The following is a 576716-nucleotide window of genomic DNA, read 5'->3' as shown; positions in this document are numbered from 1 at the left end:
TCATATCAATTATCCAGTTATAGATTGGGTCATTTGTCCTTTTTTACTGTTAACTTATAAGTTTTTTTAGTAAATTTCTGGATACACGTTTCTTTATCAATTACATATTTTCTCCCATTCTGTGAGTTGTCTTTTCACTCTCTACATGGAGCTCTTTGAAGCCCAAAAGTTTCTTATTTTGATACCATACAGCCGAACTGTTTTCTGTTTTATTTGTTTTTGTCAAATCTAAGAATCTAATTCTAACTCAGAATCAAAAAATTAATCATTTTTTTAAATGTAATTTTGGCTGCGCTGGGTTTTTCTTGCTGCGCGTGGGCTTTCTCTAGTTGCAGTGAGCAGAGGCTACTCTAGTTGTAGTGTGCAGGCTTCTCATTGCGGTGGTTTCTCTTGTTGGAGAATACCTGCTCATGGGCATGCAGGCTTCAGTAGTTTTTATGTGCAGACTCAGTAATTGTGGTACTCAGGCTGTGTTGCCCGAGGCATGTGGAATATTCCCAGATGGGGATATTGGCAGGATTGACTGCATTGGCACGCGGATTGTTAACCACTGGACCACCACCCGCTCCCTGCCACCTGCCCAGGAATTCCCACTGCTATGGTTTTTTCTTCATATTTTACAACTTTTTTTCTTCTATGTTTAGATTTATTACTCATTTTTGGTCTCTATTTTCATGTCTATTCTTACATCAGTACTACCTTAATAGTATAGTATGGTAGGACTTTCCTGGTAGTACAGTGGATAAGAATCCGCCAGGCAATGTATGGGACATGAGTTCTATTCCTGCAGTGGGAAGATTCCACTTGCCTCTGAGCAACAGATCCCTTCCGACACAGCTACCGAGCCCACACTTTAGAGCCTAAGAGCCACAAGTATTGAAGCCCTTGTACTTGATCATGTGCTCTCTGTAACAAGAGAAGCTACTGCAAAGAGAAGCCCATGTACTGTAACTAGAGAAACCCTGAGCACAGCAATGACAACCCAGCACACCAAAAATAAATGGTTAATTAAAACAATTTGGAAAACTGAAGGTTTAAAAAAAGTAGAATATGATATTGTGATGAGTAAGAAGAAGTAGTAACATATGATATTGTGATTTATAATAAGTACTTAGTCTTCATCTGTGTTTCTGGTACAAAGTTCTAAAATGATTGCAGTTTCTTAAATGATAAGAGAGAGATTGATATTATTTTGTTTTCCATAACAGAATATTCAAAACAATATTTATAACAAACGCTTTTTGTTATTCATAACATACCTCTTTCAACCACACTTGAGTTCATGTTAAAGAGGTGACTTTGAAAACCTGAGCATGTAGGCTTGTTCCAAGAATACCAATCAAATGATTAGAGGGTTGTGACTTCTAGTCCCACACTCTTGACTTCTAGGCAGGGAGGGGGCGGGGAGGCTTTAGATTGACTTAATTACTAATAACAATTATTCCTACATGTTGAGGTCTCCATAAATATTTCTGAACTCTGGGTACAGAGTTCTTCATTGATGCTGAACATTTGGAGGTGGTGGTAGGGTGAGGCTCTTAGATGGCCTGGAAGGTCTGCCCTATGCAGCTTTTTTATCTGACTGTTACTGAGATGCGTGCTTTGTGATAAAACTGGCAATCTATTAAAGGTAAGAAACTGTTCTTTGGAGTTCTGTGAGCTACTACTACTACTAAGTCGCTTCAGTCGTGTCCGACTCTGTGTGACCCCATAGACGGCAGCCCACCAGGTTCCCCCGTCCCTGGGATTCTCCAGGCAAGAACACTGGAGTGGGTTGCCATTTCCTTCTCCAGTGCATAAAAGTGAAAAGTGAAAGTGAAGTGACTCAGTCGTTTCTGACTCTTAGTGACCCCATGGACTGCAGCATACCAGGCTCCTCCGTCCATGGGATTTTCCAGGCAAGAGTACTGGAGTGGGGTGTCATTGCCTTCGATTCTAGCAAATTAAATCAGAGGGTGAGGATATGGGGCCTCTGATTTATAGTCAGTTGATCTGAGTCACAGGTCGCAATCTAGACTTGTAATTGACATCTAAAGTTTGAGGAGGTGATTTTGTGGGACTCAACCCCTGGACAATGGGATCTGCAGATACTGTCAGAACTGAATTGAAACATCCATATTCAGCAATCAGAAGTGAGGTAGTATTGAAAATACAGAAGTATTTTGTGAGTAGACACAGTAATATAAATGAGAAACAGGAGGGTTTGATGTAAACAGAGTAATTAAAATTGCAAATTGTGAACCCTCCCTCCCAATTTTTAAAATTATTTTACCTATCCTTGTTTCTTGTCATTCTTTATTCTGCAGCAGTGATTTCTACCAATCTGTCTTTCAGCTCACTTATTCATTCTTCTGCCTCATGTTTTCAGTTAACTGATTCCTTTTTGTGTCTTTTTATTTTCTTTATTTTTTGACCTGTTTCCAGTTGCAGGGTGTCTGCCATTCCTCTTACACTATCAAGGCCATGATATAGAAGTTTGTTTGCAGAGTCTTATTTAAACCTGTGTATATGTAGACTGATTATGATACAGGAGTTTAATGAGATCAGTTTCTTTTTTGATCCAGAAAAAAATGATATTTAGTTTCCCTCCAAAGGAAAGGTCAAACGAGCACCGTCAGTATGCTGCACTCCTGTAACAGTTCCTTCCTTCATTCACGTATGTTAAAGCACTTGGAGCTGAACTAAATCCTAAATTATTTCCCATTTATAGGTTATTGTTATTGTTTTACAAAGCTAGATGTAATTGTCAAGTTGAAACAAGGAAAAGATCCATTTTTATTAAAGGAGGAGTCTATAAACAAGACTCATGAGCTGAGGTGTCAATACAACTCTTGGGGAAATAAGATTGAAAATGATTCAGTTAGAGGTGACCATTGTGAAACAGTGTTAAACAGTGTTCTTTGTGGGGACTTAAATCTTGAAGTTTAGAAACAGTCGGACATGACTGAGCGACTTCACTTTCACTTTTTACTTTCATGCCTTGGAGAAGGAAATGGCAACCCACTCCAGTGTTCTTGCCTGGAGAATCCCAGGGTCAGGGGAGCCTGGTGGGCTGCCGTCTATGGGGTCGCACAGAGTTGGACACTACTGAATCGACTTAGCAGCAGCAAACCTGGTATGGGCTTCCCAGAGGGCCCAGTGGTAAAGAGTCCACCTACCAATGCAGGAGACTCAAGAGATGTGGGTTTGATCTCTGGTTTGGGAAAATACCCTGGGATCAGAAATGGAAACCCACTCCATTATTCTTGATTGGAAAATTTTATGGACAGTGGAAAATTTCGATGACACCAAAATTACTACGGTTATCATTATATACCTGAATTTTAAAAGTAACACATATACACAAAATATATGAATGTTTCTGTGTAAATTATAATGTATTATCAGTTCAGTTCAGTTCAGTCGTCTCCGACTCTTTGCGACCCCATGAATTGCAGTACGCCAGGCCTCCCTGTCCATCACCAACTCCCGGAGTTCACTCAGACTCACGTCCATCGAGTTGGTGATGCCATCCAGCCATCTCATCCTCTGTTGTCCCCTTTTCCTCCTGCCCCCAATCCCTCGCAGGGTCAGAGTCTTTTCAAATGAGTCAACTCTTTGCATGAGGTGGCCAAAGTACTGGAGTTTCAGCTTCAGCATCATTCCTTCCAAAGAACACCCAGGGCTGATCTCCTTCAGGATGGACTGGTTGGATCTCCTTGCAGTCCAAGGGACTCTCAAGAGTCTTCTCCAACACCACAGTTCAGAAGCATCAATTCTTTGGTGCTCAGCTTTCTTCACAGTCCAACTCTCGCATCCATACATGACCACTGGGAAAAACATAGCCTTGACTAGACGGACTTTGTTGGCAAAATAATGTCTCTGCTTTTCAATAACTTTTGGTCATAACTTTTCTTCCAAGGAGTAAGTGTCTTTTAATTTCATGGCTGCAGTCACCATCTACAGTGATTTTGGAGCCCCAAAAAATAAAGTCTGACACTGTTTCCACTGTTTCCCCATCTATTTCCCATGAAGTGATGGGACCAGATGCCATGATCTTTGTTTTCTGAATGTTGAGCTTTAAGGGAACTTTTTCACTCTCCTCTTTCACTTTCATCAAGAGGCTTTTTAGTTCCTCTTCACTTTCTGCCATAAGGGTGGTGTCATCTGCATATCTGAGGTTATTGTTATTTCTCCCAGCGATGTTGATTCCAGCTTGTGCTTCTTCCAGCCCAGCATTTCTTATGATGTACTGTGCATATAAGTTAAATAAGCAGGGTGACAGTATACAGCCTTGACGTACTCCTTTTCCTATTTAGAACCAGTCTGTTGTTCCATGTCCAGTTTTCACAGTTGCTTCCTGACCTGCATACAGGTTTCTCAAGAGGTAGGTCAGGTGGTCTGGTATTCCCATCTCTTTCAGAATTCTCCACAGTTTATTGTGATCCACACAGTTAAAGGCTTTGGCATAGTCAATAAAGCAGACATAGGTGTTTTTCTGGAGCTCTTGCTTTTTCAATGACCCAGTGGATGTTGGCAATTTGGTCTCTGGTTCCTCTGCCTTTTTTAAAACCACCTTGAACATCTGGAAGTTCACAGTTCATGTATCGCTGAGAATTTTGAGCATTACTTTACTAGTGTGTGAGATGAGTGCAATTGTGCTGTAGTTTGGGCATTCTTTGGCATTGACTTTCTTTGGAATTGGAATGAAAACTGACCTTTTCCAGTCCTGTGGCCACTGCTGAGTTTTCCGTATTTGCTGGCATATTGAGTGCAGCACTTTCACAGCATCATCTTTCAGGATTTGAAATAGCTCAACTGGAATTCCATCACCTCCACTAGCTTTGTTCGTAGTGATGCTTTCTAAGTCCCACTTGACTTCACATTCCAGGATGTCTGGCTCTAGGTGAGTGATCACACCATTATGATTATCTGGGTCGTGAAGATCTTTTTTGTACAGTTCTTCTGTGTATTCTTGCCACCTCTTCTTAATATCTTCTGCTTCTGTTAGGTTCCTACCATTTCTGTCCTTTATTGAGCCCATCTTTGCATGGAATGTTCGCTTGGTATCTCTAATTTTCTTGAAGAGATCTCTAGTCTTTCCCATTCTGTTGTTTTCCTCTACTTCTTTGCATTGATTGCTGAGGAAGGCTTTCTTATCTCTCCTTGCTATTCTTTGGAACTCTGCATTCAGATGCTTATATCTTTCCTTTTCTCTTTTGCTTTTCGCTTCTCTTCTTTTCACAGCTATTTGTAAGGACTCCCCAGACAGCCATTTTGCTTTTTTGTATTTCTTTTCCATGGGGATGGTCTTGATCCCTGTCTCCTGTACAATGTCACAAACCTCATTCCATAGTTCATCAGGCACTCTATCTATCAGATCTAGCCCCTTAAATCTATTTCTCACTTCCTTTGTATACATAAGGGATTTGATTTAGGTCATACCTGAATGGCCACCCTGTTTATTTAACTTATATGCAGAGTACATCATGAGAAACGCTGGGCTGGAAGAAGCACAAGCTGGAATCAAGATCGCCGGGATAAATATCAATAACCTCAGAGATGCAGATAACACCACCCTTATAGCAGAAAGTGAAGAGGAACTAAAAAGCCTCTTGATGAAAGTGAAAGTGGAGAGTGAAAAAATTGCCTTAAAGCTCAACATTCAGAAAACGAAGATCATGGCATCTGGTCCCATCACTTCATGGGAAATAGATGGGGAAACAGTGTCAGACTTTATTTTTTGGGGCTCCAAAATCACTGCAGATGGTGACTGCAGCCATGAAATTAAAAGATGCTTACTCCTTGGAAAGAAAGTTATTACCAACCTAGATATCATAATCAAAAGCAGAGACATTACTTTGCCAACAAAGGTCTGTCTAGTCAAGGCTATGGTTTTTCCAGTGGTCATGTATGGATGCAAGAGTTGGACTGTGAAGAAAGCTGAGCACCGAAGAATTGATGGTCTTGAACTGTGGTATTGGAGAAGACTCTTGAGAGTCCCTTGGACTGCAAGGAGATCCAACCAGTCCATCCTGAAGGAGATCAGCCCTGGGATTTCTTTGGAAGGAATGATGCTAAAGCTGAAACTCCAGTACCTAGGCCACCTCATGCGAAGAGTTGACTCACTGGAAAAGACTCTGATGCTGGGAGGGATTGGGGGCAGGAGGAGAGGGGACGACAGAGGATGAGATGGCTGGATGGCATCACTGACTTGATGGACGTGTGTCTAGGTGAATTGGTGAACTCAGGGAATTGGTGATGGACAGGGAGGCCTGGCATGCTGTGATTCATGTGGTCACAAAGAGTCATACATGACTGAGCGACTGAACTGAACTGAACTGAACTGAATAGTGGTTTTCCCTGCTTTCATCAATTTAAGTCTGAATTTGGCAATAAGGAGTTCATGATCTGAGCCACAATCAGCTCCTGGTCTTGTTTTTGCTGACTGTATGGAGCTTCTCCATCTTTGGCTGCAAAGAATACAATCAGTGTGATTTCGGTGTTGACCATCTGATGATGTCCAACCATCACCATCTGGTAGAGTCTTCACTTGTGTTCTTGGAAGAGGGTGTTTGCTATGACCAGTACATTCTCTTGGCAAAGTTCTATTAGCCTTTGCCCTGCTTCATTCCATATTCCAAGGCCAAATTTGCCTGTTACCCCAGGTGTTTCTTGACTTCCTACTTTTGCATTCCAGTCCCCTATAATGAAAAGACCATCTTTTTTGGGTGTTAGTTCTAAAAGGTCTTGTAGGTCTTCATAGAACTGTTCAACTTCAGCTTCTTCAGCATTACTGGTTGGGTCATAAACTTGGATTACCCTGATATTGAATGGTTTGCCTTGGAAACAAACAGAGATCATTCTATCGTTTTTGAGATTGCATCCAAGTACTGCATTTCGGACTCCTTTGTTGACCATGATGGCTACTCCATTTCTTCTAAGGGATTCCTGCCCGCAGTAGTAGATATAATGGTCATCTGAGTTAAATTCACCCATTCCAGTCCATTTTAGTTCGCTGATTCCTAGAAGGTCGACGTTCACTCTTGCCATCTCCTGTTTGACCACTTCCAATTTGCCTTGATTAATGGACCTGATATTCCAGGTTCCTATGCAATATTGCTCTTTGCAGCATCAGACCTTGCTTCTATCACCAGTCACATCTATAACTGGGTATTGTTTTTGCTTTGGCTCCATCCCTTCATTCTTTTTGGAGTTATTTCTCCACTGATCTCCAGTAGCATATTGGGCACCTACTGACCTGGGGAGTTCCTCTTTCAATGTCCTATCACTTTGCCTTTTCATACTGCTCATGGGGTTCTCAAGGCAAGAATACTGAAGTGGTTTGCCATTCCCTTCTCCAGTGGACCACATTCTGTCAGACCTCTCCATCATGACTCGCTCGTCTTGGGTGGCCGCACAGGGCATGGCTTAGTTTCATTGAGTTAGACAAGTATGGTACTAGTGTGATTAGATTGACTAGTTTTCTGTGATTATGGTTTCTCTGTGTCTGCCCTCTGATGCCCTCTTGCAACACCTACCGTCTTACTTGGGTTTCTTTTACCTTGGACTTGGGGTATCTCCTCACGGCTGCTTGAGCAAAGTACAGCCACTGCTCCTTACCTTGGACGAGGGGTATCTCCTCACCACTGCCCCTCCTGACCTTGAACATGGAGTAGCTCCTCTAGGCCCTCCTGTGCCCATGCAGCCACCACTCCTCGGCCATGGGGTAGCTCCTCCCGGCTGCCGCCCCTGACCTTGGACATGGGGTAGCTCCTCTCGGCTGCTCCTGCACTGTCGCAGTCTGGCACTCTCGGCTGCCGCCCCTGACCTCGGGTGGTGGGTAGCTCCTCTCGGCCGCTGCCCCTGACCTCGGACGTGGGGTAGCTCCTCTTGGCCGCCACCCCTCTGGCATGGGCTCCTCCTGGCTTCTGCCTCTAACCTTGGACGTGGGGTAGCTCCTCTCAGCCATGCTTGTGCTCCGTTGCAGCCACCTGTGCTTGTGTGCCATTGCACCCGCCCATGCTGCAACAAAAAAGATTATTCCATACTTGATTCCTACCTCTTCTGGAATATTGTGTATAACTGGTAATGTATTATTACATTGGATTGAATATAGAGTTGGGTTTGAGTGTGGTATTTCATATTTATTGATGCATCAGTCAAATTTCTTTCACTTATGAAACATGTATATTTGCATTGAATCTGAGCCAATGAAACCGAGGTTAGTTTTTGTTTTTTAAGGACTTGTAATTAATTTTATATCACAGAGGGGTGCAAAAATAATCACAGAATGAGAGTTCTGTTCCAGATTTAGGAGTTCAAAGCTGCATGCAATATATTTTCTAGGATGTGAAATGGTATCAGTTAAAAGAGAAATCATTGTTTTAGGGATTGCTAAAAACTGAATGTGCCATCAATTTTAAGATGCATCCTGATTTAAGTGATATTAACTTACTTTAAAATGTGTGTGCTTTTCATGTATTCATTGTTAAGATAAGTGACATACGAAGTATTGTGAAAGTGTAAATTAGTGTTGGGAAACTCTAGAATGTATATTCTTGGTGAACTTTTGAAAATAGCATGGCCTCAAAGATATCTAGATTAATCTTTAATTTCAAAATTGTGATGTAAAGTTACTTAGAGAAAGAATGTGGGTAGAAGATACTTACTGAAAATGATAAGTATTATTGTAGTTAAGGAAGATAGAGGAACTTGGTGGCTACAGTCCATGGGTCACAAAGAGTCAGACATGACTGAACAACTAAGAGACAGAATGGGAGATGTATGGCCTGGCCAGACTAGAATAGAAAAATATCACAGAGTTATGAAATAGTAACCTGAATATCCTTTTCCAGTGGCCATGTATGGATGTGAGAGCTGGACTGTGAAGAAAGCTGAGCACTGAAGAATTGATGCCTTTGAACTGTGGTGTTGGAGAAGACTCTTTAAAGTACCTTGGACTGTGAGGAGATCCAACCAGTCCATCCTAAAGGACATCAGCCCTGGATGTACATTGCAAGCTGAAACTCCAATACTCTTTGTCCACCTCATGTGAAGAGTTGACTCATTGGAAAAGATCCTGATGCTGGGAGGGATTGGGGGCAGGAGGAGAAGGGGACGACAGAGGATGAGATGTCTGGATGGCATCACCGACTCGATGGACATGAGTTTGAGTGAACTCTGGGAGTTGGTGATGGACAGGGAGGCCTGGCGTGCTGTGATTCATGGGGTCACAAAGAGTTGGACACGACTGAGCGACTGAACTGAACTGAACCTGAATATCCAATGTGCCTAAAGGCAGATTTTTAAAAAGTTTGCTTTTCAGAATGCTGCCACTTGACCCTTTTATCTGTTGTATTTAGAGTGGCGTGCTCACTGCCATCTTAGGTTTGGGCGTAGGTCTGGCATGTTACATGGGAAGTGAAATATCCTGGGCAAGAGCAGTCAAACATAAAAGAAACATGAGAAATTAATAAAAGTAGGCTTTTGGAAATGGGGTGAAGCATGAGATTAAATGATCTCAGTTAATAGAAACTGTTACTATATGTTCAGCAGTGCATGGGATACTTACATGGAGCTTAGTCCTGGTTGAGACAAGTTTCAGGGTGACTTCCCGGGACGTTCCAGTCGTTAGTTCCACTGCAGGGTTCATGGATTCCATCCCTGGTCAGAGAAGTAAGACCTCACACTGGATGTTGTATGGCAAAAAAATAAATAAATAAATAAAATTAAAAAATAAAAAAGACTAGGCTCAGGAGAGTGAATAATCATAATGAAAGGGAAAACTTATGATTTGATGTTCAACAGTGTTGTTGAACAACCCTGATGTAATAAACTAAGGCATCAGAGCCAGCATGTAGAAATGGATTCGTTCCAGGTCAGTGTGTTATTTTATGTCTCATTAATTTTTAACTTCTGTACATTTATATACCTGTGAATTTCTTCAGGAGGGTTTGAACTATAGAATTGCTTCTTTAATCAGGAGAAAAATCAGTGCAAGTATGAATTTGTTTTAGTGTTTATATGTGGAGTTGAAATGAGGAAACTCCAGCTGAAGGTTATTGACTACTCAGTATCCTACCACTGTGATCTCTAGTTGAATGTATAAGGATCTAGACATTGATTTTATTCCACAGTCCAATTCCTTCTTTGATATAGTGTTGAAAACCATTACTGACAGATTTCTCTTGCAATTGTACCTACTGCTGAGAGTCGGTCATCCCAAACTCTAATTTTCATGTTTCTTAGTGAACCACTTTTTAGAGTTCTCTAGTATCTATTTATTAATTTTCTGTTATTTTTAAAATTCAGGTTTATAGTGATAATCATAATTTTGGTGTCTTTGTTTCTCAAGGAGTATAGGAACATATTTGGAATTTGTTTATTTTGGTAAGATTTGGTGACTAAAAACCAAACGGTCAAATAAAATCTAAGACACATATAAAGGCTGCATCCTGAAACAGAAATGTGTTGTAATCTTCATTAACCATTTTTTTTCCTTTCATAAGAATGTAGACTTGATAACCTCTTAAAGAAAAGCCTGGCAAATGAAGGCAAACTTTTGCAGCAAGACTTTACTCAACATCAAACTACAGACACAGGGAGAAAACTTTCAGCCAGAAGTCACACTGCAGAGAACATCAGAGCAGTCACTCAGGAATCAAGACCTTTGAAATTACAAGTCACTTAAACTCTCATGCAGCCCTTACCATATCCCAGAAACTTGACACAAAGAGGAGCTTCTGCAATGGTACAATATTTCAGTAAACCTTATCTTCTCAGAATACCTTTAGTGTGCATCAGAAAGCTCAAATAAGTGTGAAACTATGGATGTGAGAATGTGGAAAATCCTTCTCTAGGAAGTCAAACCTCATTGACCATCATACAACTCATAGTGGGCAGAAACCTTTTGCATGTAATGAACATAAGAAAGCTTTTACCTGCAAGTCATACCTCAAGCAACATAAGAAAATTCACACAGGGAAGAAACGCTATGAATGTTGTGAGTCTGGGAAATCTATCTCTAGCAAAGCATACCTCATTGTGCATCAGAGAATTCACAGAGGGGAGAAAGCATATCCGTGTAATATATGTGGAAAATCCTTCTATGGAAAAAGTTACCTTATTGTTCACCAGAGAAATCACACAGGGGAGAAACCCTATGAGTGTAATAAATGTGGAAAATCCTTCAATAGAGAGCAGCTCACTATTCATGAGAGAACTCACACAGGGGAGAAAGCCTGAGTGTGATAAATGTGGGAAATCCTTCAGTAGAAAACATTACCTCACTGATCATCAGAGAACTCACACATGGGAGAAAGCCTATGAGTGTGATAAATGTGGGAAATCATTCAGTACAAAAAGTTAGTTCACTATTCATCAGAGAAGTCACACAGGGGGGAAACCCTATGAGTGTAATAAATGTGGAAAATCCTTCAGTACAAAAAGTTACCCCACTGTTCATCAGATAATTCACACCCGGGAAGAAACCTTTGAGTGCAGTAAATGTGGAAAAGCCTTTGCCTTGAAATCGTTCCTAAAAATGCATCAGAGAACTCATACTGGGGAGAAAACCTATGAAGTAAGTGTGGGAAATGTCTCTCTAAGAAGTGCCACCTCACTAGGCATCAGAAAATTCACACAAGACAGAAACCATAGGAGTGTAATTAATAAGTGTGGGAAATCCTGTGGAAATTTTCATCTAACCCTTCATCAGTGAATTCACAGGGGAGACATCCTATGAATGTATTGATTGTGAGAAAGATTGTAGACAGATGCCAGTCCTATAATGTTTTCAGAGAACTCACACTTGGTAAAAGTTAATGGGTACTGAATGTTGGTAAGTTTTCTCTTATAAACTAATCTTCAGAGTATATCACTCCACATATAAGAGACCTGCTATGAATTTAATAAGCTTTAGAAAACCTGATGCAGCCTTCCAGGCCTAGGAATACATCAGAGAAGTCACATAGGGGAGAAACCCCATTATCATGGGAAAGCTTTTAGCTAAAAGTCAGATCTTACGAACTGTCAGAGTAACTGTACAAATGTATTAGAAAGGGGGTGGGGTGGGGTGGGTGGAAACTGACCAGTAGTGCAGCATCAGAGAACTCAGAGGAAGCTCAGTGAATATAATAAAACAGGAAATTTTGTCTATGAGAAATCAACCATCCATCAACAAAACTCAGAGACATCCTTAATGTTTACTGTGAATGGGTAATGTCTGAACCAGATTTCAGCCCACTTTGGACATAAGAAGACTCACACAAGAAAACAGTCCTTGATACTAATCACTTACGGGACAGACTACTGTTTCAGCTAGGCTACTCAGTGGGATCCTACTTTGAAGGATTTCTTCTGTGAACTTTAAATTGTGCATTGTTACCCACAATGTTGTCTATCTCAGTCAGACTTTGTCTGAGCTAAATAATGTGTGTTTTAATGTCATAGAATAAAATATTGTATAAATGTTGATTAAGTCCCATTGATTGATAGTGCTGCTCAGTTCAACTGTGTGCTTATTTTGACTGATGAATCCATTAAGTGCAAATGGAATTCTGTTGAACTTTCAAGCTGATTTTTATCAGTTTTTTCCTCTTGTTTTGATGAGCTGTTTTCTGAACCATACTCTTTAGGATTGTTATATCTTCTGACTCCACCTCCTTATCATTATGCAATCCTCCATTTTGATAACTTAGCTTTTTTTAAAATTGATGTGTAATTCTGTTACAATTTTTTGTTAGTTTCTGCTATACAAGAAGTGAACCAGTTATATGTATACATATATCTTCTTCTACTTGGATCTCCCTCCCCCTATCCAATCCATTTATGTCATCACAGAGCACTGAGCTGAGCTCCCTGTGCTATACAGCAGATTCCCATTAGCTATCTATTTTACAGGTGGTAATGTATTTATGTCAAACCTAATCTTCCAATTCATCCCACCTTCCTCTTCCCCTCCTGTGTCCACATGTTGGTTCTCAGTGTCTGCATCTTCTCTCCCTGCCCTGCAACTAGGTTCATTGGTACCATTTTTTTAGATTCCATGTACCTGGGTTAATATTTGTTTTTCTTTTTCTGACCTACTTCACTCTACAAAAAGGACTCCAAATCTGCCCACATGTGTACGGATGACTCAATTTTGTTCCCTTTTATGGCTGAAAATATTCCATTGTATATATGTACCACATCTTCTTTATCTGCTAATCTGTTGGACACTCACTTATTTCCATCCTGGCTATTGTAAATATTGCCTCCTTGAACACTGGGGGTACCTGTGTCTTTTTGAGTTATGGTTCTCTCAGGTATATGCCCACTAGTGGAAATGCTGGGTCATATGGTAGTTTTATTCCTGGTTTTCAAAAGAATCTTCATACACTTTTCCATAGTGGCTGTATCAGTTTATGTTCCCACCAACAGTGCAAGAGTGTTTCCTTTTCTCTATACCATTTCCAGCATTTACTATTTGTGGATTTTTTAATGGTGGATATTCTGACAGGTGAGAGATGATACCTTATTGTAGGTTTAACATTTCTCTAATAATTAGTGATGATAAGCATCTTTTTTTGTGCCTCTTCGTCATCTGTATCCCTTCTTTGCAATAATGACTATTTAGTAATGTCTATTTATTTCCTGTCTTCTGCCCATTTTTAGATTGGATTGTTTGTTTTTTTGATATTGAGCTTCATGAACTGCTTCTGTATTTTGTCCATTTCTTTATTTGGAAATATTTTCCCCCTTCTGAGCATTGTATTTTCATCTTGTTTATGGTTTCCTTTGCTGTGCAAAAGCCTTTATTTATAATTGGATCTCATTTCTTTGTTTTTATTTTCATTATTTTAGGAGGTGGTCAAAAGAGATCTTGCTACAATTTATGTCAAAGAGTGTTTTTCCTATCTTTTCCTCTATAATGTTTTATACTATCTGGTCTTTAACACTTATATCTTTAACTCAATTTGAGTTTATTGTTGTGTATCATGTTAGATAGTGTTCTAATTTCATTCTTTAACATGCAGCTGTCTAGTTTTCCCAGTGCCACTTAATGGAAAGAGGATGTCTTTTCTCCATTTCATGTTATTTCCTCCTTAATTATAGATAGTTGACCATAGATGCCTGGGTTTTTCTCTGGACTTTCTGTCCTGTACCATTGATCTATATTACTATTTCTGTGCCAGTACCACACTGTCATTATTACAGTAGCTTTGCATTATCACCTGAAATTGGGGAGCTTGATTCCTTCAGCTGTTTTTCTTTCACAAAATTGCTTTGGCTATTTGGGGTCTTGTTTTTCTACACAAATTGTAAAATTCTTTGTAAAATTCAATGCTATGAAGAATGCCATTTGTAGTTTGATAGGGATTGCATTGAATCTGTAGATTTCTTTGAGTCATGTAGTCAATTTCTCTTTCTGCACTTTAGTTTTTAGTGTATAGGAATGCAGGAGATTTCCATGCATTAATTTGTATCCCATAGCTTTACCAGATTCATTGATTAGCTTTAGGAGTTGTCTGGTGGTGTCTTTAGGAATTTCTATGCATAGGATTGTGTCATCTGCAGACAGTAATGGTTTTACTTCTTTTCGACTTTGCATTCCTTTTTTTTTTTTTTTTTTCTTTTTCTTCTCTGATTGTCATGGCTAGGACTTCAAATACTACATTGAATAATAATGATAAGAGGGGACATCCTTGTCCTGGTACTGATCTTAGACGGAATGCTTTCAGGTTTTCACTATTGAGAATTATGTTTGCTATGAATTAGTGATACATGGCCTTTATTATGTTGAGTTAAGTTCCCTCTCTGCCCATCTTCTGGAAAGTTTTTGTCATAAATTGGTCTTAAATTTTGTCAAAGCTTTTTCTGAATCTATTGAGATGATTCTATGGTTTTAATTTGTTAAAATGATGTATCACATTGATTGATTTGCTTGTATTGAAAAAGTCTTACATTCCTGGAGTAAATCCCACTTTATCATGGTGTATGATTCTTTTAATCTGTTGTTGGATTCTCTTTGATAGTACTTTGTTGAGGTTTTTGTGTTTGTGTTCATCATTGATATTGGTCTGTAACTTGAATTTTTTTTTGGTTTGATTTTTGTATCAGGGTGATGGTGACCTTATAGAAGAAGTTTGGTAGTGTTCCTCCCTATGCAACTTTTTGAAAGAGTTTGAGCAGGATAGCTGTTAGCTCTTGTCTAAATGTTTGATAGAAATCACCTGTGATGCCATTTTCACTGGACTTCTGTTTCTTGGAAGATTACAGTTTCTATTTCATTATTTGTTCCTGGTCTGCTAATACCTTCCTGGTTTAGTCTTGGAAGGTTGAATCTTTCCAATTACTTCTCCATTTCTTACCAGGTTGTGCATCTTATTCACATATGCTGCCAAGTCGCTTCAGTCGTGTCCGACTCTCTGCGACCCCATGGACTGCAGCCTACCAGGCTTCTCCGTCCATGTGATTCTCCAGGCAAGAACACTGGAGTGGGTTGCCATTTCCTTCTCCAATGCATGAAAGTGGAAAGTGAAAGTGAAGTCTCTCAGTCGTGTCTGACTCTTAGCGACCTCATGGACTGCAGCCTACCAGGCTCCTCCATCCATGGGATTTTCTGGGCAACAGTACTGGAGTGGGGTGCCATTGCTTTCTCCCTTATTCACATATAGTTCCTTATATTAGTCGTCTCTTAGGATCTTCTGTATGTCTGGGATGTCAGTTGTAATTTTTCCTTTTTGGTTTCTAATTTTATTTATTGATTTGAATCCCCCCTTTATTTTGCTTAATGATTTCAGCTAAAGGTTGATCAATTTTACCTTCTCAAAAGACCAGCTTTCAATTTTATTGATCTTTGCTGTTTCTTGTTTCTGTTTCATTTATTTCTGCTCTGATCTTTATGATTTTTTTCCCTTCTGCTGACTTTGGGTTTTGTTTTTCTTTCTCTTGTATTTATGTGTATGTGTGTGTGTATATATATATATATGTGTGTGTGTGTGTGTGTGTGTGTGTGTGTGTTTATATAATTGAATTACTGCTGTGCACCAGAAAATAAAACAACATTATAAATTAACTATACTGTTTTTTTTTTTTTAAATTTTAGATAGGGAATTTGTTTGACCAGATCCAAGAAAAGACTTCAGTGAGTCAAAAGGAGCAGCTAATAAGAGATGTGGTGACCCCTTGGGGTGTAACCATTATGCCCTGGTGGCAGACTCCTTCAAATGAGACCACTCAACTCAGCAACTTGCAGGTACTTTGCTAGATGACCCCTCTCTATCATACTCACAGCTGTTCAGACTGATGCTTCTAGATTAAGTGTGGGAGCAAGAGGCGACTTTCCACTCCTGCTTGTCTCTATAGACTCATTACTCGACCAGAGACTGCTGCTGGTGCTGAAACATTTCTTTCTTCAACTTCTCCTTGGTGTGGTTCATTATCCCCTTTGAATGTTCACTGCTGTGATTAACCTGTATTGTGTGCAATAAACTTGGTGAGTGGGAAAGATCCCCAGGAGTAGGAAATGGCAACACACTCCAGTATTCTTGCCAGGAAAATTCCATGGACAGAGGAGCCTGGCAGGCTACAGTCCATGGGGGTCACAAAAAGTCGGACATGACCTATTCAGCACAGCACAGTACAAACTTGTTGCATATTGGCTGTTTTCATATATATCCAGCCCTTTGGTTCTTACCTGGCCTTACTGCTGGGCCCTTTGACAAAGCAATGGCTCTAATCCCTAATACAGTGTTGCAAAAAAAATTAATGAACAACTCTTAAGTATTGTGGACATCTGTGCTATTGCCTTCTGAAGCTCCTGAGGAGATTCAGTAACTCCTTCATAAACTTAAAACCCATGTAGAAACTTTCTGGGCATGGCTTGATAGCACAGCTTACCTAATACGAATATGCCTGTCAGACTGTACTTACAGTCTCTTGTCAGAAGCAGATAACTTTCCTGCCAAGAAGTACTACTTATTCAGACTCCCTGCTTTCACCTGCTCCCCGGGACCTTCCAGTTTACTGTGGTTACATGAGAATTCCCAACCATGAAGCCTGCTGGCCACCACCATTCCCTACCAGGACTACTGCTTATATTCACAACCTCATCCACTATACTTCCCCTACACTTTCCACATCACTGGCAAGATGGTTTGCAAATACTACCAACATTTATACCCAGTAGCTAAGCGGGCTGCCCATACTTTGAAGTCAGAAATTTCTAGGCTTCTTGTTTGACTTTTCAATCTCATACAGTCTCTTATACTTTACCTATATGGATGTGAGAGTTGGACTATAAAGAAAACTGAGCGCCAAAGAATTGATGCTTTTGAACTGTGGTGTTGGAGAAGACTCTTGAGAGTCCCTTGGACTGCAAGGAGATCCAGCCAGTTGATCCTAAAGGAAATCAGTCCTGAATATTCATTGGAAGGACTGATGCTGAAGTTGAAACTCCAATACTTTGGCCACCTGATGTGAAGAACTGACTCATTGGAAAAGACCCTGATGCTGGGAAAGATTGAAAGCAGAAGGAGAAGGGGACAGCAGAGGTTGAGATGGTTGGATGGCATCACTGACTTGATGGATGTGAATAAGCTTTGGGAGTTGGTGATCGACAGGGAAGCCTGGTGTGCTGCAGTCGGGATTGCAAAGAGTTGGGACATGACTGAGTGACTGGACTGTGGACTGAACTGAATTGAACTGATACTCTACCTTAAGTGGTTACCCTGCTGACATATTCAATTTCAGTCAACTCCACTTAACAAATGATGTCTTTTACCTGGCCACCCTTCAGCTACATGCTGCACCCATTTTCTACCCCAGTAGCTCTTAAAGGATCCTTTTGAGGTTAACCTTCAAACCTCCTTGGTAAGTCTTTGCCCAGACACAAATCTTGGTCATGTACCCGTTTAACCATGCCACTGAAACTCAGCACAGACAGACATGAAATCCAGGTTTCACTGTAGGCCCAGTGAATATTTTACAGTAAGAATGGTCACCTTTAGATTGCACTGTAATCCCACAGTGTGAGAATCCCACACAGTCCATGACTCTACCTCAGGCTTCTGATTCACTGGCCCTGGGCTACCTACCAAGTGCACCCTTGTATCCCTCTTCCTGCCTCTGGAGATGTGAACCTAGGGACACATGGCACCTGTTTCCTAATCTGCTTGTCTCAGTTCAGTTCAGTCGCTCAGTCGTGTCAGACTCTTTGCGAACCCATGAATCGCAGCACGCCAGGCCTCCCTGTCCATCACCAACTCCTGGAGTTCACACAGACCTACATCCATCATGCCAGTGATGCCATCCAGCCATCTCATTCTCTGTCGTCCCTTTTCCTCCTGCCCCCAATCCTTTGCAGGGTCAGAGTCTTTTCCAATGAGTCAACTCTTCGCATGAGGTGGCCAAAGTACTGGAGTTTCAGCTTTAGCATCATTCCTTCCAAAGAAATCCCAGGGCTGATCTCCTTCAGAATGGACTGGTTGGATCTCCTTGCAGTCCAAGGGACTCTCAAGAGTCTTCTCCAACACCACAGGTCAAAAGCTACAATTCTTTGGTGCTCAGCTTTCTTCACAGTCCAACTCTCACATCCATACATGACCACTGGAAAAACCATAGCCTTGACTAGACGGACCTTTGTTGGCAAAGTAATGTCTCTGCTTTTCAATATGCTATCTACTTTGGTCATAACTTTTCTTCCGAGGAGTAAGCATCTTTTAATTTCATGGCTGCAGTCACCATCTGCAGTGATTTTGGAGCCCCCCAAAATAAAGTCTGACACTGTTTCCCCATCTATTTCCCATGAAGTTATGGGACCAGATGCCATGATCTTCATTTTCTGAATGTTGAGTTTTAAGCCAACTTTTTCACTCTTCTCTTTCACCTTCATCAAGAGGCTTTTTTGTTCCTCATCACTTTCTTCCATAAGGGTGGTGTCATCTGCATATCTGAGGGTATTGATATTTATCCCGGCGATCTTGATTCCAGCTTGTGCTTCTTCCAGCCCAGCGTTTCTCATGATGTACTCTGCATATAAGTTAAATAAGCAGGGTGACAATATACAGCCTTGACGTACTCCTTTTCCTATTTGGAACCAGTCTGTTGTTCCATGTCCAGTTCTAACTGTTGCTTCCTGACCTGCATACAAATTTCTCAAGAGGCAGGTCAGGTGATCTGGTATTCCCATCTCTTTCAGAATTCTCCACAGTTAATTGTGATCCACACAGTCAAAGGCTTTGGCATAGTCAATAAAGCAAATAGGTGTTTTTCTGGAACTCTTTTGCTTTTTCGATGATCCAGTGGATGTTGGCAATTTGGTCTCTGGTTCCTCTGCCTTTTCTAAAACCAGCTTGAACATCAGGCAGTTAATGGTTCACGTATTACTGAAGCCTGGTTTGGAGAATTTTGAGCATTACTTTATTAGTGTGTGAGATGAGTGCAATTGTGTGGTATTTTGAGCATTCTTTGGCATTGCCTTTCTTTGGGATTAGAATGAAAACTGTCCTTTTCCAGTCCTGTGGCCACTGCTGAGTTTTCCAAATTTGCTGGCATATTGAGTGCAGCACTTTCACAGCATCATCTTTCAGGATTTGGAATAGCTCAACTGGAATTCCATCACCTCCACTAGCTTTGTTCATAGTGATGCTTTCTAAGTCCCACTTGACTTCACATTCCAGGATGTCTGGCTCTAGGTGAGTGATCATACCATCATGATTATCTTGGTTGTGAAGATCTTTTTTGTACAGTTCCTCTGTGTATTCTTGCCACCTCTTCTTAATATCTTCTTCTTCTGTTAGGTTCCTACCATTTCTGTCCTTTATTGAGCCCATCTTTGCATGAAATGTTCCCTTGGTATCTCTAATTTTCCTGAAGAGATCTCTAGTCTTTCCCATTATGTTGTTTTCCTCTATTTCTTTGCACTGATTGCTGAAGGAGGCTTTCTTATCTCTTCTTGCTATCCTTTGGAACTCTGCATTCAGATGCTTATATCTTTCCTTTTCTCTTTTGCTTTTCGCTTATCTTCTTTTCACAGCTATTTGTAAGGCCTCCCCAGACAGCCCTCTTGCTTTTTTGCATTTCTTTTCTATGGGGATGGTCTTGATCCCTGTCTCCTGTACAATGTCACGAACCTCAGTCCATAGTTCATCAGGCACTCTATCAGATGTAGTCCCTTAAATCTATTTCTCACTTCCACTGTATAATCATAAGGGATTTGATTTAGGTCTTACCTGAATGGTCTAGTGGTTTTCCCTACTTTCTTCAATTTCAGTCTGAATTTGGAAATAAGGAGTTCATGATCTGAGCCAGTCAGCTCCTGGTCTTGTTTTTGTTGACTGTATAGAGCTTCTCCATCTTTGGCTGCAAAGAAGATAATCAATCTGATTTCGGTGTTGACCATCTGGTGATGTCCATGTGTAGAGTCTTCTCTTGTGTTGTTGGAAGAGGGTGTTTGCTATGACCAGTGCATTTTCTTGGCAAAACTCTATTAGTCTTTGCCCTGCTTCATTCTGTATTCCAAGGCCAAATTTGCCTGTTACTCCAGGTGTTTCTTGGCTTCCTACTTTTGCATTCCAGTCCCCTATAATAAAAAGGACATCTTTTCTGCTTGTCTACCACTGACAAAAAACCATTTTCATTTCATTGGGTTTTGGCATTCTACTCTGACTGAATTGGGCATGAGAGTACTGGCTCTGTTCACCTAAAATTGGGTAGGTTGGGCCAATATACAACTTTGTCAGTCTTAACCAAACATACACAAAGTTTCCATGAAACCCTCTCCCTTGTGCAACAGTCCCGTGTGTTTGTTGCTCCAGTGGTTTTGGATAGCCACCCAGCCCTAGATTGTCTTCTGGCCAAGGAAAAGCAGTTTTTGCCCTCCTTGGGACCACTTGTTGCATGTTCATCACTAGTTTAAGACAAGTTCAGACTTACATGGTCCAAAACAATAAAATATTCCATAATTTTATCCACACCTTTCAACAGATTCCCTAGGCCTCCAAGAGTAATGATGCATTTTCGTGGCTGTACCTTTTCAGTTTGAATTTCCGACAACTGTAATTATCAGATTTGTTATCATAATCAAAATCAGATGCATACTTTCTTGGTATCTACCCCTGACTTAGCTTATTTGCTACCAAGACTGTTAATGTCCTCACCATTAAATCTGATTTCTTGGCATCATAGGGTGGATTGTAGTATAAGTGCCTACACAAAGCTTCTGATTGCCCTGGCATCAATTTTAAAGACATACATCTCAAAGGTATTGCCAGTGGTGTGACAGAGCTATTAGCAAAATTACTAATGGAGGAAACAGACTGCCCTGCCCATAGAATTTCCCTTTTAGAAAGTACTGGATGGGTACTTCACTAGTGATTCAGTGGCCAGGACCCCATTCCCCCAAAGCAGGGGGCCCAGGTTGTATTACTGGTTGGGGAATTAGATTTCAGATGCTGCAACTAAGAGTTCATATGCTACAATGAAGATTGAAGTTCCTGTGTTCTGCAACTAAGACCCTTAGCATCCAAAGTAACATATATATAAAGGAAAAGATTTTTCTGGGTAACTTTATAACTGACCCACTGGAGTGCTTTCCCATGCCTTAATTCCAACTCCTATCATTTATATTCACCATAAAATTGTGAACCCATGAAACTATTGACACCACACCCTCCTAATTTTAATTAACAGAGATCCCCATGTGTGCCCTTCCTCCCATTCTCCACACAACTCAATGAGTGGCCCCCATGTGCCATGTATTTGCAAGGACCTGTGAGTAAAAAACCTTGTTCTTCAAAGTTGCCTGATGGTTTCTTGCTGTGTTGTGTCCTATAATCATAATTAAAATCAAAAGGGCTGGCGCAATCATAAAATCATCCCCAGTGCTGATGGTGGGAGAGGTCTGTGGAGTTCACTTTGTCAACACATTAAATGTACTTGCCCAGGCATTCTTGGCAGGAAACAAAGGAAGGTATCAATAGGCTGAGTTGGCATGACAAATTACAACAGATTATTTTTTAATAAAGCTTCTGGAGGGAATATAGAGACCTTATTATACATTGGAAACAACCTGGTGGATGACATCTTTCTCATCACAAAAAAGTTAACCCAGAATTCTGTATCAAGGGACTGTATCGCAAAAAATGAGGTTAGAAAAATGACAACTGAGAGATTTTGTTACAGCAGATATGCCATATAAAAATGAAAACCAGGCTGCTGCTGGTTTCCATACAAACCACTCATTCTTTCTCAGGTCTGTACTTTGGCTTTACTTAATGAAACTCTTGCTACTTAAAACTGCAATAAAAAAGAGTTTTTCAGGCTGTGGTAAGGTCAGATGAGATGAATACTTGTATCTACAAGATAAAATTGAAGAGCAACAGAGAGGGTAAGGGCTTCCCAGGTGGCACTAGTGGTAAACAATCCACCCGCCAATGCAGGAGACGTAAGAGAGATGGGTTCAATCCCTGTGTCAGGAAGATCCCCTGGAGAAGGGCATGTCAATCCACTCCAGTATTCTTGCCGCCTGGAGAATCCCTGGACAGGGGCCTGGTGGGCTAGAGTCCATAGGGTCGCAAAGAGTTGGACATCACAGCAACAACATGCACACAGAGAGGTTAAATTTATAATTATATTTAAGAGACTGATGTTTTTCTTTTCCATGTAGTATGTGTGTGTGTGTGTGTGTGTTTGACAGGTAGCTATACTAAATGTGTCATGTAACATGGGTTCAAATTCTAAAGAAATTACACAGAGCCCACAATGACTACTCACAAATCTACAGTTTATTGAAAGAAAAGTATATAATATAGTAACACACCTAAATAATGATATGAATCCCATTGAAAGCTGTGTTATAGCAAGGCATCTGTAGAGGCCAAATTTGGGCTGTAATTATGGTACCTCTGTAAATGCTGTGAGAGAATATACTTTGTCTTAGATCAGAAACCACCAACATGTGCCAAGACCCTTTGAAATCAGGGAGCTGCAAGTGGAAGTTTGGCTGAGATGCATTATTTTAATATTTTGCTAATCATTGAGGCATTTTACTGCTACAAATAGAGCCTCAAAAGCAGAGGCCTTCAGGGGTCTCACAAAAACCAATTGCAATTATCTATTGTTTTCAATACGTTATGTTTATGATTTGGTACAATATTGCATGGACCCAAAGCAAAACAATGAATTAGTAGTTCTTACTACTTGTTCAGATTTCACTGCCATGCAGCTATATTAGCAAAACAACTCAGGCTCATTCCAGGCTTGGTAGAGCTGAATCTTTTTTGAGGATGATCTGCCCATTCTTGTTTGGCTTCACACTGGATATCATGCAATGAACAGTGTACATTCCTCTACCACACTCCCGTGCCACACTTGCAGATTGGCATCATGCAAGTGGATCCATGTTTGGATTAGTATCAATAACAAGTAATTTTTTCTGACTGCAGTGGTATAAAATTAGAAATCAGTAACTTGAAAGCTGGAAAATCTACAATTGTAAATATTAAACACTACACTTTGAATAACCAATGTGTCAACTAAAATATCAAAAGAAAAATCCAAGAATATTTGAGATTAAAAAATAGAGCAGAACTTACCAAACCTTATGTGAGCTACTGTAGCAGTTCTGAGAGGGAAGTTTATAACAATAAGCTGGGAACAACACAAATGTCCATTAACTAGTTAATAAATAAATCTACTCACTGGAAAAATGATGCAACAACATGGGTGAATCTCCAAAGTATTATGCAAAGTGAGAACTGTGATGGCCTTCAATGCCCTGCACCATCTGTGCTCCTTTACTTTTTCAACTATTCCCCAGCCAGGCTGGCCTGCTTGTTGTTCCTGCTGTTTGTAGGTCACCTCTGGCACCAGCCTGCCTCACAGTACTTGAACTGCAGTTTCCTCAGCTTGAAGTATTCTCTGGATGCCTGAAAGTCTTCCCTCACAACTGTCAAAGTATTTTTGACAACTTTCAAATATTTTCTCAGGGAAGCCTATATGACGGTCTTATTTAAAATTAAATTTGATCTTTCCCAACACATTTTTAGTTTTATTTCTTCCAAATCAATTATCAAACAGCAGTAAGTCTTTTAAGTTTATTGTTTATCTCCTATCACCTGAATATAAGCAAATGAGGGAAGAGATTTTTGTCTACTGTTTGTGTTTACCCAGTAACTACAACAGTGCATGGAACATATTAGGTGATGATCATATTAGGTGATCATCTCAATTATGAATAAACACTTTGCATGCAGTAATACAAATATAACAAACACTATGGAGGACAATTATACAATATTTAACAAAGTGAAAATTTAACCTCTGACAATTTTAACCCATAGTTTCACCCACTGGAATATATAAAATTATAAACAACTCAAATGTCTTTCAGTACAAGGCTGATTAAGTAACCTATCATGCCTTTAGATGATGTCTTGCTATATAGCTGTTAAAAAAAATGATGCTCACTGAATATCAACACAAAGTGTCTGGGTTATATTTATGGAAAAGAAAACACAAAGTTTACAGTAAGAATATATAGTATAAGTGTTGCAAAGAATGGGTAGAAAATAAATTCATATTTAATTGATTCTTCATAAATAAAAAAAATTGAAGGGTATGATAAACTGACAGTGAAAATTACAGAGGATACAGGTAGATAGGAATGGGGATTCTAGCAGGAGCAGAATCTCTTGTCCCTTCCCCTCAATATTTTAGAATGACAGGATGTGCATAAGCAGAAGGCCCAAAATGTTGGGTATATGTCTCAGAGGTCCCCAACCTATTTTGGCACCAGGGACCAGTTTCATGGAAGACAATTTTCCATGGACTGGGGTGGGGGGAATAGTTTTGGGATGATTTAAGAACATTACATTCACTGTGCACTTTATTTCTATTATTACATTGTGGTATATAATGAAAGAATTATACAACTCACCATAATGCAGAATCAGTGGGAGTCCTGAACTTGTTTTCTTGCAACTATCAGTCCCATTTAGGGGTAATGGATGACAGTGACACCAGAAGTTTGTTCCTTATGTCCAGTCTACTCTGTAATCTTTTTTTGGTTGCTGTCACCACAGAAAACCTGCTTCACAAAGACAAGATGTTGGAAATGGGAGCAGGCTTTTCAATGCTTTAGTGGCAATTTCAGAATATTCTGCCTTGACTTTATCCAGAATGAATGGAGATTTGAAGTTGTCTCAGACATACTTTTATAGCCACTGCCACTTGCAATTTCAAGCAGTTGATCCTCTTCTAGCACAGACAAAGTTGATTCACCTGGCTTATTCACAAATGGGTCATGGATCCATCCCTTCCCAGTTTAGGGGTCTTTTGTGGTTGGGAAGTAATGCTCAAACTGATTTGAAAGCTGAGATAGGTGATTATCAATGAGTTGGGAGAAAGAAGGTCCTTGCTAAGTTTCTTTCAAAATCTCTACTAATGTTTGAAACACGTCAAAAAAATCCCAATGTACACTCATTTCCCCCATAATTCCAGTTTTGCTTTTAATGCAGTCACTTTATCTGCCAACTTGAACACAGTTGTCATTCTCCCTGAAGTGACAGATTGAGTTCACTGAGCAGGTTGAATATGTCACACAAGTGAGCAAGTTTTGCAACCCATTCTGTGTCACTGAAATGTGCTGCCAGTGGTGACTGTTTTTCTAAAAGAAATCTCTGGAACGGCTCTTGTAATTCAAAAACCCTGGCCAGTGATCTGCCTCTAGAAAGCCATCTCAAGAGAAGATGTGTGTGTTCTGCATCCATCTCTTTATAGAGCTGCACAAACAGATGTAAGTTAGGGGCATGTACTTCAATGTGGTCGATAATTTTAGTCACATCTGCAAAATGTTGCTAAGTTCAGGTGACATTCTTTGGCTAGCCAGCATTTCTGTATGGATGACACAGTGTGTAGGTTTACATTCAGAACTGATCTTTTTGACTTAAGTGGTGAAACAAGAAAGCCATTCAGTCATGGCAGCTGCTCTGTTTGTGCATCAGTCAGTTCAGTCAGTTCAGTCGCTCAGTCATGTCTGACTCTTTGCGACCCCATGAATCGCAGCACGCCAGGCCTCCCTGTCCATCACCAACTCCCGGAGTTCACCCAGACTCACGTCCATCGAGTCAGTGATGCCATCCAGCCATCTCATCCTCTGTCGTCCCCTTCTCCTCCTGCCCCCAATCCCTCCCAGCATCAGAGTCTTTACCAATGAGTCAACTCTTCGCATGAGGTGGCCAAAGTACTGGAGTTTCAGCTTTAGCATCATTCCTTCCAAAGAACACCCAGGGATGATCTCCTTTAGAATGGACCGGTTGGATCTCCTTGCAGTCCAAGGGACTCTCAAGAGTCTTCTCCAACACCACAGTTCAAAAGCATCAATTCTTTGGCGCTCAGCTTTCTTCACATAAACTCACACAAAATGACCAATTTAGTTTTCCTGATGTATAATAATTCAGTGACTTCAATAGTTCTGCAGCTGTGGTGTTGGTTGGCAACAAAAGTGCACATAACATATCCTTAGGCACATCCTCCTGGAAAATATATTGCACAAAAACAAGCACTGTTGCCTTGTTAGCAACATTGGTAGACTTGTTAACCTGGATTGTGTACCATTGTGACTTATTAATCCTTTCTAACATTTTTGCCTCAAATCCTATGCTATTTCATCAATTCATCTAGTTATGGTGCCAGCCAAAAGAGGAATATGTGCCACCATTTGAACTACAGCCTCTCCTAAAAGTTCACGACAAATGTCCTTAGCAGCAGGCAGGATCAACTCTTTGCCAAGAGTAAAGGGCTTCTTAGCTTTGGTGATGTGGTTAGCCAGTAAGAATGATGCTCTCAGTGCAGACATGTTTGATGAAGTGGTGGCCTTCTATAAGTGCTTCTGTTCTTTGTGTTCCCATTTTTTTTCTCCTTTGAAAAACTCCAAAGGCTTATCTTTTAATGCAGGTGCTTGGTTTCCACGTGGGGAAGCAGTTTTGAAGGTTTCATGACTTCACTGTATAGCCAGTCTACCAGGGTCTAGTCCCGGTTGGATCCAGGGATTCCCTCAGGATGATGGCGTCGGCAAAAAGAGGATAGATAAAAGGGAGAGAACAGAGGCTTGATCTAACTGGTTTACTCAGAAAGCCAATAAAACCTGTGACACCAGGTTTGCACTGACCATGGAGGCCACAGGCGCCCGCTCGAATAGCAGAAGGTGCCCTACCTTAGGTACCTTCTCGAGTGGGTCTTAGAAGCCCGGGCAAGTAAGTGGTCTCAGAGGGCCCTCACGCTCCAGTTATTCATCCTGAAGGAAGAACAGAGAAGAATAGGAGAGAAACGGAAACAAGAATGACACGGGGAGACCAAGCCTGATGAGCAAGCTCTGTAGCTTTATTTTCAAAAGGAGCTTTTATACCCTAAGTTGTACATAGAAGATAATAGGGGGTGCAAAGTCATGCAAGGTCAGCAATCCTTGACCCTTATCGAAACCAGGCTTTCTTTCTGCAAACTTATCATATGCAAAGGCTTTAAGTGGTTTACATCATCTTCTGGTCAGGAGACCTGCTAACATTCTTCTTCTGATAAAGGTTAGTCAACCAGAACAACTTATTTTCTCCAAAGCTGATTTTTCTTAAAGTTTGGTGCCACTCCCTGAAGGCACTAGATAGAGTTGCATTCCTATAGGGCAAAGGTGCAGTGGGGGATAATCAAGGGAAGAATTTATTAACTCAAGAGTCTAAGGTTGATTAACATCAAAGCTACTACTTATATTTCTATATACCAACTATATTAATCAATACACTCCTGGGGACACAGTGGGTATGGGATATGGAAACTTGGCAGCAAGCATTAGCTCAACAAAGAAATCCTCTACTAGTTCTATTTTAATAATTTCTAACTCCCCAAGAAGCTCTGCATTGTTAGAATATCTTAAGCTTCTCGTGCCTCTAGTGGTTGGGAGGCTGTGAACAATCACATGCATAGCTGTAAGAGTCCGGAAACCTGTTAGGCAAGTTAGAAAGTTTTCTGAGGGGTTTGAATTGGAACACACCTATTATACCCCAGAGACTTATTAACTAGAGCTCTAAGTTGATTTTCTTACAGAGAAAGGTGGTCGGGGAATAGCCCCCCGTAAATGTCAGAGGAGTTGGTGAAAGACGTAAAATAGTAAAACAGATTCTGGTTTTGGGGTAGACGCTCAGGCAGGTCCTGGGGGCCCCTCGAGCCCTGACCCGCCTTGCCCGTCAGGCCTCTCCCGCATGACCTTGTCATGGGTGGGAACTCCCATGCTGGCTCCTGGCACCAGTTAAGACATATTATACTAAAAGAAAGCAGTCTTGGAGAATGTGAATCATCTAATCATCTGTTGCAATGAACTCATAATTAATTTTAACCCGTAGGACTCCTGGTATTTTCTTTTAAATGCAGCTTTCTTTTTGTTGGCTGTCTTAGAGTCTTCTGCTGTCTCATCATTGGGTCTTCCCCCTTTGAAAGAAGCTCCCCAGTGATGTTTGTTTTTTACTCATTTTGGCTAGGGTTAGTTTCTGGGCTTACCAAAACTGTAACTGTACAGTGTGGGAAAGACACACAGACAGAAGTGGTAAATAAAATAATGGATGGGCCATGCATGAACTAAAATGTGTCGGATTCTGACTTAAAGCCTGCCATCAGCTGCAGCTTGTCACTTGCCACTCACTGATAGGGTTTTGATATGAGTCTACAAGCAGCTGATTTATTATGGTCCCTGTGCAGTCAAATCTCTCTGCTAACAATAATCTGTATTTGCAGCTGCTCCCCAGCACTAGCATTACCACCTCAGCTCCACCTCAGATCATCAGGCATTTTATTCTCATAAGGAGTGAACAACCTAGATTCCTCACGTGCACAGTTCACAGTAGGGTTCAACCTCCTATGAGAATCTAATGCCACCGCTGGTCTGACAGGAAGCTCAGGTGGTAACACAAGCAATGGGGAGTGACTATAAACACAGAGGAAGCTTCACTTGCCTTCCCACTGTTCACCTCCTGTGAGGATCCCTGCCTCAAATCACAGTTTTTAATGTACACTGTCAGCACAAAATCCAAGCTCACCTTCAGACCTTGAAATTCTGGTTTCACATTTGGGACAACCAGAACATAATATTGCATATTCATCACTAAAATAACATTTTAGTATACTATAATAGGAGATACTCTATTTATACTTAAAGGATGCTTACTAACATCCTAACAGTAAAAATCAGAATTAATAATAAAAGACTGTATGTTTTTCCTAAAGCTTAACTTGATGTATATCTATTTCTACTTTTCTGAATGTATAGACTCTTTATAAACTTTATAAATCCATCAAAACACAAAGTGGAGAATGAATAAAAAGCTTACTTGTGTTTGTATAGTGTCCTTCTTGGACACTTGTGAAGATTCAGCTGGGTGGAAAGAAAGAGTATTAAGGTTAAGAGATCTGTCCTGCCTTACAGCTCCCAGATTCACTTTCACAAAATCTCATCACCCCAAATGGGAAGCAGGTTTCTTATAGGAATAAGACCCTTTGGCTGTTGGGAAAAAAAAAAAAAAGGAATAATTGTGTAGAACCAACAGAAACTTTCCATACAAGTTACTGAAATGATTATAGGGACATAAATCTATAGATTTCTAAATTTTTTTCTATCAGTTAAAAAAATAGAAAAACTAACAGATGATTGGATTAGGCAATGGCAACCCACTCCAGTACTCTTGCCTGGAAAATCCCATGGACGGAGGAGCCTGGTAGGCTGCAGTCCATGGGGTCACTAAGAGTTGGACACAACTGAACGACTTCACGTTCACTTTTCACTTTCATGCATTGGAGAAGGAAATGACAACCCACTCCAATGTTCTTGCCTGGTGAATCCCAGGGACAGAGGAGCCTAGTGGGCTGCTGTCTATGGGGTCGCACAGAGTTGGACATGACTGAAGCAACTTAGCAGTAGCAGCAGCAACAGATGATTAAAGCATATAAAAAGATAAAGTACTGCTCTTTCATTAAAATTATAACAGTAGAAAACAGACTCAGGCTCCATTTTTATCCACTATCATAGTAATGTTTTACCCATTGAGTTAGAAAATCCATAGAAAGCAAGTAAAAGGGACTAGGGTTGTGGCCAAATCATTGGCCGCCTCAGGCTTTCATCTCACCAACCTGAAACTGAGATTTCTCACAGGAACAAAGGGTGTGCTGATATCTTCATCTGGCACTTGGCTAAACAGTTACCTAACTCTCAGAGGAATGCCATTTAGTAGTCGTTATTAATGTCCTCATTTTCAGACAAGTGACCTCTTATCCAGATTTTCTTACCTCCAGTTACAGGTGACAGAGTTGGAGTTTGCTGTGTCTTTGTGGAGTGTGGCCTCCACTGCACACCCACTGCCTGCACTGTCAACCTATAAATAAAACAGCTAGTTATTTTACCAACAAAATGGGTTTATTTGGGAATGGCAGAGGAACTACAGCTTGTGGCATGCAAGCTTTAAAAGTATAGGAAAGTCTGGAGCGCCAAAGAGAGGTCAGCTTTTATAAGCTTTTAGAAGGAAATTAGGAAGATTGTTTTACACGAGTTCATTAAAGGAGACCTAGAATTCAGACTTATTGGCTGGGACTGTTGCTGGACAAGGAGAAATTTTCCTCCCTTTTCTTAAAAGCACAAGATGAAATTTCTATGTGGGAACTGTGCTCCCTGTAATCAAAATAACTTATCTCCCTTATTGTGCTGGTTACGCAGACTAAAAATGAGTGGTACTTGAGTGAGAGTTCTTCCTTCAGGCTTCCCGATTCCATTGTAAATAAGGATTCCTTTTTATTAATTTTCACAGCTCTCTCTGGCATATTTTTTGTCAACGCTATACAAATGCGCTTTCCCCTCTCAAGCTGGTAGGCAGGCATTTTTCCCGCTGGGGCTGCAGGCAGGGTCAGGAACAGGATCTCCGAGAGCACCCATCCAAACAAGCGCTTGCTCCGGACCGCGTTCAGCCCCACCTTTCCACAGACCACAGGTGCTGGAGCGCGCCCGAAGGCTGCATGTTCCACCACCAGGTTCCGGACCGCCACTCTGGTCCACTCCAGCAAAGGTTCACATCTCCATACTAGTCCCCCAGACACCCTGAGGCTCAACCCCTCACCGCTCTCACGCTGGCCTGCGTGCTTTGCATCTGCGTAAGGCTTAAACTTCCAAACCGTCATCCCAAGAACCCAGCTGTTAGAAGGAAGGAGAAGGGCTGAGAAGGCACATTTGCTTTAGGAGCCCAGAGGACCAGTTCCCAGAGTGCTGAGCGATGATCATCTGGACTCAAGACTACATTTCCCGTTATCCTCCACGCCTTCCCCTCCATGTGACTGGCAGCATTTCCTCTCTTTTAGACATTTGGAACTGGCTTTCCAGGTGGCGCTAGTGGTAGAGTCACCTGCCAAGAAGCCATCACAATATTGTAAAGTAAGCGAAAGTGAAAGTGAAAGTCCCTCAGTCTTGTCCAACTCTTTGTGACCCCATGGATTATACAAGACCAGAATACTGGAGTTAGGTAGCCTTTCTCTTCTCCAGGGGATCTTCCCAAACCAGGAATGGAACCCAGGTTTCCTGCATAGAAGGCAGATTTTTGACCAGTTGAGCCACAAGGGAAGCCCAAGAATACTGGAGTGGGTATCCTATCCCTTCTCCAGTGGATCTTCCCTACCCAGGAATCCAACTGGGGTCTCTTGCAGTGCAGGCGGATTATTTACAACTGAGCTATCAGGGAAGCCCATTGTAAAGTAATTATCCTTCGGTTAAAATAAATGAAAATGTTAGTCTCTCAGTCGTGTGGATTCTTTGTGACCCCATGGACTGTAGCCCACCAGGCTCCTTTGTCCATGGGATTCTCCAGGCAAGAATGCCAGAGTGGGTTGCCATTTCCTCCTCCAGGGCATCTTCCTAACCCAGGGATTGAACCCAGGTCTTCTCCTACATTGCAGGCAGATTCTCTACCATCTGAGCCACCAGGGAATAAATCTTTTAAAAAATCACTTGCCATTGTAGGAGACACAAGAGACCGGGGCTCAATCCCTGGGTTGGGAAGATCCCCTGGAGAAGGGCATGGCAACCCACCCCAGTATTCTTGCCTGGAGAACCCCATGGACACAGGAGCCTGGTGGGCTAGAGTCTATAGGGTCCAAAGACTCAGACCCAGCTGAAGCAACTTAGCACACACAGACGTTTGGACTTGTCAGTGACTGCCTTTTTACCTCTATTCTTTTGTAACCTCTGGGTGTTTTGGATGAAATTTGACCTTGGCAATCCAGCACAATGTTTGCTCTCAGTCAGATGGCAGCTGGAAAAACAGCACCTGGTACAGAGGACTGGGGAAAGTTTGGGAAATTTAAATGTGGACTGGGGATTAGAAATGTTAAGGAATACACGATTACTCTTGTTCAGTGTGAAAACAATGTAAGAATACATAAGAAATATACTAATTTACTTAAAAGCATGAATAATAAGGTACTTAGGGTTTAAGTTACACACTTTTTGAATTGACTACTTTTTAAAAGCAAAAACAGCATATATCACAAAGAAAATTTAAAATTGAAAGACAGATGCTTATTTTACTGTATTCTGAAAATTGTGTGCAGAAAATTTGTGCAAAGTAGGGGGAAAATTGAGATCTCCTTTCTTGGTGTACCTTTTCAACACAAAGGACATAAAAATATTTCTTAGGATTAAGATAGTGAAAGTTACTAAAATATGGAGCACAGCAATACAGTAAAAGACTTCCCACCCAAAATTAGCAGAAGGAAAAAAATTATAAAGATCAGAACAAAAATAAATGAAAAAGAAATGAAAGAAACAATAGGAAAGCTTAATAAAAATGAAAGCTGTTTTTATGAGAAGACTTAACAGCAGTTTTACCAAATTAAAGAAAAAAGAGAGGAAAACATGCATGTTTTTCAAAAGTAAACAATACAGCCACATGGCAAAATAAAGTGATCAAGCAAATGTTTCAGTTCAGTTCAGTTGCTCAGTCATGTCCAACTCTTTGCGACCCCATGAATCACAGCACGCCAGACCTCCCTGTCCATCACCAACTCCCGGAGTTTACCCAAACTCATGTCCATCACATCGGTGATGCCATCCAGCCATCTCATCCTCTGTCGTCCCCTTCTCGTCCTGCCCCCTATCCCTCCCAGCATTAGGGTCTTTTCCAATGAGTCAACTCTTTGCATGAGGTGGCCAAAGTATGGGAGTTTCAGCTTCAGCATCAGTCCTTCCAATGAACACCCAAGACTGATCTCCTTTAGGATGGACTGATTAAGGAAATGCAAAACATACATCTTCCAGATATGACTTTGCACAATACATATACAAGTACAGAACAAAGAGAACTTGGGAACTTTTTTATGTGGGACAAAAAGCAAAGTAGTGGAGAGGGGTGGAACATTCCTCCAACAAACCTCCTTAGGACTTAGCATTAGGTATGTAAAAGCAAGACATCATAATAAAGAACTTTTACAAGAATTCAAAATATGAAATTTCAAAGAAAATTCCTAGGTTCTTTAAGGAAATGTTATTATATATATATTCCCTCAGCCTCTTTATCAAAAAATGCTCATCCTCCTACCCATCCCAGACCCTGATGCTTAATAGCCAGAGGACCTTCCAAACTCTTGTTTTGACCATGAAGAAGTAGTTTTATACAGTCAGATTTATCATTTTTATTTTTTTGGCTTTTGGGACTTCTGTCATGTTTTTAAAGGCTGTCCTATTTTTTTTTTTGAAGTAATTTATGTATTTTTAGTTTCCCAAGGCAAAAGCAATAAATATGTCAACATTGCCTTCCTGCTCCTCATCCAGTATTTATCAAGTCCCATGTGCGGCACCACCAGCTTGCTCAACTGCAGTGCCTCCACATCTGTTGCCCTATATCAGGCATCGTTAAAACAGACACCAGTCAAGAATCAGACTTAATTAAAAATTGTTTTCAATCTTGTCCTGGGGTATATTCTATTGAATTTCCTCATGGCTAAATTTATATGAGACCCACTTTAAATACATTCTGCTCCTAAACAGCAATAAGACAAACTACCACCATAGACCCTTTGTCCTATAAGACTTAACATCACAACCACAAACTATGTTGCACAGAAACAATTATTTAAGTTAAGGGGTACCCCTTATCATTTTATAATCAATTTCTGTCAAAATTATGTGATTGATGTTTAAATATAATTAACATATGTAGAATGAGATGATAATAAATGTGTGACATGTTTCATTTCCAGCACTTGAAATTCATGTAGCTTTCTTCTTACTTGTGCAAGAATTACCTATATGGATCCTGCATTATGGAAAATCTGCAAAGATGTTCCTTGTATTTTTTGAAGGTCTTGGATGCATGCTTAAGGACTGGTGAGTTGAAAGGGCACAGTGAAGAGATAAATATGTCTCAGGTTGAGAAGCATTTCCAATGCTTGATCTACTCTTTCCCTTAAGCAGAATGGGGTAAATATAGAATAAGATTACAATAAAAAATATTTGGTTATCTTTAAGTGAAAGTTTTTGTGATGTTAAAAAATGAACAGTAGAGAGAAACATATTCAATTTATTCTTTTCTTAAGGAATTGCTTTGAGCTTGGTACTCCAGCATGCTGTCTCAAACTGGCATTACTAAACTGTCTTTCTACCTCATTTTTGAAGAATTAAAGATCCTCATGGGTGTAAAAGACTATGTTTTATCAAAATTCACCATGTTGTCAGAATAAAATAACCTGTTAGAAAATAACATTGCCAAAAGAATTAACCTGTTAGCAAACAGCATTGACAAGAGCAATGAGGCTGTTAATAAAGATGTGGTGTTGATATTAACACTCCCTCCCACCACTCCACTTCTATGTCTGAGAATATCTGCCCAAATCAGAAGAACTTAAGTGCAACCTGGGCTCTTTCTCAACCTGTTAACAAGGCTTACTGCTTCTCCCACAACCCTTAGGCCAAACTTTTAGAATCATTCTAACAGCTTGATGATGAGCACTTTCATCATGCAGTGAGATGTCCTCTGTTGGCCTCTTTTGCCTTTAGTTTGTTCACACAGATGTGTCCAGTTGCTAGGAGTGATGGGAAGACTGGACAAACATTTGTTACAGTTGATTTCATCTCAATCATCTGCTTGAGCATCCTGTACACAGCAGGAGCCAGCAGCAACATCAGGAACCACCTATGACCCAGTTCTCTTATGTTAAACGTGAAGCTTAGATACAGCCTAGGTCTAGCACTCAGGTGGTAGGAGAGCCTGAAGGAGAATCTAGTACCCTGACCTGGGGACAAGATGCACCCCTACCCCCAGTCATTTCCTCAAAAGCCTCTTTACCGTAGCATTCCATATATGGTACCTATCATAACAAGAGATAATGGTATTTTTTTTAATTCATTTTCAGTTGGAGGATAATTGCTTTACAGTGTGTTGGTTTCTGCTGTACAGCAATGTACACCATAAGCATACATATATTCTCTCTCTCTTGAACCTTCCTCCCTACCCTCTAGACCATAATGGAGCACTGGCTTGAGCTCCCTGTGTTATACAGCAACTTCCCACTAGTTACATGATGCCTCTCTTCGCTTGAGCACTCTGGGAAGGTCCTGGGTAAGAATGATGGAGTGATGGAGTAAGAATGATAGTGTCTACAGGGGTCTTGCACAGGCCCAAGGGCTCTGGTGAACTTGGATTTCTCCATGGCCTGATTTGCATCATCAGACTTCATGTCCCTAGTGAGCAGCACCTAGGGTTGTGTGGATACATTGATTTTTCAGCCCCTTTGCTCAGCAGAGTACTTATCCACAGAGACCTGAGCTAATAGTTGATACTCAGAGTCCTGGGCTGCAAGTTAGCAGCATACTTTAATGTCAGATATCCTTGTTTTGTTTTTAAAATTTTTTTGATGTGGACCATTTTAAAAGTCTTTAGTTAATTTGTTACATTATGTTTTGGTGTTTTGGCACCAGGCACGTGGGACTTGGCTCACCGGCCAGGGATCGAACCTGCGCCTCTTGCAGTGGAAGATGAAGTCTTAACCACTGGGCCACCAGGGAAGTCCTATATGCCCTTGTTTTTAAAATGCATAAGACCTTCTCTAACTGCAGAGGGAATGCAAACTTTCTGGACCTCCCTGAAAAATAGGCTCAAGCTTAGGAAATAACTGACTCCTGTTTTGCATAGTTATTTAGTTGGAAAAACAAACAAGTTTTCCTAAGGCATTAGAAATAGTATTGCCCTTAACGGTCAGAAATTGTGTTTTTGATTCCATTTTGTGTACAACATGTCAGCCACACGTGTGCTTAGTTTAGAGAAGTCGCGATTGTGAAACAAAAATGTCCAGAAGAGGGCTCCAAAACTCAAAAGATGCAAAAAGATTTACTGAACAATGAAACAATATTTAAAAGAATATAGAAAGGTCCCTTGTGAAACCCAGAGCTCTCTCTTTCTGTTCTGCTTCCTTGTGGTGAAAGAAAGTACAAGTCCACTAAGGAGGCTGAATGGTGTGCTGGCCTCCAAAAAGAGTGCAGAGTTGTTTTGGAAAGAGACCCTCTGGCTGCTGAACAAATACAATTGCCTGTGAACCTTACATTAAAAACAACACTAGATGAAATATTGCACAACTTATGCTTAAGTGGACTTTTGGATGTAGGGTTATGTTCACTGACAGATTTTAGCTTTAGAGAAATTTTATATTAATTTTGGTTAGAATTTGTATTGACAGCTGCTTCTAACATTTTAATTATGTATTTTTTTTCTGCTCCTAGAACTCTCAAGCAAGGAGCTTATATTTATGATCACATAAAGATACACTGATACACTGATCAATAACAATTTAAAAGATAACCTATGATGGCTAGATTGCCAAAAAATAAGAACCTATTTTTAGGGGAAATAAGAACCTCACAATTTAGCTAACTTTAATTTTGATATATCCTCTTTCTGTATTTCTAAATAGTAACATATTTATTCCTTGTAAATAAACTTATTGATTTCCTGTCTATGTTTGCATAAGCAAAGCTTCAAATGGTTACTCTGCAAAATAGGACACAGTTCTTGGGTTTCTCTTTACCTTGTAAAAATAAAACTTTGAGGAATTTATTTTTACAGATTTTCTCAGATTTTTACATTTTATTTTAATCTAGCCATTTTAGATCAGAGTTAGGTTCAATGCATTTTAATTGAGAGAATGCTTTCCAGAACAATAATTACCAATATTTATTTAGTGCTTTCTATATTCCAGAATACTGCAAGCTATGTTCTTTAATGTTCAGAACAAGTCTGTGTGTGTATGTGTGTGTCCTCAATCATGTATGACTCTTTGCAACCCTATGGACTGTAGCCCATCAGGCTCCTCTGTGCATGGGACCTTTCATGGAGGAATACTGGAGTGGGTTGCCACTTCCTTATTCAGGGGATCTTCCCAGCCCGAGGACTGAACCAGTCTCTAGCATCTCCTGCACTTGCAGGCAGATTCTTTACCACTGAGCCACCTAATCTTCAGAACAAGTCTAAGGCAACCTTATTAATCCATTAACCTCATATTACCCATTTACCCAGCTCATGCATATGTAACATGAATTTAAGAATGTCTACTCAACCCCGAAGCCCATTCCTATAACCACCATGTGCATGTTTAAATTATTTGAGAAAGCTGTGGTTATAGATCTTCAGATAATTTGATCCAAATTATAATTTAAATGTTTTTTATTGATTTGCCTTTCAATTGTTTTGATATTCCACAGGAGGAACATGTCCATAGCACACTCTCACTTCACAGGAAACCACAGTTCTTGGCACAGAAACTTTATAACTTTTTTAATAATTAAATTTATTTATTTTTAACTGAAGGATGATTACTCTACAATATTGTGTTGGTTTCTGCCAAACATCAACATGAATCAGCTATAGGTATACCTATGTCCCCTCCCTCTTGAACCTCCCTTCCACCTCCTTCCCCATGCTACCCCTCTAGGTTGTTACAGAGCCCTGGTTTGAGTTCCCCGAATCACATGGCAAATTCCCATTGGCTATCTATTTTACATACGGTAATATATGTGTCCATGTTGCTCTCCATACATCCCACCCGCTCCTTGCTCCCCCACCCCCACGTCCATAAGTCTGTTCTCTAAGTCTGCGTCTCCATTGCTGCCCTGCAGATAGGTTCATCAGTACCATCTCTCTAGATTCCACATGTATGTGTTAATATACCAGATTTGTTTTTCTCTTTCTGACTTCAGTCTGTATAATAGGCCCTGGGTTCATCCACCTCATTGGAACTGGCTCAGATGCGTTCCTTTTTATGGCCGAGTAATATTACATTGTATATATGTACCACATCTTCTTTATCCATTCATCTGTTGATGGACATCTAGGTTGCCTCCATGTCCTAGCTATTATAAACAGTGCTGCCATGGACATTGGGGTTCATGTGGCACAGAAACTTTAAATTGCATAAATTGATACCCCGCCTTGTGTCAGTAGTTTCCCTCTAGATTTAATAAGTAAAGACATGAGACTTGCCCTGTGCCCTCACCCATGCCAGGCTCTGAACATCAAACACGTGGTCACTGGTATTGCTATTTTCTAACAAGCAACTCCCAACTCTCTGGAGATTACACAGTTAAAGTGTATTTCTTGCCCATATTTCAGTCTGTAACCATATAGGTGACCAAATGACTTGATATTCCTGGTGCTTCTTTTCCAAGGGGTCACTCATGCATCTGGGTTCTTTATGTAAAGAAAAAAAAATATAATCCCCCGTCTTTCTTACTGCTGTCTTTTTGTTTCAGCCAATGAAAATAAGTGTGCAAGCCATTGCAGACTTGGCTTGAGTATAAATGCAGCTCATTGCAGTTGTTCTCTGCTCCTGAGCCTCCATGGCTGTATCTAATGTTGAAAGTTTTTTCTGATGTGTAATGTTTACTCCATGCTAACCTCCCTTTTAGCAATGCATTTGTGTTCTGAAGAACAGTTGGCACCTCTAAAATCTGACAGAAGTACCACAAAGGATCTGATAGTGTATAAAGATCAACAGGTATTTAGGGACTCATACCAGGAGGATTGGGCAACATGTTTGGGACTAGGACTAGGAAGACACTAGCGTTGGAGGCATTGTGCGATCCCAGAGGATCTGAAGAGTTTGGAATGGGCATGGTCAACAGCCCCAGGACAGCCTTACTCTAACACTGGGACTGAATCATTCAGCATATCTCACTCAAGCAGACATCCCCATGTGCTTAAAGTGGCTTGCTGTATATATCATGTGCACTGTCTAACATAACCTTAGACACAGGATACAGAAAGTTCCCATTAAACCGTGGTAGTGAGTGGTCATCGCCTATGTTAGGTGGTGCTGGAAAGTCATCTGTCCTGTGGCTGTGGAGAATGGAATGAAAAATTAACTCCTCCAAGAGGGGCTGAGGGCTGGGCTGGTGAGGGACAAAATGTGTAGAATTGACAAAGACAGTTTGCTGCTGCTGCTAAGTCACGTCAGTCGTGTCCGACTCTGTGCAAGCCCATAGACGGCAGCCCACCAGGCTCCTGTCCCTGGGATTCTCCAGGCAACAATACTGGAGTGGGTTGCCATTTTCTTCTCCAGTGCATGAAAGTGAAAAGTGAAAGTGAAGTCGCTCAGTCGAGTCCGACTCTTCGCGACCCCATGGACTGTAGCCTATCAGGCTCCTCCATCCATGGGATTTCCCAGGCAAGAGTACTGGACAAAGACAGTTTGGGGAAAGCCTTTTCTTTGTCCAGTGTCTCTTCCTCAAACTGAAGGATAAGCAAGATTTTTTGAGTGCTAACAGCCACTGCTATTCAATGTAAAAACCAGTCAATCCTAAAGGAAATCAACCCTGAATATTTATTGGAAGGACTGATGCTAAAGCTGAAGCTCCAATATTTTTGCCACCTGATGTGTGGCTGACTCATTGGAGAAGAACTTGACACTGGGAAAGATTGAAGGCAAAAGGAGAAGGGGTGACAGATGGTTAGATAACTCAACTCATCACCAACTCAATTGGTGTTGAGTTGTCCATCACCAACTCAATGGACATGAATCTGAGCAAACTCTGGGAGACAGTGGATGACAGAGGAGCTTGGCGTGCTGCAGTCCATGGGGTCACAAAGAGTCAGACACGACTTAGCAACTGAACAAGAACAATAACTTCAATGTAAAGAGTGATATTTCTTCCCATCAAAATACCATGGGCTTGTCTCTTGCGATCTGTCACAGAAGGTTGCATTGGTCACTCAGTGTTCTTAGAGATTTAAAGATAATGCCAAACTGATTATAGCAAGTGACAGCTGTTGTTGGATGCACTGTCACTGGCAATGTGCTTGCCAGATGCTTATGAACCTCAGATGATGATCGCTTGACTCTCCAGACTTAATTACTGGCTTGTTTTGGATTTGTCTGTGCTCTGGGATGTGTGTAGGTATGTGTGCTGTATTGAATCTGAGTGTTCCTCACTGTGACTGCTGTATGCTTGAGCCTGATTCAGCACAAGCTGGGAGGCTGGAGGGCTGTCCGGGGAAGGACTCCAAGGTGGCATGGACATGGTTTTCTGGTCAATAATCATAGAGAAACCCAGTTAGTATTTTTTCTGGGGTCTTTATCTAAAAACAAGGTTTGAGTTTTGCATTTATTATTATTTTAAATTCAAGCTGCTCAAGGACTCTTACCTTGATAGCTTCTCCAACTTTTATTAACTTATATTTAGGTAGAAGTCACTTAGCAAAAAACACCCCACCATGAAGCACTTTGAGCTAACTGCAGGAAATAGTGAAGGACAGGGATGCCTGGCATGCTGCAGTCCATGGGGTCACAGAGCTGGTCACAACTGAACAACTGAAAAACAACAATGAAGCACTTATATTTAAGCAAAGTTGCAAATTTTCCTCAAATACTGCTGACTTACCATCTCTTTTCTTCTTCCCCTGTGGGAGTCAGTTTCCATGTGTGAAGTGTTTTGCTTTAAATTCTTTTATGTTTTTCAATTGCTTGAATTTTTTTTTCTTTTAGTCAGTGAAATTCAGATCATTTCCCTAATGCTTACCTAATATTAAAACGCATTGTTTCAGGTGATTAATGTGAGATTTTGTTCTTAGCCTGTACAAAATATTCAATACATTTTGTGTCATTCTACTTTATCAAGGGAGACTGGGTCATTTTCTCTCTTGGAACCATAGTGAGAGTCTTCTGCAAACTGCTTATAGTTCCTCAAGTCAACATCAAACCCCATTCTTTGTACATCATAGTATTTCCTTCTCAGGAACCCTCTCCTTCTTGTATGCCTGTCCAATTCCTGCTCATCCTTCATGTCTCAGTGCAGGCGTCACCTCCCCTGGGAAGTCCTCCCTGGGAGGGAGGAAGCAGCAGCCTGGCTCCTCACCCCACTGTCTCCCATGCTAACACACACACCATCATCCCGGTTACTTTCTTTACAAATAAAGATGACAGACACTATGTTTATTTTTGCTATTTTATTTTATTTTTTTAAATTATGTATTTATGCCTGCACTGTGTCTTCATTGCTGCTCTCAGGCTTTCTCTAGTTGCGGTGAGTGAAGATTACTCTTTGTGGGTGGTGCAGTGGCTTCTTTGTTGCAGAGCATGGCTCTAGGTGCTCAGGCTTCAGTATTTGCAGCTCATGGGCTTAGTTTCTCCATGGCATAGGGGATCTTCCCCGACCAAAAATCAAACCTGTGTCCCCTGCACTGGCAGACAGATTCTTAACCACTGGACCACCAGGAAAACTCCCATCCTGGTCACTTTGACTCTGGCCTGATTGTATGGCTCTGCCAAGATATTGTAGCTCTAGGGGACAAGGCTTTGTCCTTCTGTCCCCCTGCCCAGTCGGAGCCTGGCACATGATAGAGAACAGGTATCTTTGGATGGGTGAGCTGAGTGATGAAGAGGAAGTTGTCTTGAGAGATTTATGATACCTGGAGAAATCTCACTCCTTGGCCAGGCCCGAACTTGCTTTCTGTCTTCACCAGAGTACAGTGTTTGATCTTCTCAGCCACATTCTACTCAGTCTAGCCTTCAAAACTCTCCATCATCTCAAATACCACACCTATTTCTTATGCATTCTCTATTCCAACAAAGCATTTTCCTCATGGTTATATGAACAAGACACATTTTCATTTCCTTCTAGTCTTTACATATGTTGTTCCTTTTCATAGGAAGTCCATCCTCTTCTCTGGTGCTAAACCATTTTTTAAAGACTTTTAAATTTTAGAATGCATTTGCATTTACAGGAAAATTATGAAGATGGTACCAAGTGTAGTGAAGAGCTGACTCATTTGGAAAGACCCTGATGCTGGGAAAGATTGAGGGCAGGAGGAGAAGGGGATGACAGAGCATGAGATGGTTGGATAGCATCACTGACACAATGGACATGGGTTTGGGTGGACTCCGGGAGTTGGAGATGGACAGGGCTGTGGTTCATGGGGTCACAAAGAGTCAGACATGACTGAACAACTGAACTGAACTGACTGACCAAGGGTAGCCTTATATCATTCATACAGTTTTTCCAAATGTTAATGACTATGTACATTTTGGCCAAAACTAAGATGTCAATAATACAATACTGTTAACTAAAATACAGACTTTATTTGAATTCCTTCAGTTTTTCCACTAGTGTACTCTTCTATTCCTGGATGCAGTCCAACTTAGAACATTACATTTAAGGACATACTTAAAGTGATGAAAGAGAAAAACCTACAACCTAGATTACTGTACCCAGCAAGGATCTCATTCAAATATGAAGGAGAAATCAAAAGTTTTACAAACAAGCAAAAGCTGAGAGAATTCAGCACCACCAAACCAGCTCTTCAACAAATGCTAAAGGATCTTCCCTAGACAGAAAACACAGAAAAGGTGTATAAACTTGAACCCAAAATAACAAAGTAAATGGCAATGGGATCATACTTATCAATAATTACCTTAAATGTGGATGGATTGAATGCCCCAACCAAAAGACAAAGACAGGCGGAATGGATTCAAAAACAAGATCCCTATATATGCTGTCTACAAGAGACCCACCTCAAAAGAAGGGACACATTCATACTGAAAGTGAAGGGCTGGAAAAAGATATTTCACGAAAAATGGAGACCAAAAGAAAGCAGGAGTAGCAATACTCATATTAGATAAAATAGACTTTGAAATAAGGGCTGTGAAAAGAGACAAAGAAGGTCACTATAATGATCAAAGGGTCAATCCCAGGAGAAGATATAACAATTATAAATATATATGCACCCAACACAGGAGCACTGCAATATGTAAGTCAAATGCTAACAAGTATGAAAGGGGAAATTAACAGTAACACAATAATAGTGGGAGACTTTAATACCCCATTCACATGAATGGATAGATCAACTAAACAGAAAATTAGCAAGGAAACACAAACTTTAAATGATACAATGGACCAGTTAGACCTAATTGATATCTATAGGACATTTCACCCCAAAGCAATGAATTTTACCTTTTTCTCAAGTGCACATGGAAACTTCTCCAGGATAGATCACAATATGGGCCATAAATCTCCAGTTCAGTTCAGTTCAGTCACTCAGTCGTGTCTGACTCTGTGACCCCATGAATCACAGCACACCAGGCCTCCGTGTCCATCACCAACACCCGGAGTCTACCCAAACTCATGTCCATCGAGACGGTGATACCAATCAGCCATCTCATCCTCTGTCGTCCCCTTCTCCTCCTGCCCCCAATCCCGCCCAGCACCAGGGTCTTTTCCAATGAGTCAACTCCTCGCATGAGGTGGCCAAAGTATTGGAGTTTCAGCTTCAGCATCAGTCATTCCAGTGAAAACCCAGGACTGATCTTTTTAGGATGGACTTGTTGGATCTTCTTGCAGTCCAAGGGACTTCTCCAACATCACAGTTCAAAAGCATCAATTCTTTGGTGCTAAGCTTTCTTCACAGTCCACCTCTCACATCCATACATGATCACTGGAAAACCATAGCCTTGACTCGTATATTGACCTTTGTTGGCAAAGAAGTGTTTCTGCTTTTTAATATGCTATCTAGTTTGGTCATAACTTTCCTTCCAAGGAGTAAGCGTCTTTTAATTTCATGGCTGCAATTACCATCTGCAGTGATTTTGGAGCCCCCCAAAAATAAGGTCTGACACCATTTCCACTGTTTCCCCATCTATTTTCTGTGATGTGATGGGACCAGATGCCATGATCTTAGTTGTCTGAATGTTGAGCTTTAAGCCAACTTTTTCACTCTCCTCTTTCACTTTCATCAAGAGGCTTTTTAGTTCCTCTTCACTTTCTGTCATAAGGGTGGTGTGTCATCTGCATATCTGAGGTTATTGATATTTCTCCCGGCAATCTTGATTCCAGCTTGTGCTTCTTCCAGCCCAGTGTTTCTCATGATGTATTCTGCATATAGTTAAATAAGCAGGGTGACAATATACAGCCTTGACATACTCCTTTTCCTATTTGGAGCCAGTCTATTTTTCCATGTCCAGTTCTAACTGTTGCTTCCTGACCTGAATACAGGTTTCTCAAGAGGCAGATCAGTTGGTCTGGTATTCCCATCTCTTTCAGAATTTTCCACAGTTTATTGCGATCCACACAAAGGCTTTGGCATAGTCAATAAAGCAGAAATAGATGTTTCTCTGGAACTCTCTTGCTTTTTCCATGATCCAGTGGATATTGGTAATTTGATCTCTGGTTCCTCTGCTTTTTCTAAAACCAGCTTGAGCATCAGGAAGTTCACGGTTCACGTATTGCTGAAGCATGGCTTGGAGAATTTTGAGCATTACTTTACTAATGTGAGATGAGTGCAATCGTGTGGTATTTTGATCATTCTTTGGCATTGCCTTTCTTTGGGATTGGAATGAAAACTGACCTTTTCCAGTCCTATGGCCACTGCTGAGTTTTCCAAATTTGCTGGCATATTGAGTGCAGCACTTTCACAGCATCATCTTTCAGGATTTGAAATAGCTCAACTGGAATTCCATCACCTCCACTAGCTTTGTTCATAGTGAGGCTTTCTAAGGCCTATTTGACTTCACATTCCAGGGTGTCTGGCTCTAGGTGAGTGATCACACCATCGTGATTATCTGGGTCATGAAGATCTTTTTTGTACAGTTCTTCTGTGTATTCTTGCCACCTCTTCTTAATATCTTCTGCTTCTGTTAGGTCCATACAATTTCTGTCCTTTATCAAGCACATCTTTGCATGAAATATTCCCTTGGTATCTCTAATTTCTGAAGGAGATCAGCCCTGGGATTTCTTTGGAAGGAATGATGCTAAAGCAGAAACTCCAGTACTTTGGCCACCTCATGCGAAGAGTTGACTCATTGGAAAAGACTCTGATGCTGGGGGGATTGGGGGTGGGAGGAGAAGGGGACGACAGAGGATGAGATGGCTGGATGGCATCACCGACTCGATGGACATGAGTCTGGTTGAACTCTGGGAGTTGGTGATGGACAGGGAGGACTAGCGTGCTGTGATTCATGGGGTCACAAGGAGTCAGACACGACTGAGTGATTGAACTGAACTGAACTGATCTCGAATTTTCTTGAAGAGATGTCTAGTCTTTCCCATTCTGTTATTTTCCTCTATTTCTTTGCATTGATCGCTGAGGAAGGCTTTCTTATCTCTCCTTGCTATTCTTTGGAACTCTGCATTCAGATGCTTAGATCTTTCCTTTTCTCCTTTGCTTTTTGCTTCTTTTCTTTTCATAGCTATTTGTAAGGTCTCCCTCCTCAGACAGCCGTTTTGCCTTTTTGCATTTCTTTTCCATGGGAATGGTCTTGATCCCTGTCTCGTGTACAATGTCACGAACTTCAGTCCATAGTTCATCAGGCACTCTATCAGATCTAGTCCCTTAAATCTATTTCTCACTTCCACTGTATAATCATAAGGGATTTGATTTAGGTCATACCTGAATGGTCTAGTGGTTTTCCCTCCTTTCTTCAATTTAAGTCTGAATTTGGCAATAAAGAATTCATGATCTGAGCCACGTTCAGCTCTTGGTCTTGTTTTTGCTGACTGTATAGAGCTTCTCCATCTTTGGCTTCAAAGAATATAATCAATCTGATTTAGGTGTTGACCATCTGGTGATATCCATGTATAGAGTCTTCTCTTGAGTTGTTGGAAGAGGGTGCTTGCTATGACCAGTGTGTTCTCTTGGTAAAACTCTATTAGCCTTTGCCTTGCTTTATTCTGTACTCCAAGGCTAAATTTGCCAGTTACTCCAGGTGTTTCTTGACTTCCTATTTTTGCATTCCAGCCCCCTATAATGAAAAGGACATATTTTTTGGGTGTTACTTCTAAAAGGTCTTGTAGGTCTTCATAGAACCATTCAACTTCAGCTTCTTCTGCGTTAGTGGTTGAGGCACAGGCTTGGATTACCGTGATATTGAATGGTTTGCCTTGGAAACGAACAGAGATCATTCTGTCGTTTTTGAGATTGCATCCAAGTACTGCATTTTGGACTCTTTTGTTGACCATGATGGCTACTGCATTTCTTTTAAGGGATTCCTGCCCACAGTAGTAGATATAATGGTCATCTGAGTTAAATTCACCCATTCAAGTCCATTTTAGTTTGCTGATTCCTAGAATGTCAATATTCCCTCTTGCCATCTGTTTGACCACTTCCAATTTGCCTTGATTCATGGACCTAACATTTCAGTTTCCTATGCAATATTGCTCTTTACAGCATCAACCTTGCTTCTATCACCAGTCACATCCACAACTGGCTATTGTTTTTGCTTTGGCTTCATCCCTTCATTCTTTCTGGAGTTATTTCTCCACTGATCTCCAGTAGCATATTTGGCACTTAAATCTAGCCTTGGTAAATTTAAAAAAAAAAACTGAAATCATTCCAAGCATATTTCTGATCACAATGCAGTAGGTTTAGATGTCAACTACAGGAAAAATAAAAAACGTAAAAATACAAACATATGGAGGCTAAACAACACATTTCTGAATAACCAACAAATCACAGAACAAATCCAAAAAGAAATCAAAATATGCATAGAAATGAATGAAAATGAAAACACAACAACCCAAAACCTATGGGATTCAGTGAAAGCAGTGCTAAGGGGAAGGTTCATAGCAATACAAACTTACCTCAAGAAACAAGAGAAAAATCAAATAAATAACCTAACTCTACAGTTAAAGCAACTAGAAAAAGCATAAATTAAGAACCTCAGGGTTAGTAGAAGCAAATAAATAATAAAAATTAGAGCAGAAATAAATGAAAAAGAACCAAAGGAGACCATAGCAAAAATCAACAAAACTAAAAGCTTGTTTATGGAGAAGATAGATAAAATAGACAAACCATTAGCCAGATTCATCAAGAAAAAAAGGGAGAAGAATGAAATCAACAATATTAGAAATAAAAATGGAGAAATCACAACAGGCAACATAGAAACACAAAGGATCATAAGAGACTACTATCAGCAACTATATGCCAATAAAATGGACAACTTGGTAGAAATGGAAAAATTCTTTGAAAAGTATAACTTTCCAAAACAGAACCAGGAAGAAATAGAAAATCTTAACAGACCCATCACAAGCACTGAAACTGAAACTGTAATCAGAAATCTTCCAGTAAACAAAAGCCCAGGACCAGATAGCTTCACAGTTCAATTCTACCAAAAATTTAGAGAAGAGCTAGAACTTATCCTACTCAAACTCTTCCATAAAATTGCAGAGGAAGGTAAACTTCCAAACTCATTCTATGAGGCCAACATCACCCTAACATGAAAACCAGACAAAGATGCCACCAAAAAAAAAAAAGAAAGAAAGAAAGAAAACTATACGGCAATAATACTGAGGAACATAGATTCAAAAACCCTCAACAAAATTCTAGCAAACAAAATCCAACAACATATTAAAAAGATCATACATCATGACCAAGTGAGTTTTATCCCAGGGATGCAAGGATTCTTCAATATTTGCAAATCAATCAATCTGATACACCACATTAACAAATTGAAAGATAAAATCCATATGATTATCTCAATAGATGCAGAGAAAGCCTTTGACAAAAGTCAACATCCATTAATGATAAAAAAAAAAAACCCTCCAGAAAGCAGGAATAGAAGAAACATACCTCAACATAATAAAAGCCATATATGATAAACCTACAGCAAACATCCTCAATGGTGAAAAATTGAAAGCATTTCCCCTAAAGTCAGGAACAAGACAAGGGTGCCCACTTTCACCACTACTATTCAACATAGTTTTGGAAGTTTTGGCCACAGCAATCAGAGCAGAAAAAGAAATAAAAGGAGTCCTGATTGGAAAAGAAAAAGTAAAACTCTCTCTGTTTGCAGATGACATGATCCTCTACATAGAAAACCCTAAAGACTCTACCAGAAAAACACTAGAGCTAATCATTGAATATAGTAAAGTGGAAGTATATGAAATTAATGCACAGAAATCCCTTGCATTCCTATAAACTAACAATGAGAAAACAGAGAAATTAAGGAAAAAATTCCATTCACCATTGCAATGAAAAGAATAAAGTGTTTAGGAATAAATCTCCCTAAAGAAACAAAAGACCTATATATAAAAAACTATAAAACACTGATGAAAGAAATCAGAGATGACACAAATAGATGGAGAAATATACCACGTTCATGGATTGGAAGAATCAATATAGTGAAAATGAGCATACTACCCAAAGCAATTTATAGATTCAATGCAATCCCTATCAAGGTACCAATGGTATTTTTCAGAGAACTAGAATAAATAATTTTACAATTTGTATGAAAGTACAAAAAACCTCGAATACTCAAAGTGATCTTGAGAAAGAAGAATGGAAATGGAGGAATCAACCTGCCTGACTTCAGACTATACTACAAAGCTACAGTCATCAAGACAGTATGGTATTGGCACAAAGATAGAAATATAGATCAATGGAACAAAATAGAAAGCCCAGAGATAAATCTACACACCTATGGACAGCTTATCTTTGACAAAGGAGGCAAGAATATACAATGGAGAAAAGACAATCTTGTTAACAGATGGTGCTGGGAAAACTGGTCAATCACTTGTAAAAGAATGAAACTAGAACACTTTCTAACACCATACACAAAAATAAACTCAGAATGGATTAAAGATCTCAACGTAAGACCAGAAACTATAAAACTCCTAGAGGAAAACATAGGCAAAACCCTCTCTGACATAAATCACAGCAGGATCCTCTATGACCCACCTCCCAGAGTAATGGAAATAAAAGCAAAAATAAACAAATGGGACCTAATTAAACTTAAAAGCTTTTGCACAAGGAAAGATACTATAAGCATGGTAAAAAGACAGCCTTCAGAATGGGAGAAAATAGTATCAAATGAAGCAACTGATAAAGAATTAATCTTAAAAATATATAAGCAGCTCCTGCAGCTCAATTCCAGAAAAATAAATGATCCAATCAAAAAATGGGCCAAAGAACTAAACAGACATTTCTCCAAAGAAGATATAAAGATGGCTAACAAACACATGAAAAGATGCTCAACATCACTCATTATCAGAGAAATACAAATCAAAACCACAATGAGGTACCATCTCATGCCAGTCAGAATGGCTGCTATCAAAGTCTATAAACAATAAATGCTGGAAAGGGTGCGGAGAAAAGGGGACCCTCTTACACTGTTGGCGGGAATGCAAACTAGTACAGCTACTATGGAGAACAGTGTAGAGATCCCTTAAAAAACTGAAAATAGAACTGCCTTATGACCCAGCAATTCTACTGCTGGGAATACACACTGAGGAAACCAGAATTGAAAGAGACATGTGTATCTCAATGTTCATCTCAGCACTGTTTACAATAGCCAGGACATGGAAGAAACCTAGATATCCATCAGCAGATGAATGGATAAGAAAGCTGTGGTACATATATACAATCAAATATTACTCAGCCATTAAAAAGAATGTATTTGAATCAGTTCTAATGAGGTGGATGAAACTGGAGTCTATTATACAGAGTGACGTAAGTCAAAAAGAAAAACATCAATACAGTATACTAACACATATATATGGAATTTAGAAAGATGGTAACAATGAGCCTATATGAGAGACAGCAAAAGAGACAGAGATGTAAAGAACAGTCTTTTGGACTCTGTGGGAAAAGGTGAGGATGGGATGATTTGAGAGAATAGCATTGAAACATGTAATTATATGTGAAACAGATCACCAGTCCAGGTTTGATGCATGAGACAGGATGCTCAGGGCTGGTGCACTGGGATGACCGAGAGGGATGGGATGGGGAGGAAGATGCGAGGAGGGATTCAGGATGGGGAACACATGTAAACCCATGGCTGACTCATGTCAATGTGTGGCAAAAGCCACTACAATATTGTAAAGTAATTAGCCTCCAATTAAAATAAAAACAAACAAACAAACAAACAAACAAACAAAACCATTGCATTTGGTTGTCATATAGCTCCTTTGTTTCCTCTGACCTGAGGCAGATTCTCAGGCTTCTCTTGTTTCTGATGACCTTGAGAAGTGCTGGTCAGGTATGCTATAGAGATTCCTTCAATATGAGTTTGTTTTATATTTTCTCATGTTTGGACTGAGATTATAAATTTTGGGGAAGACTACTGCACATGTGAACGCTTCCTAGGTGGTGCTAGTGGTAAGGAACTTGCCTACCAATGCAGGAGACATAAGAGAGGCAGGTTCAAGTCCTGGGTTGGGAAAATTCCCTGGAGGAGGGCATGGCAACTCACTCCAGTGTTCTTGCCTGGAGAATCCCATGTACAGAGGAGTCTGGCAGGCTACAGTCTTGGCATCACAAAGAGTCAGACATGACTGAAGAGACAAGTCAGTCAGTCAGGGGGTCCATGATTGTAAGATGTCATTGACGATATTATCCTTGATCCAATACTTTGACCATCTGATGTGCAGAACTGACTCATCAGGAAAAGACCCTGATGCTGGGAAATATTGAAGGCAGGAGGAGAAGGGGACGACAGAGGATGAGATGGTTGGATGGCATCACCAACTCGATGGACATGGGTTTGAGCAAGCTCTGGGAGTTGATGATGACAGGGAATCTTGTTCCATGAGGTCGCAAAGTGTCGGACACGACTGAGCAACTGAACTGAACTTATCCTTGATCATCTGGCCAAGGTAGTGTTCTCCAGGCCTAGTCACAGTAAAATTATTTTTTTCTGTCTCTGTTCCTTCCCTTTCTGTTCTTTGGAGGAAACTTGCTGAGTCAAGTTTATATTGAAGTTGGGAAGAGATGTTGGTAGAAGGAATTAAGCATCACCTCCTAGAGGAGGTAGAGTGCATATTTTGTAAAATTTTTTGCTGTTCTCATCTCATTCCCATATATTTTTAGGTTATTTCTTAGTGGTCACCATTAAAATTATGATTAACATACTTATTTATAATGATCTAATTTGAATTCATGTCATTTAGCTTCAGTAGGATATAAAATCTCTGATCCTATATAGCTCTGCTTCCTCTTATGAAGTTACTGTCTAAAATTACATTTTTATACATTGTATAGTAAGCTTTGTGATTATTGTTTTATGCAAACAATAAGAGTCTTATAGGAAATAAAATGAAGAGTTATAAGCCAAAAATATAATAATATTGGCGTTTAAGTTTACCTATGTAATTGTCTTTGCTAAAGTGCTTTCTTTATATGACCTTATTATGACCTTTATATGACCTAGACACTTATTGTCTAGTGTCTTTTCATTTCAACCTGAAGAACTCCCTTTGGCATTTCTTGTAGGAAAGTGAGTAAACAATGAACTCCCTCAGCATTGTTTATGCAGGAATGTTTTTAATTCTCCTTCATTTTTGAAAGACAGTTTTATCAGCCATAGAATTTTTGATGACAGTTTTTCCCCACTTCAGCACTTAAAAAATGACATTGTATTCTTTTTTGGCCTTAAAGATTTCTGATGAGAAAACTACCATTAATCTTGAAGATCTATTTTCCTTGATGGGTTCCTTTTTTTCTATTACTTTTGAGATTCTCTCTTTCTCGTTGGCTTTTGACAATTTATTTGTTATTCCATCTCAGTGGGGACCTCTTTGAGTTTATCCTACTGGGGTTCATTGAAGTTATTGAATATATAAACTTTTGTCTTTTACCAAATTTGGAAAGCTTTTAGTCATTATTTTTTCAAATACTGTGTCTGTTCCTTTCTCTTTCTTCTCTTTTTGGGATGTCTGTCATGTATACTTTGGTACACTTGTCTCAAGAGTTTCTTAAAGTCTGTTAATTTTTCTTTATTTTTCTTCTTCCTCCTCTCAGAGGAGTAATGATTGAATCATTGAGTAACTGATAATTTCAATTGTTCTGTCTTTAAGTTCACTGATTCTTTCTTCTGCTTGAAAAAAATCTACTGTTGAAATCCTTTAGTTTTTTCACTTCACTTATTGTTTTTTTTAGCTTCAGAATTTATGTTTGTTTTATTTTGATACTATTTCCTTATTGATATTCTCTATTATTTTCAAGCATCAGTCTCCTGATTTCCTTTAGTTCCTTGAGCATATTTAAGACAATTGATTTAAAATCTTTGTCTAATATGTCCAATGTTTGTGGTTCCTAAGGAGGTAATTCCAGATATTTCCTTTGTGAATGTTTCACATTGTCTTGTTTTTTTTTTTTTCATGCTTTATAATTTTTTGGTTCTTGTTGGAAATGAAATTTTGAGTAATATAATGTGATAATTTAGGAAATTATATTTTTCTCTTATTTAGGATTTCTTTTTGTTTTTGTTATAGGATTTAGCTGTTAGTTTAATAACTTTTCTAGACTATGTTTGAGAGTCTGTGTATTTTTTCACTTTTTGTTTTCAGTTTTTAAAGTTTATGTTCCATTAGTTTTTCTTCAGTAGTGTTTTGAAACATGTTTTAAATCACGGGAGAGAGACCAGGAGAGAAGAAGAAAAAGAAGAGGAGGAGAAGGAAGAAAAGGAGGAAAAAATGTAGAAGAGAAGGAAAGAGAAAACAAAAAATTCTCTAGCCCATTTTTTAAAAATAAATTGGTTCTGTGATGAGACATTCCTTTGATTCTTATCCAGTTAGGTTCCAATTTTGCTTTAACTTTCACTTCAGCCAGAGGTGAAAATTAAGAGTCTTTTAAGGTGTTTTCTAAGCATAATAATTGCCCTGGGCATGTGTACATCTTCCTATATTTCCTTATTATTGTTGTTTTTTAGTTGCTAAGCTGTGTCCCAACTGTTTGTGACCCCATGGCCTGTAGCCCACCAGATTCCTCTGTCCTTGGGATTTCCCAGTCAAGAATACTGGAGTGGGTTGCCATTTCCTTCTCCAGGGGATCTCCCTGACACAGGAATCAAATCCACATCTCCTGCATTGGTAGGCAGCTTCTGTATCTCTGAGCCACCAGGGTAGCTCATATTTCCTTATACATGTGTTCTTTTAAATATTGCAGTTTCCCAAAGAGACTCTATTCCTAGATTTTCCTTCCAGTCTATTAGTGCTTTATTTTTTGGTCTCAAGATATATTTTTTCCCCAGGTGGCCATGTGCTGTTAATCTGCCTTACTGAGTTTTTAAGTAATACTTTGAGTGATTTTTGAGTTAGGCAAAACAAGGACAAGTGCCTTTGTATGTCCTTCAGCTACCCCAGACTGGTTAAAATAGACAAAAACAGTTTAATAATATCGTGTTCTGTTCTCTTTAGGACTAGGGACTAGAGTCCTAGATTGAGAGCATGAGTTATTATGTTCAATACCTTGGTCAAACCAGGGAAGGGATTGGGAGGAGAGCAGTTAAAAAATACCAAATATATACTTCTTTCTTTACTTTTTCTGTACTCCAAAGAGTGCAATATGCATCTTTAACTTACTTTATCCTATCTTTAAATAATATTATCGATATATAACTTTATAGGATAGTAAACTTACAATAAAACAATCCCACTTGCCCACATTCTTGCCCTGTGTGCCATTGGGCCATATATTTTACTTCAAACTTAGACAGAAACTCCCAAGTACAATTTTATTGTTTTCACTTTAAACATGGACACCTTATCTTTGACAAAGGAGGCAAGAATATACAATGGAGAAAAGATAATCTTGTTAACAGATGGTGCTGGGAAAACTGGTCAACCACTTATGAAAGAATGAAACTAGAACACTTTCTAACACCATACACAAAAATAAACTCAAAATGGATTAAAGATCTAAATGCAAGACCAGAAACTATAAAACTCCTAGAGGAGAACATAGGGAAAACACATTCTGACATAAATCACAGCAGGATCCTCTACGACCCACCTCCTAGAATATTGGAAATAAAAGCAAAAATAAACAAAGGGGACCTAATTAAAATTAAAAGCTTCTGCACAACCAAGGAAACTATAAGCAAGGTGAAAAGACAGCCTTCAGAATGGGAGAAAATAATAGCAAATGAAGCAACTGACAAACAACTAATCTCAAAAATATACAAGCAACTCCTACAGCTCAATTCAGAAAAATAAATGACCCAATCAAAAAGTGGGCCAAAGAACTAAACAGACATTTCTCCAAAGAAGACATACAGATGGCTAACAAACACATGAAAAGATGCTCAACATCATTCATTATCAGAGAAATGCAAATCAAAACCACAATGAGGTACCATTTCACGCCAGTCAGAATGGCTGCTATCCAAAAGTCTACAAGCAATAAATGTTGGAGAGGGTGTGGAGAAAAGGGAAGCCTCTTACACTGTTGGTGGGAATGCAAACTAGTACAAGGACTATGGAGAACAGTGTGGAGATTCCTTTAAAAACTGAAAATAGAACTGCCTTATGACCCAGCAATCCCACTGCTGGGCATACACACCGAGGAAACCAGAATTGAAAGAGACACGTGTACCCCAATGTTCATCGCAACACTGTTTATAATAGCCAGGACATGGAAGCAACCTAGATGTCCATCAGCAGATGAATGGATAAGAAAGCAGTGGTACATATACACAATGGAGTATTACTCAGCCATTAAAAAGAACACATTTGAATCAGTTCTAATGAGGTGGATGAAACTGGAGCCTATTATACAGAGTGAAGTAAGCCAGAAAGAAAAACACCAATACAATATACTAACGCATATATGTAGAATTTAGAAAGATGGTAACGATAACCCTGTATGCGAGACAGCAAAAGAGACACAGATGTACAGAACAGTCTTGTGGACTCTGTGGGAGAGGGAGAGGGTGGGATGATTTGGGAGAATGGCATTGAAACATGTTTAATATCATATATGAAAGTCGCCAGTCCAGGTTCAATGCAGGATACAAGATGCTTGGGGCTGGTGCACTGGGCTGACCCAGAGAGATGGTATGGGGAAGGAGGTGGGAGGGGGGTTCAGGATGGGGAACTCATGTACACCTGTGGCAGATTCATGTTGATGTATGGCAAAACCAATACAACATTGTAAAGTAATTAGCCTCCAATTAAAATAAATATATTAAAAAAAAATAAGATGGTTAAAAAAATTTTTTTGAAAATAAAATGAAAAAACAATTCATAAAACTATCTATTTATTTACCATTCCTAGATCTGTTTCCAACTGATATACTTTCACTTCAGCTTGACAAACTTCTTTATAATTTCTTAAAATGCAGAATTCCTAAAGGAATTCTCTTAACATTCATGTATTTGAAAAATGTTTATTTTAATTCAACTTTGAAGAGTTTTGTGCTGAAAATTCAATTCTAAGTTGACTTTTTTCTTTTAATATTTTAGAAATGTCACTCTTTTGCTTCTGACTTGCATTGTTTCTGAGATGCTCAGCTACCATTTTTCATAGTTGGTTTTCTGTATTTTAAATCTTTTTCCTCTATTCTTGCTTTTAGAAGTTTTTCTTAGTATTTGCTTTTTTATCAATTTGGCCATGAATGACTTAATTACAGATTTTAAAAAAATTATGTGATCCTTTTTGACCTTCTTGAAATTGAGGATATGTATTTTCCTGAAATTTTGAATATCTTCAGCCATTTATTAAATTTTTTGTCACTTCTCAACCACAATTTTTTTCTGGGGCTCCAAACTGCACATACATTAGATTACTTGATATTTTTCTAAATTACTAATGTTTTGTTTGAAGATTTGAGGAAGTGATTTTCTTTTTTTTTTTTTTTTCAGTCTTTTCTCCTGTTCCCACCGTGCTTTATTTTAGATAGCTTACTTTGGACCTGTTTGTTGATCTTTTCCTTTTCTGTGTTCCATTTGCAATTGTATTAGTCACATACAATTTCATGAAAACTTACTTTAAAATCTAGCAGCTTAAAATAGAAACATGAATCATGTGGCTTAGTTGTATGGTTCAGGCTCACAGTCTCTCTTGAGACTGCAGTCAACCTTTCATCTGGGAATGCAGTCATCTCCAGGCTTGACTGGGGCTGGTGAATATACTTCAGTTTCACTCACTGATTTTTAACAGTCCTCAGTTCCCCATTGACTGTGGCCAGAGATTTTGGATCCTTAACATGTGTGCCTTTCCATAGGACTGATTATATTAATAACATATCAATTTGTTTTTCTCACAGTGAGTGATAAGAGAGGGAGGGAGAAAGAAGGAGAAGGAGAGAGAGACAGAGGGAGAGAATAATGAAAATGGGAATAGTTTATATCCTAAGTGACATATCAGAAATGACATATCATCATTTATACCATATGCTATTTTTTTTTAAATATAGATCAACCTCACTATAATATGAAAGAGTCTGAATACAAGAGTCTGAATACTAGGAGGCAAGGAACATCAGGAGGCTTTTTATAGCTGTATAAAATAATTCCATTTTAGATTTTATGGTCTTAGTTCCAGATATACTGTGTGTATGTGTGTGTGTGTGTGTAGTTTTCATATCTCTTCTGAGATAGGACAATATATTCAGTATCCAGATCTCTTATAGCATGTGGGTTTTTAAACTACACTGTTTCTTTCATTTCTGGAACTGGAGTGCTCTAGTACATTCAAGTCAATTATTTCTTATTTCATTTTGGTCTCATTTGTCATTTCTTACTGATAAATCCAGATCTCTCACTGTATTTTCAACAGTGTCTACTTTTCTTTGTGTTGCCTTCAGTGGGACAGAATGTTTCCTGCAAATATGGCATATTTGTAGGTATTCATTCAGCCTTTTCTATTCTGCTACTTTGCATCATCAGCCAATTCTAATAAAATGTATGCTGCCAGCTTATTTACATTATTCCTTTTGTTCAAAGTAAGAGCTTGATGGTTTTGACATTCATGCTGAATCACCTCTTTTTGGAGATCTGAATGTGCCAGTTTTGAAATTTGCAGCTATTGGAGTGCTCCTGATTTGTTCTTGCTTGATTTTTACTACCTTCTAGTTCTCATATTCTATGCTTCATTCAGTTTGGTAGATATCTATTTTTATTGAACATAGATTTATATTTCTTCTTCCTATTTCCTTTTATATGGGATATATTTTTGGGAGAACAGACAGAGTCATCTTATCCTACCACTTTAAAATCTGAAGTCTTAGCATTTTTTTGTTTCATATTTACTTAATCCACTGTGTAGAAACATTAGTACAAAGAGTAAAACATTAATATAAAGAAAGAGTGCTGACTATCAGGCCCAACAACTTACCACCAGGATAATTTGCTACACATTTTTGTGTTTTGTTGCTAAATAACAAATGAAAAAATAAGCTTTACCTTTGGTAAAAACTTTTGCCTTTCCTTTTACATTTACTGAGAAAATATGGAACAAATGCTAGTCTGAGATAATGTGAGCTCAAAAGAGAAGAAGAAAGGGTAAACAGTTTACAATCAAACATTAAAGTTTTGGATAAGATGGGAGATTGTTAGTAATTAAAAAAAATCATTTATGATATAAGGCCTTACAGCAATTGTCCAAGAATTTATCCGGTTGTATGAGGACCCATTTGGTATAGAAGACTTCAGATTTGACATAGTTACACCTATGTATTCATTACTATATTTTAGAGAACACTTTTTTATGAAAGTTTTTTTTTTAACAAATAAGTCTGATGTGATTAAAATATTTCCAAATTAGTTAGATGCAATTTAATGCTAAAATATTGGTAGAGATAAAAGGAAGCAAAATAAAGTGGAATTATGGCAAACATCTGGTATATAATTCTGTGCTGGAAGGTAAACATAAACTAAAAATCTTATATTAAAAACTAAAGAATTTAAACCCCCAGGATACATATTCACTGCCAGATTTTAGGTACTAGCACATCTGTTGGATGATAAATGCAATAAACATAGTGTGTTAGAATTCTGAAATTATACAGAGCATAGCTTCATGACCCCTAAAGAGTAAATTTTTATGGAGGAGAACCTTTATGGACTTTTTACCAAAAAAAGAAAATCAGGTTATAAAAATTTTCTCTCCTAACAGAAAGTTGATAATGCTCTGAATTCTATTCAACAATGTGAAATTTACTGTTTTACCTATTTGTGATGCAAGTATCCAGTGCTTCTAGGGCATGTAAAAACACAACATAAAATTTTAGACACATAGGTGAGTGCATCTAAAAGTCATTTACAAAATAGGTCTCCTCTTAAAGGCTAGTCAATAAATGCATGAATAAATCAATGATTAAGATAACTCATCCTTTTTTACTACCTACCAATGAATATATCTTTTTTCTACTTTCTATTTTATCAAATACTTTTGACAAGATCACTTTAAATGCTTTATATTGTCAAGAATGTGAATAAGCATATGCCTTTGGGAGAAAAGTCAACATCAGGTAACTTTTCCAGTAGCATGGCACTTTAACTTTTAGGAGCATATCCTAAGGAAATAACCATATATAAGTGCAAATATAAATATTAGATATTAATTATAATAGTGAAATATGTAATTGATCCCAATGTCCAACAGTTGCAGACTAATTTATGGAGTGTTGGATAAGTTATCAAGGTCAGTATTCTGACCCCTCAGGTGCATAAGACGGAACAGGGCAGATGCATCAGCTGGTGAAAGATGGATTTGCAGGAAAGCTTTTCAGAATTTTGTCATGGGAAGTTAGAACAGATTAAACAGAGAAAAGAAAGTATAAGTTAGGCCAATCGACTTCAAGGAGATGCTTTTGAGAGTTAGAAAAAGAGTCAGGGTCATGATAGGGGGAGGGACTTCCCCTGAACAGAGCTTCATGGGTGAGGAAGGAAAAATGCACAAAAATGATATTGAAGAGCAAGTTGGTGCCACATGAAAAATTGATAAAGGCAGTGTGCAAAGATCTACCAAGTTTTTTTTTTTTTTCCTATTATGTGAGACCCAGCTAATGAGCACTAGCCTTGCTTGCTCAGGAAATTGGCTTCAAATGATTTGTTCCAGGTTGCTGATGCTGCCACCATCATCAATCACTAGAGTTGGAGAGGCTCTGCACCATGGGGCCAGCTGGGCAGGAAAGATCACTATGCTGAGTGCTGGCAGGACTGATTCAATAGGTACAGTGGCTGTGGGCCTCCATGGCTGCCTTTAGTGTCTGGATGATGTAATCTGGATGTTTAAATGAGTCAACACCAGTAGGAGAAAGAAAATAATAAGGAATCAGAAGATGAATTCTTCTCCTTCTTTTCCATACTGTTCTGAGAAGTTGTGGTATAATTGGAATTTCTAAAATTATCCAGTGATTGAGGAACTGGTTGAACTTACTGACAAATGCTGGTCTGATGAATAATACTTCCTATTTACTCTTCCTTCTTCCTTGCTTTATTTTATCCTGTCTCCTACTTCTCTGAGATTGCACTACCCACCCCGTGCAACGTTAGCAGGCAAGTTGATTTTCAGGGAAACAGAGCTATCACAGAGCTATCTATATGAAGATACATGGAGTGGATTGCCATTTCCTTCTCCAGGGGATCTTCCCAACCCAGGGATCGAACCCGGGTCTCCTGCATTGTAGACAGACGCTTTACTGTCTGAGCCACCAGGGAAGTCCTCAGAGCATAGAACAGGATAAAAATAAAAAGTAAGTTTCCACACATTATGATAAGACTCAGTTCAGTTCAGTTCAGTCGCTCAGTCGCGTCCGACTCTTTGTGACCCTATGAATCACAGCACGCCAGGCCTCCCTGTCCATCACCAACTCCCGGAGTTCACCCAAACTCATGTGCATCGAGTTGGTGATGCCATCCAGCCATCATGATGAGACTATGAAACACTTAAATACTAACCTGAACAAAAACTAAGGAGTATAAGACAAGTGGGAATAAAGGTCTAAGTACAGTGAAGGGACCTTGTTGTCATTCAGTTGCTAAGTCATGTCCAACTCTTTGCAACTCCGTGGACTGCAGCACACCAGGCTTCCCTATCCTTCACTATCTCCCTAAGTTTGCTCAAACTCATGTGCATTGAGTCGGTGATGCCATCTAACCATCTCATCCCATCATTGCTTCTCCTCTTGCCCTTAATCTTTCCCACCATCAAGGTCTTTTCCAATGACTCAGCTCCTCCCATCAGGTGGCCAAAGGATTGGAGCTTCAGCTTCAGCATCAGTCCTTCGAGTGAATATTCAGGGCTGACTTCCTTTAGGATTGACTGGTTGATCTCGCTCTCCAAGGGACTCTCGAGTCTTCTCCAGTACCATAGTTCAAAAGCATCAATTCTTTAGCCCTCAGGCTTCTTTATGGTCCAACTCTCACATCTATACATGACCGCCAGACCACCTGACCTGCCTCTTGGGAAACCTATATGCAGGTCAGGAAGCAACAGTTAGAACTGGACATGGAACAACAGACTGGTTCCAAATAGGAAAAGGAGTACGTCAAGGCTGTATATTGTCACCCTGATTATTTAACTGATGTGCAGAGTACATCATGAGAAACGCTGGGCTAGAAGAAGCACAAGCTGGAATCAAGATTGCCGGGAGAAATATCAATAACTTCAGATATGCAGATGACCCCACCCTTATGGTAGAAAGTGAAGAGGAACTAAAAAGCCTCTTGATGAAAGTGAAAAAGTTGGCTTAAAGCTCAACATTCAGAAAACAAAGATCATGGCATCTGGTCCCATCACTTCATGCGAAATAGATGGGGAAACAGTGGAAACAGTGTCAGACTTTATTTTTTTGGGCTCCAAAATCACTGCAGATGGTGACTGCAGCCATGAAATTAAAAGACGCTTACTCCTTGGCAGGAAAGTTATGACCAACCTAGATAGCATATTCAAAAGAGAGACATTACTTTGCCAACAAAGGTCCATCTAGTCAAGGCTATGGTTTTTCCAGTGGTCATGTATGGATGTGAGAGTTGGACTAAGAAAGCTGAGTGCTAAAGAATTGATGCTTTTGAACTGTAGTGTTGGAGAAGACTTGAGAGTCCCTTGGACTGCAAGGAGATCCAACCAGTCCATTCTAAAGGAGATCAGCCCTGGGTGTTCATTGGAAGGACTGATGCTAAAGCTGAAACTCCAGTACTTTGGCCCCCTCATGCGAAGAGTTGACTGATTGGAAAAGACCCTGATGCTGGGAGGGATTGGGGGCAGGAGGAGAAGGGGACGACAAAGGAGGAGATGGCTGGATGGCATCACTGACTCGATGCACATGAGTTTGAGTAAACTCTGGGAGTTGGTGATGGACAGGGAGGCCTGGCATGCTGCAATTCATGGGGTCACAAAGAATCAGACACAACTGAGAGACTGAAGTGAACTGAACTGGAAAAACTGACGGAAACTACTAAAGGTAATTAAAAGAAAACAATTGAATGTTAAAGTAGAAACAATTTTGAGTTAGATAAGATAAACTTTATCTTACTGCGGGTGCTTTTAAAGACTCATTGAGGTAGTAGACAAGTACTTACTGAACTCCCCAAGGCTTGGCAGGCACGTCAGGGAGTATGGACACTTCTTTGGGTATGTTTTGTTTGTTTGTTTGTTTGTGCTATGCAGCTTATGGGATCTTATCTCCCTGAGACAAGGGAGTGGACCTGTGCAATGGAAGTGTAGAGTCTTACCCATTGGACCACCAGTGAAGTCTGGATATTTTCAAATTGGAAAAGATAAAATCTCACAAAAACACCAGAAAGGATAACCCTTAAAAGAACAAAACAGGTACAGAGTTTCATAGACTCCTAGTCTCTCTCATTCTGTGACTGCATTTTGGTAGAATATTAAGAGCTTGCTTTCTTTCACACATAACAAAAGAGAAATGCCAAAAGTTTCTCGTGACTATCAAAGCTCATGACCAAGGCGGGCGAGACACTGATTAGGGATATGAAACTTGAAAATGAGAAAAAGAAGACTCACAGGTGACAGATGTACCAAGAGAAAAATAGAATGGCTTAAACTTAGGACAAATGATCAGGAAAAATGAAGATAAATAAGACAACTGCAAAGATCTAAAATAAAACCAAGTTCATAATGAGCAAATCAAGAGAGGAGATGTCATAACACACAATGACAGTCATTCACTGTCCTCAAAGTGCCAGTTCTGAACCATTTTAGAGAAGTTAAATTATTCAAGTGGCTGTAGAAAATGGAGATGTGCTTCTGATGGTTTTCTGTTAGTTTTTCCTGGAGACCCGAGACTATCCTTATGAGCCGCTATTGCTCTCTAGGTAGGAAAGCTTTCACTACCTGCCTACCCTCATGTCCTTGAAGTGTTGGTGGAAAAAAACCTTTGTGCTTTCAGTTTGAAAACCCAATAAAGAAAATTAAATTCCTGCCATAAAACTAACAGGAGAGTCAAACTGATTTTAGGATTTTTTTTTCCCTTTTATTTTATTTTTTAAATTGAATGGCACTAGTGGTAAAGAATCTGCTTGCCAAGGCAGGAGAAGTGAGAGACACTGGTTCTATCTCTGGGTTGGGAAGATCCCCTGGAGGAGGGCATGCAACCCACTCCAGTGTTCTTGCCTGGAGAATCCCATGGATAGAGTAGCCTGGCAGATTGTGATCCATCGGGTTGCAAAGAGTCAGACAGGACTGAAACGACTGAGCACATGCACACATAGTTGATTCACAATGTTGTGTTAATTACTGCTATATAATAAAGTGACTCAGTTATACAGATATACACATTCTTTTTTAAAAATATTCTTTTACATTATGGTTTATCATAGCATATTAGACACAGTTCTCTGTGCCATACCGTAGGACTTTGTTGCTTATCCATTACATATATAAGAGCCTACATCTGCTAACCCACTTTATCCCTCTCCTACCCCTTCCAACATGGGAATCACCAGTCTGAATTTTTCTTAGTAAGAAATTAATCCATTGTGTATTTCTAAATCATTTAATATGTTTATGAATACAAGTAAATCAAGCTGAGAAGAAGTGAAGGACCTAGGGAAAAGTCAAGGAGACTGCGATTAGTCTTAGGTATGCTGAGAAAGTGCTGTGCTGTGCTTAGTCGCTCAGTTGTGTCCAGCTGGTTCCTCTGTCCATGGGGATTCTTCAGGCAAGAATACTGGAGTGGGTTGCCATGTCTGCCTCCAGGGGATCTTCACAACCCAGGGATCAAACCCACATCTGCCTGCATCTCCTGCCTTGCAGGCCGAATCCTTACCCACTGAGCCACTTGGGAAGCCCCCAAATGTATTGTACTTACCTTAATTTATAATACTTTATTGCTAAAAAATGCTAGCCATCATCTGAACTTTCAGCCTGTCATCATCATTTGGAGGGTCTTGCGTTGATGTTGATGGCTGCTGACTGATCAGAGTGGTGGTTGTTGAATATTGAGGTGGCTGTGACAATTTCCTGACATAAAACAACAATGAAGTTTGTTACATTGATTAACTGTCTTTTATGAAAATTTTCCCCGTAGCTTGCAATGTTGTTTGATAATATTTCACTTAGAGTAGGACTTTCAAAATTGGAGCCATTTCTCTCAAAGCTTACCATTGTATTATCGACTAAGTTTTACATAATATTCTAAAACTTTCCTTGTCATTTCATGATCTTCAAAGTGTCTTCATCCAGGAGTAGGTTCCATCTCAAGAAGCCACTTTCTTTGTGCATTTAAGAAGCAACTCCTCATCCATTAAGTTTTTATCATGGGATCTTAGCAATTCAGTCACATCTTTAGGCTTCACTTTTGTTTTGGTTCCCTTTCACCACATCTGTAGTTACTTCTTCCAGTGAAGTCTTGAACCCCTCAAAGCACCCAAGAAATTTAGAATCAAATTCTTCCAAACTGTGTATGTTGATATTTTGACTTCTTTGCATGAATCATGGATGTTTTTAATGGCATTTAAAAAGGTAAATCCTTTCCAGAATATTTTCAATGGATTTTACTCAGATTCATCAGAAGAATCACTATATGTGGCAGCCAGAGCATTACAAAATGTGTTTCTTATATAAGACTTGAAGGTCAAAATTATTCCTTGACCCATGGCTGCAGAATGGATGTTGTGTTAGCAAGCATGAAACCATAATTATTCTCATTGTACATCCCCATCAGAATCTTTGGGTGATCAGGTGTATTTTTAATAGACATTCATATTAAGGGAACTTTTTTTCTGAGAAGTAATATTTTAAGTGTGGACTTAAAATATTCAGTAAACCATGGTTTTCAACAAATGTGCTGTCATTCAGGCTTTGTTGATCCATTTAAAGAGCTCAGGGAGAATCAGTTTAGTGTTATTCTTAAGGGCCCTAAGATTTTTGGAATGGTAAGTGAGTATTGGCTTCAACCAGATGCATTAACCCTAATAAAAGAGTCAATCTGTCCTTTGAATCTTGGAAACCAAGAAAGTCCAAGATGGAGTCTTCTGGCAATAGAAGAATATTTCATCTACATTAAAATTCTGTTATATAATGTAGCCACATCATTAATCTTCTTACCTAGGACTTCTGGATAACCTGCCATAGCTTCTACATCAGCACTTGCTGCTTCCTCTTGAAATGTTATGATTGTAAAGATGGCTTCTTTCCTGAAGCCTCATGTATCAACTTCCCCTAGGTTTAATTTTTTTTTCTGCAGCTTCCTTACTTTTTTTCACTCTTCATAGAAGTGAAGAGAGTTAGGACCTTGCTCTGGTTGAGGCTTAGGGAATGCTGTGACTAGCTTGGTCTTCTATTAAGACCGCTAAAACTTTCTCCATATCAGTAATAAGACTGCTTTGCTTTTTTTTTTTTTTGTCATTCATGTGTTCCCTGGAGTACCACTTTAAATTTCCTTCAAGAACTTTTTGTTTGCATTCATAACTTGAGAATGAATCATCAAGGCAGACAAACCTTGGCCGGAGTCCATGCTTTCCTATTAGCTATGTAGCACTGGCATAGAGTGACCAGATGTCCTAATTTGCTGAGGGCTGAAGGGATTTCCTGGAAGGAAGGATTTTCAGCTTCTCACACAGCTTCCTCACTAAGCCTAATCATTCCTAGATTTTATTAATAATTTAAAGTGAGAGATATGTGACTCTTCCCTTTGCTTGAACACTTTGCTAAGTCACTGTAAGGTTATTAATTGGCCTAAATTTAATAACAATACCTCAGGGAATAGGGAGGCCTGAGGAGAGGGAGATGGAAGAATGGCCAGTTCATGGAACAGTCAAACCCACACAGCACTCGTCAGTTATGATTGCTGTCTTATGCTGGCATGGTTTGTGATGCCCCCTCCAGTCACAATAGTAACATCAGAGATCACTGATCACTGTAACAAATATAAAAATGATTAAGTTTGAAGTATTGTGAGAATTAGCCAATGAGCAAGTGCCCTTGGAAAAGGGCATGAATAGACTTGTTGGAGGCAGGGTTGTCACAAACCTTCATCTTGTAAAAAAAAAAAAAAGCAACATTTGTGAAGCACGACAAAACGAGGTATGCCTGTAATGCTCTTATGATAGACTCCAGAGAGCTCTGTGCTCCACTCCCCTATGTGAGGACAACCAGAAGACGGTCTTTTATGAATGGGAAGTGGGATCCCACCAGGCTCCAGATCTGTGTGCACCTTCTTTTTACACTTGCTGTCCTTCACAAGGACTATGAAAAATAAATTTCTGTTGTTTATAAGCCATAAACTTCATGGTATTATAGTATAGCAGCCCAAATGGACTAAGAAATTGAGATATTTCTTTTTAATACTTTTCTTGCTCCAAGTGCTGAAATGCCTTCCCTTTTCCACCATCTACCCTCTCAGCATCAGTCTGCCCTTAGGTGCTTATTTGCACAAGAGGTTGCTTTGAAATAATTTTGTAATGCTTGGTATCTTCTTTCCTATGTTGTGGAAACTGGACCTGACCAATGCCCTTTGAATAAGGTTTTCCTTAATCAAAAAGAAAATTTTAAAAAGAAATTAACTCATTTAAATGTATACCCTACTTGGACTGCAAGGAAGTCCAATCAGTCCATCCTAAAGGAGATCAGTCCTGGGTGTTTGTTCACTGAAAGGCCTGATGGTAAAGCTGAAACTCTAATACTTTGGCCACTTCATGTGAAGAGTTGACTCATTGGAAAAGACCCTGATGCTGGGAGGGATTGCGGGCAGGAGGAGAAGGGGACGACAGAGGATGAGATGGCTGGATGGCATCACCGACTCGATTGACATGAGTTTGAGTAAAGTCCGGGAGTTGTTGATGGACAGGGAGGCCTGGCGTGCTGCGATTCATGGGGTTGCAAAGAGTTGGACACGACTGAGCGACTGAACTGAACTGAACTGATTGACACTATTGAAATCAATTTCTTGTTTAAGAAATCCTTTGAAGGTAGAATACCTATTGAGTCAGTTTAGTGGATTATTTTATATCTAATTGACTTTCTCCTCTTAAATCTGTGAGAGATTCTTGACATTTTTTATGTTGCCATTTTGTATCTATTCAGGAACTGCAAAGGGATTTAATTTGAGCCCAAGAGAAGAAATAACCAAGAATTGAAGTCATTTTAGTGCTGTAATTTTTTACCTATTTATGTTATGAATATTTTTGAGAATCAGATGAAAATTATGGAATATATCACATACAATGAAACTTATTCATCTACACACACTCATGTACAATTGCATGCAAAATTCCTCAGGTTTTTCAACCCCTTGAATCTGATTCACAAGCTTGTGTTGGAATCTCTAAGAGGGATTATATGTCTTGGGAGGCAGAACCCAGAACAAAAGGAAGCAGTGCTGTTTGTGTGACTACTCAATTTTTCTTTTATGCTCTTGTGATTATATGCTTTATTTCCAATGGAAAAATGAGAGCATATACAACAATGTGCATGTCAAGTCACTTCAGTCACATCCAACTCTTTATGACCATATGGACTGTAGCCCGCCATGCTCCTCTGTTCATGGGATTCTCCAGGCAAGAAAACTGGAGTGGGTTGCCATGCCCTCTTCTAGGGAATCTTCCCAACCCAGGGACCGAACATATGTCTTTTAGGTCTCCTGCTTTGGCAGGCAGATTCTTTGTCACTAGCACCAGCTGGGAAGCCCTATGCAACAATACCAGCGAATATTTATGCCACTTCTTAACATAGAAGAGCCTGATGAAATAGCATCTGAAATGATTTATTTTCTGAGTCAATCATCTGAGTAATTAAAACAATTACAACAACACAAATTGAGAATAACCAGCCTAAATTAAAAAATTAGGGTAGGTGGAAATTGGGGCACCTCAAACAGATAATTCTCCTGAGAGGAGTTATAGCATTAGTATGATAATTGTTGGATAAGATCAAGGAGGACCATGGAAAGAGATCAGAGATGGGTTATTTGGAAATTGTGGACACTGGCATAAGCAAGCAAAAGAGCTTCATAAGGACAATATCATTTTAAACTTTCTAAACATTGTCTGGTTTATATTTCCTTCCACCCAAATCACCATCCTTACTGATTTTATTTTGACTAGGTGACTTTTATTTCTAACATGGTATAGTTCCAGTATATGATATAGTTGTTACCCCAAAGTCTAGGAAAACTAGTAGTAACTTGTTGTTGTTGTTTAGTTGCTAAGTTATGGCCAACTCTTTGTGACCCCATGGACTGTGGCCTGCCAGGCTTCTCTGTCCATGGGATTTCCCAAACAAGCATACTGGAGTGGGTTTCCATTTCCTTCTCCGTGGGTTCTTCCTGACCCAGGGATTGAACCCACATCTCCTGCTTGGTAGGCAAATTTCTTTATCACTGAACTATCTCAAGACAAGTATAAAATCAGATCAAGAAGACACAGCACACAAGCATATGGCTTCAGGATGAGTTAGCAGACTGAGAGGAAGAGCAGACCAATCTTCTCAGCAACTCCACTTTCTAGTCCTTTCAACCACCATCTTTCCATTACTCATTCAGAATAGTGAGTCTATTTCTTTATTTTACTTTAATAATGTAATTTAACATGGACTCTACAGTATGCAGGCTTCAGTAGTTGTGGAGCATGGGCTCTTGGGCCCACAGGCTCAGTAATACAATACAGGCTTAGTTGCTCCATGGCATGTGAGATCCTCCTGGACAAGGGATTGAACCCATGTCCTCTGCATTGCAAGGCAGACTCTCAACCACTAGACCACCAGGGAAGCCCCTCCATTTTTAAAAAAAAAATAATTTTTGCCTCTTTATTGGTACGTCTATTTGATGAAATGGTGTCTTCATATCAGGCTTTAAGCATGATTTACTTTAGTTTTTGAGTGTATTTTTCAATGGTTGTTTCGAAGTCTTTGTCTAGTTAAATCTGACATCTGGTTCTTCTCAAAGGCAGTTTTTGTTCCTTGTTTTTTTGCCTGAGTATGTGTCAAACATTCCTCTTCCTTTACGCCTCTCACACTGCTGTTGAAAGTTGAATATTTTAGGTAATATATTGTAGCAACTCTGGATACTGATTCCCCTCACTCCTCTCCTGACTTGTTGATGTTTGCTTGTTTGTTTAGTGATCTGCTAAGATATATTTTTTCAAAGTCTGTTTTTTCCACAGTTTGAAGCAGTGTGAAGCCTCAGAAGGTCCATGAAGCTTCTCACAATGTCAACTTGGAAATGAACTTAGTATGTTGTGTATACTACTAACATTTTTCTTGTGTTTATCTTACATAATTTTAAAAAAACTAGAAATATAAGAGTTTAGTATTTCAATTTTTCTTTTACTATCTAAACATGTTCCTTTTAAAAAAATAGCATCATTTTTTTAAGATCATGATTTTTAATGGATGCCCTTTTACCCTGTGTTGGTACAACCAGTTCTCTAGGGAGGCCCTTAACCATTCTTGCTGCTATAATTTTCTGTCTTCTGTGCTCTGCTACCCTACTCTCTGTTAGCAGAGTTGTCATCCTAAAACACATATATGATCTTTCCCAGGATTCTGTTGTATTGATACATAAATGAGTCTGCTGGATATGATGGCACGTGGCTCACGCTACCCACCTTCAGTGTGCTGGTCTTGAGGGTAGGATGCCGTTCCTAAGCCTTATCATGGCACCTGAGGCCTTCAAGTACTACCCCAAGCCTTTCTTACTAATGACTCATTTCTACCTGTATAAGCACTTGCTCTCCCTGTGCTACCCTGAATATTCTTGCCTCTGTGCTGTGCTTTTGCATTATGCCACTGCAAATTCTTATCTCCCTTCTGTTAAAGAGTTACTGCTACAGACCTGTCCCTGGGGCTTCCAGCCAAATATTCTTCTTTCTTCCCCATACTAGAGGAGGTCTTTGTGATGAGTATTTTCTAGGGAGATTTGTGCTCCAACAAAATTATCACTTTAGATCACTGTATTCATTTAGTAATTACTTTAGACATCTGATCATTTTCTCCTATTTCTTTCTGTTTTTCTGTTAAAGGCCTCCTCTGTGCCTGGAAACACCACCCTATGAAAGTGTTGGTGTGCCTTTCACACAGAATAATCATGTAGAGAAATGGTCCTACAATAATTTTTTTCCTGGGGCAATCATTGTGGGTTTTCAAATGTAACATTCCTTGTTTTTCATTAATTAAAACCCATGAAGTGTTTTATTCTTCTAAAAATAACTTGGTTGTCACTGACAATTATTAAATTTTTTCAAAAATAAAACCAATGTGGGGGTAATATAAGGGTATCAAGTAGTGAGTGTCTCTTCAAAGAATGGCAAGAAGCAGGACACCCTGAGACTTGACTGTTTCAGGTATAGATGTGGCAGCTTCTTTTTATGAAACCTGAAAACAGCTTTATTCTATAGACAAAAGGAGAAAAAAGTTTTAGAGACAGAATTTAACAGGTAACTCTGTATTCATTAAATAACTATGCATAGGACTATGATCCATTGTATGTGTCTTGATGCTCAGTCGTGTCCGACTCTGTGACTCCGTGGACTGTAGCCTGCCAGGCTCCTCTGTCCATGGGATTCTCCAGGAAAGAACACCGGAGTGGGTTGCCATTTCCTACTCCAGAGCATCTGCCTGACCCAAGGATCAAGGCCACATCTGTTTCACTGAGAGGCAGATTCTTACTAACTGCACTGTCTGGAAGGGCCTGCAATTCATTAAAGATGAGACTCTGAGTCAGGCTGTAAGCCCCCCTCCTTCAGGGTCACCTCATAGACTATTTCAAACATGCTGTGTTTGTTTCTGATGTTGGTGGGGAGGGTAGATGTATCAGGAAGAAGGAGCCAATTAGATATTTTGTTACTGCCATGTTGTTACCAAATCCAAGCTTGCTCTACTTGCCCAGATGACAGGACAATGAATCTGAGAAACAAGGTGCTGAGGCAGGGAAAATGACTTTATTCGGAAAGCAGCTGACTGAGAAGATGGCAAGCTAGCGCCTCAAAATAAACATCTATCGGGGCCTCAAAATAAACATCTATCGGGGTCTGGATGCCAGGTACTTTTATGGATCAGAGAGAAAGAAACAATGAGAAACTAAAGTCAAAAGGCAGAATAGAGAAGGAGAGGCAGTGGGGGAATAAAGCGAAAGGGTCTTCAGTCTTGCAAAACACCTTCGAGGGAATGGCCAGCCTTTGGAAGGGGTGTGTTAATCTCTTCTATTTAAAGATGGGCAGGGACAAACTACCTCTCCATAAGCTAAACAAAATTCAGAGTCAAGCAAAGGACAGGGTCCTTCAGGCAAGCCAGTAATTATGATTATAACAACAAGAGCAACGAAAAGCAACTCAAAGAAACCGTTTCCAATATGGAGTCAGAGTTGGCTTCTTCCCTGAAACAATGTTTAGCGAAATTGATACAAAGTCTTTCCAAGAAAGTTTTCCTTTATTAACTTGACCTTAAATGACTTTTCCTCTGACTCTTCTCAAGACATCTTAAAAGCCTATGCCATTTTCTCCTTACAAAATATGCTTAAAGGGATCCTCAAATCATATACACTATCAGAACAGAGATGTCTTTTGTTTGCCCCTTGGCTGGAAAAATTTCAAATACTACAAGCTTTAGTAACAATCTGATGCCCAATGCCTTAGGTAAAGGCACTTAAATGTAAAGAAGTTAACATACTTTAAAGATGCCTCAGTCAGTTCAGTTCAGTTCAGTTCAGTCGCTCAGTCGTGTCTGACTCTTTGTGACCCCATGGACTGTACAGTCCATGGAATTCTCCAGGCTAGAATACTGGAGTAGGTAGCCTTTCCCTCCTCCAGGAGATCTTCCTAACCCAGGGATCAAACCCATGTCTCCCGCATTGTAGGCAGATTCTTTACCAGCTGAGCCACAAGGGAAGCCAAGAATATAGGAGTGGGTAGCCTATCTCTTCTCCAGCGGATTTCCCAACCCAGGAATCAAACTGGGGTCTCCTGCAGGCGGATTCTTTTCCAACTGAGCTATCAGAGAAGCCCAATAATCTTGTCAGTTCAGTTCAGTTCAGTCGCTTAGTCGTGTCCAACTCTTTGTGACCCCATGAATCACAGCATGCCAGGCCTACCTGTCCATCACCAACTCCCAGAGTTAACCCAAACTCATGTGCATTGAGTCAGTGGTGCCATCCAGCCATCTCATCCTCTGTCATCCCCTTCTCCTCCTGCCCCCAATCCCTCCCAGGATCAGGGTATTTTCCAATGAGTCAACTCTTCGCATGAGGTGCCAAAGTACTGGAGTTTCAGCTTTAGCATCAGTCTTTCCATTGAACACTCAGGACTGATCTCCTTTAGGATGGACTGGTTGGATCTCCTTGCATTCGAAGGGACTCGCAAGAGTCTTCTCCAACACCACAGTTCAAAAGCATAAATTCTTTGGCACTCATCTTTCTTCACAGTCCAACTCTCACATCCATACATGTCCCCTGGAAAAACCACAGCCTTGACTAGACGGACCTTTGTTGGCAAAGTAATATCTCTGCTTTTCAATATGCTATCTAGGTTGGTCATAACTTTCCTTTCAAGGAGTAAGCGTCTTTTAATTTCATGGCTGCAGTCACCATCTGCAGTGATTTTGGAACTCAAAAAATAAAGTCTGACACTGTTTCCACAGTTTGCCCATCTATTTCCCATGAAGTGATGGGACCAGATGCCATGATCTTTGTTTTCTGAATGTTGAGCTTTAAGCCAACTTTTTCACTCTCCTCTTTCACTTTCATCAAGAGGCTTTTAGTTCCTCTTCACTTTGTGCCATAAGGGTGGTGTCATCTGCGTATCTGAGGTTATTGATATTTCTGCTGGCAATCTTGATTCCAGCTTGTGCTTCTTCCAGCCCAGCATTTCTCATGACGTATTCTGCATATAAGTTAAATAAACAGGGTGACAATATACAGCCTTGACGTATTCCTTTTCCTATTTGGAACCAGTCTGTTGTGTATTAGTCTGCTTGGATTGCTTTAACAAAATACCACAGAGTCAGTAGCTTAAAGAACAGATGTTTATTTCTTAAAATTCTGGAGGCTGAATGTCTAGCATCAAGGTGCTGGCAGATTCAGTTTCTGGTGAGGACCCTTTTCCTGTCTTGCAGGTGGCCACCTTCCGGCTGTGTCCTTACATAGTGGAGAGAGTGAGCAAGCTCTAGTCTCTTAAGGACACTAATCCCAATATGGGGGCCCCACTCTCATGACCTCAGTTCAGTTCAATTCAGTCACTCAGTCGTGTCCGACTCTTTGCAACTCCATGGACTGCAGCACATCAGGCCTCCCTGTCCATCACCAACTCCCAGAGTTTACCCAAACTCATGTCCATTGAATTGGTGATGCCATCCAATCATCTCATCCTCTGTCCTCACCTTCTCCTCCTGCCTTCTATCTTTCCCAGCATCAGGGTCTTTTCCAATGAGTCAGCTCTTTGCATCAGGTGGCCAAAGTATTGGAGTTTCAGCTTCAATATCAGTCCTTCCAATGAACACTCAGGATTGATCTCCTTTAGGATGGACTAATTGGATCTCCTTGCAGTCCAAAGGACTCTCAAGAGTCTTCTCCAACACCACAGTTCAAAAGCATCAATTCTTTGGTGCTCAGTTTTCTTTATAGTCCAACTCTCACATCCATGTATGACTACTGGAAAAACCATAGCCTGAAAATTATGACCAACCTAGACAGCATATTAAAAAGCAGAGACATTACTTTATCAACAACGGTCCATCTAGTCAAGGTTAGATCCATCTCGTCTCCAGATCCAACTCCATCAGGGAGTTGGTGATGGACAGGGAGGCTTAGTGTGCTGTGGTTCATGGGATCACAAAAAGTTGGACACGACTAAGTGACTGAACGGAACTGAACAAACTAGACGGACCTCTGTTGGCAAAGTAAGTTCTCGGCTTTTTAATATGCTGTCTAGGTTGGTCATAACTTTCCTGCCAAGGAGTAAGCGTCTTTTAATTTCATGGCTGCAGTCATCATCTGCAATGACTTTGAACCCCCCCCAAATAAAGTCAGCCACTGTTTCCACTGACCTCATCTAAACTTGATTACCTCCTAAAGGCCTACCATCAAATAGCATCACTTTGGGGTTTAGAGCCTCAGCATATGAGTTTGAGGAGTACATAAGAGGTAACCCTCTACATTTATTATTGAATTTTAAAATACCATAAAACCCATTTCTCCAGCTTATGTAGGATATATGATCCCATACAGGGCTTCCCAGGTGGTGCTAGTGATAAAGAATCTGCCTGCCAATTCAGGAGATGTGGGTTCCATCTCTGGGTTGGGAAGATCTCCTGGAAGATCTCCCTGGAGGAGGAAATGACACTCCAGTTCATTATTTTTTGCCTGGAGAATCCCATAGACAGAGGAGCCTGGCAGGCTATCATCTATGGGTTTGCAAAGGGTTAGACACGACTGAAGCAACTTAGCATGCACACATGCTCCTATACACTGTGAGAGGATTAACCACTTATCTCTGAGAATCAGAGCTCAGTAATCCTGGGATAAACTTAGGAGACACTAACCTCTCTCCCTTTTTCAGGCATTTTTTAGGGTATGATCAACATATCTTGGAATTAATGCATTTCAAGCATATAATTCAACAGAGGAGTCCTTCTCTAAGTATTGAGGGAAGGCTTTTTTTTTCCCCTTCTTTTATTGAATTTGTTACAATATTGATTCTGTTTTATGTTTGGGCTTTTTTTTTTTTTTTTTTTTGGCCTTGAAGCATGTGAGATCTTATCTCTCTGACCAGGAATTGAACCTACAGCCCCTGAATTGGAAGGTGAAGTCTTAACAACTCGACTGCCAGAGAAGTCCTCAAGGGAAATTTATTCTTAAGTGAAATAAAAATATCATAAAGGTGGATGTTTGGAAATCTTTCACACATAAAGAGAATTGAGTGACAATGACACTCAAAAACGTGAACATTTATGCTATGAACTAGACACCTAGACTATTTTGTGAGAAATTCTTCATGGGATAATTATGAATGAATTTTGGCTGTTTTTCTTTGTTGGTTTAAATATAGGTCTTGGCCATTTGCATGCTTATATTGCTTTTTCTTGTTGTTGCTTTAAATTTTTTACCTTATATTGGAGCTTAGCCAGTTATTAATAATGTTGTGACAGTTTCAGGTGCACAGCAAAGCCATATGACCCTGCAATCCCACTCCCGGGCCTACATCTGGAGAGAAACATGGTCCGAAAGGATACATGTACCCCAGTGTCTGCAGAGCTGTTTGCAATAGCCAAGACATGGAAGCAACCTAAATGTCCATTGACAGAGGAATGGATAAGGAAGATGTGATACATAGATATCACATGGCTGAGTAATGTGATATTAATATTAATGGAATATTACTCAGCCATTAAAAAGAATGAAATAACACCATTTGCAGCGGCATGGATGGACCTAGAGACTGTCATACTGAGTGAAGAAAGTACGTCAGACAGAGAAACAGAAATATTGTATGACATCCTTTATATGCAGAATCTACAAAAAAATGATACAAATGAACTTATTTACAAAATAGACTTAGAAAACACACCCATGCTTATATTGTTTTCCATGTCTTCTTTTATTCAGTTCAATTCAAAATGGGTTCCTTTATGATAGAACTGCATGGGGAATAATTTCACTGTGGGTCTAGCATTTGGCTAGGATACAGGTAGGGTGAAAGTTATGGGAAAAGTAGAATGGAGGCGTTGGCTGGGTCCACACTGACTAACTCTTTAACAGGAAAGCTTCTGTGTTTAGTCTGGAATTTTGTAACATGGAATCGAATTTTGTCGTCTGTCTTGTTTAGGTTGCTGTGTGGGTATGGTGCCTGTCTTCTCCCCTGTACTCTGTGTGTTCTCACTACCTGTTGCCTCTGTACACAGACAGGCAGCTGCAATAATGAAGTGTAATAAATCAGGTGCTGAGCTCATGGCAGGAGTTACAAATTATTCAAGACTTTCACACGGGAGCTTGGACTAAGAATATTCAGGTAATGCTGCAATCAATCACGGAGTAGAAAAACTGCCTCAGTCTGCCAAGCGAAATCAGAGAAGGCTGTCTCAGAACCTTGCCAAGTGACCTTGTGGTAGGTGAGAGCGGCAAGGGAACTTGTTCATGAATATCATAAGGTGATAGGATACTATTCAGACAGCCTCTCCTAATGGAAATTTTGAGTGTATCACCACACTTTCCCTCTTTTCTAGCAGAAGCAATTGTGATAAAATTACCTTGGAAGAACATTGGGAGTTTATTTTTGAGACTAGTCATCTCTTGTTCAATAGTAAGTGAATATCACTGTGCTTGAAGCATTACAGTCAGTTTGACTTATAAAGAAAAGCAAAACACATTGTCTTTAACCGAGAGCCTCAAAAAACTACATTCCAATGTTTTCTTTTTTCTATGCCTCTTATCTGGAAAAGAAAAACTGCACATTGTATTCAATATTATATAAAAATTAGAATTGTGTGCTTAATCACTCAGTTGTGTCCAATTCTTTGCAATCCCATAGCCCACCAGGCTCCTCTGTCCATGGGGATTCTCTAGGCAGGAAAACTGGAGTGTGTTGCCATGCCCTCCTCCAGGGGATCTTCACAACCCAGGGATCAAACCCAGGTCTCTTGAAGCAGGCTGATTCCTTACCATCTGAACCACCAGGGAAGGCTAAAATCAGAATTACTCATTTGTTTATGATTGTTTGACTTCAGGTACCTGGGAGAGGAGGGGATGTGTTGATGGAGGGAGGGCTCCATGAAAAGTCACATGTTTAAGTAAGTTGTTTCAACTTGATTGTACAGGACTTGTATTGGGTTGGTCAATAAGTTCGGTCAGATTTTTCTATAAGATGTAATGGAAAAATCTGAGCAAATTTTCTGGACAACTCAATACTTTTAATTGATGTCTTTAAAACTAATGTCAAATACAAAAGAGAGTTATGTTAATCAAAAGTCCTCAAATGATGTCCCTAGCAGTGGGGAATAATTGTGGAACAGGGAACATGGTTATTATTATCCTTATTATCTACTTTAGTAATTCACATGACAAGAGTATTGTACATAGCCCAGGAAGTAAAAATGCTATCAATACAGGTATTGTATAAATATTAAGTTTACAGATAAAACTAACATATTTAGACTTTAGGAATTTAGATATGAAATTAGGAATATTTACACTGTGACAAGTGAGAAATGAAGAGATATCTCAGATGTTGTAAGCATTAGATATTTGTAGCCCTAAGTGTTAAGACATTGGTAAACTGATGACTACAGCAATTCTGCATTTCCTATACACACACCTCTTTGAAATATATAGCTTTACTGTCCATACTTTAAGAGTCTTTTATCCCATATATTTACCTAGAATGGTGTTGTGATTGGCTTTGTCTGAAAGAATGTGGAGTGAGTGATATTTGTGACAATCTGATCTAAGACTCAAAGGGACTCGTAACTTCCTTTTCCCCCATAGAATGTAATGTGTTTGTGTGAGGAAGTCTAGAATAACCTCATAAAATGTGAGGCCACATGGAGCTGAGATGAGGTCTCCTAGCTGAGTACCCCTGGATGAATCAGTCCCCAGTTTAAAGGCCACCTGAACATTCTCAGATGAGACAAGCAAAAGAACTTTAAAGCTGGGCCTGGCCCAGATAGAATTGTGAGCAAAAAAAGTGGTTTAGGCCCTTCTCAGGTATGTTGTTATGCAATGGTAGATAACTAACACAGTTATTCTAAATGCCAGCATGTGAGGTTAAGTCTAGTAAAAGGACTAAGAATTCATGATCATGCTCTTTGTTTCTCTTAAAAGCTCTGTTTAACTAGTTTTCTGGTCTTGATCAGCTGTTGTAAGAGACTATATAGTTATGAATGCTCAGCATTATTGACCTACAATAGGCTGTTCTTAAGGCATTTTATATATTAACCAGTTTCACTATATGGCTTCCATTACCTCCATATGTTTAATCATACCTCTCCTTCCAGTCTGGGATCCTCTCTTTGTAGATGGGAAGACTACAGGGTCTATCATTTGTTGATCTTTGAGTCTCTGGTGGTCAGCAGATTGCCTTCCACATGCTCTGTTCTGTGGGCAGTTATTGATTGACTGGGTACATCTTTGTTGTGCTTCTGCCAGAGTCTATGGTCTTTGCTGGCAGGTAACTCATTCTCTGACTCCAGGATCCACATAACTGCTTGGTCTGTGGCAGAAAATCAATACATGCTTGGGGTTGATTGATGCCTTTTGCTTATTTCTCTAATCTCTTTCAAGGAAAAGTAGAGGAAAGTTATATATAAAAATAAATGATTTTACTTTTGTGAGAGCCAAAAAAAGTACAGTGTGAATATGTCACCTTCAAGGAATTCCTGGCTCAGATCCCTGAATGTTAAATGGTAAAGTAACAGAAAGTACTCTAAGACTTCTGCAGTGAGAAGGGGAGCATCATTTCAGGAACAGATAAAAGTAAGTTAACTTTTAAAATCTCCAGTTTATGTATATGTTTATGTATGTGTTTATGTTTATGTATATGTAAAGTGAAATATGCACTGCAAGTGGGCTCCATCTCACAAAAGTGAGAGCTTCATACTCTTCCTGTGAATTCCTGACAGTTCATGTTTTTCTTGCATGCATTGCATGTCGCTTCAGTTGTGTCCAACTCTTTGTGACCCCATCGACTGTAGCCCACCAGGCTTCTCTGTCCATGGGATTCTCCAGGCAAGAATACTAGAGTGGGTTTCCTTACCCTCCTCCAGGCGATCTTCCCAACCCAGGGATCAAACCTGCCTCTCCTGCATTGCAGGCGGACTGTTTACCACTGAGCCACCGGGGAAGCCCTCATGTTTTCCTTAGTACTCATCGATATCCTATTTGTCCCCTGCTAGCATAGGTGACTCTAAGAAGAGATCCTCCACTGCGATGGTGGCCTGGACTAGAAGGATACTGAGGAAGACGCAGGAACAAATTGCCTCACTTCTCTTCTGAAAGTGAACAGAAGCCCAGCCAAGTAGTAGAGACAAACCAGCAGGGCTCTTGGGTTCTAGACATTGCCCTATTGTGCTCAACCCCCTCCCCCAACCAGGCTTTCTAAGATATTCCCTCTTAGATTCTTTAAAGTAACAAAACAATCCTGTTTTGAGAGAGAGGAAAGTGACTGATATGTGATGTACAGGCTGCCCACATACTCATTAAAGGTCTTATAATGTATATAGTCATACCTTTGGAATTAATGAAAAGGATGTTGGTGGTGGAGATTTAGGAAGGATCTAGAAGCTCCAATACTTTGGCCACCTGATGTGAACAGCTGACTCATTGGTAAAGACCCTGATGCTGGGAAAGATTGAAGGCAAAAGGAGAAGAGGGTGGCAGAGGATGAGATGGTTAGATAATATCACTGATTTGGTGGATATAACTTGGAGCAAACTCTGGGAGATAGTGAAGGACAGGGAAGCCTGGTGTACTGCCAGCCATGGGTCGCAAAGAGCTGGACAGGACTTAGCAAGTTGTTGTTCAACAGCTCCCTTCAGGGGGTTGCATGTTCCTGTGACCACTTACAGAGCTAGAATTCACACATAAGATTCATTAGCATCAGGCCAGTGAAACAGGGTTCTGAGAACCAGCTAGCTCTGAAGATGGAAGAGGATTCCTTTTACCAGATACGTATGACCCTAAGCCTAAATGAAATGCACTGAGATCTCATTTACATTGTGAGATCCAGATGTTTGAATTAGGAAAAATACAGGTTTGCTGGGTGTTCCTATGTCAATATGGACTGAGGGGATAAATGTCACATGTAAAGATTTTTGGAAAATACAATGTGATGACCTCAGCATGCAGGGAGTAGACTAGGATTTCAAATCTCACCAATGTTTGCTTTTGGCTGATATTAAAAATAGTCCTTCCAAACTTTTTTCTTTGTTTTCACCTTTTGGCTATTGTGAATAGTGTTGCTATTAACATTTATATAGAAGTTTTTATTTACACATCTGTTTGGAATATATGGGGCCCTGGTGGCCAAGATGGTAAAGAGTCTGCCTGCAATTCAGGAGATGCGGGTTCTATCCCTGGGTTGGGAAGATCCCCTGGAAGGGGAAATGGCAACCCACTCCAGTATTCTTGCCTGGTTAACTCCACAGAGAGAGGAACCTGGTGGGCTACAGTCCATGGGGTCACAAAGAGTTGGACATGACTGAGCAACTAACGCTTAGAATATGTACCTAGGAGTAGAATTGTAGTAATTCTAAGTTTACATTTTTTAGGAAATGTCAAACTGTTTTCCATTACTGACTGTGCCATTTTTCACTCTTACTAGCATTGGACAAGTGTTTTGATCTTTCCATATGCTTGCCAACAGTTCATGTTTTCCATTGTTTTGATGATAGCCATTCTAGTGGATATAAAGTGGTATCTTATTATGGCTTTGATTTGCATTTCCCCAATGAATAGTGATGTGGAACGTCTTTTCAAGTGGTTGGTGACCATTTGCATAGCTTCTCTGGAAAAATATCTATTCGAATGCTTTGCTTGTCTTATAATTTGTCTTTTTGTCATCGAGTTGTATGTAACTTGAAATTTCCTGTTCTTGTGCTTTATTCAGTGTTCTCCAACCTCTGGGCCATGGACCAATACATCCTGTCAGATCAGCAGTGGCATTAGATTAAAAAAAATAAAAAGCACAATAAAGGTAATGTACTTGAATCATCCTGAACCATCTCTCTCAACCTTAGTCCTTGGAAAAAATTGTCATCTGTGAAAGCGGTCCCTGGTGCCAAAAAGGTTGGGGACTGCTACATATGAGTGAGATCTTGCAATATGTACTCTTTTGTCATAGGTTCCTTTTGCATAACATTATGTTTGTGTATTCATCTGTATTATTACATGTAGTGGTAGTGTGTTTATGCTAGTTGCTATGTTGTTTTCCACTTCACATTTGCAATTTATTCTCCTTCATGTTTTTGATGAGCATTTCATAGTTTGCAGTTTGAGGCTATTCCAAATCACACTGTAATAACAATTCTAAAATATTTCATAGCGAACATTTCTATACATGTCTGTTGGTCCTGGCAGCTATGGAAGGACTGATTGACAGTGGTTTATATCACAAAGCAAATAATATGAGTGATCTGGAGCCTTGGATACAGCTGTTATCATGGGTTGTTATTTCTAACAGAGTAGTTTCCTTAAAGGAGGACCCATGACGCTTAGCAACCACCTCTCTCACTAGTGGAAAGTATGTTGATGCATAGATATTTGCATCTCTAGGTTGTAAGCTTTCCTTTTCCTTTTTCTTTTTTATTGAAGTATTGTTGATTTTCAATATTATATTAGTTTCAGGTGTACAACATGGTGATTCAATATTTTTTACAGATTATACTCCATTTAAAGATATTATTATAAAATATTGGCTATATGCCCTGTGCTGTACAATGAATCCATGTAGCTTACTTATTTCATATATAGCAGTTTGTGCCTCTTAATCTCTTACCCCCTTTTGCCCCTCTCCCTTTCTCTCTCCCCATTGGTAACCACTAGTTTGTGCTTTATAACTGTGAATCTATTTCTCTTTTGTTATATTCACCTATTTGCTTATTTTTTAGATTCCACATAGAAGTGATAACATAGTTTTTTTTTCTCTGTCTGACTTATTTCACTAAGTGTAATACCCTTCAGATTCATCTATATTGTTGCAAATGGCAAAATATCCTTTTTTAAATGGCTGGGTAATATTCCACTGTACATATACCACATGTTCTTTATCCATTCATTTATTGATGTACACTTATCTTGCTTCTAAATCTTAGTTAATGTAAGTAATGCTGCTATGAACTTTGGGGTGCCTGTATCTTTTTGAAATAGTGATTTTTTTATATTTGGATATATATACCCTGAAACATGTTGTTGACTCACTAAGTAGTGTCTGACTCTTTGTGACCCCATGAACTGTAGCCCACCAGGCTCCTCTGTCCATGGGATTCTCCTGGCAAGAATACTGGAGTGGGTTGCCCTTTCCTTCTCCATATTGAAGCATAGAGTAGCTTTATTTTTAGTTTTTTGAGGGACCTCCACACTGTTTTCCACAGTGACTCACCAATTTATATTCCTCCCCACAGTGTATTAAGATTCCCTTTTCTCTACATCCTCACCAGCCAGGTAATAGAATTTCTAAGGTGAAAAATATAGCCTTATTTTTGTTAGTTCCTCTGTCACAAACAGGATTGTGCCTTCTGTACAGTTAATGGATGCAATGGAAGCATATGGACTAGATGATTATGAAATATTAATTAAAATGAAAGATCTATACTTAATAAATATCTTAAGGTTGCTAATACATGGTTTTCTTTCTTTTTTCCTTGCCCCTAGAATTGTTGAGTCTGTAATTTCTTAGACTCTTGTATGGAATGTTCTTCTAATGCAGCTAATCAGCATCTTTAACTTCAGCTCACTGTGCAGATCCAGAGTGCAGGATTTCTGCAACAGTCCTCTATGGACATCTTTACACCAGTACTAGACATTTCTTTCTTAGTGCTTTAAAAATACTTTAAATTATTTTGTTACTTATTTCCTAGTAACTCTGGAGCAGATGAAATTCTTAAATGATGAATTTGCCTTAATTTCCTTTGAAGTAAGAAACATAAGCATGATTTTTCTTATCCGATTGAAAGATAATCTGATAATTGATTTATGGTTTGAAGGGACAGGGGGTATAATATATATGTCCTTATCGTTATCTTGTATGCTACTAATAAAGAGACCAAACAAAGTTTCCTTAGAGGAAATATGTCCTAATGGCAATGTAACATATTTTTGCTAGGGACTTTTCTTAAGACTCTCACTTGGACATATGAGTTTGTTTTGTTTTGTTTTGTTTTGACAGTTCTATTCCTATGACTTTGCAAACGTTCTCTATTAATTATGGCCATATGATATAGATGAGATATACTTAGTTCATTAATAAACTATTCTCAGTCCTGGATTAATCATGGTGTGTTATAGATTATTCAGTAGATCTATTTGTTAAATGACTGCACCTCCTGTTCTAGGACACAGCTTAGCATAGTGAAAAATTGGAGATTCTAGAATTGGACAGACCTAGTTCTCTTTATTGGTATATTGTCCACTGACAATTTAATCTTCCTGAGTCTTATTTAAAACAGGAATGATAATGTTTGCCATGGAGGGTTTATGTAGATTAAATTCCATTAGCAAAAACAGTACAGAGAGCCCTCCACACAGTAATCAAGGAAGAATCACCTTTCCTTGCAAATGTGTACCATTCATGCAGGAAAGAAACATGGTACCTAAAAACAAGAAACATTACACACTTAGAGATTTGAAGGAAGGCTTCACAAAGAGAAAGATGAAACATTGCCAGAAAACAAGGAGTGGCTTAGTCAGGATTGATGGGAACGTGGGACGTGGCCCTTTTCTGACTGGGTGGTCAGTGTTTGTGCAGGTATAGTTGGTCGGAGCCAGACGTGCAGATCTGTGTGCACGATGGGGTTGGTTGTCCTCATTCTCCCTCAGAACTGGGTGGTCCTGGCAGTGGACGTTGGGAGGTGTTCTTAGAAGAAGGAAACCTAGAAGGGTTATATTTATTTTGAGTGTTTTTAATTGATAAACCCTGTAATGTGCCTTTGGTGTCTAGGGTCTCCCATTCTTGGAGGATAAGAGCAGGCTGGAGGAATAGAAGTCTCTAAGGAGAGAGAAGAATCACATTTTCCTTCCTTTTTATCTCACTGGTACAGAGAATCTGTCTTTCTCAGGGGTATACTGAGTAAAAAGACCTCCTAAAAATCAATCAAGCCAGAGTTTTGGAGCCAAGCTTTGAAGCAGAGGTGGTTGACAACTGTGGCCATTGTAGAGCCCCTCCTGGGAGCCCTGAGCCCCGCCACTGCCCTGTAACTTTCAGAGCAATTTCTCTTTTCCCAGAAACCAGAGTTCTTGCCCTGCTCATCGACTTGGTGACACTGCCTGTGTCATCATACTTTTTATGGATCCTTCTTCCTTGGTTTTATAAATACAGTGTGTCCTAAACAACATGTAAATAATAATGTATGCATCACCACAAGTTATTATTTATATTATTTGTCATTATTTATCCCTTTCATACTTTATGAGGGTATTTTAGAATTTTCAAGGTGCTGCTGTGCACGTTTGCTCAGTCGCTTCAGTCGTGTCCAACTCTTTGCGACCCCATGGACTGGGCGACCAGGTTCCTCTTGCCTTGGGATTCTCTAGGCAAGAATACTAGAGTGGGTTGCCATGCCCTCCTCCAGGGGATCTTCCCAACTCAAGAAGTGAACCTATGTCTCTTATATCTACCTGCATTGGCAGTTAGGTTGTTTATCATCAGTGTTACCTGGGAAGTCCTCAAGGTGCTGCTACCTGCTGCCTTATTCTCTGCTGATGGGTTGGATCCATGGTTTCTGTTTATTGCTGCATCCATTGCATATTCTCAGCCACTGCTCTCCATGTGACTCAGACCTTGGCAAGAGGTTTCAAGGTGTGTCATTCTTTCAGTAAGATGTTGTCAAATCTTATGGAAGGGGCACAATATGTTCACCTAGTAAGAGTCGGACACAAGTGAGCGACTTCACTTTTACTTTTCACTTTCATGCATTGGAGAAGGAAATGGCAACCTGCTCCAGTGTTCCTGCCTGGAGAATCCCAGGGATGATGGAGCCTGATGGGCTGCCGTCTATGGGGTCGCACAGAGTCAGACACAACCGAAGCGACTTAGCAGCAGCAGCAGTAGCAGCAGTAACTCCAATACAGTGAACCCTGCATAGAGGTGAGTTCTTTTCTCTTCTGAGGATGTCTCTGTGATCTCTTTTTGTTTGTTTGTTTGTTTCCACCAATAATTCTACTCTGAAATTGGGAAGACAATTTAGTTATGGTTCTGGCCACATATTGGATGAATTGGGCATTGATTCAGGCCCCATGTCCTAACCACTTTACCAGGATGGATTAGGATGTGTTTCTCTAAGGAGTAGCATTTTGTTATGTGACAACTGGAAAAGGTGACATATAATATTCTTACTTCCTTAGCATAGAACTTCATGTGGCCTCTCATGATCCATTTTTCTAGTACCCTTCCTTTACTGAAAGAAAAGAAAAGGCAGTCATTACTTAGGCTTTCATTTGCTTCAATTATGACTGATGTCAGGAATAAATCACAGATCCTAAGTCTAGAGTACCTGGGAATTATTCCCTCTAAATTCTCCAAATCATCTCTTAGTTTGCTGTCTTTCCAGTAGAACACTTTGTATATATAATGTAAATTAAATAGTACTGTTTATCCATGGGCCTCATACAGCAAATCATGTGACGATGGTCATGTTATTATAATTGCAGTTTTTAAATTATACATTTGTGTGCATGCATGTTTGTGCCCAGTAGTGTCTGACTCTTTGTTACCCCATGGACTGTAGCTCACCAGGCTCCTCTGTCTGTGGGATTCTCCAGGCAAGAATACTGGAGTGGCTTGCTATTTCATCCTCCAGGGGATCTTTCCCACCCAGGAATAGAACCTACATCTCCTGCATCTCCCACATTGCAGATGGATTCTTTACCGCTGAGCCACCTGGGAAGATTTATACATTTAGTAATTATTTATCTAGTGCCTGTCATATGTCAGGCACAATTCTTGACATCCTCTGTATAATAATGAACAAAACAACCCAAGATACCTGCCCTCCGGAAGCTCTGTGATTGGAGGTACTTCTTCATGGAGAAATCAACACAAAACACAGAATTTATGCAACGTGCACAATCACCAGCATTAGTTCTTCAGCAAAGTTGGGATTTAAGTCTAAGACTTATCTCAAAGCTAAGATTCTATTAATTGTCTCAAAATCTATAAAGGATCCAAATAATGGACATAAAAACACATTCTGTAGTGTTTTATGAAGAAAAATAATATAAATATTATTTTAAATGTTAAAAAAAGGAAGAACAAATCCTCACTAAAAAGTCTGTGGACTTCCTGATGGTCCAGCGGTTAAGAGTCCGCCTGTCAATGCAGGTGACATGGATTCTATCCCTGATCTGGGAAGATTCCACATGCCACAGAGAAACTAAGTCTGTGTGCCACAACTACCTAGCCTGAGCTCCAGAACCCATGCTCCACAAAAGAAGCCAACTTGGTGAGAAGCCCACACACTGCAAAAGAGAGTAGCCACTGCGTACAGCAACCTGAGAAACTTTGAGCAAAGCAACAATGACCCAGTGCAGCCAAAAAAAGAAAAAGCTTGTGATTTATTCCTGAATTGAACCTTTACTGAGACAAATGAAAACATCAGCACTGATTACCTTTTCATTTATTTTAGTAAGAATACCAGAAAAAATGAAAGCAAATTTGTTTTAGGGGATCTGCCAGACAATAGAAAATGGGAGCACCGAGGACAGGCAAGCATATGTCAGCCACTGAGTGTAATCCACTCACAGAAGAATCTTACCCGTCATGGATGAGTTGTTAAACCTCACTGGGGAAAGGTGAATTGGAAAGAGCCTGCAGAGAACTGAGAACACGATCCAATCTGCTTAATGGGGCTTCCCTGGTGGCTCAGATGGTAAAGAATCTGCCTGGAATGCAGGAAATCTGGGTTTGATGCCTGGGTTGGGAAGATCCCCTGGAGAAGGGAATGGCAACCCGCTCCAGTATTCTTGCCTGGAGAATTCCATGGAGCCTGGTGGGCTATAGTCCATGGTGTTGCAAAGTGTTGGACACAACTGAGCGACTTTTACCCTTACACCCTTAGTCTGCTTAATATGATGCCATTTTCTGAGGGCCAGAAAAAAAAAAAATCAGTGGGTAAAGCAGTTATTTTTTTCAGGCATTTGTTAGAAACCAGAGAGAATTCCCTGGACTTGAGACATCAGTAGAGAAGTTGAAATAGATCACAAGTTACTTAGTAGCGACACAATGTTGTGAATAGTGCTCTTCTCTGCCCTTTACAGCATTCTGCTTTTCTGCAATAGAGATGTACTTGGATTAATGATAATTAGGCCATGGTTTTTCTTGTCTCAGTAATTAATGTCCTGTCACTTGGGAGACAGTTTGATACAGTACCCCATTCCCACATATGTGGGTCTGGAATAGCAGGGGAAGGCATTCTGAGGAGCAAAAAAAGTATAATAATCAAAGGCTTATAATATTAAAAAGGATGAGATATTTTTCACATTGCCTGCTTTGGTCAGTAACATGTTTAAGTATTAGAGGGGAGAGAAATTCTCATTTCAAAGTGAAAAACAAAAGTGATAAGGGGATAAAGACTATTGTACACTTACCTTTGGCATTTGGCAAAAATCAGTGATTTTAATATTCTTAGAAGGTACCTGTTTTGCAATTTCTTAAAAAACCAAACATAAAATTGTCATATAATCCAGCCATTCAATGCCTAGATGTTACCCATGAAAAATAAATCATATATCTGAACAAAGACATGTATATGGATGTTCATAGCAGGTTTACTGATAACAGCCCAAACCAGTAAATAACGCCAATATCTGTCAACAAGTGAATGGATAAACAGAGTATGATATATCCCTACAATAGAATAATACACGACAATAAAAGGGAGTTGGTACATATAACAGCATGATTAATCTCAATTATGCTGAGGGAAAGAAGCTAGAAAAAAATACTGTGTCTATATATATGAACTCCTAGAAAATTAAAATAAATCTATCATTACAAAAAATAGTTGCATGGTGATCTAGGGGTGGGAGGAATGGGGAGAGCTGGAAGGAGGGGTTATAAAAGGGCTTGAGGAAACTTTGGGGGGTGATGGATGTGTTTGCTATTTTAATTATGCTGATTTCATGGACACACATATATCAAAATCTATGAAACTGTACACTTTCTGTGCAGTTTATTTTATGCCACTTCTACTTCAATAAAGCCTTTAAAACATTTCTGTTTTGAAAATAAAGTTTAAAACCTTGCCCAAATTTCATAGCTGCGGTCCAAAAAGCCAATAAAGAAGGCAAAATGTAATTTTAAAAATATCTCATTTTCCATCATAAAATCTCATTCTGGCTTGACAGTAGAAAATTATCTAGTCAATTTCAGATTTCTCAGGTCCTTGCAGGAATTTCTCAGTCAATGCAAGGGTTTGCTGTGGGAAGCCAAGTTCTTTGTGCATTTGTTTTTGTGTCAGGGGCTTATATGCATTATGGCGTGAGGAGTTGGTGAGGGATGGAAAGCAGCCCTTGACCCATGCTTTGCTGAATTCTGCCACTGATACCATTTCTCTACATTGTTCCTTGGCATAAAGATGTCCAGGACACCTTGGGCAGTGATACTGGACAGTCTGAGCACTTGCTTACTTCTGAGTCTTCTGGAATTGGCATGTATGTCAACTTTCTTGTAATGCTAAGAATGTTGTGTTTGGGGGCCTGCCTGCCCTACACCCTAGCCATAGCACTTACATGCCTCACATTTCATTTCAAGGACGTGAGCAAAAATGAATGAGCATAAATGAAGAGGGATATGTGCACTGATTTGAAGCTCAGTTGTTCTTCCAAGATCCACAAGGCAGAGTACCTGAGGCCATTTTCTTTCTTTCTCTTCTTAATGTGATTTGTTTTATTTATTGTTTTCTTTTGTTTATTTCTTTTTGACTTTATTGAAATGTAGTTGATTTACATTGCTGTGTTAGTTTCATGTGTACAGTAAAGTGATTCAGTTATATATATATATATATAGTATTCTTTTTTACATTCTCTTTCCTTATAGTTCATTACAAGATATTGAGTATAGTTCCCTGTGTTATACAGCAGGCCATTGTTGGTTTACATATTTTATACTACATGCTCAGTTTCTCAGTCTTGCCTGACTCTTTGCAACCCCATGGACTGTAGCCTGCCAGGCTTCTCTGTCCATGGGATTTCCCAGGCAAGAATACTGGAGAAGGTTGCCATTTCCTCCTTCAGGGGATCTTCCCTGCCCAGGGATTGAACCCACATCTCCTGTGTCTCCTGCATTGGGAGGTGAATTCTTTACCACTGGCCACCTGGGCAGCCTGTTTTATACACAGCAGTGTATACATGTTAATCCAAAACTCCTAAATTGTCCCTCTCCCCACCTCTCCTTTTGTAACCACAAATTTATTTTCTATGTTTGTGAGTCTATTTCCATTTTGTAAATAAGTTCATTTGTATCTTTTTTTAAATTAATTTTTTATTTCTTTTTCAGATTTTTTTTTTTTGATGTGGGACATTTTTAAAGTCTTCATTGAATTTCTTACAATATTGCTTCTGTCTTGTTTTGATTTTTTGGCTATGTGGCAAGTGGGATCTTAACTCCCTGACCAGGGATTGAACCCTCACCCCCTGAAGTCTTTACCCCTGGACTACCAGGGAAGTCCATTTTTTTTTTTTTTTTTAAGATTCCACATATAAATGATATCATATGGTACATATCTTTGTCTGGCTTACTTCACTTAATATGAAAATCTCTAGACCCATTCATGTTCCTGCAAATGATATTATTTCATTCTTTTTTTATGACTGAGTAATCTTTAAAAGATGGGAATACCAGACCACCTGACCTGCCTCCTGAGAAATCTGTATGCAGGTTTCCAAATCAGAAAAGGAGTACTTCAAGGCTGTATATTAGGAACTGGAGCTTATCTCACTCACCTTTGTCCTACTCTTTGCAATTGCCCTAGCCCCTGCCAACCTGCAAACCCACTTAATCATGCCTGTCTGTGTATAAAAACTCTGTAACCCCTTTGTTCAGGCCTCAAAGCTTGGAGTGTTAACTCCCCTGGGCCTACCAGCATAATAAACCTGAGTTCTCCAATTCTCCAAGGGAGCATCAGATAGGGAGACCTGGGTACTCGGGAAAAGGGAGGTATTGTGACAACCTTTGAGTGATTGTGTTTGCATGATTGTTGATTGAAGGAAGTGAAAGTGAGCTCCTCAGTCCTTGGACTACGGAGCCTGAGAGGGTCCAAAACCTGCAGTCCTGCATGCGCGGTCCTAAGATGACGGAGGAATAGGATGGGGAGACCACTTTCTCCCCCACAAATTCATCAAAAGAACATTTGAACGCTGAGTAAATTCCACAAAACAGCTTCTGAATGCTGGCAGAGGACATCAGGCACCCAAAAAAGCAGCCCATTGTCTTCGAAAGGAGGTAGGAAAAAATATAAAAGATAAAAAAAGAAATAAAAGAGGTAGGGATGGAGATCTGTCCCAGGAAGGGAGTCTTAAAAAAGAGAGAAGTTTCCAAACACCAGGAAACACTCTCACTGGTGAGTCCGTGGCAAACCTTGGAACCTCATAGGGCAACATAACCGGGAAGAAAAATAAATAAATAATTAAAACCCACAGATTACATGCCCAACGGTAACTCCCAGTGGAGAAGCAGCGTAGACACCCGCATCAGCCACTAGCAAGCGGGGGCTGGGCAGGGAGGCGTGGGCTGCATTGCTTAGAGTAAGGACCGGGCCTGAATGCCTCGAGGGCAATCTGAGGGAACTAACTTGAGATAGCAAAGCAGCCTGTGGGATAGCTATCCCGCAAAAAGCCCTAACCTAAGACACCACCAGGCCCGCTCACAGAACAAAGGACTAAGCAGAGTTAGCCAGCTGTGGACCGGTCCATCCCATGCCAGAGACAGGCAGGTGAGGGCAGCTAGAGCTGGAAGAGGGCAATCGCGGCCCCAGAGAGGCATCATCTACCAAACTGCAAGCAGGCTTCGTGGCTAACCAAGATGTCTTGGGATTCTGGATGATTGACATCCGCCGGGAGGGTCACAGCCAGAGATCAGCTCCCCAGAAGAGACACACGGCACACCTGAGAAGGTGCGCCAGTTGTACACCCAGAAAACCAAGCGGCAGGGATGGGGGAGGCAATAAGTTGCAGCGACCATGCTTGCCAAGCACCTGGTCACCTGAGCTGCTCAGACCTGGGAAGGGCACAAAATGCAGGCCAAACTGCATCTGCGCCTTTATGGAGTACCCAACTACCTGAACCTGAATGGATTAGACCCGGGAAGTGCATACAACCCAGGGCCGGCCTCAGATAGTTCCTAGCAGAGCAACCTAGAGCCTAAGCAGTGTAGACAGGGAAAGCACACATGCCGTGAGCGGGGGCAAACCCAGTGTGGCTGAGACACTGCGAGCACATGCCAGTGTTATTTGTTTGCAGTGTTTCTCCCTCCCCACAGCACAACTGAACAAGTGAGCCTAAAAAAGTGTCCACCACTGCCCCCTTGTGTCAGGGAAGAAATTAGACACTGAAGAGACCAGCAAACAGAAGAAGCTAAAACAAACAGGGGGACCATCTTGGAAGTGACAGGTGCAATAGATTAAAACTTTGTAGTTAGCACCGTCTACATAGGAAGGGGCCTATAGATCTTGAGAAGTATAAACTGGATCAAGGAACTATCTGATAATGAACTGACCTCACACTGTCCACAACAACAGCAGAGAAAGTCCCAGATATATTTTTACTCTTATCATTCTTTAAATTCTTATTATTTATTTTTTTTATTTTTAAGTCTTCTATTCAGCCCTGGGTGTTCTTTGGAAGGAATGATGCTAATGCTGAAGCTCCAGTACTTTGGCCACCTCATGCAAAGAGTTGATTCATTGGAAAAGACTCTGATGCTGGGAGGGATTGGGGGCAGGAGGAGAAGGGGATGGCAGAGGATGAGATGGCTGGGTGGCATCACTGACTCGATGGACGTATGAGTGAACTCCAGGAGTTGGTGATGGACAGGGAGTCCTGGTGTGCTGTGATTCATGGGGTCGCAGAGTTGGGCACGACTGAGCAACTGAACTGAGCTGAACTGAACTGATTACTCCTTTAATTTTCATTTTTATAACCTACTATTACTTTGCAAAAAAGAAAAACCCTATTTTTTAAAGCAAACTTCATATATATATATATATATTATAATTTTTGTGACTTTGTTTTTTTCTTTAATATTGTATTTTTAAGACTCCAACCTCTACTCTAGATTTTTAATCTTTGCTTTTTGGTATTTGTTATCAATTTTGTACCTTTAAGAACCCAATCTTCAGTAACCATTTTTACTTGAGAGTGAGATTACTGGCTTGACTGCTTTCTCCCCCTTTGGACTCTCCTTTTTCTCCACCAGCTCACCTCTATCTCCTCCCTCCCCCTTCTCTTCCCTATCCAACTCTGTGAATCTCTTTGTGTGTTCTGGACTATGGAAAACACTTAGGGAACTGATTACTGGCTGGATCTGTCTCTCTCCTTTTTATTCCCCCCTTTATCCTCCTGGCCACCTCTGTCTCCTCCCTCCCTCTTCTCTTCTCTGTATAACTCTGTTAACATCTCTGAGCAGTCCAGACTGTGGAGAGCACATAAGGAAGTAATTACTGGCTAGCTTGCTCTCTCCTCTTTTGATTCCCCCTTTTCTCCTCCTGGTCACCTCTATATTCCTCCTCCCTCTTCTCTTCTCCATGTAACTCTGTGAACCTCTCTGGGTGTCCCTCACTGTGGAGAAACTTTTCATCTATAACCTAGATGTTTTATCATTGGTGCTGTATAGATGGAGAAGTCTTGAGGCTACTGTAAGAATACAACTGAAAACTAGAGGCAGGAGGCTTAAGTCCAAATCCTGAGAACACCAGAGAACTCCTGACTCCGGGGAACATTAATTGATAGGACCTCATCAAATGCCTCCATACCTACACTGAAACCAAGCACTATCCAAGGGCCAACAAGTTCCAGAGCAAGACATACCGTGCAAATTCTCCAGCAACACAGGAACATAGCCCTGAGCTTCAATATACTGGCTGCCCAAAGTCGCATCAAGCTCATTGACATCTGATAACTCATTACTGGACACTTCATTGCACTCCAAAGAGAAGAAATCCAGCTCTACCCACCAGAACACTGACACAAGCTTCCCTAACCAGGAAACCTTGACAAACCACCCGTCCAACCCCACCCACAGTGAGGAAACTCCACAATAAAGAGAACTCCACAAACTGCCAGAATACATAAAGGCCACCCCAAACACAGCAATATAAACAAGATGAAGAGGCAGAGAAATACCCAGCAGGTAAAGGAACAGGATAAATGCCCACCAAACCAAACAAAAGAGGAAGAGATAGGGAATCTACCTGATAAAGAATTCCGAATAATGATAGTGAAAATGATCCAAAATCTTGAAAACAAAATGGAGTTACATAAATAGCCTGGAGACAAGGATTGAGAAGATGCAAAAAAGGTTTAACTGGGACCTAGAGGAAATAAAAAAGAATCAATATATAATGAATAATGCAATAAATGAGATAAAAAACAATCTGGAGGGAACCAACAGTAGAATAACAGAGGCAGAAGATAGGATACGTGAGGTAGAAGATAGAATGGAAGAAATAAATGAAAAAGAGAGGAAAAAAGAAAAATGAATTAAAAGAAATGAGGACAATCTCAGAGACCTCTGGGACAATGTTAAATGCCCCAACATTCGAATCATAGGAGTCCCAGAAAAAGAAGACAAAAAGAAAGACCATGAGAAAATACTTAAGGAGATAATAGTTGAAAACTTCCCTAAAATGGGGAAGGAAATAATCACCCAAGTCCAAGAAACCCAGAGAGTCCCAAACAGGATAAACCCAAGGAGAAACACCCCAAGACACATATTAATCAAATTAACAAAGATCAAACACAAAGAACAAATATTAAAAGCAGGAAGGGAAAAACAACAAATAACACACAAGGGGATTCCCATAAGGATAATAGCTGATCTTTCAATAGAAACTCTTCAGGCCAGGAGGGAATGCCAGGACATACTTAAAGTGATGAAAGAAAATAACCTACAGCCCAGATTACTGTACCCAGTAACGATCTCATTCAAATGTGAAGGAGAAATCAAAAGCTTTGCAGACAAGCAAAAGCTGAGAGAATTCAGCACCACCAAACCAGCTCTCCAACAAATGCTAAAGGATCTTCTCTGGACAGGAAACATAGAAAGGGTGTATAAACTCGAACCCAAAACAATAAAGTAAGTGGCAACACAATCATACTTATCAATAAGTACCTTAAATGTAAATGGATTGAATGCCCCAACCAAAAGACAAAGACTGGCTGAATGGATACAAAAACAAGACCCCTATATATGTTGTCTCCAAGAGACCCACCTCAAACAAGGAACACATACAGACTGAAAGTGAAGGGCTGGACAAAGATATTCCATGCAAATAGAGACCAAAAGAAAGCAAGAGTAGCAATACTCATATCAGATAAACTAGACTTTAAAACAAAGGCTGAGAAAAGAGACAAAGAAGGACAGTACATAATGATCAAAGGATCAATCCAAGAAGAAGATATAATAATTATAAATATATATTCACCCAACATAGGAGCACCACAATATGCAAGACAAATGCTAACAAGTATGAAAGGGGAAATTAACAATAACACAATAATAGTGGGAGACTTTAATGCCCCATTCACACCTAGGGATAGATCAATAAACAGAAAATTAACAAGGAAACACAAACTTTAACTGATACAATAGACCAGTTAGACCTAATTGATATGTATAGGACATTTCACCCCAAAACAATGAATTTCACGTTTAAACCTGTGGGACACTGTAAAAGCAGTGCTAAGGGGAAGGTTCATAGCAATACAGGCATACCTTAAGAAACAAGAAAAAAGTGAAATAAATAACCTAACTCTACACCTAAAGCAACTAGAAAAGGAAGAAATGAAGAACCCTAATGTTAGTAGAAGGAAAGAAATCTTAAAAATTAGGGCAGAAATAAATGCAAAAGAAACAAAAGAGACCATAGCAAATATCAACAAAGCCAAAAGCTGGTTCTTTGAGAAGATAAATAAAATTGACAAACCATTAGCCAGACTCATCAAGAAACAAAGGGAGAAAAATCAAATCAATAAAATTAGAAATAAAAATGGAGAGATCACAACAGACAACACAGAAATACAAAGGATCATAAGAGACTACTATTAGCAATTATATGCCAATAAAATGGACAACTTGGAAGAAATGGACAAATTCTTAGAAAAGTACAACTCTCCAAAACTGAACCAAGAAGAAATAGGAAATCTTAACAGACCCATCACAAGCACGGAAATTGAAACTGTAATCAGAAATCTTCCAGCAAACAGAAGCCCAGGACCAGATGGATTCACAGCTAAATTCTAGCAAAAATTTAGAGAAGAGCTAATACCTATCTTACTCAAACTCTTCCAGAAAATTTAAGAGGAAGGTAGACTTCCAAACTCATTCTATGAGGCTACCATCACCCTAATACCAAAACCTGACAAAGATCCCACAAAAAAAGAAAACTACAGGCCAATATCACTGATGAACATAGATGCACAAATCCTTAACAAAATTCTAGCAAACAAAACCCAACGACACATTAAAAAGATCATACATCATGCCAAGTGGGCTTTATCTCAGGGATGCAAGGATTCTTCAATATCCACAAATCAAGCAATGTAATACACCACATTAACAAATTGAAAAATAAAAATCATATGATTATCTCAATAGATGCAGAGAAAGCCTTTGACAAAATTCAACATCCATTTATGATAAAAACCCTCCAGAAAGAAGGAATAGAAGGAACATACCTCAACATAATAAAAGCTATATATGACAAACCCACAGCAAACATTATCCTCAATGGTGAAAAATTGAAACATTTCCCCTAAAGTCAGGAACAAGACAAGGGTGCCCACTTTCACCACTACTATTCAACATAGTTTTGGACGTTTTGGCCACAGCAATCAGAGCAGAAAAAGAAATAAGAGGAATCCAAATTGGAAAAGAAGGAGTAAAACTCTCACTGTTTGCAGATGACATGATCCTCTACATAGAAAACCCTAAAGACTCCACCAGAAAATTACTAGAGCTAATCAATGAATGTAGTAAAGTTGCAGGATATAAAATCAACACACAGAAATCCCTTGCATTCCTGTACACTAATAATGAGAACATAGAAACAGAAATTAATGAAATAATTCCATTCACCATTGCAATGAAAAGAATAAAATACTTAGGAATATATCTTCCTAAAGAAACAAAAGACCTATATATAGCAAACTATAAAACACTGGTGAAATAAATCAAAGAGGACATTATTAGATGGAGAAATATACCATGTTCATGGATTGGAAGAATCAATATAGCGAAAATGAGTATACTACCCAAAGCAATCCATAGATTCAATGCAATCCCTATGAAGCTACCAACGTTTTTTTTTTTTTTCCCCCCCCACAGAGCTAGAACAAATAATTTCACGAGTTGTATGGAAATACAAAAAAACCTCGAATAGCCAAGCAATCTTGAGAAAGAAGAATGGAACTGGAGGAATCAACGTGCCTGATTTCAGGCTCTACTACAAAGCTATAGTCATCAAGACAGTATGGTACTGGCACAAAGACAGAAATATAGATCAATGGAACAAAATAGAAAGCCCAGAGGTAAATCCACGCACCAATGGACATCTTATCTTTAACAAAGGAGGCAAGAATATACAATGGAGAAAAGACAATCTTTTTAACAAGTGGTGCTGGGAAAACTGGTCAACCACTTGTAAAAGAATGAAACTAGAACACTTTCTAATACCATACACAAAAATAAACTCAAAATGGATTAAAGATCTAAAAGTAAGACCAGAAACTATAAAACTCCTAGAGGAGAACATAGGCAAAACACTCTCCGACATAAATCACAGCAGGATCCTCTATGACCCACCTCCCAAAATATTGGAAATAAAAGCAAAAATAAACAAATGAGACCCAATTAAAATTAAAAGCTTCTGCACAACCAAGGAAACTATAAGCAAGGTGAAAAGACAGCCTTCAGAATGGGAGAAAATAATAGCAAATGAAGCAACTGACAAAGAATTAATCTCAAAAATATACAAGCAACTCCTGCAGCTCAATCCCAGAAAAAGAAACGACCCAATCAAAAAATGGGCCAAAAAACTAAACAGACATTTCTTCAAATAAGACATACAGATGGCTAACAAACACATGAAAAGATGCTCAACATCACTCATTATCAGAGAAATGCAAATCAAAATCACAATGAGGTACCATTTCACGCCAGTCAGAATGGCTGCTATCCAAAAGTCTACAAGCAATAAATGCTGGAGAGGGTGTGGAGAAAAGGGTACCTTCTTACATTGTTGGTGGGAATGCAAACTAGTACAAGGACTATGGAGAACAGTGTGGAGATTCCTTAAAAAAACTGGAAATAGAACTGCCATACGACCCAGCAATTCCACTGCTGGGCATACACACCGAGGAAACCAGAATTGAAAGAGACACGTGTACCCCAATGTTCATTGCAGCACTGTATATAATAGCCAGGACATGGAAGCAACCTAGATGTCCTTCAGCAGATGAATGGATAAGAAAGCTGTGGTACATATACACAATGGAGTATTACTAAGCTATTAAAAAGAATACATTTGAAGCAGTTCTAATGAGGTGGATGAAACTGGAGCCTATTATTCAGATTGAAGTAAGCCAGAAAGAAAAACACCAATAGAGTATACTAATGCATATATATGGAATTTAGAAATATGGTAATGATAACCCTGTATGTGAGACAGCAAAAGAGACACAGATGTATAGAACAGTCTTTTGAACTCTGTGGGAGAGGGTGAGGGTGGGATGATTTGGGAGAATGGCATTGAAACATGTATATTATCATATGTGAAAGGAATCACCAGTCCAGGTTCGATGCACGATACTGGATGCTTGGGGCTGGTACACTGGGATGACCCAGAGGGATAGGATGGGGAGAGAGGTGGGAGGGGCGTTCAGGATGGGGAACACATGTACACCCGTGGCGGATTCATGTCAATGTATGGCAAAACCAATACAATATTTTCAAGTAAAAGAAAAAAAAAAGAAATCTGACCCCCTCCCTAAAAAAGTTGTATTACAGAATATTTAAATAAATTCCTCCTCCCCTCTCCCCCAACCATAAAAGAAAAATAAAAGAAAAAAACCCTGTGGTTCCATGACGACCTCATAAGGCTGAAAGGTGGTGCCAGTCTCTGGGGGATTTGATTCCTCCCTGAGAGGCTGGTCCGGGTCAGGGATTTATACCGACCTGCCAGTGCTAAGAGGTGTCTTAAATCTCCCTCAGGATAGCAGCCAGGCAGATGAAAAATGAATGTGAATGTGTGTGTAGCCTGATTCACTTGCACTTGAGGCTCGGTTGTGCAGCTTCAGAGCCTTCGTCTCTAAGGAGTCTGAGTGGGCCCTAGCTTGCGGTTCCATGGTGACGTCATATGGCTCAAGGTGGTGTCTGCTTCTGGGGCACCCAGTCCCTCCCTGTGGGACAGATCCGGATCAGGGGTTTATACTGATCCCCCAATGCTAAGAGGTACCTAAGTTCCCCCTGGGGATGCGGTAAAGTGGGCACCTGAATGGTCTCCTCTTTTGAGGGGGCACCCACCCTTGTTTGTCTTTGCACCACTGACTCAGGGCGGGATACACAGGGAGGGAGAAATTATTGTTTACCAGTTATTCTTTTGTCTACTGACTCCTTGAGCTGACATCTAAGAGATTTAGGTTTTCTTCAAAACCCTGCCAGGCAGATTACATTTGTCAACATGGGGAGAAGTTCCTCTAAGCCAACAGTTTTAGATGGCATGATAAAGAAATTTAAGAAGGGTTTTGTAGGAGATTATGGAGTCAAGATGACCCCCAGGGAGCTTTAATTTGTGTGAGCTCGATTGGCCATCCTTTGACATTGGAAGGCCGCCAGAGGGCACTCTCGACCTGCCCACTGTCCAAGCAGTACACCAGGTAGTCACTGGGACTCCAAGACATCCAGATCAATTTCCACACATAGAGGCCTAGCTTCTAATAGCACAGACCCTTCCCCCACGGGCAAGATTTTGCATGAATGGACAGGGACAGAGTAGGGTATTTGTGGCCCAACCACTCAGAAAAAAGAAAAAAGAAGGAAAAAAACCCTATATTCCAGGGAGATCCAGTGGAAGACCCACTACTGCCCCCACCATATGTTTCCCTGACTCCACAAGCCCCAACACAGCCAGCGCTGGACCCATTGCCAGACAATCCACCTCCCTGTGTGTCCCCTGCATCACCTCATGAGCAAGAATCCAGCTCCAAGCCAGTAGGGAAGTGGCTCTGCTTGGCCAAATGATCTAACCAGCTGGCTGTGGCCCATCAGATGCCACTGCAAGAAACTCAAGGTCCTCAACAAGTGAACGAAGATGGCTCAGTCCAGCCTGGTCGCTCCATCCTCTATTACCAGCCCTTCAGCACTGCTGATCTCCTAAACTGGAAACACTGTAACCCAGCATACTCTGATAAACCACAGGCTATGATTGACCTCCTAGAGTCCATTTCCCACACCCATCAGCCTACATGGGATGACTGTCACCAGCTCCTTATGTCTCTCTTCACCACTGAGGAAAGGCAATGCATCTCAACAGAAACCCAAAAATGACTCCGAGGACAAGCCCCTGCAGAGATCTTAGATGTAGAAGGATAGGCATGAGAAGCGATGCCAGAGATGAGATCTGATTGGGATTTCAATACCAGAGAAGGACAAGAAACCCGGAGTCACTACTGCGATGCCCCTCTACATGGACTTTGAGGGGGGCCGAAAAAGCCTACCAATATGTCCAAAATTACAATGATAAACCAAAAAGTGGATGAGACCCCCACCGATTTCTGTGAAAGACTGTGTGAAGCATTCCGGACATACACCCCATTTGACCCTGAAATAGCCAAGAATCAACAGATGATTAGCACTGCCTTTGTGGCTCAATCCTATGCAGACATCCAACTAAAGCTTCAAAAGCTGGAAGGCTTCACTGGGATGAATGCCACTCAGCTCCTAGAGGTAACAAATAGAAGTCTTTGTGAACTGAGACTGTGAAGCCCGACGAAAAACAGATAAAATGAAACAGAAGGCAGCCCAGCTAGCAGCAACACTGAGGAGCTCAGATCCAGGGAAACAGACTGGTTCCTTTATGGAAAGGGGAAACTAAGAAAAGACCACCACTATGCTACGACCAGTGTGCCCATTGCAAAGAGACTGGACACTGGAAAAATGAGTGCCCCCATTGCAGAGGGACATCTAAAGGGTGGAAGAAGTTCACTCAACCCAACAAAGAAAGGTACCAAAACCTTATTGGCCTGGCCAGAGCAGAATCAGGCTAGGGAAGACTGGGCTCCCTGATCCTGGGCCCCTGGGAGCCCACGGTCATGATGAAAGTAGGGGGCCAATCAATGACTTTTATGGTGGATACTGGAACTGAACATTCTGTGGTAACTACACCTGTAGCTCCCCTCACAGGCTTAATAACAGCTATTTTGGGGGCCACCGGGGACATGGTACCCATTCATTTTGCAAGACCCATTCGTGTCAGCGAGGGGGCCATCTGGTGACTCATGAATTTCTGTACTTATGGGAATGCCCCCATTTCCTTGCTGGGTAGAGACTTACTGACAAAACTGGGGGCACAAATCATCTTTGCCCACAGAAAGCCTGGGAGCCTCACCTTGGGGAGCCAATTGGCTCTGATGATGGCCATGACTGTGCCCAGGGAAGATGAATGGCATCTCTATCTCTCAGGGAGGGAACAAATAAATCCCCCCAGACTGCTAAAAGAATTCCCTGATGTCTGGTCTGAGAGGGGGCCCCCAGATTTGGCCAAAAACCATGCCCCCATTGTAGTGGACCTGAGGCCAGGAGCCACTCCTGTTAGACAAAAACAATATCCAGTAACACAAGAGGCATGCCTGGGAATTTGGGACCACATCCAGCGACTACGAGATGCCGAGACCCTAACTGAATGTCAGTCTTCCTGGAACACTCCGCTATTACCAGTCAAAAAGTCTAGAGGGAATGACAATTGCCCCATCCAGGACCTCCACGCCATCAACAGTGGAGTGATCACCGTCCATCTAGTGGTCCCAAATCCCTACACTCTCCTGAGTCTCTTACCCACTCATGCAAGCTGGTTCACCTGCCTTGATCTCAAGGACGCTTTCTTCTGCCTCCAGCTGTCACCAGCCAGCTAGCCCTTGTTTGCCTTTGAATGGGAAGACCCAAACACTGGGAGAAAGACACAGCTGACTTGGACTCGACTGCCACAGGCTTCAAAAACTCATGTACCCTGTTTTGTGAAGCCCTGGCTGTGGACCTTGCTGCCTTTCCAGGAGAAACTTTAAACTGCACCCTACTCCAGTATTTGGAACGACCTGTTGCTAGCCAGTCCCACCCAAGGGGACTGCTGGAGAGGCACCAAAGATCTGTTGGCTCTACTCTCCACCACAGGATAAATGTGCCACGGAAAAAGGCTCAGACAGGAGGTCAAGCACTTGGGTTTTGTCATCTCAAAAGGGCATCCAGCACTCAGACATGAGAGGAAGCAAGCCATCTGTTCAATACTTCAGCCGAACACCAAGAAAGAAGTCCATGGGGCTGCTGGATTCTGCTGGCTCTGGATACCAGGTTTCTCTGAAATTGCCAAGCCTTTGTTTAAAGCCACAGCAGGGTCTGGTAAGGACCTCCAATAGTGGGGACCTGAACAAGAAAAGGTGTTCGAAGAGATAGACTCTTGACCAGCGCTCCAGCATTAGAGCTGCCATGTGACATGGGACTTTGTACATGAGAAAAAAATCACACCGCATGGCGGGGTTCTCACAAAAACAACTGGTCCATGGCAGCGCCCAGTGGCATACCTGTCCAAACGATTATATCCAGGGGCCGCGGGATGGCCGCCATGCCTCTGGGTGTTAGCTGCCATTTTGGTTTTGGTCAGAGAAGCAGATAAGCTTACTATAGGACTTTGACTGTGTGGATCAAAATAAACTGGAAAATTCTGAAAGAGATGGAAATACCAGACTGCCTGACCTGTCTCTTGAGAAATCTGTATGCAGGTCAGGAAGCAACAGTTAGAACTGGACATGGAACAACAGACTGGTTCCAAATTTAGAAAAAGGAGTACATCAAAGCTATATATTGTCACCCTGTTTATTTAACTTATATACAGAATACATCATGAGAAATGCTAGGCTGGAGGAAGTGCAAGATGGAATCAAGATCGCCAGGAGAAATATAAATAACCTCAGATATGCAGATGACACCACCCTTATGGCAGAAAGTGAAGAAGAACTAAAAAGCCTCTTGATGAAAGTGAAAGAGGAGAGTGAAAAAGTTGGCTTAAAGCTAAACATTCAGAAAACGAAGATCATGGCATCTGGTGCCATCACTTCATGGCAAATAGATGGGGAAACAAGGGCAGACTTTATTTTTGGGGGCTCCAAAATCACTGCAGAAGGTGACTGCAACCATGAAATTAAAAGACGCTTACTCCTTGGCGTGAAAGTCATGACCAACCTAGACAGCATATTCAAAAGCAGAAATACTACTTTGCCAACAAAAGTCCATCTAGTCAAGGCTATGGTTTTTCCTGTGGTCATGTATGGATGTGAGAGTTGGACTATAAAGAAAGCTGAGGGCCAAAGAATTGATGCATTTGAACTGTGGTGTTGGAGAAGACTCTTGAGAGTCCCTTGGACTGCAAGGAGATCCAATCAGTCCATCCTAAAGGAGATCAGTCCTGGATGTTCATTGGAAGGACTGATGCTGATGCTGAAACTCCAATACTTTGGCCTCCTGATGTGAAGAGCTGACTCATTTGAGAAGACCCTGATGCTGGGAAAGATTGAAGGTGGCAGGAGAAGGGGATGACAGAGGATGAGATTGTTCGATAGCATCACCAACTCAGTGGATATGCGTTTGGGTAAACTCCAGGAGTTGGTGATTGACAGGGAGACCTGGTGTCCTGGGGTCCATGGGGTCACAAAAAGTCAGATATGACTGACTGACTGAACTGAACTGAGGACAAAATATAAATGTAAAGGTTCCCTGTGCTGTTACTGCCCTGCTGAACATCCAGGGGCATAAGTGGCTGACCAACTCCAGGATGACTCACTATCAAAGACTGCTTTGCAAAAATCCATGGGTCCAACTTAAGACTGTGCGGACACTGAACCCTGCCACCTTTTTACCTATGGAAACAGGAGCCCCTGGTCATAACTGTGAGGAGGTCATAGGTGAGGTTTACTCCAGCAGGCTGGACCAGATGGACATTACCCTCCAGAACCCAGAACTGGAATTGTTCACCATCAGAAACAGGTTCATCCAAGACCGGCAGCACAAAGGGGCTATGCTGTAACAACAACTGATGAGATAGTGAAGGTGAGGCCTTGCTACAAGGGTGGTCAGCACAATGGGCTGAGCTATGGGCACTCGCCCAGGAGCTAAGGCAGACCGAAGGGAAACGAGTCAACATCTATACTGATTCAAGTTATGCCTTTGCTACTTTACATGTGCATGGAACAATTTATAAAGAAAGGGGACTATTGACAGCAGGGGGTGGGGAAAGGAGGTTAAAAACAAAAAAGAAAATTTTCAGCTTTTGGAAGCAGTCTGGAAGTGGCAGTCATCCATTGTAAAGGCCATCAGGAAGGAACTGATTCAATCAGCAAAAGAAATCGGTTGGCTGATCAGGCAGCCAAGGAGGTGGTGACCCAGCCGAGCCCCACAGTGGGCCCCAAGTCAATCTTTAAGGTCCTCTTGGCACCAGAATTGCCTCTGTCCAAGGAAGAAGATCAATGGGCTCTAAATAAGGAAGAAATAAAAGAAAAGGAGGGCTAGTGGAAGCTCCCAGAACAAAGACTCTTTGTCCCCAACAATATAGCAATCCAGCTGGTAAAACAACATTTTGAGACAACTCATTTAGGAAAAACTGCGCTGGAGAGTTTATTGAGCTGCTACTATTTCATTCCTAAGCTCCCAACCCTGTGTGCCCAGATCAGTGCTAGATGTGTGACTTGTTTGCAAAACAATGCCAGCCAAAGACCAAGACCCAACCCAGGGGCGCAAACAGTTGGGATACTGCCCTTTGAAGATCTATAAGTGGACTTTATTGAAGTTAAGCCCTTTGATGCTGTAAGCATTTGCTTGTGGTAGTCTGCACCTACTCGGGATGGGCTGAAGCCTACCCCACATGCACTGAATGGGCACAAGAAGTGGCCAAGGCCTTATTAAGGGACACAGTCCCGAGATATGGGCTGCCTGTCTCCATCGAGTCTGATAATGGGACAGTGTTTGTGTCTGAGATAATCCAAACTTTACCCAGGACACTGGGAATCAAATGGACGCTTCACACTGCTTACAGGCCATAGAACTCAGGGAAAGTTGAACACATGAATCGGACCCTCAAGACTACATTAGCTAAACTCTGTCAGGAGACCCAGTTATCTTGGGTTGACATATTACCCCTAGTCTTACTCCAAGCTCGATGCACCCTAGGGTCCTCTGGCTATTCTCCCTTTGAGATCTTATATGGTAGAACACCCCCAATGATACTAAAACTCAAGGGAAACCCCCAAAAACTAGCTGGCCTGGAGATGTCCTGACACCTTCAGGCCCTGGGAAAAGTCTTCTACCATATCGCCCGAGAAACCTTAGAAAGGACACGCGTTCCTTTGGGCAATTGGGTTCATCCCTATCAGCCAGGAGATGAGATATGGGTTAAAGATTGGAAAAAAAGAACTGCTTCAGCCAGTTTGGACAAGCCCTCATACGGTCATCCTGGCAACCCCTTCTGCTGTTAAAGTTACAGGTGTCATCCCTTGGATCTACCACACCAGAGTCAAGAAGGCAGTGGCTTCCTGTAATGAGGACACCTGGAAAATAGTTCGGGACCCTGAAAATTCCCTCAAGGTCTGGTTCCTAAAACAACGACCCTCACCCATGAAAGATGCTGAGCCCTGCTCTAGTCACTCTGGAAGCTGACTAGTCCACTCATGGCAGAAGCTTGAGGATTCTTCAGCCTTGCTCCAGCCACACTCTGGCAGCTGTTTGGTCGATGCACAGTGGAAACTTGAGGATCTGGCTATCAAAATATCAATGGATTTTCATTGTCAACCCTGGACTCTGTCCCTGATTGGTATTATTGCTGTGCTCTTTGCTACAGGACTAGCTTCAGTCACACCCCAGGACTGGGATTTGGGTCAGAAGCTGCAGTTAGCTGTCTGTTATCTCACTGCAGTGGGAAGCCTCATTCTTATTAGATGTCTCTTATGATCAATTCTCCCTATTAACTAAATTGCTCCACAGTATAACTGATAGACTCAGTTGCTATCGCGGTGACAGCCCAAAGATGGGGAGAATACCTTTTGTTAGTGTTCAGTTATCTGTTATGTGCAGGCTGCTTTGCAGCCTTTTGGTGTCCCTTGCTGTAACAGGTGGTGCCGTTCCTTATCCATCACGCACCTGTCAACACTACAGTCAACCCTTGGAAAATCACTTGCTTAACCATCAGCTAGAACAATGTATAGATAGCCAATCCTATAGGGTGATCATCTACTGCCTTCATAGCCATGCTATGTATATTCAGGGGCCTGGGTGCTAGAAATGTTTTCCAGTCATGCCCCCCACTGCCACTACCTTTCCCCCACCAGAGTATCCAAACCCCGGGCAGTATCCCAACACCATGGCATTGTCATCATGCCCCTATGCCTCTGTCTACCCCCAAATGCCACGCAGATGTTACAACCCAGAACAGGTGTCTGTCTATCAAACAAATGGAAAAACCTACTGGACAGGGACAATAACACAGACAAACAAAATCATGGACCAACTTTGCCTTAAAAAATCAGGCTCTGCCTCTTGGCAGTCTGACCCAGGTTACAGAGTTAATTCCCCCTTAGACCCTCATCTGTACCAGGTTCTCAATGCAACTCATCACCTACTTAATGACACCAACCCCAGATGGCCTGGGATTGCTGGCTTTGCTCATCCTCGGGAGCTCCATGGTACTTGGCTATACCCGTACCATTAAATAACGCAACAGCCATGGGAAATTCTATAGATCCACCCTTACAAGGGCCAGTCTTAAGGACAATTGAGTTAACTCAAAAGGCTCCAGAATGCTTTACAAATGATGGGGGAACTGTAGGCAATTTAGCCAGGGACCAATGTAATCAAACTTTAAAAGGTGAGTGGCCCACTCATCCTCCCACAAACACAATATGGTGCTGCCCCCATCAAGGCCTTTTCTTTGTTTGTGGAGCAGATGCTTACTTATCTCTATCAGTCAATTGGATGGGTATCTGCACGTTAGCTTTCTTTACTCCCCAGATGATTATTGCCCTAACAACCAGACTCTCACCGTACCTCTGGCAGCACATATGGAGTCAAAAAGAGCCATCCAGTTTATACCCCTACTAGCTGGTCTAGGAATCACGGCTGGGGTAGGTATGGCAATAGGAGGAATTGCTTCATCAACCACCTTTTACCATACACTATCCAAACACTTCACAGATGACACTGAGAGAGTGGCCAAATCTTTAGTGGCCTTACAGGACCAACTAGACTCCCTGGCTGAGGTGGTTTTACAGTAGGCTAGACCTACTGACAGCTAAAAAGGGAGGATGCTGCCTTTTCTTAAATGAAGAATGCTGCTTTTATGTAACCCAATCAGGAATAGTTAGGGACATGGCCTAACAGCTAAGGGAACAAATCATGAAAAGGAGAGAGGAACTAGCAAATTCTTGGGGTAATTGGAACAATATCTGGAATTGGGCATTGTGGCTTCTCCCTTTAACAGGTCCTCTCTTCATGTTCTTTGCAGTGCTCTTGTTTGGCCTTTGTATTCTCAAGGCTATTACCTAGTTCATAACCTCTCGAATTGAATCTGTAAAGTTACAAATCATAATAGCTCAATATAGCCCCCTAAACGATGGGGAGCTCTGAATGTCCACCAAAACATGAGATGATGCTTTCTACAATGAGTGATAGAAGCATCAAGAGGGGGGAATGAGGAGGAAAAGTTAAAACTTTTACAGAACATCCTCTTTCTGCCTCTGTAACTCAGCTTGCTCCTTGCAAAGTCTAGATCATATAGGTCTCAGAAAGTGGGGACTCACAATACTAGGAACTGGAGCTTATCTCACTCACCCTTGTCCTACTCTTGGCAATCGGCTTAGCCCTTGCAAACCTGCAAACCCGCTTAATCATGCCTGTCCATGTATAAAAACGCTGTAACCCCTTTGTTCGGGGCTCAGAGCTTGGCGTGTTAACTCCTCTGGGCCCCCGGCATAATAAACCTGAGTTCTCCAACTCTCTGAGTATGGTGCTTGGTTTCTAGAGTACTGGTTTCTGCGACACTAGGAAGTCTGGCCATGCACATCCTGGGTAGGTGAAGGATTAATTTTCACTTGAGCATGTTTTAGGGAATGGCTCTAATCCTGAAACCACATGGAAACTGCTTCCCACTCTATGTTTTTTGTTTGATGAATTGATGCCACATTGACGTTTTATCTATAGGACGATGAGAGTCATCATGGAATAAATTCTTTCACTTCAGGACCTTTCCCATGCAGAAAGGGCTTCTGCTTAATGACAGAAAGACAAAGCATGCAATAGCTAATCTACCTCATATAAACATCACCAAACCTACTAGGTTAGGAAGAGATCTACTTTAAGAATAGATGGAAGCAACCTAAATGTCCATCAACAGGGCAATGGATAAGGAAGGTGTGGTACATATACACAATGGAATAACACTCAACCATAAAAAGAATGAAATAATGCCATTGCAGCAACATGCATGGACCTAGAGATCACCATACTAGGTGAAGTAAGTCAGACAAAGACAAGTATCACAGGACGTTGCTTATATGTGGAATTTTAAAAAAATGGTACAAATGAACTTATTTACAAAATAGAGTCACAGACGTAGAAAACAAACTTATGGTCACTGGCAGAGAAAGGGGAAGGGGGAGGGGAAGGATAGTTGGGAGATTAGGATTGACAAGTAAACACTGCTATATATAAAATAGACAGCTAATAATGACCTACTGTATAGCACAGGGGATTCTATTCAATACTCTATAGTGGCCCATATGGGAAAATAACCTAAGAAAGAGTGAACATATGTATGTGCATAACTGATTCACTTTGCTGTACACCTGAAACTATACTACATTGTATATCAAATATATTCCAATAAAAACTAAAAAAAAAAAAAAAAAAGGCTTCCATGCAAGTGCTAGGCACAAAGCGTCTTCCTTTTTAGTCCACATGCAGGGTTTATTTTAAGCAATCCCACCTGTATGTTGTGATCAGCATTCTCCTACCCTTTAAAGAAATAATGGCAGGCATAAACACCCTATTGTTTTTTTTTTTCCAGATGCAAACACTAACTTAAGGAGATTGTTGCTATCTCCATTGCCTCAACTGCATACATACAATACAGGGATAATATTTTTGGATTAACTTTAAGTGCCAAAAAGGCAAGGGTGTGGAGAAAAGAAATCCTTGTACACTTACGGTGAGAAAGTAATTTTGTATAGTCATTACGGGAAACAGTATGGAAGTTCCTCAAAAATTTAAAAATAGAACTCCCATATGATCCAGCAAAAGATGGAAGGAAATAGAACTGTCACAGGGAAGCTGAATCAGGATAATCTTGCAGTAATTGGAAATAATAATATTTTCCAGTATTAGTATATTTAATGTTTTGCACTATTTATTTTGTGCCCCAAATGTGTATTTTTGTTGTAAGACATTTAATCCAGTCCTGAAAAAATTCAATTAACACTTCCTTCTGACCACTTATTAGCTATCCTGAGCTGTCAGAGGAAGGCATCCTCAACAGCCCTGCTGCTGCTGCTGCTAAGTTGCTTCAGTCGTGTCTGACTCTGTGTTACCCCATAGATGGCAGCCTACCAGGCTCCGTCGTCCCTGTGATTCTCCAAGCAAGAATACTGGAGTGGGTTGTCATTTCCTTCTCCAATGCATGAAAGTGAAAAATGAAAGTAAAGATGCTCAGTCGTGTCCGACTCTTAGCGACCCCATGGACTGCAGCCTACCAGGCTCCTCTGTTCATGGGATTTTCCAGGCAAGAGTACTGGAATGGGTTGCCATTGCTTTCTCCATCAACAGCCCTAAGGATTCTCTGAAACAGTGTGATCCTATTTCTCCCTGGATGATGGCATGTTGACACAGGAGCTGTGTGACCCCCACAGAGCAGATAGCTGGATAACATATGTGTCTGTGCTTATGCACGGTCCTTCATAGACACAGCCAGACACTAACAAAGCGTTAAGGTATTGATTCTATTTTTTACAGGGTGTACAAAGTTTACAGAAATTATAATGAAAAAATAACTTGGGCTATGAGTCATCCCTCCTACATCTTTTTTATTTCCTTCTAGAATTTGTTGGGCAGTTACTGAATTCCATGTTTATTTTAAGTTTATAATAAAACTGATTTGCATGGAAGACTGCTGAGAATATAAAAAAGGCTACATAAATCAGAGTATCCACTGCTTTGGTGTCCATGAAAGTAATGGAACAAAACATCAGCTAAGGAGGCAGTTTTGGGGTTGATGAGTCATTTGGGTGCAAAATGATAATCCATGACCCAGGACTATTGAGTAGAAATAGAGCAGGAAGGGTGAAACAGGTGTCAGCTTTTCCTCTTCTCATGCCCAGGATTTTTATTCTTCCTTTCCACAATTCCTCATACCATATGACTACTGCTCCTGCTCTATCTTAATTCAATCTCCAAAAACAAGGCCTTAAAGTTTAGTTTTTCATCTGTACTTAATCCAGGATTTAGAGTAGACTTATTTCAACTGAGGCTGATAATCAATTATTTGTCTATTTACATATTTTAAATGCTTGAGAATCTATTATCTAAGATTACAGAGAGGGAAGAATTTTGCTTTTCCAAATTATTTTGGAGGTTTGCACTACTTGAAAATTATACTTGTTTTCCAAATTTATTAGCCATGCCATACTGGTGGAGGGGCTTCCCTGGGGGCTCAGATGGTAAAGAATCTGCCTGCAATGCAGGAGACCCAGGTTTGATCCCTAGGTCGGGAAGATCTCCTGGAGAAGGAAATGACTACCCACTCCAGTATTCTTACCTGGAGAATCCCTATGGACAGAGGAGCCTGGTGGTCTACAGTCCATGGGGTCGCAGAGTTGGACATGACAGAGCAACTAATACTTTCTCTGGTAGAATTTCAGAATTGTTAAGTGAAAAATTAGATTAGATGTATATTTTAACTATTCAGTGTTCTATCCTGAGCTCTGTGAATAAATGCAAAATGACTCAAGACAGTGGACATGTATCTGGGCTCAAGGAAGTTTCTCTCAAGGAAATCTATTAATAATATTGTGCATTTCCTGGTGGAGTTTCAATTATCGTGGTGGAGTAAGCCTAGAACGGAAATGCTTTTTCTTCTGATCACTGCTTGCAGTGGTGGGATGGAGTGGTCTGTCCTAGTGCTCTTCTGCACATTCACTTCTTTTCTGCCCCTGTTCCTTCCACTGAATAGATGAGAATCACGAGTCAGCGATGGTCTTTTTGTAAGTCAAGATGGGGCTCTGAGGCAGCTCTTTTCCTTATACAGAGCCTTCTCCCTCAAAAGAGGAAACTGGGTGAAGTAGCCAACATAGTTTCCCATGCTTTCTTTTGTCATTGGAGTGTAATTGCTTCACAATGTTCTGTTAGTTTTTGCTGTACAACAAAGTGGATCAGCTATATGTATACATATATCCCCTCCCTTTTAAGCCTCCCTCCCAGTCCCCCATCACATCCCTCAAGGTCATCATAGAGCATGGAGCTGAGCTCCCTGTGCTATACAGAAGCTTCCCACTAGCTAGCTATTTTACACATGGTAGTGTATTTATGCCAAAGCTATTCTCTCAATTCATCCACCCTCCCCTTTGCCCACTGTGTCAGCATGTCTGTTCTCTCTGAGTCTCTATTCCTGCCCTGCAAATAGGTTTATCTGTACCCTTTTTCTAGATTCCCATATGTATTCATTAATATGCAAAGATTGTTTTTCCTCTTTCTGACCTACTTGACTCTATATGACAGACTCAGGTCCATCAACATCACTACAAATGATGCAATTTTGTTCCTGTTTATGGTTGAGTATATATTGTATACTCCATTGTATATATGTACCACATCTTCTTTATCCATTCCCCTGTTGATGGACATTTAGGTTGCTTTCATGTCCTGGCTATTGTAAATAGTACTGAAATGAACACTAGGGTACATGTATCCTTTTGAAATATTGTTTTCTCAGGGTATATGCCCAGTAGTGGGACTGCTGGGTCATACAGTAGTTCTAATTTTTGTTTTTTAAGGAACTGTTTCCACAGTGGCTGCATCAATTTACATACTCATCAACAGTGCAAGTCGGTTCTTTTTTCTCCATACCCTTGCATTTATTGTTTGTAGATTTTTTTTTTTAATGATGGGCATTCTGACTTTGTGTTTCGTGGTTTCTTGAGCTTGCTTCTGGCTGCAGTGTTTCCTCATTTCCAAGCATGAATTAATGCACAGTAGTTTGTTTCACTATCGCTACAATGAAGACATAGAATTTTTTATCTCTCTCTACACCTGGAGGGACATTAACAGGAGTGCTAGAATTTATTAAGCCATTTTAATTTCTACTAATAGTCCAGAAATGGCTATCAGTTGGTAAAACGCTTTCAGCATTAAACTTCTGCTACTTTCAAGTCAGAGGTGAAACATCATGAGAGAAGAGAGAATTAGGGCAGAGACAGAATAGGAAAAGAGGATGGGATGAAATGGCACAGCTTTACAAATGAGAATATTTGAGCTTTATATTATAGGTACATTTGTTACTCACGGCTCTTAATAATCAAAATATTTTCAAGGACATTTCCTATGGTAAAGGTTCTGTCGTCCAAATGAGCATCTACATATTTTATTTGGTTTTAATGCAGCATTTATTGGGATGCATTCATATTTTCAAAACACTAATTTTAAAAATCAATTTTTGGACATGAATATACACACCTTGTAGTGTTTGTGTATGTGTGGTTCATGTGTAATATGTGTATGAATGCATAGGTGTGTGTATATGTAAGTAGGTGTGAAAGTGTTAACCACTCAGTCGTGTCCAACTCATTGTGACCTCATGGACTGTAGCCCGCCAGGCTCCTCTGTCCATGGAATTCTCCAGCCATGAATAATGGAGTGGGTTGCCATTACCTTCTCCAGGGTATCTTTGTGACCCAGGGATCAAACCCTGGTCTCCAGCATTGTAGGCGGATTCTTTACTGTCTGAGTAACCAGAAAAGCTTATGTGAGTAGGTGTGCATGTTATGTAAGGAGCTGTGCATGTGTATAGGAATGTGCATGTATATAAGCGGGTGTTTATGTGTGTAAGTATGTAGATATGTATGTGTGTATGTATATATGTTCATGTTTCTGTTTATTTTTGTGTTTGTATGTGTATATGTATATATGTGTGTGCCTGTGTGTAAGTCGGAGAAGGTGATGGCACCCCACTCCAGTACTCTTGCCTGGAAAACCCCAGGGATGGAGAAGCCTGGTCGGCTGCAGTTCATGGGGTCGCTAAGGGTTGGACACGACTGAGCGACTTCACTTTCACTTTTCACTTTCATGCATTGGAGAAGGAAATGGCAACCCATTCCAGTGTTCTTGCCTGGAGAATCCCAGGGATGGGGGAGTCTGGTGGGCTGCCATCTATGGGGTCGCACAGAGTCAGACACGACTGAAACAACTTAGCAGCAGCAGCAGCAGCAGCAGCAGTGTGTAAGTGGATATGTGTGTGTCTGTAATTCTTTTTGTTTGTGGCATATACATTCAAATGTCACAAATGTGACACATGTGACAGCTACCACGGGATCAAAGTTTTCATGTTTGTTATGCTTTTTTAGCACTATAACCTCAATTTTCTGTACCAGAATGCTTGGAAGACATAAAGTTACAAAATGGATGATCCAGTTTGTACATTTAGCTGACAATTTATTTGTTGACAGTTCCTGTTAAAGTGAGTATCATTTTTTTTCTTGTTTTTATATCAGCTAAGTTTTCACAAAGGTAATTTTTTATTCTAAAAACATACTAACTTGAACAGTGTTACCGTTATCAAGTTTGGAAAGTACGATATATCTCCATACCTATGATCATTATTAGCATACTGAATTCTTGTTTTATTTTTCTTCTTTTTGCTGTTATTGTTCGGAGTCTTTGTGCTAAGTGACACAATCACTGGAGATAGAGTTTTTACTCCATAATGGCTGAAACTGGGACCAAGAAAAAATTGTCCTTGATATAGGTTTGGAGCTAAGAGAAGGTCTTCAGTCCTGTGGTGTCTATTGAAAAGTATTAAATAAATGACTTAAATTTTTAACCTTACAACTGGCTTCTTAAATGAATGAACTATTTTAACTCACATTTTTATAAACATAAATAATTACTTGCATCTTCATTTTTTTCCATTTTTAACTGAGCATTCTAAAATAAATATTCTGGAATGGAAAACAAGGTGAAAATAAGGGACATAGTTTGTAAGCTCCATTATATGATGGGATAAAGGGATGGGGATATCTTCTTTCAGATCCAAACTCAAAATATCCCTTAGTAGAAGGTTTTTAGATTATAAAAAGCCAGTGGGCTTATTAATGTTATAGTCTTCATAAGAACTAGTTTTAGCAATGTTTAAAACTGTGTATGTTTCTCCTTCACTTATATCTGCTCACATCTTTATTATTTTTTTCCTCTTCTTTCTTTTGATTTAACTGTTCTTTTTCTTGCTTACGTGAATGAATGCTGAGGTTATTGTTTTAAAGCAATTAGTTTCAGATATGAATATTTAAAGCTATATATGTCTCTCTAAGCTATTCCACAATATTTTCCATTATTTCATCTTTCAGCTCATAATATTTTTAAAAATATCTGTTACATTTTATTCTTTGATCATTGGATTATGTAGATTGCTGTTTCACAGTTTTCAAGCATAAAAATGTTTTTAGTTGCAACTTTGCTATTGATTTCTAGCTTAATTCCACTGTGGTCATAGAAAGCACTCCATGATTTCATTCCTTTGAAATTGTGGAGACTTGAGTTATGGCCCAGTGTTTGGCCAATGTTCACAGATGTTCTGTGTACATATAGGAAAATAACATGTAATTCTGAAGAACTGGACATAGTATTCTTTCTGAAAAAGAAAGTGTTAGTTACTCAATTGTGTCCAAGTCTTTGTGACCCCATGGATTGTAGCCTGCCAGGCTCCTCTGTCCCTGGAATTCTCCAGGCAAAAATGCTGGAGTAGGTAGCTGTTTCCTTCTCCAGGCATCTTCTCAACCCAGGGATTGAACCCTGGTCTCCCACATTGCAGGAAGATTTTTTACCAACTGAGCCACCACGGAAATTGTGTCCGTTAGATTCAAATTCTGTCTAATCTACTCATGTAAACTATTCACTAAGTTCCTAATTTCAGTTATTATATTTGTAAGTCTTAAAATTCATGTTTAATTGTTTTATATATGTTTAGTTTTTAGCTGGCTTCCCAGGTGACTCAATAGTAAAGAATCTACCTGCCAATGCAGGAGATGCAGGTTCCTTTCCTGGTCCAGAAAGATCTCCTGGAGGAGGAAATGGCAACCCAATCCAGTATTTTTCCCTGGGAAATACTATGGACATCCGCTACAGTCCATGGGGTCATAAAAAGTTGGACACGATGTAGCAACTGAACAACAAAGTTCTTCACTAAATTTCTTAACCCTTTCTTCACCAGATCTGCTTCAGTTATTTTAATTTTCCCCTCTGGATGTCAATTGAGTTTTTCATTTTATTAAATATAAATTTTATTTCTAACTTACTTGTTCTTATTTATTTTATTTCTTTGTGATTATCTCTAGGCCTTCATTTATTATTCGTACAAATTTATTTCATTGTCTCATTCATGTTTTACATTTTCAAAATTTCTTATTGTCTCAGTTTTCTTGTTGCAGAATTTTAATTCTCCTCCATTCATAGAGTTCTTTTGTTGTTTTCAGTTTTTAAGTTCATTTTCTTCTACAGTGCTTTTGATTTGTCTTTATAGAAGTCTTCTATGGTTTGTGTTAGGTCTGGGATTTGATTTGACCCTATTAAGTCTAATAAGTTAGCTTTATTCTGGTAATGCAAAACTAGTTTCATATTTGAAAATCAATCAATGTAATCTACTATGGTAAGAGTTCAAAGAAGAAAAGCAGGATGATTATATCAATTGATGCAGAACAATCATTTGAGAATAATTAATACCCAATCACTTAGAAAACTCAGTAATAGCCTGATAAAGAACATCTACAAAAATCCCGACAGATAGCAGCATGCTTAGTAACTGAATGTTTTCCCTGTAAGATTAGGAACAAGGCAATTTCCGTTTTCACTACTCTTTGTAGGGGACTCCACGATGTGGCCGTGTATTTAACTATTAACATAATTCTGCACAGAGTTAAGCGTTGCATTTCATTTTCAGCAGTATCAGTCCTCTGGCTACAAGAAATAAGAGATTTTTTTTTTTTAGGGCTGATATGGAAGCCATCTGGTTCTCAGACCATCTGAGCTGAGAATTAAAAGGCCTAAGCTTGTTCTTTTTAAATTAAATAATTATAATCAAATTAATGCATCCCATATCTCAGCCATCATCACTGCTGTAATGGTCAAGGGCAACAGTCACTTGGGCTCCCAAAGCACATGTTTCAGTTGGCGCTTCATCACAGTTAACCACGGGTGGTTAGTGTGGATTAATTAAATTTTATGTCACTGCCTGCCATGGATTATGAGCATCTCATCTTCCATTAGGCAGGAGCTCAGCACCATGCCAAGCCCAACAGCATGAGCAGACTAACTCCCAAACCCATTTTTACGGTTTATCTTCTGAGACCACTCTTGCTGTCAAATTGGGTCCAATCAGGAGGCAGGAAATCCAGTGATTTAGACAGAGGAAATGAAAGGAATTATTACACCATGATAAGAAAATAACTCTAGAAATGGAAGGAGAACTCTAAAGGTGCCTTATGGCTTAGGGAGAGGACCCAAGGCTGGACAACTTGGAAAGGGAATTTGAACCTTGTTGAATAAGATGTGGTTACAGATCACCACTGGAGAGGGGTTTACTGAACTGCCCAAGCTAGAGCTATTCCACGGTCACTGAAAAAGCAGGAGTAATACTCTGGAGCACATGTGAACGGAAGCTTGTAAGAAGGCATTCAGAGGGATTTGGGTACTACTGTAAACACCCTTGAACCTTGGAGTTATACTGGACTTGGTCTGCAGAAACCAAGCATATTTATGTGTATGGCTCGGGCCAGGATGGCTCTGGTCCACTGTGTGTGATGAAGCTCAGGCACTCAGCTTACCAGCTATCAGCTCGGTGTGGCTTACTTAGCAAAGAAGAGGGTGCTGGGGAGCCATGACCTGGACTGGGGTAGTCCTTTGCTCTCTGGGGCTCCCTGCTGTTATTCTGTTGCCTGAATCAAGAGTTGGAGAAAGAGTGCTGTGTAAGCCACACTCTAAAAAAATCACACTCTGAAAAATCAAGCATAGTAAATAGAAAATCATACTCCCATGAGGCTGGTGAATGAGTATAAAGAACCATGAAGGAACACTTAATTTTCCTGCCATGTCTCTCCAGAACATTTTACTAACAAAACTTAACATCAAATCATCAACAGAAACATTTAAATGCCCAGCTCCATTGTCTTGGATTAGGCAATTAAGTAAAAATTCATGGTGGAGAATCATTAAATTGATAGCACCACACCTCTTACCTTTTACCATTTCTCTCACATACACACCTCATATGTATGTTATTGTAAGAATACATAGTATTTATTAAAAATTAAAATATGTGCTTTTCAATATAATATACATATATATGATATTATAAATGTCTAAGGAAAAGTTAAAATATATACTTTTCAATAAAATATACTCAGCAATAAGTACATTAAAGACATAATGCTGTGGTCAGACACATTTATCTGTAAGGGAAATAAATGTGAATGTGCTGTTGAGTGCAGAATGATGCAGGGATTTTGGCTTAAATATCTCAGGGTCACTGGTGAAATGACTTTTTTCCAACATGGAAACAACTGTTGATAAATTTCAAACAAATAAAAATAATCTTTTGATTATAAGCAGCAAATAGGAAAAGGAGTATGTCAAGGCTGTATGTTGTCACCCTGCTTATTTAACTTATATGCAGAATACATCAGGAGAAATGCTGGGCTGGAAGAAGCACAAGCTGGAATCAAGATTGCCGGGAGAAATATCAATAACCTCAGATATGCAGATGACACCACCCTTATGGCAGAAAGTGAAGAAGAACTAAAAAGCCTCTTGATGAAACTGAAGGAGGAGAGTGAAAAAGTTGGCTTAAAGCTCAACATTCAGAAAACGAAGATCATGGCATCTGGTGCCATCACTTCATGGGAAATAGATGGGGAAACAGTGGAAACAGTGTCAGACTTTATTTTTCTGGGCTCCAAAATCACTGCGGATGGTGATTGCAGCCATGAAATTAAAAGACGCTTACTTCTTTGAAGGAAAGTTATGACCAACCTAGATAGCATATTGAAAAGCAGAGACATTACTTTGCCAACAAAGGTCCGTCTAGTCAAGGCTATGGTTTTTCCAGTGGTCATGCATGGATGTGAGAGTTGGACTGTGAAGAAAGCTGAGCACCAAAGAATTGATGCTTTTGACCTGTGGTGTTGGAGAATACTCTTGAGAGTCCCTTGGACTGCAAGGAGATCCAACCAGTGCATTCTAAAGGAGATCAGCCCTGGGATTTCTTTGGAAGGAATGATGCTAAAGCTGAAACTCCAGTACTTTGGCCACCTCATGCGAACAGTTGACTCATTGGAAAAGACTCTGATGCTGGGAGGGATTGGGAGCAGGAGAAGGGGACGACAGAGGATGAGATGGCTGGATGGCATCACTGACTCGATGGTCATGAGTTTGAGTGAACTCCAGGAGTTGGTGATGGACAGGGAGGCCCAACGTGCTGCAATTTATGGGGTTGCAAAGAGTCAGACACGACTGAGCAACTGAACTGAACTGAACTGAGCAGTTGCATTCTACATACATTAAGCATATATAAAAATCATCTGTATATACATAAAAACAGGATTGGTTCTAGATTCTTGCTGTAGTATAAGGGTCTGGCATTAAGCTTAGCTTTTGATTGCCAAGGCATCCATTTAAAAAGACACCCTTCTTGAATAAACTTTTTGCAGCTGTATGACATAGCTCCTGGAAAGCAATCAGGTAAGGAATTAGGCTGCTTCCTTTGTAGTTCCCCTTTCAGATAGCCTTGCACGACCTAGATAACTGATCACTTGAATGATTCCATTTCTTCCTTCCTGTGCCCTAATTCGCACGCTTTAAATTGGTCTTCCCAGGTGGTGCTACTTGTAAAGAACCCGCCGTGTCAATGTAGGAGATGTAAGAGACGAGAGTTCGATCCTTGTGTTGGGAAGATCCCCTGGAGGAGGGCATGGAAACCCACTCCAGTATTCTTGCCTGGAGAATTCTATGGACAGAGGAGCTGGTGAGCTATGGTCCATAGGTTTGCAAAGAGTCAGATGCAGCTGAAGTGACTTAGCATGGACACACTTGCTTTAAATTAGATTGAAAGTTTGTGGTTGATATAGGCGCAGTGCTATATTTAAAATAAATAACCAACAGGGACTTACTGTATAGCAAAGGGAACTTTGCTCAATACTCTGTAATAACCTAAATAGGAAAAGAATTGAAAAAGATTGGATAAATGTATATGTGTAACTGAATCACTTTGCTGTACACCTGAAATTAACACAACTTTGTACATCAACTATATCTAATATAAAACAAAAATTTAAAAAGTAGGTAATATGGAGTGAATCTGCAAAGTTCTAGACATCCCACCCTCTGACCCTAATAAAAGCAGAGTTCCATTCTCTCCCCATTCTCTCCCTCTCAATTCACTACCTTACTGCATGCCCTTTAGGACCTGTGAATAATAAATAATGTTTCTCAAAATTTCCTGATGATTTTTGCTAGTCATAACAATCATAATAAGAACCACAAGAGCCAGTCTAAGCACAATAGTGGTGGCAGAAATGTCTTTGGGGGCCTGTTATGAGTAATACAGGCCCAGATGAGTACCCCAGGTTTTCCTAGACAAGAGCATCATTACCAAAAGAGAGGGAAAGACAAAACCTTTGTAAACACAGTTTTTTCACCTGTATGAATGTGTATTTGAACAATCAGACGTTGACTGTGATAACTCCATGTGTGACAAAATGCTTAGTATCCTTGACCTTTACCCTCTAAGTGCCAATCATGGGTCCAAACATGCATAATTTCGTTATTTTCCAAATGACCCTTGGGATTCAGCCCTTCCCAACCCTTGGGAACCACTACCCTATGCCCTCTGTGTCTCTTTGCATTGCACTTCTGCTTTCTTTCAGGTTCCCCTTTGGCGCTCAGGGTGTCTGTCTTCTTACCTATGTTTGTACTTCAGAAAGAATCTGGGTGTTAATGAGGGTGGCTCCCCACTACAATAAATGATACCTATACCACAGGGAAACACATGTGGACAAATGATCAGTCCAGTAACCTTCCTTTCTCTGTATGTCATGACCAAGGAAGATCAGAGCAGTGTCCCAGTCCTTACCATTGCTCTATTGTGACCCATTTGTTTCTTCAAAGATGCTGTTTAAGCTGTCACTGATGCTGTTTTTCCTGTATATTGTGATTTTTTTTTTTCTTGGCTTTGGAGTTTAACTGAGCTGTGTTGAACTATGACTATATACTCAGTAATTGCCTAATTTTGTTATATCACATTTCTTAGCTTGAGTTTTACTATCCTTAAAATAAAGATGGTATTTCCAATATATTAGTAACAAATTAGAATGAATTACACAAGAATTTACATGCAAAATATCCAGGATATATCTGACAAAATATAGGTGCTTAATAAATGATAGTTTGTTATTATCATTGATAATATGGTTGTTACCTTCTATTAAGATTAGGTCAGCATGAAAGTAATTATACCCTTTCCTCAGGACATAGATATAAGCAAGGATACCAGAGGATGCTTCCCCATCTATTTGCCATCTATTTTATAGAACTCTGCTGTGAACATGGTATCAGTTTTTCATCAAACACTTTTAAGCTCTTCAGTTCAGCTGCTCAGTCACGTCCGACTCTTTGTGACCCCATGAACCGCAGCATACAAGGCCTCCCTGTCCATCACCAACTCTCGGAGTTCACCCAAACTCATGTCCATTGAGTTGCTGATGCCATCCAGCCATCTCATCCTCTGTTGTCCTCTTCTAATGGCTTCATCTTTCCCAGCACCAGGGTCTTTTCAAATGAGTCAGCTCTTTGCATCAGGTGGCCAAAATATTGGAGTTTCAGCTGCAACATCAGTCCTTCCAATGAACACCGAGGACTGGTCTCCTTTAGGACGGACTGGTTGGATCTCCTTGCAGTCCAGGCGACTCTCAAGAGTCTTCTCCAACACCACAGCTCAAAAGCATCAATTCTTCTGTGCTCAGCTTTCTTTATAGTCTAACTCTCATCCATACATGACCACTGGGAAAACCATAGCCTTGACTAGACAGACCTTTGTTGACAAGGTAATGTCTCTGCTTTTTAATATGCTGTCTAGGCTGGTCATAACTTTCCTTCCAAGGAGTAAGCGTCTTTTAATTTCATGGCTGCAATCACCATCTGCAGTGATTTTGGAGCCCAGAAAAATAAAGTCAGCCACTGTTTGTAATGTTTCCCCATCTATTTCCCATGAAGTGATGGGACCAGATGCCATGATCCTTGTTTTCTGAATGTTGAGTTTTAAGCCAACTTTTTCACTCTCCTCTTTCACTTTCATCAAAAGGCTCTTTAGTTCTTCTTCACTTTCTGCAATAAGGGTGGTGTCATCTGCATATCTGAGGTTTTTGATATTTCTCCCGGCAATCTTGATTCCAGCTTGTGCTTCTTCCAGCCCAGCGTTTCTCATGATGTATTCTGCATAGAAGTTAAATAAGCAGGGTGACAATATACAGCCTTGATGTACTCCTTTTCCTATTTGAAACCAGTCTGTTTTTCCATGCCCAGTTCTAACTGTTGCTTCCTGACCTGCACACAAATTTCTCAAGAGGCAGGTCAGGTGGTCTGGTATTGCCATCTCTTTCAGAATTTTTCACAGTTTATTGTGATCCACACAGTCCAATGCTTTGACATAGTCAAGAAAACAGAAATAGATGTTTTTCTGGAACTCTCCTGCTTTTTCAATGATCTGACTGATGTTGGCAATTTGATCTCTGGTTCCTCTGTCATTTCTAAAACCAACTTGAATGCCTGGAAGTTCACGGTTCATGTATTGCTGAAGCCTGGCTTGGAGAATTTTGAGAATTACTTTACTAGTGTGTGAGATGAATGCAATTGTGTGGTAGTCTGAGCATTCTTTGGCATTGCCTTTCTTTGGAATTGGAATGAAAACTGACCTTTTCCAGTCCTGTGGACACTGCTGAGTTTTCTAAATTTGCTGACATACCGAGTGCAGCACTTTCACAGCATCATCTTTTATGATTTGAAATAGTTCAACTGGAATTCCATCACCTCCACTAGCTTTGTGCATAGTGATGTTTCCTAAGGCCCACTTGACTTCACATTCCAGGATGTTTGGCTCTAGGTGTGTGATCACACCATCGTGATTATCTGGGTCATGAAGATCTTTTTTGTATAGTTCTTCTGTGTATTCTTGCCACTTCTTCTTAATATCTTCTGCTTCTGTTAGGTCCATACCATTTCTGTCCTTTATTGTGCCCATCTTTGCATGAAATGCTCCCTTGGTATCACTAATTTTCTTGAAGAGATCTATAGTCTTTCCTATTCTATTGTTTTCTTCTATTTCTTTGCATTGATCACTGAGGAAGGCTTTCTTATCTCTCCTTGCTATTCTTTGGAACTCTGCATTGAAATGGGTATATCTTTCTTTTTCTCCTTTGCGTTTTGCTTCTCTTCTTCTCATAGCTATTTGTAAGGCCTCCTCAGACAACCAATTTGCTTTTTTGCATTTCTTTTTCTTGGGGATGGTCTTGATCCCTGTCTCCTGTACAATGTCATGAACCTCCATCCATAGTTCATCAGGCACTCTTGTCTATCAGATCTAGTCCCTTAAATCTATTTCTCACTTCAAGTCTATAATCATTACGGATTTGATTTAGGTCATCCGTGAATGGTCTAGTGGTTTTCCCCACGTTCTTCAATTTAAGTCTGAATTTGGCAATAAGGATTTCATGATCTGAGCCATAGTCAGCTCCTGGTCTTGTTTTTGCTCTCTGTATAGAACTTCTCCATCTTTGGCTGCAAAGAATATAATCAATCTGATTTCAGTGTTGACCATCTGGTGATGTCCATGTGTACAGTCTTCTCTTGTGTTGTTGGAAGAGGGTATTTGCTATGACTTGTGTGTTTTCTTGGCAAAACTCTATTAGCCTTTGCCCTGCTTCATTATTTCTTGACTTCCTACTTTTGCATTCCAGTCCCCTATAATGAAAAGGACATATTTTTGGGGTATTATTTCTAAAAGGTCTTGTAGGTCTTCATGGAACCATTCAACTTCAGCTTTTTCAGTGTTATACTGGTCGGGGCATAGACTTGGATTACCATGATATTGAATGGTTTGCCTTGGAAATGAACAGTGATCATTGTGTCATTTTTGAGATTGCATCCAAGTACTGCGTTTCGGACTCGTTTATTGTCCACGGATTGCCATTTCCTTCTCCAAGAGGGACTTCCCTGGTGGCTCAGATGGTAAAGTGTCTGCCTACAATGCGGGTGACCCAGGTCAGTCCCTGGGTTGGGAAGATCTCCTGGAGAAGGAAATGGCAACCCACTCCAGTAATCTTGCCTGGAAAATCCCATGGACAGAGGAGCCTGGTAGGCTACTCTCTCCTTGGGGTTGCAAAGAGTTGGACATGACTGCGTGACTTCACTTTCACTTTTCACTTTCACTTTCTCCAAGATGGAGATAGGTTGCTTTCATTTACAAAGGATAGACTTTAATGAGAAGGAACATTTCATTTGGTTATAAAAATAGGTATGTACATTCATACATAAATATATACATTGATCATAGGCTTCTAGTCTGAGTAATATGACTTTCTAAAAACTGGTTTTTTGGTTTTTTTTTTTTAGCTGTCGTTACTCCAATTTTTGGGCTTCCCTGATGGCTCAGCAGTAAAGAATCAGCCTGCCAATGCAAGAGACGACAGATACCTGGGTTCAGTCGGTGGGTGTGGAAGATGCCCTGGAGAAAGAAATGGCAACTCACTCAAGTCTTCTTGCCTGAGAAATCCCATGCACAGAGGAGCTACAGTCCATAGAGTCACAAGAGTCAGACAGGACTGAGTGATTGAACAGCAACAGCTCCAATTACATTTATGCAAATGGTTCCAGTAAACTTTAAAACTTTTGTTGACCAAAAAGAGAAAAAACCCCACAGGTATACTGTACCCAAAGATTTGAACTTCCTGCTTTTTACTTTTTCATGCAGATTTTACTTTTTCATGCAAATATTCTTGATGGCTTTCATTTCCAAAGGTAATCAACAATTACATAGAAAGGCACATTATACTCCATGGGAACTGTCCTTTCAAGAACTTGGTTTTGAACTGCAGAGGCTCTCACTGTATCTCTTGAAGGTCATTGTAAGAGGTTTAAATTGTAGATACAGCTGTGTGATCACTGAATTCTCCTAAGAAGCATCTTTCTTTTTACTTTTACTTATATATGTTTTCTTTTAAGTATCTCAAAGAAGCCTGAGGCATTGTAGATCCTTTGGATATTTTGAATGTTTTTGTAAAGTTTTAATGGCATCAAATGAATTGACATTTGATCACATACAGGAAATTTTAACTTATACTTTTGTATTCATTTAATGGATTTCAATATACTTTCAAGACTTCTAGGAACCTATACAGAAAATGACTCTTTGAAAATGAAAATATATCACTCTGTGTTTGTTATAAATATGTTATCAAAATATAAGAAAATCTGTTAGTACAGAAATGCCAAACAGTTGTGTAGCAAGAGACCATGTCTAGCACTTTGCTCTGTCATCCACTCTGCATTTTAAGAGAAACATTGAATATTTCTAGAATAAAGTGATATGCATGGTAGACTCTATAGAAACAAAGTTAAGTGATTATTCATTTAAGGAACTGCTTTTGTTTAAGATACAGAAGAATATAAAACAAAATTAGGGCCAATTTTGAAAATGACATTATTTTTAGAAGCAAATTTCATCACAATAGACCTTATTTTGTAACAGTTAGATCAGTCCAAAAGGGAGATAGTGTATTTCTTAGTGTATGACCTTAAGTAAAGGCTTTTTTTTCTCCCCTCTAGGAATCACTGATGTCATATTGTGTATCAGCTTCAGATAGAACATCAAATCAATGCCTTTCAAGTTTCCGTTTAATGTTGGTGTTCTGTGTTTTTTAATAGAGATCAACATAGAGCCTCACTTGTGGTAGATCTATAGTATTTGTTAATTCTGCTGTGAATTAATGTAACTCAAGTTTATTGATGGTCCTTGATTCATGGGATGCTTATTATTTTCATGTAATAAAAAATAGAGTAGGAAATTTATTTTCCATCTGGGGAATTCCCATTGCATTATCACCAATGCAGTTGTCACTTCACCTGAGATACCTTTTCCAGCTCCCTCATTCAGAGGAACTGGATGACATCTCTGTCGCCTTTAGAACTTTGGAAAATTTGTACCTGCACAGAGATCTAATATGCATGTATATTTATACATATAAACATGCACATACCTGGATATATATCCACCCATGTAAATATTTTACTCATTTATTCTTTCAATAAGTGTTTTTTCCCCCAATTGTGACTTTTCTTATAACTAATCACTCGTGTGATTTTTAAGAATGATAGAACCCTAAGCATACCATAGGCAGACTTTAAAGCAGAGTGTATCTTAAAATTAACATATTATGAAGATGGAAAATACATTTAGAAAACTTGAACAAAGCAACTTGATAATTCCAGAATTAGTGCTTAGGAATTATGTGACTTCTATAAGACAACTAAATAACCCTTTAATATATGTACAATAAAGTTTCTATTTCTTTGAAAGAAAAACAGAATTACATGACTTTGGATAAATGTGCCTATTGGCTCTTAATTACGAATGCTCTGAATCACATGCCTATATGATGCACACCACAACTTTTCCAATCTATCTAATCCATATTAGGGCTCTGCTTGATTATTTCCGGCTATTTCAGTGTTCTTGCCAATTGGTTGTATTGCTCTTACATTTTTTTTTAAGACTTTGGAGTAGTATTATCTTATCATCAACAATAATTCATTTTCAGCTTAGGAAAGCAGAAATTGAGTTATTGTTGATGATAAGGTGATACTTTAGCATATATTTCCTGTGGAATCAAGAAAGCTGAACTTGAGTTATTACTGATGACAGGGTAATACTGTGCTAATGGAATACTAAAGACACCCTGCATCCGTGATGCAAATTAAAAATTGATCAAACACCTTCTAAGAGGAAAGTCTACCCTCTTTCTCTGAAATAGACAAGAAAAAACACTATCTACTAGGAATGTGAAAGAAAGATTTAGATTGACAATAAATATATCATTTTAGAAGTGTGTTTTGATATCAGTAACTATTAATTTGTTTTCTTACTGATTTACTCAGCCTGCCTTATTGTCTGGGCTTCCCTGGTGGCTCAGTGGTAGAGAATTTACCTGCTAATGCAGGGGATATGGGTTCAATCCTGGCTTAGAAAGAGTCCCTGGAGAAGGAAATGGCAACCCACTCCAGTTGGGAAATCCCATGGCCAGAGGACCCTGGTGGGCTATAGTCCATGGGGCTGCAAAAGAATCAGACATGACTTAGCAGCTAAACCATAGCAGCTTTATGTCTGCCATATGCATGACCCCGTGTTGGGTGCTGAAATGGAGAGGGGTGATAACAAAAATGAATTGGGGACAACAGAAATTAACGGTGTACTGAGGAAAACCTGCTGCTGCTGCTAAGTCACTTCAGTCGTGTCCGACTCTGTGTGGCCCCATAGATGGCAGCCCACCAGGCTCCCCCGTCCCTGGGATTCTCCAGGCAAGAACACTGGAGTGGGTTGCCATTTCCTTCTCCAATGAAAGTGATAAGTGAAAGTGAAGTTGCTCAGTCATGTCTGACTCTTCGTGACCCCATGGACTGCAGCCTACCAGGATCCTCCATCCATGGGATTTTCCAGGCAAGAATGCTGAAGTGGAGAGCCATTGCCTTCTCCAGAGGAAAACCTAGAGGTCTGAAAAAATTGTAAGGACATGTGGCAGAGGTGGTCACTTGTTCTGATTGAGAGAGCTGAAGAAAACGTATCAGGTGAGGCCATGCATGTTTTGGTCCAAACATCGCAGTGGAACTTCACCAAATGAAAAGGATAGTATTCCTAGAAGAAAGCCTAGAAATCCCAGAGTGGGGAGAAGAGACCAACAGTAGCGAAAATAAAACAGTGTAGTAGGGAATCTTAAAGTCTCCAAGATGACTAATCATAGAGTTTGGGAAGAAATGCAAGACAAGGTGATTAACAAAAGAGATAGAACCACACTGCATAAGATTTTAACATACTTTAAAAGTGTGAACAGAGAAAGTTTAAAAACAGGTAACAGGGTCCAGATGCTTAGGTGAAACTTCGCTACCAGAATTTTTAGTAGTGAAGTGTTTTTTTTGTTTGTTTTTTGCTTATAATTCCTAAAGAAAATGGCAGAGTCAGCAAGTACAGTAAAACATAATGTTTACAACCAAAGAGGTCTCCATGTAGGGTAAGAAGCAACAGCAGAGCTCTGGTCTATGGTATTAGCATTCCAACTGACTTTTCTGTGCTTTTTTTCCTTTGTGTGCTCTCTGTCAGTCCCTTAGTGTTTTTATGTTATCTTCTGTGTTTTCTTTTCTTAAAAACATCTGGTAAAATCAGTTCAAATGAAGATGTGGCGCTCCAGAGTTAGAGCCATGCTAAGCCTTAAGAAATGACACGTGGATTATGGAATTGGGGTATTAAAGAAATACCACTTTGGAGAAATAAGCTAGAATCTATGCCAATTACCAACTTCCAAAGGGATTATGAATTCCTACCTTTTTACTCAGTGGCATTAATTAGTATGCATTTCTACAGTGAGGCAAGGGAGAGGTAAGCATTCTCAGAGATGCAGTTGTGAACATGTTCTTAGTTCTAACGCAATACTCCTGCTTGTCTTGATCTCCCAATTCACTATGGGCCACTGGATACCAACGACCACAGATTAGTCTGTAAATATGTTTGCTACTTTAGATACCCAATTTCTCATTCATTATTTACCTTGTCCAATCACTCTATTGGGCAAAGAGTGGTTAGGGTCCAAACAATTGGACTCTATTGCTTCTTTTGTCCAATCACTCTGTTTCCATGTCCAATCACTCTATTTTCTCTAGTCTCTAAAAAGTTGACAGCAAATTTATGGTTATTAATGTTTTCATTGATTTTTATTACTTTATAAATCTAACACATATAACAACAAAATACCCTGACAGCAGAGTGGAAAGTAATGCAGTAAGGAAGTTTAGGGAAACTAAAAAGAGATTTGGGGAAAATGTGATGTCTACCCTGGATTTACCTATGTTGTTTTTGTTGTTTAATCAGTAAGTCACGCCCAACTCTTTTGTAACCCCATGGACTATAGCCCGCTAGGTTCCTCTGTCCATGGGATTTCTCAGACAAGAAAACTGGAGTGGGTTGTCATTTCCTTCTCCAAGATATACCTATAGGTAAGATTACAAGGTGGCAGGAGAGGGAATGTCAGGCAAGAAGTTTGGAAGCCATTAGGACTGGAATATTTAAGGATGTCATAGCCAGGTGTCTTGAAAATGTCCTAAGATGCAATAATCAACCATTATTGCAGGTTAGATTCTCTGAAAGTAGATGCTGAGAATGGGGTTTTGTGTGTGGAATATTTATTAAAATGTAACACCTAATGAAAGAAAAAAATAAGGATTGCCTCAGGAATAAAAAAGATAAAAATAATAGAAATTATTAGCTTAAGCCACTGTTAGTACATTAAAGGACATGATGCTTTTGATTATCTTACTATTTACAGAAAATGGCACATGACACAATTGAACAATCTTTTTATAGTAACCAGAATAGCAAGATAAATCTCAGCAGACTAGGAATAAGAAGATACTTATTTACCTTGATAAAGACAAAACCAAAAAACAAAACAAAATGAACATCATATAGGAAGGTGAAATGTTTAAACCATTTCTTTTAAAACAGGGAGCATGAAAAGACGCCCATTGTCACTGCTCTAGTCAACACTGTGCAAGGAAACCTAGCTGAAGTAGTAAGACAAGAAATGAAACTTCATGTATAAGAAATATAAAGGAAACAAAATCATAATGAGCTGTAGACAAAATAGCTGTCAACATAGAAACTAACACTGAAAACAACTAAAAACTAGAAACTGAAATTTTTGAATTTCAAAGAGAGTTTGGCTAAGTTTGCAAGATATAAGAAAAATATTTTAAAAATAAGCTGCAGTTAGATACCCCAGGAACAAATTATTAGGAAGTGTGAAAACATCATTTACAGAAATATATACTGCCAAAGAATAAATCTAAATGAATATGTCTTTATGTCCTTTTTGGAAAAACATCTTCAAATTTTATTGAACAATGTTGGATGAGTCCTAGGGCACATTAATAAAAGAATATCAATTTTTCTCAAGTGTGTCTACGAATAATACAATTCTAATAAAAACCCCAATGGGTGCTCTTACTTAACTGGCAAGCGTATTCCAAAATGCATACTGCAGAAATAGGGCCAAAATAGGCAAGAAAAGGTTTTTAAGCTATTAGCTCAAAGCAACTGTGATAAATAAGAACAAAGTTGGGAAAGTTGCCCTAACTTATTTTAAGATGTATTATAATCAAGTCAGTATGAGACATGTAAAGATGGGTTTATAAATTACTGAAAGAGAATAGAGTTCAGAATTAAATTCACACATAAAGGGATGGTCTGTTGATTTTCAACAAATGTGCCAAAGTGATTCAAAGGGGAAAGACATATTTTCAATAAATGGTGCTAGAGCCATTAGATATGCATATGTAATAAAATAAACTTTGACTCTTACCTCAAAGCATGTTATAAGATTAACTCAGAATGGCTCACAGACCTAAACAGAAGAGCAAAAACTATAAAACTTGTAGAAAAAACACAAGGAGATATTTGTAGTTCTGAGTTTTTATATAAACATTTATGAAAGCTTTCATAGAGGACACAATCTATTAATAAATTATATTTTGTTAAATTTAAAAGCTTTTGCTCTTCAAAATACACTGTTAAGGAATTAAAAAGTCTAGTCAAAAACTGAAAGAAGATACTTGTAAAACATACATTAGACATAGGATTTATATTCAGGATAGGTAAAGATTTGGAGCTTAGCAATAGAAGAAAAAAATTCAATAAGGAAATTGGAAAATATTTTAATATATTGACAATATATAGTGGAGTATAGGAACTCCACTATAGAGGAAATATAGATGGTAAAATAAGCCTGGTTTTTGAGCCTGTGAAATACCAGTGTTAATTTTTTTAATGTCCTGTTTTTAATTTTTGAAGTGTGAGTGTCATGGGGAAAGTGTGTCTGGGTGTGAATCTGTACTTATGCCCTGAAGCATGAAATGTGAGGAGAGACATGGAAATGGAGAATGAAACCCAGGGACTAAGGTTCATTATAAAGACCAGCAGCCTGACAGAGGCTGTGCAATTTAAGATAAACAATATGGTAGGGGAATGGTTGATTATGGAAATAAGGAGGGAGTGGGGAAAATATGAGAATCTATATAACCTGATCACTGTCAGAAATGGCAGCTACAAAATGTTGGTTATGCAAAAAGAGAAACTGAATGACCAACTTCAGACTTGACTGAGGTCTTTTTCCTCCTCCCAGAATTAAAATACAGATTTTCTTTCCCTTAGAGATACATGAGGAATGGTGGAGAAGGGATTGCCAATATGTTAAAATATTTCCTAACTTCCCCAAAGTCATTGACAAACTATAGTGACTTCAGTAAAAACTAAATATATCTAAAATAATAATAATATAGAAAATAGTATTTTGCTTCAAAAATTATACTGTATTCTTATTTTTATTGTACTTAGCTTTCCTTACAAAATCATTTTATATTTAAAATTTTCTGTTATGCATATATGTATGTATTTTGAATGACATTCCACGCTTAATTTATTTACATAAATCATGAAAAAAATTATTTTTAGTGTGCATAACAGTATAACTTAATATCTACTGGGAAGAATAGATACATAGTTGAATCTTCCTTGTGGGTTACATCATGTATGGTTTCTGGATATGAATGTGATCACCAGAACTTTTTCTACATTAGATGAATACACTTAAGGACTTGCTTAGGTACCTTACATATATGAGTATTGATAGATACTAAATGCTTTTTGTTTGAATCAGGATAAATAGAACTGAATTTGTTTTAGATTGTCTAATTTCTCTACCATTACAGGGGGGCTAAACACATTCAAATCACTTGTTTTACAACTTGGACATACATGCATAGGCAGATCTATCTATGTATTTCATTTGAACTACAGGAAATGCTTCTATAACAGGGGTCTCCAACCACAAAGCCATGGACTGGTATTTGTCCATGGCCTGTTAGGAACCTGGCCGCACAGCAGGAGGTGAATGGTGAGCCACTAAACTTCATCTGTATTTATAGCTGCTTCCCTTCACTCTGATTACTGTCTGAGCTCCGCTTCCTATTAGATCAGTGGTAACATTAGATTCTCATATGAGCAGGAACACTACTGCACTTGAATCATTTCAAAATCATCCTCACACTCCTCTCAGCCCATGGAAAAATTGTTCTCTATGAAATCGGTCCCTGGTGCCAAAAATGATGAGGACTGAAGATCAATACTTAATCTTCTCTCTGAACATCTGATTAATTTATATTGAAATAACTATTAAAAGAACAAAGAAAGTAATATTTATGAATAGAAAATCTTAATGGGGCATGATTTTTCACCAAAGAGACTAAAATATGTGTGGTCAGTTTAATATATCACTCAGTAGGGATGCTGTACAATAATTCCACCTATTCTTCCTCTGGCTACTTTCTGATAATTTTATTCACTTGTTCTTTGGATGTAGCAAGCTTTTACCTCTTTAAAATTTGCTTCATATTCTTCCAGTCTGGTGATGTACGGTGATGAAGAAACTGGTAAGTACTGCTTTATCTGACTTTGTCCAGTGCTGCACAGACTGTGCAATGAAAGGCATGCATAGCAATACACAACAGCCCTACATTGTCACTCCCGTTTTCTTCCTTCATCTGTAGAAATCTGCATGAAGCCAGATGTTGCCATAATTGAGGCTTATTTCTTGGCTTCTTTGCTAATCATAGACCAGACCACCACCACTAAACTATAAAGCGGGTAGGCTTGGGCTCTTTCTTTGTGTTCTGTATCTGAGCTGTGGAATTTGGGTCCAAGAAAAGAGCTCTAAGGTGAAAATAGGGACTTCCCTGGTGGCTCAGATGATAAAGAATCAGCCTGTGATATAGGAGACCTGGGTTCAGTCCCTGGGTTGGGAAGATCCCCTGGAGAAGGGAATGGCAACCCACTTTAGTATTCTTGCCTGGAGAATTCCATGGACAGAGAAATGTGGCGAGCTTCAGTCCATGGGGTCGCAAAGAGTTAGACGCAACCGAGTGACTAACATTTTTACTCTTTCTTTCATCATGAAAATAAGCTATTCTTTCCAATCATTCAAATGGGAATTTCAAAACTTGAAAGGATTTTCAATATAGTCTAATCAAGATCTTTTTTCTGTCCAGATCCTCTTTTCATACTCTAAAGTGCAACAAATAAACATCCTACCCAAATGCTCCAAATTGCTAAAGAATTCATATGATGATATTAGATCGACCTCCAAATGATTGTAAGGCTGTGCATTTTCACCACTTGTCAGGCTTACAGAATAGATTATGCACCCAATGAGAGTTTTAGCTGGGTAAGTCTTGGATTCATTAGACTAGTTTGTTTGAGCCTTAGAATCTTTTAAAAACCAATAAAGTCTAGAATAAGGACACTCATAGAAACTCTGCTCTCTTCAGTTATGTCAGTCACTTTATTTGGTGAACACAAGAGCTAATAAGGTAAATTTCTCTTTAATATGTATGTGTGTTAGAAATGAAAAAAAAAGGAAACTGTGTGTGTAATGTGTGTGATACTTGTATCTTAAGCAAAAACTCACATTTAACAGCTAAAGATGCATTTTTTCTAGCACCATTTTGCCTATTGAGATGGTGATATATGATGGGCAATGGCAACGACTTGAGATCAACTTATTCGCTAAAGATCTGCTTAGAATGCCTGGGTCAGAAGGCTCTCACACTTTCTCTTACATTTTTCACCTGCTCTCCCACTTAGTTCAGGGTCATTTTAACCAGCTTGTCTAACACTCTGAGCCTGTATCAACTCTCTGCAGGGTGCCATAGACACAGAGGTAAATCCAGCTCAATCCATGATTCAAGAGGATTTTAGCAAAGTAAGCATTGACGGAAGTTACTATAATCAGTCCATTATAACACATGCCTTAAAAGAGATATGTCTCCAATGCCAGAGAATTTTAAAACAAGAATCTCATTTTCAGATTGGACAATAATAGGAAAGCTACCTGGAAGAAGTGACATTTGGGCCAACTGTTTTTGAAACTTGGGTATTGTTTTAATGCACAGACAATCAGAGGGGTGCTTGAGACAGAGAACATGCCATTAGCTAAAGGGTGGAGGAATGTTTGGGGCTAATGTGAATAGTCTGGTTTGGTTGATGAGTGGAACAAAATATAAGGCAAGAATCTGAATATAAATTATTGAGGAACCCTTTTCCAGGGGATCTTTCCAACCCAGAGATCAAACTCAGGTCTCCTGAATTGCAGATGGATTCTTTACCAGCTGAGCCACAAGGGATGACCAAGAATACTGGAGTGGGTGGCCTATCCCTTCTCCAGCAGACCTTCCCAATGCAGGAATCAAACCGCAGTCTCCTGCATTGCAGGCAGATTCTTTACCAACTGAGCTATCAGGGAAGCCCTATTGAGAAACAGAGAAAGATATCTGAGCTGAAGTATGACGTGATGAAACTGGGCTTCAGCAAACTCATCAGATTGTTTTCCTATGGATTGAGTAGTAAGAGTCTAGAATGAGAAGGCCTCATAGGAGATGAAAGGTGAGGAAATTTATAGGAAGGAAATTTATAGGAAGGATGATACCCAGACAGATGGCACTAACAATCTTAACTAATTAATTAGCTACTCCTGAGCACAGGAGAAGGCAATGGCAACCCACTCCAGTACTCTTGCCTGGAAAATCCCATGGACGGAGGGGCCTGGTGGGCTGCAGTCCATGGGGTCGCTAGGAGTTGGACACGACTGAGCGACTTCACTTTATTTTTTCACTTTCATGCATTGGAGAAGGAAATGGCAACCCACTCCAGTGTTCTTGCCTGGAGAATCCCAGGGATGGTGGAGCCTGGTGGACTGCCATCTATGGGGTCACACAGAGCTGGACACGACTGAAGCGACTTAGCAGCAGCAGCAGAGCATAGGGATATGTGCTGAGCAAAAATTACAATCTAATACAGTGAGAGAAATGAAACAATCACACATCTGAGCAGAATCACAACAGTGATAACTACTTGACAGAAGCAATTTGATTCTAGAAGGACTTCAGGACTTGGAGGAGTGATTGGCAATATTATATTTTGAGCCCCAGATAATATTACACTAAGGAATTTGGGTTTTGTCTTTTAGACAATGAAAAACCACTGAAAATTCTGGATCAGAAGCCAAGATTAAGAAAGTAGCCTTTCTCCTGGTCAGTGTGATCTATCTAGAGTTGGAGAATCACATTATATAATACACCATGAAATTCTGGAAACAATCAGAGATGGTAACATCCTACATATGCCTCTACTATCCTGAGTTTATATTCAGTGGTCATTCAATCAAATTCTTTTTTAAAAAATGTTTCTGTTAAAATTTCAATAATTCACCCAGAACAGTATAGATACATACTGTACTTATACTATAGTGCCCTGGATAATTAATGAATTCTACCTTTGCAAATTATGTTGTTTAATTTTCTTGAATTACTATTGGGCATAACTGGTTATATTTTCTCAGGTTGACATAAAGTCAAAATGAAGAGGCATAGTAACCTTAAAAAGTATAACTTTAAAAACTACTCCCATGAATCTTATGAAACTTCTATCAAGTATTTTTATCTATTATGTTTATAACATTTTTACTGTATAGGTCCAATTTAAACACTTTCCTTAAAAGTCATTGTCAATTAACCTATATTTGTATATTTTTTTTCTAAAAGCTAGTGTTCCCACTTATTTTATATAAACCTCAAAGAAATTGAAGATGTTTTCTTTATGGTAGTAAAATATACATACCATAATATTTATCATTTTAACTGTTCCGAGCTGTATAATTCAGTTCTCAATGTTGTGTAACCATCACTACTATGTCTGCTGCTGCTGCTGCTGCTAAGTTGCTTCAGTCGTGTCCGACTCTGTGTGACCCCATAGACAGCAGCTCACCAGGCTCCCCTGTCCCTGGGATTCTCCAGGCAAGAACACTGGAGCGGGTTGCCATTTCCTTCTCCAATGTATGAAAGTGAAAAGTGAAAGTAAAGTCGCTCAGTCGTGTCCAACTCTTAGCGACCCCATGGACTGCAGCCTACCAGGCTCCTCCGTCCATGGGATTTTCCAGGCAAGAGTGCTGGAGTGGGGGTGCCATTGCCTTCTCCTACTACTATATCTAAAACTTTGTAATTCCCCCCAGAAACTTTGTATCAGTTAAACAGTAATCCCTCTTCTCCTTTCCCCTCAGTTCTTAGTAACCTCTATTCTACTTTCTGTCTCTGTGAATCATCAAATGATTGTTGTTTTTTTGTCTGCACAATTTCACTTAGCCTGTTGTAGTATATATAAAAATTTCGTTTCTTTTTATGGTTGAACAATATTCTTTTGTATGTTAATATCACAATTTGTTTGCACATTAATTTGCTTGTGAACTCTTAGGTTATTTATACCTTTTGGTTATTGAAAATAACGTGGCTATGAAATTGTTATACACACATATGTTCAATTCCCTGCTTTTAATTCTTTTGAATGTATACCTTGGAATGAAATTGCTGGGTCGTATAGTAGTTTCATGTTTAGTCTTCTGAAAAATTAACACTATTTTCAACAGCAGCTGCACCATTTTACATTCCCCCTAGCAATGCAGAAGAGTACCACTTTCTCTATATCCTTGTCATCTGTTTTCTTTTCTTTTAAATATCAATTTTATACATATAAAATGATATTTCATTGTAGCTATGATTTGCATTCTCCTACTGACTAATGATTGTGGAGAAGGCAATGGCACCCCACTCCAGTACTCTTGCCTGGAAAATCCTATGGACGGAGGAGTCTGGTAGGCTGCAGTCCATGGGGTCGCTAAGAGTTGGACACGACTGAATGACTTCCCTTTCACTTTTCACTTTCATGCATTGGAGAAGTAAAAGGCAACCCACTCTAGTGTTCTTGCCTGGAGAATCCCAGGGACGGGGGAGCCTAGTGGGCTGCTGTCTATGGGGTCGCTATGACATTGAGCACCTTTTCATGTACTTATTCAGTTCAGTTCATTTGCTCAGTCGTGTCCAACTCTTTGCAATCCCATGAACTGAAGCATGCCAGGCTTCCCTATCCATCACCAACTCCCAGAGCCTGCTCAAACTCATGTCCATCAAAGTGGTGATGCCATCCAACCATTTCATCCTCTGTCAGCCCCTTCTCCCCCAGCCTTCAATCTTTCCCAGCATCAGGGTCTTTTCCAATGAGTCAGTTCTTCACATCTGGTAGCCAAAGCTGAAACTGGAGTTTCAGCTTCAGCATCAGTCCTTCCAATGAACACTCAGGACTGATCTCCTTTAGGATGGACTGATTGGATCTCCTTGCAGTCCAAGGGACTCTCAAGAGTCTTCTCCAACACCAAAGTTCAAAAGCATCAATTCTTTGGCATTCATCTTTCTTTATAGTTGAACTCCCACATCCATACATGACTACTGGAAAAACCATAGCTTTGACAAGACAGACCTTTTTTGGCAAAATAAAGTCTCTGCTTTTTAATATGCTGTCTAGGTTGGTCATAACTTTTCTTCAAAGGAGCAAGATTCTTTAATAGCAATTTGTATATCTTCTTTGAGAAATGTCTATTCAAGTCTTTTGCTCATTTTTGAACTGGATTACTTGGTTTGTGGAGTTGTGGGAATTTTTTATTTTTCTGGATATTAATCCCCTATCAGACCAAACTTGCAAGTATTTTACTCCATTCTATATGCTATTAAGTAATTTTGATATTTTGATAGTATCCTTTGGTGCACAAAATTTAATTTTGATCAAATCCAGTTTATCATATTTTCTTTAGTTGCCTGTGCTTTGGTGTCATATTTCATTGTCATCACTAAATCCAATGTAATGAAGATTAAAAAAAATTTTCCCCTGAGTTTTATGTAGCTTGAGTTCTTAAATTTAGATATAAAATTTAGATCTTTGATTAATTTTGAATTGACTTTTGCATTGAATATAAGGTAAGGGTCCAACTTCTTCTGTGTGCAGATATCCAGTTTTCCTAGCACTACTGGTTGAAAATACTTTTTACCATTGAATAGTCTTGGCACTTTTGTCAAAAATCAATTTACCATACATGTGAGCGCTTATTTCTGAGCTCTCTGTTCTGTGCCATTGGTCTACATGCCTGTCCTCATGCAAATACCATACTGTTTTAGCTACTACAGCTTTGTAGTAAGCTTCAAAGTCAGTAAGTGTGAGACTTACAGTTTTTTCTCCTTTTTGGACTTTTTAAACACTTCTAAAGTCCCATTTTTGTGAAAAGAACTATTTGTATTTTGATAGAGATTACATTGAATCTGTAGCTTGCTTTGGGTAGTATTAACGTCATAACAATTAAGTCTTCCTAGCCATGGATATAAATATCTTTCCATTTATTTGTGTCTTCTTTAGTTTTTTCGGCAACATTTTGTTGTTTTCAATATACAACTCTTTTACCTGCTTGGTTATAATGTACTAAAGTATTAAATACAAAATATTAAAATTTTTTACAAAGAAAATAGGGCTTCCCAGGTGGCAATAGTGGTAAAGAACCCATCTGTCAATGCAGGAGATGTGAGAGATATGGATTTGATTCCTGGATTGGGTAGATCCCCTGGAGGAGGGCATGGTAACCCACTCCAGCATTCTTGCCTGGAGAATCCCATGGACAGAGGAGCCTGGCAGGCTACAGTCCATTGAGTAACAAAGAGTTGGACAAACTGAAATGACTTAGCATGCACAAAGAAAATAAAAATCTTTACTTTCAGTTTTTATGTTTCATTTTTTTTTCACTTTACTAATTTTTTTCTGAGAGAGTAAGTCTAGACTTTTTAACAGATGATACTAGAGAAAATGGATATCCACAGACTAAATAGATTCAATCCATACTTCACCCTTCTCAAACTAATTAAGTATAAAAGAAGCACACAATGAAATATAAAATAGAAGTAAGCCATAAAGAAAAACACCAATACAGTATACTAACACATATATATGGAATTTATAAAGATGGTAACTATAACCCTGTATGCAAGACAGCAAAAGAGACACAGATGTATAGAACAGTCTTTTGAACTCTGTGGGAGAGGGTGAGGGTGGGATGATTTGGGAGAATGGCATTGAAACATGTATAATATCATATGTGAAACCAATTGCCAGTCCAGGTTCGATGCATGATGCAGGATGCTTGGGGCTGGTGCACTGGGATGACCCAGAGGGATGGTATGGGGAGGGAGGTGGGAGTGGGATTCAGGATGGGGAACACGTGTACACCCGTGGTGGATTCATGTTGATGTATGGCAAAACCAATACAATATTGTAAAGTGATTAGCCTCCAATTAAAAAAAAAAAATATATATATATATATAAAATACTAGAAAACTTTTAGAAAAAAATTTCTGGGAGAAAAGCCTCTGGGATCTAGAGTAGGCAAATAGTTCTTATTTTTAAGCATATTTTAATGAAATTTTATTTTCAATAATAGATTGATGTGTACCTTCACTGATTCAGAGAAAAAATGAAAAGCTATTCAATTTGCCCTTCAAGTTTGATAGGCAAATCACATGAACTGATCATTTATTTCAAACCCATAGTTACAGTAGAGCCATCCAGTGTTTTCCTGAGGAGAAAACTTTCTTTATGTTCCTGAAAGTTTGGAGGATATGGCTAGAACTAGAGGGTCAGAGGTGAGCTGGGGATGCTGCCAGAGGAGGTTCAGGGTAGACAGGGAATTCCCCAAACTCAAGGACAGGCAGACCTGTCAGAAACTGCTGGAGAGAGAGGACAGTTACTTGGGCTTCAAACCTGATGATCAACTTGTGGGCCATGTTTTGCAGAAAAATAATAGTACTTTCCAACAATAACTGGAATAGGTGATGCAAATTTAAAATCGCTGAAACACACATATGTATGTGTATGTATGTATGTGTGCATGTTCAGTTGTGTCCTACTCTTTTGTGACCCCATGGTCTGTAGCCCACCAGACTCCCCTGCCCATGGGATTCTCCAGGTAAGAATACTGGAGTGGATTGCCATTTCCTTCTGCAGGAGATCTTCCTGACCCAGGGATCGAACCTGAGTCTCCTGCATTAGCAGGCAAGTTCTCCACGCTGAGCCACCTAGGAAGCATACACAAAACAGATACATGTGTGTGTGTGTGTGTGTGTGTGATAAACAACTGAGTGACTTAGCACATATGCACTGGCAATGTGGTCAGACATGCTTCACTCCTCACTCTTGCCTGCAAACAGCTTTCAGTGAAATTATAGAAACACTTCAGGATATGCAGTGTTGTCACAGAGGAAAACTGCAAAGGGGTCTAGAAACACAGCATGGGTGACCAGCCCTCATTGAAGGGGTAGAGAAGGCCTTCTGGGGTGAGCAGTGTTTAGGAAAAGGGCTGAAGAATGGGGGTGCTCTCCGTGAGATGCCAGAGTCAGCTGGTTAGGGTGAGATCATTCCAATGTCCATGTTCTCCAGCAAAAACCACCAGGAACACACCTGTGGACAAGTTTAACCTAGAACAAGTTGGGTTTATTACTCATGGCACTGAGGGAAGACACACATCATGGGGAACCCTTGGGTGTCTCAGTAAGGGGGTGTTAGAAATTAAAGCTCTATAAGATTTGGGCTTTAGCTGGTAAACTCAGGGAGGCTCTAAAAGGGATGGGTCACTTTAGATTAGATGCTGAAAGCCAAGGCAATTCTATGATTTATCTCTCAATAAATCTTACGTTTATTAGGAAGATTATAGTCAGAAAGTAAGAGTCCCTCAGTTATGTCCAACTCCATGGACTGTAGCCCTCCAGGCTCTTCTGTCCATGAAATTTTCCAGGCAAGAATACTGGAGTGGGTTGACATTCCCTTCTCCAGGGGATCTTCCCAACCCAGGAATCGAACCCATGCCTCCTACATTGCAGGAAGATTCTTTACCGTCCGAGCTACCAGGGAAGCTGGAATAAAGCCATTACTGTAAACAACTTGGAAGTCACTCATTTTAACCAAGAGAATAGAATGCTTGGTATTTTGGGAAGTGGCACAATGACATTTTTCTGTACTTTGACAAACACTGAATAATCTTCACTTTATCTCACTTTATCATGATCTCAGAGTTATCTCACTTTGTGTTGGTATTCTGTGATACTTTGGTAATATTTATGTTCTGGCTTACTTCTAGACATTAGCAGGGCTGTTGTTGTTTTTGCCTTTTTTTTCACAAGAAAAATGAAGCATGGGGGAAGTTTTAACTTCAATTGGAAGACATCATTCTAGAATTTTAGAAATCAATGGATATGTACAAGTTTTCTAGCCAAATTCATTCAATGCATGAAGGACAGATTAACAGAGGAAGTGCATTGCTAGCTTGAATGTATTTTTTAAAATTTGCTTAACTCCCGTATTCCCATGCTTTATATTTGTTATATTTTATATAGTAAAAACTTGTAAATGTTAAAATCATCAGTAAGATTTCAGTCCATCTATCCTCCCTTAAATACTGGGTTTCCCAGGTGGTGTTGGTGGTAAAGAACCCGCCTGCCAATGCAGGAGATGTAAGAGACACAAGTTCGATCCCTGGGTGGGGAAGATCCCCTAGAGGAGGACATGGAAACCCACTCCAGTATTCTTGTCTGGAGAGTCCCATGGACAGAGAAGCCTGGCAGGTTGCAGTCCATAGGGTTGCAAAGAATTGGACATAACTAAAGTGACTTAGCACACATGCATCCTTAAATCCTGTCTCATCCCGGCCATGTCGATTCCCTTTGCTTAGGATTTAAATGTGGCTCAGACGGTAAAGCGTCTGTCTACAATGCGAGAGACCAGGGCGCGATCCCTGGGTCGGGAAGATCCTCTGGAGAAGGAAATGGCAATCCACTCCAGTACTATTGCTTAGAAAATCTCATGGACAGAGGAGCCTGGTAGGCTACAGTCCATGGGATCACAAAGAGTCGGACATGACTGAGCGACTTCACTTCACTTCAGTAGGCCTCCTCAGCTCTATTCAGTAGGAAGCTGGTGAAATGATATCGAGTCATATGATATAAAACAAAGAAGACGTCTACAAAAAAGTCTGCTCATAATTTGAATACAAAATGTTTTAATAAATACGAATTTAATCACTGCTAAATTATCCACATGCTGAGTAAAAGCAAAAATGTTACCCTAATGAAAAGAATGTAGACATGACAGCCTATGAAGCCAGATCAGATCAGATCAGTCGCTCAGTCGTGTCTGACTCTTTGCGACCCCATGAATTGCAGCACGCCAGGCCTCCCTGTCCGTCACCAACTCCCAGAGTTTACTCAGACTCACGTCCATCGAGTCAGTGATGCCATCCAGCCATCTCATCCTCTGTCGTCCCTTTCTCCTCCTGCCCCCAATCCCTCCCAGCATCAGAGTCTTTTCCAGTGAGTCAACTCTTTGCATGAGGTGGCCAAATACTGGAGTTTCAGCTTTAGCATCATTTCTTCCAAAGAAATCCCAGGGCTGATCTCTTTCAGAATGGACTGGTTGGATCTCCTTGCAGTCCAAAGGACTCTCAAGAGTCTTCTCCAACACCACAGGTCAAAAGCATCAATTCTTTGGCACTCAGCTTTCTTCACAGTCCAACTCTCACATCCATACATGACCACAGGAAAAACCATAGCCTTGACTTGATGAAGCTTTGTTGGCAAAGTAATGTCTCTGCTTTTGAATATGCTATCTAGGTTGGTCATAACTTTCCTTCCAAGGAATAAACGTCTTTTAATTTCATGGCTGCAGTCAAGTGGCATGAAATTAAAAATAGAGTACGTCTCCAGAGACTATCAAGTAATGCTTTTTTTAAGTTTGTAATGTCCATTTTTTTTTTACTGTTCCTTTTTGTATTGAAACATCAATCATGTCACATCATGTCACATATATTTTACATAATTCCCTTGCATATTGATACATCATTATTTCATATCATATATTATATATCATATATGTATGCATGTATGGTGAAACTGATACTCTATTATATATCAGTATTTTATCATTCCTTTGTTTGTTGATATAGTAATCATGTCATGTCATATTATATATCATTTATTATACATCATATCATGAAATATTTCATTTAATGGTCATCTACCTGAGAGCAAATTTCAAGAATTTCATACTTTCACTGAGTCTTTCACTGACATCCAACCTGACCTTGACAAGTATATCTGACCTCTCCACTGTGGTAGAGACCACAGAGGGTGTGAAATAAGGACGATCCTACTGAAGATTACTGGGTAACATAAGCAGTGTGCAGTGGATCGACCAGTATAGACTCTTAATTCAGTCCATTTTCTACATGTAGTATGTGTTCAAGTGGTTGATTTTGCCATCAAAACTGAAACAGTTCTCTTTTTCAACTTGCCATTCACACGTCACCTTCCAATGACAAGTGCTGACAATTGCAGATGCTGCTTTCACCAAAACTTGATTATTGACTAAACTCCCCTCATCTTAGCTTACAACCCCTGCATTGGGAGAAAGTGTTCCAGATCTGTCATTGCTCAAACTGGATCACAGCATTTGCTTGGCCTGAAAGCTGGGACCCTTTCTCAATATGCCAGCTTGTGAGTGTGATCAATGCTTGCTCACCCTCGGTATACTGATCTGATGTTTAATTTTGTCCAATATTTTTACTCTCTTGCTTCCTAGTCAACTCATTATATCCATAAATTTGACTTAATGAGTTCAATTTTCTTCTCTCTCTCAACTGCTTACCCGAACCAAAACACCTTCCATATATAAAACCTGTTTTTTAAATGAGTAAATAAACTGTTGTCTTCAGAATTTTGCCTCAAAAACAACAGGATACTTCCAAACAATCTAATGTAATGTAAACCACTGCATTCTTAACTGGGAAAGCCATTCTCCTGGGTATGGTGCGTACAGCTGTTCATCAATCTCTGCTAGATGCTGCCTGAGGTCCCCGTCGCTTCTACACTTGCACACACACTTCCCCTGCAGCTCTGATGGTGCTGTAAGGTCCAAGAGTTCCTGCACTCTCTTCTAACTGGATCTGTGCTGTCAGTACAGACTTGGAGTCCCTACCTGTTCACATCTGCATGTTGCTTGCAAGCGAATTGAGAGGAGTATGGACACGACTGAGCAACTGATCTGATCTGATCTGATGGTTCACTTACATCTGTGCTACCTGCCCTCAGCCTCCAAGGTGGAACTCAGGGCTGGCAGTGTCCCTCTGAGTTTCAGAGTTTGGTAAAACTGATACTTTAGAGTTTATTCACAGTTCTTGTTCTCTCTGGTCAGTCCACACAATGCTTTGCCTGACAGAACCCAGAGCCCATGCTGCTTTGGAAAAGACCAGAAATCTGGATCATGTCAGTGTTCTCCAAGGTTTCTATCCTTCTCCTACTCAGTAAAAAGTTTTTTGAGCATGAAGATCCAGAGTATATATTTATGTGTATGTAAATTAAAAGTATGTACTAAGATTGAAGGCAAAAGGAGGAGTGGGTGGCAAATGAGATGAGATGGTTGGTTAGCATCACCGATTCAATGGACATGAATTTGAGCAGACTCTGGGAGTTAGTGGAGGACAGGGGAGCCTGGTGTGCTGCAGTCCACGGGGTCACAAAGAGTTAGACATGATTTAGTGACTGAACAACAACATGATTCTAATGCAAATGGGGATTCTAATATTTTCTCTTGCATCTTAGTGTACTGTCTTGTCCACTCTAACTGGTGGGCTTCCCCATTGGCAAGTCTTATTGCTAGTGAACCTCCATGCCTCTCTTGTCAGTCTGTGCGTGGGAAGGTGGGAGGAAAGCAGGGGTGGTATGTCCAGGACCTAGATGTTGTGTACTTTTGCTTTCAGCCTTCAAAATTTGCATGGACAACCTTGAATTCCAGGTAGATTGAAGATTTGGAGAAAGGTACAGTTCTCATGATGGCATTCCATCCAGAGAGAGAAGTGGCTCATACTACATTGCCTTATTTTTTATGTTTCCTTCTCTTGTTCTTTTCCTTTTAGACCATGCTATAATGAAAAGTAACAGACTGCTATCGAAGAAGTGTTCAGTTCAGTCGCTCAGTCGTGTCCAACTCTTTGTGACCCCATGAACCGCACTCAGCACGCCAGGCCTCCCTGTCCCTCACCAACTGCCAGAGTCTACCCAAACCCATATCCATTGAGTTGGTGATGCCATCCAAACATCTCATCCTCTGTCGTCCCCTTCTCCTCCCACCTTCAATCTTTCCCAGAATCAGGGTCTTTTCCAATGAGTCAGCTCTTGCATCAGGTGGCCAAAGTATTGGAGTTTCAGCTTCAACATCAGTCCTTCCAATGAACACCCAGGACTGATCTCCTTTAGGATGGACTGATTGGATCTCCTTTCAGTCCAAGGGACTCTCAAGAGTCTTCTCCAACACCACAATTCAAAAGCATCAGTTTTTTGGTGCTCAGCTTTCTTTATAGTCCAACTCTCACATCCATACCTGTATCATAGTCTAAATACTTTAAGTGGAAAAAATGACCTTTTTTTTTCTTTTGCTGAAACAGTAATATGTGCCATAACCTGGTGGTGGTGGAAATAATTTATACTGGGGACATCATCTGGATGACCAATGAAAAAGATTCTTTCACACAGGTTATATGTTGTAACATAATAGAGGAAGCATTTAGTCTGCATTGGTTGTGGAGAGCAAGTATCTGTGTGGTTTGGGAAATACCTCTCTGCCTCCAGGTCCTCATTTGTTAATTAGGTGACCAGTCTACAGAAGAGGCCACAGTCAGTTTTTGGTAATGGCTCTTCTTTATTGTCCTCCTTCTCCTGTTCCCTCCCCACTCCTGCTTCTTTCTCCTTCTCTTTTTTTCTTTCTGTCTTCATCTATTTCATCTAAAGTCCCCAGTAAATCCCTAGAAAATGAGGGCAGTCTATCGGGTGTGGGGATGGTGAAGAGCAGTGTCATCTCTGATTAAAGAGTGAAGGAGAGACACCCATTGCTTTGGCCAAGTTGTGGCTTCTCCTTAAATGATGGACAAATCTTTTAGATGATGTCCTGGCTATGGGTAACAGACACTAGACCTGCCTGTGCTTCGTGATCTGCTCCCTTTCAATCCTTTCATCAGAACATCTTGGGAGAATCCTTCCTGTTTTATTAAACTAAAACTTACGTAATTATTTGTGGAATAAGCATATCTCAGCTGCTAACCTGAAGGATCCATCTTTCTTTTCCCTCTGCTTGGAATGGTCAAGAAAATGTAAATTATTCTTCCAGGAAATGTTTGTGCTGGTTATTCTATTTGCCCTCATGTTCCATTATAAGAGGGTTAAGAATGACTATAGCAACTTAACTCCTAAACCACATATCCTATGTATCACTTATGTAACAATATTCTGACTCACAAATCTTAAAAGAAAAATATTTATACAGCCAATCTACAGGATCAGCTAAAGCACACATACGAATATTTAGACCAAAGAGCCATGTCACCCACATTTCTTGTTATCAGGATGAGATGAAGCGATCGTGTTTTCTTATGAGAGATACCAGTATTTCCTAAATCCTCATCTATTTTCTTGGGAATTACATATTTTATAGTGCCTCTTACTAGAATTTAGTTTTATGTCAAACACACAGTTTAAAAATACTGGCTTAAACTCTCAAAAAGAAAGTATCATTTTTGTGATTGTGAGATGTTGTAGGTGTGGGTATATATAGGAAAATGAGCAACTCTAGTTACTAAATACTATTCATTGGCCATTAGAGGACATCTGTGGCCATTTTCCATAGTTCTGTGATTCAGCAACATAAAATATCACAAAGGGAGCAAATCTCAAAAATTTAATAGCTATGATTTTGCAAAACGTTTTACAGCCTGAACTTTTTTCTTACTTAAAAAAATACAGAAGCCTCACATTAACTCATTCCTCTCTTTTGAGAGAAAGGACAATGACATTATCACCCCAAAGTGTGACCTGAGAGACTTAAGCAGATATATACTTGACATTTGTTCATTATTTATATTTTACCATGTCAAGGGCAACATAATTTTTATGACTAATGAGAAACATGTAGTCTTAACTGAGTGCACAATTTGGAAAGTATTATGCTTACAGTGAGACCTCTATTATTCTTGCTATAGTAGAAATGTTTATTAAAGATATGCTTCCTTTAACAATTGTCAAAATGTCAAATCTTAAGTAATTTGATGTAATATATATTTCAAACACCAATTAAGTGACTTATTTTCTAAGATTTCAAGATTCTTTTAAGCAATGCATCCTTTTCATAGCCCTATAACAAATATAAATTTCCTGATATTGGAAAATTCACATTTCTTACAATTATGTAAAATGTGAATCCTTCTAAATGGTTGAGATGTTTACGCCATCACAGATAAACACTAGGATTTTTTTCATATTCTAGAGGCGTGTGTACCATACAACTACCTGACTGTACTCCTATATTTTAAGAGTAAAATAAAGAGCATCATTTAATATTAAGCAGTAAGTACAAATATACCAGAGGATGTAATAGAGATATTACCAAAAATCTCTCATTTGTGAATAAGCTTCATGTGTTTGATAAGATGGCTTGTTTCATTGAAAACTACAGCAAACCTCACAAGCCTAACACAAGCTAGTCCGTGTGAAACCACGTGCCATCTGCACAGCTAGCAAACAGGTGTCAGATGCCTCTCGGCTGGTTCATTTCATCCTGGATCCCACTTGCTGTAGGCCTCTCTACATCATGCGTCCAAAGGAAAGAAGTCACTCTGAGTTCAGGAAGTTGTCCCCAACACAACCAAGCATGTGACCCCCTGATGCCATTTGACTGAATAATAACTAAAACTGGACATGGATTCTCACTCATTAGATGCTGGAAGAGTTTTGCTTCTTTTTGAAGTTTGTCATTCTCTGAATTGTGAGTCAGTGCTCAAGCCAATGAAAACCCGTGAAGGGAAGGATTTTGCACATTTTCATGGGGAAACTCTCTTTTTTCCAGTAGTAATTAAAAAATAGCCAAGAAGAAAACAAATACAAAAATTTTCTCTGGAGGACACTGGTACTGATCTCCTCCTGCACCTTCAGTTTGCTTCATGGCTTAGGATCCACTTGGAGGGCCTGTCCCTGGCTGGCTGCTCAGGCTCCTGTGAGTGGATGTGGGGTCTCTGTTTGTGAGGGCTCTGTGGTCTGGGTGAAGCACTGGGTCCCTCTGTGTGTGGGTCTGTATGTGGGGTCAGTGTGGGTCTTTGTGTGGGGACACCAAGTGGGGGGCCCTCTATTTCTGTCTGTTCTGCACTTTGGGGCAGGAGAAGGGCTCAGGGACTTGCTCCTTCTTATTTCTTGCTTTTCTGTCATTGTTCCTCTGTATCACTTCTCCCCACAGGGTGTGGGTTTCAACTCCCCTCGCCCCCAGCACTCACCTCTCAGCACCTCTAAGAGAACCAGCCGCAGCCAAGTTCAGGGTCCATGCTCTGTGTCCTCTCTCCTGAGCTCTGAAGGCCACTCTGTGGCCTGGGTCCCAGTCCTTCCCTCAGATCCTGGCTGAGCCCCCACTGCTGTGCCCACCCTGGAGGATGGGGCCCAGGCAGAACCTGGCTCCAGGAAGAACCCACAGCACAAGCAGACCTGTGCCCTCTGCCCCACACCAACCCGGTCCTGGTCTCACATATTGGGGTCTTTATAGGCATGTGGGCAGCCTGTAAGGACCTAGGACCTGATGCAATCTCCTGGATCAGGGACCTCTCCTGGACCAGGTCTCTCTACTCAGTAGTGACTATGACACAGAGCCCTGAATCACTCTAGAGAACTGCTCCTGTCTCTCTGGTTTCTTGTGTGGATGGGCCCGGGTACGAAAGCTGACAGCACCCTTCTCCACAGGCCACTTCCCACCTGCTGCGTGACACATCCTGTCTGCTGGTCTCTTCCCTCTCTGGGCTCTGGGATGAGCAAGGCTGAGAGAAGGTGAGACTTGCTATGACTCCTGCACAGTCCCTGGGCCTGTTAAGTCCCACCTGTCCACTGGGAACCTCCTTGGGCCCTACACATGTGTAGGTAGAGGGCCCTACCTCTACCTACACATATAGGTAGAGGTCACAGACCACAGGTCTGTCCCAAGCTCCTGGTCCTGTGAAATCTGATTATTTACATTGTGGAGAAGTGAAGCTTCCCTTCTCAGAGGCTCCCCTGACTCTGGGAGCCTGGCCCTGGTGACTGCATACACAGTCACTCCCCTGCTCGTTCACCCGGGGAAGGTGTGTACTATGATCAGGGCTGTTCTCTCCTCCGGGGAAGGAGCTGAGAGTGTGGTCCTCATCCTCACATCTGCTCCAGAGCACGAGAAAGACAGGAAGGGTGATAGCCCTGGCCCATCTCAATCCCAGCTCCATCAGAGAGAGAAGGGGCTTCTAAGACAGATGTCATCTAATCCCACCAAGATGTGGGGATGAAGTTTCTCCCACCCTGGACTTGGGGCCAGCACTCCCCCCAAACTCCCCTCCTTATTCTGACATGTGAGCTTATGTCTGACACTTTCTGAGCCAGAGGGGAATTTCAGCCTCTGCAAATCCCTCCCCTACAGCCCCACAAGTTCAAGGTAGAGAGAGAGGTGAAGAGGACTGAGCTGGATCCTGAGAAGGGAGAAGTCTTTAGGTTTAGTTCACCTGAATGCTGTTGCTTGTTTCTGTAATGCTGTGATTATGGAAACATTCAAGTGCAGTGAGGGAATTGGGGTGCACATTGGGGTCACCCTCTCTCCATAGCCCCCTCCCATCTGGAAGTCAAAGCAGGCAGCTGGCAAGAGTGGACCCTGAGCCCTTCCTTTCCCCCAATCAGGGCACAGATGGAGGCCACCACCTTTCATGAGAAAAAAAAAAAAAAAACATTTATTTTGGGGAAATAATAAAAAAAAGTTGTGGTAGGAAGGAGACTTTAGCACATAGATGATGTGTTAACATGAGAAAAAACAGGTTTTCTCTGCAGGTACTGAATTTTTTCTTGTACAAACATTTTCCTACCAGGAGAGGCATGAGGAGCACACTCTTGTTGACCAGAGGAGACACATTTTTGAAGCCAGCATATTGAGCAATGGTGCAGGTCCCCTGGACCATGCTGGCAGGGTCTGACTGTGGACTCTGGCTCCCTGGGTGAGAAGGTCCGCCTGTCGCCCCTGTCTCTGGTATGCCTGCTCTTGCTGAGATGGCTGCGGTCCTTGGGATTGGCTTGGTGACTGTGCGCTGAAGTTTTCAACATTTTTATCTGTTCCGAGGAACAGAGAGTCCTGTGGTGGTGGGAATGCCCACCCACTAGGGCCTGAAGCTGTTCTCTGTGGTGATTTACTTCTGAGGCGTGGGTTCCTTGTTGAAACCCCAATTTCTCTGCTAGGACCTGTCCAACAACTGTTCCAATCATCTCAGGATCAATAATCCTGCCATCTACAATGAATTTGTCCTTGATTTGTTCCTGGCACTGAGCAGCCGCTGATGCAGGCCTGCCTTTTTGAAAGGTTTCTTCTATTTGTTTGTCTTTTTTATTGGCGCCAAGACACTGCAGAAAGTGCCTCATCCTTTTTTTCAAGTAGCTTTCTGGTAAAAGTTGTTCCTTTTCTGGTGAGAACTGGAGGTATTTTACCCCAAGAGACTCTGTTTCTCTCGCCTGAGGAGACTGGCTCATCACTCTGGTATGAGAAGCCCTTCGTCCTGAATTCCTTTCTTCATACTTTCCCAATTTGGGCCTCCAATTGCCCTTCCTCTCATCAGTTGGGGCCAACATCCTGCTTTGGCTATGCATTTCTTCATCGTCTTCTGGTTTGGGCCTCTCACAGATCTCGCCCTCATCAACTGAGGCAAACGGGCCCTTGCATGGGTCCCTAGCTTTTGTTTTCCTGGGTTTCTGTTGTCGTTGACTACATGTTTTTTCATGTTCTCCTGGTTGGAGCCTCCTAACACTCTTCCACTCCGCAGCTGGGGTTATCACCTCCCTCTGGCCCTTCACTTCTTCAGACTCTCTGGGTAGGGGCCTCTTAAAAGCCCTGCTGTCCTCAGGTGAGGTGAGCATCTCGCTCCTGCTTTTGGTTTCTTCATGTCCTTTTGGTGGAGGCTTCTTAAAACCCCTCCACTCCTCAGCTGGGGGACACACCTCGGTTTGGCTGTTCATTTCTTCATCCTTTTCTGGTTCAAGGTTCTCACAGATCTCCCCCTCATCAAGTGAGGCAAACGGGCCCTTACAAGGGTCCCTAACTTTTGGTTTCCTGGGTTTCTGTTCTTTCTGTTGTCGTTGACTACTCCCCATTTCTTGTTCTCCTGCTTGGAGCTTCCCAATACTCCTCAACTCTTCAGTTGAGGTGAGCATCTTGCTCTGACTTTTTGTTTTTTCATGATCTTCTCGTGGGGGCCGCTTAAAAGCCTTCCACTCATCAGCTGGGATGAGCATCTTGTTCTGACTATTAGTTTCTTCAGACTCTCTGGGTAGGGGCCTCTTAAAAGCCCTGCCGTCCTCAGGTGAGGTGAGCATCTTGCTCCTGCTTTTGGTTTCTTCATGTCCTTTTGGTGGAGGTTTCTTAAAACCCCTCCACTCCCCAGCTGGGGGACACACCTCGGTTTGGCTGTTCATTTCTTCACTCTCTTCTGGTTCAAGGTACTCACAGATCTCCCCTTCATCAAGTGAGGAAAATGTGCCTTTACATGAGCCCCTGACTTCTGGTTTCCTGGGTTTCTGTTGTCGTTGGCTACTCTCTGCTTTTTCATGTTCTCCTGGTTGGAGCCTCCTAATACTCTTCCACTCTTCAGTTGGAGTAAGCCTCTCCTTCTGGCTCTTCATTTCTTCAGGCTCTCCTGGTTGGAATCTCTTAAAAGCCCTACAGGCCTCAGTTGAGGTGAGTATCTTGCTCTGGCTTTCAGTTTTTTGAAGTCTTCTTGGTAGGGGTTTGTTAAAACCCCACCACTCCCCAGCTGGGGGACACATCTCAATTTGGCTGTTTATTTCTTCATCCTCTTCTGATTTGAGGTTTTCACAGATCCCCTCCTCCTGAATTGAGGGAAATGGGCCCTTACAAGGATCCCTAACATTTGGTTTCTGCTGTCTTCTTGATTGGAGCCTCCTAGCCTTCCTCCACTCATCAACTATGGCAAGCATCTCCCTCTTGCTCTTCATGTCTTCATCCTCTTCTTGTTGGAGTCTCTTACAATCCCTCCTCTCCTCAGTTGGAGCAAACATCTTGCCTTGGCTGATGATTTCTCTATCTTCTTCTGGCTCGAGCTTCTCACAAATCTCTCCTTCATCAGCTGAGGCAAACTGGCCCTTACATGGGTCCCTCACTTTTGGTTTCCTGTGTTTCTGTTGTCTCTGGATACTCATTTCTTCATGTTCTCCTGGTTGGAAACTCTGAAAGTCCCTCCACTCTTCATTTGGAGCAAGCATCTCTCTCTGGCTCTTAAATGGGTCCTTCAGTTTTGGTTTTTGAAATTTCTGCTGTTCCTGGGTGCTCTGTGCACTCACTTTGAGGTCATATGGCACCTGTGAAGCTGGTGTGTCCCCACTAGCGTATTCCATCTGGGAACTTGACCTGTGAGAAGCCAAGATGTCTGCAGCAAGGAGCACGTCAGTGTGAGGGTCTTGAAGGAGCAGGTTGGTGGCAAAGTCCTGGAGGAGCATGCCAGTGGTGTAGTCTTGAAGGAGGACATCAGTGTGAGACTGTTGCAGGAGGTCACCAGTGGCACGGCCTTGAAGCTGGTTCTCTGATTCTAACTTGCTTCCCAACTCAAATTTACTAGCCACCTGTGTTTTAAAATGTGGCTCCACTGAATATTGGCCAACTGAGTTTGTGGGTGGTGGCAGAGTTTTCTTGGTGACTGGCTCATCTGATCTCCTCAGATTCATGTTGCTGGTTTGGGAGTTGACTGGCACAGTGGGACCCAAGAAGACTTCCCAGGCAGGGTCCTCATTGGCCTTCTGTTTGGCCCTTGAAGATTGGGACTTTAAGCCCATGTCCAGTATTAATGCATTATGGCAGGGATATTTTGAGAGCCAACCCCAACTCTCTTCCATTTTGAGACTGGGGTTTAGGCTGCTTTTCCTGGCCCTCAGGACAGTCCCACTCTGCCGGGTTCTACCCTTGAGGTTGGGTGCAGGCATCTGACAAGGTGGCCTGCCCTTCTGTCCAGTCAGTGGGGCCTCTGAGGGCCCACAACTGTCACCAGGTGAAATCTTTCCCAGGGCCCTCTGGATGTCCCACCTTACAGGTATGGGAGCCGGGAGGAGACTCCCCAGGGAGGGAACTGATGCTTTTGTTATCATTTGCTTTCCCTGACGGGGCTGAGGTTTTCCCAAGAACTTAGAAACGTTGGTTTTTGACTGTGGCCCAGGTTGCCAGATGGCTGAGAGGGAAAATGTGGATGTTGGAAGGGACGAGGGTTGAGCTTCAGATGGTTTGAGATTTACAGGCTCAGAGCCCTGTTTGGATGTGTCCCACCTGTGCCTTACCCGAAACCTTATGATATGTGCTTCCAGCATTTGTTGAATGCTTGGATTGAGGAAAGAAAGCTCATGGGAGATATTTATACGGGGTTTCCAATGCTTCAGTGATGCTAGAGTTCTGGTTTCCTTGTGAAGGTGGGTCTTAGAAGCATGGGTGGCAGCAAGCCAGGATCGACGCACTGTCACAGGGAACAAACCCTGATCAATCTGCCTCAACTTTTTGTCTAAATGGGCTTTTAAGACTTTTTCTAGATGTTTCTTATCTGGGCCACTGAGTAAGTAATCTCTGGAGTCACTCTTCGATGGCCTCAGCAAATCACTCTTTGAGGGCCTCAGCAAGTATCTTTCTGACTCCTTCTCAGAGTTCGTTTGCAGAAACTTCTTGGGGAAGCTGGACCTGGAGGGATCTTTCGAGATACCCTTCAGACACGGCCTTAGACCCTCGCTAAAATCTGTTTCTAGCTGGAACTTCATCTGACTCCTTCGATGGGATCTCCTAGGGCACCTGGACCTTGTCTTCTGGGCGTTCTGGCTCCTTTTGCCTCTAAAAGCAGACAGCTGCCAGGATCCTTGCTTGCCCTGGGCCTGATAAGTCACTAGGAATTGGCACTGAGATGAACTCAGTTGTAGAGACAGGTGGATGCTGCGGAGCCGGCTCCCCTTGAGTTGATCTTCTATGGGCTTCTTTTGAAGATGTTGCTTCTGGAGATCAGATTTGATTAAGTCTCCATGAGGACCAGGGACTAACCTTTGGGCCTGGGGCTCCCCAGTGTCCTGGGGACAGTTGGGAATGAGTTGGCTAAAGACTTCCTGTGATCTCTTGTTCACAGAGGGTAAAAGCATCTCAGTTTTCAGTTGCTTCTGCAACAAGGGGTACTCCAGACTTTGAGTTTCAGTTGGGATAAAATATAGTGGGTTGTTCTGAAATGGAAGATAGTAGAGCCCACAGGTACTCATCTGGGGTGAAGAATAAGTTGGTCTGAAGAGGAGAGGCGATGGGAGATAGGACTGGCCTTGGATCTGAACCATAGGTAGGGGCTGGTACACAGTCAAGTTTTGAGTGAAAGGCTGGGGTTGGGTCCCAGCACAGGGCAAGAGTGGGTCCTGGGAAAGACTTAAAGGTATTTCAGGTTGAATTGAGACTGGAAAGACAGTAGAGATTCCATTGAATAAAACAAAGGGTGCCTGTGATTGAGAGGAGCTCCCAGGGACAAGGGCAGCTGCCACCAGGGACTCACTGTGCAGAGAGGGGAGACCCCAAAAGAGCTGGCTGTATTTCTGCTCTATGTGATCCCTCAGACTCTCAGGATATAAAAGCTCCTGTGGCTCAGGTAGCTGCTCTGGTTTGTCTTTCACATTCCAGAAAGATTGAGGGGTTGTGATGTCCTGCTCAGTACCCAGTGATTTCCACATATTCCCTGAAGTGTTCAGATGGTAGTCTGGGCTCATTTGCTCTGAGAATGACCAGTCCTTTTTTCCCTCCTTACAAATCCTCAGCTCTGCTCTCTTGGTGATTAGGATCTCCAGCAGCTTTTGGACATCAGGGTTGATAAATGAGGGGCTACCAATCTCTACATGCTTGTCTATATTGCGCCCCCAGGATGGGGCCTTTGTTGGGTGGGGGGACAGGTCTTCTTTCCAGGACTTGCTCTGTGACGAGGTGGGAAAGAACAAGGCCTTGGTAGTGTCCCACCAGCAGGACAGGAAAGAAATGGGGTAGCTTGTGAAGAGGCCAAGGTTTGCCATGGCCGAGATGGTAGATGCCGAAAAAGAGTTACCTGGAGGGGAGCTTTTTGCAACAGTATCAAATGGGATTTTCTCCAAGTTGGATCTGTCTTGAGGTTCTGCTGATAAGGTGGAGGCCAAAGGCACAGGGTCCTGGGTCAGAGGAGCTGGGGATATGGTGGAAACAGCCTCCTCCAAAAGCTCCATGCTAGGCTGGTGGGCTCCAGCAGGAGCTGCTTCCTGTCCCACGCCAGGAGGATCTTGCCAGGAGAGCTGATGAAAACTCTTTTTATCAAGGAGACTTCCCACATGGCTGCAGGGAACACAAGGCACAAGCTGCAGCCAGGAACCCCCAGGGCCAGGAGGGCATGTGAGGCAAGGCAGGGGTGGGCACCTGCAGCCACAGCCCTGCATGGTCTCCATGGCGACTTCACAGTGCTCCTGCTTCCCACACCCCAGGACGTTAGCCATATCCCACTCCCAAGGCTTCCCCTCCCAGCTCAGTCCCAGGCTGCCTGCAGTCCTGGGGTCACACCAGATATTCTGGGAGGAAGAGCAACCCAGGAGATAAGATGAAGATTCTTTACCTCTGAAGAAGTAAAACCAGGTTGCGGATCCCTTCCAGCTCTTCCAGGCAATCTCTGCAAACTGAAAATCAGCAGACTGGGTCACGGTGAGGAAGCCGGGGCCCCTTCCTAGGGTTCTTACAGGAGGCTGAGTGCACCATCTCTTTAAGGGGCCACCACTGGGATATTGGAGCCCAAGCACTAGTGTCCAAGGCCACTTTATCATTCACAGTGACGGTGAAGCTCATGAAAAGGTTTCTCATTTACAAAGTGTTTCCGTATCCTTTACCCCTTGCTGCCTTCACAACCTGCAGTGTTCACCTGCCTCTGCAGGGCAGGGGTCACTGCACAGACAAATCTGAGCAAAGATAAACAATGTGTCCATGGTCAAACCTGGAGTCCCACCTCCCAATCTAGGCGCTGTTGGTCCAATGCAACCCACAGGCACCTGGTTATAAGCAGGGCCACAGTTATATCCAGGCCCTTCGCAGCTTCATTCTGTACATGGAATCTGGGTAGTATCTGGGTTCTGCTCTCCTTTCCAGAAGCCTCCCTGGGGGGTTCGGTTTCCCAAGGGAAAGACCTTCCACTGGTCTCCTCAGAACCAGAGGCTCTGGGCCCTCCGGGCTGGATGCATGAGAGCTAACATCCGGGGCACACAGAGCTGAATGGCAGAACTCACCTTTCAAAGCTCCGCTTCTCTTCCTACTCCTGCTTCTCCCTCTCAGATCCATTCGATGCTGAGAGAAAAAAATGAGAACCTGTGACCCAAATCTCAGTCTCCCGTCTCTAGACAAGCATCAGACACTCAGTGTCAATATATAATATGACTTTCTTCATTTCACTAACAGAGCTCTATGGTTTTATTTCCTTTTACTCATTTTTAAAGCAGATAAAAATATTTTCTGTTTTCCTTCTTTGAAGAGCATAAAGAAGGATTCTCCCTTTTTAAAAAGAATTGCAACCCTTTTATGTATCTGGTTTATAAATATTTATATTATCTGTCCTTTCTTATTCAGCCTGTAGTTTAAAATGAAAAAAAAATCATAAATACCTGCATAATTTCATTTGCTGGAAATTAGTCAATTTAATTTCTACCATATGCAGAATATTCTTTTCATGTGGCAGACATTAAGAATAATTTAAAAGAAAACTAGTTGAAAAGTTAATACAAAACAAAGTAGTTGAACCATATACAAAATAGACAAACAACAAGAACCCACTGTATAGTACAGGGAACTATACCGAATACCTTGTAATAACACATAACGAAAAAGAATCCAAAAGAGAATATATATGTATATCTGAAAAAGAATAATTCAGTTCAGTTCAGTCGCTCAGTCGTGTCCGACTCTTTGTGACCCCATGAATCGCAGCACGCCAGGCCTCCCTGTCCATCACCAACTCCTGGAGTTTACTCAGACTGATGTCCATCGAGTCAGTGATGCCATCCAGCCATCTCATCCTCTGTCGTCCCCTTCTCCTCCTGCCCCCAATCCCTCCCAGCATCACAGTCTTTTCCAATGAGTCAACTCTTCGCATGAGGTGGCCAAAGTACTGGAGTTTCAGCTTTAGCATCATTCCTTCCAAAGAAATCCCAGGGCTGATCTCCTTCAGAATGGACTGGTTGGATCTCCTTGCAGTCCAAGGGACTCTCAAGAGTCTTCTCCAACACCACAGGTCAAAAGCATCAATTCTTTGGCACTCAGCTTTCTTCACAGTCCAACTCTCACATCCATACAAGACCACTGGAAAAACCATAGCCTTGACTAGATGGACCTTTGTTGGCAAAGTAATGTCTCTGCTTTTCAATATGCTATCTAGGTTGGTCATAACTTTCCCGCCAAGGAGTAAGCGTCTTTTAATTTCATGGCTGCAGTCACCATCTGCAGTGATTTTAGAGCCCCCCAAAATAAAGTCTGACACTGTTTCCACTGTTTCCCCATCTGTTTCCCATGAAGTGATGGGACCAGATGCCATGATCTTAGTTTTCTGAATGTTGAGTTTTAAGCCAACTTTTTCACTCTCCTCTTTCAGCTTCATCAAGAGGCTTTTTAGTTCCTCTTCACTTTCTGCCATAAGGGTGGTGTCATCTGCATATCTGAGGTTATTGATATTTCTCCCAGCAATCTTGATTCCAGCTTGTGCTTCTTCCAGCCCAGCGTTGCTCATGATGTACTCTGCATAGAAGTTAAATAAGCAAGGTGACAATATACAGCCTTGGTGTACTCCTTTCCCTATTTGGAACCAGTCTGTTCCATGTCCAGTTCTAACTGTTGCTTCCTGACCTGCATACAGATTTCTCAAGAGGCAGGTCAGGTAGTCTGGTATTCCCATCTGTTTCAGAATTTTCCACAGTTTCTTGTGATCCACACAGTCAAAGGTTTTGGCATAGTCAATCAAGCAGAAATAGATGTTTTTCTGGAACTCTCTTGCTTTTTCGATGATCCAGCGGATGTTGGCAATTTGGTCTCTTGTTCCTCTGACTTTTCTAAAAGCAGCTATAAATCACTTTTCTGTGCATCCAAAACTAATGCAACATTGTAGGTCAACTCTAATTCAATAATTCACAGAGATACACACACACACCCCAACAACAACATTGTTAACTAAGGGAGAAAACAGGTTTTATTGATCCTTATGTTAGTATTCTAAAGTAAATGAAAATTTTAATGAGGGAGTCATATTCCAACACCAGGTGTTGAAGCACCAAGTGCTGAAGTCCCGATTAATATACATAAATGCGCCTATATATATTTGTGCAGATATATTTCCAGGTTTCCTCTTTGATTATTGGGAGAGCTAATTCCTAGAAAATATTTCCTAGATGTGAGAAGGATTTTCTATGTGAGACCCACCCTGGATTTCATTCGTCACTGTTCCTCTGCTGAAGAAACACGCATGTTCTCAGACGTATTGGAGAATCTTAGCTCCATTAGGTAGGTCTTGGCTTCCCAAGCCAGGGCCCCACTCTAGCCCCTGCTCTTAGGCTCAGGGCCTCAGCACTGTCCTCAGATCAGCCCTTGTGTGAGACACCCGTTCACAGCTGGGGAACTGGTTGTATTCACAGGCTTCTCCTGGCTGAGAATGAACTCAGTATCCAGTTCTTGGCTCCTGGTCACTGTGTCAGGGATTTGCCCTGGAGACCCAACCATACCTGAACTACTGACCTGAAACCTTTGGATAGAAATCCTAGTGTTCATGCTAGGATTCACAATTAGTTTTCACTGATCCCCTGTCCAGCCTAGTTTGTCCCTAGAGGGATGATGATCTATTCTTTCTTGAGAATAGATGTCCTGTTCTTTCCCATCTCAGGAGTCTCTTGAGTTGGTTCAGAAAAGTAGACATAATAATAGAAAAGAGAATCATGTGCTTGTGGGTCTGGGCCAAAGGTTCCTTACCTTCCTGCTAGTTCCACGTTTCCTAGGACGAGGAAAAGATGGATTATTCTGGTGGCAGGGAAGGAACAGGAAAAAGAGACCCAGTCCACACAGAACGGCAAGGATGATTTCAATTGTCCAGGCAGTGTAACTGGAGTTCAACCAAGTGTCAAAAGTGCTTTTTGGAGAAAAGAGAAGATACTCCATTGCCTGAACCCTACTGCTGCCTTCAGGTAACTGAGCACAGGGTTTGTACTTGGGGACTAAAGCCCCAGGCCTGGCATCACAGAGCCTGCAGCCTTGTCACAAAGGGCTCCTGTGGGTGGGGGAGGGGACAGGAGAGGAGAAGGCTAGGCCACAGCCCCTCCCCCACCATCCAGCACCACAACTCTACCCCTTCACCCTCAAGGGCCTTCTAGACATTAGTCAATTTTCTATTCATCCCACCAGGAGACCAGATATTTCCTGTTTCCTAAGATCTGTTGGAGATCTTGGCTTGAACCAACCAATTTCATGGCTTTTGAAACTCAAATTCTCCCAGTATTTTGGTTGTTTTCCAAGGATTTACACTCTTCGAATCTCCTCTGTCCACAATCTCATCATTTTTTTTTCATCTCATATATTTACATTGAAGTTGTACTTCCTCAGCAAATTTCAGTCATACAATATAGTGCTATCAACTCTAGTCACCATTAGATCCTGAGACCTTTGTCTCATAGCAAAAGGTCAAAACCCTGTTACCCGCCTCTCCCTATTTCCCTCAACCCCAGCCCCTGCCAACCGCTTCTCTTTTTCTATAAGTTTGACTTCTTTTGTAGATTCTGCACATAATTGATAAGAAGAAATATATGCCTTTCTCTGTCTGGCTTTCACTTAACATGATGTCCACTAGATTCATTCCCATTGTTTCACGTTACCACTATTTTCCCCATATGATAAGTCTTTTACTTTCATTAACCCAGAAATAGACATTTATTTTATATTTAATTTTGCATAAATAATTTGTTGTAGTTTCCATTCACCTTTGCCAGCTTCACTCAGAGTAATTGATATAAAAATTCAAATTAGTGATTATTTAAAATTTATAAAACTTAAGTATAATAAAAAGGTAAGTAATTGAATCTCTAAATGATATGTTTTGTGCTAGTAGCATTTATAGTAATGAAGTTGGAAAAAAATTCACAAAAATCTATGGGCCATGCTGTATACACACACACACACACACACACACACACACACATGCACACACACACTTTTGACAGATCAATATTTCCAAATCCAAAACATGTTCTTATTTTCTTTAAATTTTTTGTATAATTTCTTGATCACATTGCTTTTTACTCTGCCCAAAATAGACAGTCTCCATTTTCCAGAGTTTAGAAACATGTGTGGAACAGCCTGAAGCCAAGAATGGGCTGGGTGAGCTTAAGCCATAATCTTTAGAGTGGACGTTGGGACTGGGGAGCCAAGGCCTGAGTTAAAGTCATCTTATAGTGATAGTGATAGCAATAGTGAAGTCGCTCAGTCATGTCCGACTCTCTGAGACCCCATGGACAGTAGCCAACCAAGCTCCTCCGTCCATGGGATCTTTCCAGGCAATAATACTGGAGGGGGTTGCCATTTCCTTCTCCAGGGGATCTTCCCAACCCAGGGATCGAACTTGTGTCTCCCGCATTGTAGGCAGACGCTTTACTGTCTGAGCCACCAGGAAAGGCCAAAGTCATCTTAAGTAGCCTATTATCATATTCCTGTGTGTTCTATACATATTCTCTTTTTCAGTGTACACTTGCTTGCCCCCTCCTACCCCTTCCAGATCCCTGGAGCTTTGAGTCTTTCCTGTACCTTATAGAGAAGGCACTTTTGAGCCTTATAGTAAAATCCCATGTGACATCATTGGACAACCTTTTTGGCAGATGGAATTGGATATTCACTTAGGGAATTGTATTTTTTAATCACTACCTGGTTAATTTTTCTTAATATATGAAATATGTATTTGGTTATACTGTCATGAATGTACATGTTCAAGAACGTATCTTTGGCATCTGTTGTTGCTTTTATTACAGCCTCTTCACTCTTTATGATATTGTCACTGGGGTATGACAGTCCACAGTGTGAACAATTAAGGTACCTGAGGAGCATGGAGGGTCCTAACTTGGAATCAATGGAAGTCATGGTGGGTCCTGATTTCTGCTTCTTTGCAGGGGGACTTTTGACTGAGATGTAAGTTTCATCATGACCTGGAAAATCAGGCTTGGGCACCTTCTAATATGATTCTGTGAGAGAGTGAAAAATATATATTGATCTCTGCCACCAGTGCCTGAGAGTTAGCTACTGAAACCTTGTAATTTCCCTTTAATTATCACTCTGGGTGTCAGGAGTGTCTTTTGTTCTCATAATATGACTTTGGGTGGGCCCCTAGATACCTCCTGGGTGAGGGCTGGCCCCCAGAAAGACCAAGCCATGATGAAGGCTTGATGTTTTTAGCTCCACTCCACCATTCTCTTGAGAAGGAAGAAGAGCTGAAAGTGGAGTTAATGACTGATCATGCCTATATGAGGTAGTCTCCATAAAAATCCCCAAAGTATAGAATTCAGAGAGTTTCCAGGTGTCCAAATTGACAGAATTCCCTGAACTTGAGACCCTATCAGATATCAACCTATGTATCGCTTCATCAGGATGTTCATATGTGTGTATATATATATATATATATATATATATATATATATATCTTTTATCATACTGCTACTGTTGCTAGTGCTAAGTTGCTTTAGTTGTGTCAGACTCTTTGTGACCCCATGGCTATAGCCCACCAGGCTCCTCTGTCCATGGGGATTCTTCAAGCAAGAGTACTGGAAGGGGTTGCTGTGCCCACCTCCAGGGGATCTTCCTTACCCAGGAATCGAACCCGTGTCTCTTATGTCTCCAGCACTGGCAGGCAGGTCCTGGGAAGCCCATCTTTTATCATATTCTTCAATAAAGTGGTGGAAATAACTATTTTCCTGAATTCTGCAAGCCTCTTTAGCAAGATAATGAAACCTGAAGAGGGGGTCTTAAGCATCATTTCTTGAGTACAAATTATTAATTCTATGAACCCTTTGGTACAAATGAAAGAAAGAAAGTGAAGTCACTTAGTCATGTCCGATTCTTGGAACCCCATGGACTGTAGCCTACCAGGCTACTCTGTCCATGGGATTTTCCAGGCAAGAATACTGGAATGGGTTGCCATCTCCTTCTCCAGGAGATCTTCCCGACCCAGGGACTGAACCTGCATCTCCCACCTTGAAAGTAGACGCTTTACTGTCTGAGCCACCAGGGAAGTCATGGTGCACATGAGTCCTTAGATATTCAACTTTGTAGTTACTGGGAAATTTTACATACTACACATATAGATAATCTTCTACCTGATTAAAAGATGATCTTAGTTATACCCAAAGAAGTCATTTGTAAGTTGCTCTTATTACCTCAAGCTAACATAGGTAGCTGGCATGTTGCAGTCCATGGGGTTGCAAAGACATGCCTGAGTAACTGAATAGCAACAGCATATTTATTTCCAATTTATGCATATTTTTGATCACAGAATAACTTGCTGCCTAGTTAACTCTCTTCATAGTCACCAAAGTCATGTTTAATGTCTTCCTCAATAAATAAGACTACTTTATGCTTAACAAGTCAAACAAAGGCCTTTTTCTGGGGCTGGGACTCAAATTCAAGTCTGCTAGTTTATTGACATCATCAAACGATTAGGAACAAATTAAGAAATATATGGAAGACTATCAAATAAGGTGGTGGACATACTGTGAAGTTATTTTATTTACTTTCAATTTAAAAACAGTTATGCAACAAAGTGTCAGGCATGATTTGATTTAAAAGACTGACCATTTAATAGTTTAATAGCTCATATGTGTCCTAAATATCTGTGAGCTCTGACACACACACAAAAAGAGCATCATAAGCAGGTCTGAAAATAGAATTACTGTTAGCAATGAGCCAAGCCATAACTCTGCACTTTGTCAAGGTGTTCTTACTAGCAAATTCCCAGCATATCACCTCTCACCTAAACATTTTGCAGGTTCACCACTTCTGCTGGTCTGCATTTCAAGACTGCTTTGCTATTTTGGTAAAGGGTTTCCTACTCTCTGCATTTTTCCAACAGTACTGTAACATCTTAAACATGATTCAAAGTATAGTTCTATGAAAGCCTCCTTTAAGAGAATTTTAGATTCCTTCCATCACACACACGCACTGACTCCTTGACCTTCATACCTGCTAAAAATCAGTGGTTCTGGACCTCCTTCCACTATAAATAAAGAGACCTGCTTGTATCTCCACCCTGATCCTGGACTACTGTTTTCAGCTGAATGTGTGTGTTAGTCATTCAGTCACATCCTGGTCTTTGTGATCCAGTGAACTGTAACCCACCAGGCTCTTCTGTCTGAATACTGGAGTGAGTTGCCATTCCCTTCTACAGGGGATCTTCCCAACCCAGGGATCAAACCTGGGTCTCCTGCCCTGCAAGAAGATTCTTTCCTGTCTGCATCACTAGGAAAGTCCCTATCAGGTGAATAGTGGCCCTTCAAATATGTCCTAATCCCCAGCCCCTTTGTTACATTATATGGCAGAAGGAACATTATTGATATGATTAAACTAAGGTTCTAGAAATGGGGAGATAATCCTGCATCATCCATATGGGCTCAATGTAATTGTAAAGGTCCTGATGAGAGAGAGGCAGGAGGGTCACAGTCAAGAAGGGAGAAGGCAGTGAAAGTGGAGACTGGAGTGATGAGGCCAAGGGAAATCAGCAGCCTCAAACTGAAAACAGCAAGGAAATGGATTATCCACTCAGAGACTCTAGAAAAAAATCTGCCCTTCTGACACTTTGACTTCATCCCACTGAACCTCATTTCAGACTTCTGACCTCCAAAACTATAAAGGAATATAGTTTTGAGTCTCTTAAGAAAAGAGACAGAATTTTCAAAAATCCTGCAGATTTTCAATTTCTCCACATGTATCATTCTACTTCTTTCAAACCAGTTAGTATTTGCTTGATAGCAGATTTATCTATGGATATGTTTGACTTTTCTCCTAGATAGCAAATTTCTGGAAAGTAGGAACCATTTGGGGCAGATTCAAGGTAATATGTCTAGTTTGTGGCAGAGATAGGTCTATCATGCAGTCCCTTGACCAAGTCCTTCTTTATATCACAGAACTTGAGCCAATTCTGACCTGATTGTCTTTGCATAATGAGGGTGGCCTTCAAATAAACCAATAAGGAGATATTGGGCATTAAAATATGCCTAGCATAGCAGCTTGGGACTAAAGAGAAAATAAGAGACAACTAATAAGAATCATCATGTATTTATCATTATGCCACCAAATAGAATTTTCTAGCTTCATCCTTATAATAAAGTAGAAGTTTGGGGAAATACCCCACTACTTTTACTCATTTATGCATTGCAATGATATGGATTGTCATTGGATTGGAAGACAGGGTGTATGTTTACATTAGTATCATAAATCTTTTCATCTTCACTGTGCTATATTTTGCTTATGATTTGTTTATGAATTATGCATCTATGTTTATGAAGGAGATTGTGGTTTTTCCTGAAATGCAAGGTTTTTGGTTTTGTCAACAGCTATGCCATGACATCCACCATAGTCTTCTAGTTTATCTGTTTCTTTGATCTCATAATTCTATCAGACAGTGCTGATGTCTGGATTGCAATGCATGTGAATTTCAGCAAAGTAGTGGGCATACTGAGAAGTTATTTACTTTGTATTTAAAAAGAGTTATATAACACTTTTGAAGGGTCAGATACGATTCCATCTAAAATACTGAAGAATTTGGCATAATCCAATGAGCGCCGAAGAATTGATGCTTTTGAACTGTGGTGTTGGAGAAGACTCTTGAGAGTCCCTTGGACTGCAAGGAGATCCTACCAGTCCATTCTGAAGGAGATCAGCCCTGGGATTTCTTTGGAAGGAATGATGCTAAAGCTGAAACTCCAGTACTTTGGGCACCTCATGCGAAGAGTTAACTCATTGGAAAAGACTCTGATGCTGGGAGGAGTTGGGGGCAGGAGGAGAAGGGGACGACAGAGGATGAGATGGCTTGATGGCATCACTGACTCAATGGATGTGAATCTGGGTGAACTCCGGGAGTTGGTGATGGACAGGGAGGCCTGGCGTGCTGCGATTCATGGGGTCGCAAAGAGTCGGACACGACTGAGCGACTGAACTGAACTGAATATATTTTTCAAAGACATTTTATTTTATATTGAAGTATAGATGATTAACAATGTTCTAACAGTTTCAATGTGTCAGCAAATTTGGAAAACTCAGCAGTAACCACAGGACTGGAAAAGGTCAGTTTTCATTCCAATTCCCAAAGAAAGGCAATGCCAAAGAATGCTCAAACTACCATGCAATTGTACTCATCTCACATGCTAATAAAGTAATGCTCAAAATTCTCCAAGCCAGGCTTCAGCAATATGTGAACCATGAACTTCCAGATGTTCAAGATGGTTTTAGAAAAGGCAGAGGAACCAGAGATAAAATTGCCAACATCCATCAGATCATTGAAAAAGCAGGAGAGTTCCAAAAAAACATCTATTTCTGCTTTCTTGACTATGTCAAAGACTTTGTATGGATCACAATAAACTGTGGAAAGTTCTGAAAGAGATGGGAATACCAGACCACCTGATCTGCCTCTTGAGAAACCTGTATGCAGGTCAGGAAGCAACAGTTAGAACTGGACATAGAACAACAGACCGGTTCCAAATAGGACAAGGAGTATATCAAGGCTGTATATTGTCACCTTGCTTATTTAACTTATATGCAGAATACATCATGAGAAACCCTGGGCTGGAAGAAGCACAAGCTGGAATCAAGATTGCCGGGAGAAATATCAATAACCTCAGATATGCAGATGACACCACCCTTATGGCAGAAAGTGAAGAAGAACTCAAGAGCCTCTTGATGAAAGTGAAAGAGGAGAGTGAAAACATTGGCTTAAAGCTCAACATTCAGAAAACTAAGATCATGGCATCTGGTCCTATCACTTCATGGCAAATAGATGGGGAAACAGTAGAAACAGTGGCTGCCTTTATTTTTGGGGGCTCCAGAATCACTGAAGAAGGTGACTGCAGCCATGAAATTAAAAGACTCTTACTCCTTGGAAGGAAAATTGTGGCCAACCTAGACAGCATATTAAAACCAGAGACATTACTTTATCAACAAAGGTCTATCTAGTGAAGGCTATGGTTTTTCCAGTAGTCATGTATGGATGTGAGAGTTGGACTATAAAGAAAGCTGAGCGCCAAAGAATTGATGTGTTTGAACTGTGGTGTTGGAGAAGACTCTTGAGAGTCCCTTGGACTGCAAGGAAATCCAACCAGTCCATCCTAAAGATCAGTCCTGGGTGTTCATTGGAAGCACTGATGTTGAAGCTGAAGCTCCAATATTTTGGCCACCTGATGCGAAGAGCTGACTCATTTGAAAAGACCCTGATGCTGGGAAAGATTGAGGGCAGGAGGAGAAGGGGATGACAGAGGATGAGATGGTTGGATGGCATCACTGACTTAATGGGCATGAGTTTGGGTAAACTCTGGGAGTTGGTGATGGACAGGGAGGCCTAGCGTGCTGCGGTTAATGGTGTTGCAAAGAGTTGGACATGAATGAGCTACTGAACTGAGCTGAACTGAACAGTTCCAGGTGGATCGCAAAGGGACTCAGCCACACATATACATGTATCCATTCTCCGCCAAACTCCCCTCCTATCCAGGCTACTACATAACATTGAGCAGAGTTGCCTGTGCTGTATAGTCAGACTTTGTTGGTTATCTATTTTAAATATGGCAGTATGCACCTGTCCATCCTATATTCTGTAACTATTCCTCGCCCTCATCCTTTGGCAATCATTAATTTACTCTCTTAAGTCTGTGAATCTGTTTTTGTTTCATAAATATGTTCATTTGCATAATTTATTTTTAGATTCCACATATAAATGAGGTCATATGATATTTTTACTTTTCTGTCTGATATAATCCAGTATCCTAAAGGACTTGTTTTTCTATTGCATCACTTTCTTGACAACCCTAATTTTGTTTCTTGTGTTTAACAAACTCTAAAACCTAATCCTGCTCAGTGCTTATTTTAGGCTGATAATGTCCATTTCTTACGAAATCCTTAAGGCACATATTTTAATGTAAATCAATAAGAAAGCTCTTTCAGAAAATCTAATCTCACTAGAATAGTGTGCACAGAGGAGAAGAACCCGAGTATTAAATACAGACCCTTCCTGTAAAAAATTAATCAATATTACATTGGATTATTTCCTTGACATATATCATGATCTCTATCTCTGTAATGAAAGAAGGCATAAGTATGGAAAGTGCCTGCTCCTCAGTTATTAAGGCAAATTTCAGAAAGATCCCCTTTCTCTCCTATTGAGTCATTATTTATTTCAGTAGAATCTGGAGAAGTATTAATAATAGGAAGGCCACTAATATACATCACATCTGTAGCTTTCCTTACCAGTTCTAGTGATTCTGGAGTCATCCTTTAATGTTGTGCTAATATTCAACTGAGAAACTTAATTTTTCTGTTTTCTGACAAATAATTTGAGTACTCAGCAACCAAAAGTTTTAACTAATTCAAGTGGTATACAGATTCCCTCATTCATTTAGATAAGACCTTCTGTAGGCATGGATCTCTTTCTAATTAATGTTTTCTGGAGAGGAAGATGAAAACAGCTTTTCACAATTTAAATGTCATTGGTCTCCCATCGGAATACATTTTTATAGTGTTTTATCATAGATGGTACATTTACATACTACTTCCTCAGCATCTGTCAAGTATATTAAAGTAGTGGATTTTTCCTCAAGTAATTTCAAATCTATAATACAGTATTAGATCTACTCCCTCTGATCTGTTTTGACCTTTAAACCTCTTTGAGTCCTAGATGCATGTTGCATTTCTTTCTTAGATCCTGGGAACTATGGCCATTTGAAAATCTTTTTTTTTTTTTTTTTTTTATCACCACTGATATTTACTGTTGTACCTCTCTGTGAGGGCTGACTGATAGGGGTGTTACATGAACATTCCCCCTGCTTGTTTTCTATGCTTTATGGGAGTAATGTGAGCTTTCTGTTTTAGATAATTTATTGTGTTCTACAGTGCGGACAAAGCAGGGAGTGAACATATTGCTGTAAGGCAAGAAAGCATGATTGATACGGTGGGTATAAAACAAGCCAAGAGTCATGGTCCTCACGGTGTAATAGGTATGTCAAGTGAGATCCAAATGGAAGTTATACAATGAGAGAGAATGGAAATGAAAACTAAGAAATAATCTCTCTATTTTTATTTTCTTTAATGTCACCAACCTGGATCAAAAGACTTCAAACCACATAGAACCAAAGAGTCAAAAATTATATTGTAATTATACACCCATTATTTTCATGTGAATCTTTGGATCATGTTTTACAGGACATTTTCCTAAGACATTTTTATGAATACATGGAAAGGTGTTCATGGCAGATATGAACATTTTACAACTGACTTCCATGATACAGAGAGCTGTAAAGTATGTTGCTGCAATTTAATGACTTTTTTCAAACCTTTCTGAACAATGACGTTACAGGACAAACAACCAACAGGAACTCCAGCAAGTGACATGCACCCCACAGCAACTTGACATTCATTTACTTAAAACAGACAGGCTGAATAAATTATAAGCCCAAACAAAGATTAAACCAGACACTTTTAACAAAATGAGCAACAAAGCAAACAATCAAATACTGGATTATAAGCCAAAGTATAAAATAAATGTCCATGAGTCCATATGAATATAAAGAACCTATTGACCATAAAAATAAATTTCAGAAAAATTACAAAAAATATATGAAGAAATAGATAAATTTCTGCCTACAAGAGGTGAAGTTTGATTTCCCTCTCCTTGAGCATACACTGGATTTAGTGATTGATTTCTAGCTAACAGATACTTGAGAGAGAAAAGGAGTAACTTTACAGTGGAGAAAACTGGCAGGTACTGCCCATCCTCAATTGTAAGTTATATTGATATCATATATCCTCTGATATGGTGCATAAAAAAGCACTCACCTCTGAACTATGTTTTCCCCAAACCCATGATACTGAAGTTGCTCAGTCGTGTCCGAATCTTTGCAACCAGGCTCCTCCGTCCATGGGATTTTCCAGGCAAGAGTACTGGAATGGGTTGCCATTTCCTTCTCCAGAGGATCTTCCCAACCCAGAGATTGATCCCGGGTCTCCCGTGTTGTAGGCAGATGCTTTACCGTCTGAGCCACCAGGGAAGTATTCCTCTTTGCATCACATTTATTCAGAAGGTAGATATAACTAAGATTTCTGGATGGCAATGCCAGAAAATCTGGGGTGGGGCTAAGAAATTGCATTTCTAAGCATTTCCAACTGCTGTTGATGCTGCTAGAACAGACACCATACTAAATCCTGGGACCCAAGTCTAATCACGAGAAAACATCAGAGAAAAACTAAATGAGAGATCTTCAAATCTGAAAAAATCATGAAAAATAAGAAAAGTTTAAGAAGTTATCACAGATTGTGGATGACTAGGCTGTTACATGGGCTTTCCTGGTGACTCAGACAGTAAAGAACCTGCCTGCAATGCGGGAGACCTGGGTTTGATCCCTGGGTTGGGAGGATCCCCTGGAGGAGGGCATAGCAACCCACTCCAGTATTCTTGCCTGGAGAATCCCCATAGACAGACGAGTCTGGCGGGCTACAGTCAGTGAGGTCACAAAGAGTTGGACACAAGTGACTAAGCACAAGGCTGATATACAACTAAATGCAGTATTTTATTCTCATCTGGATCTGGAACAGACAAAGGACATTAATGGAAAGGCTGGTGAAATTAGAATGAATTCTGCAGTTAATAGTGTATTGTATGCTCAGTCACTCAGTTGTGTCTGACTCTTTGCAATCCCATGGACTGGATTTCCCAGACAAGAGTACTGGAGTGGGTTGCCATTTTCTCCTCCAGGAGATCTTCCCGACCCAGGAATCAAATTTGTGTCTCCTGTGTCTCCTACGTTGGCAGGCAGATTCTTTGCCACTGTACCACCCGGGAAGCCCTAATCATGTAGGACCAATATTAATTTCTTAGTAGTAACAGCTGTACTATGATTATATAAGATGCTAACATTAAGAGAAGCAATTTCCAGAAGTCATCACGTCTATCCTTAAAAAAATAAAAATCTGGAAAAACTGGAAATAAATAACTTTTTTTTAGACTCAACAAAGACGTAAAGTTGCAAGACTAATTGTCACCACAAAATTTGTAGAGACAGGCGTATCCAGAGAGTTACAGTAGCCAAGATCCACTTACTTGCAGCAGGAGCCCTAGACTAGCAGGATGACTTAAATGGTAATTTTCACAATTGCTAGAAGCCAAGCATGACTAGTTGAAAGGGGGAAAAATCCCAGGAATCACAGTCTTCGGGGCTTGCCCCCCAGGTTCTCAGAGTAAGGGTGGAGAAAGTTACCCTGGGGGCTCTGGAAGGGGTGGTGAGAGGAGGTGGCAGTGGGGGCCGGGGGTGGGGGGAGTGGATATAAACTGTCTTGAAATGTGTCCAGAGCTTTTTATGTAGCAGAATCTTACCCTTTAGAGAAAAAACTTGGCCAGAGTACAATTCTGAAATCCCATCCCAACGGAGGAAATAAATTCCCCCCTGATCCAGTTTTCTGCCTCTTTCCTTTCTCATGTGATGGGATGAATGGGTAGGGAGACATATCAACAAGGGATGGGCTTCAAGGATACAGATTGGATGCTGCAGCCAAGAAAAGAAATGGAGGCAGGGGAAAGAGTTATATCACAGGGGAGAGTCAGAAACACTTGTGGAGTTCACAACCTCAAACAGAGGCCCAGTAGAGACTGGGGTTTACAGAAAGATTATAGAATGTTTTCCTGCCCCCAAAGCTCACCATCACAGTCATGTGTGTGCATGCCAAGTTGCTTCAGTCGTGTCTGACTCTTTGAGACCCCATGGACTGTAGCCCACTAAGCTTTTCTGTTCATGGGATTTTCTAGGCAAGAATACTGGAGTGGGTTGCCATGCCCTCCTCTTCTTGAGCCAGGGATCCAACCTGCATCTCTTATGTCTCCTGCATTGACAGGTGGGTTCTTTACCACTAGCACCACCTGGGAAGCAGTATGGTAAAAGGAGATCACAGGGCAAACAACTGCAAGATACAGGCTCTCTCTGAGGAATAGTATGTAGGGAAGCCCCAAAATCAAGAGGAGAGACAGAAACAAGAACATTAGAAGAATTTGAGTCATTTGGCACTTACATTTCCATCAACAATAAACTGACAGAACAACTGACAAAGATCAGAAAGTTTGATCTAAGTAATGGAGGAGCTTCCTAGCAGAAATATGTGATAATAATAATGTGTTAAGGAATTATGGCACATGGATAAGTGAAATTATTGACAGCCGTATCACAAGGATAGGAAAAAGGAATTGGGAATACTTCTTTTTAAAGTTCCTGCAAAATTTGTCTTCCCTGGTGGTCCAGTGGTCAAGACTCTGTGTTCCCAATGCAGGAAAACTGGGTTTGATCCCTGGTGGGGGAACTAGATCCCACGTGCTGCAACTAAGAGTTTCCAAGGATATGCTTAGAGATGCAATAAAATAACAACTAATTTTTAGTATTTTATCTTATTTTGAAATGATATAGGTAGCTAAAGACAACTATTATTTAACTCAATTTAGCATGAGTCCAAGATTTTAAGTTACCTAAAGAGGAAACTGTCTTCATACTAATCATAAGAATTTTTGTGATAAGATTGGCTTGAGTAATGGTTCATTTTGATTAAACACAAAGTATATTTTTCATAATCTGAAACATCTGAAACATATACAATTTCACAATTTCACAATTGCTGCTTTATTCAATTGGAAAACGTATATAAGTTGAGGAAGAGTAGCATTGTATATGGAGAAGGCAATGGCAACCCACTCCAGTACTCTTGCCTGGAAAATCCCAGGGGCAGAGGAGCCTGGTAGGCTGCAGTCCACGGGGTCGCGAAGAGTTGGACATGACTGAGCGACTTCACTTTCACTCATTGGAGAAGGAAATGGCAACCCACTCCGGTGTTCTTGCCTGGAGAATCCCAGGGACGGGGGAGCCTGGTGGGCTGCTGTCTATGGGGTCACACAGAGTCGGACATGACTGAAGTGACTTAGTAGCAGCAGCAGCATTGTATATGAGCATTGTATCTGAGTAGAATAAAAACGTATAGTGTTGAAAATATAACTGTTTTTATTAGATCGATACTATTATTAGTTTTCTGACAAAGTCTTGTCTTAATTATGTAAACTTGAATTTTAAAACTTTTGAGTTAATTTCTATAGGAACAGGCCTCCCTGATAGCTCAACTGGTAAAGAATCTGCCTACATTTCAGGAGACCCCAGTTTGATTCCTGGGTTGGGAATATCCCCTGTAGAAAGGATAGGCTACTCACTCTAGGATTCTTGGGCTTCCCTAGTGGCTCAGCTGGTACAAAATCCACCTGCAATGTGAAAGACCTGGGTTTGATCCCTGGATTGGAAAGATCTCCTGGAGGAGGACATTGCAACCCACTCCAGTATTCTTGCCTGGAGAATGACCATGGACAGAGGAGCCTGGCTGGCTACAGTCAATGGGGTTGCAAATACTTTTTTTTTTTTTTTCAATTTTAATTTAAAAAAATTATACATGTGTTCCCCATCCTGAACTCTCCTCCCTCCTCCCTCCCTGTACCATCCCTCTGGGTCGTCCCAGTGCACCAGCCCCAAGCATCCAGCATCGTGCATTGAACCTGGACTGGCATCTCGTTTCATACATGACATTTCACATGTTTCAATGCCATTCTCCCAAATCTTCCCACCCTCTCCCTCTCCCACAGAGTCCATAAGCCTGTTCTATACATCAGTGTCTCTTTTGCTGTCTCATATACAGGGTTATCGTTACCATCTTTCTAAATTCCGTATATATGCGTTAGTATACTGTATTGGTGTTTGTCCTTCTGGCTTACTTCACTCTGTATAATAGGCTCCAGTTTCATCCACCTCATTAGAACTGATTCAAATGTATTCTTTTTAATGGCTGAGTAATACTCCATTGTGTATATGTACCACTGCTTTCTTATCCATTCATCTGCTGATGGACATCTAGGTTGCTTCCATGTCCTGGCTATTATAAACAGTGCTGCGATGAACATTGGGGTACACGTGTCTCTTTCCCTTCTGGTTTCCTCAGTGTGTATGCCCAGCAGTGGGATTGCTGGATCATAAGGCAGTTCTATTTCCAGTTTTTTAAGGAATCTCCACACTGTTCTCCATAGTGGCTGTACTAGTTTGCATTCCCACCAAGAGTGTAAGAGGGTTCCCTTTTCTCCACACCCTCTCAAAAACATCATAAATTCAATTTTCTTAATTTCTGGGTATTTTAGAACTATTCAATTTGAATATCTTTATCTTTAAGCTAATCAAAATAGAGGTCCCTTTAAGAAATTTCATAGTGTAATTTTGTAACACTGTCCCAAGGTAGAAAATTATTACACATTCACAGACAGAAAAAAACATACATATAGACACAAATCAAGAGTTTTAATTTAAACTTTATCCATTTATCTTTATCCACAGAAGTACAAATACATGATCTCTGGGCCATATAATAATAGAGCTAAGTCTCATCATCCTGTCTCTCCAATACCTGTAAAAGAGATTTTCAAGATTTCTTTTGTTCCGATCTGTAATTTTATGGAGACTGTGGACTAGATTTTGGGCAAGAAACCAAGAGATCAAGTGGCTGTCAGAGTATCTCCAAAATCCATCTGAGTGGCAAAACATCCAGATTGTTTCCAGTGAGATCTTTTCAGCCTCAGGTGTTAGCTGGCTGTTGTGCCTAAGGATCTGCAAGTTTAGGTTTCCATCTCTTAAGAAGATTAACCAAGGGGAAGTATGTGGGTCGTTGAATTTTCTTGGAAAGCAGTTAACATATTTGTCAGGGGATTTCCTTGGCTTTGGTTGGTCTGGCTTCCAGTGTGAACAATGGTTTGCAGAATACTTAATTATTTGGTTTGCAGTAAGTCTTCTGATAGGGCTTTCCTGGTGGCTTAATGGTAGAGAATCTGCCTGCCAATTCAGGAGACGAGGGTCTGATCCCAGGTTCGGAAAGATCCTTCAGAGAAGGAAATTGCTACCTACTCCAGTATTCTTGTCTGGAGGATCCCAAGGATGAAGGAGCCTAGGGGGCTAAAGTTCAGTTCAGTTGCTCAGTCATGTCTCTTTGTGACCCCATGAACTGTGGCATGTCAGGCCTCCCTGTCCATTGCCAACTTGCAGAGTTTACTCAAACTCATGTCCATTGAGTCGGTGATGCCATCGAACATCTCATCCTCTGCCATCCCCTTCTCCTCCTGCCTTCAATCTTTTCCAGCATCAGGGTCTTTTCAAATGAGTCAGCTCTTCACATCAGGTGGCCAAAATATTGGAGTTTCAGTTTCAGCATCAGTCCTTCCAATGAATATTAAGGACTGATTTCCTTTAGGATGGACTGGTTGGATCTCCTTGCAGTCCAAGGGATGCTCAAGAATCTTCAACACCACAGTTCAAAAGCATCAATTATTTGGCACTCAACTTTATGTATAGTCCAAATCTCACATCCATACATGACTACTGGAAAAACCACAGCCTTAACTAGATGGACCTTTGTGGCAAAGCAATGTGTCTGCTTTTTAATATGCTGTCTAGATTGGTCACAACTTTTTTTCCAAGGAGCAAGTGTCTTTTAATTTCATGACTGCAGTCACCAACTGCAGTGATTTTGGAGCCCCGGAAAATAAAGTCTATCACTGTTCCCACTGTTTCTCCATCCATTTGAAATGAAGTGGTGAGACCAGATGCCATGATCTTAATCTTCTGAATGTTGAGCTTTAAGCCAATGTTTTAACTTTCCCCTTTCACGTTCATCAAGAGGCTCTTTAGTTCTTCTTCACTTTCTGCCATAAGGCTGGTGTCATCTGCACATCTGAGGCTATTGGTATTTCTCCCAGCAATCTTGATTCCAGCTTGTGCTTCACCCAGCCCAGCATTTCTCATGATGTTCTCTGCACATAAATTAAATAATCAGGGTGACAATATACAGCCTTGACATACTCCTTTCCTGATTTGATGCCAGTCTGTTGTTCCATGTCCAGTTCTAACTGTTGCTTCCTGACCTGCATATAGATTTCTCACGAGGCAGGTCAGGTGGTCTGATATTCCCATCTCTTTAAGAATTTTCCAGAGTTTGTTGTGGTTCACACAGTCAAAGGCTTTGGCATAGTCAATAAAGCAGAAGTAGATGTTTCTCTAGGACTCTCTTGCTTTGTCAGTGATCCAATGGATGTTGGCAATTTGATCTCTGGTTCCTCTGACTTTTCTAAATCTAGCTTGAACATCTGGAAGTTCACAGTCATACTGTTGAAGCCTGGCTTGGAGAATTTTGAGAATTACTTTACTAGTTTGTGAGATGAGTGCAATTGTATGGTAGTTTGAGCATTCTTTGGCATTGCCTTTCTTTGGGATTGGAATGAAAACTGACCTTTTCCAGTCCTGTAGCCACTGCTGAGTTTTCCAAATTTGCTGGCATATTGAGTGCAGCACTTTCACAGCATCATATTTCAGGATTTGAAATAGCTCAACTGGAATTCCATCACCTCCACTAGCTTTGTCCGTAGTGATGCTTTCTAAGGCCCACTTGACTTCACATTCCAGGATGTCTGGCTCTAGGTTGGTGATCACACCATTGTGATTATCTGGGTCATGAAGATCTTTTTTTGTATAGTTCTCCTGTGTATTCTTGCCACCTCTTCTTAATATCTTCTGCTTCTGTTAGGTCCATACCATTTTTGTCCTTAATTGTGCCCATCTTTGCATGAAATGTTCCTTTGGTATCTCTAATTTTCTTGAAGAGATCTCTAGACTTTCCCATTCTGTTGTTTTCCTCTATTTCTTTTCATTGATCACTGAGGAAGGCTCATCTCTCCTTGCTATTCTTTGGAAGTCTGCATTCAAATGGGTATATCTTTCCTTTTCTCCTTTGCTTTTTGCTTCTGTTCTTTTCACAGCTATTTGTAAGGCCTCCCCAGACAGCCATTTTGCTTTTTTGCTTTCCTTTTCCTTGGGGATCATCTGGACCCCTGTGTTCTGTACAGTGTCACAAACCTCCATCCATCACTTCCACTGTATAGTCGTAAGTGATTTGATTTAGGTCATACCCTATTTATCTAGTGGTTTTCCCTACTTTCTTCAATTTAAGTCTGAATTTGGCAATAAGGTATTCATGGTCTCTGTCACAGTCAGCTCCCAGTCTTGTTTTTGATAACTGTATAGAACTTCTCCATCTTTGGCTGCTGAGAATATAATCAATCTGATTTTGATATTGACCACCTGGTGATGTCCATGTGTAGAATCTTCTCTTGTGTTGTTGGAAGAGGGTATTTGCTATGTTTTCCCTGTTTCATTCTGTGCTCCAAGGCCAAATTTGCCTGTTACTCCACATATTTCTTGATTTCCTACTTTTGTATTCCAGTCCCCTATAATGAAAAAGACATCTTTCTGGGGTGTTAGTTCTAGAAGGTCTTGTAGGTCTTCATAGAACCGTTCAATGTCCGCTTCTTTAGCATTACTGGTCAGGGCATAGACTTGGATTCCTGTGATGTTGAGTGATTTGCCTTGGAAATGAACAGAGATCATTCTGTTGTTTTTGAGATCGCATCCAAAATGGACTCTTTTGTTGACTCCGGCATTTCAGACTCTTTTGTTGACTATGATGGCTACTCTATTTCTTCCAAGGGATTCTTGCCCACGGTAGTAGATATAATGGTCATCTGAGTTAAATTTGCCCATTGCAGTCCATTTTAGTTCGCTGATTCCTAAAATGTCAATGTTCACTCTTAGCATCTCCTGTTTGACCATTGACATTTACAGGATCTCCAGGCAGCCCAGAGTCACTCCTGAAACTATGAGCCATGCTGTGTAGGGCCACCCAACATGGATGGGTCATGGTGGAGTGTTCTGACAAAACATGGTCCACTGGAGAAGGGAATGGCAAGCCACTTCAGTATTCTTGTCTTGAGAAGCCCATGAACAGTATGAAAAGGCAAAAAGATAGGACACTGAAAGATGAACTCCCCAGGTCGGTAGGTTCCCAGTATGCTACTGGAGATCAGTGGAGAAATAACTCTAGAAAGAATGAAGAGGCAGAACCAAAGCAAAAACAACACCCGTTTGTGGATGTGACTGGTGATGGAAGTAAAGTCTGATGCTGTAAAGAGCAATATTGCATAGGAACCTGGAACGTTAGGTCCATGATTTAAGGGCTACAGTTCATGGGGTTGCAAAAGAATTAAATACTTAATGACTAAACAACAACAACAAAGTCCTCTAATAGTTCAGTGACTTGTGTTCAGTGACAGTGTTGTGTTCCATTTTTGATGGGTATTCCCACAGCAGCTGTCATTGAACATTTTTTGTTTCCATTAAAGAGGGCTTAGGACTCTTGATAGAAGCAAGGAAAATTAGGTGATCAGTTAGAGCAATTCAAAGGCAAAAATGCCTAGGTGGAGTCAGGGTCCCAGGATGTGAGGCCATTGGGAAAGCAAAAAATACTGATTTTCATCTGGAAAGTTACTCTCTTCCCAGATTTACTGCAATTGTGGGGCTAATTCTGCATAAATCATGCCAGCTAGTAAGAAGTTCTACTGAGACAGAAAGAGGTATAAACACAGGCAGATCACATGATGGACAGCACAAATGTATGTCAACTTCCAGGGTTCTCAGCACCTTCTTGGGTTGTGTGGCCTCATTTAGAGAGACCTCCTGCAGAAGGGCAGCTTTCTCTTCTCCTGCACAGATGGCCAACCTGATACTGCATGCTGTACCCTTGCTCTAATTGGCTAATTCATTTTATTCTCCACTTCTGCTTTTAGTAAGTGAGCCTATTCACCCCTTTTCCTATTGTAAATTTGATAAACCAAACATTAAAAACAAAGAGATGTTGAAGACAAAGTTTCTTCATTAAACTTGGCCTCTTTTATGTGTATGTGGTGGTTGTGTTTTTCCACTTTAATGGGATGTGGTATTAATAGGAATAAAGTCAATGAGGCAAGCAAGTCTGAGAGTTCTGAATATCGTGTAATAAACACTGAAGGAGGACTGCTTTCCATAGTCGTATGTCAGCATCACTAACCACAGAATATTCTAGAGATAGATGAGTGGTTTGGGAACACTGGGTCAGGGACAGTAATTATTGTGTATGAAATTCCAAATAAATAATTAGTATGGGTTTATGCAGAAGAAACTGTATTCACAGTAAACCAGTTAAGGGTGCCTGAGGATAAGAACGGAGAAGGCAATGGCACCCCACTCCAGTACTCTTGCCTGGAAAATCCCATGGACAGAGGAGCCTGGTGGGCTGCAGTCCATGGGGTCGCTAAGAGTCGGACACGACTGAGCGACTTCACTTTCACTTTTCACTTTCATGCATTGGAGAAGGAAATGGCAACCCACTCCAGTGTTCTTGCCTGGAGAATCCCAGGGACGGGGGAGCCTGGTGGGCTGCCGTCTATGGGGTCGCACAGAGTCGGACACGACTGAAGCGACTTAGCAGCAGCAGCAGCAGCAGAGGATAAGAACACAAAAGAGAGTCCCTGAAAAAGAAGACTACAGAATATGCCTCTACGTTGGTCTAATTTGTAAGCTGAAAAAAAATATTGTGAGGTTTTAATTTGTTTGTAAACAAAGCAAAGTCCTTTAAAATGATTCCTTGAACCAAACAATTTTTATTTCTTTTCAATATCATTAGGAAAACAAGGAGATATTATTTTTTAAATATTTATCTATTTATGTGGCTGTGTCAGGTCTTCGTGGTGGTGCACAGGTTTAGTTGTCCTGCAGCATGTGGGATTTTAGTTCCCCAACCGGGGATTGAACCTGTGTCCCCTTCATTGCAAGGCTGATTCTTAACCACTGAACCACCAGGGAAGTCCCAAGTGACATATTCTTATACATTATAACTGATAGGTCAGCATATTGACTAGAAGCCCAGATGTATTTATCATATTTCATTGTTCTGCAGACATTAAAGACTGTAAGCATCTTGATATACCCAATTTTATAGATTTTATTTCTAAGTGAAGTAGCTAAGGAGGGACATTTTTCAATTCTCCCTTCAAGATCCAAAAGTCTACAAGCAATAAATGCTGGAGAGGGTGTGGAGAAAAGGGAACCCTCTTACACTCTTGGTGGGAATGCAAACTAGTACAGCCACTATGGAGAACAGTGTGGAGATTCCTTAAAAAACTGGAAATAGAACTGCCTTATGATCCAGCAATCCCACTGCTGGGCATACACACTGAGGAAACCAGAAGGGAAAGAGACACGTGTACCCCAATGTTCATCGCAGCACTGTTTATAATAGCCAGGACATGGAAGCAACCTAGATGTCCATCAGCAGATGAATGGATAAGAAAGCAGTGGTACATATACACAATGGAGTATTACTCAGCCATTGAAAAGAATACATTTGAATCAGTTCTAATGAGGTGGATGAAACTGGAGCCTATTATACAGAGTGAAGTAAGCCAGAAAGAAAAACACCAATACAGTATACTAATGCATATATATGGAATTTAGAAAGATGGTAACAATAACCTTGTGTACGAGACAGCCAAAGAGACACTGATGTATAGAACAGGCTTATGGACTCTGTGGGAGAGGGAGAGGGTGGGGAGATTTGGGAGAATGGCATTGAAACATGTATAATATCATGTATGAAACGAGTCGCCAGTCCAGGTTCGATGCAGGATACTGGATGCTTGGGGCTGGTGCACTGGGACGACCCAGAGGGATGGTACGGGGAGGGTGGAGGGAGGAGAGTTCAGGATGGGGAACACATGTATGCCTGTGGCGGATTCATTTCGATATTTGGCAAAACTAATACAATATTGTAAAGTTTAAAAATTAAAAAAAAAAAAACCTATTGTGAGGAGGGTGAGAAAGTGACAGCCTCTAGCTGCTGTGCCTCCAGAACTTTGGTATCACCACACAACCTTTATGCTGATGCTCTCCCCAGTATGCTCCCAGCCAATGTTTACATAATGCATCAGGGCCTCTCTGCCCTGTGTGGGATTCCCAAAGCTGGCAGACTTTGCCCCTGGGCTCCCTGTACACCTAGCCAAGACTTCTCAGAGCTGCACTGAAATCTGAGGCTCTTCCTCCACAACCCTCCTTATTTCCTTGTCTCCCTTTGCAGGTGTCAGATCTGCAAAGCAGTGTGAATGCTTTTCCCTCCTCTTCCTGCTCCATCACTTTTTTATCCTTTGTAGGCATTTCCCTGGCAAATAACTTACATGTCTGATTTCATCTTGGCATCTGGTTGCAAGAGTGCACCAAGTGATCCACTAAGGAAAATTAGAAAAGTTTCCTTTAGAAAGGAAAATGCCTCTAGACTTCATTGATCAATAACAAATGAATCCTTTTCCTGGGATGAATGACAACATTCAACTCAGCTTAACATTCCAGACAGCTTAACATTCATTTATTTTTCAGTCCAGAAAATGAATGATTCAATGGGATGACAGATAATAAAACTTGAGGAATAACAGGCATCTCCGAAGGACTGGAAATGCTTCATCCAGATTTAACACAACGAAGGCATTGTCCTACAAAACCACACAGGTCTTAAATTTAATAGATCAAAGTTTGTTTCAATTCCATACATCTAGAAAGATCTTAATTGTTCTTTTAAGCTTAAAATATTTGCATAATTCATGACAGGTTAATTCTTCTCAAGGATTTTTAAAAATTTGTTTTCACAAGTGATTTTCTTATGATGCAAAGTAATTCAGACTCTAATTAAGAGAATAAATAGGCACCATGTATGGCTCCTACCATCTCCCTTTTCATACCCAAAGGTCTGTTTCCTCTTCAACAGCATCTGTTTAAATCTCGCAGTCTAGCTGAGATCCTTCTGGCCTGTTCACTAACTCATCAACTAAAAATATTTAGTTTCAGTATTTGAAAGAACGTTTTGCCTCTTCCTAGAGCCAGAACCCCTCAATCTGCCCTGCAGACCCCTGTCCCCACCCTACTTATCTGGCTCACCCCATCTTAACACTTCTTTCCTTTTTTTTAATTTATTTTTTTTATTGAAGGATAATTATTTTACAGAATTTTGTTGTTTTCTGTCAAACCTCAACATGAATCAGCCATAGATATACATATATCCCCTTCCTTTTGAACCTCCCTTTCATCTCCCTCCCCATCCCACCCTCACTTATTTCTAACACTGACAATCCTCCATGGGGAGACCTCTCCCTCAATCCTTCTTCCAAAGATGGCAGCCCTTGCCATCTTTCTCCTTGGCTTGTTCATTTTTCATGGCATTTATTACTAACTAAAATTATTTCTCTTTGTGTGCTGCCTCAGTAATTAAGAAACTGTAGATTAAATACAACAAGATATCATTTCCCAAACACCAACTTTAACACATTCAAAAAGGGTGACATTGTCTTTAAACTGCTTGTGGGCATGTAAATTGTTACAATCACCTTGGAAAACAGTTTTTCATAATTTAGTAGATATAAAGGTGTAAACCTTTTGACACAGCAATTACACTATATATAACCTAGAGAAATTTCAACTCCCTTATCGAGAAACCTTATCTGATAATATTCATAGCTGTTTCTATTGTATTGTTGAAAATGGAGGAAAAACAATCAATAAGAATGGATGCATTTGCTTAAAATAATTTTATAAGGGATGCTATAAAACAATGACAATAGACTGCAGCAAAATTTTCATGAGAATGAATATTATAACACTTAGGAAAAAAGCAGGTTGCAGAACACATACAGTTTGATTCCATGTATTTAAAATTCAAAAACATGTAAGTCAAAACAATATCTCATTTAGCAGTATATTGAAACTGTAAAGAAAAGCAGAAGTAACAAACAAGTTAAAAGGAACAGCAGAGGCCTTCAAAGATAAGGGTAAGTGTTCTTTTTAGAAAGAGCAGTTACATTTATTTTTATTATTTATATCTTCTACAAACTTTTGAAACAGTGATTCTCTCTTCCCTCCCTGCTACCACCCTTACAAAGTGAATTCAAGTGAAATACTTCTGACAACTTTTAAGTCTAAGTTGCAACATAAATTCTATTCCTTCTTTGATGCAAAATGGAATACTACTTCTTCTTTGGCACAGGCCACTTACCTCTTTCTTTGAAGTTGGACTATAGTTGTTTCATGGATGTGGGTTCTTATGCCATGATGTGAGCACACCAGGTCTCTGCTGTGCTACTGCAATGCCCCTTTGGGTTTGGAGACCCTCACAAATGGAAAAAAGGAATTCACTTTAGCCAAAAGGCAATGGGATGTCAGAGCAAATATGTAAGACATGCTAGTGGCTTTCTGGGTTAGCAGACCCGGCGGTTGGTATATACTCAGTATCCCTAGAAGGTACTTTTAATGAGATGAAATGTACACTACTGAAAAAATAAAAATTAAAATATACAACTGTTTTCATAGAAATTTGGATACAATTTTTACACATAGATTGTTTTGTTTATGTAGTTGTAGAAGAATTGATGCTTTTGAACTGTGGTATTGGAGAAGACTCTTGAGAGTCCCTTGGACTGCAAGGAGATCCAACCAACTAAAGGAAATCAATCCTGAATATTCATTGGAAGGACTGATGCTGAAGCTGAAACTTCAATACTTTGGCCACCTGATGTGAAAAACTGGCTCATTTGAAAAGACCCTGATGCTGGGAAAGTGAAGGCAGTAGGAGAAGGGGATGACAGATGCTGAGATGGTTGGATAGCATCACCAATTTGATGGACATGAGTTTGAGTAAGCTCCGAGAGTTGGTGATGGCCAGGGAGGCCTGGCATGCTGCAGTCCATTGGATCACAAAGAGTCAGATATGACTGAGCGACTGAACTGAACTGAAGTGAACAAAGTAATCCTGAATAAGCATATGAATAACATGTTCTGTTTTGTAAGACATCTGTGAAGCTTATAGGTATTTATATTGAGTAGTCAGAATGATAGCATTTTACGACTGGCTTTGAAATCCCTCACCTTACACACTGGATGAAGAAACTGATGATCAGAGAGGTAAGTAATTTTTTTTCAGTTAGACCCTGAGCTTGGAAAAGAAACTGAATTCTTCTAACACGGGGATGGTTCCTCCTTTTTGCCATAGACCCCTGTCTGAAAAGTCTTAGGGTCCATGGCAATATCATGCAGTGTATCTCTCACTATTTTGTTCTCTGTGATTAACACTATTATTTATGGAGTTTATTCAAAGGTGCAGGATTTTTAAATGGGAGAGATGCAACTTCCCATAATCTATAAGTGCTTCTATATCATGTACCCACATCCAAAAGGTGAGAAACCAAGGACCTTCCCCAAGCTCTGGACTATAGTAGTAGATATCCCAGGCAGTAAAACATGTTTTGGAATAAAGAAATGATGATTTATACCAGACTTCTGTAGCCCTGTGGATTCCCTACAACTTTATGTTTCATATTCTTTTTTGGCCTATATTCTCAAGTATTTTGTTTCATTATTGTTATGTTCCCTTTTTAAAAAAGCTTAACAATGTATTTTTAAAATTTATTTTATATTAGAGTGTAGTCGATTTACAATGTTGTGTTAGTTTCAGGTGTATAGCAAAGTGACTCAGTTATAGGAGTTTGGGAGGAACATAAACATACTGCTGTATATAAAGCCAATAATCAATAAATTTCATATTCTTAATGCAAGACTCTGCAAAACAGTTTAGAAATCAATGCGAAGATTTTATAAATTAAGACAGCACTTTTGTTTTCTCCCATTTCCTACTTATTGAATGTTCTTTCTGCAAATACATCAGGCCTCTTTATCTCCCTATGAAATATCAGTGCCATGTCTGACATCTTGTTGTTGGTGTCCATTGAATGTCTTTTCTCATATATGTTGTGATTGTCTTGGTTCTTAGTGATGAGTGATTTTCAATAAAAACCTAAATGTTTTGAGTATTACATTTTGAGATTCTGGAGCTTTTATAAATCTTTTGTTCGACCTGAAACCACTCTCACAGGGGAAGACAAGCCATGTCATTACTGACTGGTAAAAGTGGGGATCCAGGTTATGGTCTCTAGGTCTTGAATTTGTTTTTGTTCACACCCAGGGGGTAAGGATTTCCTTGTTACTGCTCAGTGCGATTGAGAGTTCTGGATCTCACTGGACCTTCACTGATACCTCCTGCTGGGAGGGGCATGGGTGCCTTGTTCCTGCTTCTCCTTTTGCCTAACCTGACACCATGGGGAGACCCATTACTTTTGAATGGTGGTGAGCATCCTGACTCTGAAACCACCTCAGCAGGGAGGAGTCAGAGTGCTTTGCTTTTGTAGGGTGGAGGTGAAGTCCAGGGTCTCTGTGGTCTTCAGGGACACTGCTGAGACTGACACTCAATACCACCAGCACTCATAACAACTGCTAAAGATGAATATTCTGGCTCCTTATATTATCAAACTAAGTCATATGGACCTTGTTCAGGCCTAGCTCAGTGGAGGCTCTCTGCTTCAGCAGGGGAGGGTTCTTTTTTGAGTAAGCAAATAATGAAACCGAAGCTGAGATCAAAACAGCACAAGCTTTGGTTGGTTGGCCAAAGAATGAAGAAGCTGGAACTAACCATGCCCCTCCCATACCCCTCCTTCACAGATCAACTTCTTGCCCACCTGGTGAGAGGAATTTAATTGTAAAGAATAAAGACAAAGAGAGGAAGAGTGAGGTGGATGATGGGGAGTCATATGCACTAGTCCACAAGGGAAAGGAAGGGCTTTTCCAAGGAAGTGTGTCACCTCCTTTTTATCCATTTTTGGTCCTTAATTTCTGGTCCTGACCACCCATAGGTGTGCCATTTAATATGCTAAAGTGGTGAAATCAACATATAATGAGACTCAAGGTCTATTGGAAGCTAGATTTGTCACCATCTTTGTTTCAGCTTGTTCCATCTGTGTGTGTGTATGTGTGTGTGTGTGTGTGTGTGTGTGTGTATAGCTTCCTTTCTTAACTCTGAACCCTTTACCTTAAAGATTTATGTTCTCTCCCACTAAAGGGCTTCCCTTATAGCTCAGTCAGTAAAGAATCTGGCTAAAATGCAGAAGACGGCGGTTTGATCCCTGGGTCAGGAAGATACCCTGGAGAAGAGAATGGTAACCCACTTCAGTATTCTTGCTTGGAGAATCCCATGGACAGAGGAGCCTGGCAGGCTACAGTCCATGGGGTTGCAGAGTTGGACATGACTCAGCGACTAAACCACCACCACTGCTAAAGGTGGCAGAGGTGTGGAGGGATGTTTGAAGTTGTGAACAAAAACTTGGAGCAGCTCCAGCAATACTTACTCAAGCCTTCTCTGACCCCCAGGTGTTGGAGGAGTCAGCTGCATTGCTCATTACATCTGGCAAGGATGAAAATCTACATTCCCAACTTTTCCTTTGCTGGTGGAATTGGGGAAGAGGCTGAGATTTCTTCCCTTACTGAGAGTAAGGCAGTTATTAATGATATGGAGCAGAGCCCAGTGGGGTTCTTGGCCACAAAGCCTTTCTGTGTCTCTCATTTCTTTGACTACAAGAAATAAGCTTCATTCAGCATCCCTGACCTTCCCTGAGTTCCAGTTGACAGATTCAAGTAGTTATTAATTAGGGAAGGGAAGGGATGTGAGACCAGGGAGAAACAAACAGTCAACACAAACAGTAATGCATCCTTGGGCCAAGGTCCTGGTTCTCCTTATACAACTATATCTATGAGCCATTTATAGATACTTAAACCCCCTCCAAGTGGAAGAAATTTACATGGTATGCTGCCCACAAGCATGTAGAATAAAGGGAACGAGTATGAAGAAAGAGCCAGATGTCTTATCCTAGAAATCCATGAGAAAGGGATAATAACACAAGGAGGATTGAAATTTGGGGAGAAGAGAGAGGTTGGATTAAAAGTGTCTTGAGTTGAAGGGGAGAGAAAAATTCCCAGGTCAGGGTATATGGAACATCTTCGTTAGAGGCCATGGAAACCTCTTCCATGACTGAATTGAAAGATATTAAACATGGCAGGTATTAATAGACATGATGATGTCAGGCTGATTCTGGGAAGAGCACTCTGTGCATACCCCCTTCCCATTTACCCTCTTCTACTTTGATTTTCATGTTTCCATTTCACAGTTGCTAGAAAAAGTTACTCTTGCTGCATAGATTTAAAAAAAGACAAAACCAAAATGCTTTCAGAAATGCGAAGAAGAACTTTTCAGAGAGACTCACAGCCTCACAGGAGAAGAAGGGAAAATTTGTTTCAATCCTTCTTTTCCTTCCAGAAACTCCTCACATAGTCTTCTCTGAGTCCTGATCCATCAGACTTGCTCCTCTCCTGAATCCCCTGCCCCATCCCCACACAAGGCACTGCCCTCCACATCCTCGAACACAAGGTGGTGATATGTGAACCCCCATCCTTATTCCCTCCGACCTCAAATCCTCCAAAACCTGGGGACCAGGAAAGGTCCCAAACAGTATGACTTCTTTCAGTGGGGCACAGAAATGTTAACAGAAAGACAGAAAGGAAGGAAAGAAAGAAGGAAGGAAGAAACAAAAAAAAGAAAAATAAATGAGTTTTGAATCTCCCATCCAAACTACTTCAGTCTCTTCTTTCAGAAAATCTTTTTGTAAAAAGAAAATATCGTAAAAGCCTGACATTGCCTTTTCTATTAGATGCATTATATCACTGTTAATTATGTTTAATAAGTCCAGTAGTACTTTCCAAATCTGGTTTTTCAGTCAGCAGCACATTTAACTAGTCCAATGGTATATCCTGATGATGCATTGGTAACCAAATGTCATTCTTGAAAAAAACATGGAATTTTTTACTATTTTCTAATGCAGGAGTTTTGCAATCAGATATCTAAAATACATAGTGAAATTAATTTCATCATTAAACTTGAGCAATTGGTCTTAAGTTATGAACATAAATTATGAATAATCATTAATTAGTCCAGCTTAGTTTACTAACGGAGAAGGCAATGGCACCCCACTCCAGTACTCTTGCCTGGAAAATCCCACGGATGGAGGAGCCTGGTGGGCTGCAGTCCACGGGGTTGCTATGAGTCAGACTCGACTGAGAAACTTCACTTTCACTTTTCACTTCATGCACTGCAGGAGGAAATGGCAACCCACTCCAGTATTCTTGCCTGGAGAATCCCAGGGACGAGGGAGCCTGGTGGGCTGCTGTCTATGGGGTTGCACAGAGTCAGACACGACTGAAGCAACGTAACAGCAGCAGCAGCAGCAGTTTACTAACATGTAATCCTCAATGGAGTGTAATAAAAAGAATGTAGAATTGCATATTATATTACCTAGTCTTGGAGACTCTCTGGTTTCAGGACAAGGTCACATTTGGAAAACAATTTCTTTAGTGTTTCTCAAACTTTATTCAGTTTAGTTGCTCACTCATGTCAGACTCTTTGTGACCCCATGGACTGCAGCATGCCAGGCCTCCCTGTCCATCACCAGCCCCTGGAGTTTACCCAAACTCATGTCCATTGAGTCAGTGATGCCATCCAACTATCTCATCCTCTGTCATCCCCTTCTCCTTGCACCTTCAATCATTCCCAGCATCAGGATCTTTTCAAATGAGCCAGCTCTCTGCATCAGGTGGCCAAAGTATTGGAGTTTTAGCTTCAGCATCAGTCCTTCCAATGAATATTCAGGACTGATTTCCTTTAGGATGGACTGGTTGGATCTCCTTGCAGTCCAAGGGACTCTCAAGAGTCTTCTCCAACACCACAGTTCAAAAGCATCAGTTCTTGGCACTCAACTTTCTTTATAGTCCAACTCTCACATACATACATGACTACTGGAAAAACCATAGCTGTGACTATACAAACCTTTTTGGCAAAGTAATGTCTCTGTTTTTTAATATGCTGTCTAAGTTGGTTATAACTTTTCTTCCAAGAAGCAAGTGTCTTTTAATTTAATGGCTGCAGTCACCATCTGCTGTGATTTTGGAGCCCCCCAAAATAAAGTCTTTCACTGTTTCCCCATCTATTTGCCACAAAGTGATGGGACCAGATACCATGATCTTAGTTTTCTAAATGTTGAGTTTTAAGCCAGAGGACATAGTAATTACTGGGAGGACCCCCAGCCTCAGAGATTCTGATCCAGTAGTTTGAGGCTGGTATAGGGAATCTGCTTTTCTAATGAAAGATGCTACTGATACTGCAGGCCATCTGTACACCTTGAGCAGTGCTGTCTTAAAGCATTTCCTGTTTATTTTCATTTTCATTATTGCTATGTTCTCCATATCTAGTTATTAGAATCATTCACTATATTATAATCATTCACTATAACTAAAGAGAAGTATGAAATTTGCTCCCTTTAATTGTTTGATCTTGAATTATGTCCTTTGCTAAGCTACCACTGAACACAGGAATATAAAATAAATCCCTTACTTTTAATAGTTAGAATATCAAGTATTAAGAATGTGCAGTTTCACTTAGTAGTGTTTTTTACTTAAAATAATGTTTTCTCGTGTTTATCTTTCCTGATGGACACAGACAGGGCCTGTGACATAGCAGTTTCTGGCACATGAATCTGCTGAAGGGACACACTCTTGTCTTCCCAGACCTTGAGAATGAGCAGGCATTGTCAATTAAGTAAGGATTACACTTATTATGATAAACAGACTCCAAGTTCTACTGAGGGTAGTGACAATATCTACTTTGTTTATTGCTATATTCTCCGTTTAAAGCATGCTGAAGTCATTCAATAAATGTTTGTTGAATAAATGAAAAAAATATAATGTGCAGTTTGAATGAGCAAGATATCCTTGGTCCTTCAGTGCAGCCCTCAAGTGAAAAAAAATGCTAGGAACTGTTTTAGTTATGATGTCATCATGCCAGTCAAGCTTACTCTTCCTACAGATAGTGTGGTGGTATTGGCTGCTGGTGGCATTTTTCTCATTAGTCCTTACTTGGAGCATTTTCCTCATTAGCTTGGAGCTCTTCCTTGGAGCATTTTTCTCATTAGCCCTTGCTTGGAGAATAGAAGGATATTTAAATTGAACTCACCCTGTCTTGGTTTGACCAGTGTCCATTTAATTGGAATAATTAGCTTTTCCAAAAGTTGTATTGATTTTAAGGATATTTTTACGTTTCTGAAGGTTTGAAAACCTCATCGATGAGGATCACTTGAGAGACATGACCACTCCCCAAGGCCAGTGACTGATACTTCCCAGCCACAAGACTTTTCTGGCTGTTGGCAAGAGGCACGAGTGTCTGGCATGTGGGCCTGTCCATAGTGCAGCTTATACCATGAACATGGCTTATTCCAGAGCAAGTGAATGTGAGAGGCAGAGCAAGCCATTTTGTCACTTCATCTTGGAAGTGCTGTGTTTATGTATGCTTCTGCTATATTCTATTTGTTCAGAGGCAAGTCAGAAGTCTAGTCTGTATTTGTGGGAAGGGAGATTATACAACAGTTGGAATGCAAGTGTATAGCAGTCTTTGGGGGTTATCTTAGAGGTTGCCTTCCATAAGAACATTTTTGAAATGCTTTCTAAATATATAAAATGAGCCAGGCTCCACAATTTATTTGTTGTAAAATTTCTCTGGTCAGTTTTAACATCAAAACAGTATACACAGTGATTAGTCTTAATTATTGACAAATCACAACAGGCAATTTTTCTAATTTGGTAATACAGTTGAAATTTTTGATCACTCCAAATTTAATAATTTGTCTCCTGTTTTTCATATAAAATTTGTTCTTTAAAGTTTATTTTTCTCTTGAAGTATAACTGATTTACAATGTTGTATTATAAAATTTGTTTCAGATAGAAAAATTTTTTTAAAGTTCAGAGGCCAATTTCGAGCTTAAATAAATACTTTTACAGGTCTTAAAATCAAAGAAAATACTTTTCAATTTTAGGGTGATTAAATGATCCTTAGAAACTTATACTATGTATTTGCTTATAGAACATTTCAAGTTTGAGTACAACTTTCAAATAATAACAAATTCATACAAAATATTATCTCATCAGTATCCAACATGGACCTCACAGTTCATACACTCAGGAGGCCCACCTGAGACTGGGAAGTTATAATACAATTAAAATTTTTGATCACTCCAAATTTAATAATGTGTCCCCCAGTTTTCATATAATATTTGTTTTTTTCTGTTCCTCCCTCTTCAGTGAGGACTACAGCTCAGCCAGTAAGACAGGGCTGACTAACCAGTTCACACTCTAAAAGTAGACTTGTATTACCTCATTCAAACTCCCTGGTAAAAAAACTGTATTCCAGGCATTTTTCTTACCTTTATCCCAAAGGTGCACTGAAGAAACTAGAAGACAATTTTCTAGAAGACACATCTGGTTCTTCTGTGTGAACTTCAGTCACTCTAAATGACTATGCTTTCTGTAAAAACTTTTCAGCTTGTAAAAATCCTGGCCCAGTATCAGACTTCACTTGAATTCTACTCTGGTAGCAGTGGGTGGAGAGGAAAGTCATGTAAGGACAATATCTTACACAGGAACACAGTCTTGCACTTAAGTGTCTCCTTGGTCACATTAAGCCTGTTTCCTCTATAGTAAAAATAATGTGAAAGAGTGACCTTGGGTTAGGCAAAGTCTTAGATACAACATCAAAAGCACAAGTGATTAAATAAAGATAAGTTGGTCTTCAAACATTTTGAACTTCAAAAGATACCATTAATAAATGAAAAAAAACAAGCCAAAGATTGGGGGAAAAAAATTCAAAGCATATATGTGATAAAAGACTTCTATGTAAAATATACTTTAAAATCATATTCAATTACCAGAAGATAAAAATGAAATTTTTGAATAGAAATTTTATCAGAGACAACATATATAGGACTGGCCAATAAGTACTTCCTTGCATGACTTTCAATATTATTAGCCATCAGAGGAATACAAACAAAAAACACAGTGAGATACTAAGTCACAGTCACTAGGATGACTACAATAAAAACTCTGGACAATAATAAGTGCTGGAGATGATGTAGAGAAATTTGAACCCTCATTCATTCCTCATGGAAATAGAAAAAGATGCTATTTTCACTTATTTAAAAATTAACACATAAATTTACTATATGATCCAGTAATTACTTTGCTGAGTATCCATCCAAGAGAAATGAAAATATGTGTCTATACAAAGATTTGTATATAAATATTCAAGCAGTATCATAACAAAAAGTGTAAAAAGTACAAATGCCTGTCCATGCTACAACATAGACAAACCTCAAATATGTTACAAGTACATTTTAAAAAGCATAGATTATAAAATTCCACTCATATGAAATGTCTACAAAAGAGAAACCTATAGAGACAGAAAGTGAGTTAGTGACCATTCACAATTTGAGTGGGAATGAAGAGTGACTGCAGACGAACACAAGAGATCTTTTTGTGGTGATGGAAACTACAAATTTACTATCAAGTATTGAATTTTACACCTAAATATGGCTACATATATATATATGGAGTATGTATGTGATACAGTGGAGAAGGAAATGGCAAACCACTCCAGTATTCTTGCTTGGGAAATCCCATGGACAGAGGAACCTGGGGGCCTACAGTCCATGGGGTCACAAAAGAGTCAGACACAACTTAGAGACTAAAACAAGCAACTAACAAAGCAAACGATATATATGATATATATATATATATATATATATATATACACCAAAAAAATGGTAAAAATGAAGTAAAGTAGTAACTTTCAGAGTTACAGTAAAAAGTGGGTGCTACAGGGGATAGTTGATGAATGACAGCTATTAATATCACAAGAAGATTCTAATTCTTCTTTATAAACATTTCAACTGCTATGTAAGATTATTATCCTAAGAGATCAAATTTGTCTGTATACTTAAAAAGTGGAGTGATAACTCAACTTCCCCCCACATTCTTGTGCCATTTAGCTAAAAACAGAAAATGAAGAATATGTGAATATCACCTACAGATGGAATTATGTCCATAATTTAATTAGGCTTTATCAGCATTTGAAATTGTTTTCCTTAAATTCTAATCCTTGAAATAAAAGACAATCATTTCTTTTAGAAATCTTCACTTCAAAGTGAAACCAAATTATTTAATTGTATTTGCATCAGCTGAATCTTAGGAAGCCGTTTTTATTTTTACACATTTGGTAATTTTCTTTTTTTTAGCTTATAGTCTATAATTAGAGATACAGAGAAAAAAAGAGAATGAAAACTGAAATCCTGGTAATAGAATGAATTTTATAGGACAGTAGAAACTTTGAGAGCCACAAATTTAAATTAACACTTTATGTTTGCAAGCTGTTAGAGCCATTGCATTTTGTTGCCCTTCTATCTGAAAGATGCATATTTTAAATACTGAGTGTATGAATTGGACATTTTTATAAATGACAAATCAAGAGAAACAGGCAGGAAGGGTGGTGGTGGTGGTGGCTGTTCAGTGGCTAAGTTGTGTTTGACTCTTTGCCACGCCACAGACTGTACCTGCCAGGATCCTCTGTCCTTCACCATCTTCTGGAGTTTGCTGAAATTCATGAAGCATGGGGAATCCATTTTAGTGAGGGATCCAGTCATACCAGCACCACATAACTAAGAAAAATAGTGCACAACCATCCTATAATCCACCAATGGAGACCAATAGAGGGAGAAATTCATTTCACATGCTAACAAGGTCATGCTCAAAATCCTCCAAGCTAGGCTTCAACAGTATGTGAACTGAGATCTTCCAAATGTACAAGCTGGATTTAGAAAAGGCAGAGGAACCAGAGACCAAATTGCCTACGTCCGTTGGATCATAGAAAAAGCAAGAGAATTCCAGAAAAACAACTACTTCTGCTTCATTGACAACACTAAAGTCTTTGACTATGTGGATCACAACAGACTGTGGAAAATTCTTAAAGAGATGGGAATACCAGACCACATAGCTCAGTTGGTAAAGAATCCACCTGCAATGCAGGAGACCCCTATTCAATTCCTGGGTCAGGAAGATCCACTGGAGAAGGGATAAGCTTCCCATTTCAGTATTCTTGGGCTTCCTTTGTGGTTCAGCTGGTAAAGAATCCACCTGCAATGCAGGAGACCTGGGTTCAATCCCTGGGTTGGTAAGATCCCCTGTAGAAAGGAAAAGTTACCTACCCCAGTATTTTGGCCTGGAGAATTCCGTGGACTCTATAGACCATGGTGTCCCAAAGAGTCAGACACAACTGAGCAACTTTCACTTTCACTTTTACCTGCCTCTTGAGAAGCCTGTATGCAGGTCAAGAAGCAGCAGTTAGAACTGAACATGGAACAACAGACTGGTTCAAAATTGGAAAGGAGTACATCAAGGTTGTATATTGTTACCCTGCTTATTTAACTTCTATGCAGAGTACATCATGTGAAATGCTGAGCTGGATGGAGCACAAGCTGGAATCAAGATTGCCAAGAGAAATATCAATAACCTCAGATATGCAGATGACACCACCCTTATGGCAGAAAGCAAAGAAGAACTAAAGAGCCTTTTTATGAAAGTGGAAGAGGAGAGTGAAAAAGCTGGCTTAAAACTCAGCATTCAAAAAACTAAGATCATGGCATCTGGTCCAATCACTTCATGGAATACAGATGGGGAAACAATGGAAACAGTGATAGACTTTATTTTCTTGGGCTCCAAAATCACTGTGGATGGTGACTGCAGTCATGAAATGAAAAGACGCTTGCTCCTTAGAAGAAAAGCTATTACCAACCTAGACAGGATATTAAAAAACAGAGGCATTACTTTGCTGATAAAAGTCCATCTAATCAAAGCTATGGTTTTTCCAATAGTCATGTATGGATGTGAGAGTTGGACTATAAGTAAGCTGAGCACCGAACAATGGATGCTTTTGAGCTGTGGTGTTGGAGAAGACTCTTGAGAGTCCCTTGGACTGCAAGGAGATCCAACCAGTCCATCCTAAAGGAAATCAGTCCTGGATATTCATTGAAAGGACTGATTCTGAAGCTGAAACTCCAATACTTTGGCCACCTGATGCGAAGAGCCAATTCATTGGAAAAAATCCTGATACTGGGAAAGATAGAAGGCAGGAGGAGAAGGGGATGCCAGAGGACCAGATGGTTGGATGGCATCACTAACTCAATGGACATGAGTTTGAGCAAACTCCAGGAGATGGTGAAGAACAGGGAAGCCAGTCATGCTGCACTCCATGGAGTCACAAAGAGTCAGATGCAACTGAACAACAGCAAGAGGAAGAAACAGAGTTTATCCATCAATGGAAATGCAACAAATTGGTAGAATAAACCAGAGTATGCAAAACCAGAGTATGTGAAAATATGAATGAAACTTACTGTTAAGATTCCTTGGAAAATCACAGAATCCCCTTAGGGGACCTTAAGCCCTGATGTATTAAACAGCATCTATCTGCTCAAAGTACCAAAACAAATTGTGAACTTATCGCTTCAGAAGTCAGTCAGATCAAAAAGAAAATTCAATACCAGGAGCATAATGAGACAGAAAGCCTAATTTACTTGACAGAAAAGTAGGATCAATTTAAAACATCATGTGGGTAACAGAACTTTAAAATGAGCCAAACAGCCTAGACAAGAACATTTCAACAGAAGAAAAATGCCCTAATACATTATCTTATCCATCTTTTATGGGAAAGTTTGGAACACTTTTTAAAAATAATACTTTTTCTTTAAATATAACTAACTTTAGTGTGCTGAATAGTGTCCCCTCAAAATTCATGTCTTTCCAGAACCTCAGAATGTGACCTTACTTGGCAATAGGGCATTTGCAAATGTAATGAAGGTAAGGATTATGATGAAATTTTATTAAATTAGTGTGGGCTCAAATCAAAAGAGGTTGCCCTTATAAGAAACAGAAAAGAACACATGCACAGACACAAGGAATGGAGTCAGAGATTGGAGTGATCAACCCAGCAAATGCCAAGGACTGCCAGTAACCATCAGAAACTAGGAGAGAGATCACACCTGCTAAGTCGCTTCAGTCGTGTCTGACTCTGTATGACCCCATAGACAGTGGCCCACCAGGTTCCCCCATCCCTAGGATTCTCCAGACAAGAACACTGGAGTGGGTTGCCATTTCCTTCTCCAATGTATGAAAGGGAAAAGTGAAAGTGAAGTCGCTTAATTGTGTCCGACTCTTCACGACCCCATGGTCTGCAGCCTACCAGGCTCCTCTGTCCATGGGATTTTCCAGGCAAGAGAACTGGATTGGGGTGCCATTGCCTTCTCCAGTCAATCCTAAAGGAGATTAGTCCTGAATATTCATTGGAAGGACTGTAGCTGATGCTGAAGCTCCAATACTGTGGCCACCTGATGTGAACAGCTGATTCATTGGAAAAGGCCCTGTTGCTGAAAAAGATTGAGGGCAAAAGGAGCAGTGGGCAGCAGATTAGATCACATCTGAGATGGTTAGATAAGCATCACAGACTCAATGGACATGAATTTGAGCAAGCTTTTGGAGATACTAGAAGACAGAGGAACCTGATGGGCTATAGTCCATGGGGTCACAAAGATCAGACATGATTTAGTAACTAAATAACAACAACAAATGGAACAGATAGTCCCTCAGAGCTTCCAGAAGGAATTAACCGTGTCCAGACCTTGATCTTTGGACATCTGGCTTCCAAAATGGTAGAGAGAAAATATTTCTGTTGTTTTAAGCCAACAGGTTTGTGCAAATTTGTTTTGGCAGCCCTAGGAAACTAATACAGATTCTGGTACTGGGAATCAGAGTGAAGTAGGAATAGGTACCTAAAGATGTGGACATCACTTTAAACTTGGGTAATGAGAAAAGGCTAGAAGAATTTAGAGGGTGATGATAGAATATCTCAGATTGTCTTGATGATAAGGTAGAAATAGGACATTAAAGATGATTCTGGTGAAGCTCAGAGAGGAGTCAAAAGTATTGTAAATAGTATTGTAAATAGTGCCTAATCATTGACCTCCTGCTATTTATGAACAGAATCTTGAGAAAAATATTAATTTTTAAGGTCTCTCTGTGTGTGCTTGCTCAGCTGTGTCTGACCCTATGGCCTATAGCCTGCCAGGCTCCTCTGTCCATGGGATTCTCCAGGCAAGAATACTGGAGTGGGTTGCCATTTCCTTCTCCAGGAAGTAATGAAGGGAGGCTATTACACTCCTGAGATTCTACAAGCAAGAAGTGGACTGGTAGAACTACTTGGCTGTACCATGGGATGCCCATAAGGAAAAAGGATGAATGACTCCAAAGATTGAGCTGTGGACACGGAGGTAAAACACAGAGACACAGACTAAAGGCCAGGGGCCAACACGGCCACCACCATGAGCCCAAAGGACAGGGCATCAGGCCTCAGAAAATCTTCTTTGAAACCTAATGGGATTTGCCCTGCTGGGCTTAGAACTGCTTAGTGTCTCCTTACCATTCCTAGATGGAAATGAGAATGTCTATCTCACACAGTGTAAAAAGAGAAGAGACATAACTTTGCCTACAAAGTTCTGTATAGTCAAAGCTATGGTTTTTCCAGTAGTCATGAACAGATATGAGAGATAAACCAAAATTCTGAGCTCTGAAGAACTGATGCTTTCAAACTGTGGTGCTGGAGAATACTCTTGAGTATCATCTCTTGGACAGCAAGGAGATCAAACCAGTCAATCCTAGAGGAAATAACCCTGAATATTCATTGGAAGGACTGATGTTGAAGCTGAAGCTCTAATATTTTGGCCACCTGATGTGAAGAGCTGACTCATTGGAAGAGACCCTGATTCCAAGAAAGACTGAGGGCACGAGGAGAAGGGGGTGACAGAGGATGAGATGGTTAGATGGCATCACTGACTCAATAGACGAGTTTCAGCAAGCTCTGGGAGACAGTGAAGGACAGGGAAGCCTGTCATGCTGCAGTCCATGGAGTCATAAAGAGTCCGACACAATTTAGTGACTGAAGAGCAACATCAGACACCTGTACAATAACTCTGTCCTGGAGGGGTAATTGTTACTGAGTCTAAGCTCATACTGCTCGCTGAGCTGACAGGCCAATGATCAAGAAACAAGTTGTTGGGACAAGGAATAATGACTTTATTTGGAAAGCCAGCAAACTGAGAAGATGGTGGATCGTGTCTCAAAGAGTCAGGCTTCTTTTATACTAAAAGGGGAAAGAGTGAAATCAAACTTTTTCTGGTTTCCATCAACCTCTGGAGATGTGTTAATTTCTTCCTCCCACAGTCATTCACAGATAGCTAGTCAGGATGTTTCCTGTGAACTAAAGAAAGGTATTTTAGCTTAATGCTCATTACCTATGAGGCAGAGTTCCCAGAGATGGACCATTATTTATAATCTAAGCTTATAGGCAACATCCCTTTAGTGATTAACTTGTAATAGAATACAAAAGATTCTTCCTTATTCCAAAAGGTTGTTTTCTAGTTTCATAGGTCCACAGATGGGGAGACAGTTTTCCTATGCATGGACCATATACAAAGTCTCATTGCTGCCTGATTTAGATGATGAGATTTGGAACTTTTTGTGTTGATGATATTTAGGTGAGTTTGGGCTTAGAATTGATGCTGGAAAGGGTTAAATTTTTGAGATTTTGATGGGACGAATATATTAGGCACCTGAGAGGAACAGCTCCAGTAGGAGCCGTTACTCTTCATTGCTCTTTTATTGAGAGTTTTACAAACAAATTTTTGGCTTGACTAAAGCACCTCACCACTCACCAAAACAAAATGAAAACCAAAACTGTTGTTATTTTATTTGGGATCACATTAACTGCATAAATTAACTTAGGAAAGCTAATGTCTTAAGGATACTATCTGTCTAGTTAAAACCCATTGTTTGAGACATAGTTACCTGGCTAATTTATCACTAATTCCCTCTTCTCTTCTACCCATATTTCTTGAAATTCTTCTTTATTTATATGTCAAGTCTGCTCACTTATTATCTCAGTCCTAGATATTCTAAAAGATACAAAGTAGAATCATATTCTGCTTTCAAGCTGTCTGTAATTTCATAATGAAGATATGATATTTGTATTTATTAAGAGTTAAAAATAGTAAATATCTCAAAAAACAGAAAACTTCTTTTAGTGGAAAATGAATATTTCCACTTCACTTTCTTATTTACTGAGCAGTGTACCAAAGGCTAGTAGAAAATGGATATGATGAACTTTGGAACAGGCACACCTGAATTAATTGCCTAGGGGCAGGGCCTAAGTAAGGAAACGATTCAAATTTTGGGACCAGTTTTCTTGCTTTCATAATGACATATATCTTCTTTTTAGAGCTATTATGAAGATGAAAAGAAATATTTTGTAAAATATCTGTTAAATAATATATTCCCTTTAAATCATACTGTCCCTTCTGATACATTTCTTGTCTAAAGTTCAATGAGCCCATTCAATTGATACAATCTATCAAGGAAAAAACATTTAATTGAGAACTGTATATTTTATGTGTCACTTGTATATCTTTCTTTAAAGTTATTTTGAAAAATCACTTGAATTTCAAACCACTGAATATCATGACTAAAAATAAATCAAATAAATAGAACAAAAAAGACTATCTTCTATCAAATGTAAGTTTTCTTCATGTAGGTTTTGTACAGTAAACATTCATCATAGTTTTGATTTTTTGTTATTGTTCTTATTATGCAAATTAGGTAGTTTCTTCCCTGTATCTTCTCAATGGTGGTTGATTACAAATGTATCTTTTTATAGGGCAATTCTGTCTAGAATAGGATTCTGCAAAGCAGGCAAAAGTGACACAATTATAAATGAAAATGTTCTTCTGCAACTCAGTCTAAGTTAATGTGGATTATTAATCCATAGCTTCTTATCAGAAGTACATTAAGGGAGTATATATCCAGGATATAATTATACTGCATGTCTGTTGGTGATTGTAAAACTATTGATGTCCCTTCATTCATCTGATTTTATCTGCTTAAATTTTTACAGATTTAACTGTAAATCCAAAAGAGAAATTATTGCTGTCAGTGTTGGGGCTGCATAGTAACTATATAATAAATTGTTCCTAGGAACCACAAAATTCTTGAGACTTGATTTGCTGGAAGGATAGCATCTGTTTTAAATATAACCTGTTACTGGGAGAGTCAAGGTCAAAGCCACAATGTCCATTGTAGATAGGGGGCGCTCTTTTTAACAGCTCTATTGAGATATAATTCCTGGAGAAGGAAATGGCAATCCACTCCAGCACTCTTGCCTGGAAAATCCCATGGACGGAGGAGCCTGATAGGCTACAGTCCATGGGGTCACAAAGAGTCGGACACAACTGAGAGACTTCACTTTTTAACAGCTCTATTGAGATATAATTCACACAGCATAAAATTCACCCATTTATTCAGTGTTTTTCAAGTACAGTAACAGAGGGTGCCAACATCATGATGAACTAGTTTTAAAACATTTTTATCACTCTCCCAAAGAAACCTATAGTCACCATTGGGTGTTCTTTACTACTTCCCACCCCACTCTATCACTGGGCTGTGCTGTGCTTAGTTGCTCAGTTGAGTCCAACTCTTTGCGACCCTATGTTCTGTAACCCACCAGGCTCCTCTGTCCATGGGATTCCCCAGGCAAGAATACTGGAGTGGGTTGCCATTTCCCTCTCCAGGGGATCTTCCCGACCCAGGGACTGAACTTCCATTTCCAGCATCTCCTGCATTGGCAGTGGATTCTTTACCACTGAGCCACCTGAGAAGCCCACTACTAATTAGTAGCTATGAATATATTGGGTTGACCAAAAGGTTTGTTTGAGTTTTTCCATAACATCTTGCAGAAAAACCTGAATAAACTTTTTGGCCAGCTCAATACTTTCTGTTTCTAGATATTTGTCTCTTCTGGAAATTTAATATACATAGAATATCCTGTGTCCTTTTCTGACTGGACTCTTTTGCTTAGCATAATGATTTTAAAAGTTCATTCATGTTGTAGACTATATCAGTACTTCCTTATTATGCTGATTATTTCATTGTATGATATACCATATTTATATATCCATTCATCAGTTGATGGACATGTGGTTGTTTCCATTTTTTTTTTCTTGGCTCTGATGAATAATGCTGATAGTGTTCACACATAAGTTTTTCTATGGACATATTTTCTAACTTTTCTTGCATATGTATTTATGAGTGTAATTGCTGGAACTCTGTGTTTAACTCTTTGAGGAACTGCCAAGCTTTTTTCTAAAGCAGATACATCATTTCATATTCTCATCAGCAATACATGAGGATTCCAATTTCTTCACATCCTTCCCAACATCTGCTTTTGTCTGCCTCTTTTATTTTAGCCATCCTAATGGGTGAAAAGTGGTATCTCATTATGGTTTGGATTTGCATTTTCCTAATGACTGATTATTTTAAGCATTCTTTTGTGCTTGTTGCCATTTTTATATTTTCTTTGGAGAAATGTCTACAAATACTTGGTCCATTTTTAACATGAGTTATTTATTTTACTACTGATTAGTATAAGATCTTTATGCATTCTGAATATGCCTCCCATCATGCTGTGTAAACATTTTCTTCTACTGTGTAGCTTATCTCTCTATTTTTTTACATCATTAATTATTTGATAGATAGCAGCACAAAGGCTTTTAATTTTGATGAAGTCTAATTTATTTTTTTCTTTTTCACTTTTTTTGTAGTGTTCCATGTAAGAAGTCATTTCCTGACCCAATCATAAAGATCTATTTTCATGTTTTCTTCCAGGATAGAAAGATGTTTGGCAAAGAAAACAGAGAAAATATTCTGTTATATACAAGTAGTAAAATAAACAGAATTTAAATTTAACTTGAAATTTTCTCAAGTAGGAATTTGAAGGTTACAGTTACTGGCTTAATATTTAATGGAGCAAAAGAAAATCCTCCATACTTAACTTCTTTAAAATGGTCCAAGCTTTCTGATAAATCTAAAATGTGAAGTTATTCTTCTTGATAAAGTAGACTAGTGAATTATTGATGAATGAAGGGCAATAGGAATCATGTTTCATGTACTAAGTTACTCTGCTTTGTAAAAGTCATTATAAAGAAGTCGAATTTGTGAAGTACTCTGGAAACATTACTCAGATCTCTTGAAACCTGTGTAAAGCAAATGTCTCTCGTGTCTGTCATTGCTTTGACTTGAATGCTAAGGAAAGGAGTCTAAACAACACACACAAAAGTATAGTGAGTCTACCTTTTAGTAATCAAGAGTGTCAGCCCTATATTGGTCAATGAGTGCTGACCACAAGAAAGCTTTAGTTCTTAGAATTGATAAATTTTGATTCACTAAGTAGAGAATCAGTTGAATGAATATAAACGAGGCTCCTTGCATTGTGTGTCCTTGGATATAGGTTTACCATAGATAGAGAGGGGGGCTTCCAGAAGGAGAGAATCAACCCTGGGGTAGGGAGCAGCATCAGTGCAGGGCTGGGGGTGGGAGGAAGCCCTCTTTGGTGATGGGAGCAGAGGCAGGGGTGAGGAGAGAGGTAGAGAAGATGATGACCAGGCCGAGCCCGTGTCAGAACCATCATCAAATACCGTCTTAAATTTTATGAGGGAGGAATTTGAAAGCTACATTTACTGACTCATCATGTATTGAGCAACCTGAAACTTCCCTGTTAGAATAAGGTGCTGTGACCCAACTTGATAGTTTTCAATAGGCAACTGAGGCAAGGAGGATTAGAAGTTTCACATCTGTGGCAGAAAGTGTCCACCCAGGGGAAACACAGAGTGTGGGAACCAGGAGCACAAGCATATGGTACTTTCTTGCCCCTCACTGCCCACTGGGTGCTCAGTACAAGATATCCTCAGTGAGCGCCACGAACCTGTCCTTAACATAGGTGCTCAAGCAAAGGAGGAGTGGGAGTGATGATCTCCTGAGATCCCTTGATTCTTCCAGTGAACACAGAGGCCCACCTGCACGAAATCAAATCACTATCATGCTGAGACTTTGGTGGTATTGATTACAAATATGCATGCCTGCTAAGTTGCTTCATTTATGTCTGACTCTGCAACCCTGTGGACTGTAGCTTGCCTGGCTCCTCTGTTCATGGAATTCTCCAGGCAAGAATACTGGAGTAGGTTGTCACTCCCTTCTCTAGGGGATCTTCCTGACCCAGGGATTGAGCCCAGGTCTTCTGTTTTGGAGGCAGATCCTTTACTGTCTGTGCCACCAGGGAAGCCCCTGATTATGAATATATCCAATGTAAAAAGCTACACTAAAATGGTAAGAAAATGAACTGGAAGCATTTAGGAAGTAAATATACTAAAAAAATAACCTCATTTGTGAAAGTTAGGCTTTCAAAGGACTATGTTTCTTTTTTTGTATTTTCCCATTTTGCATTTTTCAAAATTTTTTAATAAGCATGAATTACTTTTACGATTAGAAAAATTAGTTTAATAGTTTAAGAATTATTGTAATATAGGTGGGACAAATAATTTTGGAGAGAAAAATGAGGTGGTTGGGATTAGCATAAACACATTTACTGTGTATAAAATAGATTATAAATAGAAACCTACTGCATAGCACAGGGAACTCTACTCAGTGCTTGGTAATAACCTATATGGAAAAAGAATCTGAAAAAGAATAGATACATGTATATGTATAACTGAATTGCATTCCTGAAAATCTGAAACTAACACAACATTTAAATCAACTATACTTCAAAATAAAATAAAAACGTTTTAATTATTATAATTTAGTAGTTACATTTGGGGCTTCCCAGGTGGCACACTGGTAAAGAATCTGCTTGCCAACGCAGGAGACTCAAGAGAGACAGGTTCAATCCCTGCATTGGGAAAGTCCCCTGGAGTAGGAAATGGCAACCTGGTCCAGTATTCTTGCCTGGAAAATTCCATGGACAGAGGAGTCTGGAGGGTTACAGCCCATGGGATCACAGAGTCAGACATGACTAAGCACACACAGCAAGCAGCAGTAGATTTAGTTTATAATTAGTATGGTTAAAAATACAATTAGTATAAGTTAGAAAAGGTCTGCTTTTAAAATAAATAGACAAGCAAACTCTATGTTATTTCAAATTTCCATGTGAATGAGTTCCCAAGAGTGTGTGCTTGGTTTCTCAGTCATCTGCGACTCTTTGCGATCCTTTAAACTATAGCCTGCCAGGCTCCTCTGAGCATGGGATTTTCTAGGCAAGAATACTGGAAAATAAGCTCCCATCCATGGCTGAATTAGGCCCATATTCTGATGTTTGCAGCATTTCATCGCTAGTAGTCCCAGACTCTACATTGTCCAAGATATCATCATTTGTGAACTGCAAAACTAGAAATGAACCCCATCTTCTGATTCCAGATCTTGTGTGATATGCTTTTCTGAGTCAGTATTTGTATCCTGATTCAAATATGTTTTATTCATCTGTTGAAATAGGCTGAATAAAATTGCTGCTGGTGATGGGGATTTATTGTCACCTAGCAATATGACCACAGGCATTATCAAGTCAGGAATAACTGAAAGTCAGGTGATGTTAGTATTATATGAAGAATATAAAAGTGTAAGGAAATTATTGATTGCACCTTGAGGAGACACAACCCGCTTCACTATTTCAAATCTCATTCATGTTTGCTGTTGCTGAAACAAGGCTCCAGTTGATTAGTGTCCTACTGCTTGCTAGATTTCTTTTAACCAGGGAACTATTCAAGCATCTCACAGACAGGACTCCCCTCCGTTGAGGTTTTAAATAATGAACACACAAATGGCTTTATCTTTGCATTTGCCAAAGATTGTCTTCCTTATAGTAAATATGAAGGCTTTTTATTTTTTACACTTAATAGTTTAAATATGTTAGTATAGACAAGATGTTGTTATTGATCCCAATTTTGTTATTTATGATATTTGCTTTTTAAGCTAGCAATCCTTTATGAATCAATATATATGGTACATAAAATAGATAAACTATTTTGGCTTATATTATCTTCTCTATCACTTTAATAGAGAAAATTGGAGTTGTAAATAACTCTTATTTTTAATATACCATTTTTTTCTCACTTTGATAACCTAATTTCCAATTATTTAACTAATTTAGAGAATTTTCTATGCCATTTTTCAAAATGCATTAATAAACAAATGTTAATCACTTTTCCCATCAGCCAGTATTTTCCATTGAATGGGATTTCTGAATACTACAGTGCCAACTGAGATACTACACAAAGCAAAGAATATTTGTTGTATGAATGAATAAGTAGATTAATTATTCTGAGGTACTAGAGTGCTATCTGAATAATAAATTTTTCAAAATTATTTTCTTTTGAAAACATATTAAATATTTTTTCAAATTATTTTCTTGGGGGAAGAGCCAAGATGGCGGGAGGAGTAGGACGGGGAGAACACTTTCTCCCCCATAAATTCATCAAAAGAGCATTTAAACATCGAGTAAATTCCACAAAACAACTTCTGAATGCCAGCAGAGGACATCAGGCACCCAGAAAAGCAACCCAACTCTTCGAAAGGAGGTAGGAAAAAATATAAAAGACAAAAAAAGACACAAAAGAGGGAGGGATGGAGTTCCATCCCGGGAAGGGAGTCTTAAAAAGAGAGAAGTTTCCAAACACCAGGAAACCTTCTCACTGCCGAATCTGTGCCGAGCTTTGGAAGCACAGAGGGCAACATAACAGGGAGAAAAAATAAACAAACAATTAAAACTCGCAGATTGCAAGCCCTGCGGTAACTCCCCCAGCGGAGAAGCAGCGCAGACGCCTGCATCCGCCATTAGCAAGAGGGGGCTGGGCAGGGAGGTGCAGCGCGGGCTGCATCGCTGAGAGTAAGAATCTGGCCTGAATACCCTGAGCGCTATCTGAGCGAAATAATTTGGGCTAGCAAACCAGACTGTGGGATATCTACCAGACGAAAAGCCAGCCCTAATCTAAGACACCGCCAGGCCCGCGCATGGAACAAAAGACTAAACAGAGATAGGCGGCTACAGACCATCCCCCTCCCGTGACAGGCAGCCAGAGCCAGAAGAGGGCAATCGCAGCCCCAGAGAGACATTATCTATAAAACTGTAAGCAGGCTTCTTTGCTATCTAAAACTTATTGGGGGTCTGGACGGTCAACATCTGCCTGAGAAGGTGCGCTGGTCTTATACCCAGATAACCGAGTGGCAGGGAGGCGATAAGTCACAGCCTTGGCGCTCGCCAAACACCTCATCACCTGAGCTGCTCGGACCTGGGAAGAGCACAAAACGCAAGCCCAACTGAGTCTGTGCCTCTGAGGACTACCCGAGTGCCTGAACCTGAGCGGCTTGGACCTGGGAGGTGCATGCAGCCCAGGGCCGGCCTCGGATTGTTCCTGGCGGAACAACCTAGAGCCCGAGCAGTGTGGGCAGGGAGGCTACATGTGCCGTGAGTGGGGGCAGACCCAATGTGGCTGAGGCACTGGGAGCGCACGCCAGTGTTGCAGCATCCCTCCCTCCCTCCCCACAGCGCGACTGAACAAGTGAGCCTAAAAAAAAAAAAAAAAAAAAAGTGTCCTCCACCGTCCCCTTTGTGTCAGGGCGGAAACCAGACCCTGAAGAGACCAGCAAACAGAAGAAGTTATAACAGAGGGAAACGCCTTGGAAGCTACAGGCAATAGATTAAAACCCCGTAGTTACTATGGAATACATAGGAAGGGGCCTATAGATCTTGAGAAATATAAGTCGGACCAAGGAACTAGCCAAAAATGAACTGAACCCACAATGCTCACAACAAAACCAAAGAAAGTCCTAGATACATTTTTACTATTTTTACGATCATTCTTTTTTTTAATTTTTAAAATTTTTTTAAAATTTTAAGTCCTCTATTGTTCCTTTAATTTTCACTTTTATAACCCATTACTTTGCAAAAAAAAAAAAAAAGACCCTATTTTTTTCTTCTTCAGCAAACTTCATATATATATATTTTATAATTTTTTGACCTTGTTTTTTTTTTCTTCTTTTCTTTAACATTGTATTTTTGAAATTCCAAACTCTACTCTAGATTTTTAATTTTAGCTTTTTGGTATATGTTATCAATTTTGTACCTATAGTTTTTTCTATAATTGCTGTGACTTTTTTTTTTCCTCTGTTTCTTTCTCTTCTTCTTTTATATAACATTGTATATCTGAAATTCCAAACTCTACTCTAGAGTTTTAATTTATGCTTTTTGGTATTTGATATCAATTTTGTACCTGTATTTTCTTTATAATTTTTGTGACATTGTTTTTGTTTGTTTGTTTGTTTTCTCTCTTTATCTTTCTTCTTCTTTTTTTTTAACATTGTATTTTTGAAATTCCAAACTCTACTCTAGATTTTTAATTTTTTCTTTTTGGTATTAGTTATCAATTTTGTACCTGTATTTTCTTTATAATTTTCACGACCTTGTTTGTTTTTGTTTGTTCGTTTTTTCTCTCTTTCTTTTCCTTCTTCTTTTCTTTAACATCGTATTTTTGAAATTCCAAACTCTACTCTAGATTTTTAATTTTTGCTTTTATGTATGTGTTACCAATTTTGTACCTTTAAGAACCCAATCTTCAGGACCCATTTTTCACTAGGGAGCGAGATTACTGGCTTGACTGCTCTCCCTCCCTTTGGAGTCTCCTTTTTCTCCACTAGGTCGCCCGTGTCTCCTCCCTAACCCCTCTCTACTCTACCCAACTCTGTGAATTTCTGTGTGTTCCAGACGGTGGAGAACACTTAGGGAACTGATTACTGGCTGGATCTGTCTCCTTCCTTTTCATTCCCCCCTTTTATCCTTCTGGCCACCTCTGTCACCTTCCTCCTTCTTCTCTTCTCTGTATAACTTCGTGAACATCTCTGAGTGGTCCAGTTGTGGAGTGCACATAAGGAAGTGACTACTGGCTAGCACACTCTCTCCACTATTGATTCCACCTCATCTCATTTGGGTCACCTCTAACTCCCTCCTCCCTCTTCTCTTCTCCATGTAATGCTGTGAACCTCTCTGAGTGACCCTCACAGTAGAGAAACTTTTCATCTTTAACGTAGATGTTTTATTAATGGTGCTGTATAGAAGGAGAAGTTTTGAAACTACTGTAAAAATAAGACCGATAACTGGAAGCAGGAGGCTTAAGTCCAAACCCTGACTCCAGGGAACTCCTGACTCCAAGGAACATTAATTGACAGGAGCTCATCAAATGCCTCCATACCAACACTGAAACCAAGCACCACACAAGGGCCAACAAGTTCCAGGGCAAGACATACCAAGCAAATTCTCCAGCAACAAAGGAACACAGCCCTAAGCTTCAAGATACAGGCTGCCCAAAGTCACCCCAAAACCATAGACATCTCATAACTCATTACTGGACATTTCATTGCACTCCAGAGAGAAGAAATACAGCTCCACGCACCAGAACACCAACACAAGCTTCCCTAACCAGGAAACCTTGACAAGCCACCTGTACAAACCCACACACAGCGAGAAAATGCCACAATAAAGAGAACTCCACAAACTGCCAGAATACAGAAAGGACACCCCAAACTCAGCAATTTAAACAAGATGAAGAGACAGAGGGATACCCAGCAGATAAAGGAACAGGATAAATGCCCACCAAACCAAACAAAAGAGGAAGAGATAGGGAATCTACCTGATAAAGAATTCCGAATAATGATAGTGAAATTGATCCAAAATCTTGAAATTAAAATGGAATCACAGATAAATAGCCTGGAGACAAGGATTGAGAAGATGCAAGAAAGGTTTAACAAGGACCCAGAAGAAATAAAAAAGTCAATATATAATGAATAATGCAATAAATGAAATTAAAAACACTCTGGAGGCAACAAATATTAGAATAACAGAGGCAGAAGATAGGATTAGTGAATTAGAAGATAAAATGGTAGAAATAAATGAATCAGAGAGGATAAAAGAAAAACGAATTAAAAGAAATGAGGACAATCTCAGAGACCTCCAGGACAATATTAAATGCTACAACATTCGAATCATAGGGATTCCAGAAGAAGAAGACAAAAAGAAAGACCATGAGAAAATACTTGAGGAGATAATAGTTGAAAACTTCCCTAAAGTGGGGAAGGAAATAATCACCCAAGTCCAAGAAACCCAGAGAGTCCCAAACAGGATAAACCCAAGGAGAAACACCCCAAGACACATATTAATCAAATTAACAAAGATCAAACACAAAGAACAAATATTAAAAGCAGCAAGGGAAAAACAACAAATAACACACAAGGGAATTCCCATAAGGATAACAGCTGATCTTTCAATAGAAACTCTTCAAGCCAGGAGGGAATGGCAAGACATACTTAAAATGATGAAAGAAAATAACCCACAGCCCAGATTATTGTACCCAGCAAGGATCTCATTCAAGTATGAAGGAGAAATCAAAAGCTTTTCAGACAAGCAAAAGCTGAGAGAATTCAGCACCACCAAACCAGCTCTCCAACAAATACTAAAGGATATTCTCTAGACAGGAAACACAAAAACGGTGTATAAACTCAAACCCAAAACAATAAAATAAATGGCAACGGGATCATACTTATCAGTAATTACCTTAAACGTAAATGGGTTGAATGCCCCAACCAAAAGACAAAGACTGGCTTAATGGATACAAAAACAAGACCCCTACATATGTTGTCTACAAGAGACCCACCTCAAAACAGGGGACACATACAGACTGAAAGTGAAGGGCTGGAGAAAGATTTTCCATGCAAATAGGGACCAAAAGAAAGCAGGAATAGCAATACTCATATCAGATAAAATAGACTTTAAAACAAAGGCTGTGAAAAGAGACAAAGAAGGTCACTACATAATGATCAAAGGATCAATCCAAGAAGAAGATATAACAATTATAAATATATATGCACCCAACACGGGAGCACCGCAGTATGTAAGACAAATGCTAACAAGTATGAAAGGAGAAATTAACAATAACACAATAATAGTTGGAGACTTTAATACCCCACTCACACCTATGGATAGATCAACTAAACAGAAAATTAACAAGGAAACACAAACTTTAAATGATACAATAGACCAGTTAGACCTAATTGATATCTATAGGACATTTCATCCCAAAACAATGAATTTCACCTTTTTCTCAAGCGCACATGGAACCTTCTCCAGGATAGATCACATCCTGGGCCATAAAGCTAGCCTTGGTAAATTCAAAAAAATAGAAATCATTCCAAGCATCTTTTCTGACCACAATGCAGTAAGATTAGATCTCAATTACAGGAGAAAAACTATTAAAAATTCCAACATATGGAGGCTGAACAACACGCTGCTGAATAACCAACAAATCACAGAAGAAATCAAAAAAGAAATCAAAATTTGCATAGAAACGAATGAAAATGCAAACACAACAACCCAAAACCTGTGGGACACTGTAAAAGCAGTCCTAAGGGGAACGTTTATAGCAATACAGGCACACCTCAAGAAACAAGAAAAAACTCAAATAAATAACCTAACTCTACACCTAAAGCAACAAGAAAAGGAAGAAATGAAGAACCCCAGGGTTAGTAGAAGGAAAGAAATCTTAAAAATTAGAGCAGAAATAAATGCAAAAGAAACAAAAGAGACCATAGCAAAAATCAACAAAGCCAAAAGCTGGTTCTTTGAAAGGATAAATAAAATTGACAAACCATTAGCCAGACTCATCAAGAAACAAAGGGAGAAAAATCAAATCAATAAAATTAGAAACGAAAATGGAGAGATCACAACAGACAACACAGAAATACAAAGGATCATAAGAGACTACTGTCAACAATTATATGCCAACAAAATGGACAACGTGGAAGAAATGGACAAATTCTTAGAAAAGTACAACTTTCCGAAACTCGACCAGGAAGAAATAGAAAATCTTAACATACCCATCACAAGCATGGAAATTGAAACTGTAATCAAAAATCTTCCAGCAAACAAAAGCCCAGGTCCAGACGGCTTCACAGCTGAATTCTACCAAAAATTTAGAGAAGATCTAACACCTATCCCTCTCAAACTCTTCCAAAAAATTGCAGAGCAAGGTAAACTTCCAAACTCATTCTATGAGGCCACCATCACCCTAATACCAAAACCTGACAAAGATCCCACAAAAAAGAAAACTACAGGCCAATATCACTGATGAACATAGATGCAAAAATCCTTAACAAAATTCTAGCAATCAGAATCCAACAACACATAAAAAAGATCATACACCATGACCAAGTGGGCTTTATCCCAGGGATGCAAGGATTCTTCAATATCCGCAAATCAATCAATGTAATACACCACATTAACAAATTGAAAAATAAAAACCATATGATTATCTCAATAGATGCAGAGAAAGCCTTTGACAAAATTCAACATCCATTTATGATAAAAACTCTCCAGAAAGCAGGAATAGAAGGAATATACCTCAACATAATAAAAGCTATATATGACAAACCCACAGCAAACATTATCCTCAATGGTGAAAAATTGAAAGCATTTCCTCTAAAGTCAGGAACAAGACAAGGGTGCCCACTTTCACCATTACTATTCAACATAGTTTTGGAAGTTTTGGCCACAGCAATCAGAGCAGAAAAAGAAATAAAAGGAATCCAAATTGGAAAAGAAGAAGTAAAACTCTCACTATTTGCAGATGACATGATCCTCTACATAGAAAACCCTAAAGACTCCACCAGAAAATTACTAGAGCTAATCAATGAATGTAGTAAAGTTGCAGGATATAAACTCAACACACAGAAATCCCTTGCATTCCTATACACTAATAATGAGAAAACAGAAAGAGAAATTAAGGAAACAATTCCATTCACCATTGCAACGGAAAGAATAAAATACTTAGGAATATATCTACCTAAAGAATCTAAAGACCTATATATAGAAAACTATAAAACACTGGTGAAAGAAATCAAAGAGGACACTAATAGATGGAGAAATATACCATGTTCATGGATTGGAAGAATCAATATAGTGAAAATGAGTATACTACCCAAAGCAATTTATAGATTCAATGCAATTCCTATCAAGCTACCAACAGTATTCTTCACAGAGCTATAACAAATAATTTCACAATTTGTATAGAAATACAAAAAACCTCGAATAGCCAAAGCGATCTTGAGAAAGAAGAATGGAACTGGAGGAATCAACCTACCTGACTTCAGGCTCTATTACAAAGCCACAGTTATCAAGACAGTATGGTACTGGCACAAAGACAGAAATATTGATCAATGGAACAAAATAGAAAGCCCAGAGATAAATCCACGCACATATGGACACCTTATCTTTGACAAAGGAGGCAAGAATATACAATGGATTAAAGACAATGTCTTTAACAAGTGGTGCTGGGAAATCTGGTCAACCACTTGTAAAAGAATGAAACTAGAACACTTTCCAACACCATACACAAAAATAAACTCAAAATGGATTAAAGATCTCAACGTAAGACCAGAAACTATAAAACTCCTAGAGGAGAACATAGGCAAAACACTCTCTGACATACATCACAGCAGGATCCTCTATGACCCACCTCCCAGAATATTGGAAATAAAAGCAAAAATAAACAAATGGGACCTAATTAACCTTAAAAGCTTCTGCACATCAAAGGAAACTATTAGCAAGGTGAAAAGACAGCCTTCAGAATGGGAGAAAATAATAGCAAATGAAGCAACTGACAAACAACTAATCTCAAAAATATACAAGCAACTCCTACAGCTCAACTCCAGAAAAATAAATGACCCAATCAAAAAATGGGCCAAAGAACTAAATAGACATTTCTCCAAAGAAGACATACAGATGGCTAACAAACACATGAAAAGATGCTCAACATCACTCATTATCAGAGAAATGCAAATCAAGACCACTATGAGGTACCATTTCACACCAGTCAGAATGGCTGCGATCCAAAAGTCTACAAATAATAAATGCTGGAGAGGATGTGGAGAAAAGGGAACTGTCTTACACTTTTGGTGGGAATGCAAACTAGTACAGCCACTATGGAGAACAGTGTGGAGATTCCTTCAAAAACTGGAAATAGAACTGCCTTATGATCCAGCAATCCCACTGCTGGACATACACACTGAGGAAACCAGAAGGGAAAGAGACACGTGTACCCCACTGTTCATCGCAGCACTGTTTACAATAGCCAGGACATGGAAGCAACCTAGATGTCCTTCAGCAGATGAACGGATAAGAAAGCTGTGGTACATATACACAATGGAGTATTGGAGTTTCAGCTTCAGCATCAGTCCTTTCAATGAATATCCAGGACTGATTTCCTTTAGGATTGACTGGTTGGATCTCCTTGCAGTCCAAGGAACTCTCAAGAGTCTCTGAATGACAATTCTTATTCTGCACACTCACCAGCATTGTGAAGTCATTTTATTGTTTTAATTTTACTAGTCTAACTGTGGTGTCTTATCATGATTTTTTTAAAATTTATTTTTTAAAATTGAAGTATAATTGCTTTACAATGTTTAGCTTCTGTTGTACAACACCGTGAATCAGCATACGTATACATACATCCTCTCTCTCTTGAACTTCTTCCCTCCACACCTACCTCACCCCTCTAGGTCTCATTATGATTTTAATTCACATTTCCCTAAAGACAAAACAAGAGTTTTCTGTTGTATTCCATTGGTATTTTTATTCTAGGCTGGTTAGTGTGGTGCTTGGGATGGAGACTGGATAATCATTGAATTCTCTCATTATTTAGTTAAACCTCAGTTTTAAGCAATCACTCTGAATCTGGGTTTTGGGAGATGGACCTCACTCATGTCCCTATTCCCTCTTTCAGCTTCAGTGGATTTCCATCGGTCCCCTCACCTATAGTTTGGCCACTCTTCCTTCTACAGTTTGGGGCATTTACTCTTTTGAAAAGATATGGGAGATGGATCTGGGTAGATTTTCAGTGGTGGCCTCCATTGCTCTTCCTCAACTCCCAAACTTCAGGTTTAACTGAACTTCCTCTTTAAATGAAAACTGCTGTTCTTTGAAATAAATAAGAGGGGTTTGATCTGGATGGGGTTTTGGCAGTGCTGCTGTTCCCTCTGCCAGCCAGTACCTTTCTCAGCATTCTCCCCATCTTCTCTGTGGTCCTCTGATGGAGTTTCTAAAGGAAAAAAACTGCAAGACCTTCCTCATATCACTGCAATGCCTTCTTCATATCAGTGGCTCCCAGGGGGTTCACACTTTCAGTATAGTCCATGTTTCAACAATTTGTTTTAAATTTCTTTTTAAAATATTTCCGCTTATTTATATGCTATTTGGCTACTTCTCTATCAAGTAAGCAAATTTTCTTGTGCTATTCTCCCTATGGGTGACTATCAGCTGTAACCTCAGTACTCTTGTAGTCACATGAAAATTAGTTAAGTTCTAGTTTTACAGCTTTCTTCTTGTTTTAAGGATGGGGGCAATCCTCTTTCTAGCTCCTTTCCAATATAAAATTGGAAGTCCAGTTGCCAAAATTTGAAGCTGCTAGCTAATGGACTAAGCTAAAAATCTTTAAAGGGCAAGCATGAGTCTTTCTTACACCTATCTTTTACATTTTATTTTAGATTATTTTAAATTCTGAAGTATCCACCTTAGGGTTAATATGTTGTTTGGAGGACCTAACAGTCTTTCAATTGAAAGCTATCAAGGGTCCAGCCTCAGGAGGAAGGATGATGGAGAGGTAAATTAAATTGAACCCAAACTGAAATTCACTAAAATTGGATGGAAGCAACCAGCCCCTCATAGTTCCTGTCTAATAGAAGAAATGGGTTATATAATAAAAGGTATCATCTAGATCCTCAAAGGTTCCTTTATCTAAAATATGTGACCTGCAATTAAAAATTATTAGACATGCAATAAGATAAGATGATATGACTAAAAGCCACAAGAAAAAATAACAGATAGTAGAAACGTTCAATAGATGATCCAAAAAGTAAACTGAGCAGATAGAACTTTTCAGTAATTGTCATTAATATGCTACTGAAAATAGAGAAAAAGACATAAAAATGAATGAATGGATGATTTTTATCAAAGAATTAGATATTCTATAGAAGTAAAACCCAGTAAACTGATCATTAAATTAACATTTTTTTCTATAATAGTAATTCACTAAGGAATTGGAACCACTGAAAATACTTTCAATGAACATTTTATAGTGCAGAAATTAAAAAGATTTCTTTCTACAGTGGAAATATGTTTAAGGAAGATAATATTAATCAAGTGTATATTTTTAATGAAATAAAATGTCTCAATTTTGATATGATTTTGATTAAATTTTTGTATTTTTTTGATAAATGCAAAAGTAGTGGAGTCAAAATATTAATGCATCAAAATGACAGGAACAAAACTATGGAATCAAGGCATATTATAATAACAGGTTTTCTAATCTTTTGATTTAAATTTTGGAAGGCTTTCATCCTTCTCTGAGAAGCAGACAGACAATTCATTTACTTTTGAATCCTAGCTCTGAGTACAGGAAAGCTACTTTATTTCAGGGGAAAAAAATAAAAACAAAAAAACACCACACTTTTCCAATTTCCTTTCCCTTTAACAATCTTTTAAACTCTCCAATGATTTAAATAATTTTTATAGTGTCAATAAGTCACTGTGAAATTGCCTCAATTCCAAAACTTCTGTATATTTTGCTAAGTCTGAAGAAATCTAGAGGTATAATTTGGTATTAAAAATGATAAAATCAAATTTATTTTATAAAGTGATTATATACCTCACTAGTTATATGATCTTTAGCACTTATTAAAACTTCTCGAGCCTCTATTTCTTCATTTGTAGTGCACATTGAATAACATTTAGCTCATATATTTCATATGAAGATTAAATAGAACATTATTTGAAGGCCACTTGGCATGTAAGTGGGCTTCCCTGGTGGCTCAGAGGGTAAAGAATCAGCCTGCAATGTGGGAGACCTGGGTTCAATCCCTGGGTTGGGAAGATCCCCTGGGTAAGGGAAAGGCTACCCACTCCAGTATTCTGGCCTGGAGAATTCCATGGACAGATGAGCCTGGCAGGCTACAGTCCATGGAGTTGCAAAGAGTCAGACACAACTGAGTGATTTTCGCTTCACTTCACTTCACTTGGCATGTAAATGATATTTGATACATTATTGTTTGTCTTCCTTCCAGTAAGAAAAATTTTGAACCAAAGCTAGTTCATTAATTTTTTATTTAGATCAAATGCTATTCAGTTTTGCAATCAAATATCTCTATATTCATACCCCAAATTCAGTATTTAACTCATATTCCCACTGATAATTTACATGTACCCTCAGTTGGGTGGGTTCTTTAAATTGTAAAGAGTAAAGTCAATCTTGCTTCTTCAGTGAGCATTTGTTGTAGGACACGTGTAAAGGAGGGTGACAAAACTCATGCCAGCAGAAAGATAGCTTGTCCACATGGAGGATGGATGTGTGCTTAGTCGTATCCAACTCTTTGTGACTCCATGGACTGCAGCCTGCCAGGCTCCCCTGTCCATAGAATTTTCCAAGCAAGAATACTGGAGTGGATTGCTATTTCCTACTCCAGGGTCTACATGGAGAATGATTGTTTAATTAGAGAACTGTGGGGATCCAACACAGCTTTAAGGACCTGGGTATCTCATTGTCCCTTCATGGTGGGAGACCTTTTCTATGGCATACAGCTTTTAATTGCTTCAATCATATTGTCAACTGTTAGCAAGGTTGTTCAATCTACTTACTCAGTATGAAAGTGAAAGTGTTAGTTGCTCATTTGTGTCTGACTCTTTGCAACTCTGGGGACTGTGGCCTGCCAGGCTCCTCTATCCGTGGAATTCTCCAGCAAGGATTTTGGAATGGGTTGCCATTCCCTTCTCCAAGGGATCTTCCTGATCCAGGGATAGAACTCAGATCTCCTGCATTGCAGGCAGATCCTTTACTGTCTGAGCCACCAGAAAAGTCCCCTTTTTCAGTATAGAATGTGCTAAATAATGTGATAGACTGAAATAGAGAAGTAGATTTTTATTTCTGAGAGGATTTTTGTTTGTTTTTAAATTCCTATGAATAAGATAGAATACATGAAGGAATACGGGAGCTGAGAAATAAGATTCTCACACCTCTTGGGGAAAGCATTTTCTGATGAGAGAATTGTGTGGATGTGATGGCTGTTTTCCTTGAGTGGAAAGGTGGTACTTGTTGCTTCAAAAATTTCAGGTGTCAGTGAAAATGTGGCTTTGTTGCATGGATCACCATCAATGTTCAACCACTATTCCAAAAAATTGTAAAAGACAGCACACTCCAAAACAGAGTATTATTAGAAACACATTATAGCTCTGAAATTATGATGACAAAATTTAGGGGAGTCAAAGGAAAATGAAATCCAGAGACTGGAGCTTTGTTTTTAGCTATGTCATTTTAGGTAAGTCTCAAACACACTGGTTAACCTTATCTGACTAATAAAGGAATTAGATAAACTCAGTTTGCAAAGTCAAATAATTTCAAGTTCCAGGCAGGTAAAATCAATAATTGATAATTATTTGACAGTCAAGGTGAATTTTTACAAACATAGAAAAAGACTGTTTCTACACCTGTCAGGAGTCAGAATGGTTCACTGGAGTTAGCCTAGTGCTTGCATTGTCAAAATACATTTAGAAGTGTATATTGTTTTCTGTGTGTAACTAACTAAAATATCTTTAGGAGCATATCATTATGACAAAATCCTCTTAAGCATAAGATTAAGGTTTAAAATTCTATGATTTTGTAATCATAATCAGAGGAGATTTTTAAGATGACTCCTCTTGTTTTAGATTTCACAACACTCAGTCTTTTAAGATTTTCCTCCTTTAATGGAAATGATAAACAATAAACAGATATTAGAGGAGTTTTGGAATAGCTGTGTCCAAAATCTCTGCCTCTTTACTAGAAAATATCAGGATCAAAAAATCAGTATGTGAATACTAATATACTTGGTTTTATTTCATTATCTAGGAATTAATTTTTAACAGCTTTATTTAGATATAATTCACATACCATAAAATTCTCCCATTTAAAGTGCAAATTCAGCTAGTGGGAAGCCAGCATATAGCACAGGGAGCTCAGCTCAGTGCTCTGTGATGACGTAATTGGGTGGGATGGTGGGGTGGGAGGGAGGTTCAGGAGGGAGGGAATAATGTGTATACATATAGCTGATTCACATTGTTGCATTGTTGTACAGCAGAAACTAACACAACATTGTAAAGCAATCATACTCTAATAAAAATGTACAAATTTAGTTTTTTTTAAGTGCAACAGAGCAATGCAATCGTAACCAGTCTCATGTTAGAATTTTTCATCACTGCTCCTCCTCAAAATCCCTGTGCTCATGAGCAGTCATTCTCCATGCCCCACCTCTACTACCACCTAGCCTCTGGCAGACACGAATCTACTTTCTGTCTCTAAAGGTTTATCTTTTCTGGGAACTTCATACAAATGGAATCATATGCTAGATGGCCTTGGCCTTCTGTGTCTAGTTTTCTTTCACTCAGCTTAATGTGTTCAAGGTCCATCTACATCGTTGCATGTGTCAGTATTTCATTCCTTTTAGTTGTTGAATAATATTCCTCTGTATGGATATGGGTGGTGGTGGTAGTTTGGCCGCTAAGTTGTGTCTGACTCTTGGGACACCATGGACTGTAGCCCTCCAGGCTCCTCTGCTCATGTGATTTCCCAGGCAAGAATACTGGAGTGGGTTGCCATTACCTTCTCCAGTATGAATATATAAGGTTTTATTTATTAATTAATCAATTTATGCTTTGACTTTTTAGCTATATGGGTAATACCGCTATAAACATTGATATACAAGCTTTTGTATGGATATATGTTTTCATTTCTCTTGGGCATATGCCTAGGTATAAAATCGCTAAGTCATATAGTAATTCTGTGTGTAGCATTTGGAGAAACTGTCAGACTCTTTTCCAAAGTGGCTATACTATTTTAAGATCCAACCAGCTTCCGATTTCTCCACATCCTTGCAAACACTTATTATTGCCTGTCTTTTTCATGTCAGCCTTCTAACGTGCTTCTTATTGTGGTTCTTTTGTGCATTTCCCAGATAACTAATGATGTTGAACATCTTTTTGAGTTTTTGGTCATTTGTATATTTTTGGAGAAATGCCCTTCAAATTCTTTGCCCATTTTTTAAAATTAGGATTTTAAAAATGTAGTTGTTTGAATTAAACTTTTAGGTGTCACTTAGAATCAGTACATATAATAATTTGTATAGATACTCTTCTTTATGTGCATTTATCTTTTTAAAAGTACTGAATTATTATAAAATTAGCACATGTGCATATGAGCCCATTTGGTTTCATTAATGAAATGAGAAGTATTTGCTTATTGTTTCAAATATTTGCTTATTGTTTGAATATTTGAAATGGATTCATTTTAGAATAAAATGGATTCCCTTGGGTCACATTTCCCTGTAATCTCATTTTCTTCCTGACTCAGGATTTCACCCAAGCTTATGTCTATGCTGCAGTCAAAACATAAGCCAGTCTTCTTGGCAAACTATATGCTTCCTAAAAAACAAGCAGTCTAAGTGAATTCTAGTCAATCATATTATCACTTCATGATAGCAGTACCAATAATTGTCTGATTACTCTTTTCTTTTTTTACTTTGTACTTCTAGATAAAAGCAAAATGTATCAGTTGGCTGGGAATATGATTAAATTTGCCTGAAGAAAAAAAGCCAAAGTTCAATATCAAATGTTTTTAAAGTTTTACATCCCAATATTGTGTATAAAATTTCTAAATATATGCTTGAGTTTTAACATTACCTGATAATTTTTGGTTGAGGAGTAGTAAAATCAACTTTATTGAATTATAATTTACATAACAAAAAGTATCATGCATTTTAAGTGTATTTATTGATGAATTTTGGCAAATGTATGCACCTGTTAACCAGTTTTGCAAGAAAGATATAGAACATGTCCATCACCACACAATAGTCCTCATTCCCCTTTCCAACTCACTCCTTCTCCCATGGAAATAGAATCATTCTGTGTATATATATTGTCATTATTTTTTTCTTGGTATATTGTTTTTGAGATTAATTCAGGTTGTTACATTTATCAGAATCCCTGCTTCTGAAAATTAGGAAAGTGGAAATTAGAATCAAGGATTATACCGCATTTTAGAAAAATCCGGTTCTACATTTACCAAACATATGACATCTGAAATAAATGACTAGAATATACACTGGAGCTTAGGTGTAGAGTGATGTCCTTGAACACAGATCCTGAAGAATGATTTTGACTGATCATTGTAAAGATTTCTTGAGTTTCTCCTGTGTATTAATATTAAACATGAGAGGAAGAATAATGAGAAAAAGAAAAAAGTCACACCCGTGTCTTCATGCATATGTAGACTAGTGGATAACAGAGCTAATGAATAAATCAAAAAGGATTACATTTTAAATAATCTACTTATTGCTCTTAGAATACTTTATGGGGATACAAAAGGAAAACTAGAGAGACAAATTAAGAGCACATGTATACCTGTGATGGATTCATTTTGATATTTGGCAAAACTAATACAATTATGTAAAGTTTAAAAATTAAAAAAAAAAAAAAAAAGAGTCTATCATAACCTTTTTCTTAGTTGTGGCATGCAGGATCTCATTCCCTGATCAGGGATTGAACTCAGGCACCCTGCATTGGGAGCTCAGAGTCTTAGTCACTGGACCACCAGGGAAACCCCTCTATTTTAAATGCATAGTGAGACATGAGAGTGTCTTGGATCCTAAGTGAGTCGGGGGATGTGGGAAGATGCAGAAGCATTTGGGATTTGTTTTAGAATTTGGGAAAAATTGTCACAGCAATAGTCTCACCTCTGTCTACATTCTTGTATGTCTACACTGTCTACACTCCTTTTCACACTGACTCTGGACTTGATTAACTGATATGTTTTGACCAGTAGGATGTTAGCAAATGTGATGCAAGCAAAGACTTGAAAAGTGTCTACAAAATGAGGTTTGTCTTCTCTTACTGCCCTTAGAACACAATGTGAAGAAACCTAGGCCGGCTTAAAGAGAATTAGACTATGTGTAGTCTCTTGATGAAAGTGAAAGAGGAGAGTGAAAAAGTTGGCTTAAAGCTCAACATTCAGAAAACTAAGATCATGGCATCTGGTCCCATCACTTCATGAGAAATAGATGGGGAAACAGTGGAAATAATGTCAGACTTTATTTTTGGGGGCTCCAAAATCACTGCAGATGGTAATTGCAGCCATGAAATTAAAAGATGCTTACTCCTTGGAAGGAAAGTTATGACCAACCTAGACAGCATATTAAAAAGCAGAGATATTACTTTGCCAACAAAGGTCCATCTAGTCAAGGCTATGGTTTTTCCAGTGGTCATGTATGGATGTGAGAGTTGGACTGTGAAGAAAGCTGAACCCTGAAGAATTGATGCTTTTGAACTGTGGTGTTGGAGAAGACTCTTGAGGGTCCCTTGGACTGCAAGGAGATACAACCAGTCCATTCTAAAGGAGATCAGCCCTGGATGTTTATTGGAAGGACTGATGCTGAGGCTGAAACTCCAGTACTTTGGCCACCTCATGCGAAGAGTTGACTCATTGGAAAAGACTCTGATGCTGGGAGGGATTGGGGGCAGGAGGAGAAGGGCACGACAGAGGATGAGATGGCTGGATGGCATCATCGATTTGATGCACATGAGTTTGGGTGAACTCTAGGAGTTGGTGATGGACAGGGAAGCCTGGCATGCTGTGATTCATGGGGTCACAAAGAGTTGGTCATGACTGAGCAACTGAACTTAACTGAACAGTTGTAAGCAGTAACAACTAAGGCCTCCAGACCCACCAGACACCAGCCAACCCACCAGTTAATGATGCTACTTGAGTGAATTAAGTAAGACTAAGAGAAGAACCACATAGTTGTATTTAGCCCAAATTCTGACCCACAGAACAGTGAGCTAATAAATGTTAATTATTATAGGCTACTAAAATTTGAGGGTTTTTTGTTACACAGTAATAGAAACTGATTTAGGTCATACCTGAATTGACTAGTGGTTTTCCCTACTTTTTTCAATTTCAGTCTGAATTTGGCAATAAGGAGTTCATGATCTGAGCCACAGTCAGCTCCTGGTCTTGTTTTTGTTGACTGTATAGAGCTTCTCCATCTTTGGCTGCAAAGAATATAATCAATCTGATTTCAGTGTTGACCATCTGGTGATTTCATGTGTAGAGTCTTCTCTTGTGTTGTTGGAAGAGGGTGTTTGCTATGACCAGTGCATTTTCTTGGCAAAACTCTATTAGTCTTTTCCCTGCTTCATTCCATATTCCAAGGCCAAATTTGCCTGTTACTCCAGGTGTTTCTTGACTTCCTACTTTTGCATTCCAGTCCCCTATAATGAAAAGGACATCTTTTTTGGGTGTTAGTTCTAAAAGTTCTATAGGTCTTCATAGAACCATTCAACTTCAGCTTCTTCAGTGTTACTGGTTGGGGCATAGACTTGGATTACTGTGGTACTGAATGGTTTGCCTTGGAAACGAACAGAGATCATTCTGTTGTTTTTGAGATTGCATCCAAGTACTGCATTTCGAACTCTTTTGTTGACCATGATGGCTACTAGATCTGATAGAGTGCCTGATGAACTATGGACTAAGGTTCGTGACATTGTATAGGAGACAGGGATCAAGACCATCCCCGTGGAAAAGAAATGCAAAAAAAGCAAAATGGCTGTCTGGGGAGGCCTTACAAATAGCTGTGAAAAGAAGAGAAGTGAAAAGCAAAGGAGAAAAGGAAAGATATAAACAGAGTTCCAAAGAATAGCAAGAAGAGATAAGAAAGCCTTCCTCAGTGATCAAAGCAAAGAAATAGAGGAAAACAACAGAATGGGAAGGACTAGAGATCTCTTCAAGAAAATTAGAGATACTAAGGGAACATTTCATGCAACGATGGGCTCAATAAAGGACAGAAATGGTATGGACCTAACAGAAGCAGAAGATATTAAGAAGAGTGGCAAGAATACACTGTACAAGAACTGTACAAAAAAGATCTTCACCACCCAGATAATCACAATGGTGTGATCGCTCACTGAGAGCCAGATATCCTGGAATGTGAAGTCAAGTGGGCCTTAGAAAGCATCACTACGAACAAAGCTAGTGGAGGTGATGGAATTCCAGTTGAGCTATTTCAAATCCTGAAAGATGATGTTGTGAAAGTGCTGCACTCAATATGACAGCAAATTTGGAAAACTCAGCAGTGGCCACAGGACTGGAAAAGGTCAGTTTTCATTCCAATCCCAAAGAAAGGCAATGCCAAAGAATGCTCAAACTACTGCACAATTGCATTCATCTCACATGCTAGTAAAGTAATGCTCAAAATTCTCCAAGCCAGGCTTCAGCAATACGTGAACTGTGAACTTCCAGATGTTCAAGCTGGTTTTAGAAAAGGCAGAGGAACCAGAGATCAAATTGCCAACATCCGCTGGATCATCAAAAAAGCAAGAGAGTTCCAGAAAAACATCTATTTCTGCTTTATTGTCTATGCCAAATCCTTGACTATGTGGATCACAATAAACTGTGGAAAATTCTGAAAGAGATGGGAATACCAGACCACCTGACCTGCTTCTTGAGAAATTTTTATGCAAGCCAGGAAGCAACAGTTAGAACTGGACATGGAGCAACAGACTGGTTCCAAATAGGAAAAGGAGTACGTCAAGGCTGTATATTGTCACCCTGCTTATTTAACTTCTATGCAGAGTACATCATGAGAAACGCTGGGCTGGAAGAAGCACAAGCTGGAATCAAGATTGCCAGAAGAAATATCAATACCCTCAGATATGCAGATGACACCACCCTTATGGCAGAAAGTGAAGAGGAACTAAAAAGCCTCTTGATGAAGGTGAAAGAGGAGAGTGAAAAAGTTGGCTTAAAGCTCAACATTCAGAAAACGGAGATCATGGCATCTGGTCCCGTCACTTGATGGGAAATAGATGGGGAAACAGTGGAAACAGTGTCAGACTTTATTTTTTTGGGCTCCAAAATCACTGCAGATGCTGACTGCAGCCATGAAATTAAAGATGCTTACTCCTTGGAAGGAAAGTTATGACCAACCTAGATAGCATATTGAAAAGCAGAGACATTACTTTACCAACAAAGGTCCATCTAGTCAAGGCTATGGTTTTTCCAGTGGTCATGTATGGATGTGAGAGTTGGACTGTGAAGAAAGCTGAGTGCTAAAGAATTGATACTTTTGAACTGTAGTGTTGGAGAAGACTCTTGAGAGTCCCTTGGACTGCAAGGAGATCCAAGCAGTCCATTCTGAAGGAGGTCAGCCCTGGGATTACTTTGGAGGGAATGATGCTGAACCTGAAACTCCAGTACTTTGGCCACCTCATGCGAAGAGTTGACTCATTGGAAAAGACTCTGATTTGCGAGGGATTGAGGGCAGGATGAGAAAGGGATGACAAAGGAGGAAATGGCTGGATGGCATCACTGACTCGATGGACGTGAGTCTGAGTGAACTCTGGGAGCTGGTGATAGACAGGGAGGCCTGGTGTGCTGTGATTCATGCTATTCTGACTCTGCAAAGAGTTGGACATGACTGAGCGACTGAACTGAACTAAACTGAATAGAAACTGATACTGACAGAATTAAATGACGGAATGGATAATTTTGGGAAAAGAAGAAGCCGAATATATCACAAAAATTTCTGCTTGAGCAACAGTGTTGATGATTTTAACATCTGGGAGTAGGGATTGAAACAGGATTTGGAGGAATCAAGGGTCTGAATTTAGATATGTTAATTTTCATAGAGCTGAATTTTCCAGACATGAATTGGGGAATTGGCAAGATAAAGTTGACAGAATAAAGTCAGCAAAATAAGCAGACTTTATGTTTTTGTAAGCCAGTGTATTATAAAATATGTTTTAGAAGAAAAACTTAAGGATGCAGAAGTAGCTGAGATAACCCGGTGTCATCTACAGGTGTCATCATTGTAGATGCTGGCCAGTGGTGGGGTCCTCACAGGAACAGACCCATCTTCTCCGTGGTCCAGCATCTCCAGTCACTGAGGAAGCACACATTCGTAGGTGTAAATCACTCCGGAGCCTGACAACTGGTATCCCAGAGACTGACTCCATTCATGTTTTGTTTTGTTGTTGTTCTTTACAATAAATTTTCTGCCTGCACTTAAAAATAAAGACAATATTCATAAAAATCTATATTGTAAACTTATAAAAAAAAAAAAAGATTTGCCAAGCTTGGTGACAGTGGGTTAAGAGTGAAGAGTAGCCACCTCTGTAAGATGAAGCATGAGATTTTCTGCCATGCAACATCATAACCCCCATTCCCCTTGTGCTCCCAGCATACACAATGTGTGAGTTTGAGCATCTTTTGTTTGTTGTATTTATCATTTATGTTCTATCACTGATGAGGGTATTCCATTTTCTAAAATTGAGCGGTACTAAGAGATCACCAATTACACTGAAGTCTATGTTTTTTGGAACTCCTAAATTGAAAAGAATTCCTTAGAACTCCTATATTGAAGACTTGAGGTTCTTAGACTTTAATGACTCCTCTAGAAGTGAATAGCTTCTTTCATCCAAAAATGACTTATTAACCAAAGTATATGAATTAGATATCCTCTAAGGCTCAAAACAAAACCACTTATGTTCTCAGTTCCTAGAATCTAGTTAACATATATTTTAACAAGTTTACAAGAAAAAACATTCGTGTTCTTGGGTCACTAGAGCATTATTTATCACATTATAATGTCTCATGGAAAACAGTGAGATGAATTTTGAATCTTGATTTAGGATCTTATGTATGTAGATCACGTCATTTTAACACTCGGTGAGGACTCCCCTGGTGGCTCATCGGTAAAGAATCTGCCTGCCAATGCAGGAGACATGGATTCAATTCCTGGTCCAGGAAGATCCCACATGATGCAAAGCAACTAAGCCTGTGCACCACAACTACTGAACCTGTGCTCTAGAGCCCAGGAACTGCAACTACTGACGCCCACATGCCCTAGAGCCCATGTCCCACAACAAGAGAAGCCACTGAGATGAGAAACCAAAGCACCACAACTAGAGAGTAGCCCTGCTCACCATGACTAGATAAAAGCCCTCATAGCAACGAAGACCTGGTGCAGTGAATATGATTACAAAAAAACTCAGTGAGTGATTAAAAAAAAAAGTGTTTACTATGAAAGAGGCAATACATTGTCAGAATAGCTCAATTCTACTTGCAAAATCCAATGCAATAGATTCAAAATGACTAGATTGATTATTTACCTTATTCTTTATTCTTAACTTGGTTAAAAATATGTCTTCTTCATATTAAAATATTCTTCAGCAATTGCATAATTTAGGACGTCACTGGCAGCCCAGTGGTTAAGACTTTGCCTTTTAATGCAGAGGGCACAGGTTTGATCCCTGGTCAGGGAACTAAGACCCCACATTTCATGTGGCATGGCCAAATATTTAAAAGAATATTAATAATAAACGAAGTATTATTCCCCCTCTGAAAAAAAAAAATTCCATGACATTGACTAGTGTCATCAGTGATAGAAAAGAATTAGAGCATCAGCATCAAGAAGGGACTTGAACTTTTAAATGTGATTCATGAATGTTCTGTAATATCGTAAAGCAATCAGAAATAATACAGTAGCATGAATAAGATGAAAAACCATAATGTCAATGAAAAAGTATGAAATAATAAAATTAGTAGCAAAATGCAATATCTTGCACACTAACTCTGATGCTGGGAGGGATTGGGGGCAGGAGGAAAAGGGGACAACAGAGGATGAGATGGCTGGATGGCATCACTGACTCGATGGATGTGCGTTTGGGTGAACTCTGGGAGATGGTGATGGACAGGGAGGCCTGGTGTGCTGCAATTCATGGGGGTCGCAAAGAGTTGGACACGACTGAGTGACTGAACTGAACTGAAAGCATACATACAACTTTAAGTACTAAGGAAGTATGTATGTGTGTGGAAGGTGAGTTGGAAGAATCTACATTTTAAAAGACAGTTAAAATTGAAGTGATTAGCCTGGAAGTTGGGGATATTAAGGAAAAACAATAAAACAGAAGGAGAGAGACTTCCCTGGAGGTCCAGTGGTTAAGACTTTGCCTTCCATTACAGGGGGTGAGGTTTAAATTCCTGTTTGGGAAGCTAAGATCTTACATGCCTTGCAGCCTAAAAACCAAAACGCAAAACAGATGCAATACTGTAACAGATTTAATAAAAGACTTCAAAAATGGTCCACATCAAAAACAATCTTAAAAACAAATGAACTAACTAAAACAAAAGGGGATTCCTGCACAGTCCTATGGCAGTCCATAGGGGATGGACCTTATGGGTCCAGTTGGGGATGGGGGAGGCAGTGTGGTCATCTCCACTCTGGCACTTAAGTCACTATGAAAACCTCGCAGTTTCATATTATGTAGATGGGACTTGGGGAGGGTATATTGGATTCTTGTACTGGTCCCTTCCTATCACGAATTCCCCAGAAATGCCTCAGTCTCAGAAATTCTAAACATTTATTTCTGTAGCTCAGAGAATTGGTCTCAGGATTTGGTTTCCTGGCCTCAGCTATGAGCCTTCTTGCTTGCTTGTGATTTGCTTTATTTCTTTTCCCTTGCTCCTTGCATGCGGGCATGTGTGCATGCTCAGTCACGTCCGACTCTTTGCAACTCCATTGACTGTAGCCCACAAAGCTCCTCTATCCATGGGATTCTCCAGGCAAGAATACTGCAGTGAGTTGACATGCCCTCCTCCACGAGATCTTTCCAACCCAGGGATTGAACCCACGTCTCCTGTGTTTCCATCATTGCAGGCAGATTCTTTACCGCTAAGCCACCTGGGAAGCCCTTCCATTGCCCCTTATTTCACCCTAACCTCCTCTATGGGATGTCTCAGGAGGACAGTCTGACTGAATTGTGATCTGCAGCACCTGCCTCTGATACTGCCTCTGTCGTCTCCTATCTTCCTGGCTCAGACAGCAGCTGGTGTAACAACTCCATTTGGGCTGGGCTCCTGGAAATCACTAGGACACCTCAGCCCGACCTATCCATCCTGACAACAAGGGGACCCTGGACAACTGCTAGAACCTGTTCTTCAAATCTGATAAGGAAGGCACTTGGTAAGAGTAGTCTTTTAAACTTGTACAAGGCATCACATGGTACTTGTCAATGTAGTGCATTACCAGATACTTGTGTACTCTTGTCAGGCTTAATGGCAGAAAACAATTAACAGGCGTGTGTTCTGGTTTCATTTACTGCAGCTCTTCTGAGAAGTGGAGCAGGTGCCAGACTGCTTATCAATGGGCCAGGAAAGTATGCCAGATGGGAAAGCAGGTTGAGCCTATGAGTTCTGAGAGAGCCAAGTAAACAAAAGAGGGTACAAGCCAGAGAGAATGTACTTTAGAGAGAGGAAAACAACACCATTTATAGAATGAGGTTACCATCAAGTTCTGGGATGTCCTCAGAAACCGAGGAAATGGACAAGATGCCAGGTCAGAGTAGGTGAACTGAAGCCATCTCACTGGAATGAACACTTTTTGAGACAAAAGGTCTGATAAAGTAGGAAGGAAAGTAGACTTAGAGACTTGTAGACTCTGAAGAAGAGCAGAAAGGGAGATGGTCCAGGTAGGAAGTGAAGACTGTGTATTTAGAAGATGAAGTATGTATAAGGATCAAGAGTCTAGATAAGTAATATGAAGCTGGAGGTCAAGGTCAGAGGAATGGACTCTGAACAACTGCCAAGATGGCATGTAGGAGCAGGGGGTCTCCTTCAGCCTGTTGCAATCCCATGAGGTCATGGGAAGGTCAAGTGGGTATAGGGGACTGGGGGGTGGGGGAGGGAGAGCTGGACCCAGTGACTGATTGACATTTATAATCATTCTTAGATTTATGAATCAAGTGCGTAACCAGGAATCAAGACATAACCAGGAAGCAAGTCTGATTCTTTTAACCACATGCTAGAGTTTGGTTTGGGAAAATTAGAAAAGAAAAAAAAAGAGCTCTTCTCTCTTCTTCCGTATTCACATTTAATTGATTAGCAAGTTCTAGAGCTATGAACCCCTTAGTGTCTCCCAAATCAAAGTTCTATTGTGTTGGCCCAAAAGTTCATTTGTATTTTTCCATACGATAGTGTAGAAAAACCAAACTTTTTGGCCAACTCCTTTCAAACCCACATAATCTCTTTTATTAAAATTATTTATCTTGGGCATTCATCATTTTTACAAGCTTTTAAAAAATATTTACTAATTTTTATAGTTTAAAAATAATATAACACCAGCAACGTTTTGTTCAGAGTAAAAAAATATTGCAAATGTCTAACACTTTTTCTGATGGACCCATCCAGAAATCATATTGGATAAAAGAGAGAACCTTTGGAAGCCATAAAACACAGAGCAATTTCACTTGTTCACTTACTTGTTTCTAAAGGTTGTTCATTGAAGTGAGTCTGGAAGTGACATTTCAGTTCATCAGCTATCAACACATATTTTAGGAAGAGCTCTTTTTCAGAATTTGAGAAGGTTAAAGCTAAAGCATGCCATCAATCTGTTATGTGTCTGCTGAAAGCCAAATGCAATAAAGTTCATGTGATCAAAGAAAAACAGCAGAGTGATAACTCTGGCCCTTGCAGGCCAGAGTTACTTAAACATTGAATGAGAGTTTTTCAAATGGAACAAAAATGTGCAGTTTTTTGAAGTCTAGTAAATTCAAGATAAAAAATAGACAGCATTTTATATGTGAATGTGATTTTCTTGTCTTATCATCACTGGTATATATATTTTATATTACTTTTTTTTTTTTGGTAGAGTGCTGGGGTCCAGCCCTGGCTGATCCAGGGAGTTCGAAGGGGAGACAGCGTCGGCGATTACACTGGCTTTAATTAAATATTAATCAAAATTATAAAGAGTAATAGAATGAGGATAGCTCAGCAGGAAATTTCAGTGGAGAAAAGAGTCTGAGTAGCTTGCTGCTGCTGCTGCTAAGTTGCTTCAGTCGTGCCCAACTCTGTGCGACCCCATGGACTGCAGCCTACCAGGCTTCTGCATCCATCGGATTCTCCAGGCAAGAACACTGGAGTGGGTTGCCATTTCCTTCTCCAATGCATAAAAGTGGAAAGTGAAAGTGAAGTCGCTTAGTCATGTCTGACTCTTAGCGACCCCATGGACTGCAGCCTACCAGGCTCCTCCATCCATGGGATTTTCCAGGCAAGAGTACTGGAGTGGGGTGCCATTGCCTTCTCAGTTTACGCGGAAAACCAATAAAACTTCAAACCAAGAAGTTTGCACCACTTACGTAGGCCACAGGCGTCCTTCCATTCTCCTGTGGGAGAGGAGACACTGAGGCCTCCCCGGTTGAAACTTAGAAGCCCCGGCAAAGTTAGTAAGATTGGTGGGCCTCCACGCTCCAGATGGAAACTCAGCCAGAGGTTGAGAGAAAGAATGACATGGGGAGACCAAGCTTCAGTGAGCAAGGCCCATAGCTTTATTTTCAAGAGGGGCTTTTATACCATAAGTTGCACATAGAGGATAATAGGGGGTATGAAATCATGCAAAGTCAGCAGTCTTTGATACTTATCGAAACCGGGGTTTCTTTTCTGCAAATTTATCGTATACAAATGGTTTAGGTGATTTACATCATCTTCTGGCCAGAAGGCCTATTAACATTTTATGACTCCGACAAAGATTTGTCAACCGTAAGACTTATTTTCTCTAAGAGTAATTATTTTAAGGTTTGGCGCCATCCTCTGAAGGTGTTAGATAAAGTTGCATTCCTATAGGGCAGAGGTGCAGTGGATTTACAACAAAGGAAAGCATTTATTACCTTAAGGGTCTAAAGTTGCTAACACCAAGGCCACTACTTATTTTTTCTATATACCAACTATATTAATTAATACACATTCAAGGATACAATACAGGGGATGTGGAAACTTGGCAGCAAGCATTGGCTCATCAATGAAATCTTTTACTAGTTTTATTCTGACAGTTTCTAACTCTCTAAGAGGCTCTAAGCTATTTGAATATCTTAAGCTTCCCATGCCTCTCGAGGTTGGGAGACTGTAAACAATCGTATGCATAGCTGTAGGAGTCTGGGTAAACTTGTCAGGCAAGTTAGAGAGCCATCTGAGGGGTTTGGATTTAAACACTCCTATTATGCCCAGGAATTTTATTAACTGGAGCTGTAAGTTAACTCTTTTTCAGAGAGAGCGAGATGGTGGTGGGGGACAGCCCCCGTAAAGTCAGAGATGAGAGCACAAAGCAATAAAGTAGGCAGACTCTGATTTTGGGGGTAGATGCTCGAGAATATCCAGGGGGGACTCCTGAGGCTCGATCCCGCCTTTGTGTATGCTGAGCCTCCTTCCTCATGACCATTGCCACGGGCAGAGTTCCTCACGCTGACTCCTGGCAGTAGGGGATGGAGTCTTGGTTTGTCTTGTGGTCTTTCCTTCAGAACCAATTCTCAGAGCTTAAGAAATGTGTCCTCATGTCACTGGGCCTTTGCATGGGCTGTTCCTTCTTTCTGAAACACCCCTTCCCTTCTCCTTTTCACTATTCAGCTCTTCTCACCCTTGCAGCAGCTGTTCTACAGTTTTTTCATCCTTGCCCTGGCAAGTGTCCCTATTGGACATTTTCTGAGCTGTAGGCCTTTATTGTAATGTTCACAAAGTGTCATCAAAGATTTTATTTCTTGATAATCTGCTGTCTACCTCACTTGATCCTAAGCTCCATTAGGAAAATGAGCACTTTTTGCTTGTTATTGTATTCGTCATATCTGCACAGATGCTCAGTTGCTTTGGTCATGTCTGATTCTTTGTGACCACCTGGACTGCAGCCCACAAGGATACTCTGTCCATTGGATTCTCCAGGCAAGAATACTGGAATGGGTTACCATTCCATTCTCCAGGGGATCTTCATGACCCAGGGATCAAACCTGCATCTCTTATGTCTTCTGCATTGGCAGATGAATTCTTTACCACTAAGACACCTGGGAAGACCCCATCATACCTGGTTTAGTAACAATTCGCTAAAAGAATGAATGTGTGTGACGTGTGTGTCGGCATGTGTGTAATCTGCATGTCTAAGTGTACCTGTGTAATGGGCATGTCTAAGTGGATATAAGGTTATAAGGTATATGTTTGTATATGTACAGTGTGCATGGCTCTGTGTGTGTGTGTCTGTGTGTGTGTGTGCATGTTCTTTCCAGGGTGATCCACAGGAGACTAGAATGCTATGGGAAGAATGAAAGGGCACATCCATTGTAATAAAGAACTCAAGGGGGACCTGGCACAGAGTGTCAGAGACCTCCTGGACTTCCCTGTTACACTTAGGATGTTCTGGGCAAGGACAGCTCTACAATAGTTTTAGAGCACAAAGTTCAGACTGCAGAAGGATGCAGCTACAGAATTAATGTGTTCAGTAAACTATCATGGTAGGAGGAAAGAGGCATATTCCAGGTCAAGACCAACATCTGTATAAGACATTTGAGATTTCCTAAAGATGAATGAAGAGGTGGACCGTGACAGTTTGACTCTCAGAGGCAGGAAGTCAGCAACTCTTAGCTGAAGAGCAAAGCTGGCAATAGGGTACACCATGGAAAGCTCTTGATCACTTTTCCCTGTGTGAAATATTGAATTTGTCATGTTTATTTCCATTTTCAAGCTTTGTTTGTTGCATCATAATTTCTCCTATATACCCAACCCCATGCCATCAATGACATACGTTACCATCATTCATCTTTATGTTGGTGGTCCTTTTGAAGAGGAATTGAAGAATGAGGTTGTAAAGTGCTATAGCCACCCTGGTCTGAGGAAGCAATAGTCCTGGATTTCCTGGTTGCAAAGTAAAATGAAAAGATACCCAAGGGAGTGCTGAGAGTGAGCAATAAAAACACCCACAATACAAGTGAATAAAGACTTTGATGGGAAAGAAGCTTCCATTTACCCAAGACCACAGGAGAAATTTGATCTTGGAAGAGGAAGGTAGAAAGTAGACTCGTGGTAATAGGCAGAATATCAGGGAACGGAGGGATGAGGAAGAGGCGAGGAGTTAAGACTAGGCATTATAAGACATCATTGATAAGTAAGGCCAGACCTTGGCCAGGAAGGGAATGAACTAAGGAGGTGTCTTAGCATCAAGAACAGGGGCATCAGATCTGTGGTTCAGGATGAAAGCTCTGGTATCCATGTGAAACATGAAAGAGAGTAGAATATGTCGTGAAGATGAGACCAGCTGAAATATCAGAACATCAATGTACAAAAATAAATGCTGATTTTTCAAAAGAAAATCTACTTTTCTATACCTAAATGTTAACTATATAGATAAACCAGGAAGGGTGATTAATATTAAGAAATTATTGACTGGAGTAAATGGATATCCCACACTGGCTGCACTGAACAGAACTCGATCACCAGGAAATGTGAAAATGATTTTTGTTGTGTGCTCAATGAATGTCTTTAGACTATTAGTAAAGGAAAAATAAAGAAAATATTATGCATTGTTCAGGATCTATTTTTTCTACCATCCTTATCCTCATACTTTGTAGGCATAGAGTTTATAAACTTGTAAAACCAGTTTTATGATCTGAGAGGTCTTCCTGATAATAGCTCTGCCAGAATTAAATACTAGATGAGCAACCTTCAAGGTCACTTATTGGATTCTGTTGTATGACAGTTTATATAAAATTTGTATTACATAAGATCCATATATTTAGGAAACAGGTTAATTTTGTCCTGAAAGTAAATTAATTGCTTTAATATTTCCAAGCTTTACTACATTCTTGGGTATATAACATCATTGATTTCATCTCATCTTTTTACTGATTTAAATATAAAGAAGATCAAGTAATCACAAGATGCCAATTCCTTTGGTAGATTTTTAAATTTATGGTAGCAAAGCTCTTGATACTTACAGATTTTTATTATTTTTGTTTGTCTTTATTTTTTAGATATATCTAACCTGAAAATGTAATCTCTAATTGGCAAACTTAAGGAAAATACTACAGCATGTTGCTCTTAAGCCCCAAAAGCATTTGTCCAGAGGAAATACAGAGAATCAGTATGAAGCATCAGAAGGGCTTTCTAAGGAAGGACCTGTAACTATTCTCCTTATAGAGATTAAATACATGTAACATCCAGACTTGAATTAAAGTCCACCTAACCACAAAGCCCACGTTTTTAACCACTGTACTGTATCGTCTTTTTACAAAAACAAATCAATGAATATTTAGGCATTCTGTCCTTCCTTTATTTATTCATTTAGCACCTACAATGTGAATTTTATTGGACACCAGAAATGCAAAGATAAAAAAGCCAAAGTCTTTGTTCTAACGGATTTCGTTATATATATTATGATATCAAAATACAGATGAAACTACACTTGAATATTTCTTTGAAGTGTCTTTTTTTAAGCATTTAGTTGACAGCCAATGGTACAACATATAAGATTTTTTTAAAAGGGGAGTGGGGAATCAGTTTTGGAATGAAAAAAGAAAGCAGATACTTCTTCACATGCTTTAGTTACTGTTTCAAAGTCTATATATAAAATTTTGAAATGGCTGGTTACTCAAAATTCTTAAACTAATGGTTTCTAAACTAACCATCCTTTTTTGCTATTAAGAACAATATTCTAAAAATCAGTTGATATTTGAATTTAGCTGTCAAAAACTTATCAAATTCATAATGTACAAAAGTGGTTAAAAAATAGAAAGAAATTATAAACTAGTGCAAATCTACAGTCAAGGACTTCATCAAATTTCAGACACTGAGCATCTCCTGCTCCATCTCTCAGCACTCTCTCTTGTGTTCTGTTCTGTGTGTTCTTGTTTCTTCTTTCAGATGTCTCTCCTGGCAGAGAAGGGCCATAGCAGGTCCCCCCAGCCATACACTGAACCAAACAAGGAGAAAAGAGCATTGCTTCACTCAAACAGTAAACAAACTTCAAGTCATTACTCTGATTAAACCTATTTAGGCTACACACCTATTCATGACTAAATCATTGTGCAATGGTGGTGACAATCAGCTTAAACTTGTCTGGAATGGACTTGAGATTTGGATCAATTTCACAAAACCTTCACAGGTACTGTGAACACAAAGAACAATGCCCACAAGTATACCCTGACAGATAATAGAAAATAGGGTTATAGCTTTAGAGAATCTCTAAACAAACCCTACAAATTATTGATTTTGTATCATTTTTTTCTATTTAATTCTGTGATTGATTTGGAAGACTTTGAATGCAACTCTAATGATCCTAAATGTTTACAATGAAATAGCATCTACTACTAAACAGTTTTGAAATGTTTAATTATTATAAAGTGCTTATATATTTTAATATTGTATCCTTGAAAATTGTCTCTTTGAAAGGATCTTCAATTTAAAAATCTAAACAAAGGTGAATTGTAATATACTTCAATTCAACTTATTTTTGTGTGGAAAGCATTTTTAAAATAAAAAAAAAGTGTAATCACTATAGTCTGAATGTGTGTATCTTCTCAGTTGATTATTTTTAGGGAACTGATAATAGTTCTCATTCGTTCTGTGAATTCAAGCACAGCCCTACAAGTCCTATCTTGGAGGAGATGCAATCTTCAAAACTGAATGCACATTAAGAATAAAACAATGGCCCATTCTTCCACCAGAAAATTCACTGATTTCTATTAAAACTAATTGCAAATGAATGGCAAAGGAAGAGAAGATCCCAATTTACTGGATTACTTTATAAATCATCCTTTGAGAACATAAAATCGAAGAAATGCTGACTAAAATACTTGTTATCATCTTTTCTTAAAACTTTCACTAATATACTTCATTAGAGCTCTGATGACAAAGGAAGATCCACATCTAAGAAGTCAAGTGACTCAGTGAAGAGCAGAGGAGCTTTGCTGAGCCAAGTAAGGAGGGACTGAATAGCATTCCAGACTCAGAGAGGAAGAATGCAGTTTAGAGATTTGCAGCCATGCATATTCTGAGTGAGACCCCTGAATAACAGAGGGAATCATTGACTTGCCCAAGGTGATGCAGATCGAGCTGAACAATGGTCCTCAAGCCCAATTCTTTGTTGTGACATCAGATAAGGGTTAAATTTCAAGCCCCTACACATCTCTGTCTCTTACTGGTGTCCCTTCTTAAAAATATGGTAAGCATTTTATTCACACTCCTATTCTCTGGTAGCTGCATTAAATACAAAGCATCTTTTTATGGTGATATTTGATGAGAAAGGCAGGATATGACCTTGTTCCTTAATAATAGATATTCCATAAATACTTACTGAATCTATTAGACTTCAATGCATTTTAAAATACTTTGGAATGTATTCTGAAATTATATGACTGGAGCCATTCCAGTCATATATTTTTCCAGCACAAGGTATGTCTGAAAGAGAAAGATATTACATCAGGAAATTTTGCTGTCTTCTAATTCAACAGATTTAGTGAGCAATATTAGTGTAAGAAGTGTTTTTATGGAGAGATGAGAGCTTTCTCTTTTTTCTTTTTATTGTGCTTCTTTTCAGTAGCTGTACTTTCATATTGTTGAATATGTAGCAACAAACATATGCATAATTACATCTGAAGAAGTTTACTTAAAGAAAGCTATCTCAAGTCATATTCTAAATATTGAAATCATGGGATTTCCTGGTGGTTAAGAATCTGCCTTCCAATGCAGGGGACGCAGATTTGATCCCTGGTGGTGGGGAGGACTAAGATTCTGCGTGCAGCGACAAAGAGCCTGTACACTGCAGTGAAGATTCTATGTGCCGTAATTAACACCCGACTCTACCAAAAAATAAACATTTAAGAAAGAGATATATATGGGAGTTGTAATAACATTTCTTGCAATGTGGTCCATATATTTGGTTATTGTAATGATCTCACCACTTCGTATATTTGAAAGGACACTCAGGACTGCCTTGAACATACTCATGTACATTTTTTATCTGAAGCAAAAGAATACAAGGCAGGAAGAGAAAAATAGTAAAGGAAAGCACTGAGAGTTGAAATGTGCCCAGGCACATCCTCAGGGTTCTTATGTGCACACAGACACATTTGTCTCTGGATTAAACCACCAAATCTGGGCAGTGAATCTTGGGCTTGAGAAAGTTCAAACAAAAATTTGAGTGGGGTTCTTTATGCCCAGCTGGTCACATAGTCAAATGGGCTGTGTACACAGTTATGCCAGATGAAAACTATATTTACTTACCATAATGTAATTTGCAGCATTAGAAACATTGAGAATTAAAGTGATTTATTTCTTTGTCCATCTAGTCAAAGCTATGGCTTTTCTAGTAGTCATGTACAGATGTAAGAGTTGGACCATAAAGAAGGCTACACACCAAAGAATTGATGCTTTCGAACTGTGGTGCTGGAGAAAACTCTTGAGAGTCCCTTGGACAGCAAGATCAAATCAGACAATCCTAAAGAAAATCAACCCTGAATATTCACTGGAAGGACTGATTCTGAAGCTGAAGGTCCAAAACTCTGGCCACCTGATGCAAAGAGCCGACTCATTGGAAAAGACCCTGATGCTGGGAAAGACTGAAGGCAAGAGAAGAAGGTGTGTCAGAGGATGAGATGGTTGGATGGCAACACTGACTAAATGGACATGAGTTGGAGCAAATTCCAGGAGATAGTGAAGGACAGGGAAGTTTGATATGTTGCAGTTCATGAGGTTGAAAAGAGTTAACACAACCTAGTGACTGAACAACAACAACCACAAAAACTTAGCAAGAGTATTTTGAATAGTTCCCACCTTCTTCCCAGTTCAGGATGACCATCCAGCTCCTAACGTTCAGTGACAGCTAGAGGAACTGGAAGTGATACTGATGAGAATACAGCATCTGGGTATGTTCCTCTATTGAAAAACACACATGGCAGCACCAACTACAATAGCCAAGACATAGAAGCAACCTGTGTCCATCAACAGGTGAATGGATAAAGAAGATATGGTACATATAAACAATGGAATATTAATCAGCCTTAAAAAAGAGTGAAACAATGCCACTTGCAGCAACATGGATGGACCTAGGAATGATAAGCAAAGTAAGTCAGAGAAAGAGAAATATTATACGATTTATATGTGGAATCTAAAATAAAAATGATATAAGTGACCTTATATAAAAAATAGAAAGAGGCCCATAGATACAGAAAACAAACTGACAGTTACCAAAGGAGAAAGTGGGTCATGCCTCTTTAGGGAAAGTAGCTTTTGGGGATAACTTTCTTGGATGTTATACATTTATTACATATTTAATAAGTACATAATTAAATATCTTGCTCTGATCTGATTAATCATGTTAAAAATGTGCAGTCAGATCTCCTATCAAAAAAGATAGTTGAAAAAATGATTGTTATAGACATTCTAACATTACTCCTCCTCTCCTCAAATTATAAATGAAAGAAATCATGAAATTCCTATTTTCTGGTTACACAGGTCTATGAAAGCACAATATTTATATGTTGTCATTTGCCCCTTTGCTTACTCTGAGTGGACCAGTACTGGGTGAAAACAAAACAAAACAAAACACTACAAGTAGAATTTTTATTCCTCCCAAACAATATAATGGGAGGAGTTGCTGATTATACAATTCTTTTCACTCTCATTTAGTCACTCCCACTATTAGACTCTGGCCTTTGCCCACACTGCCTTTCCCCAAGTACCTCCTGAACTGAACATGCCTGGGGCAGACTGAGCACCTGTAAGTATTTGTGTAATAAATGAATGAGTGAAGTGTACTCTACCAGGATGCATTTTTGATCACCCAGACTGAAAGTCATCCCTCCCAATTTGCATTTCCGGAGTCCATGGTATGCACATAGCCAGTGGTACTTGAAGAAAAAACAATGGTTGTTTCTATTTTGAGCTTGTCTAGGGGCTTCCCCCGTGGATGGAGGAGCCTGGAAGGCTGCAGTCCAAGGGGTCACTGAGGGTCGGACATGACTGAATGACTTCACTTTGATTTTTCACTTTCATTCATTGGAGAAAGAAATGGCAACCCACTCCAGCGTTCTTGCCTGGAGAATCCCAGGGGGAGCCTGGTGGACTGCCGTCTATGGTGTCACACTGAGTCGGACACGACTGAAGCATCTTAGCAGCAGCAGCAGCAGCAGGGACTTCCCCAGTGGTTCAGAGGTAAAGAATCTGCTTACAGTGCAGGAGACACAGGTTCAGTCCCTCTGTTTGGAAGATCCCCTGGAGAAGGAAATGGCAACCCACTACAGTATTCTTGTCTGGGAAATCCCATGCACAGAGGAGCCTGGCAGGCTACAGTCCAGGGATCACTAAGGAGTCATGACTTAGCAACTCAAACACAAGTGAATAACTCTATTTTCATGTCTCCTGCATCCATCACTGGCAAATAGCCACTGGAAAAATTTTGTTAAGAAGTTAATGCCGCTGCATGTTAAGGATACATAACCCACCAGAAAAAAAGTCAGAAAATCACCCTGATTATTGTTCAAATAGGAGTCATAGAAATTTAGGAATTCATAAAATAGAGAGAGTACTGCAGGCTGAGATAGTCATGATGTAGGCCTGAGATGGGCTGTGAAGAAATCCTTATGGTATCGACAGGTTGAAGAGGTAAGGAGGATGTTTCCTGGAAGCAGATATAAGACAAATGAAAGTGTGAATAACGAAAACACAGGAAACAGTGAGATGATCTTGGAGACTATAGTGGAATCGGAGAAGGCAATGGCACCCTACTCCAGTACTCTTGCCTGGAAAATCCCATGGATGGAGGAGCCTGGTAGGCTGCAGTCCATGGGGTCGCTAAAAGTCAGACACGACTGAGCGACTTCACTTTCACTTTTCACTTTCATGCATTGGAGAAGGAAATGGCAACCCACTCCAGTGTTCTTGCCTGGAGAATCCCAGGGACGGTGGAGCGTGGTGGGCTGCCGTCTATGGGGTCACACAGAGTCGAACACAACTGAAGCGACTTAGCATAGCATACCATAGTGGAATAGTCTACTAAAGGAGAACTACAAGATGATGAAAAGAAGAAATACAGCCAAAGTTATATATTGCAGGGGTCAAAGCTTTCATGTTTGTGTCACCACATTTTTGTGAAAATATTTGAGAAAATTTCTCGGAAAGCTACACCAGAATTTCATTTTGAGCCCTTCTTGGAAGCATCACTTTATTTTATTAGTAGGTTTGCAGTTGATCTTGAGGAACATACCCTTAGAAATGTGACCTGAACCAGGTTTGCCATCAGATTCTTGTCTAGATAGCTTTCTTTGTTAACTTTTTCTCATCACAGCTATTTTCATTTTACTGAAATAAATCTCTCTAGTGGATGAATGCTAATACTATTTCTTTCTAAAGGAGAGTAAAATATTTGTTGTCACCTACATCATAAGTAGTTTACTGAATACATTATTTATGTTGTTGCTGTTCAGTCACAAAGTTGTGTCCAACTCTTTGTGACCCCATGGACTGCAGCACGCTAGGCCTCCCTGACCATCACCTTCTCTAGGAGTTAACCCAAGTTCATGTCCATTGAATCGGTGATGCTATCCAACTAAATTACTTATAAACTCTGCCTTTTCCTGGGGCATTAATGTTCAACAAAACTGGTTAAGTTTAACATGAGTTAAGATATTTATTTTCACTGCTGAAAATATTAGTATTATTGGCTAGTGAAAAATATGTTTATAAGCCTCATCAAAGCATGCATTTATTTCCTAGGGTTGCCGAAACAAGTTACCACAAACTTGGATGGATTGAAAGAACAGAAATTTTTTCTCGTATAGTTCTGGAGGCAGCACTCTAAAATCAAAGTGTTTCACAATATAGTATACTAACGCATATATATGGAATTTAGAAAGATGGCGACGATAACCCTGTATGCGAGACAGCAAAAGAGACACAGATGTATAGAACAGTCTTTTGGACTCTGTGGGAGAGGGAGAGGGTGGGATGATTTGGGAGAATGGTATTGAAACATGTATAATATCATATATGAAACGAATCACCAATCCAAGTTCGATGCACGATACTGGTCACTTGGGGCTAGTGCACTGGGACGACCCAGAGGGATGGTACGGGGAGGGTGGAGGGAGGGGGGTTCAGGATGGGGAACACATGTATACCTGTCACGGATTCATGTTGATGTATGGCAAAATCAATACAATATTGTAAAATAATTAACCTCCAATTAAAATAAATATATTTATATTTTAAAAAATATAAAATCAAGGTGTTTCATGCTTTCTCTGAAGTCTTTAAGGGGTACTTCTTCATGTTTCCCCCTAGCTTTTCTGATTGCCAGCAATCTTGGGCATTTCTCAGCTTGTTGAGGCTTCACTCCAGCCACTGCCTCTGTCTTTGTGTGGTCTTCTCTGTGTATCTCTGCCTATGTGTCTTCTCTTCCTATTTTAAAGACATAGTTAAAGACTTCCCTGGAAATCCAGTGGTTAAGATTCTGGGCTTCCATTGCAAGGGGCATGGGTTCAAACCTTGGTTGGGGAAGTAAGATATTGCATGTCTCTGAAAAAAAAGACACAAGTAATATAGAATTAAGGGTGCATTGTATTCTGTTATGACCTCATCTTAACTAATTGCATTTGCAATGACCCTATTTCTAAATAAGGTCACATTCTGAGATTTCTGGGGCTAGGACTTCAATGTATATTTTGGGAGGGACACAATTCAACCTATAATATCATATTTATATGTTTCTTATATATTTTTCCCTTTCCAAACACATATCACTGGATCTAAAAATATTGTTTTAGGACATAGAAGGTCATTGCCTTAAGTTAGCATTCTGTCTTGTAGTTGTATTATGTTTTCACTATAGAGACCAAAATGAGTTCCTCTTCCTTCACCACAGATTTACATTGTAATGGAGCCACCTGCTTTTAGCTTCATTGCATTAATCTCCTTCCCCCAGGAGAATAGAGTTCCATTGCAGGAGACCTAGTTTTTTTTTTTGTTTTTTTTACTTTTATAATAAGAACACATTAAAAACTCATTCTCCAGCCTTACATGTTTCCCTGATGCTCTCCTTATTCTATTTTTGTAAATAACTTTAGTACTTATTTGTCTGGGTTCATCCACTATCCATGTTAATGATGATTGTTATTAAAGGTCCACATCCATTAACTGTAATTCTGAATTACAAAATATTCTAAAACAAACAAGGACTGTCAAGACGTCAAAATCTCTGGCTGAACCTGAACTCAATAAACAGTAAAGCTTAAAATGTTTGATGGTATTTATAAAGTTTTTATCCTGTTTAATGTAAATATTCATAAGTTTTTACAGAAATAATCAGTACAGTATATGTATATACATGATGTAACCTTTCTCACACATGAGAATTATGAATTGAATTGAATTATGAATCACATTTGGCACCAAAGACTTCAGATCAGGGGTTGTGGACCTAACCTATCAATCACTGAAAGTCAGTTGTCCAAGTGGATTATATTTTAGCCTCCACTCCTTATTAATAAATGTTTTACATCAACTGACATTAAAGCAGTTAATCTAAGGCATGTATGAAATCTCCATTTACCAATGCTATGTTCAAAAAAGAGACTTTGTTATTAAACAAGAGTGTGTAACTCTTTCTTAATAACTCAAGAAGCCTTTCATACAACAGCATTACTGCTGACACATACTGTTACAAAGTCCATGATAAATAACCTCCGTTAAGCATCATTCATGCCATTGTTCAAATAGGATAGAACCACTGTTTCACTAAGAGAAATGGCAGATGTGCGGGAGGTGTGGGCAATTGTGATTCTGCTCGTTGTTTGTGCATCTAAAGAACTACTTGTTCAATAAGGCCAAATGTTCAGAAGCAGCAATAGGATAAAAGATTACTCAGAAATCCAGCCTAGCCAAGCTGGATAAAACTCCTGAAGTCATAATCTAAGGAATTATGTGATGACAGCTTTACTGACCAAAGGAGCAGATTGATGATTCCTGACAAGTCACTTTCTTGGATGTCTCGTTTCCTCTTACTTCTGTGAGAATTAAGAATCAGCATCTCAAAAGAGATATATGACTCTTTGATTTATTGTGAAAATTTCTTGAGGCTGTCCTATAAAGCAGCAGGCTTATAGCAAAGCTCATTACTCCATTTCAAAAGAGACTGTTGTGAGCCAGAGTTTGAGCTCCTCCAGCAAAGCTTTGGAACTGTCATCAGATAGTATATCTGCTCCTGATAAGGTAACCAATAGCTGCCAGAACAAGTTGGCAGAAAGCTTCAGCTTTCAGCAGCTACAGGGGGTACCTGTTGGAACAGGCTTCGGGAGTGTTCTAAAGTGGGCACTTTCCTCCAGCTCCTCCGTGTCTGTCCTCCTCAGCACCTCATTCTGTCCTCTTAGGGCTGTTGCTCTTTTTCTCATGGTGCTGCCCTGGTGTTTACTAGTTAGGGCCCATATGCTCTGAATTGCCTTCTTCTTTCTCCCAAGAATCAATGAGCTGATACTCCAAAGGCTAGTCTGCAGGAGGACTATGCTTGATGGTGTCCACTGCCCTGAGGCTGCATCAGAAAGACCCATCTGGCCCAGGGAAACATTAGTGCCCACTCTACCATGGGGACTGTTCTCTAACAAGCCTTGGTTATCTTTTCTTCCCTCTCTCTTTTTAAAATAAAATTTATCAAAGTAGAGTCAATTTACAATATTGTGTTAATTTCTGCTGCACAGTAAAGTGACTCAGTTATAATATGCATATATTCTTTTTCATATTATTTTCCATTATGGTTTAAAACAGGATATTGAGCATAGTTCCCTGTGTTGTATAGTAGGGCCTTGTTCCTCTCTTTTAACTTACATTTGTTCTCTTCTTCAATTTTTTTTTCTCTTTTTCTTACTTTCTGTTTTTTTTTTTCTCTTTTTCTTACTTTCTGTTAGACATATATTGCTGCATAACAATAGTCCGTGCATACTCAGTTGTGTCTGACTCTTTGTAACTCCATGGAGTATGGCCCACCAGGCTCCTCTGTCCACTGGATTTTCCAGCAAGAATACTGGAGCGCCCATTTCCTTCTCCAGGGGATCTTCTTAACCCAGGGATCAAACCTGCATCTCCTGCCTCAATATTAGCCCACATCTAGCAGCACAAATTAACACGCATTTATATCTCATTGTTTCTGTGAGTCAGGAGTACAGACGAGGCTTAGTTGGATTCTGTGTGAGGCCACATTCAAGATATCAGTTCTCATATGGAGATTGAACTGGGGAAGAGTCCACTTCTAGGCTGGTTCATTTTGTTGGCAGAATTCGTTTTCTTACAGCTATAATGCTGAGGGCTTCAGCTTTTTGCTGTTTGTCAGCCAGAGGCTGCCCTTAGCAACTAGAGGTTGTCTACAGTTCTTCACTGTGTAAACCTTTCCAAAATAATTGCATGCTTCATTGCAGTCTGCAAGAGAAAGTCTCCAGTAAGACAGGTCACCACTCATGCAGCTTAATCCTGTGTGCATGATTACATATGTCTATCATCATTGCTGTATTCTATAGGTTAGGAGTGAGTCACATGTCCTGTCCTCACTCAAGGGAAGGGAGCTGTTCAAGGACACCAGCCACGCTAGGACATGGGGACCACCCCCATAAGCCTGTCTGCCACAGTCTCCCCTATGGCTTCCGATGATTCACGCCTCTCCCAAGCGTAAAACACATTCATCCCATCCTGAGGTCTCCAAGAGCCTCATCCCATGAGAGAATCAGCATCTGATTCTGAGTTCAGAATCTCATCATGTAAATCAATTCCAGGTGTGGATGAGATTCTCTATGGGAAGCTCTTCTTGATCAGTTAATCTTTAAATCTAGAGAGTCAGCAGCCAGTTTAAACTCAAGTTATCTGTCCCCTCCTCATGTACCCAGCATTCAGTGGTGATATATTCATTGATAACAGCTATAGACATTCTTAACTTATATGTAGAGTACATCATGAGAAACGCTGGACTGGAAGAAACACAAACTGGAATCAAGATTGCCGGGAGAAATATCAATAACCTCAGATATGCAGATGACACCACCCTTATGGCAGAAAGTGAAGAGGAACTCAAAAGCCTCTTGATGAAGGTGAAAGTGGAGAGTGAAAAAGTTGGCTTAAAGCTCAACATTCAGAAAACGAAGATCATGGCATCCGGTCCCATCACTTCATGGGAAGTAGATGGGGAAACAGTGGAAACAGTGTCAGACTTTATTTTTCTGGGCTCCAAAATCACTGCAGATGCTGACTGCAGCCATGAAATTAAAAGACGCTTACTCCTGGGAAGGAAAGTTATGACCAACCTAGATAGCATGTTCAAAAGCAGAGACATTACTTTGCCAACAAAGGTTCGTCTAGTCAAGGCTATGGTTCTTCCTGTGGTCATGTATGGATGTGAGAGTTGGACTGTGAAGAAAGCTGAGTGCCGAAGAATTGATGCTTTTGAACTGTGGTGTTGGAGAAGACTCTTGAGAGTCCCTTGGACTGCAAGGAGATCCAACCAGTCCATTCTGAAGGAGATCATCCCTGGGATTTCTTTGGAAGGAATGATGCTAAAGCTGAAACTCCAGTACTTTGGCCACCTCATGGGAAGAGTTGACTCATTGGAAAAGACCCTGATGCTGGGAGGGATTGGGGGCAGGAGGAGAAGGGGACGACAGAGGATGAGATGGCTGGATGGCATCACTGACTCGATGGACGTGAGTCTCAGTGAACTCCGGGAGTTGGTGATGGACAGGGAGACCTGGCGTGCTGCGATTCATGGGGTTGCAAAGAGTCAGACATGACGGAGTGACTGATCTGATCTGATCTGATAGACATTCTTGGGCTTCCCAGGTGGCTCCAGGGTAAAGTATCTGCCTGCCAAGGCAGGAGATGCAGGTTCAATCCCTAGGTTTGAAGATCCCTTGGAGAAGGAAATGGCAACCCACTCCAGCATTTTTGCCTGGGAAATCCCATGGACAGAGAAGACTGGCAGACTATAGTCCATGGATTTGCAAGAGTTCGACATGACTTAGTGACTAAACAAGAAATATGATGACGATAATAGATATTCTATGAAGGAGAAAAAGAAAAGTACAGAATAGTCACTGGTCTCTAGCAATGAAACAGTCAGTAAAATGTTAGGAGTTTCCTGATTAGATTTCAAAGAATGGAAATAATTTTCCATGGTTATTGGCTCTACCCTCTGAATTCCTGGTTCAGCCACGTGGGTCATCTTCTCTTTTCCATCAGGGTTGTATGTATTTGCAGTTGAATGATTTTAGCAGCTTGCTTCCTGCCAGTAGAATTTTATGGTTTTGATAAACCTTGTTTTTTTAAATTAAAAAAAATTTAAACTGGCAAGATTTTTACTGATATAATTTTATCAATAATTTGTGGGTCTCATTTCTCCAAAGTAGACATATGGATGATCAGCAGTCACATGAAAAGATGCTTAACATTTCTAGTTACTAGAGAAATGCAAGTCAAAACTATAAAGAGTAACCATCAGTAAAATGTCTAAAAATAACAAATCCTGGAGAGAGTATGGACAAGGGGGAACACTTCTACGCTATTGGTAGGAATGTAAGTTGGTGCAGCCACAATGGAAAAGAGTATTGAGGTTCCTCAAAAAACTAAAAATAGAGTACTATTACTATAATATAGTAATAGTATTACTATATTACATTATATAGTATTATTATATAATATTAATATATAGTATTATATAGTATAATATTATTGGAGAAGGCAATGGCAACCCACTCCAGTACTCTTGCCTGGAAAATCCCATGGATGGAGAGCCTGGTAGGCTGCAGTCCATGGGGTTGCTAAGAGTCAGACACGACTGAGCAACTTCACTTTCACTTTTCACTTTCATGCATTGGAGAAGGAAATGGCAACCCACTCCAGTGTTCTTGCCTGGAGAATCCCAGGGGCAGGGGAGCCTGCTGGGCTGCCATCTATGGGGTTGCACAGAGTCGGACATGACTGAAGCGACTTAGCAGCAGCAGTATAATATTATTATATAGTATTACTATAATATACTATTACATAATATTATTATATTATGGCAACCATACTCCTGGGCATATATCCAGGCAAACCTGTAAATTTAAAAGATATATGCCCCTCTGTGTTCATATTAGCACTATTTATGATAACCAAGACATGGAAGCAACCTAGATGTCCGTCTACAGATGAATGGATAAAGAAAATATGCTGTATCTATACAATTGAATATTACTCAGTCATTAAAAAGAATGTGTGTGGGTCACAACAACTGTGGAAAATTCTTAAAGAGGTGGGAATCCCAGAATACCTTACCTGCCGCCTGAGAAATCTGTATGCAGGTCAAGAAGCAACAGTTACAACCAGATGTGAAACAGCAGACTGGTTCCAAATTAGGAAAGGTGTAAGTCAAGGCTATATATTGTCACCCTGCTTATTTAATTTACATGCAGAGTACATCATGTGAAATTCCAGGCTGGATGAAGCACAAGCTGGAATTAAGATTGCCACGAGAAATAGCAATAACCTCAGATAGGCAGATGATACCACTCTTATGGCAGAAAGTGAAGAGGAACTGAAGAGCCTCTTGATGAAAGTGAAAGAGGAGAATGAAAAAGCTGGCTTAAAGCTCAACATTCAAAAAACAAATCATGGCTTCCAGTCCCATCACTTCATGGCAAATAGATGGGGAAACAATGGAAACCATGACAGAATTTATTTCCTTGGGCTCCCAAATCACTGCAGATGGTGACTGCAGCCATGAAATTAAAAGATGCTTGCTGCTTGGAAGAAAAGCTATGACAACCCTAGACAGCATATTAAAAAGCAGAGACATTACTTTGCCAACAAAGGTCCATCTAGTGAAAGCTATGGTTTTTCCAGTAGTCATGTATGGATGTGAGAGTTGGACTATAAAGAAAGCTGAGTCCCAAAGAAGTGATACTTTCAAACAGTGGTATTGAAGAAGACTCTTGGACTGCAAGGAGATTAAACCAGTCAATCCTAAAGGAAATCAGTCCTTAATATTCACTGGAAGGATTGATGCTGAAGTTGAAGCTCTAATACTTTGGCTACCTGATGTGAAGAACTGACTCATTTGAAAAGACCCTGATGCTAAGAAAGATTGAAGGTGGGAGGAGAAGGGGACGACAGAGTATGAGATGGTTGGATGGCACCACCAACTTGATGGACATGAATTTGAGCAGGCTCTGGGAGTTGGTGATGGACAGGGAAGCCTTGAGAGCTGCAGTCCATGGGGGTTGCAAAGAGTCAGACACTACTGAGTGACTGAACTGACTGCACTGAGAAAGAATGAAATAATGCCATTTGCAGCTACATGAATGGACCTAGAGATTATCAGGCTGAGTGAAGTAAGACAGAGAAAGATAAATAGCATATGATATCACTCATATGTGATCTAAAATATGACACAAATTAATTTATCTATAAAGCAGAAGCAGACTTACAGTATAGAAACAAACTTGTGGTTGCCAAGGTAGGGGATGGTAGGAGGGGGATGGAATGGGAGTTAAGGATTAGCAGACACAAACCATTATATGGAGAATGGATTAACAATATGTTCCTACTGTATAGCACAGGGAAATCTATTCAATATTCTGTGATAAATCATAATGGAAAAGAATGTTAAAAAGAAAATATGTGTATAACTGAATCACGTTGCTGTACACAGAAATTAATACAACTATAACTTAGTAAGTATATATATTTACCCTAGTAAATCAACTATACTTTAATTAAAAAACAAAAAAAAATTGATCAAAAAGGAAAAAAAAAAAAAGAATCTATGAGTCTCTCATGGATTTCCTTGGGATTTACATCAGTAGACAAAAGCCCCCATGTACTTTTTAGATAAGCCCTCTCTACCTGTGTTTCTGCCATGAAGCCTGAAGGATAATGTTCTCTAGGTTTTTAGGGATCTCTGGTGTGACTGAAATGATACCCTTGATCACCTGAAAGGCCTTTTGAACACTCTGACCATTTGATCTTTCTGAGGTTTAACAAAATTCTTATAGTCACATCCTTGGTTTTTTTTTCTGTGATGTCTGGAGAATTTTAAAATCATCAGAAACTGGCTCCTTTTTGTTTAAAAGTTCTTTTCCCAATTAATTTATCTCTATCCTCTTGCATTGTATTTTAAGTAGCAAGAACAAACCAGAAGATACCTACATCCTTCCTCTTTAGCTATGGAACCAAGCTATATATTCCAAGCTATGGAATATATATCATTTATAAGTTCCTCTTCTGAAATAACTGCAAGAGACAATTTCTGCAAGCTCTTAAAACTATATAACAATAACCACACTTCTTTCAGTTCCAATAACATGCTCTTCATTTCCTTCTGAGCCCTCACCAATACCATCCTCAATTCTCAAATTTCTACTAACAGTCTATTCCAGGCAATTTAGTTGTTCTCTCATGCTCTTTAAAATTCTTTCATCCTCCTCCTCCTGCCTTCATCCACAGTCATGATCACATTTTCATGTAGTTGCTATAGCAAGATAACATGTCCAGGTACCAAATTTGTATTAACTATTGCTGCTCAATAATAAATGTGTGCATGCATGCTAAGTCGCTTCTGTCCTGTCTGACTCTTTGCGATCCATAGACTGTAGCCCACCAGGTTCCTCTGTCCATGGGATTCTCTAGGCAAGAATGCTGGAGTGGGTTGCCATGCCCTCTTCCAGGGGATTTTCCTGACCCAGGGATTGAACCCACATCTCTTACATCTCCCGCATTTGCAAGAGGGTTCTTTACCACCGGCACCACCTGGGAAGCCTCTTAATTATATACATATAGGTTTAGTTTGCCCTATGCATGGTTTCGACGGACATGTCAGCCAGGTCTGGGTTCTCATCTGTGTGTGTGCTCAGCTGCTTGGTCATGTCTGATTCTTTGCAACCCCATGGATAGAGGAGCCTGGCAGGCTTTAACTGTACATGAGATTCTCCAGGCAGGAGTACTGGAGTGGGTTGCCATTTCCTCCTCCAGGGGATCTTCCTGACCCAGGATCAAACCTGAGTCTCTTGAGCCTCCTGAATTGGCAGGTGCATTCTTTAACAGAAGCACCTTCTGGGAAGCCTGGGGTCTCATCTGGAAGACCAAATAGGGAAGGATCTGTTGCTAAATTCAATCAGGCTACTGGTAGAGTTTATTTCCTTGTAAGGCTGAGGGCTCCAGCTTCTCCCTAGCTGTTAGATGCAGGCTGCTCTCAACTCCTTGCCATGTGATCTCCCCAAAATGATCACATGCTTCGCAAAAACAACTTGTAGTGGATGTCTTTTTTTTTTTTTTATTCCATTCCTTCATTATATGTTTTGTCCTAACCTCTCTTTTCTCTTTCATTTTTACTTTCATGCTGTGGCATTTATGATTCCCACAGTTAAGCCAACTCAAGTAAGTATAGGAAAATGGGAAATCCTGCTGTGAATGGGAAGACCAAGCTGAGCTCCAGGAGCAGCAGGAACCAAGGAGACAAACCACACCACACAGTTTTTCAGTCCCTCCCTCCCGCAAGTCAGTCTCTGCCCTGTGGCGGGAGCCTTGCCTCTTGTGAGCTTTGAGTTTAACATGTTCCAGCTTCCACAACCAGAAAGACATCTTGCTCGACTCTGACTTAGAAATATCTTGGAAGAGCAGTCTGATATATTCAACCTTTGTGGAAAGCACACCTCTAAGGAAGAGGTAATTGGACTGATGAGCTCTGTTCTGGCCCCACCTTAGTTTAGGCGCATGTGGCTATTGGGAATCCATCTAGGAACATGGTAGCCCTATGCATAGGGGCGGGGGTAGCAGTGTTAACCATAAAGGCTGGTTAATGTCAGCCTTTAGCCATATGCTGAGGAGTAACGTCATCACATGTTCTTTTCTCTCTCTCTCTCTCTCTTCTGCTCTGTACTTTAATGTTTTCCTTCTTCAAATAGATTGTTTTTCTTTTCTTCCCTGTTCCTTTTTCTTGTACAATACAGCAGATCTAGACTACAAAGGACATCTACACTAATTCTGTTCCTGTAATTTCCCATTTAGTGGCCTGGAATAATAAGAATTATTATGCATACTCTAGAAAGTAATTTCCTTCTGTCCACAGGTTAGCCCAGGCACGTGACTCTTGCTGTAGCTGACTAAAGAAACTTCCTTCTCCTATGATGGGGTGTTGGCAGCCTGAAGCCTCCTGTGTCCTCCTGTGTGCCCTCCTGGTAGGTATCAGCCTGGAACACAGAGCACAAGAAATCAATAAAAAACAGTCAGATGTTGAGGAGTTTACAAAACCATCATTTAGTCTTTTATCTGTACTTTCTACAGTAATTAGGGTTTTGTTGTTTTCATTAAAAACTCATCAGAACTCTAATTTAAAATGTTATTATTGCTGTTATGAATTCGAGATGGGAGTTATTATTCTGAATACATTGACCCCTTAAAATTTAAGTGGATTCTCTTATCGTGTACTTTATATGTGTAAGAAAAAGGTTTCTTTTCTAAGAACAGGTTAGAAAAATACATTTGAGGAAAGTAGTTACTTGAAATCTATATGTTTTAATTTAAAAAGTGTTTCATTTGAAATTTTCTTCCATTATTTTTTACTTAGCCTTGAAGAAATATAAACTAATAAGTTCATGGAGCAAAATTAATAGTATTAGTAAATCATTTACAACACTTCTGGTAAATGACTTAGAAACAAGAAATTAATGGAAACATCCTACTGTATAGCACAGGGAAGAATATATTAAATATCCTATAGTAAACTGTGATGGAAAAGAATATGAAAAAAATATATATATATATTTATATTTATATATAGGAGTCCCAGGTAATGCTACTGGTAAAGAAACTTCCTGCCAATGCAGGAGGCATAAGAGATGTGGGTTTGATTCCTGAGTCAGGAAGATCCCCTGGAGAATGCCACAGCAACCCACTCTAGTATTCTTGTCTGGAGAATCCCATGGACAGAGTCTGACAGGCTACAGTCCATAAGGTCACAAAGAGTTAGACACTACTGAAGTGACTTAACATGCATGCACACACACGCACACACACACACACACACACACATATATATATATGTGTCTGAATCACTTTTCTATGCACCAGAAACCACAACACTGTAGATCAGTTATATGTCAATTAAAAATGAAAATAATAGAAAGTGAAGATTATTACTAGAATGAACCTAGTTACTACATTGAGAGAGATACAGAAAATTTCAGTGTCTGAGAAGGCTATAAAAGTGGTTATAAAGATTTGGATTACCAACTGATTCAAGAAAAATTGAAAACAGAAGAGATGGGATGCAGTTTTTAGCTATATCTGCAATGCTTTGTATTTTTTTTTAAGATACACAATTTTAAAACATGCTAACACTCTACTATTTGGGGGTGGGTCTAAAACATCTCAGTTTTGAAAAAACTTTTTTAGGCCATGCAGCATGTGAGATCTTAGTTCCCCAACCAGGGATGAAACCTACATCCCCTGCAGTGGAAGCTTGGAGTCTTCACCACTGGTGCATGTGTCCTAAGTCCTATCTGACTTTTTGCAACCCTATGGACGGTAGCCCACCAGGTAACTCTGTCCCTGGGATTCTCCAGGAAAGATACTGGAGTGGGTTGCCATGCCCTCCTCCAGGGGATCTTCCCAACCCAGGGACTAATACTGCCTCTCTTACATCTTCTGCATTGGCAGGCAGGTTCCTTACCACTAGTGCCACCTGGGAACACCCTTAATCACTGGACCATCAGGGAAATCAATTTAAAATAATAAGATACACTGAATGAAAATTTAAAGGAACTAAGTTTACTTCATGTGAAGAAGCAGCTCACATTTGACTGTTTGTATCATAACTGTGGAAAGCTCTTAAAGAGGGTGGAATACCAGATCATTTTACCTGTTTCCTGAGAAACCTGTATGCACGTCAAGAAGCAACAGTTAGAACTATGTATAGGACAACTGACTGGTTCAGGATTGGGAAAGGAGTACCAGCGGGTTGTCTGTGGTCACCCTGTTTATTTCACTTATATGCTGAACACATGAGAAATGTTGGGCTGGATGAGTTATAAGCTGGAATCAAGATAGGTGGGAGAGACATCAGGAACCTCAGATATGCAGATGATACCATTGTATTGGCAGAAATTAAAGAGGAACTAATCAACCTCTTGATGAGGGTGAAGGGACAAGAGTGAAAAAACTGGCTTAAAACTAAATATTAAAAAAAAAAAACCAAAAACTAAGATCATGGCATCTGGCCCCATTTAGTTCAGTCGCTCAGTCATGTCTGATTATTTGCAACCCCATGAACCGAAGCACGCCAGGCCTCCCTATCCATTGCTAACTCCTGGAGTCCACCCAAACCCATGTCCATTGAGTCAGTGATGCCATCCAACCATCTTATCCTCTGTCGTCCCCTTCTCCTCCTACCCTCAATCTTTCCCAGCATCAGGGGTTTTTCAAATGAGTCAGCTCTTCGCATTAGGTGGCCAAAGTATTGGAGTTTCAGCTCCAACATTAGTCCTTCCAATGAACACCCAGGACTGATCTCCTTTAGGATGGACTGGTTGGATCTCCTTGCAGTCCAAGGGACTCTCAAGAGTCTTATCCAACAACACAGTTCAAAAGCATCAATTCTTCGGCACTCAGCTTTCTTTATAGTCCAACTCTCACATCCATACATGACCACTGGAAAAGCCATAGCCTTGACTAGACAGACCTTTGTTGACAAAGTAATGTATCTGCTCTTTAATGTGTTGTCTAGGTTGGTCATAACTTTCCTTCCAAGGAGAAAGCATCTTTTGATTTCATGGCTGCAATCACCATCTGCAGTGGTTTTGGAGCCCCCCAAAATAAAGTCTGACACTGTTTCCACCGTTTCCCATTCTATTTGGCATGAAGTGATGGGACCGGATGCCATGATCTTCGTTTTCTGAATGTTGAGCTATAAGCCAACTTTTTCACTCTCCTCTTTCACATTCATCAAGAGGCTCTTTAGTTCTTAATCACTTTCTGCCATAACGGTGGTATCATCTGTATATCTGAGGTTACTGATATTTCTCCCAGCAATCTTGATTCCAGCTTGTGCTTCATCCAGCCTAGTGTTTCTCTTGATGTACTCTGAATATAAGTTAAATAAGCAGGGTGACAATATACAGCCTTGATGTACTCCTTTTCCTATTTGGAACCAGTCGTTGTTCCGTGTCCAGTTCTAACTGTTGCTTCCTGACCTGCATATGGGTTTCTCAAGAGGCAGGTGGTCTGGTATTCCATTTCTTGAAGAATTTTCCACAGTTTATTGTGATCCACACAGTCAAAGCTTTGGCATAGTCAATAAAGCAGAAATAGATGTTTTTCTGGAACTCTCTTGCTTTTTTGATGATCCAACGGATGTTGGCAATTTGATCTCTGGTTCCTCTGCTTTTTCTAAAACCAGCTTGAACATCTGGAAGTTCACAGTTCATGTATTGCTGAAGCCTGGCTTGGAGAATTTTAAGCATTACTTTACTAGCATGTGAGATGAGTGCAATTGTGTGGTAGTTTGAGCATTCTTTGCCATTGCCTTTCTTTGGGATTGGAATGAAAACTGACCTTTTCCCCTCCTGTGGCTACTGCTGGCCTCATTATTTCAGGGCAAACTGAAGGGGCAAAGGTGGAACCAGTGACAAATTTCCTCTTCTTGGGTTTACACTCACTGCAAAGAGTCGGACACGACTGAACCAAATTAGCATGCATGCACGTTTCAAGTCAAGGATACTAAATTACTCTAACAGAGTTCTTGTCCGTTTCTGCCTACTAGAATTTTTTAGTGACATTTCTTTTGTGGATAATGAGTTGATGACTCAGACACAGAACAAAGAGCTCCAAATCTCACATCCTAGGAGGAAATTCATAAAGGTGAGGTTCTCAGAAGCTCCCCAAACCAGTTTGTCTTCAAGGTCTGGCTTGCCTGTCACAGCCGAAATCACCAGCTCCAGGCTCTACTTTCAGATTTGGTGGTTGACCACATAAGGTGCCCTCACAGAGCAATGCTAAAGCACTATGAGGCCACAAAGACTTAGAGGTGTACTCACCACAAAGAGCTGATGGTTGCCTTCTCTGAAGGACTGCTGTACTTTGAGAACAAACACACATATACAATTGTGCTTAGAGTGAACTGCAGCCATTTTTCCATGTGCAATCGGGAACTGACATCTCTAAACCTCAAGCTCATTATAGTTCTGTAATAAAGGCATATTGAAATAAATGCTGAAAATGTTATTATGTTCAAATGGCTCCCAACTCAAAACAGAAATTAAAGGATACAGGATGCTTAGCCAGCAAAGCATGCTGCATGTGTATTGGCACATTAACTCCTGGTACAAGAGAGAAAAAAATAGATGATGTAAAAGGGTGAGGTCATGGAAACATAAGAGAGGAGAGGCAACAGTTAGCTACCAGCAGCAGATCATAAGGGCCATTGGCATAATTTCTGGCCATGACTTGATAGAAAACCCCTAGGCAGCAGCTTGTGGGAGAACCACTTACCCATTGGGGAAGAGAGACAGAAGGACAGCTGAAAGTAAAATCATCACAGATGTGCATAAACCAGTTAGCTACTGTCCTCATGCCCCTCCCTGCGGGATTTTTTTATACAATGTCCCTCCATCTCTGTTACAATTCTACCCACCTTTGATGGCCCCACTCTTCCAGATAATTGTCTTACACATTCTTTCCTTTTTTTTAAAAAAGTATTTCATTTTTATTTATTTGACTGTGCCCAGTCTTAGTTGTGGCACGTGGGATCTTCGATTTTCACTGTGGCATGCAGGATCTTTAGTTGCACCATGCAGGATCTAGTTCCCTAACCAGGGATTGAATCCAGGCCCTCTGCAGTGGGAGCATGAAATTGTAGCTACTGGACCACTAGGGAAGTCCCTGTCTTACACATTCTTTTCTTTTCCTACACTTTAGTATTTTGTTTTTACTCCTCACATTTTTTTTCTCTTTTACCACACTTAGCTATCTCTTATATGGATCATGTAAATTCTCTCATTTAAACTTTAAGCTCTGTTGAAGCAAGGAACATACTTATTTATTTCTCTAGTTCTAGTTCCTAATCACAAAAGCCAAATAAATTGAGTTGTTACATATATTCATGGGGGTGGGATAAACAAAGCAGGAGGTAGATATTTAAATATGTAATAGAAGAAAGATAGCAATATCAAGTCATGTTCATCAGAAATATAACTTTAATTTTTTTACCTAATGAGTTGTCACTGAAGTGGTATAACTAGAGACCCTGGATGATCAAGATCTGCTTTATGAAAAAGATGTCTCTGACAAAACTGGAGCACAATATGGCAGGGTTCTGCAAGACACAGCTTTAAAAGATAGAAAGATAAATTAGGGAAACAATAATATTTACCATCATATCAAAAAGAATAAAATATCTAGGAATAAACCTAAGGAGGCAAAAACCTATACTCTGAAAACTGATGAAAAAATTGAAGAAGACACAAACAGATGGAAAGATATTCTGTGTTCCTGGATTGAAAGAATCAATATTGTTAAAATGACTCTATTACCCAAGGCAATCTACAGATTCAACCCAACCTCTATCAAATTACCAATGGCAGTTTTCACAGAACTAGAACAAAAAGTTATGAAACAAGAAAGTATATTATTCACTTATGGAGGATAGTTCTTTTGATATAAGTAACAGAAACTAAGGTTGTCAATAATTCTTTTTTAAAGGACATTAAAATAGCTTGTCATCCAGAGGATGCTATGAACACTGAATTTAGGGAGTTGGGAAGCATGGTGCTTGCCCCTCTGCACCTGGAGAAATTTCACTGACATTCAATCCACTGAGCTGCTGCTTCTCTGCATTCAGGGGTCAAATTCTGGGAAAGAGGGTGGGAGCTGACCAGCTTGGATTTTATATTCTCCTTTTCTGAGGCAGTAAAGAATCTATCTGTAATGTAGGAGATGGTGGTGGTGTTTAATTGATAAGTTCTGTCCAACTCTTGTGACCCCATGGACTGTAGCCTGCCAGGCTCCTCTGTCCATGGGATTCTCCAGGCAAGAATATTGGAGTGGGTTGCCATTTTCTTCTCCAGGGTATCTTCCCAGCCCAGGAATTGAACCCAGGTCTCCTGCACTGCAGGCAGACTCCTTACCAACTGAGCTGCAAGGGAAGCCCACAATGTGGGAGACTTCAGTTCAATCCCTGGGTTGGGAAGATCCCCTGGAGAAGAAAACAGCTATCTACTCCAGTATTCTTGCCTGGAGAACTCCATGGACAGTGGAGCCTGGTGGGCTACAGACCATGGGGTTACAAAGAGTCAGACACAATTAAGTGACTTTCACTTCACTTCACTTTTTTCAGATAACAACAGGATAAGAAGGTATCACTAAGGGAATTGTGAGCTGTGCTGTCTCCCCCAGGTAGGGTCTACTGCAAGTAACTCTGGACCTACTTTTCCAAAATAAGAGAAAAGGAATAAACTAGACTTTTTTCATGAGCTTCCTTAAAATTTCCTCTACCCATTTCATTGAAACTCCTCTCTTCTCTACTTTTCTGAAGTAAATAGAAGTAGGGGGCAAGCAAGGATTAACCCACTTCCATCAGGGAAACTCCTTACACATCACCCAGCCTTGCCGCCACCATTCCCCTCACTGTGGTCCTGGGGGCAAAATGGACCTACTCCTTTTATTCATAACAATTTTCTTTACATTAGCTATGGAAGTTCTTTTTACAAGGCTTAGACTCTTTGTAGTCAAAATCCTCCTTGATAGCTCTGAGTAAGAAAAAAATATTTAGTAGCTTTAAGATGAGATGAATCAAATCTATATTTCTCTTATAAAATTAGAATGCTTTCTTTTGAACTGTCATGATCCCTACCTTAAAAAGTTGTGACTCTGTTCCATCATGGTTTCCATAATGGAAAAGAATATATTTAAAAATGTAAAAATAATAGTGGTTACTTTGTAGAAAATTTTTTATACTTTTTTCATCAATAATTTATTTTTAGACACACCTATATGAAATAGTTTAAGGTAAGTTGATTAAACCTTATTTTAAACATACACTATGTAACATTAGGAAGTCCCCTGAGCACTCCTTATCATCATTTACTGACAATAATAGATAAGTAAATGAAGTCAGAGTTTAATTGCATTTAAACACTTCTGGCCATTATTTTGCATTTTACAAAGCTAATTATATAAATGTGATGGTTAATTTTATGTGTCAACTTGACTGGGCCTCGATTAAATCTTATTCTGGGTAAGTTTGTGAGAGTGTTTTCAGATGACATTAGCATTTAAATCAGTGTGCTCAGTAAAGCAGACAGCTCTCCCCAGCATAAGTGGGCATCATTTAATTCACTGAGGTCTTAAATAGAACAGAAAGATAGAAGAAGGTTGAATTCTCTCTCTGCCTGCCTGCTGTGTTGGGGGCATTGATCTCCCATTTTCAGATTGAAACATACCATCGGTTTCCGAGGTTCGCAGGTGTTTGGACTCAGAACAGAATTACACCACTAGCTCTCCTAGATCTTCAGCTTGCAGACTGCAGACTGTGGGAATTCTCAGAGTCCGTAATCATGTGAGCCAATTTCTCCTAATAAATATCCATGTGTGTGCTGTGTGCTTAGACACTCAGTTGTGACTCTTTGCCACCCTCTGTACAGGAGCCCACTGCGCTTCTCTGTTCATGGCAGTTTTCAGGCAATTCTTTTTCCTTTTCCAGGGGATCTTTCTGACCCAGGGATCAAACCTGTGTCTCCTGATTGGCAGGCAGATTCTTACCACTGAGCCACCTGAGAAGCCCCATATACATGTATATCTGGATATTTATTGAGCTTCTGGATGGCTCAGCAGGTAAAGAATCCACCTGAAGTGCAGGAGATGAAAATTTAGTCCCTGGGTCAGGAAGATTCCCTGGAGGAGGAAATGGCAACCCACTCCAGTATTCCTGCCTGGGAAATCCCATTGACAGACAGGCCTGGCGAGCTACAGTCCATGCGGTCACAAGAGTTGGACACGACTGAGTGACTAAACAACAACATATATGCATATGTGTGTGTGTGTGTGTGTGTGTGTGTATACACACATACACAAGCATCTGATTGGTTCTGTTTCTCTGGAGAAAACTCTGACTAGTTCAATGTATAAAACTATGCATGACCTGGCTTCTTAGTCTAACTAGATGGTGAGAGGAATAGGAAATGTTGATTGAAGAGCAAAGAAGTTCTCCGTTACATTCAGTGTGTGACTGTTGATTGTTCCTGTTCTGAGCAACCACATGGGCACTGTGGAGCTGCATGTGACCTCCTAAGTGAGTCTCACTTTAAATGGCAGTGATTCAGAGCCTTTCTGGACCATATTAATCACCTGACAATGTCTCCCTCACCTCTCTCCCTGCCACCACTTAAAAAAAATGTTCCCTTTCTCTCCAGCGGAGAGAAATCTTTTCAACAGTGACTATTTCTCCTCCAGATACCTGAGACTTTCCAGTTAATCTTTCAGATTCATACCTGTCTGAGTTTTTATAGGGCCCAGCAGATGTACAGCCAGTTCTGGAGTTCATTAACAATGTCATTTTGACCTTTCACAAGGCCCCCAGCACAGACAGAGTTTTCAGGAAGGACCTGGCCTTAGGAAGAAACCAACTGCCAGAAGCCGGCCATGTGCACTGCCTTCAGGCGAAGAGCTCACAGATTTTGAAGGTCCACTTTTATCTAAAACATTTCATTAGTGAACATTCTATGTGAAAGGCAGTAAAAGCCCAGGCTTCTCAGAGCAGGCTCCCGGATGTGTAGTTTTCTTTTTCAGATAGAAACACTATGTGTACATTGGTAGAAAATGCCCCCTTGGGCACTCAACATGTAATTTGATTTGTCTGTGTTATTTTAAAATCATTACTAGGTATTTTATTTAAGTTAATCTTTTAGAAGTTTGCTTTTATTGATGGATTAAAAAATTAATTTGGTTTGGGACCAATATTTATGACATCTTAAGTATTACAAAAAACTAAAAGCACAGTTTTCAGACTACATTAATGCTTGAGTTGGGATTTTAGAGTTGTACAGAACAGGCTTTGAAAATAAAAAATGGTTATAAACCGTGGATTTGGGCAATTCAGCTTCTGAAACTCTGATTTCCTCATCAATAAAATGGACGTATTTTTGTGGGGATTAAAAAGAAAACCTATTAAATAGCTGTGTTCAGTGTTTGGCAAACAGCAAGTTTTCAATGCGGTCGTTGTGCTTCTTTTTAACATTATATTGTTATTAGTAGTAGTATTACTATTACTGTTTCTTTCATTGTTCACATTTTAATACTATTGAAAAATGAGTAGCTTTTCTTTTCTAATATCTTTTAAAAAATTCAAGTGTAGTTAATTTACAATGTTATGCTAATTTCAAGTATACAGCAAAGTGATTCAGATATATATATATATGTATATATGTAATATTTTTCAGATTCTTTTCCATTATAGATTATTACAAGTTGTTGAGTATAGTTCTCTATGCTATATGGTAGGTCTTTGTTGTTTAGGGCAGTGGTCCCCAACCATTTTGGCATTGGGGACCAATTTTGTGGAAGACAATTTTTCTACAAACAGGGTGGAAGTGATGGTTTCAGGATGATCCACAATTACATTTATTGCGCACTTTATTTCTAACCTAATGTTGCCAGTGATCTAATAGGAGGTATGGATCTGTGGTCCAAAAGTTGGAGACCCTGGGTCTGGGCAGCTTTTCTTATCAAGCAGTTGGTTTAAATTACTTCTATCCAGTTTTGCTCATATTAATATATACAAAATCACTGCAGACAGTGACTACAGCCATGAAATTAAAAGATGCTTGCTCCTTGGAAGAAAAGCTATGACAAACCTATACAGTGTATTAAAATGCATAGACAGCCCTTACTGACAAAGGTCCATATAGTCAAAGCTATGGTCTTTCCAGTAGTCATATATACACGTGAGAGTTGTACCATAAAGAAGGCTAAGTGCCGAAGAATTGATGCTTTCAAATTGTGGTGCTGGAGAAGACTGTTAAGAATCCCTTAGACAGCAAGGAGATCAAACCAGTCAATTCTAAAGGATATCCACCCTGAATATTCACTAGGACTGATGCTGAAAGTCCAATACTTTGGTCACCTGATGTAAAGAACCGATTCACTGGGAAAGACCCTGATGCTGGAAAAGATAGAAAGCAGGAAGAAAAGGGCACGACAGAGGATTAGAGAGTTGGATGGCATCACTGACCCACTGGACATGAGTTTGAGCAAACTCTGAGAGATAGTGAAGGACTGGGAAGCCTGGCTTGCTGCAGTTCATGGGGTCGCAGAGAGTCGGACATGACTTGGCGACTGAATAACAATATATACAAAATATCATAGCATAAATACATACACCATGTGATGAAACTAATTGTTAGGTAGTAAGAATAGGAAAAAGGAGTCCAAAATGGCAGTGGCTAAAAGACAAAGAAGGGAAAAGCTCACGAAAATAGAACAAAGGAAGGTCTGAGGACCGGAGTGAGGACCTCAGGTAAAACAAACAGCACTCCTGGCTGGCCCAATTTACATAGGGCAGGCCTAGGGGGAGGAGAGAAAACATATAAAAAGAGGAGCCAAAATTGGACCTGGGGGCCTCTTTTCACATCTTTTGGGTCGGCATGCCCTCATGCCTTGAGGATGTATTTTCCTTTACTTTCTAAATAAAACTGAGCTGTAACACGGAGCTGTAACACCAGTCCATCAGAGGGCTGTATTGCTGGTCCGCCAGTCGCTTCAAATTTTTGTTGCGATGAGACAGAACCAGGGAATTACAAACTCCCCCAACTCTAGTGTAATGAAAATGGTTGACCTTGCCTTATTTTCTTCAAATCTTTTAGTCTTGAGAAAGCAAATTAAAAAGAATTTGCAGACAAAAAAGTCAAAGCAAGCATAAGATTCTGATCAATAAACACACATCAAAGGACTTGATGAAGTTCATTATTGGGAGACAATATGATATCCTAAAACTTAAGTCTTATATAGTATAGCAATATACTGCTCTGTGGGCACCTTTCTGATTTCTCTTATACATTTCTCTAACATCCCTGGTGTCCATCCTGGACCTATGGGAATGATTGGGCCCACAGGGAACCTACATGAGCCAACATAAAGCTTTGGCTACTGTTTCCTCTGGAGTAAGAAAGTTCTTTGTCTCTGACTAGAAGTCTCATGTCTTCTAGCAGCATCTATAAACAGTAGTAGGGTAGTTTGCTAATTTGTAAATAGGACAAAATTTTGGATCCTTCAGATACCCTGCACTGTTTCTGATCAGATGCAGGCCAGGTGATAAACTCAACAGTAATGAACATGGACCACCCTTTGAGGTAAGGAGAGTATGGTCTTCAAGAGCAAGGGAGAGAGTAAGGGGTAGTGGGTGAGACATCAGTGAATTTCTGCTGAAGAAGAGAATTTCATGGGGTTTCAAGCAGAATGGGAAAATTGGGGAGGGGGAAGAGGGTAGGGTAGCTTGCTAGAGCTGAGTGGATGGGACATGATCTAGTCATTCAGTTTTTATCATAAGTAGATAACAGGCATCTCCTGCAGGTTATAGGTTATTTTAGTTTTTAATATTTATTAGGGGTATAAACCAAGTTTTATAAATATCAATAGGAAATATCAAATAATATTTTCAGTATTCAGTATGGTGCTAATTTAAGAGTGAATAACTGTTTCTTCTACTTGTTCAATCATTCTTGATACTTGTCCTTATCTCTGACCATCTTGTGGTGTGGTGGACGAGCCACTGGCTAAACTGGGCCTTGTTCCCAACCTGATGCCCAGTAAGTCATGTGATCACAAGCAAGTTACTCCCTTTCTTTGATTACAAATGGAAAGGTGGAAACAGAATCCAGGGTTGTCTGTAGGCTGAACCACATGAAATCACATAGCCAACCAACTTGACTTGCACAATGACAATTTAAAATAATTCAACTTAATAAATGATGCCAAATTCCCTAATGTATCTTAAATTTCATTATCAGTAAATATATAAATTTTCATTTAAAAAAATATAGCACATAAGACCTTTGCCTCATGCTAATATTCCATGAAAAGACAAAATTAGCACACAAAAAAAATCATGTTATTTACAATATCCTTCAACTGTGTGGATCACAATAAACTGTGGAGACTTCTGAAAGAGATGGGAATACCAGACCACCTGACCTGCCTCTTGAGAAACCTATATGCAGGTCAGGAAGCAACAGTTAGAAGTGGACATGGAATAACAGACTGGTTTCAAATAGGGAAAGGAGTACATCAAGGCTGTATATTGTCACCCTGCTTATTTAACTTTTATGCAGAGTACATCAAGAGAAACGCTGGGCTGGAAGAAGCACAAGCTGGAATCAAGATTGCTGGGAGAAATATCAATAACCTGAGATATGCAGATGACACCACCCTTATGGCAGAAAGTGAAGAACTAAAGAGCCTCTTGATGAACGTGAAAGAGGAGAGTGAAAAAGTTGGCTTAAAGCTCAACATTCAGAAAACAAAGATCATGGCATCCGGTCCCATCACTTCATGGCAAATAGAAGGGGAAACAGTGGAAACAGTGTCAGACTTTATTTTTCTGGGCTCCAAAATCACTGCAGATGGTGATTGCAGCCATGAAATTAAAAGGCGCTTACTCCTTGGAAGGAAAGTTATGACCAACCTAGATAGCATGTTCAAAAGCAGAGACATTACTTTGCCAACAAAGATTTGTCTAGTCAAGGCTATGGTTCTTCCTGTGGTCATGTATGGATGTGAGAGTTGGACTGTGAAGAAGGCTGAGTGCCGAAGAATTGATGCTTTTGAATTGTGGTGTTGGAGAAGACTCTTGAGAGTCCCTTGGACTGCAAGGATCCAACCAGTCCATCCTAAAGGAGATCAGTCCTGGGTGTTCATTGGAAGGACTGATGTTGAAGCTGAAACTCCAGTACTTTGGCCACCTGATGCAAAGAGCTGACTCATTTGAAAAGACCCTGATGCTGGGAAAGATTGAGGGCAGGAGGAGAAGGGGACAACAGAGGATAGGATGGTAGGATGGCATCCCTGACTCAATGGACATGGGATTAGGTGGGCTCCAGGAGTTGGTGATGGACAGGGAGGCCTGGTGTGTTCATGGGGTCGCAATAAGTCAGATACGACTGAGCGACTGAACTGAACTTGAACTGAACTGAAGGAGGGAAACCCAAAAGAAGCTGCAGAGTGGGTTAAGGTCTCTTTAATAAATCCTTGGAACATTAATACACAGATAAAAGGAAAACTTTGGATACCATGGAAGAGATAAATTTGAAAAAAAATTTAAGGGTCAGGGCAGTTGCCCAGAAGTAGCTGTTTTTCTGGCTTGAAAGGAGAAAAATTGACAGTGAAAATGCCAGAACAAAATCCCAGTGCTGTGTCTATAAAATAGAAAGAGAAGTTTAGAGGAAACTCATTTGATCTGCATTGTGCAAATAAAATTTTTATTTGTATTTTAACTTCTGTCTTCTATCTTCTGTTCTTTAATACCCTTATTAATCATCTGAACTGCACAGCTTATCTTCCCTTCAGTACTTCAAACTCAGTATCATTTTTCTTTAAATAGTGAGAAAAATAAATTGCTTGAGCAGTGGGAAGGGAGCCTCAGGCTCTCATGATTGCTCTCCAGCAATAGTTGTGTTACTAAGATTCCTAGGAAGGGAATATTCACTTACAAGAAAGGACTTATATTTATTATAAGGAAGTACCCCCAAATAGCCTCCAAACTCAAAGAAAAATTCCTGTGGCAATCTTTTTTCTATTCTTACATCCCATAAAAATAACAAGCAAAATGGTCAGTGAATTACATGGTCAATATTCATTTGATCCTTAAATTTAAAAAATATACTTACTAATATATAAGGAAGCTCATATCCAGGCTCTTCTGAAAAGCCTACCTATTACAGACATGAGCACATCTCTGAACTGAAAGGAATTGACTTCCTATAGTAAAATCTTTGATACACACATATTAAGTTTCTCTAATGAACAATGCAAAGAAATAGTGGAAAACATTAGAATGGAAAAGACTAGAGATCTCTTCAAGAAAATTGGAGATGTCCAAGGGAAAATTTCATGCAAGGATGGGCATGATAAAAAACAAAAACAGTAAGGACTTAACAGAAGAAGAGTTTAAGAAGAGGCAAGAATACACAGAAGAACTAAGCAAAAAAAAAAAAAAAAAAGCTCTTGATGACCTGGATAACCATAATGGTGTAGTTACTCACCTAGAGCCAGACATCCTGGAGTGTGAAGTCAAGAGGGCCTTAGGAAGCATTAATACAAAAAAAAAGCTAGTGGAGGTGATGGAATTCCAGCTGAGCTATTTCAAATCCTAAAAGATAATACTATAAAAGTGCTGCACTCAGTATGTCAGCAAATTTGGAAAACTCAGCAGTGGCCACAAGACTGGAAAAGATCAATTTTCATTCCAATCCCAAAGAAGGGCAATGCCAAAGAATGTTCAAACTGCCATACAATTGGGCTCATTTTGCACGCTAGTAAGGTTATGCTCAAAATCCTTCAAGCTAGGCTTCAGCAGTATGTGAACTGAGAACTTCCAGTTGTACAAGCTGTGTTTCAAAGTGGCAGAGGAACCAGAGATAAAATTGCCAACATTAGTTGGATTGTGGAGAAAACAGGGGAGTTCCATAAAAATGTCTACTTCTGTTTCATTGACTACACTAAAGTCTTTGTGCGGATCACAACAAGTTGTGGAAAACTCTTAAAGAAATAGGAATACCAGACCACCTTATCTGTCTGCTGAGAAACCTATATGTGGGTCAAGAAGCAACAGTTAGAACTGGACATGGAACAAACTTACTGGTTACAAATTTGGAAAGGAGTATGACAAGGCTGTATATTGTCACCAGGCTTATTTAACTTCTATGCAGAGTACATCATGTGAAATATCAGGTTGGATGAATCACAAGCTAGAGTCAAGATTGCTGGGTGAAATATAAACAATCTCAGATATTTAGAGGATACCATTTTAATGGCAGAGAGTGAAGAGGAACTAAAGAGCCTCTTGATGAGTGCGAAAGAGGAGAGTGAAAAAGCTGGCTTGAAACTGAACATGAAAAAACTGCAATAATGGCATCCGGTCCCATCATTTCATGGCAAATAGATGGGGAAAAAATGGAAACAGTGACAGATTTTATTTTCTCGGGACCCAAAATCACTGTGGATGGTGAAATTAAAAGATGTTTGCTCCTTGGAAGGAAAGCTATGACGAACCTAGATAGCATATTAAAAAGCAGAGGCATCATTTTGCCAACAAATGTCCATATAGTCAAAGCTATGGTTTTTCCTATAGCCATGTACAGATGTGAGAGATGGACTGTAACAAAGGCTGAGCACCAATGCATTGATGGTTTCAATTTGTGGTGCTGGAGAAAACTCATGAGAGTCCCTTGGACTGCAAGGAAGTCAAACCAGTCAACCTTAAGTGAAATCAACCATGACTATTCATTGAAATGACTCACGCTGAAGCTAATGCTCCAATACCTTGGCCATTTGATGTAAACAGCCCACTCATTTGAAAAGACCCCAATGCTGGGAAAGATTGAAGGCAAAAGGAAAAAAGGAGTGGCAGAGGATGAGATGGTTGGATAGCATCACTGACTCAATGGACATGTGTTTGAGCAAACTCCGGGAGATAGTGAAGGATAGGAAATCCTGGCGTGCTACAGTCCCAGGGATCACAACGATTAGGACATGACTTAGTGACTGAACAACAACAAAAACAAAAATTGTCAACCCCCTACCCTGGTGCCACCCTCACCATCTGAGATGGCCCTCACTCTGTCTACAGAGTGTTTCTCTCCAAATAAATCCACTACTTACTTAGTGCTTTGTCTCTCACTGAATTCTTTCTGCAATGAGAGAAGAATCTGAGCTTCATTAAATCTGAGACCAGGTGTGTGATCTCAATTAGAGGACCATGAGTTCAGCTCCAAAACTGGGTTTTGGCTAGATTTGGGTTATGACTTGTGGATTCAGAATCCAGTCTGAGTCGCACAGTTTCAAAATCAGGGCAAAGTATCATTTTAGTAAGGCAGATCAGAATGTGGCCTCGGGGTCAGATTGAGTGAATTTGCACATGGGGTCCACTGTTCACTTGCTATAGTGTCTGGGAAGTCTGCACCCATGACTGGGGTGGGTGACATTCCCTATCACACAGGGAGTTGGCTGTGCAGGAAACACTCTGTTTCTCCCTGTATCACAAATTAGTGTGCACCTTAACAGCAACTTTCACATTAAAGAAAATTTCCTTCATTTCAAAAAATCATTTTTAAAGTCAGTTTTGGAAAATAAACTCATTTCAAAACATGCCAACGGGTGCCTTTTATTACTCTGCAATTGTCCTGCCTTTTGTGTATTTTTAAAAATCAAAACACAAAAGTGTGAATAGATCTCAGTTACTGCTGGAAGGATAGGGTCTTTCCTCTACCAGCCTGTCATGTATGATGGATAAAAGAGCCTTTAGAATGCACACGGACACTCACTTTTTCCAGAGACCCAGCTGGCCCCGTGTAACCGGAGATGCTTCCACTCAAACACAGCTCTTCTCCCTCTGCTCAGGGTGGTGTCCATGTCTCCAGGTGCTGCTGGAGATGGAACACTGCATGCCTGGACATGCCACCAAAACAGAGGGCACTGATGGTGCTCCCAGGCCAGTACTTATTTAGGAAATGACAGAAGTACTGTAAATATGAAAACATGCTGGTTTCTACAGCATTCTTCACTCCGCACAAGAAGTATGAGGCCAGGAAGTATTCAGATCCAGCACTGACCCCATGCTTCTTTTATGACTCCATCTAATGTCACCCTCTTGACTCTTAAGGCATTGTCAAATCCTGAGTCTGGTTGTCATTGACTCTGAAATTTCCCTAAACCCTTCCTTACTCCAGTATCTGCTCCTTCCAGGTGACCTACACTTATCAATTTGTATCATATGCTTCCTAAGGGTCACCTGGATGTGATCCTAACAACCTGGGCTGAGTGATGCCACTTTGTAGATTCACTAAGTGAGACATTTCTGTGGGTCATGTCCTACCAGCCTAGAAGCCCTAAGAAACTCCAGCATGGAGGCTTGGGGCAAACACTGCAAGGAGCCGTTAGTTCCACCAGGAGTTGCCCCGGGGAGCCTTTCAGGGGTCCATGCCCAGGGTGCTTTTCAGGAGAGTCTCCTGAGGAGGAGAAGGCAGGGCTGAGGAAGGAGGCACAGCTCACCTCTCTGATCACAGACTGGAGAAGGTGGGTGCTCAGGACTGTGGAAGACTGTAGGGTGTTCACTCTCTTCCCTGAGAACCTTGATGAGCTGCTTCCAGACAAGGAGGTAAGACTACTCACTGCCTCTCCCTTGGGAGTGGGGTCACTGAGCAAATGACCAGGAATCAGATCCTGTAGTAACATTTTTTGTTTGTTTTGTTTTAAATTTATTTTTAATTGGAAGATAATTTCTTACAATGTTGTATTTTTTTCTGCCATACAACATGAATCAACCATAAATATACATACGTCCCTCCGCTCTTGAACCTCCAACCCACCTCCCACTCCATTCCTCCCTTCTATTATTAATGTACATATATGGAATCTAGAAAAACAGGTACTAATGAACCTATTTGCAGGACAGGAATAGAGACGCAGATGTAGAGAACAGATTTGCAGACTCGGGGAAGAAGAGAGTGGGACGGATTGGAAGAGTAGTAGCATTGAAACATATACATTACAATATGTGAAATACACAGCTAATGGGAAGATGCTGTATAGCACAGGGAGCTCAGCTCCGGGCTCTGTAGTGACTCTTGAGGATTTCGAGAAATTGCCTAGAAAGAAACACTAAGGAAACATCATGCTTTCTTAAATTGGTTGTATTTGGAACCAAAATTAATCAATTTTCTGCCAATATCACTACATCTTTATTTCCCTTCTTCAGGGTTAGAAAAATAAGATTTCATTTTGATCAGGCCCAATATAATTTTGTAATACTGTACATAGCCTTTTCAGAGAAGGCAATGGCACCCCACTCCAGTACTCTTGCCTGGAAAATCCCATGCCCAGAGGAGTCTGGTAGGCTGCAGTTCATGGGGTCGCTAAGATTGAGACACAACTGAGCATCTTCACTTTCACTTTTCACTTTCATACATTGGAGAAGGCAATGGCAACCCACTCCAGTGTTCTTGCCTGGAGAATCCCAGGGATGGGGGAGCCTGGTGGGCTGCCGTCTATGGGGTCGCACAGAGTTGGACACAACTGAAGCGACATAGCAGCAGCAGCAGCAACATAGCCTTTTAGTTCATAGACAGTTAAAGACAGAAAAATAGTGTGTTCTGTTCTTGGTATTAATAATTACAGAACATTTTTTAAATGGGGCATTTTGCTGAGGTTTCCATGGTCCCATAAAAGGGACCCATATGAGGGTCTCTTATGAGGGCTCCTATAAGTCCACGGACATATGGGAGGTTTGTCCACAAAGCATCCAGTGGCTTTCACCTTTCACACTCCCAGGTACATTTGTTGTTGCTTAGTTGCTAAGTCGTGTCTGACTCTTTGCAACCCCATGGACTGTTGCCTGCTAGGCTCCTCTGTCCATGGGATTTTCCAGGCAAGAATACTGGAATGGGTTGCCATTTTCTTCTCCAGGGGATAGTACCAATCTGGGAATCAAATACACATATCTTACATTAGCAGGAGGATTCTTTTACCACTGAGCCACCAGGAAAGGGCCCAGATGCATTTATCAGAGTGAAAACAATAGTGTGCATTCTAAGTCATTTCAGTCATGTCTGACTCTGTGCAGCCACATGATCTGTAGCCCTTCAGGCTCCTCTGTCCATGGGATTCTCCAGACAAGAATACTGGAGTGGGTTGCCATGCCTGTCTCCAGCAATAGTGTCCTTCTGCAAACAATAGTAGTGCAAGGTATTTTTTTCCTTCCTTTCTTTCTTCTTTCTTTCCACCTTGCCTCATGCTAAACAGATTTGAGGAGGGAATCACTTGTGGTCTTATGATATTGTGTTTACAGAATGAAAGTGAAAGTAAAACTGCTCAGTTGTGTTTGACTCTTTGCGACCCGATGGACCCCATGCGACTCCATGGAATTCTCCAGACCAGAATACCAGAGTCGGTAGCCTTTCCTTTCTCCAGGGGAATCTTCCCAACTCAGGGATTGAACCTAGGTCTCCTGCATTGCAGGCAGATTCTTTACCAGCTGAGCCACAAGGAAAGCCCATGTTTACAGAATACTTAGGTATAGACTCTTAGCTTAAGGATTTGGAACAATCCTCAGTTTTACATTATCAATGAAATAGAAGTTCAAAAAGATTAAGTGACTTAAACCTGGAGTTGGAAAAGAGAGGACAGGAATTCTGATCTCGAGCATCTAATCATTTTTTTAAATTAAAAAAATTATTTACCTTATTTGTTCGGCTGTGTTGGGTCTTAGCTGCAGCATTGGGCTGTCTAGTTGTATCACTCGAGTTCCAGAGCACACAGGCTTCAGAGGTTGCAGGGTGGGCTTAGTTAACTGTGGCATGTGGGATCTTAGTTCCTGGCCAGGGATCATAAAACGTACATCTTCCTGCATTGAAAGACAGATTCTTAACTACTGGATCATCAGGGAAGTCCTTAGACTGTCTAATTTTAAACTCTATTAATTTTTATCCCCTGCAGAATCTAATGCTGCTTCCCAATTTTGAGTAGATCAAAATGAGGCAGAAGGGTCCTAAAAACTCACCATCTCTCAAGATCACAGCACTCCAGAATCAGCCCTGGCCAAGCCACACCTGAGTTAACAGAAAGAACCTAGAAAGCAGGCATGGAAAGGGAGCACGGGGCAGTGAGCTATATGGGAGGTAAAATGGACTGAGAATTCTCATCACCCTTGACTTTCCATTTGACTCTGCAGGGAGTGATAAATCCCCTAAGAGAACACCCATAGCTAATGGGTCCAACTTAGAGGCCAGCTATGGCTTCCCTAGTGGCTCAGATGGTAAAGAATCTGCTTGCAATGCCAGAGACAGGGGTTCAGTCCCTGGGTTGGGAAGATCCCCTGGAGAAGGGAATGGCAACCCATTCCAATATTCTTGCCTGGGAAATTCCATGTACAGAAGAGCCTGGCATGCTACAGTCCATGGAATTGCAGAGTCAGACACAATTGAGTGACTAACACTTTCACTTTCATAGCAAAAAAACAGTGCACTAGCATCCTATAAACTGTACACTGACACCGTGAGGAGGGGTTCTGTGGGAGACTTAAGCACCTAAGCAGCTGAGGAAGTTGGCTACAATTCTGTGTTTAATGGAATATTTGAGGTACAGTGAGGAGCTCGAAATGTCCTCCTAGTTTTAAGACAATTCAGGTTGTGCATAAGAGACCTCTATTTAAACATAATTAAGACTTTTAAATGCAAAACTAAAAATCTGCAAAAGAAAAGGCTTCTTAGGTGGCAAGGGAACAACAGAGGAATTATTTGTCCATATTTCATAGAGTATTTAATGTTAAAAAGTAGTGAAAGCTATTTCAGTGTTTTCATTGAAAAGTGCAGCTTACACAGTTATACAATTTTTAAGAAAAATGTAAGTCTCATGTAAAAACACTGAGAAGAGAAATTATACACCCGTTTGAATCACTGTGACTCCCAACAGGCTCAACATGAAAAGTGTGAAATGGCTGAAACCTCAGGAGTGTAATTATAGATCTTACAGATCTATGGAATGATAAGATCTTATAGATCAAAATGCCCTTCTGATCACATGGCTTGTTCAAGATTTGTCTCTGAAATGTACTGGAAGCAGACACTTTTACAATAAAATTGATAGAGTGAGCCATAATACTCTCTTAGAAATGCTCACTCTATGAGCCATTTACTTTGGCAGAGTCTTTACACATATTTTATGTTCTACAGGGCCAATTTGAGACAAAATAGTGATGCGGGTAAAATTAGTCTTCTGCAATTTCTATCTCACCTTCTTCCTCCCTTTCCCCACATTAAAAAAATGATTTATATCTATTATTCTCAATTTGGAGCAAATGAGGCTAAAATGTAGCCTTCCCAAGGACAGGAACTGCATCTTCTCTTCTTCATTTTCTACTTTCCAGGGCTTAACACAGTGCTGGAGAAGAATCACCATAAAAGGGGTTTTGCATTTTTAATAAGAAACTCCATGAACCTGAACAAAGTTTGAACCTCCAAATCATAAGCACTTATATATGGCACTTAGTCATCTACAGTGGGGAGAATGCAGGTTATATTGGCCTCTTTTTTCCTCCTCCAAGAAGGGTGGGTGTACATGACTCCTTCCACCCATCTCCCTCCATTACACCACTTAGAATCCCAGTGAGAGGTTTCATGTGACAAGCAGAATCTACTTGAGAAATTAATTTGAAAAATATCACTTGTAATTGATGAGTCTTAATTAGCAGTTATAATTTAATACATCTTAATTTAATCAACTATCTCCTGGGTACCCACTACATAGTAGCTATTGTGCTAGGTTTGGTATCCAGTGGTCAACTTGGCAAACAGAACTGGGGAGAGATGGTCAGTAAATGTGATGATAAATCTACTAATATAACCATTCTAGAGAGTGAAAGACACAACCACCACAAGGGGGAGGATGATGCAACATGACTGTTGGAAACAGGAGAGAGTGTTAGGGGATCAGGCATGCCATACAGAGGAGGTGCTCTTTGATTTAAAACCTGAATAGTTAAAGGAGACAGGCAGGGTACCATGAGGGAAGAATTTTGAAAATTCATTCTAGAATGAAGAGTAAGTCTAAATGCCAGGAGTTAGGAACAAGCATAATGTTATTAAGGTGAAGAAGAAAGGTTATCTCAGGTGGAGATGAGTAAATGAGTGAGGTCATGGGAGCAGAACATGGCAAGAGAGTGGTCCAGCCAGGTAAGTCTCATCGTCATGGTGATGGAGGGTGATGCCTGAGGACTGATGGGCTAGGCAGTTACAAGAAGCAGGTGGAACAACCCTGATAGGAGAATTGCCCAGGAACCCATACTGCTTCATGGGAAGCCTCCTTGCTCTTCATGCATCTCAGAAATCAGACATGTTCTGTTCATCAAGGAAACCGAAGCTGTGGATTAGACCTAGACAGTCCATATGTATGCATAGTGCAACGTATCTGTTTTTAAAAATCAGAACCTTATCCTACATGGAGGTTCAAAATATGGTAGACCACAAGTTTTGAGGCTGTTACTTGACTGATAAAAATTCTGATATTAGTGAAAACAATACCTAATGCTAAGTAAAATATTCTAGAAGGAACAGGAATTTTGGAGTTCATTTAGAATTTAACAAGAGTTCCACAGAATTCACAGTTTAAAAGAAAGTATATTTAAGCCAAAATTAGCCTCCTTGAAATCCATGCTTGCAGTGAAAACGTAGAGATGTGAGAAAAAAAAGCAAGAGCTTAGATTTTGGTATTCAGTAAGTGTCTGGTCAGTGAAAAGCAGTTAATAAAGGTCCATCTAGTCAAGGCTATGGTTTTTCCTGTGGTCATGTGTGGATGTGAGAGTTGGACTATGAAGAAGGCTGAGCGCCGAAGAATTGATGCTTTTGAACTGTGGTGTTGGAGAAGACTCTTGAGAGTCCCTTGGACTGCAAGGAGATCCAACCAGTCCATCCTAAAGGAGATCAGCCCTGGGATTTCTTTGGAAGGAATGATGCTAAAGCTGAAACTCCAGTACTTCGGCCACCTCATGCGAAGAGTTGACTCATTGGAAAAGACTCTGATGCTGGGAGGGGTTGGGGGCAGGAGGAAAGGGGGACGACAGAGGATGAGATGGCTGGATGGCATCACTGACTCGATGGACATGAGTCTGAGTGAACTCCGGGAGTTGTTGATGGACAGGGAGGCCTGGCGTGCTGTGATTCATGGGGTCGCAAAGAGTCGGACACGACTGAGTGACTGATCTGATCTGATCTGATCTAAGCATAAATAAATTAATTCAAACCTCATAATATATATTACTTACTTATTTTTTAAAAAATTTTTATTTACTTATTTCTGGCTGCACTGGGTCTTTGTTGCTGTGCCTGGGCTTTTTCTCTAGTTGAGGCCAGTGGGGGCTACTCTCCAGTTGCAGTGCAAGGGCTTCTCATTGTGGTTGCTTCTCTTGTTGCAGAGCACAGGCTCCAGGCACGGGTTCACTAGTTGTGGTGCACGGGGCTTAGTTGTCCTGTGGCATGTGGAAACTTCCCAGAACAGGGGTGGAAACTTCCCAGAACAGGGATTGAACCTGTATCTCCTGCAGTGGCAGGCAGATTCTTAACCACTGGACCACCAGGGAAGTCCCTAATTAATTCTTAAGTGTAGATGAATAAGACATTCTTTTAAAATTGTCTTCACTAATACAAACTGGAAAATTCAGTTAAAAAAAAAAAATAACAGTAGAACTGGGCTTTTCCTTATGGGAAAATTGGTTCTTTTCTATCCCCCAATTTTGTTGTTACTGTCTTCCTTAAAAATAAAAACAAAAGGAAAATTCCCAAATATTCTTCACTCAACAAAGCATCTAATATTGTAGCCATGGGTCATAACTATGCTACTAAACTTAGGTCTGGTTGCTCGTTGCTTAAAAATCAATACCTGAAATAGAGGCAAATGTTGGTAGAAAGTAAACTTGCGTTTTGGAAATCTGGGGAGATGGTGGACTCAGTATCCCCCAAAATCCATCTCTGAAGATTCTGCTTTGCCATGAAAGTTTTTAACGGGAAAAAGGGAAATAATCTCAGTTGATCATTGAGACAGGGGGGTCAGAGTCATTGGCATCCCCCACTGTGTGCAGGCTTGTCGACTCCTTGTGATCTTCCTCCAGATGCTATATTGTTCATACAGTTTGATAACATGGTTTGTTCACTGAGGTTACTGAAGGAGAAGCTAGTGAAGAGATCTGGCCATCTGTTAATTACTTATCTTCATTTCTACTTCTTTGATCATTGGAAAAACCGACAAGTTAGGCAAAGTATTATGATCAAAAGATATGAAAGATGTGCTTGGGCTGGAGATAAGTAGAACTTGGGGGTGCTGGGTTGAAGGTTGTTGTTTATTCACTAAGTCATGTCTGATCTTTTTATGACCCCCTGGACTGTAGCCTGACAGGCTCCTCAGTCTTGGGATTTCCCAGGCAAGAATATGGAGTAGGTTGTCATTTCCTTCTCCAGGAGATCTTGCCAACCCAGGAATCAAACCCACATCTCTTAAGTCCCCTGCATTGGCAGGTGAATTCTTAACCGCTTAGTCACCAAGGAAGCCCTAAAGTGCCAAGACAAAATGAATCTCCTGCAGAGAGCTCTTTCCTGCCCAAAGCTGCTACAACTGGATGATGTTAGAAGTTCAGTTCTTCAGTCACATCATGCACATTTCAGTTGCTCCCTGAACCATATATGACTGGGGGCCGCTGTGTTGGACAACGGGGAGAGAGCACTTTTCTACCACCACAGAAAGTTCTATTGGACAGCACTTTTCTGGACATTTCCTACATGTGCATCTATTTCTGAGGTCCTCTCTTGTCTTATGTTGATGATTAACAATTGTGAACATGTAACTTCAAAGTAAACAGTTGCAGAAGCTTAGGTTCTTTGTGTGAGTCATCCAGATGTAGACAGAAAATTCTTTCCTAGACAAACTTGATTTTCTACTTATAGAACTTGTTTTCTCTACTAATTCACATTGATGCTTTATATTGTCTAGTAGTTACATGACTGAAACCTTTTATTTTTCAAGAGTAATACTTCTTGTGCCCCAACCTCTATCACAGTGTGATATTATTCTCTTTCTGAAGACAGACCTGAATGAAGTCATTTATTTTTTGAAGTGTCAGGACTGGGAATGGGTTTCAAGGTAAGACCAGTAAAAAGCAAAGCTTTAGTCTGTGAATGAACACCTTATGTTTTGGGAAAATAATTAAACACAGAGGATTTTTTTTTTAACAACTGAATAGCAGAAAGAAACCTATGGTGTGAGAATGAACTCAGTTATCTGTGATCAGATAACGGGAGCTATGCACAAACAATGGAGGTGCAGAAAGGCCTGCTGCTGCCTCGCTCTGGGATATGTCTCAGAGTCACTGTCAGCTTTGATTGCACTGCTTTGCATAAATATTAGAGGAAAGATCTCTACTAATGAAGGTGGGGATATATGCACAATATAGGCCCCTGTTTTGCTTTCAGAAAGTGAATGTCGTTAAGCCTGAAAAGGAGGAGAAAGGGAAGGCACTTAGGTAAGGAATGGAAGTGACAGGTAGAAGAGGGACACTTATGCTCCAGGTCCTGCTCAGGGTTATGCACATTTATCACATGTATGTGTGTGTGTGTGTGTGTGTGTTCAGTCAATCAGTCATGCCTGACTTTTTGTGATCCCATGGACTGTAGCTCATTAGTCTCCTCTGTCCATGTGATTCTCCAGGAAAGAATACTGGAGTGGGTCACTGTTTCCTTCTCTAGGGGAATCTTCCCAACCCAGGGATCAAAGCCATGTCTCTTGTAAGTCCTGCATTGATAGGTGGGTCTTTACCACTAGTACCACCTGGGAAGACCCTTTATCACATATAATCTTCTCTAATGCTCTAAGGCAGCAATCCCCAAGCTTTTTGGCAACAGGGACAAGTTTTTTGGAAGACAATTTTTCCATGGACCCAGGGTAGAGGTATGCTTTCAGGATGCTCCAGGCAGGTTACATTTATCATGCATTTTTCTACTATTATTACATTGTGATACATAAATGAAATAATTATACAACTCACTATAATGCAGAATCAAATCATCAAGCATTAGATTCTCATAAGGAGCATGCAACCCAGACCCATCATGTGCGTGATTCACAGTAAATTTTGTGCTCCTATGAGAATCCAGGAAAAGCTCAGATCATAATGCCAGTGCTGGGGAGTGGCTGTAAACGCAGATGAAGCTTTGCCTGCTCACCTGCTGCTCACCTCCTGCTGTGCGGAGGTATCTGTACCAATACTGACACCTGTCTGTGGCCAGGGGGTTGGGGACCCCTGCTCTAAGGGACCAATAAGATTATCCTGATTAGTAGATGTGGAAAACAGGGACTCAGCCAAGTCCTCTCATATTATGCCTGGCTATTGAGTGGAATGGAATTGCACCCAGAAGGTATCAGCCTATGCCTTGCTTGCTGTCCTGAAATCTGAGTTTTGTTCTGCACATAATGCCCTATACTTTCTGGATTTCATGGAGCCATCAGAGTTTTCACCCCTCAGCACCTCCCTGTCTCCCTTCACTCTTCCTCAGTTGGAAGACAAATATGGTGATATCTGGCTCTGCTCAGCAGGGTGGATGCGAATAGCAGTGGACCTATGAGGATGACCCATGTGACATGTGAGGATTTGTGACACCCGACACTCACAGTCTGCATGTGTCAGATGGGGGCCTGGTGTCTACTTAAGCTCTGCCCACACACATTCTAGTGAGAGTGGATGTGAGGTGAGAGGCTGAGGAAAATTTCTGTTTGCAAAGCAAAATATTATTTTAGTGAAAATTACAAGACCATTTCAGTCATACGTCCCAAATATTATGTTAGCTGAAATCCTCCTTGCCCAAACTAATTCCATTTAATTTCTATATCATTGAGGAACAAATGTGCATTTGTTTAGACTGAGGTACTTGGACATTCAAGTGTTTGAACATATTCAGAGCCAAATAGGATAAATGTTTTATTTTCTTCACAGATCTCAGAAGTTTTCTACCTATTGAGAAATGTTAATTTTTAATATTTATGGAAAAATTATCATGTCTAGCTCAATTAATTATAGTTTGTGACTAGATTTAAAAAAAAAACATGATTTCCACCAAGAAAAACATTTATTCACATAAACTTTTTGTTTAGCAAGGAGTAATTTTCTCACATGAGCACAGTCTTTTGATTTGTATTAAAATATTAATAGAAAGAGGAGGGATGTGTAAAGTGATAATTCACCCATTAACCCTCCTTCTTGACTTCCTGGTATAAACCAAGTCTACATCCTGTAGTCATCCCCACATCAACTGCAGAGCCCCAAACCTCCATCAGTGATGGGGAAGCCATTAGAAAGACTCCCAGAAGCTCTCTGGGAAACTTGCCCACAGGGTCAAGGACAGCCCCACTCAGCTGTTCAGGGACCAGGAGGAGGTGTCTGGTCTACCCACACAATGAGTAAGGAGAACTGCTATGCAGCTGCAATCCAATTGTAAATTTACTTGCTTGTACTGTGTTACTTTGACTTTGTCTTTATTTGTTGTCAATTCACTCATAAAATACGACTAATTCACAATATTTTTATCAGTCTAAACCATAAATTGTATTTTTTACATAAGAAATCCACATTGGCTGCTTTGTTCATATAGCTTTTATAGTAAGAAAAAAGATTAAAAGTTAAAAAAAATAGAAATATGTAAGTAACAAGTCTAAAATAAATTTTTGTAGATATTTGCCAATTTAAAGATAGACCTGGGTATTAGGTTATTATTAGTATTTTCTGAACAAAAAATTCAGTTAATGGAAAAGAGGTATGAGTCCTTTACATGGCAGACCTATTGGGGGAAAAAAATGACTTTTATACCTGAATTGGTTTAACTTCTGGAATCACCTCTTACCTTATTTTATTGCTCTTGAGAGAAAGATTTTTTTTCTTTGCCTTTTATGCCATACCTACAGACACTAATTCCAATGTACCATTAAATGGAATTGCTTTAGGAAGGAAGAAAAAGAGAAGGAAATCACTATTTAAGTTAATCCTCACTAAACTCTGAGATACATCTTCCAAGAGCAGCATTTGGGGAACTTCCCTGGCAGTCCAGTGGTTAAGACTCTACGATTCCAATACAGGGATGCAAGTTTGATGCCTGGTCAGGGAACCAAGATCCCACATGCCACAAAGTGTGGCCCCAAAATTAAAATACAAAAAAAATTGAGAATTTAAATAAAAATAAAACAACACTTTAAAAAAATTAGAGACGTATGAATCATTAGGGTAAAACTCTCATGTTAAAAAAAATAAAAGAAAGAAAGCTAAAAGCAGAATTTAGAAATTCACATCTTCCAAAAGCAGAGACACAACACAGTAAAGTCCAGCAAATTACCCGGGGTCTCCACGCTAAGGGGGCTTCCTTTGTGGCTTGGCTGGTAAAGAATCCACCTGCAATGTGGGAGACCTGGGTTCGATCCCTGGGTTAGGAAGATCCCTGGAGAAGGGAAAGGCTGCCTACTCCAGTATTCTGGCCTGAAGAATTCCATGGACTGTATAGTCCATGGGGTTGCAAAGAGTCAGACACCACTGAGCGACTTTCACTTCACTTCACTTCACTTCACTTCTGCATTAAGGAGAGGCAGAAGTGTGTTAGTCGCTCAGTCGTGTCTTACCCTTTGTGATCTCATGGACTTGTAGCCCATTAGGATCCTCTGTCCATGGACTTCTCCAGGCAAGAATACTGGGGTGGACTGCTATTCCCTTCTCCAGGGCATCTTCCAGATCCAGGGATCAAACTTGGATCTGCCATGTTGCAGGCGAATTCTTTACCATCTGAGCCACCAGGGAAGCCCAAGGAAAGGCAGAAGGAGGCCTCAAAGTCAGGCCCTGCTTCCAGAGCTCCTGCTCTAACCCCCGTGGCTACTGCCCCCTCTGCAGGTATCCTAAGAGCAAGGCCAACAGTGCTGATAAGGGAAACATCTATGATTGAAATGTGTGTGGTTTATATCTCTCTATATATATTAATACTGTGTAGAGAAGTTATATATAAAATATGAGGTTTTTAATGGTTTAAATTATACTATAAATAGTTTTGTAAAGTGCACAGCAATTTTAGAAATATGTTTGAAATTGTAACTATAACAAGAATCACAAATCTGAAACACACTAATTCATCGGAAAAATATGCCCCCTTTCCAGTAGCTACAACAGATGCTTTATCAGGAAGCAGCTGTCTCCTTTGGGATGACGTTTTGAAGAGGACAACAGAAAATCTACTGTGTTTCAGACTCTAGGTTTTAAATTTTAGATAACTGAAATTTATCTTAGGTTTACATAAGCTCTTAGACAAACAACACCATCTGGAGAATCCCTGAGCAGGAAGGTGACAGCTACACATGGGCCATGCTGAGTGGCCACATTTCCCCCCTTCTCATCCTTCACTCCCTTTCCTGGTACTGATCTCCAATGACCTTGACAACATCCTGAACTATATTTAAGATGTTTTTAAAAAAATATTTGATAGTATATCTACATGATAATGATTAATCATAATTCTCCATAAGTTCCTAAAAAGACTCTCCCAAAACGCTTTTAGGTTCATATATATAAAAGATATAAGACATATAGGAGTTCTGCAAAAACAAATCAGATAGTTGATCCCAAAGATTTCTGCTAATAAGAGAAAAAGCAAATATCTCAAGTTAATGAATTTAGTGCATTTCTATGTAGAGAAAGATGCAAGAGTTTGGGCTCACTGAAATAATTCCTGAAGTAGAATGGTTTTATGAAGACCTACAAGATGTTTTAGAACTAACACCCCAAAAAGATGTCCTTTTCATTATAGGGAGCTGGAATGCAAAAGTAGGAAGTCAAGAAACACCTGGAGTAACAGGCAAATTTGGCCTTGGAGTACAGAATGAAGCAGGGAAAAGGCTAATAGAGTTTTGCCAAGAGAAAGCACTGGTCATAGCAAACACCCTCTTCCAAAAACACAAGAGAAGATTCTACACATGGACATCACCAGATAGTCAACCCCGAAATCAGATTGATTATATTCTTTGCAGCTAAAGATGGAGAGGCTCTATACAGTCAGCAAAAACAAGACTGGGAGCTGACTGTGGCTCAGATCACGAACTACTTATTGCCAAATTCAGACTTAAAGAAAATGGGGGAAACCAGTAGACCATTCAGGTATGACCTGTATCAAAGCCCTTATGATTATACAGTGGAAGTGAGACATAGGTTTAAGGGAATAGATCTGATAGACAGAGTGCCTGATGAACTCTGGATGGAGGTTCATGACATTGTACAGGAGACAGGGATCAAGATTATCCTCAAGAAAAAAGAAATGCAAAAAACAAAAATGGCTGTCTGAGGAGGCCTTACAAATAGCTGTGAAAAGAAGAGAAGCAAAAGGCAAAGGGAAAAGAAAAGATATACACATTTGAATGCAGAGTGCCAAAGAATAGCAAGGAAAGAGAAGAAAGCCTTCCTCAGTGATCAATACAGAGAAATAGAGGAAAACAATAGAATGGGAAAGACTAGAGATATCTTCAAGAAAATTAGAGATACCAAGGGAATATTTCATGCAAAGATGGGCTCAATAAAAGACAGAAATGGTAGGGACCTAACAGAAGCAGAAGATATTAAGAAGAGGTGGCAAGAATACACAGAAGAACTGTACAAAAAAGATCTTCATGACCCAGATAATCATGATGGTGTGATCACTCACCTAAGCCAGACATCCTGGAATGTGAAGTCAAGTGGGCCTTAGAAAGCATCACTATGAACAAAGCTAGTGGAGGTGATGGAATTCCAGTTGAACTATTTCAAATCCTGAAAGATGATGCTGTGAAAGTGCTGCACTCAATATGCCAGCAAATTTGGAAAACTCAGCAGTGGCCACAGGACTGGAAAAGGTCAGTTTTCATTCCAATCCCAAAGAAAGATAATGCCGAAGAATGCTCAAACTACCATACAATTGCACTCATCTCACACGCTAGTAAAGTAATGCTTAAAATTCTCCAAGCCAGGCTTCAGCAATACCTGAACCATGAATTTCCAGACGTTCAAGCTGGTTTTAGAAAAGACAGAGGAACCAGAGATCAAATTGCCAACATCCACTGGATCATCAAAAAAGCAAGAGAGTTCCAGAAAAACATCTATTTCTGCTTCATTGACTATGCCAAAGCCTTTGACTGTGTGGATCACAATAAACTGTGGAGAAGTCTTCAAGAGATGGGAATACCAGACCACCTGATCTGCCTCTTGAGAAATCTGTATGCAGGTCAGGAAGCAACAGTCAGAACTGGACATGGAACAACGGACTGGTTCCAAATAGGAAAAGGAGTACGTCAAGGCTGTATATTGTCACCTTGCTTATTTAACTTATATGCAGAGTACATCATGAGAAATGCTGGGATGGATGAAGCACAAGCTGGAATCAAGATTGTGGGGAGAAATATCAATAACCTCAGATATGCAGATGATACCACCCCTATGGTAGAAAGTGAAGAAGAACTAAAGGGCCTCTTGATAAAAGTGAAAGAGGAGAGTGAAAAAGTTGGCTTAAAGCTCAACATTCAGAAAACTAAGATCATGGCATCTGGTCCCATCACTTCATTTCAAACAGATGGGGAAACAGTGGAAACAGTGGCTGACTTTATGTTTCTGGGCTCTAAAATCACTGCAGATGGTGATTGCAGCCATGAAATTAAAAGACGCTTACTCCTTGGAAGGAAAGTTATGACCAACCTAGACAGCATATTAAAAAGCAGAGACATTACTTTGTCAACAAAGGTGCATTTAGTCAAGGCTATGGTTTTCCAGTGGTCATATATGGATGTGAGGGTTGGACTATGAAGAAAGCTGAGTGCCAAAGAATTGATGCATTTGAACTGTGGTATTGGAGAAGACTCTTGAGAGTCCCCTGGACTGCAAGGAGATCCAACCAGTCCATCCTAAAGGAGATCAGTCCTGGGTGTTCATTGGAAGGACTGGTATTGAAACAAAGTATTGAAACTCCAATACTTTGGCCACCTGATGCAAAGAACTAACTCATTTGAAAAGACCCTGATGCTGGGAAAGATTGAGGGCAGGAGAAGAAGGGGATGACAGAGGATGAGATGGTTGGATGGCATCACTGACTCCACGGACATGAGTTAGGGTAAACTCCAGGAGTTGTTGATGGACAAGGAGGCCTGGCGGTGCTGCAGTTCATGGGGTCGCAGAGAGTCGGACATGACTGAGCAACTGAACTGAACTGAATATGTATTTAACTATCAAGGGCCAGTATCCAGTTTTTTTCCATCCTCAATCTCTGTGGGGTGCACAGTGGAGTGGCATATATGTATGTATGTGTGTGTATATATATAAATTAATATCATATATAATTATCTGATAATAATCAATGATAATATAATAATCATATAATATAACCAATATATATTGATTATATCATATAATAAATTAATTATATATTAAAGAATATAAACCAACAATCATATAATAATTGATAATTAATAATCATAATATATACAAATAATAATATATCATAATAATAAAATTAGTGATTATTATTAATATTGATTAATAATAATAATATAAGAATTAATCATAAACATCTTATAAGTTCTTAAAAATACTCTCCCAAACAATTTTTAGGTTAATATATACAATTATATATACATTCCCCCTTGTTATCATATAACCATGACTTTATATCTTTTAAAAATATGTGGGATCAAGTATGATCTTAAAATTTTCAATTATGTTATAAGCAGTGTTGCTTTTATATTAAAAAAAAAAGACTAGCAGCTGGAACCTCCCTGTGGCCTTGCCTATCCCTTTTGCCTGCTTGTTGTCTTGATACTTGTACTGACTTATTTTTAAAATATGTATTTATTTCACCTTTATTCATTTGAATAAAAAGAATATTACACTGCTTATGCTTTAGATAGAATTTTAAGATGAGGTTAAAGATACATAAGAAATTGGCCTTGGGGTCCCTCTACCCATAAGCCAGACCACACACATTTTAGCACACACCTGTCTTTCAGGTATTCAAACAGTCGTGATGTTGGGTGCCTGCTACTTCTCTTCCTGTTGATTTAAATACTTGTTTAACACCTCTACTGCTGTCCTATCACTCAATCCCTTTGATTAAAGTCTTCCTTAAATGCAGACGTATCTCTTGAATTGTTTGCATGAGACCACAACCTCTTGACAAGGAGACTGCTCTCTGAGTGTAGACCAAGCCCATATCACCTTTATGTATGGATCCAAGACTTTTAGCTGTGGTTCACTCAGAGCTTGATGACAGGAGGGTGTTGGGATCTGGGCAGGCCAGGGAATGCTATGGACTCTCAACTCCCCTCAAGGGAGTCCTATGCATGCAAGAACAGTTCTTAAGGCTTCCCATCAACCTTCATCTTGCCAGCTCCTTCCTAGGCATTGATCTCAGACCTCCTGGTTTTTCTCCTACACCTGCCCCACAGTCTCTTCTTTCCAGCCCTGGCTTCTCAGAGTGACCATTTGTGCCTCCATTTCCTTCCACCTCCGCCACCACATTCCCCTTGGTGGATGGAGATAAGGGTAAGTAAGACGGAGGCAGAGGTCCTGACCCCACTTGATGAGATGAGGGCAGGGATGTTAGTGCCAGACCTGAGGGCAGTCACCACTATTCCAGGGTGGAGCACCTCCTGCCCCCCACTGCTATGCACATACCCGCATTCACAGCAGGCCCCTTCCCATGTCCTCCCAGTCGTCCTGGGAAGCAGGCAAGTGACCATGGTCACTTCAAGTATGGATGGTACAGTAGAATCCTGGAGAAAGCACTTTTCTTGTGTGGATGAAGAATGTTTCCTGCCATATTGGTAAAAAAAAAAAAAAAAAAGTATGTTGTGGCCATCGGCCACTGCAGCCACCCCACCATCACCCCAAGGGGATTGAGAATGGAGAAAAGCAGGATACTGCCTCAAGATATTTAAGGTACATATTAAGGGAATGATCACTCTCAGTATTCTTTATTCTATTTTTTCCGTTTAGAATTCAGCCCCCATGGAGTAGATGATATGAATAAAGTAGGAGATGCTTGTGTTTTTCTTCTTCACGGGTTCACAGTGGGCAGCTTTCCATTGAACAAAGCTCTGTTGCCATCTGTGTTCTCCAGGAAAGCTCCTCATACAACTATTAATAGCAAGGAGTTCTCAATTTTGGGCTCAGTTTCTGGCTTTCCTGATGGCTCAGTAGTGAAGAATCCACCTGTAATGTAGGAGACAAAGGAAATGTGGGTTTGATCCCTGGGTTGGGAAGATACCCTGGAGAAGGAAATGGAAACCCACTCCAGTTGCCTGGGAAACCCACATCTTGCCTGGAAATTCCTATGGACAGAGGAGCCTGGCGGGCTACAGTCCATGGGGCTGCAAAGAGTCAGAGATGACTGAGCACACATGTAGGTTACCTTTGTGTCTTTTTTCTTTACAATTCATATCCATTTTTCCTTAATTCTTGAGCATGTTTTTACAAGAAAATAATTCAAATGTCTGGCCTTACATGACTCATTATTTTTCTCATATTTAAGAATAATGATAAGATAAATTTTGGTTTATTTCCAATTTTTAGTGGAGCTCTATACAGTATTACATGAAAATCTTTGAAAGATAAATTGGGAAATAAAGAGAGTAAATGTTAACAATAATCTTATGAAGTCCCTTCAGTTTTGTGGATAAGAGTCTAACTGTTTGCACAAGTTCACCTACAATGAAATTAATACAGGCTGTGCCTTGGGAGCTAGAGAGGGAATGATGAAGATAATTATACTGTGCAGGATATGACTTGTGCAAAGAAGAGAATAACAGTATACATATTTAGAAAGTTTCATATTTTCTTCTTTTTAAAAACAATATGGATTGAAAATGAAACTTCACAATTATATGCTTATGAAATGGTTATATTTTATTGAATTTGTTAATCTATGTCAGAAAGTGAAGAGGAACTAAAAAGCCTCTTGATGAAAGTGAAAGAAGAGAGTGAAAAAGTTGGCTTAAAGCTCAACATTCAGAAAACTAAGATCATGGCATCTGGTCCCATCACTTCATGGGAAATAGATGGGGAAACAGTGGAAAGAGTGTCAGACTTTAATTTTGGGGGGTTCCAAAATCACTGCAGATGGTGATTGCAGCCATGAAATTAAAAGACACTTACTCCTTGGAGGAAAGTTATGACCAACCTAGATAGCATATTAAAAAGCAGAGACATTACTTTGTCAACTAGTCAAGGCTATAGTTTTTCCAGTGGTCATGTATGGATGTGAAAATTGGACTGTGAAGAAAGCTGAGCGCCCAAGAATTTATGCTTTTGAACTGTGTTGTTGGAGAAGGGAGAAGAGTCCCTTGGACTGCAAGGAGGTCCAACCAGTTCATCCTAAAGGAGATCAGTCCTGGGTGTTCATTGGAAGGACTGATGCTGAAGCTGAAACTCCAATACTTTGGCCACCTCATGCAAAGAGTTGACTCATTGGAAAAGACCCTGATGCTGGGACAGATTAGGGGCAGGAGGAGAAGGGGATGACAGAGGATGAGATGGCTGGATGGCATCACCGACTCGATGGACATGAGTTTGAGTGAACTGCAGGAGTTGGTGATGGACAGGGAGGCCTGGCGTGCTGCGATTCATGGGGTCGCAAACAGTCTGACACGACTGAGCGACTGAACTGAACTGAACTGAATCTATATTTTAATCCTAGGATTAGGAAACTCTGAGGACAACTGCAATATCTCTCATAAAGTTGAATTTTCCTATTCGCATTCCAGTTGCCACATGTATTTTACATTAATCTGGTTTTGGTCAGTTAGAATAGGCCAAACTGTTGTAAACATGAGGTGATTGCTCCTGATTGTAAACAACTCTCCTGCTAGGACCAGCCCCAAAATGCACAGGGCCCAGCACAAAACACAAACAGCACCTTTTCAAAAAGCAGGAAAAAGTAGTCATTAAAGGTAAAGCGTTTCCAGTAGGACTGCGGCAGAGCGTGGCTCAGATTCTGAGCCAGGTACTTTGGCACCTCGTGTCTACCACAGTGGGATGAAGCTCCTGCTGGGCATCACGCTGCCCACCTATGTGACCTCTGTTTGGGGCATTTAAAAAAAAAGGTAAAGGCTTTCATTCCTTCTGTAGGTTCTCTCTTGCCTTCTCATGGTGTTTATTGTTTGCTATGCAATATTGTTCAAAACACTGTACATATGTAAAGTATGTAACTTTGATGAGTTTGGAAATAAGTATACAGCTGTGAAACCATCACCACATTGTATGCCATGAAAATATCCATTCTGTCTACAAGTTTCCTCCTGCTCCCTTTATTTATTATTATTGCTATTTTGGTGACAAGAACACTTAACATGAGATCTACCCATTCAGCAAATTTTAAATATACAGTATGATATTGTTAATTTTAGACACTATGTTGTCTGGAAGAGATAGGAATACCAGACCACCTGATCTGCCTCTTGAGAAATTTGTATGTAGGTCAGGAAGCAACAGTTAGAAATGGACATGGAACAACAGACTGGTTCCAAATAGGAAAAGGAGTTCGTCAAGGCTGTATATTGTCACCCTGTTTATTTAACTTATATGCAGAGTACATCATGAGAAACGCTGGGCTGGAAGAAACACAAGCTGGAATCAAGATTGTCGGGAGAAATATCAATAACCTCCGATATGCAGATGACACCACCCTTATGGCAGAAAGTGAAGAGGAACTGAAGAGCCTCTTGATGAAGGTGAAAGTGGAGAGTGAAAAAGTTGGCTTAAAGCTCAACATTCAGAAAACGAAGATCATGGCATCCGGTCCCATCACTTCATGGGAAGTAGATGGGGAAACAGTGGAAACAGTGTCCGACTTTATTTTTCTGGGCTCCAAAATCACTGCAGATGCTGACTGCAGCCATGAAATTAAAAGGCATTTACTCCTTGGAAGGAAAGCTATGACCAACCTAGATAGCATGTTCAAAAGCAGAGACATTGCTTTGCCAACAAAGGTTCATCTAGTCAAGGCTATGGTTTTTCCTGTGGTCATGTATGGATGTGAGAGTTGGACTGTGAAGAAGGCTGAGCACTGAAGAATTGATGGTTTTAAACTGTGGTGTTGGAGAAGACTCTTGAGAGTCCCTTGGACTGCAAGGAGATCCAACCAGTCCATTCTAAAGGAGATCAGCCCTGGGATTTCTTTGGAAGAAATGATGCTAAAGCTGAAACTCCAGCACTTTGGCCACCTCATGTGAAGAGTTAACTCATTGGAAAAGACTCTGATGCTGGGAGGGATTGGGGGCAAGAGGAGAAGGGGACGACAGAGGATGAGATGGCTGGATGGCATCACTGACTCGATGGACATGAGTCTGAGTGAACTCCGGGAGTTGGTGATGGACAGGGAGGCCTGGCGTGCTGCAATTCATGGGATTGCAAAGAGTCGGACACGACTGAGTGACTGATCTGATCTGATCTGATGTTATAAACAGACCTCTCTGCTACTTGTCTTGTATAAATGCGACTTCACACCCTTTGACTAACACTCCCCCCTTTCCCTCTTTTCTCCGCTCCTGGCAAGTACTATCCTAGTCTCTGCTTGTAAGAGTTAGACTATTTTAGTTACCATGTAAGTGGTAACTAACCTGTTGTATGTATCCTGTGTCTGAATTGTTTCACTTAGCATCCTATCTTCCACTTTCCTTCATGTTTTCACAAATGGCAAAAGTTCCTTCTTATGGCTAAACAGTATTCCATCATATATATAAAATGGAATATTACTTTATATCATATATGTGAATGTGTGTTGTGCTGTGCTTAGTCGCTCAGTCATGTCTGACTCTTTGCAACCCCATGGACTATACCCCACCAGGCTCCTCTGTCCATGGAAATTCTCCAAGCAAGAATACTGGAGTGGGTTGCCATGCTCTCCTTCAGAAGATCTTCCCAACCAAGGGATCAAACCCAGGTCTCTCACATTTCAGGCAGATTCTTTACCAACTGAGTCACCAGGTGAGTATATATATATATATATATATATGTAATTTTCCTTATGCATTCATTTGTTAATAGATATTTAGATTGTTCCATATCTTGGTTCTTGTGAATAATGCTGCAAGTAATGTGAGAGTGCAAATATCTCTTTAAGATTCTGATCTCAATTCCTTTAAATACACACCCAAAAGTGGGATTGCTGGATAATATAGTAATTCTATTTTTAATAGAAATTTCTCCAAATAAAATATGCAGATTGCCAACAGGTACTTGAAAAGATGCTCAGCATCACTAATTATCAGAAAAATGTAAATCAAAGCCACAATGAGATATTACCTCACACCTGTTAGGATGACTATTATTTTTTATAAAAATGATAAATAGTATTGGAGAGGATGTGGATAAAAAGAACACTGTGCCCTGTTGATGGGAATATAAACTGGTGCAGCCGCTATGGAAAACAGTAAAGAGGTTCCTCTAAAATTAAGAATTTCAGTATTAATTTTATTATCTATCTTAATGTTGTGTAACACCACTATTAAATGCAAATATAAAAGCATTTAATATGTATGCTGAATCACCCAAGTCACACAATTTGCATTTTGTGACTTGCCTCAGAAGGTGCCTTGAGCTGGCCAGAATGAAGAACACAAGTCAGACTCAGAAAGGTTAGGAGGAGGAAGAGAGGTGTGGGGTGGGGCTGAAGGGTGATCCCTTAGACTCAGCGAGACCAGCAGGCAAGTGCAGAGCCCCCTGGGCTCCTGTGTGCCAGGGCCTTACCGTTACTCAGTGCCAGCACTTGGGTGTGATGGCTGCCAGGTGTCCTTCCTGCAAGTTTCCAAACTAACCCAGGGTGGGAAAGCCGAACCAGGCATCTCCTCTTCCCATCACCAGCTGCCTAAACCAAATCTAATAGGCAACTTCCAAGGCCATTGCATCTTTGCACTCAGAGGGGCTGGGTAACAGGTCAGGGTGGTCATCTCAGGTAGAATATGCCTCAGCCTAAACTGCTACTGAGTAGGGTGCTCCCAACCCTTGCCCTCCCTGTACCTGGGGCAGGGCACCAGGGGTCTTTGGATGGGGATGGTGAGGGGGAGGCTAAGAGGCTGAGAGGCAAGTGGCAAAGAATCTGCATCCAGGAGACAGGGTAAGTGGGATGTCCTGTGAGTGAGCTGAGGTCCCAAGCCTTTAAAGTCTTCGTGTTCCCTTTTCCCATCAGCTGTCACATATAAAACACAAATTCAAAGACAAAATTATCAAGCATTTCAAGACAGTGACCACATAGTATTAACTTGGCAGTCCCCAATCTTTTCAGCAGCAGGGACCAGTTTCATGGAAGACAATTTTTCCACAGACGTGGGGGAGGCAGGGCTGATTCAAATCTATTACCTTTACTGTGCGCTTTATTGGGGGCTTCCCTGGTGGCCCAGAGGGTGGTGATCCATGCAGCTGTGCAGGGCCCCTGTGCTGAGAAGGGTTCTACAGTTGAGGGGGTGCCGGGAGCAGAAACTCCGCCCATGGCAAAGGTCATGAGGAAGGAGGCTCGGCATACGCAAAGGTGGGATCGAGCCTCAGGAGTCCCCCTGGAAATTCTCGAGCATCTACCCGCAAAACCAGGGTCTGCCTACTTTCTGCTTTGTGCTCTCACCTACACCTCTGACTTTACGGGGGGCTGTCCCGCATTACCTCTCTCTGAAAAAAGAGTTAACTTACAGCTCCAGTTAATAATTCCTGGGTGTGACAGTGTTTCAACCTACAAACTCCTTTGGAAGTCCTCTAGCCTCCATGAATAGGTTTTTCCGGCCACATGGGATTGTTCAGAGCCTCTCAACTGTGAGATGCATGAGATGTTCTAAACTATCTAAATACAGATTCCTTTGAGCAGTTAAAAGATTGATTAGAAATTGTATTGGTGAAGGGTTTTTCACTTGTTGGGCCAATGTTTGCTGCTAAGTTTCCATATCCCTTACCTACTGTGTCCCTGGCAGTGTATTGATTAATATAATTGGTGTAAGTAGTAGCTTTAATGTTTGTAACCTTGGACCCTTGAGTTAATTCTTTTTCTTGTTATAGCTCACCATACCTTTGCCCTATAGGAATGCAACTTTATCTAATGCTTTTGGAGGGTGGCGCCTGACTTTAGAAAAATCACCTTTAGAGAAAAATAAGTTTCTTAAAATGTTAACAGGCCACCGGGCCAGAAGATGATGCAAATCACCTAAACTTTTGCATATGATAAGTTTGCAGGAAGAAAGCCTGGCTTACTGCATGACTCTACCCCTTCCCCCATTATCCTCTATGCATAACTTTAGGTATAAAAACTACTTTGGAAAATAAAGTGCGGGCCTTGTTCACCGAAACTTGGTCTCCCCATGTCGTTCTTTCTCTCACCTTCTGGCTGAATTATTCAGCCTCTTTTCTCCACTGAATTTCCTCACTGAGCTATCCTTATTTCAGCCTCTTTTCTCCACTGAATTTCCTCACTGAGCTATCCTTATTTAACCACTCTTTATATCCTTAATTAATGTTTAATTAAGCAATTGTTTCCTGATCCTCGCCAACGCTGTCCCCACTTCGAATTCCCTGGATCCACCGGGGCTGGACCCCGGCAGGGGGGTAATAGTGTCTGCCTGCAATGCAGGAGACCTGGGTTTGATCCTTGGGTCAGGAAGATCCACTGGAGAAGGAAACAGCAACCCACTCCAGTACTCTTGCCTAGAAAATCCCATGGACAGAGAAGCCTGGTGGACTACAGTCCATGGGATTGCAAAGTGTTGGACACGACTGAGGGACTTCACTTTATTATTATTACATTGTGATATATAGTGAAATAATTATACAATTCATAGTAATGCAGAATCAGATCATCAGGCATTAGATTCTCAAGAGAGCATATAACCTAGATTCCCTCACATGTGCAGTTCACAGGAAGGCTTATGATTCTGTGAGACACTAATGCTGCTGCTGGGCTGACAGGAGGTAAAGCTCAGGTGATAATGCCGGTGATGGGGAGCATCTGCAAATACAGATGAAGCTTTGGTTGCTTGCTGCTCACCCCCTGCTGTGTGGCCCTGTTCCTCACAGGCCATGCACTGACACTGGTCTGTGGCCCAGGGGTTGGGGGTCCCTGTATTAACCCCCAACTGTAGGACCTTCTCAGCACAGGGGCCCTGCACAACTGCATGGATCAGCAGCCCTTGAAAAGAGCCCCTGCCCATCAGGTCTGTGCCAGCACTAGTCACAGGCAGTGTCCTGCTGTTCTGGTAAGTATAACACGCTGCAGTTCTTCCATTAATATTCTGATTGCTTCCTTCTTCGAGTTTTAGTGAATTTAGTTGAATATTTTAAGCCTTGTATGCATACTCAGATTCAGTCATGTCTGATTCTGTGACCCCCATGGACTGTAACTCACAAGACTTCCCTGTCCATGGAATTTTCCAGACAAGAATACTGGAGTGGGTTGCCATTTACTACTCCAGAGGATCTTCCTCACCCAGATTGAACCCTTGTCTCTTATGTCTCCTGGATTGGCAGGTGGATTCTTTACTACTGCACCACCTTGTATATACACATCTGTATCTTGGTAACCATGTGAGAAAGCATTAAGTACGGTCAATTCTTGTTTATCTGACGTATGTTCTATAAAACCTCTTCCAACAGTGAGTTCATAAAAACTGAACCATTGCTCCTGGGTGATATATGTATACATATCTCACATAGATTATCATCTTAAATTCTAAAAACTAGTTCATCATAGTGGACTCTATTTTCTTTATTTTACAACAGAGAAAGCTGGTTCAGAGATATTAAGTGACTTGCCTGAGGCCCCTCCACTGGCAAGTGCCAGAGCCAGAGCTTCTGCTCTCACCGTACTGTCCACTTCTGTTTCCATCCTCTGGTCATCTCCAAGTGAGAGCCAAGGCCAGACAGAGTGTTGTCTTGTTCAGTTGCAGCTGGAAATGGGTGCATCAGAGGACTCAGTGTCCACTGCTCAAGCACATCTGCAAATGACCACAAAAATGATGCAAGCGTTACAAATAAACTTTTGAATGTAGGCTGACTCACAAATACTAATATGAAATCTGTAAATAATGAGTGTCAACTGTATTGTAGTAGACAGATAATCTTTATATCCTTTTAATCACCTTATTCCTTAAGAGGGTTGAAGTAGCTCACAGTGTCAAATGCATAGTGTCAAAGAAGATTCAACAAGAAGCTAGCAGGCAAAGCCTCTCCAGGGGATTCTGATGCAGGCCACAAACGTACCTCTTCAGCATCACATATCACAGAGCTTTTCTGAGGAGTAATTCTTATCAAGTGATTGATGCTTCCCTGGTGGCTCTGATAGTAAAGAATCTGCCATTAATGCAGGACATTGGCTTTGATCCCTGGGTCAGGAAGATCTCCTGGAGAAAGAAATGGCAACCCACTCCAGTATTCTTGCCTGGAGAATTCCATGGACAGAGGAATCTGGTGGGTTATATAGTTCATGGGGTCACAAAGAGTCAGACAGGACTAACACAATCCACTATTAGGAGCACATGGCAGAACCCCTGAGATCTGCGTGGTTTTCTGTTTGCTTTTTGTTTACACAATGGTCTACACTTTTTCCATGTTACCACAGATGCTTTTGAATGACCCGTCCCCATAGCTTTCTCCCAGGACCTTAGGTCCTTAGGGAAAATGATATTCTTTAAAGTCAGCAGACCCATCACCATCACCCCTCATGTGGTGTCACACTTAGTACTTTTCAGAAGTCATCCATATGAATTGCTTTATTAGATTTTCACAGAAGTGATGGAAAGAAGGCAGGGTGCAGATTGTTATAATCCTGTTGTGTTGGCTAGATCTCAGGGAGCCCATGAAACCCATTGGCTGGGCAGAGGGACAGAGTCAGGACCCTTCAACCCACTCCACTAGAGTGATGGCATGGAACCTGCCTAAACTATTGAAATGCCAGTAGATTTTATGCAGAAAGGTTTCTAACTCTATGGCTTTTTCAGGAACCTTGTAGCCTCCAAAACCAGAGTCCTGGTGACTTGCACCACTCAGAGGTGGTGTGGAGACAGCAGTTCTTCATCTTTTGCTTTCTTCATTAGCCCAGCTTAGTGTATTAAGCATCATCACTGATAAATTATTCATGCCAATGCATGATCACTAGCTGTCATTAAAATAAAATGGTAACTCTGAAAAAATGAGATTAAAAAAATGATTTCAACTGTGGGCCACAAATTAAATAGATGTGATGCTTTGCCAAGCAACAGTAACTAATCATGAAGCAGAGAAGGCTGGCAGACCTAGGGACAATAGGCTGTTGTTTTAGACATTTACACAAACGAAATGTTTGTCCATTGTTATGTAAAAGTGCAAACACTACATGAGAGCAAAGCCTTATCTTCAAAACTTATTCCTACTCAATCCCAGGCCCCATCCTAAATGCAATGGCTATTACCAATATCCAGACATTTCTATGTTTTGATGAGCATGGTATGTATGTATAGCCTGCCAAGCTCCTCTGTCCATGGGATTTCCTAGGCAAGAATACAGGAGTAGGGTGCCATTTCCTTCCCCAGAGGATCTTCACGACCCAGGCATCAAACCCACGTCTTCTGCACTGGCAGGTGAATTCTTTACCATTGAGCCACCTGGGAAGCAGAAATATATATGTGAATGGTGTTAAAACTCTTTAGAGAACCAATCCACGTGGTGCAGACGTCCTTCCAAATCAATAATAGCAACACGCTCCATGTGGGCAATTTACTGTGAAACAACTCCCTGTCAACATTTGGCCATATTTACCAAGTAGTTCCTTTCTTTCATAATTTCCTTGTGCAAAGAAACATTCCTTTAAATTACTCAGCATGTAAAAGAAGGTAAAAAAAAAACATCAAAAATTTTCTTACTCATCCCTGGTTTTGCTTTAAATATTTGAAAAACTTAAAGAGTCAGACATGACTGAGCGACTGAACTAAATTGAACCGAATGAATATTTTAAACAGTAAGTATACTAACGCATATATATGGAATTTAGAAAGATGGTAACGATAACCTGGTGTACGAGACAGCAAAAGAGACACTGATGTATAGAACAGGCTTATGGACTCTGTGGGAGAGGGAGAGGGTGGGAAGATTTGGGAGAATGGCATTGAAACATGTGAAATGTCATGTATGAAACGAGATGCCAGTCCAGGTTCAATGCACGATGCTGGATGCTTGAGGCTGGTGCACTGGGACGACCCAGAGGGATGGTATGGGGAGGGAGGAGGGAGGAGGGTTCAGGATGGGTTCTTAAATTTGTAAGGAATATATTAAATTAAAAAAAAAAACACAAATAAACAGTAAACTAATGTAGATGATTAAGTCAGTATAAAAATAGAATTTAGGTAATATTATAAATACATTTCTCCCCTCCTCCCTACCAAGATGTGGGCTTTAATCCTCCTGAATACACTCATCCCTCTGTGATTGGTATTCTAGCTTTACTCTAGTCCTGTTTGTGTGCATACTAGAATAGAGTGAGATGGGTAGCTCTGGCCATTTGGGCTCTTTCATGTAAATATACATTTTCTTTCTTTTTTTTTTTTGGTGTTTAATTACATAAAATTGAACTCTCATTTGTAAAACACTTATAGAAAACAACTTTAAAACCAATTTAATTTTTTGTAATGAGGGGGAGCTTCTGGCTTTCAGAATCATCTCTTTAAAAAACTTTATTTGAAACACGATTTTCAGCAAGCAAAGGGTATAATTATTGCATAATTTAAAAATTGATTGCAACACAGCTATTTGGATAGTAACAGAAGATTTAGGGAGATTGAACTAATGTATTTTAGATTTTCAGTTACCACAAGGCATTACTAGAATCAGAGTTTCTTATTTAATTACTGAGCTTCAATTCTGAACTTCAGACACCATGACTTTGAAAAATATCTTAATATATTTATAGCATATCCAATTCAAATCTACAGGTTTCCCAGAGATCTCTGGAGATTTACTCTACCCTTTAGAATCTTTGTGCTCTGTTTAAAGAACAAAAGAATAGTTACCTGGAGGAGATATCAGGACAATACAAAACGATGGCCACTAACGCTAGTGGTTACAGTATGTTTTTCACATGACTTCCTTCACATTTAAACATCGAACTTTGTTTCCTTCTTCCTTATATTATAATGAACGTATACCAAACTTGCATTTTGAATGAGCCGTGTCATATTACTCTGGTAATAAAATAAATTTCTCAATAAAAATACTTCTTTTTTCTCCTCTTATTCAGGTCAAATCTAGTTTCATGCATATTAATGGAAAATTATGTTTCATATTTATCATAGAGTAGTGGCAGGAGGAGAAGGGGACGACAGAGGATGAGATGGCTGGATGGCATCACTGACTCGATGGACCTGGGTCTGGGTGAACTCCAGGAGTTGGTGATGGACAGGGAGCCCTGGCGTGCTACGATTCATAGGGTCCCAAAGAGTCGGACACGACTGAGAGACTGAACTGAACTGAACTGAGTGATTTGAAACTGAGAATCCTTTGAGGTCCTCATTAAAAATATTAAAGGATTTATTCTGCTCCATTCTATTTAAAATAAGCTGTGTTCTTTTGCAGATTTCTATGAGACTCTAAGAAACCCACAGGACAGAGGAAACCTCTTGGGCTTTCTTCTTCCAGGCAGATGGAAGTGGTCTCCTAGGGTCATTTCCTGTACATTGCAACATTACAGGCAGAATAACAAGCATTCACATTCATATACCTCTCTTTTATATGCACATCATAATAAACCAGGTGGAAGAGTTAGCTATTTGTACCTTTGTTTGATGTGCATTTTTGTAGCTATGTTTAATTCTTAAGTAGAAGTATTATATGCTATCTTCAAAGCATAGTCCAAAGGTAATAATCCAAAATCAAATCATTACTACTGTGCTCATGTCATCTTTGTGGAGCATCTAATAAAATGTCCTTAATAATCTGAAACAATATATGGAATTGTGAGACAGCAAAAGAGACACAGATGTACAGAACAGTCTTTTGGACTCTGTGGGAGAAGGTGAGGGTGGGATGATTTGAGACAATAGTATTTAAACATGTATATTATCATATGTGAAACAGATCTCCAGTCCAGGTTCGATGCATGAGACAGGGTGCTCAGGGCTGGTGCACTGGGATGACCCTGAGGGATGGGATGGGGAAGGAGGTGGGAGGGGGTCCAGGATGGGGAACACATGTACACCCATGACTGATTCATGTCAATGTATGCCAAAAACCACTACAATATTGTAGAGTAATTAGCCTCCAATTAAAATAAATAATTTTTTTAAAGGGTAAACCAGGGAAAAAAATAATCTGACACAAAAAAATCACTGTATTTTCTTGATCAGATCCATGACTATGGAATCTTAGAATAATTATAGGATCACCCAAAATAAAACAGCAGTCCTTTAGTAGAACTGTCTCTGTGTTCTATGGGTGGTTTGGAACAATAATTTTCTTCAGCAGCGGCAGTGGTCAGATAGTATAGAAATATTTAAATTTTCTTTTATTTTGCTAAATCCTGAGAACAAGTTGAGAAGAAAATGTCCCCAGTAGGCGTTAGGGTAGTTGGAGTCATTATATCAACTCTACTTTGGGTGCCCAAATAGAAATGCAGTTTCTCCAAGGAAAGAAACTTCCATGGGTATTTTATGGTCAAAGTTTGTGAATGGCTTAAAAATCATCAGAAGAGTACTTACTTATAATCTCCTTAGGCAATGGACAGTCTGAGCATTTCTAAGGTTGTCAAGAAATTTTATTAGAAGTGATCCAGTGAAAGTGACACAGTGAAATCCAAGATCTCAAGATATTGTCACTCTACATGGATACTCTTCCCTGGGATTTTGGCAAGCATGAAGTCACCAATACTGAGAAAAATTTTACAGTGTGAATGACATAGATTTTCTTTTAGCTTGCATATTAGAAAGCTGAAGATTGAAACAAGTTTTCTATAGGATCTTTCCATTGAGGAAAATCAACAATTAGGAAACTGTTTAAAGAAAAAGCCATTAGAGAGTTGCCATATGATCCAGCAATCCCATTCCTGGGTACATACCCAGATAAAACTAAAATTCAAAAAGATATATGTACCCATATGTTCATAGCAGCACTATGCATAGTAGCCAAGACGTGGAAACAATCTAAATGTCCATCAACAGATGAATGGATAAAGACATGTTGTGTATGTGTGTGTGTGTGTGTGTGTGTGTGTGTATGGAATGGAATAGACATGTATGGAATACTACTCAGCCTTAAAAAGAACAAAAATATTGCCATCTGCAGCAACATGATGGACCTAGAGATTTTTGTCGTGCAGTTGCTAAGTTGTATCTGACTCTGCAACTCCATGGACTGCAGCATTCCAGGCTGTCCTTCACTATCTCCTGGAATTTTCTTAGACACTCATGTTCATTGGTGATGCCATCCAACCATCTCATCCTCTGTTGCCCCCTTCTCCTCCTACCCTCAATCTTTCCCAGCATCAGAGTCTTTTCCAATAAGTGTGCTCTTTGCATCAGGTGGCCAAAGTATTGGAGCTTCAGCTTCAGCATCAGTCCTTCCAATGAATATTCAGGGTTGATTTCTTTTAGGATTGACTGGTTTGATCTCCTTGCTGTCCAAGAGACTCCCAAGAGTCTTCTCTAGCACCACAGTTTGAAAGCATCAATTCTTCGGTGTTCAGCCTTCTTTTTGGTCCAACTATCACATATGTACATGACTACTAGAAAAATCATACCAACGTCCATATATGGACATTTGTCAGCAAAGTGATGTCTCTGCTTTTTAATACACTGTCTAATTTGTCATAGCTTTCCTTTCAAGGGGCAAGTATCTTTTAATTTTATGGCTGCAGTCTCCATCCACAGTGATTTTGGGGTCCAAGAAAATAAAGTCTCTCAGTTTTTCTATTTTTCCCCATCTATTTGCCATGAGGTGATGGGACTGGATGCCATGATCTTTGTTTTTGAATGTTGAGTTTTAAGCCAGCTTTTTCACTCTCCTCTTTCACCTTTATCAAGAGGTTCTTTAGTACCTCTTTGCTTTCTGCCATTAGGGTGGTATCATCTGCATAATCACACTAAGTGAAATAAATCACAGAAAGAAAAACACCATATGATATTACTTATATGTAGAAGCTAAAATATGACACAGATGAATATATATTTGAAACATAAACAGATTCACAGACATAGAGAACTGACTTGTGATTGTCAAGGAGTGTAGGGGGGTGGGGAGGGCGGTGAGGGAGGGAGGACTGGAAATTTGGGATTAGCAGATGCAAGCTATTATAGATATGATGGATAAACAACAATCTAACAAAGGGAACTATATTCAATATCCTACAATACACCATAGTGGAAAAGAATGTGAAAAAGAATATATATATATATATATATATATATATATATATATATATATGTGTGTGTGTGTGTGTCTGTGTGTTTATAACAGAGCCAGTTTTCTATATAGCAGAAATTAACACATATTGTAACACATATACTACAATAAAATTAATAAAAGTCTTCCCTAATGGCTCAGGGCTTCCCAGATGGCACATGTGATAAAGAACCCACCTGCCAATGCAGGAAACATAAGAGATGTGGGTTCAGTCCCTGGGTGGGGAAGATCCCCTGGAGGAGCATGTGGCAACCCACTCCAGTATTCTTGCCTGGAGAGTCCCATGGACAGAGGAGCCTGGTAGACTATAGTCCTTAGGGTTACAAAGAGTTGGAATATGACTGAAGCAATTTAATGCAGCACCCATGGCTCAGAAGGTAAAGAATCCACCTGCCATTGTAGGAGATGTAAGAGATATGGGTTCAATCCCTGGGTCAGGAAGATACCCTGGAGAAAGAAATGGCAACTCACTCTAGTATTCTTTCCTGGGGAATCCCATGGACAGAGGAGCCTGGTGGGATAAAGTCCATGGGGTCATAAAGAGTTAGACTTGACTGAGCGACTAAGCACACATGTACCTGGGAGACATCTGAATGGGGCCTTCATCCTTCCTTCAGTAAAACACAAGCACAACCACTATGACATATGGCTTTGCCTGATATAGAAGCACAGGCAGAGTCCATGCCTCTGAGACCTATAGCAGAGGTTGGCAAGGCTTTGGTAAAATGCTGAAAATACTATCTTTAAAAAAAAGACTTCCCAGAGAAATTCTCAGATGGGGCATCAGGCCCCACCAGCTCTTGGTTATGTATGCTTGCTCCCTTAGTTTGGTTTTGTTCCCACTAGTATTTTTCATGTGAAATATGTGAGAGGAATTGCACATCTTGCACAACTTATCTGCTGGCCCTCCAACAACCTTACAGTAAGATTTCTCAAGAATCTTTTGGGAATCTTCAGTCATTCATGTGACAAAGTTAACTACTTCTGTAAATTTGGGTAAAGTTCAGTTTTTAAACACTCAGTTTACTTTTATGTATGCTAGAGGGTTCATGTAGATAAAACATAGATTCTAATTAATGTGCACATCTCTTTCAGGAGAGTAAATAGTGGAAGACAATCTTATATGGGGCTACAGTTCTCAGAGCCACAGTTTTGTGCTTCCACAAACAGCTGTCTGTGTTTTCTTCAGCCCGTCTTTATTCATCACCTGGGTTGTACTTCCTTGATACTCTAGATATCTAGACATAAAATATGACAAGATAAATCATCAATGTGTATCTTCTTTTCCATTTCATCATGACTTGTATTTCCTTTTCCAATCAGAATCAATTTTCCAGATTTCTTAAAGGAGACTCTTTTGACAAAAATGTGAATTATTTATCAGCTGCTGAGAGAAAGGGGATTTTGTCCTCACTTTATTGGGAACAAATTTCCAAACCATGAATGACAGATCTTATAGTGGCATCAGTTTTCTTGACATGGTCTTTATTTTCATTTTCCTCTTGGGCCCACGGGAATGAGTGCAACAAATGTGCTTCTGATTTTTGTTTTGTTTTACAGTATGTGAAAAATCAAGGTTTGTTTTCTTTTCCATTAAAAACATCTTTTTTTTCTGTCTTTCATATTAGAGATGGGTTGTAAAAGACTCTCCTATGGACTGAAGAAACAATTTCTTTAAATGTAAGAGAATGTTGCAAAATTGCAAAGGATATACAATTTCACAAAATGAAACAAAACTGGAAGGATTTTTAGAATATTAAATTTTATTACTATTATTTGTATTCTATGAACCCAATCAAATCATAGTTAAATTAACTTCGTTTACCAAATTTTACATTTATTTGACTGAGTTTTAGAGAGAAGACAAGGGTCAGCTATGGAGAAGGAAATGTCAACCCACTCCAGTGTTCTTGCCTGGGAAATCCCACGGACAGAGGAGCCTGGCAGGCTACAGTTCATGGGGTTGCAAGAGTCTGACACAACTTAGCCACTAAACTACCATCTACCAAGGGTCAACTAATAATTACCCTCTTAATGAGCTAATAAAATGGGTTCCAGTGAGTCAGAATAAATTAATTCTGAGGTGGTCTGACTCAACTGCATTATAGAAATCTTTTCCAAACTTAACCATTGTTATAATTTATCTCCCTGCACATAATTCATGATTTTATGAATCATGAACATCAAATATGATCTTTTTTATTGTGCAGGTCACTTTAGGATAGAGCTCTTTACCAATAAAATAATAATAATAATGTATCTGTTTGTATTAATGATATCTAAAGTATATTCCAGGATCAAACTTTGAGAATAGCCTGTTGTGACTCTCAGGGAACTGTAGCATGGCTCTGTCTTTACTTGACTCTTGCCAATGATGATGTGATAAGAGACAATGATTTCAGTGGAAAGAAAAATACCTCATATTTGATTTTTTAGTCTACTTTTCAGAAAGGCAGTTTTATAGATATGGTTTCATTCAGCCCTCCCCTCCTTTTTACTTGAGGGAGATTTCTTTTATTACTTTTTAACTACGGGTGACAGAAAATCCACCACAGTGACTGACCCCCCAGCCAAGAAGAAATATATGGTATATCAATTTTCTCCCACTGCTGTAACCCATGAACAAAATGACCAAAATGTGCCAGATTGATTAACTTCAAACCCCAAATTTAGTATTCTTGAAAGTCTCTTTTTACTTGAATCATTTGATGGAAGAGACTCATAGTGAGAATATAGAGTAGATAATGTGTAAGAAATGATAGGTCCTTGTTAGCAATTTCCCATGAAAATTTTAAAGTACAAAATGCCGGAAAAGGATGTAATTAAAGAGGGGGAAAAAATCTATGGAACTCAAATTACTCTAGCAATACTCACAGAGTCCTTTAGTGAGTTCAGTAAGTCAAGACATACTGAAGACAAGACATTTTTTCCTTACCAATTTTTAATTGTATTAATTACTTTGACTTATATTCAAAGACTGTGAGTCAAGTCAGAATTATTTTGGCAACTTCAGTTAATAACATTTGGGTTTTTTTAGGCTTTTTCTTCCTGGATCTCTGCTTTTGTTTTTGTTGTTATTTTTATTTGTTTTGTTTTGGTGAGTTGAAAGTGAAAGTGAAAGTCGCTCAGTCGTGTCCAACACTTTGTGACCCCATGGACTATACAATCCATGGAATTCTCTAGGCCAGGATGCTGGAGTGGGTAGCCTTTCCTTTCTCCAGCCTTTCCCTTCTCCTCTCCCTAACTCAGGGAAATTAGGAGTATGTGAAAATCAATACGACTGTTATATTTGCCTATGACCATTGTGAAGAAACCTGAGCACTGAAGAATTGATGCTTTTGAACTGTGGTGTTGGAGAAGACTCTTGAGAGTCCCTTGGACTGCAAGGAGATCCAACCAGTCCATCCTAAAGGAGATCAGTCCTGGGTGTTCATTGGAAGGACTGATGCTAAAGCTGAAACTCCAGTACTTAAGCCACCTCATGTAAAGAGTTGACTCATTGGAAGAGATGCTGATGCTGGGAAGAATTGGAGGCAGGAGGAGAAGGGGACGACAGAGGGGACAGAGGATGAGATGGCTGGATGGCATCACGGACTTGATGGACATGAGTTTGAGTGAACTCCGGGAGTTGGTGATAGACAGGGAGGCCTGGTGTGCTGTGATTCATGGGGTCGCAAAGAGTCGGACATGACTGAGCGACTGAACTGAACTGAACTGATGACCATTTGCGAGCCAAGCCATTCAAAACTCCGTAGAATATGAAGGAATGAGAATGGATTTGTATTTATATATCCATTTTCTTTTTAATGTTCAATTGACTCCTAATGAGTGTGGGGTTATATCTCATCATGAGTTTGATTTGCACTCCCCTGGTGGCTCAGACAGTAAAGAATCTGCCTGCAATGCACGAGCTCCAAGTTCAATCCTTGGTTCAGGAAGATCCCCTGGAAAAGGGAATGGCTCCCTACTCCAGTGTTCTTGCCTGGGAAATCCCACAGACAGGAGCCTGTCAGGCTACAGTCTGTGGGGTCACAAAGAGTTGGACATGACTGAGCCACCAACACTTTCACTTTTTTTTTCAGTGATTAATCATGTTGATCATCTTTTCATGTGATTACTGACAATTTGTATATCTTCTTTGGAGATATGTCTATTCGAATTCTTTGCCCATTTTTTCCTGGTTGTTGCTTTTGAGTTTTAGGAGTTTTATATATTCTAGATATTAATTCCTTTTCAGGCATATGATTTGCAAGTATTTTCTCCAATTTTGTGGGTTGTATTTTTACTCCACTGATAGTACCTCTGTTTCACAAATTGTCTTAATGTTCACAAAATCTGATTTTTCTATTTTTATTTTGTTGCCTGTTTCTGTGGTGTCATATCCAAGAAATCTATGCCAAATTCAATATCATGATGTTTTTCCCTATGTTTTCTTCCAAGAGTTTGTATAACTTTATGTTTATTTATTTTTTCTCCCTGTTATGTTGCCCTCTGTGCTTCCACAGCTCGGCACAGATTCGGCAGTGAGAAGGTTTCCTGGTGTTTGGAAACTTCTCTCTTTTTAAGACTCCCTTCCCGGGACGGAACTCTGTCCCTCCCTCTTTTGTCTCTTTTTTTGTCTTTTATATTTTTTCCTACCTCCTTTCGAAGAGTTGAATTGCTTTTCTGGGTGCTTGATGTCCTCTGCCGGCATTCAGAAGTTGTTTTGTGGAATTTACTCGACGTTTAAATGCTCTTTTGATGAATTTGTGGGGGAGAAAGTGTTCTCCCCGTCCTCCTCCTCTGCCATCTTGGCTCCTCCTCCGCCATCTTGGCTCCTCCTCCGCCATCTTGGCTCCTCCTCCGCCATCTTGGCTCCTCCTCTGCCATCTTGGCTCCTCCTCCTACTTTTCAAAAATCCTTGCTGCAATCTTTATTACTTGTTTCTTCGTAGTTTTGGGTTAACTTTGTTTTTATTTTTCTAATTCCTAAAGTTGTAAAATTGAGTTGCTAATTTGAGATGTTCCTCTTTTTCTTAATGTAAGCATTTATAGCTATAGATTTCCCTCATAGCATACTTCTTGCTGTTTCCCATGAGATTTGGTATGCTGTGTTTTCATTCTTACCCATTTTCACATATTTTTTAATAACAATATAGAATTAATTTCATGATAAAAGTCATGAGCAACATCAAAAATATACTTAGAAGAAGTCATAGTCTTAAATGCTTTCATTACTTCTCAAGAAAGTCTAAAAAATGTTATCCCACAATATTAGAGATAATACAATAAATTTAATGAAAATGAAGGCAAATAGAAAATAATATTTAAGCACAATTTAATGGGGGAGGAGAAAGTAGAATTTGTTGATACGAAAAATCAAACCAAAGTGTCAAACAATCACTTGCGTACAGAACAAAGACTAAAGCAGAAAGAATAAAACCTTAAAACAGACTCCAAATAAGATCTGCTACTACTGCTAACTAAACAGTCCGTAAGTCGTGTTTACTGACTAAACAGTCAGTAAGTCATGTTCAGCTCTTTGCAGCTCCACAGACTGTAGCCCGCCAGGCTCCTGGGATTTCTTGGCAAGAATATTGGAGTGGGTTGCCGTTTCCTTCTCCTATCTCCAAGTATTTTTAAATTTCCCTTGTGATTTCCTTTTTGACACACTGGTTGTTTAAAAGTGTGTTGTTTAATTTCCACAAATTCATGAACTTTTCAATTTTCTTTCTGCCGTTGATTTCAGATTTCATTATGTTATAGTCAAAAAAGATACTTTGTATGTTATCTGTCTTTTAAAATCTGCTGAGATGTAATTTGTGGCCTAACGCATGAACTATTTCTGAAAAATGTCTCGTGCATTGGGTAAGAATGCATAATCTGTTGTTGGATAGTGTTCTATGTATGTCTGTTAGATATAGTAGGTGCATTGTGTTAAGTGCTCTGTTTCTTTACTTACCTCTGTCTGTTCTGTTTTCAAGAGTTGGGTGTTGAAGTCTCCAGCTATTATTGAAGAACTTTCTTTTTTAAATTCTGTCCATTTTTGTCTCATATGTTTTGGGGATTCATTATTTGATGTGTAAAGTTTATGATCATTATAACTTATGGCCCAATTGAATTTTTAATATATAACAGACTACTTTGTTTCTTGTCATCTTTAAAGTCTACCTTGTCTGATATTAATATAGCTCCCTCTGTTCTCTTTTGGTTACTATTTGCATGGCATATCTTTTTTTCCCCCCATCCTTTCAGTTTCAACCTATACGTGTTTAGATCTAAAGTGAGTCTCTTTTAGACAGTATATAGTTGAATCATCTATATATTTTTAATCCTTCCCCAGTCCTGACTTTTGATGGAGAAATTTGATTAACTTACATTTAAAGTACTTACTAATTAGGAGGATTTGATTGATTATATTCTCTGCAGCCAAAGATGGAGAAGCTCTATACAGTCAGCAAAAACAAGACCAGGAGCTGACTGTGGCTCAGATCATGAACTCCTTGTTGCCAAATTCAGACTTAAATTGAAGAAAGTAGGGAAAACCACTAGATTATTCAGGTATGACCTAAATCAAATCCGTTATGATTATACAGTGGAACTGAGAAATAGATTTAAGGGCCTAGAACTGATAGATAGAGTGCCTGATAAACTATGGAATGAGGTTCATGACATTGTACAGGAGACAGGGATCAAGACCATCCCCATGGAAAAAAAAACACAAAAAAGCAAAATGGCTGTCTGGGGAGGCCTTACAAATAGCTGTGAAAAGAAGAGAAGTGAAAAGCAAAGGAGAAAAGGAAAGATATAAGCATCTGAATGCAGAGTTCCAAAGAATAGCAAGAAGAGATAAGAAAGCCTTCTTCAGTGATCAACGCAAAGAAATAGAGGAAAACAACAGAATGGGAAAGTCTAGAGATCTCTTCAAGAAAATTGGAGATACCAAGGGAACATTTCATGCAAAGATGGGCTCGATAAAGGACAGAAATGGTATGGACCTAACAGAAGCAGAAGATATTAAGAAGAGATAGCAAGAATACACAGAAGAACTGTACAAAAAAGATCTTCATGACCCAGATAATCACGATGGTGTGATCACTGACCTAGAGCCAGACATCCTGGAATGTGAAGTCAAGTGGGCCTTAGAAAGCATCACTATGAACAAAGCTAGTGGAGGTGATGGAATTCCAGTTGAGCTGTTTCAAATCCTGAAAGATGATGTTGTCAAAGTGCTGCACTCAATATGCCAGCAAATTTGGAAAACTCAGCAGTGGCCAGAGGACTGGAAAAGGTCAGTTTTCATTCCAATCCCAAAGAAAGGCAATGCCAAAGAATGCTCAAACTACTGAACAATTGCACTCATCTCTCATTCTAGTAAAGTAATGCTTAAAATTCTCCAAGCCAGGCTTCAGCAATACCTGAACGATGAATTTCCAGACATTCAAGCTGGTTTTAGAAAAGGCAGAGAAACCAGAAATCAAATTGCCAACATCCGCTGGATCATGGAAAAAGCAAGAGAGTTCCAGAAAAACATCTATTTCTGCTTTATTGACTATGCCAAAGACTTTGACTGTGTGGATCACAATAAACTGTGGAAAATTCTGAAAGAGATGGGAATACCAGACCACCTGATCTGCCTCTTGAGAAACCCGTATGCAGGTCAGGAAGCAACAGTTAGAACTGGACATGGAACAAGAGACTAATTACAAATAGGAAAAGGAGTACGTCAAGGCTGTATATTGTCATCCTGCTTATTTAACTTATATGCAGAGTACATCATGAGAAACGCTGGACTGGAAGAAGCACAAGCTGGAATCAAGATTGCTGGGAGAAATATCAATAACCTCAGATATGCAGATGACACCGCCCTTATGGTAGAAAGTGAAGAGGAATTCAAAAGCCTCTTGATGAAAGTGAAAGTGGAGAGTGAAAATGTTGGCTTAAAGATCAACATTCAGAAAACGAAGATCATGGCATCCGGTCCCATCACTTCATGGGAAATAGATGGGGAAACAGAGGAAACAGTGTCAGACTTTATTTTTCTGGGCTCCAAAATCACTGCAGATGGTGACTGCAGCCATGAAATTAAAAGATGCTTACTCCTTGGAAGGAAAGTTATGACCAACCTAGATAGCATATTCAAAAGCAGAGACATTACTTTGCCAACAAAGGTTCGTCTAGTCAAGGCTATGGTTTTTCCGGTGGTCATGTATGGATGTGAGAGTTGGACTGTGAAGAAGGCTGAACGCCGAAGAATTGATGCTTTTGAACTGTGGTGTTGGAGAAGACTCTTGAGAGTCCCTTGGACTGCAAGGAGATCCAACCAGTCCATTCTAAAGGAGATCAGCCCTGGGATTTCTTTGGAAGGAATGATGCTAAAGCTGAAACTCCAGCACTTTGGCCACCTCATGTGAAGAGTTAACTCATTGGAAAAGACTCTGATGCTGGGAGGGATTGGGGGCAGGAGGAGAAGTGGACAGCAGTGGTTGACATGGCTGGATGGCATCACTGACTCGATGGACATGAGTCTGAGTGAACTCTAGGAGTTGGTGATGGACAGGGAGGCCTGGCGTGCTGCGATTCATGGGGTAGCAAAGAGTCGGACACGACTGAGAGACTGAACTGAACTGAACTGCTGTTTATTTACCATATACTTTACATTTTTTTGCAGTTTTCCATATTATTGTTTTTTCTGTGTTTAGTTGATTTTTTGTATTGAAATGTGTTATTTTCTCATTTACTTTGTATATATTCTTTAGGTATTTTCTTCATAGTTTCCACAGGGATTATATTTAATCTGAAGTTTTAACACTCTACTTTGAATTTATACCAGTTCAACTTCAACAACAAACAAAAACTCTGTTCCTTTAATGGTTTCTGTCCCCATCCCTTTTGGTTGTTGATGGTAAAGTCATATCTAGGTAGATTGTGTGCCCAAAAGGCAGAAAAATATTTTTTAACTGCATTAGTCAAATTATGTAAAAAAAGAATTTGGAGTTACAAATCCAAGTTACAATTACACTCTCTTTTAAACTAATAGTTTCTTTAAAATATACTAGTCTCTTAAATAATGTGGAAAACAAAAAGCGGAGTGTCACACCTTTGTCACAATAATACTAGCTTTTATAATTGCTCATTTATTTACCTTTTCTGAGAACTTTAAAAAATTTTTCTTTATTTATTTTGACTGTGCTTTTGCTGCTTTGTGGGCTTTTCTTGAGTTGTGGCTAGCTGGGGCTACTCTTTGCTGCTGTGGGTGGGCTTCTCATTGTGGTGGCTTCTCTTGTGGAACACAGGCTCCAGGGCACAGGAGCTTCAGTAGTTGCTGCTCATGCACTCGGTACTTGGTGTTCCCAGGTTCTAGAGCACAGTCTCAGTAATTGTGACTGTGGGCTTAGTTGCTCCACAGCATGTGGGAACTTACCAGACTAGGGATTGAACCCGTGTCTCTGGCATTGGCAGGCAGATTCTTTACCCTTGAGCCACCAGGGAAGCCCTATTGAAATCTTTATTTCTTCACATAGTTTTAAGTTGTTCTTTCATTTCAAACTACATGACTCCCTGTAGTGTTTCTTGCAGGGCAAATCTAGTGGTAATGAGCTCCCTAAGATTTTGCTTATTTGGAAAAGTCTTAATTTCTTTCTTATTTTTGAAGAACAACAGTTTTGCCTGTTCTTCAAATGAGAATATAAGTACAAAATATAAAGTATTCTTGGTTGACAGTTTTATTTTTTTTTAAAGCACTTTGATTACCTCAGCTCACTTCTTTCTGTCCTCTGAAGTTTCCAATAAGAAATCCGCTGATAATCTTATTAAGGGCTCCTTGTATGTGCTGAGTCCCTTTTCTCTTGATGCTTTCAAAATACTTAATTTTGTCTTTGCCTTTTGACAGTTTGAGCATGATGTGCTTCAGTGTGGATCTCTTTGAGTTCATTCTACATGGAATTAATTGTTTTTCAGATGTTTGCAATTACTTCTATCATCAAATTTTGGATGTGTTCAACTATTACTTTTTCAAATATTCTTTGCTCCTTTCTTTCTTCTTCTGGGAGTCCCACGAGGGGTGTGTTGGTCTGTTTAATGATATCTCACAGGTCCCTTAGGCTCTCTTCAGTTCTCTTTAATCTGTCCTTTTTATTTCGTTCTCTTCTTCAGACTAGATAATTTCTATGCTCTTGTCTTTCAGTTCACTGATTCTTTCATCTCAAATTTGCTTTTGAAGGCTTCTAGTGAATTTTATACTTCAGTTACATTTTTCAGTTCTGTAATTTTATTTTGCTTTCTTTTTAAATTTTCTCTCTTTATTTATATTTACACTGTAGTAGTACATTATTTCCTTGACTTTCTCTGTATCTTCTTTTAGTTCTTTAAACATCTTTAAAATAGCTGTTTCCAAGACTTTGCCTAATAGACCTGTCATTGTCTTTTTCAGGGACAATTTCTCTTGGTTTATTTATTTATTTTCTTTTGAGTGGGTCATACTTTTCTATTTGTTTGTATGCCTTGTGTTTTTCTTGTTGAAAAGAAGACATTTAAATCAAATGTGAGACTTCCATGGCGGACCAGTGGTAAAGACCCTGCCCTTGCAATGCAGGGGCTGCAGGTTCGTTCCCTGGTTGGGGAACTAAGATTTCCCATGCTGCACAATGTGGCAAAAAGAAAAAAAGTGCAGTCTCTGGCCCCAGTTGAGCCTGATGATGACTACAACTCTGCTTCCAGGTCATTGGCCACCTGAGACCCTGAGCCAGAACCCAACTGAACTGCTGTCCGGTTCCTGACCCTCAGAAGGTGTGCGAGGTAATAAATGTTTTAAAAAATCAAATAATGTGCTAACTCTGGAAATTAGATTCTCACCCTTCCCCAGAGTCTGCTGGTATGTGTGTGTGTGTTTAGATCATTGCAGTCTGTATCTGTTCTGAGGATCAGCTTGAGGTATAAATTCAGTCTCATCAAGTCTTTTCTGACCATACCTTCTCCTGTGCTGTGTTCTTGAAGGCATAATCAGCCAGACCAAGAACTATGACCTTAATTGGCTCAGGTGGCCTTGCCCCAAATTGCCAAGAGGTCAGCCACACACTGGGGCTTCCCAGGTGGCTCAGAGGTAAAGAACCTGCCTGCCAATGCAGGAAACACAAGAGGTGCAGTTTGATTACTGGGTCAAGAAGATCCCCTGGAGGACAAAATGGCAACCCACTCCAGTAATCTTGCTTGGAACATTCCATGGATAGAGAAGTCTGACGGGTTACAATCCATGGTGTTGCAAAGAGTTGGACATGATTGAGTACGTGCACACATACACACAATCACACCCTAACAAGCTTGAGTCTACTTGGCTCTGCCAAAGCTATATTAATGTATGTCCCCCTTAGAATGAACAGTAGAATGAAGAACACGACTTTTACAATAAAATTTTAATCAACATGAATATTCTGGTAGTGTTAGTATTTTCTAAATTAGGAAGAGGAGATATAATGAACATCTGTGTCACTCACCTTAAATTTATGATCAAAGCTGTGGAAGCTTATTTGTAAAACATTTTTTAAATATATTTTTTGTTTAACCATAGATTTGACATTCATTCTTTATTAACATGATCTCTTGAATAAATTCTTTTTTTATGGTGTTGCTTGAGCACTCTCAACCTGTCACAAATTGAATTACCTAATTACATAAAATGTAGCTATTCAGCATAAGCTGGGTAAAAGGTACACAGGACTTGTCTGTACTATCTTTGCAACTTCCTATGCATCCACAATTATTTCAAAATAAAAGATACAAAAAATTACTTATACAAAGAAATAGGAACTAGTTGTGCAAATATTACCATTGAGGGGATCTGAGTGAAGGGCGGATGAGAAATTTGTAGTACTTTTTCAGCTGCATGCTGCTGCTAAGTCACTTCAGTCATGTCCGACTCTGTGCGACCCCATAGACGGCAGCCCACCAGGCTTCCCTGTCCCTGGGATTCTCCAGGCAAGAACACTGGAGTGGGTTGCCATTTCCTTCTCCAATGCATGAAAGTGAAAAGTGAAAGTGAAGTCGCTCAGTCGTGTCCGACTCTGTGCGACCCCATAGACGGCAGCCCACCAGGCTCCCCCATCCATGCACAGAAATCTATAATTATTTTAAAAGATAATGTTTAAATAAAAATTATAATTACTTAAGAGTCTAAAATGCACATAGCTAGGCCTACTGTCTGTAGATTCTGCTTTACTGGAATAATGTAGAGCCAGAGTGAGAACTATAAGTAGAGCTAAGAGTATCAATATGTCAGAACACTAACACTGGAGATTTCAAGTGGTCTGCAATATTTTGGTGATACTTTTTGGTGATTTGGTGATACTTTTCATGTCACATGTACATAGTTTAAGTGTATCAGCATAAACATTTTTAAAGGGAAGATATTCAAGTGTCTATTCTTTTAGTTTCATTATCAATAGTCCTTGATTACTCTCTGATGGGTCTTAAATAATCCTTTTAACATAAGTTGTCTGCTTTCTTATTAACTTGAAATGTGAACATAGTCTTAGAGGCATGTTGCATTTCATTCTGAAGATATGAGATGAATTCCAATCATAATATGTTTTTATTGTATTAAATTATGATTTAAGCACATTTTTTCTTCTTTTTGCATATACATTAGTATCAGAATGCATTATACAACTGTCTTTCCTTTTACTTTTAATATAATAATCCCTTAAACAAGTGTATCTTCTTAGGAGAAATATAAAACGGCTGTAATTTAGGATGAAAAGAAACCAGAAGCAAATTGCTTTATAATACCACTTGCTTTCAGAATTCTTGAAGTTTTGATGTTTCTAATTTATGATATAGTAGATACTTGATTTATATGTCAATAGAAAATAATTTTTACCTGACTTATTAAGGGATGATGTCTGTAGTTTCTTATTGAGCCAAAATTTATCATTTATATTCTGACTTTGTATTTTTCTTTTCTCTTAATTTACTAGGTGTGATAGAAGTTGTGTACCTGTTCTATATCACTGTCATAGCCACAAGCATTTATCAATACATAAATTTGTACTCCAAAATTGCCAAAAATATAAAAAATGAAGATAGTACCAAGACTGATATTAAGAGTGAGTTTAACATTCAAAATCAGAGAAAGCGATGGCACCCCACTCCAGTACTCTTGCTTGGAAAATCCCATGGACGGCGGAGCCTGGTGGGCTGCCATCTATGGGGTCGCACAGAGTCGGACACAACTGAGTGACTTCACTTTCACTTTTCACTTTCACGCATTGGAGAAGGAAATGGCAACCCACTCCAGTGTTCTTGCCTGGAGAATCCCAGGGACAGGGAGCCTGGTGGGCTGCCGTCTATGAGGTCGCACAGAGTCAGACACGACTGAGCGACTTAGCAGCAGTAGGAGCAGCAACATTCAAAATAGAGTGAATAAGTCAGAAAAAACAGATGGCCAACAGACACATGAGAAAATCCTCAACAGTAATAATTATTAGAGAAATAGAGATCAAAACTACAATGAGGCGTCACCTCATACCAGTAGGCACAGCCATCATCTAAGAGTCTGCAAATAATAAATGCTGGGGAGGATGTGGAGAAAAGGGAACTTTCTTACACTGTTGATGGCAATGTAAATTGGTATAGCCACTATGGAAAATAGTAAGGAGGTTCCTCAAAAAGCTAAAAATGGAAGTATCATGTGATCCTGCAATTCCACCTCTGGGCATATATCCAGAAAAAAATTATAATTTGAAGACACATGCACCCTAGTGTGCATTACAGCACTGTTTACAATAGTCAAGACATGGAATCAACTTAAATGTCCATTGTTAGATGAACAGGTAAAGATGTGGTATATATATATATATATATATATATATATATATATATAATGGAATATTACTCAGCCATAAAAATATTGAAATAATGCTATTTGCAGCAATATGAATGGACCTAAATATTATTATACTAAGTGAAGTCAGACAAAGACAAATATCGTTCACATGTGGAATCGAAAAATTATATAAATGAACTTACTTACAAAACAGAAATAGACCCAGAGATATAGGAAAAACCAAAATCAAAAAACAAATCTTATGGTTACCAAAGTGGAAAGGAAGGGGAGGTATAAATTATGAGTTTGATATTAGCAAATGTAAACTATCACATATAGAATGGATAAACAACAAGGTCCCACTGTATAACAAACTATACTCAATATTTTGTAATAACATATGAACAGAATCTGAAAAAGAATATATGTGTATCTGAATCACTGTGCTATACACCTGAAACTTCACAACACTGTATATCAAGTATACTCACCCTAGGACTACAAAGAGATCAAGGATTTCCAGTCAATCCTTAAGGAAAGCAACCCTGAATATTCATTGGAAGGACTAATGCTGAAGCTGAAGCTGAAGCTCCAATACTTGGCCACCTGATGTGAAGAGCTAACTCACTGGAAAAGACTGATGCAGAGAAAGACTGAGGGCAAAAGAAGGAGGCAGCAGAGGATGAGATGGTTAGATAGCATCACCAACTCAATGGACATGAATCTGAGCAAACTCTGGGAGGTAGTGAAGAACAGAGGAGACTGGTGTGCTACAGTCCATGAAGTAGCAAAGAATTGGACATGACTCAGTGACCGAACAATGACAAGATTTCAATTAAAAAAAAAAAAAAAAAGAACGAAAAAGTCAGGAAGAGTATTTCTTCTAATTGGCAGCCATGGTTTGTTTATTTTCCTCTGACAACATGCCTTTCTTGCTATGCAAGGGGCTCTAGGATGGAAACCTTACCCTGTTCTCCTAATAAAGGAAGTGGGTCTATTGAGCCACAGGCTTGCTTACACCCAGCCTCAGAGACAGGACTGCTGCAGGCTCTGCTTAGTGCTGTTGCAAGATCTATTTGTTTAACATGATATAGGTGTGGTCATTAATCACTGTTTGGCAGTTACTGACTGTTCTGACCTGATTTTCTAAAACTGCAGTTTAATTTGCATAATGACTGTGGGTTTTAAGTAGAACCAAGGCACTGAGCTGTGGACCTACTTTCTTAAAAATGAGACACCAGGTTTCTTTTAGAGGACCCTAGAGCTTTGCTTTTTGTGGCAATCAGTGTTGTGTTCTCTAAACAGACTGTTGGCATTTGCAAAATGAGACGAGGACATATTTAAATGAGGGGCAGCTATGGAGAAAGGGGAGGTGGGGGAACAAGAAGGGACAATAAGGGTTAATTTCCATGAGGGAAATAAAGCAAAATTGTTGTTCAAGTATATTTTTTTTCCCCAAAAAACAGTAATGACATCAGCTTGTCCTTGACCTGAATGTGATTTAGTCTTGAATTGATAGGAAAGCAAGTGATTTCAGTGTTCATTTAGGACAATGGGATGGACTTGAAACGTGTTTAAAGAATGGTAGCATTGGCCCTATCCAAGTCACTCACTAGATAAAAAGTTGAAAAATGGATATCATAATTAACTTACCCACTTTGACTGTATTTGGTTTTGGTTTCTGATTCGAACAGACCCACAACTGAAAAGATGTTTATAGGACTTTACCCACCATGTCCTTACTCATCAGTCACATTCTCTCTCCATGTTTCCCTCAAGGGAAAATTAAAGATCATACAGCAGTTAGCTTTCACTTCAAATTTAAATGAAATGTATCTGAAATTTGTGCACGTACCGTTAGTTTACAGTGAGAGAAGCACTCAGTGCAAGTTGAATACATGATGAGATGGAATATTTGCTGGGTTGCTCTTATTCTCAGGAAATTTAACTTAGGGAATATTAATATAAATCTAGAAAAAAATCACAATGCAAAATATAATACATAATTTTACTTTAAACAAAAAGCCAAATTGTAAGTTCCAAGGGCATTTTCCAATTCCAATATTATAAATTAGAATTTATACTGCTTTTAATTTTTACCCTAGTAAATTATTCAGAGCCAATCTACACTCTGATTTTTAAATGATGGTGATTTAATCACTAAGTTGTGTCTGATTCTTGCAACCCCATGGGCAGTAGCCCCCCAGGCTCCTCTGTCCATGGGATTCTCCAGGCAAGAATACTGGAGTGAGTTGCCATTTCCTTCTCCAGGGTATCTTCCCTACCCAAGAACTGAACCGGGGTCTCCTGCATTGCAGGCAGATTCTTTACCAACTGAGCTATGAGGGAAACCTGATGTTATTATGTTTTAGAATTGGAGAGAGATATAAATACACATGCGTAGGATTTAAAATGTAGTTTAAAATGATGTAAGATGATAGTTACTATGAAAAGAAATGGTTGATTTTCGACAGAGGTGCCAAGACAATTCAGTGAGGAAGGGATGGCTTTTTCAATAAGTCATGCTGGGAAAATTGTATATCAACATGCAAAAATTAACTTTGACCCTTACTACACAAGTTACTTGAAAATTAACTGAAAATGGAAAATAGACCTAAATGTAAGAACTACAACTATATAACTTCTGTAGGAAAACCTAGGAGAAAACCATCTTGACCTTGGGTTGGGAAAGAAGCAAAAAGATATGTAAGGAAAAGCATAATCCATAAAATATTCAAAAATAGGAATTAATCAAATTTAAAATGTTTGTATTTTCACTGAAAAAGAGTTTCCATATTATCCAGCAATCCCAGTCTTGGGCATATATCCAGACAAAATTATCATTCAAAATGAAACATGCGTTCATCTTAACACCATTCACAATAGCCAAGACATGAAAACAACCTAAATATCCATGGACAGATGAAAAGATAAAGAAGATGTGATATACATATACATATATATATATACATATACATATATATTAAGTGGAATATTACTCAGACGTAAAGAAGAATAACACCATTTGCAGCAACATGGATGGATCTAGAGATTATCATAAAGTAAAGTAAAGGAGAGAAAGAAAAATACCATATAATAACACTTACATGTGAAATCTAAAATGTTATACAAATGAACTTATCTATAAAACAGAAACAGAGTCACAGACATGAGAAAAGATTTCTGATTTCCAGGGAGAGAGGGTATATGTGAGGGATGGATTGGGAGTTTGGAATTAGCAGATGCAAACTATTATATATAGAATAAATAAACAACAAGATCCTACTGCATAGCACAGGAAATTATAATCAATATCATGTTATAAACCAAAATGGAAAAGAATATGAAAAAGAATGTGTATATATGTATAACTGAATCATTTTGCTGTACAGCAGAAATTAGTACAAGGTAAGCTCAACATTCAGAAAACAAAGATCACGGCATCCGGTCCCATCACTTCACAGTGGAAACAGTGTCAGACTTTATTTTCTGGGGCTCCAAAATCACTGCAGATGGTGACTGCAGCCATGAAATTAAAAGATGCTTACTCCTTGGAAGGAAAGTTATGACCAACCTAGATAGCATTTTCAAAAGCAGATACATTACTTTGCCAACAAAGGTCCATCTAGTCAAGGCTATGGTTTTTCCTATGGTCATGTATGGATGTGACAGTTGGACTGTGAAGAAGGCTGAGTGCCGAAGAATTGATGCTTTTGAACTGTGGTGTTGGAGAAGACTCTTGAGAGCCCCTTGGACTGCAAGGAGATCCAACCAGTCCATTCTGAAGATCAGCCCTGGGATTTCTTTGGAAGGAATGATGCTAAAGCTGAAACTCCAGTACTTTGGCCACCTCATGCAAAGAGTTGACTCATTGGAAAAGACTGTGATGCTGGGAGGGATTGGGGGCAGGAGGAGAAGGGGACGACAGAGGATGAGATGGCTGGATGGCATCACTGACTTGATGGACATGAGTCTGAGTGAACTCTGGGAGTTGGTGATGGACAGGGAGGCCTGGTGTGCTGTGATTCATGGGGTCACAAAGAGTCAGACATGACTGAGCGACTGAAATGAACTGAAACCGACTTTTCAATAAAACTTTTAAAACAATTACAATACAAAAACACAATCAAGAAAATTAAAGACAAACTACAGAATGAGAGAAAGAATTTGTAAATCATATAAAGGATTTGAACCCAGAATATATTGAAAATTTTTATGATTCAACAATATGAAACTAAATAACTCAAAATGTGAACAGAAAATAGAAATTTCATTAAAGAAGATGACTTATTAGCACATGAAATGATGCTCAATTTCCTCAGTCACTAGGGAAATGCAAATTATAATCACAGTGAGATATTATTTCACAGTCACTAAAGTTGTAAGAAAAGATAAATAAAAGCAAATGCTGTTGATGAAGTACAAAAACTGGAATCCTTATTATTCATGTTGAGAATGTAAAATGTTTCCACTTTGTAAGACAGTTTCTGAGCTGGGAAGATCCACTGGAGAACGTATAGGCTACCCACTCCAGTATTCTTGGGCTTCCCTTGTGGCTCAGCTGGTAAAAAAATCTTCCTGCAATGTGGGAGACCTGGGTTCGATACCTGGGTTGGGAAAATCCCCTGGAGAAGGGAAAAGCTACCCACTCCAGTCTCCAACTGGAGAATTCCATGGACTGTATAGTCCATGGGGTTACAAAGAGTCAGATGCGACTTTCACTTTCGCTTTTTGCTTCTTAAAAAATTAAATATAAACATGCCATATGACCCAGCAAAATTCATAGCAGCATTATTCATAATAATTCCAAACTGGAAGTAATCCAAATATCTGTCAACTGGTGAATGCATAAACAAAATGGCATATATAAATGTAATGGAACACTATTTCACAATAAAAAGAAAAAAAAAAAGCTACTGATAAGTGCAATAACACAAATGAACCTCAATAAAGATTATACTAAATGAAAGAATCTGACCTAAATTACTGCATGTAGTATGATTCCATTTATATGACATCTCCATTAAATTATAGATACTGAAAGAGATCAGTGGTTGTCAAGATCTGGCAGTGGGAGCAGGGATTAACTCAAACAGGCATGAGAATTTGGGGTTGGGTGGCTATAAAAATATTCTAAAATTAGGTTGTGATTCTATAAATTTTTAAAATAATTATTAAATTATATAGTTATAACAGGTAAATTTAATGGTTTGCAAAGTTTACCTCAGTAAAACTGTGAAATAAATAGGAATGAACAAATACACAAAAACAGGCCAAAGATTTGAACAGATACTTTACCAATAAAGAAATTTAAATAGCAAATAAGCACATGGAAAGTTGCCCAACACCTGTATTTGTTTGTATGGTGCAATAAACTACCACAAATTTAGTGGCTTGAAACAGCACAAATGTGTTATAGTACCACAGATTCTCAGGACACCATGGGTGTCCTTGGGCTAAAGTCAAGATGTTAGCAGGGCTGTATTTCTCTCTGGTGGTCTGAATGAAGAATCTTTTCTCTTGCCTTTGCTAGTTTTTACCAGGAGTCCAAAGAGTCAGACAAGACTTAGAGACTAAATAACAAACAACAATCAAGAGTCCACATAACTTGATTTCTGGTCCTTTCTGTGGTCAAAGTCAGCAATGCTAGGTTGAACACTTCTCATGCCAAATTACAGCTGACTCTTGAACAATGTGAGTTTGAATCACATGGGTCCACTAACATGCATCTTTTTTTTTTTTTTTTCATCAGTAGATAATACAGCCATGTAGTATTTACAACCCCCATGACTGGTTGAATCCTAAGATGGGGAACTATGGACACAGAGGAAACAGACTGTGTACATGGAGGGCTGACTATAAATTATATGTAGATTTTTTGATTGCAAGGAGAGTCTGTGCCCCTAAGCCCAAGTTGTTCAAGGGTCAACTGTACTTTGACTTAAAACTTCTGCCTTCCTCTTTCATCTTTAAGGACCTTTCCTTTTGATAACATTGGACCCACCTGAACAAACCAGGATACTTTTCCACTTTGAGGTCAGCTAATTTGCAACCTTAATTCCCCTGTGTCATGTAGGATAACATATTCACAGGTTCCAAAGATAAGGACATGGGCATCTTCAGGTATTTAACACAAAGTAAAACTGTATGGCAACATTCCAGTAAGTACACAAATATTATAATGGCTAAAGTTAAAAAGACTGTCAAGGATGTGGAGGGACTGGAATTCTCATATACTGCTGTCAGAAGAAAAAAGTTTGGTACTTGCTTTTTTTTTTTTTTTCAATTTGGTACTTTCTTAAAAAACTTAGATGTACATCTAGCTATTCCACTTTCGGCTCCTTCCCCAAAATAAATAAAATCATTGTTGTTGTTCACTTGCCCAATCGTGTCTGACTTCCTGTGAACCCCATGCAGCATGCCAGAGCTCCCTGTCCCTCACTTTTTCCCAAAGTTTGTCTAAGTTCATATCCATTGCATCAGTGATGCCAGCCAGCCATACATCCATGCAAACATCTGCATGGATGTTCACAGCAACATTATTGATTATAGCCAAACACTGAAAAAAAACCCCTATGGCCATCAACAGTTGAATGATAAACAAAATATAGTACACCTATACAATAGAATATTGTTCTGTCATACCAAGGAATGGAATACTTATATGAGGGTTTCTCAACCTCAGTTCAGTTCAGTTCAGTTCAGTCACTCAGTCGTGTCTGACTCTTTGTGACCCCATGAACTGCAGCACACCAGGCCTCCCTGTCCATCATCAACTCCTGGAGTCCACCCAAACCCCATGTCCATTGAGTCAGTGATGCCATCCAACCATCTCATCCTCTGTCGTCCCCTTCCCCTCCTGCCCTCAATCTTTCCCAGCATCAGGGTCTTTTCTAATGAGTCAGCTCTTCACATCAGGTGGCCAAAGTATTCGAGTTTCAGCTTCAACATCAGTCCTTCCAATGAACACCCAAGACTGATCTCCTTTAGGATGGACTGATTGGATCTCCTTGCAATCCAAGGGACTCTCAAGAGTCTTCTCCAACACCACATTTCAAACGCATCAATTCTTCGGCACTCAGCTTTCTTTATAGTCCAACTCTCACATCCATACATGACTACTGGAAAAACCATAGCCTTGACTAGATGGACCTTTGTTGGCAAAGTAATGTCTCTGCTTTTTAATGTCTCTGTCTAGGTTGATGCTGTCTAGGTTGGTCATAACTTTCCTTCCAAGGAGCAAGTATTTTCTAATTTCATGTCTGCAATCACCATCTGCAATGATTTTGGAGCCCAGAAAAATAAAAGTCTGACACTGTTTCCACTGTTTCCCCATCTATTTCCCATGAAGTGATGGGATCAGATGCCATGATCTTCGTTTTCTGAATGCTGAGTTTTAAGCCAACTTTTTCACTCTCCTCTTTCACTTTCATCAAGAGGCTCTTTAGTTTTTCTTCACTTTCTGCCATAAGGGTGGTGTCATCTGCATACCTGAGGTTATTGATATTTCTCCCAGCAATCTTGATTCCAGCTTGTGCTTCCTCCAGCCCAGTGTTTCTTATACTATTGGCATTTTGAGTCAAATAATGCTTTATCATGGGGAATGTTCTGTACATCATAGGGTGTTTATTAGCATGCCTGGCCTTTATGCTGCAGATTCCAATAACAACTTCCTGCTTCTGACCCAAACCGTGGCAACCAAAAATGTTCCCACACATTGTTAAATGTATGCTGTGGGGCAAAATCACCCCTGTTTGCCAGTCATTGATATAAACTTTGTCCCAGTAGTCTTGCTCAAATGTGTATTTGTCCTTAATTCAATTATTCTTTGTAGTATGCAGACACTGCTCAGATATGTAAATAAAATTAAGATCTTATTAATTAATTTATAATAAATTTAGTATAAATAAATTTATAAATTTATTAATCTACTCTCCTGAGTGGATTATAAATACAAGCACATGTATTCAAAACTGATGAATACAACTTATAAAATATATTTTTTAAGATTTTTGTTTTACTTTTAAGATTTTATCCAATTTTTGTTAAGGTCTAGTTAATAATTTTTTTTAAATGTACCTTCTTTAATTAAGTTTAGGAATATCCTTTATAGGTTTCCAAAAGATTCAATTTTATGATTTCACTTAAGGGAAGGTATTGCTTACTTATTTTTAGAAACAATGTATGTGTTTGTACTAGGTCTGTGAGTATTTGCTTTGTAGGTTTGAAGCAATTTAATCTTTTTAGAATTTCGTCATAACTCTAAACCTATCCATACAGTGTTTTATGGCTGTGCATTCATTACAGTTACACAACGTTGCTTAGGCTTGCAATTCCTTGCAATGTTGTGTACCTGAAGTTATTACAAGCTGCCCATAGAAATCAATATTATTGTTTCCTGTGAATGTGATTAAATCAGCACAAGACCTAGGGGCAGAATGTGATATAGGATTTCTCTATATACTTGATTTCAAACCTCCATTGAAGAGAGAAGGCTTTTTAAATCGATCTTGCCCTTTGTGAAGGACGCACCGTAAATATTTTCTAGAAGGCATTCCAAATGGGGTTCATAGACTGGCAAGGCCAGTGTGAGGATCCTCTGGGCACTACAGGCTCTAGCTAGAGAGAAAAACACCTTTTTAAAATAAGGAAAAAGTAATGGAAATGTGTAAGATGAGAAACTATTCCAGAATTAGCCACTGCCGCCTATAAAAGGAAAAGTAAATAGTTTTGTTATTGAAATTATTATAAGACCTTTTAAATTCTCATTTTCTGAAGACTTCTTGATCTACAAGATTTATATGTGTGTGTATGTATATATATATGTATATGTATATATATGTATATGTATGTATATACATATATATATGTATATATATGAGAAGAAAATGGCAACCCACTCCAGTATTCTTGCCTGGAGAATCCCATGGACAGAGGAGCCTGGTAGGCTACAGTCCACGGGATCGCAGAGTCAGACACGATTGAGTGACTTCATTTATATATATATATATATATACACATATATAATTTATATGACAAATTATGACTCTCAGTCATAATATTAGGAAAAAAACACCAAAACACTACAGTGTTTGGAGACAGACCCTCTAGGAGCCAGACAGGAAGACGAGTTAAGTGCAGAGTGCAGAGAAAATTAACATGTGAGGGAAAAATACCCTTTTTTCTCACTGATATGTCAGCAGGAAATAAATAATCCATCCTCTTCAGGGCGAAGCCAAATAGTCTGGATGATCATGGTCTCTCATTACCTCCTAGGAAATTAAAAAATATTACCAGAGGGCCATAAACCACAGTTAATATTTGAAAAATTGATTTAAAAATTCTTAAATCTACTCCTCAGTTTCATTTTATTCTTTAATCTTAGCTACATGTCTGTTAACTGTGCATAAACAGACCTGTCATTTAGGTTCTCAGAACTATTTAAAATATCAGTGTGACAACCTAAATTCTCCTGAAGTTTTCTGAAAGATGGAGACGTGAATTTTAGAAACCAATTTCTACCTTAGTTATAAAAGCCTGCCAAAATATTTTCTATATGTTCCACATATAACTAAATTTTGGCTAAAAGTGTTTCCTCTATTATCAATGTCACCATTATTCCTTTGTGAAAAATAAAGATTTGAAATACAATAGAGAGCTCACCCTATTCAAGAAAACTATGTCTTCAAAATCTGTCTACATAGAAAAGTATGTGAGTGGTATCCAGGATAGAGACCTGTTGGTAGGTCAAAAAAAAAAAAAAATACATATAACTTATTCTTTGAAGATGGGGAAATGATTGTGAGGATAACTTATGGGCAGAATAATTCATGTGTCTGTTAACCAAAATTTCAGAAACAGAGACTTGATTGAAATAAGGAGTGCTTAGTTGGGGTTTATTAGGACTGGAACCTGGGAGACACAGATTCAAGAAGCACTCAAATTGTGTTCCACTGATTACAAAACAGGAGAGGCTTATGAAGGCAAAAACTGCAAGGCCACAGTCAGTTATTCGAGTTTTATGCTAAGAATTATAATTGGAGCTGGAAAGAAATAAAGTGCTCATTAAGCAAAAATTGACTGTGGTCCAAAATGATTGCATATTTACAAGCGGGGATAACCTTGAAATACAAGGCCGTGGCTAGCAAATGCTGTTTTAAAAACCAGAAACCAACTGGTGTCCATATAGTTAACAGAAAGTTCAAGTTCTTAGTGGTGTGGGGATGTTTCTGAGACCAGATTCCCAGTAGTCACCCAACTCCATTTTGCATACTTGAACTCTACTTACTCCATTAAAATTTCGATCTGTCATCATATATTATTTGTATTGATTGTTGGGAGCCCTAAAGTTAAATTTGCTGTCCCCCTCATAGCTCAGTTGATAAAGAATCCACCTGCAATGCAGGAGATCCCAGTTTGGTTCCCAGGTAGGGAAGATCTGCTGGAGAAGAAATAGGCTACCTACTCCAGTATTCTTGGGCTTCCCTTGTGGTTCAGCTGGTAAATAATCTGCCTGCAATGTGGGAGACCTGGGTTCTATCCCTGGGTTGGGAAGATCCCCGGGTTGGGAAGATGACCTGGAGAAGGGAAAGGCTATGTAATCCAGTATTCTGGCCTGAAGAATTCCATGGACTGTATAGTCCATGCAGTTGCAGAGTTGGATACAACTGAGCAACTTTCACTGTCAGTAGATCTGCAAAGGGTTTTATGCTGTGCAGTTCTCTACTGGACACCTCTGGCTTCACCTTACTGTGAAATCCAGCAGAGGAGCAGCATATGGATGTGGTGCTGGTATGTAAAGTAGGGGTCTGCTCTTTGATGGCTTCAGTTTTCTCAATGAAGTAAGCAGCAGGGTTATTGATAGGGACGGAGTTACTGGAGGCTGAAAAATGAGGAGAAGATGCTTATTTGTGTAGGTTGTGCATGTGTGCTAAGTTGCTTCAGTCGTGTCCAACTCTGGGACTCTATGGACTCTAGCCCATCAGGCTCCTCTGTCCATGGGATTCTCCAGACAAGAATACTGGAGTGGGTTAACAGACCATTGGAGAAGAGGAGTACCAGGACCCGAAAGACTGGGGGTTGGGAGAGCCTATATGTATATTGAAATTGCCAAAATTAGGATGTGAGCTAATTAAAATTAGCTGCTGGAGCCTGGAGAAGGAAATGGCAACCCACTCTGATACTCTTTGCCTAGAAAATCCCATGGATGGAAAAGCCTGTAGGCTACAGTCTATGGTATGCTATAGTCTATGGGGTCACAAAAAGTCGGACATGACTGAGTGACTTCACCTTCACTTTCAGCTGCTGGAGAGAGTTTCAGTGAGTGCAGAGCTCAAGTTCAGAACGAGGGGGCAGTGGCCAGAGATGGGCACTGCAGCAACGAGGGTCAGCAGGTGGTTTAGTCTGATGATGTGAGATTCAAAGCTGGGGGTTTTAGGAAAGTGGGAAGGAGCATGGTCTCAAAACAGTGTCAAGAAACATGGGGGCATCATCGCCCTGCCAGGCTCAGGGGGCCAGGGTTCTGGCAAAAAATGTCTCTAATGAGAGTGTAAGGTGAGTGCAGAGAAAAAGAGAGTGAGCCAGGCGTTCAGGCAGAGAAAGATTTATTATAGGAAGAGAGAAAGTGGCTTTAGAGAGAAACCAGTGCTCTCTCTTTACAGCCAACCATTCTTATACCCTATTGATGGGAAACTGTGCCCTGAAGGCACAGTTAGATTACTTTAGCCCACAGGTCGGGTCTTGTGATCACCTAGTTGAAGGGGTCTCACGGTTGGGTGGTTGTGTAGTCTTGAGAAACTGGCACCAGCAGGGAAAAACAGGCTATCGCCTTAAGGAAAAAACAGGATGTCCACCAGGGTGATGTGGCGACTGTGAGTTCATCCCTTGTTTGTCAGGTCACCACAATGACCCATTTTTAAACTATATGCTATGAGCCCCTTGTGAACCCTAGCAGAGAGTTCTTGGGGGAGTTATTACAACAAGAAGGTGACGGGAGAAGAGAATGAGGTTTTGCTGCAGATTCAAGAGGATATAGCTGGAGGGTTAAGGGTTTCTAGAGGGATGACTGAGCGACTTCACTTTCACTTTTCACTTTCATGCATTGGAGAAGGAAATGGCAACCCACTCCAGTATTTTTGCCTGGAGAATCCCAGGGACGGGGGAGCCTGGTGGGCTGCCGTCTATGGGGTCACACAGAGTCAGACACGACTGAAGCAACTTAGCAGCAGCAGCAGCAGCAGAGGGATGAAAAAAGGGAATGGATTCCCTGGGAAGAGAACAGAATGTGATGGGGATGACCTGGGGGATCGGGAGCTTCTTGAGGTGACTGACAGAGAAAGGCAGCAGAGAAATTTTGCCGGTTTCAATAGAGGGAGGTGGTCTGTGAGTGAGAGGAGAAAGAGGCAGAGGGAGAGGGGAGGGAGGGTGACTGGAGGGTAGCATGAGGGCCAGTTGTAGGGCTGAGAAGGGCTGGGAGACATAGTCCCAGAGCAGGGACTCTCTGTAGAACCCTTGCTGCCTTGATTCCTCCTCCGTTGTGGGTTTTTTTTTTTTTTTTCAAATTATTTCATCCTATTTCCTTAAAATGTTTCTTGGTAAAGTTCAAGCTATTGGGTTGGTGAAAAAATTCATTCAGGTTTTTCCATAACATCTTACAGAAAAACCCAAATGAACTTTCTGGCCAACCCAGGATTTGAGAACCAAGCCATGGGTGTGAATAACTAGAATTAGTAGAACTAAATTCTCCTAATTCCTTTTAACAAGGAACACTCCTGGGTACTGTGAGGACGCCACTGTTTTGACTGAACTTATTAGACACAGGTCAAGGGAATGGGTCACTACCTTCTCAGCTGCCTTATAGCTTGGGCTAAAATAGAGCTTTTATCTGAAGTTGTGAATTTCCAAAGTCAAATTCAAGAAACCATAAGACATTTTAAAATCACTTTGATGTAATGTACTTTGTGTAAAATTTCTGAACATAATTGGCCCAATGGTCACCATATCATTTTAAATTAGACCATAGTTATTTGCTAGGATGCACTAGATAACTGCCTTCATAGCGGCCTCACTGAAGTGGAAGCTGGGCTGGGTCTCAATTAGAAAAGCAAGATCGCTGACAAGGCAAGGTTCCAGAAATAGTGGAGCTAGCTCTGCGCCTTCGAGAGCAGTCAAGTTTCTAACTGGGCTCAGGCTTTGTGAAAACAACCTGAGGAGCAACAGAATAATGCAAACCACTTACACTGGCCGACACTAGCTCAGTGCTTTCCCAGAATTCCCCAGTTTAGATTTCTCCACACTTGGGGTAAGAGTGACAGTGTGCTCCAGTAATGACCACCAGGAACACACCTGTATGAATGAGCTGAGTTTACTATTTGGAGAGAGAGAGTCTCACCTTTAGGAGTTGTGGGGCCTCTCAGGAAGAGGGTTAAAAAGAAACTATTACAGGATTTGGGGTTTTGGTCGGCTTGTTTGGTAAAGAGCTAAAGAAGTAGGAGTTCACTCTAGAATGGATGCTCTCAGAAAGAGGAAAAACTCTGTGACTGAATATCTCAATAAATCTAGTCTGTAGAGAGAGCAGACTAGAGGCAGGATAAAGGGGTAGCTGGCCAAGGAGATCATCCAGGGCCTTCCCCGGTGGGCCAGTGGCTATGACTCCATGCTTCCAATGCAGGAGGTCTGGGTTTGAACACTGGTCCTAGAACTAGGTCTCACATGCTGCAACTAAAGAGCCCGCATGCCACAATTAAGCCCAGTGAAGCCAATAAATAAGTAAATAAACACTATATATGCATTTTTTTTCTTTTAAAGAAGCACATCCATTAGCCAGGAGAGGGGATATTTGGTGTTTCATGGGTTGTCCAATGACTTTGTTTCTATGTGAGCTTAGACAAATTATGAAGTCACTTTGTTTTATTTCTATTTTATTGTCGTCTTAGTCACTGAATGAAGATGAAATCTTCGCACTTGTGACAACGTGAATGGACCTTCAGGATATCATAAGTGAAATAAGAGAACAACAAATACAGTATGAGTTCACTCTTATGTGGAATATAAAAAACAAGGAACAAAATAAATGAACAAACAAAACTAAGCAAAAACAAAAATGTAGATACAGAGAACAGAGTAGTGGTTACTAGTGGGGAGGGAGAAATAGGCAAAGTGAATCAAATGTATGGTGATGGAAGGAAACTGGAATTTTGATTATGAACTTGCTATAATCTATACAGAAAAATGTAATGTACATTTGAAATTTACATAATATTACAAACCAATGTTACCTTAATAGAAGGTAAATTAAAATAAAAAAATAAAATATTTAGAAACCACAGGCCTGAAAAAATAGAAGGAAAAATAAGCATACATGTTCAAGATTCAAATAACTTAATCATCATATTTAATGATGTTATAATATATAATATCCTCTAAGAAAGAATATATATTCTTTATGTCCATAAATGATTTATAAAAATTCATCATTCATCTTGATACAAAGTAAATTCTCATTAAAGGCCAAAATTCAAATTAAGAAATTGGAAAATAAAATAAACAAATTGTAATAAAATAGGAGTAAGATATAAATAATGAAAATAGAACAAAATATATATAATCATCATTAAATTTTGGATTTTTTGAAATAGATAAAACTCTGATTTGCTTAGTGAAAAAAAATGATAAAACATTTTTAAAATGATTAAGACTAAGAAACGAGACTGATGTGAGTTAAGGATATTTTATGACAATACAATAGAATCTTTGGAGAAATACATATAATGCCCTGGTAATATATGAAAATAAGTAATAAACATTCCCAGAGGAGGAAATTTGAATATGTCAATATTGTCACAATATGCTATAAAGCTAGTTAGAGATCTGCTAGGCTTAATTTTCAGTTCAGAAGAGTAAGAATGGCTTATAAGGCTCAACAGATGCTCGTGATTCTAAGTTTGCCAGATTCTTGACCCGTTCTAAATTTGCTAGTCCTTCTCTATCTTGGCCAGAAATTGTTTGGTATTTTTCTTTCCTCCACTTTATGATTCTTATGAAATCCAGAAAAATAGTACCAAACAGAGGAATTAGAGGGATTTAGAATCTGTTTGTATGAGATGAGATAGAAGACGTTTCTCTTTGTGCTCCTGATCTAAAGTTTTAGAAACATTGAATATCAAAAAAAAAAAAAAAAAGTTACCAATGCTGTCTGAGGGGTAAGTTCCAGATCATGCTGATATTACCGTTCTCAGTTTTATAATCTTATCAGAAAACCAGGATGCCCAGGATGAGCTGGGCATCCTGGTAAATTATCCCAAAAGCTGGCAAAAATGATTCTGTAGAGAGATTAGAATGTTATGTAACAGTATCATTTGAAATATTGGGAGAAGATGTGAGTCATATTTTCCCTACACTTAGCTCTATCAGCAGTGCCAGTATCAGTAGTCCTTATATATAAATTTGGAGATGGATTTTTCCATTTACTTTGGCACATCTATCCTTCTGGTTAAAGGCCCTGTAGGACACAATTCATGTGCTACTCTTTGTAATTTAGGTTACTAGATATATATTTTTCTGCCAAGAAAAGTTAACTGTGACCTTGAGAACATGCTCTCCCAATCCCATTTATAAAAGGGAGATAAGAATACTTAGTTTGCAGCATGGAAATAAAAGAGGGTAAAGCATATAACACATAGAGAGTTCAATAAATGACAGATACATTTCACATCCACTATGATCCTTAGCTAGTAAATCTTTAGAACTGAAATCTTGGCTACCAGCTTTCCTGTCAACCATTCTTAAGTTAACCTTTTTAATGTTATGTTAAAGGATATAACATTTCATTGTATTATTAGCATAAAACAAAATTCTATACTTTGATATTTTAATATCAGTTATCATTTCTTATAAAATGCTTAATAGATTAAAACATTGGAATTAAATATGTTTCCTTTTAATGAGGAGCAAAAAGTTTTACCAAAATATTTGTCATTTTTCCATATATTTTTATACCCTTTAAGTATTAAAAATTTTTACTTAATTTTTATCAACATACATGTATTTGGCACATCTGAGGTTTTGATTTCTTATTTAATCTTCATTGACATGCAATTGATAAATTGTAATATATTTAATACATATGACATAATGATTTGATTCACATATATATTAAGTATATCAAGTTAATTTATATAAGTTCATTAATACATCTATTACCTCACATATTTACCTTCTTTTTTTTTAAGAACACAAGTTCTATTCCATTAGCAAATTTCAATTATATAATGAAATATTTTCAAGTATAGTCACTATGGTATAATTGTCTACACACTTTGTTCATCTTATAACTGAAAGTTTACGTACTTTGACCAGTCTCTTCCTATTTCCCCCACCCTCTGGTTCCTATAAACCATTATTCTCTTCTCTGTTTCTATGAGTTTGCCTTTAAAAAAAATTAAATAAACATGATACCATGCAGTATTTGTCTTTCTCTGTTTGACTTATTTCACAATTTAATACCTTCCAATTTCATTCATGTTGTAGCACATGGCAGAATTTTCTTCTTTCCTAAGGCTGAAGATATTCTGCTGTGTATACGTATAGCACATTTTCTCTCTCCGTTCATCATCTGTAGTCACTTAGATTGCTTCCATGTCTTGGCTATTGTGTATGCAATGAACACGGGCATACAGATATCTCTTTGAGATATTAAATTCATTTCCTTTGAATATATGTCCAGAGTGGGATTACTGGATTATATGGCAATTGTATTTTTATTTTCTTGAGGAAACGTCATCCTATTTTGCAAAGTGGCCATACCAATTTACATTCACACCAACAATGTCAAGGGTTTCCTTTTCTCCACATCCTTGTTGACACACGTTATCTCCTGTGTTTTTGATGATAGCCATTCTGACTGGGGTGAAGTGATATTTCATTGTGATTTTGATTTTGATTTCCCTGACAATTAGTGATGTTGAACTTCTTTTCATGTGCCTATTGGCCATTTGTATGTTCTGGAAAAAATATCTTTTTTTGGTCTTTGGCCCATTTTTTAATCAAATTGGTTGGTTTGCTTTTGTTATTTAATTTTATGACTTCCTCATTATTTTGAATAATAACCCTTTATAGAATACATGGCTTGCAAATGTTTTCCTCCATTCCATAGGTATTTTTTGTTGTTATTGTTGTTGATGGTTTCCTTTACTGTGGAGAAGCTGTTTAGTTTGATGGCATCTCACCTGTTTATTTTTGCTTTTGTTGCCTTAGTTCTTGGTGTTAATTGTCAAGAGCAAGAAGCTTATCCCCTCTGTTTTCTTCTAGGAGTTTTGTGGTTTTAGTTCTTAAGTCTACGCCTTTAATGAATTTTAAGTTAAGTTTTGTGAAAGGATCCACTTTTGTTCTTTTGCAGTTAGATATCCAATTTTCCCAGCAGCATTTATTGAAGAGACAATCCTTTGGGATATTTCTCAGACTTTTTTTTATATATACTTTTAGTGGCTTGATCTACTAGCAAATATATTAATTCATTCCATGTCAAAGCTTACTGTGAATATAACCTCGACAACCACACAAAAAAAGTATTGGTAAAGAGAAAGACACAGCACAACCCTCAAACCCTCCTTTAATGGCTGGCAGCTAACACTACTCTACCCTGAGTAGGAGCGCCTACTCTGGGTCAGCTGTGGGCTTTGCAAGCCAACTCACTCCAGGAGTAGGGCCAGTGGAGGGAGAACCTGGATTCTGGTAAGTCTTCAGTCTGTCTGTGTTTGCAGTTGAAAATCCACAGTGGTTATGACTAAATTAGCAAGTCTTGACCAGCCATTTCTTCCTTCTCTAGTAAATTTTCTGCAGTGTATTACTTGGAATGATTAATCTTTTCTTTACTCTCCTCAACGAAAATGCGATCATATTTATGTTTGCTTCTATAGAATTTCAGAACAAAAGTGGCTTTAACTCCTCTAAAATTTTCATTTTTTATTTTAAAATCAAAATCTAATTCAATTTGAATTGAGAATCCCCTTAACACTTCAAAAACTGAACCAAATTTCAGTAAGTAAAGTACCATGGTAAACAGTTGAAATTTGAGATCCTATTTCTGATAAAGCTTGTGAGTCATAATCTAAATGTGCTATTAATTATTCATGGAAAGAACCCCTATAACAATTTCTGATATAATTCCTATTATATATAGGTTCATTGCATGGCAAATAAAAATAATAGCAATTGGGAAAGTAAAGTAAAAAAATGCCAGAACTGTTATAATAATACATTTTTTTTATCAGTCTACTTGACTCTGCCCACACTTATTTTAGTTTACACCTATAGAGCCTTGTCACAGTGGCTTACTGAAATTCATTCATAAGAGTAGCTTTTAAAATTATTACATTGTAAGCCAATCATAGCTCTTTCAAACCATTTATTATTGTAGTACCTGGTTAAGAACAGCTCCAAAAGTAAAACAGATAAACTGACAAATATATATTTTATCTATATATCAGTTCAGTTCAGTTCAGCCGCTCAGTAATGTCTGACTCTTTGCGACCCTATGAACCACAGCATGCCAAGGCCTCCCTGTCCATCACCAACTCCCGGAGTCCACCAAAACCCATGTCCATTGTGTCGGTGATGCCATCCAACCATCTCATCCTCTGTTGTCCCCTTCTCCTCTGGCCCTCAATCTTTCCCAGCATCAGGGTCTTTTCCAATGTGTCAGCTTTCTGCATCACGTGGCCAAAGTATTGGAGTTTCAGCTTCAACATCAGTCCTTCCAATGAACACCCAGGACTGATCTCCTTTAGGATGGACTGGTTGGATCTCCTTGCAGTCCAAGGGGCTCTCAAGAGTCTTCTCCAACAACACAGTTCAAAAGCATCAATTCTTCGGTGCTCAGCTTTCTTTATAGTCCAACTCTCACATCCATACATGACCACTGGAAAAACCATAGCCTTGACTAGACAGACCTTTGTTGGCAAAGTAATATCTCTGCTTTTTAATATACTGTTTAGGTTGGTAATAACTTTCCTTCCAATAAGCAAGTGTCTTTTAATCTATCTATCTATCTATCTATATATGATATATTTGCTACAGCAAAAATTTGGTATTTTTCCTACTGTTTTGTAATAGAAATCATTCAGTGAAAGATTTCACTGCAACATGTATTTTTAATGCCCTTCATTTTTCAGTTAAAAAGGAAAGAAAAAAATGAATAGACTTGCTTAACTTTAATTTTTAATTATTAGGAAAATTCTTAGACTTTTTTTCCTTTGTAAAGTAAATAGAACCAGTGAAGAAACAAAAATTGGCAGTTTTTTGAAAAGCATGCTGACTAGATAGTTTTAGTCTTTGCATTTTACATGAAATAGACATGTCCTGAAAATGTAACATGCCAAGACTATTTTATTCAGTTTTTCTGAATGGTCTTATCAAACAAAATCAAATGTTTTATTTTAGAAAAGTCTGCTTACTCTCTAAATGTCATTTTCTTATCAATATATCTGGGAAAACTTTTTAGGTTTGGTTATTCCATTCTATAATTCAGTTAAATTAGTATTATCACAGAGCTAAAAACAAGGGTCACCCGCAGAATCAGTAAGAACAGTTTTAAAAGCATCTGGTTTTGCTGGTCCTGATGGTGTGATGTGACCTGAGAGCAGATGTGGATAGCACTTTATGAAGATTAGTTAAACATTACAGCCCTCATCAACATGATTAGCAGCAAGAATTATTGTGCCATAATTGCAGACTGAAAAGAAGGTGATGAAGCACCCTTGTCTGGTGGAGCTTTTATAAGCAACTGACAAGATTATGTAATGTGCATGGATTGAGTATGACCTAAAGATAATTAAATTGCATTTGCTTGGGTCATTATTTGAGCTAGAAATGAGATGCAGGATTCAGAGTCCACCATTTACCTTGTGCATAAAAATTCCCTAAATCTCAGTTCTATATGTGTCATTTGTTTTGGAAGATGAAATTTTACACCTACCTGGATAGGCCTGGGCTGCTTGACTATTTAAAAAATACACATTACCTGGTGTAACAATGTCCAAGTTAAGCCACCCATGAAATTGTATAAGGTTGATCATAAGTAACTTTACACAAAGAAATGTTTAGGCAACATGATTATCAAGATACAATTGACAAAATCATATTTTTACCTTTTAGTGTTTGACTTTTCAACTTGTTCTAGATCAACTGTGGTCTTCTCCTCATATTGGATATATTTCCACAACCACTTAATATAAATGCTTTATCAAATAACCCACATTTTGCATAATGTATTTTAAAAACTTTTCTCTGAAAATGATTGCTACATTTTGAAAATGTGGCTCTTTGAAGACTTTTAGCAAATTTATCATTTAAAGTTTTATTGTAGCTCAAAAATGTTTTAAATACCTTGAAAAAAGTAAATGGAGCATGAATACATAAGTAATTCAAAATCTATTTTAATTAGAAACCATTTTAAAATTTGAAAAAATACATGTGTGCTTTACTGATTTGTGAAAGGAAAAAAAAGATCTCTTGCCCAATGTCAAATTATAGACAATTACATACCAACAAATGGCAATTAAATTGAACTGCTTCCAATGCAGTTTGAGTCACTAAAGGCAGTAATCACAACATGTTCTTCAAAATGCAGTTCTATATGGTTCAGTGAATGATAACATAAATCGTGATATAGATTAGTCACAGGTTTAGATGCCTTATGTTGGTAAAAAGTCATGGCTTAGATGACCTAGAAGCAGAGGGCATTGGCACTTTTATATACATTTTTAAGAAGGTTACTTAATGAGAAAAGAGATACCTCAGAAAAACAATACAACTTTGTTTTTATAAATCAGTTCATAATCTAGCTACACATAGATATATACACACAGACACACACACACACACATATATATATATATCATGATTAATAAATTTAACTTTACATATAGAATAGTAAATTATTGCTATACCAAAATATTATTAGTGACTAAGGAAAACAGCCACCCCAGATATTAACCTTTAATTTAAATTCCACTCAGCAGCCAATGATTTACCAAATAATTTAGTAACCTGAGGCTAATGTATTATTTTCTTATGCCAAATTTTAGCTTTAATTTTATTTCATCTATTATATTTAACAAACTAAAATGGGATTCCTTTTAAATTTTATTTTTTTATTGAAGTGTAGTTGATTTAAGATGTTTTACAATGTGTTCATTTCTGATGTGCAGCAAAGTGGTTCAGTTATACATACATGTATATAAAATATATTCTTTTTCATATTTTTTCCATTATGATTTATTACACAAGATTAAACATAGCTCTCCGTGCTATACAATAGAACCTAGTTGTCTATCCATTCTCTATATAATAGCTTGCATCTTCTAATTCCAAATTTCTAATCATTCCTCCCCCCCACATTCCCTTCCTCTTAGCAAGCACAGGTCTGTTCTCTATGTCCATGATTCTGTTTCTGTTCCATAGATGAGGTCATTTGTGTCATGTTTTAGATTCAACATTTAAGTGACATCATATGGTATTTGTCTTTGACTCGCTCCACTTAATGTAGGTACATCCATATTGCTGCAAATGGCATTAGTTCCTTCTTTTCTATGACCGAATAGTACTCCGTTTTATATATATATACCACTTCTTTTTCCATTCATCTGCTGATGTGCGTTTAGGTTATTTCTGTGTCTTGGCTACTGTAAACAATGCTGCTATGAACATATGAAGCATGTTTATCTTTTTGAATTATAATTTTGTCCAGAAATTGCCCAGGAGTGGGATTGCTGACTCATATGGCAACTCTATTTTTAGTTTTTTAAGGAACCTCTATACTATTCTCCATAATGGCTACACCAATTTACATGCCCACCAACAGTGTAGGAGGATTGAGACCTTTTTTAGATGATTATTTTATGTACCATAAGAAAGAAATCATGCTACCGATTAAGTTACAACATGCCATGGATTTAAAAACAACTGATTTCATTGATGATAAAATGTTATAAAAATGTGCTTCTGTAAATTGATGAAATACTTTGTTACCCATTTGGTTTTGAGGAAAGCATATGCTGCCTGAGATGGAGATTTTTTTTTTTTTGAGATTATTAAACTGTGTGCGTTCATGGCACCAAAGGCAGAAATGAAGGAAGAAGGATGGGAAAGAGGGAGATGTGAAAGGTGATGCATTCACAGCAAAGGCCTCCACTGGTCCTCCAGGGAGCTTGGGAGCCGGAGGGTGGAAACAGGCTCTCCGAGCTTTCCTAAATTAGAAGAGCAGGTGGCACTAGTGGTAGATAAAGAACCAATGCAGGAGACATAAGGGACATGGTATCCCTGGGTTGGGAAGATCCCCTGGAGGAGGGCGTGGCAATCCACTCCAGTATTCTTGCCTGACAAATCCCATGGACAGAAGAGCCTGGCAGGCTACAGTCCCTAGGGTCACAAAGAGCTGGACACGAATGAAGACTTAGCACACACACATGTGACCTTGAGCAAGGCTGTTCTCTTCAGCCTCAGACTAAGGGCAGTGGAGGTGGACATTTGACAAAGTCTGGAGATATTTTCAGTTTTCACAACCTTTGGAGGTGGTGGTGGGGAATATTAGGGAGGTATTGGGGAGGGTTGCTGATACTGTATCTGATGGGTAAAATCTTGGGGTGCTACTAACCCCCTACACTGCACAGAACAACCCCCAACACAAAGAATTATTCAGCCTGAAATAGCAATAGTGTCAAGGGTGAAAAACCTTGCCTGGGAAGTTGCAGGGCTGGAAGGAGTAGGGGCCAGCTTTCTGCATGACATTGTCCAATCTTCAAAGCCTTAGACTTCTAGAAAATCAGATATAGGCAGTAAATTAGAAAGAAAAAAATGGCTTTTAACTTTGAAAGCACTTCTAATATAGGAAGGGTGTAATTTATATTACAACAGAAGCCTGCTAGGGATAATGTAAAAAGAACACCTTTCTCTTACGAATTACTTGCCACTCCCTTAGAAATTGAGGGCAGGATTGCCAGGATAAATAGAAACCCACAGAGTGATTCTACTGCAGTTAGCCAGCAAGCAGTGTGCAATGTATTTTGCCATGAAATTGTTTGATCATAGTTTTTTATTAATAAAGAACTCAAGACCAGAATTCCATTACCCTGATCTAGATTTTATTTAGTGTAACAATTAGCAGCTTTTTCCTTCTGTATTCAACTTTTGTCAAATTGCATTTCCAAATAATCCTCATACTTCCTTTATATGTGAGTTTCAGATTGCTCTAGATCAGCTGGTGAAAAATTGTAATTGAAAGTGGGGTCCAGCTGCTTGCTACTCAAAAGCCAATAAAAAGGCAAGGTTGGTGGAAAGGAAAGTTTGCTTTACTTTGGTTGCTGGCAGCTGGTGGGGTAGAGAGGACACCTGTCCAAAGGCTCACCTCCTAGACACACAAAACCAGTGGGCAAGAGTTTTTATAGGCTGAGGGATGGGATGACATGCAGAAACAGCACAGTCAGCTCTGGCAGACATCTTGAAATTGGTCATGTGATGGTCTGACCATCCTCATCTTGATTCTTTTAGGTACAGGAGTCTTCAGTTCCAGGGTCTGTTTGTTCCCATTTCCTTGAGGCCAGTTCTTGGAGTTGTGGCAGCTTATGTCATGACTATAGTCCATGGGGCCACAAAAGAGCCGGACAGGACTTAGAGACTAAAAGACAGTACAAAAATGTCATGGTTACAGTAAAGTCACCATATAGTTAACTTCTTTCACCTGATGAGGGCTTCAGTATCTACAAGACAGCTTATGGCTTAGAATAATCTGTAGCTCTTGAGAAGGAACTAAAGGTCCTTTATTGTTCAATCTGACTATGACCCCATGGACTGCAGCAGGCCAGACCTCCCTGTCCCTCACCATCTCTCAGAGTTTGCTCAAGTTCATGTCCATTGAATCAGTGATGCCATGCAACTATCTCATCCTCTGTCACCCTTAACTATGATGAATAACTATACTATTATTACTTAGTTTTGTTGAACAGTTTTCCTTTGTTTTTGAATTTCCTCACTTCTATGATTAAACTTTTTCTTTGGCTAAAGTTTTTCCTCAGACAAAATGCAGGCAGAGGACATGGGGTTAAGGATTTTAGGTTCCTGCTCCATTTTACAATGACTTATCTTCCAAGCAAGGGATTAATTCAGTAGTGCCCAAATCCTTGAATTATCATTTCAAAAATTGCAGACACTCCTGTAGAGTGAGAGATCATAGCTTATCATTACTTTACAAAAAGTATGTGAGATGTGCACATTGAAAGTGTCTATACTTTTAGATAAAAGGAGAGGTTTCACAAACTTAATTAAGATTAAAAAAAAAAATCATTAGTTATGCTACAAAGGACAAATCCTTAGCCTCATTCTGAAACTAAACCTAAAGCCAGTAACCCATGGGCTTAATTATAAAGAAAAGTAGAACAAAATAACAACAAACTTTAAAAAATTGAAAGAGAGGTGAAAGTGTTAGTCATTCAGTTATGTCCTATGCGACCCCAAGAACTGTAACCTCACAGGCTCCTCTGTCCATGGGATTCTCCAGGCAAGAATACTGGAGTGGGTTGCCATTCACTTCTCTAGGGGATTTTCCAGACCCAGGAATCGAGCCCAGGTCTCCTGCACTGCAGGTATACAAAAGTATAAAAGTATTTTTGAGGAAAATTTCTAAGCATTCAGATTTATTTTGGAATTTAATAATATTTTAATTTCCCAAGACTAAAAATCCCCTTAAAACATAAGCAACAAACCAAGCTGGCTGCCTGGGTAACCATTCTGACTTGGAGCAGGGATTATCTATGAAATGAATTTCTGCATGTGCTGTAGCAGCTGGGCAGCAACAAGAGAGCACACAGGTATCTAGCAGAATCCTCTATAAGACTTGGGGGAGGAGCTGTGCCCCGGAGGGTGAATCACTCTTAAGCCAAGTACTAGCCCCTACAGGGGTCAAAGACCAGTCCTGGGTTCCTTCAGGATGGACTTCATCAGATGCCATCCAGGACAGACCCACACCTTCAGCCGTTTATGACAATTGATTGCCTTGAGCTTTGACTGGTTTTCAAGAACAGGTTTCAGTCTTTTGAAGGAGGCCAACCCCTCCCTCCAGGCCATATCCAATGGGCCAGTTTTGCACATTCTTTTTGTGCTTTCTTTTTGCATATTCAAGTTTGATTATCAAAACAAAGGCTGGCCCTGCAGATACTATTACCACCTGTGTCTGTACAGTAGCTCAGTCGTATCTGACTCTTTGTGACCTCATGGACTGTAGCCCACCAGGCTCCTCTGTGCATGGAATTTTCTAGGCAAGAATACTAGAGTGGGTTGTCATTTCCTTCTCTAGGGGATTTTCCTGACCCAGGGATCAAACCCATGTATCCTGTACTGGCAAACAGATTCATTACCATTGCACACCTGGGAAGTCACAGATAGTATTAGAGAACTTGAACTGCTCCTCTTCAAAATAACATAAATTCATTATTTACTTGAGAAACATCCCAGTACCTAAGGAATTGTGGGAAAATACATATATGTTCGTTACAGAAGGCATTTTATAGTGGCTGCCAGGGTTTATCCATTTATTAAGTGCTTTCATATCTCTGCAGTGTTGTGGTTTATTCCATTTCATAAATATTAGCTAGTTTTTTAAGCTCTTCTTCTAAGTTGCAATACTTGTGCACACACTAAGCTCAGTGAATGAATTTTGCGGGAGGGAGTTCAGGACTTTTTATCCCTTTGTCAACTTAAAAAATTTTCACAACCTAAAAGTTTAGAGTTATGTTTTATTTGGTGGGAATTTTTAGGGCTTAAGCCTGGGAGATAGCATCTCAAGTGCCCCTGAGAGAACTGCTCTGAGGAGGTGAGGGGAGAAGCCAGGTTATATAGGAGTTTTGCAACGAAGGGCAAGTAGTCAGAACCTCTAAGAGTTATTGTAATGAAAGAAAACCAGATATCTCAAGTTAAGGAATTTAGGGCATTACTATATATGGGAAGATGCAAGAGTCTGGGCTCACTGAAGTCATTCCTTTGATATGCACCTCAGCTCTTTGGGGCCAGTATCCTGTGTTTTCACATCCTGAGCTTCCTTTCCTCACGAGTCATACTGGGAGAGACTATAGTTGTTGGCTGCTAAATAGCAGATATTCTCCTTCCTGAGTTCCCTGAGGGCTTACAGGCTCACACTGGAAGGCTGATGACTGCTACATCCTTGTTTACTGATATGGCAGGAAGCACTGTATTTCTCGCCTACAGAGCAAGTAGGGAGAGTTGGTAACACAGGTCCACAACTGTCTCATCTCATTAGTGGGACTGTAAAACACAGGAGATGTTTCTGAACAGCAAGCCCCATTTTTATCCTGTTTCAATGTGTTTCATGTTCTTCCTCACATATGTGACTTTTCCTGGGCAGACCTATCTTTTGAGCATAATAAAGCCATGTCCATAAGATTTTCCAAATTGGAAAAAGAAAGTACATGGAACTATAGAGAAGAAAAGCAATTAATGAGGAACTGGGATCTGTACAGCATTGAAAATTTTAACCTACAACTCAATGTCTATTCCCTATTTATTGTAAGCCCATTTTACTTATTTCTATTCCTTTTACGAAACTAAAAACCAGTCATTTATGTTATTCAATTCAATTGACATTTTTAAAAAAGAGACATGACATAAAACTGTTTCTATAACAGCACAGTGAGCTGCAGTAGCATAACGTTTAGTGAGTGAGTGCTCAGTCCTGTTGCAAACCCATGGACTTTAGCCCACCAGGCTCCTCTGTCCATGGGATTCTCCAGACAGGAATACTTGAGTGGGTTGCCATGCCCTCCTGCAGGGTACCTTCCCCACCCAGGGAAAAACCCATATCTCTTGTGTCTCCTGTGTCTCCTGTGTCCCTCTTCCAAGGGATCTTCCCAACCCAGGGATCAAACCTGCCTCTTTTATGTCTCCTGCATTGGCAGCCGAGTCCTTTACCAGTACTCCAGCTGGAAAGCCCAGGAGCATGGATAGTGCCCTGTTTTTGATCCCAACACCCTGCTTTTGTCCCCAGCTCTTCGGAAGTGGACTTGGGATTTGCATGGTCTTTTAGTATCTTGTCTATAATTTACCCCAGCTGCACATGTATACAGTTATGTTTAGTCCCTGTAGTATCTTTGTATTTTATTGCTCAAGGAGACATTTGTCCAGGTGCAAGCACTGCAGCAAAGGGTCTCAGGTTCCAGGTCGCAGACTGTCTTGTTGTAGCCATGTGTTCCGGAAAACAAACTCACTCAGAAGGACAATGCAGATAGTGGAGTGCAGTTTATTACACCGGCGGGCCCAAGGCAGAGTCTCCTCTTAGCCAAGGACCCCGACCAGCATTTGTGAAAACCTTATATACCCTAAGTGTACGTGCCCAAACCCTCCTCCCCAAATTCCCTGAAACTAGTCTGAACAAAGGAAGAGAAAGATACAATCAAAGTTAACCCGTGATTCATATGCCTTAAGCCTAGGTAGTTAAGAGTGGACAATTATCAATAGGCCTGTGGTCATACCCCAATAAGCATAATAGAATTTATTATTCTATTTGGTTACACAGATAATTAGGGTATTCTTTAGGCAATGGAGAGTCTAGGTATGAGCCCTGGGGTTCTTCCATCCGGGGGGGTCTGGTTTTCCAGTTGGTATGTTGTTTCCATAGATACTGGGCATACAGATCAAAGTTCACAGTCCGGCCCAAGATGGAGTCCTGCTTTCAAGATGGAGCCTGTTCTGGTGTTTCCTCCTTCAGTCTCAAGCCCAGAAGATCAGGGCTGCATGCCTTTATTAAGGTCCAAGGGTGGAGTACTTTTTTGAAGTTCCCAGGGCTAAGGCTGGATTGGTCAATTCAAACCAACAAGATCAGGGTTGTGGTAAGCTTTGCAGTTGGAAGAGTCTTATCTAAGGAGGGCACATGGGGACAGAGCTTGAAGGCAAGGGAGACAATTGATCACCCCGGGCTTTGGAGAAATCATATTGGGAACTTACACTTACTTGTGACCATAAAGGTCATGTACTAGGCTTGAGGGAGGGCTGGTGTTGAAATCCCATGCTGGAGGGGTGGGCACACAAAATGATGCTGAGACAGCAATATTATGGAGTGCTGTGCTTAATTGCTCAGTCGTGTCTGACTCTTTGCGACCCCATGGACTTTAGACTGTCAGGCTCCTCTGTCTGTGAGCATTCCCCAGGCAAGAATACTGGAGTGGGTTGCCATGCCCTCCTCTAGGGGACTTTCCCAACCCAGGTTTCCTGCATTGCAGGCAGATTCTTTATCATCTGAGCCACCAGGGACAGTGATAATTTTTGACACTCATATTACACCCTTGGAAATGAGTCATAAGACAACAGCCCCAAACCTTGGATTAACAGGCGCATAGCTTCCTCTTGATCCTCACATGAAAAAGAATATCAATCTTAAATAAAACAGTGCTAAGGTAAGTGTTGGAGAAGGCAATGGCAACCCACTCCAGTACTCTTGCCTGGAAAATCCCATGGATGGAGGAGCCTGGTAGGCTGCAGTCCATGGGGTTGCTAAGACTTGGACATGACTGAGCAACTTCACTTTCACTTTTCACTTTCATGCATTTGAGAAGGAAATGGCAACCCACTCCAGTGTTCTCGCCTGGAGAATCCCAGGGACAGAGGAGCCTAGTGGGCTGCCGTCTATGGGGTCACATAGAGTCGGACACGACTGAAGCGACTTAGCAGCAGCAAGGTAAGTGTTAGGGCCATTAATGCTCTAAGTTCAGTGAAGAGCAAAAACAGTATGGAAGTTCTTTAAAAATTAAAAATAGAGTTGCCATATGATTCTGCAATCTCACTCCTGGTCATATATCTGGAGAAAATCATAATGTGAAAAGATACAAGCACCCCAGAACTGTTTACAGTAGCTAAGGCATAGAAGCAACTTAACTGTCCATTGACGCTTGAATGGATAAAGAATATGTGGTACAATGGAATATTACTCAGCCACCAAAACAAATGAAATAATGCCATTTGCAGCAATATGGGTGGATGTATAGATTATTATATTAAATGAACTAATTCACAAAGAGAAAGACAAATATCATATGATATCGCATATATGGGTATAAGTGATAAAACCTTAAAAATGATACCTATTAACTTATTTACAAAACAGAAAGAGACTCACAGACTTAGAAAACAAGTTTATGATTACCAAAGGGGAAAGAGAGGGAGGAAGGACAAATTAGGAGTTTGGGATTAAAATATACACACTACCATATATAAAGGGCTTCCCTGGTGGCTCATATGGTAAAGAATCTACCGGCAATGAAGGAGACCTGAGTTTGATCCTTGGGTTAGGAAGATCCCCTGGAGGAGGAAATGACAACCCACTCCAGTATTCTTGCCTGGAGAATTCCATGGACAGAGGAGCCTTGTGAGTTACAGTCCATGGGATGGTAAAGGGTAGGGCTTGACTGAGTGACTATTACACACACACACACCATATATAAAATAGGTAAACAACAAGGTACTACTGTATAGCATAGGGAGCTATACTCAATCTCTTGTAATGGCCTATAATGGAAGAGAGTATAAAAAAAGAATATATATATTTATATATATATATATGTATAACTGAATCACTGCTATACATTTGAAACTAACACAACATTGTAAATCAATGATAAGAGTTACAAAAACATTTTCATATAGAAATGTAACTAGCAGCAGCTGCTAAATGAGATGAATCTGAATTATTTGTTGATTGACTCCTTTAGGTAAATGATGGGAATATTTTTGGAATTTTGTCTCACTCCACTGAAACTCTGGCTCATTTTAGAAATTGTTAAAAAGATAATGCAAAATTTATTGTGATTGACATAAAAAGGGAAATGATTGAAAACTTGAATATTTGTCAAAAGATGGAAAATGACGATATAGCACTGAGGTAGTATAATGTTGTTGAGCAATATTTGCAATTTGCATAATGTACAGACTTCTCTACAAGTTGCCTGAAGGGTTTGACAATAAATAGCATTTCTGTGTAAATCATTGTTTTAAAAAGGCAGAAAGAAAGGGAAGAACTGGACTATGTGGATATATGTAATAAACAGAGAATTGACAACCAAGTTTATTAGTCACAAAACTCATGGAAGTTGATGCAGTAATAGAGATCAGAACATTCAGTTCAGATTGGCTACACAAAGGGAATTGTTTGGAAGCACTATTTTAAAACTAGGAAAAATACAAGTTGGTGGAGTTCTAGAAAAGTAGTTCAGGAACGTGGGGAGAAATGCAGTTGGAGGAGCACACAAAGGGCAGGCCATAGATCCTGACCATTGCAGAGGCCAGGTGGTGGTGAGAGATGGCTGATAGCTGAGCATGAGGTTTAAGTGGATGGGATAGAATAATTATCATCTAACTAGAGGAAAGAATCAGAGAATAATTGTTGCAAATGACACCTGTGTTTTAGGAACTTGTCTATAATGTGGCACAATAGCATTTTCCTACTCAAAAGCATTCTAAGAAATGCAACTTTTAGAATTTTCTCTTCACCAAAAAAGCAACCCCTTGCAACATTTCCAGGTTACCTAGGAAATGTCACCAGGGATCACTTAAGCATTTAGGGAGGCTACAGCCATTGGTTCTTTCCATGAAACTTTCTCTTTGGGAAATCTCATTCGCTTTCCAATCTTCCTATAATTGCTTGATGGTCCATAAGCTCAGAATTAAATGTTTTGCTTTGATTTAAGAGGTCTTTGGGACACATGACAGAACTGAGAATGGTAGCTTTTGCCATTGACATCACAACTAAGGGATAATAGTTCAATAACTATTTTTAGAATAAATTGGAGAAGATCCGAAAGTAGATAGGACTTTGGGGGCACTACTAGCATTAATCACAAGGTTATTACTCGATGGTGCATGCACACCGGATAAGAGAAGGAGAAGGAGGTGGTAGAACATACACTCTATTGGGAGAAATGCACCATTTTGTATTCTCTTCAGTGTCCCGGTAGATGAGATGCTATAATCCAGAGTCATTAAAAAGCAATCTTCTCTGGGATAAAAAAGAAACAATTGCGAATAAGTTGGTAGTGGACTTGGTGATGACCTTAATAGAAAACCTTTTGTGATTAACCCATCATTTTCACTGTGTAAGGAGTAGCTACACTTGTTTAAAGGGCTTTTGAACTGTGGTATTGGAGAAGACTCTTGAGAGTCCCTTGGATTGCAAAGAGATCAAACCAGTCAATCCTAAAGGAAATCAATCCTAAATATTCACTGGAAGGACTGATGCTGAAGTTGAAGCTCCAATACTTTGGCCACCTGATATGAAGTAAAGAAAAGAAGGAAAAACCCTGATGCTGGGAATGATCAAGGGCAGGAGTAGAAGGGAGCAACAGAGGATGACATGGTTGGATGGCATCGCTGTCTCAATGGACTGAGTTTGAGCATACTCCAGGAGATAGTGAAGGACAGGGAAGCCTGCCTTGCTACAGTTCATGGAGTCGCAAAGAGTTTGACACAACTGAGTGACTGAACAGCAGCAGCAACAATGAAAGGGACAAAAGTGCTCACTGGAAGCCAATACGTAGGATTTTGTCTGCACCCAAAGGAATTCTCTATACCTTGCTGCTCATAGCCCAAAAGGTTGGAAGAAGCAGTAGCTGAGGTCTTCTGTATATCCTCTCTTGCTGTGGATAATAATAATCTAACCTACATTACTTTGCTCTGCTGAAATAGTCTCATGGTTTACTAACATGTTATAGTAATTGACAGACTGTTCATAAGATTGATAGAAAAAAACAGCTGTAATTTCCTTTTCTTCGAGGAGGCTTATATTTTCTCCTCTAGAATACAGATGAATGTTTTTTTTTTTTTTTCTTTTTTTACACATTTGAGCAGAAACACACTTCAGAGGTAATAAACAAGAGTGAAAGAAAGAACAAATCAGACCACTACCCTGGTTTTATTGGAACTGTTATTAGCATCATTCTGGGATTAGAGCAAGGTTCTTCGTGAGTAATTCCCATGGCATCTGCTTGGCTAAAAGAAAAAAGAAGTAATGTTTGGGAAGTAGCCATTCTGTGTTAACAAGACATGGGAAGAGAAACGTGTGTGACAATTTCTCTGTTTAATTAAATGTTTGGCACAATGTCGATTGAAGCATTTATGCCCTAATTTGTCCTTATTAGAGCCTTAGAAGAACTATTTTAGTGAGATTATCTTTTAAGGTATTTCTCATATTTGGGGGCCAGACTTGGAAACTGAGATAGCAAAGATTGAGTTAGGGAATTGGGAGTGGAAGAAGAAGGAAGGGGGACAAAGTGATAATCCCCACAGTCTTGGCACATGGCTGGATTGCACTTTTCCTCTTTGCTCCCCCTTAGATGTGAGCTCCTGGAGTGCAGGGATGATGCCCTTTGTATTGGCTCTCCAACCCCAGCCACAGCCCAGGCATAGATCAAACACTTAATGAATGCTCAGTGAGAGAGTGAGTAAGTGAATGTATGACTGTGTGAATGAAAAGGTGCCCTGCTAGCAAAAATCACAGGGCGCGTAGATTCAGTGAGAGTGGAGTTAGGAGGACTTGGTGGTACAGCCAGAAGAAAACAAGGTAATGAGAAAAATCTCTACATGTGTATATTAGTCTGGGTTTTAAACGCAAACCACTCTCACTTTAGGCAGGCTATCAGCTTTGCTGATGTAAATGTTAATCTCACTCAGAAACACCCTCACAGACATACCCAGAATAATGTTTAACTAAATATCTGGGCAGCTGTGGCTCAGTTGAGACATAAAATTAGCAATCACAAACTCTGGTTCTGGTATTATCAGAACCAAGGGACCTGACAAGGTCATGTGTACATTGCTGTATCTCCATTGAGAGACTGTATAAAACAAATAACATTTTGGTTTAAATTTAGTGACTACATTCACTGATTTAAAAAAGAGAAAGAGGAGTTGGACTGGGAGATCAGTCTATTCACTGAAATTCAATAAGTAGATTTCTATGGACAATTTGATTGACATGTTTGAAATGTGTGTGTATGTTTATGTGTGCATATGTGTAAAATTTATGTGATTTTTTAAAAAAAGTGTTGAACAGTTGGGTCTTTGGATGATTTCCTTAGGTGAGATTTAAAGCAGTGTCTTGATTCAAAAAGAAATATTTTTTCTTTTTGTTGGAAAAATAGCTTGAAACAAGTTCAATGCATTTCCCAAGGTCAATATTGACAATCAAGTGTTTTCTATCGGTGTGGGGTTGAATTGTCTTATTTTCTCCTTAATATTACAGATAACATCTTTTCCCACTTTGGTATTTCAGAAAACAATTACACTTATACTATTGACATACACCTTCAACACTGTGTCTTGTACCACTTTTGAGAATAATTTTGAGTTGGCTAACAAAGTTTTCTATCCTTAGGGTTTCCTTCCAAGGATATGGCACTTTTTAAAGCTGTATATGACATTGTCAGTGAAAATTTAATCTTGGAGAGGATGTATGGATTCAGCTAACATTTAATAATTTTTTTGCAACTGGTCCTGTGGGTATGTATACCCCAGTCTCTAGAACATACTCAGTTATTTGCTGCATTGCTTTAAAAAAAAGTTTTTCTTATGAAGAAGGCACTGAGAGAAGCAAAAATAAATAGCTCAATGCTTCATCATGGAGTTTACTCTGATAAAGACTCACATTTCAGATCAGATGAGGGAATATGACCAATTATCTCCACCCCACTATGAATAATCAAAGTCTTGTTCTCACCAAGATATGCAGTACCCTGAGTCCTAACACAGTGATTTTGCCACCTTTTGTACTTTACACAAATAAAATCATTCATAATGTACTTTGAGTCTGTCCTCTTTTGCTTGTATTATATTGAGAGATCTTTCCATGTTGTTGTAGACAACTATGATTTTTCAAACTTATTGCTGCATAATATTCTATTCTATAATATGAACATATAACAGTATTCTATCCTTCAGTTGACATACATTTGCACTGTTCTCAGATCTTGGCTATTATGAATAAATTCTATTTTGAACATTTTTGGGCATGCTCCTTGGTGCACCTTTGCATATATTTTTGTTTAGTCTATGAATAGGAGAGAAATTGTTGGCTCCTGGGTACAAGCATTTCCAACTTCAATGGATAATATCAAACAGTTTTCAAAGTCACTTTATAATTTACATATCCTCCAAATGTGTATGAACATTCATGTGATGCCACAGACTAATTGTTATTATTTTCCTGCCTTTTTTTCTTCATTTATTTTTTTGTTTGTTTCAGAAATTTAGCCCTTTCTGTGATGAGTAATGATATTTCCTTCTGGCTTCATTTGCATTTTCCTGGTGCTTAATGACTTTAATCATCATTTCATGAGTTTAATGATCATTTGGAAAGGAATCAATGCAGGATTCTGCTTAGTAAAGGAGGGAAGAGGGAGAGAATGCATGGAGAAGTCCAGCTTTCCTTGATCTACATGGTCAGTCTGCAGCAATCTTAATAGGAAGGATCTACGGCAGTAGATTACCCGATCTTTGTCACCTTCCTCCTATCCTTACCAGTGTTACACCCACTCCTAAACTCAAAACATTTTGACTTCCTCAATCAGTCCCAAGGACTTAGGTGTCTGAAATGACCAACAGTAACTGTTTTGACATATAAAACAAAAATCTTAGTTCCTTATTTATGTGGGGAAACCTGCATTTTATAGATCAGATCTTGTCAGTTCATTGTCAGGAATACCCTTGTTGTGCTTCCAAGTGAGCTACTAATCAGACAGGTATTTATTCTGCCAAAGAAAGAGTTGAGTTATTTCTGTGGGGTGATTTATCAGAGTCATGTGGGAATATTATGGATAGTCCATGACATACATTAAAATACATATTCTAGATAAATGCTTGAATCTCTCTTTTTATCTCCACCCTCTGAAAAATCTTGGACAAAAAAATATTATAGTTTGGTTTTAGAGAATGTTCACCACCCTCTCTCTACTAATACATGTTTACTTCAAATACGTTGCAAGGTAGTTAATTAGGTTTCAGCTTTTTTGCTCAGGATTTTCTAGGATGATCCTTAGTTAAGTTGATTGGATTCAAACTTTGATGTGCATTATCTCAATAGTACATATAGAGATCACAAATGTAGGGTGCCACAGTCCAGCTGTGTACATCATGAAGACTTTATAAACCCACTTACATTTTTCAAATTTATAATTTTAAAAATGGGGATAAGAACATTAAACATTTGAGTGTCTCAAGAGTTTAAATTAATTCAAGTGTGATACATAAGTTTACTACTTGGTATACAGCTGACATTCAATAAGTGGGAAGTATTATTCCTTAAACTGCTGCAACTAACATCATTACTAATCTCATTCATTCACAGTGTACTCTTTCTCATCTGGCTCTCTGGGTAACTTACAATGTCTAGGAAAATTGAACTCACATTGTCCATAGGAGATTTTTAGAAAAAGCAGCAAGTAGTATCAGTGAAGAAGGATGGAGTTAAGAAAGGAATTGGACCAGCAAAAACAAGGCAGACAACAAGATACAGGAAGAGAGAGGAATCAGAGGTGGAAGAGAGAGCTGATGAGAACATAGATTCTAAGGAATTGAAGAAGGACAAAGAAAGGCATTTGACAATTACAGTCCATTTATTTAGGCAATGTTGATCTCGGAAAATAAAGTGTCTAGGGCTAAAATAAATTCAGAACTTGATGCTAATTGAATCTACTTGTATGGCAACTGCCAGAGTTCAATGCTCATATATTGAGCATAAGAGTTATATCATCATCACATAATTTATTTAATCTTTACAATAACAGTTAAATTAGGAACAAAAGCTTTCTTTAAATTTGAAAAGAATATGTCCTCTCAAATAACCCCCCCCCTTTTTTTTTTTCCTTTTGGAGCCAGGTACTGTGGTAAATCTTTATACACATTCACTTACTCAATCATCATAGCAGTCTTGCCCAGGAAGCAACTGAGGCTCAACAATGATTATTTCTCTGCCCCAGCCATTATGGCCACGGGAGGCCATGGGTCCAGTGCTCCCATGCTCCTTTGGGAAAGACCACTGTTATTCTCTCTGAGAGTCACAGGAACCAAGATCTGAGCATGGCTGTACCATGGGCACATCATACTCCATGGGTGTTCCCTTCTTCATATATGAAATGTGAAACTTAGGTCTAGTGGCTTTTCAAGTGCTAAGCTTGCCAAACTCTGTGAGGTTATTAGCATCTGTGTATGGTTTTTAGAAATATGAATGATGAGGAGAAGAAGAAGAAGGGAGGAAGACATTAGGGAGAGGTTCTAGTGAGACATTAAGAGTGCTTAACATCTGTCATAAATTTTACATTTGTTCAAAAAGAAAGAAAGAGACCTGTCCCATTATCACTCCTAGGAATGTATCTCAACAAGAATGATATTGTTTATAATTATTTACAAATGTGTGGTGGGGGGGCATTTGAATGTGTCAATAATAAATTCTGATTTTCGCTTGTGAAAAAGATGAAGAATGATGAGAGGAAACCAGGCAATAGAGGGATGCTTTATTTGAGTTGAAGCTTGTTCTAATTTTGTTAGAATAAAGAAAATACAAGACACACAGAGCATAGATTTTTAAATAATTAACAATAATTTATTGTTTACAATATTATTAACTGTATTCCATTAATAATAATAAATTACATTTTTTATTGGTTTAGCAGAACTGAGCTTTTCAAGATGGAAAACAACATATTTTTCAAATGACTCTCTTGATCTTAATATTAGTTTTCACTACATATACACAATTGATAGCTTTTAATATTTTAAAATTGCCTATTAAGCATGTTTCAAAAACTCAAATGAACATAAATAACCCTACAAGTAAATTAATTGGTAATTTACTGTCTCTGTTTTTATTTCATCTAGACCTTTGGGCTTGATTGAGATTTAAAAAGCATCATTTCTTTCAGATGTTAATATTATTATTTTAATCTTGCAGATTCAAAACCAATTTATTTTCATGTAAAGTTAATTTAAACTTAATTAAAACCAGACTGTGCTCTATTCTGTAGCTATTACAGATTCCATTCACTGGTACATATCCTTTGGCATAGATTTTTTTTTTCTGGTTTTATGCTTTAAATTTATAATTTGTTCCTAAACTCTACAATATTTTCCCTATTTGCAAATAACTTGTAGAAAACTAAAATGGTAAGAAGTCTTTGTTTTTCTTGCATTCCAAGTACAGGAATTCATATCTTTGAGAGTATCATTAATTTTATGTTTCTTTCTCCTTAATGTGAATTTCATGGGCAGAAGAATTGTTTCTAGCACTACGGAAATATTTGTCTAATAGTAAGTTCACAATAATAGGTTTTAAATGAGTTGGTATTTTTTCTCTAAAAGCCCAATAATGACTAAATTTTTTCCCTTCCCCTCTTTTTCTTTTCTCCCTTCTCTTTCCTCCATATATTCATGAAGGAAACATTTTGCTCCCACTCTGTCCTGAGCCCTGCTAGAGGAAAGCTATAACAAGGTGAAGTAAGATACATTCCACCTGATGCTATCGCTCAGTGCAGTGGGGAGGCTTGAGGTCACTGTATTTCTAGACTTTATGTAAATGAGGTCTTTTCCTTCAGTATCCACTCCTCACTCCAGGGTTTGGAATTCGACTATTTATTAGATGCTTCCATAATCTGGAGTTTTGCTTCACAGATTTTGTCTCTAAATAAAGGACTTTTTCATTAAGTATACTGTTAATACCCCATTAAAATAAAAATAATAAATTTACTCTGTCACATATAATTTTGTTGAACTGTTAGTACTTCTTTGTAATACAGCAATTGGCTTGGCAGAATGTATGACACAATGATGGACTTCCCTGGTAACCCAGTGAGCTCAGTGGCAAAGAATCTGCCTGCAATGCAGGAGCCTCGGGAGACGCAGGTTTATCAATCCCTGGGTTGGGAAGATCCCCTGAAGGACGGCATAGCAATCCACCCCAATATTCCTGCCTGGAGAACATACTGTCTAGGTTGGTCATAACTGTTCTTCAAAGGAGCAGTGTCTTTTAATTTCATGGCAGCAGTCACCATCTGCAGTGATTTTGGAGCCCCCCAAAATGGTCTCTCACTGTTTCCATTGTTTCTCCATCTATTTGCCATGAAGTGATGAGGCCGGATGCCATGATCTTGGTTTTCTGAATGTTGAGTTTAAAGCCAACTTTTTCACTCTCCTCTTTCACTTTCATCAAGAGACTCTTCAGTTCTTCTTCGCTTTCTGCCATAAGGGTCATGTCATTTGCCTATCTGAGGTTATTGATATTTCTCCTGGCAATCTTGATTCCAGTTTGAGCTTCATCCAGCCCGGCATTTTGCATGATGTACTCTGCATATAAGTTAAATAATCAGGGTGACAATATACAGCCTTGATGTATTCCTTTCCCAATTTGAAACCAGTCTGTTTTTCCATGTTCAGTTCTAACTGTTGCTTCTTGACCTGCATACAGATAGGTGGGTTGGCAAGGCCTGTGAATTATTTCTATATTTATCCTAGAGTTGTTGTCCAATCGCTAAGTGGTGTCGGGCTCTTTGAGACCCCGCAGACTGCAGCACACCAGGCTTCTCTGTTCTTCACTATCTCCCAGAGTTTGCTCAAATTCACATCCACTGAGTCAGTGATGCTATCTAACCCTCTCATCCTCTGCTGTGCTCTTTTCCTTTTGCCTTCCATCTTTCCCAGTATCAGGGTCTTTTCCAATGAGTCAGCTCTTCGCATCAGGTGGCCAGAGTATTGGAGCTTCAGTTTTAGCATCAGTGCTTTCAATGAATATTCAGGGTTGATATCCTTTAAGATTGACTGGTTTGATCTCCTTGCAGTCCAAGGGACTCTTCAAGAGTTTTCTCCAACATCACATCTTGAAAGCATTAATTCTGGTGTTCAGCCTTTTTTATGATCCAACTCTTACATCCTTACATAGCTACTGGAAAAACCATAGTTTGACCATACGGACATTTGTCAGCAAATGGATATATTTGCTTTTTAATATGCTATCTAGGTTTTCCATAGCTTTCCTTCCAAGGAGTGTCTTTTAATTTCATGGCTGCAGTCACTGTCAGCAGTGATTTTGGAGCCCAAGAAAATAAAATCTGATACTGCTTCCATTTTTCCCGTTCCATTTGTCAAGAAGTGATGGGACTGGATGTCATGATCTTAGTTTTTTGAATGTTGAGTTTTAAACCAGCTTTTTCATTCTCCTCTTTCACCCTCATCAAGAGGCTCTTTAGTTCCTCTTCACTTTCTGCCATTACAGTGGTTATCATCTGGATATCTGAGGTTGTCAATATTTCTCCAGGCAATCTTGATTCCAGCTTGTGCTTCATCTATACCAGCATTTTGTATAATGTACTCTGTGTATAAATTAAACAAATATGGTGACAATATGCAGCTTTGTTGTATTCCTTTCCAAATTTTGAACCAGTCAGTTGTTCCATGTCCTCTTCTAACTGTTGCTTCTTGACGTGCATACAGATTTCTCAGAAGACAGGTAAATTGGTTTGGTATTCCCATCTCTTCAAATTTTCTGCAGTTTTTTTGTGATCCTCACAGTTAAAGGCTTTGGCATAGTCAATAAAGCAGAAATAGTTGTTTTTCTGGAATTCCCTTTCTTTCTCTATGATCCAGTGGATGCTGGCAATTTGATCTCTGGTTCCTCTGCCTTTTCTAAATCCAGCATATACTACTGGGAATTCTCAGTTCAGGTATTGCTGAAGCTTAGCTTTGAAGGATTTTGAACATAACCTAACTAGCATGCAGAATGAATGCATTGTACAGTAGTTAACTTGTTTGGCATTGCCCTTCTTTGGGATTGGAGTGAAAACTGACCTTTTGCAGTTCTGTAGCCACTGCTGAGTTTTCCAAATTTTCTGATATATTGAGTGGACCACTTTAGAAGCATCATCTTTTAGGATTTAAAATAGCTCAGCAGAATTCCATCACCTCCACTAACTTTGTTTGTAGTAGTGATTCCTAGGGCCCACTTCTCCTCACACTCCAGGATGTCTGGCTCTAGGTGAGTGACCACACCATCATGATTATTTGGGTCATTAAGACATTTTTTGTATAGTTCTGCTGTATATTCTTGCCACCTGTTCTTAATATCTTCTGCTTGTGTTAGATCTTTGCCATTTCTATTCTTTATGATGCCCATCTTTGCATGAAATGTTACCTTCAATCTTTCTTTGATGTCTTACAGTTTTTCAAGTCCAGGTCTTCTACCTTCTTATTTGGATTTATCCCTAGGTATTTTATTCTGTTCAATGTGATGGTAAGTGGGATAGTTTTCTTAATTTCTCTTTCTGATAGTTTGCTATTAGTGCTTAGAAACACAACATATTTTGTGTATTGATTTTTTATCCTGGAAACTTAACTGAATTTGTTTAGTAGGTGGAAAAATTTTTTGTTGGTGCTTTTAAGATTTCCTACATATAATATCATGTCATCTGCAAAAGTGAGAATTTTACTTCTTCCTTTCCAATTTGGATGTCTTTTATTTATTATTCTTGACTAATTGCTCTGGTTAGAACTTCCAATAATATGTTTAAATAAAAGTGGCCAGAGTGGACATCCCTGTTCTGTTCTTGATCTTAGAGAAAAAGCTTTTAGCTTTTCACCATTAAGTATGGTGTTAGCTCTTGTATTGTCACAGATGGCTTTTATTATGTTGAGATACATTTCTTTTGTACTGGCTTTGTTGAGAATTTGTGTCATACATAGGTGTCAATTTTGTCAAATGATTTTTGTACATCCATTGAAATGATTATACACTTTTCATGACTTATTTTTTTTAAACTGATATGTCATATTGACTGATTTGTGATGGCAAACCATTGTTGCATCCCAGAATAAAATTCCACTTGATTATAGTATAAGATCATCTTAATGTATTACTGAATTTGATTTGCTTATATTTTGTTGAGGATTTTTGTATTATGTTCATTGGAGGTATTGGCCTGCTGTCTTTGTCTGGTTTGGGTATTAGGATAAACTTGGCTTTGTAAGATGAATTTGGAAGACTTCCCTTCTCTTCAAATTCTTGAAAGAGTTTGAGAAGGATATGTGCTCTTTCAGTGTTTGGTAGAATTCACCAATGAAGCTCTCTGGTCCTAGAATTTGCTGTGTTGGGAGGTTTTGATTACTGATTCTGTCTATTCATATTTTCTATTTCATCATGATTCAATCTTATTTGGTTGTATGTTTCTAGGAATTTATACATTTCTTCTAGGATGTACAACTTGTTGGCATATAATTGTTAGTAGTACTATCTTATGATTTTCTGTATTTCTGTGATATTAGTTATAATATCACTTTCATTTATGATATATTTGACTTCATCTATTTTTTTTTTTTGGTGAGTTTAGCTAAAATTTTCCCAATTAAAAAAAATCCTTAGTTTTATTTATCTTTTTTATTATCATTTTAGCATCTATTTCATTAATTTCTTAGTTTCATTAATACCTTATATTAGTTATTGCCTTCCTTCTACCAATTTTGTTTTTGTTATTGTTGTTGTTTTTTCTTCTTTTCCTAGTTCCTTTAGGTGTGAGGTTAGGTCATTTATTAGAGAGTCTTCTTATTTTTTGAGGTGGGCATTTATTGCCATTAATTTATTTCTTGGAACTGCTTTTGTTGCATCCCATAAATTTTTTTGGCTGTTCTAAGATGGTAAAGTGAAAATCTTTTATATATCCTATGGATAGATAAGCAGGGCAAGGGCCAAGAAGTGATGGAGTGGGTAGTCATTCCCTTCTCCAGAGAATCTTTCCCATATGGGGTTCAAATCTGGGTCTCCTGAATTGCAGGCATTTACTTAACCATCTGAGCCACCAGGGATGATCTGAACAGATCTACATATATGTGTAAATTCTAACTGCCTTTCAAAACTTGAGAAACACTTTGTTTGCTCTATTACATAGCTTTATCTCATTTCATAGATGTGTTATTCAGCTCAGATTAAGAATCTGAGTATGCATAAAGGTTTTTGCAATACTTTTAGAGATTAAAGAAAAATATTTTTCAGTACCAACCATACACTACTTCAATTCACATTATTCTGGGCTCTTAACCCATCCAACAAGAAAATAAAATAAAATTTCAAAGACAATAAAGAAATAAAAGTTAGTAAAATTATCGTTGAACTTCCCAGGTGGCTCAGCGGTAAAGAATCTGCCTGTAATGCAGGAGACATGGGTTTGGAAGATCCCCTAGAGAAGGGAATGGCAACCCACTCTAGTATTATTGTGTAGGAAATCCTGTGGAGAGATGCCTGGTGGGCTACAGTTCATGGGGTTGCAAAAATGTAGGACATGACTTAGCAACTAAGTAACAACAACAAAATTGTCACTGTTCACAAATGATATGATAATGTACATAGAAAAAGCCTAAGAAATTCACAAATTTTAGAGCCAAGTAATTAACAAAATTTCAAATTGCAATGTCAGTATACAGAGTCCAGTTGTATTTCTGAATACCAAGAATAAATAACTGAAGTAGAAAAATGAAAAGGAATCCAATATCCTTACAAACCAAATAACAAACAAGAAACCCTAGGGAGTAAAATGTAGATGGGCAAAACCCAGACAGTGAGAACTGGAATATATTGCAGAGAGGCATTAAAGAAGACATAAATAAATAAAAAAGCATATTATGGTCATATGTTGGGTAACTTGAAATTTTTAGGAAGTGAATTCTTAGAAAACTTATTTACTGAATCAGTGCAATCTCTATCTAAATCCCAGATGACTACTAATCCTTTGTACAAATTAAACAAGCTGATTATAAAATATATGTGAAAATTCAAAGCCCCAAAATAACTAAAACAATTTTGGAAAATAGCAAATAAACTATCTGATTTTGTGACATCCTGTAGGGCTATAATAATCAAAAGAATGTAATACTGACATGAGGATAAAGAAATAGAAGAGATATGGACACATGGTCACATGTGGGTGTCCAGATAGACCCACATGTACATGGTCAATTGATTTTAAAGGCACTAAGGTCATTTGAATGGGAAAATACAGACTTTTAAATAACTCAAGCTAATGTATCTGGTTAATCACTTAGAGAAAAAAATGAAGGTGACTTCTAACAGACATACATTAAACTTGTCAAAAGATACATTATAGGCATAAAGGTGAAAGAAAAATTTTCTAGAGTAAATTATGAGATATTTTTTTAAATTTGGATGTAGGCAAGGATTTCTTGAGCTTCCCTGGGGGCTCTGTGTTAAAGAAACTGCCTGCCAATGCAAGAGACATGGGTTTGACCCTGGGTGGGGAAGATCCCTTGGAGAAGGAAATGACAACCCACTCCATATTCTTGCCTAGGAAATCCTATCAAAGAGGAGCATGGTGGGCTACAGTCCATGGGGTCACAAAAGCATTGAACACAACTTAGCGACTAAACAACAGCAACAAGGATTTCTTAGGCCCCAAAAGCACCAATACTTTTTTAAAATTTGTAAGTTCAACTTTGTAAATGTTAAAAAAACTTGCAGTTTCAAAGAGAATTTGGCAAAAAAAGGGCACAAACTTGTAAAATATATTTGCAAGAAATTTATACAGTATATGCAAGGCATTCAATAATAAAAGCCCAATTCAAAAAGCCAAATAAAAAGAGGAAAAGATTTCACCAGACAGAGATATGATATTCAAATGACCAAAAATAAGATGAAAGAATGTTGAGCATCATTTGTCATGAGGAAATTACAAATTAAAATCACAGCAAAATATCATTCCACATCCAATAGAGTGGCTAAAAAAAAAAAAAAAGACTGACAATACCAAAAGTTGGTTAAGATTGGGAGTCAGTGGAATGCCTGTAAATTTCTGTCAAGAATGTAAAATGGTGCAGTAATTTTGAACAGGTTACCAGTGTTTTATAAAGTTAATAATAAATTTACCAGACAACACAGCAAGTTTATTCCCAGTTTTTAACCCAAAGAGAAACAAAAAATGTCTGCTCTAAGAGTTGTACAAAAATATTTACAGTAGCTTTATTTATAACATTATTATTTTTTTGAATGGAAAGACTCCAATACGTATTACTAGAAGAATGGGCAAACACACTGCTCTAGTGATACATGACTTGACAATAAGAATCAACAAAGTACTGATGCAAGCAACAAGCATGAATGTCAAAAGCATGGTTTTTAGTGAAAGAATCCAGCCACAAAAGCATATGTACTATGTCATTTCATGTACCTGAAACCCTGGTGGCTCAGACAGTAAAGCGTCTGCCTACAGTGTGGGAGGCCTGGGTTCGATCCCTGGGTTGGGAAGATCCCCTGGAGAAAGAAATGGACACCCATTCTAGTATTCTTGCCTGGAAAATCACATGGACAGAGGAGCCTGGTAGGCTATAATTCACGGGGTCACAAAGAGTCGGACACAACTGAGCGACTTCACTTTAGAATAATCAGAACCAAGCTGTGATAGTAAAAGTCAGATCATTGGCTCCTGACATTGAGGATGCAAGGACATAGACTGGAAAGAGGCTTGGGGAATTTTGAGGGTGAGGAAAATGTTTCACATCTTGATCAGGGTGATAGCTACGTGGGTATACACATACATTTGGCAGAATGCATTAATCTCTATGTAGTAAAAATCTGTTGATTTTTATTCTATGTGAATTATATACATCAATTAAGTTAATAAAATATATATGTTATGTAGAAAATAGAAAAAGAGAGAATGCCCTACCATTGTGAGGTTATTGTAGATGATTAATTTTGAACTTTTTTCTGTATAAATCTATGTAAAGAATATCTATTACTTTTTTTTCTCTTACTGAACTTTGAAAAAAGTGTTCAAAATTATAAAATTTTCAGTGGTTACCAGATATATTTATGAATGTTCCCCTATTATACAACCAAGTTTTTCAACCACTGAGTACTGAGCACTTCACAGCTTTTTTTCTCTCATCAGATATGTGGATAGTCATGTATATTTTCATCCATTATTTGGGGGGAAAGTGAAATAAGTGGCCAGAAGCCAGGAATTATTATTTCCTCTACATGTGCTTGGTTCTTCCTTACATTTCTAGAGCCAATAAACAATAACACTCAAATCTTAAGATATTTTTATCAACCGTTTTGTAAAAATATGAAACATGTTTATTTATTGTTGCTGAAATTTCAATCTTTCTGTTACAAGATTACACTAACATTTTAACGTTCACTCAAAATTCTCCCTGTCTTTCTCAGGTCTGTAGTTTTATTTATATTGGGAAAAGGAATTCTTCTAGAAAAAATGATTGTGTCTATGACTGTTTAAGATGTTATCTTTACACATAGGAGGAAAAATGGTTCAGATATGTTTCTGGCTCACAGACTGAAGTTCCATGTGAATTGTTTCTTCATTAACTTTGGGGAAATAACAACAGTAACAACAAAAGATTTTGAGTTCTGAGTCGATTTACTCTAAAGATAAATTAATGGCTTATCATTGATTTTTTTTTTTCAGAATAAGGTTATATAAAACTTAGACTGATGAAAATTAAAATATGTAACTTCAGAATTACCAAATAATAGTTCTTCAAAACATGAGTACATAACGTTGTGAGTTAAAATCGACCCTGTTGACATATAAGCATCAGTGAGGCCTTGTAAGACTTGAGAAAGGATTTGAAACCAAATATTATTTAAACTGCCTAATTTAATTAGTATTCAAGGAGCATCTGTGGTTTGAAGTTTTCAGTCTATATAAATAGACTTCTTTTGTATTTAACTGTAGATAAACATCTTTTATTGCCCAAGAGAATATATTCATTCCAAGGTTCTTTCTTTCTGCTTTGGATTCTGTATTTCTAGCCAGTTAGCTTTGCCTACAGGAATTGCATTAACATGGATATGTCTGGTTATGTAAGAGAAAAGATTTAGACTTGATTGAAAAATGGACTCTGCATGATAGATTTTCTGGTTTGATAAGCAAAGCAGCAGGAGTATACCACTGTAATAACGAACTTAGTGCTTTGCAATAAGACACACACCATGCCTAATTTACCAGTGCTGTGATAAAAAACGCATTCTACTTAATCAGATTTTGCAGTATTTTCAACTTACAGCTACGTTTACTATTTGAAACATATAGTACATACAATTTCTTACTTCCTTTCCTTCCTTTTTTTCTTTTGCTTTGCTTTCCTTTCTTTTATTTTCCCTTTCTCTTCTTTTAGTTCCTTTTTTCTTTTTTTCTGGTTAGCAAAGCTTTCTTTTTTGAAAGATACATTTGCTTTTTCATAATTGCTGATAAATAAATGTACTGCTAAATTTTACTATACAAAGCTATGCATTCTCTATACAAACTTTGGGAGACAGTGGAGGACAGAGGAGTCTGGCGTCCTGCAGTCCATGGGGTCACAAAGGGTCCATGGGATCACAAAGAGTCAGACATGAACAACAACAATAACAACAGTGCATTCTCTAACTCAGAGCTAATTAGCGACGGAGGAGCCTGGTAGGCTGCAGTCCATGGAGTCACCAAGAGTTGGACACGACTGAACGACTCCCTTTCACTTTTCACTTTCATGCATTGGAGAAGGAAATGGCAACCCACTCCAGTGTTCTTGCCTGGAGAATACCAGGGACAGGGGAGCCTGGTGGGCTGCCGTCTGTGGGATCACACAGAGTCAGACACAACTGAAGCGACTTAGCAGCAGCAGCAGCAGCAGCTAGTGAAGCCACAGGAAATTTACTAGGAGTGCTTTCCCCAGTTGCGTTCCTCTCTGTGTTTCACTTGACGCTTTCTGATTGGCATTCCAGTCTCCTAGATTCTTCCTTTAGTTCTTCAGTCGAATCATTTATACATATATATCTAATTTCTATCTTATCTCATGGAGCAGTGCAATGGTATATGATGAGCTATTTTAAAGTCAAAAAACTTTGAGAAATAATTACATAAACCACACATTTTATATTCTCTATTTAACTTTAACTATATTTATGAAAGTTTTAGCACCTATATAAATGCCTTTGTGTTATTTACTTATCTTTTCTGAATGTAAATTATAATCTTATGTAACATAGTTGATTTGAATTATAAAATGAGATATAGTTAATAAACAATGTGTTCCATAATAGTGACAAAATAATTAGAGCCTCTATATTAATAAATGACAAGTCACAGTAATTCATAAATGCTATCAAATATGTAATAATCTGGTTAAAGCATATAATGCAGTTGCTCACAGGGCCATTTTATTGGGCAGAAAAAGTGCAGTACAAATTTTGAATATGACAAGAAAATTTGAAGGCTAGCACTGTAGTTAATAGAATAATTTTTTGAAGATAACTACATCCTAATTCTCAGAATTTATGACTAAGTTACATAGAAAGGGAGAATTAAGGCAGCAGATGGAATTAAGCTTGCTCACTTGCTGATTTTAAAATAGAAGGATGATCCTGGATTTCTGAGTGGGCTCAGTGTAATCACAGGGGTCTTTGATGTGAATGTGGGAAGCTGAAGAAGAGGTAGAAGTTATGAGATTAGAGGATTTGACCCCCTACAGCTGGCTTTGAAGATAGAGGAAGGGTTTGAGGAGACAAGGAATGCAGGCGACCTCTAAGAACTGAGTAAGTTAAGAAAATGGATTCTTCTCTTGAGCCTCCAAAAGGGAATACAACCCTGCTGCCACCTTGGTTTGATCCCTGGGCTGAGATGATCCCCTGAAGAAGGGAACAGCTACCCACTCCAGTATTCTATAAAGAACTGTAAGATAATAAATTTGTGTTGATTTAAGCCAATAAATTTGTGGTAATGTGTTACAGGAGCAACTGAAAATACAAGCAAATTAAAAATATAAATATTAAGTGGACTATTATGAAATAGTGAAGAACAGGGAAGCCTGGCATGCTGAAGTCCATGGGATGGAAAAGAGTTGGATTGGACACAACTTTAGTGACTGAACAACAACAAAGAATGAAATAGAATTTATTCAATAGCTAAAAGTTGTGTTATGCAAATTTTCATAAAATTTGTTAGTGTTCTAACAGTTAATCTGAATTTAATTTAAAATTTAAATTTGATAAGTTACTTTGCATATAAAAAAGTTGTCTCAAGGTTTAAAGATAATCATGAGTAGCTGTGCTGTGCTTAGTTGCTCAGTCATGACTGACTCTTTGTGACCCCATGGACTGCAGCCCACCAGGCTCCTCTGTCCATGGAATTCTCCAGGCAAGAATACTAGAGTGAGTGGCCATTCCCTTCTCCAGAGATCTTCCCAATCCAGAGACTGACCCAGGTTGCCCATATTGCAGGCAGATTCTTTACCAGCTGAGCCACCAGGGAAATCCAGACAAATAGCTAACTTGCTCTACAATAAGTTATTTTAAAAATGGCTTTCTTCTGTGGCATTCAATTGTCAAAACATTTCAATATCATTCTTTATGAGATATTGAAAATCTGACATTAACTATTGGCTAAGTTTGGCAAGGTGTGGGCAAAAGTGACCTCGTTAGTCACACTGTAGTCACTGTGAAAAATTAATGAAATTATTCAGACCAAATTTCTCATAACTAATCATGTGACAAGTAAAGCAAAGAAGATTAAATTTTAGAAGTGGTTTTAACATTCTAATCTAGATGGTTTCAGGGGATCTATCTAATCACACAATTTTGTTTCATCAAATTCTAGCTGCTCCCTGAAAATTATCTTTGATAGGAAAAAAAATTTATATTATATATCTGAATTCTTGTTTTACTCCAATGTGCTGCTGGTTAAGATGGCTGTGGAGGATCTATGTCACAAGGTATGCTGTGACATCTAGAATTATCGGTAATATGTAAAGAAAATAAACTGCCCCTAGACTATAACATAACTCTATTGCTTAATAATAAGCCACTTTAAAAATATAACCACATATATATGCATTATATATATAATTTAAGATGGTGACTTGGGTATATCAACTGACTCATTGTGGTGTGTTATATTATATATATGATCTTGAATCCTTCTAGTAATAACTTTACTCTCAACACCACTAACCTTGGTATGATTCTGCACCTGTTCTTTTTCAGTCCCCTATTCTCTATATGCAACAAAACCCATTTCCAATCTCAGACCACTAATCTACCAGGTGATCTTTGGTTACTTTGAAAAGCAAATTAATGGATTGATTCAGTTTTGCTCTTAACAAGCCTCATCTATTTCTCTGCCTTCTCCTAACCCAACACAGATAAATTCAAAGTTGCTGGAACACTTGAAATCTTCCCTTGGAGGCAAAAGAGGGCAGAAAGCTCCAGGACACTGCAGAGGAACACTTAAACTTTGAAACGTTTCTATTTTTCCCAGTTGTGCATATATGTCTATTTACACTGTGTTTGCTTTAAGTCATAAAATGTAAAAATAAAAAACGCTTAAAAGACTTTGTTACAATTTCATTGGAAAATGGTAAACAATACATTTTGTAATACAAACTGAAGCAGAAAGCAAAGTTTAACCAGCATATTTTATTTGTCCATCCTGGAAAAAAAATAACTGAAATACTGTGACCTGTTTGTGTTATTTGGTTATTGTTAGGGGAGAAGGCAATGGCATCCCACTCCAGTACTTTTGTCTGGAAAAATCCCACGGACGGAGGAGCCTGGTAGGCTGCAGTCCATGGAGTCACCAAGAGTTGGACACGACTGAGCGACTTCACTTTCACTTTTCACTTTCATGCATTGGAGAAGGAAATGGCAACCCACTCCAGTGTTCTTGCCTGGAGAATCCCAGGGACGAGGGAGCCTGGTGGGCTGCAGTCTATGGGGTCGCACAGAGTCGGACAGGACTGAAGCGACTTAGCAGCAGCAGCAGCAGCAGCAGCAGCAGCGGAAAGTTGAGCTGTTTGCCTGTTTATTTGCTTGTGGCAAAGTGCAACTGGATAACATCAGAACTTAACCAATCTTGTGTTTGTCAGAAATAATAGTCATCTTATCTTCTGGCCACTAGGAGAAAGTTTTTGACTGGAACATCTTTGATAAAGCTATTTACTTGGAAAATGGTATCTCAGGCTTAAAATTGTAGCAGAGGAACAGAATTACTGCTGTGCCTCTTTCAGTTATACTCCATGTTTCCAAGTCACATGTTTCCTGTAACAGTTTGAAGAAAGTTTTGAAGAACTGGCAGTTAAGCCATCTCTGTTCCATGTGCAAATGGATCTAACTCTGTTGCCCATGACTACAGTTGGAGTTATGTTCACTACATGAGATTTCCTAATGTTGGAGCCAGTTTTGATAATAGTGAAAATGTGGAGAGCTTCCACCATGGTCTAAAATTGATTTCCTAATAAAAATGGTGCTCTGGTCACATGTGGATAATCTGAGATGCTTAATAACAAATAAAAGCATCTGAAATTTTTCCTGCTCTGGTAAATGAGGTTAAGCCCTTTTCTTATGGGAGGCAGCTGTTGTCCTTCACCTCTGCCTCAATGTTACCCTGAATTATGCAAGCTGGCTGGAAAGTGGTGTGTCTGTGTCCCCACGATGGATGAGGACCCTTACCTGGAATCACTGCCATTGCCTGAGTTTATATTTTAAAAGAAATGGGAATCTGTTGAAGTTTCAGCAGAATGGCATTATTTACAAAGCAGAAACAGACTTACAGATATCGAAAATAAACATTGCTACCAAAGCAGGTAAGGATAGGTCAGGAGCTTGGGATGAACACACACACACACACACACACACACATACACAACTATATATAAGATGGATTACCAACAAGGACCTATTGTTCACTACAGGGAATCCTACTCAATATTTTGTGATAATCTACATAAGAAAAGAATTTGTAAAAGAATGAAGATATCTATATGTGTAACTGAATCACTTTATGCCTGAATCTAACAAAACATGGTCCATCAACCACAATCCAATAAAATTAAAAAAAAAAAAATTTGGGGGTCCATTCTTAATTTTTTCCTGCATAGGAAGCCAGCTCAAATACCAGATATAAAAATGTGAAAGGCTTGACTGAACTCCAGGTAAAAAGCAAGAAACAATTTTAAGAAGCTAGGGAAACATTCAGAACAATTTTATGGGAGTAATTATCACACTAAGCTTACTGGTGGGTGATTTTAGGCCTAGGAATTAGGCATTTGAGTAAAAGACAGAAAGGGATAGTGACACCAAACTGACACATTAAGGTATTTTATGTTTGAGTCTTCAGGAGTAAAAAGCTATCACAATTTATTTTAAAATATTTATTGCATATCTGTATGATCCACGCACTTTTCCAGACAAGGAATATAGCAATGAAGTCTCTGTCATCATGGACTTACTCTTTAGAGACTGGGAAACAAAATAAATAAAATATTATCTATAGGACCAAATAGTGTGAAACAAAATAGGAGAAAATACAGCTCAGTTCAGTTCAGTCGCTCAGTCATGTCCGACTCTTTGCGACCCCATGAATTGCAGCACGCCAGGCCTCCCTGTCCATCACCAACTCCCAGAGTTCACCCAGACTCACGTCCATCGAGTCAGTGATGCCATCCAGCCATCTCATCCTCTGTCGTCCCCTTTTCCTCATGCCCACAATCCCTTCCAGCATCAGAGTCTTTTCCAATGAGTCAACTTTTTGCATGAGGTGGCCAAAGTACTGGAGTTTCAGCTTTAGCATCATTCCTTCCAAAGAAATCCCAGGGCTGATCTCCTTCAGAATGGACTGGTTGGATCTCCTTGCAGTCCAAGGGACTCTCAAGAGTCTTCTTCAACACCACAGTTCAAAAGCATCAATGCTTCGGCGCTCAGCTTTCTTTATAGTCCAACTCTCACATCCATACATGACCACAGGAAAAACCATGGCCTTGACTAGACGAAACTTTGTTGGCAAAGTAATGTCTCTGCTTTTGAATATGCTATCTAGGTTGGTCATAACTTTCCTTCCAAGGAGTAAGTGTCTTTTAATTTCATGGTTTCAGTCACCATTTGCGTGATTTTGAGCCCCCCCAAAATAATGTCTGACACCGTTTCCACTGTTTCCCCATCTATTTCACATGAAGTGATCGGACCAGATGCCATGATCTTTGTTTTCTGAATGTGGAACTTTAAGCCAACTTTTTCACTCTCCTCTTTGACCTTCATCAAGAGGCTCTTTAGTTCCTCTTCACTTTCTGCCATAAGGGTGGAGTCATCTGCATATCTGAGGTTATTGATATTTCTCCCGGCAATCTTGATTCCAGCTTGTGTTTCTTCCAGTCCAGTGTTTCTCATGATGTACGCTGCATATAAGTTAAATAAGCAGGGTGACAATATACAGCCTTGACGTACTCCTTTTCCTATTTGGAACCAGTCTGTTGTTCCATGTCCAGTTCTAACTGTTGCTTCCTGACCTGCATACAAATTTCTCAAGAGGCAGATCAGGTGGTCTGGTATTCCCATCTCTTTCAGAATTTTCCAGTTTATTGTGATCCACACAAAGGCTTTGACATAGTCAATAAAGCAGAAATAGATGTTTTTCTGGAACTCTCTTGCTTTTTCCATGATCCAGCGGATGCTGGCCATTTGATCTCTGGTTCCTCTGCCTTTTATAAAACCAGCTTGAACATCAGGAAGTTCACGGTTCACATATTGCTGAAGCCTGGCTTGGAGAATTTGAGCATTACTTTACTAACATGTGAGATGAGTGCAATTGTGCGGTAGTTTGAGCATTCTTCGGCATTGCCTTTCTTTGGGATTGGAATGAAAACTGACCTTTTCCAGTCCTATGGCCACTGTTGAGTTTTCCAAATTTGCTGACATATTGAGTGCAGCACTTTCACAGCATCATCTTTCAGGATTTGAAATAGCTCAACTGGAATTCCATCACCTCCACTAGCTTTGTTCTAGTTGTAAACATATTATGGAGCAGTATGGGTGCTCTTTTTGAATGGAGATATAAAGAAAATCCTGGCTGATGAGGGATTCTTGGAGGAAACATCATGGGTATGGTACCTGGGGAAAATATCACAGAGGAAGAGCGGAGAGCTCTGTGCAAGATGACAGCTTCCCACATCAGAGACCATTTCACAATCCCACTCACTCTGCATTGAAGTCAAATAGCAGCACATGTCAGAGTGAAATTTGCCTGTGGATAACAAAAGCCATTGCCATAGATGTGCCTATATCCCCTCCCTCCCGCCTCACTCCCATACCTATTCATGTTAACATTGGCAGAAACCAACACTATATTATAGAACAATTATCATTCAATTAAAAATAAATTAAAAAAGAAAAAATCCATTGCATATTATCATTTGAACTAGACATATTTAATATTTCTTTCTTCCTTTCTTTCAGCCAATAGCCATTTGTGATGATTCTTTTTTAAAACATTAAACTAAATGAGAGTTCAGTCATTTATCTTCATGCCATAGTGATTTAACTACTGTTCATATTTTGACATACTTTCGTGTGTTTTTAAAATACACATATACTTTTAAAATCACATGAGTAACATACTGAAGTGTCATATTAAAAATTAATATATTGCAAACAAATCCATAATTCATTTGTCCACTCTAATTACAATTTCTTCACTCCCAGAGGCAAATCATCATTATGAAATTAGTGTCTAGGCATCCAGCCTTTTTCAGATATACCTGCAAGTACACACATATACACACAGTTGAATCATTTCATGTGTGCTTTAACTTGGCATAGTGATAATGTACTCTTTACCTCATTCTACGGCTTTCTTCTTAGGAACAGTATCTCATCACACTATCAATGTTGAGACAAAATGTACTTCATCCCTTCATAGCTGCTGTGTAGTATTTTGTTTTAAAATGTTTACGTATGTGTTAAAGTGTGCACACATGAGAATTTATCTGTGTATGCAAGTCCATGTGTTTGTGTATAAGTATAGTATTTTATGTAGTACATGCATGTGTGCTCAGTCCCTCAATCATGTCCAACTCTTTATGACCTCTGTAGCCCACCAGGCTCCTCTGTCCATGTGATTTCCCAGAGGCAAGAACACTTGAGTGGGTCACTGTTTCCTTCTCCAGGGGATCTTTCCAACCCAGGGATAGAACTGGCATCAACCCCTGAGACTCTTGAATTTTCAAGGGGATTCTTTACTGCTGAGCCACCTGGGAAGCTCATTTTCTGCAGTGGCTCTGTCTCAGTAGATGAAGTATAATACGAAATGTTTTAATTATGTTTTAAATTTTCCTACACTGTCTTCAGATACTTCAGTTGCAATTTCCCTTCCTTATCAGTTAAAATTTCCCATGCATCCTATAATTTGCTGGCCAGTGTTACATATTAAAGTTCAGTTTGAAAGTTTAATATTATATTAAATTTAATCCTCACCCCTTTCCCATACTCAACATAAGCTTGATCTGAGACCCTGACTTCCTGAAATGGGAAATGAGAAGCTATCCTCTCCTCTATCAGGCCCTGGTTTCTTCCTCTTTGATGGCCCCTCAGTTTCTGCCAGGAGTGGATCACCCCAACGTACCTCTTGTGGCTGTGATCTCTTCACATGTTATATAGAATTAGAATAAGAGAAATATTAAAGGTATCTGATTCTTGAAATTTCATTTTAAAAAACTGACATCTCACATTAGTATTTCTCTTGATAGCAAAGAGATATTTTTAATTAAACTTCTTTATTGAAGGATAATTGCTTTACAGAATTCTGCTGTTTTCTGTCAAACCTCAACCTAAATCAGCCATAGGTATACATATATCCCCTCCCTTTTGAACCTCCCTCCCATATGCCTCCCCATTCCACCCCTCTAAGTTGATTCAGAGCTCCTGTTTGAGTTTCCTGAGCCATATAGCAAATTCCCATTGGCTATCTATTTTACATATGGTAATGTAAGCTTCCATGTTACTCTTTCTATACATCTCACCCTCTCCTCTCCTCTCCCCATGTCCATAAGTCTACTCTCTATGTCTGTTTTTCCACTGCTGCCCTGAAAATAAATTCTTCAGTACCATTTTCCTAGATTCCATATATATGCGTTAGAATACCATATTTATCTTTGTCTTTCTGACTCATTTTACTCTGTATAATAGGTTCTAGGTTCATCCACCTCACCAGAACTGACTCAAATGTGTCCCTTTTATGGCTGAGTAATATTCCATTGTGTATATGTACTACTACTTCTTTATCCATTCATCTGTCAATGGACATCTAGGTTGCTTCCATGTTGTAGCTATTGCAAATAGTGCTGCAATGAACAATGGGATACACTTGTCTTTTTGAATCCTGGTTTCCTCAGGATATATGCCTAGGAGTGAGATTGCTGGGTCATATGGTGGTTTTATTCCTAGCTTTTTAAGGAATCTCCATACTGTCTTCCATAGTGGCTGTATTAATTTATATTCCCACCAACAGTGCAAGAGCATTCCCTTTTTTCCACACCCTCTCCAGCATTTATCGTTTGTAGAGTTTTTGATGATGGCCATTCTGACCAATGTGAGGTAATATCTCACTGTGGTTTTGATTTACATTTCTCTAATAATTAGCTATGTTGAGCATGTGTTTGTTAGCCATCTGTATGTCTTCTTTGGAGAAATGTTTGTTTAGGTCTTCTTTCCACTTTTTGATTGGGTTGTTTGCTTTTCTGGTACTGAGTTGTATGAGCTGCTTGTATATTTTGAAAATTAATCCTTTGTCAGTTGTTTCATTTGCTATTGTTTTCTCCCATTCTGAGGGTTGTTTGTTCACCTTGCTTATAGTTTCCTTTGGTGTGCAAAAGCTTTTAAGTTTAATCAGGTCCCACTTGTTTACTTTTGTTTTTATTTTCATTACTCTAGGAGGTGGGTCATAAAGGGTTTTTCTTTGATTTACATCATAGAGTGTTCTGCCTATGTTTTCCCCTCAGAGTTTTATAGTTTCTAGTCTTACATTTAGACCTTTAATCCATTTTGAGTTTCTCTTTGTGTATGGTGTTAGGAAGTGTTCTAATTTCTTTCTTTTATATGTAGCTGTCCAATTTTCCCAGCACCATTTATTGAAGAGGCTGTCTTTGCCCCATAATGATCAAGGAATCAATCCAAGAGGAAGACATAACAATTGTAAATACCTATGCACCTAACAAAGAGCTTTTTAGAAATATATATATATTAAAATTACCTTTTAGTCATATTTCTCTTATTGCTTTAGTGTCAACTATCAGGTTTTCCAAGGTAAGTGAATTTCTGAGAGATAAATTTTTATTGTAAATATAAAAGACTGCATTACCATTTTGATCCTATCAGTCTCATTTACTCTGGCTTCACTTCTGTTTATCTTGCTGAGTTCAGCTCACCATCAACTGTCATGCAAAGAATGGGTAAAATAGTTTAAACTTCCAAGGAGAATCTTGAGAAAAAAAAAGTTTTATCTTTCTGGAAATAATCTACCCTATTCCTGAGCATTGATAGAAGTAGCATAATTTAAGAAACACAGAAATTGCAATGATAAAACAAAGTCTTTTAAAACTACACCTGTAGTGTTATGCAAAATATCCACAAATGACTTTTTAAATTAAGTGCCTAAAAGTTTTTATTTTTAAAAATCAGTTACTATTGGAAAGGAGTAGCACTTTAAGCTGTTATCTGCCACTAACACCAGTTCAATGCATGCCCTTATCTAGTCAGTTAACCTATAATGAACCACGAAGGGGAAGGAAGATTGAGGAAGGGACTGTTGGCTGTGAAAAGGCTGAATATATCAGTTCAGGATGCAATTGAACCCAAAGTATTGATAGGAAGGTGGCATGGGGAGAAAATAACACACACCATTTTACATGGAGACATCCTTGAGGTTTACTCTAAATAAACACACATAGTCACACAGCACATCAGGCAGTTGTGAATGTATCTGCTTGCAGATTAATTTATGTGTGTCTACACACATGCACAATCAATAGATAAATACATATATGTGTGATGAATCTAGGATTCATGCTTAATTTGAAAATGTATCAATGGACAACATCAGCATGTGTAAAGTGCATTAAATCAAACAAGAATTTCATCAAAATGCCCTTATTAAAAGTCAGTTAGATGGGAGTTTGGGATTGACATGTACACACTGCTATATCTAAAATAGATAACCAACAGGGATTTAATGTATAGCACAGGGGACTCTGTTCAATACTCTGTTGAAAGTGAAAGTCGCTCAGTCGTGTCCAACTCTTTGCAACCCCATGGACTGTATAGTCCATGGAATTCTCCAAGCCAGAATACTGGAGTGGGTAGCCTTTCCCTTTTCTCAACCCAGGGATCTTCTTCCCAACCCAGGGATCGAACCCAGGTCTCTGCATTGCAGGGAGATTCTTTACCAGCTGAGCCACAAGGGAAGCCCAAGAATACTGGGTGGGTAGCCTATTGCTTCTCCAGCAGATCTTCCTGACCCAGGAATCGAACCAGGGTCTCCTGCATTGCAGGCAGATTCTTTACCAACTGAGCTATAAGGGAAGCTTTTTAATACTCTGTTACTAAATGGGAAAAAAAAATTGAAAAAGAAGAGATGCAAGTATGTGTATGCCTGGATCACTCTGCTGTACACTTGAAACTAACACAATATTGTTAATCAACTATGGTCCAATATAAAATAAAAATTAAAAGAAAACAAACAAAAACAGTGAGGCACATCAAGCCACAATGAAAGAATATGGAATTCTTCTTTCTTTGGCCCTGGTTAAGGACACCTGACTGTGATATTATGTGTGATAACTGCACTTTACAAAGGATGTAAAATAGTGCCTGTGAAAAGTGAAGAAAAAGGTGAAAGTGTTAACTGTTTGGGCGAGTCAGACTGTTTATCACCCCATGAACTGTAGCCTGCCAGGTTTCTCAGTCCATGGAATTCTCCAGGCAAGAACACTGGAGTTGAGTACCCATTCCTTTCTCCAGGAGATCTTCCCTATCCAGGGACTGAACCCAGGTCTCCTGCATTGCATGCAGATTCTTCACCACCTGAGTCACCAGGGAAGCAAGCCCCAATGCCTGTGGAAAGGACACTCAAACAAGATTGAAGCAGACAACCTGATATCTACACCCATCTTTTTCAACTACAGGGCCCATCCAAGGCAGAGCTTCCTCGAGCCTTGGCTCCTGTGAGGGAATCCTACAGCAGAACATGGTCAACATCTCAGGTAACACAGCAGATAGGATGCCCCAACCTCCCCACACTCTGTCCAGCAAATTTAAAGTATATTAAAATATGGTATTTCAGAAGGCCCTAAGAGACAGATGTCGGTGTTGGTTGTCCACAGTGGTAACTGCCCCACCAATGTACTTGCCGTTAGCTTGTCTCCTGTCCTGTGTCTGTTCCCCACTTCCTCACTTGGGTTTCCAGGAGTCAACACTCAAGTTAACTACAGACATCCAATTCCTTGTCTTAAGTTCTCTTTTTGGAGAAATCTAAACAAAGATGCTTGTGAAGTGGGTTATGGTTTTAAAAAATAATAGCAAATGAAGCAATGGACAAAGAATCTCAAAAATATACAGCAACTCCTGCAGCTCTATTCCAGAAAAATAAACGACCCAATCAAAAAATGGGCCAAAGAACTAAACAGACATTTCTCCAAAGAAGACATACAGATGGCTAACAAACACATGAAAAGATGCTCAACATCACTCATTATTAGAGAAATGCAAATCAAAACCACAATGAGGTACTATTTAACGCCAGTCAGAACGGCTGCTATCTAAAAGTCTACAAGTAATAAATGCTGGAGAGGGTGTGGAGAAAAGGGAACCTTCTTACACTGTTGGTGGGAATGCAAATTAGTACAGCCACTATGGAGAACAGTGTGGAGATTCCTTAAAAAACTGGAAATAGAACTGCCTTATGACCCAGCAATCCCACTGCTGGGCATACACATCGAGGAAACCGGAATTGAAAGAGACATGTGTACCCCAATGTTCATCGCAGCACTGCTCATAATAGCCAGGATATGGAAACAACCTAGATGTCTATCAGCAGACGAATGGATAAGAAAGCTGTGGTACATATACACAATGGAATATTACTCAGCCATTGAAAAAATACATTTGAATCAGTTCTAATGAGAAGAATGAAACTGGAGCCTATTATACAAAGTGAAGTAAGCCAGAAAGAAAAACACCAATACAGTATACTAACGCATATATATGGAATTTAGAAAGATGGTAACGATAACCCTGTATGCGAGACATAAAAAGAGACACAGATGTATAGAACAGTCTTTTGGACTCTGTGGGAGAGGGTGAGGGTGGGATGATTTGGGAGAATGGCATTGAAACATGTATAATATCATATGTGAAACAAATTGCCAGTCCAGGTTCGATGCATGATACAGGATGCTTGGGGCTGGTGCACTGGGATGACCCAGAGGGATGGTGTGGGGAGGGAGTGGGAGGCGGGTTCAGGATGGGGAATACATGTACACCCATGGTGGATTCATGTCAATGTATGTCAAAACCAATACAATACTGTAAAGTAATTAGCCTCCATTTAAAATAAATAAATTTATATTTTAAAAGAAGATAGAGAAAAAAAAACTGAAAATGGAAATAGAAAAGTTAGCAACATGGCACAATTGAACTTACCTAAAAACAGAATGCAAAGAAATAGAGGAAAACAACAGAATGGGAAAGACTAGAGATCTCTTCAAAAAAATTAGAGATACCAAGGGAACATTTCATACAAAGATGGGCTCGATAAAGGACAGAAATGGTATGTACCTAACAGAAACAGAAGATATTAAGAAGAGGTGCCAAGAATACACAGAAGAATTCTACAAAAAAGATCTTCATGACCAAGATAATCACGATCATATGAACATGCACCTAGAGCTAGACACCCTGGAATGTGAAGTCAAGTGGGCCTTAGGAAGCATCACTATGAACAAAGCTAGTGGAGGTGATGGAAGTCCAGTGGAGCTATTTTAAATCCTAAAAGATGATGATGTGAAAGTGTTGCACTCAATATGCCAGCAAATTTGGAAAACAGCAGTGGCCACAGGACTGGAAAAGGTCAGTTTTCATTCCAATCCCAAAGAAAGGCAATGCCAAAGAATGCTCAAACTACCGCACAATTGCACTCATCTCACATGTTAGTAAAGTAATGCTCAAAATTCTCCAAGCCAGGCTTCAGCACTACATGAACCGTGAACTTCCAGATGTTCAAGCTGGTTTTAAAAAGGCAGAGGAACCAGAGATTAAATTGCCAACATCCGCTGGATCACCAAAAAAGCAAAAGAGTTCCAGAAAAACATCTGTTTCTGCTTTATTGACTCTGCCAAAGCCTTTGACTGTGTGGATCACAATAAGCTGTGGAAAATTCTGAAAGAGATGGGAATACCAGACCACCTGACCTGCCTCTTGAGAAACCTGTATGCAGGTCAGGAAACAACAGTTAGAACTGGACATGGAACAACAGACTGGTTCCAAATAGGAAAAGGAGTACATCAAGGCTGTATATTATTTAACTTATATGCAGAGTACATCATGAGAAACACTGGGCTGGAAGAAGCACAAGCTGGAATCAAGATTGCCGGGAGAAATATCAATAGCTTCAGATATGCAGATGATGCCACTGTTATGGCAGAAAGTGAAGAGGAACTAAAAAGATTCCTGATGAAATTGAAAGAGAAGAGTGAAAAAGTTGGCTTAAAGCTCAACATTCAGAAAACGAAGATCATGGCATCTGGTCCCATCACTTCGTGGGAAATAGATGGGGAAACAGTGTCAGACTTTATTTTTTGGGCTCCAAAATCACTGCAGATGGTGATTGCAGCCATGAAATTAAAAGACACTTACTCCTTGAAGGGAAAGTTATGACCAACCTAGATAGCATATTAAAAAGCGGAGGTATTACTTTCCCAACAAAGGTCCATCTAGTCAAGGCTATGGTTTTTCCTGTGGTCATGTATGGATGTGAGAGTTGGACTGTGAAGAAAGCTGAGCACCAAAGAATTGATGTTTTTGAACTGTGGTGTTGGAGAATACTCTTGCGGGTCCCTCGGACTGCAAGGAGATCCAAACAGTCCATCCTAAAGGAGATCAGTCCTGGGTGTTCTTTGGAAGGACTGATGCTGAAGCTGAAACTCCAATACTTTGGCCACCTCATGTGAAGAGTTGACTCATTGGAAAAGACCCTGATGTTGGGAGGGATTGGGGGCAGGAGGAGAAGGGGATGACAGAGGATGAGATGGCTGGATGGCATTACTGACTCGATGCACATGAGTTTGGGTGAACTCCGGGAATTGGTGATGGACAGGAAGGCCTTGCGTGCTGCGATTCATGGGGTCGCAAAGAATCGGACACGACTGAGTGACTGAACTGAACTGAAAAAACAGAAACAGACTCACATACAGAAAACAGATTAGTGATTGCCAAGCAAGAGGGAGATGGGATGAGAGAGGGGTGGGTTGAGAGGGATTAGCAGATGCAAACCACTATATAGAGAATAAATAAACATGAATGTCCTATTGTATAGCACAGAAAATTATATACAATATCCTGAAATAAACCGTAAAGGAAAATAACTTTAAAAGACTGTATCATAAGAAAAGATTCTGATGCTGGGAAAGATTGAAAGCAAAAAGAAAAGGAGGCAGCAGAGGATGAGATGGTTAGATAGCATCATTGACTCAATGGACATAAACCTGAGCAAACTCCTGGAGATGCTGAAGGACAGGGCAATCTCAAATGTCACAGTCCATGAGGTGGCAAAGAGTTGAAAATGACTTAGCAGCTGAACAACAACTATATATGTATATATAGGTATAACTAAATCACTTTGCTGTACAGCACAAATTAACACAGCATTGGAAGTCTGTAGGCTACAGTCTATGGTAGGCTACAGTCAATGGGGTTGCAAAGAGTCGGACATGACTGAGAAACTTCACTTTCACTTTTGTAAATGAACTATACTTCAATTAAAAAAGAAGAAAATTAGCGACAATGTCATCAGCCCATGTTTGAAGTTTCATGAGGGAAAAAGGACTAGACTTTATTTCTATGATCCTTTCAAGGAAAGACAGTAACAAAGGTCTGTGTGTGTGTGTGTGTGTGTGTGTAGGTACTTCAGAATGGTGACTATTTGTTCAAGAAAGAAACAAATACTAATAATCAAATGTATTGCACTGTACTGCTAGAAAAAAATTGCACTCTCCAAGGCTGTTTTATGCCAACTTGGAGCAGAAACCCAAAACAAAGCAACTACTAAAATAGAAAATTGTTCTTAAAGAATTCATTAAAAGAAACAAATCAATTATTTCCATTTTTACCTTCTTCAATAAAGCAAACTATAAACAACTAGATTAGTTGATTATGATGTAGACTTTAAAAAAAATAAGAACATTTCTTACAGATAAAATTTTAGGGAGCTATTTCTTTTTCAGTTTTTATCAGAAACCAGTGAAAAGAAACCCATTATTCATAATATTTCCATCTAAAATAGAAAAGTTATTAAATTTGAATCATACTACTGACTTAAATGACTTCTAGGGGTAAATGTCAAGGAGGTGCCAATTTTTGATTAAAATAGTTATACAATATTTAAATAGAAAATAATATTTGATATATGTGGTATTTTATAGACTTCCCCACATACCTTAAAATACCCTCATTCAGAAAAAATCCTGGGTCAACAAGGAGCATTTAAATCTATTTGAATGTTTATATAGTTTGAATAATAATTAATAGTACTGTAAAAATTAATTTATCTGGATGAGTATTTAGGTTAATATATACCTGTGTTGTTCTTAGGTTTTGAGAATTTAGCTTTCATGAGATTTTTTAAGAGTTTTTGTTCACTTAGAATCAGATAATCATTTTAAATTACATTTAATTTTACCACATAAACGTTCTCATTTGGTCATAACTGAGCATCTCATTAGCAAAGACACTATTTAATGTCCTCATGTGGGCTGTAAAATGTATAGTAAGCTGGTTAGAAAGTCCAGAGACAAACTATATTTTTGTGTTGTTATTTTTGGCTAATACTAATCATCTTTTGGTAGGAAGCATGATGATTTATGGGATTTTTAATAGCAACCTGATGATTTATGTGATTTTAATAATAGCCTATTGAGAAGTAATTCATGCTCTGTACAATTTACCTCATTAATGTGTACAATTCAATGGTTTATACTATATACACAAGATTGGATAACCACTAATTTTAGAACATTTATATTGTTTTTAAAAGAAACTCCATACCCATTAGCAGTCACTCCTAATTCTTTCCCAGACTCCAGCCGCAGCCCTAGGCAAAAACTAATCCCCATTCTGTGTCTATGGAGTTCATTATTCTGCACATTTCATATAAAAAGAATCATAAAATATATGAAAATGTGTGCAATATATGATCTTTTGTGACTGACTTCATTTACTTAGCATATTGTTTTTTTAATCAGGCTTATTATGTCTTAGCTTTAATCAGTATTTAATTTCTTTTTGTTGCTGAATAATATATGGTTGTATGGATACATTACATTTTGGTTATTCATTCATCATTTGATGAACATTTGGGCTTTTTTTCTAAAATAGGAGGGAATTATGAGATTTGAGGCTACACTTAATGATTCTATAAACATTGTGCACAAGCTTTTTAAAATTTATTTATTTTTAATTGAAGGATAATTGCTTCACAATATTGTGCTGGTTTCACCATACATCAACATGAATCAGTCATAGGTATACATACTGTAAGGACATATATTTCCATTTCTTTTTGGCATATATCTAGTAATGTAATTATTAGATCATATGGTAACTCTCTTCATAACTTCCTGAAGAACTACCTGACTGTCTTCAGGCTGAGGTAATTCCTTCTGCTGCTGCTGCTGCTGCTAAGTCGCTTCAGTCATGTTCGACTCTGTGCGACCCCATAGACAGTGGCCCACCAGGCTCCCCTGTCCCTGGGATTCTCCAGGCAAGAACACTGGAGTGGGTAATTCCTTCTACTTCTAGTTTATTGAGAATTTTATTATGAAAAGGTGTTGAATTTTGCCAGTTTTTTTCTCTAAACCAATTGAAATAATCATATGGTTTCTATTCTTTACTATATGAGTGAGTGAAGTGAGTGAAGTTGATCAGTTGTGTCCAACTCCTTGCAACCCCATGAACTGTAGCCTACCAGGCTCCTCCATCCATGGGATTTTCCAGGCAAGAGTACTGGAGTGGGTTGCCATTTCCTTCTTTACTATATGGACATGGTTAATTAAGTTTTAGATATTCAGTGAAACTTACATTCCTGGAATAAATCCCAATTAATCATGTATAATCTTAACTCCTAGTACTTTAGAATGTTATCTCATTTGAATAGGACTCACTGAAGATGTAATTAGTAAAGTGAGATCATATTGGAGTAGTGAAGTGAAGTCACTCAGTCGTGTCCGACTCTTTGTGACCCCATGGACTGTAGCCGACCAAGGTCCTCTGTCCGTGGGATTTTCCAGGCAATAGTACTGGAGTGGATTGCCATTTCCTTCTCCAGGGGATCTTCCCAACCCAGGGATTGAACCCAGGTCTCCCGCATTGTAGACAGACGCTTTACCGTCTGAGCCACCAGGGAAGTCCCCTATTGGAGTAGAATAGTCCCTTAATCCAGTAAAACTGTGTTCTTAAAGAAGAAGAGAGATACATGAAAAGAAGATGACAAGGTGATGACGGAGGCAGAGACTGGAACAATGCATCTACAAGCCAATGAAGGACAAGGATTGCTGACAGACACCAGAAGCTAGAGGCAGTGAGAAAGAATTCAGTCCTACAGGTTTTAGAGAGATCATGGTTCTGACACATGTTTATTTCATATTTTTAGCCTCTAAATTATTTGAAAATAATTTTGTTTTGTTTAATTTAGTTGATTTACAATATTGTGTTAATTTTACATGTACAGCATAATGATCCAATATTTTTGCATATTGTATTTCATTATAAGTTACTGCAAGATATTGGGTATAATGCTCCACACTATATGGTAAATCCTTGTTGCTTATCCATTTTACATATAGTAGTTTTTATCTATTACTCATGGGCCCCTAATTTGTCCTGACACCCCTCCCTCTTCTTTTCTGGTAACCATAAGCTTGCTTTCTATATCTCTGAGTTTATTTCTGTTTTGTATATACATTTATTTGTATTATTTTTTAGATTCCATATATAAGTGATATCGTATGGCATTTGCCTTTCTCTATCTGACATTTCACTAAGAGTAATACACTCTAACTTTCTGTGGTTTTAAGACAGGGTTTGTTACAGCAGCCGTAAGAAACTGCTGCACTTTGTGCACTATAATTAATCATCATCTTGCTGCTTTAAAATTTTTCTCTTTATTTTTGGCTTTCAGCAGGAAAACCATGATGTGTCTCTATGTGGCTATCTTTGTGTTTTTACTACTTGTAGTTTGTTTTCTTGGATGTGTAAGTTAATGTTTTTCATCATCTTTGGGACACTGCAGTCATTATTTCTTTCAATATTTTTTCTGCTCCATTCTTTTTCTCTTCTTGTACTTCTCTTACATATATGTCAATGATATCTAATATTTCTATGAGACTCTATTTATCCTTCATTCTTTTTTCTGTGTTTTTTCAGATTCCATAATCTCTATTGATCTTTCTTTAAGTGTCCTCACTTTTCTGCCAGTTCTAACCTACTTTTCAGCCCCACTCTAATGAAGTTTGTACTTTGCTTATTGAGTCCCTGGCATTTCCATTTTGTCTCTTCTGTAACTTCTAACTCTCTATTGGTATTCATTATGAGACATTGTCATTACACATGCATGGGCTTTAATTATCTGAACACATTTATAATGACCACTCTGAAGGGTTTTTCTTATAAATCCTGTATCTGGGCCCTCGTACAGTTTTTGTTAGCCACAGTATTTCTTGTGTAGCAATCACACATTTCCATTTCTATGCATGTCTTTCCCTGCCTCTTCAAGCATGGAAGCTCAGCTATATAGGCACTCTGGGACAAAGGTAATTGGGACGCTGTGTTCTCAGTCTACCATGCCTCAGGGAGAGTTTCTGCTCTATGTGTAGGGGCTGGGTGAAGGAAGAAAGTCCTCCATTTCTCAGTCACCCTTGCTAGAAATTTAGACTCTGTAACTCAGCAATGGAGCTAATGAAAAATTCTTATAGCTTACTTCTCCTAATTGGACTCCATATTCCTTGATTGGGAACTGAGGGGAGAGAGAGACCTGACTTACTGGCCACACACATGAACCCATGCACATGGGAAGATGAGAAATGAAGGCAGAGCACTGTGGCTCAAAAAACAGACTCTCATTGGTGTTACTGAGATTGAGTAAAGTTTCTTCAATAAATGGTTCTTCCTTTGCCGTATGTCGGTAGGACGATTTCTGAAAACTTTAAATGGTTGGGCTTTAACAGTGCATGCTAAGTCACTGTAGTTGTGTCCAGCCCTTTGCAACCCTATGGACTGTAGCCCACCAGACTCCTCTATCCATAGGATTCTCCTGGCAAGAATACTGGAGCGGGTTGCCATGCTCTCCTCCAGCGGATCTTCCTGACCCAGGGCTCGAACCCATGTCTCTTATGTCTCCTGCATAGGCAGGTGGATTCTTTACCCATGGGAAGCCCAAAGTGGACGTGTTAGTCCCACAGTCATGTACCACTCTTTTCAACCCCAAGGACTGTTAAACAGTAGCTATTTTTAGTTCACAGAAACCAGGTCTGTGGAGCCTTTCTCACCAACCCACTAGAAAAGGAATGCTCCTGATAGGAAAGTTCTGTTATTGAAGTGTGACCTACACTAAGACTTTTGTTCACAATGTAACCCAAGTACCTATAATAGCATAGCATATAGAAGCCTTAAATAAACGTGTAGAAGGAAAAAAAGAAAAAGAGGAGTGAGGGAGAAAGGAGAAACAGAAAGATGTTGGAAAAATTTTTGAAAATACTTGTATTGATGTTTGGGTAGTTCCTGGAAAACAAATCATGAGAATAAAATTCTGTGTTTGAAGTCGTATCATATGAATCAGATCCTAATTTTATTTTATTAACTAAATTAACTCATTAACTAAATTAATTAAATATTGTAGTTAATAAATAATGCAGTCCCAGTAGAGTTTTTATTCCGTTTGTATGTGTTTCAACTTAAAAGATAAATTTATACTAAATCACTCACATAGTATTAACATGTAATAAAAATAAATACATTTCTAAAAATAAATACAAGAACATTCTGTAACTATAACAACATGTACTAAGAACCATGAATAATTGGATAAGAAGTTACCCTGCTTAGCTGATGTTAAATGACTATTGAGCCAACTTGACAATTACTGTTGACTTTTTTATATCACACCAGTCATGCAGACAAGAAAAGCTCAGTTTTGAAAATTCTATACTATTGTAATTAATTTTTTTCTTTATTTGATGAATGACATTATCCTTCTGTTACTTTTTAATATAATGAATAGCAATCAATGCAAAGAAATAGAGAAAAACAATAATGGGAAAGACTAGAGATCTCTTCAAGAAAATTAGAAATACCAAGGGAACATTTCATGCAAAGAATGGCTCAATAAATGACACAAATGGTAGGGACCTAACAGAAGCAGAAGATATTAAGAAGAGGTGGCAACAATACACAGAAGAGCTGTACAAAAAAGATCTTCACAACCCAGATAATCACGATGGTGTGATCACTGACCTAGAGCCAGACATCCTGGAATGTGAAGTCAAGTGGGCCTTAGGAAGAATCACTACGAACAAAGCTAGTGGAGGTGATGGAATTTCAGTTAAGCTATTTCAAATCCTGAAAGATGATGCTGTGAAAGTGTTGCACTCAATATGCCAGCAAATTTGGAAAACTCAGCAGTGGCCACAGGACTGGAAAAGGTCAGTTTTCATTCCAATCCCAAAGAAAGGCAATGCCAAAGAATGCTCAAACTACTGCACAATTGCACTCATCTCACACGCTAGTAAAGTAATGCTCAAAATTCTCCAAGCCAGGCTTCAGCAATATGTGAAGTGTGAACTCCAGATGTTCAAGGTGGTTTTAGAAAAGGCAGAAGAACCAGAGATCAAATTGGCAACATCCGCTGGATCATGGAAAAAGCAAGAGAGTTCCAGAAAAACATCTATTTCTGTTTAATTGACTGTGCCAAAGCCTTTGACTGTGTGGATCACAATAAACTGTGGAAAATTCTGAAAGAGATGGGAATACCAGACCACCTGACCTGCCTCTTGAGAAACCTGTATGCAGGTCAGGAAGCAACAGTTAGAACTGGACATGGAACAACAGACTGGTTCCAAATAGGAAAAGGAGTATGTCAGGTCTGCATATTGTCACCCTGCTTATTTAACTTATATGCAGAGTACATAATGAGAAATGCTGGGCTGGAGGAAGCACAAGCTGGAATCAAGATTGCCGGGAGAAATATCAATAACCTCAGATATGCAGATGACACCACCCTTGTGGCTGAAAGTGAAGAAGAACTAAAGAGCCACTTGATGAAATTGAAAGAGAAGAGTGAAAAAGTTGGCTTAAAGCTCAACATTCAGAAAACGAAGATCATGGCATCCAGTCTCATCCCTTCATGGCAAATTGATGGGGAAACAGTGAAAACAGTGGCTGACTTTATTTTTCTGGGCTCCAATATCACTGCAGATGGTGATTGCAGCCATGAAATTAAAAGACGCTTACTCCTTTGAAGGAACGTATGACCAACCTAGACAGCATATTGAAAAGCAGAGACATTACTTTGCCAGCAAAGGTCCATCTAGTCAAGGCTATGATTTTTCCAGTGGTCATGTATGGATGTGAGAGTTGGAATATAAAGAAAGCTGAGCGCTGAAGAACTGATGCTTTTGAACTGTGGTATTGGAGAAGACTCTTGAGAGTCCCTTGGACTGCAATGAGATCCAACCAGTCCATCTTAAAGGGATCAGTCCTGGGTGTTAATTGGAAGGCCTGATTTTGAAGCTGAAACCCCAATACTTTGGCCACCTGATGGGAAGAGCTGATTCATTTGAAAAGATCCTGATGCTGGGAAAGATTGTGGGCAGGAGGAGAGGGGATGACAGAGGATGAGATAGTTGGATGGCATCACCGACTCAATGGACATGGGTTTGGGTGGTCTCCTGGAGTTGGTGATGGACAGAGAGGCCTGGAGTGCTATGGTTCATGGGGTTGCAAACAGTCGGACACAACTGAGCTACTGAACTGAATATATGCAATCCCTCCCACACTTAAGCTGGTTTGTTAAATCCCTATAGTTGCATCCTTCTTGTGCCCTAGGAAAGTGGTGCAGATGACAAATTCTCATATTTGAAACTTTGTTTTTTAATAAAGCTAAACTGTCACCCTCATCAAGCTGAAGTCTCAGAAAATGACTCATCAATTATATGCTCCACAACTGCTGTAATACCATATGTTTCTATGCCAATTGGCCTAAATTGATTTTAAAAGCCATTACAAAAAAAAAAAAGTTTAAAGGCAGTTGAGTATTCATAATAAAGCTTTGCTGAAATATAGGAAGTAGGAACTGATCAAACATAGATACATTAACTTCTTGGGATTAAATAAGTGCTCAACTAAACTTACACCTCAACTTTGCATTTAATTTTAAATTTCAGATATCCATTATTATTTGTTTATTCAAACAAGGGATTCCCTACTGGCTCAGATGGTAAAGAATCTGCCTGCAGTGCAGAATTCAATCCATGGGTCAGGAAGATCCCCTGAAGAAGGGAATGACTACCCACTCCAGTATTCTTACCTGGAGAATTCCACAGACAAAGGAGCTTGGCGGGCTACAGTCCATGGGGTTGCAAAGAATTAGATATAACGGAGCAACTAACACTTCTCAATTAGAAGCATTTTAAAATATATGTAAACAGTCAGCTGAATCATTGAAGAAAAACAGTCAAACTTTTGAGTTACTATAAAAAAACTAGAAATTTGACTGAACTCTCGGTTTTAAACTGAATTGTTAAAGCAGCTCAAGTGACCCATATGTTCTACATTCACACATGTGTCTTGTGCTGGCAAACTGTTAACTGTCAAGCCCACCACAAGGTTGTCATCCCCATCAAGTTGTCTCCATTGATTTCCAACATATTTTATGATTTCATGGGATTGAAAATCAAGAGGCCTTCAACTTGAAGGGAGTTCCAGATCTTTTCTGAGCAACTTCAAACCAATCAATCCTTTCATCCTTTTAAATTTCATCCACCACCAGTTCACTGTATCATTTTCTTCTTTTATAAAGAGCAAGATGATAGAGCAACCACCATGACAAAGTGACAGATCCACGAGCAACTTGAATCAAAAGAATGAAGGATATTTTTAAGAAAGCCTACAGCCATCTGCTGAAATGTAAAAGAAGATAAGGTGCCTTTAATGTGTTCAAAGCTAAGAAATTGTTCCAGGATTAATTTGAAGAAGTAATGTATATTTACAGCCTGATATGCAGTTTTTGAAAGTCAGGGGATGTAAGGAAGTGATTTACTGAAAATGAAAGTCTTGCTGTCTGCTTAAAATCTTTCCCACTAAAACAGTTGTGTATTAAAATGAGGGCATTGTAGACTTAACCCAGAAATAGCTACTTGCTCACTGATTCATGCAAAAGAAGCCACAGTTTATGATGAATGAAGATAAGCCACACATATTTATAAGCATTTATATAAAATTCTACATTTCCTATAACAAAAAGCAAAAAGTTGTGGGGAATTATAAAAACTATTAATAACACAAATTTTTCTACTAATACATATAATGCTAAAGGCAATTGTAAAGGTTCAACACCAAATCTTAAAGGAGAAGTGTAAAATATAAATTTAATGTATTCTTTTAATTAACTAATTTTAGTATAAAAATTAATCTTTTCAGTTTTCTCTACTTTACTGCAAACTTTCCTCACTTTTTAGATAAATATCTACTGACTACTGATGTTTTATTGACAAAACATTGTATATTTTTCTACTTCACAATTTAACAACTTTGAACAATATAATTGGATAGTCTAATGAAAGGGAAAAAAATAGCATAGTCATCTTACTACTACTACTAAGTCACTTCAGTCGTGTCCGACTCTGTGCGACCCCATAGACGGCAGCCCACCAGGCTTGCCCGTCCCTGGGATTCTCCAGGCAAGAACACTGGAGTGGGTTGCCATTTCCTTCTCCAATGCATGAAAGGGAAAAGTCAAAGTGAAGTCGCTCAGTCGTGTCCAACTCTAAGCGACCCCATGGACTGCAGCCCACCAGGCTCCTCCGTCCATGGGATTTTCCGGGCAACAGTACCGGAGTGGGGTGCCATTGTACCAATTCCCATTTCCCAAACTCATTTATCTATTTGTATTATTATGGACAATTTCTTTTATTAACTATTTTTATTGTTATTTATAATTCTATATTATTTGCCTAAACAATAAATAATAATTGAAATTTTTTTTTTGTTCTATCAACTTTTGGTATTCCCTTAAGTTCTAGACTTTCTAAAATGAATATATTTATTTCCCTACCCTTCTGTCAACTTTTTCTCAACTTTCTTAAATCTTTCACTGTCTATTCTATTATATCCTTAATATTAAATTATCATGGCTATTGTTAACAATTTAACTGTCAAGACTATTAAGAAAACTATACTATTTATGCTGTATGACATGACAAATGTCAAATGACAAATTGCATTTTCCCATTTTGTCAATGGATTTATTCTATGAGTTAAAAACTAGAAATATGAATCACTGCACCCCAAACATTGATCTAAGACTACATTTCTTCCCCTATGGAAACAAAGATATAACCCATACGTCACTTGAAGGAGCAATTTCCTTAGGATCAAGATTAAATTTCTTTAAGCCCTATCAGTAGTTTGTGGTGGATTCATTCTGATATTTGGCAAAACCAATACAATTATGTAAAGTTTAAAAATAAAATTAAAAAAATAAATAAATAAAATAATATACAATAAAAAAATAAAATAAAATAAAATTATGGTGCATTTAAGTTTACTTCACAAATGGTTCCATGATTTCTGGTATAGTTTTTGTGTTCCTTGAACTTTCTAACTGCCTTTCTTTCATTTCCTTTTTGATTATAAATAATTGTTTACTATATACAAAAAACTTAACCTAATCCCATCTGTCTTAATAATATCTTCTATCACATATGGTCCAATTTCTGACTCCTGTCTTGTATTTTCTTCACCAACCTACCTTAGGTGCCATCTCAGCTCACTGCACAACTATTACTGCAGAGCAAATTTCTCACACTTCTAGATTAATCTCTCTGATTCCCAAGCTTCATGTCTTCCTCCTACTCATTTCCCTCCTCTTATAAATTGAGTGTATTCTCAGTTTGCCTCTTAAGAAAAGAATGGAATGTAAGTTTTTTTTGCAGACAAAGTTGTCATTAGTTTGCAGTCACATCTTTTGGACAATTAGTTTGGGTAAGTCTTTTAAGTTCAAAATCAATCCCCTTGAAAATTATAAAGGCCTTTTCCTTTCTCAGTTTGAATATAATTTCCATCTCTTTGAGCCATAGAACTTTATCACAATTTCAAAGATAGCTGAAAATGTTTTATCGGGAAGAAAAATAATAACAATTTATATTATATAATTGGAGTTCTGGCACTGTTAGGAGTATTCTGTTAAGTTCTTTCATTCCCATGGAACAATAAATTACATTTTCTTGAAGAATCTCAAAGCAAAACTTGTATGGAGTGTTGGGCATCCCTAGAAGTAACAGTTGAGTTTGATCAGTTGGCCAGAGCATGGTCAAGTTATATATAATGTTGTAAATTTATGAAATAACAAATCCATTTTGTTTTGTGGCATAGCTCCGAATTTTCAGATAACCAACAAAAACTTTCCTTTCTCTAGTGGTCTCACCATCTCAGTGCAATCTTTCATTTTCTTCTCCTTTTCTGGAAGTGTAAGCTACTTAATAGTAATGTCAAAAACTCCACCTTTGTGCACCACTGCTAAATCAAATCTTGGAGACAGAGTTTTGGGTGAAGCAGAAAAGAAAAGCTTTATTGTTTTTCCAGGCAAAGGGAGACAGTGTGGGCTAATGCCCTTAAAATGCTATGTTCCAACCTGGGGGAATTTGATGAGGAATTGTATAGCAATGGTTCAAGGGACAGGATTGCTGATAAAGGTTAATGTATGTAAAGGGCCTGTGTACCTTTAATCTGGCCTCAGGTGATCTCTTGATGAGTTTATGCGGTTTTCAAGATTGTCAAGCTGTGCCCTTCTCTCTGTCATGAAGAATGCTTCATCAAGTAGTTTTCTATCTTCTATTTATTGGGACTTAGAGTGCTGCAGAAGGGCTCAAAGATATTGCTATGTGTATCCCTTGAAGAGAACCAGGACCCTGCCCCAGGTGTGCACTTTTGTTTCTTGGCTGCCCCTCCCTTGTCTCTGCATCTCCTCTCTTCTCTGATTTGAACCTGCCCTTTGAAACTCAGGGAAGGTCACAGAGGCAGAAGCTGATTTCCTATAAAGAAGAAATGGGAGACAAAAAGACTTCCATGCCCAGAAGCCCCAAAGTGCCCTGCTCAGTTTTAGTAGCTTAGTAATTTTTTTCAATCTAAAGAAAAAAAAAAAAAAGAATCTCTTTTTAGTACTGAGAAGTATTTTTCTTATTACTTTCTGGTTGTTTCTCAACCAATATCCACTTACATCATCATCCATACCCTTGTTTTATCTTTCTCAATTTCTGAAACTCCTATCAAGTAAGGGTGGAACTTCTGGTTGATCCTTCAAGTAACTTGTAATTTCTACTTTTCCCTTCTCTTATTTTTTTTTTTCGTTTTAGTAGGTATTTTATATCCTTATATGCAGAGTACATGATGTGAAATGCCAGACTGGATGAAGCACAAGCTGAATCAAGGTGGCCGGGAGAAATATCAATAACCTCAGATATGCAGATGACACCACCCTTATGGCAGAAAGTGAAGAACTAAAGAGCCTCTTGATGAAAGTGAAAGAGGAGAGTAAAAAAGTTGGCTTAAAGTTCAACATTCAGAAAATTAAGATCATGGCATCTGGTCCATTACTTCATGGCAAATAGATGGGGAAACAGTGGAAACAGTGACTGACTTTATTTTTCTGGGCTCCAAAATCACTGCAGATGGTGATTGCAGCCATGAAATTAAAAGACGCTTACTCCTTGGAAGAAAGTTATGACCAACCTAGACAGCATATTAAAAATCAGAGACATCACTTTGCCAACAAAGGTCCATCTAGTCAAGGCTACGGTTTTTCCAGTGGTCATGTGTGGATGTGAGAGTTGGACAGTGAAGAAGGCTGAGCACCAAAGAATTGATGCTTTTGAACTGTGGTGTTGGAGAAGACTCTTGAGAGTCCCTTGGACTGCAAGGAGATCCAACCAGTCCATTCTGAAGGAGATCAGCCCTGGGATTTCTTTGGAAGGAATGATGCTAAAGCTGAAACTCCAATACTTTGGCCACCTCATGAGAAGAGTTGACTCATTTGAAAAGACCCTGATGCTGGGAAAGATTGAGGGCAGGAGGAGAAGGAGACAGCAGAGGATGAGATGGTTGGATGGCATCACCGACTCGATGGGCAGGGGTTTGGGTGGACTCCAGAAGTTGGTGATGGACAGGGAGGCCTGGTGTGCTGCAGTTCACAGGGTTGCAGAGTCACACACAACTGAGTGACTGAACTGAACTGAACAGATATGCAGATGACACACCCTTATGGCAGAAAGTGAAGAGGAACTGAAGAGCCTCTTGATGAAAGTGAGAGAAGAGAGTGAAAAGGCTGTCTTACAACTCAACATTAAAAAAACTAAGATCATGGCATCTGGTTCCATCACTTCATGGCAAATAGATGGGGAAACAATGGAGACAGTAAGAGAATTTATTTTCTTGGGCTCCAAAATCAGTGCAGATGGTGACTGCAGCCATGAAATTAAAAGACGCTTACTCCTTGGAAGGAAAATTTTGACCAACCTATACAGCATATTAAAAAGCAGAGACATTACTTTGCTCACAAAGGACCATCCAGTCAAATATACGGTTTTTCCAATAGTCATTTATGGATGTGAGAGTTGGACTATAAAGAAAGCTGAGTGCAAAAAAATTGATGCTTTTGAACTGTGGTGTTGGAGAAGACTCTTGAGAGTCCCTCGGACTGCAAGGAGATCCAACCAGTCAATCCTAAAGGAAATCAGTCCTGAATATTCATTGAAAGGACTGATGCTGAAGCTAAAACTCCAATATTTTGGCCATCTGATGCGAAGAATTTACTCCTTGGAAAAGACCCTGATGCTGGAAAAGATTGAAGACAGGAGGAGAAGGGGACAACAGAAAATGAGATGGTTGGATGGCACCACAAACTCGATGGACATGAGTTTGAGTAAGCTCCAGGAGTTAGTGATGGACAGGGAAGCCTGGTGTGCTGCAGTCGATGAGTTTCCAAAGAGTTGGACATGACTGCGTGACTGAACTGAACTGAACTTATATACTTATCCCAGATTTATATTCTAGATTTTGCATTATAGCCTATATTTTTATCTCATTTTCATTTTTCTTAACAGTTTGCTTTTGTTTTCCAAATGGAATATTTTCTCTTACTATTAAATATTATACTATAAAATATAATACCATATTTTAATATTTTCTCTTAAATATATTTACTTTCATGTTAATTGCACTCATATTTTCAAGGTCTATTTTTCTATTCATTTTCATCTTTTTTCTATACTACTTATTTTCTATGTCGGATGCTGTTTAGTTTTTTGTCTTCTTTTATTTAAGAATGGAGAATTAAGTTAATTTCTATTAATGTGACTTCCACATGAATAGCTCTATCAGAATGAGAATGTTGACTTTTAGTTGGTGTGGACTATGGCTCCCATATGCCCTAAAAAGGAAGAATTTACTTCAGCTGGCAATATTCACATCAGAAGTTTTGCGAATTATTTTAGTTGCAATTCCTATGAATGATTGCTGGTCTTTAAGAGACTCTCTGGATGGGGAGAGTCAGGGTTGTGGAGGGGTACAGACTGACTCTGCTTCTGCACCGACAGACTTTCCCTATGCCCTGCTCCTGCCCATCCCAACTCCCACCCCTTAGGCCGCTTCTTGTTGCCTTTGTTCATGGGGCTTCATTGACAGTTCTCCCGGAGTTTTGGTTCCCTAAACCCTTTAGAACTCTCATACCCATGCACCAAGAAGAAATTAGCATGCCTCTTCTGATATCCTGCTCCAAGTGGATAATCTGAATATAATTATAATGATGCATCAGACAGACTAAACCCAAAGGATATTCTACAAATTAACTGGCCAGTGTTTATCAGATGTGAAAATGACTTGAAAGTCAAAAACTGAGGAACTCTTCCAGATTAAAAAGTACATTTTGGACACATGACAACAAAAAAGAAAGTGTAATCCTGGATGAAGGGAAAAGAGTAGCTATAAAAGACATTATCAGGACAAATGATAGTTGAATGTGGATTTGCATTAGATCAGAGTTTTACATCCATGTTAAATTTTTGGATTCCCAATTTTTGTAACTGTATAATTGCTTTTGAAAAGACTTTTCTTGTTCTTTGGAAAAGCAAAGAAAAAAAAACTTTAGGGATAAAAGGACATGGCATTTAAAATGTATTCTTATAAAGTTCAGGAGAAAAAAAATCAAATGAAAAATCTGATAAATCTGGTGAAAGATTTAGAGGAGTTTTCTATCATGTTTCTTTGAAATTATGTCAAAATTTAAAAGTTCCAAAAAATTTTAGACTTCAGTGGAGTTTCTCATTCACTTTTATTGTGACTGAAATCTAGATGTTGACAGTAAATTACATCTGGTGGGGGAAAAAAAAGCAGCAGCAACAACAACAAAACCACATCTATGGACCACATAAAGCCCATGTAGCTCTGTTAAAAAAGGAAAGTATTAGAAGGATTTTAGAGTTCTTCTTTCTATATATTTTCAAATTATAATAACAAGCAAGTCTAATAAACTGAAACAATTCCCTTTAGAGCTCTTAGTCACTTAGGTTTACTTGTGTTATATCTGGCTGTAACCTGATTTATCTCACTATTATGTGTATACCTATGAAAGAAAGCATCTTGCTTACATGCTTATACTTTGGATTTTGTGATCTATGTCAAGTAAGTACAAAAAAACAAATTTAAATAAGCACAAAGTTATTTTGACCTGAAAGTGGTAATCTTACATTTTATTATAGACATAAAACAATTCCTAATAATAATTATCTCTGTTATACAGAGATTAACTGGCTCTCATATACACAATGCTCTTCCCTCATCTTCTTCTATAGATAAGAATCCACATTCCAAAATTACTCCCTTCTAGATGTTGCCAGTTCTACTTTTTTCCATGCCTTCCTTAAGTGAATGTGACTCCTTTCCATGCCTCAGCTTTTGAACGTCCAATGTCTTACACCAATGACAAGTACTGTAAATTATTCCTGAATTTCCTTCCTTTTCCTCCTGCCTTTTTGAGTACTTAAATTATCTAATATAAATAAATTTAAACAAATCTAAGAGATCAGTTTATACAAATGCATATTATAAACAAATAATCCACACTACATAAAAGTAGATCAGCTGGTTTCCCAGATCCAATTTCCAAAAATTCCCACTTATTCTCATCACACTGGTGCCTCTCATTAAGTCATTCCCTTCTTTTACCAGTCTCATACATTAATAAAACATTTATTGTTTTTTATTGTCTTTTAAGGGCAAATTTAATTTAAAACCAAAGCATGTTCAGTGCTATAAGGTCTGACACTTTCATTGAGATATAATTTACATACTATAAAATTCACCCATTTAAGTATACAATTCAGTGGGTTTTAGTATATTCACACAGATGTGAAATCATTGTAACTTTTGTGTTATAGCCAGTTTTATAGCAGCCTTTTGTGTTATAGCCATCCTAGTGGATGTGAAGTAACATCTCACTGAGGTTTTGAATTATATTTCTGATGACTAAAGATGCTGAATATCTTTTCATGTGCTTTTGTATTTTTTCCATTTCTAATCTTTCTAATTTTCCATTTAGGTCCTTTGCTTTTTCTTAAAGTGAGTTAGAGTTATTTGTCTTTTTATTATTTAGTTGTAAGAATTTTTTATATATTATTAATATAAGTCCCTTATCAAATATACAATTTACACATATTTTCTCCTATTCAATAGCTTATTTTTGACTTTCTTGATAGTATAATATCCAGCACAAAAGTTTATAATTTTGAACTAATCTAATCTATCTATTCTTCTCTGTTTACTTTTTTTGTTTATGGTGATGTGGGGATGGATATCTGACTCTATGCATTTATTAAAATTCATAGACCTTTACATTACAATCAACTTTAGTATGTGCAAATTAATAAGTAAATGTTTTATATATAATGACAGCCAGTTTTCTCACTTTCAGGGAAAGAAGTGACAAATAAGTGAGGCAGAAGACAAGAATGAACCCTATATTACCAGTTGGAAATGTCAGTAGAATCTTGTGCTTATTTTATTTACATAGATACTCCTAGTGATGCATGGTAAGTATGTACATGTGTGATTCAGCATACATACATATATTTCCTAAATCTGTTCACTGAGATGACCTAGAAATCATGACACCCCAATAGTAACAGGCACAGGTACTGCCTGAATTATGGTTTCTGATTACCATTGCTCAATAAAAGAAATCCAGCTGCTTGACAAAACACTGCTTTTAGAGCAAAAGCAGGGAACATGCAGATGAATGGTGAGAATCTTATAGTGTCAGAAAGTAAAGAAAAATTCAAAAAAGAATATGAGAAAAATATGCACACATCTATAGGACATAGAAGCCAACCTGAAAGAGCTCCCAATGGCTTAAAACTGGATGCTTTTCTTCATCCTGGGTCTGTGGAATATGATTTTCTCAATTATCTTCAAGTGACAAATGAGCTGGGGGAAGAAGTTACACATGGACCAAAATAGCCACATTAGCTCTAGATGAAGCACAGAACCTCCCTCTTCTCTGTTTTTGCCCCTACTCCAGCAACTGGTGTTATTTGTAATAATGAAATCTCTATTAGCCTGAATCCCTAATTTACCTATGATGTACATATAAGATGAGCAAGAAATACATCTTTATGTTAAGTCATTGGCATCTTAGAGCTATTTGTTACTACAGTATAATCTACATTCTAATGCAAAGACTAAGGATTAATGAACAATTATAATAGTGGATAAATTCAGGTAATGCTGGCCCTGAGACTTAAGTACAGAGATCACTTCTTCATTGGTAATAATTCCCAATGTAAAAATCTCTTTTTGTGATCCTATACTACAGTGAAATATCTACTAGGGGTTAGAACAATGAGAGATGGAAGAAATGAAAAAGAACAAAAAAGAACTATGAGAAGGGAGATCCTTTTCTGAAAATCTCATAGATAGAGACAGTATGAAGTACATGTGGTTTAATATGGAAAAGTTCTACCATGAACAAAACAGAAGACAACCTACAGACTAGGAGGAAATATTTGCAGACAATGAGACAAAAAAGGGACTAAATTCCAAGATATACAAAGAACTCATACAGCTTAATATTAAAAAAAAAAAAAAAAAAACAGTAGAAGACTATCAACAGGAATATGAAGAGATACTCAGTGTTACTCATTATTCAGTTCAGTTCAGTTCAGTCGCTCAGTCGTGTTTGACTCTTTGAGACCTCATGAACCACAGCACACCAGGCCTCCCTGTCCATCACCAACTCCCAGAGTCCACCCAAACCCATGTCCATTGAGTCAGTGATGCCATCCAACCATCTCATCCTCTGTCATCCCTTTCTCTTCCAGCCCTCAATCTTTCCCAGCATCAGGGTCTTCAAATGAGTCAGCTCTTTGCATCAGGTGGCCGAAGTATTGGAGTTTCAGCTTTAACATCAGTCCTTTCAGTGAAAACCCAGGACTGATCTCCTTTGGGATGGACTGGTTGGATTTCCTTGCAGTCCAAAGGACTCTCAAGAGTCTTCTCCAACAACACAGTTCAAAAGCATCAATTCTTCAGCACTCAGCTTTCTTTATAGTCCAACTCTCACATCCATACATGACCACTGGAAAAACCATAGCCTTGACTAGATGGACCTTTGTCGACAAAGTGATGTCTCTGCTTTTTAATATGCTGTCTAGGTTGGTCATAACTTTCCTTCCAAGGAGTAAGCGTCTTTCAATTTCATGGCTGCAATCACCATCTGCAGAGATTTTGGATTTATTAGAGAAATGTAAATCAAAAGTACAATGAGGTATCACCTCAAACAAGTCAGAAATGCAGTTATTAAAAGTCTTTAAATAGTAAATGATGGAGAGGTTATGGAGAACAGAATGGAGACTCCTTTAAAAACTAAAAATAAGTTACCATATGATCCTTCAACTCCACTCCTGGACATATACCTGGAGGAAGCTCTAATTTGAAAAGACACATGCATCCCAATATTTAAAGCAGCATTATTTACAATAGTCAAAACACGAAGTCAACCTAAATGCCCATTGACAGATGAATGGAAAAGGAAGAAAGTGGTACATATATACAATGGAATATTAAAAGGCAGAGACATCACTTTGCTGAGAAAGGTCCATTTAGTCAAAGCTATGGTTTTTCCAGAAGTAATGTGCAGATGTGAGAATTGAACAATAAAGAAGGTTGAGTGCCAAAGAACTGATGCTTTCAAATTGTGGTGCTGGAAAAGATGCGTGAGAGTTTCTTGGACTTCAAGGAAATCAAACCAGTCAATACTAAAGGAAATCAACCTTGAATATTCATTGGACGGACTGATGCTGAAACAGAAGCTCCAATACTTTGGCAACCTGATGCGTGGAGCTGACTCATTGGAAAAGACCCTGATAATGTGAAAGACTGAAGGCAGGAGGAGAAGGAGGTGACAGAGGATGACATGGTTGAATGGCATCACCGACTCAGTGGATGGGAATTTGAGCAAACTCCAGGAAGGACAGGGAAGCCTGGTGTACTGCAGTCCATGGGGTCACAAAGAGTCAAATACAGCTTAGCAAGTGAACATTTGTTCAGGTATTAAAAAAAGAACAAAATAATGCCAATTGCAGCAATATGGATGGGCCTAGAAATTACCATATTAAGTGAGGTAAGTCAGAGAAAGACAAATGTCATATGTTATCACTTATATGAGGAATCTAAAAAATTATACAAATGAAATTATTTACAAAACAGAAATAGACTCAAATACAGAAAATAAACTTATGGTTACCAATGGGGAAAGCAGTGTGGTGGGGGAAGGGGATAAATTAGGATTTGGGGATTAGCATATAAACACAACTCTATATAAAATAAACAACAAAGACTTACTGTATAGCACAGGGAACTATATTCAATATCTTATAATAACATAATAGAAAAGAATCTTAAATATATATATATATTAAAATATATTAATATACATATAATTGAATCACTTTGCTGTACTTCTGAAACTAACACAATGTTGTAAATTAATTATACTTCAATAAAAAATCTGTTGTATTAGAAATTCCTATAATTTCATACTTTCAATATATGGTTTCACCTACCTGTGATTTGCCATATTCTCTCCAGTGTGTTGCTTCATTGTTTATAGCTTATGAACAGGATTAGGATCAGAGAATGCATGACTTTGACTCTTAGGCAAAGGCACTTAATCTTCATTCTTGAGCACAAGAGGGATGTCTTTGAGAGTTTTGAGCAGTGGAGCAAAGTTATAAGCAGTATCAGAGAGAGAGTCATTTAGTTAGGAACAGAACATACTGAAGATGGTGGGGATGGAAAACAGAAATGTCAGGGCATTAAAAAATTCCTACTTGAGTATTTTTACCTCCAGATTCTTACTATGGCTTTTTTTTTTTGGGGGGGGGGAGGATATTAATGCAACAAAATACCGCACAATTGCACTCATCTCACACGCTAGTAAAGTAATGCTCAAAATTCTCCAAACCAGGCTTCAGCAATACGTGAACTGCAAACTTCCTGATGTTCAACCTTGTTTTAGAAAAGGCAGAGGAACCAGAGATCAAATTGCCAACATCCTCTGGATCATCGGAAAAGCAAGAGAGTTCCAGAAAAACATCTAAATCTGCTTTATTGTCTATGCCAAAGCCTTTGACTGTGTGGATCACAATAAACTGTGGAAAATTCTGAAAGAGATGGGAATACCAGACCACCTGATCTGCCTCTTGAGAAACCTGTATGCAGGTCAGGAAGCAACAGTTTGAACTGGACATGGAACAACAGACTGGTTCCAAATAGGAAAAGGAGTACATCAAGGCTGTATATTGTCACCCTGCTTATTTAACTTCTATGCAGAGTACACCATGAGAAACGCTGGGCTGGAAGAAGCACAAGCTGGAATCAAGATTGTTGGGAGAAATATCAATAACCTCAGATATACAGATGACACCACTCTTATGGCAGAAAGTGAAGAAGAACTAAAGAGCCTCTTGATGAAAGTGAAAGAGGAGAGTGAAAAAGTTGGCTTAAAGCTCAACATTCAGAAAACCAAGATCATGGCATCTGGTCCCATCACTTCATGGCAAATAGATGGGGAAACAATGGAAACAGTGTCAGACTTTATTTTTCTGGGCTCCAAAATCACTGCAGATGGTGATTGCAGCCATGAAATTAAAAGATGCGTACTCCTTGGGAAAAAAGCTATGAGCAGCCTAGATAGCATACTAAAAAACAGAGACATTACTTTGTCAACAAAGGTCCGTCTAGTCAAGGCTATGGTTTTTCCAGTGGTCATGTATGGATGTGAGAGTTGGACTATAAAGAAAGCTGAGCACCGAAGAATTGATGCTTTTGAACTGTATTGTTGGAGAAGACTCTTAAGAGTCCCTTGGACTGCAAGGAAATCCAACCAGTCCATCCCAAAGGAGATCAGTCCTGGGTTTTCACTGGAAGGACTGATGTTGAAGCTGAAACTCCAATACTTTGGCCACCTGATGCGAAGAGCTGACTCATTGGAAAAGACCCTGATGCTAGTCAGGAAGAGAAGGGGACGACAGAGGATGAGATGATTGGATGGCATCACTGACTTGGTGGACATGGGTTTGGGTGGACTCTGGGAGTTGGTGATGGACAAGGAGGCCTGGCATGCTACAGTTCATGAGGTCACAAAGAGTCAGACATGACTGAGCGACTGAATTGAACTGAACTGAACTGATTAATACAATATACTCACTTTAGGTTTTGTGGGTCATAATTAGGCAAACATAAACTTTCTGATTCATAAGACAAATTTTTAGGTTGTTTATAAGCTCATTGCTGGAAATTTGACAGACTTTTTACCAAGTTTCTGTCAAACTCAGAAAAGTAAAACATTAGGATACATACCAGAGAGGCTGTAAGTTAAGTAATATTTTCTTGTCTGTTACCTGTAGGGTTTTTAAAGTTTTGGGGATGTTCCTTCCAAAAAAATTTGTAAAAGTAGTCATACATTTTTCTTTCTGATTGAAATATTAATTATTTAATAATGTAATATTCATGGACCTTGACAGTAACTAAAATTTTCTGTTTTCTTATTATTTCAGAGAATCAAGTTTGATTTTTTTTTTCTTCTTCTGGTCATAGCCTGTTTTCTAAGATACAAATGGGAAAAGAAAGCACAAAAGTCATGTCAAAAAGGGAAATGGGGGGGAATAGAGATAAGAAATTGATCCAATTTAGGAAGCTGGAAATTGTGCTACACAAGTTCATACACATATGGAAACTCTGTTCTCCTGTTGTTAATGGAGTACTCCTTCTGTAACTGCAACAGAAGTAACCAGCACTGAAGGAAAATAAAATGGCACTTGACATTTGTTGCGATATATAGTAAGTGCCTGAGGCATGGCAGATTCACCTTCCTAAGAGAGAGTTCATGTGCGGAAGTGACTACCCTAGATAAGAATGAACAGAAGTTAGCCTTAGATATGACAACTTGAAATGCAGTACTCAGCACTTTATCAGAAGTGGAGATGTGAATATAATGGAAAGATGCATTCATGCAATAAATGAAGATGTTAAGAAAATCTTACAGTGTGTGAAGTTTTTATTCACCTGACTGGTTTCTTCTTCCTATATCAATGAATTGACTTTTGGACTCCTGAATAGTTATTTTAAGTGCTATAGATAAAAATATTAAAAAATTGTCGAGTTTTGCTCAGCTTATAAATTCCCCAGTCTTATTTTTAGTTTTAATATTATGTGTTGATTCTCTGTAGTGATAAATATTATCATACTGAAATTGATAAATAATCTTATTTCATGAGAGTGAGCAGGTATTAATTTGGAGAGCAGGCCTTGTGTTTGTCGATTTTCACTGATATGAAAAGGAAGCATATTTATAAAAAATATAATTAGCAAACTATGAGCCATCTGTTTTTGTAAATAAAATTTGCCATTTGCCAGGGGAAGGCAATGAGGCAGAGTTATGCAAAGGCAAAGTGGAATCCTGTCTTTATCTGAAATTGTGATACTTTGTTGTAGATTTTGCAGTAGTTTTGTTTTTTAAAATACTGTATTGTGCTCTTAAATTAATAACTGAGTTTATGGACCCTCTCCCTTCCTTAAGGTTTGTATTTGAGAGAAATGTTTCACTGATCTTACACAGTTAGTGCATCTAGATGTGTACATGTGTACCTGTGTGTGTGTGTGTGTGCATTTGTTCATAGTGGTGAATGAAGACAGAAAAGTAAGGGAAGCATGAGAGAATCATATTGCTTAATGTGATATTTCTCTTTTGAATGGTCAAGAGACTACATTATGGAACAACTCTAATTACATTTTTTGACAGTGTTCAGTATTGGTCATGAATTGACGGTGGGACAAGTGATGCATGTACAAGCTCGGTAATCTTCTCCTGGTCTGGACGTTAATCTTTGTCATTATACAAAGTGATTCTGAGATCAGCTAAGCAATCTTCTAACCTGACAGCTCTGGAGCCAACCAGCCCCAGATAGCTTTTGCTTATCTCACATCAGGGAGGTTTTTGAGGCTGAGGTGGATGTACTGGTGATTTCTAGCAAACAATGAAGAAAGATTTCATGTCAATTCTCCCCAAATTCTTCTGCAATGTAGAAGAGGAGTGCACTCTTCTCGGTTTATTCTATGAGCCACAGTTCAGTTCAGTTCAGTCGCTCAGTCCTGTCTGACTCTTTGCGACTCCATGAATCGCAGCACACCAGGCCTCCCTGTCCATCACCAACTCCCGGAGTTCATTCAAACTCACGTCCATTGAGTCGGTGATGCCATCCAGCCATCTCATCCTCTGTCGTCCCCTTTTCCTCCTGCCCCCAACCCCTCTCAGCATCAGAGTCTTTCCCAATGAGTCAACTCTTCTCATGAGGTGGCCAAAGTACTGGAGTTTCAGCTTTAGCATCATTCCTTTCAAAGAACACCCAGGGCTGATCTGCTTTAGGGACTGGTTGGATCTCCGTGGAGTCCAAGGGACTCTCAAGAGTCTTCTCCAACACCACAGTTCAAAAGCATCAATTTTTGGCACTCAGCTTTCTTCACAGTCTAACTCTCACATCCATATATGACCACTGGAAAAACCATAGCCTTGACTAGACGGACCTTTGCTGGCAAAGTAATGTCTCTGCTTTTCAATATGCTATCTAGTTTGGTCATAACTTTTCTTCCAAGGAGTAAGCGTCTTTTAATTTCATGGCTGCAATCACCATCTGCAGTGATTTTGGAACCAAAAAAAAAAGTCTGACACTGTTTCCACTGTTTCCCCATCTATTTCCCATGAAGTGATGGGAATAGATGCCATGATCTTTGTTTTCTGAATGTTGAGCTTTAGGCCAACTTTTTCACTCTCCTCTTTCACTTTCATCAAGAGGGTGGTGTCATCTGCATATCTGAGGTTATTGATATTTCTCCCAGCAATCTTGATTCCAGCTTGTGCTTCTTCCAGCCCAGCGTTTCTCATGATGTATTCTGTATATAAGTTAAATAAGCAGGGTGACAATATACAGCCTTGACGTACTCCTTTTCGTATTTGGAACCAGTCTATTGTTCCATGTCCAGTTCAAACTGTTGCTTCCTCACCTGCATATAGGTTTCTCAAGAGGCAGGTCAGGTGGTCTGGTATTCCCATCTCTTTCAGAATTTTCCACAGTTTATTGTGATCCACACAGTCAAAGGCTTTGGCATAGTCAATACAGCAGAAATAGATGTTTTTCTGGAACTCTCTTGCTTTCCCCATGATCCAGTGGATGTTGGCAATTTGATCTCTGGTTCCTCTGCCTTTTCTAAAACCAGCTTGAACATCTGGAAGTCCATGGTTCACGTATTGCTGAAGCCTGGCTTGGAGAATTTTGAGCATTACTTTACTAGCGTGTGAGATGAGTGCAATTGTGTGGTAGTTTGAGCATTCTTTGGCATTGCCTTTCTTTGGGATTGGAATGAAAACTGACCTTTTCCAGTCCTGTGGCCACTGCTGAGTTTTCCAAATTTACTGGCATATTGAGTGCAGCACTTACACAGCATCATCTTTCAGGATTTGAAATAGCTCCACTGGACTTCCATCGTCTCCACTAGCTTTGTTCATCATAGTGATGCTTCCTAAGGCCCACTTGACTTCCCATTCCAGGATGTCTGGCTTTAGGTGAGTGATCGTGATTATCTTGATCATGAAGATCTTTTTTGTACAGTTCTTCTGTGTATTCTTGGCACCTCTTCTTAATATCTTCTGCTTCTGTTAGGTCCATACCATTTCTGTCCTTTATCGAGCCCATCTTTGCATGAAATGTTCCTTTGGTATCTCTAATTTTCTTGAAGAGATCTCTAGTCTTTCCCATTCTGTTGTTTTCCTCTATTTGTTTGCATTGATCGCTGAGGAAGGCTTTCTTATCTCCTCTTGCTATTCTTTGGAACTCTGCATTCAGATGCTTATATCTTTCCTTTTCTCCTTTGCTTTTCATTTCCTTAATGTCAAAATTAAGATAAAGATAACAGAAGATAACAATAGTACAGATATGTAAACTTTATAAAAGCAAAAATTCTGAACAAAATGGTGTGAAAATGAATCACGAAATACATGAAAAAAATTATACAATATGACCAGGTAGGATTTATTCTAGTAATACAACAGTCGTTAAAATCTGAAAATCAATCAATGTAAAAAACAATATTAATAATTAAAAAATCAGATTCTGCATGAATCTCCTGATGACACAAAATGAGATTTTACAAAATCCAAGCTCTTTCAGAATATAAACACTTTACAAACTGAAAATAGAAGGATTTTCTTGAGTCTAATAAAGGACAAAGAAAAACCAAAGAAAATATTGTAACTAGTGGTGAAGACAGAATATTTTCCTTCTAAGATGAGAAACAAGGCAAAAATATCAGCTCTCACCATCTCTATTCAATTTTGTGTTAGAAGTTCTCTCCTGGGCAATTAGGCAAGTAAAAGACATACAAACTATATAGAGTGGAAAGGGAAAAATAATATTTGCAGATGACATGACTTTGTACACACAAAAAATCTTAACTCCAGTTAAAAAAAACTATTAGAATTAATGAATGAATTCACCAAGGAATACAGGATCAATAAACCAAAATCCACTGTATTTCTACAGATTAGTAATGAACAATCCCCAAATGAGATTAAGAAAACTATTCTTAATTAACTCTTCCCTCACCCCACTATTCCCTTTGGTCCCTGTAAGTTTGTTTTCTATGTCTGTTTTCTGAGTCTGTTTCTGTTTTGTAAATATGTCCATTTTTATCATTTTTTTAATATTCCACATATAGATGATATCATATGATATTTGTCTGACTTACTTCAATTAATAAGATAATCTCTAGATAAATTAGGAGTTTGGGATTAACATATATACACTACTATATATAAAATAATTGAACAAGGACCTACTCTATAGCACAGGGGACTATACTCAGTATGTTGTAATAAACTATAATGGAAAAGAATATGAAAAAGAATATATACATATAAAACTGGATGACTTTGTTGTACACTAGAACAAAACACAACATTGTAAATGAACTGTACTTCAATTAAAAATTATAATGTAATGTAAAAATGATATAATATGGGTTGGCCAAAAAGTAACACCTTACAGAAAAACCTGAAAAAACTTTTTGGCCAACTCAATGTAACATAAAAGAAAACAATTCCATTTACAGTACATCAGAAAAGTAAAACACTTATAAATAAACTTAACAAAAGAAGCACAAGACTTGTACACTCAAAAGTACAAAATATAATGGAAAGAAATTAAAGAAGACCTAAATAAATGTAAAGATATTCCATATTCATCAACTAGAGGATTATTGTTGTTAAGATAATAATACTCCTTCAAATGATCTACAGATTCAATGAAATTTTTATCATCACAATTGTCTTTTCTGCAGGAATTGAAAAGCTTACCTTAAAATTATTTAGAGATTCAATGGATGCAGAACAGTACAAAAAATATGAAAAAGAAGAAAAAGTTGAAGGCTTCAGACTTCTAATTTCAAAAGTCACTAGAGAAGTAGTCAAGAGAGTGTAATACTAGCTTAAGACTAGGTTTATAGATCAATGGAAAAGAATTGAGAGTCTAGAAATAAACATAGTTCTTAGTAAATTGATTTTCAACAACAGGCCAAGACAATTTAGCAGAAACAATTGTCTTTTTAACAATTGCTGGGACAACTGGATATTAACTTGCAAAAAAGTGAAGGTCCCTATCTCACAGTACATATAAAACTTAACTCAAATGATCAAAGAACTAAATGTAAAAGCCCAAACTGTAAAACTCATAGAAGGACGCATAGGAGTAAATTTTTGTGACCCATATTAAGAACTGAGTTCTCTGATATGACACCAAAACACAAGTGACCAAGAAAAAATTGAATACTTCAAAGCTAAAACGTTTTGTGCTGCAGATAAATATCATTAAGAAAGCGAAAAAGTACTTCACAGGATGGGGAAAATATTTGCAAATCATGTATCCCTAAAGATAATTATATCCAGAATATAAAAAGAACTATTACAACCAAATGGTTTTTTTAAAAAGATAAATAACCCACTTCAAAAATGAAATAAGGATCTGAATATTTCCAGAGAAAATACACAAAGGACAAATAATTACATGAAAACATGCTCAACGTAATTAGTTTCTACAAAAATGCAAATCAAAATTGCAATGAGGTAACACTTCAAACACACTAAGATGGACAAAGTTTAAAAGATAGACAATAAACAAGCATTATGATGATGATAGAAACTTTAATCCTTATATATTGCTGGTGAGAATGTAAACAGTACAGTCATTTTGGAAAATGACTTTTTCTATTTCTTGAAATCTTAGTCACAGAATTCCCATATGACCAAGGCACTCCACATCTAGGTGTATGCTCCCTAATCAAAAAAGAAAGAAAGAAAACTTAATAACCACTACATAAATGTTCATAGCAGTATTATTCATTTCAGCCAAAACTTGAAAATAACAAAAAAATCTATACACTGATGAATGGCTAAAAAATGTAGTATACCCATAGAATTGAATTTATTTAACTATAAGTAGGGTTGGAGTATGGATACACACTATAGCATAGATGGATGTTGAAACCTTGTGCTAAACAGAGGAACCCAGTCATACAAGTCCATGTATCAATATTAGCTCATTCCACTTATATATATGGCATTCCCCAAGGGCTTCCCATGTGCTGCTAGTAGTGAAGAATCCGTCTGACAATGCAGAAGACGCAAGGGGCGTGGATTCAATCCCTGGATCAGGAAAATCCCCTGGAGTAGGAAATGGCAACCCACTCCAGTATTCTTGCCTGGAAAATTCCATGGACAGAAGAGCTTCTGGGGCTATGATGCTAAAGCTGAAACTCCAGTACTTTGGCCACCTCATGCGAAGAGTTGACTCATTGGAAAAGACTCTGATGCTGGAAGGGATTGGGGGCAGAAGGAGAAGGGGACGACGGAGGATGAGATGGCTGGATGGCATCACTGACTCGATGGACTTGAGTCTGAGTGAACTCCGGGAGTTGGTGATGGACAGGGAGGCCTGGTGTGCTGCGATTCATGGGGTCACAAAGAATCAGACCCAACTGAGCAACTGAACTGATACTACATGGGGCAGCAAAGAGTAGGACCTGACTGAGAGACTGAATACACACAAGTAGGCAAAATCTTCAGTATAGAAAGTAAACTAGCAATTGCCAAGGGATAGAACGTGGAGTTTTTGATGCTTTTGAACTGTGATGTTGGAGAAGACTCTTGAGAGTCCCTTGGTCTGCAAGCAGATCAAACCAGTCAATCATAATGGAAATCAGTCCTGAATATTCATTGGAAGGACTGATGCTGAAGCTGAAACTCCAATACTTTGGCCACCTGATGCGAAGAGCTGACTCATTTGAAAAGACCCCAATGCTGGGAAGATGGAAGGCAGGAGGAGAAGGGGATGACAGAGGATGGGATGGTTGAATGGCATCACCAACTCAATGGACATGAGTTTCAGCAAGCTTCAGGAGTTGATGATGGACAGGGAAGCCTGGCATGCTGCAGTCCATGGGGTCACAAAGAGTCGGATACGACTGAGTGACTGAACTGAACTGAACTAGGGTAGGGAGAGGTTGGTTAGTGACTGCTACTGGGTGTAGGTTTTCAAGGAGGCAATGAAAGTATATAATTAGATAATGTTGATGGATGTATCACTTTGTGAAATACTGAATACCTCTCAATTGTGAATTTTATCATGATAAAGCCCCTTTAAAAAAAAAAAAAAACAAAAGAGACAAATGATTAGAAATGAATAGTAACAAAAGGTAATGAGTACCTATTTTTTAGTTTGATAAACTTTTTTATTGAGATAAAATTCACATACAATAGCAGTCACTCCATATTCATTGTCACCATCACCCCCAAACGCTGGAATCCACTGATGTAGTTTCTTTTTCTATGGATTTGTCTATTCTCAGTTCAGTTCAGTCACTCAGTTGTGTCTGACTCTTTGTGACCCCATGGACTGCAGCACGCCAGGCCTCCCTGTCCATCACCAACTCCTGGAGTTTACTCAAACTCATGTCCATCGAGTCAGTGATGCCATCTAACCATCTCATGATCTGTTGTCCTCTTCTCCTTCTGCCTTCAATATTTCCCAGCATCAGGGTCTTTTCAAATGAGTCAGTTCTTAGCATCAGGTGGCCAAGGTATTGCAGTTTCAGCCTCAGCATCAGTCTTTCCAATGAATATTCAGGACTGATTTCCTTTAGGATGGACTGATTGGATCTCCTTGCTGTCCAAGGGACTCTCAAGAGTTTTTACGGCCTTTTGTGTCTGGCTTCTTTCACTTGGCATAATGTTTTTAAACTAACTCTATTTCTAAAATAACTGTTGTAAGTAAAATATTCTGACTTCTGGTCAAAATAAAAGTAAATGTATGTCATTTTATGTAATTTGGAAAACATGGAAAACATTACATCTGACCATAAAAGGACATCTATTATTTTACAATCAGTGAAAATTCTTTGCTAGTAAATATAGAACTAAATTCTCACAAAATGTTACTTTTATAACAAATGAAATGCTATAACATATCTATTTCTGTTGTTTTCCTTTGAAGATTGCATCATGAGTATTTTCTCAAACATTCAATTATTTTATGTCTGTCTCTATTTTTATATAATTGGCAGAGAATAAAAATTATTTTATGATCTAAAATGGTTAGTTTTAAAATGTGTACTGCATCATACTATTTCTACTGAAAGTCACTGATGGGCCACTTCTGCAATGTCTTATCCTCAGAAGCTTAACACAATGTTTTATTCTCTTCTGAATGTTTAGGTATCTAATCATATGTATAATCAAAGAGTTATTTCCTGAACTTTTTTAAAATATATTTTTCTAGTTCAATCTTGATTCTAGTAGCCAAAATTTCAGTTGATAAACCTACTACTGGGGCTTCCCTGGTGGCTCAGCAGTAAAGAATCCACCTGGCAATGCAGGAGACAGAGGTTTGATCCCTGAGTTGCTAAGACCCTCTGGAGAAGGAAATGGCAACTTACTCCAGTATTCTTGCTGGGAAATCTCAGTGACAGAGAAGCCTGGCTGGCTACCGTCCATGGGGTCACAAAGTGTCAGATACAACTCAGTGACTAAACAACAACAAATCTATGACTAAATAGGTTCTAAAATGACTTATATTAGTAAGAAGAGAGGTTGAAAGAAAATAATCCCCTGTCTTGTAATTGCTCTTTTTCTTTAATGAAACTGTTCTTTCATCAATATAAAATGTAAGTCAGAACAAAAGCTAAAATATTCAAAATACAAAATAGTTTTCTTCTAACTGCATGTGGTATTGCTGCCAGAGAAGTCCTCAGAACTGCATCTCTTGCTTAAAATCTTTCATTGGTTCTCCATTGCCTTTAGACAAAATGATTGCTTTTTAAAGGTTTTTAAAACACAGCATCTTTCCTGTTGCTGTGTGTGTTGGGTTATGATATATCTTGTATACTGTTACAGTATGGTATGTTTCAAATAACTTTGAAAATATCATTTCTTGTTAAAGTGTAAGAAAAAAATAGATCTCCTTGAGAATAGGGCTTTTTGAGAACACTGTATGATACATAAGTTTCCATTGCATTCTCGAAATGTAATTAAAGAGCTCTGATTCTGACTAAGCTCAAACCATGAAATACTTGTGAAGTGATTTAAAGGACTTTGGGCTCCCCTGGTGGCTTAGACTGTAAAGAATCTGCCTGCAATGCAGGAGACCTGGGTTCGATCCCTGGGTTGGGAGGATCTCCCAGAGAAGGGAATGGCTACCCACTCCAGTATTCTTGCTTGGAGAATCCCATGGTCAGAGGAGCCTGGCTACAGTCCATGGGGTCATGGTGGGACATGACTGAGTGACCAACACTTTCACTTTCACTTAAAGGACTTTAACAAGTAAATATTAGATTGAATGTCTCACAAAAAACTCTAGAGTTTGAAAAAGTATATAAATCCACCATTTTAGGTACTTTTTTTTTTTTTTAATGTAATTTGTAAAAGCAGAAGGCATGGGAAGTGATCCATCCAGCTTTCTACCTAGGGACATTTTCTTGGGTGGGCACCTGGAGGTGGAGCTCAAGGAAGGAATGGCTATCTCATTAACACAATGAAGGAGTGAAAAAGCTCTCTGAGTGAGAAACTGCCAAGGCAAAGCCTTTCAAGAGTGAGGTGTCAACATGATTGGTGGTGCTGAGAAGGGAACCTCAAAAGTATGAGTGTAAATTCTGCCCAAGTCCATGGTCAATACCTGGGCTGCACGAGATTGTAGAGAAACTCATTAAAGACTGGAAGACTAGTAGATACTAGCTTGGTAAACTGAGAGCTAAAATAAATTATATGTCAACAAATACTGGAGTAATATTAATATCATGGTTAGGATTTACCCTAAATGTAGATAACTTGGTAAAAACTTGTAGCATCAAGGGTGTCAGCTGAAATTCTAAGAAGTCTTAATTCTAGGAGTTATATCTATATCCTTAGGGTACGGGTAAAACTAAAATAAGCCTATCATTAAAAAGCATAAGCCAGGCTTAGATGAGATCACAGTGATCTGATGATAAATTTTTCACTTTTCACAATTAAACTCAACACTCTTTTGAGAAAAATAGCACAATCCAGGACCTCTCCAATGTATCATCTACAAGGTCCTGCTGCTTCTGCTGCTGCTAAGTCACTTCAGTCGTGTCCGACTCTGTGCGATCCCATAGACTACAGCCCACCAGGCTCCCCCATCCCTGGGATTCTCCAGGCAAGAACACTGGAGTGGGTTGCCATTTCCTTCTCCAACGCATGAAAGTGAAAAGTGAAAGTGAAGTCGCTCAGTCGTGTCCGACTCTTAGTGACCCCGTGGACTGCAGCCTACCAGGCTCCTCCATCCGTGGGATTTTCCAGGCAAGAGTACTGGAGTGGGGTGCCATTGTCTTCTCCACTACACAGTCCTATATATAGTAAAATATATATATAGACGTGCTTAGAGAAAAAATAATCTTGACCAATATTTTCACGTATTATAAGATAAAAGTATTGAATGCTTACCTCAAATCAAACATCTAAGCTTCTGCCTTAAGAAACTAGAAAAGGAAGATAAAAATCAAGCAGAAGGAAGAAAAATATATTTGCTGCCCGGGATTCTGTTTTTAAATACAAGAAAAGTCACAGTTATAGATTAGCTTCCTTCACATATTCTCTTCTTGTTTAGGGTGCAAAACAGCAAATAGGTATATTAATATTTTTAAGGTGTAGATAATGACTCTTAGAGGACAAGGGAATAGCCTTTGTCAGATGATCTGTAGAATTAATTTTATAAGAACAGCCAAAGCTAATTGCTAATTTGGTGGCCATTTCAGCCTCAAAAGCCAATTAAACTGCACAGTCTGAGCACTATCAGGGCTGCATAATTACCTTCATAATTGATACTTCTGATATTGAATCACAGCACCAGTGCAGAGGACTTGGTAGGAATCATGGGACCATGTAGTCCTTTGATATCCAAATCCATGCTTCAGTAATTCTTTCAAATGGCCATTTGTCCTCTAGGTAGATATTAGATATTTCAGTAGTGTACAGGGAAAAAAAGTTTCTAACTCTGGTTTCTAATCAGAATCTGTTTCAGAGTTGACTCTCAAGTATATATTCCAAAAGAGAAGATATTTAAGTGAACTATTACTTTTCTATTAGTGTCATAAATTGAATAATTATTTTTTTAAGTGGTGGTATTATTTAACTTTAGTTATTATCATGTACTCTTACTAGAGAGTGTTTCATATGGTTTGGACTTAAAAGAGAAAGTTAAATTTAGGAATCAATCTTTGTATAGCATTTTAAAATTCACTGTGCATTTTCATAGATAGCCTATTCAGTATCAGGTTATTCAAAAAATCAAAAAAATTGAGGTTGACAAAAGTAAAGGGATTTCTTTTAATAAGTTGGAACTTAAATGGAGTTTTCATAAAAAAATACTGCACTATTCTAGTACACCATCCTTCTGGTTCTCAGGAGATAAAACCTTAAATATTTATGGTTATCTTTTTTAAAACTTTCGTTATTTATTTAAGTATAAAAACAAAATTTAAAATTAACAACCAGGGGAATAGAAGAGTCATACAACCCAGCAGTCCCACCACTGGGCATACACCCCAAGGAAACCAGAATTGAAAGAAACCCATGTATCCCAGTGTTCACTGCAGCACTATTTATAATAGCTAAGACATGGAAGCAACTTAGATGTCCATCAGCAGATGAATGGATAAGGAAGTTGTACATATACATAATGGAATATTACTCGGCTATAAAAAGGAACTCATTTGAGTCGGTTCTAATGAGGTGAATGAAACTGGAGCCTATTATACAGAGTGAAGTAAGTCAGAAAGAGGAAGACAAATACTGTATATTAATGTATATATATATATAATTTATAAAGATGGTACCAATGATCCCACATGCAGGGTAGCAAAGGAAATACAGATGTAAAGAACAGACTTTTGGACTCAGTGGGAGAAGGCGAGGATGGGATGATTTGAGAGAATAGCATTGAAACATGTACATTACAACATTTGGAAGATAGATGGCCAGTGCAAGTTCAATGCATGAAGCAGGGCACCCAAGGCCGGTGCTCTGGAACAACCCAGAAGGATATGGTGGGAAGGGAGGTGGGAGGGGGTTCAGGATGAGGGGGGGCACATGTATACCTGTGGCCAATTCATATTGATAGGTGGCAAAAACCATCAAAAAAATAAAATTTACAACCAGTAATTTTTTTGTTTGGTGTCTCTGAACTGGGCTGTAAATGATGTTCTCTAGTTATGTGTCTATCGATGTTGCTATTTTAAATATTCAGCCCATAAATAGGATTGTTGATTGTACATATGTAATAACCATCACTGCTCATAATGTGCTCTGAGACTAGCTGGTATGGGACCAGTTAAACGACTGTGTGACTCAGGCTGGAGAGTATCCCACCAAGCAATTTATGTCCACTGGGAATTCATTTCTGTCGACTGAGTGACATTTTCCTTTGTTTGCTTCACTTGTTTCTGTGGATTGTAAAGAAAAAGTAATTAGTTATATATGCTGGTTCTTTGTAGACACAGCTGAGTGAAAAGTTAGGGATAGAGGACAGTAAGTCTACTCAGCCAGACTGATAATCTAATAGCGGTGAACAAGAGGAGTCAGTTTCACGTAAATTTAAATAAATCAAATAGCACTGGAATATAAAGAATATATGGGATTTTACCGGGACTTTGAATGCTTCTTTATCATATTACAAGGCTAATTATGTTACACGTTTATTAAATACTGATATTACAATAAGGATAATGTTAAATGTATATACAATGTTAAGAAAACTTGTCCAATATATGAAATAAGGCTAAAGGAATTGGTATGTCCATTCAGTGTTCTATTAGTGCATTGTTTAACAAGTATTGTTAATATACAAGAATTATTTAATTTTCAAAGAATGTTTTTGACTTCGCTACCCAAGACTTTGCGAAGGTATATGTTAATTTACCTTCTCTTCCCTGGTGGCTCAGATAGTAAAGAATCTTCCTGCAATGCTGGAGACCTGGGTTCAGCCCCAGGGTTGGGAAGATCTCCTGGAGGAGGGCATGGCAACCCACTCCAGTATTCTTGCCTGGAGAATCCTAAGGGACAGATGAGCCTGGTAGGCTACAATCCATGGGGTTGCAAAGAGTCGGACATAACTGAGCAACTTTGGACACAACTGAGCAACTAAGCATGGTACGGATGTTAATTTACAGAATTGTATCTTCTAGAAGTACAAGTGATTTCCATCTAGGCTAAAAAAAAATTACAGTTCTTTATTTTATTGGCCTAGAGGACATTAGTTTGCTTTAGATCTAGTCTAGAAATCTTATTATAACCTTCTTTTAAAAAATGATTAAAAATACCCATTTCCTCAAATGGTCTTGAGTCTGCTTTACCATACATAGCGGTTTCCCACCAATGAGTAGGAAGAATCTTTGGCATTCTATGTATCAGCAGAGTTCTATATTTCATTCTTGAATTTTACACTGACAACATAAATATATGCTTGGTCCAACTGGTACACTCAAATAATTTAGGGAATAGAACAGACTCCACGGCTGTTTTCCATGGATCTTTCAGATTTAAAATGAAACTGCTTTCTCCTTCTCTCTCCCTAATTTATGTGTATTTAATCTCCAAAATATTTAGCAATCTTTTTATGAACACAAAACTATGAAGGGACATATTCATCACTTACATTTCTTGGTGGAATCCAATAGTTTATTTCTTGAGAATATTATATGCAGTAAAAGGATACTCATGTGGAAGGAAACAATGGTAGCAGTCAGCTAAATGACACATATTCCTTTCTTCTGAGAAGGAGCAGAGACATTTGTCACCCTTGGTTCAGACACTTCCAGAGGGAGCTTCAGAATATTTATCATGAGGAATAATCTACACCCAGAACAGTGCATTGCTCTGGCAATGACCGATGCCTCAAGAAATTTGGAGCACTTGCCGGCTGCCACTTGAGCTTTTTATTTATGAACTTTGTGCTCTTTAAAAGTGAGAACAAAGCAACTCACCACAATTTCTCACTTTCCTGAAGATAAAGAATGCTGCCTGCCACTGATTGTAAATTTAAAGGTATATTTCTTTATTAACTTTACAGTTTCACTGAGTGGTATTTTTCCTGATTGTTAAAAAGGAAGATAACTTTTTTTTTTTTTTAAGTGAAAGTTAAAAAGCAGATCTTTTCCATTCATTGATAGAGGGAAATGAGTGCCACTTATGTTCTGAAGAAAGTTATTTTCATGGGCTACATTATAGAAATAACTGTGAAGTCTTTTGTTACTGCTTTTAATAATGCAATACAAACTGGTGGGCCAAGCAATTCACATGGTACGTGCTAATGACTTTGACAACGGTTCTGTTGGTTGCTGTGGTAACAAACTGGGAGTATTTACTGTGTGCAGGCACTGTCCTCAGAGCCCATAGGAACATATCTGTGCAACTCTTTCCTTGCTGGAACTCCACTCTGTGCAGCCACCTCAGCCACTGTGGTCACCCTGACTCTCAGCCCTGCCTCTTGAGCTCTTCTTGGCTTCTCTCCCTGCCCCACAGTCTGAAACCTCTCTGGAGGCAGTAAGCAAGCTTACCATTTTCATCTCCTTTTTCTCCCTACATGGCGTGGCGGTAAAGAATTCGCCTGCCAATGCAGGAGACAAAGGAGACACCCGTTGGATCCCTGGGTCAAGAAGATCCCCTGAAGAAAGAAATAACCCACTCCAGTATTCCCTGATAGCTTGGTTGGTAAAGAGTCTGCCTGCAATGCAGGAGACCGTGGTTCGATTCCTGGGCCAGGAAGATCCTCTGGAGAAGGGATAGGCTATCCACTCCAGTATTCTTGGGCTTCCTTTGTGGCTCAGCTGGTAAAGAATCCACCTGCAGTGCTGGAGACCTGGGTTTGATCCCTGGGTTGGGACAATCCCCTGGAGAAGGAAAGGCTACCCACTCCAGTATTCTGGCCTGGAGAATTCCATGGACTGTATAGTCCATGGGGTCACAAAGAGTTGGACATGACTGACCAACTTTCATTTCACTTCCAGTATTCTTGCCTGGGAAATATCATGGACAGAGGAGCCTGCAGGCTACAGTCCATGGGGTTGCAAAGAGTTGGACATGACAAAACTCATATGCACCTTCTTCCTTCCTTCTGGGATTATTGCCTTTTGTTGCCCAATAGCCAGCACTTTGAATACCATTGTTTCACACAGTTTGCCCTTTTTGTTTTCAGCTGAGAGTATAAATCAGTTTCTGTTGCTTTATCTTGGTTCGAATGTTATATTTGTATATTGAATTCGTTTCCTGTTGCTGCTGTAACAAATGACTACAACTTATAACAATACAATTTTATCATCTTACAATTCTGGAGAATGTGTTGGTAGGGCTATGTTCCTTCTGGAGCTTTGATGGAGAATCTATTTTGAGGACACTTCCAGCTTCTAGGGGCCACCTGCATTCTCTTGCTTTGTGCCCCCTTCCTTCATTTCAAAGAGCTTCACTACAACCCTGGCTTCCCTCCTCAAATATCTCTTTTTTTTTTCTTTTTTTTGACTTTGACATTCTTTCCTTTCTCTAATAAGGACACTAATGATTGTGTTGAGCCCACCTGAATAATTCAGGAAAACCTTTGCATTGTAAGATCATTAACTGTGTCTACAAATCCCTTTGCCATGGAAAGTAACACTCATAGATTCTAAGGATGAGTGTATGGACAGCACAGAGGGACTTTTACTCTGTTCATACGTGTGTGCATGCTTAGTTGCTCAGTCGTGTGTGAGTCTTTGTGACCCCATGGACTGTAGCTCACCAGGCTCCTCTGTCCAAGGAATTTTCCAGACAAGAATACTGGCGTGGGTTGCCATTTCCTCCTCCACTGGATCTTCTCAACCCAGATATTGAACCTGCATCTCTAGCATCTTCTGCTTTGTCAGAAGGATTCTTTACAACTAGTGCCACTTGGGAAGCCTGTTTATTACATATACATCTCCTCATATAGTCCCACCACCGCTCTGTGAGTTTGCAGGGGGAGGGTGGTTGTATATGTGTATGTGTATATTTGTAGTTGCTTTTGCTTAATTGCTTAAAAATTGTTTATTTATTTATATTGGTTAGAGTCTCAGTTGCATCATGTGGGATCTTTCGATGCTGCACACAGACTCTCTAGTTGTGGCGCACAGGCTCCATGTTGCACAGGCTTCAGTAGTTGTGACATGTGGGCTTATTTGCTCTGTGGCATGTGGGATCTTAGTTCACAGACCAGGGATTGAACCTGCGTCCCCTGCACTGCAGGGTGGATTCTTCACCACTGGGCCACCGGGGAAATCCCTGCTTAATTGCTTTGGAGTACTGTTACACCAGGATCATGGTATTTCCTTTTGGAAGGCTGACAACACTGTATCAGTTGATTAAATATGTCCAGTGGTACTAAATTAACAGCCCATTTACCTTATTTTTTCTTGAATTTAGATTATGCAATGCCATACAATGGATCACGGAAAAATGTTTTATTTTGATACACTCCCTGTCAAGTTCATCTAGTATAAGCACACATGTAATAATCTGACTGTCTTTAGAGTTAAAAATATTAGATTTTCTTCAGGGGCCTAGTGCTTTAGCCTAAGGAACGATTTTTTTTTTAATTAAACTTTTTATGAGATAATTTTAGATTTCCTGCTGTTACAAAAAAATAATACAGAGATCCTGTGTACTTTTTAAGGCTTGTGTGTCTATGTTAATGAAGAATATTGGTCTGTAGTGTTTTTTCTTTCTTTCCGTATTATTTTTATTTTCTGGTTTCAATAACAGGTTAACACTGACTTAATGGGCTTCCTTGGTGGCTCAGACGGTAAAGAATCTGCCCACAATGTGGGAGACCTAGGTGTGATCCCTGGGTTGGAAAGATGCCCTTGAGAAGGAAATGGCAACCCATTCCAGTATTCTTGCCTGGAGAATTCCCTGGCCAGAGGGGCCTGGCAAACCATGGTTCATGGGGTCACAAACAGTTGGACATGACTGAGTAACTGCCACACACACTGACTTAATAAAATTAATTAGAAAATGTTTCATTTCTTTTCTATTTTCTCAAGAAAATTGTGTAGGTTTCACTTTTTAATATTTGGTATAATTCTCCAGTGAAGCTATCTGGGTATGGAGATTTCTTTTTGGGGAGTTTTTATGTCACCAATTCAATTTACTAAATAGTTTTAGGTTATTCAGATTGTCTTTCTTATGTTGGGTGAATTGTGTTAGCTTGTGTTTTTTCTAGGAATTTGTTCATTTTATCTGTAAAATTTATGTAACATTGTTCATAGTAGCCCATTTTTATCTCCCTTTTAGTGTCTGCAAAGACTGTTGTATTCTTGGTCCATTCCTGATATTGGTTCTTTGTGCTTTCTCTCTTTTTCTATTGTCTTCTTTGTAAGATAATTGCCAATTTTGTTGATCCTTCCAAAAAATCAACTATTTATTTCATTGATTTCCTTTATAATGTTTTCTGTTTTTGATTACATGAATTTCTTTTTTTTTAATTAATTTTATTTTATTTTTAAACTTTACATAATTGTATTAGTTTTGCCAAATATCAAAATGAATCTACCACAGGTATACATGTGTTCCCCATCCTGAACCCTCCTCCCTCCTCCCTCCCCATTCATTATTTCCTTCCTTCTGCTTACTTTGCTTTTCATTTTGTAGATTCTTCAGGTGTGAGCTTTGAGATTTTTCCATTTTCTAGTGTATACATTGTTTTACAAAGTTGACGGTTAGCATTGCTTTATGTGAGTGTTAAGTTGCTTCAGTTGTGTCTGACTCTTTGCAACCCTATGGACTATCATTTGCCAAGTTCCTCGGTCCATGGGATTCTCCAGGCAAGAATACTGGAGTGGGTTGCCATTTTCTCCTCCAAGGGAACTTCCCGACCAGGGATCAAACCTGCATCTCTTATATCTCCTGCACTGGCAGTTGAGCTCTTTACCACTAGCGCCATCTGGGAAGCCCCAGAATTGCTTTCAGTTCAGTTCAGTTCAGTAACTCAGTCGTGTCTGACTTTGCAATCCCATGAACCACAGCACACCAGGCCTCCCGGTCCATCACCAACTCCCGGAGTTCACCCAAACCCATGTCCATTGAGTCAGTGATGCTATCCAACCATCTCATCCTCTGTCGTCCCCTTCTCCTCCTGCCCTCAATCTTTCCCAGCACCAGGGTCTTTTCAAATGAGTCAGCTCTTTGAATCAGGTGGCCAAAGTATTGGAGATTCATCTTCAGCATCAGTCCTTCCAGTGAACACCCAGGACTGATCTCCTTTAAGATGGACTGGTTGGATCTCCTTGCAGTCCAAGGGACACTCAAGAGTCTTCTCCAACAACACAGTTCAAAAGCATCAATTCTTCGGTGCTCAGTTTTCTTTATAGTCTAACTCTCATATCCATACATGACTACTGGAAAATAGTCATAGACTTGACTAGACAGACCTTTGTTGACGAAGTAATGTCTCTGCTTTTCAATATGCTATCTAGATTGGTCATAACTTTCCTTCCAAAAGTAAGCATCTTTTAATTTCATGGCTGCAATCACCATCTGCAGTGATATTGGAGCCCAGGAAAATAAAGTCAGCCACTGTTTCCACAGTTTCCCCATCTATTTGCCATGAAGTGATGGGACCAGAAGCCATGATCTTAGTTTTCTGAATGTTGAGCTTTAAGCCAACTTTTTCACTCTCTTTCACTTTCATCAAGAGGCTCTTTAGTACTTCTTCACTTTCTGCCATAAGGGTGGTGTCATCTGATATAGGAGGTTATTGATATTTCTCCCGGCAATCTTGATTCCAGCTTGTGCTTCCTCCAGCCCAGCATTTCTCTTGATGTACTCTGCATAGAAGTTAAATAAGCAGGGTGACAATATACAGCCTTGCCATACTCCTTTTCCTATTTGGAACCAGTCTGTTGTTCCATGTCCAATTCTAACTGTTGCTTCCTGATCTGCATATAGGTTTCTCAAGAGGCAGGTCAGGTGGTCTGGTATTCCCATCTCTTTCAGAATTTTCCACAGTTTATTGTGATCCACACAGTCAAAGGCTTTGGCATAGTCAATAAAGCGGAAATAGATGTTTTTCTGGAACTTTCTTTTTTTTCAATGATCCATCGGATGTTGGCATTTTGATCCCTGGTTCCTCTACCTTTTCTAAAACCAGCTTGAACATCTGGAAGTTCATGGTTCACATATTGCTGAAACCTGGCTTGGAGAATTGTGAGAATTACTTTACTAGCGTGTGAGATGAGTGCAATTGTGTTGTAGTTTGAGCATTCTTTGGCATTGCCTTTCTTTGGGATTGGAATGAAAACTGACCTTTTCCAGTCCTGTGGCCACTGCTGAGTTTTCCAAATTTGCTGACATATTGAGTGCAGCACTTTCACAGCATCATCTTTCAGGATTTGGAATAGCTTCACTGGACTTCATTCACCTCCACTGGCTTTGTTCATAGTAATGATGCTTCCTAAGGCCCACTTGACTTCGCATTCCAGGATGTCTGGCTGTAGGTGAGTGATCACACCATTGTGATTATCTGGGTAGTGAAGATCTTTTTTTGTATAGTTCTTCTGTGTATTCTTGCCACCTCTTCTTAATATCTTCTGTTTCTGTTAGGTCCATACCATTTCTGTCCTTTATCAAGCCCATCTTTGCATGAAGTGTTCTCTTGGCATTGCTTTAGCTCTCTCAAATTTTGATATGGCATATTTTCATTTTCTTTCTGCTAAATTTTTTTTGTTTAATTCCTTCATAATTTTCTGTTAAGTATTTTATCTGTTTTGATTTTACCATGACATGAGAAAATGTTTTAAATAATGCTGTTTTAACTGCTGATTATTTTTAAATTGTTGAGATTTCTTTTATATCATAAGATGTAGGTTATCCTAGTATTACATCTTGTGGTCTCTTGAAAAAAAATGTAACCCTGCTTCTAGTTGAAGTGTTGTGTAAGTGTTAGATCCTATTGGTTGATGTTCTTGTTGAACACCTTTCTTCTACATCTTTGATGATTCTCTCTGAAATTTCTATAAATTGCTGACAAATCTTTGTTGAAATGCTCAGTTGTAATTATGCATTTGCCAATCTCCTTTTAGTCCTACCAGTTTGAGTGTCACAAATTTTGACGCTTTGTTTTTCAGTGAATACACAATTAGGATTTCTGTCTTCTTAGTGTATTCTTTTTAACAGTCTCTTATGTCCTTCTGTGTTTTTAAAAATTATCTCTCCTCTCACATCTGCTTCATCTGTTATTAATATAGCCACTCCCCTCTCCCTTCTTATTGGCTGTAAAATGAAGCATGCAAGATCTCAGTTCCCTAATATGGGGTTGAACCTGTGCTCCCTGCCGTGGAAGCACAGAGTCTTAACCACTGGTCCACCAGGGAAGTCCCACCACTCCCTTCCTTTGATTAATGTTTGCATAATATACCTTTTTTGGGGTTCCCTGGTGGCTGAGTGGTAAAGAATCCTCCTGCTAATGCAGGAGATGCAGGTTTGATCAATGAATCAGGAAAATCCCATGGAGAAGGAAATGACAACCCACTCCATTTTCTTGCCTGGGAAACCCCATGGACAGAGGAGCCTGGAAGGCTACCATCCACGAGGTCACAAAAGAGTCAGACACAACTGAGCAATTAAACAACAAAAACAGCAATATGCCTTTTACTTTTTAATATGTTTATATCATTATATTTAAAGTGAGTTTACTGTAGACAGCATATATAGGGTCATTTTTTAGATCCATTCTATCAACTTTTGTCTTTTAATTGATGTGCTAGTAACTATTTATATTTAACATCATTATTGACATGTAAAGGCTTAAATCTACCATTTTTATTTTTTGTTTATGTTCTTCTGTTTTCTTTTCCCTGACTTCCTGTGGTTTAAACAATGTGAATACTTTTAAGAATCTATTTATTTGTCTCTGGTGTATCTGAGTATATCTCTTTGCACAACTTTTCAGTGGTTGCTCTTAGTATTCATATATACATGGGCTTCCCTGGTGGCTCAGACAGTAAGGAATCAGTCTGCAATGAAGGAGACCCAAGTTTGATCCCTGGGTCAGGAAGATCCCCAGGAGAAGGGAGTGACTTCTCATTCCAGTATTCTTGCCTGGGGAATTCCATGGGCAGAGGAGTCTGGCAGGCTACAGTCTATGTGGTCACAAAAAGTTAGACATGACTGAGCAACTAACAATATATGTATGTTTCCTCATAGCCAACTGGTGATATTATTTTACTAGTTCAAATGGAATGTAGAAACCTTATCTATTTCAACACCCTCTTTTCCTCTTCTGTTTATTATACAATTGTCAAATATTTCTTCTATATGTATTCAGAATCACAGTGTTATAATTTTTCTGTCAACAATCGTAATATAGAAACAAGAGGTAAAGGAGAGCCTTTTATATTTACTCATACTTTTGTTTCCTGTCTTCCTTCCCGATGTTCCCGAGTTCCATCTTTTATAATTTGTTTTCTATTTAGGGAACCCTCTTTGACATTGTTTTAGGGTAGGGTTAGTAGTATATTTTCTTAGTTTTCCTTCAACTGAAAATATCTTGACACCCCTTCATTCCTGAAGAATATTTTCATTGTGTATATGTTTCTAATAGGATCAGAATTAGAGAAGCCCAAGTGCCCAAAGAAGGGTTCAAACAGCAGAGTCAACTAGGGTCAAGAATTCTTCTACCTAGAGTGTTGAGATTGGTGAAATTCAATAAAAAATTTAGAACCCTAGGGACAAAAATGGTATTTTCTACTATAGTCTAGTCCAGTTTTTCCCCTACATGTCAAATATATATATATATATATATATATATATATATAGAGTGAATGAAAAATGGTTGCCTGCCATATCGGTAAACAATGCATGTTGGGGTGATCGAGACATTAGTCACTGCAGTCACCCTGTACTGTCTATCCAGGATGGAGAAAAGGAGGATGCTGCTGCTGCTGCTAAGTTGCTTCAGTCGTGTCCGACTCTGTGCAACCCCAGAGACAGCAGCCCACCAGGCTCCCCCGTCCCTGGGATTCTCCAGGCAAGCACACTGGAGTGGGTTGCCATTTCCTTCTCCAATGCAGGAAAGTGAAAAATAAAAGGGAAGTCGCTCAGTCGTGTCCGACTCTTAGCGACCCCATGGACTGCAGCCTACCAGCTCCTCCATCCATGGGATTTTCCAGGCAAGAGTACTGGAGTGGGGTGCCATTGCCTTCTCCAGAAAAGGAGGATACTGGCCCTAAATAGGTAAGGTGCATATCAAAGGAATGATTTCAGTGAGCCCAGACTCTTCTTACACAGAAAAGCTCTAAATTCATTAATTTGAAATGACTCATTTTTTCTTTAATTAGTAGTAATCTTTTGATATTTTGACTATTAGGTTTTTGTTGCAAAAAATCATATGTACCTGGCTCTACCCTTGCCTCTTCAGAAGAGTCCCTTAGAACTGAAGCTGTCTTCCAGACTTAAGTCCTCAGCAAGTCAGAATAAAACATAATTCTCAACTATCAGATTGTGCATTTTTCCCAGTTGACAGCATGTTGCACTGGGAAGGGCAGAAGGAAGACTGTGAGTAAAATAGGCTCAGATGCTGACCAGAGGAAGGCATGTTGCTGGGCAAGTGAGGATGTGAGCCTGCCTGAAGCAGGAGTGGACGTTTTCTAATAAAGCAGAAAGTTATCATATTATGAAGGATTTTCAATGTATGCAGACAGAAGCCATGCTTACAGCACAAATTGAGGGATAATATTATCTGTGAACCTCACAGGACAGCTTCTCATAGACATGGTGCTAATATTTCGTTCTCTATGTCTTTATGTACAGGAGACAGGGAGCAAGACATTCCCCAAGAAAGAGAAATGCAAAAACTCAAAATGGCTGTCTGAGGAGGCCTTACAAATAGCTGTGAAAAGAAGAGAAGCGAAAAGCAAAGGAGAAAAGGAAAGGTATACCCATTTGAATGCAGAGTTCCAAAGAATAGTAAGGAGAGATAAGAAAGCCTTCCTCAGCGATCAGTGCAAAGAAATAGAGGAAAACACTAGAATGGGAAAGACTCGCAATCTCTTCAAGAAAATCAGAGATACCAAGGGAACATTTCATGCAAAGATGGGCTCAATAAAGGACAGAAATTGTAGGGACCTACACTGGTAAACTAATGCTCAACATTCTCCAAGCCAGGCTTCAACAATACTTGAACCATGAACATTCAGATGTTCAAGCTGGTTTTAGAAAAGGCAGAGGAACCAGAGATCAAATTGCCAACATCCTCTGGATCATCAAAAAAGCAAGAGAGTTCCAGAAAAGCATCTATTTCTGCTTTATTGACTATGCCAAAGCCTTTGACGGTACGGATCACAATAAGTTGTGGAAAATTCTGAAAGAGATGTGAATAACAGATCACCTGACCTGCCTCTTGAGAAACCCGTATGCAGATCGAGAAGCAACAGTTAAAACTGGACATGGAACAACAGACTGGTTCCAAATAGGAAAAGGAGTACGTCAAGGCTGTATATTGTCACCCTGCTTATTTAACTTATATACAGAATACATCATGCGAAACGCTGGGCTGGAGGAAGCACAAGCTGGAATCAAGATTGCTGGGAGAAATATCAGTAACCTCAGATATGCAGATGACACTACCCTTATGACAGAAAGTGAAGAAGTACTAAAGAGCCTCTTGATGAAAGTGAAAGAGGAGAGTGAAAAAGTTGGCTTAAAGCTTGCTCAACATTCAGAAAACAAAGGTCATGTCATCCGGTCCCATCACTTCATGGGAAATAGATGGGGAAACTGTGGAAACAGTGGATGACTTTATTTTGGGGGGCTCTAAAATCACTGCAGATGGTGACTGCAGCCATGAAATTAAAAGAAACTTACTCCTTGGAAGAAAAGTTATGACCAACCTAGACAGCATATTAAAAAACAGAGACATTACTTTGCCAACAAAGGTCCGTCTAGTCAAGGCTATGGTTTTTCCAGAGTGCATGTGAGAGTTGGACTGTAAAGAAAGCTGAGCGCTGAAGAATTGATGCTTTTGAACTGTGGTGTTGGAGAAGACTCTTGAGTGTCCCTTGGACTGCAAGGAGATCCAACCAGTCCATCCAAAAGGAGATCAGTCCCGGGTGTTCACTGGAAGGACTGATGTTGAAGCTGAAACTCCAATACTTTGGCCACCTGATTCAAAGAGCTTACTCATTTGAAAAGACCCTGATGCTGGGAAAGATTGAGGGCAGGAGGAGAAGGGGATGACAGAGGATGAGATGGTTGGATGGCATCACGAACTCAATGGACATGAGTTTGAGTAAACTGCTGGAGTTTGTGATGGACAGGGAGGCCTGGTGTACTGCAGTCCATGGGGTCACAAAGAGTCAGACATGACTGAGCAACTGAACTGAACTGAACTGATGTCATTATGTGTCTTGGACCTCAGAACTAGGGAAAGCTATTTTTCCTTTGATCAGTTCTTGTCTTCATCTTGGAAAGAGTTGGGAACTTGTTACTGATTCTTTGTCTTTACCACTGTGTTCTCAGTGAATCTGTGAGCTGAATTGGCAGCCCACAGCCAACAGTTGTATATACAGTGGGGTTTACTTTTCTCTGTCTTTACTTTAAATTTTTTTTAAAGTAGTTAACCATCAATTGGTTTTTGTTTAAATTTTACTTAATATTATTATCATGTATATGGTATTTTCAGTTTGAAATGATAATGATTGCATTTTTCTCATGCTCAGTCATTCAGTTCAGTCACTCAGTCGTGTCCGACTCTTTGAGACCCTGTGAATCACAGCACACCGGGCCTCCCTGTCCATCACCAACTTACAGAATTCACTCAGACTCACGTCCATCGAGTCAGTGATGCCATCCAGCCATCCCATCCTCCATCGTCCCCTTCTCCTCCTGCCCCCAATCCCTCCCAGCATCAGAATCTTTTCCAATGAGTCAACTCTTCGCATGAGGTGGCCAAAGTACTGGAGTTTCAGCTTTAGCATCATTCCTTCCAAAGAAATCCCAGGGCTGATCTCCTTTAGAATGGACTGGTTGGATCTCCTTGGAGTCCAAGGGACTCTCAACAGTCTTCTCCAATACCACAGTTCAAAAGCATCAATTCTTTGGCGCTCAGCCTTCTTCACAGTCCAACTCTCACATCCATACATGACCACAGGAAAAACCATAGCCTTGACTAGACAGACCTTTGTTGGCAAAGGAATGTCTCTGCTTTTGAATATGCTATCTAGGTTGGTCATAACTTTCCTTCCAAGGAGTAAGCGTCTTTTAATTTCATGGCTGCAGTCACCATCTGCAGTGATTTTGGAGCCCAAAAAATAAAGTCTGACACTGTTTGCACTGTTTCCCCATCTATTTCCCATGAAGTGATGGGACCAGATGCCATGATCTTCGTTTTCTGAATGTTGAGCTTTAAGCCAACTTTTTCACTCTCCTCTTTCACTTTCATCAAGAGGCTTTTGAGTTCCTCTTCACTTTCTTCCATAAGGGTGGTGTCATCTGCATATCTGAGGTTATTGATATTTCTCCCGGCAATCTTGATTCCAGCTGGTGTTTCTTCCAGCCGTGTTTCTCATGATGTGCTTTGCACAGAAGTTAAATAAGCAGGGTGACAGAACACCTGGAGTAACAGGCAAATTTGGCTCAATCATTCAGTCATACCCAAATCTTTGTGACCCCATGGATAATGAGATTCATGTTAAATGCATAGTTTCATCTCACAGATTCCAAATTGATTTCTGCATGTTATTATGTGGCAGCCAAAGAAATAAAATTATGTCATTGTAGGGTTGTCACTCATCTTCAAATGAATACCAAATGGAAAGGAGAAGTCTCCAGGATGATTTGGGAGGATCAACTCAAAGATATCTGTTGCAGTTTTTGTTTTTGCAAAATGGTAAGGAGGCTGTTGCCCTCCTTGGAATAGTCACCCTTGACCCTTCCTCTGTATTCTCTCACCACTAGGGAGAGTGGATTTCCACAGCAGATTTAACAAAATGACAGTTGACCTTCTCCACCCTTGATGTCTACAAAAGGGCATTGTGTTTTGTCTCCCTGATGTATGGAATGCCAGGAATAGACCTTCATAAAGCCCCTGCCAAGTGCCAGCACCAGCTCCAGTAATCCACACCCCCAGGGAGTCTGTAGACATGGCCTTAGCCTCTGTTTTATCCTGGATCAAGAACCAGTAATTTCTGCACTTTGGATGACTTAAACTTTCTGGGCCTCAGATTCTTTTTCTTCATAATTGGAATAATTTATCAGAGCCCTTTAAACTCAAAGTATATAAAGATGGGAGTTTTGCTTGATCTCTCCTGAGAATTGCTAGTCAGACTCACAACCAAAATATTTTCTAACATTCCATATTTTCTGTATTTCTATTATTTTAATTTATTGATATTATTTCATTCTTTAACTCTTGTATGTCCTAAAATGTATTGAACATGTTTCCCTCTGCACCCAGTATTATTAGGCATCAGTGTACATGACCTGGAATGAACTTCACTTGTGTTGTAACTATGAAGCCCAGAGACATTGTGGAAAGTCCTTACCATTCCATTCATTTAACCATAATTACTTCAAAATTCAGCAGACATGTTTATTATAAAAGCTATTAAAGATGGTATCTATGTGCAGATGGGCTTCCCTGGTGGCTCAGATGATAAAGAATCTGCTGGCAATGCAGGAGACCCAGGTTCAACCCCTGGGTTGGGAAGATTCCCTGGAGAAGGGAATGGCTACCCACTCCATTATTCTTGCCTGAAGAATTCCATGGGCAGAGGAGCCTAGTGGGCTACAGTCCATGGGGTTGCAAAGAGTCGGATACAATTGAGCAACTAATACTTTCACGAACAAATAGATTTCTCACTTTGTCTTCTTCCTTCATTTCCTTTCTCTAGTTTGTATCTTGTCAGTTACCCTGTTCTTCAGATGATAAATGCAGTCCTTCATGATTAGTTCATTAGGCTTAAGTCTCTCAAGTCTACAGCATCCATTAGTTGGTGAGATCAGTTGTTTTCATGTCCGCTGCATTCTGCCATCTTTTCATAACACTGTAAATTTTTCTGTCTGTAATTTTATGTTAGGGACTCATCTTTGGTCTTCAATTTTATATTGAATCAATATTAATATGATTATTTTGTATTGTATTTAAAATTTAATTTTAAAAGTACCATTTGCTAAAAATATCTTACTTTCAGCTATAAAAGGATTTATATTATTTGATTTCTGTTATTTCTTTATAATATCTGGTTTCATATCCTTTAGAATGAGGATGAAGAAAGGCTTATTATTTAAATCAAAAGGAGTTAGAATCCTATTTTTGTAATGTAGAATATTATAGGTTGTATTGTCCCAAACTCCAATTTTGAGATATAAAAACCAAAGCCCCAAGTTTGATTCCTATGTCAAGGAGAATATTTGGCATAGCTAAGTTTATCAAATTTAAAACAGATTAAATAATGTTCACAGTTTTATTTTTAAAGTTCAAACAACATATAAAACTATGGGGAAGAAATTTAAAAAGAAGTCATTCCAACCCATGTCTAAGAATTCCATTTGGTACATTGCTTCCCAGGTGTGTTTTATTGGAGATTCATGAAAAAATAGTTAAAACATAATTTTATTTATAAAGTTACTAATTTTGTTGAGTTGTAAAAATAATCTTATATGAATAAAATATTAGCACTTTTATTTACTATAAAGGAATCACTTAAGTTAAATATTTCTTAAACATAATACATGTTAGTGCCCCCAAATATTTCTACAGATTATGATAAAAAAGTTTTGAAGAATAGTAATAAGATGGAGTATTTCTCTTGTTTATACTTTCAAATCTTTTTGAAAATTATTTTTCATTGTGGAAAAATACACACAACTAAAAATTTACCATCTTAACCATTTTTTAAAACTTATTATTTTATCAAAGGATAATTGCTTTACAGAATTTTATTGTTTTCTGTCAGACCTCAACCTGAATCAGCCATAGGTATAGATATATCCCTTCCCTTTTGAACTTCCCTTCCATCTCCCTCCCCATCCCACCCCTCTAGGTTGATGTAAAGAAGCTATTTGAGTTTTCTTAGCCATATAGCAATGGCACCCCACTCCAGTACTCTTGCCTGGAAAATCCCATGGAAGGAGGAGCCTGGTAGGCTGCAGTCCATGGGGTTGCTAAGAGTCGGACACGACTGAGCGACTTCACTTTCATTTTTCACTTTCATGCATTGGAGAAGGAAATGGCAACCCACTCGTGTTCTTGCCTGGAGAATCCCAGGGACAGGGCAGCCTAGTGGGCTGCCGCCCTCTATGGGGTCACACAGAGTCGGACACGACTGAAGCATCTTAGCAGCAGCAGCCATAGAGCAAATTCCCATTGACTATCTATTTTACATATGGTAATGTAAGTTTTCATGTTACTCTCTCCATACATCTCACCCTCTCCTCCCCTCATCCCATGTTCATAACTGTATTTTCTATGTCTGTTTATCCATTACTGCCCTGTAAGTAAATTCTTCAGTACCATTTTTCTAGACTCTGTATATATGTGTTAGAATACAGTGTTTCTCCTTCTCTTTCTGACTTACTTCACTCTGTATAATAGGTTCTAGGTTCATCCATCTCATTAGAACTGACTCAAAGGTATTCCTTTTTATGGTTGAGTAATATTCCATTGTGTATATGTACCACAACTTCTTTAGCTATTCATCTGTTGATGGGCGTCTAAGTCGTTTCCATGTTCTAGCTATTTTAAATAGTGCTGCAGTGAACAATGGGGTACATGTGTCTTTTTCAATTTTGGTTTCTTCAGGGTATATGCCTAGGAGTGGGATTGCTGGGTCATATGGTGGTTTTATTACTAGCTTTTTAAGGCATCTCTATACCATCTTCCATAGTGGCTGTATCAATATACATTCCCACCAACAGTACAAGAGCATTCCCTTTTCTCCACACACTCTCCAGCTTTTATTATTTGTAGACTTTTTGATGATGGTTATTCTGACTGGTGTGAGGTTGTGGTTTTGATTGGCATTTCTCTAATAATAAGTGATGCTGAGCATCTTTTCATGTGTTTATTAGCCATCTGTATGTCTTCTTTGGAAAAATGTCTGTTCAGGTCTTTTTCCCACTTTTTGATTGGGTTGTTTGCTTTTCTGGTACTGAGTTGTATGAGCTGCTGGTATATTTTGGAAATTAACCCTTTATCAGTTGTTTCATTTGCTATTGTTTTCTCCCATACTGAGTGTTGTCTTTTCATCTTGCCTATAGTTTCCTTTGCTGTTTAAAAGCTTTTAAGTTTAATCAGGTCCCATTTGTTTACTTTTGTTTTTATTTTCATTACTCCAGGAGGTGGGTCATAGAGGAGCTTGCTTTGATTTACATCATTGAGTGTTCTGCTTATGTTTTCCTCTAAGAGTTTCATAGTTTCTGGTCTTATATTTAGGCCTTTAATCCATTTTGAGTTTTTCTTTGTGTATTGTGTTAAGAAGTGTTCTAATTTCATTCTTTTACATTTATCTGTCCAGTTTTCCCAGCACCATTTATTGAAGAGGCTGTCTTTGCCCCATTGTATATTCTTGCCTCCTTTGTCAAATATAAGGTACCCATAGGTGCATGAGTTTATTTCTGGGCTTTCTGTCTTATTCCATTGGTCTATATTTCTGTTTTTGTGCCAGTACCATACTGTCTTGATGACTGTAACTTTGTAGTATAATCTGAAGTCAGGAAGGTTGTTTCCTCCAGCTCCATTCTTCTTTCTCAAGACTGCTTTGGCTATTCTGGGTCTTTTGTGTTTCCACATGTATTGTGAAATTTTCTGTTCTAGTTCTGTGAAAAATGCCATTGGTAATTTGATAAGGATTGCATTGAAACTGTAGATTGCATTCAATGGTATAGTCTTTTTCACAATATTGATTCTTTCTACCTAGGAACACAGAATATCATCTCTTCATCTGTTTGTGTCATCTTTGATTTCTTTCATTAGTGTCTTATAATTTCCTGAATATGGTTCTTTTGTCTCCTTAGGGAAGTTTATTCCTCGATATTTAATTCTTTCTGTTGCAATGGTGAGTGGGATTGATTCCTTAATTTCTCTTTCTGATTTTTTCATTGTTAGTATATAGAAATGCAACTGTTTTCTGTGTATCGATTTTGTATCCTGCAACTTTGTTAAATTCACTGATTAGCTCTGGTAATTTTCTGGTACTATATTTAGGGTTTTCTATGTAAGGCATCATGTCATCAGTGAGAGCTTTACTTCTTTTCCAATCTGGATTCCTTTTATTTCTTTTTCTTCTCTGATTGCTGTAGCTAGGACTTCCAGAACTATCTTGAATAATAGTGGGGAAAGTGAGCACCCTTGTCTTGTCCTGATCTTAGGGGGAATGCTTTCAGTTTTTCACCATTGAGTATAATGTTTGCTGTAGGCTTATCATGTATTACCTTTACTATGTTGAGGTAGGTTCCTTCTATGCCCATTTTTTGAAGAGTTTTAATCAAAAATGGGTGCTGAATTTTGTCAAAGGCTTTTTCTGCATCTATTGAGATGATCATATGGTTTTTATCTTTGTTTGTTAATATGGTGTATCACATTGATTGATTTGCATATATCGAAGAATCCTTGCATCTCTGGAACAAACCCAACTTGATCACAGTGTATGAGTTTTTTGATGTGTTTCTGAATTCTGTTTGCTAAAATTTTGTTAAGGATTTTTGCATCTATGTTCATCAGTAATATTGGCCTGCAGTTTTCTTTTTTTGTGTTGTCTTTGTCTGGTTTTGGTATCAGGGTGATGGTGGCCTCGCATAATGAGTTTGGAAGTGTTCCTTCCTCTAAAATTTTTTGAAAGAGTTTTAGAAGGATAGGCATTAGCTCTTCTCTAAATGTTTGATAAAATTCTCCTGTGAAGCAATCTGGTCCTGGGCTTTTGTTTTTTGGAAGATTTTTGATCACAGCTTCAATTTCAGTGCTTCTAATTGGGTTGTTCATAATTTCTCTCTCTTCCTGATTCAGTCTTGGAAGATTGAAATTTAATAAGAATCTGTCCATTTCTTCCAGGTTATCCATTTTATTGCCATATAGTTGTTCATAATAGCCTCTTATTATCCTTTGTATTTCTGCACTGTCTTTTTTAACCTCTCCTTTTTCATTTCTAATTTTGTTCATTTGATTCTTCTTTCTTTTTTTCTTGATGAGCCTGCCCAAAGGTTTGTAAATTTTGCTTATTTTCTCAAAGAACCAGTTTTTAGTTTTATTAATCTTTACTACTGTTTCTTTCATTTATTTTTCATTTATTTCTGCTTGGATCTTTATGATTTCTTTCCTTCTACTGATTTTGAGTCATCTTAACCATTTTAAGTGTACAATTCTGTAGTGTTAAGCACATTAGCATTGTTACACAACCAGTTTTTAGAACCCTTTATCTTGCAGAAATGAAATTATATACTCATTAGACAGCAACTTCCCATTGTCCTTTCCCCCGCCCCTGGCAACCACTATTCTACTTTGTGTCTCCATGAATTGCCTTCTCCAGTTAGCTCATAAAAGTGGAATCATGCAGTGTTTGTCTTTTTGAGACTGATTTGTTATATTTAGCACAATGCCTTCAAAGATCACCCATGTTGTAGCATATGATGAAATTTCCTTCGTTTAAAAAAAAACCTGGGGTATAGTTGCTCTACAATGTTGTGTTGGTTTCTTTTGTACAACAAAGTGAATCAGCTACATGTATACATAAATCTCCTCCCTTTTGACCTCCATCCCACTACGCTTCATCCCACCTATCTAGTTTACACATGGTAGCATATGTATGTCAGTCCCAATGTCCCAATTCATCTCACTCCCTTTCTGTCTGTCCCAAGTCCACATGCCCATTCTCTATGTGTATGTCTGTATTCTTGCCATGTAAGTGGTTCATCTGTACCATTTTTCTAGATTCTACAAATAAGTGGTAATACATGATATCTTTTTTCTCTTTATGACTTACTTCACTCCATATCACAGACTCTAGGTCCATCAAAGTCTCCACAAAAGACCCAATTTCATTCCTTTCTGTAGCTGAGTAATAGTCCATTATATGTATATATCACAATTTGCTTATTCACTCATCTGTCAATGGATATTTGTGTTGCTTTCAATTCTTAGCTACTGTGAATAATGCTGCTTTGAATGTGGGTGTACAGTATCTCTTCACAACCCTGTTTTCATCTATTTTGGGTATATACTTGGGGGTGGAATTGCTGGACTATGTGGTAATTCCTTTTTTAACTACTTGAGAAATTAACATACTGTTTCACATATTGGCTACACCACGTTCACCCTCAAGAACAGTGAAAGAATTCCCATTTCTCCACATCCTTGCCAACACTGCTCATTTTTTGTCTTGCTTTTGAAGGTGACTCTTCTAATAGGTGTGAAATAGTATCTCTTTGTAGTTTTGGTTTACAGTTTTCCTAATTATCAGTGATGTTTAAAAGTTTTTATGTGCTTATTGACCACTTGTGTATCTTCTTTGGAGAAACATCTATTCAAATTCTTTGTCCATGTTTGTGTGTGGGAGTGGTCCATGGGCAAATTCTAAACACTATTTTATTGAAACACAATTTAAGATGAGTGTGAGAGTATGAACGAGTAATGAGTAAATAATGAACAGAGGGGATCAAGGAGTGGGAAGTCATAAATGGAAGGCACACACAGTACCATGGACTGAGGGTTCCTAGATAGCCTATGGGATAAACAGTATTGGAGAAAAAAAAATCACTGTGCTCAGAAGAGATTGACATTTCTGTAGCCAAGGGGATAAGCAACCACTAAGACCAGTTTTAAACCCATTTAATCAGTATAATGAGAGAACCTAGTTATACTGCTACTGATAATTTTTTTTCCCATAGCCAAGCTCAATCAGCCCTAGCATGTACACCTCTGGGACTCCATTGACTGCTGAAATACACAAATGCCATGGCCTCTGATTCAGTTGTTCAGTCGCTAAATTGTATCTGACTCTTTGTGACCCAATGGACTGCAGCACACCAGGCTTACCTAACCTTCACTGTCTCCTGGAGTTTGCTCAGATTCATGTCCATTGAGTCGGTGATTCTATCTAAACATCTCATCCTCTGTCACTGCCTTCTGCTCCTGCCTTCAATTTTTGCCAGCATTAGAGTCTTTTGCAATGAGTCGGCTCTTCACATCAGATGGCCAGAGTAGTGGAGCTTCAGTTTCAGCATCAGTCCTTGCAATGAGTCAGAGTGGTTGTCTTCTCCAGTGAATGAAGCCATGAGCTGTAAGTGGCACTCCTGGCTGACTTTATTAAGTGTAGTTTCACCCCTTGGGTTCAGAGGCAGAGTGATGATTGCCTTTGCATCATATTAAGTCACAGTTCTCTTTCAAAGATAAATTGTCATTTATAGAATCATCAATGTCATTCTTTAAAACTTAGGATTTTCTTTGAATTCTTTGTATGAGTACTTATCAGTTTCATGTAATTAGAGGCTAACTTAGGAAGTGTCCGGAGGATCCCCTGGAGTAGGAAATGGCAACACACTCCAATATTTTTGCCTAGAGAATTCCATGTACAGAGGAGCCTGGTGGGCTACAGTCCATGGGGTCGCAAAGAATCAGACATGACTGAGCATGCATGCACACCCACATATTAGAAACTGTAGTTACTGTGATTAATTTGAGAGTTGCTTTTTGGAAAAAAAGTCAAATAATGCTGCAATGAAAGTTTTCCTCAGATAAGCAAGCTCACTAATGTTTATAAGGTTAAACACATTCAAACTTAAATACTGAATAAAAATTGGCAGCTTGGAGACCATTGGTCTTATCTCCTCCCCAGATCACAGCAGGGTCAGTTCTCTCTATTTTCTACTTAGGTGAAAGGAAATGTCCATGAAATTTAACTACACAGCAATTTACATGCAAACTTGCAATTAATGTCTTTGTGATATTCCCTGATCAACCTGCATGTCATTTTTAGTCAGATTAAAAACTGGTAGAAAATGTCCACAAACCAGGATCATCTTAACTGTTGAGTTTGTCTCTGTTTCACACATATTACAGAAATAAACCCTTCTTTGTATTTATTGGGCTTCTCTGGTGGCTCACATGATAAGGAATCTTCCTGCAATGCCAAAGACCCAGCTTCAATCCCTGAATAGGGAAGATCCCCTGGAGAATGGAATGACTACCCACTCCAGTATTCTTGCCTTGAAAATTCCATGGACAGAGGAGCCTGGCAGGTTACAGTTCATGGGGTTGCAAAGAGTCAGAACTGAGCAACTAGCACCCACACACACATTTACATTTATAGATCTGGAATAGTCCTTGTCTTTTTGTTTTGTTTTGTTTGTGATATGGACCATTAAAGTCTTTCTTGAATTTGCAACAATATTGTTTCTGTTGTTTATATTCTGGTCTTTTGGCCATGGCTTCCCTGGTGGCTCACATGGTAATGAATCTGCCTGCAAAGTAGGAGACCTGGTTCAGTCCTTGGGTTGGGAAGATCTGAAAAAGGGAAAGGCTACTCACTCCAGTATTCTTGCCTGGGGAATTCTATGGACAGAGGAGCCTGGTAGTCTATAGTCCATGGGGTTGCAAAGAGTCAGACTTGACTGAGCAACTAACACTTTCAGGTTTGGGGCCATGCCTGGTTGTGATCTTGGTTCCCCAACCAGGGATTGAACCTGTGCTTTTTGCATGGTAAGTGTGGAGTCTTAACTGCTGGACAGACAGATAAATCCTAAACTCTTCAATTTTTAATGTTAATTTGTAAATATATCCAAATTTTTGTAAAAATGTAAAAAGCTTGTCTTACATTTCTTTAAGTTTTTAAACATATTCTAGCTCTTAAAAAGTGGAATTGATCTGACTTACATGAGCTTCAAGAATGCATTCATCTCCTCAATTCATCTCCTTCCTCTGTGTACCCAGTTGTGTGCTCCGAGTTAGCTCTTCTCCTGCATTTTGAGGGGTTCCTAGAATGACACTAGATGTAGCCATTTAAAGAAGCCTGTGGGGGAGCCCCGCTGAGGAGAAACTTATGCTAATGGCTCATCATCCTGCTGAATGAACCCATGTTGCGCTGGCTGAGACACAAAGGTAGAGAATGGCTTTGGGGAATACAGCAACTGAGGTGAATCCCGAGGGGATCAAGAGGAGACTGTCAAGCAGAGAAGGACACTCTGGAATTCAAAAATATGCATCTAGATGGCTAAAAAAAATTCTGGATATTTGTAGACCAAAACTATCCTGTGGGTTTCAGGTGACTCTAACCTAAAGATTAAGGTCATGAAGGAAATTGAAGCCTCTTTCTTGGCCTGTTGTAGGCCAACTTCCAACCCAGAGTGGGACAGCATCCTCGCTTTTTCCATTAACTGCTTTGCCTGGGCCTCCACAGTCCTCTTGTTCAACCACACAGATGAGTTGGGAGCCTGATGACAGGGGGCTCCATCAACCTGAGGCCCCATAAAGTGTGGACAGTAGCCCCTGGCCCTCAGTCAGGATCCAGAAAGCAACACTGTCTCTTTGGAAGCCAAAGGTCCTGTGTTGTGGGGCCCACACCTTCAGTCTCTCCTGGGATCAGAGGTGTACTCTGAGGATCCATTATTTCATAAGGGAGCCAGGCGACCCAGGGCAAGCATGGACCTGTTTCATAGCCACATTGTGGTCTGGGTAGAGCTGTCAGGGCCAGTCAAAGCATCGGGGATGCTAGGACCCATATTCAGCTTGTCTGCTTCTATGATGTCAGGAGGGGTTGGGACAGAGGAGGCATACAATTTTAAATTCTTCTCAATAACCCTGTGAACATGACACCCGTGGGGGGATGCTCCAGCCAGCACGGTTCCTGTGACAACTTGCTCTTGTAATTGGGGCCAGTTTCGAGCAGTCAGTCAGCTCCAGAAAGCCTGACTTTCTCCACACATGAGTATGTCTGGGATAGGAAACTGAGCTGACGGAGAGAGTAAGTACGAACAGTTCCTGCATGCCAGACTGCCTCTGTCTTTCCAAAAAAAAAAATTGCACTTAATTCCCACACTGACCTGGAGAGGTCAGGCTGATTGTCTTCCATTTTATCCCAGAAAATCTAAACTGAGAAAAGTTATGAGACTTGCTTAAGTTGTGCAAACAATAAAAATGGCAAAGCCAGGGTTTGTCTGTTCATCCATTCATTTATTTGTTCACACATTCATTCATTTCACAAACTTTACTGAATGCCTATTAAGTTCTTGGCAATGTTTTGGGCACTGAAAATACAGCAGGGAGTGAACAGTGAACAGTAATAAGTATAAATCTATAGTTTAGGCTAGTTGTCCACACTATATATGTAAATTTGTAATTTATCAGTATTAAGACGATACCGAGGGCTATTAAACTGGATGAGCTTAACAGAGAGAATGAGTGTTGAGAAGGAGAAGAAGAAGAAAGAGGAAGAGGAGGAGTTGAAGGGTAAAGGGATGAGAGGAGAGGAGGAGAAGAAAAAGGAGAAGACAGGGAAGAAGATGATGAGGATTAAGAAGAAGAGGAGGAGGAAGCAGAGGGGAAGATGGGAAAATGTCCAAAGTTTGAACCCTGGTCCCCCCAAGTTTAGAGACCACAGAGATGAGGATAAAGCAGCACAGAGTATAAAAACAGTGGTCAGGGTGTCAGAAGGAAAGCTGGGAGACATGTTCTGGAACCCAAGTTAGGAAAGGGCATCTGAGAAGAGAGTGTGTTCAGCAGCCCATATGGTGTTGGTGATTCTAGGAAGATGAGACCTGAGAAGCAATCTTTTGATTTAATAATGCAGGGGTCATTGTAACCTTGACAAGAACAGCTCCAAAAGATGCTATCAGATTGAGTTCGAGGAAGAATGATTAAAAATAATTACATATCTTTCTTGTGTAAGTTTTGCTGTAAAGGGGAAGAGAAGTGGGGAGATACAGCTGGAGCTATAGGGAAATGAGAAGAGACTAGAAGGGGATGCATGTTTGATTTCTTATTTGTGTTCTCTCCAGATCAGTGGAAGGGGAAAATGATGCAGATGCAAGGAGAATTCCTGGTGAGTGAGAGAGGAGCCCCAAGTGATGGTGGGGCTGTTCCCGACAGTTAAAGACAGCTCACCCACTATAACAGGACAGAAGATAAGTGGGGGCACATGCTATGGTGGTGGTGGGGGGGTGCTTTGGCAATTTTTAATCCAATTAATGTCTGTGTTCTTAGAAATCAAGCAATTTGATTCTGGTCTTTCAGTACCAGTAGATGGATTATCCTAATTCAGTTTTCCTTTAGAAAAGCTTATTTTAAGGTTCTCAATGATTGACCATAAATTAAAATCTTCCAAGGCATCAAGTCCATTAGTGATTCTAGTTAGACAATAGAGTTATTTTGTGACATGTGAACATTTATGGTAAGCAACTGTATAACATTTTGCTATTTTCATAAGGGAAAAAGAGAACAGCTGGTTGTATGATTAAATCAACCCAAGAAAATGGTATTTCCAACTATCTGATATTTGCTTTCTGCTCATACTCAAATGTGACAGCCCCATTTTTCACTCAAATAATGAATTATTATGTACTAGTCTGGATTCTTCAGAGAAGTAGAAGCAATCTGATATGTATAGAGAGATTTATTATTAGAAATTGGCTCATGTGGTTATGAAGACTGAGAAGTCCTAAGATTTGCAGTCAGCTAGCTGACAGCCTAGGAGAGCTGATGATAAGGTTCTGGCCCAAGCCCAAAGGCCTGAGAAGCAGAACTGCTGATAGTGTGAGTTATAGCCTTAGCCCAAATCCAAATGCAGGAGAAGACCAATGTTCCAGCTTAAAGACAGACAGAGAAAGCAAATTTTCTCTTATTGCATCTTCTTGGTTTTCTATTCAGGTCTTCAATGTATTGGTTGATGCCCACTTACATTGGAGAGGGCAATCAGCTTTATTCAGCCTACGAACCAAATCTAATCTTATCCAGAAACACCCTTACAGATTCATCCAGAATGATATTTAGCCAAACATCTGAGCACCAGTGGCCCAGTCAAATTGACACATAAGTATGAACATCATAAATTGATACACATGAAAACAAATATAAAATGTATATTTAAGAGAAACTGATGGAAAATTCTGAAAAAGATGGGACTAACAGAACACCTGATCTGCCTCTTGAGAAATTTGTATGCAGGTCAGGAAGCAACAGTTAGAACTGGACATGGAACAACAGACTGGTTCCAAATAGGAAAAGGAGTTCATCAAGGCTGTATACTATCACCCTGTTTATTTAACTTCTATGCAGAGTACATCATGAGAAACACTGGACTGGAAGACAAGCTGGAATCAAGATTGCCGGGAGAAATATCAATAACCTCAGTTATGCAGATGACAACAACCACCCTTATGGCAGAAAGTGAAGAGGAACTCAAAAGCCTCTTGATGAAAGTGAAAGTGGAGAGTGAAAAAGTTGGCTTAAAGCTCAACATTCAGAAAACGAAGATCATGGCATCCAGTCCCACCACTTCATGGGAAATAGATGGGGAAACAGTGGAAACAGTGTCAGACATTATTTTTCTAGTCTCCAAAATCACTACAGATGGTGACTGCAGCCATGAAATTAAAAGACGCTTACTCCTTGGAAGGAAAGTTATGACCAACCTAGATAGCATATTCAAAAGCAGAGACATTACTTTGCCAAAAAAGGACCGTCTAGTCAAGGCTATGGTTTTTCCTGTGGTCATGTATGGATGTGAGAGTTGGACTGTGAAGAAGGCTGAGCACTGAAGAGTTGATGCTTTTGAAATGTGGTGTTGGAGAAGACTCTTGAGAGTCCCTTGGACTGCAAGGAGATCCAACCAGTCCATTCTGAAGATCAGCCCTGGGATTTCTTTGGAAGGAATGATGCTAAAGCTGAAAGTCCAGTACTTTGGCCACCTCATGCGAAGAGTTGACTCATTGGAAAAGACTGTGATGCTGGGAGGGATTGGGGGCAGGAGGAGAAGGGGACGACAGAGGATGAGATGGCTGGATGGCATCACTGACTCGATGGACATGAGTCTGAGTGAACTCCGGGAGTTGGTGATGGACAGGGAGGCCTGGTGTGCTGCGATTCATGGGGTGGCAAAGAGTCAGACACGACTGAGTGACTGATCTGATCTGATCTGATCTGATGGCGTTTGTTAAACATTGAGGCTATTCAAAGTATGGAAAATCATCAGAATATCATTGGTAAATAATCAGAACAGGGAAATGTTGTGGATCTTAATTCCTTGTGTACTCACATAATCTATAACAATATGTGTGTGCATGTTCTTTTGCTAAGTCCTACCTCATGGACTGTAGCCTGCCAGGCTTCTCTGTCCATGGGATTTCCTAGGCCAGGATACTGGAGTGGTTGCCATTTCCTTCTCTAGGGGATCTTTTCAACCCAGAGATTGAGTCCGCATCTCCTGCATTAGCAGGCGGATTCTTTACCACTGAGCCACCAGGGAAGCCCATATACAAAGAGGAAGAGTACATCTTTGGAAATTAAGACAAAAAGACCTCTCCTTTTTTGTTTGTTTTCTTTCTTTTTTTTTTTTTTTTTGTTGGTGACTATACCTTGATGCATGTGGGATCATAGTTACCCAACCAGGGATCAAACCCGTGTCCCCTGCAGTGGAGACACAGAGTCTTAACTGCTGGACTGCCAGTGGAGTGCCAAGAAAAAAGATCTTATGTTAGGAAATGCATTATTTTGTTAGGGCTCCCATAACAAAATTGCCATAGACCAGATGATTTAAATAACAGAAATTTATTTTCTCACAGTTCCGGAAGCTAGAAGTCCAAGATCAAAGTGTCAGCAGGTTTGGTTTCTTCTGAGGGCTGTCATGGAAGGATCTGTTCCAGGTCTCTCTCTTTGGCTTACATCTGATTCCCTTGTCCCTGCCTTGTCCCTACACTCCAATCTGTGCCCACAAGTCCCCATGTCTCTGTGTGTCTGAATTTCTCTTCTTATTAAGAAACTAATCATACTGGATTAGGGCTCACCCTAACAGCCTCATCTTAATTTAATTATCTCTTTAGAGGCCCTTTCTCCAACTATAGTGACATTCTGGAGTACTCAGGGTTAGAACTTCAACATATGAACTCAGAAAGAGTCAGTATGCAATTCAGGCAACGACAGAAAGTTTTGGAGAAGGAAATGGCAGCCCACTTCAGTATTCTTGCCTGGGAAATCCTATGGGCAGAGGAGCCTGGTGGGCTATAGTCCATAGGGTCCCAAAGAGTTGGACATGATGGAGCAAGTAACACTTTCACAGAAAGTTTACTGACTCTCTGATTTAGGGTTATTAATTTCTGATGGTCAGTGACTTTGATGGTATTCCCAAACAATCTCCACTTCACAATTACAAAATATTTAAAATACAATTTACCATATCATAACTTTAAAAATTGTTCTTCCTACATTTCTCCATTAGTTCTTGAGTTCACCAGGAGAATGATGGAAATGACTATTTCAGCCCAGATTTATAACTCATGCTTCCCTAGTGGCTCAGATGGCAAAGAATCTGCTCACAATGCAGCAGACCTGGATTTGATCCCTGGGTCAGGAAGATCCCCTGGAGGAGGGCATGGCAACCCACTCCAGTATTCTTGTCTGGAAAATTCCATGGACAGAGGAGCCAGGCAGGCTACAGTCCATGGGGTCACAAAGAGTCAGACACAACTGAGCAACTAACACTTTCACTTTAGTAACTCAAGTTTCACTGAGATCATCACTGTGTCATTACATGCACAGTTTTTAAATATTCCCCCCAAATTTTCACACTCCAAAAGGCAGAGCCTAGCTCCCCTCCCCTTGAATGTGGGATGGACTTAGTGACTCACAAGAAACAAGCAGAGAATGGCAGAATTGATAATGTGTGATTAAGTCCAAAGGACAGAGCTGCTTCCTTCTTTTATTTCTTGGATTGTCCACTTTACCATTTTGAGCTCTCAAACAACCCTATGGGTGCTATTTTGGAAGTTAAATGAAGAACGTGCATCAAGGTAAAGGAATCATGAGCTGTGTCAAATGAATAATATGAAAACTTAGAATTGACTATTGGCTTTGCACATGTGACTTAATAATTGGTGATTTGACAAGAGTAGTTTTGGTGGAATGTCAAAAGTCTGATTGGAGTGGATTGAAGAGAATATGGATAGAGAAGATTCAGAAAGAGTGAGTACAGAAAATCCTTTCAGGAAATTTTAGTGCAGAGAGGAGTAAAGTAGGCCAGTAGCTGGCTGAGGAAGTAGGCCATAAGAAGGTTTTATTTATTTATTGTAAGATGGGACGTATGATAATAAACTTGGATGATATTAGAAATAATTCAAGGAAAAGTGAAAAATTATGAGAGAGGAGATCCTTGATGAATCTTTGTCCTTAATTAGGTGCATGGAAAAATAGATCATCCTATTATAAGGTGAGAAAGCCCAGTGTACAGAGGCAGATATTGGTGGACAGTTAAATGCAAAAGGGGTAGCTTATGGAAATTCTCTACTGGTTTCTTCATGTTCCTAGTGAAGTGAAAGGTAAGAAAAAGAATAAGCTGAGAGTGAGGTTCATAAGGAGATTGCTAGAGGTTAGAAAAGTGAAAATGAAAGTGAAAGTGTTAGTCTTTCAGTTGTGTCCCACTCTTTGCGACCCCATGGACTGTAGCCCACCAGGCTTCTCTGTCTATGGAATTCTCCAGGCAAGTATATTGGAGTGGGTTGAGATTCCTTCCTCCAGAGGATCTTCTGGACCCAAGAATTGAACCTGGGTCTCCCCCACTGCAGGAAGATTCTTTACCAGGGAAAGAATCTGAGCCACTAGGGAAGCTCTAAAAGACTAAGGGAAGGTTTAAAATGTGGTTGGACCTAGACTGTCACATAAAGTAGTCAGATAGAGAAAAAACAAATATCATATGTTAACACATATATGTGGAATCTAGAAAAATGATACAGATGAATCTATTTGCAAAGTAGAAATCAGTTCATTTCAATTCAATCGCTCAGTCATGTCTGACTCTTTGCAACCCCATAGACTGCAGCATGCCAGGCCTCCCTGTACATCAGCAACTGCCAGAGTTTACTCAAACTTGTGTCCATTGAGTTGGTGATACCATCCAACCATCTCATCCTCTGTCGTTTCCTTCTCCTCCTGCCTTCAATCTTTCCTAGCATCAGGGTCTTTTCCAATGAATCAATTCTTCTTATCAGGTAGCCAAAGTATTGGAGTTTCAGCTTCAACATCAGTCCTTCCAATGAACATTCAGGACTGATTTTATTTAGGATGGACTGGTTGGATGTCCTTGCAGTCCAAGGGACTCTTAAGAGTCTTCTCCAACACCACAGTTCAAAAGTATCAATTCTTTGTCACTCAGCTTTCTTTATAGTCCAAGTCTCACATCCATACATGACTACTGGGAAAACCATAGCCTTGACTAGATGAATTGGGAAGACCCCCTGGAGGAGGCCGTGGCTACCCGGTGAGTATTTTTACCTGGAGAATCCCATGAACTGAGGAGTCTGGCAGACTACAGTCCATAGGATCACAAAGAGTTGGACACAACTGAAGCGACTTGGCATGCATGCACACGGTACTGTCAGTTGAGTGCTAGAAAATGAAAGAGGAACAAGGCTGCATGTATTGGATAGGGCCACAGACTGTGGGATTTAGGAGGAGGGATGATGAAGAGGAGACAACAATAAGGCAGCAACAGAAGCTAAATAGAATTAGGGAATTGATCACTAATGAAAATGCAGTGGTAGATATACCTGCTTAATAATTTAGCTAAAGATGCTTAATTCTATTGTTTGGGTAAATATTTCGGGGTGAATGTGTTTAAACTCTCCTTTGAAATGTTTACAGAAATACTAAAGAACAAAGAACTGACTTCTAAACTTCAGAAACTAGAATTCAAAGAAGCAAATTGTTTTGAGTGCTCATAAAATGGCTCAATAAAGGACAGAAATTGTAGGGACCTAATAGAAGCAGATGATACTAAGAAGAGGTGACAAGAATACACAGAAGAACTGTACAAAAAAGATCTTCACGACCAAGATAATCACGATGGTGTAATCACTCACCTAGAGCCAGACATCCTGGAATGGGAAGTCAAGTGGGCCTTGGAAAGCATCACTATGAACAAAGCTAGTGGAGGTGATGGAATTCCAGTTGAGCTATTTCAAATCCTGAAAGATGATGCTGTGAAAGTGCTGCACTCAATATGCCAGCAAATTTGGAAAACTCAGCAGTGGCCACAGGACTGGAAAAGGTCAGTTTTCATTCCAATCCCAAAGAAAGGCAATGCCAAAGAATGCTCAAACTACTGCACAATTGCACTCATCTTACATGCTAGTAAAGTAATGCTCAAAATTCTCCAAGCCAGGCTTCAGCACTACATGAACTGTGAACTTCCAGATGTTCAAGCTGGTTTTAGAAAAGGCAGAGGAACCAGAGACCAAATTGCCAACATCCGCTGGATCATGGAAAAAGCAAGAGAGTTCCAGAAAAACATCTATTTCTGCTTTATTGACTATGCCAAAGCCTTTGACTGTGTGGATCACAATAAACTCTGGAAAATTCTGAAAGAGATGGGAATATCAGACTACCTGACCTGCCTTTTGAGAAACCTGTGTGCAAGTCAGGAGGCAACAGTTAGAACTGGACATGGAACAACAGACTGGTTCCAAATAGGAAAAGGAGTACGTCAAGGCTGTATATTGTCACCCTGCTTATTTAACTTCTATGCAGAGTACATCATGAGAAACACTGGGCTGGAGGAAGCACAAGCTGGAATAAAGATTGCCAGGAGAAATATCAATAACCTCAGATATGCAGATGACACCACCCTTATGGCAGAAAGTGAAGAAGTACTAAAGAGCCTCTTGATGAAAGTGAAAGAAGAGAGTGAAAAAGTTGGGTTAAAGATCAACATTCAGGAAACTAAGATCATGACATCCGGTCCCATCACTTCTTGGCAAATAGAAGGGGAAACAGTGGAAACAGTGTCAGACTTTATTTTTCTGGGCTCCAAAATCACTGCAGATGGTGACTGCAGAAATGAAATTAAAAGATGCTTACTCTTTGGAAGGAAAGTTATGACCAACCTAGACAGCACATTAAAAAGCAGAGACCTTACTTTGTCAACAAAGGTCCATCTAGTTAAGGCTATGGTTTTTCCAGTAGTCATGTATGGATGTGAGAGCTGGACTATAAAGGAAGCTGAGCCTGGAAGAACTGATGCTTTTGAACTGTGGTGTTGGAGAAGACTCTTGAGAGTCCCTTGGACTGCAAGGAGATCCAGCCAGTCCATCCTAAAGGAGATCAGTCCTGGGTGTTCATTGGCAGGACTGATGTTGAAGATGAAACTCCAATACTTGGGCCACCTGATGTGAAGAGCTGACTCATTTGAAAATACCCTGATGCTGGGAAAGATTGAGGGCAGGAGGAGGGGATGACAGATGATTAAATGGTTGGATGGCATCACTGACTCAATGGACATGGGTTTGGGTGGACTCCGGTATTTGGTGATGGATAGGGAGGCCTGGCATGCTGCAGTTCATGGGGTCGCAAAGAGTTAGACATGACTAAGTGACTGAACTGAACTGAAAATGGCCATTCTTATTCTGAGTATTCAGGGAGGCAGAGTGAGTCTTTAAGGTCATTGGAGTTGTTGTGAGCATTGTGACATAATCAGGGAGAATCCTTAAGGCTCAGAGTCAAGAGCTGCTATTAAGAATTATTGAGTATTTTTTATTTGAGCATTTATCAAGTTTATCCTTGGTCATCTTTTTAGAGAAGGATGCAAGGTGACTCAACTCATCTGAGCCAAGTTCCTACTTAAAGGCACATCTACCGATACCTGGGTTTTCTGCTCATTGGCTACTTCCTAACTCACCAGATATTTTTGTGCATAGCAAGTCCATAAGTAGATCAGGCTCCTTACAATCTGCCCCAAACATGGATACCACCTTACAGACTGCAGAGGCCAATAGATCTTTGTAAGATGTGCAATCTCCCTCTACTCGCCCCCAGTATAGATCCTTTCACTAACAGCCTCTACAATGTTTTAGCATCCAAAAGGGGTTTTCCAAAAGGGAACTTATTTAACATTGCTGACCATAAGGACTAAAGACAACAAGTTCCTAAAAGAAATCAAAGCCAAGACATGGAAACTACTTAAATGTCCCTCGCAGAGGAATGGATAAAGAAGACGAGGTACATACATATAATGAAATATTACTCAGCCATTAAAAACAATGAAATAATGTCATTTGCACCAATGTGGATGGATCCAGAGTTTGACCTACTGAGTGAGGTAAGTCAGAGAAGGAGAAACATTGTATGGTATTGCTTATAAGCAGAAGCTTAAAAAATGGTACAGATGAACTTATATAAGAAGCAGAAGCAGACTCACAGACTTTGAGGATGAACCTGTGGTTACCAGGGGGGAAAGAATGGGGGAGGGATATTGGGGAGGTCAGGATTGACATGGACACAGTGCTGTATTTGGAATGGACGGCCAACAGGGACCTACTATGTAGCACAGGAAACTCTGCTCAGTATTTTGTGGCAGCCTAGATAGGAGGGGAGTTTGAGAAAGAATGGATGCTTGTATGTGTGTGGCTGAAACACTTTGCTGTACACCTGATATTAGCCTAGCTTTGTTAATCAGCTATATTCCAATATAAAATAAAAAGTTAAAAAAAATCAAGTATCTATTTTCAGATAAGGAGACTGTGGGTGAGAATGAGCTGCAGCCCAAAAGAAAAGACAGCAGAAAGAGTATGTAACCACCCCAGTTGCACTCCTCTAGTTATCCACAGCAGGTACCTGGGTTGGTGTTCCTATAGTCTGCAGTCCTGACAGTCAATCTCACCTGTATTTGCATATGGGTTCCCCGAAGTATATTAGCTCTTTCTAAATAATACAACAAAGTATCTTATAATCTTTTATCTAAGCTTCAGACTGTGTTCAAAAGACTATGTTTTACTATCGTAAATGCCCAGAGTTCCTAAATAAAATCTGGTTAGCGCTGTGTATATTAGGCATCAGTGCTGATTGTTTTTCTTATTAACAAAACAAAAGATTAAACTAAAAGCCACAAGTTATCAGCAGCTGCGCTGTAAGAAACTAAGATGGAAAAATAAGTTTTCTCCTCCCCAGGGGTCAGCTTTACCTCATTTCTTTTACCAGATTTGTCTTGTTCTGCATGGGTCTCATGATTTTCCCTACCTCTGCTTTCCAAAATTTGATCTGACTCATATTCACAGGTCCCTTGTTTCACCTAAAATGCAGGTGATATGCGTTACCGTAGTTCAATGCTATATGAATTTGGAGCTGGCTTGATTCTTCAGTTCCCCAAAGGCCAGTCTATCTTTGGGAAAGTTTGTGGTTCTCCAAGAAAGCAAACATAGAGACACTATATAATCCACCACTTCCACTCCTAAGTTATACCCAAAAGAATTGAAAACACAATTCCACAAAAAAGGTTGTTTGCAAATGATCACAGAAACATTATTCATAATAACCAAAAAGTGGAAATTTCTCAAATGTTTATCAACTAATGAATAAGAAAAATATAGTATTAATATATCTGTACATTGGAATAAAATCATAGCAAGAAAGGATGAAGTACTGGTGTATGTTACAGCATGGTTGAATCTTGAAAAAAATATTATTAGTGAAAAAATCCCAATCGCAAAAGACTATTTTTTGAATTCCATTTATATGAATTATCTTGGCTAGACAAATACAGAGACAGAAAATAGAATAATGTTGAATAGTAATGGTGAAAGTGGGCACCCTTGTCTTGTCCCTGACTTTAGAGGAAATGCTTTCAATTTTTCACCACTGAGGATAATGTTTGCTGTGGGTTTGTCATATATAGCTTTTATTATGTTGAGGTATGTTCCTTCTATTCCTGCTTTCTGGAGAGTTTTTATCATAAATGGGTGTTGAATTTTGTCAAAGGCTTTCTCTGCATCTATTGAGATAATCATATGGTTTTTATTTTTCAATTTGTTAATGTGGTGTATTACATTGATTGATTTGCGGATATTGAAGAATCCTTGCATCCCTGGGATAAAGCCCACTTGGTCATGGTGTATGATCTTTTTTATGTGTTGTTGGATTCTGATTGCTAGAATTTTGTTAAGGATTTTTGCATCTATGTTCATCAGTGATATTGGCCTGTAATTTTCTTTTTTTGTGGGATCTTTGTCAGGTTTTGGTATTAGGGTGATGGTGGCCTCATAGAATGAGTTTGGAAGTTTACCTTCCTCTGCAATTTTCTGGAAGAGTTTGAGCAGGACAGGTGTTAGCTCTTCTCTAAATTTTTGGTAGAATTCAGCTGTGAAGCCGTCTGGACCTGGGCTTTTGTTTGCTGGAAGATTTTTTATTACAGTTTCAATTTCCGTGCTTGTGATGGGTCTGTTAAGATTTTCTATTTCTTCCTGGTCGAGTTTTGGAAAGTTGTACTTTTCTAAGAACAGTCTTATGGACTCTGTGGGAGAGGGAGAGGGTGGGAAGATTTGGGAGAATGGCATTGAAACATGTAAAATATCATGTATGAAACGAGATGCCAGTCCAGGTTCGATGCACGATACTGGATGCTTGGGGCTAGTGCACTGGGACGACCCAGAGGGATGGTATGGGGAGGCAGGAGGGAGGAGGGTTCAGGATGGGGAACACATGTATACCTGTGGTGGATTCATTTTGATATTTGGCAAAACTAATACAATTATGTAAAGTTTAAAAATAAAATAAAATTAAAAAAAAGAAAATGGAATAATGTTATGTAAGGGCCTAGAGGGAAGATAGAATTGGGAGTAACTACTAATGGGTATGGGCTTCCCTGGTAGCTCAGTGGTAAAGAATCTACCTGACAATGCAGGAGATGCAGGTTCAACCCCTGAATAGGGAGAAGATGCAGATTTTAACCCTGGAGAAGGAAACGGCAATGCACCCTAGTAATCTTGCCTGGGAAATCCCATGGACAGAGGGGTCTGGTAGGTGACAGTCCATGGAGTTGCAAAAGATTCAGACATGACATATTGACTAAACAGGAACTAAAGGGTGCAGAATTTCATCTTGAGGGAGCTAAACTCTTTTAAAATTAAACTGTAGTGATAATTGCACAACCTTAGGAATATACTAAAGAATATTGAACTGGGCACTTGAATGGGTAAATCGCATGAGATGCGAATTGTATCTTAAAATATACACACTGAGAACTTTGATATGCAACATACTACTTAAAGATCTAAGAATGATGTAGATATAAGATTTGCCTATAATGAGCTGAAAATAGTGGTTTGTGACTGTTTTTCCCATATCTATTTATATATATAGGTATTGTTTTGTGTCACTCCCAGCTTGATAAAGATGCCATTTGAAAGGAAGGCCTGAAGCACTCACCTAGGCCTTACTACTGCCTGAGGCCGCCCCCCACCCCCCGTCCCCACCCCCAGACGTTTCCCAACCAGAGCCATATGTTGTGGCTGGATTGGCCCTTGTGGTCCTTATTATGACTGAAGGATGATCATTAGGATCAACAATAATTATTAGGGAACTTTGAAAACACAAAGTTTACTGCTTCTAGGTACTAGAGGGGACAGAGCACATCAGGGGCCACCCAGCCAGATCTTGAGTGGAGAGAAGGGGCAAGGACCCAGCTCTTTGCCTTTATTGGAGTTGAGGGTGTGGTGTACAGGGTTTCACAGCTTTACTCTTTTTTTCTTTAATTTGAATGAGGTTTTATTTATTTTTAAAATTTTTATTGAAGTAGAGTTGCTTTACAGTATTGTGTTAGTTTCCAGTGTGCAGTGAAGTGACACAGCTTTACTCTTTATAGGTGAATTTAACCCGTAAGAGCAGGAGTTAAAAGGGAAGAAGGAAGAGAAAAGCAGGGTCACTCAAGTGGTCATTTACCTAGGTCACCCGGGGCTTTCTACAAAGGGAACTTCACAGGTAGGGGCAGCCTGGCTTTTTATGTAGTTGTGTAGCTGGCAATGTGTCTGTGAAATGGATGCCATGTCTTGAAAATGTGTGTCCACCCAAGTAAAATGAGATGAATTGATTATTAGTTTTCCTTACCGTGTCTTATTATTGGGATGTTTTTCCTCTCCCTGCAACAATCGATGGGCACATCATAACTCTGAAGTCTCTGGTCACTTGACACTGAGCTTCTGGATTCTGGTCTCTGTGCTGGTGGAGCAGAAGTCCACCTAGGGCACACAGACCACCATGAAGTATGGGTCCTGAACCTACCCCACTAATTTCATCTTGTATTTGTTCCTCCACATGTAAAACATCTATTCCCTTTCTTTTTCCTTTCTTGCTTTCTTAAATCTCTCCACGCTCCCCACCCTACCCCAACTTTTTCTGTTGGTCTCTTATATAGACCTTTAGCAGCATTGATCCCCATCGATGGAATCTTAAAGTTAAGAATATTGAGACTCTTGATTTCTATCTTCTTCTTGATAAGTGGGAAAAGTAATATTCACACTCTAAAGCCTGAGACAAAGCTACACACAAGGTATTATGAAAGCCTGAAGATGGGGAAAATGTACTGAATTTGGAAAATCCTGGAAATTTGTGTGGACAGAGCAAGGAAATTTCCCCTTTATTGTAAAAGAGGTTTTTTTAAAATTTATTTTATGTAAGTATAGTCGATTTACAATATTGTGGCAATTTCTGCTGCACAGCGTAGTGATTCAGTTATAGTTATACATATATATTCTTTCTCATTTTCTTTTCCATTACGGTTTATCACAGGATATTGAATACAGCTCTGTGCTATACAGTAGAAACTTATTGTTTATCCATTCTATATATAACATTTTTAGTTGATGCATCTTTCCAGGTAAAATCCTTAAATGACTTTCCATTTTCTTATCTTTGCTTTCAAAGCCATCTTAAATTTATCTTCAGTGTCTCTATTCAGGCTTAATTTCTTTTAGTCCTCTTTAGATAGACAGACCTACTCATCATTTCTTTTTTTTTTTTTTAATTTTATTTTATTTTTAAATTTTACATAATTGTATTAGTTTTGCCAAATATCAAAATGAATCCACCACAGGTATACATGTGCTCCCCATCCTGAACCCTCCTCCCTCCCCATACCATCCCTCTGGGTCGTCCCAGTGCACTAACCCCAAGCATCCAGTATCGTGCATCGAACCTGGACTGGCAACTCGTTTCTTACATGATATTTTACATGTTTCGATGTCATTCTCCCAAATCTTCCCACCCTCTCCCTCTCCCACAGAGTCCATAAGACTGTTCTATACATCAGTGTCTCTTTTGCTGTCTCGTACATGGGGTTATTGTTACCATCTTTCTAAATTCCATATATATGCGTTAGTATACTGTATTTATGTTTTTCCTTCTGGCTTACTTCACTCTGTATAATAGGCTCCAGTTTCATCCACCTCATTAGAACTGATTCAAATGTATTCTTTTTAATGGCTGAGTAATACTCCATTGTGTATATGTACCACAGCTTTCTTATCCATTCATCTGCTGATGGACATCTAGGTTGCTTCCATGTCCTGGCTGTTATCCAGGCACTTTGCTCCACTTCTCTGCCCCTTGTATCAGGCAGACTTGAGCCTCCTTGCATCTACGTGTGCAGATCCATGCTGCCTCCTTCAGAAACACTTTGCCGAACCCAGAAGGCAACTTCCAGTTTGTATACCTTAACTTAATGATTCATGAACAAGAACTCTTCCAGTGAAAAATATCTTCTATGATAACTATTATTCATTTTATCTTCAATAAACCTTTAAGGAATTCTTACTACCCTTAAGGTAAAATAGAATCAGATAAAACACTTGCTTTCAAGGAGATGGTAGATTAGGAGTTCTGTGAATGCACAGGGCAATTACAAAACCAGGTAAAAATAAAGCATCTTTATCTGAAAAGAAGCATCAGTTAAAAATGTTATTTATAGAATGGATGAACAAGGTCCTCCTGTATAGGTAGACATGATAGTAGAATTCCCCAGAATGGGCCCCTCTGCTTCTCTGGAACTCTCTCAGGGTCCTTTGTGCTTTCTACCTGGTTTCCTAGCGGAGCGCATTCACGAGACTCCTATTCTACATCTTGTGCATTCACAAGACTCCTAGTCTACCATCTACTTGAAAGCAACTGTTTTATCTAATTCTGTTTTACATAAAGGATAGTAAGAATTTCTTAAAGGGTTATTGAAAATAAAATGAATAACAGTAACATTAAAAGATATTTTTCAGGGAAAGACCTCTTATTCATGAATCATTAAGTTGAGGTATACAAATTGGAAGCTACCTTTGTGAGATAAACCTTTTGAGGATTTCCCTGGTCACTCAGCTGGTAAAGAATCCACCTGCAATGCAGGAGATCCTGGTTCAATTCCTGGATCAGGAAGATGCCCTGGGGAAGGGCTAGGTTACCCACTCCAGTATTCTTGGGCTTCCGTGGTGGCTCAGCTGGTAAAGAATCTGCTTGCAATGTGGGAGACCTAGGTTCAATTCCTGGGTTGAGAAGATCCCCTGGAGAAGGGAACGGCTGCCCACTCCAGTATTCTGGCCTGGAGAATTCCATGAACTATATATCCCATGGGGTTGCAAAGAGTCGGACATAACTGAACAACTTTCACTTCACTTTCACTTTGTGAAATAATGTGTAGCTTTAATCAAGAGAGATCACTCCATTTTTGTTCAACTTCTTGTTTAAAAATTCCCTGGACTCTAGGATCAAGTTAATTCCCTGCCACAACAGATATGCTGCTGCTGCTGCTGCTAAGTCGCTTCAGTCGTGTCCAACTCTGTGCGATCCCACAGACAGCAGTCCACCAGGCTCCTCCGTCCCTGGGATTCTCCAGGCAAGAGCACTGGAGTGGATTGCCATTTCCTTCTCCAATGCATGAAAGTGAAAAGTGAAAGAGAAGTCACTCAGTTGTGTCCGACTCTTTGAGACCCCATGGACTGCAGCCTACCAGGCTCCTCCATCCGTGGGATTTTCCAGGCAAGAGTACTGGAGTGGGTTGCCACTGCCTTCTCTGCAACATATATGACCTAAGCTATTTACTACTTTTAGCCTTGGACTGCACATTTCTTATTTTTGTTTAATGAAACATTTATTGACTCTAAGGAAAGAAAAAACTGGGTGAGAAAGAAAAAGGAGATGTAATTAAAGGACATAACTTTCCTCAGCTGTGGACAATATACATATAACAGTAATCATGTTTATTCTGAATATTGATTGGACCAAAATAGCATGGAAGAGTCTGCACCACTGCAGAAATCTGGTGGATGATATTTAAAGTTGACTGACCAAAAGATGGCAGAGAAGTATATTTGGGGCCACAGGAAGGAACATACCTGTTGGAACATACCCTGAACATACCCTGGCAAGTTGAAAGTCCTTGGGGTGATGGGAGGTATGAACCACTGCTCTTCAATATAAGCTTTGTAGTATTTGATGTTCATATGGACTGTGTTTATACAAAATAAGTAATACATTAAAAGTCAGATAAACTAATTTTAAAATGTCAGCATGATAGAATCATTTACTGTTCAAGTAGTCACATGCATAAAGTAGCCCCTGGAAAGCACTGTGGAATGAATCATGCTGCACATTTCTAAACTGAGGGAAATGATATTTTTGACCTCAGCTTCCTTGCCTGAAAAGTAGAATTCAACAGTATCTCTTTCATAGACCATGTAACAATCTAGGCAAAGTGTTTACCAGGATGCAGAGCACACACCACTACAAACACTATATCTTCTCCTTTAGTGATTATCCACAAACATAACAGAGCTTTGCTAATTAAATACATGATAAATACTGTCCTAAACTAATGGTGGTAGAGGATTTACAAAGGATTGGCTAGAACTACATATAATCTGACCATCCATTCCTGCTCAAATCAGGATTCCTAAACTCCAAGTTTATTAGAAATTTGAAATCAGCACAATTTACATCTACTCCCAAGTAACTCATAATGAAAGTGTTTATATATATATATATATTGTGTTTTTTTTACCATATTTGTTAGAAAACAAATGCTTTGGCAGTCTAGTCAGAGGAGAAAATAATTGCTAGTGTTTAAATTGTTTATCATAGCATCTTTTTTATACACATAACAGAAAAGTAAGGTCCATTTCTCCAAGTCTTTCTGAATTTTTTAACTATACTTAATCATCATTAAGCCTTAAATGATAAGCAAGATCAACGGGATTGTTGTGAAAACATGATAAATTACTTCTTGCCGGCAACTACATTTTAAAATATTAAAAGACTGGAGGTTTATTTAAATTTTTTAATTATATTGAATATTTTATCTCTAAGACAAATATAAGCATATATATAGAAAAGGTAAGAAAGTGATTTTGTATTTAAACTAAATGCACATTAATTAAAGTAGATTACTTTTGCCACATTTAAACTTGAAAGTAAACTGGCAGTGAAAATAGAGCAAGGTAACGCTTTGTGATTCTAGTGTAAAAATACTCCAGAGTTGTGAAGCACTCTTTAATCTTTGTTTAGAACTCCTAAATAGAATATGTTTAGAGCAGCACTGAAATGTTGGCTCTCTACTCACGTAAAAGGCACACCATGTGCCAGAGCAGTTCACGCAGAACCATCCGAAGATGCATTCCTGCCCTAACAATCTGAACACAACTGTAGGGCTGGCTTTTGTGTCAGCCCTGAAGGCCATCTTCTCACTCTTGGAGGACATCACAGTGGAAGACAAAAAAGCTCCCTTTGTATCCGGCAGATGGCCATGTACCTGCCACTGAGGCCATTTTCCATCTATGAGGAGGACTTATGGTTTCTAGATCTTTGTTTCCCTTTCCCCCAAACCTGTTTCTCTATGTTACTTTAAGTGAAAGTGTTAGTCGCTCAGTCATATCTGACTCTGCAACCCCATGGACTGTAGCCTGCCAGGAGTCCTCTGTTCATGGATTTCTCCAGGCAAAAATACTGGAGTGGGTAGCCATCCAGTATTCTTTTCCAGGGTATTTTCCCCACGCAGGGACTAAACCTGGGTCTCCTACATTGTCTCTTTTTTCTTCAGTTTTGATTATTAGAGGGATTTTCTTTGGGTTTTTGTTGTTTTTTTTCAATAGTTATCCATTTACAAATGCAGAATTATTATAGGGGAGCCCCAAGGAATGGAAACTTAGGAACTGGGGACAATGGTAAAGCAGAATATGATCTATAAACCACATAGTGAAATCATTCCTGTAGGCTTTTAGGATGCATCTGTTATCCTGCCCCTTTCCCAGCAAAGCCAAAACACTTGCGATGGAGATGGGTCTAGGTATCCATATAGCTAAAGGTCAACTCCACTTGGACATCAAAAAGGAGAAGATTATGGGGAATGAGGGTGATGAATGAGAGGATGAATAGCTTTCAGTGATTGTTTGAAAATAATTGCTAACGTCCTTCAGCCAAAGACCACCATGAACATCTGGAGTTGAGTAAATTGGATCCATTACTTGTTGCAGTGGGGGAAAGCGCACATCATGGGGAACCTCAGGGTTTCTCAGTAAGAGGGTGTTAGTCCTTAACATATGTTTGCATTTTAGTTGAATAACTGGGGAAATTACCCAAGGAAGCAGGGGCTACTCTGGACTGGATGTTGTTTATGACTATCTCAATAAATTTTATCTAAAGGGAGGATAGACTGTAATGCAGTTAAAGATGTTATTGGTTAAAAGTAACAGTTATTCATTTAGGAAAATAGGGAATGTTTGCTATTTTGTGAGTTTCAAAATATCTTGTCTCAAGTAGTGTGTTTGCATGTGCATACCACAGAAAAATAACATGGTTCAGTCATAAATATGAGGTCAGTTTGTAGTAACCTTGCATTCTAACCATGAGGCTAGATCAGTTTCTGGATGTCAGGGGCTACTTTTTCTCTTTCTTAGAAGGAAATCAAAGTTCATTTAATGCAGTTCATGTATTTTATAGATGAGGCATTTCATGCTCACAAAGATCATTCAAGTGTTTAAGGTCATAGATCTGGATTTGTCTCAATAATGCATACAACGATTATAGTATTTAATAACACTGCCATAGTTTAGACATGATCTATAGCATTTTATGTGTATTATGTCGTTTAGCCCTAAAAGTCAAACATTATGAGAAAATGAGGATGAAAAAGATCGATACTTTACCCAAATTACACAGCTAATACCTGACAGAGCTGGAATTCTATATCTGAATCTGGCTGTTTAGCTCCAAACTGCAGTCTGCAGTGCTTCTGCTGGTGGGGAAGAGCTGCCACTTAAGAAGGATGCCCACAAATGATTGTGCTGTGTGGTCAGATAACTGGTAGACTTCTTATCCATAGTATTAATTACTTCCAGACATCTCATACTTAAGGCAACCATTTGTAAGCCTTGTTTATCAAAACTAAATCAAAGAACATTTGACTAGGTCAGATATCTTAGAGAAAGAGTCACTTTAAACTTGGGGTCCAACCAAAATGTTGAAACATATACAGCACACACAGCAAACAAGCAAATTATCAGCAAAATGAGTGTACTACACAGAATGCAATAATAAACTCAGTAAACATCAATTTTATATGATTGCTATATGGATGCTCACTACTCATCAAGAGGAAATATTCTTTAATTTTCTTATGTACATATTTTCTTTATTCCATGTTACTAGTTTAGAGAACATTGATTTTTCTGTTTTCATGATGAGACAGAGAATTAAACAGTGAAATTCAATGCTGTCTTTAATGGTTAGACCATTAATTTAATGTAGTCAATGTTACTGCTAAGAGTTCTTTGAAAATCCATACTTTTGCTTTTATAATATTGAAGCATAATTAATTATAAAAGATATAATAAATGTTTCCAAAATGGACCTAGAATTAGATTTTAATAAGCTAGCTTCTTGTGTATTACATAGTACATAAGGTAATCAGCATTTTCTCAGCAAACTTTGGGATATGCACTTAGTAGTAGTGGGTCTTGATAAATAAAAATACAGTGAGGTTAGATACTCATATAAAGTCTGCCCTTTCTGTTCCCCTTTTTGGCTGTTCATGAGTTTTGTCTATTTCATAATCATGTAAGCAAGTTCTTCATTAGCACAGTAGGTAGTGTGTCAGTCTAATAAGAGTGTAAATTAGAGAAGGAAGATGTATGTACTTTGCTGCTTTAATGCCCATGAACCCAAGTAGCTTTGGGCAGAGCATGTTTCATTATGATGAATATATAATTGCTACATGAGAGCTTGGTCTGAGCATACTATAAGATAATTGAATAATACATTCAAAATCTAAATGTGAATCATTTAAAATGTAGGATTTTTACCACTACAAAATTACATTATTCTTGGAAGTGTTTTCTTTGTTCCAAAGTCATGTCTGTCAAATCTTGCAGAGTTGTTACAGTTATAATGAAGGGTCTAAATAGAGCCAATAACTGTGTTGGGACTCCCCTATACTATAAAAGCTGGGTGTACTTTCATGCCAGAACAATGTATGCAACGATAGTTGCATCTGAAAATTAAGGATAGCTCCATTTGGATATCTGTGATTCTTCTTTCTAAAAATTATTTTATAGTTTATTGGTTCTTATATATGAGATAGTTATTAAAAGTAGACTTTTAAAAATCTACTTGTCAAAAATCAGGGAACATCCAGTACCTGAGATATGCATAGAGAGTCAGTAGTGAAGCTGGTGAGAGTTACCAAAAGTTCAGATTTGGGACAATTTTTGTTTTGGAAAAGATTGTTTCATAGCCTTCTGGGACACCCAACATGGAGGAAGCTGAGAAATCTAACCTAAAATCAGATGCATGCTAATGAGTCAACTTAAGAAACTCTTTGTAATGTTTAGAGTAACTTTAAGAAAATAAATATATAGTAAAACACTCAAGAATGAAATTAAAATAGTAGACTAAAAGTATTTATTTACAATAAAGAAGGTAATCAAAGAGGAATGAAGGAAGAAAAAAGAGGAGACATAAAGAAAATAGCAAATGGAATCTTTAAAGTCAATCATGCCATTAAGAATTTCTCAAGAGTACCATAGCAGTTTAAGATAATGAATTGATAATTAAAAATCTTCCCATAAAGATAAGTCTAAGCCATCAGAGTTTTACTAGGAAATTCTACAAATACTTAGAGAAGAAATAATTTCAATTCTTTACAAACTCTAAAAACACACAGAAAGAAGAAATGCTCCCCAAATCATTTTATGAAGCCAAAATCACTCTGTTAACAAAGACGGGCAGCATTATCACAGGAAAGCAGCAACAAAAGCTACAGACCAATATTTATCACAAATACAAGAATTCTCAATGAAATATTAATAAATGTTTTGTTCACTTAAAAATGACTGTATACCATGATCTAGTGTAATTTATCCACTTGTGTTCAGAGGTAGTTTAAACCTAAAAATCCATTAGTGCAATATACCATGATAATAGAAGAAAAGAAAATATTACATTATTATAATAAAAGTAGAAAAAAACTTGACAATGCCCAGAACCCAATTAACGGTAAAAAATAAATAAACAACTTGCAGAAAATTAGGAATGAGAAGGGAAAAAGGTCAACTTGATTTAAATAATCTACAAAAACCTATACTAAAATTATACTTAGTTGTGAAATAATAAATGATTTGCCTTAAGACTGGGCACAAAGAAAGAATGACTCTTTTTGTTATTTCTATTTAATATTGTACCAGAGATTCTAACTAACATACTGCTGCTGCTGCTGCCAAGTCGCTTCAGTCGTGTCCGACTCCTAGCGACCCCATGGACTGCAGCCCACCAGGCTCCTCGGTCCATGGGATTTTCTAGGCAAGAGTACTGCAGTGGGGTGCCATTGCCTTCTCCAAACTAATATACTAAAGGGACATAAAAGTAAGAATGGATTTAGACCACATAAAGTGGAAAGGGAAAAATAAAATTACCTTTAATTTGGATTGCATATCTCTGTAAACAGAAAATCCCAGGGAATTCACAAAAACACTCTAAAACTAATAAACAAAATTATCAAGGTCACAAAACATAAAATCAATATGCAAAAATCAGTTGTATTCTTAAGTACTAGCAACAAACAATTCAAGTTATATATAAAATCTTAAAAGTAATTTGACTCCCAATAGCTTCAAATAGAATGAAATAATTAGCAATACAAATAACAAAATAAATAAAATATGCATATTTAAAACTGAAAAATGTTGTTTATAAATATTAAAGAAGATGTAAATAAATGAATAGACATTTCATTCTCAGTAATTGGAAGATTCAATATTGTCAGCATGACAACACCCTCTAAATAAATCTATAAATTCAATGTAATTTCTGTCAAAACCTCAACAGGTCTATTGTAAAAATATACATGGTTGTCCTAAAATTTATCTAGAAATGCAAAGAACCCAGAATAACAAAACCCATTTTGAAAAAGAACAAATTTGGAGAATGTATATTATATGAATTCAAAACTTACTCAAATGGCACAGTTTTCAAGATACTGATGAATCAGAATCAAAGGTCAAGAAATAAATCTTTCCCATTCATGGAAATTGATTTTTGACAATGATGCAAAAATGATTCAGTGGGGGAAAGAATAGTGTTATCAAAAGATGATGTTAGAACAACTGGATATTCACACATTAAAAAATAGAAACTTAGGCTCTTGTCTTAGACCATATATAAACATTAACTGGAAATACCTTGTAAACTTAAATATAAGTGCCAAACTATAAAACTTCTAGGGAAAAAAAAAAAGAGTTTTTGTGATCTTGAGTTAGGCAAAGATTTCTTATATACAACCACAAAAAATGATCCCATGTAAGATAACCTTGATAAACCGGACTTCAAAATTAAAAACTGTAAGAGTCATTAAGAACATGGAAAGATAAGTTGAAGATAGAGAGAGGATATTGTATATACAATTTATTCAAAAAAGAATTGTTGTTGCTGTTGTTCAGTCGCTAAATCGTGTAAGACTCTGAGACCCCAAGGACAGCAGCACACCAGGCTGTCCTTCAGTATCTCCCGGAGTTTGCTTAAATTCATGTCCATCCTCTGCCCCTCATTACTCCTTTTACCTTCAATCTTTCCAAGCATCGAGGTCTTTTCCAATGACCTCAGTTTTTTAAATTTTTTTTTCTTTATGTTGAGTTTTAACCTGGCTTTTTCCCTCTCCTCTTTCACCCCCATCAAGGAGTTCTTTAGTTCTTCTTTACTTCCTGCCATTAGAGTGGTGTCGTCTGCATATCTGAGGTTGTTGATATTTCTCTCAGCAGGCTTGATTCCAGCTTCTGATTCATCCAGTCTGACATTTCACATGATGTACTCTACATATAAGTTAAATGAGCAGGGTGACAGTATACAGGCTTGACATACCCCTTTCCCAATTTGGAACCAGTCCATTGTTCTGTGTCCAGTTCTAACTGTTGCTTCTTGATCCACATACAGGTTTCTCAAGAGGCAGGTGAGGTAGTCTGGTATTCCCATCTCTTTAAGAATTTTCTATAGTTTATTGTGATCCACACAGTCAAAGGCTTTAGCATAGTCAATGAAGCAGAAGTAGATGTTTTTCTGGAATTCCCTTGCTTTCTCTATGATCCAACAAATGTTGGCAATTTGATCTCTGGCTCCTCTGCCTTTTCTAAACCTAGCTTGCATAACTGAAAGTTTTCAGTTCACTGAGAACTGCTGAAGCCTAGCCCACTCCAGTACTCTTGCCTGGAAAATCCCATGGATGGAGGAGCCTGGTGGGCTGCAGTCCATGGGGTCGCTAAGAGTCGGACACGACTGAGCGACTTCACTTTCACCTTTCACTTTCATGCATTGGAGAAGGAAATGGCAACCCACTCCAGTGTTCTTGCCTGGAGAATCCCAGGGATGGCCGAACCCGGCGGGCTGCTGTCTATGGGGTTGCACAGAGTCAGACACGACTGAAGAGACTTAGCAGCTAGAAGGAATTGGAGCAAAACTTTGTTAGCATGTGAAATGAGCACAATTGTATGGTAGTTTAAACATTATTTGGTATTGCTTTTCTTTGGGATTGGAGTGAAAACTGACCTTTTCCAGTCCTGTGGCCACTGCTGAGTTTCCCAAATTTGCTGACATATTAAGTGCAGCATTTTCAAAGCATCATCTTTTGGGATTTGAAATAGCTCAGCTGGAATTCCATCACTGCCATTAGCTTTGTTTATAGTATTGCTTCCTAAGGCCGACGTGACTTCACACTTCAGGATGTCTAGCTGTAGGTGAGTGATCACACTGTAGAGGTTATCCTGTCGTTAAGACTTTTTAAATATAGTTCTTCTGTGTATTCTTGCCACTGCTTCTTTATCTCTTCTGCCCCAGTTAGGTCCTTACAGTTTCTGTCCTTTTTTGTGCCCATTCTTGCATGAACTATTTCCTTGATATCTCCAATTTTCTTGAAGAGATCTCTAGTCTTTCCCGTTCTATTGTTTTCCTCTATTTGTTGCATTGTTCACTTAAGAAGGCCTCATCTCTCCTTGCTAATTCTCTGAACATCTACATTTTGTTGGGTATATCTTTCCCTTTCACTTCTCCCTCCTTGCCTTATGCTTCTCTTTTCTCAGTTATTTGTAAAGCCTCCTCAGACATCCACTTTACCTTCTTGCACTTCTTTTTCTTTTTGATGGTTTTGGTCACTGCTTCCTGTACAATGTTATGAATGAGAAATAATTAACATCCTGAATGTGGCATTACAATTTCAATGGACATGAACTTGGGCAAACTCCAAGAGATGGTGAGAGACAGAGAATCCTGATCTGCTGCCATCCGTGGGGTTGCCAGGAGTCAGACACGAGTTGGCACCTGAACAACAACAGCAACAGCAACGCTGGGTATATAAAGCCACTTAAAAGTCAGTAATAAAAAAAACAGGTAATACAATTAAGTCACGAGTCAAATAGTTCAAAAACATTTCACCAAAGAAGATACATATAACTAATAAGTACACGGAATGATGTTGAACATCATTTCTTGTTGTTTAGTCCCTAAGTTGCGTCTCTTTTGGGACTCCATGGACTGTAGCTCTCTGGATTCCTCTGTCCATGGGATTTCCCAGGCAAGTATACTGGAGCAGGTTGCCATTTCCTTCTCCGGGAATCAAACCTGCATCTCCTGCATTGGCAGGTGGATTCTTTTTCATTGATCCACCTGGGAAGTCATTATTCCTCACAGCTGCTGCTGCTTAGTCACTTCAGTCATGTCCGACTTTGTGTGATCCTATGGACTGCAAACTGCCAGGCTCCTCTGTCCATGGGATTCTCTAGAATCCTAGAGTACCAGAGTTGGTGCCATGCCCTCCTCCTGGGGATCTTCCCAAACCAAGGGGCAGACTTGGGTCTCCTGCATTGTAGGCATATGCTTTATTGCTGAGCCACCTGTGAAGTCCTTATTCCTCATTCAGATCAGATCAGTCGCTCAGTCATGTCCGACTCTTTGCAACCCCATGAATAGCAGCACGCCAGGCCTCCCTGTCCATCACCAACTCCCGGAGTTAACTGAGACTCACGTCCATCGAGTCAGTGATCCCATCCAGCCATCCTATCCTCTGTCGTCCCCTTCTCCTCTTGCCCCCAATCCCTCCCAGCATCAGAGTCTTTTCCAATGAGTCAACTCTTCGCATGAGGTGGCCAAAGTACTGGAGTTTCAGCTTTAGCATCGTTCCTTCCAAAGAAAACCCAGGGCTGATCTCCTTCAGAATGGACTGGTTGGATCTCCTTGCAGTCCAAGGGACTCTCAAGAGTCTTCTCCAACATCACAGTTCAAAAGCATCAATTCTTCGGCGCTCAGCCTTCTTCACAGTCCAACTCTCACATCCATGCATGACCACAGGAAAAACCATAGCCTTGACTAGACGAACCTTTGTTGGCAAAGGAATGTCTCTGCTTTTGAATATGCTATCTAGGCTGGTCATAACTTTGCTTCCAAGAAGTAAGCGTCTTTTAATTTCATGGCTACAGTCACCGGGAAATGCAAATTGAAACCACAATGCATTAAAACTCAATAAAGTTTTAAAAACGATTAAAAAAACCACAATGAGATACCACTTAACATTCAAAGCAAAATGACCAAGAATATCAAGGGTTCACAGTGACGTGGAATCTTTACTCATTATTGATGTAAGTTTTAAATAGTATAATCATTCTGTAAACAGTTTCTTAGAAGTAAACAAGCCTTGACTATTTAGTGTCCCGCTAATGGTTATTTATCCCCCAGGAAATACAGGCATGTATTTACATAAGGACATGTATATGAGTATTCACAGCAACAGTATGCATAATATCTAAAATTTAGAAACAATATGAAAGCCTATCAGCTACTGAATAGATTAAAAAACATGGTATATCCATAAAATTAAATACTATTGTCATTAAAAGGAAAGGACTACTGAACTGCTGTAACTTGGATAAACCTTAAAAACATTATGCAGAGTGAAAGATGTCAGAAACAAAAGGTGATATAATATGATTTTATTTATATAAAATGTCTATAAAAGGCAAGCTTTAGATGCAGAAAGATCGTTTGCAGCCTAGGACTGAGGTTAGGACCAAGAGATAACTGTCAACAAGCACCAAGGAATTTTTTGAAGTGGAGGAGTGTCCTAATATTGAATTGCTATGGTTGTGTGTGCGTGCTAAGTCACTTCAGTTGTGTTCAACTCTGTTCGACTCTATGGATGGTAGCCTGCCAGGCTCCTCCATTCATGGGAGTCTCAAGGCAAGAATTTTGGAGTGGATTGACATGCCCTCCTCCAGAGTATCATCCCAACCCAGGGATCGAACCCATGTCTCTTACGTCTCCTGCATTTGCAGGCAGGTTCTTTACCACTTTGTACAGCTCTGTAAATTCACTAAAATGTATTAATAATTGTGCACTTATAAGTGGAATTGTGTGAAATGCCAATTATTTCTCATTAAAGTTATAAAAAATATTAATGAAAAACTCAGATAAAGCTTGATTGTGCTTTTATATTTCACTTTATAGACTGCTATGTGTTTTTGAATTTTTATTTTATTTTGCATATTTAGCAGACTTGGCAAAATTATTTCCAGTTTGTAGAGGAAAAGTGCATCAAGCTGTCCTTGGGATCCGCAAATCTGTGATATCCTTCCTGGTGCTTCATGACTCACAATTGCTTCACTCTTTAGACTGGCCAAGCCACAGAAAATACTTCAAGCCTTCATCCTATTGCTTGTGGTTCCTGGCAATGCCTCAGCTTCAATTTGTCTTTCTGGGAAAAGCCTTTTTGTTACCAACCCTCACTTTTATCCAGGCACCATCTCATCTCCTATATGGAAACTTCTTTGACTATATTCTCAGTATACTGTAGAAATCTCCTACATTTCCACAGTATCATGTTCCAAGCTCAAAAGAGCCCTCTCAAACATGTAGACTTGGTAGCAGTTTCTATCTTCAGCATAGGTTATGACACCCTTGAGTTTAAAGACTACCTTGCTAACCTTTGTGTTGTTTGTTTATGGCATGCAGAAAAGCCATCACACAATTTTTATTGTCTGATTATTTGCATGGATGGTTTTGGAGAATAAGAAGTTAAGGGAATGTCTGAAGACCTAAAATGCATTCTGCTGTTTAAAAATCTAATATTTATTTTTGTAGGTTTAATGAAACTGTGTATCACCTTAATATTATTTTGCTTTTATCAGAAGGTGCTAAAATATACATCATTTGACTTACACTCGCAACATCAATTGCTCAGATCATTATGTTGCTCATTATTTTTTTAACCAGGTTCTAGGAATTCTTTTATTCCTGAAAAGATTGACTGATCCACTGAAGTCAAGCAATGTGTCTTTAGTCCTCCTCCAATGGGCAGCTGGGTTTGGACAATTATTCAGAGGAGAAAACCTTGAATCATAATTCTTGATAACAGGGTATTTTTAAAGTTTTATGTATTCCCGGTATAAAGCCTCTGCAAAACTTTTCTTACCAAAGCAGTCTACTATAAAAAAGAAAGTAATACACAGGATTTATTGTCTTTATAACTCATTTGGTACATCAGTAACACAGTACTGTTAGCTGTCTTTTATTATATTCATAGATTACAAAGTTGACCAGAGAGCCCTTCAGGACTCTTATTTATATTTCTTATTCCCCCACTGTTCCTCCAGAGTACTATATACAAGTCAGTACCAGATAAACACTTTTTATTGATTGATTGATTCTCAAGACTTCTGTGATTAATTGATGCTTTTGAACTGTGGTGTTGGAGAAGACTCTTGAGAGTCCCTCAGACTGCAAGGAGATCCATCCAGTCCATCCTAAAGGAGATCAATCCTGGGTGTTCATCAGAAGGACTGATGTTGAAGCTGAAACTCCAATACTTTGGCCATTTGATGCGAAGAGCTGACTTATTTGAAAAGACCCTGATGCTGGGAAAGACAGGGCAGGAGGAGAAGGGGACGACAGAGGATGAGATGGTTGGCATCACTGACTCGATGGACATGGGTTTCAGTGGACTCCAGGAGTTGGTGATGGACAGGGAGGCCTGGCATGCTGCAGTTCATGGGGTCGCAAAGAGTCAGACACGACTGAGCGACTGAACTGAAATGTGATCAACCTTGAAGTTTAAGCTGCTCCTTAAGAACTAGGCTTCCCTGATGGCTCAGGTGATAAAAAATCTGAGTGAAATGCAGGAGGCCCTGGTTTGATCCCTCTGTCTGGAATGGCTATCCATTCCAGTATTCTTGCTTGGGAAATCCCATGGACAGAGGAGCCTGAAGAGCTACCATCCTTTGGGTCACAAAGAGTTGGACGTGACTGAGCTACTAACACTTTCACTTCATTTTCCCTAAGAATTAATCCTTTATCTTCATTTTCTGACAGGTGATTGATTACAGGATCATGTCCCTGTCATGTCAACTCAGATTTTAGAGTGAAGTAGGTGTAATTCTGACGTGATTCAAATTCTGCTGATCTGCATCACAAGATAAAGGGAACAGCATGTAACTATCAGAGCCATATATGTAGCTGACATTTAAATTTACGTATGAAACTTGATAACTTCAAGGTAGGTTGACAGATGAAAGTTGGTCACTTCAAAAGAGTCTGAAATGTTTATTCGTTTATGAGCTCAGTGATTTGGGAATTCTCTGAACTCAGAAGCACTATGGGGAAAAAGGGATGGAGAGGGATTTGATATCTCTTGAATATCCATTAGAACTAAAAAATCATCTGGCATTTGTATTACTGGTTTTATAATGTGCCTAGTGAAATTTATCATATCTAAATTTGCAGGGTTAATATCAATATTTTTCTGATTTGGGGTAGGAAAAAAGGAAAACAGTTTAAAAAATTCAAATGCTGCACATTAGAATTGTATGGAAGGTCACTTCTAGCTATTTATATCAGAGTTTCTGGAGGTAACAATCAAATATCACTATTCCTTTTAAGCTTTCCAGATTATTGCAACATGTAACCAACTCTAAGAACAAATTGCTTAATAATAGACCTTTTGTTGGTATTCTTCATTGTCTTTACATATCTCAGTTAAAATAGTGATGCAGTAGGAACATTAGCATATTTTGTAACCTGCTATGACTCAGCAGATCCACTTCTGGGTATACATCCCCCAAACCCCAAAATTTTAATTCAAAAAGATTCATGCACCACAGTGTTCATTGCAGCATTATTTACAACTGCAAAAGTATAGAAGCAACTTAAGTATCAATCAGCAGATGAATGGATAAAGAAGATGCAGTGTATTCATGCAATGGAACACTACTCAGCCACAGAAAGAATAAAATATTGCCATTTGCAGCAACATGGATGAACTTGGAAGGCACTATGCTAAGTGAAATAAGTCAGAGAAAGGCAAATACTGTATGATGTCACTTATATGTGGAATCTATAAAATGCACCAAACTAGTGAATAAAATAAAAAAGAAGCAGACTCACAGATTTAGAGAATGAACTAGTGGTTAGCAGAGGGAAGAGGGACTGAGCAATGTAGAGAAGGAAGAGCAATGTAGAGGCAGGGGGAAAGGAAAGGATTATTTTGGGGTTATATGAAAACCCTAACCCTAACACAATAACCTCAGATATGCAGATGACACCACCCTTATGGCAGAAAGTGAAGAGGAACTAAAAAGCCCCTTGATGAAGGTGAAAGTGGAGAGTGAAAAAAGTTGGCTTAAAGCTCAACATTCATAAAACGAAGATCATGGCATCTTGTCCCATCACTTCATGGGAAATAGATGGGGAAACAGTGGAAACAGTGTCAGACTTTACTTTTCTGGGCTCCAAAATCACTGCAGATGGTGACTGCAGCCATGAAATTAAAAGACGCTTACTCCTTGGAAGGAAAGTTATGACCAGCCTAGATAGCATATTCACAAGCAGAGACATTACTTTGCCAACAAAGGTTCATCTAGTCAAGGCTATGGTTTTTCCTGTGGTCATGTATGGATGTGAGAGTTAGCTGAGCGCCGAAGAATTGATGCTTTTGAACTGTGGTGTTGGAGAAGACTCTTGAGAGTCCCTTGGACTGCAAGGAGATCCAACCAGTCCATTCTGAAGGAGATCAGCCCTGGGTGTTCTTTGGAAGGAATGACGCTAAAGCTGAAACTCCAGTACTTTGGCCACCTCATGCGAAGAGTTGACTCATTGGAAAAGACTCTGATGCTGGGAGGGACTGGGGGCAAGAGGAGAAGGGGACGACAGAGGATAGGATGGCTGGATGGGATCACTGACTCGATGGACATGAGTCTGAGTGAACTCCGGGAGTTGGTGATGGACAGGGAGGCCTGGCGTGCTGCGATTCATGGGGTCGCAAAGAGTCAGACATGACTGAGCGACTGATCTGATCTGATCTGATGAAATACTGTGTGAAACTGTTAAAAACTGTAGAGCACTGTAAAATTTAAAGAAGTTTTCATTCAATTAAAAAAAAAAGAGGTTGTAGCAAGTGGGTATGGGGATCTACTCATCTTGAGACTGCCCAAGACAAGCCTTGTATGTAAATTTCCTTGCTCATTAAACCTTTGTATTAAAATATAAGGAGATACTGACAGAAGCAGCATTATTGTAGAAATGTTTTACCTATTTTACACAGTTTTTTATACATTTCTACCCCAATACTCTGCATGACAAACATATGAATAGCATATGAGCTGAATATATCTATTGTCTTTTGCTAACTCTAATAATCCCCATAGATAAATATACCATATTCATGAGCCAATATGAGAACTTTTCTGTTTTTTTAAAACAGCAGAAAGTTTTCAACCATATAGGGAGTGTATAATGTTTTAGAGGTCATTGTCTTTCCTGAGATGTCTGTAAAAATAATTTACACAGGGCCTCATAGGCTTTTCAGTCTTCTTAAATCTTTTTAATACTACATAAGATAAATAATTATTAATATTAAAAAAAATTGTTTTTGGTTTGCAGTTCATTTAAGGATCTTGGAAGTCACCACTCCATCCTAACAACAAGTAAAAAGTTGAACAGACTGCAAAATCAACAGCTTATCTTGGATCCACTGGAGAAGGTATTGCCAGAGCTGCTCCAGATCTTTGCTCAAAATGCAACAACCCCCTCACTTTTAGCAGGAGTGTCCTTGCTCACAAACCTCCAACCCTCATTTTTATCAGGAGTTAACAAAAATCTTTAAATTAAAGGGTCCACATATAAGAAAGAAAGCTATAAACAAGCAAACAAAAAAAATCAGGTGGAATCTATTGGGACCAGATGACAATGAATCTGACCCCAAACAGACTCTGAGTCTCATTATACACTGATTTATACTCTATTAGCATACTAAATGACACACTTACTGGTGCTGGTGATAGCACCAGACATTAAGGACCAGAAATATATAAAAAGGAGGTGGTAATCCACTCCCTCAGAAAAAACCCTGCCCTATTGTGAGATTTAGCTGCTCTACCAGGTTCCCACAGTAAGTATTAGAGAAAAATCCCCTCCTGCTGCTGGCAGGGGTAGGGGGAAAGAAACCATTTTGAAATGCAGCAGAGAAATAGAACCTAAGAAAAAGAAATAAAATAAAGCCTAAGAAAAAAAATTTTGAATGTTGAAATTAAAAAAAAAATACTGTACCAGAAATGAAGAATGACTTTGATTGTGAATAGTAGCCAAATACAACCACCCCAAAATATGCCACTTTGGCATAAGGATCATTTTGAGTTAAAGGTACTTGAGAAACAGTAAATGTAAGAAAAACACTCTAACCATTCTTCTTTTTTTCAAAGATGAAATTCTCATGTGACAGATGACCTCCATATACCATAAGGAAAGTAATATTCTTATCATCAAAACCAATAAGTTGAGACCTAGAGTATTTTATACAAATGGGCCTTGAAAAAAAATTCTTGTATTCCTTTAGCTTCCCTGCATAATGTATTTTTTCATACTTACCTCTCTTTATTCAACCTAATATAAAAGCATGAGGTTCTGCCATTTTTTGGGTCTTCCTTTTCTTGTGAGAGCTCTTGTGTCATGTAAAATGCATACATTTGTATTTTTTCCTCCTGTTAATCTGTTTTATGTAAGCTTAACCCTCAGGCCTAGCTGAAAACTCTAAGAGGGTAGAGGTAAAAATGTATCTCCCCTGCAATGGGTTTCTTCGCAGACTGAACACGGCTGGTAAAAGAATGTCTGAGTTAGAAGGTTTCTCAATAAAAGCCACAAAAAATGAAAAGCAAAGAGAACAAAGATGGAAAAAAACAGAAGAAAATATCCAAGGACTTTGGGACAATTGCAAAGGGTATAACATACATGCAATGAGAAAATCAAAATGAGAAGAAAGAAAAGAACAAAAGGAGCATTTGAAACAGCAGTGACTAAGAATGTTTCCAAATTAATGTCAGATACCAAACCACAGATCTAAGAAGCTCAGAGAACAGTAAGCATGATAAATGTCAAAAAGTCCTATACCTACATATATTGTTTTCCATTAGAGATAATCCGAGACAAAGAAAAAATATCCTGAAAGAAGCTAGAGAAAGAAAACACCTTATCTCTAAAGGAATAATTACAACCAGCTTCTCAGAGAACATGCAAGCAAGAAGAGAGGAAGTGAAATATTTAAAGTGTTGCGAGAAAACAAAAGCAAAACACCAAGCTAGAATTCTGTACCCTGGGAAGTTATTCTTCAAAAGTGAAAGAGAAATATTTCCTCAAACAAACAAACATTGAGGAAATTTGTTGCCCAAAAGACTTGCCTTATAAGAAATGTTAAAAGAAATTCTTTAGAAAGAAGGAAATAATAGAAAGCACAAGTGTGAATCTACATAAAGAAAGAGAACATTGATAAAGGAATGAGCGAAATTAAAAATTTTTTTAATGTAGAGACGCAGACATAGAGAATGGACATGTGGACTCAGGGAAGATAGGATGGGATGAACTGGGAGACTGGGATCGATATAAATACATTCAATTCAGTTCAGTCGCTCAGTCGTGTCCGACTCTTTGCAATCCCATGAATCGCAGCACGCCAGGCCTCCCTGTCCATCACCAACTCCCAGAGTTCACCCAGACTCACGTCCATCGAGTCAGTGATCCAGCCATCTCATCCTCTGTCGTCCCCTTCTCCTCCTGCTCCCAATCCCTCCCAGCATCAGAGTCTTTTCCAATGAGTCAACTCTTCCCATGAGGTGGCCAAAGTACTGGAGTTTCAGCTTCAGCATCATTCCTTCCAAAGAACACCCAGGGCTGATCTCCTTCAGAATGGACTGGTTGGATCTCCTTGCAGTCCAAGGGACTCTCAAGAGTCTTCTCCATAAATACATTACCATGTATAAAATAGATAGCTAGTGGGAACCTGCTGTATATGGCATAGGGAGCTCAGCTCAGTGCTCTGTGGTGGCCTAGATATGTGGGACAGGGTGGGTGGGAGAGAGATGTAAGAAGGAGGGGAGAGATATATATATATGTATAGCTGATTCACTTTGTTGTACAGAAGAAGCTAACACAACATTGTAAAGCAACTATATCCCAATAAAAAATAAATATGACTATAAAACATACAAATAAAAAACAAAAAAACTAAAGTTGCTTTAATGTCATCCACCCTCCCAGTTTGGTTCCAGTTCAGCAGTATCCTCATTATAAATAGTTTTTCTTGAAACAAAAATTTTTTTAATACCAGTCATCCTCTTTCAGGGCTTCTTAAAATGCACTTCAATCAGTCTCACTCAAGGAAGCAATAGACCATCAAGGGGTTGAGGGAAGCATTAATATTCTCTGCATAATGTTTGCACTTGGTATTATAATTTCAAGAAAGCCATTTCCATAGCTAAAAGAGAAACTGTAGATCATTACAGAAATTCTGCTCTGTTATTAGAAAACAATTCAGAAACAAGCCCCCCAATGCTCAAATTCACTTTAAGACAAACACAAATACTCTGCACTTCCTTAGATAGCAGGGCATGATAATTTTCTCATCAACTATGATAAGCTCTATTTTCTCCAGTGTCTTTTCTATTACAGTTTCCTGAAGATAAATCTATCTTGAATAACCAGCAAAAATTAAGTCAAATGAAATGTCCACGAGTCCACAGACTACAAAAAAGCTACAGGGCAATAAAGTCCATGAGATTAGAGACAGAGCCATAAGAGAAAGGGTTGGGCCATATGTAATAGATAAGTCATTACCATTGTGTTGAACAGAGCCTGTCTGTCATATGCAGAACTGCAACCATTAGGGCTTATGCCTGTAAGAAATTCCTCATCTGTTTGTTTTTTTTTTTTTTCCCCCTAAAGGGCTCAGGTGAAAAGTTTTTGGTAGGTATGAGGGGAAGATCTGTGTTGCAGGAGGGAGGCTCCAATTTTGCATCTGGAAGCTCCTAGCCTTAAATAGCTTCCACGAAGCCCTATCAATGTAGGAAGTGGATAAATGTGCCAGTCTACCGCTGGCAGAGCTTCCCTGGAAGCTCTGCTAGTGAGGAATTCACCTGCAGTGCAGGAGACCTGGTTTCGATCTCTGCTTTGGGAAGATCCTCTAGAGAAGGGATGGCTACCCACTCCAGCATTCTTGGGTTTCCCTGATGGCTCAGCTGGTGAAGAATCTGCCTGCAATGTGGGAGACCTGGGTTTCATCTCTGTGTTGAAAAGATCCTCTGGAGAAGGGAACAGGTACCCACTCTAGTATTCTGATCTGGAGAATTCCATGGGCTGTATAGTCCATGGGGTCGCAAAGAGTTGAACACGACTGAGTGATTTTCACTCACTACTGTGGGTGCCTTGCTGGAAAGAAAGGAAGGTTCAAGAGTGCTCTGAGGAGCATCTGTCTCAGCTCTTTCACTCAGATCTTACGGGTACTAAAATGTAGAACTCAGTTCTGCCAAGTGTCCTTCACATGGCATAAGCTGGGCGGGTGGTTGTTCATTCCAGGAATCCAAGGCATTAACTGTGCTGGACAGAAAGAATGGTGTCATAAAAAAAAAATGTGTCACCAAATGTCACCAAAAAAAAAAATGGTGTCATAAAATTCTCACTTCCTTATGCGTTGGAGAAGTAGAACCCAGTTTGTGATGTTAAAATGGGAACAGCCAGCTCTTCTCACACACCATGCTGGGCTACTATGTATCTACATGTGTAATAATTGGGCAGAGATCTTTAAATTTTGTAAACCTGGCAGCTCAGGATCAAGGGAAGGTGTTTCTCTTAACTATTTTTGTATCACTGAAAAGTCATATCTTCAATGGAGAAACGTTTTTGAGACCTCATCCTAGAGGGGTGGAATGGGATGGGACATGGAAGGGAGGTTCCAGAGGGAGAGGACATATGTATACCTATGGCTGATTCATATTGATATATTGCAGAAGCCATCACAATATTGTAAAGCAATTATCCTCCAATTTAAAAAAGAGAACAAAACAATGTTGATGCCTCCACCAAGATGAATAGACAGAATCTTCAGGGTAGAGCACAGGTAAGGATCATTCTTAAAGGTCCACATGTGGGCTTCCCTTGTGGCTGAGTGGTGAAGAATCTGACTGCCAATGCAGGAGACACAGGTTCGATCCCTGATCTGGGAAGATCCCACATGCCACAGAGCAGCTAAGCCTATGCACCACAACTACTGAGCCTGTGTGCTAGAGCCCAGGTAACCACAACTGCTGAGCCCACCTGGTACAACTACATGCTCTGAAACCAGAGAAGCCACCACAGTGAGAAGCCGGAGCACTGCAACAGAGGCTAGGCCCCGCTCACCACAATTAGACAAAAGCCCACACAGCAACAAAGACCCAGCACAGCCACAAAAATATAAATAAGTAAAGTTATTTAAAAATGACCTCGTTGATTAGATATAAAAATGATATAGATGACTATATCCCACATGCGTATAGCTGATTTGCTTTTTCATTTTTAGGCCTTTCTCCTTAGTTTTCTAGGGCCATTGGCATAAGCTCAAGTGGCCGTATCTATACTAGCAGCCTGGATCTCCTCAGACAGTCACATGTTTGTCTGCACACTTCACTGCATAGTTCTCCATGCTTCATTTCAGCTGACTCATGAGTTTTAAAGATAAAGCAGCTTTGATTCAACCTGGCTTTTTGTTTAGTGATTTAGGAAGAAAAAAGATGGATAGACTGAAAAGTCTCCCCAAAACATATATATTTCAAGAAACTCCCACGTCTGTGCCATCTGTCTTTCCTGCTTTTTCTTCAAGTCCATTAATATTAATTGATGCTTAATTATGCTGCTTACTCCACAGTGATGGAAAGGGACCCATCGGTGCTGAACTGGGGAATTGTTTTAACAAGCACATTTACAAATTTAGAACACAGGCCATTCAGAATCTGAGATATACTGAGTACAGCAAGAACTGGAGGAATAATACATAGGAAAAATACCAAATTCAAATGGATGCCACAAACTAGCCCTGATCGATTTTATTGTTACAAATAACTAAAATGTGTCCCTCTTCAGCCTTGCTCACACCATAACTTGTATCTCAAGGGGATGATTTTTTTATTATCTAAATTTTACTCATTCTTCAGGTCCTACCTAAATCCCACCTTTCTGTCTCCCAGCACTCTTCAATAGCAGTATCACCTTCTGCTTCTAGATTCCTGGCCAGGAGAGGAGTAGAGCAGGTGGAATGAGGCATTCTATGTTCACAGAGGATGACTATTTTTTCACTTGCAGAAACTGAACTAGTGCCTCTATTTTGAACTGGCCCAGGGGCTTCCCAGGAGGTGCTAGGGGATAAAGAACCTGCCTCGCAGTGCAGGTAGATGTAAGAGACATGGGTTTGATCCCTGGGTCAGGAAGATCCCCCTGGAGGAGGACACAGCAACCCACTCCAGTATTCTTGCCTGGGAGAATCCCATGGACAGAGGAGCCTGGTGGGCTACAGTCCATACAGTTGCACAGAGTCGGACACGACTGAAGTGATTTAGCATGCCCCAGAGTCCGAAATAACTGAGTATTCGTTCATCATCAATTGATTATTCCACTTTCTCTTCCATACAATAAGTCCAGCCCTTTCTCACCTTTCCAAAAGAGTAATACCTACATTGTTTTTAGTAATATTTCTGTGTTTTTTATCTCACCAATAATGCCTGAACATTATGAGCCGTCAGCTTTGATTCTTGCGCTTTTGAATACATTTTGTTCTTTTCTTAATAAGTCAGTGCTAGGAACCCAATGTATCTTCCATAAATACCTGTTTCCTCTATTTTGATTTTAAGTTTCCCCAAATTTCCTTTTATGGGCTTCCCTGGTGGCTTAGTAGTAAAGAATCTGCCTGCCAATGCAGGAGACGTGGGTTCAATCCCTGAGTCAGGAAGATCCCCTGGAGAAGGAAATGGCAACCCACTGGCAACCCACTCCAGTATTCTTGTCTGGAGAATCCCATGCACAGAGGAGCTGGTGAGCGACAGTCCATGGAGTCATAAAGGGTCAAACATGACAGCAACTAAATAATAACAAAATCTCCTATATTTTGTTCACAACATGTGAAGCAAAATATATATGATACTCTTTTGGACTAGATATAAGCAGCTAAAAGTTTCATTACACAGACTATGGCACAGCCCGGTTGCTGGGTAGAATGTACCGCACAACTGACATTCATGCACGGCCTGCCAGTGGTCAACCTATCTGTTCTGAGGGGCAATATTCGCAGTAATGATCCACAGCTGCTTGGCTTTTCTCTTTCTGGTTAGAGCAACTAAAATTCTCCCATCAGCACAGGACCTTGGAAAAATGATGTCAATAACAGAAGGAAAGGGAAGGCAGAGAATACACACACACACACACACACACACAATTAACACAGCACAGTGAAGTGTTGAATGGGTGTGCCCTCTCAGCTAACAGCCCCCAGACACCTAGCCACTCTCTCTGAACTCAACTTTCTGCTCAACTTCATGTAGATACATTTACTTTCCTGAATTTTTTTCCTTCTACTTAAGAAAACAAAAGTAATGTCTCCATTTGGAAAAATGATCTCATTGATAAAATAAACTCTAACTTATTTGCCCAATAATGTATGGTGATATCACACATGTAGCTTAAATTTATGGGCAAAATTAAAACACTGCTTGATTAATATCCCAGGATGCCCTTGACCTTCCTGCATAAAAAGTAAAGCTGAGGAAAGACTTCACATTCCTCTTCCCCAAGGAAAATCAAGAAAAAGTTCAGCTATGGAATATGGTATCTTCATTGCCATTGAGAAAACCTTAGATGCTTGCTTTTCTGGTTTTATGATTTTCAAATGTTGTGCATATTTTAGTGAGATAAAGATTTAAATTCAATTTAGATAATTTCTATTTAGCACCTGTTCCACTGTCTCCTGGGAATGCCAAGAAGACATGGCTCTTGCCATGGAGAGAAAATTGCATTACTAAAATCAGTAACTTAGTAATTTGTCAGTTTGAACTATTGAAACAGAGAAGGACCCTATGGTCCTTGCCCCCGATGTCCTCTGCCTGCCTTTTGCCTGTGGAAAAACTTTAGCCAAAGAATAAGTTTAATCAGAGAAGTGAGAAAATGCAGAAAGAAAAAAAGGAAAACAAAGGAGACCAAATAACAATAATGTAGTCATTAGTTTTTTCTCAAAGGCTATAGATAACATTCTGAGCCATATCCTGTATGCTGCCTTGTAGACACTGAAACCCCCACCAGATAGAAGAAATTTAACTACACGATGACCAGACTGTAGCCATGACATAAGCTGCCACAATTCTGAGAACTGACCTTAAAGAAATGGAAACAAACCGACCATGGAATTGAAGATTAACTGTACTTGAAACAATCACGATGACGCTGGTCAGACCACAGATGATCCATTGCAAGATGACCGTAAGCTGACTGTGCTGTTTCTGCATATATTCCCCTCTCTTTGTTTATAAAAGTTCTTGCCCACTAGTTGTCAGTAGGGGAATTGGCCTTTGGACAGGTAGGTGTCACCCTCCCTCGCACACCAGTGGTCAGCATACAAAATAAAGCACGCTTTCCTTTCCACCAACCTAGTTTCTTTTTTGGCTCTTGAGGGGGGTAAGTAGCCAGATCCCACTTTTGGTTACATTGTGCTCAGTCGACCAGTTGTGTCTAATTTTTTATGACCCCATGGACTGGGGCCCTCCAGGTTCCTTTCTCCATGAAAGTTTCCAGGCAAGAATAGTGAAGCAGGTTAACATTTCCATGTCAATGTGTATTTTGAGTATTTTAAATACAAGAGACATAACTTCTATTTTTCTTTTACAATTGCAAAGATAGCCATCAAATTCCCATTGCTACTTTCCCTAGTTCTGAGCTGAGTCTTAGAACATCTATAATGTTCTAAAATGTTACAATTGATTCTGGGACTAAGAGGTGTCATTATCTGGAGGCTTCCCTGCCTCATGGGTGAGATTTTACTCAATAACTACTGTGTAGAGGGAAGGGATTTGTTCCAGAGGTAACTGGGCATTTTAAAGAAAGATTGAGGGGTGGAAGGGGGAGTAAGCAGGGACTCAAGTATAGTCAGAGAGGTAAGAAAAAAAATCACAAACTGTAGGTAAGAAGGTCAGGTTGGTCAGTAAAATGATTAAGACAGTTGTATCTGCTAGCTACCAGTTACTACAGTTAGGAATCTGTCTTCCCTCAGAGACTGGGAGGCAAAGGCCCTACCTGTTCTGATGATTATATTTTGAATGAATGACTTTCAAGTTCTTGAGAAAGACTCTTCTGGTTTTATAGGAGATGGAGATTGTTGTTGTTCAGTCGCTAAGTTGTATCCAACTCTTTTGAGACCCCGGGGACTGTAGCCCATCAATCTTCTCTGTTCATTGGATTTCCCAGGCAAAATACTGGAGTGGGTTGCCATTTCCTTCTCCAGGGGATCTTCCAGACCTATGGATCTAACTTGTGTCTCCTGCATTGGCAGGTGGATTCTTTACCACTGAGCCATCAGGGAAGCCCCAGAAGATTCAGATACCTAAGAATATATTTCAAAGGAACAGAGATTTATAATTGTAAATTTTTCTTAGTAAATGTTCTAAAATAAGAGACTCTGGAGTCTATCATCAGTTGTTGGCTAAAAAAAGAGGTAAATTCTTTTGAAAGCCTTGAGCTTTATCAGACAGATACTAAGAAGGATTGTCCCTTGGGCTCCCAGAATCATGCTAGGCTTGGTGACATCTTAGTGCAGGGTTTATAAGGAGTTGTTGAGAGTTCTTTTTCGGTTTTCTGGCATCACATGCTGGGGCTCTTGGCTGATCTTAGGACTTACCTCATCCAAGGAGACTGGGACGGCATGGTAACCTGCTTCTGCCTGCCACCTTTCTTCAGGAATTTTCCTGGGTAACCAGGAAATTTTGCACGGTAACCCATGCAAGAGTGTGGAGGGCTGGTCTTGTACATCAACACAAGTCCAGCTCTTCCTAAGAGCATTTCCCCAGTTCTATTTGACTCTTCCCATAGGAATTACACACTCAGAGCACAGTACATTACCAACAGCAAATAGAATAAGCCTAAGGGGGAAAATCCCACTGGGGTCATTGCAGACAATTGGGAAATTTCTATCTTTAGACCATTATGGCTGCAGGAAAATGGTACTAAATCAGAGCCTTGGCTGGTTTCTAGTATCAACTTTTATCCTTTATTTGTGCAATGACTCCTGCTTAGACTAAGCAATCTGTTCCCAGCATATGGCAAATTTTCTAGAGAATGTGCTGCTCATATTACCAAATTAGTTTATTTTGCTTTGTCCTTTAAGGTTCTGTTGCCTGTGTGTGAGTGCTGTGTGTGTGCTCAGTTGCTCAGTCCTGTCTATTTGCGACCCCATGAACTGTAGCCCACCAGGATCCTAAGTCCATGGGGTTATCTAGGCAAGAATACTGGAGCAGGTTGCCATTTCCTTCTTCAGGGGAACTTACCAACCCAGGGACTGAACCCCCATCTCCTGCTTTGGCAGGTGGATTCTTTATCACTGAGACATCTGGGTTCTATTCAGTTCAGTTCAGTCGCTCAGTTGTGTCCGACTCTTTGTGACCCCATGAATCACAGCACGCCAGGCCTCCCTGTCCATCACCAACTCCCGGAGTTCACTCAAACTCATGTCCATCAAGTCGGTGATGCCATCCAGCCATCTCATCCTCTGTCGTCTCCTTCTCCTCCTGCTCCCAATCCCTCCCAGCATCAGAGTCTTTTCCAATGAGTCAACTGTTCGCATGAGGTGGCCAAAGTACTGCAGTTTCAGCTTTAGCATCAGTCCTTCCAATGAACACTTAGGACTGATCTCCTTTAGGATGGACTGGGTGGATCTCCTTGCAGTCCAAGGGACTCTCAAGAGTCTTATCCAACAACACAGTTCAAAAGCATCAATTCTTCAGTGCTCAGCTTTCTTCACAGTCCAACTCTCACATCCATACATGACCACTGGAAAAACCATAGCCTTGACTAGACAGATCTTTGTTGGCAAAGTAATGTCTCTGCTTTTGAATATGCTATCTAGGTTGGTCATAACTTTCCTTCCAAGGAGTAACTGTCTTTTAATTTCATGGCTGCAGTCACCATCTGCAGTGATTTTGGAGCCCAAAAAAATAAAGTCTGACACTGTTTCCACTATTTCCCCATCTATTTCCCATGAAGTGATAGGTTCTATTAGATACCTGTAAATAACAAGTCTTTTAAGGGGTGAAGATTTTATCCAGAAAAATTCTAATCAACCATGAGAGAAGGAGATAAAAAGTGTTAGATTATAAAACTAGAAGCATTAATTAGGAAAGCTGCTATGATTTTGGAAGCATTAACATTTGCTCAAAGCATATTTAAAAGTGAAAAGTGAAAGTGTTAGTCTCTCAGTGTGTCTGACTCTTTGTGACTTCACAGACTATAGCCTGCCTGGATCCTCTATCCATAGAATTCTCCAGGCAAGAATACTGGAGTGGGTAGCCACTCCCTTCTCCAAGGGGTCTTCATGACCCAAGTCTCCTACACTTCAGGCAGATTATTTATTGCCTGAGCCATCAAGAAATATACTTATATGTAAATCTACATCACCCAATTTTTCTTCATATGTGCATCTTTTTGTTCTCCATATGTGTTCTAGCCACTTAAGTAAATTTGAATGTACTTATCCATGGACTGCAAGGAGATCCAACCAGTTCATTCTAAAGGAGATCAGTCCTGGGTGTTCTTCGGAAGGAATGATGCTAAAGCTGAAACTCCAGTACTTTGGCCACCTGATGCAAAGAGTTGATTCATTGGAAAAGACTCTGATGCTGCGAGGGATTGGGGGCAGGAGGAGAAGGGGATGACAGAGGATGAGATGGCTGGATGGCATCACTGACTCAATGGATGTGAGTTTGAACTCCGGGAGTTGGTAATGGACAGGGAGGCCTGGTGTGCTGCAATTCATGGGGTCACAAAGAGTCGGACACGACTGAGTGACTGAACTGAACTGATCCAATTACAATCAGAAAAGGTGATGGCACCCCACTCCAGTACTCTTGCCTGGAAAATCCCGTGGATGGAGGAGCCTGGTGGGCTGCAGTCCATGGGGTCGAGAAGAGTTAGACATGACTGAGCAACTTCACTTTCACTTTTCACTTTCATGCATTGGAGAAGGAAATGGCAACCCACTCCAGTGTTCTTGCCTGGAGAATCCCAGGGATGGGGGAGCCTGGTGGGCTGCCGTCTATAGGGTCACAGAGTCGGACACGACTGAAGCGACAGCAGCAGCGGCGGCGGCGGCGGCATCCAATTACAATATAAACATTCTCTGTTCAAACAAGGAAATGAAAGATCAGGAAAGATAAAAGAGAATTTATCCATCCATGCATTCTATGAAAAAAATAAAAATTAAATTAGAATCAACCAGAAGCAAATCTTGAAAGTCTCCTCTTAGGGAAACCTAAAGAAGTTAAATGTTTGAGCAGATCAAGTAGCAAAGTTAGTTATTGAATTCTCTCTTTTATTCTCCTTACCCATGATGGTAAATACATTGTAAAATAGGACATACTTCAGGTACTTAAACAAAATGGAAACATATTTCTGGCTGAGCAAATTGGCTTGGCCTCCAGTCAGTAAGAAGCAGGTTCTCTTTCCTAAGCAGAATCTGTGCTGAGAGATAGCCCACCATCCAGTATAACCCAATTAGCACTGAGTATTAAAAAAAAAATGTCACTAAGATCAAAATCATCCATTGCTTACATTGAGAGACTTGCATTCAGAACTTGTCTTCTGGGTTATTCATGGAATTGTACAAATTCTCTTTTCCAGAGCGATAATCCATGTGTACTTCTCTATGTATACTATGCCACTAATTGAATTTTGCCTTAATTGGAAAGCATTATAGCTTTAAAGGGTCAAGTGTAACTTGTTAGGTTCAAAATCCTTTGTTCAGATGAGACCATATGTGGAAGCGTTTTACAGAAAACAGATGAAAGCAGTTCTACTCTGCCTTGTACAGCCTCACCTCCTTCCATAATCTCCCTGCAGGGTCCAGGGCACCTGGATAGAAAAGACACATTACCAGGAGCCAAGGCACCTACATTCTAACTCAGGGCTGGTCACTGCCCAGCTCAGTAACCTGCACCAGTCAAGATCTCTGGGTGCTTCAACTGCTCACTGTGTTAGAGAAAGGTCACAAAGTTCCTTTGAATCTCTGAAGTTCAATTTCCTATTTCTTAAAGTAGCTGGATAGTTGTTGTTTTTTTCATTCTCCTTAAAGTGTAAGAAGCACAAAACTTTGTGTGTGTATTTCTAATCAAATGCTAATATTTTTAAGTGGCCAGTGTCTATTGTCGGAGAAGGCTGTGGCACCCCACTCCAGGACTCTTGCCTGGAAAATCCCATGGACAGAGGAGCCTGGTAGGCTGCAGTCCATGAAGTTGCTAAGAGTTGGACACGACTGAGCGACTTCACTTTCACTTTTCACTTTCATGCATTGGAGAAGGAAATGGCAACCCACTCCAGTATTCTTGCCTGGAGAATCCCAGGGACAGAGGAGCCTAGTGGGCTGCCGTCTATGGGGTCACACAGAGTCGGACACGACTGAAGTGACTTAGCAGCAGCAGCAGCATCTATTGTAGAAAAATGCAATTTTTTTTAAATAAGAGATTTTTATTTAAATTAGTTATTTTTTTTTAAAGAAAGTACAGTCTAATTCTAAAACACAAATTTTAAAGCACTAAACCAGAAGGTATAATATTCAAACTGTCTAGAATTTTTCTCGAGGCTCTGAATATTACCTGTGGGGTAAACAAAAGCATTAACAGATTTTTTTAATCACCTCAGGAAAAGTGGAAAATGTTTTCATCCTTCCTCACAGCAATTCTAATGATTTTAGGTAGGATCTTGGGGATGGCAGCATCACCAGATTTTATTTATACTATGGTTCATGAGAAAGTGACAGATATAGAAATGAATGGAGACAATATCAAGATTTTGGAGTTTCAAATGGTCATTTCAGATGTCACTTATCCATTATCCATTTAGGAAACATTAAGTCATTGAGGGTCTTTTGTGCTCTTGGCACTGTTCTAGGTGTAAAGACAGATCCACATAAGATGTGGCCCATGTACTTAATGTATATTTAGACTAAAGGTGGACCTTTAAATTTAGCATATGTATAATAATGAATATGAATAATTGGAGAAGGCAATGGCACCCCAATCCAGTACCCTTGCCTGGAAAATCCCATGGACAGAGGAGCCTGGTGGGCTGCCATCTATGGGGTCCCACAGAGTCGGACACGACTGAAGTCACTTAGCAGCAGCAGCAGCATTCTGAATAATGCTGTGGTGCTGTGCTTAGTTGCTCAGTAGGGTCTGACTCTTTGTGACCCCAAGGACTGTAGCCAAGTTCCTATGTCCATGGAGATTCTCCAGGCAAGAATACTGGAGTGGGTTGCCATGCCCTCCTCCAGGGTATCTTCCCAACCCAGGGTTTGAACCCAGCCCTCCTTTTTGCAGGTGGATTCTTTACCATCTGAGCCACCAGAGAAGTCCAAAAATACTGGAGTGGGTAGCCTATCTTTTCTCCAGAGGATCTTCCCAACCCAGGAATTGAACCAGGGTTTCCTGCATTGCAGGCAGATTCTTTACCAGATGAGCTACCAGGGGAGCCCATTATGAATAATACTAGATGGTAAATACAAAGTATAGCAACACTGGAATGAATAAAGTCCTATGAAAACAAAGTCATACTCCAGAAGGGTAAGGAGGGAGTTAGTTAAGGGCAAAAGACTATGCATTTAGGATTGTAGACTACTCTTTTTTTCCCATTGGGAGGACAGGGTTGTTTTTTTTTTAATTTTTAAAATTTATTTTTAATCAAAGAATAATTGCTTTCCAGTGTTATGTTGGTTTTTGCTGTACAACAGAATCAGCTGTACATATACATAGATGTCGATCTACAGATGAATGGATAAAGAAGTTGTGGCACATATACACAATGGAATATTACTCAGCCATAAAAGGAATGAATTTGAGTCAGTTGTAGTGAGGTGGATGAGTAAAGGTGGATGGATGGTAAAGGATGAAGTGGATGGTTATACAGAGCAAAGTAAGTCAGAAAGAGAAAAGCAAATATAGTATATTAACTGTAGATTACTCTTTTTGAAAGCTTGAAAGTTCACAGCTAAAAGCTCTGGTGACTACTGATGAAATCTAACTGAGTCAAAAAGAGTGATCAAATCATGATACAGGTCTAACTACTGTTATGGAAGAGGAAGGAAAGAGAATTGGATAGGAAGAAACCAAGACCAAAACTCAGTTAGAAGAAAGTTTCTTAAAGGGAAGCCTTGTGCCAAAGCTGTTAGAAGAGTCCTGTATCTCATGGGAATGGATGTGTGCCAGTAGCCTGCTGTGCTCAGTCAATGGCTGGATGTAGTCTGCAATCTCAGCACTGTGCTCTGAGGACAGTAGCTGAGGCTGTTGGTCAATTGTCCTTCCTATAGCAGAAGACTTGAGTGGTGCATTTTTATAGCTGACAAACATGTCAAGTATGTGGGCTATGTTGAAAATGAGGGAATATGATGGGGAAGCCATTGCTGAACTGTGCATAAATATTTGGATCACTTTTCATATTATGTGGCATGTCTTTGTATTATTTTCAGGAAAACCCTTTAGCAAACTCCAGATAATGAAGAATCTCTCCAATGCAAACAAACTTTCTAAGAAGTTTTAGAAACTGAGTTTTAGAATTGAGTTTTAAGCTTAATTCAAGGGTCTTCCAGCAGACACAACCTCCTGAACTGGTGTAGATACTTAGATGACAAACACACACACACACATAATTAGGTTATCTTCAGGCAAGCCTCTAAAATTTTACAGTGCAGCTGTTTAAAGATTTAAACAGTTATTCCACATTCAGAATTAGGAGGGTGGCATTTCTTTTAGCAATAAACATAATGAACATCACATGTAATGCAGTGATCACCAGTCTAAACTGCAGCATTGAACATCATTATTATCACATTTCCGCCCCCCAACATTAATGCTTCAATTCTTGTAAAGATGTCAACTCTAATGTATAACTCTTATGAAATAGAAATAGTGAAATACAGCTAAACTGAATGTACTTCCGTTGTATTGAAATGGAATCATCTTTCTGAGGCACAGTGGGCTCAGTGGCCAGAATAGGAGTAATATTGAAGCACAACTGGCTGAGTAGCCCAGTGGTCACAGACCTGAGGACTATGTATTGATGATGCTGGGAGTACAAAGTAGGAAGAAGCATAAAATGCTACTTCTGTCTCTAAAGCAGGCCCCTTAACTGGGGCTCCATAAGCACTGTGGTGTAGGAGGTAGGACGGCAGTGCCACCTGCCTGCTGTGTGACTGGAAAAGCCATTTGCCATCTCTGGTCCTAACTGACTGTCTTTCAGGTTGTTAGGAAAAAGAAATATAGATTTTTAGATTGATTTCTGGTTCAGAGATTAATATTATTGACGGTTTGTGTGTGTGGCTTAATTACGAGCAGCTCTGGAACAAGATGGTGTCGGCTTGCACACCAACTCTGCCTCTTTCTGTCTGAGGAGTTTGGGCACATTTCCTAACTTCTCATTTGTGAAACAAGTATAATATTGTTAGTCTGACTCTCTGCAACCCCATGGACACTAGCCTGCCAGGCTCCTCTGTCTATGGGGTTCTCCAGGCAAGAATCCTGAAGTGGGTTTCCATTCCCTTCTCCAGGGGATCTTCCTCACCCAGGGATCAAACCCGGGTCTCCTGCATTGCAGGCAGATTCTTTACTGTCTGAGCTACCAGGGAAGCCCAAATATGATATTATTTCTTACCTACTTTTGTGTTGATTAAAAGAGTTACTCCTTAGAAAATATTAAATACTTTTCAAAATACTTTAAAATTACCTGTGGCGGATTCATGTTGATATATGGCAAAACCAATACAATATTGCAAAGTAATTAACCTCCAATTAAAATAAATAAATTTATATTAAAAAATACTTATAGTAGTGCTGGGCACATGCTACTTAAGCATTACATGAATAAGCAAGAACCTGCAATCATTTCTTCCCTGACCCCAAACCCAACTGCAGCTGATGAAGTCTGGAGTGAGAGGAGGAGAAATGTGAGTATTATTTGTCAAGCCTAGAAATGAGGTGTGCCAGGCTCTGTGCTTGATCTGGGCTGAGGTAGGGAGGTATAGAGCTTCCCTGGTGGCTCAGCAGGAACAAATCCGCCCACAATGCAGGAGATGTAGTTTTGATCCCTGAGTTGGGAAGATCCACTGGAGGAAGGCATGGCAACCCATTCCAGTATTCTTGGCTGGAGAATCCCATGGACAGAGGAACCTGGCAGTCCATAGGGTCACAAAGAGTCAGACACAACTGAAGTGACTAAGCACGCACGCACATGGGAACACAAGGAGAAGCCAACATTTTCACATTTCTTCATCTGTTTAACAAATATATGTACAGTAATAATATGTGCCAGGCAGTGTGTACGCACTCAGAAATATTAGCATGCTTAAATCCCTACCACTGCTCCAAAGGGCTGAGAAACATGGCGTGATATCTCACAACAGAGACTTTGGGTTAGCAGTGAAAGAAATGTTTTTTTTTTTTTTTTTTGCTGACATAACAAATTAGCACAAATTTAATACAGTTTAAAACAATACTACTTGTTTTCTCACTGTTTCTCCTGTAGGTCAGAGGTCCAAGCACGGTGTGGTTTGACAGTCCTCTGCTTAGGGTGTCACAAGTTCAAAGCAAAGTGTTGGCAAGGTTGTTCCTTTCTGGAGTGAAGAATCTACTACCAAGCTGATTTAGGATGTTGTCAGAATTGGAGTCACAAAGAGTTGGACACAACTGAGCATGCACACACACACACACAGAATTCAGTTACTTCTCTTTCCACATGTACTTGACATGCTTCCAATCTCCTTGACTTCCTCTTCTGTCTTTTCTCTCTGCTTTTAGAAGCTCATGTGATTATACTGGGACAACCTAAATAATTCAGGGCCACCTGTCTAACAACAGGTTAGTAACCTTCACCAAAAAGTCTTCTTGGTTTTTATCTGCTTCAGTTTGAGGCTTAAATTTATATTTTCTAAAGGTGAGAGTTTGTTATGTTGCACATTTCTTTTCTGACTATATGAATGATATACAAGAGGAACTATATTGTTTTGGTCTTTTCTTCTTCAGTACTGTTTTCTTCTCTACATTTGTGTTTTATTTTTAAATATTTACTTAGACATACCAGATCTTAGTTGTGGCATGTGGGATCTAGTTCCCTGACCAGGGATTGAGCCTGGGCCCCCTGCACTGGGAGCTCAAAGACTTGGCCACTGGACTGAGGTAGGAGATAGATGGGCTCCAGGCTGGACATTTACAACTAGCCTCCTGTTTGCATTTCCTGAGATAGGTAAGTGGACTCCAGCTGAAGAATTTACAACCAGCCTCCTGTTAGTCATCCAAAATGGAAGTAACAACAGAAACAAGGCAAATGACCAGTCTTTGTCTCTTGTAAACATCTTAAGGTGATAATCATGCCAAGGACAGAGAGAGACAAAGCCCTGTTTGAGTAAAGGATTAAGGGATCTCCATTCCCCATTTCTTTTTAGGACAAAGGAGACAGTATACATTTGCAGAAAGGCTCTTTGGGGTCAAAAGTCAGGTGATAATACCTGGCCATAATGAGTCTTGTTCCTCCCAGAAGCCTTCAAGATCCATCTTGGTTGAGGGGTGTGTGCGCACCCCAGTGGAGAGTCCTGAGACAAATTAACCAGGTTGGGGGGACAAAGCAAGATGATTGGCCTGAGAGAAGACAAAAACCTGGAAAACTGTGTCCTTATAAAGAATGTAAACTTCCCAAAGGTGTGACTCTCTCTGAGTTTGCCCTTGCGCCTTTCAGTATGTTCTTTTCAGTGAATTTTTGCTTTACTCTTTACCTTCTGCCTCCTCACCTGAATTTGTTCTTGACTAGGCAGGCAAGGACTATGGACTCTGGTCTTAATTGCTGGGCCCTGTGGTCCAGTGGTTAGGACTCCCAGTCCAAGAACCTAAGACCTCGATTCCAGCTACCGCTCACTGATGCTTGCTGCAAACTGCTGTTTACTGTTGCATGCATTCAAAATCAGGACTACCAGGGAAATCCCTCTCTATTCTTTTATGCATAAGTGCTACATGCCAAGGCCCTGTAGATCTAGCCCTCTCTTTTCATGCCTCCTGGGGTGATACACATGGCAAGGCCATTTTTAAAACTAGGTCAGGGAGACCTACAGAGGAGGATGTTCAGCTGTTGTTAGACAGCTGGGCAGTTGGATACACAGCATTTGGCAAGTGCTATGAGAGAAGTGAAGGAAAAAACATCCCAAATGGCATGGAAAGCACAGAGGCATAACGTCCTCAAGATTCTTCCAGGTTGTTGCAATTGGCAGGATTTCCTTCTTTTTAACTTTGAGTAATAAATATTCCATTGTATGTGTATAGCACACTTTATCCATTCATCTGTTGATCAACATTTAGACTGTTTTTATATCTTAACTTTTGTGAATAGTGCTGCAATAAACATGGTGTGCAGATATTTTTCAATATCCCGATTTCAATTTTTTGGGTATATTCCTAAACGTAGGATTACTGGATCATATAGTAGTTCTACTTTTAATTTTTTAAAAGGAGCTTCTCTATTGTTTTCCACATAGTGGCTGCAACATTCTGCATTTCCCCCAACAGTCCATAAAGCCTTTGACTAAAATCAAGTATATCACCAATGGATTAATCCAGAATGAGCTAATTAATAGCGGTTAAAAATATTAAGACAATGACTTAGATGTATGTTATACGAAGTATATAGGAAATAAATCTTTTATCAAAATTTTGTTCCAAAGAAATTAGAAGCTGGAATATCGGGGCTTTGCTTTATTTTTTTAACTAAACATACAGTAAAAAACAAAAAAAAAATTTATGTACACTTTAGCAACTCTCTTGACTCCAAAAATTTTCTTCTTCTTCCCTCCTCCACTCATGCCTTTAGGGAGCCAGATAACCTAGAAATAGTTTTTGAGCACATCTTATCGATGAAATCAAGTAATATATAACCTTTGGAAATTCACTTCTTTCAAGCAGCATAACACCTTTGAGATTCCTCCAAGTTCTTGTATTGATCGATAACTTTCTCTTTTTTATTGCTGAATAATTATCCATTGTATAGATAAACCACAATTTGCTTATTCATTCACCCACCCAAAGACATTTGATTGTTTTTAGCTTAGCTTTCAGTGGTTATGAATAGAGCTTCTTTCATATTCATGTACAAGTTTTTGTGTGAACAAAAGTTTTTACTTTTCTGAGAAAATTCCCATGAATGGGATTACTGTGTTATAAGGTAAATGTACACTAAACTTTATAAGAAATGTCAAACTTTTTTCAAGAATGACCCTACCATTTTGCGTTCCTACCAGCAATGAGAGAATCAATTGCTTTGTACCCTTGCCCACATTTGGTGCTTTCTTTATAACTATTCCTTTTTTTTATAATTTTAGCTCTTCTAATTTATAGGTGTGGAATGGTGTCTCAAAATGGTTTTAATTTGCATTTCCCTAATGCTTAATGATGTCGAGTATATTTTATGTAATTATTTGCCATCTGTATATCCTCTTTAGTGAAGTGTTTTTTGAAGCTTTTCCCCCATATTTTTAATTAGATTGCTTTCTTACTGTTGCGTTTAAGAGTTCTTTATGTATATACTAAATATAAGTCTTTCGTCAGATATGTGAACTGCAAATAGTTTCTTCCAATCTGTAGCTTGTCTTTTCATTGTCTTTTACAAGGAAAACCTTAAAAAAAATTTTAATGTAGTCCAATTGACCATTTTTAAAAGTTATGTATCATGTTTTTGTTGTCTTATCTAAGAACTCTTTGCTAACCTCAGATTGCAATGGCTTTCTATTTTTCCTTCTGGAAATTTTATAGTTTTACATTTTGCATTTATGTCTATCTTCCATAGTTACTTAATTCTTGTATAAATTGTGATATTTAGGCAGAGGTCCATTGTTTTGCATATATATGTACGTTGTTCCAATATTACTTGGTAAAATAGTATACATTTTCCATTAGTTCTTCATCTTTACTAAAAAATCAATTTTCTGGATGTGTTTGTAGATTCTATTCTGTTGGTCTAAGTGTTTATCCTTTTGTCAATATCATGTTTTCTTGATTACTTTAAGCTCACAGTAATTCTTAAAATTGGACAGTGTAAGTCCTTCAACTTTGCTCTTCTTTTTCAAAATTGTTTAAAGCTTTTTATTCCTTTTACTTTGCATTTAAATCATAGAATCAGTTTTTTTTTTTTTTTTCTGTATCTACAACAACTCTGGTATATTTATTTGAATTGTGTTACATCTGTAGAGAAATTTAGAGAAAACTGACATTTTAATTGTACTAAGTCTTCCATTCATGAAAATATTATGATGTCTCTCCATTTATTTATGCCTTCTTCATAGAGGCAGATTTTTGTTTGTTTGGTTGACTTTGGTTTTTCAGCATGTAGATACCATGCATATTTTGTTAGCTTTATATCTATACATCTCCTATTTTTAGAGTTATAGTAAACGTATTTTAAAAAATATGTTGGTTCCTATTTGTTTATTGCTGCTGCTGCTGCTAAGTCGTTTCAGTCATGTCCGACTCTGTGTGACCCCATAGACGGCAGCCCACCAAGCTCCCCAGTCCCTGGGATTCTCCAGGCAAGAACACTGGAGTGGGTTGCCCTTTCCTTCTCCAATGCATGAAAGTGAAAAGGGAAAGTGAAGTCACTCAGTCATGTCTGACTCTTAGCGACCCCATGGACTGCAGCCCACCAGGCCCGTCCGTCCATGGGATTTTCCAGGCAAGAGTACTGGAGAGGGGTGCCATTGCCTTATTGCTTATACCTGAAAATGCAATTCAATTCATTTTTCTGAAATGACTGAACTTGTATCCTGCAATCTTGCTAAACTCATATTAGTTCAATGAGCTTTGTTGTAGATTCCATGAGATTCTGTACACAAGCAATTATTGTGGTCATCTCACAGAATTTCAATGGACTGCCCCATCCCAGATTTGGTTCTGTTGTCAAGACTGATGATGCTGCACATGCATCAAGGCAGTATGAAAACATTTACTACTCACATACCTGAAGCTTTCTGGGGGAAAGCAGAGTAAGCTTCCAAACCTGGCCCCAAAATTCCTTGAGCAATGAAGGGAGACTACCTTGGCTTTCATTGTGGTTTTGAGGGCTGCCAGGATAGGGGTACCTGTATATGAATCAAGGCTTTACATGTTGGTCACTCCCTGGGCTTTCTTGTCTTTACCAAATATAGGGCAAAAGTTAAGGGTGGTGCTTAAAAATTGTTATCAATCAAACATCAAACATGGAGCAATATTCTTTACTACATCCTTGCCTTGCTCCTAATTCTAGGTGGTAAGAATTTGGCTTTTAACCAGTTACCATGATGTTAACTGGTGATGTCTTAATATACCATTTACAAGGTAAAGAAGTTTTCCTCTATCCCTAGTTTACTGTTATTGTCATGAATGAGTATTGAATACATTTCAGTTTTTGTCTACATGTATTGATAGGATTGTATTTCTTTTTCTTTAGTCCATTAGTGTGATGATTACATTGTTTGATTTTGCAAACTACATATATGATTATGACAACATAATCTTGCCTTTTAATTTGTGTGTTTAGACCATTTACACCTAACGAAATTACCATTATGTTTGGATATAGGCCTACCATTTTATTATTCATTTTTTTGTTTGATTTCCTTAGTTGTATTGTTTCTTTGCTACTCCTTTCGTTTCTTTTTTGGATTCTGTGATTCTTTTTAGTATTCTATTTTTACTTATCCATTAATTTTTGACTATATGCTATTGGGAGGAAGGAGTTGCACAAGAAATTACAATATATACATTTAACTTTTTAGTCTATATTTATAACTCAAGTTAAATGAAGAAAACTTGCTCATATAGGTATCTTTGTTCTTACTTTTTCATATTGTATTATAGTATCTACATACATTGAAAACCTCATCAGACAATATTATAATCGTGTGTCAGCGGTCAAGCATAATTCAAAGGCTTCAAGAGTAAAAAATATTATTATATTTACTTACAAAACAGACCATTTATATTATTCTTTATTTATTCCTGGTGTTCCAAATTTCTTCCTAGTGTCATTTTATTTCCATCGGAAGAACTTAGTTTAGCATTTCTTTTAGATCTTGTCCTGTAACAACAAATTCTCTTAGTTGTCATTATTTGAGAATATTTATTTCATTCTCTTTCATGAAGGTTATTTTTTCTGTTTATAAAATCCCATTTTGATAATCTTTTCTTTTCTGAATCCTACAAAAGCTGTTCTATGTCCTTTGGCCTCCATATTTTTAATGGGAAATGTGTAGTTATTCAAGTAATTATTGTCATATATGAAATATGTCATTTCTCTATGGAAGATTTCCAGGTTATATATCTTTTTAATTTTCATCACCAAAGCAGCGTTGTTCGGCTGCTAAGTCAAGTCTGACTCTGCGACCCCATGAACTGCAGCACGATAGGCTTCCACTATCTCCCAGAGTTTGCTCAAACTCCTGTCCATTGAGTCAGTGATTCCATCCAACCATCTCATCTTCTGTCACCCATTCTCCTCCTGCCCTCAGTCTTTCCCAGCATCAGGGTCTTTTTCAACGAGTCAGTCCTTCATATTCAGCTTCAGCATCAGTCCTTCCAATGAGTATCCAAGGATGATTCCCTTTAGGATTGACTGGTTTGATCTCCTTGCTGTCCTAGGGACTCTCAAGAGTCTTCTCCAGCATTGCAATTTAAAAGGATCAATTCTTCAGTGCTCATCTTTCTTTATGGCCCAACTCTCACATCCATATATGACTACTGGAAAAACCATAGCTTTGACTATATGGACCTTTGTTGGTAAAGTGATGTCTGTGTTTTTTAATTTGCTGTCTAGGTTTGTCATAGCTTTGCCTCCGAGCAGCATCTTTCAGTTTCATGGCTGCAGTCATGGTCTGCAGTGATTTTGGAGCCCAAGAAAATAAAATGTCACTGTTTCCACTTTTTTCCTGGCAACCATTCATCTGCCATCTCTCTGGGTTTATTTTTCCCTCAGTTCATATAAATAATCAGGCAGTATGTAGTATTTCACAATGGCTTCTTTCACTTAGCAGTACAAGTTTGGTATTCATCTATGTCTTTGCATGGACTGATACCTTATTTGTTTTCATCACCAAAGAGCATTCCATTGTATGACTGTGTAACAGTTTAGCAATCTTCACACATTAAACGACTTCTTGGCTCCTTCTAGTTTTTAGCCATTATAAATAAAGTGACTAAATATTAGTGTTCAGGCTGTTGTGTGGATATAATTTTTCAATTCATTTGGTTAACTACTTAGATTATGTTTCTAGATCACCTGTTAAGACTTTATTTGTCTTGCTAAGAAACCACCAATATGTTTTGCAAACTGTACCATTTTGCACCAGCAATTAATGAGCGTTCTTGTTATCTCATGTCTTTGCTAGTGATTGGTATTCTCACTTAGAAAAATCTTTTTTTTTTTAATTAATTTATTTATTTTTAATTTTATTTTATTTTTAAACTTTACATAATTGTATTAGTTTTGCCAAATATCAAAATGAATCCGCCACAGGTATACATGTGTTCCCCATCCTGAACCCTCCTCCCTCCTCCCTCCCCATACCATCCCTCTGGGTCGTCCCAGTGCACTAGCCCCAAGCATCCAGTATCGTGCATCGAACCTGGACTGGCGACTCGTTTCATACATGATATTTTACATGTTTCAATGCCATTCTCCCAAATCTTCCCACCCTCTCCCTCTCCCACAGAGTCCATAAGACTGTTCTATACATCAGTGTCTCATTTGCTGTCTCATACACAGGGTTATCGTTACCATCTTTCTAAATTCCATATATATGCGTTAGTATACTGTATTGGTGTTTTTCCTTCTGGCTTACTTCACTCTGTATAATAGGCTCCAGTTTCATCCATCTCATTAGAACTGATTCAAATGTATTCTTTTTAATGGCTGAGTAATACTCCATTGTGTATATGTACCACAGCTTTCTTATCCATTCATCTGCTGATGGACATCTAGTTTGCTTCTATGTCCTGGCTATTATAAACAGTGCTGCGATGAACATTGGGCTACACGTGTCTCTTTCCCTTCTGGTTTCCTCAGTGTGTATGCCCAGCAGTGGGATTGCTGGATCATAAGGCAGTTCTATTTCCAGTTTTTTAAGGAATCTCCACACTGTTCTCCATAGTGGCTGTACTAGTTTGCATTCCCACCAACAGTGTAAGAGGGTTCCCTTTTCTCCACACCCTCTCCAGCATTTATTATTTGTAGACTTTTGGATCGCAGCCATTCTGACTGGTGTGAAATGGTACCTCATAGTGGTTTTGATTTGCATTTCTCTGATAATGAGTGATGTTGAGCACAGAAATAGATAATCTTAACAGGCCCATCACAAGCATGGAAATTGAAACTATAATCAAAAATCTTCCAGCAAACAAAAGCCCAGGTCCAGACGGCTTCACAGCTGAATTCTACCAAAAATTTAGAGAAGAGCTAACACCTGTCCTGCTCAAACTCTTCCAGAAAGTTGCAGAGGAAGATAAACTTCCAAACTCATTCTATGAGGCCACCATCACCCTAATACCAAACCCTGACAAAGATCCCACAAAAAAAGAAAACTACAGGCCAATATCACTGATGAACATAGATGCAAAAATCCTTAACAAAATTCTAGCAATCAGAATCCAACAACACATTAAAAGGATCATACACCATGACTAAGTGGGCTTTATCCCAGGGATGCAAGGATTCTTCAATATCCACAAATCAATCAATGTAATATACCACATTAACAAATTGAAAAATAAAAACCATATGATTATCTCATTAGATGAAGAAAAAGCCTTTGACAAAATTCAACCTCCATTTATGATAAAAACCCTCCAGAAAGCAGGAATAGAAGGAACATACCTCAACATAATAAAAGCTATATATGACAAACCCACAGCAAACATTATCCTCAATGGTGAAAAATTGAAAGCATTTCCTCTAAAGTCAGGAACAAGACAAGGGTGCCCACTTGCACCATTACTATTCAACATAGTTTTGGAAGTTTTGGCCACAGCAATCAGAGCAGAAAAAGAAATAAAAGGAATCAAAATTGGAAAAGAAGAAGTAAAACTCTCACTATTTGCAGATGACATGATCCTCTACATAGAAAACCCTAAAGACTCCACCAGAAAATTACTAGAACTAATCAATGACTATAGTAAAGTTGCAGAATATAAAATCAACACACAGAAATCCCTTGCATTCCTATACACTAATAATGAGAAAACAGAAAGAGAAATTAAGGAAACTATTCCATTCACCATTGCAACGGAAAGAATAAAATATTTAGGAATATATCTACCTAAAGAAACTAAAGACCTATACATAGAAAACTATAAAACACTGATGAAAGAAATCAAAGAGGACACTAATAGATGGAGAAATATACCGTGTTCATGGATTGGAAGAATCAATATAGTGAAAATGAGTATACTACCCAAAGCAATTTATAGATTTAATGCAATCCCTATCAAGCTACCAACAGTATTCTTCACAGAGCTAGAACAAATCATTTCACAATTTGTATGGAAATACAAAAAACCTCGAATAGCCAAAGTGATCTTGAGAAAGAAGAATGGAACTGGAGGAATCAACCTACCTGACTTCAGGCTCTACTACAAAGCCACAGTTATCAAGACAGTATGGTACTGGCACAAAGACAGAAACATAGATCAATGGAACAAAGTAGAAAGCCCAGAGATAAATCCACGCACATATGGACATCTTATCTTTGACAAAGGAGGCAAGAATATACAATGGATTAAAGACAATCTCTTTAACAAGTGGTGCTGGGAAATCTGGTCAACCACTTGTAAAAGAATGAAACTAGAACACTTTCTAACACCATACACAAAAATGAACTCAAGATGGATTAAAGATCTAAACATAAGACCAGAAACTAAAACTCCTAGAGGAGAACATAAGCAAAACACTCTCTGACATACATCATAGCAGGATCCTCTATGACCCACCTCACAGAATATTGGAAATAAAAACAAAAACAAACAAATGGGACCTAATTAACCTTAAAAGCTTCTGCACATCAAAGGAAACTATTAGCAAGGTGAAAAGACAGCCTTCAGAATGGGAGAAAATAATAGCAAATGAAGCAACTGACAAACAACTAATCTCAAAAATATACAAGCAACTCCTACAGCTCAACTCCAGAAAAATAAATGACCCAATCAAAAAATGGGCCAAAGAACTAAATAGACATTTCTCCAAAGAAGACATACAGATGGCTAGAAAAATCTTTTGTAGCCATCCTAATAGGTAGATCCAGTGGACCACACTCTATCAGACCTCTCCACCATGACCCGCTAGTCTTGGGTGGCCCCACGGGCATGGCTTAGTTTCATTGAGTTAGACAAGGCCGCGGTTCTAGTGTGATTAGATTGACTAGTTTTCTGTGAATATGGATGGCTTCAGTGTGTCTTGCCCTCTGATGCCCTCTTGCAACACCTACCGTCTTACTTGGGTTTCTCTTACCTTGGACATGGGGTATCTCTTCAAGGCTGCTTCAGCAAAACGCTGGTGCCTCTCCTTACCTTGGACGAGGGGTATCTCCTCACCGCCGCCTCTTCTGACCTTGAACATGGAATAGCTCCTCTAGGCCCTCCTGCTCCTGCACAGCCACCGCTCCTTGGAGGTGGGGTAGGTCCTCCGGGCCGCGGCCCCTGGCCTCGGGCGTGGAGTAGCTCCTCTTGGCCGCCTCCCCTCGGGCATGGGGTCCTCCCAGCTTCTACCCCTGACCTTGGACATGGGGTAGCTTCACTTGGCCATGCTAAATGCGCCAGTGGCAGCCGCCTGTGCTAAATGCTCCGGTCGCAGCCGCCCCTGAAACATCCCAGAGAGAGATATTACACTAATTAAGTTCATTTTGTATATAGAGTTACATGTAGGGTATTGTCAAGTTAGCAATAAGTCTTGGGTTATATTGTATGGTAGATGTTATTAATATAGATATCCTAGAAACTATAAAGTTCCTAAAATTCTGATATGTTTGGGTAAAATGTTACCAGGCATAATTCCAGTTACTATCTCAAAATATTGTCATAGAACAAACCAAGTTTTGCCTCTTCAAGAAGATTTATAAAAAGGACTTTTGGATAAATACCAGTTTCTGAAATGTGTACAAATTCTAATAGAAAACCTGATGACTTCACAAAGTTTAACAAAAGGACTGAATGAACTGGTGAATATGCTTATAACTTTTGTGGTTTCTCTCTGAAAAATTACTGATTTGAATCTGTGTTTGCCAGGTGTAAAAAAACCTTCCCCTCAAATGAATTATGACAGTAATTTGGTAAAATATATTTTATAAACAAATTGAAACATTTAATGTTTTCTAGCTGAACCCTCCAGAGCTTGGAAACCCTTAGTTTCCAGTAAATTTATCAGGTAAGTTAGGAAGATTATCTCAATAACAGGTACAGAAATCTCAAGGAATCTTGGAGACCTTGAGAAAGGAGGAGTTTACTTAGATCTGTTAGGCAAAATCTGTGATAAGCCTTTGGCATGACTTTCCTAGCCCTAAAAACTCTTATTTTAAAAGTTCAGTCTGAGACTCTATAAAAGTCTAAGCAAAGCAGAGTCTATGACCAATTATGGTTATATAAGTCATCAGGCAAAGTTTATTGATATCAGACCTATATTACAAACAACTCTCAATTTGGTTATATTTGGTAAAAATGACAGTGATTTTAGGTAGAAAGAGATGTTTCAATGAATGTTAAATCCCAGTTTGTTGATGGAGGTCTGTATCTACAGACTGGTTCCAAATAGGAAAAGGAGTTCGTCAAGGCTGTATACTGTCACCCTGCTTATTTAACTTTTATGCAGAGTACATCATGAGAAACGCTGGGCTGGAAGAAGCACAAGCTACAATCAAGATTGCTGGGAGAAATATCAATAACCTCAGATATGCAGATGACACCACCCTTATGGCAGAAAGTGAAGAGGAACTAAAGAGCCTCTTGATGAATGTGAAAGAGGAGTTAAAAAGTTGGCTTAAAGCTCAACATTCAGAAAACGAAGATCATGGCAGCTTGTCCCATCACTTCATGGGAAATAGATGCGGAAACAGTGGAAACAGTGTCAGACTTTATTTTTCTGGGCTCCAAAATCACTGCAGATGCTGACTGCAGCCATGAAATTAAAAGACGCTTACTCCTTGGAAGGAAAGTTATGACCAACCTAGATAGCATATTCAAATGCAGAGATATTACTTTGCCTACAAAGGTTCGTCTACTCAAGGCTATGGTTTTTCCAGTGGTCATATATGGATGTGAAAGTTGGACTGTGAAGAAAGCTGAGTGCCGAAGAATTGATGCTTTTGACCTGTGGTGTTGGAGAAGACTCTTGAGAGTCCCTTGGACTGCAAGGAGACCCACCCAGTCCATTCTGAAGGAGATCAGCCCTGGGATTTCTTTGGAAGGACTGATGCTAAAGCTGAAACTCCAGTACTTTGGCCACCTCATGTGAAGAGTTGACTCATTGGAAAAGACTCTTCTGCTGGGAGGGATTGGGGGCAGGAGGAGAAGGGGACGACAGAGGATGAGATGGCTGGATGGCATCACTGACTCGATGCACGTGAGTCTGGGTGAACTCCGGGAGTTGGTTATGGACAGGGAAGCCTGGCGTGCTGTGGTTCATGGGGTCGCAAAGAGTCGGACACGACTGAGCAACCGAACTGAACTGAACTAATAGGTAGATCATGGTATCTCATTGTTACTTTATATTTCCTTGAGATAAATGATGTTGAACATTTTTCTTAGCTTATTAGTGACATCTTTAGTGTTATGTATCCTGCTCATTTTTAATTTTAATTCAATCTTAATTTTAATTTTATTTTAATCTTTAATTCATCTTTAATTTAATTTTAATTTAATCCTGCTCATTCCTTACAGCTGAGGTTTAAGAGATCTTTGTATATTTTGGACACATCTCTTCTATCAGACAGACATTTTCCCAATAGTTTCTCTCAGTCTATGACTTGTCTTTTCATTCTCTTAACAGTGCTTTTAACAGAGCAGAGGTTTTTAAAAAACATTATTAAAGCTCTGTTCATCAACTTTTTCTTTTATGGATCATGTTTTTGGTGTTGTAGCTAAAAATCCAGCCCTAATACCAAGGTTACTTAGATTTTCTGTTATTTTTTCTTTTTTATTTTTGCTTGTTTGCTTGTTTTACATTTAGGCCTATGATTCATTTTTATTTTTTTGTAAAAGATCATTTACTTTTCAGAGTCCTCAGATAGCTGCTTCATGCCTTCCATCTAGGATATTTATGTTGCATTTGGTGGTAGAGATAGGCTAGAGTTTGTTTCTCCATATTTCTCAGAACCATTTATAAGCATTTAATATTTTGTTTTATAAGTTTCTTTTTTTCTTTTTGCTTTATTTAAAGTTTTAATTTGTTCTCTTTTTTCTTAGCAAGTTTCTGTGTAAGAATAATAAAGTGTAAGATCAGTACATCAAGGAAACAGTGACACTCATTACTGTAAGTCCCTGAATTTTACAGTTTATCACAGACCAAATTCCAGCTATCTCTTTGGATCCAAATTACTATTTTTTTTTTTTTGAGGAACAGTAAGTAAACTGCAAACTCACAAGAATAAGAATATTGTATTTCTTATACTGTAGGGATTAAAATTCCCCTGCTCCCATTTAGAGGAAAGCTCCTTGCAGTTGTCAGTTCTAGAAATCCATACTTTTAGATTCTGATTCTAGTCCTGCTCTCTCCCTGAATCCCTATTACTAAAGAGACTCCAAGGAATTTTAAAGTGTTTGCTATTTTAAGACATGAAACTAGTCATTCAAAGGGAAATTTAAAAATACATTTTACCACTCATATTAAGGCAAGACTGCCTTTTCCTGGCCTGTCTCTGTCTTCTAAAGAAGCTCTAATATATACAAGGAGAAACATTGTGACCCAGAAGCTAACCTGTCCAGGAAAAATCTAAACCATTAAACTATATAAAAGACCCACTTCTGGGAAACTTTTGCTCTTGTTCTAGAGCATATCAAATGTTGTTTTTAGAAAGACTGAATTCCACTCGTTTGTGAAAAATTCATATTAATTGTGTAGCTTCAATATTGCAGAATTGTATGTCAGTTGCTCAACCCTTAACTAACCATAGCCTTTTCCAGTTACATGCAATGAACTAAGCCTTCCACTGTACACCTGCTACCCCCTAATCTAAGGAAATCAAGATCTAAAAGGATGATAGAGGATTCTAACCAATAGTAATTTGAGTTTTTAGCCACGTGTTCCTAGGGGTCATCAGTCTGCATCAAATCCTCTAACGTCTGTCCTATTTACCATATCAGTTTCCTCCTGATGCTACAGATCCTATAAATGCTTTTTACTTTTAACCTGAGATATAATTGATATAACATTATATTATTAATAGTTTAAGGTGTACAATATTATTTGATATGTATATATATTACAAAATGATTATCACAAAAATTTAATATACATCACACATAGCTACATTTTTTTCTTGCAGTGAGAACCAAATTTAAAAAAAAATTATTTTATATTTGACTGAATTGATTAACAATGTTCTGCTAATTCAGGTATACAGCAAAATGATTCAGTTATTTACATGTATCTATTCTTTTTCAAATTCTTTTCCCATTTAGGTTATTACAGAAACTAAATGTCTTTTTAAAGCATGTATTTCCTGATCCTTCACTTTCCCCCCCCCTAAATCATCGATTATATGCTGAGGGGCATCCTTGATTTGTCTAACTTGAAATTGGCCCCTTCTCCTTTGCACCAAACATTTGCATAGAGGCCTATCTGCACTTTCCCAAATTCAACATTCTTATGTTCAAATAAGGCAGCAACTAAGCTTACTTAAATCTTGCACAACTGATTTGAGGAAGGTGAGGAGGTTATCTCTAATTGTGCTGAAGTCACTAAAAGAGACTAACAAACCCTAAGATAAAACAGGGCAAGATGTCGCTGGGTGTAGGTAAGGGAATACATGAATTTGAAGAGCAGTACTAATCATCATAGAGACGTTGTGCTTTCAAAGTCAACTCTTTGAGACTCCGACTCCATGGACAGTAGCCCACCAGGCTCCTCTGTCCATGGAATTTTTCCGGTAAGAATACTGGAGTGCGTTTGCCATTTCCTACCCCAGGCAATCTTTCTGACCCAGAGATCAAACCTGTGTCTCTTGCATTTCCTGCATTGGCAGGAGAATTATTTATCATTGTGCCACCTGGGAAGCCCCCATACTACCCTTGCTGTTAGCTGAAAGGCCAAGAAGGCTTCTCACAGATAAGTTAGGAGGACAAGAATGTAGATCGTCAGATTGCATGCATGGTGTGTTCTAAGTTGCTTCAGTCGTGTCCAGCAAGAATACTGAAGTGGATTGCCATGCCTTCCTCCAGGGGTTTTTCCCAACCTAGGGACTGAACCAGTGTCTCTTGTGTCTCCTACACTGGCAGGTGAGTTTTTTGTTTTTTGTTTTTTTTTTTACCACTAGCACCACCTGGGAAGCCCAGAGATCCTCAGATATTATTGAGGAAATCGTTTGACTGCACTTCTCAGCCTTTAGGTGGCTCTCCTTTCATTTATGTGTTCATTCATTCATTCATTCATGTCCTCACCAAATACTATTTAAGCTCCTAGCATCTTCTAAGAACAGTGCTGGGCAAAAGGATTAAGTCATGGGCACAATAGACATACTTTGTGTTCCCACAGGTTACATTGGAAGAATTTCAAGTTGTATGTGTTTAGTGTTATAACGTGGTATATACAGAATATCACAGAAGAAAAAACAAGGGCATCAGATCAAACCTGGTGTGTTCTGAAGCAGTCAGGATGGAAGACTGGGAAGGCCCATGGGGAACACCAGGATGTCTCACTGCGCATGGGATACTTAGGCTGTGATCAGAGTAAGTAGGTAGGAATAATCAGAATAAACCTTTACTCCAATTTGCTTTGAGTGAATATCACACATCTCCAGAAAGTGGTGTGGGGATCTACCACCAATAAAAAAAAGGAGAAAAATACACAGCACAAATGGTCACTTTCTCCTCAATCCCTTCCATTTGCCTTGAATTATTATTTACTTGCTTGTTCTGTGAATTTGTTTCCTCCAGAATTAATTGCAATCTCTTTGAGAGCAGTCCTCTTGCATTTCTGAGCACTTAGCACTAATGAATGTCAGTACAACCTGGTCTTGTGACTGAATTTTGTTTCAGTGGAAAATAAAAATGTCCTCCAGTATCTCATAAATTCAGATAACTGGGTCTGAGAGATTCTCTTAAAGCTGGAGTGTTTAGAATACATCATCATAGAAACAACTCAGGCTTATCCCTTTTGCTTGAAATTATATCCCTTTTGCTTGAAATTATTTGATTTCTCGGGTATAATGTTAGACACATGCTCCTATTTTATCACCTAGGCCTATTGGAAACATTTTTTTTTCATACTGGAAATGTTTAGGATTTCATATATGTACAATGTGGATGTTAAGCTCCAACTGTATCTATTAAAGATTCCATGATTAAATAATAAAATCCATAGCATTGGTACATCACCCATACCAGAAAGGGCCGTTACCATGTCCCTCATTAACAGCATGCCACAGGAGACCTGGGTTCGATCCCTGGGTCAGGAAGATCCCCTGGAGAAGGGCATGGCAATCTACTCCAAAATTATTGCCTGGAGAATTCCATGGACAGAGTAGCCTTGAAGGCTACACTCCATGTGGTCGCTCAGTGGGACATAACTGAGTGACTAACACACACACACACACACACACCCCTCCAGTGTTTTCCCCAAGTTTTTGGGTAGCTTTGATAAACAGAAGATGTTAGTCATTAGCGTAGACTAAAATGCTGAGGACTTTCCTTTCTTATTTATTGAAGTTGTTTTAAGTTAGGGAATAACAACAAAAAATGATTATAAAAGTAACCTATTGCTACTTACAAAGTAGATTTCATAGCAGAAAAATTGCTCCTGCACAGTCAGCTTTTAGGCTAAATTTTAACTCTATGGTGATTTTTTTAAACAATCATAAACCCCTGCTGACAAAAGTCTTAACTCTATTGGTGACAGCAGATGCTACTAAAATACTGTTTTGTCTTAGAGTTTCATGGTGTATCATAAACCAAACAATTATGATTGTTTAAAAGCCTGCTCCCAGAGTGAGCTCCACACCCGCAGCAGGAAGCATATTGTCTAAAAAGAATACAAAGTAATTGGAATTTTATCTGACAAATACAGCAGTGAATATATTCATGGGAAAGTGTGCATGAGTGCTACAGAATTAGTCTCATGACTTGACATGAAGAGCAAATAAAAATCTAGACAAAATGTTAAATAGGGGAAAAAACAATGATTTCTTTTGAGCACTTGGAAGACTCTTGGAGGTGTTTGTGCTGAGGCTTCCTTCAAACTTTGGTTGTGCTAAGCTCACTTATGTGGTGTGGCAGGGACAGCACCAGACTGACCCCAAGCTTGGACCCATTACCACAGTGGTGTGACCTTAGACAAACTTATACCAATATATTTTATTTTTTCCTCATCAGTAACACTAATTCTTTCCCTCATCATTATTGATTTGCTATTGATCTGACTTCTAATCACTGATAACTGTGAGTAAAGAAGGTGGAGGAAGAGAAAGAGGAAGAAGATAAAGTAAAGAGAGTGTGTATATGAAAAAAAAAAGTAGAATTCCATGTGCTCTACAGTGAATCTTTATTGGTTATCTATTTTATATATAGTAGTGCCTATGTGTTGGTCCCAGGACCTAGTTTACACCCCCCATTTCCCCTTTGGTAACCATGGGTTTGTTTTCGAAGTCTGTTCTGTAATAACCTGTATGAGAAAAGAATGGATATATGTATAACTGAATCACTTTGTTATACGCCTGAAAATAACACAACCTTATAAATCAACTATATTCCAATATAAAATAAAAATCAAAATGTTTAAAAAGGAAATGTTTGCATTTCAGTTCAGTTCAGTTGCTCAGTGATGTCCGACTCTTTGTGACCCCATGAACCGCAGCATGCCAGGCCTCCCTGTTCATCACCAACTCCCGGAGTCCACCCAAATCCGTGTCCATCAAGTCGATGATGCCATCCAACCATCTCATCCTCTGTCATCCCCTTCTCCTCCTGCCCTCAGTCTTTCCCAGCATCAGCGTCTTTTCCAATGAGTCAGCTCTTCGCATAAGGTGGACAAAGTACTGGAGTTTCAGCCTCAACATCAGTCCTTCCAATGAACACCCAGGACTGATCTCCTTTAGGATGGACTGGTTGGATCTCCTTGCAGTCCAAGGAACTCTCAAGAGTCTTATCCAACACCACAGTTCAAAAGCATCAATTCTTTGGTGCTCAGCTTTCTTCACAGTCCAACTCTCACATCCATACATGACCACTGGAAAAACCATAGCCTTGACTAGACGGACCTTTGTTGGCAAAGTAATGTCTCTGCTTTTTAATATGCTGTCTAGGTTGGTCATAACTTTCCTTCCAAAGAGTAAGCATATTTTAATTTCATGACTGCAATCACCTTCTGCAGTAATTTTGGAGCACAGAAAAACAAAGTCAGCCACTGTTTCCTCTGTTTCCCCATCTATCTGCCGTGAAGTGATGGGATCGGATGCCATGATCTTAGTTTTCTGAATGTTGAGCTTTAAGTAATAGCAAATTAATTTTCTATACTCCAAAGTGAGTTATATGTGTTATAGAATACTGGCTAATGAAAGATTTCTGTATGCAAAAAAAGGTGTGCCCTCAAAGTCACAATAAAATGTTGAAATGAAACAAAAAAGAATTTTAGAAAAACACATAATGACTTTCTGAGATGCTCAGAATAAAACCAGACATTTTTAACCATGGCTGGCAAGGTGGTATCCACAATCTTGCCCTAGCTCCCTCTCCACTTGGATCTCCTGACAGTCTCTCCCTGATCACCTGTGCAAAGCACCTAGGTCTCCTTGCTATTTCCCTAAAATGACAGCACCAGGAAGTTTTCACTTTCTGTTCCCTTGACTGGAACCCTCTTTCTCCAGCTATTCCTTTCTATCAGGGTCAGCCCACATCTGACATAAAATTATATGGCTTTTAATAAGTCTTCTTTCAAGTTTGTAATAAATGCACAAGCCCACTAATAAAAAATATGGGGGGAAGATAAGAATAAATAACTTAGACAAAGATAAAAAGTATTAAACAAGCAAATGAAATAGTGGGTATCCTTACTAAATAGATCAACTGATGAAACAACATTTTATAGCTAAAATTAACTTCTAAATCAATGACTTCAATGTTGTAGTGAAACTGGAATACTCATGTCCTGCTATGCTAGTGGCATTTTAAATTATAAATGCTTTTGGGGGTAAATCAATTGGCAATGTTAAGAACTAAAAATGCTTAAAATCTTTCACATAGAAAATTCACTTTTAGAAACAATTCCTAAAGAATGTCAATGTCTATGCATTGCCTGTAGTATTGGTAATTTAGCAATCCAAATGTTATAAGATGATTTAAATATGTGGTAGTTGAACAACAAAATTATACTATAGGTAGCTTTAAAATGTTAATTGCTAGGAATATGTAGAAACCAGAAAGTATTTATGCTATGTTGCTTAGAAAGAAGAAAAAACTTATTTGAACATGGACAAACACCAAAAGGTGATTTATAGAAGTTAAATTAGGATTGTCACTGTTCTTTTTTAATTTTGTATTTAGTGTTTGATTCTAACATCTTTGCAATTTTAAATGAGGAAGCAGTGATCTCATGTCCATTGTTCAGTTCTCTTGCTGATTTCTGACTTTGCCAAAGGTATCAGCTCTGTCTTAAACATTAGTAAATAATTTGTGTCATTCTCTGCAGACTCTGACACATAGCACAGTGGCTGGACTCTACTGACAGCTGAAAGGCTATCTTTCAAATTGAACAGTGATGGACGTGACAAATAGGCTGAGAAAATTGAGATCCTCCCATCTACTCCTCACTTCTAACTGTGTTAAATTGCAATCAAGTTGACTAAAAAGAAACCATATTGATCCTGACAGCATGTGAGGAAATGCAAGAATACAGAGTTTCTGAGGCTTTGACCAGTGAAATAGTTGCTAATTTTCTAATGATGTTTGCCTCAAGAAGTGTTAATTTAATTTGGTTCTTTATTATAGTTCAGTAAGTGATGGTTCCCCTTTCTGATGCTATGTATAAATTCCAGTTTGGATAATTAAAATGATGATGAAAAGGGGGAGACAAATTGGAACGTATTTGAACAATGTAAAAAAAAAATGGATGAGCATTTTATTGAAGAAAGACTGAGAGAACCAAATGTATTTTATCCTGATGCTACATGAAAGGGAAGGGATCCCCAGACACAGTTGATGCTCCTGCAAGTCAGTGAGATGCTGAAGAACAAGGCATATGGGGACCCTTCCTGGGAAGGCAACAGAGAGGTATTTAAGAGGTAGTGGAGACAGCAAGAGAAGGGGTTTCTTGGCTGTGCTAAGAAACAAAATTTTTATCCTAAAAAGATAAGGAGACTTTGAAAAACTTCTAAAAAGAAAATACTATTATTTTTTGTTTGTTTTTCCCAAAAGAGAAAGAAAAAAAATACCATGGGCTGCATCCATAAAGCTTCTTCTACAGATATATAGGAGGTATCGGAGTTGTAAAATATGGCATAAAACTTCGAGAACTACATGAAGCAGAAAGGGCAATAAAAATTTTAAGTAAAATATTGGCTTTGGTGGCTTGTGATATTATTACAGCCCTCTTATTTCTTGGTGCCCTAAAGCTACACTGTGCAGTGACTATTTGCACCCTCAAATTCATAGATGGTTTTCATGCTGCTTACGTAAAGAAATGTATTTAATGATTTTTTCCTTCGAATAGCATCATTTGTTTCACAAGAATTATAGCAATTGAAACTTGTTTTGAGACACATCTTACACTAATGTTGGAGATGTCCTCCAAGTTCCTTGAGTATATTCTGAGTTCCCTTAAGTGCAGTTCAAAATAGGACTGATAAAAGAGCACAGACAGGGAGACAAGAGTCCACCTTGAGAATCTGCCTCTAACTAGCTGTTCAAGCTAAACATTTCCAAGACCACAGTCAGGTCATCTAGCAGTGGGCCATGGTTTTCTAATTAGGTTGTCAGACAATTGGAGTCATGTGGCCACTGTCCATTATATTTGCAGATGCTGAGGAGGTAGACCAGATGTCTTCTGAGTAGAATGCCAGCTAGCAAATAAAAATACAGATCAATTAGTTACATAAATTTTCTGATACATCTCAAATATTATGTGGGAAATACTCGTATGAAAACAAAATTTGTTGTCTGTCTGAACCTCAAATTTAACTGGGGACCCTTCCTTTGATCTATTAGCTTTGCAAGCTCTGAGGACTCTAAGAAAACCATGATATGATAAGCCAACAGACAAAGCACTCCCAGGGCTGATTAGTGACTCAACCTCAAGTGAAGTCAAATTTCAAGGCAAAGGGAAGTTACTGCCTCCTTGATGATAAGTTATTACTTAGACATTATCCCCCGACCCCACTCCACCAGAATATAGTTTAGAGGCCAAGCCCTAATCTGAGTCCTTGGTGCTGGTCTCCACGGTCTTCAGGTGAGGAGACCTGGACTGTCTGCAGGAATCCCAAACCTCTGGGCACCTGTCCTGCTCAGAACATAAGCACAGTCACCATGACACTTTTAATCCTGACCACTGAGGCCATCCAGACAATCTTTAAATCATTAAGCTTCATTTACAGCTTTATGATTTTGTGACTTGGCTTCAAGGTTCTAACCTAACATCTCTCCTTCCCCTCTCTGTATTCTCCCTCTCCTTCTTTTTCTCCCTGCCCTTTTCTCAGTCTTGCCCCAAGACTGTCCATCTCTGAGACCTGTCCTGAGATGTGATCTAATTCGATAGATTTTCCAGTCCTGTCTAGAATCCAGGGAGGCATCACTGGCCAAAATGCGGGGGTGGGGGGGTGCTTTCTAAACCCCCCGCCAGGCCAATGGCCCTAGCTGTTGTCTGGAGCTATAACCCCTGTGCAATCTCCTTATTTCCCTTCCTGAACCCCAGAGATGAGCATAACTCCTCTATGTGCTAACAATCAAGGAGAAAGACAAGAGGGTCAAATATCCAAAACTTGAAATCAAGAAAGATGCAGAGGAGTGAGAGCGGGAATCTAATTCTGAATACAGCTTTAAATGAAATTTTAAACCATTAAAAAGAAATCAGCAAGCCAAGTTTAGGCATTCTAAGCTGCAAATTGCATTTACCTTCAGAGCTTTAGGTGAAAATTTGAAAGCCTAAGTCTTTCCTTTGTATTCATGCATATAAAACCTTCACAATCCCACTAGAAAACAAAACAATTTCACAAAGTAATTTGGACACTTAAAGAAAGAATTGTAAACATCAGGGTTTAAAAAGTTGAAAACTATATGTCCACTGAAACAAAAAGAATTGCTAATTTGTGTACGGGACCCTGGGGACTGAACAGAAGCAACTGGCAAGGATTCAGGGAAGTTGAATTTTCAGTTCTTTAAACTGTATGTCACTGTCTAGAACAATGTCAAGGGGATTTTAGTTCATAGGACATCATGCATGTCATGGCCATGGCTCTCTGTTTCTGACACAGTTGGTATCCTGTTTCAATTCTGTAATTTCTAAGATTTTATTTGGGGGCAGCCAGATACCATTTGCAAATACAAGACTATCTCTTATTTATAGGATATCAGGTACCTCTGGTTAGGAGAGAAAACTTTTAAAATTAAAATGTGATTTAATGGGAAAGTAAGAGTTAAGTGATACACAGATTCTCAGGAGTGGGTTTTATGGCAGATATGGCCTCTTGGCCCCTCTTTCAGCCTTTGGCTCTTTCCCCATATTGCAATATTCCTCTTCATCTTTTTAACTCACCTCATTCCTATTCAACCTTCGGAGAAACCATGAGTCCCTATTCACAGTGACTGTGGCTTAGTCCATTAAAAAAAAATCCTCTCTAAACTTTTATTATATCTGAATTCCAGGAAAATGGATTTTTAAATAACAATTAACAGTGTTCTACTGTTCTTTCTGCATGTACTGAATTTTTCCAATAGTCATGTATGGATGTAAGAGTTGATCCATAAAAGAAGGCTGAGTGCTAAAGAACTGATGCTTTTGAATTGTGATGCTGGTAAAGGCTCTTGAGAGTACCTTGGACTGCAAGGAGATTAAACCAATCAATCCTAAAGGAAATCAACCCTGGATATTCATTGGAAAGACTGATGCTGAAGCTCCAATATTTTGGCCATCTGATGTGAAGAGCTGACTCACTGGAAAAGACCCTGATGCTGAGAAAGATTGAAGGCCAAAGAAGAAGTGGGTCACAGGGGATGAGATGGTTAGATAGTATCTCTGACTGAATGAACAAGAGTTTGAGCAAACTCTGGGAGATAGTGGAGGACAGAGGAGCCTAATGGGCTACAGTCCATGGGGTCCCAACAAGTTGCACACAACTTAACAACTGAAAAACAACAACAAAAGTGTTATTAGTGTGTGTGCCTTAATGTCCCATCCACTGTAAAGATGCCTTTGTAAGCCCTCAGAGCTTTAGTTAGCACAGAACCATCCATATAAGAATGAGTTCAAAGGTCCTCTGCTTGTCATTCATTACATGGCACTTCACCAGTTCTCATAAGTAATACAAAGATAAATAAACCCAGTTTCTAAACTAGTAGGCATTTTTATTTAAAAAATACTTAAAGAAATGAAATAAATATAAATTTTTTTCCTTGTTTTTAATATGGAGTTTATTAAACAGTTTGCTTATATTTGCAAGCTTTGTGTTGATTTCTCATGTATTCTTAGTTTATTTCTTATATTCAGTATGTGGACTTCAACATGTGGACTCTTTAGACACCAGGTAGAATTCTTTTCTAGGAGATTTTTTCCCTTGATTCTGTTTTATGTAGCAGGGTTGTATTTCCCCTTAGTCTCTCTTGTCTTTCTGACGATCTTCTTCCCATGAATCATATTCTGGGCTTCCCAGGTGGTGTTAGTGGTAAAGAATCTTCCTGCCAATGCAGCAGATGCCAGAGATGTGGGTTGGATCCCTGGGTCGGGAAAATCCCCTGGAGGAAATGGCTACCCACTCCCATATTCTTTTTTTTTTTTTTTTTAACTTTACATAATTGTATTAGTTTTGCCAAATATCAAAATGAATCCATCACAGGTAAACATGTGTTCCCCATCCTGAACCCTCCTCCCTCCTCCCTCCTCCCTCCCCATACCATCCCTCTGGGTCGTCCCAGTGCACTAGCCCCAAGCATCCAGTATCGTGCATCGAACCTGGACTGGCATCTCGTTTCATACATGATATTTTACATGTTTCAATGCCATTCTCCCAAATCTTCCCACCCTCTCCCTCTCCCATAGAGTCCATAAGATTGTTCTATAATAAATATAAATTTAAAAAACATAACAGTAAGGATAAAAGGGATACAAGAACAATCATTGTTTCCTAGCTGAAGAGACAATGGCATTCCAAGCATGAGGTCTGGGAAGAGCAAAGACAAGATATTAAATGGGGCTGGAAGGCCAACCACAGGGAACTGTCAAAAGAGAAGAGCAACTTCTGTCAGCCTAACAGCCAAACACCTCTACAAGAGCATCTTTTCTGTTCTGCTTCTAAGACCGGGGACAGCTCCTATCCACAGCTCACACCTAGCAAGGATGACTTGAATTAAATGCTCTGTAATAAAGAAAGTGGTTTCACATAGATTACATCACTGAAAGGAGCCAGTGCAAGTATAATTGTGCCCATTCAATATTTGAAGAAGCTGGAACTTAGAAGAGCCTCAGCAGTGTGGCTTGGAAATAGGAGAGGCAAGGCTGGAGGCCAGGACTCATGTCCTCTGATGAATGGACAGCAGAATGAGTCTCAAACTTTAGTGAACCACAGAATTATGTGCAATTCTTCCTTACAAAAAATAAAAGCCAGCATCTATGATCTTACTCAGGACTCACTGAGACAGCATCTCTGAGTGGAAGCCCTGAGATCTGATATCTTAAGCTCCACAGATAATTTAGATGCACCAAGGCTGAAGACCATGAACCAGTTGGAAAGACAGCCAGAGGGCAGAGGCCTCAATCTCTGATGGTGGCTCTTCTTTTTTTTTTTTTAATTTTGACTGTACTGGGTCTTCATTGCAGTATGCAGGTTCTCTAGTTGTACTGGGTGGGTTTAGTTACCCCATGGAATATGGGATCTTAGGTTCCCCGCCTAGGGACTGAACCTGTGTTCCCTGCACTGGAAGGTGGATCTTAACCACTGGACCACCATGAAAGTCCCTCTGATGGTGCTTCTGGTCAGTACATGAGAATCACCTGAATTCAATGACTTTGAGAAGTCCATTGTTTTAAATCTTTGTCATTTTTCATTTAGTTACCCTGCCAAATACACTTTGATCAACATAGCTCTAAGCTCTGATGAGTTTTATTCTTTCTACATTAAGAGATATGGAAAAAATTGAGAAGGCAAAAATACTTCATGTACAATATTCTCATTATGTACATTCTTAAATGTTGTCCAAACACCTCACAATCCCAAACTGCATTTTATTCCTTGGTTCTCAAACTCTAAGGGATTGTACCATAAATCAGGCCTGGACACTTTCCATTTCAAGCTCAATCTAATAAAAATATGAAAAGGAAATTCTTCCAACACTCTCCAAAAATAATGTTTACTTCCTTCTGGTAAATACCAAACACTTTATGATGTATTTCAATATTTTATTTGAACTGCATGCTTTAATAATCTTAGTAAAGCAGAGTGGCAGAAAACAACTTAGATGAGAACATGCACATTTTTAATTTTTCCCTTTTTACAAGAATCTGTCATTTTCCATAAAGTAATATATTTGCATTATTTTTTTTTCTTTAAGAGCACACACAAGCATGTAACATAACAGAAACTTTTTGTGTGCCTTTGTCTTAATGTTTCAAGTCTGTTTTTCAAGATTCCTGGGGTAATCAATGGAAAAACTTCAGAACAGCTTTTGCATGCCCAAGTGTGAACAAACCCCACCCCCTACCCCCAACTCCTCCAGCAAAGCCCACTCCTTCTTCTTGGTGAATTGCTGGGAGTACCATGCACATTCAGGTGACATAAAGTATATTCACAGAGTGTGTGATTACTCTGATACAAGTCTGCAGGCTTGCCAAACCACAGACAGAACAGGAATGACAACATTCAAAATGAAAGCTATCAGACTAACGAGGCTGTCTTCAAGTAGCTCTGGCTCTACACTGGACTATGAGGAGTTGTTTTGCTATTTTCATTTCATGCAGTTTGAGGAGGTGATGGAGGCTGTTCATCACCAAACAACAGTTTTCAGCACCAATTAAAGTTCCTGCCAGTTGTAGCAACACAGCTAGTAAATCCAAACCAGCCTCTCCTCTGTCAGTGCTGCACTTGGAACCCTTGGTAAATAGGATGGAGTGGGAAGAACTTTGACAGTGGCAGTAACTGGAAATCTATTCTCTACCCCATTCTTAAGGAGGTGGGTCATTGAAGAGACAAGGAAAAAAATGAAATTATTGTGGAAAGAATGCTTATTTTCCAGCTAATTTAAAGTTGCCATGATACTCAGTTCTCTGGCACCTCCCCACAGGATGCCCCTTACCACAGATTTGTTTTCTTAAGTAGGATTTTACTCTAGATTAGAAATCCCAGATTTATTCACTTATGGTTTAAAATACATCTTCTCAATGTGAGAACAAGCTTCCCAAAGAGAGGACAGTTGATTGATTGAACCCTTTCTAGAAAGTCTAATCTCAGAATGACTTTAAATCTCTGAATAAGGCTAAGCCCCATTCTTGAGAATCAAGCTTAACTTAATTCCTTTTTAAAATTTTATGTGAACCATTTCTGAAGTCTATTGAATTTGTTACAATATTGCTTCTGTTTTATGTTTTGGTTTTTTGGCCATGAGGTCTATGGGATCTTAGTTCCCCAACCAGGGATTGAACCCACACCACCTGCATTGGAGTCTTAACCACTGGACTGCCAGTGGTTCAAACAAAACTGAAAGAAAATATTTTTTAGAAGGGCACATAATATATGGTCCACATGAGGATTCTGAAGCTTCTCAGTGAGAGGAATTGTTAGAAAAGGAGCTAAGAGGCAGGTTTGGAAGGATAAACGGACAGCTACTTACTCTCTAAAATGTGGTTTAGCACAGGTTGTGGATTATCACAGTTGATAACAGAATTGCATGTGGGAGGAAGAGGATATAACAAATTGAAACCCTACCTCCCCAACCCAGACTGGGGGCTTCTTGATTCAGATTCTGTAACTTTCTGGTTTCTTCCTTGAAGAAACCCCAAATGCTTCCTCTGGCCCCAGAAGCACAAAGCCTATTTTATCCCACTGTTCATACATTACAAGAAGAAAAGCAAGGAGACCTTGTTCTGCAAATCATTTCTGGCACCTTATTTTGTTCTATTCTAAAGTAACAAGTTCGCAACAGCCATGGAACAAGACCTCATCTTAGCTGGGCAGGAAATAAAAAAGAATGGAGATGAGATTCACACAAGCTAATGAAAGTCACTCCAAGTGACTATGCTGAAAGAGCACAGGCTTTAGAATCAGATGAACCAGAACATTAATCTGACTGGACTCCTTACTTGTTGTATAATATGACCAAATGTATTCTCTGAGTCTTCACTTCTTCAGCTGTAAAATAATAATAATACCACCTGTTGCACGATGTCATCACTATAATTACTGTGCATGCAGCACCCAGCGGATACTGGGTTTTGCAAGGTGTTCTGTAAGCATGTTTGTCCTCTTCCCCCAGTTCAGATGACTATATTTCTATGAAGAAGAAAATATATATGTAACTTCAACATATAACACATGCATGTGGAACACAATGCTGTCAGGCAAATGTTTTCTAGGATTCTACATGTACTTATACTGTCAATGGCATTTGGTAGCTACCTCACCGATCTGCAAAAACAGGCTTAGGATGTAGTTTATTTGCTTCATACTATCAACATGTTCTTTCTCTTTTTAAACAGACTTTATTTTTTAGAATAGTTTTAGGTTCACAGCAAACTGAGAAAGTATAGAGGTTTCCCACACATAGGTGCAGACTCCCCCATTATGAATATCCCTCACTAGAGTGGTATATTTATTACAGTTGATAGACTTACATTGGAAGGTAATAATCACCCACAGTCTACAGTTTACATTAAGGTTCACTCTTGTACATTCTGTGAGTTTGGACAGATGTCTAATAACACATACCTAGCCTTATGGTATTATACAGAATAGTTTCACTCCCCTAAAAATCCTCTGAGATCCTCCTATTCATTCTTCCCTCCTGCATACCCCTGAAAATCACTGATCTTGCTGTTGTCTCCATAGTTTTGCCTTTTCCAGAATGTCATAGAGTTCAAATCATATAGTATGCAGCCTTTTCAGATGGGTTTCTTCAAGTAGTAATGGGCATTTAAGTTTCCTTCCTTTTCACAGCTTGACAAGTCATTTATTTTTAGTGAATAATATTCCATTACTGGGATGTTCCACAGTTTACCCATTCACCTACTGAAAACCAGCCGGGTTGCTTTCAAGTTTGGGTAGTTGTGAACAAGTCTGTAGACATCTGTGTGCAGGTTTTAGTGTGGACGTGCTTTCGGCTCCTTTTGGTAAATAACAAGAAGTGTAATTGTTGGATTGTGTGGTAAGAGCATTCTTAGTTTGGTGAAAAACAAACTGTCTTTCAAAGTGGCTGTAACATTTTGCATTTCCATCAACAAAAAATGAGAGTTCCTGTCACTCCACATTCTTTTCAGCCTTTGGTGTTGTCAGTGTTCTGGACTTGGGCCATCCTAAAGGATATGATATGTAGTATCTCATTATTTTAATTTGCATTTCCCTGTTGCATGATGTGGAACATCTTTTCATATGCTTGTTTTCCATCCTTAGTAAGGTATCTATTAAGGTCTTGGTCCATTTTTAATCAAGTTGTTTGTTTTCATTTTAGTGACTTTTCGGACTCCTTTGTATATTTTGGATAGCAGTCCTTTATCAGATGTGTTTTATGAAAATATTTTCTCCTATTCTATGGTTTGTATTTTCACTTCCTTGACTTTTATTTCTTTTTATATAGTAACATCACAGTTTTATTATGTAAATTTAACATAATTTCACGATATGCTGTAAGTAATCAAGATAACGAAGTTAACTTGTACTGCTAACTAACGTGACACAACACTCGGTCTGTATGTCTAGTATGTGTGCACGTGTGCATCTGCATGTGTATGTCTATGTGCTCAGGCAACATGCTGACATTGGAAAAACAGTTTTAAAGCAGATGAGCCCCTAACCCTGGAGACACTGACAGTTACTTCTGAAGTAGGGAGGCTGCCTCAGTTTTGAGCTATGTGATTAGCTTTATTATGTTTCCTGTACACCTCATTGAAGCAGGTGTGTTAAATACTAGTGGTGTTTTAATGATTTAGGGGCATTAAATTAAGTCCTGATTTCAAGGTTTGTGTTGGGGGGACCAGCTTATCATATCTACAACAAGCAATGCTCTGACACTAGCTGGGTGTCCTGCAGTTCAACTCAGTTCTGACTCTATCAACTTATAGCATCAAACTCCACAAGAACTCATTCCTACAAAACTGCCTTCCATTGCAAGCCCAAGATGTTATCCTTTTTTTTTTTAAAGTCCTCTTACTAGATCACAAGTGGGTTCCTCAGGGACAAAAGAAGGCCCATCAAGGAGACCTCCACTCCCTCCAATGCCAGCTGAACCCTAAGAATTCACACTAGGAGGGACATTTCTGCTGACTCAGCCACCTGGCTCCTCAAACCTTGCTCCTGCAGAGGAAAAGGACAAGGGACAGTGTGTCCCAGCTCACCCCTCTTCACCTGAGCCCTTAGGGGCCAAAGCCATTCCAAAACCCCACTGCCGAGAAGCAGCAACCCTGGGTTGTTATCTCTGCTTCTGACCAACTGGTGCCAGACTGATGGTTCCAAGGACTTCTTCCTTGGATTTGACACTCCAGTCACAAGTCCAGGTGGTTATTGACTGGCTATAAATCAGAGGTTCCCACAATCCCTTCTTTGAGTTCATTTAACTTTAGCTAAAGTAGCCCACAGAACTCAGAGAAACATTGTATTTACCTGATTACCAGTTTATTTTTATTTGGAGAAGACTCTTGAGAGTCCCTTGGACTGCAAGGAGATCCAACCAGTCCATCCAAAAGGAAGCCAATCCTGAATATTCATTGGAAACACTGATACTGAAGCTGAAACTCCAATACTTTGGGCACGTGATGCGAAGAACTGACTCACTAGAAAAGACTCTGATGCTGGGAAAGATTGAAAGTGGGAGAAAAAGGAGACAACAGAGGATGAGATGGTTGGATGGCATCACCAACTCAATGGGTTTGAGTAAGCTCTGGGAGTTGGTGATGGACTGGGAAGCCTGATGTGCTGCCATCCATGGGGTCTCAAAGAGTCAGACGCAATTGAGTGACTGAACTGAACTGAATTGAAAACTCAGGAACAGACACTTCAAAGCCATGTATAGGGCAAAGTATGAGAAAACAGGGCACAGCTTTCATACTGTCTATGAGCAAGCCACTCTCCCCAGTTCTTCACATGTTCACCAGATTGGAAGCTCTCAGAACCCTGTTTTTTTGGTGTTTTATGGAGGCTTCCTACCAGGCTCCTCCGTCCATGGGATTTTCCAGGCAAGAGTACTGGAGTGGGGTGCCATTGCTTTCTCCACATTATAGAGGCAGGGTTGGTCAAACCACTGGCCTTTGGCAACTGATCCAATCTCTCCTCCCTCTAGAGGTCAGCAGAGAAGACGGGTGAATGAAAGCTCCAACCTTTCAATCACATGGTTGGCTTCTCTGGCAATCAACCCCCATACTTAGGTATTTTGCGAAAATCACCTTGTAATATAAGACACCTTTATGTTGTCTTTATGTTGTCTGAATATTTCGTGACCAAATATTCAGAGACCAAATATTTTAATATATTTTTTATTATGAATCATAAGATCATAGGCATCTGACTAAGATGTAAGTGATTCAATCAGCTGCTGAATGTTTGGCCCAGGGAATTACATGCAGTTGTTAGAGGTTTAAAAATGCACTATTTTTCAGCATACTATTGACAATAATAACCTGAGGGGTCTCTTTATTTCTACAAACTAGCACTATCAAACATTGTGTTTTACTTCTTTTCTGTAAAAATACTTTAGAATATAAAGTACATCAATCCTTTGAATAAAGACAATGAGGAAATTTTTTTTTTAAATAAAGACTTTAAGAATGAAACAGGAAAAAACAGCTGACTTACTTTGCTTTAAAAATAAAAATCAAAGACTATTGAAGACATGAACTTTGGTCTATAAATGGACATAATACTGGTAGAAATTTACATCTCCTGCTAGGGTTATGTCAAATCATATAAGTTATTTTGTATAGTGACTCAATCTGCATTACTTTTCATCACAATTTCAGAAACACATGAATATTTCCATTTTTAGTAATTAACAAAATTCATTTTTCAAATCCTTATGTTCACTTCATGTAGCATGGAATGCATTCACAATTATTCAGACTATGTAACTATTACATTTTAGCCAAAGAAAATAGACATTCATGATATTTTCATACTCACTTTAAAATAAACAATCTCTTTAGGACTTCATACAGGATAGCACAGTGTGGACATTTAGCAGAAAATGTTGCTTGGAGAGAGGAATTAGTTTGATAGTGTTATAACAACTAACACTTAACAAAGAGGCCACTCTTCTGATCAAAAACCCCATAACCAGGTATCTTCATTAAGTATTCAATAACCAACAGATTCTGCTCTGCTTTGAATTCTAAGTTGCTAATTTATTCAGAAAGTCTTTAAAATTTGTTTTTGGTGTTGAAGACAAACACTTTTTCTGCATAGATAGTACAAAGAAGGCAGTGCTGATTGGGACCCTGTAAATTTCTTACCAAAGGCCATAGGATGCTTTCAGGTATATGCTGTATAAGTTCTCTATTGCTATTATGATCAGTTACCACAAACTTGTGACTTTAAAGAACACAAATGTGTTCTCTCATACTTCTGAATGTCAGAAATCTAAAATGGTTCTCAATGAGTTAAAATCAAAGTGCCTGCAGGATTGTGTGTTTTTTTCTGAAGGATCTGGGGAAAATCTATTTTCTTGTCTTTTTCTGCTTCTGTAGGCTGCCTGCACTCCTGAAACTGAATAGAATTCTGCCATTTCCTATGAAGTACAAAGGCCCCTCCAGGTTCTCAGCCTCTTGTTTGTAGAAAAGCTGAAGTCTCTCAGGCCTCCCTGAGTCACAAAGAGGAGGCTCACGCAGCTAATGATTAAGACAAGAGACTCACAGAATCTTTCAGTGTCTGATGCACGTTCTTGAGTTGTTTGGCAGATACTGAAACTACCACCTGAGGGCAAAAACTAACTGCGTGATGAACAGACTGCAGCCATGGTGTTAGCTGCTCCATCCTGAGCATTACCGAATCCATGCCTAGCACAGTTCTAAGAACTGGCCTTAAGATTAGAGAATTAACACTACTGCTTTTAATACTCTGTATCTTTGTGGGCATCGAAATAATTGTGGTTTGCTCTGGCCAGATACATAATCAGGCAACTAAAATTGTCCACAAAGACAGGCTATAGATCCATGTCAACATCTTCCACTCTGAGAATATGGTGCCCTGAGTCAACATGAAGAAGTTACAGAGGACAGATATTCACCCATAATCCCATAGAAATAGAATGATGTCTGACAGTGGGAACTTTTGAGTAGCTTTTTTGCAGGAAAGAACTCTATGCAAGAAGCCCCTTTTGTCTTGCCACTTTAGCAAAGCCATATTTTAACTAATCTTTGGCCCAAGCACACTTTTCAAATCTTTTGATCACACAATACTTTGCCTAACCTGTTGGCAAAGAACCTGTTCATTCTTTCCATAGATCAAATAAATAGAAATGAAGAATAAATAATTAACAGAAGACTAGGGCTTTTCCCTTGCTTGCTCTTCAGTAACCTTGTGCACAAACTGTATGAACAAGAGATAATCTAAAGACAGGTTACAAGGAGTCAAAAAGCCTGCATGCAGTGGAATGTGGCTAGAAACCTGACTCCCTACAAATCTGACTCCCCGTTTAACTAAGATTGCTTCTACTTTGTCCCTTTAAAAACTTTCATGGCTGAGTAGAATGTTTGGAGTTGCTTCTGGGACATGAGTTTGCCTTCTCTCCAGGTTGCTGGCCTTCTGATTAAAGCAATCTTTCTGTTCCTACCAGCGCTTGTCTCACTTTTGAGCAACAAGCACCTGAACCTGAATTCAGTAACATTCCTAGGCCCAAAGCCTTCCTCCATCCTCAAAGTCAGCAGTGTAGTATCTTTAAATATCTCTCTGATTCTGTTCTTCCTGCTTCCCTCTTATATGGACTCTATTATTACACTGAGCCCATTCAGATAACTGATCTCTCTGACTCTGTTCTTCCTGCTTCCCTCTTATATGGACTCTGTTATTACACTGAGCCCATTCAGATAACTGAGGATAATCACCCAATGTCAAGATTTTTAATTTAACCACATCTGCAAACTCCCCTTTGCCATGTAGGAAACAGTCACAGGTTCTGGGGACTGGGATATGGACATCTTTACAGAACCATTTTTCTGCCTACAATGCATGCTATGAGGAAAATAACAGTATATTACTGTCCAAACTTTATCAATTTAAAAAGGTTTGCTAAACAGACACAAAGAAACACTAATTTATTGTACTTTGTGTGTGTGTGTGTTAATTGCTCAGTTGTGTCTGACTCTTTGCAACCCCATGGACTGTAGCTTGCCAGGCTTCTCGGTCCATGGAATTCTCCAGGCAAGAATACTGGAGTGGGTAGTTATTCTCTTCTCCAGGGGATGTTCCAACCCAGGGATCAGACCCAGGTCTCCTGCTTGGCAGGCAGATTCTTTATGATCTGAGCCACCAGCGAAGCCCTTATTATACTTTATTCGGTATCAATAAGTATCCTCCTTTTCACTCAAGGAAAGCTTTCTGTTCTTTACCTACCTATTGTTTTAGGTTACTAAATATCTCCTCTCCTAGGAACCACTTCACTTAATCTAGTTAACATTTGAAAAGTTGAAAATAAGATTCAAAAAATGGTATTGATTAACCTATTTGAAGGTCAGGAATAGAGATGCAGAAGTAGAGAATGGACTTGAAGACACAGTGGGGGAAGAAAGCAGGGCGAATTCGGAGAGTAACATCAACATATATATGCTACCACGTGTAACACAGATAGCTAGTGGGAAATGCTGTATCAAATGAAAGGGAGCTCAGCTTAGTTCTCTGTGATGACCTAGAAGGGTGTGATGGGGTGTGGGAGGGAGGTTCAGGAAGGATGGGATAATAGCTGATTCACACTGTAGTACAGCAGAAACTAATACAATATTGTAAAACAATTATCCTCCAATTTAAAAAATCCTATGATAAACCACAATGGAAAGGAATATATATATAAAACACTGAATCACCTTGCTGTTTAAGAGGAATTAACAACATTGTAAATCAATTATGCTTCAAGGAAAACAAAACTAAAACAACAACAAAAAGGAAATGAGATTCAAATATTTTTGAAACTCAAGAACCCAAAAGGAATCCCTTCAAGAAATGACATTAAAAAAAGACAGCTTTTTGTATAGTTCTCACCTGGTTATTAGGAGAAGGCAATGGCACCCAACTCCAGTACTCTTGCCTGGAAAATCCCATGGATGGAGGAGCCTGGTAGGCTGCAGTCCATGGGGTCCCTAAGAGTCAGACAGGACTGAGCGACTGACTTCACTTTCCCTTTTCACTTTCACGCATTGGAGAAGGAAATGGCAACCCACTCCAGAATTCTTGCCTGGAGAATCCCAGGGATGGGGGAGCCTGGTGGGCTGCCGTCTATGGGGTCACACAGAGTGGGACACAACTGAAGCAACTTAGCAGCAGTAGCAGCAGCACCTGGTTATTATGCTTCTTTTTTCTTAAAGAGTTGAGTTGGGGTTCACATAAAATCCTTTTGCCTTTAATCATTCAGATAGCCAGAAAAAAGCAGTCCAATTTTATATTTCTGATTAGAATAAATTTCATGTCACAGTTTTTATTTTTGGTACATTTGCCATCATAAAAGGATCAAAGGAGTCATTTTGGTAAAAGAACAACCCCCACCCCAGGGGAACAAAGGATTTTAGATGTTTCTTCCTTCTTTAAGACAAGTAATTCCAGATGAGATTTGATTGATGAGATGAAGTTTATGCATCTGGGCCTCATTCTTGATAGTATTTAAAATTAAAACTCTCATTAGTGCTGTCAAGCTTGAAATTCTTTGGTTTTTCAAATGAAACAATATTTGCATGATTTTGTAAAACACCCTGATTACCATATACAATTGAATTCAACTCAATTCTAAACCATACAAAAAGAAGATCAAATAACCTGTATTTAAATATTTGTATTCTGTTTTGTCACAAAAGAGGAAATCACCTTAACACCAGAGGTCCTGCCCACAACTAGGAACTCAGTGTGGGAAGGCCTGGATGTTTGCACGCAGTTTATGTGTGGTCTTCATTTTCTTGGGAGAATTTGAAAGAACAGATCCGGTTGTGGAATCAGTGGGTTACCCCCTGCACATCCTCAAGCTACTTCTTGGGTTCCTGGTTGTTATGGCCAGTTCCAAAATAGGCACTGATCAGCCGCAGGTCTAGTTTCACAGCAGATGAGCACTCACTGTCTCAAGTTAAAACACAATATTTCATTTGGGACAAAGCTGCAAATACTGGGACATGTGAGCACTGGACCTTGTGGCTCCTGATGAAAGGAAAGGGTCCCAGGACATGGGCAGCTGGAGCTGACCATCTCCCCCTGGAGCTTGAGGGTAGGAACCTGGATGGGTGGGCATGGGGATTGAAGCAATAGGGTGCTGATGGAAAATGGGGTAGCATGTGGCTGAAGGGCTTTGGGGTTCTGAAATACTTCATCCAGTCTTCATTCTTGGCTTGGAGTGAGAAAAGTCTGGTAAAGTACCCCTACTGAGAAAAGATGTATATTTTCAACTTTCAGAGAACCAATTAGACAAATTCTACAATGATGGAGCACTCTGTCATTGGTACTTCCAAAGTGGGCTGCAATTTTCAGAAATGAGTGAATGAATTACTGTTCCATCAGACAGAGTTTACAAATCCAAGAAACCATATGCGGCATCCTGATCACACGTTCCTCTTAGGCAAATCACAGAACTGGACCTTGTGTCTTCTGATGAAAGAGAAGGGTCCCAGGATGTGGGCAGCTGGAGCTGGCATGCTGTCCCATTTCTCATCAGCACCCTATTGCTGCAGTCCCCATGCTCACCCATCCAGGCTCCTACCCTTAGACTCACAGATGCTCTAAGGGGAGATGGCCAGCTCCAGCTGCCCACGTCCTTCTCTTTCATCAGAAGCCATAAGGTTCAGTGCTACATGCCCCAGTATTTTCACAGCTCTTCAGTATATTAATAAAACAAAACTGTTTTACTACAGACTGTCCATCCTAGATTGATAAAACAAAAGACTGAATGTATAAGCACCATTGTTTTTACATGAGGTTTTCAAAAATCATGGAGATACCACTATATGTCAATTATTATATGAATACATTCAAATATGTTACCTCATTTCCAAAGAAGTGTGATTTAGACACCATGAAACTTAAGGTTGTAAACTCAGGAAAAAGCAATCTGCTTTATCATGTCTCCAACAGAAATCACAATGCAATTAGGAAGTTATTATGAAAACACTGTGCTAAAGACTTCTATGTCCAGCATCTCCGTCCTATTGCTATTTCCTGAAGTCACCATAGACTCACAGGCAGAGTTGGCCCCTCTTCCGTGGCTTGTCCCTGGTTCTCACGGTTTCTGCCTCCTCACAGTGTAGCGCCCTAGGTACTCTCACTCTCTGCAAAGCCCCCAGAGCCAGGCTCCTCTCTCATTACCTAGAACAGTGCCTGGCACCTAGGAAGTCTTTATCAGATATTCCTGAATAAACAAATCACAAAATTCTCCCCAGCATGCTTGGAATATTTGCCTGAGTCCTCCTGGGAAAAAGAATGCTATGAAGGCCAGCATTTTATTACATTTACTCAACAATCAATTCTCCCTGAATCTGCATGGGGGATTTGCACACAGTAAGCACTGGATGAACAGGTTGAATTTAGCAAATAAAGGGATTGCTGTGTGGGTGTAAAGATTATTTAAAGTGAAAGTATTTGGACAGAAAGAAAGAAATCTTATCTGAACTTCCTTTATCTGACTAAAGCAGAGCCTCCTGAAAATACAGCTGCCATTAATGTCTCCCTCCCCCACCACCGACACACACCCCTCAGAGAGTTTCCTGAGAATTCAGCTGTTACAGAGATAGATTGCCTATTGACACTGGTATAAAGAAGCTCACAGAATCTTCCATGCTATCCCACAGAAGCCTTAAAATTCTCCTTTCTTGTTAAATCTGTAAATAAATCTTTGCTTCTGGCTATTTAAAGAGTTACTCATTACTGAGAAACTCACTGGTTGCCCCTCTGAATGATTCTTTTTTTGTTATTTTGTTTATCATCCATTAATTCAAAAGTTCTCAATGACTAGAACATAAGGTAATAAAGGAAAAAATTTCCTCCCGACACCATTACAACCATGATGATCTGTTCTTTGATACCAGACATCTTGCTTTCAATGGCTGGTTTCTAGACCACACTATTAGTTCAATTGTTTCATTGCTAACTGATATCTGATATTTGCCACAAGGATACTAAATGTTATACATCATCTGCAAGATAGTTTAGCAGAAAATTAAATTCGTTGTAGGGATTTCCTTGGTGGTCCAGTGTTCAAGATTTAGCCTGCCAATGTAGGGGACACGAGTTCCATCCCTGGTTTGGGAAGATCCCATATGCCTCGGGGCAACTAAGCCTGCTCGTGGCAACTACTGAGCCCAGGAACCTACAGTCCTTGCCACATAGCAATAGAAGCCAATGCAATGAGAAGCCTGCATACCACAACTAGAGAGTAATTCTGTTCACTACAACTAGAGAAAGCCTGTGTGCAGCAAGGAAGACCAGTGAGGTCTTCCTTTTCGTCCTCCCTTTTTGTCCTTTAAAAAAATTAAGTAAACAATTTTTTTTTAATTCATTGTATGAAGTAGAATCGGTCATCAATATATTTTTTCAACTGGAAAATGATAGTACTCAACCATTTTCTATCCTCAGCATACTTTGAAAACCAGAATTTCAGGTTGCGTCTGTGATTATTACAATCTTTCCATGGGCATCTTCTGAACAGGGTTCCTGAGTGCTCTATCTCATCTGTAGTTTTGGCCCAGGCAGGGCACACTCCCTTTTTGGATGGTACTGTGGGATGGAACACCATGTGGTATCTTTCTGATCTCTGAAGCCCATTCAGCTATTCTCTCAGTCAGCGTGTCAGGTCATATCCACTGGGCTCCAGCCAGGCAACAAGGCTAAGGCAGTCAGCATGAGAAAGAGAGGAAAAGGGTTGGATTCCAGCAAATGCTTTCCTCTCCAACACTGAACTTCAGAAACAGATGAGGCTGGATAAAGACTAATAAAGGTTCTTTGCTTGACCGAACTTTGATCAAGCTTCAGAATGTTCTCCTTGGCCTACCTGTACACTTTTTTGTAGAGTCCAGTTTTAGCAAGAACTCTGCTAAATTAGTTTAGCTCCCAATGCTCCTTAGTTAGTCATCCTTGATATCTGATCAGGAGGATTTGGGGTGACCCATCCAAATAAGATTCCATGGGTCACCCCAAACCTCCTTACCCTGATGTTTCCTATTAATGATCTACTGACCTGCTCCCCACCCCCAACTTGGATCCCCAGCTGTAAATTCACACTAGCTTATGCTATATTCAGAATAGAGCCCAGTGCTACACAGAGGTCTCTTTTCTTTATTGCAATAGTCCTGGATAAAATCTTTTTTTTTTTTTTTTAACCGTCCAGCTCTGGATTTTCCTTAACAAGGTCCATTATTTTTTTATTTTATTTTATAAAATAGTATCACTAATGATTCTAAAAAGCCACTAGCTAAAAGCCACTTTTTAAATTATGTGTTTGAATGTGTAACTGATTGTAGCAACTTAAATACCCCAATTATTGGTTTTGCCAAATGTACTTGCACTTTTCAGAAGTATCACATGAACTACTTTAGCACTGTCATAACATAAAGAGTTTACACTGTTTTTGTGTAAAAGTAGCTATGGTGTTACAGTGGTAAAAAACTCGCCTGACAATGCAGGAGACATAAGAGAGACTGGTTCTATCCCTGGCCCAAGAAGATCCCCTGGAGGAGGGCATGGCAACACACTCCAATACTCTTGTCTGGAGAATCCCACAGACAAAGGAGCCTGGCAGGCTACAATCCATGGCATTGCAAAGAGTGGGACACAACTAAAGCAACTCAGCATTTATGTATCCAGATACGGTTGTTAGGCTTTTTTATTTAATTTTTTTTCTTTAGATCATATGTATACTAGAAAATAGTACCTTTTACTTATTAAGTGATAACTGAATGTGAATTATATTGTTAAACCAACTTCATTCGTAATTTTTTTTCTATAAATTGCACATAACACACAAAAATGAGACTAGCAGGAAATACCCAGAATTTGCGTAACTTAAATATTCCAGAGAGGTTCCAATTTGCCCTTACAGGGTGGGTGGTCAAAAAACATATGCCTCCTCTCCCACAGTAAGCTGCCATATCCTTGGACCTACTCATCACTCCCATTTTTGTTTCCAATGATTATTATTTTTTAAAAGCATTTTCTTTTTTAAGATTTTCTTTGATATGGACAATTTTTTAAGTCTTTATTGAGTTTGCTACAATATTACTTTTGCTTTATGTTTTGTTTTCTTGACCGCGAGGCATGTGGGATCTTAGCTCCCTGTGTCTGTGTGTTTAGTTACTCTGTTGTGTCCAACCCTCCACAGCCCCATGGACTGTAGCCCATCAGGCTCCTATGTTCATGGAATTTTCCCAGCAAGGGTACTGGAGCAGGTTTCCATTTCCTTCTCTAGGGGATCTTCCCCACCCAAGGATCGAACCTGCATCTCTTGCTTCTCCTGCATTGACAGGCTGATTTTTTACAACTAGTGCTACCTGTTGGTATACAGTTTAGTTGCTCAGTCATGTCTGACTCTTTGCGACCCCAAGGACTGCAGCATGACAAGCTTCCCTTTTCTTCACTATCTCCTGGAGTTTGTTCAAACTCATGCCCATTGAGTCAGTGATGCCATCCAACCATCTCGTCCTCTGTGGTCCCCTTCTCCTCCTGCCTTCAATCTTTCCCAGCAACAGGGTCCTTTCCAATGAGTTAGCTCTTCGCATCAGGTGACCAAATTATTGGAGCTACAGCCTCAGCATCAGTCCTTCCAATGAATATTCAGGATTGATTTCCTTTAAGATTGACAGGTTTGATCTCCTTGCAATCCAAGAGACTCTCAAGAGTCTTCTCCAGCACCCCAGTTTGAAAGCATCTATTCTTTTACACTCAGACTTCTTTATAGTCCAGCCCTCACATCCATACATGACTACTGGAAAAACCATAGTTTTGACTATATGGATCTTTATTGTCAAAGTGATGTCTCTACTTGTTAATACACTGTCTAGGTTTGTCATAGGTTTTCTTCCAAGGAGCAAGTGTCTTTTAATTTCATGGCTGCAGTCACTGTCTGCAGGGATTTTGGAGTCCAAGAAAATAAAGTCTTTCACTGTTTCGATTGTTTCACCATCTATTTACCATGAAGTGATGGGAGGAGATGCTAAAAAATCTTAGTTTTTGAATCAAGAGCACCACCTGGGAAGCCCAAATTTACAGATAATGCCCCATACAGGGGTTGAAACTACAACCTTGGTGTTATTAGCACCAAGCTTTAACCAACATAGCTAACCAGCCACGCTTGGGATAACCAGCCACTTTGGCTGGTTAGCTTCCTGACCAGGGATCAAAACTACACCCCCTGCATTGGAAGACTGTGTTTCAACCACTGGACCACTCAGGAAGTTTCTTCACTGATTAATTTTTTGTTTGTTTGTTTGTTTTTTCATTTGAAGTTTATGGTTTTTTTAATTTAAATTTATGTATTTTAACTGGAAGCTAATTACTTTACAATATTGTATTGGTTTTGCCATACATCAACATGAATCTGCCACAGGTGTACACATGTACTCCATCCTGCACCCACCTCCCACCTCCCTCCCCATACCATTCCTCTGGGTCATCCCAGTGCACCAGCCCCGAGCATCCTGTATCCTGCATTGAACCTGGACTGGCGATTCGTTTCTTATATGCTATTATACATGTTTCTTAATTTTTAAAGCTATAATTGCAAATATACATCTGCGACCTCTGCATGCATTTCTAAAATCTTGTTCCAGTCAGTATATTTTTTAAGCCTACTAAATTCCAGGCATTCTGTTAAGTGTTTTTAGGAATAAAACAATGAAAAACAAGGGGAAAGAAATAATTCCTACTACAAAGAGTATCTTCCCTGGTGGCTCAGAGGTTAAAGCATCTGCCTCCAATGTGGGAGACCCGGGTTTGATCCCTGGGTCGGGAAGATCCCCTGGAGAAGGAAATGGCAACCCACTCCAGTATTCTTGCCTGGAGAATCCCATGGATGGAGAAGCCTGGTAGGCTACAGTCCATGGGGTCACAAAGAATCGGACTCAACTGAGCGACTTCACTTACTTACAAAGAGTTTAGAATAAGTAGAATGAGGCTGATACTGACAGAGAGCTGGCTTCCAGAGACATTACAATGGTACGAAGCAGAAAAGAAGCAAGTAGAGCAAGCAGCTATATCACAAAGGAATTGGAACTGGGGAGCTGGGAACTGTTTGGAGGTGTGTAAAAAAATCTTCATTTCTCAGGTTTAGAGATTGTTTAGTTTTGGGGTCAACAAAGACACAGAGAAAAGCCCTTCCAGATAGGGGGTCAGTGAATCCATATATAAAAAGGTGTGGGGCCTCCAGCATCTTGAAGACCTTAGCCTGGTTAAGGACTTAAACCTTATTCCTTAGGTCTGAGAAACCCAAATTGTTTTGGAAATGGGTATATAATGGCTACTTTGAATTCTCCTAGGATTCCTGCTCAGTCACTGTATTTTAAGCACCACTCTAAGCTTAATGTCAGTTAGAATTTGAGTAACTAAACATTATTATTTATTCAGTATTTTATCTCCTGTGTGCCAGTACAAAAAACAATCCAAGTTATTGCTTTGAGTGTGTTTAGTAGCCTGTGTTAATTTGTTCTGAAATGCTCTGGTGCTCAGAGCAGAGTGAACAGCAATTTGATGAACTTGCTTTACAAATAATAGTCCATGGGCGTATTTCATCATCATATTGCAAGATTAAGATGATTACTCTGAAGATTGGGAGATAAAACAACTTTCATTTGAAGCAAACACTTCTCTTCCATTTGGAGCAAATGGTTATTCATTTTCAATCTTCAGTACTGAGCTGTGAAGAAAACTTGGAGCCTTGAAGGAGAGTCTTATTTCATTTTTTTTTTAAAGAAACCAAAGATGGACAGTAAAAGCATTTTCTGTCTGTGTCTTCATGGTGGCCCTAAGTGTATTATCCCTTTTAAATACCACTGTTGCAAAACAGATAATCAATTTTCATTAAAATAAACATTCCATTTGGAATATAAAGCATAATAGATAATGTCAGCAATTAGTTTTATTAATAGAAATTATACAACCCAGGCAAGAAAATTCAGTAGCACAGTCTACACTGGTGCCAAAAAAAAAAAAAAAAAGCCCTGTACCAAAATTGCAAGAGTGAAAGAGAATAATTGAGATATGCATGAACAATTAAAATGATTCCCTCCTTACAAATTTCCAGTGTTTTAATTCAAAGAATTTTGTTTGTTTTAAAATGATGTAGTTATAAATATTTTATGCAGAACACTGACCTATTTCAACTGAGCCAAACGCAGGGAAGTGGCTTCAACTAGGAAACTTATTTATGCTTAACTTAGCTATAGCGTGCATGCAGATGAAGAGAAAAATGGCCACATTTACATTTATTCATACTGGTTTGTAACTTTCCTATTTACTCTTATAATATCTTCCCTTCAAACTAATAGAAGAGTGTGAAAACAGCAAGAAAATACACATACAATTAAATCAAAGCAAGATATCCAGTTCAGTGCACAGCAGTAAGGCAAATCAGCTTTTGGCTGTATATTCATCAGGTCCAGGGGAATTCAGTTTATAGACTTTTCTATTTATAAGGAACCCAAGTCTTCTATGGAGAAAAATGGCATCCAACTCCAGTATTCTTGCCTTGGAAATCCCATGGACAGAGGAGCCTGGTGGGCTATGGTCCACATGGCTGCAAAAAGTCAGTCATGAGTGAGCATACATGCGCTCCAGGTCCTCTGCAAGATGAAGACATGTTTGGCTCCACAAGTCTTTACAGTACAGACCAAAAATAGAAATTGAAGACTAGGTTACAGCAAGACTTTAATTCCCATAACCATCAGATGAAGGAAAATATAAGTCTAACTTGGATTTTTACCTTTGTTAATAGGTTAACTCTCCCATCATTCTATGCTTCATAAGAAAGAAATAATTTTTAGTGCTTTGCTGTTAATATATGCCAATGTCAGCACACACCAAAAAAATAATGTAGAGAATGAGGGAGTCAAAAAGTGTATTTGGTCACAAATGAACCATTTTAGGGAGGCCACAATCAGCAACTATCAAAGTAGCATAATAATTCCCTATGGTATTCCACATTCTTTGCCTGTAAAGACACTCTCTACTTCACACAAGCACAGAACCATGCAAAAATAGCGAAGGATTAAATTGGTTAATAGCAGAGAAAATTGAGATGGTGCCCTGCAGAATCATTTCCTCCTTTGTAATTTTATGCCCAGTAGCTGGGTCATGGTTAGCCCAAATGCATAATAATTCCCTCTCTCTTAATGTGTCTTCCACCATTTTCTTATTTGAAAATAGATCACATGGTTTAATTCACTTTTGCAGGTAAGTGCCATGCTAATATCTGTAATGGGCTGCCCGATGTGCATGGGTCTAAGTTGCTTGTGTCAGGTCTGACTCTTTGTGACCCTGTGGACTGTAGCCTGCCAGGCTCCTCTGTCTATGGGATTCTCCAGGAAAGAATACTGGATTGGATTGCCATGCCCTCGTTCAGGGAATCTTCCTGATCCAGGGATCATACCCATATCTCCTGTGGTTCCTGCATTGCAGGCAGATTCTTTACCACTGTACCATCAGGAAGCCCCAGTGAGCTGCCCTGGTGTACTTTAAAACTCTAACCACTGGGAATGGGGTCACTCCCTACACCTTTGCTTCACTCAAAGTATACCAAGACTGTTCTCACATCAAAAACTGGAACTCCAAAGGAGTAACATCAGAAACATGGCTGAATAAGATGTCCCTTGTGGTATCTCCTGTTCAACAATAGCAGTTTAGCATCCATTCACCAACAAAAGTGCTTTTTTGGGAGCTGTAGTACCAAACACCATACAACAAGAGACCATGGAAGAATATTGCCCATACATTCACCAGGTGATAGGCACACAGATCTTAGCCCTGGCTGTGGATCCTTCGGTGGTCCAAGGACAGACTCTTGTCCCTCTCAGTCACAGTCCAGAAGCCCTGCAGAACACTGTCTTAGGCAATTATCTTGGATGAGCAACATTTTATAGGAGTCCAGGTTTCCAATGGAGAAGGTACAGCACACTATTAGAGCAATATATGAGTACTGATGCACTGGAGAGGGTAAGATAGTTTTACTTTAGTGACATCAGCCCCCACAAAGTGACATGATTCTGTGACAAGTGAGAATTTCTTGGCATGTGACTTTGTTCTGTGGAGGAAGTGAGAATGTGTCAGTGACTGCCCAGCTCTCCAACTATGTGAGATGATGCCAAAGAAGCAAAAAGTCTCACTTCTCTCTTCTTCTATCCAGAGTACTGAGTTGCAAGGTGAATGACTCCAAATTAGGACAAGGCTGACAGAGCGGGGAGTAGGACCCTTGTAGGGCATCACAGGGATGTGGACCCAACTAACTGCACCACAGATTCTATAGGAGGTTCATGTATGAGTTGCTTGGGATCCTTTTTCCATAAATACTTCCATCTGCCTATCGGGCAGTGTCACAGTACCACATGCTTCATCCACACACCCTTTCACTATGTGGATGGATCTCTGTGTGTTCTCCTGACAGTAGAAAGAATGAGATTTGGCAAATAGCTAGTGACCGTCTATTAGTAAGCTAGCCTGAATGAGCTTTAGTTCCATCATTCAAGAAGCAAAGGGGAGGCTGCCCGCTCTCAGCCTGGTGCCTTGCAGAATCGAGAGAAAGCTTATAAACCTGATAATTCTGCCACAAGAGGGAGCAAAAGCATGAAGCAAGCATATTCATAGAAGTCCAGAGAAAGTCTCAGAATCACTGAGAGGGAAGATGGTAGGCATTTCTTTCCAGAAGTCAGTTACTAAAGACTGAGTGAAGTGAGTGCTATTGAAAATTCAAAGACAGCAGTGCAAGACCTTGAGGGAAATTTTCAAAAAAACAAAAACAAAAAAAACCCAACAACGAGGAAACATGACATCAACAAAAGATTGCAGTAAGTGTCCAGTAACCAACCACAAAGACGTGCAGGTATGTGAACTACCCAGTTGTTGTTGTTCAGTCGCTAAGTCATGTCTGACTCTGTAAGATCCCATAGACTGTAGCACATCAGTCTCTTCTGTCCTTTGCTGTCTCCCAGAGTTTGCTCAAATTCATGTCTATTGAATTAGTGATGCTACCTGACGGTCTCATCCTCTGTCACCTCCTTCTCCTTTTGCCTTCAATATTTCCCAGCATTAGGTCTTTTCCAATGAGTCAACTCTTCACATCAGGTGGCTAAAGTATTGGAACTTCAGCTTTAGCATCAGTCTTTCCAATGAATATTCAGGGTTGGTTTCCTTTAGGATTGACTGGTTTGAACTTTTTGCAGTCCAAGGGACTTTTTTTTTTTTTTTCCTGTGGCTCTTGACTTTTTTTTTTTTTTTTTTATTCTTCCAATTTTATTTTATTTTTAAACTTTACATAATTGTATTAGTTTTGCCAAATATCAAAATGAATCCACCACAGGTATACATGTGTTCCCCATCCCGAACCCTCCTCCCTCCTCCCTCCCCATACCATCCCTCTGGGCCGTCCCAGTGCACCAGCCCCAAGCATCCAGCATCGTGCATCGAACCTGGACTGGCAACTCGTTTCCTACATGATATTTTACATGTTTCATTGCCATTCTCCCAAATCTTCCCACCCTCTCCCTCTCCCACAGAGTCCATAAGACTGTTCTATACATCAGGAGCCTATTATACAGAGTGAAGTAAGCCAGAAGGAAAAACATAAATACAGTATACTAACGCATATATATGGAATTTAGAAAGATGGTACCAAGGGACTTTTAAGAGTCTTCTCCAGCACCAAAGCACCATCAATTCTTCAGCACTCAGCCTTCTTTATGGTCCAACTCTCACATCTATGCATGACCACTGGAAAAACCATACTGGGCTATATGGACCTTTGTCGCCAAAGTGATTTCTCTGCTTTTTAATACACTGTCTAGGTTTGTCATAGCTTTCCTTCCAAGAAGCAAGCGTCATTTAATTTCATAACTTCAGCTACTATCCTCAGTCCTTTTGGAGCCCAAGAAAATAAAATCTGTGTATTACCCGATAGAGAATTCAAAATATTAATAGCTTCTTTAAGGAAGCTCAATGAGCTATAAGAAAACAGAGAAAGGCAATTCAATAAAATCAGGAAAAAAGTAAATGAGCAAAATGAAAAGTTTAACAGAGATACAAACAGAAATTCTAGAGCTAAGGAATGCTGTATCTTCTCAGGTGGCACAGTGGTAAAGAATCTGCCTGCCAATGCAGCAGATGCAGGAGATGTGGGTGCAATCCCTGTGTTGGGAAGATCCCTTGGAGAAGGAAATGGCAACCCACTCCTGTATTCCTGCCTGGAAAGTTCCATGGACAGAGGAGCCTGGCAGGCTACAGTCTATGGGGTTGCAAAGATTTGGACATGACTAAACAGTTGAGAGCAAGGAATACTATGAATAAAATAAAACACAAAAAAGAACCTCAAAATCTTAAATGGATCAAGAAAAAGAAAGGATTAGTATTGATTTAGAATATAGGAACTCTGAAATTATCCAATGAGAAGAAAACCATGGGAAAACAGTAAAAAAGAGTGAAGGAAGCTTATGTGAACTAATGGGAAATCATCAAAAGAAAAACAATCTGAAAATTATTGGTGAACCAAAGGAAAAGAGATGGAGCAGAAGACAGAAAATTATTTAGATAAACAATGGCTGAAAGCTTCCCAAATATAGAAACAGTTTTGTAAATCCTAGTTCATGAAGTCATAGGTCTCCAAACAAACGCAACTTAAAAAAGATCTTCTCCAAGACATTTTATAACAAAACTCTCTTTTTCAAAGACAAAAACTAAAGCTTAAGAGCCACAGTAGAAAACTTTTTAACTTACAAGAAAACCTGATTAGACTATAAGTCAATTTACTACCAGAAACCATACAAGCCACGAGACTGTGATGATATATTCAAAGTAAATGGAAATAAAAGAAATGTAAACCAAAAATACTCTATCTAACAAAGTTGCTCTTCAGAAATGAAGAAGAGATAAATACTTTTCCAGATAAACAGAAGCTGAGACAGATCATCAGCAGAACACCTGCCTTACAAGAAATGCCAAAATGAGTTCTTCAGGCTGAAATAATAGGATACCAATTAGTGACATGAACACATACGAAAATATAAAGCGCAAGGGAAAAATAAGTTCATAGTCAAATTCAGATTACTCTAATACTATAATATGATAAAGTGTTTACTACAAAGATTAAAGTACAAAAGTATTTTTTAAAAAACTATAGCTATGATTTGCTAAAGCACAAAAGTATAAATAAGAGGCAAGCTGTTACATCAAAATGAAAAATGGTGAGGGAGTACAAAGAGTTTTTTGTATGCAGTCAGGGCCAGGTTGTTATCAGCATAAAATAAATTTTTCCATCTATAAAATATTTTATATAAGCCTCAGGATAACCACAAAGCAAAAACCTATAGTAGATCCACAAAAGATAAACGCATAAAGACATCACTGGGCTTCTGATGTGGCATTAGTGGTAAAGAACCTGTTTGCCAATGCAGGAGACACAAGAGACATGGGTTCAGTCCTTGGGTTGGGAAGATCCCCTAGAGGAGGGCAACCCACTCTAGTATTTGTGCATGGAAAATTCTATGGACTGAGGAGCCTGATGGGCTACAGTCCAAAGGGTTGCAGAGTTGACTGAACTCTGAACATGACTGAAGTGACTTGGCATGCACACAATTTAAAGACACCACCAAAAACTCACAGGACCAATCAGTGAATTCAGAAAAGTTGCAAGATACAAAATCAGCTTACAAAAACCTGTTATATTTTATACACTAACAATGAAATGTCCCAGGGAACTATGAAAAACAATTCCATTCACAATAGCATACAAAACAATATAATACTTATGAATAAATTTAACCAAGGAGATGAAAGATCTGACACTAAAAACTACAAGGTTCTGATGAAAAAAAATTGAAGGAAATACAAAGAAATGGAAAGATATTTCATGGTTATGAATCCAGAGAATTAATATTGTAAAAATGTCTATATTACTCAAAGTTATCTATAGATTACATGATATCCCTATCAAAATTCCAATGGTATTTTTCAAAGAATCCTACTATTTGTATGCAATCACAAAAGTTCCCAACTAGCCAAAGCAGTCCTGACAAATAATAAAGCTGGAAAATCACATTTCTAATTTCAAACTACATTATAGTGATAGTAATCAAAACATAAAAATATGCATGTAGACCAACGGTACAGAATGCAGAGCACAGAAATAAGTTCTTGCCTATGCCATCAACTAATATTTGACAAGGGAGCCAAGAATATCCAATGGGGAATGCATAGTTTCTTCAACAAATGGTGCTGAGAAAGCTAGATAATCACATCAGAAATAAAATTGAACCCCTATCTTACACCTCTCTGGTAGTTCAGTTGGTAACGGAGACCCAGGTTCGATTCCTGGGTTGGGAAGATACCCTGTGGGAGGGCATGGCAATCCACTCCAGTATTCTCGCCTGGAGAATTCCCATGGACAGAGGAGCCTGGCAGACTACAGTCCATGGTGTCACAAAGAGTTGGACATGATTGAGTGACTAAGCACAGCACGTCTTACACCACTCACAAAAATTAATTCTAAATGGATTAAACATTTGAGCATAAGACCTGAAACAATTAAACTCCTAGAGGAAAACTTTGGTTAAAATCTCCTTGACTTTCATCTTGGCAACATAAGCTGCAAAAGCATACATTTGTGCACACCAAATGCACAAGTAGCAAGAGAAAAAATAAAAAGTTTTCAAACTAAAAAAACTTCTGAGCAGCAAAAGAAGCAATAAAATGAAAAGGCAGCCTACTGAATGGGTGAAAATATTTGCAAACCATGTATCTGATAAGGAATTAATGTCAACAGTATATAAGGAACTGATATAACACAACAGCTATTAATAAAACAATCCAATTAAAAAATGGGCAGAAAACCTGAATACATATTTTTCCAAAGAAGACATATAAATGGCCAATAGGTACATGAAAATATGCTCAGCATCATTAATCAAAATGCAAATCAAAACCTAAATGAGATATTACTTCACACCTCTTTAGAATAGCCACCACCAAAAAGAGATATCAATTGGTGGCAATGTAGAAAAAAGGGAACCCTTATGCACTGTTGATTGGAATGTAAATAGGTACAGCCATTATGATAAACAGAATGGAGCTTTCTCAAAAAAACCCCATAAAAACAGAATGATCATATGATTCAATAATTTCACTTCTGAGAATATGTCCAAAGGAATACAATTCAGATCTTTACATCATATCTGTACTTCCATGTTTATTGCAGCATTATTCACAGCAACTAAGATATGTCATCATAGATGAATGGATAAGAATAGAATATTATTCAGCCATAGAAAGAAGGAAATCCTGCCAGTTGCAACAGCATAGATGGACTTGAGGGCAATATCCCAAGTGAAATAGACAAAGACATTACTATATGATATCACTTATAGTGAGAGAAAGTGTTAGTCACTCAGTCATGTATGACTCTTTGTGATCCCATGGATTGTATCCTGCCAGGCTCCTCTGTCCATGGAATTCTCCAGACAAGAATACTGGAATGGGTAGCCATTCCTTTCTCTAGGGGATCTTCCCGATCCAGGTATTGAACCTGGGTATCCTGCATTACAGGCAGATTCTTTACTATTTGAGCCACCAGGGAAGTACCTGGTGGCTAAGATATCATTTATATGTGAACTCTAAAAGAGCTGACCTAATAGAAATAGTGGCATAATGGTTGCCATGGGTTGGAGTGGGGGAAATAGGGAAATATCAAAGAACACAAACTTTCAATTATAGATGAATGTTTTTGTATCTTATCTGCACACTGTGATTATAGTTAACAATATTGTATTACACTTGTAAAAGTTGGTAAGAGAGTAGACTTTTAAAAAGTATATCAAGTCATCATATTATATAAAATTACACAACATTGCATGTTTATTATATCTCAATAAAGCTGGGGGGATATCATTAAGCTGCTGTGAAGAGGAATAAAGAAAAAATCCTTATTTCCATAGGACATGGTCTTTTAGGTTTGTCCCCCTTTGGAGGTCTGGTTCATGTCTGTTCTGGGATGTCTCATAGAGTTCAATGAATCTGCTAGGATAAAAGAGCCCTAGATTTTGCCCCCAAGCTAAATGGTCATTGCCCTGGACAAGCCAAACACAAGATGGATCAAGTGAATTGAAAGACACCCTCCCTCAAAGGAGGTACCTCCACTCTCACTGTGACTAAGGTTCAACATAAATTGTTGAAATCAAAGGCCTATCTGATTATATATCATGTCTATCTCCTTGCCCAGTGTCCTCATCCCAGTCCACATCACCTACCTTTTTCTGGGACATAACTAGACAGTAGTTAATATCAAGATTATAATCTTGGTAATCATTATCCCAATTAATAAGCACGGCTTTGTCTCTCTTACCCCTTACCTATATTACTACCACATTGAATGTGAATGGATTAAAGAATCCAGTCAAATGTATAAATTGTCAAATTGAATTTTCTCTAAAAATTCAATTATATGTTACTTACAGAAACACCATCTAGATTCAACAAATAGGTGAAAAGTTAAAGGATAAAAACAGAAATAGCATGCAAACATGAACCCAAGAAGATCTGGAGTGTTTACACTAATATCAGATTTTAAGACAAAAATTTTTACAAGAGCAAAGAGGGATGTTTTATAATGATAAGAGATCAGTCCATCAAAAGATGTAACAATTATAATTATATACTTCTAACAACAGAGTCCCAAAATAGATGAAAAAAAGCTAACAGAAAATGTGACAAAAACTTTTTGGTGACAGCAAAAACTGAGGAAGACTATCTGTTGTAGTCTCAGATATGTAAAACAGCATTATTTACTTGTGCTGCTTCTGCGAGGTTGTTTTAGAAGGATACAGATTTTAAAATAATTTGTTCAAATATACAAGAAAAAAGGAAATAAGAATAAAAGAGGAGTGTGAGAGGAGCATTTTGTTTCCCAAAATCTTCCCACGTCTTGAAGTAGCTTACAAAATGCTTAATGTGTTCTGTTACAGTCAACACAGTACTTTTTCTCAGCCTCTTTCCAACTCCTATTGCACCCCCATCACATTTAGATCCAAAGACAACTTCATAAATGACTTGTTGCAGATTGCAGTTTCCAAGGATGACTGTAAAACTATGTCCCATTCTATATATTCTCCTGGAAACATGCTACCTCTTCATCAGAAGTGGACTCCAATGCCCTTTCACTGCGAGCCCGAAACATTGCTGTGTGATTTCCAAGACTAGATCAGAAACAGAGGTATTACTTCCATCATGGTTGGTAGGGCACTCCAAAAAGAGCCATGTAAATAGTTCTCCTGCCTAGAGGCCACTGTGTTGTAAAGGTGTGCAATGAGACTCAAGGCTAATTCCACCAGATCTAGTCCTTTCCAAACTTATAACCACAGAAACCATGCAAGACAACCACATCATTGTTATTATTTAAAGCCACAACAGCTGTGAAGTTTGGGGGTAAGTTTTTTTTTGTTTGTTTTTACATGGCAATAGATAACAAGAATAAATTTTGGTATCTGAAAGTGGATAATTGCTGCAACAAAAAACTAAACCTTTGAGAAAGGAAGGTAGACAGATGCTAAAAGAACCTTGAAGAGATGGATATTGCAACCTAATAAGCCTCCATGAAACTGTCAGTAACGGCTTAAAGGAAAGCAAAGAAAATATTTCTGGAAGCTGGAAGAAAAGAGATTCTCATTCTATACTAGAATTTGACTAGAGAATTTGACAAAACTGTTAACTGAGGTAGCAAGGATGATATAGGAAATATATTTCTCAAACTTAGTCATCCAGCTAAGCAAATTCCCAGACAGAATATTTAAAATGCAGTCTTTTTTATCCTTTCTGCCAAGGATAAAATGAGACAGAGGAGATATAAACTAAAGAACAATTATTTAATTCTGAATGGAATTTAGAGGAAATTTAAGAGACTAAAAACAGATTTTTTTCTTCCCTCTTTCAGAAATTAAAGAAATTTCAAAATAAAAATAAGGCCTAGAGACAGAAGAAGATGGTGGAGGAATAAGATGGGGAAATCACCAACCTAACCCCAAATACATCAAAAACTCATCAAGATGTGGAACATCTCCTACAAAACAACCTATAGGAGACAGCAGAAGACCCCAGGCCTCCAAGGGGACAGGTAAGCTCCCAGAAATGAAGTAACAGAGAGGAGGGAGACATAAAAAGGGAAAAGACAGAAGACTTCTGGGTAAGAGCTTGTGCCTTAAGGGAGGGAAGGAGCCCTGAAACAGGAGTTCCAGTGCACAGGGAAACTCCTTCACTGGCGGGCCCAAAGGGGAGCTGCCGAAGTCTTGGAAAACCAGGCAAAGCAGGGACTTGAAGGGCAGTAAACAGAGAAAGCTACACCTCTCAGTCCATTAGCAGCTCGTGGACTGTGGCCCCAAACAGACGGCTGGCTCCCAGGACCGAGAATGGCGCGGCATACAAACCAGCGCACACAACCCTTGCAGTACAGAGGGCAGGCCCAGGTAGCCGAGTGTGATGCGGCAGACAAACACAGCCTGCGCAAAGGGCGGGACAAGGGTGCCCACAGAGCGGAGGCATACAAACTTGGGCAGCGCACACAACCCTCCCGGCACAGCCAAAAGAAGAACAAATAACCCCTGCGACCAAGAATGCAGGCAGTGAGCCGAAATATGTCCACACTAGCCCCACGACGCAGAGGCCAGCCCGGGGAGCTGAAACAAGGGCACACAAGCCCTGCGACGCAAAGGGTGGACTTTGGACACTGAGTCAAATGCACACAAGCCCCGTGACACAGAGAGTGAGCTTACGGGGCTGAGGGAAGCCCACACAAGTCTCCGCGATGCAGAAGGATCCACACAAGCACCTACCTAGCAAGCTTCAGCCAGCAGTGCAGGGCGGGACAGGGAAACAAGCACCAGCAATGATCCCAGGGACAAGTAGGGAGCTGGTGGCACTGCAGTTATGCTGAGAAGGCCACTTTGAAGCAGCTGCGGAAATAGACGCTCCTAAGCCTAACACCGCAAAAGCTAGAACGACGTCCAAAGGCATACTGAACCCGTGGACACTCCAAAACCTACTACTGGATTCTGTACTGTCCTTCAGAGACAGGAGATCCAGCTCCATCAACCAGAACATAGCCACAAGCTCCACCAACCAGGAAAATATCATATGACACTAATCCAACCCCATCTACAGGGGCAGACTCCACGGCCAAGAACTACAACCTTGAGAACCTTTTTAAAATTATTTTTTCTTTTTTTTCTCTTATAAATCACATTCTTTATTCCGCCACTATATCTCCACCTACACACTAGACTTTAGCAGTACTGTGGAGTTTTCTTCTTTGTTTTTCTTGTTATAAAAATTAAAAAATATATCATTTTAAGAGTCTTTCTCTTATAAATCACACTGCCTATTCCCCAACATATTTCCACCAGCGCATTAGCTTTTTGCAGTGCTGTGGAGTTTTCCTTGTTAAAAAAAAAAAATCACTTAAACTTTTTTTTCCTTTTTTTCTTATAAATCACACTGTTTATTCTCCCTACATATTTCCACCTCCATATTAGCCTTTTGCAGTGCTATGGAGTTTTCCTCTTTGTGTTTCTTGTCAAAAAAAAAAAAAAGAAAGAAAAAAATTCATTTTAAGTTTTTTTTTCTCTTTCTTACTTCTTTCTTCTTGATAAGTTTTTCGGATTTTGTTTTTGATATATTCAATTGCCTTTCCTACAGTTCTTTACCGGCTGTAGCTATTCCCAAATATATATATCCACATACATCTATTCATCTTTCCTTTTCTATTTTTTCTTTTCTCTCTTTTTTAATTTCTTAATCCTCTTCTCCACCCCTTCCTTTTCTTTTTTCCCTCCATTCTCCTTTTTCTTTTCTCTCTCTCTTTTTTTATTCTCCCTTTTTTCCTTCACTCTTTCTTCTTTCACCAAGTAAGTTAATTTGTTGAGCTCTGTGTGCTGTATTCCCCAATTAGCCCTCTGCTCATGCTCAGATTTCCAGATTGGGCATTAGCTAACTCTGCTTTCAATTGGTTGATATCACCTCTTTCCCTTGCTCACCAAGTCAACCTCCTGAACTCTTTTCTTTAGAACACTTTGGTTATAACTGTATGTGTGGAAGTGTGTGTGTATATGGCCCAGTATTTCTGTAATTACCTACTTGATTTCCTCCCACTAGACACAGACACAAATCACCCCCCAAAAGAAATCAACACAAACCATCCAACCAACATTTCCCTCCAAGGGCAAAAATCAAAAGGAAGAAGTAATACAACCCTAAAGCCTGGGGAAAGGAGACCACAAATGGAGCGAGTTAGAGGAAAATTTAAAAAAAAAAAAAGCTGAAAGACTGAGAAGACAGCACAAATGAAAGAGCAAGGTAGAAACTCTTGACCAAATAAATGAAGAGAAAACAAGTAATCTCCCTGAAAGAGAATTCAGATTAATGATAGTAAAGATCCTCCAAAGACTTGAAAATAGAATGGAGAAAATGCAAGAAGCATTTTTAATACAGTTAATACAATCACCAGGGACATAGAAGAAATAAAGAATAAGCAAACAGGGATGAATAACACAATTACTGAAATTAAAAATATGCTAGAAGGACCCAATAGCAGACTAAGAGACAGAGGAAAAGATAAGTGAGCTGGAGGATAGAATGGTGGAAATAACTGCTGAAGAGTGAAATGAAAAGAATTGAGAAATCCTCAGAAACCTTAAAGTATTGAAAGAGAAAAACCTACAGCCACGATTACTATACCCAGCAAAGGTCTCATTCAAAATTGATGGAGAAATCAAAGCTTTATAGACAAGCAGAAGTTAAGAGAATTCAGCACCTCCAAAGCAGTCTTGCAACAAATACTAAAGGGACTTAGATTGCCAGTAAACACAAAAGAAAGGGCAGACCTACAAAAACAAACACAAAACAATCCAGAAAATGCCAGTAGGAACATATATATCAATAATTATCTTAAGTGTAAATGGATTAAATGCATCAACCAAAAGTTACAGACTGAATGTATACAAAACTAAGACCCATATATATGCTGCCTACAGGAGACCCACTTCAGACCTAGAGACACATACAAACTGAAAGTAAAAGGATGGGAAAAGATATTCCATGCAAATGGAAACCAAAAGAAAGCTGGAGTGGCAATCCTTATTTCAGATAAAATAGACTTTAAAATAAAGGATATCATAAGAAACAAAGAAGGATACTACATAATGATCAAAGGATCAATCCAAGAAGAAGACATAACAATTGTAAATGTCTATGCACCCAACATAGGAGCACCTCAATACAAAAGGCAAATGCTAACAGGCATAAGAGGAGAAATTGGCAGCAACACAAAGATAGTAGGGGACTTTAACACCCTACTTTCACCAATGGACGGATCATCAAAACAGACTCAGTAAGCAAACACAAACCTTAAATGAAACATTAGACCAAAAGGACCTAATTGATATCTTCAGGACTTTCCATTCAAATGCAGGAAAATACACTTTCTTCTCAAGTGCACATGGAACATTCTCCAAGATAGACCACATCTTGGGCCACAAATCAAGCCTCAGTAAATGTAAGAAAACTGAAATTGTATCAAGTACCTTCTCAGACCATAACACTATGAGACTAGATATCAACTACAGGAGAAAACAACAACAACAACAAAAAAAAAACCACACAAACTCATGGTGATTAAACAATATGTTACTAAATAGCAAAGAGGTTACTGAAGAAATAAGAAAAGAAATCAAAAGATTCTTAGAAACAAATGACAATGAAAACACAATAACGCAAAACCTATGGGACTCAGCAAAAGTAGTTCTAAGAGGGAGGTTTAGAGTGATACAATCACACCTCAAGAAGCAAGAAAAGCAATGAATAGACAGCCTAACTCTAAGTCTAAAGCAGCTGGGAAAAGAAGAACAAGACACTCCCAAAGTCAGCAGAAGGAAGGAGATCATAAAAATCAGAACAGAAATGACTGAAAAAGAAATGAAGAAAGCAATAGCAAAGATTAATAAAACTAAAAGCTGGTTCTTTGAGAAGATTAACAAAACTGACAAACCACTAGCCAGACTCATCAAGAAAAAAAAGTAGAAAAATCAAATCAATAATATCAGAAATGAAAAAGAAGAGGTTACAATAGGCAACACAGAAATACAAAGGATCATAAGAAAATATTATGAGCAACCATATGCTAATAAAATGAACAACCTAGAGGAAATGAACAGATACTTAGAAAAGATCAGCCTCCCAAGACTGAAGCAGGAAGAAACAGATATATGAACAACCCAATTATAAACACTGAAAGAGTGATCAAAAATCTCCCCAAAAACAAAAGCCCAGGGCCAGATGGCTTCACAGAGGAATTCTATAAAACATTTAGAGAAGAGCTAATCCCTGTTTTTCTGCAGAGGAAAGTAACACTTCCAAACTCATTCTATGAAGCTTCAATCGCCCCAATACCAAAACCAGGAAAAGACAACATGAGAAAAGAAAATTACAGACCAATATCACTGATGAATATAGATGCAAATTTCTTAACAAAATTCTAGCAAACAGGATCCAACAACACATTAAAAAGCTCATATACCATGATCAAGTTGTCCATCAACAGTTGAATGGATACACGGTGGTACATATACACAATGTAATACTACTCAGCCATAAAATGGCACACGTTTGAATCTGTTCTAATGAGGTTTATGAAACTAGAGCCCATTATACAGAGTGAAGTAAGTCAGAAATAAAAATATAAATATTGTATACTGATACATATATATGGAATCTGAAGAGTTTTATTTTCAGGGCAGCAATGGAGAAACAGACCTATGGTCCATGTGGGAGGAGAGGAGGGAGAAGGGAAGATGAGATGTATGGAGAGAGTAACATATAAATTTATAATACCATGTGTACAATAGATAGCCAATGGGAATTTGCTTTATGACTCAGGGAACTCAAACAGGGGCTCTGTGACAGTCTGAAAGGTGGGGTGGGGATAGAGATGGGAGGGAGGTCTAGGAGGGAGGGGACATGGGTGTACCTATAACTGATTCTTGTTGATGTATGACAGAAAACCACAAAATTCTGTAAAGCAATTATCCTTCAATTAAAAACTTTGAGAAAAAAGCCTTTAGCCAATGATCAAATCTATAGTGGAACAATTAAATACTTCATTAAGACCTCACTAAAATCTAAGACAGTAATTCATAGATGCTTTCAGACAGACAGTAGGCCCCCCTAAGAACTTTAAGGGTACTGCACAGATTCTATTCATTAAACAGTGGAGCTTCTAAACTTGAAGGACATTGTCATTCAGTAAAAAGCTCAATTGGGAAAGGCTTATCTCAAAGATATTTATGCTATGGCTCAAATATTATCTATGAACCCAAATATGATTCATAAACAATCCACAAAGTTTTTAAGAGAATTGTTTCAGAGGAAGCACTGCTAGCTTGGACTCCAGGGGACAGAGACAATGAAATAGGAAAAAAGATTTCTAGACTCAAACTTTTATAACCAAGAAGCAGGCTGAGAAAACTTTCGGGTTGCAAATATGGTCCCCTTTCTGTAGAAAAGGAAAGAGGACTCAGAGGGTGGTGCCCAGTGGCCAGAATGCAGGGCCAAGAGCCACAGGAAATAACTCCCAGAGAGTAGGATTGAGCCTTAATCAACAAACTTGAAAAATGTTCTTAGGTGCATTTTAGAAATGGCAACCCATTCCAGTATTCTTGCCTGGAGAATTCTATGGACAGAGAAGCTTGGCGGGCTACAGTCCATGGAGTCACAAGAGTCGGACATGACTTAGCAACTAAACCACCACCAATGATGGCTGTAAGTCTCCCATCCATTCCCTGTTTTGAACAGGAGTACCTATAGTGATTAGCCTACTCCTGTCTCAAGATTATCTATGGGATGTGGGGGAATGGCACATAATTTGCCTCATTGATTCACAAATCAAGTTGCACCTGAAGAACCACACTTGAAAAGATTCAGCTGTACATGGACTTGTTACAGATTTGCAACATCTTAACAGTGATGCCATGAATGGGACAAAACTTTGGGGGAGTATCCTTAAGTGAAGGTGAATGTGCTTTGTATGTGAGAAGTGTAAGAACTGTTGCCTGAAGACTGACTGTAGATTTAACTTGCCAGAGATAGCTGTAACAATATCCTTCATAGCATGTACTCTACCAGAACCCTACCATTTCCCCATCAAGGTAAAGCCTGATAACTCTCCTCTGGAATCTGGATGAGTCTGTGTCTCTTTATTGAATCACAGGAGGCTTCACTGCATGAATTCCAAGGCTACAACTTCCAAGGCAACTTTCATCACTCACTGGAACACTCATGCTGAAAGCTGGAGCTACCATGCAAGGAGTCAAACTGTCACATGGATACTGAGGAAGCCACACCTACATGGTGTGGAGAGAGTACAAGGAGATGCTCTGAGACTGCATGAAGAGATGGAGCAGGTGCCCAGCCAGCCCCTTCTAATCCAGCCCTGCAGGTTACCTTCCACAGGTTTCTTACTGCAAATACAGGAAAGACCCACACCTGAAGTGCTCAACCAATCCCTCACCAAATTTTTGACCCAAAGAAACCATGAGAGATGGTAAAATACCTGCTGTTGTTTCAAGTCTCGGAAAGATTTGTAATGCAGTGACAGATGAGTGGACCATGACTGAGAGAGCTCTCAGCATCTTCTTACTCTGCCTCAGACTCTATCTGCAGCTTCACTCATCTTTTCTGCACTGACCTCCAACACACAGCCCTTCCAAGTGAAGCTCAGAGGGTTTTTCCTTCCAGATCTTCCTTGACAGTTCCTTAATTTGACCATTCCAAAGACTTTTTCAAACTGATCTTGTAACATACATTAATACAATAATGTTTTGCAAGCATACCTTGCATACCTTAATTGCATGCTCTGTTAAGGGTTAGAGCTTTTGCTCCCCATCTGTGGTACTGCCCCAGGTCTGACTTAATCTGCAGAGTCAGAGTTTGTTCTCTTTAAATGTTTTCCATTTTTAAAACTATAAGTAATTTTTCACCATGTTCCCACAAAGCTGGAGTTTTTAATTGCTGGCTCTACTCAATCAATTGATCACTTGGGAAGGAAATAAACAATCTTTCTGGGTATAGATTAAATGTTTTTACCACATTTACTATATTTTGCATACCTTGATTAAGAAATAAGTCAGAGTATAGAATTATAAAGCCAAATTGTATCAAGACTTTTTAAAAATTGCCGATTTAGTATAAAATGGGAAAACAATGATGTTTGAAAAACTATAAACCTTATGAGAAAGAAACTATCAGTAAAATATTATGTTCATGAATGTCATCCTCAGAATATGTGGAATGGTCATAAATTTGAGTTTTTCATCCTCAGAATCCCCAGTTTATATAAGATATGCATACAATATAAATGGCATCATAATAGTAATCTACAAGAAAACAAAGCATCACTCATATTCCCAGTCAGCAGAACTGTTAATATGTATCTCAACATTTTATTATCACGATGCCAACTTATAAAAATAAAAATAGATAATCAACTCACCTTGATTATCTTCATGTGCAACTGATTATACATATACCTACTCACTGGTTCTTTTACTTTTTGTTTATAACAAGCAGACTTTAAAAATTTTTAATATCTCTGAGACAATAAATGATTAAAAAATACATTCACCTTAGTAAAATAAATCACTCAAAAATTAATAAAGCAAATCTTGATTTTACAAATATTGGAATTAATAACTAATTCTTTCATAACTGCAAGTATCAAGATTAACTGAGGGAAAAATGTCTTTGACATAACAAGGTACAGGAACTTAATGAGCTTAAGACATAAACTGTAAAAGAATTTTAACTACAATTAAAATATGATTTAAATGGAAACTGTGTAACTTTCTGTTAGAGCTCATCAATAATCAATGTTAAAGTTTATGTGTCTATCTCATATATTGCATTTCTATTTTTAATTAGAGTTGATCATATAATTTTGGAAAGCCAATACATAGATTTGTCTCCTGTATCTGCAGGTGCTCACACCATCTGGGAAACCCTTTTCATACAAATGAAGCCCTTAATCTAAGGACTTTAGAGCTAAGCTGAGATCATTATTTTCAGAAGGGCAGAGACCAAGTGTTCACTTTGTATTTGAAGCTTAATCGTTAATTTGGGAAAACTCATCTCCTAGCCCCTACATTTTTTGCCTTTTCAATTAAAAACAGAATAGTTTGGAAAAAATTAGGAGTGTAAGCTATATATTTTAATTAACTCGGTGATGTTACATAACCTTATAGACCTTGGCTTTACGGAATAAATGAATATTCCAGTCAGCAAAACAGCCAGGATTTCACATTCTCTTCCTGTGGGGTCTGCAAAATTATGCTCACTCTCTTATAATGATATCATGGAATATTTGCAACATTCAATTTGAAAAATTAATTTATCCATTAATTTATCCTCCAGACAGACATTCTACACTGGGAAATTATTGATGATTAATTAACCAAGTTTTTCAACCCCCTAGCCCCAGTTCTTTCATCTAATATACTCACATGCTCACTCAATCCATCAGAATTCACAAACATATGAAGACAGAGAACTCAGCCACCAGTGAGAAACCATGACTAGGAGCTAAAACCTCATTAGGGATATTTATGATGTTTTGTAAAGTTTATGTCCATATTAGTTGGGATTCTGCATCTCAATTTTGCATTTTAAAATTAAATGAACAGAGTATCCATCATTCACTGGTGTTGCAAGAAACCTTGCCCTGGTGAGAGAGCTAGATTAATGTTCTGTTCTTAAAGATTCTCAGGGGAAAGAAAAATGATACTTCACAAATTTTAAATTCTAAGTGCTATTTATAGAAAATAAATGTATATAAATTCCTACTTGTTTATAAATACGGTAAACTAAACTCTAAACTTTTTGCACTTATGCTCGTTCCTTTGTTCTCCAAGAGCCCCTAACCCCTTGGGTAACCTACACTTGATTGATAGATCTTTCACTAGATCTGATCTGTGTTCATTCTCCTCCTATAAACTCCAGGCTCTGTATTCTGTAGAAGCTATTCTTTACAACAACCTTTTATATACAGCTATCAATTCACTTCTCAGATTCTGATAAAGTATTACACTGAACTTAATTGTATTCATAAATATTAATTCGCATTCAAGTATTACATCTCTTTCTTCTCTCACTTATATTCTGCTCTTAGATGAAGGCTTGGTTAACCATGTAAGTCAGTTAACAGCTTGCTAATATCATCAGGCTGCCCATCTCTCAGTCTATCTGCCAGTCTCTCAGTCTGATTCTTTTTTTTTTTCCTGTATCAGCATTTTATTTTATTATTATTTTTAATATAAATTTATTTATTTTAATTGGAGGCTAATTATTTTACAATATTGCATTTGTTTTGCCATACATCAACATGAATCTGTCACGGGTGTATATGTGTTCCCTATCCTGCACCCCCCTCCCACCTCCCTCCCAATACCATCCCTCTGGGTCATTCCAATGCACCAGCCCCGAGCATCCTGTATCATGCATCGAGCCTGGTCTGGTGATTTGTTTCACATATGATAATATACACGTTTCAATGCCATTCTCCCAAATCATCCCACCCTCTCCCTCTCCCACAGAGTCCAAAAGACTGTTCTATACATCTGTGTCTCTTTTGCTGTCTTGCATACAGGGTTATCATTACCATCTTTCTAAATTCCATATATATGCATTAGTATACTGTATTGGTATTTTTCTTTCTGGCTTACTGAAGTATAATAGGCTCCAGTTTCATCCGCCTCATTAGAACTGATTCAAATGTATTCTTTTTAATGACTGAGTAATACTCCATTGTGTATATGTACCACAGCTTTCTTATCCATTCATCTGCTGATGGACATCTAGGTTGCTTCCATGTCCTGGCTATTATAAACAGTGCTGTGATGAACACTGGGGTACACATGTCTGTTTCAATTCTAGTTTCCTCGGTACGTATGCCCAGCAGTGGGATTGCTGGGTCGTATGGCAGTTCTATTTCCAGTTTTTTAAGGAATCTCCACACTGTTCTCCATAGTGGCTGTACTAGTTTGCATTCCCACCAACAGTGTAAGAGGGTTGCCTTTTCTCCACACCCTCTCCAGCATTTATTGCTTGCAGACTATTGGATAGCAGCCATTCTGTCAGTCTGACACTTGATGAAGGTGAAAGAGGAGAGTGAAAAAGTTGGTTTAAAACTCAGCTTTCAAAAAGCTGAAATCATGACCCAGTCCCATCACTTCATGGCAAATAGATGGGGCAAAAAAAAGTGGAAACAGGGACAGACTTTATTTTCTTGGGCTCCAAAATCACTGCAGACAGTGATGGCAGCCATGAAATTAAGACTTGCTTTTTGGAAAAAAAAGTTATGACAAACCTAGACAGTGTATTACAAAGCAAAGACATCAGTTTACTGACAAAGGTCCATCTAGTCAAAGCTATGGTTGTTGTACAGATGTGAGAGTTGTACCATAAAGAAGGCTGAGTGCTGAAGAACTGATGCTTTGAACTGTGGTGCTGGGTAAGACTCTTGAGAGATCCTTGGACAGCAAGGAGATCAAACTGGCCAACCCTAAAGGCACTTGATCTTGAATATTCATTGGAAGGACTGATGCTGAAGCAGAAACTCCAATACTTTGGCCACCTGATGTAAAGATTGAACTCATTGGAAAAGACCCTGATGCTGGGAAAGATTGAAGGCAGCAGCAGAAAGGGATGACAGAGGATGAGATGGTTGGATAGCATCATCGACCCAATGGACATGAATTTGAGCAAATTCTGAGAGACAGTGAAGGACAAGGAAGCCTGGCGTGCTGCAGTCCATGAGGGTCACAAAGAATCGGATACAACTTAGCAACTGAACAACCGTAGTCTGACCAGTTATCTATCTGTTATCTCTATCTCTGCTCTATTCCTCCCACCCAGAGCAACAAATTCATATTATAAATGTTCTCAAATATGAATGTATCTCTGTTAAGTAGGTTATTTTGCATATGATTATTGAATTTGCATAGATATTCACTGCATTTATTGTTTTCTTCTACTTTTTACTTCTTCCTATATAGCCTTTTTCAACACTGTGCCTTTAAGCTTTATCCTGTGGCTGAGGTTCTAGCTTTCTGTTTCCAGCTGCTACACGGCATTCCACCACATCCGTCCACCACGCTTTATTTACCTAAGCCTCTCACGACAGGTACACAGATGATCCGAGATTCCCCACTGCCATAGGCACCACCACTTGCGCTTCATCTGTGGACTAGTTCCCTCACAGATCTGTTTTTTACAGTACCCTCCTCCCAGAAATGGGATTTGAGGGTCAACCAGCACACAGAACTTAACCTTAGCTTGCCTTCCAGAATGCTGCAGAGTTTCCATACCCACCAGCAGTACGTTGAATTCACATCTCAGCCACCATTCCCGGCATTTGCTCTTTTTCAACATTTTTCATCTTTATAAATTTAGTAAACCCTAAAATCACAGGGTCATAGTCCCGTCTGATTATACCTTATCTAAAAAAAGTTGAAGGGATGCAGCTTGGGGTCCTTTGTGTGGGTAAAATAGAGTTCTATGTACCGTAAGTATTCCCTGGAGGAAGGCATGGCAACCCACTCCAGTATTTTTTGCCTGGAGCATCCCATGGACAGAGGAGCCTGGTGGGCTACAGTCCATAGGGTCACAAAGAGTCGGACATGACTGAAGTGACTTAGCATGAAATGCAAGATGACTTATAATACATTGAAGACTTTAGAATCTGCACACCTGTCCAAAAAAAAAGGACAAACTTACCTATAAAAGGTTTGAATAACATTCAATCTGTAACCTAATCTGATTTCCACTGGATCCTAATCTGTTTTATGTTAATTTAGTTTAACTTGTGTAGGTTCCAGGCAAGTCACCCACCACTCTGAGACTCAGTCTCATCATTCATAAAATGGAATCATATTCAAGATTAAGATTGAATTAATAAATGTAAAGCAAGTAGTCTGGCTCCTAACTGTGGCCTCTGGCTGGCCAATATTCTGATTTCCTGGCTGAGGGCATTCCCAGGACACGGAGATTTTATTGCCAAATCCAGGACAGCCCTAGGAAGATCAGAGCAGTCAGTCGTCTCCAGTGGCAGATATCCAGACACCCTGCTGAGACCTTCTCAAGAAAGGTGGCTTATTGAGGGTCCACCTTAGTTTTGAGCTGAAGTTGCACTCTTCTTACTTCAGAAAGGAATTGATAGCCAAGGTTGTGGTTTTCTTCAGCAAAGGAGGGATAGCAAGGCCTAGACATTTTCAACATACAGGGACTTTTCTAGCTGGGAAGCTGTGCTCCGGAGGCCACTGTTAATCAGGGAGACAATTTATCAATGGTGAGTCATGGCCTAATGGCTCTCCCTGCCCAGTTCTTTCTTTCTCTTTTAAGTGTTACCATCTGAACGTCTAACTCCATCTTAGTATCAGCTTCCCAGATAACTAGCCTGCAACACTTTGTCATATGGCAGGCTCAGTCAATGCAAGCTATTATTTTATAATTATTTTGTTGTTTTAAACATGAGAGGATGTAGAATTCACTGATCATCTATTATGCATAACACAGTCTCAGTCACCCACACCCACCCACACCCAACACACACACACACACACACACACACACGCACACACACACACTCCTTCTCCTAACCAGCCATGTGCTAGATCCTGAAACAGTTATGGTTGAGGCAGATATGGATATTTTATTGAGAAGTTTCAAGAAATTCTTTTCAATGGCTTCTTTTTTTATCATTGTTGTGGCCACTGCTGATGTTGTTATTTGTTTATTGTTTTCCCTTAGCAAATCCTACTGTAGATTTAATGTGCCCAAAATTAACAATTGCTTGTCTCTAGTTAGTTCAGGACAAAATTGACCTGATGCTTTACATTAAACACTGGCCCAAAGAGAGGCATGACATAGACACTGAAGAGTGTATAAGGTTGCAAAAGCAGAAAACCTGCAAGGGTAAAGACGTTATTTATGGCTTCATCCTTTTTTATCCACATCTCTTTAATAAATTGCCATTTTCTGTGGTAGTGTACATCAAGAACATCTCATAGGCTAAAGGAGTGTTTGAGGGTAAAAGGAGGTCAATAGGGTGCTGATGAGAGCCATCCTGAAAATGAGTACAGACCTCAGATACCAAGACAGAGGTCACATCCTCAAGGGAAAATGCATTCACCCTTCTTCAGTCTTAATGTTTCCATTTGTCTTTAGAGCAGTTATTTAAGGATCCTCCAGTGCAACCTTCCTTCTGGGGTCAGAATCCCTCCAACATTCTCCTACACTGGACATCCATCTCTACTCAGATGGTGTCAAGGACTCTTTATTCATGTGAATCTCTAAATATTAGAATATATTACTTGAACCAAAATCATCTTCCTGCCAGGCCATCCGGAGTCCTATATCCGTGACTGGAGCTAATGAGGAATCTGATCATTCCTCGCCTACTTTTGAGCACCACAGAGAGCTGAAGGAATCAGTGGTGTTCTCCCATGTCTTATCTAAGAGTGACACTGATTCTCCTAGGGTATCTCAACATGACATTGTTCTGGACCTCTCATATCATCTTACGATATGAACAGACATCTAAACATGGCACACAGACTGGAATGCAATACTTGCAATGGACCCATTAATGCAACTTATCATTGCATAGATTGGTTTCATGTTGTTAAAATACCTGATTACAGTGTTAACTGCCTTTGGGCTGAAGGCCAATAAACATCCCTCAGATATCTCTTTACGGGAACTGTGCTGAAGAGGGTCCTTCTTTCTAGCATCGTTACTAAGTATGTGGGCCAGGGCAAACAAATAATAAAATAGCTACACTTCTCTGCTACAACAATAACAATTTGGATCTCAAAATAATAAAAGAGACCAGAAAAAAAGAGCATGTACTATATATTTTCATTCATACAAAATTCTAGAAAATTCAAACTAATCTTGGAGGGATAGAAAATATTTGTGATTTCTGGGGGATGCAGGGTTGGGAGGCAGCCATCAGGAAGAGAAATGAGGAGACTTTGGGGATTGATAGATATGTTTATTATCTTGACTCTGGTGATGGCTTCACAGGTGTATGCACGTGTCAAAATGCATCAAAGTGCATGCCTAAAATATGCCCTGCACTGTATGTCAATTATACTTTGATAAAGCTGTTTTGGAAAGGCATTAGAGTGCAAAGTAATACATGACTAAGGATGAAAATAAATAAGACAAACAACAGGTGCAATAGGAGTGTCATGGGGAAAATTAATGTGATGTAGTTAGGGAGGGCTGCTTAGAGGTGGTACAGCTTGCGGTAGACCTTGAAGCAGGAAGGATATGGCCAGGAAGAAGAGAGGAGTAAAGGTATTTTACTTTAAATAAGTTGAAGACATGTTCAGTTTGGAGGGATAATGATGACTCTGGCCTCTGGAAGTTGGGGAAGAGTGTGAAACTGGTTAGAGAAGGTGATGGGTCCTCAGATGTCAGGTTGAGAATTCTATAATTTGGGATAAGAAGAGAAGAGTAGAGAGAGATTTGTGGGCCACATCATGATGGAAAATGAAGCAGTTCAGGTGTCTCGGTGGGAATAGTGCTGAGTCGTAGCAGTAAAGTTGAGGGTCACAGTATCTGAAAAATAAAATTCTAAGCAATGCTTTTGCACAGTATGCTAATACAGAATTTAGCGAATACATAGTGTGTGCCATTGTGAACAATCTGTATTAAGTTAAATAAAGAAGAGTCACCTGAAATATGCAGGAATTTTAGAATTGAATATAAATTCATTTAATCAGACACTTCTCTGCACATGGCATGTATTCAGCCTGGAAGGGTGGTTCCAGTGATTAGTTCTTTATGAGAAATGGACCTGAGTTGTAACTGACCCACCAAACAACACCATGCACCAGTTGCAGTCACCCCCATTCATGTCCCCCCTTTGTCTCTATTTCCCAGTAGCATAAGTGGAAAACTATGATGAAATATTTCTAAAGTATGATACATAGAACCATAAACTATTGTGAAATCTTCTATAAAAATCAGCATTTTTTTGTTATATGATTTAATATTTGGCAAAATGTAATCATCCTATGTGCATAAGCCAAAGTACAAAAACACAAAAATTTTATTTTCACCAAAAGAAGACCCACATATGCTAGAATTTTCCTCTCATTGACTAAAAATTGCTTTGGATACAAAATGGTTGAATGATCCTACTTATGTATAGCAAATAAGGGATAGCGCAAAAATCCAAAGAAGGTTTTGGAAGAAAAGAAATATTCAGGAAATCTGAAAATAATGATGACTGTGGAAAATTCTTAAGAGAATTTGGAACCATATGAGTTCTGCTTACCAAAACAAGAGCTTCATATCTGTAACAAGAACCAGCTTTGACTCAATCAGAAATATTTGTCAAGTGTTTATGAATGAACCATGCCTTCTCTTCTTCCTCAATAAGGAAATGGGGAAAGTGACCCTTATATCTATCAATCATTTATTTTCTTCCCAAGCAATGTCACTGTGATCTCCTTGATTCTGTCCTACATAAAAATCTTAAAAATTTCCTACAGAAGTCCTCAATGAATTTATTTGTAGTCTCAAAAACATGCATTTTTATTGACATCTGTTTCACAAATAAGCATAAAGAAAGAAAAAAGTCTAGTAACTGAAATATAATTGCCTCCAGATTTCAAATGGCCTCAGAGATCTTGGAAATACTGAGATTTTAGCTGAATTATAACTACCCAATTAATCTCTGTGAGCCTGTTATCCACTGTTCAATACCTTAACATTCACTTTTCTGATTACAAAAATGAAAAAAAGACTCTTTATAATAAAAGGTAATTTTGTTTGTATCTCAATAAAGCCATTTTGCTACTGGGTTTGAGTTTTACATGGAGCTAAACAGAGTCTTAAAAAAAAATTGATGCTTGTTATTATCTTACAAGTTGGTAGCACTTTATATTTGTCCAATCGACCCTGATTCCATAACACTTTAACAGCTATTTCTAACTGTGGCTCAGTTGAGATGTGAGAGTTTTTCAGTCACTCTATAAGTCTATAAAGCTGATTTGCACATAAGATAATTTGTAAGTATTCTGATCAAAAAGGATATGTTTTTTCTAACTAGCTAAATAGAAATAAAAATTTCTAGACTTTTTGGCAATTACATGAAACAACCCTGATAACAATGGATGAAGCTGAATTGCCTTCTTTCTGGTACAGTAGCTGGCACAGAGCAGCTCAGCAAATGTGGGTGCTTTTTATTTCTTAATTCCAATCATTTCTGATTTTTTTCCAGAGTGGATGTTTGGATTGTTTTTCTTTGCCGACCAAAGCAGTAATTAAGATATTTGAATTAGATTCTGTACAGATCCTCTATGATTTGCAGATTTCTATTCTATTAAAACTTTATCTAAGGGTAATTGTTAATTAGGTTCCAGAAGTGTTTAACATTCCCTAAATTTTAACATTCAGATCTACACCAAAAAAACATATTTGTGTATCTACTTTAAAAATATTTTTGACATTATTTCTCTTTATTTATTTATTTTTTAATTTGGTATTAAATTGTTGTTTCCTTTTCATTTCACTGGCTTCAGGGAAAAGATAGCAGAGAACAGCTGTCAAGGGAATTTGTTACTCTAAAAATGCTAATAGCTAACTGAGGCCTCTAACATCTCTCTTAAAAAAAATTTTTTTTAATTTATTTGGCTGCATCAGGTCTTAGTTGCAGTGTGGGTTCTCTAGTTCTGGCCCAGAGGCTTAGTTGCCTTGGGGATGTGGGATCTTCTCAGACCAGGGATGGAATCCATGTCTCCTGAATTAAAACTCAAATTCTTAACCACTGGACTACTTAACGTCTCTTATAAGACACCAATTACTGAGTAAAATTAAAATTTACACTGAAAATTATCTTTAAAGAAAGGGAACAAGATAAAATAAAGGGAACAAATAAAAAGGGAATAGAAAAAAAGGAACAGATAAAAATTGCAGATTTTATTCAACGAGAAGCCTAAAAGCATCAGGTATTATAGAATTACAATGCATAAAACTCTGTCCTTTGAAGTAGCACATGACCTGGTCATATGGGTCAGTGGCTGGATGCCCCTGCACATAGAGCTCAGGTCTCTGTGGAGTGTTTGTTTACCTTATTTCTGAATTTTAAGCACTGCTGTTTTTAGATCTACTAAACTTCTCTAAAGGGATACCAGGAAGTTTGGGATGTAAAAGGCAAGGTATTTAAGGAAATTTAATTGAGTTAAAACAAGAATAATATCAGCAACATGGTAGACTAGAAAGTCTCATTCCACCCACCCCCACCCGCTATGGAGACACATTCTTAAAAATAATATAGAGGATTATTTGCCTTTTAGATAACTGCACAACCAGTTAAGAGATAGCAGCACAGCAGGTAAGGACAAAGCCAAGAACAAAAGGGTGCGTAAGGAAATTCTTTGTATTGACTTTTGTAGTTCCTCCTCCTTACCACCGCAGCCTAGTCTAGTTCCCAACTCCTGGCTGCGCCTCCATGAGGGAAAGAGGAGGAGGGGGCATGAGTTGGAAGTTCTGGCTTCCCCAGGGCCTGGTCTGGAAGACTCAGGGCACTAAAGGGCATGGAAGGTTAAGGGCCAGTGAGAACAAAGGCAGCACAGTGGCATGTTACAGAACCAACAAGCTTTGAAAGCAAAAGTGAAAGTTGATCAGTCGTGTCCAACTTTTTGGGCCCCATGGACTATATACAGTCCAAGGAATTCTCTAGGCCGGAATACTGGAATGGGTAGCCTTTCTCTTCTCCTGGGAATCTTCCCAACCCAGGGATCAAACCCAGGGCTCCTGCATTGCAGGCGGATTCTTTACCAGCTGAGTCACAAGGGAAGCCCAAGAATACTGACTGGAATGGGTAGCCTATCCCTTCTCCAGCGGATCTTCCCGAACCAGGAATTGAATTGGGGTCTCATGCATTGCAGGCGGATTCTACTAACTGAGCTATCAGGGAAGCCCTCCAAAGAACATTATACTTAGCAAAATAAACCAGGCTTATAATTCCAGGGCCAGACCCCTCCCCTATATCCTCTGCTTTAGCTCCTCCCTGAAATACCTAAATAATAATCTCTAGTGAGTATTTCCTGAGTTTTTTCAGATGCTAAAACTACCACCAAATGGAAGAAATCAACTCTCTGATGATCATGAACATATGGCCTCCAGATTTCTTAAGGATTGATAATGTTAGCCCCTGTGATACTGCCCTGTTACCTCACCATTAATTGATCAGAGAATTGTGCACAAGTTTGGCACTTGGCTTGAGACCCCCTCCTCCCTCACCTGGCCTTTAAAAATGCTTTGCTGAAACTCTTTGGGGAGTTTGGGAGCATTTTGAGCAAAAGTCACCCATTCTCCTTACTTGGCCCAGCAATACATCTTTCTTTGCTCCAGTCTACGATGTTTAGGTTTGTTTGGCCACATTATGCATTGGGCACATGAATTTGCATTGGGTAAAAATACCACTTGAAGAATCTAAAGTACCCAAACTCATAGAAAAAATGGGTTGCCAGGCCTGGGGGAAGGAAGTGGAAAGTTGTTTTTTGTTAACTATAGAGATTCAGTTTTCCAAGACAAAAAAATTCTAGAGATATGTTGCAGTACAATTTGAATATAGTTAATGGCAGTGAACTGTATACTTAAAAATGGCTAAGATAGTAAATTTACTGTTATGTATTTTTTACCACAATTAAAAATCTCTGGTAGCTCAGATAAAGATTCGGCCTGCAGTGCGGGAGATGTGGGTTAGATCCCTGGGTCAGGAAGATCCCCTGGAGGAGGACATGGCAACCCACTTCTGTGATCTTGCCTGGAGAATCCCTATGGACAGAGGAGCCTGGCGGGCTACAGCCCATGAGGTCGAAAGCAGTTGGACACAACTGAGCAACTAAGCGGACACACCTATTATAATATAATTTACGTATAAATAAATATAAGTATATAATTCTATAAATATAACATGAATATACAATATATATTATTAAATTAAAATAAAATACAATAATATATATATGGAGAAAAAAGGCCACCTAACTGAATTGATAACTCAATGGCTGTATTTTTAAGTAAGACCTTTTGGGTTCTGGTAAAAACAAAAAAGAAATCTAATGGCAATATTTTAAGCTTAAGAAAAAAGTCACCTGATGCTGTGTTAAAAATAAAAAACTCAAGCCCCAGAGTCACAACTACTGAAGCCCACATGTCTAGGGAGCCCTTGCTCCCCAACAAGAGAAGGAAGTCACTGCAACGAGAAGCCCAAGCACCACAACAAAGAATAATCCCTGCTTGCTACAACTACAGAAAACCCACACTCAGCTATGAAGACCCAGAACACCTCAAAATGAACAAATACATACTAAAAATGATCTACCCCCAAAGAAATCTTTGGCTCAAGGTGACACATTCTTTTATTGTATACTTAGTTCTCTAGGTTGGAACAGTTTGATATTGTGCATCCCATTTTCTCTCATCAGCAAACTGTCCCAGTTATCAATAAATACTGCAGCCAGGGGCTGGGGGTGGGGTGGAGAGGGAGAAGGCGGACTGACTGTTTAAAGCGGACAGAGATGCAATTTAGGAAAGTGAAAAATTCAGGAGACAGATGGTGAGTCCTGCACAACAGTGTGAATGTACTTAGTGCCATTGAACTGTACAATTGAATATGGTTAAAATAGTATGTTTTATATTATGTGACTTTTACCATGTTAAAAAAAATAAATAAATAAAGTACTGCTTAGCTTCCCCAGTACAAGGAGGCTCTTTACAGCTCTATTTCTACAAGTCTCAAGGGCATCTATAATTCTTCAGTCTTTAGTCCTAGATGTGGAGGAAAGAATCAAATTCAAATTCAATTCTGCTGATTTAGTCCTAAATCTTTGAGTCACCCTCATGGAAGACTAAGCTGATGCCTGCCTGTGTCTGACATTCCACCACACATATTCACATACACTTGGCTAAAAACCTTAAGAGCCCATATTCTTGCCCATGAACTCCTGAGACTCTAGAATAGAAAATAGAGACTCATGAATAGAAAGATCTTGAATTGATCTGTGCACAGGAAGAAAAAGATGGCTTATTTTAACAAGCCGTCAAATGGGATTATGGATGTCCTTCAGGCAAGGGTTACCTTCTGGAAAACCCAAGCTCTAGTACGTGAACTGAGTGTTAGTTGCTCAGTCACGTCCAACTGTTTGTGACCCAGTGGACTATAGCCCACTGGGCTCCTCTGTCCATGGAATTCTACAGGCAAGCATACTGGAGTGGGTTGTCATTTCCTTCTCCAGGGATCATCCTGACCCAGGGATAAAACCTGGGCTTCCCACATTACAGGCAGATTCTTTACTGTCTGAGCCACAGTAGAGGCCAAACTTTTAAATAACCCATGGGGGTCTCAAAATCATTAGTGGGAGGCTGAAAGCATGCTGTCTTCCCAAGGGGAGTCTCTCTGAGCTATTCCAGATGTCTGTTTGAAAAACTAGGATAAGCTTTGAAGTGTCGACCAATTAAAAAAAAAAAAGCACAACCTAATAGTTGAGAATTTGTTTTATTTAGTGGATTTTCTGAAGAATTCAAGCCATGGGTGCAGCCTTTTGGGTAGCTCTGAGAGACTCCAGTATTCTTGCCTGGAGAATCCCAGGGATGGGGCGCCTGGTGGGCTGCCGTTTATGGGGTCGCACAGAGTCGGACATGACTGAAGTGACTTAGCAGCAGCAGTGCAAACATCAAAAAGTTAAAGAAATGAAAGAAAACCAGATATGGTGAGTTAATGGTGAGTTAATGAATTGAGTACTTTTCTTTTCTGTGTATGGGAAGATGCAAGAGCAAGAACATGTGCTCATTGCTATCATTTCTTTCTTTGGTATGCACCTTAGCTGTCTAGAAGCCAGTATCCTGTTTTCTCCATCCTGAATACCCCCAGGGCTCATCCTGTAGTGACTCTTTGGCTGCGACATCCTTTGTTTACTGACATTGCAGGCAACGTTTTTAACTCACATGAATTATCCCATTTTAAAAGGTAAGTTAGAAAGTCGTTCCTGAATATTCCTGATATGAAAAATACGAAGACATTTAGGCCAGATAAAACACCCAAATGTAAAGACCTCATTCTGTTCTTTCATTTATCATTTACACTTTGGACATCAATAAAGAGAAGTTATGATACTTAAGAAATTATCTGTTTGGGGTCTTCAGTGTTATATTTTCTGCCTATCTCATAGGCTTTGGGATAAGTGCTTTAAAATTCTTCAGTTCTATTTCTTGTCAAATATTTTCCTAGTTGAGTGGGTTGACATGTGACTCATTCCTTGTCAATTGTGGAAAAGAGACAATCCTCCTCCTCATTATTGCTGCACCAGGTGTAGCCGAGGAAACCCATAGAGAAATGGAAAGACACATATTCACACGGGCCGTTGGAGACGTGCTGGATCCAATGCAAATCAAATGGGGCATTTTGACATCTTAGAGAGAGTGTAAACTCGGGTTCTATCGAGATGCCTGTGCACTCCCTCCTGTTACTGATGTCTGAGGGTGCATTGCATTACACAGTGGACACAAAATGCTGGCTCAGAGCCAAATCGACCCCAAAGACAGAGGCCTCTGGAGGTCTCACCAAGACTGGTGTCAACTTAAAAAACTGCACAACATGAGAGTTGCAAGTTAAATTTTATTTGGGGCAAAATGAGGACTGTAGCCCAAGAGACAGCACCTCAGATAGCTCTGAGAAGTGGTTCCAAAGGGAGGGGGGAGGTCAGTATATACGTGATTTTAGCGAAGAGGGAGTACATGAAATCAACCACTACTTTTTGCAGAAGGTTTTCTGCTAGTCACAGGGAGCAGCTGTCACTGTGAAGGATTTTAGTGCTTTTCTAGATATGAGGAGATACAATAAATGGTCTTATAAAATCAGCTCCTGAAAACATCTAACTGTCTAAAGACCTGTTCTGCCCATTTTCTAGAGCACGTGCATGCATGCTAAGTCAGTTCAGTCGTGTCTGACTCTTTGTGACCCCGTGAGCTGTAGCCCACCATGGGATTCTCCAGGCAAGCATACTGGAGTGGGTTGTCATGCCCTCCTCCAGGGGATCTTCCTGACCCAGTGATCAAATACACAACTCTTGTGTCTCCTGTATTGGCAGGTGGGTTCTTTACCACTTTGCCGCCTGGGAAGCTGCTTTCCAGAGCACAGAATGCTTCATTTCTGCTCTCCACCCTGAACTCCATTCAGTGGTGTGTTGAAAATAAGCAGATGCAGCAGCACATGATATAATCCTTGTAGAGGTAGATGGCAAGTGCCAACTTGTAGTTGACACTGGATATAAATCATCAATGCCACTCCTACAACAAGCCCTGCTGAGAAATCGCTCCTGGGGCCCTGGTTTCACAGCAGCACCATGCGTCAGTGTTCCTCCTGCCCTGACAGGATGTGGGCCTTGCAGATGATTTAGCAAGGGCTCATGCCAAGTTCAGTTCTTCTGGACTGAAACCTCATTCAGTATCCACTCCCTTTGTAATGCGCACAGTGTGTCTTCCAGCCTTCATGATGATCTGCCACCTGAGCCTACCAGAGCTGCTTCATGGGTCTCCCTCCTCTAGTCTTGCCCCTGGTCTCTGTCTTATTCTTACTGCTACCACATGTATAATTCTAAAGATGTCTGGTTCTCCTGGGAACTTCCCATAATGTCCCATTGCCTACAAAGTGAAGACCAAATTTCCCAGCAAGGCCTCAAGGCTCTGAGTTTCCACACAAGGCTACATTCAGGGGAGAAGAAAATGGCAACCCACTCCAGTGTTCTTGCCTGGAAAATCCCATGGACAGAGGAGCCCAGTGGGCTACACTCCACGGGGTCACAGAGTTGGATATGACACACACACCACATTCAGGACATCTGCTTCTCCCCGCTTCCTAAAAATATCCTTGTCCTCCATCTCTCTGTACCTACAAACCTGGTTTCATCAGGTGGAAGGGCTTCAGCCAGAGCGGCTCCATGGTCCCCATCTGCAAAAGAGCCCGCATTTGGTTTAATGTTCTGTTGCTATTTTGAAATTCTTGACACTTTTCAAAAAAAAGAGTTTTGCATTTTTGTCATGCATTAAAACAGCAGTCCTCCTAACTTCACCCCTCACCCCATACAAGCCTAAGGTTTAGTTCAACAGCCTTTGTGAATTCCCTCTTCTCCACCCGGATGCTCCTGAAACACTTCCATGTACAGACACACCGTGTAGTATGGTGTCCTGCTCCTGCATAATGTATCACTGGCCTTCAAAAATGATGTGTTGGACTTCCCTGGTAGTACAGTGGATGAGAATCCACCCACCAATGCAGGGGACACAGGTTCGATCCCAGGTCCAGGAAGATTCACATGCCGAGGAGCAACTAAGCCCATGCCTCACAACTACTGAACTGGAGTGCTAGAACCCATGATCCACAACAAGAGAAGTCATCGCAGTAAGTCCTTGCCTCGCAACAAAGAGCAGTCCCCACTTGCTGGGACTAGAGAAAGCCCGTGTGCAGCAACAAAGATGCAACACAACCAGAAATAATAAATACATACATGTTTTAAAAAGCAAACAAACAACCAAAATATGTATTAATTGAAAAAATTAGTAATTTTTGCCCCGTTTAGCTGAAGAGGGAACAAGTATCTCTAAAAGTATTTAAAAGATTTTAAAGTATTCAATCAGAGATAACTGAACAATTTCTCTCAATGGAATGCTTAGATAAATATAGAATATAAACATAAATATCAAACTGTTCTTATAAGGCATAGATTTTGACTAAGTATTAAAGAAACATCGAAATTGAAAAAATGATTAGGTCCATTACTCAGGAAACTAAGATTTTTTTTTTTAATTACTTATTTGAAACTTTGTTTTCCCTCTAGCTTAAATAAAGGTAATTCACACTGATTTCCCCAGGTTTCAAGTAAGCCTTCTTTAAACTCATTTATAGCCCAGAATCTTTAAAGGTTTTTTTTTTTTTTTTTCCTGGCTGTGCAACCTGGGAATCTTAGTTTCCTGCCCAGGGATTGAATCTGTCCCCCTTGTTGGGGGAGCATGGAGTCTTAACCACTGGACCACCAAGGGAGTCCCATGGACATTTTGGCCTCAAAAGTGATTCTGAGAGTCTAGCTTTTTTTAGCTGCTCCACTGTCCTCATGGTTCATTCTGGACCATTTGCTCTGCTTAGGTGAGGGTTAGGATAATGGGAATAGTGCCTGGCTTTCCTGGGCAGTGAAAGTAGAAGGGACAAGAATTGATGGCATGGTGGATAACATGTCTAGGCAACATGTTTTGTTTAGCTGGACAGTATTAAAAATCATGTGATTTTGAAGAAAACCAAGATGCTAAATTTCTCAAAAAGAGTGTCTGGTCTGGTAGCATATCTAGGTCTAGAGAAGTGTAGTCTTGGGAAAGGCATGTGTTTAATGGTTTGTGGAACCTCATGAGGAGCTTCCTAGGTGGCTCAGCTGGTAAAGAATCCCCCTGCAATGCAGGACACCCAAGTTTGATTCATGGGTCAAGAAGATCCCCTGGAGAAAGGAAAGGCTACCCACTCCAGTATTCTTGGGCTTCCCCAGTAGCTCAGATGGTAAAGAATCCACCTGCAATGTGGGAGACCTGGGTTCAATCCCTGGGTTGGGAAGATCCCCTGGAGGAGAGCATGGTAACCCACTCCAATATTCTTGCCTAGAGAATCTCCATGGACAGAGGAGTCTGGCAGGCTATACAGTCCATGGGGTCGCAAAGAGTCAGGCATGACTGAGTGACAAAGCACAGCACAGCACAGAGCCTCATGGACCCTCCTTGTCTCATGCTAGTTACCATTGATGGTCACCTTTGCATCCCCCAGAAATATTTCTCTAAGCCAATATCTTTAAAAGACAGGAATTACAGAGATGACAGTGCTGTGACTCCAGATTTAAATGCCAAGAATACTCTAGCAGGTGAAATATGTGCCATTACCAACTCTGAGATGCTGGTTTTCCTGCTAGCTAACAACTAGGTCTGTTTGAGCAGCAACTTGTTTTGGTACAAATTCTTAAAGTAAAGCAAATGAAACAAATCACCTTTCTCCTTTCCCTTAGCATGCTAAGTTCCCTTAGCATCCCTTAGGATAAGAAATCATAATCCCATGACATTTTGAAACAGGTATAAAGTCATTCTCCTGAAATGGTCATTAAATTAGCTAGTGGTAGAGAATGTGGTGAATTTACTTTGTTCCTCCATTAGTGATTGTTATACAAGGACAATTTTAAAATGCAGAATAACTTATTAAAAATACTGGAAATCTTTTTGTGGGGGAGGGAGTCAGAAAACAATTGACTAAAATATGACAGTATAATTAATCCTATCTTCATCTATGGAATATTTTAGATATGGTATTAAATATAATGGAGCAGCTTCTTTTCTTTCTTCTTCACACTGAATTCTCAAATCGTTGGGCTTTACTGAAAATACATAATTTCAGTGAAAGGTAGACTTGGGCTCTCCTTTCAAATTGTTAGTCATTAGAAAGGAAGTTGCAGTGGAATAATCAAAGATGAATAACTAAAAAAAAAGGGAATTTCATTGTCAAGTTGACTGCATGTGCCCAGCTGTGGTGTGGCATGAAGAACAGCTCTGAGATTTGAGTGAAGATGGAAATTTTTTTCCTGATTTGATTACCAGTCAGCAGAGTGGACTTGGGAAAGTTGCTCATCCATTTCTGACACATGTTTTCCATCTAAAAGTGAGACAATAGACTCCATGAGGTCACTGAGCAAATTAAATGAGACAATAAATGTGAAAGTGCTTTGTAAAATGTAAAGTCTTACAGAAATGGAAGTATACCAGAATATGTGTAGAATAATCTATCTGTAAAATGGAGTTTCTCAAAACTCATCACACCAGGACTTTGTGCAGATCCTGGTACCCCCATCAGCTGTCCTTGCCAAGCTTGTGTGATTAGAATGACCTTTATATGATGAAAAAGCCTGCCCTCGCCGCCCTTACTGACAGTAAGAACTGTGAACTTTAAGAATGAATTAGTCTCAATTTGGTCCAGTATGATTGATTTAATTCCTAATTTAAGTAAACCCTCTGAGAGCTGGTATCGAGCCAAGCACAATGATAAGCACACACAAAGTGTTCAAGTACCTACAATTGATTGATTGCTTATGGTTATAGGACCACATAAAAAAGGTTGCCTTCAACTGACCTACTGAGGTAACCTTATTTCTTTCTTTTCATGATGAAAAAATCAACCTTCATCTACCATCATCTGCCTTTGTAGGGAAAGGTCATACAATTTGAAAGCATGAAGACTTGTTAAGACGGTGGTCAGAGCCTAGCTCTCCAGCAAGAATCTGGTGCTTTTGTTGAAGGAGAAATTCTGAGATGGAGCTTGTTTTTGGGAAGAGTGGACTGTCCTGTAGGCTAGAGTGGTTGATGTCTAGCTGGACCAATGATGCAGTGCCCTGCCAGGGGTGCTCACCTGAGATCATATGTAATAGGCACTGGTCAAAGACTCTCTCCAATTACTGACATGTCATGCTTAACCCAATACGATTTTCTTACCCTCTTCTTGCAATTCCAGAAGATTCCCTGATTGTAAAACGTCTGCCTGCAATGCAGGAGCCCCAGGTTCAATCCCTGGGTCAGGAAGATCCCCTGGAGAAGGAAACGGCAACCCACTCCAGTACTCTTGACTAGAAAATTCCATGGATGGAGGAGCCTGGTGGGCTACAGTCCATGGGGTCACAAAGAGCTGGACATAACTGAGTGACTTCACTTTCTTTCTGGCAGTCCCAAGGCTTCCTTAGAAATGGGGGACATCTTCTTGACACTTTCTTTGTCCCAGAGAATCCTTGGCAAGGGATAGTAGATGATCCCTTCCTTCTTGAAAATATTGGGGATTCTGTATCAGCCAAGATGTCATTACCCAATCACTGACACCAGAACGATTTAAAGTACTAATATATGAATCATGTGCCTTCCTTGCCACTCAGATGGGTTCAGAGGGAAGAGGCATTCCCCCCTCCAAAAAAAAAAAATCAGGCAATGGTAGTCACAAAAATCAGGAGTGGTTGCTTTTTATCTGGATTAGTGATTTTCCACAACAGTGATGTTAAGACTCTCCCACTAACATGTCAGTGACACACTTAAATTTTGCCCACTGCTGGAAGATTTAAATGTTTGAATGCCATATTCTACCCTAAAAACATCTCAAAGAGGTTGTTTGCAGGGTATGTGTAACACTAAGATCTAAGGAAAGGGGTTTGTCCACTAGATGCTGAAGTTATTTCCATCAATAAGAGTAAAAGGAAAATGGAAGAAGGTAGGTAAGCAGTTTCCATGGAAATTTTAATAGGAAATCACAGATAGATAGAGTAATAAGGTAGATTACACAGGCTGACCACCATTTATTTTAATAAACACTGAAGTCAAACTCTTTTGACCTGTCTTGAAATTTCCTTCCAATGTATAGCTTTTATTATTCCCTATTCATCCATCTAGAGTGACTAGTGATTAAATTCCTTAAGATGAAAAACTTTGGTTGGCCTCTTTGGCGAACCAGATAGGAAAAAAGAAGATAGAAAGCCATAGCTCAAGTCTGGCTTTAACTTTTTAGAGAAAAATTATCAGGGCAATATGGAAAGTGACAGCTGGGAAGAGATGACAGGTCAAAAGAGGGATTCTCAGTAAGTCTTGAAAAAGAAGGCTAATGAACTGGGGGTGGAGGGGTGGCTGAGGGCCCTGCCAGTTACCACTGCTGCTGCTGCTAAGTCACTTCAGTCGTGTCCGACTCTGTGAGACCCCATAGATGGCAGCCCACAAGGCTCCCCCGTCCCTGGGATTCTCCAGGCAAGAACACTGGAATGGGTTTCGATTTCCTTCTCCAATGCATGAAAGTGAAAACTGAAAGTGAAGTCACTCAGTCATGTCCGACTCCTAGCGACCCCATGGACTGCAACCTACCAGGCTCCTCTGTCCATGGGATTTTCCAGGCAAGAGTACTGGAGTGGGGTGCCATTGCCTTCTCCACTGCCTGTTACTAGGAGTGAAATAATTTGTCTCCCATAGTTATGCAAATTCTATAGCCTGTTAAAACAACGATAATAATATTCTTTCTTAAGATAACCGATTGATGTATTGTTTCCATAATCTTATCTGAAGTGATAACTAAAACATCTTTAAAAACTGCTTTTTTTATTGCCATTTAACAGACATTCTAAGTAAAAACATTGTGCTTTTTCTAGGCAAACACAATTTCAAGGAATATTGACCAACCAGGCTGCTATCCCACAGGGTCTCCATGTAGCATTTCTTAAACCACCAATTTTTTGAAGATTCAAGAGCTCTCATTATTTTATTAAAATAAAATGCTATTCCAAGGTTCAGTGGCTGACACAGATGATCTCTTCTATTCCTTTCAGCTCTAAATGTCTATAACTATTTATTTCATCCTAGAAAATTGGCAACCTTAGCATTTTAAGCCTGGATGTGTAAACTTGCTTCTTTTCAGACTTTTTATAGTAAAATATATGCAATAAAATTTAGCATCTTAATTGTTAAATGTACAATTCAGTGGTATCAACTGCATTCACAGCATTTTACAACCACCAACACTGTCACTACCTGAATTTTTCACCCTCCCAAACAGAAGCTCTGCAATCGTTAATCAATAGCTCCCTATTTTCCACTCTTCATAACCTCTTTTAATCTCTATTCTACTTTTTATCTCTATGAATGTGCCTATTCTAGGTTCCTCATAGAGATAGAAACATACAATTCTTCCTTTGTGTCTAGTTTATCCCACATAGCATAATGTTTTTAAGGCTCATTCATGTTGTAGCATGTTTCAGAATTTCATTTCTTTTTAAGACTGAATAATACTCTATTGTATGCGTATACCACATTTGCTTACTCATTCATCTGTTGATGAACATTGAGTTGTTTCCGCTCTTTGGCTATTGTGAATATTGTTGCTCAGAACATTGGTACACAAGTATCTCTTTGAGTCCTTGGTTTCAGTTATTCTGGATATATAAGCAGAAATGAAATCGTTGGGTTTGTAAAATGAAATTTCTCCTGCCATATCCATAAACAAGAAATGTCACAACTATCAACAATTTCAGGCCTCCAAATGTGAATGAAGCCTCCCAAAATGGAACACAATGCCTGTGATCCAGAAGATACCACCACCACCCTCCACGGTGATTGCTGAGGAGCTGGGGTTGAGATGCAAGAAGCAGCCATCTGCCCCATCTGGCATTCATTAAGGTGAACTAGGGAACAGGATTTCATCCTAGAGAACTAAGGTGCGTATGAAAGGAATGCATTCAGTTAGCCCAGAGTCTTGCATCTTCCCACACATAGAACGCTAAATTCTTTAACTTGATATCTGGTTTTCCTTACCTCACAGAAATCTTTGATGTTCAGACTGCCTGCTTCCTGTTTTACAAACTTGTATGTAGCCTGAGTCCACTTCTCTCTTTGAGGCAGTTTTCTCAGAGCTACTGAGATGTTGACTCCCAGACTCTGTGTCCTAAACATTCCTACCAAGTAAAACAACACTCTGTTTACAGGTTGTGACTAATATGTTTTTTTAGTTGTTGGGTTATATGGTAATCCTATGTTTAAACTTTTTGAGAAACCATCAAACTCCATTCCACAGGGGCAGTATCATTTTACATTCCTATCAGCAATGCATGAGTGTTCCAATTTTTCCATGTTCTCAACAATACTTGCTAGTTTTTTTGTTTGTTTGTTTGCCTGCTTGTTTATTTTGGATAATAGCCATCCTAATAGCTATCCTGAGTGTGAAGTGACATTTCATTGTGGTTTTGATTTGCGTCCTAATGAGTAGAGAATTTGAGCATCTTTTCATGTACTATTGGCCTTTTGTTTATCTTCTTTGGAGGAACACCTATTTTTCAAATGGATTAATTGTTTTGGGTTTTTTTTTTGTTGTTGTTGTTGTTATTGAGATGTAGGACTTCTTTATATATTATGGATATTAACTTATTAGATATATGATTTGCAAGTATTTTCTTAAACTCTGTATGATGTGTTTTACATTCTTAATAGTGTCTTCTGATTTATACAAGTTTATCTGCCAAGATTTTTAGAGTTTAATCTCTTACATTTAGATGTAAATATAAGATTTGATCCATTTGAATTAATTTTTACATACAGTATATGGTAGAGGTCCAACTTTATTCATTTGCATATGAGTATCCAATTTTCACAGCATCAGAGAAAAATCTTTTCCACCAAACAGTATCATTGGTGGAAAAAATTGTTCTTTCCCCATTAAATTGATGTGGAATTCATCAGAACAATCTTGAAAAGGAAAAACAAAGTTGGAAAAGAAGAACAAAGTTTCCTGATTTCAAAACTTAATATAAAGCTACTATAATCAAAACAGTATGGCCATGACATAAAAACAGATATACAGTCCATTGAAATAGAATAGAAATAAATCCTCAAATTATTTTCAATAAGAATTCCAGTTGTTTTTATGTCAAGGTTCATTTATATAACCATTGTGATTCTGACGGAGCTTGAAAGTTTCCTGCAGACAATCTTGGGATAGTTGCAGCTCCGTCTCTGCTGAAACCTACAACTTCCAAACAGGTACTCTACACTCATGCCCTTATAGTGGGCCGCTCCTCACCTGTATAAAAGACAGTAGCAACAGTCAAGGCAGATGATCAGGGGTCAGAAAACCATGGCTCATGGGCCCAATGTGATCCACAGCTTATTTGTAAAGAAAGTGATATTGGAACACAGCCATTGTTACTTGTTTATGCATTGTCTGTGGTTGCTTTTGTATTAAAAGGACAGAGTGGAGTCATCCTGACAGACCCTGTAAGGTCCATAAAGCTTAAATTATTCACTAGTTGATCTTTACACAAAAGGTTTGCTGACTTTTGGTCTCTAGGCTGGGCTGGATGAAGCACAAGCTGGAATCAAGATTGCCAGGAGAAATATCAATAACCTCAGATATGCAGATGACACCACCCTTTTGGCAGAAAGAGAAGAAGAACTAAAGAACCTCTTGATGAAAGTGAAAGAAGAGAGTGAAAAAGTTGGTTTAAAGCTCAACATTCAGAAAACTAAGATCATGGTATCTGGTCCCATCACTTCATGGCCAATAGATAGGGAAACAGTAGAAACAGTGACAGACTTTATGGATGGTGACTGCAGCCATAAAATTAAAAGATACTTACTCCTTTAAAGAAAAGTTATGACCAACCTAGACAGCGTATTAAAAAGCAGAGACATTACTTTGCCAACAAAGGTTCATCTAGTCAAAGCTATGGTTTTTCCATTAGTCATATATGCATGTGAGAGTTGGACTATAAAGAAAGCTGAGCAAGGACGAACTGATGCTTTTGAACTGTGGTGTTGGAGAAGACTCTTGAGAGTCCTTTGGACTACAAAGAGATCCAACCAGTTTATCCTAAAGGAAATCAGTCCTGAATATTCATTGGAAGGACTGATGCTGAAGATGAAACTCCAATACTTTGGATACCTGGTGCGAAGAACTGACTCTTTTGAAAAGACCTTGATCTTGGGAAAGACTGAGGGTGAGAGCAGAAGGAGACGACAGAGGATTAGATTGCTGGATGGCGTCACCGACTCAATGGTCATGAGTTTGGGTAAAGTCTTGGAGTTGGTAATGGACAGAGAGGCCTTGTGTGCTGCAGTCCATGGCATCGCAAAGAGTTGGACACGACTGAGTGACTGAACTGAACTGAACTAGTCTCTAGGTAGAGATAGGAAAATGGGAGCTCTTAGGAATATTTTTTCCAATATTAAGAATATAAACATATTCATAAAAAGATTGCGTATTTATTATCTTTTGTTTTTTTCACCTTGATTCTCATGATATTAATATTTGAACATAGCTAAGATTAATATGCAAAGCCAATATTCTTTTCATTAACATATACTCCAAATGATACTTGAGAGTACATTTGAAGTGGAAAATAAAGCAATCTAATTTTGCTCAGAAATCCACTCTAAATTTCTTTTGCTTAACTTCATTTTATTTTTCTTAAGTTCTCATATCAAATAGACATCTAAATTGTACCTTCACTTGTATGGTTCTGCTTCAAAGAGTATAATAAATAGATTCAAAGAATAAAATTGGAGATTTCATATGCACAAGGAACTCCTGAGTATTACATTAGTGGAATATGCTTATGACTGTTTTAATTTGTCTTTCATTATTCACTGGAGATTCGTATTCCTGGAAGATATGAGTTTGAAGTTCAGTTGATCTTAAGAGTCTAGTACTCTCTAAGGGGGAGATTTTTTTAAAAGCAAAAGGAAAAAAAGCACAGAAGTGCATTTCTTTTTTCAACCCTACAATTTTTCTTGAAGGAAAAACTGGTAACATTTCCAGGTGGCCTAAAATTCTGATTAGTAAAGACATCTGAAAGGAATTCTGTTCAATTAATAATAAACAGACAAAAACAGGTACCCCTGTCACTTCAGCCCAGTTCAGTGGCTTTTCCTAGAAAATGCTTAGCTGTACTTGGCAGAGATTTTTTAATTCAAACATGTGTCATCCTGGAGCTACAAGCTCACTGTGCTTTAATTCCAGACCATCTTAAATCAATGCAAGCTGCACATGCCCAAAACACTTCCTTTCCAGACTGGTTTGCACTTCCCAATACAGATGTTGTGAGCTCTGGAAGATGCCTAGAAGCAGGGAAGAATAATTAATATTTATAACTTATAAGTAATAGTTTATACCTAAACTATCACTTTAAGTCATTTGTTATAAATGAAGAAAGAGAACTTAACTTTTTGCAGTTGACATATTGAATGGCAGGGTCTTCTACAAAAGAATTTCCTGGTGCCATTGTCAGAAACCATATATGGAGCCACATATATCTCAGATCTAAGTCAGTGGGCATTTCCTGCTTCCTTACCAAAAAGGCCATCCAGGATTTTTGTTTGTTTGTAATATACATACTCCTTTTTGTCTTTTGTTCATTCACCTAACAATTATTTTGAGATTTCACATGCATCATTATTAGTTAATTTTATTACCATACAGTATACCATAATCTCTTTATCTATTTGTGCGTTGGTGGGCATTTTGTTGTTTCCAGTTTTAGGCCATTACAAATAAACTTGTTATGAACATTTGTGTATAAATCCTTGTATGAATTTAAGGTTTTTTTTTACTTGAGTACATATCTAAGAGGAAAGGGTGTCATCATACGATAGGGAAAAGCATGTTAACTATTAAGATACAATTTTCCAAAGTGATTACACCATTTAACATTTCTACCAGCAGCTTCTGAGAATTCTACTTGCTTCACATCAATGCCAAAACTTGGTCCAGTCCATCTTTTTAACTTTAGGCATTCTTACGAGTATAGTGATATGGGCATTGTGGTTTCAACTTATATTTATTTAATGATGAATAATGTGTGATATTTTTCAATATATTTATAATTTTTTTATTTTCTTTAGTAAAATGTCTTCTTAAACTTTTGCCTATTTTTAATTGAGTTGTTGTTTTTAGGGCATGAGACCTTTTTCAGATATATTAATATGATTGCAAATATACTAACAGTGTCTACTGAAGAGCAGAAGTTTTTAATCTTGATAAAGTTCAGTGTATTGAATTTTTTATGTGGCTCACACTTTTTGATTCATTTAATATCTAAGAAACCTTTGCCTAACTCAAAACCACAAGGACTTCTCTCCTAGGAGATGGATACTCTTAGGTTTCTCATTTTGGTCTATGATCATTTTGAGCTATTTTTTTAATATGGCTCAAAGCGTAGATCAGAATTTATTTTTTGTTTGTGGTTAATTATTCCAGCACAATTTTTTGAAGAGACAGCTATTTTTCCACTGGATTGTTTTTGCACTTTTGTAAAAAATCATGTCTATATATGTGTGGGTTTATTACTGAACTCTATTCAGTTACACTGCTGTTTGTCATCTTGATGCCAATACCACACTCTTGATTACTAGAATTTTATAATTAATCTTAAAATCGGGAGTTTTTAGCCCTCTAACTTTGTCATTTTTCAATTTTTTTTTTTTTTGTTCTGGGTCCTATGTATTTCCATATGACTTTAGAATCAGTTTTTCACACACACACACACACACACACAACAAAAACAGATCTACTGAAGTTTTGATGGGGAGTGTATTGAATCTGTAGATCAATTTGAGGATAATGACAACTTTACAATACTAAACCTTTCAACTCATGAACAAGCTGTATCTCTCCATTTATCTAAGTGTTCCTTAATTTCTCTTAGTAATGATTTTTCAGTTTTTCTTTTTTTTTTGATTTTTCAGTTTTTACATACAGAAGTGGTACATCTTGTGCCAGATTTATCCCAAAATATTTCGTATTTTTGATGTTACTATAAATAATTTTTAAAACTTCAAATTCTGAATGCTAATTGCTTTTATATAGAAAGTGGTTGGTATTCCTTTTTTGATATTTTTCTTGGTAGGGGCAAGTTGTAAATGTGCACCATGTGCAAATGTTCCATATTCTTTTATTTTTTTAAGAACTTTTAAAATGTAAAAATGGAATTCTCTGGTGGTCCAGTGGTTAGGACTTGGCGGTCTCACTGCTGGGGCCAAGGTCTGAGCCCTCATCAGGGAGCTAAGATCCTATAAGCCCTGTGGCCCGGCCAATAAATAAATAAAATGTAAAAACAAAGAAAATTATGAACATCTTTCATGTAAATAGACCTTAAAATTAGTAAATATGATGACTTTGTTGAGAACAGGAATGTAAAAATAATTCTTAGCTCACAAACTGTACAAAAACAGGTTGTAGGTCAGATTTGGCACACGGGCTGTGGTTTACTTACTGTCTAAGTAGAGAATTATGGATTTTTGTACATTGATCTAGTATTCTGCAAAGTTTCTAAACTTGCTTCTTCTTGTAGCTTTTTTCTTTTTGGTAGATACTGACATGACTGTGTCATTGACTAAACTTCAGCCAGGCTGCTCCAAGCCCTATAGGATTTGATCTTGGCATCTGGTCTTGTCAGTCCTGCAGCACCCAACAGTAGCAAGAATCTTACTAAATCAATTTATGGAAATCTTTCAATCCTGATATCTGATCATTCTAGATAGCTGATCAAATTATTTATCCCTATGTGATATCTTCTCATCCTGGCCTGCATTCAGCCAGACTTCTGTGATATTAATTTAGTCAGAAACCTCCTTACCCTGATGTTTCCTCAGTAAATTTCTACCCACTGACCCTACCATGCAAATTGGCTATAAATCCCCACTTGTCCATGCTGATTCAGGATTAAGTCCAGTTCTATCCTTAGGTCTCTTTTCCCTGAGTTCCTGAATAAACTGGTTCCTGATAAAATCTTCTTTCATTGCTTTAACTTCTGTCCAGCGATGGTTTTAACAGTACCATCAGATTTTCTACAGAGAAAATGATGTTTTCTGCAAACAAAGAAATCTTCTTTGTTTGTATTTCCAAACTGGGTACCTTCTATTTCTTTTTCTTGCCTGATTGCACTGTATAGTGTTGAGTAGTACTGATGAAAATGGACATCCATATATTGTTCCTGGTCTTGACTATTAGAGGAAACACATTCATCCTTTTCCACTTAGTAAAAAAAACATAACCTTATGTTTTTTATAGATGCTGTTATTCAGTTTGGGAAAGTACCTTCTAATTCCAAGTTTGCTAAAAATTTTCATCAGGAATGAGTGGTGATTTTTTTTTCAAACCTTTTTCTATTATTCCTTTTTTTAGTACATTAACATTAGTGAATTACATTGATTTTTAAATATGCAAACAAATGTTCATTCCTGATATAAACTCCACTTGGTTGTGAGGCATTGTCATTGTTCTATATTGTTGTATTTGATATCCTAAAACTTTATTTATAATGCTTGAATATATATTCATTAGGGATATTGATATGTGCTTTTGTTTATATTTTTTCTATTCTCATAATATTTAAAATTTTTGAATTTTAGTAGTCTGTGTAGATTTAGTATTATGTCTTCCTTAAATATTTGGTACAATACATGCCTTCTGGGCCTGGGGTTTTCTCTGTGGGAAGTTTCCAAATATAATAACTACAATATCTTTAGAGTTTCCCATTGGAGAAGGAAATGGGAACCCACTCCAGTGTTCTTGCCTGGAGAATCCCAGGGACAGAGGAGCCTGGTAGGCTGCCGTCATGGGGTTGCACAGAGTCGGACACGACTGAAGCGACTTAGCAGCAGCAGCATGTGGTGCTAGTGGTAACCAAACCTGCCTACCAATGCAAGAGACAACAGGAGACACGGATGCCTTCCCTGGATCTGGAAGATCCCCTGAAGAAGGGAATGGCCTCCAGTATTCTGGCCTGGGAAATCCCATGGACAGAGGAGCTTGGGGGGGCTACAGCCCATGGGGTTGCAAAGAGTTGGACACCATGACTCAAGCAACCTAGCATGCAGGAGCAGCACATGCACACGTGGTAATGTTACCTCTCTCATTTCTGATATTGTTAGTTTTTTGCTTCTCTCTTCTTTCCTGAGGTTTTTCAATATTACTGATCTTTCCAACAAATCAAATCTTAGTTTTAAAGATTTTCTATATTTTCTGTTTTGTATTCCTTGCTTTGATTTCTGCACTGATTTTAACTATTCTCTTTTTTGGGACTTGAGCATGCGTGCTAAGTCATGTCTGACTCTTTGAGACCCCATGGACTGTAGCCCACCAGACTCCTCTCTCCATGCAACTGTGGGTTGCCATTTCCTCCTTCAGGGGATCTTCTAGGCCCAGGGATTGAACCCAGGTCTCCTGTGTCTCCTGCATTGGCAAGCAGATTCTTTACTGTGCCACCTGGTTACTTTATATTTAACTTTCTTTTTTTATTTCTTAAGGTTGAATCTGCGATCATTGATTGAGACCCTTCTTTTGTTAGAATACAGGTGATTTACAATATAAATTCTCCTTAAATACAGCTTTAGCAGCATCCTACACAGTCTGATACTGCATTTTATTTTCATTCAATTCACAATACTTTCTTCTTTTTGTTTTAGTTTATTTTATAAAAATTCCTGTTAGTAGGTGTTTTTCAATTATATGTCCTTTGGGGTTAATAATTTTAACATGGTCATTTCTCCAAGTGGTAGGGGGATGCTTGCTTTCATCTAAGTTTTTCACATAAAGACATGAACTCCTTTGTATCCTCCTAAAATTACCTCTTGGACGTAGACCTGGCCATTTGTACCTTCCTTCCTCTGAATCAGAGATGTCTATTACAGAGGACTCTTTTGTTCTCCCCCGGTTTGACTGAACTGACACCCAAGAGTTTTACCATGTAATGAGAAATGCTACTTGGCAAGCCGTTGATTTCATTCAATTTAATGTATTTATTACCCTCCAGTTTCAAGGTCACTGGACCCAAGGTAACTTGGAAATGGCAAAAGATGCAAAGACATTTTTTTTTTCCCCTGAAAACTTAAATGTCTCCTAGGCCACAAGAAACATGAATTACCAAATTTTGTACTTATTATTTTTGAAATCTACAGAATAATGATACAGAATAGCTGCATATTATGCATTCCTTTTTTATTCCTCATCAAAATTCTGTCTTCTAGAATCTCTTTGATACTCAAGATGCCTGAGGACCCTTTCTATTGGGTGGAGAGATAGTCATTTAATCGTGATACAAGAGACCCTTACTTTCCCAAAGATCAAAGATTCCTTATTTTGCTGTGCAGGGTCCCCAGGTCAGCATTCCCACTGTGATTAAGGTCTGAATTTGGACACATGCACTTTGAAGCAAAAAAAACCTGTCCTTCCACCTCTTGTGCTTTAGCCTTGAAGTTAGCATTGGAAAGACTCTTCCAATTTTTGCTTTGTGAGGGAGGGACAAGACTTGTAGAGTATAATAGCAAGGCGACTTTGAGAAGCCAGCCTGATGGAGAACTCCAGGGATAGAGAGCCTTCTGGTGTGGGTTACTGGTTTTCCCAGTGTAAATCAGCACTCAGGCCACCTCAGTCCCGGTGTTAGGGCATACTTACAGAATCTTTTTCTTGTCAACATTATGCCACTAATAAAAGCTCATCAGCTCCCTGAGAACTCTCCTGCTGCACATCTGTTAAGTTGGGCTCTTTGCTACTTCTTCCCATTCCTACCTTCGTGGGGGTCCAGGCTCAGGCCATCCTGCTGAACTGCCTCCATGGTTTCCATTTCCAGAGACAGCTAGGCAGCATCTGGATTCTAGATAACAGACTCACCAAACAATAGCCAAACAGCCATAGCCTGGGTCTTTTCCCTCAATTGTCACAAAATCCATCTGCAACCTAAAGATTATTCTGTCTTTGTTGGCATACTCTCAGGAACTGTTTTGTATTCATAAACCTTTATTGCTTATCTTGTTCATTTTCAGTGTTGGTAAATATTTTACAAGTGAGACAGCAAACAAGTTTAAGTCAAGGGCTAGAATTTGTGCAGACAAAACAAACTTTGTCATTAATTTTTGAAATATGTTTGTTAATATCACAGTAGGATTGTGGTTTGCAAATACGAAGTGGGTTTTAATCACAGTATCTTTATTTGCCACCCTTGCATCATTCCCCCCAAATTTTATCACCATCTGTGGGGTGACTACTCAGATTTAGATACCAAGCATATTTTCTTCAATAGTTAAAATACATAAATGTAAACATTTTATGTTTGTGTGAATGTTTCATGTTCATGTAAATACCTTGTGTTTATGTAAAAGAGGCTGGAGTGCATGGGAAAGCTTTCTGTGTCAAAGAGACTCTTTGGAGATCACAGAGTAACTGGACAGAGCTGGGATGCAACAACAGGTCATCTGATACTAATGCTGTTAGCGTTCTTTCCAGTTCATTGTGCTATTCTTATCTTCAGAAGCAGATAGGAATACTTTGCCATTTTCACATTTTTTTCTACAGAAATATTTTACTTGCCATATGATTAAGGTCGGTGACCTCTTCTGCAGAGGCATGTTTCATGTAACATTTTATAGACATATGTTATCACATATATACAATAGCAAGCATGTTACAATGTTGGCATCAACAGTGATACTGTTGTAGCCATGCGTTCTGGGAAACTCACTCAGAAGGACAATGCAGATAGTGGAGTGCAGTTTATTACACCGGCAGGCCCAAGGCAGAGTCTCCTCTTAGCCAAGGACCCTGACCCAGCATCTGTGAAAATCTTTTATACCCCACGTATAAGTGTCTGAACCCACCACCCCAAATTCCTTAAGACTTACATAAACCAAGGAAAATACAATCCCAATAACCCCATCATTCACGTGCTATGTGCTCAAACAGTCAAACAATTAGCCAATAATCAATAAGCCTGAGGTTATACTCTGATAGATACAGAAAAATGTATGGCCTGTCTGGAGGAAGGGGTTATTAGTGTTATTATATGTTTTCTCTTAGGCGGTGAGTAACCTAGATACGATCTTCAAGGTTCCCTGGAGGGGGTCTTATCCTTCTGTTGTTGTTTTCATAGGCACTAAACACAGAGTTCAGAGTCCATTGGAAAGGTGGCTGAGCATGACCAGCATGAACAGGCCTAAGATGGAGCCCAGGCCCTATGAATTCCTTCTTCAATACCAGGAAGATTTGAGAGGCACTGACATGAGGTGAGGCCAGAGACATTTTAGCTGATTATCCCTATTTTGGAGTCTTTGGAGGCATTTTCTTGGGAACATGCCAAGAGACGTGAGAGGCAGATTAGCACATGGCAGGACTGGGAGGAAGATGTCAACTGGGTAAGTCCCAAGAGGAGTCCTGAATTCAGAGAGGGCATTAGAATTTAGGATTCTTCTATGGCAAAACGACAGCACCTCATCTTGTAGCCCTGTTGCTCTGTCCTTGCACCCTACCCATTTATGTGGAACTGCTCTGCTGGCTCTCTGTCAGGCCCTCTCAACTTACTGGGAGAGTTGTTGCTCCAAGATTATATAGGGAAAAGAGGAAAGGCTATATGTTGGAGAAGAGGCAATCTTCTATTTTCAGAGATGATGGTCTTGGTCATGTGACTCCAAATAGCCATCAATTCATGCTTGCAGCTGGAATGTTATCTAAGTCATAAATCTCTGGATAGCTAGTCCTGAAAAGCAAGAAAAAAGGAACAAAGAACAAATTGCTGAGAATCCCTAGTTATAATCTCACTGCCTCAGTAACACTCCCCATTGCCAGATTTTCCTTCCAATTTTACAGAAATGGGATAAAAATCTGTTTTCTATAAATTTTTCAAGCTGAACATGGGTGACAAGGATTTTTAGAATGAGAGGATCTGACACGGTATAAGAAATTTTCTTTGGTTCCGCTATTTGCTGCTTTGAATTCCAAAAGAGGCTTCTCATTACTCACTTTTTTAGTTATTTTTGCAAAGAGTTGTCATGCTAATCATGACACCCTTTGGCTCAGTGGGAAAGAATCTACCTGCCAGTGCAGGGATGTAAGTTTGATCCCTGGGTTGGGAAAAGTGCCCTGGAGAAGGAAATGGTGACCCACTCCAGTATTCTTGCCTGGAAAAATCCCATGGACAGAGGAGCCATGGACAGGGAAGCTACAGTGCATGAGGTCACAAAGACTCAGACACGACTGAGCACACACACATGGCTAGAAGATAAAACCCCACAGTAATTAGTAAAAGAGTTCATCCCAACTGAAAGATTCCTTTAAGCCTTATCCTAATCTCAGAGGGGATCTAAGAAAATAGGTCAACAAACCAATCCCATTCACCTTGAAATAGGGGAGTATGGTGATCTAAAGTCTGTTGATGTCAGGTGGTCTGCTGTCTAAGAGCAGCAGGTAAGGCCTATGTGCAAACAGCACAGTTAGCCCTGATGGTCATCATGAAACTGATCATGTAGGGCCTGATCTGTATCATCTTGATTATTTTAGATCAGGTGATCTTCAACTCAGTGTTGGTTCGTTCCCTTTCCCTTGAGGCCAGTTCTTGAAATCATGTAAGTCATAGATTCAGTACTGCTTGAGATGAAGCAGCTTATGTCAAGGTTATATGGCCATCATGCAGTTAGCATTTTCCCTCTGATAGTGGTTATAACAACTCAGGAATATGTATCAGACACTGTTATTGACGTCCTTCAGGGGAGAACTAAAGATTCTGTGACTCTATTGTCCTAATCATAACTGCTTGAGCCTGCTCTTTTGTGAGTGGGGGAGGCCTCAGATGCTAAAACTTTGCAACAAACAGGAGACAAGGCCCATGGAGGGCCTTGTTCCTGGGAGGGTCCCATGGGGGTCTTTCTTGATTTAACCTTCTCTGGGAAGCCGGTCATATTATATTCCTCTTGTCTCTCTTTCCCCAACTTTGTTAACCAAACTTTTAAATTTTAACTTTTCAAAACCAAGCGGGGAAAGGTGAGATCAGATGAAATGGGAGACTGGGTTTGACATATATACACTTCTATGTAAAAAGTAGACAACTAATGGGAACCTACTGTATAGCACAGGGAACTCTACTCAGTGCTCTGTGGTGATCTAAACGGGAAGGGAATCCAAAAAAGAGGGGACGTATGTGTACATAGAGCTGATTCACTTTGCTGTACATCAGAAACTAACATAATATTGTAAAACAACCATACTACCCCAAAAATTTTTAAAATAGATTACTTCAACCACTTTGAGATTACAGACATCTCTAATTAATAGTTGCTTGTAAAGGACACTTCCATTATAAGGAGAGAAGTACTGTTGATGAGGTGCAAAATAAGATCATACTCTAAACAATAAAGTCATCAAATATAACTTTTTAGCTGGATCATGAAAAATATTTAAGAATAAAATCATGTTTATTATTTTGTTGTTGTTATTCAGCCGTTCAGTCAAGTCTGACTCTTTGTGACCCCATGGACTGCAGCACACCAGCTTCCTTGTCCTTCACCATCTCCCAGAGCTTGCTCAAACTCATGTCCATTGGGTCAGTGATGCCATCCAACCATCTCATCCTCTGTCATCCCTTTCTCCTCCTGCCTTCAATCTTTCCCAGCATCAGAGTCTTTTCCAATGAGTAAACTCTTTGCATCAGGTGGCCAAAGTATTGGAGCTTCAGCTTCAGCATCAGTCCTTCCAATGAATATTCAGGACTGATTTCCTTTAGGATGGACTGGTTTGATGTCCTCGCAGTCCAAGGGACTCTTAAGAGTCTTCTCCAACACTACAGGTCAAGACATCAATTCTTTAGCACTCAGCTTTCTTTAGTCCAACTCTCACATCCATACATGACTGCTGGAAAAACCATAGCTTTGACTATAAGAAACTTTGTTGGCAAAATAATGTCTCTGCTTTTTAATATGCTGTCTAGTTTTGTCATAGCTTTCTTCCAAGGATTAAGTGTCTTTTAATTTCATGGCTGCAATCACCATCTGCAGTGATTTTGGAGCCCCCAAAAATAGTCTGGCACTGTTTCCATTGTTTCCCCATCTATTTGCCATGAAGGCAATGGCACCCCACTCCAGTACTCTTGCCTGTAAAATCCCATGGACGGAGGAGTCTGGTGGGCTGCAGTCCACGGGGTCGCTAAGAGTCGGACATGACTAAGTGACTTCACTTTCACTTTTCACTTTCATGCATTGGAGAAGGAAATGGTAACCCACTCTAGTGTTCTTGCCTGGAGAATCCCAGGGGGAGCCTAGTGGGCTGTCGTCTCTGGGGTCACACAGAGTCAGACATGACTGAAGTGACTTAGCAGCAGCAGATGGGACTGGATGCCGTTATCTTAGTTTTCTGAATGTTGAGTTTTAAGTCAGCCTTTTCACTCTCTTCTTTCACTTTCATAAACAGGCTCTCTAGTTTTTTGCTTTCTGCCATAAGGGTGGTGTCATCTGCATATCTGAGGTTATTGATATTTCTCCCAGCAATCTTAATTCCAGCTTGTGCTTCATACAGCCCAGCATTTCGCATGATGTACTCTGCATATAAGTAAATAAGCAGGTGACAATATACAGCCTTGATGTACTCCTTTCCTGATTTGGAACCAGTCTGTTGTTCCATGTTCAGTTCTAACTGTTGCTTCTTGACCTGCATACATATTTCTCAGGAGACAGTTCAGGTGGCCTGGTATTCCCATCTCCTTAAGAATTTTCCACAGTTTGTGGTGATCCATGCAGCCAAAGGTTTTGGCATAGTCAATAAAGCAAAAATAGATGTTTTTCTGGAACTTGCTTGCTTTTTCAATGGCTGACCCAACAGATGTTGGCAATTTGGTCTCTGGTTCCTCTGCCTTTTCTAAATCTAGCTTGAAGATCTTCAATTTCACATTTCACATACTGTTGAAGCCTGGCTTGGAGAATTTTGAGCATTAATTTGCAATTGCAAGCATTAATGAGTACTACTGTGCAGTAGTTTGAATATTATTTGGCATTGCCTTTCTTTGGGAATGAAATGAAAACTGACCTTTTCCAGTCTTGTGGCCACTGCTGAATTTTCCAAATTTGCTAGCATATTGAGTGCACTTTCACAGCATCATCTTTTAGGATTTGAAATAGCTCAACTGGAATTCTATCACCTCCTCTAACTTTGTAGTGATGCTTCCTAAGGCCCATTTGACTTCATACTACAGGATATCTGGCTCTAGGTGAGTGATCACACCATCATGAATATCTGGGTCATGAAGATCTTTTTTGTACAGTTCTTCTGTGTATTCTTGCCACCTCTTCTTAATATCTTCTGCTTCTGTTAGGTCCATTCCATTTCTGTCCTTCATCGAGCCCATCTTTGCATGAAATGTTCTGTTGGTATCTCTAATTTTCTTGAAGATATCTCTAGTCTTTCCCATTCTATTGTTTTCCTCTATTTATTTGCACTGATCACATAGGACGGCTTTCTTATCTCTCTTTGCTATTCTTTGGAACTCTGCATTTAGGTGGGTATATCTTTCCTTTTCTCTTTTGTCTTTAGCTCCTCTAAGGCCTCCTCAGACAACCATTTTGCCTTTGTGCATTTCTTTTTCTTGGGGATGGTCTTGATCCCTGTCTCCTGTACAGTGTCATGAACCTCTGTCCATAGTTCTTCAGGCACTCTGTCTATCAGATCTAATCCCTTAAATCTCTTAATCACTTCCACTGTATTATAGTAAGGGATTTGATTTAGGTCATACCTGAATGGTCTAGTGGTTTTCCCTACTTTCTTTAAGTGTGAATTTGGCAATAAGGAGTTCATGATCTGAGCCACAGTAAGCTCCCAGAATTGTTTTTGTTGACTGTATAGAGCTCTTCCATCTTAGGCTGCAAAAAATGTAATCAATCTGATTTTGGTTTTGACCATCTGGTGATGTCCATGTGTAGAGTCTTCTCTTGTGTTGTTGGAAGAGGGTGTTCATTACTTAATAACCATAAAAAAAAAAAAATCACTGAGATTTTCTGAAAAAATACCTAACACTTTATAAAAATTACAACTTGTTCAAATAAAAATTCAAATAAATTCCCCACATTGCAAAAAGTTACTTATTTATTTTCTTATGTAGCTCTTGACTATCTTACACTGCAACTGATCTGTTTGTGAATCTCTGTCTTCCATCATTCTGTCAGGTAGGAATTCCTGAAATGCAGCAGCTGAGCCTCTACAGTGACTACTGTTTGCAGCTTAGGATCAGTGGGCAGATCATTGTCTGCATCCACAGACAATGCGAATAGCCATCCCCTGTGATGTTGGACTGAAGACTCTGGATCATGCCATGCAGATGACAGAGAAAGCTATGGCAAGGCTCCCTATGGACACCGACAAGGCCAGTTGCCAGGAGGTGGGAGTGGGAAGCACAGAGCAGAGTCCGCAAAACTGAAGCAACAGTACTGGGACAAAAGGCTCAGGCAGGCAGCAGTGGTCCAGGGGATGACAGTGTGTTATCCCGCAGAAAAGACTGTCAGGTTTGGAATATTTGATTTCTAAACCCAAATGCACATTATGTGTGTTTTTATCCCTGAGACCTAAATTAAAAAACACTTAATGAGCAATGAAGGCAGGAAAGAGCCACTGATTGTGCCGCTCTCTAAAAAAGCGAATGAGTCATTAAGATTGAAAGCAATAGCTAATATAAAAATTATGGATTCCCAGGTAGTGCAATGGTGAAGAATCTGCCTGCCAATGCAGGAGACACAGGAGACATGAGTTTGACCCCTGGCTCGGGAAGATCTCCTGGAGGAGCAAATGACAACCCATTCCAGTATGCTTGCCTGGTAAATTCCATGGACAGAGGAGCTTTGAGGGCTACAGTCCATGGGGTCCTTAAGGGTTGGACACAACTGAGTATACTTGCATCTTACTAAAACACGTTCCAGCATGCACTGCTCATAAGACTCCTATTTGCTTTCTTTCTTTTGCAGGCTTTGATCACAGCACTTGGAATGGGGAATGAACAGACTGGGTCCTTCTGGGACCTCAGCCCCCACCTTCGTGGCCAATGTTTAGCCTGAATTAGAGAAGGCCCCTTGCAGTTGATCTCATTTTAATTAATTCCCAAACAAAAGAAAGCAGCTCAGAATAAATATCCTGTACAATTTTTTTTTCTTTTATGTCAATCTGTTGTTTGGGCTGTATTTGCATTTTATGCAGATTTTCTTGGAGAGATTTCTTGGCATAAATCTGGGGAAGGGATGAGCTAGAATGAGCTGGAGCTGGGCCGTGGACCAGCAAGCAGAGGAAGAGAGACTGAAACACACAGAAGGGACTTAAAATGCTGAGAAGAAAACAGGTGGGACATTGGGAAGAGGCCAGGTCCTAAGGTTTGGTCA

At 39.2% G+C, this 576716-nt stretch overlaps 1 protein-coding gene and 1 pseudogene across 1 annotated transcript; one reads left to right on the top strand and one right to left on the bottom strand.

The window, feature by feature from the left end:
* Positions 1 to 99963: 99963 nt before the first annotated feature.
* Positions 99964 to 101034, top strand: LOC101903598 (uncharacterized; annotated as a pseudogene).
* A 47095-nt stretch (positions 101035 to 148129) lies between these two features.
* Positions 148130 to 157701, bottom strand: LOC112447816 (spermatogenesis-associated protein 31E1-like). The gene is made up of 4 exons (XM_024996236.2): positions 157431 to 157701; positions 154712 to 154769; positions 154051 to 154111; positions 148130 to 153776 (listed from the first exon to the last, which is right to left on the bottom strand). Exons 1-4 carry the CDS (start codon positions 157614 to 157616, stop codon positions 148196 to 148198), a joined length of 5886 nt encoding a protein of 1961 aa, XP_024852004.1. The 5' UTR covers positions 157617 to 157701; the 3' UTR covers positions 148130 to 148195.
* Positions 157702 to 576716: the final 419015 nt, after the last annotated feature.

The sequence above is a fragment of the Bos taurus genome, chromosome 8 (assembly GCF_002263795.3).
Source record: "Bos taurus isolate L1 Dominette 01449 registration number 42190680 breed Hereford chromosome 8, ARS-UCD2.0, whole genome shotgun sequence".
Taxonomy (NCBI): domain Eukaryota; kingdom Metazoa; phylum Chordata; class Mammalia; order Artiodactyla; family Bovidae; genus Bos; species Bos taurus.
This window is presented reverse-complemented; position numbering and strand designations above follow the sequence as displayed.

Excerpts from the sequence above, each read along its gene's own strand:
- LOC112447816 (XM_024996236.2), bottom strand. The coding sequence starts at position 157,616 with ATGGAGTATCTTCTCTTTTCTCCAAAAAGCACTTTTGACACTTGGTTG. Across the intron at positions 154,770-157,430 it reads AACGTGGAACTAGCAGGAAG|CATCGAATGGATCTGAGAGG; the intron begins GTAAGGAACCTT and ends TTTTTCTCTCAG. Across the intron at positions 153,777-154,050 it reads CTGGTTTTACTTCTTCAGAG|CCATGTGGGAAGTCTCCTTG; the intron begins GTAAAGAATCTT and ends TGTTCCCTGCAG.